The sequence below is a fragment of the Helicoverpa armigera genome, chromosome 26 (assembly GCF_030705265.1).
Source record: "Helicoverpa armigera isolate CAAS_96S chromosome 26, ASM3070526v1, whole genome shotgun sequence".
Lineage (NCBI taxonomy): Eukaryota > Metazoa > Arthropoda > Insecta > Lepidoptera > Noctuidae > Helicoverpa > Helicoverpa armigera.
In genome coordinates this window covers 1,416,720-1,885,796 of record NC_087145.1, presented here as the reverse complement: position 1 = coordinate 1,885,796, position 469,077 = coordinate 1,416,720, and the positions used below count along the sequence as shown (strand labels likewise).

Below are 469,077 nucleotides of genomic sequence, written 5' to 3'. Positions count from 1 at the left end.
CCCGCGGGTTCAACCACGACCCTTGAAAACTATGTCATTTGGGAATAGCGTAACTTCCAAACTGCAAAATAGCTTTTCCAATCGATTCAATCTTTACAAACAACGGATAAATACACAAAACAACAAAAAAATCTCTTTATATGTACTGATAATATAGATAAAACAATTCTCTCGCTCATTAGTGACCGCAATAGTTAATAATTGAAGATTAAAATTAAAGAAAAATCTTAAGTAATCTATAAAAAGCCGCCTAACCGATTGGTCAGTGGTTATAGTTAAATAAGTATTAAGCAAAATACGATTGATCAGTGAATATTGAAAATACTGAAAAATAATGTTTTTATTTTTCAGTTAACTATTTATTCACTGATCAACCTTAATGTAATTTTGTAACATAGACAACGATGGATACAACTAGTAGAAGAACTTTTACGAGTGAGTCCATACATGTCAATAATTTTATTTTATTTTAATCAGGTACTCCTTTCTACTTATTACTTCTCAAATTAACTTTATCCTCAATCAGTTGTCGTATTTTTCCTTTTCCTCACACCACGAAGCTGTAAAATCTTGTAACATTTCAAATGATATCTAACTCCTCTTATCTGTCAATAAGCATATTATAGTGATATCACTATATTATGTAATAAAACAATAAATGTTAAGTATACGATGGAATACGCACGTTTTAATCGGGATAACGATAAAATTATTGGTTTGAAGTTGAATGATTTTATCTCCTTCTTTTTGACTAGCTGACTGTTAGAATAAGGTGTGAAATATACTAAATAGTTCAATGACATCTTACAAGAAAGTGAAATTGAAAATAATATACATAGCTACATGTAGTTATTGTGGCGATAAATCGATAAATATGTAACTTAGCTATTTACAAAAAGGCTTAAAGTAAGTAAGTATTTTTTGTTATTAAACCTGTAGGATCAAAATACAGCTAGATGTAATATTTTTCATTTAAATCGTTGAATTTTCCCAAAAATAATTAGTTTTATGAAAAATTCGTTATAATTTCTAGTAAATCAAATCCAGAATTATTTATATGTAAGTAAAACTCAAAAATCTTCCTAGTAACGAACAAACATAATTAAGTATAACAAACAAGTTGTTTGCTGAAAATATTTTCCTTGTTTGCTGAAAAATCCGGTAACATCCAATTTGTACTTAGGTGTCATTTTCACGTATTTCTTGTTAGATTTTATTATTTACGTCTAATAAATACACAGGCATGTTTTGGTACTCACATCTACTCGCGGTTTCACACGCGTCCCGAGGGAACTTTTGATAAATATGGATAAAAACTATACTACGGCCAAGTTTCTTTTACATTTTATTTAGTAGTTTAGAAAAAATAGGGTAGAAATTGGAGTAGAAAAATTAGCACATTCTTATAAATCTTCGCGTTTGTAATATAAATGGTATAAATAAGTCGTATACAACTTAGTCTTATTTAAAGGTTAATTTTATAACTACTTATTTGGGCTCATTTTTTTTCTGTGACAAACAGACAACCCTATAAACAAGGATGTTTTGGTATTTTTTTTGCACGTGTGTTCAAGGTTGTCAAGATCACTGACCTACTGTTTCAATGGTATTGGTAATGCCACAATTACACGTTATTTCCCAGGTAGGTACCTTATTATTTTATTTTATTTTTGTAGGTAAGTTGTTTATTTTACAAGGCATTTAAAGTGCCCGCTTACCGCAAATGTTAAGTAGATAGTTTGTTTTGGCTCATAAATCAATATGGAGATCAATAAATAGGTATGTGAAATGTGTCCCGACATTATACATGTAGTAAAAGAATGCACATTACAACGATCAGAGGTCAGTAGGTCGTCTTAGGAGATATTAAGTCGGCATCAAACCGACTGAAAACTTTGATTGGATTAAGATTTTTTCTAAAAAAAAAATCCTTCTATCGTACTTTTTAAAGTGCCTGCCCAATTATGACCTTCTTCAATTTGCTTAAGGTGGGGTCATAAATAATGTCATTAGCTGGCTAACATTTGCATCGCCCCGTGTGGGGACTTTACCACGGTGATTGCAAGCCAGCGGATATGATTCAAGTTTCGCACGTCATAGGAGACCTGTCTAGTTGGTCGCGGCCATTACTCCGCGTCTCTGACGTCAGGATTGAGAAGGTTCTCAAAGATAATCCTGTGCATGATAAGATAGAAGATTATGGAGGAAGAGAACATTTTGCCAGGCCCCAAATAAAATTGGGATAAGGGCAGGGGGATGAAGATGAATCTTGTGCCTTTAGATGCTTCGAAATTTAGCAATGAGATCTTCATGTTTAGTCAAGAATGTTTTCTGCAATAAGGCATAATCACATAGACTGAAACTTTAATAAAACAACCCGCAGTTTGAAATTGCAGGCTTGGAGGTGTTAAACACTCGTGCCAAAAAAAAAGCCAGCGTTCCCGAATGCCACTAGGTAGCAGTCGTTGTTACAATTCGATACTCATAAACAACATGCAGCTCAGTGTATAAAATGAAGATGACAATTTTTATATTGTCAAAGATCTGCAAAAACCTCAATGGATAAGAAAAATATTTTTATTTTTTATTTTCAAAGATATACCTAGTCTGACGCGCACAGTACTTTTGTCATCAGATTGTCGAACTCAGAATTCTACTAATTAGCATATCTGTAACCGCAGGACCATAACAGTTTACAAAAGGCACGTGCTACAAAAACGTGTGTTATGTTTGTAACTCCATGTAAAAGCTAAATATGAGATCATTAGGTTCTGTAATTGTTTCCGCTAGAGATTTTACTGCATAAGTGTTATGATTCAGAAATGTAAGCACAGTTGCAAACATTAATTTGTATTGTAGGTACATATGTTTTTGTGGATGGAAATGCGTAAAAAAAAATTGATTACTTTTTTATCTCCGAATTGAGATTCACATTTTAAAGAACCTAGCTGCAATCGGTTAGACTGGAAGCCGACCCTGACATAGTTGGGAAAACGCCAGGTGGATGATGATGACTTACTTATCATAGAAAGTTGACATATATTTTGAAGTCAGACTACAATTGTTCGGCCCTGGTACATAAAAGGCCTACGACGGAACACGACGGTTTTTAGTCAGTAAGAGTCTGACACTCCCTCACCGCTGCTAACCCACAGCGGGAGGGGTCATTTGATGATTTTTGGCGCCGTTAAAAAAAAGCTACAATTGTAGGCATTCAGTCATAAATGTAGTTTATTATTTTCATGTTTAAAATAAATAAACACAATGTAAGTATTTTTAAATTACGGTTTCATTTGATTGATCGGAAATTCTAGATATCGATTGTTATGTAAACATATCGATAATAAGTATTTCATTTTGGATTGTTTACGAATTCCTTTCACGCAATATTAAGTGAAACAATGTTTAAAGGAGTTTAGTGCCTTTATTATTAAATATAAGAGATAACTAAATGTTTCTCGCGGCTTCACCCGCGTCTCGTGAGAACTTCTGCCCGTACTAGGATAAAAAATATAGTCTATATCACGCGGGGTACCTAGCATAGTGTAGCTTCCCAACAGTTACAATATTTTTTCAAAAGTTCATTAGTGCCTCTAGAGTAAAACAAGGAAAAGAGATCCTCTTTATTATAATTGCTGATACTAAATACACTATGTATAAGTATTGTACACATAAACCTTCCTTTTCAATCACTCTATCTAATAAAAAAAACTTTTAAGTCAAACGGTTTTATCTTATGTGCACTGAAAACTAGAAAATAAAAAAATAGTTACTTACCTGCCAACCTACGTAGGTGGTCCCGGTCATATTAACCTAAAATAAAAACGTGGGGCCCATTAACTGTTGCTGTAGTACTTTCTTCTACAGGTATAATAGGTGTGGATTGCATCGACTTACTATAATCGTAACTGGAGATTTTGACAACCAATAATCAGCCGTAGCGGCTTCACCAGCGAACGCCGAGCTCATGATCTACCAAAGTATAAAGATATGCTTTGCCATAGGTAGGATTTCAGAGGGGCCCCACGTTTTATTTTAGGTTAATATGACCGGGACCACCTACGTAGGTTGGCAGGTAAGTAACTATTTTTTTATTTTCTAGTTTTCAGTGCACATAAGATAAAACCGTTTGACTTAAAAGTTTTTTTACCGATTTTTTATTTTCTAGTTTTTAGTATTTAATGAAAATGCCTACCGAATATTCCTCATTCTATCTAATTCATTTAGTGCATCATTATTACACGGTCTCTTACCTGATAATTTATTACAATCTAATTTTTTAAAAAGTCAATTTTTTTAACGACAACAAAAATCATCAAGTGACCCCTCCCTGGGTCAGCAGCGGTAAGGGAGTGCCAGACTCTTACTGACTAAAAATAGTTATGTTTCGTCGTAGGCCTTTTATGTACCAGGGCCACGGTAACTCTTTCGAACAATCCCGCAGCCCAGGCAGGCCTTGGCCCTGTTGGGCCCTGCTGGGGTTGCTGACAGTATTCTACTTGTGTAGCCCTTTCATTTGATACCCATATTAAGGGGGTTGTGGAAAAATATGTAATGCGCCATTTTGTGCCGGCGGCCATATTAGATTTACAATGTTATTGATATTACTATATTGGATTGTCATCGGAATTAAAGGTGTATACAAAATTTCAGATTAATCGGTTGACAGGAAGAGGGTGTTTAAATTACTAAATTGGACCCAAGAATAAAACAAACGGGATGAGCTAAATAAAACCGTTTAAAAATTGTTCTCAGCCATTTGGTAGCGGCGGCCATCTTAGATTTCAATTTTGCATAGTAAATTGTATTCTACTTGTTGAGACCTTTCATTTGATACCCATGTTGATGGGATTGATAAAACCTAAGTTATCCGCCATTTTGTAGAGGCCGCCATCTTGGATTTGAATTTTATATAGTACATTGTATTCTACTGGTTGAGCACTTTCATTTGATACCCTCATTGACGGGATTGATAAAACCTACGTTATCCGCCATTTTGTACCGGCGGCCATCTTGGATTTGCAATGTTATTGATATTACTATATTGTATTGTCATCGGAAATAAAGGTGTGTACCAAATTTCAGATCAATCTGACAACAGGAAGGCACTGAAATTTCAATTTCTAAATTTGACCCAAGAATAAATAATAAAACAAACAGGGTGAGCTAAATAAAACCGTTTAAAAAAAAACAGTTGCTGGGGAGTTTGTTGCGCCACTCCTTCTTCCCAGCAAAAACACATAGGAAGTGGTGAAGGTCGGGCGTTTTGGGAACTGTCTTTTGTGTTTGACGTTCGAAAAGTGCTGATTTATCAGCCTAATTTGAATAAACGATTTTGAGTTTGAGTTTCGAGTTTGAAACAAAATCCGTTGCATAGTTTTAAAGATTGAAGCATAACAGAGATATAGGGACAGAGAAAGCGACTCTGTTTTATACTATGTTAGTGATATTCAGATTACTTACTACATTAAGCTCCATCAGAATAAATCGATCAATTTTTGCGTGAAAGAGTTGCAAATATTTAAATCATTTGTTGCATAGTTGCACCTCAATCTCTTATCGTTAAGAATAAAACGAATTGCTTTTCTTTGGCGCAAGTTATGTTAATCATTAGTTTCACATTAACGGTACATAATGGTGGAATATTTTAATTCTAGGTACTTTACCTGAAATTGTTCGATAGTGCAATATACTTTATATCGGTTAATGATTGCAAGTAGTAGTTTCATGGTAGTTTGAAGGCAAACAATACATACAAATTGTCACACTTATTTTCGCCTATACACAAATTCAATGTTCATTTTACTTAGAGTTAGTTGCACCGTTTAAGTACAAACATATACTTAACAATGACCAAACCATAAACAGCCGTAAAACTGCCGCCCATTGATCAAATCGGCGATTTGACAGCTGAAAATAGCTATAGTTATATAGCTAATAATAGGTTAAATGGTGTGACTCACCGTAATTATTGTGTATATTGTGTACTCAGTCAATACAAAATTACAGCTGTCAAAATTGCGGTCAACGTCCAGTGTGGCCGAAAAAATCTAAAATTTCTAATGTGTCTAAAAACCTACATGATCATAATTACTTACCAATACAAATATTAAAAAACACTTACAAAGTTCTACACACAATCACACTTTTATTAAGCGAGCAAATCAATTATTTTTCACAACAACATCACAACCGCCATGCCTGTTCGAATGGCCGCCTTCGCGCCTCCTTTCCCCCGCTCTCTCTGGGGATACCAGCTTATTCTTTTTAAATTACTACTGTTTGAATAATTTAAGATATACGGCTAATACAAAGGCCAAAAATTACTTAAAATGTTAAACTTAAAAAAGTTGATGAATATTCTGGTAATTTATCGACTATAGAGTGGTAAGCAGTTTTGAAAATTGATATGTTCAGCTACTTTTGAAGTTGACTGTACGTGACAATTTATTTGCCATTAAAACTTGTAGTGTGAACGTATTTTTTGTTCATTCTTTACATACAATGTCATGCTACTTACAAGCTATTTAGTAGGTAATTATTTCAATTTACACCATGTTTTTACAGTAATTTAAACATAACCTTTTGTACGAAAAACTATGTGAATAGTTGTCAGATGAAAATTACATGAAACAGGCTTCGTAACTGCTTGAATTCAATGGCGTAAATAAATTGCCTTTGTTTATGAAACTTTTCGAACTTTAAAATGAATTATCTAGCTAGCTAGATAGATAGATAAATATTTTATAGGTACTCTTAATTAGGTACACCAATTATAAAAAAGATATCTTAGGAGTTATTAAAGTAGGTGAAATAATAATCGACTGTCTAAAAAGTTTGTTTCTTGGTTTGAACGCGTTAGGCTCAAAAACTACTGATCCAATTTTGAACATTCTTTAGTTCCCACGCATTTCGAACACAGGTGAAACCGCTGCCAGAAACTATCACATATCCTCACAAAAACATTTATTCGGTGCAAAAGGTGTTTGAGCTAATTACTTTATGACACAGTTTTTATTTGTTTGTCATTTTATAATACATACTTACGTCTTTGCGTCATCGTCCTTTTAATCTTAAACAAACACTGAAATAATTGTACTTGTTTTTGACTTAACCGATATTCTAGAATATGTGAAATGATTCATTAATTAACTTCACGTGTACCTAAACCTAGGTTATTTGTGCCATTTAATATATTTGGATTGATCCTCTTGAGATTGGCCTAAATGGCTTGTCCCGTTGTTTCCTTGTTGGGTTTTAAACATTCCCCAAGTTTACCGACTATGTAGAATTGTAGAAGACAGTTTTCTTAAAAGAACTGTTTATTTTTGAAAACTGATCTTCAACATTCATAATAAACAGTGGTTTTAAGATAACCAACGTTTATGTTGTCTGTGCACTTGGGTTTTATAGTGCATGGCGTTTTAAAAACCCTTGAAAGTACGTACAGCTATATAACATAATAATTATGTATTAGGAAATCACTAACTGTTGGTATGAAAGGCCAACTAGGTAGGTACTAACTATTACTATTGCAAGACTTATCACTGCAGTAGAATTTTGTAATGTTATGCAAGACAAATATTACTCTACAAACGAACTACTTTATGAATCAAAGTAATTCATATCTGAGTAAATAAATATACTCAATTTTAAGATAATTTTCTCATATAGTTTACATAGTTAATGTTTAAGAAAACATCCAACTGTAGTTGGTCCCGTTACAAATCATTGCAAGTCATTACCGCTAGCCTGCAAAATGCGTGCAAAGACCACAAGTGGTTGAGGAGAAAATGTGGGGGGCCACAGATACTTAAAAGAACACTCTATTTCTCATTTAATAATATAAATCTATTCTTACTAATATTCTAAATGTGGAAGTAACTCTTTTGCGCTTTCACTCTGAAGCTACCGTACCAATTACAATATAATTTGGTAAGTACTAAAAGAGCCTGCGAAAGGACATCCACTTTTGACTGGTTGTGGAGGCGATTCTCCCGGAAAATAGGGGTAACTGAGAGTAACCGAAGTCTGGAAATTATATAATTGGAACAAGCTGCTTTCCAAATCTAGATAACTTGGAATTGAAAAGACACTTAGTAGATTCATGTTTTCTCTTCAAAACAAAGCTACATGTACAGTACATACATGATTGCATTTACCACGGTTATCACTGCAGCTATTTTAAAATACACGTAGGTGGTAAACGTGCTGGTACACTTGATATTAGCGAATGGTTCCTGCAAACTAATCACGCCATTTATGGACTGAACGGCTAAAGTGAAGATGAAGATTGGGTTGGAATGCGCAATCCCAATTTTCTCTGTCATACCAAAATCACATAACACCTCTATGTGTTTTGGTAAGTGTTCATCATTATCAGATTGTTTTATTGTAAATTATGTTTATCATCTGCGTTTTCCCAAATGATGTTGGGTTCGTTCGGCTTCGGCTTAGGTATATGGAGTGGTTTTCTATCAGGGCCCCGATTCTCCTAAGTTAATAATGTCAAAATCGAATCGCAATATGATCGTAATAGCAGTTTTAACCATATCGGGCATTCTGCTACTAATAAAAGACCAATCGAATTCGATTGACATTTGATTGGTGTGCGATTGGTCTGCTATTTTGATGATTTTGGTCTATACGGTAGTTTGCTGTACAATCATTTTGCAATCGTAAATCATTTGCAGACAAAATGATTCATTATTGAATGACAGAAAAGGATAAAAACGTTTCTTTCAAAGAAAAAATAGCGGAATGCCACATACGCTTCAATCGTAATCGACTCGGGATTGGATATCAGTCGAATCGAGTCGAACGTCAATCGAATGGCGCTTAAGTAAAATTAGGAGAATCGGGGCCCAGACCTCCTCAACCCAGTTACTCGGCTAACCGTCACCCTTTGGAATGACTGGGTATCATGCTTATTCCGACTACCTGTAACGAACGTTGCAAGCCAAAATATTCAAATGAACCACTAAGTCACGTCTGAATCTAAAAGGAAATCGGTGAGATGCTCACCCATCCACAGATCGAACGCGCCCAGCATTAGTTTACCTTAAAGGTAATCAAACTGTGCGATTTAAGTTTGCCACGAGATCTTCAAATAGTATAGATATGTACCTACCTAGTTATAAAATTTCCAAAACTAATGTAGAGGTGCTAAAAATACGGACGCCGAGTTTCCTCCCGCCGGATAAAATCGTTTGAGCCAATTTCCAAGTGAACAGCTGAGCTCCAACAGGATCCGAATGGTGCCAAGTTCAATGCTGAATATAATAAGTAGTTCATTGTCTTATAACTGTCAGTAGTGACGGGAGAAATATCCGCTTCCGTTGTTTGAGAAAAGAGTTCCGTATTTTTTGGCAGATCTTTTGTGTAAATTCTTTCGTTGTTTCCCGCTGTTCCACAGTGGAAACTACTTCGCGCATCCGGATAAAGAGTAGTTCATAGTCATCGTTGATAGATGAGCTATCTAACAATGAAACAATTTTTCAAACCGGACTATTAGTTCCTGAGATAAGCGCCTTCAAACAAACTCAGCTTTGTGTTAGATACTTATGAAATCTTAATATTCGAGTAAGTTTCGACTTGTAAGATTTGAAAGGCGGCATCGATTAATCCTGAAAGATATTTCTACCTATCAATCATTAGACAACTTCTGGTTATAACCAGATTTATCCGAATCTTTTATATTGATAGATTACTCAATAACTGTCAGTGACATTTATCAGAAGTTTGTCGGTAGGCGGTCGATCAATCTGAAATTAGATTATCAACGTTTTCTTCTTGCTTATCTTTCTATGTACGTAAGTATGGCAAAACAGTGACAGTACTTATCTTCAATAACTTTGCAAAAAACATTTCTTTTATCTATATGTACTTAACATTACAAAATTGATGCTGCTTCTGATCTAGGTACTCCCTCTAGCAAACAGTAAAAAACTACGTACAATCGTTTTAAAATGTTCGCGAAATTTTTTTGCGCTCCAACCTTTGTGCGCTAACTAATGCTACCTTTGGACTCAACATGTCCATAACTTTATGGAATCACGCTGAAATGACTTAGGGCCATGGAGAACAAAATGACTAGCGGAGCTGCCACAACGGAAAATCTCCTGAGAAAGTAGCACGGCCTTATGCGCCTTCTTTGGACCCGAGCTTTTTTTGACATACCAAAAACCGTTGTGACACATCTCAAAGAACCCGAACACCATAGTTCATTCGTAACTGATCGTTTTGGTCATGCTCACCGTATGAATTTGAACTAAAAGAAGGCGCCGGTCCACCAACGAGGTGGACAGAAGACCTTATAAAGGTCGCCGGAAGACGCTGGATGCAGGTCGCCTCCAACAGGTATCTGTGGAGATCAAAGGGGGAGGCCTGCGTTCAGCAGTGGACGTCCTATGGCTGAGATGATGATGATGAAGGCGCCTGACCCACTTGAATTGTGGCATCTCTGGTTATCTTTCATTAGTCCGTGTTTAGATCGTTATAAAATCAAAGATTAAGATTTAATATTAAAACTGCAAGTCAGAAGTGAGATCTGGAGATGTTGGCCTTGATTCTTGAACCTCGGCTCAGGTGTAATTTTACAGTTCAGAGTTCACGGTAGATCAATCAAAATTACATTCACTTTTTTATCATATTGGATGTTCTGAAGGTCCAAGGTCCAATACTTATTTTCGACTTAAGCCTAGCTTTAGCTCGATAATGTTTTTTTGGCTTAATAAAGCCGCAATGTACCTATGTTTGTAAAGAATCCCTGATGATGACGATGGCTTTTAAATTCAGTCGACGATGGCACCCTGGAATCCTTACAAAGACTGTGAAACGTACTGATTATTATAAACTAGCTTCCGCCCGCGGCTTCAACCGCGTAGAGTTCGGTTATATCGCGTTTCCAAGAGAATTCTTCAAAGGTCCGGGATAAAAACTATCCTATGTTCTTTCTCAAGGTCAACTCTATCTGTGTACCAAATTGTTTTAAAATCAGATCAGTGATTTAGATGTAAAAGCGTAACAGATAGACAGACATTTATAATATTAGAAGGGATGCGAAAGTTCTGTCTGGTTCGGTTTTCACGCCAAAACTACTTCACTGATTAAAATGAACTTTGGTACGCAGATAGACTAGACTGGACTCTCTGTGATAATTCGGCTGGCTAGACCGGTCGTGTCACCTTCAAATACGGTTTCTTTATTTTTTTTTATATATAAGTTTAGTACAAACAGCTGTTAGAATTTCACACAAACACATGCTCAAATATTGACCAAGTAAACTAAAGGCTATTGACCTAATCTTGTTATGTAGTTTATTTACTAACCACGGTTTATCTAGTGACTCATAAGTATAGAAAGTGTGAACCTTGAGGACCTTGGAGGTAGCAGTTACGCAAAATATTACGTCACAAAGTAATACTTAGTTAACTAACTTGTTCAACAGTTAGAATAATCAATACTCGCATACTACAAACTTTTAGTCGGCCGATAGTTTGTTTGGGCTCGTAAATCAGTATGAAGATGAATGGTAGTACGCACGTTACAAAGATCAGGTATTAAGCCGGTATCAGAACGAATGAAAACTTTGATTGGAATCAAGACAGTCTTTTAAAAAGTTACCCAACTATCGGCCGACTGTTAGTCTGCAGTTTGCGGGTACCTACTCTAAAAACTTTCTACAATGACATATGACATGTATGCTTATTTTAAGATCTACATATTCAAAACTTGTTTATTTAATGTAAGTAGTGTGTTTACATCCTTACTTAAGTTACAAAATGCGAAAATAACGGTTGTTTGTATTGCTCTCTGTTACGGTTTTATCGTAAACGGCTGAACCGGTTAAGGCGGAATAAGTACAGAGATATATTTAAATGTAACAAATAAGGAATACCAGAGAAATCGCATGATAAATATCTTTTTGTCTGATTGAGGCCATAAGTTTCTATTTATGTCTTCAATCTATCTTCAATTTATGTGATCAAATCTTTTTGAAAATAAATAAATACATATAAGAAGAAACTGTATTGCAAAACTGGTTTTAATAAGGACAGTCAAATCCGCTACTTTCGCCCCTTGCCTACATCAATCAGTCAGACAGATTTAAATGCCATAACTGGACATGACGAGATGAACGAATAGATGTGGATAAGGCAGTACTCTAAAAACTGACTCGTTGATCTAGTAGACGCCTTCTTGTAGACGATTCCTGGGGCCCGATTCTCCTAATTTTACTTAAGCGACCTTCGATTGACGTTCGACTCGATTCGACTGAGATCCAATCCCGACTCGATTACGATTGAAGCGTATGTGGCATTCCGCTATTTTTTCTTTGAAATAAACGTTTTTATCCTTTTCTGTCATTCAATAATGAATCATTTTGTCTGCAAATGATTTACGATTGCAAAATGATTGTACAGCAAACTACCGTATATATAGACCAAAATCATCAAAACAGCAGACCAATCGCACACCAATCGAATACGATTGGTCTTTTATTAGTAGCAGAATGCCCGATATGGTTAAAACTGCTATTACGATCATATTGCGATTCGATTTCTATTCGATTTTGACATTATTAACTTAGGAGAATCGGGGCCCTGATTCTGGCTGAAATCGCTTTGCGGGGTTTTCCGTGGCGTCCCCGTATGCTACTAGCAGGTACTAAGAAGCAGTCGTTATTAAAATCCCATGTATGTCGGAAGATCTGAGATTGGATATGAGAAATTTATGACGTCAGGGCTTGTCAGGTGATTAAGCCTGCACTCACTATATAAGAAGAAAAAGAAGAAGTATTCACTTCAAACTGGGAGGCTAAAAGTAGCAGTCCAAGACAGTTGAAGACAGACTGCAGCTGCAGACTGCAACGCAACCCAACACTTTATAATGGATCTCTAAAACCCAAGTTCATTGGCAGCAAAAACGTCAGTTTTCTTACAACCACTGTTTTCTATGACTGCTTTCCCCTGCCCTATCCCAACATATTATAATAATATGAGGTCGGTGTAGGAAAATACTTTTTCTATTCTTCTCTACTTGACGTCATCTCACAAATAACATCCTTTCTAGCCATAACATCTTTTTTCACACAGTCCATTCAACCTTTTGTTTTAACTTGGCTTGGCTAGCTATACTCGTTTTGGTTAGGTATTTAACTAAAGATAAACAATCTAGATAAGACTATTAATATAAAAAGTAAAAAAAAAACCGTAACTTATTCAACTGAACTATTATATTAAGCAGTAGTTTATTTGTGTATCTCTCCCCGGTTGTGTCGGATTGTCGTCTCATCGCGCTATGAGAGTGAAGGAATAGTGAGTGCACTGTGTCTACGCAAATGCTTGTGCACTATAATATGTCCTGCGCAGCGTTCTGATCTCCTCATAAGAGAACAGCCGCCGTAGTCGGTAATCATCTAGCTAGGACACCATTTTTATCACATATTTGTGTAAAAAGTATCAAGATTGTTTTCCTTTACTTAAGTAGCAAATGGCTTCATGATTATAAGATTGCATCTGCAAGAAGCTATCGTTTCAAGCTGCAATTACTTGGTGACACAAATAACTAATAACGGATCGTCACAAGGCTACTATCAGAAACCGTCGTTGTGGATCGCACCAACTTACCTATTAGTGTTTAAGTAGGGTCATTTGTACCAGCCTAGGAAATATTTAATTTTAATGTCCAATATGTCTCTGGGTGGAAGTTTATGTTTTGAAGTAACGTAATGAAAAATACAATTTGCAAACGTTTTTTTTTTGAGTCATTGCAAAACGTATGTAGTATGTATTACATAGTTACCTATGTAGTAGTAGGTTTTTAGTACTTATGTAGTTGCTAAAATTAGTTGCAAGGCTCTGTGAAAACCGCTTGAAAATCCGAACATACTTTAAAGTCATACCTTTAACATATTAAAAAAGCAAGTATAAAATACTGCAATGTAGGTATAAGTTTATCGTTTTTATCCAAAAGGCTAGCATTTCAAGAAATATTTTTGTCGTCAAACCAGACTAGGGACCTTTTCTCCGGCGGGGAGAATCCCGACGGCTGATTGCATTAAGATTAAGCTTGGTATTACAGCCTAGCCCGATTTACTATGTACGTACGTACACTGTTAAGTGTTAATTTCAATGAAAATATCTGTTCAAAATGTATTTAACCTAACGTAGAGACCAACGGAAAAGTTGATGTCAAAATCTCTGTCCCACATGTGTGAACAGTCTCCCAACTTTTTTTGGAGATCAGAAATCATCAGTTGACCCCCGTTGTGGTGCAGTAGGAGGGAGTATGAGACTGTTACTGACCAAAATCTGCTTTGTTTCTTTTGGAACCCTTTATGTAGTCTGTCGAACAATCCCGCAGCATTTTTTAATCCCTTGATTAAAAATATCCTTTCACTTTTATTGATAACTAAATAAAGCAATTGATAGTGTTGTTTGTTATTGTCGATAATATTTATCGATACTAAGAGGCACTTAAAACCACTTTAAACTATAAATAAACAGTAAATAGTTTTAACGTGTAGATAAGAAATTAGGTGACCGAGTGTGAAAACTTTCACATAAGGTTTCACCCACATAGATATGCGTTATCGAATTAAGCCAAACTCGAGTACCTTTGTTCTAATGACTATTTACTCGACTGAAGAAGGAGGGTAATGATTTTGAGTTAATTAAGCGTGGTGACCTAGCTAAAATGCCATCATCTCCTTAGAGTTTTACCACAGATTATATAAACTTAGGGTTGATTCCACAATTTCCAGTCGAGTAAATCTATATGCATGCAGCTGACTACCTACCAGCGACTGCCTGTCTGACCTCCTCAACCCAGGCAAGTTGATACTCCTTGGAGAGACTGGTCGTCAGACTTTCTGGCTTCTCACTACACGTAACGACTGCCAAAGATTTTCAAATGATAGTTGTGACCTACCAATTTAACATGCCTCCAAAAACACGGAGGAACTCATCATGTTAGGTAGGTAGGTAACCCATCCATCCCCGTTGCTTAACCTTATGACGGATTGACCCTTTCGACTGTTGCTTAGCTACAAGTAGTTCTAGTAACTATTAAATCTACGGAGTAGAGAAAGATGAGCAGAGATGCCATAATGCAGGTAGGTCAGGCGCTATCTTGTAGGTTCAATTCGTACGGTGAGCGTGACCAAAACGATCAGTTACGAGTGAAATAACGAGGCGTTTGGGTTCTTTGAGACATCTGTCAACGTTTTTTGGTATTACAATGAATGAATCATGAGGTATCTTGTGTACAAAGTTTCTTATTCTGTTGTGGCACAATATTGTGTATGTATGTATGTATGTTTGTGTATTTGTAAACAAAGACACGGGTCGTGTGAACTCAGAGGAAACAATGCCATATTATTATGATTGCCCAACACTTAAACTGTGAATGTTTCTCCATCTGTTTGCTTATGTACTTTGATTTCGTGACTGACATCAATTGCATTTTTTCTTGTATACCTACCTAACAATGTATGTTTCATGAAAAATCATGTGAGGGATTTATAGATACTTTTATAATAAAGCTGAAGAGTTTGTTTTGGTCATCTCAGGAAATTATCATTCCTTTTTGAAAGGCATGTTTTAGCCCGGTATGCAAAAACAATTCCCACGGGACGCAGGAAAATGATATTTCTCATTTGTAATACGGATCGAATTACTTTTTTGTTTTAATAATTCGTTTTAGTTACTGATATTGGAACGTCTTTCGCAAACTTGTTTTTGGACTTTTTACCTTGTTGGTACTCAACAACCTATAAGCTATAGTAGGTAGGGTATATGATTATAGTTATTTTTCATGATTTTCACGGTTGAAATAATTTATTTGCAATCTAAATCAGCCGTGTAATTACCGAAACACGACATGAATTTTATTATTAATACCATTTTGTTATCGAAGGTGCCTTTGTGCAATTTGCATAAAATATTTTTGAATGCAGAGAATTGCAATTATTGTGCAAACGGTACTATTTTCGAAAGATAAAACAAAAGACAGTCCTGAAACGTCCACTATACAACACCATGTGTGTTAGCTGGGAAGAGAAATCGGGGCAACAAATTCCAAAAAAAAACTGAATAACGAACTTCATCATAACATTCTTTAAGGAAAGAGGAACTATGTTGGAGTCGGTTTCCAGTCTAACCAGATGCAGCTAGCTATATACCAGTGTTTTACATGGACCGACACATACGAAACGACCACAGCTAAATGCTTCAGAACCCGTTGTATTTCTACAGCACGACTTATCGGAAGCAATCACAAAAAAAATCTTATTAATACAAAGGTCATACCAATATACTCATCCCGATGTCACGACCTACCTCATAGCAACAACGTTTCAGTTAGTAGTCAATATATTCGCAATATATCACGGTGGGCCAAACCGCCAAACTCAAGGCGGAGGGGGGCTCAGGGTCCCCTAAATGTCCTCTCATTATGTCTGGTCTGCGACCCTCGATAGGTAACTAGTTTTGGAAGTGATGAAAATTGTTAGTCGATTTGTAAAGGATTAACGCTCAATTCTTCTCTGTGTGAGAGGTGGCCGGTGCCCAGCAGTGGGACAATAATGACCATAGCTGAAAGTGCCAGAAATCTATACATAGCTGAAAGGTTAAATGAAAGGCTAGCTGAAAGGCACTGAGGAAATTATTGGTCATGTACGAAGCTTTAAACCGTTCTAGGTCAGATATAAGCGAGACATCATTGATTTTCTTTTGTTTTATAAGTAGCGACGTACAGGCAGTTAATAGAGGTAAAGATAAAACATAGACACATCTAATGAGAGTTACTCTAACGACTCTGACGACGTGCATTGCAAATGTGGGAAATCCTAAAAGGGCGAGTACTGAAATTTTATTTTAAAGTCTAGATACCTTTTCGTACCAATTCCGTCGGAAAAAGAGGTTGTTCGTGAGTATACCGATACATTATACTTCACTACAATAAATCAAAATAATCCATTGTAATATCAACAAAACATTATCTGATTCTCTCACCATTTTCCGGTCATTATTCATAGCCTTTCCGATGAATACCTACAGGACAAAAAACTCTCAGGTTGGTACAGATCTTTTATTTCACGAGAGCGGATGAGCTAAACTTGTGTGGGTAAATGTACATGCACATTGTCTATGTAGGAGTCGGTGACTCGACCAATAAAAAGCGCTGTCAAGCTTACACATACAACGACAACGTTCACGTACATTGACACACACAAGTAAAGCTTACCTGCTTTCGTGAAATAAAACGTCTGTACCTCTTCAAAGGGCTTGATCATGTAAATTGATCTGTATTGTCCAGTGATAGCTACCTAAGTCAATGGATACCTTTTCATGATCCGTTCCGGTCCTGATTCCAGCTAATCAAATGTCATATTGTCCTGCAACCTTCAGAATGACAAACGGGGCGTGACCTGATCAATGGGCTGTTTAGCTAAACACCCGACTGGCTGGCGCCATATTTATTTTGCAAACTAGCTTCTGCCATCGGTTTAAGGGGAACTACTTGTGTACTCAGCACATCCGCGTCATAACTGCTACGTGTATCTGGATTTTAAAAAGCCAGCCTGTTTTTATGGAAAATCATCAAATGATTCCTCTATGGGTGCAGCTAGAGGGAGTATCAGACTGACTGAAACCCGTCATGTTCCTACTAAGCCCTTTATGTACCAGGGCCGCGGTAACTCTTTCGAACAATCCCGCAGCATTGACTTGAGCCTTTAGGTATAATAAGTATGGGTAGGCTTCAATCAAAAGAACCCTTGATTTGCCATGAAATAGAGGTGTTCACTTATTCAGTAAGAAAATAAATATTGTTTTATGATACTTAATTTGGGAAATGAGAGTTATAAGATTTGTAGATGATGATAATATTGACAAAGGTAGGCACGCCAGTGCGTCAATAAAAACACATAAATAAATAATTTGACATAGATACTCGTAGTTAGATAGCAATTTTGTTCTAATGATACAGGAAATCAAGGTAATTTGTAACCACGAAACGTTATGTAAGACATAAGTATACCTAAGTATATGACTTTATTGCAAGGTAATCACTGCAGTTTGTACCTAGCACCTATGTACCAAGATATTTGATGTAGATTTAAGGTGACGCGACTCAAGAAATTGGTCTATAGCTGAGAATGACTGCACGTGCTGCTGCCGCTTCGATCCAAAACGGTTTCATGTAGAATCATCGGCACGAATCTTCTGACCTTCACCTGCGCAGAAGTGATTAGCAAAGAACCAATCCCGAGTGACGGCTATGACGCGATGCGCTGCGGGCCAATCACCGGTTTAGCCCGCCCCTGCGCCTCACTTCGTACCACAAAAGGGGCCCAATAAATTACTACTGCGCAGGTGAAGATCAGCGCTCGAGATTCGTGCCGATGATTATAAATACATACAAACCAGTAGTGCAGCTGCGGCCGATTTCATGCAGTCGCGGCATGTGTGGTCGGCAACTAGCATTGAAAACGTACCTTAAATATGACAGTAATTTTGTGTCCGTCAGACAAAGGGCAAAGCAATTTAATGTCTATTAACACAAAGGTTCTTGAAAACGACGTTGCAATCAGTTTTATTTCATAGATAGATACTTAACAATGTGTGTTGAGAAATAAAGAAGAATGCAATCTATGTTAAAACCCTTTAGTATCAGTGAATACCCAGGATTGATAAGAATGAGCATCCTTATATCTATGAGCTAATCTATCCTATTAATAAAAACTGAAGAGTTCTGATCTCAAGAACAACAGGATCGGTTGAAAAATTATTTCAATATTAGCCCGCTCGCTTCAGTCGCTTCTTGTAAAACAATTATACTCAACTACATCCGGTTAGACTGGAAGCCGACCCCAACATAATTGGGAAAGGCTCGGAGGATGATATAGCCCATGTAACTAGGAAGGCTTTAAGACACTTGATCCAGGTGCGCGAAAAAGTTCCGCTGGCTCAAGCTACTTACTTAGTACACACTGCTACTAAATGCTGGAACAATATTCCCCCGCCAATAAGAAATGCCAAAACTCTTGGTACTTTTAGAATACACCTTCGAAAGTTCCTCATTAACTCACAAAAAGAACTTGGTATGACGATCTCAAACACGTCCATAATATAGCGATAACAGGTACCTGCCGTGATGGTGTTTCGTCGCCGTATTCCGGTTCACTCGTAGTCTGAGAGAACTAGTACTAGTAGTTTATCTAGTAACACATTTCTACACTTCAATATTAATCATAGTTCACATTCAAGCACAACACACACACAGAACATAAAACACTTACTTCAAATACACACAGCACACACACCAATAGTCTACTCGACGTCCGTGCGTCATTTTTAGGGATCCAGCAGAATACCAGCGTCAGGTATTCTACCTGACACATGCTGAGTTGGACTCCCATTCGGTGCAAACGTAAGACACTGCAGCGCGCCGTTAATCTCTGATTGTATTTCATGTTTCTCTTTCTACCCACTTCTTGTTTTGTTTTATTTTTCTTATTGTGTATCTTTGTGGTGTCTTTTTGTTTGTCTGAATAAATGTTTTATCTATCTATCTACATTATAAATGAAAAGGATGATTAGATTGTTAATCTTTCACATTTATATGGAATGTGATAGAAATGAAAAAAAACATCACCTGGAATATGGCAGTTTTCGAAACGGCACATGCGGTTGGTTATTATAGATTGAGATTAAATAAATATTCAAAGAAGTGGCAATAATACCTATGTACCTACACAATAAACTTACCTATATTTACAAGGGTAAAAAAATACAGAATTGTCGTGACTCAGGGCGTAACCATCATTCATACTGAATGTCTTGGTAATTGCCACAAAAACAATAGCTTTAATTTATGTAGATGACTGCAAACTGTCATGGGAGGATAATCTTTACAACTGACGGGCTTTGTGGTTTCACAGTTTTGCATAAATGTTGAGAAGAAAGCAATACTTAAGCTACAGTTATATTTTTAAATACTTACGTCATTTTTGCATGTCTTACGGCCAGTTTCTTCATCAAAAGTTAAAGTTAAAGTAATGTCTAAAGTAAAAGTAACGGTCAAATTCGTTTTTTCAAGGCTAAAGTGACAGCAAAATTCATAGAAAAATTGAATTTAACCGTTACTTTAACTTTAGACATTACTTTGACTTTTACTTTGGCTTTAACTTTTGATGAAGAAACTGGCTGTTAAGGATTCTACGAATGCATTTTATTTCTCTTCTCATACAGAAAAGGAAAGAGTGCTTGCTCTAGGCAGATTGGTGAAGGATTCCTCAAGATATTTTTAGTTTCCTATACCATCATGTATTACAAAGTTGAGATGTGTCCACTCTTTTACGTTATACCTATCTACTGCCAAAATTAATGCCAGTTCTTTTGTTAGCCTATACTGTTGTAAAGTAGTATTACACTGGATACCTAACAACATATTAAGCCAATGTTGTGTCTGTCTCCGATCTTTCTGAGACTAAATTTCACATTTGAACCTTTCCATATAGAAACACAATGCCCAATGCGAGAAAGAAAAAGTTGAAATCTGCACGAATACCAAAATAAAATGTGTCGAATATCTACCAAATAAGGAGATATCATCTTGAAGAACGATAGCATTTGCATTTTTATAAGTACCTATGTTGCAACCGCTTGTGTCATAAGGTCGCCTACATAATACAATGATATTCTAAATGTAAACCAGTCGAATATCCTTAATTCACCAAATACGGACGCTGTCTGACGAGTTTTCGATGTTCAAGGCATTTTTTAAATTCAGTAAGTAGGGACACATTATCACCAGAACCATGAACTAAGAAGTTAAAGCACCTAATTACTTCTTTATTTCATGGTCCCGTTGGTGTAGCAATTGCAAGTGCAAATGTCATGTCCGTGCCGGGGCTTGGATTTTAACACGCAGATGGAGTATGGAAATTAATTGGTAGTGACCAACAGCTCCCGTTCCTCGAAGAGTACATTCTTGGGCCCGATCACTCTCGGGTCGTATCGCATTACCGTTGCATCGGGCTATGAAAGCATATGAAAGTAAGGGAAGAAGATACTAGAGAGTGCACCAGAGTCTGCGTCAATATTATGCACTTTAATAATACCTGTGTCCTGCACAGAAGGCTGGTTGATCTCCTTCGAGAACAGGTTATTTTGTTCTGTAGGTAGTCTTTACAGCAGTAACCTACTTACGAGAGTATTCTTAAATTTGTGTTGCTGACCGTTCCTATCTATTTTACCAGGTTATTGCAATTTCAACTAAAGATGAAATCACGTCAAACGTTTTTCAATCAATGAAAAAGCAATCCGGTATGAACCTCTCTACGAAATAATGATAGCAACAAGCTGACGTGTTGTATCCAATTTTAGACATAGGGTCAATTCACTATGACGTACATACAACGCATATTAAATGGCAGTGAGGCAATACGCTATCCTTCCCCAGCTTAATTTGAATGGTAATCTGTGGTGACCTATTGAGTAATGTATTAGTGAAACAAGATAGGTTTTATAGTAATAGGACGGCTGCAGGATTGTTTAAACGATTTGCCGTAGGTAGCCCTGGTGCACGGCTCAGTATAAATAATGTAATCTTTTCCCTGGAAATTCAAGTTGAGGCTCCAGGCCACCAGTGGGGCCCAGTAGGGCCAAGGCCTGCCGGAGTTGCGGGATTGTGTAGGAGAGGAGAAAGCCTCGTTGCTACTAAAACTTTTAAGTCTAGAAATCTTCAAAGAAACAAACGAAAAAGTTCTCAATTGTCGAAAGAGTTACCGAAACCCTGGTAAACAAGAACATAGGTGCGTTTTAGTAGGTAGATAGGTTTCTATGTTGACACTGGTATTTCTGCATCAAAACCAGCTCGAATTTGTGAGATGACCACAAACTCATGTTTTATTAAATGAATCCTCCAATCACGCATTTGCAAGAAGTTTAATCACTCAAATAGAATTTCAATACAAGAGAAAGTCTAATTTAACGTTCCTATCTATCTATCGCGTTTATGATATTAGTTCATATTAGCGAGGGTTTATTTATCCAGAGCCAAGCATTGAGATAAAAGTACTTAGGTACCTATGCGTAGATACAACTCGTAAAAATACTCTGAAGTGACGATTCTACGTTGAAGTGGGTATTTTATACAGATGCTTTGAGATAGTACAGATAACATTTTGTCTGATATCGAGTTTGTTTTATTTGCGTGCGGTAAAATCCCTGTTCACCATGCGTAAGAGTTTTAACAATTTCTAATTTATCATCAAGACATCAACTAGAGTACCATGTGGTTCCACTCGTTCCGATGGTACCAATCATCTGTCTTTTCCCAACTATGTTGGGGTCGGCTTCCAGTCTAACCGGAGGCAACTGAGTACCAGTGTTTTACAAGGAGCGACTGCCTATCTAACCTCCTCAGCCCAGTTACCCGGGCCACCCAATACCCCTAGTTAAGAGTGGTTCTTATCTGGTATCTTTGTAGGTACCATTGAATTCGGTTGAATAGTTTTGGCGTGATAGCTAAGTTACTTTCGCATTTATAATATTATATACATACATAGTGCATTTAAATGATTATAGGTAATGGATTTCACTGGGATTCCCGAGACATGTGTCTGCGCCATGTTTTATTTTTTTCTGCGTCTGCGCATGTCGAAACATGTGACCTTTTTCAATTGTCTCTGGATGAATAATACTGCGCAACTTTACTTTCTACAGAACAAGGTTAAAGTTGCATTGCATTAAAATAATGACAGTAAATAATAAATAAAATACAATAAAAATTATACAGCAATTCTCATATTTTTTCCTTTAAAAAACCGGTATACTCAAATACTTGTTATGAACCTAGAATAATAATTATTACGTAGATTATTAAATGCAACAAAAAACTGCCATACACTAATTTACACATAATGCGTCATAAAGTTATTTTTAAGAAACTTGTTTTACTTTATGTTATTAAAATAAAGTTTTAGGTATGCTTATTCATTTTATTTCTTTTAAACTTATAAAGTTCAGTATATTATTTATCACAAAATAAAAAACCATAGACCTAGAGAATGAATTAAATATTATACACGATAAAAGCTATCCTCTACCATGTCTTGTCTGGCAGTTTTTAAATATAAACTCAAAAACAACTGAATGGATTGGAGGCTCATGAGGTTTTCCTATTTTAATATTTTAAGAGGAAACATTTTTTTGTACAAACAAGATTCCAAAATAACTAAACAGATTTTAAATATACTTTCACTGTTGGGAAGCTACACTATTCCTGGGTGATATGGCTATAGGTATCTTATCCAGATACAGGCACTAGTTTCCACAGTTTGCGGGTGAATCCGCGGTAAAAAGCCAAACATACAGGGAAGATCAAAATATATTAATTTATACCCATAAAAATCATGGGCTTTAAGTAATCAAATATATTTTTAATCCATCCTCTAAGTTTATGATAACAATAGCTTATAAACTAATTCTTCTCCAATGTTTAGTTTATTTCTCCAGTGGTGCGTAGTTGAGTAACTTCTCGATCAGGTCTACGTGGCCAAGTAGCATTCTTCGGCAGCAGTATCTCTTCAAGCCGAGAGCGTCGAGGGCGTCACTGAAGAAGTAAAAGAAAATATATGAATAAAAATAGTAAACTATTTTGAAGAAAAAAAACAGGAATGGTTAAAATAAGCAGTTCAATTTTAATCCTTACTTCTATACCATCTATACTTTCTAGAGTATATAATAAAAAGGTAATAAAAAGGTAAATGTTTTGCGTGTAATCTAAAGGCTCCAAAACTTCAGAATCGATTTGGAAAATTTCTCACTTTTGGGAAGGTACACTATCCCCGGTGGTATTATATTTATTTAGCCAATATTTTGTCCCCGAAGTACTACGGGACGCGAGTGAACCCTCGGGAAACAGCCAGTTGTTAGTATTATTGCAAGTATTAATTTATTTTAAGATAAAACCAATCAGAAGAAAATCATAGATTAATTATTTTAGTAGATATCTGGAACTTGCATATTAAAAAAAGCGAATAAGCATAAGAAATTAACAGTTTGCACGAGTAAGTAAAATGTTATCTTTGAAAATGGTACAAAATAAGTTCCTATTATCACAGTGTAATGATTTCATTTTATGATCACTTATTTGCAAAGCCATACAAAATGTAGTAATAAGTCGCTAGTAATACGTGAGAGAGCATAAATAATGCATGTTCTCAATACTAATATTGCTCGCAATAAATATTTATGAGTTTTCAGAATAGAAACTGTGTAAGTTGATCTCTTTACCTAGCAAAATAATACTTCCTATGCTCACACATAGACAATATTCCTGTAAATAATGTATGTACGTCTTCATGTTTGAAATAATTTGCAACATGGTAATTTCACTGTAAAATGATAAAGCTTATTAAGATTTTATTTTAGGTACAGAAGAACCTGAAGACAGTTATTAATTGGTAGTCGAGCAGTTGTAAAGTTAGATAGGCAGTTGCTCCACGTTAAACACAGGTACTCAGCTGATTATATTGGAAGCCAACCCCAATATAGCATGGGAAAGGCTAGGCAGATGACAATTTTAAGTATTTCCCTATAACAAGGATTCAAATTACTACCACCTAGAGACAATATTCTAAACTTAGGTCTACTATTGATCAATAATATAAACACTTGACAACTACAGCTGTGTAATTAAAAAGAAGCTAAAACAACCTTGTCAGTCTTTGTTAATTTACTGGCAGCCTCAGAAACAAACAGTATTTTCTCAAAGCCATTTCCTGCAGATAAAACCAGTTTTCCTTAAGCTTTACTTCAAATAGACTAAGATAAGAGAAAATTATCTCTTTTTATGAATGTCATTCGGTTAATGGCGGTTATTTTGTGAGCTATTGTAATAGTTTAGTTTAGTATGTTTTTTTGTAATGAAACTATGTTGTTTAGTTTAGGTGGGTAATAAAAAGTTTACTTTGTTGGTAGGTAATAAAGATTTCGTGTGAATATTGACTTTAAAGTATGAGGTGTATGTCTTAGCCGGGATTTCAGAATGTGATGAAAGAAAGTGGTAGATAAATATGGATATTGAACGGATAATTTTATCTAGTATTAGTTATTATACATAAATAGGATAAATATTTTTGTTTGTGGTTCTTCGTCATTGTTGATAAACTACACCATCCTGGTTAACATGGGCTATATTAGTTAATAGGAGTTTTCCCAGGAATCCACCGAGCCTTTTTCCGAACTATGTTGGGGTCGGCTTCCAGTCTAACCAGATGTAGCTGAGTACCAGTGCTTTACAAGAAGCGACTGCCCTGCCTGACCTCCTCAACCCAGTTACCCGGGCAACCCCCAATTTCCCCAGGAATGACACTATGAAACAGGGAGTATTTAATATAAATTACAATGCTGATGCTGAAAATAATTTGGTATACATTGGTGAACAAATGCTGATTTTCAGTACTTTTATAAAAATTAAAATGTACTTTATCTATCAGAATGTTCAAAAAGCAATATCATTCCCTTCTAATGCAAAAAAATTGGCACCTTTAACTGGTGTAACAGTAGAATTTAGTGTTAACATTGTCCGAAGCACTACATAAGTCCAATAAGTGTTTATAAACCTTTATAGTGTGTTTAAGAGATTGATACTAACCCCTCCGTGTACTCAGCTTGCAGAAGACCGAGATAGGCCTCCCATTTGTTTCCAATAACCTTCCCACAAGTAAAACAGCGCACTGGAATGATCATTTTGAACCAACAGACCTGAAATAAAAACAGGAGTACAGCCTTTAACTAACAAATAACAACTATCAAGTTCTAGCAGTACATTAAGTACATTTAAATAGAAAGAACTAGAAGAAACAGTGTTTTATAGGGTTAATTATTATCAAAACAAACTTCTCGCGTTGAGTTTTTGAGGTTATGTTTCTGTAAATACTAATAAAGTTCAATATCTACATTTTTCTTACTTACAAATTAATAGTTTCAAATATTTATTATTATGTTTTCTACTCTTTACTGATTATAATCGTATTTTTTCTGCAACTTTGTGATATACACACACAAACACAGCCTTACTGCGTGACAGACACTGCTCATCACTGCTGACGTAAAATTGAACGAATGAGTGAAGTACGTTAAACTGCTCGTTCGTTTCGAGCATAGATAATAAAGAAAATGTTTCAGTGTTGCCCAACATTAATTCATCTGGGTATTTAATTTGTTTATTAAATTATTAATAATTTAGCTTACATTTAATTTAACTACTTTAATAATATATTGTAATAGATTACTGTGATTAAGTTGCATATTATAAGCTATTTAATCCTTTCAGTGGGTTCAGACATACAAACGTACAAATTAATTAGTTAAGCTTAATGTAGTTACCACATATATCCTACCTATGAAACCTTTTCTGACAGTTATTTGTCTTTGTTACAGGGATTATTAACTTCTACGGCCACCCAACAAAATCTAGATCAAAATGACACTGAGTATGGAACAATATCTAAATACAGATGACAGCCAGTCGGTAAGTCCGTCATTGTTTATTTAAACTCTCGTAAGGCTTATTAAGCATGTTTAATAACAAATATTTGATTATTTCAAATGTTTGTTTCGGCATAGATGGTTAAAAATGTAATGTTTTATTATTATAAATAAATAAATAACTTCCTCACCTTTCATAGAAAAGTGAATTATATATACCATTTTACAAAAAACGTTTACAAAAGTAGTTTTCCTTTTGATTTTTTAGGCCAAAACTGTTTGAATTGCTGGCAACATTAGTTATCGATCTGTCTGTCTGACAGCTTTTCATACTAGTTCATTCATTTTCTTTTCATTCAATCATAGCTATTTTTTTAATTGCGTTTTCTGTGTTGTGTGTGAATCTATATTAAACAAAAAATATTAATTAGTATGAGTAAAAGTGCAAAAATCTGTGTGATTGTCATATGTATATAAACTATGTACATACGGCGAACCTTTAAAACGGAATAATGATCTCGCGTTGAAAGAAAAATTGAGTCATTCTAAGTGAATGCTGACCATGAGATATTTTGATTTCCTATTCACTCATAATAGAAACAATAACAAGAATCTTTAATACAATGTTTAAATAAACAAACGAAAGCACAAATTAATTAACAAAAGCAATAGAATTAGCAACAATCGCAATATAGTTATAGTGTTTTAACAGCTGTTTAAAACTTGAAAACAATGGATTCTGAATTTTCCGAGGACGATGTTCAACCTCTTATTCAATATGAGAATAATAGAGATTTATATTTGGAACTCACTGCACAGAAAATCAATACTGATCCTGAATTTGTACAGGTAATAATAAGCAGTATTTTTTTTATTTATTTACGATCAAAATAAGCGTAAATGTAAAATTACTATATTCGGGGTCTTTGGGTTATCTAAGAGGCGAAATTCGCAAATAAACTTAAAATGTAACCATTAAGTTAGTATTGCAGGTTTTATATTTTTTTTGGAGCATCATGCTGGTTAGATAATAATTGTTTCATGTTGAAATATTGTCTTTAGTTTGCTTCTAAAAAAATAAATAAAATGCAACTCTGCTCTTATTTTTACAACTGGTTGGAAACTGGTTTTGCAACTCTGATGTGAAGAAATATAAACATAAAACTTGTATACCTAATTCCTCAAATTAAATTTCCAATGCAAGACCAAAAATAAATATTTATCTTTAGATCATTTTGTTCAAAACCAGTTTATTCTCTTTTTTCAGATAACTAGGTAAATATGAATGATGACAGTATAAAATTCTTAAATAATTTGCTAAGGTGAAAGGTTATGGTAAGCTAAAGTAACCAAATTCTCTGTAGACCACAGAATAAAGTAGATAGTATGTAAATGGCGAAATTAAACATTATTGTCATAGTAGTCAACCTTGTCAAGTTTCCTGTCTAGTGTTTTATATTTACTTAATATTATAGATGTCCATCTGTCCTTTCACACCAAAACTACCAGACCTATTTGCAATTTGGTACACAATTAGTTTGGAGCTTGAGAAAGGATACAGGCTACATTTTACCTGGTTTTAGAGGTTCTCCCAGGTCCTGGGTAAAACTGCACAGGACAGGTAGTAGACTATAATATGTATATAGGGCCAATTTTTCAATCACCATAAAACTTCTGTATGAAGAATATGAGTCATGTAACAGCTTTTGTATGGAACATATGTTAATCTGCCTTATTTATTGCTCAAATGAAGATAATTGACATTAAAAAAATCTTCCCTTTAGATCATAAATTAATTTTATTATACACAGTTTTGTCTAGCTAGTTATCATACAACATTAATGCTTGTAAAACCCATATTATCTCAATGAACCACTATTGTGTAGTTATCAAAGTATGCCATTACTCATCTTGCAGCTGTATAGTGTAAATAATTGATAAAATATTACAATACTCTTAATGTAATATGTAATTAACAGCTGCAATTAGTTAATTAATAAGATAACAGATGTTGTTTAATAGTTCAGGTAATTTGTTGCAATTATCTATTGGATATTTATTGTTATTAATTTATTATAAAGTTTTCTTAATTGCTAATTGAAGCTATATTGGCTGTAGTTGATCCGGCAGGTTGGTGTATCCTAGTCGATTAAAATTAACTTAGAGAGCTTAAATCTATACTAATATAATTAAGAGGAAACATTCTTTTGTTTGTTTAAATCGTACAGGCTATTGAACAGATTTGAATATTCTTTCTCGGTTCGAGAGCTGTACTCTTCCCAAGTAACATAGGCTTTATTTTATCCCAGTACGGGCAGTAATTTCCTGTTATGAAGGAGTGGAAAAGTTAGTCATCAAGAAATATAGATGTGTTGCTGATCTAGTCTGTCAGATTATTCTGTCATCCCACTATACCAATGAGATAAAAGAATTGATACTAGCTGTATTAGCCAGGGTCCGTAATACAGAGTTCACTATCTTTCCTACATACATACATAATATACATAATAACTAATACATAATTACATAATATTACATAATATTACATAATATAATAATATTATAAATGCGAAAGTAACTCTGTCTGTCTGTCTTTCTGTCTCTCTGTCTTATCTTCACGCCTAAACTACTGAACCGATTTGTGTGAAATTTGGTACAGACAAAGTTTGGAACTTGAGAAAGGACATAGGATAGTTTTTATTACAACACTAAAAAAAAAAAATACGGACATATAGCGCCATCTATTGGTCAAACCAAAAATTGACAGAAGTCACTATTCCACGCGAACGAAGTCGCGGGCAAAAGCTAGTACATAATAATAATTAAATTGTTTGTCCTCAGGTGGTATACGGTTACCGCAAAAGCAGATGGCGGACGGTCCTCACATATACACTATCGTGCATATTCATCGGGCTACCTTTCTTGGTCTTCCACTGGCTTCCCACGTGGCTGCTGTATGCTACCTGCGTCAGATGCTCCTTCCAGATAGCTGATAGAGTCCTAGTTGTTGTAAGTATGCTTAATTTAGTCACTTGTTTGCGTAGGATTTAACCAAGTTTGTTGGGATAGGCTTCCAGTGTAATCGGACTCTACCTTCTCAAGTTCTTAGATTAGATTAGTTAGATTTTGTTAAGAGCAATAGTCACTCTTTCTGGCTTCTGATTACCCGTATCGGCTGCAAAAGACAACCGGTACTCATCAATTTAACGTCTCTACCGAAACACGGCGGAAACAATCAAGGGAGCAGGAAAGAATCAGGGTAAAAATGCAGTCAAAACACTATTTACTTCCCAAAGCCGTTAATCAATAACATAGAAAGTACTTATACTGGCTTGAGGCGCGGCCCGCACGTGACGTACATTATAACAATTTGTTTGATTCAATTCTAACATGCGGCTTGAGTCGCTGCCCATCCAAGCTTGCTACAATGACACACATTGTATGAATATTTTCCTCTTATATATGGAATGGATATATCTCTATATTATTATTAGATAAAGAATTCATTTAATGAAAGAAGGACCTTGTTATTAATGAATGATGAGATGACTAACCTACTGTTGTATATTTGTTTTCAGGAAACATATCAAAAGAAGTGCAAAAGTTACTACATACATTTAATATTACACAAAGATATTGCTGATACGAGGTAAGTAACCTGTTCGAAGCCTTAACTAGGTAATACTTAATCTTTGAAATTAGCCTACCTCAGTCAGACTTGCCAAGTTAATTTAGACCTAACTACTGTATTTGCCTAACCTCTGGTCTATGGTCACATCCAAAACTGGGGGATTTATTAAATGGGTAAAATTACATAAGAATATATACCAGATCGTTGAACTTAGCAATGAACTTTCAAAAGGCGATACCAATGAAAATTAAATTATATCTTGTTTAATTATGGCATTAAATCTGGTTCTTCAAAGCCCAAATTACAGTAGAATATACTAATAATTTATTATATTTCAGTGGTCTTCTCAACGAAGGCTTTGACGACGATGGCACCAAAGAGAAGGGCCCCATTGAGAGTGCGGATGCTATACATACGCCCATACATTTGGATGACGGATCCACACTAAGTGAGTACATTATTTTAATATATAAGTAGATACTTTGTATTTAACAACATAATAAATGTTAGTCTTAGATAAAATAAAGAGGAAAGAATTTTGTACCAATTTTTCAAATCGGTTCAGCAGTTTAGGAGCCTTTTTGTACAAACAAATAAACAAAATGTTTCCTTTATATTATATTCAAGAATACTACCTATAGGCACGAATTTCTTTTGCATTGGGAAGCTACATTATCCCCGAATAACATAGGCTATATTTCACCCGACGAGGCTGAAACCGCAGGAAACAGCTAGTTTAATATTAATTCATATATCAGGGGTTTTTTCACAAGCTGCTATCAGTATTATTCACTTGACCACAAGTCAGGGATGCCCCTGACAGTATGATAAAATATTCAAACAATCCTACATGAGTAGGTACTATCTAACTAATATACCTAAACATTATTATAATAAATTCTGTATTTTATCCTGTTACCCATAACAATCATGAGAAAACGTGTTTGAGTTATATTACTGACAAGTTTCATCATAATCTGTTGAGCCGTTTGCGCTTGAAGGAGTAACAAACATACACTAAAAAACGTTGCGGTTTGTGAAATTTAAGCAAAATTTTGCCTCACAATATGGAAGAAATTACAGTACAATATACCTACTATCATTGTGAATACCTAATTTCAAGAATTCACGAGTAATGATAAACTTACTAGAACATTGAACGGTTTTATCAACAATTTCACAGTTTATAAACTGTGCTCTTTTGTTTACAATTTTTGCACGTTCAAAAACCACATTTTCTGTAGGCCTAGATTTCATACACAAATGCATATTTGATAATAATAACGGCTAAACAAGGTTTGTAACTGCAATATGTATGTAGATACCTATGTACTGTAACGCGTAGCACTCTAGGGACCGGGATCTACGATAAATAAAATACATACCTACATTTTTATTTGAAACTAGCTGTTTCATGCGGTTTCGCCCGCGTCTCTGGGGAATTTCTTCCCGTACCCGGGATAGACTAGCTTCCCAACGTTAAAAGATTTCTTTCACATCGGTTCAGTAGTTTTGGGGGCTGTATGGTACAAACAAACAAACATGAAAATATTTGCTCTTTATTGTATTAGCGTAGATTCCTCACATTAAATAATCATAAACCATACAACCACCATATTGATCTTTTGAAACATTTCCCACAATGTCTTCGGCGTAGATAGTACTGGCCTTGTAACTACTGTATTATTCAGTAAAATCGATGCACCGACCGTCTGTCTGTTCACACACTACAATGCCATACTTATGTAGTTACTAGCTTCCAACTGCGGTTTCGCCCGCGTTCCGAAATACCTGCTTACCTTACGCGGGTGGTGATAAATATCTATCCTATGTCCTTCTCCCGGGTTTAAGCTACCTTACCTATAATTTTCAGCTTAATCAGTTCAGGCGTGAAGGCGTGACTAAGGGATATAGGTTTCAATTTTTATACAAACAGATAAAATAACTTAAAATACTTTTATTCAGATGCGGGAAATAGTACTCTTAGAAAACGGGTGGCAGAAGCTATTATTCTAAATAAATTAACACACCATATTGATCATTTGAAACATTTCCCATAATTTCTTCGGCCTTGTGGGTACTGTATTATTCAGTAAAATCGATGCACCGACCGCTTGTCTGTTCACACACTACAATGCCATACGTATATATTTATTGAAATGGAGTTTAGCAGCCATTCGTGTTTTGTCTGCCATTGAGAACGGTCTCATCTTTTTTTAAAGTAAGTTTACTTATATTATAAAGTTGCGATACAGTTTTAGATCAAGCCTTTTTCTAATAGTTAAAATATGATTTCTATTTCATTAGGATTCTTTTGTCTCGCTTTTAGAGACCAAAATAAAAAAGTGCATTGCTTCGAATATCGTCAAGTGTATTCATACATGAATGTAATTAAAGTTGTAGAATATATTTAACATTAGCCAAAGCATAATTAATTATAATAAAAAGAATTTAAAATATCTTTGTTTTGTCAACGCCGTTTTATAGGTCGGCTTCCTGTGTAACTAGAACTAACATTACCACTGTATTACATAGTTCTACTGCTTATACATCATTTCATTTTATCACTCAACTAAAACAACATTTTAACTTCAACAGACGTACAAAACTACAGATACTTCCGTCACAAGAAGCAGTCGCTAATATGGGACGGTGCGCGGGCGCAGTGGTCGCGACTGGCCGGCATCGAGGCCGGAGCCACCTGTGCCCAACTACAGGCCATGGGCGCTACCCCGCCGTCCAGCGAGCGACGGGTCAGGATGTAAGTGTTTTAGTATTTGGCTAGCCTTTTCCCAACAGAGGTACAAGACTCCATGTGCCCAACTACAGGCCATGGGCGCAACCCCGCCGTCCAGCGAGCGACGGGAAAGGATGTAAGTGTTTTAGTATTTGGCTAGTCTATCGGTCTCCGCGACGGGAACCATCGCGTAGCCACGGAGTCCACCCGCGTGTCCACGCGCGTAGACACGCGACGGTTGCACGTCGAGGGCGCCCGCTTAACGCAGTTTCAGGCCTTCACAGAACGATTATATATTTCATGATATTTGATCTCGAATTCGAGGCAAAGGTAGGAGATACAGCCATATGCTTGTCTGTGCTCTGAAATTAGATGCGAGCCACCTTCAACTTTGCCTGAGCTGAGTACGCGATACGTCATTCATATAAATGATGAATAGCAGAGGGCCCGAAACAGTGCCCTGTGGGACACCTTGTTTGTTTTCTCTGTATTCCGATTTGTACTTTATTTCTTTTTTATTTTTGATGCATAATCGAGTTATTAATGTGGACTATTTTCTGTTGATAAATACAACGTTATCAGCTCTAATGGAGTTCCACATATTTATTCCATACCTGTAATTTTGTGATCCACGTTGTCAAATACTTACGTCAAAAGAAAAGTTAGAACTATATTCAAAGAAAATTTTGACACTGGGGCTTGTTAGCTGATGAAATCTGCAGCTCACTCGATAATAAGAAAGTTATTTCCATAATCAACCTGATTAATATTTAAAATGAAGAAGAAGCTAGGCCACGTAAGCTATATCGATTTCTTCAAGGTCGAAGAAGGGTGCATAAGTTAAAGACTGTCAGTTGTATGCTTTCTCACGAACTCGTGCATAAATAATGTTACCTTGCAATATAATGATAGGCTACTTTAGTACTTACTTGGAAATTCTTATCGAGGACACCCATGTGTATGCCATAACCCTTATTATTAAAGAATAATTTATTACCTAACCTACTTTTGATTTTGCTTCATTTGTCTATATAATATGACTTGAATATATAATTGAATGTTTGACATTATTATAGTTTGTTTCATTTATTTATTGAATTAGTACTCAGCTACATCTGGTTAGACTGGAAGCCGATCCCAACATAGTTGGGAAATAGCTCGGAAGATGATAATGTTTATCTATATATTATATAACTTATGAATTTATTTACAGGTAATAAGTTTAGTTTGTTAAGTATTGTATGTATTCGATGCTTGACAAATGATGTCGATTTTGTACTTATAGTGTAATCATAATGAAATTAATACCTAATTTCCTCGCCGAGATATTGCGATAAGAACACAGTTATTTATTGCAAATTGCATATTACTACCACTTTATAATTAACAATGTAATACACTTATAGAGGTAATATATATAGGTAATTTTAACATGTTTTTATTAAAAATTACCACACCTGTACAAAGAAAAAAGGAATTCTAAATACATATATACATTGTTTCCATATTATTGAATACTTCACATAACAAATGGAATGCTTATAAAAGAATCGAATATTGAGTATAGCTTATAGGAATCTTGTTGAGTTAGGCTCGAGTTCATTGAAAACATACATCAGTTTTTTTAAAACATCTGTTACTATGAAATTCCTATTGAACTTCAAAGTAAACAGTTAAGCTTTCGGTGAAGGAATAACCTGAATAACCATACATATTGATCAGTTTAAACTTGAGTTAACTTAACTCCGCGTCCATTAGAAGTCACTGTACTCGATTGAGTACAGTCATATTCCTAAGTGTAAATAATAGATCTCGTAAAGTTAAATGTAACGGGTGATTTTTTTGCTGGTAACTTTTTGGCAACACTGTTTTAACAGATCACGCGTGAATCGTGTCTTGTGTCATTTTCAAACTTGTTCAGTTTGGTCTATAATTTAACCATGAATCGGCTTACGAACGAACAACGCTTGCAAATTATAGAATTTTACTGTCAAAATGTATGCTGGGTTAAGAGAGTGCATCGCGCACTTCTTCCAAATTATGTTTTTTTTTGCCCAAAATGGAAGAATTGGACATGCCTGACATGTGGTTTCAACAAGACGGTGCCTCATGCCACACGACACGCGAAACAATGGCCCAATTGAGAGCCGCCTTCGGTGAACAGTTTATCTCACGTTTTGGGCCCGTCAATTGACCGCCTAGATCGTGTGATCTAGCGCCTTTGGACTATTTCTTGTGGAGCCATGTTAAGGCTCATGTCTAGAGGGATAAACCAGCAACGATTGACGCACTGGGAGCCAATATTGAAGCATTTATTCGAGAGAGTGTGCCGAAATTGGGCTTTGCGAATGGGCCATCTAAACCGGAGCCGCGGCCAGCATTTGCATGAAATTATCTTCAAACATTAAATTATATTGATCGTTCTATCGATTCCAATAAAGATTTCATCAAATTTTTCAAATTTTTAGTGTTTTTTTTGAAAATCAAATCCTATACCACTTAAAAAATCACCCGTTAGTTAACCTTGTTATTTTACTTGATTATATAAAACAATTTTTTCCCAATTTCTCTTGTATTTTGTGTTTTTCCCAATTCTATATGAAAACAAAGAAAATTCCAAAATAATATACGTACTTTTTGTTTGACCTCTAATGAGTTAACAAAAGGGATAACAGCCTGACCCTACACCTATTTACATTCCATAGTTACTAATTTTAACCATCCCTAATCTTTCGCAGGTTAAACATCTACGGCCTAAACGAGATAAAAGTGCCGGTCCAATCAGTGATGACGCTAATAATTCTGGAAGTCTTCAACCCTTTCTACGTGTTCCAACTGTTCACGATAGCAGTTTGGCTAGCCGAACCGTATTACTATTATTGCATAGCCGTGGTTCTGATGTCGACTTTCGGTGTGGCCACTTCTGTTATACAGACTAAGAAGGTAAGCTTTTTTTAGTAATTTCTTGATTTTGTTCGAGTCTCCAACAGTGTATAGAAGTCAGTCCTATTTTTAATGAAAAAGAAACTATTAAAGTTGAATATAGGGTCACCATATATATACCTTCGTATATACATATCCTCCCATATATATCATGGCTTCCTTCTTTTCCAAAATACCGAGTATGAGGTAAGGCTTCTCAATGATTTTTTTCCTCAATGATAAAGAAAAAATATAAATAATGCTTCATAAAAGATGAAATCCTTTTAATTAAGGTACAAGTTGGCAGCCGACCGCAGGCGACAACTGCAGACGACATGTCGCTTCATTCAACTACGGAGGGAATTTCATAGAAATACATAGACACCAGTAGTTAGTCGTTGCGACACGTCGTCTGCAGTTGTCGCCTGCGGTCGGCTGCCAACTTGTACCTTTATTCTACTGCAGGACTCTCTGACTTCAAGTCAACCTGGACTTGAAAGGTCTCGATATTGTCCTTCAATATCAGTCTACACTATAGACTGATGTTGATGTTATCTTAAAAAATATCTCTACTTTCCTAGACACAAACCCATGCATACACCCACACTTACCAATCTCTTAACCACTGCCCTAATGACTTCTAACACTTCACGCCTAGAACCAAACCAATCTCCGCGCGACAGTAGAAGCCCACGACACAGTAGAGCTATGGGACGGCAGACGGGTGGACAGCCGCTGTGTGTCCCCCGGGGACATCATAGTGCTGCCCCCTAGGGGGTGTGTGCTGCACTTCGATGCTGCACTACTGTAGCTCCCGGGGACATCGCTCATACTGTCCTAATGACTTAAACACTTCTTCACACCCAGAACGATGAACCCTATGGCGCAATGGTCACTGTACCGCTGTACCTTAGGTCCCGGGTTTGATTCTTGGGCCGGTCAACATTTGTGTGATGAGCATCCTTGTTGGTCGTGGTCTAGGTGTTATAATATGTAGTTTATCAGTTATATTAGGACCCATAACACGAGTAAATCAAGTGTTTGTAAAAAGGTTATTATTATTATTTATCATAGAACCAAACAAATCTCCGCGCGACAGTAGAAGCCCACGACACAGTAGAGCTATGGGACGGCAGACGGGTGGACAGCCGCTGTGTGTCCCCCGGGGACATCATAGTCCTGCCCCCTAGGGGGTGTGTGCTGCACTTCGATGCTGCACTGCTGTCGGGGGCTGCAGTGTTGAATGAGAGTATGCTTACTGGTAAGTAGGAATTATAAAGTCGTCCATAAATAATCATTTAATAAAGGCGTTCCGGCCGATTATCAGCCGCGACGGCTGCAGATCAGCCAGCTGCGTAAGACACATTATAGTGCACAAGCATTTGCATTCCCTATTCTTTCGTTCTCATAGTCCTTGGTACAATTTAGTAGGAGGTTATAATGAAGTTTTTACTATACATAAATTATACTACTAATACTATAAATGCGATAATTTGTATGGATGTATGTATGTTTGTTATCCTTTCACAAAACATGACTCACAGTAATATCCATATGCCAGAAATAGTTACCTCAAGACGTAGTGTAAAATGTGATCTAGCCCGGGTCGACGGGAGACAAAGGATGCGGGTTGCTGAAAACCGCTAAAACTGGCCTTTTGTTCAGTAGTTGACATTGTTAATTAACAAATCTGGTGTATTAAATAAATCTTATTTCACAGGTGAATCAGTACCGGTAACCAAAACAGCGTTGCTCCGAGTGGATCGTCCGTTTGACCTGAAGGAACATGCTTCCTCGGTACTGTTCTGCGGCACTCGCGTTATACAGACACGATACTACAATAATGAACCGGTCAAGTAAGTTCTGCCAATAGATTGTTATACTGTATTGAATTTTCCAATCCAGTTAGATTTGCGCAGTCTAACAAAATCTTTATCAATGTACTATTGGATCAATCCCGGGTTACGACACATCTACGATATGAACCAAGCCTAAAGCCTTTCTTAAGTACATAAAGTGCTTAAGAAAGTACATGGTGGGTTTAGTCAGTAAGAGTCTGACACTCCCTCACGCTGCACCCACAGCGAGAAGGGTCACTGGATTAGTCTCCTCTTTTTTGGAGTCGGTTAAATAGATACGACGTCCCTTTTTTACCAAAAAGAGGAGGAGGTCGTGAACTGTCCTTTTTTTAGAGTCCGTTTTTTTTACCTAAGAGTCTATTTATTGCCCAGGGCTCTAGTGCTCCGCACTGGGTACAGCACGAGCAAGGGGCAGCTAGTTCGCAGCATCCTATACCCGGTGCCAGCCGACTTCAAGTTCGACCGTGACTCCTACAAGTTTATCATCATATTGGCTTGCATCGCTGTGCTGGGGCTGGCTTATACTGTCGCTCTTAAGGTAAGTACTATATGTTATACTTACTTGTATTGTAAACTAGGTTCTTGCGGTTCCATTCGTGTCTCGAGGGAAGTGCTTCACGTAAGAATGTACTACTGGTTCTACTCTGCTACCTTGCCAATTTTTAGCCAGATCGGTTCAATAGTACTTGGGTTATTGCAAGTAGTGTAGCTAAGATCACTTTATTTTATCAGATGATATTTTGTTATGCTAATTTGGCCGAAACAATTAGGATGAAATTAGGCATTTTTTCCATATACATCACAGGTGTGTCACAGGTGAAATTATGTTGTCCATATGAGCCTTTATTTGTGGAACTATACAAGTTCAAGGAAATAAAATTTGTCATAGGGGTACCGAATGTTCTGTACAGTTGACAGCTGTAAATTTCCAAGGGACAATACCGTAGTTCATGTACTGACAGCAACTGTCAACTATTAGATAATTATTTTTTATGTTTAATTATTTATCTCTTTCCCCAGGCCTACCGCTCACTGCGACCAGGCGACATAGCAATAAAAGCTCTAGACATTATCACGATAGTAATACCGCCGGCGCTGCCGGCCGCCATGACAGTGGGTCGGCTGTACGCCGTCGCCCGGCTCAAGCGAGGCCGCATCGCCTGTCTCAACACTAGAGCTGTTAATGTTAGCGGCTCCATAGACTGTGTGTGCTTTGATAAGGTAACATTATGTATAGTTATCGGCACGAATCTTGAGCTCTGGCCTACATCTGCGCAGAAGTGATTTATTAGCAAAAAACCAATCCCGAGTGACGGCTGTGACGCGATGCACTGCGGGCCAATCACCGCTTTAGCCCGCTCCCGCACCTCACTTCATACCACAAAAGGGACCCAATAAATTACTTCTGCGCAGATGTAGGCCAGAGCTCAAGATTCGTGCCGATAACTATACTGGGATATAGTGATAAAAGCTCTAGACATAATCACGATAGTAATTCCGCCCGCACTGCCGGCCGCCATGACAGTGGGTCGGCTGTACGCCGTGGCTCGGCTCAAGCGAGGCCGCATCGCCTGTCTCAACACTAGAGCTGTTAATGTTAGCGGCTCCATAGACTGTGTGTGCTTTGATAAGGTAATATTTTGTACTGGGATATAGTGATACAAGCGCTAGACATTATCACGATAGTTATACCGTAAATTTATATGATTAGTAAATGGTTATCTGGGCATTTTAAGGTATCGACACAATAGCCAGCTCAGCTCTGGGTAGGTAGATATAGCAAATATATTCCATTGTCATTTTTCTCGGCGTCTTTGACGTGTCACAATAGCAACATCATTTGCGCTGAAAGGGTATTTAAAAATGTATTGCTTTCATTTATTTGTGGGCTATACATGTTTAATACATTTTTAAAAATAAAATCATACAAAATAAATTCACAATAAATAAATTTTACCATCATAAATTAGTTAATAATATTTTTTTGGACCCATGATAGTCTAATTTATCATCATTTCAGGCACGAAAAGGCCATCTTTTCATATAACATTTTCAAAATTTCCATATTACTTATTTCCTTTTTATTTCCAGACGGGAACTCTAACAGAAGACGGTCTAGACATGTGGGGTATAGTCGCAGTAAGTGGAGCCACGAGCCCCCCTCGGCTCGGCAGACCCCAGCGAGACCCCCGACAGCTCAACGAGTTGCACCCCCTTAAGATGGGGATGGCGACCTGCCATAGTTTGACGTTGTTGGACGGCGAGCTGGCTGGAGATCCATTGGATTTGAAGGTATGTACAACAGTGTCTAATAGGTATTTTTATAACTTGAGGGGGTTTGTCTTGGCAGACCTATATTTGACCCCCCCCTCAGCTAAAAAGTGGCACCCCCTTACCACTAAGCTACAATATATTGTAGAGATTTATAAATTATACCAGACACCAGTTTGTCAAATTTAAATTCTCTGGACTTTGTATTAGCCTTATGTTTCTGAGATAATAAATTATACAAAATCAGGTTGAAAGAACAGTATATTTTTCAGTATAATTTGAATTTTATACATACTGAATATTATTAGACATACATGAGCGTGACAAAAACGTTTTATATATTGTTTCCTAGATGTTCGAGTCAACAGGCTGGTTGTTAGAAGAGCCAGATATTCCAGAAGCTTCTAACTACGAGATACTGACTCCTACCATCGTCAAGCCGAGGAAAACTGCTAATATTGACGTCGATGATATACATGTAAGTTAATTATAAACTCGTACCGGGGCTGCAGTATTGTTCGAAAGAGTTACAGCGGCCCTGGTATGTACAGGACTTAAGAAGGAACATGGTGGGTTTTAGCAGGAGGGGTCATTTGAAGTTTGTCTATGGATTTTCTTGCCGATTGTTCACTATTGAGATTTCACAATTGAGATCCACTCTTTGAAACCGCGCAACTACCTTGACGTTTCAAAAGAGCTCTCATAGGCCTATTTGAAATAAAAGAAAATATATTACTTCCAATTTACTACATATTTTTTTTTTGAATATGTACCACTAGAGATTTGTCTACTAGTCTGAAGTTGGTTGGAAGTATAAACAAAACACTCCTGCTCTTGCGTGGTCGTGATTTGGCTTATTTCGGAGATTCACAATACTTCTTCATATTAAACAATTTATATTTTTTCCTAAACCAAGTGGAGAATGTGTCTATTGGTACATTCCTTAGTAGATAATTATTATAAATATAACGTAAATTATTTTTTTCAATAATGACTATGGCACCATCCCAAATATTATAATACATTAACAATATTGCAGCTACCTCTAGAAGTGGGTATAGTACAACAGCATCAGTTTGTGTCATCTTTACAACGCTCGTCCGTAGTGACAAGAGTTTTGGGAGAAGATGTCTTGAGGGTGTACACTAAAGGAGCTCCTGAGATGCTGAGGAAGTTGTGTTTACCTGAAACTGGTAAGATTTTGTTTTAATAACAGCCCTGTCATGATATAACTGTCTTGTTGGTCTAGCTAGTGTAAGCATAGCGTGGCGTGGTCTCAGATTCGATTCCCGGGTAGGACCGAAATGGCTTTGTGTGTTAAGAAAATTTGAACTGAGTAGCCTGGAGTCGGGAAGTCGATGATTGATACATCCATGCATTGGTTCAACTCTGAAAAAAAAAATCCAAATAAATTCAAAATTTATTACATTCACTTATTCTACGTTCGGTATTCGCCACGTGTCATGAATATGAAAAGTAGACTTTGGTTCTTTCAATTTTGGCGTAATATATTCCACTTTCCAGACACCTATGTATTTTATATATTTTTAAAATTAACTCTTAGGATTTAACCATCTGCCTAGCCTTCCCCAACTATGATGGGGTTTGCTTCCATTCAAAGTTAATTAAAATCGTAATACCATCTTCTCAGTGCCGGATAACTTGTACGAGGTGCTGAACTCGTACGCGGAGAAGGGTTACCGAGTGATCGCGGTGGCCACCCGCGTCATGGAGACTACCTTCAAGCAGCTGCAGAAGATGACCAGGGAAGAGGTGAGGAATTGTTTAATTAGTTCATTGAATATATCCAGCACAAAACTAATACTAACTAACCTATAGTAGGTAATATAATACATATGAGCCCTTGTAATATATATGGTCTCTTTTATAGTATTTCAATAACCAAGTTAACAAAAAAATATGTATAAAAATAAAATAGTAATTTGTTCTTATTTTCTGTTTGTATCTCGGAAGCAATTGGCAAAAAAACTATAATGTTATATTATGTTATGTAAAAGGCGTTTGCGGAAGCTAGTTATAAATAAATAAATACAGGTATTTCAGACAAAGTTCATAATATAATGTTAAACTTTTAAAATTCAAAAACATATTTGAATACAAATTGAACTTCAAAATCATGAATTTTGCAACAAAAGTAACCTATAATTCTGTCATCCATCTTAGGTGGAACGCGACCTAGAGTTCCTGGGCCTGGTCATCATGGAGAACCGGCTGAAGGCAGCCACCACCGGCATCATACGAGAACTCAAAGAGGCCAACATTCACGTCGTTATGATTACCGGTTAGTACCTACTGCAGACTTTAAATATATATAAATATAGTTTTTATTTAATATTTGTAATTCTGGTCGGATGCATCCAGACAGGTGGGCCAATGTTGTTGCTCAGTGGATACCACAGGATGGCCACCGCAGACGTGGTAGGCCTCGGAAGAGGTGGCGTGACGATCTGGACGCCTACAACCCTGACTGGTGGGAGCAGTCTAAGGATCGAGAGGTGTGGAGACAAAATGGGGAGGCCTTTGCCCAGCAGTGGGACAATAACGGCTAAGAAAAAAAAAATCTGGTCGGATAACTCTATCCATCTCCCAAGCCTTTTCCCAACTATGTTGGGGTCCGCTTCCAGTCTAACCGGATTCAGCTGAGTACCAGTGTTTTACAAGAAGCGACTGCCTATCTGACCTCCTCAACCCAGTTACCCGGGCATCCAGTCTAACCAAGGGGTGGTTAGACTGGATGTCAGATTTACTGGTTTCTGACTACGTGTAACGATTGCTAAAGGTGTTCGAGGGGGAATTTTAGACTTTAAAGTACAAGTTTCCCCTATATGATTTTCCTCACTTTTAATCCATGAAAAAAAGACTGGCAACACTGGCCGGGTGACTTGTCAAAAAACAGCTGTGTAATTTAAAATTAAAATAAAATAGAAAAATAGTCAAAATAGCCCTTAAAAGTATTTAATATAGTAGTAGTGGTCATAAATATAGTGTACAAATGTTTGTGGCGTCATTGTGGAAGGATAACTGTTAAAAATCTACATCACACGGAGGCGGTCAGCTGTCAACCGCTCAATTCAAATTAATTGGATTTTTACGGGAAGTATCTTTCTATTACATTTGTGTCACACTTTACTGCATCAGTTCCACAACTGCAGATTGTATTATTTACATTACATATCGGATTTACGTCAAAAACAAAGTCAACCTTGTAACCTACCCTAACATTGCAATAAAAATAAAAAGCGAGTAAAAAGCAAAGATAACTTTCTCCTGATTGCTTAAACAAATAAATCAATATATTATCGGATAAATTACATGTTCCTTTAACGGTTAATTTTGTTAAATTACACATTTAATAAGCATCACGTTTACAGAATAAATATATCTTTTCATATCTCTTCATTTCAATTTCGTGCATAATTCTTTATCAATCTTATGCTCTTCTTTGCTGTGTAATCTTAAAGCTACGGAATTGCATACTTGAAACTATCAGTCATCTAGTGAACTTAACCTGCTATTCTTTTCTGTCTTTCTCATCTTGGTTACTTCACGCTTTCAGTAAATACCTGACACCATGTCCATTAAGACACGAAAGGCTACTGTCAAAGACATGGAGGTAAAACTGAAGGACACCCTGGAAGAGCTGAAAACATCTAAGGAGCTCTGTGGTCAACTGTTGAGGGAACGTGATGAGAGCGAGGAAGAAATACAGAACATAATTAATAAAACTCAGGATTAAAGTCTCAACTTGCCGAGTTACACATTCAATATATGGATGTGCTGGATCAGCGGGATAGGTTACAGGTTTTTGTAGGTTCTTTTAGTGAATGTAGTGATGCTCATGAGAGGGCTCTGAGTCGCATTACTGAACTGGAGACCAGCTTAAATGATGCTCACAAGTCGTTGACATGCTTCAAGCAAATTCAAGAACAACAAGAAAGTGACGACACTCATCGCCTTTTTAATGAGCTTGTTGCATCAAATTCACTAAATATGAGTCACAAAAAAATTAAAAAATACATTAGAATAAACAAATTGATTCAAAAAATTAAGAGAGTGTGTCATAAACAGAAATCGACTTACAAATTAAATAATTTACTTAAAAGTAAGGTTAATTTAAAACAACAGTTAAATTTGTGCACTAATCAACTTTTACAAAGTAGGCTAATGTACGACCAAGATACACAGGTTCTGCAACAGGAGATGCTTGATCTGCAGCGTGAGTTAACAAAAATTACACACAATTATGAGGCAGCCAAATATCAAATTAAGGCACATATTCTGGCTACCGATGAGCTGCTCCAGTTAGGTAGTGAAAATATGGACCGTCTTGATTCTCTTAAAAACAAATATAACAACTGTACTTGTTCTCAACCAACAGTACAAGCTGACCTACAGTTAACAACGCCTAGTACTATGCAGTCAGCTGTGAACAGTGACACAATACCACCTCGTGTCGCTGTTCAGTGCAATATTCCACCACCAAGCATTTCACATAAACATAGTTCAGGAAATCAAAACTCATCACAAATATTTTCTGATAGATTTGGTCTAGGTTTTGGTAAATTAGTCTCTCAATACTGTAAAAGTAATATAATAAACAATTGTTCACCCGGTGCCAGCTACAATGAGATTATAGAAAGAATTAAATTGACTAATCTTAATACCACTTCATCTGCCATTATGCTATTTGGAGATAGTCTAGCAGTTAGTAAACAAAATATAATAGATTGTGTTGAATTAATGATAAAATTAAATAATGAAACAAATTGCAAGTTTATCATCTGTGCCTTACCATATTCAAAAAATTTTACTGAAGAACAAAATCAGTACATATTTGATTTAAATCTATTAATGTACAATACAACTAGGCATTACAATAATAGAATAATGTACTTTGATACAAATAAATTTATAAATAATTTTGTAATGACAAATGATACAATGTATCTAAGTTTTATTATAAAGACAAATTGCTATATTGATAGCAAATAATATACAAATTGACCCGGGTTCTACTACGGTAACCTCTTCTTTTAATAATATTAGTAGTTCTACTAATACAACTATTGATACACCTGATAGTTTAAACTACATGGTGCGACAAAGGGTGGGCCACATCAACTGAATGTTGTACATCAAAACATTCAGGGCCTTTCCGGCAAGGATTTAGAATTAAGTTTATTTATTGAGCATTATATGGTACAAGTAATGTGCATAACTGAGCACTGGCACAGAAATTCTGAAATAATATTCCTTAATAATTGTAATTACACAGTACAAAGTGCGTTTGTTAGAAAGGAAGCCATCCATGGTGGCTCTCTTATAATTGTGTCTAATAATATAAAGTGTAAAGAACGTTTGGATATAGTTAAATTATCAGTGGAGCGCAACATAGAACTGTCATGTGTTGAACTGGAGCGGTTTGTTATTATTTGTGTGTACAGGCCTCCTTCTGGGGATTTTAACATCTTTGAATCGGTAATGGAAAATTCCCTTTCTAAACTAAATTCAAGTAGTAAAACACTTTTAGTTTGCGGTGATTTCAATGTTAATATTTTAGAATCATCTCCCTTAACTATAAGGTTGCTTAACTTATTTAAATCTTTCAACTTGTTTAATTTATTTCTAGAACCAACAAGAATTACGGCAACCTCGTCAACCTGTTTAGATAATATATTTAGTAATTGTACCGCCACGGAGACTCTGATTACCAATGGCCTTCCTTCCGATCACCGTGGTCAACTGGCACGGTTTCCTGATAGACAGCATAAAATCAAACGGGAAATAACATGTCGCCCCTTAACAACCAGTCGTTTTAATACTTTCAAAAATAATATAATTGCAAAACTAGGCTATGAGATATTAGATAATGACAATCCCCATTTAATGTACGGAGCTCTGTTCGATATCATTAAATATGAATTTAATTCTAGTTTTAAAACCAAAACTTTCGTAATAAAAGAAACGGCTAATTTCAATGAGTGGGCTACCCCCGGCATTTACAAGAGTAGAGCTAAGTTGTATGAGCTGTATGAAATGAAAAATTATAAATTTGATGAAAATTTTATTACATTTGTTAGAAATTATTCCAAATTGTTTAAAAAGTCTGTCATGCGGCAAAATCGATGTATTTTAGTAATAAAATCAAGAACAGTAATAGTGTAATTAAAGCTACGTGGAATATTATTAATAGTGAGACTGGAAAAATAAACAGCGTGATACTCGATACAAAATCGTTGATGAGGATCAAGTTTATGAGAAAGATTCGGATGTAGCTAGAGAATTTAATACCTTCTTTTCTAATATTGCAATAAAGACCACTAGCGACTTAGACTCCTCTACCACCAACGCCGAAAAATTTTACGAAGTAGTGTTAGCCAATGTGAAGCCACATTTACTTTTAGTTATATTACACCTCATGATATAGTTAGAACCTTCAAGTCATTAAATTCAAAAAAGACAGGTGACTTGTGGGGTATCTCTGTAAAAGTTATAGACTGTATTATTGTCGATATTGCACCCTATTTGGCTAGTATATTTAATGAGTGTATTGACTCAGGTACCTTTCCGGAACTTATGAAATACAGTAAGGTTATACCACTCTTTAAATCAGGGAGCAAGAATGACCTAGGCAACTTTAGGCCGATTTCAATTTTACCCGCGTTAAGCAAAATTTATGAAAAATCATTTTAAATCAGCTACTGCGCCATTTCAATGTACATAATATTTTACATGCGGAACAATATGGTTTCACTAAGGGTCGCTCAACAACGGATGCCGGAGTTGCTCTACTGAAGCACATTTATACCGCGTGGGAGAAGTCGCAGAATGCAATTGGGGTGTTTTGTGATCTTTCTAAGGCGTTTGACTGCGTCCAACATGAAACGCTTACTCAGAAGCTTAAGTACTATGGCATTAGAGATAGCGCACTTAGTGTTATTAGCTCATATTTAAGCGGCAGAATGCAATGTGTTGACGTTAATGGTGTCAAATCTTCCAATCTACCCGTTTGTTTGGGCGTACCGCAAGGCTCGATTCTAGGGCCATTTTATTTCTTGTGTACATTAATGACTTGCCATATTATTTAAAATCATTGTGTGATGTAGTATTGTTTGCTGATGACACGTCTCTAATTTTTAAAGTTGATAGGAATAGAGTAGATTTTGATGACGTGAATTCGTGTCTGTCGTTAGTAACGCACTGGTTCACAGCCAATAATTTGGTTTTGAATGCGAAGAAAACCAAATGTATAAAATTTGCTTTGCCAAACGTGAAAAATCTCGGCCCCAGTGTAGTTTTAAACAACGAGGAAATTGAAACGGTCCAAGCTACCACTTTTCTAGGAATAACTGTAGACTCCAAAATTCAATGGGGTGAGCATATAACTGGCCTCACGAATAGACTAAGCTCTGCTGCGTACGCTGTCAGAAAGGTAAGAGCTCTCACCGATGTAGCCACGGCGCGTTTAGTGTACTTCAGTTATTTCCACAGTGTTATGTCTTACGGAATTCTTATGTGGGGCAATGCTGCCGACATAGAAAATGTCTTCGTGTTACAGAAGCGTGCTATCCGTGCTATATACCGACTAGGTACTAGAGTCTCCCTAAGGGAAAGGTTTAAGGATATTGGTGTTCTGACTGTGGCGTCTCAATATATTTATGCCAATATAATATATGTAAGGCAAAACATAGAGTTATTTAGTAAAAGAGTGACGTGCACAATTTCAACACTAGAAATAAACATAAATTAACCGCATCCAACTATCGATTGCATAAAGTGCACGGTTCGTTTGTGGGCCTTTGTATACGCATTTATAATAGAATCCCAGTTCATTTGTTAGAACTAACGGACAGTTCTTTTAAAATCAAAATTAAGGATATACTGATTAAAAAGGCTTATTATAACATTAATGATTATTTCACAGATACACGCAGATGGCAGCTCTGAAGTGGACAACAAGTGTTTTTTTTTATATATATATATTTTGCGACTAATATTGAATTGTATAATTGTAATTTAATTATAATTAAATTGTAATAGACAGCTGTGTTGCTGGGAAGTTTGTTCTTCACCACTTCTTCTTCCCAGCCATAACACTAGGAAGTGGTGAAAGGGGGGCGTTTTGGGGGTGCTGTAATTTTGTATTTTTTGACGTGAAAAAGTGCTAGAATCTAGCCTATTTTCAATAAACGATTTTGACTTTGACTTTGAAAAATCTGTCATTGGTGTCCAAAATACCTTTGTTTATTTCTTTCATTTTTGTTTGTAGGTGACAATGTCCTAACAGCTGTCAGCGTGGCGAAGGAATGTGGTATCCTGATGGGAGAGGAACGTGTGGTCACCCTAATGGCTGACACGAGCGGGACTGTCCCCGTTATATATTGCGAGAGCACGTTGCATGGGGTAAGTAAAAATGTTGTATTTATTTTTTAATGTATGATTTTTAAATTGAATTTTGAGAAAGGATTTGTAGTCTGGAAGTTGATTATTATATGTACTGTTAATATATGCTTTATGATTATTGATAATAAATATGTATTCAACTGTCTCATTGATACAACTGTGTATTTTAAACCCGCCATCTTGATTTGCATTTTATTTTGAATTTATTTTTATTTTGAACTTTTTAAATGACTATATGATCAAAAATGTTTACGTTCAAATATATAAGAAAATATCATCACCAATATTGTTACCAGTACTTTTTATTATGTAACCTTTAAAATAATTAAAATTTTATCACAAGTCGCCATTATTTCTTCGAAATGACTTCAAATGAAAACCTCGGACATGCAATTTTTTTATTGCGATCTAGGAGGGAAACGTTGAAAAAAAAAACGTTCAGTTTTTCACTCTAAGGCTATATGTAAATGGATAAAAGCAACAACATACAAAACCTATATCACCGTGGGACCAATTCGTCTGTCTGTCCCCCCATTTCAGTCATATCGCCGCTATTCCGCGACGCTATGAGCGAATCGGGGTGACAGACGTAGTCTCCGAGTCTACAACTCTTCGGTAAGTTGTAGGTCGAGAGCCCGTGCTCATCAGAATTGTGTCACTGTGTAAAGGCTGGGAGTTTTTAGTGAATTCATGTTATAGTGGGTGTGGACGGTTGAGTACTAAGTTGGACTGATTTTTGCTTTGGGAAATATGAGAAAAATAAATTATCTCCAGTACTTTTTTGATTTATGACAAATAAAAGTATCTGCACGGCTAATGAGCTCTCGGCGGAGGAGTGGGGATCGCTTTGCGCACTGTACACTTATGGCAATAAACCAATAAATTACTTCTGCGCAGGTGAAGGTCAGGGCTCAATATCCTTGCCGATGATCATACCTAAATACTAAACAAATAAACTACGTAATACTTAAAATGTTGGGTGAATTGATTGAAGTATTGTTATCACTGTTTTAAAATAAATACATCAAGATTATTTATCTTCAGTTATGTGCTTGCTCAAATGGAGTATAGACACATCACTTCTTATGTTAAAGCAATCATTGCTCTCGTACATGCCAAGAGATGTAACTGGATTGTGGAGGGTAGTCACTGTATGTAGAAAACTAATACTCAAACTCAATTTTTTTAATTTCAAATAGGCCTATGAAAGCTCTTTCGAAACGTCAAAGTTGCACGGTTCCAAAGAGTTGGTCTCATGGAGAAGAACCGGCAAGAAACACCATAGAATTGGCAAGAAAATCGTCATTGGAAGCCGACTCCAAAAAAGTTAGAAAAGGCTAGGAAGATTGTTAGTGTGGTAAAAACGAGATGGGTCATATTTTTTCATGATTTTTATTAAAGTAACCGACAGTCAAACTTCATAGCAGTCAATCGTTCATACCCACTTTAGCATGAATGAACATTAAATATTTCAGGTTTTACACTATGACGTAAGTCTGACGGCCACGGGCTCTGGGTCTATATGGGTATCTAAGTTTAAGAAATAATTTAGTACCTACATTATTTAAAGTTTGTAAATGTGTATTTAATTTACTATCAAGATCTTTTTAATGTTTAAAATCAAAATTAAATCGTATTGTGTAAGTGTAGATAGAAAATTGGACTTCCTTCATTATTTTTTTAAATAATAAAAATGTATTTATTGATAGAATTTCTAGTAAGTATCAATTATTTATCAATTATTATATGTATAGATTGACATATTTTCGTAGTTTTAGTATATTAATCTTTTTTGTACACTAAAAATGTTTAGTACTTCTTGTAATAATTTAAGTACAAGCTCTCAGTTCCTGGATAGCATGCAAGTTAATTTGCCCCTCCCCCGGGCTGGTCATATGTTTGATTTTTCGAAGATATGACCGGCTCGGGGTAGTGACATTACCACCATGGAATAAACATAACTTTTTGTAAGTATTATTGTAGAATGTTGCAATTTAATGATATTTTTAGGCACCGCTAGACAAATAAATGTATGTAGAGTAAAAAAAAGTTTTTTATGTGTTCTAGTTCTTATTTTTTTGTGTACGTAACAGCTGAAATTGTTTTAGACTGCTTTATGATTGTTGAAACATGTTAAGAGTATTTAATTAGTGCAGTTTTGGAAATCACCCACATTGTGTTTTGAAGTACCTACCTATATTTTTTTTTGTAGAAAACATTGATTTTTAATTTATTCTAAGCTACATTTTTATATTCAAAAATGTGGTATCTTCATTGCTCTTTGTGTCTGAGAGAAATGAAAACACAATAGATATAATTGTTTGCTAAGAAAGTAGAATATTTTTTGCTGGAATGTTTTTTAATCAGTGCGCAAACCAGTGGCGACTACAGTTTTTTGCGCACTGCTGAAAAAACTATCCTGTAAAATTTTATGAGTATTTAAATACATATATTACTACAACTTTTTTCCTTATTACAATTCTCATCCACCAGGCATCAGTGGGCCGCCGCTTCCCTCTAGACCGGGAATGGCGCAGCGTAGACAGCGGCCGAGGTTCGTGGCGCTCGGCGTCCGCCTCCGCCGACCGCTCCGGACACTCCGCCTTAACCGGACAGGCTCCGGACGGGTACTATGATGCCGAGACTGGGGGGAACGAGCCGAGGTACAAGATTGTTATGACTGGTGATACTTGGAAGGTATGTGGTGGTTTTGTATTTTAATTTAAATTATATATTACTCCAAGATGAGTCAATACTACTTAATATTATAAAGGGTAACATTTTGTACCATAAAACTCCTATTAATGTTGGGAAGCTTCACTATCCCTGTGTGATTTAATTCTGTCCGTACGGAAAGTAGTTTCCACAGAAACCGGGTGAAAACACTAGAAACAGCTAGTCTCATATATTTATAGCCATATTAGGTAATTAAATTACATCAAGATGATAATAAATTCATATGAAAAATATCTATTCTGATATTCTGAAGATGAAGAACTTGTTTATATGCTTGCTGAAAAAAACAGTATTGGATAGCCCATTTATTAAGGAAACTAGGCTATAGTCAGGCAACTTTTATACAAAATATCAATTATATTGTAGTTATATTGTAAATTAATACCATCTAATTTATCTATTTAATCCTACAGGTACTTCGCGAGCACTATCCAAACGTATTATCCCGCGTGGTAGCCCGCGGCGCCGTGTTCGCGCGCATGACGTCCGACCAGAAACAACAGCTCATTGTCGAGTACCAGGCCTTAGGTTACTATGTTGGTAAGTTTTATTGGTTTTTATGTAGTGAAACTTTTAAAATAAAAAGTTGGAAAATCATTGTCAAAATATTGATGAGAATCTTCCATCTTTATTTTTCAGGAAAACACAAACTTATGATTGTATGGCAATATAGTCTAAAATTACATTTTATAGCACTCGAGATACATTTTCCTTTAGTAACATTTTAAATTTGAGGTTATTATAACATTTTGGTTTTGGATGAAACTAAACTGGAAGCTTTAATTTTAGGAAAGTTAATCAGAGTATCATTTTAAGGGCCGACTTTGTGTATGGCCGGGTAACCGTTATCTGAACAATATGTTTTGTCAGTTTTTGTATAGTGAATATGCCAAAGTGACATATTTATTTCTAGGGTAGAAGTTAACTAGTGATGGAAAAACCGGGCCTTAACATACTAAATTAACATTAAATACATACCTTTTCTTCCACCAGGCATGTGCGGCGACGGCGCGAACGATTGCGGAGCCCTACGCGCCGCTCACACCGGCATCTCCCTCTCGGAACTCGAGTCCAGCGTCGCAGCACCCTTTACATCAGCCCACCCGGACATCGTCTGCGTCTCCCGGGTGCTCCGCGAAGGTCGAGCAGCCCTCTCCACGTCTTTCGGAGTCTTCAAATTCATGGTAGCCTACTCCCTATCAGAATTCTTCTCTGTAGCTTTCCTATACTATTTCGATTCAAATCTCACTGACTTCCAATTTCTATTCATAGATGTCGTCCTTATAGTCAATTTTGCCTTCTTTTTTGGTATGACTGAAGCTTATACGGGTAAACTTTGTAAGACTCCACATTTGACGTCTTTGCTAGGTCTGATACCTCTCTTTTCGTTGTTGGGACAAATGTTCTTGATTGGGCTAGGACAGTATTTGAGTTATTATGCCTTATCCTTGTTCCCGTGGTATGAAAGGCATACGTATGAAGGTGACGAAGCGAACGAATGCTGGGAGAATTATGCAGTGTTCTGTATTTCTATGTTCCAATATATTATTTTGGCTCTAGTTTTCAGTCACGGGTCTCCATATAGAAAGTCGGTATTAACAAATAAACAGCTAATGATAAGTATATTAATAATGACATGTATTTGTGTGTACATAACTGTCTGGCCGGCGGATTGGATCGCTCGTTTCCTACAACTTCGAATGCCGAAAGATACGTTACTATCCTACATAATACTGGCTTTAGCTTCATTCCAGCTGCTCATAGCTCTATTTTTCGAAAGAATAATTATAGAATACTTGATGGAAGGCAAAGAGATGATACCTAAGTTCCTAAAAGAGAAGAGAGTGAGAAAGACTCCATATTTGATGATCAAACGTCAATTAACAGATATGGATTATCTGGACTGCGACAGTATTGTAAAATATGATAAAGAAACGAGCGATTCCGCATTCGATTCTTCTGGTAAAGGTAGCTGAAATATGCCTTTCTTTAGTTATTTAAAGGACTCGATATTTATGGTAGTCAAATGTGATGTTTTCTTACCAAATTGATCTTAGGAACAACGCCTTAATTCTGAGCGTTGGGAAACTACACTACATTTGAGCAGGCACTTACTTTTTACTACTGACTTTTTATATAAAAAAATAAAATACTGGTAAAAATGAATAGTATCATTCTCAATTTCTTCACTATTTTAATCTGTAGTTTATTTGTTTCATATGTATTTGAGTGAAATGTTATATCAAGATACCTTTATCTTTTGTTATCTTTACCTTTACCTTTTGTTACCAAGTTACCTTTTGTTAAATACCTACTCGAATGAAGTATAGTAAAATTTAGAATTTTTAGTTCAAAAAGTTTTACAAAGTGTAATTTGTATATAGGCATAGAATCATCTCAGCTTGTAGTTGAATTGGTGTTTAGAAAATATTATAATACATATCGATATTATGAACTTTCAATGCAATCAGAATGATAGATCAATTATTATAATATTTTAGTTTTGTAAGCGAATTGAAATGTGAAAGCCGATCCCAAAGGGTATTTTTATAATTATGATTCTTATGATATTATAAAGAACATATCATGTTTCTGGCACGCCATTTTTTATCGATATATCGATACTTTTTAGTGATGTTCCTCTCTGTTAAACAATGTTTAATTGCTACTATAAGCATTTTTTTTGTCTTTTATTAAACTTAATCGTAAGTTGAAATATGAAATTAAACAAAAAGATATTAAGCACGATATTTTAAAAGATATTAATTTTGAGATATAATCAAATCACCAAAGTGCCTTTTTGTGGTTTCAAAACAATGTTGAACATTAACAGCCTTACTACAAAACGTTAAACATCGGTTGAAAACTTGTCTAAAAAAGTTAGGCTGCAAAATGGATCTTATTTCAACGTCATAAGCTGTCATTTTTTTAGACAAGTATTCAACAGATGTTTAAGTTTTTGTAGTAAGTCTGTAAGTATGTATATTATGAATTAAGTTAAAAATATATTTTTAAGTATGTATTTCGTAAAAAATGCAGCGTATCTCAAATCTATGGTGCTGTGAATGTTGTGTTCACAAAATGCATTTCTTAATGCACACACAAATGCAATTATATGCATTTTTCTTTTTTACTATTTACAGTATTTCTTTACCTTGCCAAGCTTTTCTTGAAAAGCGAAATATTTTATTTCTTTGTACTTCTTTTTACATTTTTCATGTAAGTGTCAATTATTTGTATGTATATTTTGTAATTATGGTACCGTAGGTATGTTTTGTGCAGTTAACAGCTGTCAGTTTTTCAAGGAAAAATACCGTGGTTTATATTAAAAAACGTTCGGTATATACACAAATTACTTTTTGATTTTCTTATGTAAATTGTTCTCTCATTTATATATTTTTCTTAATGATTTTGTGTCTTCACGATGTTATTTCTTAAGTAGTGTAATTTAATTTATAAGCACAATGTGATAACAAAATAGTATGTGCCTTACTAATGTAAGTAAAACATTCCGATTATATGGTATAATCATCGGCACGAATCTTGAGCGCTGACCTTCACCTGCGCAGAAGTAATTTATTGGGTCCCTTTTGTGGTATGAAGTGAGGCGCGGGGGCGGGCTAAGCGGTGATTGGCCCGCAGTGCATCGCGTCATAGCCGTCACTCGGGATTGGTTCTTTGCTAATAAATCACTTCTGCGCAGGTAAAGGTCAGCGCTCAAGATTCGTGCCGATGATTCTACTTTAAGTAGGTACCAAAATCTTAGGTGATTAGATAAAAATGAATGCAAGTGAGCTTAAGTTACCAATAATTGTTGATTTTCAATTGAATATGTCAAGTTTATATTTACAAAAGAAATATATGATGTTATGAGATGTGTGAGTTCACCGTAAGTTCGTGCACATTTTGTAAATAAAATGAAATATTTAACTTGTACTAAAATTATGTGCGTGGCATTTTATATAAGTGATGAAATTCTGTTATTTGTACATCTTGTTACAGAAACTTAAATTTTAATAGGTACATTTGGTATTGTTATTCATAATTGTAATTGAATAATTGTGAATATAATGTGAATAAGTATAGATATCAAATATATGAATCAAAATGAGATATTCGCAGTAAGTGTTAGATTATATGTACCGTCGAATGTACGCGAGAATGTTTTCAATAAATCATTTCTATTTATATTTTATTTTTATTTAACATCCCTTTACCTTTAATCTATATTAATATTATACAGCTGAAGAGTTTGTTTGTTTGTCATAAGGAAATACATAGGGAAGTTCATAGAGTGTACATAAGCAAATATATAGGGCAGTTCATAGAGTGTGCAATACAAGGTAATACATAGAGTGTACATAAGGAAATACATAGGGCAGTTCATAAAGTGTACATAAGCAAATACATAGGGCAGTACATAGAGTGTGAATAAGGAAATACATAGGGGAGTACATAGAGTGTGTAATATAAGGAAATACATAGGGGAGTACATAGAGTGTACATAAGGAAATACATAGGGGAGTTCATCTATCCAGTATTTCCTTATGTACACTATTTGAACTCCCCTATGTATTCCTTCACTCTCAAAGCCCGATGGAGGGAGATCACAAGCCTTTACCATTACATACCGACATTTACGTGCTCTCGGATGCACGGGACCTGATGATACGTAGTTTCTGTTACAGCCTTTTTATCGTCCCACTGCTGGGCACAGGCCTCCTCTCACAAGGAGAACGATTGAGCATTAATCACCACGCTTGCTCAATGCGGGTTGGTGATTTCAGACTATAGTCCAGGTTTCCTCGAGATGTTTTCCTTCACCTTTTTATCAGCTCTTGGTGTCTAAGATATACTTAAAAAAGTCGTGGCGGCCTAGTGGGTAAAGAACCCACCTCTCGAGAATGTGGGTGTGGGTTCGATTCCAGGTCAGGCAAGTACCAATGCAACTTTTCTAAGTTTGTATGTACTTTCTAAGTATATCTTGGATACGTAGTTTATGAAAACTTATTTTTTTCTGTCATTAAATACTTCTTCGAGATAAGCAGAAAGCAAACCCGTCACTGTCAGGTTTCTTCTTAAATTTCTTTTGTCAAAAACAAAATACTATTCTGAAAACTGACTTGGTCTAACATCAGGTCTTTTTTCTGTTTTTACTTAAATATTTTTATATAATTAATATTTTTATATACCTAGTGCTTTTAGAGACAAACTTTTGTCAGTGCGCGTTCAAACTCGCGAGCTTTTGAGCTTTTTTTCACAGGAGATTACATTCTGTCTTTTGTCTTCCAGGGTGTAATCGAAGGTAATTTTTACAGTTTTTGTAATTTTGAGTGCTCGGCGTGTATTTATATTGAGTAATAACTTCAACCAGTTTCACCCACCTCCTGTGGGAATAGTTTGCACTTCCAGATAAAAATCCTTCCTCGATGAATGGGTTATAGGTACAGTGCCTCGTTGGTCTAGCTGTCGCAAGCGCGACGTCTCGGGTTCGATTCCCGGGTCGGGCCGAAATCGCTGCCTGGAAATTGCTGATTGATACACCCGTGCATCGGAAAGCACGTAAATGTCGGTCCTGCGCCTGAACTCTCTCCATTCATGTCGGTTTGCTGTCCCATCGGGCTATGGGATGAAGGAGTAGTGAGTGCACCTGTGTGCACTATGATATGTATGTATGTCCTGCGCAGTTGGGTCATCTCCTTACATGAGAACAGCCGCCGTAGCCGATAACCGGCTAGAAGGACATCATAGGTACACTGAAATCCCTAATTTTTCAGTCAAATCAGTATCTTTCCTGAGCTTGGTCTTTTCAAATAAACATCATCTTACATTATTAACAGTTATAGATCTACTTCTACAGTTTACAGACCATGGCGAGAGTCATAAAGTTGCTGACTCGCGCTTTACACGACATATCTGGCGTGGCGGGGCCCATCCGCTCTGCCGAGGCGACGCCCGAACAGATACGGGCTCGACACAGTCGCTGCGGCAATAGAGGAGCGGGAGGAGGAGGAGGAAAAGCCATTACTATGAAGAACTTAAACCCTAACATTGTGAAGCTGGAGTACGCTGTTCGTGGTCCCCTTGTCATCCGCGCCGGAGAAATAGCTAAGGAGCTCGCGAAGGTAAGTTCTGATGAAAACAAAATGACTAGCGGAGGTGCCTACATCTCTCACGTTTTAATGTAAAATCTGCTGAATCAGCAAAAAAAGTTCATTGACATAAAATCAGAAGTTCAGAAGCCGATTCACAATAAGACAGTTCTTTACAACCGCTGAAATGATTTTAGACTTTATCTAGACCTAGCTTCTGCCAGCGGTTTCTGCCGCGTCCCGTGGAAACCCTAGCCTAGATAGCCTTCCTCGATAAGCGGGCTATCTAAAACTCAAGGATTTTTTCAAATCGGACCAGTAGTTCCTGAGATTATCAAACAAATTCTTCAGCTTTAAATATTAGTAGGTATAGATTCAACATGATAAATAGGTAACTTACTAACCACACACATAAGGTCATAAGGTACCTAAGGTAATCTCAAATTATTGTTGTTTGTCTCCAGGGCGCTAAGAAGCCGTTCAAGGCTGTGACCTCTGCCAACATCGGAGACGCTCATGCCATGGGACAAAAACCTATCACCTTCATAAGACAGGTACCAAACAATAAAAGTATTTATTTGTTTCAACAACAGCGGTCCATACGGCGTAAATACAAACTTAGGAACTATGTAAGTTCCTGCAAGGCAATCGTACATAAAGGGCTTAAGAAGGAACATGATGGGTTTAGCCAGTAAGACTGATCCTCGCTCACGCTGCTAATCCACAGCGGGATCGTCGGTCGGGTTATCATTTGATGACTTCTCATCCAAAAAATAAATAATTTTTTTAGTGGAGTTAGTGGTATGTAGAATTTGACTGTTTGACACTTCAGCAGCCTATTTTATAATTTATGCAACCTGCCTGCCCCGTCCTATTTCTGGCCCTAAGGGAATGTTCATATCTGATGGTACATGCGTCGCGTATTATCGGTCGCGTAACGCCGGAAAAGATTTATACGATAAAACATTCATTCACACCGACGACGATCCAAATTCTTAAAAAAAATCTTATTTCAATTCTCTTTCTAACTAAAATGATAAAACGTTGAGAGGGTTACAACCCTTTTGTTCTCTTGCTTCTTGAAAGTGTCCGGGTGGGGGCCCGGATGGCCCCCGGACGGCCTCCAAACGAGGACAAATCCGGGGATACCCGAACGGATGGCAGCCCTACGTATGTGGCATATCTAGACTTAAGAAAATAATACGCAGGTGCTGGCTTGCGTGGCTCACCCCGCACTCCTCAACTACGAGAAGTTTCCCAGCGACGTGAGACAGAGGGCCAAAAATATCCTGTCCGGATGTGGGTGAGTTCTGACACGAGAATCCATCGAATATTTATCTAATAATCAAAGCTTTTGCGGGAAAAAAGAAGGGAAATGAACAATACTAGATGTTTCTTGTGGTTTCACCTGCATCCCGGGGCACTATTTCCCGTACCTGGAGAAATCACTTATACCTACCTACAGTTTACACATTTTTAATTATTCACTTCTGTCTGTGAGGAAAAACAAATTAAGTTTGGGATAAGCGACTTTTTCGCTCGTACGTAAGTAAATATAGCAGTTCGTAAATGTGGGTCCTGCGCCTGATCTCTCTCCGATCGTGTCGGATTGCCGTCCCATCGGGTTATGAGAGTGAAGGAATAGTGAGTGCACTTGTGTCTGCGCAAATGCTCGTGCACTATAACACGTATGTCCTGCGCAGTTGGCTGATCTCCTTACATGAGAACAGCCGCCGTAGCCGATAATCGGCTAGGAGGACATCATAGCAGTTCATGCAAACATACAGTTTAGGAACGTACTTACTGTTGTAGTCTCCTCTCTGTAGCTATATATATAATAACTGTGTACTATTTGTTGAGTGTATGTATCGGCTCATTAACCTCACTCTAGCACGTCTTCACTCCGCGGCGGTAGGTAACAGACTGCCCTGTGCAGACTGATTCCCCCACCCCGCACCCTGCGTGTGAGTGTAGGAACGAGACAACAGATTTTTGATAGTGTGTGTGTAGTTGTATGGTTGTGTGTGTGTTGGTTTGTTATGATCGTGTATGCTACACTTACCTCTGCAATCAGTTATTTATTTGCACAAGTGGTGTTTTAATAGTGTTTTAAAAGTTGAAAGTGATTTCGATTCTTTGGTTGGATACTGTAATCCTAAATAGGGTTATATAGTACAGCCTCCGCATAATTATATGATGGTCCTTTTTAACCGACTTTGAGGATCACAATTCTCAATTCGGCAATATGATTTTTATTTCATTGTTTGTTCTCAATAAATGATTAGCCTTATGTTATTCCAGTGGCAGATCAGCCGGGTCCTACACCTCGTCCTACGGCATAGACCAGATCAGAAAACACGTAGCCGAGTACATAGAATGTCGTGACGGGCATAAGTGCAGGATGGATGATTGTGTCCTCACCGGGGGAGCCTCTAGTGGCATCAAGAATTGTCTCCAGTTGCTGGTCAATCAGGTCAGAGGGAAGGACACAGGTATGTTTGACTCGGCTATATAGAAATTGTTGGTACTGCTGTTGGTATTGTAATCGCTGCTACCTAGCCTCCAGAACGTTATCCATAACGGTCCCCAGTTCGATGGTCACTGGTACACTATTAATGGTAACCCACTACAGATCCAAACTTAAAATTATATTATCATTTATTTCTGGACATTGTTCCCATGTTACATTTAACATTTACATACACAATTAACAAACAAATAAAAGAAACTAAAGCCAGATTTTTTTTAGACCGAGTCCAGCTTTTGTTCATAAAGAAAATAATACAACGGTTTTCTTGAAAGTTTTGTATTGTGTCACCAGGTGTGCTGATCCCAATCCCGCAGTATCCTCTATACTCGGCCTCACTGGCAGAGTATGGCCTAGGCCAGGTGGGGTATTACCTCGACGAGGACAAGAACTGGGCCCTGAACGTTTCCGAACTGGAGCGGGCCTTTAAAGAAGGCAGCGAATGTTATGCCGTCAGGGCTATGGTCGTTATCAACCCTGGAAATCCTACTGGACAGGTAGATATGAGAATATACCCAGTTATGGTAAACTTAGAGTTGGTGTATATGTGAAAATAAGGCGTTTTTTGTTATTTGGAAATTATCAGATGACTCTTCACGCTGTGGGCAGCGTGAGGGAGTGACAGACTCTTACTGACTAAACTATGTTCTTTCTTAAGCCCCCTTATGTACCAGCGCCGCGATAAATCTTTTGAACAATCCCGCAGCCCCAGCAGGTGACTTTTATTGACCTGTTTATAAGATCGTGTAAGGGCGAGCTTCTCAATTTCACTATTACGGGGTTTGTCAGGTTTTTGAAATGCAAAATGCAGCACATATAAACGACCTGAAATATGGTCTTATCTGTAATCGCCTAGCGCAATCGATAGTTTGTCTAACCGGGAGATAAATGTACAAGAAATAATTGCAAGAACCACAATCAATCAAATAAATGGGAAAGTCATATAAATCTTCCATGGTTCCTCAGGTGCTAACTCGCAAGAATATGGAAAAGGTCATAAAGTTCGCACACAAGAAGAACTTGATTCTGTTCGCTGACGAAGTGTACCAGGACAACATATATGATAAGAACAGCAGTTTCCATTCCTTCAAGAAGGTAGGCGAACACATTGAACTACCTTCTATAATGTAAAAATTTATGCCACTTTTCATTGTAATGTTAGGTTACGTAAATTGGTTTATACTCAATACTAGCTTCTGCCAGCGGTTTCACCCGCATCCCGTGGGAACTACTTCCCGTACCGGGATAAAAAGTAAATTCCTCGATAAATGGGCAATCTAACACTGAAAAAAAAAATTTCGAATCGGACCAGTAGTTCCTGAGATTAGCGCGTTCAAACAAACAAACAAACTCTTCAGCTTTATAATATTAGTATAGATAAATGAACCCATCCTATTCATGTAGAAAATACAGACATAACTGTAATTGATGCCCATGCATAGGTATCTAACTATATAAAGAACACCAATATTAAATTATATTATCTAATCTCTCTCTCTCTAATAATATAATCAAACTAAGAAGTATAGACGATCTTTTACCCCATCGTTCGTAAATACTAGAGAGCTCGATTTCGAGCAGGTACGAAGTTTCTGAGTATAAGCCGAGCCTATCATATTTCATATTTGTGTCAGGTCCGCCCACGTCCGATAATCGGTGACCGATTTTTTGTAGAAAGAACGTCCTACAGAGAATCGACTCAATTATCTGTCCTACAAGAAGTCGGACGTAGACAGTCTAAAATCTAACCTATAATAATAATTCACAGGTGATAACGGAGATGGGTTCTCCATACAAAGACATGGAGCTAGCATCGTTCATGTCTATAAGCAAGGGGTATATGGGTGAATGTGGTCTCCGAGGCGGCTGGATGGAGCTGGTGAACCTCGACCCTGATGTGAAAGCCAACCTGTTCAAGGCACTGTCTGCTATGCTTTGTCCCAGTTCTTTGGGCCAAGCTGCCTGTGACTGTGTTGTAAGTATTATATTGAAATGCTTAGGTCCCCGGTTTCAATAGTTACTGTAAGTGTCAGGTAGTTAGTTAATGCCAGATAAAAGCTGCTGGTGTGACTTGAACGGCGCTTCGTTGACCGTAAGCCCTAGACCATTAGGTTTTTACAGATCTATCCAGGTTGTAAGTCTGGACGAGATTTTCTGTGAGAGGTTTATGGAAAGCTGCACACAGGACCGATGGGAAATAGGAATCAGTAGGTACTTACAAAGTTCCGCCGGTTGCTGCGACTTGATCCACTCACACAGTACACAGATCACTTGTACACATGTTATTTATGGTTTGATGGGCGCCCAGTAACTCCCTGCAGGGGTTTTTGATTAGTTTAAGAAGTTTATTGAAGTTTTTACATAGTTTTTGAATTTATTTTGCGGCGCGTTATGGCGGCCGGCCTCGTGTTTTTTGGCACTCGCGCGAAAGTTTTTGCATTGACGGTGGCGCCGCGTCTCGCTTGGTGAGTGGCAGTTTTTGGAACTAGGAGAGGGAAATGGAAGGAACAAGGAATGCATGCAAGCTCAAACAGCTGCTTATAATTTCTGCAGTATTGTTATTGTTATATTGCTACATGATAGTTGGGCAATTTGATAATAAAGCTATATTTTATGTGTTGCGAGGGTGGCAGTTGTTCTAATAAATAAATCCGGTTACTTGCTACATATTTTATGATTATTGTTTTAAATTATGTTCTATTTTAATGGGAAATTATAGTATTTTTCTTGGCTCGTTTTTTTTATGGTAGAATTTAATTTGGATTCAAAACATTGTATTAAAAACTGAACTTAGTGACGAAAACGAATCGCTGCAAAACCGACTCCACGTAGTCTTGTCTGCCCTACCCCTAGAGTGCAATTCAAAACCGCGTAGGCACGGAGGGGCGAGGCGGCCTGCGAGCTGAGGCGCAGATAGTTGAAGCGCTCGCCGCCGCGGCTGAGGCTGGCCGGCTGGGCCGGCCAGCAAGCCGAAGCTGCGGAAGCCATGCTTGCTGCATGTTGCTTGCTTACTTCTATGCTCTGTCAATTGATATGGGATGTGTTATATTTAGTTCATTTTAATTTAAATGTCAATAACACTAAAAAAATGAAATTAAATATGTTTGTATTACTTTGCCCAAAAGGTCACGGGCAATATGTATAGTGCCCGGTCAATTTGATTGTTTGAGTAATTATTATCAAATTGCACTCTCATATTGGGCATTATTCATAATGACCGGGAATTATGTATACTGCCCAATTTATCACTTGGTCCATAACATATATATTGCCATAATTTAATGTGTGTAATTGCCTGATTGAAAAACAGACGACCTGTGTTCATCTCAGTTCTAATCAAATTATGTGTCGTGAACTGTACTTGATTCTACTAAGTATTTTTTTCGCAGAATGAGTACTCGAAGTTATCGACGACACGGTTTAGCAATTTTGATTTATTCATCTGCTTTTGAAGCTGATTGTACAAAGTAATTGTATTTCTGCTGACAGGCAAAACCTCCAAATGAAGGGGAACCATCCTTCGACCTCTGGTGCCAAGAGAAGACAGAAGTACTGGACTCTCTGAAAAGAAGAGCCAAGATGATCGTGGAGACCTTCAACAAAATGGAGGGTTTCAAATGTAACATAGTACAGGTTGGTACAACTTTAAAGATTTCATTTTTGTATCATTTTAACAACAACTAAGTACCTACAGGAGTGTTAAAAAAAAACTTTTAGAAAAAGACTGTTGACAGAAAGCAGCCCAAAATTTATTATGCCGGCCGTAGTTTGTATTGTTATATACCTCTACAAAAAGCTAGCCTGCGCGTATACGCTCATAAAAAAGAGCGTATAAGCGTACCAAGAGTAACAAACCGTCAATTGCACAAACGTCCATTAAAGTTAAAGCTTCTTTAAATCTATTGCTGACTCTTTCTTCGTCAACAAGATAAAGAGTGTTAGCAATAGATTGAATGAAGCTTTCTTCGTCAACAAGATAAAGAGTGTTAGCAATAGATTGAATGAAGCTTTAACTTTAATGGACGTTCGTGCAACTGACGGAAAGACATTTAAAAATGTTGTTACTTGGCTTAATTAATTAGTGCAGCAGTGCGGGCACAGAACTGTCACGTCCACGTTTGACAGCCATAATTCCTATATCTTTACTTACGTAGTACTCTTGTGTTCAGGGCGCCATGTATGCTTTCCCAAAAATCCAACTGCCGGCCAAGGCTATCGAGGCTGCCAAAAAGAAGAAAATGGTTCCTGATGCTTTCTACGCACGCGAATTGCTTGAAGAGACAGGTCAGTAACTTTTGTATTAAAAATTTCCTTATTTTCCTTATTGAAGACCGGGAAGTGGGTCAAATTAAGATTCCAAGATTTTCTTTGCTAAAAGTGAATATGAATACGTCTGCGTACATATTTGACACAGACGTGACGTCACGAGCCCCCACTCTCAATCTTTGTCGCGTTATATCTTCATAAATATTTACTGTTTTGTGAAAATAAAAAATACGTGTCTAATATTTTGGGTCAGTCTAAAATGCGGACTAATTAGAATCACAATTTTTTAACCCTGTCATCGTGCCTTTTAGCAACAGATACAGATAGTTTGATGTAAGTATAACGTACAATTGCAGGTATCTGCATAGTGCCAGGGTCTGGGTTCGGCCAGAAGCCGGGCACATACCACTTCCGAACCACCATTCTACCGCAGATGAAGCCGCTCAAAATTATGCTGGACAGTTTCAGGGATTTTCACCAAAAGTTCATTAAGAAGTACGGGTAAAATCGAGCCTTTAATATACCTACTTATTCTCGTTTGTACCTGCGATATATGTAAGGCAATTTTATGTAGGGAAATCATCTGGCTTTCCCCAATTTTTTGAGATTGGCTACCAACTTGCCAGATGCAGCTGAGAACTAGGTTTTACGGCTTACTATCTATCTTAAAAGTATGATAATGTGATATATTTATTGCATAGAACATCTACATACAATGAAACTAGTTATTCAATGATCTAGCATCGAAAAATTGTGGAATACTCGAGCTCATTGTATGTTTATCAGCAGAGTAATGTACTTTAGCTGTTACCTTATGTATTAGAATATAATATTTTTGTTTGACTAGAGTATCTAGAGTACCTGCACCTGCATACATAAGTTGTTTCAGTTGATTTGATCATTACAACCAAAAATGGTTCAGAATGGACCAGAAAATCGACGGAACTGACAAGCAGTCAAAATATCAAATCAATACAAATCTTCTGGGATTTGTAACTTGTTTACACTATCTATGAGAGAGACTAACCTCCTAATAGGAAGAAATTGGCGTATCGGAAGGAACGTCGGCTGAACAATACGCAGAGCAGAGTAACAGACGATATTTTCAAGTTATAACACCAATTTAAATCGACCAACTTGGACACATGAAAACTGTCATATGAGAAATAGGGGTCTTCCTACGACATTGCGGCGGATTGAAACTGAATCCACTACGAAAAAACAGCTTCCAACATATCGTTCAAAAAATAAAAGAGGAAGAATACAACAGTCCAAATTTACTACAATGCAGAGTAAAGGATCTTATGACAACTAATTTATTAACAGACAGATGTAGAAAAACTTCGATTGTCATAGATCGAAAAAATATAACATCTGCCGACATTGATCTCGATATCCCCATACAAACCTCTAAAAGACTGGCAGTTGGCTCGTTAGTTACTAAAGTGCACCACCAAACAGTAATATACCTACACTAGATAACTTGAAGACAATGTCAAAAAAGACCTAGGTATTTTTAAACTGAAGAGTCCTGTAAAACTATATCTACATGGATGATTTGGTTTAAGGCATACATCAGTAAAAGTACAAAAGTACCAAGATTGCAGCTTAGCAGGGTAATATTAACCAAACTATTGGTTTCACAGCAATTAGAACCTGCAAGTGGTTTGGTCAGGCTGACAAGCTCGTTTTAGCAAGGTTTTAGGCAGTATAAATTGAAAGTAATAGAGTATTGCCTTAACATCTACCAAGTTCATCACCTGATCATTCATAACAACAACCGCTGAGTTGCAATCACTTAACAACTGCGCAGTCTCATCTAAGAATTGTAAAATATTTTAGTTCATTATTGAATTATACATAGTAATGAACGTATTACGATTTCTTGGATTGATTTTATGACTATACACATTGAACTCGAGTAATAACTGTGCCTACTGCAGTCACAGAGTGATTATCATCACACGGTAACATCTTGTTGCCGATATAGGTATTTTTTTCAAATACACCACGCAGTAAAGAAGACCCCTTATTATTAGCTTACACTTTCGACCAACAAGAGTTATCATGTGTCCATAAAATGCCAAGAAATCTTTACAAACAGCTGATGCGTAAGAGCGGTTTTAAATTAGCGCGTATACCATCATATTTGTGGTGTTTAGACGCGTATACGCTGATTTATAAAATATGTTCATTTGAAATCTGCCTTATTTTATTACGCCAATGCTTACTGAAGGGAGAGCAGTGATTTTCCTTTAAAATAAAGGCCTTACTGCAGAGTAAGAACGCCTAAATATTTATTGAGGCTCGATTTTAATTATATGGTACTGAAAATGGCCGTTTCTAATATTCTATATTACTCTTGTTATGCTTTTGTAAGCAAAACAATATTTAATATTGGGAACAGGCGTAAGTCTTTACACGGAACAATGAATGTTGCACCCATATAGGTATTTACTATTATAAATATTGTTTTTATGATTATTTTTAATTTTAATAATAATTTACTTTATTTTGTACACTTTTGTTGATGGTTTTGAATTTATTTCAAAATGTGAAAGGGTAACTAACATCGTACCTTTTCTATTTTTATTTTATTATTGTTTTATTTTTTACTTATTGATGTCATTAACACTGAATGTTATTAAATATTGTTCGATTGCTTACAATTTATAGAACGCGCATAGACAATCTTAATTTGAATTAAATATACAATAGTTTGTGTTTATATTAATTACTGTCTAAAACTATAGATAGGGCATTCCACTCAAGCCCAAGTACACCGGCAACATAAAACGTCATTTTTATTAAAACAACTGTTTACTATAAATTTTCAGAGGAAATTGTTGTTTTAAGAAAAACGGACGTTTACCTATGTTGCTGGTCTGAGGGAAGCTTAGGTAATTACCTTTTAATTAATTACGGTGTAAAATATGTATGTAGTTTATTTATACTTAAATCGAATAAAGTGAAAAATTGAAAGCAGTGTTTTATTCGATTTTCCCTTTCATAGTCCTGGTTCAACCGTAAGGGTTCTAACAGGTAAGTATGGAGTGTAATTGAAAATCCATATTTTTTAAATAATGTTTATTATTTACTAAAAAGCAATAAATATATCGAACATAGACTCTATCAATAAATTAACAAAATTTATGTTAACTTTACACATAATCTTTCATATTTGGCATCACAGTACTTTCGAAATGTTAGTAGGTAGGTATGTAGTGGACAAACGAACACTCATTAATATAATAATTATATATATAGTTAAAAACATAGCTTTGAGTTGGACATAACACACTGGACTAAAATACACTTTTGACTTTTTAAATCATCTCAATAGACAAAATAAATATGTTTTAAAGGATCATAATTTTTACTTTGAACAAAAGGGGGATAGGCAGGTTTAACTTAAATTAACAATTATGTACATACCTACGTCATCTGAAGACATTTTTTTACCATTTCAAGAGGTAAACTAGAGATAGATAAAATTTCAAACGATTAATAAAACTTACACAAATGTATTTATATATATAAAATGCAAGTAACATTATTAAATCCAATCATACAAAACAGTTACTGTTAATTATTTGATATTTAAAACATTAATTTTCAAGCCATGTACAATGAATACACACAGATTTTTACTTGGGAAGTTAAATACAAAAACTCTGTATTTTTGTGTACTTTATGCGGTAAAAATTGAAAACTTTATTTAAAAGAAACTTAAATAAAACAATTTGTATAAGTATTTTAAATTCTAATTTCAATAATGTATATTCATGAATTAATCAAGTCTATTAACTATTGTAACGCAAATTCGCGCTTATGTGTACAGAGCAATAATACCTATTTATAATTTAAATGTACTTTATCTATGATAGTAACACTATAAAATGTTAAAACTTACATAAACGGTGCAAGTAATATCGTAGTGAAGTATTACAAAAAATGTAACATTTATCGATAAGTTTTCATTTCAACATCGTCTGAATCAGCACCACTATTATGTCGATATTTTATCAATCGTTAAGAACCATTTTAAGCTTTATTTTATTTAGTTTTTTAGGAAGAGATGTACCGATGTGGTACTCGAAGCATTTAACAAGACTTCCATTACAAATTTCAATACTTTTTTGCCATATATGCAAACTGTCACACAATTCTTGGTTTGCGATTTTATCTATTTTATATAATTTCAAGTTCTAAGATATAGTGATAGTATAATTTTATTATTTAACCACACACTGATTCACGCTATTAATCCATTCATGCATTTCGGACCAGCATTAGGGCTGCGACGGTGGGCATAACATTATATCGATACTTTTACTATTAAATATTTTCTGGCCACCTTTATAAAAGCACCTCTAGTCTGTAGCTGTAATTCTAATATTTTTATCGAACTTAGAACGTACAGGCTTTTTATAAAACAAATACATATCGATTTTATTAACATACAGAATCCTTCACTTCATCCATTCAATGGGTAAACTTACTTAATTATCTCTTTACTCTATAATTAGAATTTTACTTTTCGAAACTCGATACAGCCTTCTACATCAACACTATAAAGCAAAGTAATATTAAATGGAACACATTTCTTTTGGAATTATTTCGCCTAGCTATCGAAGTGTATAGCTTAACACTTACATAGGACACACAGTAGCATATACCTCTATATACTAAGTTTGTTATATAGTCAATAGGTTTCTTGCAACGCTTTTACTAAATCCATCGCTTAAAGAATTGACAGTTATTTGAGTCCTAAATATCGATGTTTTTTAAGCGTGGCTTCACCTTACTATTTGATCTAAGGTTAAGCATACATTTGAAAAATGCGGTCCTTTTGGCTTTTACTTCGATCTACAGCAATAATTTTAAATTGAGTCACACTTTTTTAACATCGGTTAAGACTGCCACAGATTATTAAAGGTACAGAGGGCACACTTTTACATATTTAATCCAGATTTTGACGATGGCAAGTCTGTTATCCAAAACTTTTCATTCTTAACTTTATGTTAGTTGAATGTATTGTACGTTTTGTGTCTTCAGTACTTATATATTGCATTAATGTTATAAATATAGTGTTATTCGAAGCGGTGCTATGCTTCATAAGGTTTTCTTCAAGGATTGCGCCGAAGTTTTGCGAAGAAGCTGTAACATAGAGAAAAAGTAAGCATTTTATACAGATAAATTATTGTTGATGTTGTTTCACAAGCTCTTTATAGTCTATCTACAAGGCTAGCATTTTTACGGAATATATCAGTACTATTATAAAAATGAAATGTTTTAGCCCATGTTATAAACAGGCCATACATAAACAGTTACTATGCAACTTTCAAAACTTATAATTTTAATTTAAAAAAAAATATATAATAAGTAGTACGTTTTAAGATAAGTAGCTTTTCATGTATCTGTTTGCCACCAATAGGACTGTTTTTCGAAAACTAAGCCAAGCAAAGCTTTTTAAGCCTAGCAATCCCATTGGTCGACTACATTTTAAAGAGCTTATGAAACTAGCAACATAAAAATAAGTTTTAGCGCAACTTACCGAGTGTCTGTGCAGTGCAACATAAACCGTGTCTTAATGGTGGGCATACATGTGTGATGGTTCTGTACACTATGGCGTAAGGATGCATGACAACGCACGTTATTCCGCATGCATATATGTAGCTTTTTTTTTTGTGTGAGAATATAACAAATGGAAGATAATTTTCTTTATTTTAAGAGAGTGACTTTCTGGTTCAACAGGTGAATGCCGAAAAGCCACTTAATTTTAAGTAAAGACTTCAGCAAGACTTAAGTTGCACTTGAGTACAACGTTATAGTATTTGGAAGAAATTAAACTGGGTTTTATCATGGACAGTAGTAGGTTCTTTTCCCACATTCTTAACAGCAATGCCATTGAAATGTACCTAAGCTACACTTTGTTGGTATTTGGAACTATCTAACATGACAACTTTTGAGCGACCTTTTTTATCGACTCAACAACTAAGTATATCTTCTCCATTTGTTATATTCTCCATTATTAAAATCAATGTGCGTTGCTCATGCTCCATTCTGTACGGCCATATTGTGCATGTGTGCGTGTGTGCAGTGGCTTGCAAATAAATGAGACAAGTATTAACAAATTATATGAACAAAGGGGGATTTTTGAAAAATGCTATTAACACAATATTTGGGGGAAAAGATGTTCTTATGGATATTTTCAAAGATGACAAAAATATTTTCAGGTTTTTTCTTCTTAAGCAGCAGATATATAGCTAAAGCAAATAAAAACACTTGACATTGTTCGAGAATGATCTCATATAATATCTTAAACATGTATAACAACTTATAGAGATGCATCACAAGCAATAAGCTATACTTTATCTCCCGTCTCTCTTCGGTCAAAACTTTTATATGTATTATAGCAACGGATTTACATGGAGAATTCTGACTTTATATACTTTTACTTTTAGAACGATATAACATTTTTTATTTACTAAAATGTCGCTTTGTGACAAACAGCAGTAAGCACTAGACTTGATATAGATAAAATAAAGCATAGTGCTTAAGCTGCTAACTAGCAGATCTATTTAATTTCATACTACAGCATTTTTTATATAGTTTCTAACAAAAGCGTGTAGTAACATGCTATATTGTACCTACGTGTTGACTGTACAAAGCTGTGTAAACTCTACAAATAAAACACAATTAAAATAAAATAAATTATGCAACACAAAACACTGAGCTACATCTAAGTCATAAATACTAAACATTTATAATAAAATGCAAAATGTCACATTTGTCAAAAATAACAATATTGTATTTCAATGTTGCAACAAAATTAAAATCAGACAGATCTGTGGTCAATTTAATAAATTAATTCATTAAAAAAATTATTCATAATAAAAAAATATATTGATTTAGGCAAGACATGATTAAGTTTACATAAAATTATTTTTTTCATAAATTGTTAAACATTTTTTTTTATAAATCTCGATTCTAAGATATTTTAATCATTCTCAAAGTTAACTCGTAAATTAATATCGAATATAAAATTGATTTCTTTGAAATCGTGATTAGTTAGTCAAAGATGTAAAATATGAAAATTTGACGAGACACTAATTCAAATTGTACTCTTAGGTACGTTGAGACATACATATAGTAAACATGAATCGCTTATATATAGTGTAATCGAACATATGGAACATTATATCTTAAGTGTACATTTGATACCACGACCGTTTCGTTCGAACACCGTTGTAGCACATTTGTGTGTATATCTGTACAGATTCGAATAGTTTTATTTTTATAAATAAATAAGAGATCAATATGTGTGTTTCGGCTGTTGGAAATGGTCGTGTTATCTTAATAAATAATAATATTAAACAACTATATCATACATCGTGAAGTTCGCCGTTCGTTCGCCGATTATTTCTTCCGTTTTAGTTTCGGGATTCTGTAATGCGTGCATATGTGTGTGTGAGTTAGGGCAGGCAACATGTGGATTATAGTAAGATGGTAACTGTGAAACTACGTCTACTTTATTTGAAAGACCCATACCCTTTAACTAGTATACCCATCGCCAATAAATTACAAAATGTACAGATAACCTATTTATAGTAATATAAAAAAGAGAAAAGATTAATTCACTTGTTTGTAATTGCCTAAATAATCCGAAACTACAAAACCGATTTGAAAAATCCTTTCTGGGAAGCTACACTATTCCTGAGTAACATAGGCTATACATTATCTCGATACGGGTAATAGCTCCCAAGGGAAAAAATAATTACTACGACCATCAATCCTTTTAGAATACTCGTAAAAATATTGAATTGGATCCTATTCAAATAATATTTTGTAAAAAGAAAATTATTTTGCATAAAACTTTTGTTATAAACTAGAGGTATACTTGTTATAACCCAAAATTTTTTCGTTTCACAGTTTTATAGAAACAAATTATTATAACAAATGGTAAAATGCAATTGGACAATAATATCTTCATTATATACTTCATGAGACATTGGGAATTAATTTTACCGTGAATTAGTCGTGTTTGTAGGCGTGCTATTATTTACATTTTCCAATACTTTTGTATGGCAAGTGTCTTTGAAATATATTTATTTGTAAAGGTTAGCTTACCCGGAACTCTTCTTGTGTGGAGAAGGCGATGATTGTGACTTTTCCGACTCCAATAACTTGCTGCTCGAATCCTTCATAAAACCTGAAAAGAAACATAAGTTAATGATTAACAATATACATAAAAAATGCACATAATATAATAGACTTATCGATTAAAATTAAAAATCTAATGAGGGCCAATTCTTCAATCCTCGGCTAACTTCTATCTGCGAAATAAAGCTATTTGACATAATTTTGTGTACAAAAGCTATCAAAAAGTCCAACATATTCTTTATTAGATAAGAATCATCTTAGTATCGAAAAATGAACGACAGCTATCTGACACCAGAATTGTGTTTTCTTACTGCAAATATAATAAAAGACAGGATTGTAGAAAGGCGAAAATTAGGGCTAAAAAGTCTTCAAATAGCAAAATTAATATTTAATTAAATCAACATGAAATTAAGTAATTACCTTTGCCTGAAGAACCGAAGACAGAATTGCCCAAATTATTCAGATTGCTGGTGAAGGTATCTGCCTCCCTCGTCACAGCATCAGCGGCCACCTGTCCCGTCCCCCGCAGACCTTCCGCTGCCTCCCCGAGCCTCTCCCCGACAGTTTCCACCCCCTCAGCACCTGCACCCTTGATCTCCTCAAGCTTATTATCAGCCGAGACTTGGAACCCTTCAAAATAACCTTTAGCATCACCAAACAATTGCTTCGAACTCTCTTCTACGTTCTGCTGTGTATCCGAAAGGACCATTTTCGCTGAATCGTCAAGGCTGTCAAAAGTATTTCCCGCAGAACTCTGGAAGGAATGAAGAGTATCTTCCGCAGAACTGCCCAAGCTGTTCACGTCATCTCTCATGGACGCGAAAGTGTCCCTGGTCGAGCTCTGCATCTCATCCCACTTGTCCTTGGCCTCGCTCACTTTGTCCTTCGCCGAACTTTCGACCTTATCGAAAGTACTCAAGGTTGATTCTTGTACGTGATCGAACGCCTGTTTCGATGACCTTTGTAAGTCGCTAGCTTTGTCTGAAGCTGATTGCTGTAAGTTCTCCAATTCTTCTTTCCCTGATTGTTTTATATTCTCCATTTTGTTGTTAAGACTAGCTTGGATTTCTCCTTTTTTATTTGAAGCTGCATTAATTGCGTCTTCTGCAGATTTGCTGATTTGTTCCGTAGTTTTTTCTGCTTCTTGCCTTATCCTGTCCAATTCGCTCTTTGTGGCGTCTTTTTTCTCGTGGAAAGCTTGTCCGAATTCGTCCGTTCTGCTCTGTATCATGAGACCGATCTCGTCCGCTTTGTAATGAACTGCTTTTGATGCTTCGCTCGCTTTATCGTGAGCTGCATCTTTGAGCTCGCTCGCTGTGTTCGCTACTGAATCCTTGATTTCTGCGGATTTTTCCACAACTGCGTCTTTAGCTTCGTCAGCCTTAGAGTGTCCAAAACTGAATGTGTCACTGATAGCGTGTCCAATGCCACTGAAAGTGTCTTTAATAGCGTGTCCGAATCCATGTGATTTTTCATGAGCTTCATGACTTAATTCTTCAGCTTTATCGTGAATGGCATCTTTAGCTTCAGCTGTCTTATCTTGAATAGCATGTCCAGCGTTAATAGCTTGGTCTTGAATATTGTGTCCGAGTTCAGAAGCTTTGTCTTTCGCTTGGCTAGTCTTTTCGTTAACAGCCTGGCCGACATGGCTAACCGTTTCGTGAATGTTGTTGCCTACATCGCTAGCTGTTTCGTGTACTGTGGTTCCGAAACCAGTGAATTTATCATGAATTGCGTTTCCGAATTCACTAGCTTTTCCTTGAATGGATTGTCCTACTTGACTGGCTCCTTCTGAGACTGAATGTCCGAACTCACTGGCTTTATCTTTCGCTTCAGCTGTTTTATCATGTACACTTTGTCCGAATTCATTAACCTTATCCTTAGCATCTAAAGTTTTTTCCTGTATTGTTTGTCCGAATTTGTTTGCTTCATCATTAATTGTTTGTCCTACCTCACTAGCTTTGTTCTTAGCTTGGTTAGTTTTGTCCTGAATAGCTTCACCTATTTTCGAAGCTTCATCAGAGACAGTTTCTTTGAAAGTTACAGTTTTATCGTGGATAGCATTTCCTACATCGGTAGCAGTGTCGTGAATAGAGTCTTTGACTTGTTTAGATTTTTCTGCTACAGTGTTTTTAGCTTCATTGGTCTTATCGTGAATGGTTTGTCCGACTTCAGTAGCTGTATCGTGAATGGCATTTCCTACTTCATTCGCTTTGTTTTTGATAGCATCCTTAGCTTCGCCAGCCTTTTCTTGAGCAGCGGCTGCAGTATCGTGGACTGCATCTTTAACTTCAGCTACTTTACCATCGACTGAGGCTTTAATTTCACCAGTTTTGGTTTCAACGGCCTGTTTAGCTTCAGCAGCAGTCTTTTCAAGTTCAGCTTTCTTGTCATTTACAGCTTTTTCAGCTTGTTTCTTCTTGTCATCAACGCTTTGTGCCAATTGTTCAGCACCTTCTTTCAGCTCGCCTTGTTTCTTAGCAACAGCATCTTGTAGTTCGTCCTTCTTAGCTGAAGCTTTATCTAACGCTTGATTAGCTGATTCCTTTCCTTCAGCAATCTTGCCTTTAACTTCTTCTTCAAGTTTCTCTTTTTCTCCAAAGATGTTGTGCACTAAACCGGTGAAGAAGTTCTTGCTTTCCTTGGCCTTCTTTTTGGCTTCTTTAGCCTCCTTTTTCAGTTCTTTCTTTGACTTTTCTTTAGCACCTTCGAAGGAGTCACCTAAAGACTGGAGTTTTTCATTAGCTGTTGCTTTAGCGTTGTCTAAAGATTCCTTAGCTCCGGTTTTAATTTCTTGAGCTTTGTTGTTCACAGTCTCTTTAGCATCATGGACTGCTTCAGAAACTGCATTAGCGCCATCTTGTGCTTTATGCTTGATGTTATTTGCAGTGTTGGCCGCTGCATTTCCAATTTGGTTAACTTTCTCATCACCAGCAAGCCTTAATTGTTCAGCTCTCTCCATTGCAGCGAAGTTCATAGCTAACGCTTTGCTGTTAATGTCATCTTTCACAACTCCAGCTTGGTGAATGATGCTGTCTACCGCATCTTTAGCAGAAGATTTAGCATCATCAACTTCAGAAGATATGTCAGATTTCAAATTGTTAGCTTTAGCATGAACATCATCTTTAACTTGCTCAGCCTTTCCAGAAAGATCGTTAAGCTTTCCACGTACGCCATCTTCTAATTCATGTACTTTATCTTGGGCACCAAATTTGACTTTTTCATAATCTCCAGCTAAATCATCAGCTACTTGACCAGCCTTTTGGTTAATTTTGTCCTTTTCTTCCTCAATAATACATAAGTCTCCGTGAATATTATCAGCTACATCATGCAATTTCTCATGTGCTGCAAAATGTACTTGTTCAATCCTATCAACAATGTTTGAAGTTTCATCATGTCGGTGTTTCTGTCCTTTCTTGTACTTGCCTTCGCAGCATCCGACGTAGAATTGGAAGGGATCATCTTTCTTACAGCAATTAGGAGTATCAACTGGCTGCATAAGTTCATATTGTTCGTAAAGATTTTCTTCAATAACTTTAGGGTTTTCTTCATCAACTACTAGTTTTGTAGAATAAACTTGACTGTTAGGGTCATCATCAAGTTCCTTATTATGAGGTTTAGTTTTAAGGTCCTTGAACATATCATCGACTTTGCCTAAAAGGTCTTCGTTGATAATTCTGGGGGCGGGTTTGGGGGGTGATTTTTCTTTTTCCTTTAATTCTTTATCTTTGGAGGACTCTCTGGGTTTAGGTTGTGGTGTGGGGGAGGTTTCTTTTTCCTCTTCCTTGTCCTCGCTTTGACCTCCGAAGACGTTTTTGACCTTGTCTGCGAGGCCGCCGAGGAAGCCAGTTTCAGGCTTTTTCTTGCCTTTCTCGAGGGTGTTCATGGGAGTTTTATCTTCATCAGAATCGAAGGTAGCTTTAGTCTTGTTTGAGTCTACGAGAAGAGTGCCACCGTTTACTGAAATTATAATAGATTTTCGTATATATTATTTGTTGTTTTATACATATTGTTGATTTGATTATATTATTATTTAGTTTTAATGTTACCTTGAGGTTTAGTATCTTTGTTGTCGTCGGTTTCCTTTGTCGTGTATTTTACGACGCCATTTGTAATGATCTTGTCCTAAAATGCAAAAGAAACAGAAACTATTAAAATAATTTATGCACAGCTTCGACCATACATAAAAGGCCAAAAATATGCAATTCTTTATTTAAGGACGGCGATACAATTTACATATAGTGATATATGATGATAGTGATCTATATTTTATGCATCAGAAATATGTTAATTAGTTTATAAGGTTTTTTGCAAATAATGTTATATTTTCCATTGTATAATACAAAGTACAGTAGATTATGTTGTATACAAAACTTACATGTCCATTAGTCTGCCTGTCATGTACGTACGGCAGGGAGGCGGGTCCGAGACTGTTGTTGTGGTCGCCACTCCAGTGGAAACTCAGCTCATCCTTCAAAGCGTCGAAGCCTGGAGATAAAAGTCAAGGGTTAAGTTGGAAGTTAGAATAATATGGTAAAAATGAACTGTAAAAAAATTGGATGGTAGTTGAGAATATCGACTTAAAAGTAGCTGTAATTTCCGAATACGGATAAAACATAGTCTCAGTCTAACATAGCCATAGTCCTTTCACAGGCTTTGTGTTTAAAATTTTGACGAACAATCACGACAAACTTTTCGCATTTTTCATATTATATTACCTGCTTCCTGTGGATACAATTTCCTGTGCTCAGATGAAAAGTAGTTTAAGATTTTATTAGATATGCTCTCCTTACATTTTTATCGGTCTAGATATGCTTTATAATATTAGTAGGTTGTAGTGGTGCTTACCCGACTGGTCCAGGTTGAGGTAGTCGACCTGGCTCTTGCCGGCGCGAGGCGCGATACGTTCAGGTAACTCCACGTCTAGCACACACGCGGGGGTCTGAGACTGCTCGCCTTTCGGGACCTGAGGGTCACAAATGGGTGTTTTAAAAAGATATTGTTAATGATGACAGGGTACACAAGAAGTGATTAAAATTATGCGTCAACAATATAATAGAGATGACGAAAATTTACCCGGGTTGCCCATTAGGTGACACTGGCTGTCAGACTTACTGGCTTCTGACCATCCGAAACGACTGCTAAAGATTTTCAATGACAGTGACAACAGAATGATGCTGAAATGATTATCTTTTTTATAATATTCGGATTCTCATAAACACAACCGAACATTTCAGTATATATTCAATTACTATAACTATATGGTAAATACAATATATTTTATTCCTATATGTCAATAATGGCATATAAGTTGTCTCTCACCTTAGGTTCGTTCATGAAGTAGATCCTGCCGGCAGGGTTCTCCTCATGATGTTTCACACGCACTGTGAACTCCACTCGGTTGTCCTTGAAAGCCTGGAATATACATCAAATGTTAGTAACACCAATAACCTTACATATCTTCCACCAGTGGTTTTAATAACACATACTGTCTCTTCCCAGTAGTTTCACTCAAGTATCGAGTGAATAACATTCCACAACTGGATAAAAAGTAGCCTTTGTACTTTCTCAAGCTCTAAACCATCTATGAATTGTACTTATCTTGCTAGTAGAGATTGAATTTGGACTCTAGCTTCATATACATTATGTATGTCATATTTCAATCTCTTACTGAAAAACCACCGTCGAGACTATTGTGACCCGCAGTAGACAACCAAAACATTCTTAATTATTTTTTTATACGATTTTGTAGTTTCCTTTAAAGTTTTCTAGCTAAAGCAAAATGTTCCTGAGTATATCGACATTTTCTTCAGTATATACAGTATAAATACCTCGAATGTAAGCATGGGCTGGCTGCCGGACTTGGTGACGGGCACCAGGTTGCCGGAGAACTCCAGGTACACGTCCTTGCCGTCCAGGAACTTCACTGACGTCGAGTGGGCCACCTCCGTGTAGTGCTCCTGAGAAGAAAGGTACAGGTTTCATTAAATTACGGAATAAAAATGGCTAAAAAAACAGTTTTTGATTTTTATTAGAATTCGGAAAGAAAAATCTATGTAAAAGACCTTATAAACTGTTGTTTTACTACTAAGCCTGTTTAAAAAATATATGTTTACACACCGATGATTTAAAAATAATTTATTTAAAAAAAGCTTGAAATTTTATCACTGTGGTGGCAGACGTCGTGGACCAGGAAGTCGTGGTGGCCTAGTGGGTAAAGGACCAACCTTTCAAGTATGAGGGCGCGGGTTCAATCCCAGGTCAGGCAAGTACCAATGCAACTTTTCTAAGATTGTATGTACTTTCTATGTACATCTTAGACACCATTGGCTGTGTTTCGGATGGCACGTTAAACTGTAGGTCGCGGCTGTCATTGAACATCCTTGGCAGAAGCCAGTAAGTCTGACACCAGTCTAACTAAGGGGTATCGGGTTGCCCGGGTAACTGGGTTGAGGGGGTCAGATAGGGCAGTCGCTTCTTATAAAGCTACATCCGGTTAGACTGGAAGCAGACCCTGACATAGTTGGGAAAAGGGCTCGGCGGATGAATAAATAGATTATAAACTTATATAATACCTGTTGCAACAGCGTCTCGTAAGCATATCGGTCAGTGATGTACATGACGAGCAGTCGTCCTTCCAGCGCGTCGAGTCGCTTGCCCAGCACCACTATGCGTACGTCGAACGGTACTAGCAGCATTTCTCTGTAAAATACAGGTTTTTATTAGTATACATATTCATTCATTAGGTTTTTCATTTAAAAGGTTACGTCTGATGACTTTAACATTGAAATATTTAAAAGTTAAATTCCACCAGCAGTTCTTTAGATAAGCATGTTTAAGCAAGCAAACTCTTCAGGTATATAAAGTACTAGCCGTTTTCTCGCGGTTTCACCCACGTCCCGTGGAGACTACTGCCGGTTCCAGGATAAAATATTAAATACATAAAGAATGTTTAAATCACTCAAGTAGTTATTAAGTTTATCCTTAGCAAACAAAGAAAAAAATCCTTTTTGCTATATTTGTATAGATAGATAAAGCAAAAATCTTGAAAAATGAACTAGTTAGATAAAGAATAAAATAATGACCTGTATAACTCTGTGGCTAACTTTGTGGCGTCGCTCACGTTTTGACAATTCATCATCCAGAACCTGAAAACAACAACAAATAAATAGGTAAGTTCGATGAGAACCAATATAAGACATCATCATCCTCCGAGCCTTTTTCAACTATGTTGGGGTCGGCTTATAAGACATAAACATTTCTAATTCATGCCCTTCCTTTTCCCGTTTATTTTTATAATTTATATTTCAGATTTACTCATAAAGGCGCTTGCATTCTTACAGATATATTGTTTAAATTTCGTTTTAATGCTTGTTAAAGACGCTCGCGCCCAGCAGAATCACACTCGGTTCTGCGCTTTGTGTGTTTTGAATTCGAACGCAAAACGGCGAGGCGCAATTCGTTTAAAATGGTCAGCGTGATATTGCAGGTACAGCACGGCACATACAATTAATCATCAAATGACCCCTCCCGCTGTGGGTTAGCAGCGCTGAGGGAGTGTCAGACTCTTACTGACTAAAAACCGTCGTGTTCCGTCGTAGGTCTTTTGTGTACCAGGGCCGCGGTAACTCTTTCGAACAACCCGCAGCCCCGGCAGACCCTACTGGGCCCCGCTATAGAGGGTTACATACCTGGCGGAGACAGTAGTGGTGAAGGAGGCGCAGTCAGCAGTGACAGTGAGCGGAGTGCTGCCGGTGACGTCCTCCCACACGGCGCGGGCCTGTCCGCCCATTATAGAGCATAGCAGTCGGAGGTTGCTGCCTGATGCTTTCTCTGTGCCCTGTAAACAGTACAAAATACGTTAAAATACAAAGGGTTTTTCGTAATAAAAATCTTGTTAATAAGTGTCTGTTTTTTCCGCGTGTCTTAGGTATATAGACTGACATACGGTAACTTATTTCTAAACGCAAACCATTTTAATGATTCAAATATGTCGACAAATTTTTATCTTTGTCAAAAGTTCGATATAAAAGTGTTGTCCACTCGGAACCAAAAACTCTGGCATATATTTTGGCCAAAGAATATGCATTGCCATTCAGCAATGGACAGGATCCCCGCTGACAGCGATGCGGATGAATTTTTTGATACATAGTTTAAATTTTTTCCTGGTTTTCTTTTTTGTAGGTAAATATGTAGATTTTATATATCGAAGAATTATGTATTAAGCAGTCGTTACGGGTAGTATAAAGCCAGTAAGTCCGACACCAGTCTAAGCAAGGGGTATCGGGTTGCCCGGGTAACTGGGTTAAGGAGGTCAGATAGGCAGTCGCATCTTGTAAAGCACTGGTACGCAGCTGAATCCGGTTAGACTGGAAGCCGACCCCAACATGATTGGGAAAAGGCTCGGAGGATGATGATGATGATGATGATGAAGTATGTATTAACAGGTTATATAATACTATTGGTATACTGACATGTGTAACCGGCAGCGGCGCAGTAAGCGTGATGGAGCGGTGGAACTTGCGGCGCCGCGGCTCCACCGTCAGCACGGGCGACACCGCCGCGTGCCGCGGCAGCACGCGCCGGCACAGCGCTGCGCTGGCGGCCTGGGCCTGCAGCCCGACGCGGATGCGTTTAGTGAGGGCTGCGGCCGGGAACTGCGCTTGCACCTGGGGAATCAAAAAAAACATTTATTAAAATTTGACTGCAAAATAGTACTTTTAGAATGTCAGAAATTTTCAAAAAACAGCCCCTAAAACGCCCACCCTTCACCACTTCCTACGTGTTTTTGCTAGGAAGAAGAAGTGATGCAACAAACTCCCCAGCACACATGTCTGTGTGTAGGCTAGAAGAACCTTTCAGCATTGTTTTATAGAGGTACATAAATAGAATTGAAGATATTGCTTGTGAATACCAGCGGACATATCATAAGGCCGGTAGATCGGATCGAATGGACGTAAAAGGTCCTATGTGAGAAAGTGGGGAAGGATGAACCGTTTTGGAAGCTGTTTATGTAAATTCGACCTTCAAAGTGTTGATTTTTAACCTATGAAAATGAGTTTTTATGTTGTCGCGCGACTCGCACGCTCGGTAGTGCGACAATAGTGGCACGTGATGATGTTACAGTATTACAGTACATACCTGCGGGATGTGAGCACTGGAGATGGTGCCGCCGTCGGGCCCGATGACGTGCACCTCCTGTCGCACGCGCGACACGCACGCGAGGTAGTGAGGGAAGTCGCACGTTATGATGCGTGTAACTCGCTCGCCGTTTTCACCGACTGTTTCGTTGCCACCGTATTCTTGACGCTCGCGTTGTAGTGCCTCCTGAAAATATTCAAAAAAGAATGTTCACAATATTTGTCCTTTTGTCAAATAACCTGAAATTCTACTGCTTGGAAAAACATGTCAAAGTTTTGCCGACTAAAGCCAACTCAAGCGCTTTGGAGAAGATCGCAAGATTGCAGTTACTTTAGTTATATGAACCATTATTTTTGCAGATTTCTTCTCCTTTTGAACACACAAAGTAAACTTGTCTGAAATATCAAGAGATATAAAAAAAAGAAGTTATCTAACCTGCATGAGCGGATTGTCGGTATTGTGAAGGTAGTGGTCCTGCCAGGTCTCTCCGGTGTCGGAGCGAAGGATGATGATCTCGCGCTCGGGGCATGATGATGTGAAGATTGGTACCTCAATCACCACTGGACTGTGGACGTAATATATTGAAGCTTAAGACTCATTTTCTTAAAGCAAGCTGATTCATCTTACTAGCCTTTTCTGAAACTATGTCGGGGTCAGCTTCCAACTAAACACAGCCGTACCAGTACTCTACATAGGGCTGGCGGCTGGAGTTGCTAAAAGCCAGCTTACTCTTACAATAAAAATAGGACAACCAAAATTGCAATTCAACATCGCAATTCAAAAAGAAAATAATGACGAATTGAGGAGACTTTGCAAACCTATAATATAGAACATATCATAAAGAGATTTCTCCGAATGTAACTAGAAAGAGCAAAATCTTTTGATAGAAAAGGTCATTAAACAATAAATCATACTCACGCCAAAAACTTAGCCCCCTGCGGCTGCAACTCCAACAGCCTCGACGCTAGGGCTTCGCCCTCCATCAGCGGCGGGGGTGCGGCGGCCGGAGCCCTACGCGTGGCCGCTCGGCAGGTGACGCGAGTGGGGGCTGCGCAAGCGGCGGGAGGCACGATGATGCGTACTCCGCCGCGGCGCTTGGCCTTCATCGCGCCACCTCGGGCGTCCACCACGAAGGAGACCAGGAAACTGGAATTGATTTTAAGTGTCTTGGTGGTACCGCTATGAATAAATGTTAGAGAGAAAGGCAGGAACAAAAAGTCAAAATAAGATCTTAAATAACAAGTTCCCATATTTGGGATATTTCACAATATGCCAAATATGCAACAAGAAACATGGAGATTTTCTCCTGGGTGATTTTCTGTATGCCAATGCCTTCAAGTCACTGTTTTTCGCTTCATATGCAAAGCGTGAGGTCATTTGATTGCAGACCTGAAATTTCTATTTTTGATCCCCAGGACTTCCTGTGATGTAGTAGTTGTAAGGTATACTATATGAGAGTTGTACTATATTAGGGTTCTATTATTCAACAAAGGCAGTGTATTCTTGGATCTGAATCGTTTCATTCCTCTACCGTAATACCCAACCTTACATTCTATTACTTAATATACCTACATAAATTATGAGATACAACTACAGAAAAACTAATTCACAATCCTTACCCAATATCCAGCGGCTGCCTATCAATAGTGGCGACTTTCTTATCATTGTTGCTAGGCCACAGATGTCCATCAGTCACCGTGTCTTCGAGCGGCTTGGCTCGATGCAGCGTGCCGGCTTCGCTGTTCATGTAGCGATATTGTTGCTGCTGCTGGATTGGACATTCCACCTCGCCTGCAATGGGGAAGGGAATTAGGAAGGTCGAAGGGTGCTTGGGGACTCCAGATTAGCTAGTGACGTTAGACAGTGAGCCAGCTGATATGAAACCTTGAAGAGACGGATTAGGTTTCCCAAAAACATAAGCTTTGACTTTGACTAGATTGACTGGAGAGAATGCCTGTGGCATTAAGTCCGCCTGTGTAACATTATGTTGCATAAAATTAAAAAAAAAGTATTCCAAGAAGAATTGGGTGATCAAGGAAGAAGAGTTTTCAGTTCTATAATCATGGGTTCGTTGATCCTTTGCCCTTACTTGAAGATCTAAATAAGCTACTAAGGTTCAGTCATCAAGATATCCTCCACAAATACAACTACGAATATTGTGCTTTACAATGCTCGCTATTATGTGCTTTAGTAGCCTTATTATACCTACTGGTTTTATTTTCATGCATCGTTTTATTATAAAGCTGACCCATCACAAATGCATTAAAGAAATATAAACCAATGAAAGACGTTTCAAGGTATCAATCAGCCAAAATATGAAACATTCCATAAATTAGGTCAGTCGATCCGATTTGAACTGTTTATGTGACGTTCGAAACACGTAAACATTGTCCTTGAATCTCGTAATAAACTTTCGATATAAGGGTCTTCTCACATTTATCGACGCGGAATCGGCTTAAGAAGTGCGTATATCACCTATCACATTAGGTACTCGACTTATCGCTGATTAGCTCTTTTCACCGTAGGACGGCGTTGTCCGAGCCGAGCCGATGCGAATGCTATTACTAACACCCTTGATGATGTCCTCCTAGCCGATTATCGGCCACGGCAGCTGTTCTCGTGTAAGAAGATTAGCCAACTGCACAAGACATATGTATATAGTGCACTATCATTTGCGCAGACACAGGTACACTCACTGCTCCTTCACTCTCATAACCCGATGGGACGGTAATCCGGCACGACCGGTGAGAGATCAGGCGCGACCGACATTTACGTGCTCTCCGATGCACGGGACTAACTAACACCCTTATTACGTAGACATATAGGCTTTTTTGACCATTGTGAGCCGATTCTGCGTCGATAAATGTGTGGAGACCCTAAGTCCTGGCCAGATCCATAATAAACAGAATTAAGTAGCACACATAATATTTATGATTTAACCGCTTGCAAATCAACATGGAGAGATCATACGGATCTGTTTACAATAACAACTAGTTCGTCCGAATTCTGGAGAAGTTCGACCGAGTTTCTGCATTTTCTGATTAAATAAACACGTCTAGAAGTTATAAGATAGTTAATATATCTGTGGGTAGGTAAGCAGGATGAGATAAGCTCGCATTTTTCAGTAATGCATGCGTGGGCTTTTGTCTGATTCTGTTAAGATCACAGAGTAAATAACAATTGGAGTGCAATGTGTTAATAAACACGCCCCGTAGCACGCTAAATCGCAGCTTCGTTTACCTGTGTGTCTAAATGGAGGAAGTTTGGAATTCATACTCTGACCAGCAGATCCTACAACATTTCAGGTCCGATTATTCCCCCAATATTATGCCCACCTGCACATTCCATTTACTCACTAATCTGTGTCCACATTTCCCACTCTATGTTATACAGCTTGACAATGATAACTCCACGTGCCCAATTCAGACAGAGCTATAAGACTCCACGTGCCCACTCCATTCACTCTCTCATCTCCTCTCTGATCTCTGTCCATACAGACTAGATTACAAAGAGTTAAACAATGATAACTCACCTCCCTCGTCTTCAGAATCGCTCATGAATGTGTCCTGCATTAGTTCGGGTGCCGCTACTCTGTATTTGCCTTCTAAGCCGCCTGAAACAATGAAAAAATATATTTAAGTATATTTTGTTTTAAACACAGTAGAAAAAAGATAATTATGTAACGTTCTTATGAGGGCAACAGCACGTAAACATAAAGATAATTAAATTGTTCTATAAAGGATAATTATAAAAAGTATACATTTTTACATAGCATTTTGAAGTAACTTAAAATAAACTTATTATAAAAAGATAATATAGGATAGACCTAAGATCGTCAATGAGCCTAAAAAGCTTTTTGCTAAAAAGCCATTTTCGTTTCGAGTATATTAACAGCAAATGAAATAATTACTTTTTTAAGACCGAAATACTAGGTTGACATAGGCAAGAAGCTATTATGTACTATCTAATCTAATCTTTAAAGAAATATCAAATCGCCCAAAATTGTAGGTTGACATATCAAGGTACTCTTTTCTTTACAAATCAATTCTAGCTTTAACCAATCATCATAAAGAAAGAAAAATCACGAAAATCATTTTCACCTGATACTCAAACTACCGTAAAATACCGTTTGAACCACAAATCAACTCTATCGAACCCAGTTGATTAAACAATCGAGCCACAAATAACGGAAGGATGCGTACGCGCATTGTCAACCGTTGCGTTCAGCTGATTTTAACAACTCACTCTGTTTACGACGTAATAAGAAAGGTATACAGTTAGTTTTAATATGTTTGGATTGGATTTTATTGGATAATGTCTTTGTGTATGTGCCAGTGGTTTTAGGGGCGTGAAGATGAATGATTTTAGGTACATTATCTGAAAAATATTGGTAAAAGCGCTAGCAAGTCACCTCTTTTAAGACAAACAAAGACTTAACCATTCCTAGATCTACATCTATATGGACTAATCCTACATAAGCGGTATTTTTCCACTCTAATTTGTAGGTGCATATCCCAGCTTCGACTCTGACAAGGAATCAGAGTTAAGATTAATTGGATAATATCAGTTCCAAGGATTTTCTCAATCGAGTGTCAGTGATGTTTTAAATATTGAATCTCCCTTGTAGATCTCCCTTCTTTTGTATCGGATTGCCGTCCCATCGAGCTATAAGAGTGAAAAAAGAGGGAGGGCACCTGAGTCTGCGCAAACGCTTGTGTATTATGTCTCGCACAAATGGCTGATTTTCTTCGAGTACCTATGACATTATCATTTGACATCTTCATAATCTAAAACATAAACCTATATTGATGTCATTGAGCGTGGGTTCAATAGACACAAAACTAAAATATGTGAATTGTGTAATAATCCCGATATGCGTTGAACTCGATTGATTATAAGGTCGTCTAGCTAACTGATCTGTTCATGACACGGATTTGAATAGTTTTTACGAGTGAATGTGCAGTTTTAATCAGCATATCCACCAATATCATGTTGCATTTCGAATTATGTAAAAATTTGGAGCATTATGTTTTTTGTATGTTTCAGTAATGTTGCATTTACATGTGAAGGGCGAATGTTCATTCCATCTAGGTATATCCTACGATCATGATCTTTAAAAGTAAATAGATAAAAATCATTTTCGATATTCTCTCTGCCTCGTAAGGTCAAGAAAGAATGTTTCTGTGTATAGTCTGGTTTTAAATAATATTCCCTTAGTCTAAATGCACGCTAAACCTATTCTATTGAAACATATTGAAAATAATCTATATCTTTCAAAAATGCACTGGTAAACAAACTGAGAGATTCAACTATCTCCAAAAAATCTGAACAAAATACCGCGTACATCTATCTAGCACTCGCGTGTGCTCAAAAATAGCACAAAAACAAAAGTTCACACGGAGATAATCGTCGTTCTTATAAAAGCGGAACATAAATACACAAACATATTGCTATGATACTTGTGTATAACAAAACATAGGACAAAGAACTTTCCTTAGAAAGTGCGCGCGTAAGGAAGTAGCATCATTTGAATAGATGTATGGTTTCGGCGCAGGAGTCGCGTGCATACTTAATCATTGGAAACGACATTAGGACTATAAACATTAGTTATTATGACCAGTGATATTTCAGATAATAAAAGTCGGTGAAAAACTAACGTGCATATTGGCTAACCTCCATAAAAAAAAATCATTTTTGAACGGTTTATGAGTTGACCCTAATTTGCCAACAAAAGGGAATTCGTCAAGCTTGAAGAATTTTGAAGACATGCAGAGGACAATAACAGAAATAGTTGTAAAGGTATTACGAAACTAACTACCTACAGAGATGTTCAAGTACCATATTTCGACTCTTGTTATCCAAACATGTAGTATGTCATCATTTTGATGCTTTGGTTTTAAAACCTAAATTAATAAATTAATTTTAATAAATTCCAAAATAACCTTAAACCTTTCAAAAAGAATTTTCTTTTTCTTTATTAATTATATCAACGTCTCTACAATTAAAATTTTTGTTCTTACTTCTCTCATTGGATTCCCTACTACTTTTTTTTTTGATACATAATAACCAATTTGTATGTACGATCGCGTGTCTGTCGTTACAAAGGTGACAGTCGAATGCATGTCGGTGAACAGTTTTGCATTTCGTCAACTTTACTGTTAAGGTTAGTGACTGGTAGGCAGTTTGACAATGGTATTGTTGACCTGTGGCTTGACCGGGGACAGGTGAAAGTGAGGTGGTGATGCTTGAGCGCGTCCTTTAGTGTTTCATGTGAAATATTGTTATGAGGTTTTACGAAGAAGTTACTGAGAATTGCTGGGGAGTATGTTGCGCCACTTCTTCTTTCCAGCAAAAACACATAGGAAGTGGTGAATGGCGGGCGCTTTGCGGGCTGTCTTTTGTTTTTGACGTTCGAAAAGTGCTGATTTATCAGCCTAATTTTAATAAACGTTTTTGAGTTTGAAAATTACTGTTACTCGTAACGTAAAAGACTATCAATGTTTTACATAAGAAGATTGCAATTTTGGATACAGCTTAAAAAGGCATATATCACCAGTTCCCGAGATTATAGAAACGACGGGAAAGCACAAGGATGACAGAGGCATGACAAATGATGACGATCAAAACAGCCCAAAGTTTTGGCAAGAGGCTACGACAGATTTCACCGAATGAACGCTACGATGACGTCTCATATTGTATGCAATACAAACTCAATCGAATGTATGGGCAGGATGTAGTCATAACAGGACCAATCATGGCCACGACGCAGTGAGGTAATTTTTGGCGAGTACAATAAGGATATATTGATTGCAGTACTCGGCGAAAACATCCCATAATAATTCCAATAATATAGAAATAAGAAAGGTTGGACGTCCTCAGGCACGGTGGAGTGATGACTTGCGTAAGACGGCTGGCAGGAGCTGCCGAAAATCGATCTCAGTGGCGTGCACTTGGAGAGGCCTATGTCCAGCAGTGGACTGCGATAGGCTGATGATGATGATGATGGAGAAAAGTTGGAAAGGATATTTCAAAACAAAACAACAACATTAAAGTCACACATTACGCTAATCTCGCAAGAAGATTTTACAACCGATTCTCTCCACTGACTGCGATAAGAAAAACTGTTACGGACATAAAAATCGACCTGAAAAACATATTTCAGGTCAACATGTTTTACGAGCGAGGAAATTATAGTTTTACATAAATCATTATGGCTTCGTAACACGGAGTTATATATCATCGGTCCCCATTCATGGGAAGTGACACGGGGAATGAGTTTTTGGTAATTTTCTTTTGTCCGGTCATTGCTTTATAAGGTCATGGTGTAGGTACGGGAAAATCAATATCCACTTGCTTCTGGAGAACGTCGCATTTCGTAGAACCTACAACCTAAGCGTCTTCTATTTATCAGTCATGAACCTAGCCCTTTTCCCCACTAAGTATGTTAGGGTCGAGTGCACAAGGAGCGACTGCCTATCTGATCTCTTAAATCCAGTTACCTGCCTAACCCGCTACTCATGGTAGACTGACTGTCAGATTTTCTGACTACTCGCTGCGACAGCTAATGATGTTCAGTGATAGCCCGGCCCACGTTTTTGGCAATAAGGTTTTAAAACAAGTAAGGAGCGAGAAAAAGGATGAATAAACTTCGTATAAAAATGTACATATGTGAGGTATGTTCTGGTAAATCCAGAATATCATCAAACCACTTAGAAAACTGACCTTGAAATGCATTAAGGACTAATAATAATGTCGGGACAATAATAATAATAATGTCGGGACACCTTTACACACACGGTCGGTTAGCCCCATGGTAAGTTATTAATTAACTTGTGTTATGGGTGCTAACACAACTGATAAACTACATATAGCTACATATATACATATTTATAAATACATATTGTAACACCCAGACCACGGCCAACAAGCATGCTCATCACACAAATGTCGACCGAACCGGGAATCGAACCCGGGACCTCAGGTCCGGCAGTCCGGCATGTGACCATTGCGCCATCGAGGTCGTCAAACTCGGAAAAAGGACTCTCAACGTGCATACCAGAAGCTGACGCTATAACATGTCGCGTTGCATGTTCTAATTAAATTATTCCCATTCCTATGTTTCTGCGCAGTTGTATGTTTTCAATCCTCTTGTAGCTGATAGTGAGATAATTGATCTTGGAAGTCATCAGGTGATGTCATTTGTACATTGAAATGTAAAGCAGGTAGTATGTTCAAATATATACGGACAGCAAATATGTAGTATGATCACTGATGAGGGTGGATTTATGCACCTTGAATCTTAATGTCTGCAATATTGATGCAATATGAAATGATACGGCAATAAATGCCTCATAACCATATAATAAATCATCTCAATGAGCTGATAGCACAAGATGATTATGCAGTATATCCCATAGACTATCCATATCGCAGCATCTGATTTGGAGCTCAATGGAGCGAAGATAAAGCGCGCGTGTCTTCGGGGAATAACTCATTCAGTGATTACACAAGCGCCAATTGAAGGCACGCGACGGTGCGCGCGCGCAACTGATGTCACCGACTCTGTCGCCGCATCAGCGCATGCGTGGGAGCGAACAAGGGCCAACTAATTGACTCCATCATCGTCACCTGACTTCTGACTCCTCAAATTTTTCGACCGTCATGACGAAATTAAAAATTAACCCTTTATGGGACAATTGACAATCATTGGCCATTAATCAGGATTGGAAGTGTTGACGATGTACCGTTCGTGTATTGATTTGATTAGATCACGTTAGCATATTGGATGTCTGGCGCAGTTTCAGCTTGACTTACGATCTAAGGAGTGTTAAGGTCAATGTGAATTATCGAGTCTATTTCTAACTTCGATTCATCATTAGAATGAAAGCTTGTAATCAAAGATTTATCGATAGCTAAGTAAAATAGTTTCGTGATCGCCCCGCCCTATCGTTGAAATCACGGATTCTTGGCCCTACCCTGAAGCCGATTAGGTCAGTGAAAAAAGTCGATGTGAGTAATCACACGAATACTTAATAAAAGAACGGTAGCGTAGCCAATGTTTTTGTGGATAGTCGTGACGTGTCAAGGTCGACTTTTATATATAGAGCGATCATTATTGATAAAAGCTTGTAGGTTCTTCTTCTAACCAATAATTAGGACAGACACGTTTATTTTACGTCGCAATTGAAACTATGTACTGTCGATAGTTATTATGAATCACTAACGCAAGAATAGAGCTGATCTAAAGATATGTCATGGCATTGAGGTGGTTTCTTGCATTTTGATTGTATGTCCGAAAGTGAAGATGACACATATTCTGGCAGCTATTCTGAAGGAAAGTTGGGAGTGTGCATACTCCATGTTTATCACGCCAAAACAAAATGGTGGAGTTATTTTTAGCTTAATGATAGTTTTGAAGTACGCTAGAGAGCAGACGCTAAACAATAGTTTACATAGAAAGGTAGTTTTTTATGTGCTTATTTTTAGATGCAGGTGATTGTACCGTTCATGTAAACTGAACTTTTTTCGTACGTTTATTGTTTATTCTTAAATGGCGGTAAGCGTTGCTGAGTTGGACAGAAGGTAGCTTATTCTGTTTTAGTAATACAGTAAGAAACTGCGAATTAAATTAAGATTAAACTGTTAATTGGCGTCATTGCCACGTGATGAACAATGGGAATCAGTGTAATTCTGAACAAAGCGGTCTTAAATGTGAATCTCTTATTATATCTAGTAGATACGTATTGTTGACATGGATATGCTAATCACGGGACGCAAAATACCAGATCTGTAATGTTAGTGATAAGGTTGAAGAATCTATATACATATACATATAATCTTGAACTTGTATATAGACGATAGCATGTCAGGAAGATAATAATTTAGACAAAACCTTGAAAATCTATTAAAGACAGATTTTAGTTACTAGTTGAGCTCTAGCATCTGTAGCTACACTTCTTGCCGCAAAAACGGGACACGACTGAAACTTAGGAAACAGCTTTGCGTAACAAAAAAGTTACAAATATAAAAATGATCAATACAAACAAATGTTTTATTTCAAAAGAAACCATTCTACTAATAAGGGTGCAATTACGTAGGAGTACATAGTGATGTTATTTACGAAGGTAGCGGTAGCTGACATCATCGCTAAATAAAAAAAGGTCACTCTGACTGCACTATGCAGTTTTATGTTCCTTATACACGTTATAGGCCGTCGTTTGTATATCTTTGGCAGTCTTTATTGGTCAGCTACTAAGTCTGACAACCAGTCTTTCTAAGGGGTATCATATTGCCTATGTAACTGGGTTGAGGAGGTCTGAAAGACAGTCGCTCTATTTAAAACACTGATATTCAGCTGCATTCGGGTAGACTGGAAGCAGACCCCAATATATTATGTAGTTGGGAAAAGACCAGGCAGATGATGATGGCCTAATATAGTTACAAAATGGCTAGGCAGGTGGTGATGATGATAATGCAGAAAGACTAGACAGTCGCTTCATGAAACAAAACCTATACTCAGCTGCTTTAGATTGAAAGCAGATTCCAACATATGTAGTTGGGAAAAGTCTAGGCAGACGATATATAATATACGTCACTGGTCGAATATAATTACAAAATGGCTAGACAGATGGTGATGAAGATATGCATGTTAATACCATATAAGACTTGATTTCTAAACCTCTCCAGTCATTAGAATAAGCAATAAATAAATCTATACTTCGCGTGCGAAGGATCAGATGTTTTTTGCATCAAGAAAGTATGTTAACACTTTTTTATGTAGTTTTCTTTGTCACGGCATTAAATCTAACTTCAAATCGATACAGTTATGAATTATTTCGGTATTCGAATTATGTCCTTTTAATAGTACAATCGATTAAAAGTAAATCAATAAATGGACACCATTAGCCCATATGTGCGGACTACGTATTTCATCAACAAAGTACCACAATTAATGAATTAAGAATGTGGTTCCGGCTTTGATCTATTGAATATTTTATCAATTGAGAAGTGCGTTAGTGGATTGAAAGATTATTTTTTCAATTATAATTTTCTACCATCAAATATGAAGTGACCTCTATACCTTTATTTTCAAATTCTAAAACCTATCAAAGTCAAAGTCAATTTGCTTTTATTTCAAGTCGGTCTATGACAGCTCTTTCTAAACGTCAAACTATTTAGTTACACGGTTCTAAAGAGTGGGTCTCATGGAGAAGACCAGGCAAGAAACTCCATAGATCCCATACAAGGCTGAGGTACATATATTTTCTTGCATAACATAGATGTAGGAACTGCAACAAATTGTTGAGTAATTAACAGAGGTCTGTAATTAACTGCTATTTAGGCTAGGAAACATTAATTAAGCGCCGGGAACTGGTGGGATCAGTCACCTCTATTGTCAAGTGCGAGATGCAAATGTGATGTAACTAGTGTTGAAGAAATCAATTAAATAAAAAGTTGTATTTTTAAATGCAAGACTACAGGTAGAATAACTAAAAATATAAAAAATCCTATTATATTAATATAAGTTATATAAGTTTATTTTTAATTTTAAAAATTATTATATTAATTATATCCAAAATAATAGCAAATGTTGTCTATGACAAATAAACAGTAAAAACCGAATACATAGAGACACCGAATTCTAGTGTAATGTCAAGGTTTAGGTAGTAATTTTCGCTTTTCAGAATTTTTGGGAGTCAATATCATTAAAGATTTTTATATGCTTTCGGCTGTTTCTGAAGCTTAGCTTTTTCAAAATCTAATAACGTCAGTTTGGCACCAATTCAATTCTTACCTAAATCGATCGGGCCATATCCAAGTGCTACTTAGAAAAAACACGTGTTTGATTCCACATATGATAAAAATAAAAATGACTTTACAATCATTAACCTGGACTTATTTATGATAATAATAATTCTTAGAAGAAACTAATCGTAATAAGAATCAGTGAGTATTTATTTTCGTATTTATGTAATGCACTATAATTGCAGTGAGCTATCACAACGGTTATGTTAGTGCGGATAAAAAGCTAATTTTATCGTACGGCAAATGCAGGCACGTCTGGAATTCGATCTATGCTTCTAGTCTGAATGACATGATTACATCTTGATTTTAAACCGTTGGATATCTTGAATTTTCTATCAGTTGATATTCTTGATTATTCACATTCATTTTAGGTTTTTAAAAAAGGTAATTTTGAACGGTCCAGTTTAAAATTCATTCAGGATTTTCATTTCATTCATTTTTTCTATTTCCAGTTTTCTAGAAGACATTAAGTTTGTTGACTAAATTCCTCTCAGAAATCATTTCAGAAAGATTATTATTTGATGCAATGTATTAGTTTTAAGTTGTACATATAAGTTTATTTTTAATTTTTAAAATTAATGTAAATATTTCAGAAAGAAATATTTTGCCCAAAATTTTATCGCAATCACTGTCAGGATTTTCTCTAATAAAAACCCAAATTAACTGGGTACCTATCTAATGTAACGGATCCATATTTTCAAGTCATTCAAGTTGGCTCCCATTTTCTGATCCTTTCTGCCAAAGTAAAACATGACTCACGTATACCAATGTCAATAATTAATATCCGGAATGATATAACAAATGTTCCTAGACAATAATCATAATAGATCAGACGATAGATCTGTTTGTCTGTGTATAAAGCATTATATTGTTTACATCGTAAAACACATGTGGACATGATGGGCTGTTGCATACGTTTCATTGTCACAAATTATTCCATTGTTGTGTTTGTATAGTTTTTGTTACAAAGGACTATGTACTGAATGAGCTTGATAATCAGCTTAGATGCTTGTAGCTTGCAGTATTTAGATGCTATTTTGATGTAAACTTAATTGCTGTCAGTGAGTATAATTTTTTTGGTTAATTTGTTGTATCATTTAAAAGTTACCAAAATTTATGACGTAGAGGAACGTTAAGGGGAAAATGGTACGTTATAGTAGGCATGTAAGTAATCATCATCTGCCTAACCTTTTTGGATGCAGCTGAATAACAGTTTTCTGTATTTTGAAGAGTACTATGTCATAAGAAGTAAATAAATACTGTTTTCAAGGTAAAAGCATCGAAACAAATACACAGTTTCGTATTTAGTAAAGCTGACAATACAAATGCAGCAAGTCTCATTTGTATTGTTATTCGAAAAGTGTCTATCAAAATATGTATGTCAATACCCCTTTCCCGTAGGAAACTGCTATGGGTCACAATAGTCTATGATTAATGAGAAATAGAGACAGATTATTTTGTTTCGGAATGACAAATGCCTTATAAAGGTTCGTTTGTAAACGCTTCCTTGAACAAAACATATTTTGATAAAGTATAGCTACCACTGACGATAGACATAGATACAAATAGTTTTTATAATATGAAATGATACTGCAGAAACTGCCTAGCCTTTTTCCCAACTGTGTTTCAGTGGTCGGCTTTCAGTCTAACTGGTAGCATATTTGCCAAACTATTTTGGAAAAGTTGGAATAAACAAAGTCTCTATAATCAAGTCGGATGTAATAGTAAAGTTCCGTGCTAATGAACAAAGGAAGTGGATCCCAATCAAATGGAATATATTGTGCACTTCCTAGTGACAACAGGATGCAAGCCTGTCACCTAAGAGCAGCATATTAACCCAACATAAAGACATTGATAGGTCAAGTGGAATAAAAGTATAACGTCTTAGAGAATCAGTTCACTAGTTAATTAGAATAACTCTTAAATAAGACAGATCTTAGTCCAATTAGAGAGGTCAATTAGCCGAAAGCTAAGTGGAATTAATCTTGTGAGAGAGACAAGACAAGCCTCAAATCTGATACCACTGAACCGAATAGAAAAATTCTTTTTTTGTAGTAATGTAGCTTACATTATTATCGAGTAACATAGGCTATATTTTATCCCGTTACGGGAACAAATTCTCCGGGACGCGAAAAACAGGTAGTAAAAATTAAAATCTGATTTTAAGACCGTGTCTAAAATATTTTTAAAACGTGTATAAAATAAAACTAAACTACACGATCACGTCATTCCAAATAATAACAAAATGCAGAATGTTAGCATCTTTATTCACAAAATATTTACATTAATTGAAAATAAAATAAACTTATATATATATACAACTTAAAACTAATATAGGGCATCAAAAAATTGCTCCTCATCGCTGTCACTGGGTAATGTACCCAAAAGACTGGCAGCATTGCCACGTTGGATGGCAATGCTCAACCTCTGTGCGAAATAAAAGCCAGCCTTTGGGTCCCGGGAAGTGTCAACCAGGCGCTGGGAGATATCCCTGGCAAGAAGGTGGGCGCTCGGACCCCACGGCCCTAGAGTTTCAACCCCAAACGGCTCAAACATGTAATTGCCTATAAGGTTACTATATTTGCGCCGCTTGAGGTTCTCTGCTTGTGCAGCGGCGGAGCCAGCATGACATGCAGTTCCGGGAAGGTGAGATGGCGCAAGAGTGTCGACGCATGTCGCGTCCCACACTAAAGTCCTACCCACCTTCCACGGAAATAGCGACATGCCGTCTGGTCTCTTGCCATCGTCGCGTGCCAAGCCATTTGGTTCGAGTACGGCTGGCACGCCGACGGCAACAAGAGCGCGACGGATCACGTCGTTTATGTTGGCATGTCGTGGTATGCGGCCGGCACTCCGGCTGCACGACAGGCCGTGGTGACCGAGGCTGTTGACAGCTTCCCCGCAGTGGCAGCGATGAGGAGAGCAGCATGGAGCACCTAGTCGGAGGCAAACGGCGAGTCTGAAGGTGGTGTCATCAAACATGGTGCCTGTGTTTGAAGACGGAAGTGCAAGAATCCATAGACCCGACTCCCATTCACCCACAGCCAGTAGGCGCGCTCGCTCTGCAGAAGTCATTGACGTATCGATTAAACTTTTCCGTATTACTCTGCAGAGCGGCTCATCCCACTGTCTCTGAGAGGACAGGTTGGCGGGTAAGTCGGTGTTCGGGCATGCGACTTTCCAAGCGTTTAAAGCCTCAGTCAGGCTTGGCACCTCAAAATTGACCAGTGTGGTGGGTAATATTTTCCTGATCAATTTCTCAGTGCCATGGACCGAGGAAATAAAGGCTGGTAAACTTACACTGGAAATTTTACGGACGCCAAGTCCTCCCATACGGATGGGAAGAGTCGCTTGAGACCAAGCTCTGTCGTCCAAGGCCACATTTAAAATGGATGATAGTGTATGTCTTATAATTTCGTCGATTTTGTCCAAAAGGTTGGTGTGCTTCCATAAATGGGAAGCACGCAAGTTATATGTAAGTTTTGGTCCAAAACAGCAGTACCGTATGATGGTGATGGCTGCATGCATATTAATTTTGAGTAGCCTTTCCGAAACATCATTAAAATTTTGAATTTTCTTCTCAATAAAATCCGAAAATGAATCTTCCAGTATAGGCGATCCAAGGAGGCAAAGAGAACTTTGGTCTATCGGTTTAATTTCAGGAGCTATTGTGAGGAAATTTTGAAGAATAGTCTGTCTGTCAGTCGAGTCGGGTATAAAAAGTTCACATAACAAAAAGCAACCAAAACGAAGTCATTACTATAATTCATTTTTAGATTCGGTACAATGCCAGAAAATTGCTGTCTCAATAGTTATTTTGACAATAACGTTCTACATTGCTCTAGGTATGTGTACAAACGTATTATTATGACAAACTTTAGTTTACCAACAGTGAATTCTGAAAGACCAGAGTTACCAACGGTGTAGATACAAGTATAATGATAGAAACACCAAATTAATGACGTTCAACATGCAAATATATTTCAACATCCCAAACGAAGTATATTTACGGAGGTTTTGGTCACAAACAAACAAAAATATTGTCTTAACGCCATGGTCAGATACTGAAAACACAGCGAAATCATGTTTGATTAATACATTTACATACGGAATGATCTCATCGGTTATATAAACTGCGTAAATTAACGTTAAACTAGACATCCTTACAGCGGAGTTAACGTAGGTACAAGTAACTATTTCTGCTTATGATTCAGTGAGGCCAATTTTTTATGGAGATTAAAATTTCAGATTTTACACGCTGAAGTGTTTTCTACCTACTTGAATCATTTATAACGAAGTTGAATTATTCTAAACACCAGCTAGTTTAATGGCTTTAAAGAAGATGGAGCGACAGACCATGTAAAATATACATTTTTTTAAATTCTGTTAACACTTCGGATCTTCAGATATAGTCATTAACCTTCTCGTCAAACGGAACACAAAAATTACAGAACCATAAACGAATATTCAGCAAGTTTTTGTGGTAACAGCAATAGAGCCTTTGTGTTAAAGTTAAAACCTCTAACGAGACCATTTTTTTTGTCTATGGGAGCCGCGACCAGTCCATAGTCAGTCATCTGTGTCCTAAAGCGGCAATGATGATGTAAACCAAAACAATCTGGTGACCTTCGCAGCACGAGGGGCCTCCTCTTTATAATATGCCATTAAATATGCTTTACAATAAAAATTTTCTGCATCTGTTTTTCAAACGTGAGTGTAAAATTGGACGCGTGAAAACAATAATAATACCTACTTGAGACATTGAGGACTCTCGAATTAAAGTAGGATTGATAAGCAATTGCGTTTCAGGTTAATTTATGTTATCAAAGGCATCTTTGTTATCGACATCTTTCATTCCCGATATATAACTTTCTTAGCTTTACAGGAATTTCACCTACTGATTTTTGAAAAACTTAATTTTCTGTAGTATTTGAATCAGGTATGCCTTTATCTAAACTCTAAACCATTTACTTAACTTTATTGGATTTTGGGAGGTTTTCAAAAAACTTCTTTGTCAGTAGCACTTGCATCAGATGACATCACAGGCCTTATTATGAAAACATTTTGAAAAAAGATTGATTTACTCAACTTTGTAGGACTTTCGGAAGTTTTTTGAACACTATTGTTTTTGTACTTGCATCAGATGACATAAGGTTTATTAAGAAAACATGTTGAAAAAAGATTGATTCCCCAGCGTCCCAGGGTCGTTACGAAATCCTCGATGTGGGACGTAAACAGTGGTATGTGGGTTAACATGACTGTTACGTACTAAGTCTGTTTCGATCATAATCGTAATTTTAATCTTGTGTTGCTTCTGTTTTTAGCCAATTGTTTATTTACTTTCTGTTTTGTTTTGTAATATGGTTCCCAATATTCTATCTAACTGTTGTTTTGGTTACTGAAGATAGGAATTTGACGTTATCTGTATGGGACTAATGTGAAATTATATTTCTAGTAAGCTCAATAGATAGAATATTGAAAAAGGCTGTATGAGTATCTGTCATCGAAGATGTGGTGGATTTTTATAACGTATGTTCGAAGGAATTTACAAGTATATTTTTTTCTACTATTGTGTAGACTGGATAATGGGCAGCAGATGCTATTTCATGAATATTTATTTTCATACTATGGTTGATGTTTCAACGATGTAAATTGCTCGAATTTAGCAACTGGTTTCCGTTTTTAATGTCAAAAAAAAAAAGAAAATTATATACCATCCTCTTTCCCGGGCTTGATGCACTGTAAACACGACACTAACTTTTTCTTTTTCACTTTTTTAACATCATTTGACTTCCCATTAGCCAAGTCTTTCTTCACATCCTTCTTCGTTTTACTTTTTGTTTGTTTTACGACACCCATTTTTTTTCACGAGCGTGGAAAGCGCGGGCTTTCCGTATTCTTTTTTTGAAAGGCGCGCGATACAGATGCGCGTTCGGAAACTAGTGCGAGACTAGCAACGGTAACTGCATGCGCGTGCGGGCAAGGAAACACTGGCAGCCGACAAACAGCCGGGCTGATCGCAGCACGCGCCACGCAGCAGTCGCTACTGTGAAGAGGTGCGCCGCGATCACGCCCGCCAAACCGACCATCCCAATTGGGAATCAAGGCCAATACATGGATTAATATTCCGTCTCTAGCTACTTCCTAAATATAATGTTAATTTCTTCCAATTAATATTTCGACTGTGTCTTTAATGTGAAATTATACTGACAGTTAAAACTATTATAAAAAAAAATCATTAGCATGTTTTTCTAAGCACTTGAGAATAGGGCGTTCAATGAGTGGTCAGAGTATCGGAATGTGCCTAAAATAGCCCTTAATCAGTTTTTATGTTGTAAAGTATTAGTTCAAAGAATCTATATTTGTATTCGTAACGTTGGGCAATCGATAGTTTTTCCTAGGGAGGTGGCTACGTAATTATAGCGTTGCTTTTGTATCAAGGGCGATATTATCTACCGTAGCTACCTATAGCAGCTATATAGAGGTGTAGGAAACTATGAAAGTCTAGGGGATGGTGTATCGTGACTAACCACAATTATGTGCCAACTGGTATTGTTATGTAGTAATATTAATTTGAACACATTTCGAGGCGAAGTCGTTCATTTGCACCTAGGTGTTCAAGTTCAACTAAGTTAAGACTTGAATAACATGACATTTAAATGTGTTGAGACAACAATCAAAATAATGTGTGTTCTCTATTTTGTTTTTAGAGTTCCTTAAAGTGTCTAGCAAACTTAAAAATGTCTTAGTATAGATCGCTTCGTAGGCACAGGATTTTCTTAACATCTTTTTGAAGGAGGCCCCTGCTAAAAACGTTTGCATACATCTTTACAAGTTTTCATTCTTATAGTTTTCTCAAAATATGCAGTAACGTAGTTTAAATGAATACAACTTCTACAACCTTTCACCCATATAAAAAAATCTGATAACTGCTGACTACAGAAAATCTCTCAAAATGGAACCCACTTACTCGTAATCCGACTCACACTTGGCTTTTATAATTTATTCCAACATTGAAACGTGGATGTATTTACGAACAATTGTAACAAAAATACGTAAACCATATGATTATGGTGTAACATATTATTAGTTAGACATACTTTTCAAGGGCACGAGTGTTTGGTAGTTGGTGAACGGAAGTACTGAAAAGATTTTGTGTATTCGTAATAATATGTAAGAGCCCTGTATATTCAACTAGCTAACGCACATGGATTTGAGTGCGTCCCGTAGGAACTACTTCATGCATACGGTTGAAACGCTTAGCCTTCCTCGATAAACGGTTATCGAAAACTGAAACATTCTTCAAATCAGACCAAACATTTTTTTTGCTCTGAAGTTTTGTTAGGTCTGATTGTCATAACATTTTTAGTTTATTTATTTATTTAGTGCCAATACATACTTTGTATATAAATGCAACTTTAAAGTAATGCACGCGAAGCTATGGCTATAGAATTCAACATCTCTCATTTTCTATGTCAATATTTTCCTACTTGATCTGCAAAAAACAGTATTTGCAAACACACCCACGCGACATAGAAATGCGTGGTAGGAGAAAAACAAGAGAAAAACCAAGGAAATCTTTGCATTTGTCATCTTGCAAGTCTGCTTAACATTCACGTTTGTTTTATTATGCTAATAGAGGATATTGCGTGCCTTCGTTCTCATACATAATAATGCTAAGACGCCTTTCAGACGAGAACTTCACCGCGCGTTTTACTTAGCAATCTTTTGAATGAATCTACAGGTATTAAATATAATATTCTATACTACTAAATTAAGAGGAAACTTGGTTTTGTTTGTATCCAAAACGCTGAGAAACTACAAATTTAAAAAAAATATATTTCTGTTAGGAAGCTACATGTTATCCCTGACTAACATAGGCTATAATTTATCCGAGTACGGGTAATAGTTCCAACGGGACACGACCAAAACTGCGGAAAACCAGCTATTCTTTATATGGTTTAAATAGGTACAACAGCTTTCAAAAATATAGAGGCCCTGAACCTGATTCTAAATAAAAAAAGGGAGCGAAACTTCAATGTCACACAGGAAAAGGATGACCACAATGACATGCTCCTACGCACTGCTGATTCTAACATGACCGCTCATGATTACGTCAGTTTTTTAAAAAGATTCAAGTACTTTAATAGGCATATATTCAGAACACCTGACTCAAACAGAGGATTCAAAAATAGATGAAAAACTAATTCGTTTGTTGCAAAGGCGTCTCCGAGAAATACAAATTGGTCGATGTGCAATACTTTTTCTAATGAAAAAAAGACATAAAGAGCAACGAAAAAATAACACCCCGTTTGAGTATCTCCTCCTTTACGGAAGTCGGTTATCAACAGTAGAATGTAAACTAATGTAGAGTTGTCACTAAACCTTAAACTGGCCAATTTTGTGAGCAAATCTTACGCACCACAAACGCCAGTCTATAACTACCCTAACATCAGAGAGAACATAGACGATGCAAATCCCACTCTCATCAGACAGGACAGTGCGTAGGCGCACGTTTAAAAGCATATTTGTCACGGTCACTTTAAGTCTGCTATGTAGTTCCGCACTCAATGTCATGGTTAGATACAGTCAGCGGTCATTAATGCAACTTGCCACTGTTTTTATTTAGCCGTATAATAAAATCAGTATTACCTATGGAGAACTAAATGACTAATGGAGATTCTCTTCAGAAAGTAGCACGCCAAAATGCAGGTGTTCGGAACGTTAAAAGGTCCGCCCTTATGCGCTTTCTTAGGAACCTGCCCATTATTTTCAAAATAATGAGACCAATCTTTGACCAGTTGGATTTGATTTATCAAGTAACCCGAACGCCTCGTTAATTCAAGTAACTGATTGTTTTGATCACCCCTACCGTACGTTACTTGACCTACCAGAAGGCATGACCTACCTTCATAATGGAATCTCCGCTTATTCCTTCTCCGTGGTATTACCGATGAATCCATACAGTCAATGTATTACACTACAAAATTGCGAAGGTTGTTACACCATTAATACCGACTTTACACTGATTCGTGCCCCTGGGCAGATGACGTCATCATACATCATTGGTACTACTATGTTTGCTTTATTATGTTTATATTTGTTAGAGCAAGGACGTTGGGCGTAATATGGGAGATTTTAATTTGGGATGTTGCGTTTTGTAATGTTTGTGTTTGTACGAATGGGACTTTAGAGCAGGTCAGTGGGTCTAGGAGCAATTCAGTTCCCGAGTCTTTTCCCAACTATGTTGAGGTCGGCTTCCAGTCTGACTGATGCAGCTGAGTACCAGTGTTTTAGAAGGAGCGACTGACTGTCTGGCCTCCTCAATCCAGTTACATGGGCAACCCAATAGGCCTCGATAAGAGTGGTTGTTAGACTTACTGGCTTCTGACTACCCTTAATGACTGCCAAAGATGTTCAACTGGGTCCAGGAGCATTTACTACACATGAGGGTGTGATGTCATGATTTGTCATGTTCCACCTACTTAGTACATTATGAAGATTATTAAATTGGCGTTCTCTTTAGAACGCATTAGGTATTTTTCTACGCAGTATCTCAAGCAAGTGGAAGAGTAGTGATTTTGAACATTTTTATCTGGCTTTTCCCCAACTATATTGGGGTCAGCTTATATATTAATTTTCACCGCATATTTTTATCAATTTACGGTAATAAAGGATGTCATGAATCTCACGTCTTCTCTCAAGGTCTGGAGTGAGTGGTATTTATTGAAATGTCAAGATATTTAATTAAAAACTACGGATGCACTTGAATTGATTTCTGAATACATATGACATACATAAACACTTGGTTTATTCATTTATATAACCTGTTCATTATTTTAATGTTTGTCTTGTACTTTTAACCTTTATCTAATAAAGGCTTGCGTCAATACTAATAATGAATAATTCTAAATGTGTACATACATACAAAATGTTTTATGAAGTGACTATTTTTAATGGCTATAAGTCATTAAAATCATTAAATATAGCGTCACCATAGTAGCTATTTCTGGATGTATGTATGTAGGTATCGATTTGATTTCTTCAAGGAAATCTTAACTAAGTGGCTTGCTTTGTTAAATAGTTATATTGGCAATCATATATTCTAAGGATAACAAACCCCCCTTTCTTTAAGGGGCTATGTTGAATAAGAATTTGTGCTAAAACCTTACATCATCATCTCCCGAGCCTTTTCCAAACTATGTTGGGGTCCGCTTCCAGTCTAACTGGATGCAGCTAAGTACCAGTGTTTTACAAGGAGCGATTGGCTCTCTCAACCCCAGCAAACCAGTGACATGGGAAGCACAATATATTAGTCCATCTATCAAGTCATTTCAGAACTAGATTTAAAATTCTCAGATACTGAGGTCGGATAATCATGATCATAATAAAATTATTATCACGTTGCTACAACCTTTTAATGATTACAAAACTATGACTGCTTCTGACTCATATGGCTAACAATAACATATTCGTCATAGTACCAAGCACGTAATACGTAATATACTTGATAGAGGGCGCCAGTAGTAGGTTGCGTTAAAAATATCTGCGCAACTTAAGAGGCTGATAGCACTCAAAACAAAATACGTACGAAAGAGAAGCTTGATGACGGGACATTCGTAACGTAATATAAATTAATAGCTTTAAAATGAGTTAAGTAGGCAAAAATAAAACTCAACTACCTAAGTTCTGTATTTACATATGGATATGTTAATGTTACAACTTTTATCAATGTACGTTGATAAGTAATACAGATATTTTTGTTGGAAGACCATTTTAAGAGGTAACTTTACAATTTTTTTGAAACGAGAAAACTTTTGGAGAACGTGTTTTTTTAACAGGGTTCTCAGAAATATGTTCAAGATTCATATATATTTTTTTCACTGTCAAAAACTGAACATTTGGCAATAAAAATGTTTGAGACAAGCCAATTTGGGTGTAGTCAGCGCCTTAAAATATTATCGCTACTGAGTGCTATTATGAAACAAAATTAGTAGTTTTCAACATTGTTGTTAAAAGATTAAGGTTTATTAATAGACGTTGGTTAGGTGAGAAGTAATGATTTTCCGTGTGCTATTAAGGGCTTGAGTTACTCATACATTTTGACCTATATTTGTGGCTGTTCTTACTTTTACACGTACCTAGATACAGGTGCAGAAACTGCTTTTCAAAAAAAACTTCATGTATTAGATTGTGTTCCTTTTAAGTTTTATAAACTCTTTACCCTAGGACCAAACACTTATTTCTGTCTAAAAGCTCTAATTTGTAACGAGTTGTAGAATACTTATTAATCCTTAAGGTTAATAATGAAGCATTTTACATAGAACAGAAATAATGAAACATAAATATTTTCCGGAATGCTTCTGTAGCTGCAATACATACATGCGCGCGCCGCAACAGCGGGCGCCCCACTGAAAGTCTCGCGCGCCAAGCTACCCATATTTATAACGTTTCGTTCGAGCGCTCTCATTGGCCAGCGCGGATCGCGATAGATTCGCGCCCTACACTACGAAATCATTGTAATAGCATTTAAATAGGCAGGCATTTTAGTAAAATATATTCATTCTTACCTCGACTGTGGAGTTTGATTTATCTTACACCTATCAGCGCTACACTTCTATATCTCTGTTGTGACAAGTAGCGCCATCTATCTCGCGGAGCCAGAACTAAAAACCATGTTTCAAAGTGCATATTTTTAGTTAAAAATATTTTTTACATTAAAAAAATATACATACTTCAAACTCAACTCTTTTACAATGCCGACAAACATGTATTCTTTGAAACTTTGTGACTAGTTTGCAAAGCTGTCATTAGGGGGCGCTGTTAGACGTTGAACAATTATAAATTACTTATACTTCATCCAAGAACGTAAATAGGTAGATTTCATTATAAAACTAGATTTGATGATAGTGCGTTCTGAGCTTGAACCTATAGTGAGAACTTATCAAGAACTTTATTGTTTTTTTAACATTTTAAAAACAACAGAAATAATTTTACCTTCTATAACCAAACTTCTATAACACTCACCTGGTTTTACCAGGCACTATAGTTAAGTGTTTTACCTAAATAGCATGTAGTACCTAATTACTTTTAGACGTCATACTAATGGCGTCTTTGATAGGGAAAACATGGCATAGAAGCATAAACAGGAAAACTATAAATATGTTGTGGATATCAATTAATATGCAAATAGGTAAGACTGAAGGGGATTCTGAAAGGACAATAATGTTGCCTGAGGTTGTGGTAGAAAGTAGTGAAGTTAATTATTGTTTTATTTTCTATTGTATATTAGTCGTGAGTTTACCTAAGAACATTTTCTTTAGATGATATTGTAAAATTATAGATTGTGAATAGTTGTTTATATTTTAAATAATCAGACTTAAAAATCTTATCGTGTTTTTGTGTTATAGAGATGGTAAAGGTAACCTAGGTCAAGCGAATTAACATACTAGTAGCGCCATCTATCGATAAAATACGACAACGAATGTTTGCTTCTAATATTTTAGTGAGAAAATCATATATTTTCCATATTCACAAAAATAAAGGAGTGCTCTGATTAATATTTCTTGGAAGGTTCTCTGTTCAACCGTAATGAAATATTGATGCTGTATGGGCATAAGCGTAAGAGATTTGGATTACAGAACTAATAAACGAAACTCCAATTCCTAACCAAAAAAAAAAATACTTAACTCTATTAATTTATCAAATCTCTATTAATTTATTTATTTATAAATCGATCGTAATTTAACTGCAATATAGGCTACACTTACAAATTACAAGTAACATAATAATAACAGTATAAAATGCGTATATTTTGTATCACAATCGGCGATGAGCTCATCATCTGGCGACCTTCCAGGTGCTCTTCAAGCGTGATGTTTATAAGGAGATGCGCTTGACGGCCGGCAGATGGCGCGCAAGCTCGTAAATAAAAATTTAAAGAAAGTGTTTGGTGTTATTTTTTGTTTGAATAATTTTGGCTGGCAAAGGACACAAATAGGGTGGAAAAGTATATTACAAGCTGAAGAATTTCTTTAGTTCGATTTGAAAACTTCTTTTAGTGTTTGATATCCCATTTATCCAGGAAGACTATCCCAATCAATGTGTGGTGGTGAAACTCTTGTCGGAAGTTTTTTATAGCTAGTACATAAAAAGTTTATTATCAAAGATAGAAATGAAGATTTGAATATCCCATTTTCTGAAACTATGTTCTATATATTATTTTTAGTTTAACTTACATAGTACTGTCTGTGGGCAGATATTAAATAGAATAGTTCGGCAGGTACTCGTGTTATGCTTATTATATTTATGCGAATTTGGTAAACGATAGGTCAACGCCCAACTTAATCTAAATTGTAGGTGTACAAAGGTACACCTCCTACACTTTATTTATTTATTCATTAAGTTGCTCTGGTAGCTTAATACACCTTCTAATCACCAAAATCTAAATTTAAACGTCGTTTAACAAGACTGAAACATGGATAGACTAAAACAGTTTTTTTCGTAATTTTCACGTATCTACATGTGTATGGTTTTCGTTCCCAAATAATAAAAAAACAACTTAGATGGAATTTCGGTTCAATACAATAAACCGACTGAAATCGTTTTTTTACTAAAATAAGAATATCAATAAGAAGACATCAGGTTTTCCGCTCTTTCTCACACAGTTTCCATAGGGTGAGTTGAGCCATTTAACCACCACCCATGTACTTTTTATTTACCACCCATTTTAGCCGAATCAACGATTTAACAACTGAAAATGGTTCAGTTATCGTTATAGGTAACTCATCCTTAGGAAACTTGGCTATACCTATATAGAAGAGCGGGAGACCCAATGTCAATGAGTGTCTTTGCAACCCACCGCAAGTATTTTCCATACGTTATATACCTATGTAAATTTATGTATTCCATATAAGGTTGTATATCACACATTTATCAATCCCCGCTCTAATTGGAAAGCCACCCAGTGGGGACATAGCACACAGGTGTTTGCCTAAGATAAGCCGTCGCGTGCTTTTTGGAGTATTTTATTAAAAATGCATCTAGATATAGACGCGATAGTGCGGATCGGCTTGACAGAACGTACGTCATTTAGTAATCTGATTATCAGACATACATAAACCTTACTCATTGTTTTACCTTTTGGTGAAAATCGCGTGAAAAATTGTGCAGTAGTTTTTGAGTTGGTCGCGCAAACAGACGCAGTAGCACTTCGGTTTAATAGCAATTGCGTTTTAAGGAGCTTTTATAGATCCGCTATCATTGTAAGCTTTACGCATTGGATACATGCTTCTTATTAGTTTCAAATAGAGCGGTGGAACCTATCATATAAAACAACATTAAATAAAACGATTACAATATACAGCTCACAGCTAACAGACATTACCAAATCATTTTTTGTTGACAGCAATTCAGACAGTTTTTACAAAGCTTTGCCTAGCTATGAATCATACAGAAAAAAATGTACCACAGCCGCCATTATGACCAAACAGATGATTAACTATTGAGAGGAAAAAATGTTCTCTATTACGATAATTACGTGAGCAATTTTGTTAGCTTCACACCGAAGCGAGTCAACAGAGCATAGGATTCGATGAAAACGTATATGAAATTCAAATAAGGTAATTAAGACACACTGCAAACTTTTAGTCGGCCGATAGTTTGTTTGGGCTCATAAATCAGTATGAAGATGAATGGTAGTACGCACATTACAAAGATCAGGTATTTAATCGGTATCAGACCGACCAAAAACTATGATTGAATTCACGATTTTCTTTTTTTTTGCAATCATCGGGCAACTGTCAGCCGACTGTTTAGTCTGCAGTGTGTAGATACTCTTAACCGTATTTAAGACGAGCTTTCAGTTAAGAACATGTTGTTAAGAGGTTGTTATGGGTACAAGGAATATATTATTAGTTGAATATTTAATGGTAACTGAAATAGATTGAAAGGAGGCTTAAATTTGAGAATGTGTTACTAAGGGGCAAAGTAGGTGTGTATATTAAAAGGAGAGACAGTTAGCCCTCCCCTTGAAAAGGATGGAACACATAATATTGGTCAAGGCACATACTTGACCACATAAGTGGTCTAATAAAGAACAAGATAGGTTTTAGTCAGTACTAGTCTGAAACTCCCTCATGATGATAACCCACAGCGAGAGGGTCATTGGATGATTTCCAATAAAAAAAGGGCAAAGTAGGACAGTCCACATTCAACAACAAACAAACTCAGTAAATAAAGCTTTTAAAGATAATCAATTCTACGCATACCGTTTTTAAGATAACGCAAAGCTTAAAAATGTAACTACAAAAAACCAGTATTCCTTAATCAGTGGTGTTCAAATGGCGATCGTGTCATGTATATTGTCACTCAACCGCATCAAACCAGCTTAGAAGCCGACCCCGACCCACATAGGAAAAGGCTAGCCTGATGTTTAATTCAAAGCCTGAATCGCGGCAAACGATTGATAAAATTGGCAACGAGAATACATTCATTGAAAACAGAGAACAAAGCGATACTTATTACATTGAAAGTGAAAACTATGACAATAATGGAGTGAACACACAAGTAAATAACGTTATTGATGAAAAAAACGCAGATGATTCAATTGTTACAACGCCCTAGAAAACTGCAGACCTCGTATAGCAACCATATGAGAATAATGAGTGCAATTTTCTAGCGCAGTCTACGCCGATAGAATGCTGTCGCCTGCACAGATTAAAGGAATACCGATAAGGTTTCCTTAACCAACTACATATGTATAGAAACAAAGGAATATATCTGTTTGTACGTTTCGAATTTTCTACGCTTAATATTCATGATGCACTCAACCAACTGTTTGGTTGAGTCATCAATGCCAAGCCTAGTTCTGTGGTTATTTGTTAACCGTTTGTAAATTATCTTCCTATTGTACCTTCCGTATTTATATTTACAAATATCAGTTTATTCACGATCGTAGTTATTTTAATGATTGTTTAATTTAAAACAAGCGGAAATGAAAGAACATCATCATGATTCGCAATCAAATGGCGAGGTCGGATTCATTAGTAGTAGATTTTACACATAGCAAAGAAAATAATTGCCACAGTATTGTAGGATCTTGTTAAAATGGGATATCTAACCATATTATACAGAATAAGAAAATTTCGAACCCCACAAAAATCTAAAATCAAAGCATCATTAACTTTATCATAAGCAATACATTTAAGAATAATAATACATAAGTTATTAGAGCCTAAACAGAGGATTAAATCGGGCAGAAAACCTCGATAACAGTAAACTAAAAATAACTTAAAACGATATTTATACTTGAGCGGGCAACGGGTATGGTAATTTCAAAGCCGCACTGGATACTGCCAGATATGATATTCATTTTATAAAGGTACTCTTGACTACGATGTTAGAAAAGAGAAATTTAGAAAATGGGTTTTCATTGACAGATTATAGCAAGTTTGAGTGATGATCGCTGTTGGCAGTGCATTAGTTAATGCCTTCAGAAATTCCTTTCTCAGTAGCAAACTGGTAAGACCAACCTTTATCTTCTAACTCAATCGTCAATCATAACAGGCGTAATCTGTCGAAGCCTAATTAGAAAAAAAACCGGTCAAATTCTAGTAGGACTCACATATACGAGGTACAGAAACAATGCGTACAAAATATTCATCAAACGAAAAGATAGACGAACAAAAAAGTGATATATTAAGGGTTCCGCTTAGAGGTCTGGAACCTCAAAAAAACTGTCGAGTTCAAAAATAAACCCTCAGTAGGCTTTTCACAGATATTTTTGTTGAACTGAATCGATTATTTAAAATGCCATTAGGTTATCGATACGCTAAAAATACGTAGGTGTTGCAAATTTAACTATGTGGGATAGACTGGTATTTCTATTTTGCATTGCTTAAGGACTTGTTTTTGGGAATTTGCACCGGATATTGCGGACATATTTCTAACATTAAGTACATATTAACAGGAATTTCTCTATAGCACCATTAGGTTTTTTAAACAGTCTTCATGGGAATCTACGCTTCTAATGTTTTGAATTACTACCGGATTCTTGTTGGCAGTTCGAAAGCATATTCGTGCTCTGTTAAAGGCGTCCAATTTTTACCTGCATGAGAACCCATATTGAGATTTCGTAATTTTGTGACCCTTAACGACAGCTTGAGAAGCCAGAATTTTTGTTATAACACAGTTTTTAGCGATTGCTCTACAAACTATATCCTAGAGCTTGAGTTATTTTTGCTATCATATCACATCCAACTCTATTCTACGTTTCAAGTACAACCTACATAGGAAACTGGTTCCTATACACGAGATAACTCATACACACGAACGGAGGTCAATTTAGACGTATTACATCATTCCGTAGCTATGATAACCATAGCCGTTAAGTGAAGGCCGATATTTTTACCAAGCTGGTGATTGATACACCCGTGCATCGGAGAGCACGTAAATGTCGGTCCTGCGCCCGATCTCTCTCCGGTCGTTATTACCGTCCCATCGGGCTATGAGAGTTAAGGAATAGTGAGTGCACCTGTGTCTGCGCAAATGCTCGTGCACTATAATATGTCCTGCGTAGTTGGCTAATCTCCTTACATGAGAACAGCCGCCGTAGTCGATAATCGGCTAGGAGGACATCATCATCATTTTTACCAAGCCATAACTCTAATGTTACCTTTTCTTATGAACTTGCTTCACTTATAAGCATATATTTGACACCATCATTGTTTCGTATGGAGTATGGAGCAAGCAAATTTTATGGAAGAGGAAACACAAATAGTTGATTTATTATTTATTTTTGAACATTATGATGTATTAGGAAACCCATGGAATTGATTTTATGAGGAAAATAAAATTGGTCATAACCACATTTTGTGCAATTAAATCTCGTACGGTAACAAATCAAATCATTGCTGGTATTGTTAATTTGAAATAATATCGACTTACTTATTTAAATGGTATTATTTATATCTAGATTTAATAACGTTACTATAGTACAAATTATATCTGTATTATAAAGTATATTATAAGGTAATACTTTCTGATATTACAAACTGTTTTCTCACAAAAATAAATACTATTTTCTAGATTCCGTTCGTTCAAGGTCGATCTCGACTCTCGCAAAGTTTTTAGGTAAACACTTTTCTTGTTAGATCTAGACTAGAATTTGTTTACTTTAAATAATCTTATACCTATGTGTGAACACAAATATATTTAGCTTTGCACAGCTAATTAAATATTAGTAGGTAAAGGAAAACACGTTAATAACAGCGTAATAAGCATAACTGTTGACTCGGGGCGTGACAAATACTTAGGCATAAGATTTTTATGTTCAATAAATATACTTATGATAACTTTAATATAATTTGTAACTAGTTCTGAATTAGTTCTTGTTTCCACTAATATGTTATACTTAAATATATGTTCTAAACAAAAGCTGAACATAGTTTATCTGTTTAAACAAACGACGCGTGTTATCGGCTAGCGTAGCTAACAGATTAATTAAACAAAAAGTACGCATCTGTCGCTAAAATAACCTTCGTGTCGAGTAAAACTGTAGTTTCAGCAACAAGTTTAATAATAGTAAAATGTTGGCTTTCCGCCACAAACGGTGCAACAGTGAAAATTCAACTATCAAAAGGATCATGATTTTCAAGTACCTATATGTAATTTGACGTACCTGTAATCGGCTAATTATCGTATCACTAACACTTTCTTCACAGAACTCACTGTTTGCTTAGAACACGAAACAAAGGAAGCATACAGTTCAGTTACATCATCGAATATTCGCGGAAATTATTAACTGTTTGGTACACTTACACTTTGAACACTTCAATTAGCATAAACACTCGAAATTTGGCGAAAAACTTTTTGTCGGCGAAGTTTGTGTGTGCGGGAGTAGTGATGTCCTCGATATGAATGGATTAAGTTGATTCGTTAATTGAATGTTGTAGTGTTGTGCCGTGATAAGCGTCGGGAGGTCGCGCTGAGACTGCCCGCTCGCTGTATTGTATCATTCAGGCCGGCTCACGTGCGTTTGCATGCAAAAAACAGACAGCCGGCAACTCTCACAAACTACACTATTCCTACGTAAATTTCTCGATCATGACTGGGTATAAGGGTATTTTGGGATGAATCTAATTCTGGGTGCAACACATTAATAATTTCTTAGTTGGAACTCCTACGGATTAGGGTAACAACACGTTTGGACTTAGTGATAGAGCAAACAAGTGTAGAGGCAGGAAAATAATAAAAAATACAAGTTTAATAGATAAGTCACGTACGAAACTAGTCATATCTTCTAGTTTCTGAAGAATACTAGGTAACCTTGAAATTAATGACCCTAAACATAATGATGTTGAAATAAGTGCTATTGAGCTAAATAATCCATAATCCGATGGTATTCTATTTCTACGAGACAATGATGGGAAAGTTTTCGATTCGCACGGGAAAGGGGAACGTAAAATCAGGTATGATTATGTCTATGGTGTAAAAAACATCGAAAATTATAGGCTTCAAAGTATTCGATGATGTAGTATGATGTGATGACGTCATGCCGCGATATTTAGCGAGCAGTTATTCATTGATACACGTGTTGTAGTATTTCCGTAGAATGATCTAACAACCTTTAATTCATGGAAACTTATTCTTAAATAACAACTGAAGTGATGTCGTAAAGATGTTGTTTTTAGATGGCATCAGTTAATGAAATGTTTCGCTAAATATTAGACAGAGACCAAATTACCATACCAAATTCTCGTATAATTGCAAAACAAATAAATTCACTGAAGTCTTCAAATAATAATAAACAGAAAAGTACATTTGTTTAACAAATGAACACAGAAAAAAAATACACAACAATAACAGACTCTACCAAAAACAAAAACATTACAGTTTTCAAAAAAAAGTCCTTCACCCCGTAATAGGACATTCTCAAAATAACCCATAGGAGAGTAATTTTCATAAATAATCCGGAGATGCCGTTTCCACGGGCGTTAGAATGTGAAAACAATGGCATATCGCCAAGTTAGCCATGACGTGAAACGAACCACCATAGTACTTCGATAGCCACAGCTATTCGGGTATTCTTAAAACGAATAAAAGCCGGATATTTCTTCTTCATTCTCCACTCAGAGTTAGATTTATGATCCGGTATTTGAACAACAGTTTTATTTTCGGAAGACCAAAACATGTCTGTTACAGCCTTTTTATTGTCCCACTGCTGGGCTGCGGCCTCCTGTCACACGGAGAAGGATTGAGCATTAATCACCACCTTGCTCAATGCGGGTTGGTGATTTCAGACTATATCGTCCAGGTTTCCTCAAGATGTTTTATCGAGGTAAAAACCAACATCTTTCAAATATCAAAAGTAGCTTTTAGCCTTCATGGGTTAATACTGAAAACAATTTTCTAATCGGACAAGTGGATGATATTAACGAGTTAAAAGCAAACAAACAAACTCTTCTGCTTCATAATATTGACTTTACCTAAGTGATTAAGACTTAAGATGCATGAATGACAAATAACAATCTTGAGAAGGATCGTCAAGTACTAAAGGGATAGTAAATATTTATGTTCGGGCGTGTTAATCACCGAGTAAATCAGTGTTAGTCATAAAGTTAATCTTAGATGATGAGATTAATATATATTTGTCATCATCATCATCATCATAAAGAGTAAATCTCTCACCCTTAGCTTATGGATTTTTCAAACCGATAGTTCTATGATTATACTTTTAAGCCAGAAAAAACCTGAATACACCAAGACCTGTGACCAGTATTTTTTTTTAAGACGGGTCTATGCTAGACGAACCGAGCACGAGCAAAGCATAAGCGGAGCCGTTTTCGGCTTGTCGTTAGCGGCGTCAAGTGTGGACGAACTAGGAACCTACAACGATCACTGTTAGCAAATCCCTTTGTGTTCGTCAAAAACCGACAACAGGCGGAACGCAACCGAGCACGAACGAAATGCTCGCAGCGGGCTCGTTAGAGGCTTGTAAATTGGTCCACACTAGACGAATTGTGTTCGGCTCGTGATCCGCTCGCGCTCGGCTCCCCTAGCGTAGACGCAGCTTTATTATATTTTCATTTAATTGACAAATGACACAATTAGTTTGAGAAAGAAAGTGTCACTAGTACAAGTAAAGACATAATTTTTGCGCAGCCAAGAGTCAAGGTTAACAAAACACACGCCGTGTAATTCATGGTCCAAGAATTGACGGGCATAGCTGAAATCGTTTTGAAAACACACCGAAATAAATGAATGAGTCATTCATACATTCCTGATTCGCTGTAATTATCCAATTGAACTATTGTTTCAAGGAATTTAACACGGAAGTGTTGAAATAAATAAGATATAGAAAATGATGATTAATGGCATAATAATAGTTATTTGTTTATTTTTTGGGGCTTTTTTGAATCTTCCCGTATTCACGGGACACAACAAAGGCAGACAAAATAAACGTTACTGTTACTGTAGATTCAAAATCTTATGAGATTGTCCTGGACAGAGAATGGAAGGAGAAATGCTGTGCCCAACCCAAATAAAACTTGAGGTACCTAGACATGATGATAGAGCCTCTTCTTCCTCTGAGCCTTTTTCCCAAACTATGTTGGGGTCGGCTTCCAGTCATGATGATAGAGCAGTACTGTGAAATTTAGGCTAACAAGACTATAATACCATGCCTATTTAGCATTCACTTTTATATAATACTAGAGTAAAATTAGCATCAGTTATCAGTCCAAAAAGCAATCGTGTCCCAACCTTTAGTGGGTCGTGTGTCAAGGCGTCAAACGAACGATGTTGCTCAATCAGAATACTAGATCAACAAAGCATATTAATAAATTGGACGAGTATAATTAGGTTATTTTTGTTTATGTCAATGTACGGAGTTGAAATGGATTATTGGAGTTTGGAAGAAGAATGTAATAATCATCCTGAGATGGAGGTTGTTCTTAATGAATTCAAACAATTCAGGCATTAAGATAGAAAAATTGGGGTCAGATATGAAATTGGCGAAAATCTCACATATAGGAGTTTCTGTCTGCAACATTGAATTGAACCAGAAAAAAATATTAAGGTACAGCCTTTTCTCCACTTGGAAATTTCAAAAACCAAATTTGAAGAACAATCAAATTCTTGAACTGCATGCACCATGCTATATGGTACTGACTCTTTGGAATGACAAGAGCCCTCAAAAGCCTATGCAAACAATACAAGTTTGTTTAATGCTTATTGCGACGTTTGCAAAATCTACAAAGATCTGATGAACAAACTTATCTCATATGAACCAACAGCAAGCAACAAGTGAGTGCAAACTTCGAAGAAAGTCCGAACTTGGCACGTGTTTCAGTCATAAAGTCTAACATGTCTGCAGACTGCAGTAAAGCTAGAAGGAAGTGGATGTGCTATGTAGGCGGGATCCGGGTTTAGTTCAGCTGTACTGAATTGTTATTGTATGGGAAGATATTTATTGGGAGTTGTATGTTACTGTCCCTTTGGTAGGTGGCTAGGTGTAAATAGATCTTCATAGACCAGGCGATTTTCTTATTATTTCCAAAGTTTAACTGCTGGTCGGGAAAGCAAAGCATTCTAAACCCACCTGGGTCAAGTTAACCGGCAACCAACATAACTTTGAAAATTGAGTCACCTTCAATTTTTAAAGTTCAGTTAGTAAACAGGTGTTTTTGGAAAAACTAATGTTTTTTTTTAAATAACTGTCGTCATCGGCGAACTTGGCCCTACGAGCCAGGTGGGATTAGAAAGAATGTTGAATGAAACTTGCCGAGTAGCAGTTTCAAGTTGGTCAGAAACTTAAGATAATCACGCTGTAAAAATCAAATATTATGGTTTAACTGGATCCCTATACAACAATATGTCAACCTTCAGAGGGCGTACCAATCACACAAATCATGATTCAAATAAAAATCAACGACAATAATGCACTTGCACACAAAGCACCCAGTACATATAAGCAGAGAAGTTATAAATGGATGGAACTGGTTCCCAGAGCCTGGCACACTGACTTGTGTCAGCCATTGTACATTGATTAGATAACGATTGTGCCCAGATGCGCACGGGCATACACGAGAGCTAAATTGATTGAGTGTGACCATGTTTTTGGAGTTTTCGGGGACTGTGGAATTTTTTCAAGGTCAAGGTTTTGTTTTGAGAATTAATTTCGACATACAGTTGTGTTTCTAAAGGGGATATTGCAAAAGTTTAGATGCCTATCAAGTATGAGTTTGGGTTGAATCTCTTTTAGTATAAGAGAAAAAAATACTGAAGTTTTACATTGATAAATCTCATTTTTTAGGTAGCCGTGCAGTACTAGTCTGGTATATCAAGTTTGGCATTGGGGGAAGCATCCACTTATGAAACAAGATAGTGACAATAAGTGGCATAAATAATTGCATACATTTCTACAATGCTTCAGCTATCTAATCGTAATTGCATTAGGTACGTAGATGATTTATCAGATGGCTTAGATATTGGGCACTCATCCAAGTAGCCTATACTTACTAAACTAGTGTTTCTTTGCAAATTCAAACTATTATATCTTTACTTGTTGTATTCTAGGTATGCAAAAACCTAAACACTATTGTTGACAGATAGATATCTACAGAAATTATGTATCATTTTGTGGATTCCCGACTTGAGCGAGGGTATGAGTATTGGGATTCCTGTCTGAATTTGAATACATATGTATATGTATATGACTATTGAATGTGACCAATTGCGAGCAATAAGCTTGTAGTCATAGCATTAACCGAATTGTGCGTGTATCAAGAAAATTTCTCCTTATAGTTTTAATAACAAAATATGTATGTAGTTATCTGTTCCAGAAACCAGGTGTTTTCTTCGCCAGTATTTTAGAGTTTACGCTCCAAATACCACAAAATATTCTCCATTACAAATCATTACTACTAAACTGACATTTAGAACGCTCATATAATGCTAAAACGTTTATATGACAATACGACACAGGTTCTAAAACTGTAATATAATTTTATGTGTCTGGCGCAATGAGCTTTATTTTCAATTTAGCTAAAATATAATAGGTGTTTACCACGGCTCCGTCCGGGTCCCCTGAGAATTAATTCCCGCATCCAGTTAAATAATACCCATGCCCATGTTATTTTTGCGACTCTAGCTAGATAATGTACTACTACTACTATGTGTGTACTAGATTGCTTTGAATTGGTTCAGTAGTATTAACATGCAAGCGCGACAAACAGAGAGTAACTTTCGCATTTAGAATATTAGTAAGGATTCCACATTTTTATGGGTGCCTAACATTTTTCAGATTGATGTCAGGGGGGCAAAATATAAAATCAATAGATACTCGCAAGCTGTTTTGAGGTTTTGTTGGTTATGAATTTTTAATTTGGGTAATTAAATGGATTCGTATAAGTCTTTCCAAATTCAGAGATATGTAGGTACTATAGTAAAGACTACGACTTAAATGACGCATAAGCAAGCAGAGGCTCTGATTTGACGTCTCAAAACACAAGGATATTGCGTCGAATTATATGTCCGAATATAAGTACCTCTTTTGACAAGGTCAGTAAAGGCACACATGCGCCACATAATAAAATATTAAGATCACTTTAAAACGAAACATAATCATATAATAAACATAGTACTAAAACCGGGTGTTTAGGGGTTGTGAACATCAATTTAAGATAACATTAGGAACATATACTATTTATAAATCTTACCTAAAAAGGAAATTACGTAACGTAATAAAATAATACTTAATTATGTTAAAGACTTAAGTGTGAACCTTGATACAGGTGACATTTGAAAATATATTTTTAAATTGAAACAACTAATACCCTAAGGGCTGATTTTTCAAGAGCCAGATAAAACGTCAAGTAGCTAACTGATCAATAACTTTATCTGATTCTTTAACGAACCAATAAAGAGTTTCAATTTTTCAAAGCATAGTTACCAGTCAGTTTACTACCTGACCTTTTTTTGTGACTAGCTTCACACTACATCTGTGTGAGCGAGACGCGCTTATGAACATTTACAGATCTAAGAAAGAGACAAACAATTTTCAACTTAATGACAGCGGTTGTCACATTTTAGAGGGAATCATAACATAACCTTAAACTTTGACGACTCGTCTTCGTGTTAATATTTATTTTCCGTTCGAATTTATTGTTTGCTTTTTGTGTGTTGTGTGTAATCATGGAAAATATCGTAAAACGTGAACGTTCCACGAATTTTAACAAAAGCGAAATAAGATTATTGACTGAATTGGTGGCAAAACACCGTACTATAATTGAAAATAAGCAGACAGACGCCGTAACCAATAAAGAAAAGGAAGCAGCGTGGATAAAAATCAGTTCATTATTTAATGCGGCTACGGGATTTACAGCGAGGAGTACCAAGAGCCTGAAGCTTAAATATGAAGGCATAAAAAAGGAAACCAAAAAAACATTGGCCAAACATCGGCAAGAGCTGTACAAAACTGGTGGCGGGCCCTCTTCAGCCCCAGAGGTTACAGATATACAGGAGAGGGTTATCGCGATATGTTCGAATATCAATGGGCTGGATGCTCGAAATGACAGCGACAAAATTCCAGGTATGAAGTCAAATATTTTAAAATATTTTTGTTGATGTTACCATGGGAATTGATATAGTGTTTATGAAAACAAAAGTAATAACGCACTACATTTATCTTTAGCATCTTTCTAAGCAGTTTGTGTATTGTTGTTTTTTTTTTTCAGAACCTTTAGAACTGGAAGAGACTGCTAAAGTTGACCCGCTATCGTTGCCACTGCAATCATTAGAAAATAATTTAGTAATTGTACCATGTGATGACGATATTCCGTGTACTTTAGGTAAAATATCTAATTCAATAATAATAAATAACTTTAGAAAATAACTAAACATGTGCTGTAATTAATCTCTGGCTGCAGAATGGAAAAGAATAAATGTTTGATTTTTACTCATATCCTTGATAGATTTATGATCACATGATGGCCACTGATTTTTTTACAGAATGTTCAACCTATATATATTTATTTAATGTAAAATGAAAAACAAGGACCTGAATATATTTTTTTGTTTTAGATCAAGAAGAGTTTTGCCCATAACAGGATTTAAAGGAGAAAGTTAACAGTGAAATTGGAAATGGTATTTTAATTTATTGAAAAAAAAGTACATAGTATAATAGTGTAATAAAATATAATAGTAAATTAATTTGTTTTCAGACAAGGCCTTTGATGACTTTCAATCTATAGAGATACAGGATATGGAAGTGGATCAAACTGAAAAAGGTATGTCTTTATCAATTTTCCAGTTCATTTATTTACATTGTATAAAATAACATTAATTAAAACTTATCATTATTTTCAGAGAATAAGTGGTCTTCATGGAAGCCAAAGGCTTTAAAAACTAAGATTAGTCCATACTTGAAAAGTAATCAAAAAATTACTAAAGTTGGAGTGACTGCAAAACTGGACCATTTAACTGAATCTCGCTTAGAGCTAGTGAAGCTCCAGAAGGAAATTGCCATAAAAGAGCATGAGTTTGTCAAACAGGCACACTTATTAAAAATGCAGAACCTGCATAATGATGAAAGAAGGAAGCAGGAAATGCATGAAGTACTATTAAGTAAGCTCCGTACTGGTGTAAATTATGGAACAAGTCCTTTAGAAATAATAAATAAAGATTTATAAAATGTTTTTTTTTTTTCATTTACCTATTCAACAAAACAAGGATCTCTTTAGTCTTTGACCATTTTTTATTGTAATGTGTGTGTTTAGTTCCAATAAATTAATTTTTTATCACTACAAACCCAGACTGTTAAATTCTAATAATCCTATTCAAAAGCAGTGAATACCTCACCACAAATTATTTGATTATAACAATATGATTACTGTAAAGTGGAGGTATAATAAAAAGAACACATTGTAGTTATAAAATTGTGTTTATTAATATATCATTACTAGTTGATTAGACTTTCAAAATATTCTAACATAGAGTCCCTTGTACTATTGTGTTGGTGTCCTGGCTGGTCAGCAATGAGAGTTTCAAATTGTGGTTGTTGTGGTATGTGGACTTCAGGATCCACAGGTGGTTCGCTTTCATTTCTAATTCTTGCAAGATTATGTAAAATTGCTGTTGCTACAATAATGTCTTGAGCGAGAGGGATTCGGCACCGCATTCCTATACTTAACACAGGAAATCTCCTTTTCCAAACCCGAAACATCTCTCAATTACATTTCGAGTACGAATATGAGACTCATTATATAGTCTTTCGGCTTCTGTTCGAGGATCACTTAACGGAGTTAGTAAATAATGATTTAAGAAATAACCACTGTCACCTAGGACCAGTCCATTCTGAAATCTATTAGTATCAAACTGAAACTTTGCTGCAGAGTTTGAGAATATCAAACTGTCATGTGTTGAACCTGGCCATCGTGTTACTATATCTTCAAATTTTAAGTCGCTAGTACACATAGCTTGCACATTCAATGAGAAGAAACCTTTTCGATTTCTGTAGTCTTCTGCAGTATTGCCACCTGGTGAAATTATCTTGATGTGAGTACAATCCAATGCCGCTATAACCCTCGGAAATCGGGCAATATTAAAAAATCCTTCCTGTACTAATAATATTTCTTCTCTGTTAGCTGGCAATGTAACAAATTCCTGGCGAAGAGAGGCAATTGCTTCAGTAACTTTTCTTATAATTTTGCTCGCAGTTGAGTTGTGTATTCCAGCAAAATCACCTATCGTAATGTAGAAACTACCACACGCATAGAACCGCAAAGTCAGAAGTAATTGTTGTAAAGCTGGAACAGAATTGTTTCTGAAAAATAAAAAAATAATATATAGGTATCTTTCAATGTTACCTAGATCGTAGTCAATATACAAAAATCTCGTTTTATTATTTATATAGAAAATAATTCTTACCTGTTTGTTACGTTGGCGATTTTACTTTCAATGAGGGTTAATAAAAATTGCACAGTACTTTTTTCGAGACGAAATCTCCTATGAAATTTCTTATCATCCCATAGAGACATATTATCAGGTCTCTCTCTAATAACTCTTTCTCTTCTCTCTGACTCTAAATAATTTAGCACTATATCATCTTCCTCGATTGTTTCGTCGTCGATAGAATCAAAAATATCCATTATTTTATAATTTAGGAAGCAAGAACACAAGTATAACCTACAAAAACGAACGCGCGTGATTGCAGAAATGACAAAATATCTGAGTTATCTGACCGTTAGCGCGCTACCTGGCCCGTAAAGGGCCAGATAAATTTATCGGCTGGATAGAGAGTTTACCTGACCGTTAGGGCCTATCTGTCAATTGAAAAATTGAGATTCTCGCTAACTGTGGAATAAACCTTATCTTTCCCTTTATCTGACCATTGAAAAATCGGCCCTAATAATACTTGTATTATAATCGGTATCTTACTGACACTAGATTTTATTCTAAGTCATGATATAGGCGGAACAAAACAAAATTGACCTTGACTTTTTAGGCTTGATTTAAAGTCGTAAATCACTAAGCACTTAAACAAAGGTATACGCAATAGATGTAGAAAAAATAATGTACTTGATTTAAACTATAAACTTAATAAGTATTTGTACGATTTTACTTCTTTCTAGACAATAGTACAAAAATACCCAACGAGTGAGAAATTACCAACAGGTAAAGGGTTGCCCGAGTAAGGTCAGAAAGGCAGTCACTCCTTGTAAAACACTGGTACTGAACTGCATCAGGTTTCACTGTAAGCCGACACCATTATAGTTGGGAAAAGGCTAAGCAGATGATGAGCACGAAAAGACCTGATGCTCCACATTTTATAACCCAAACGATAAATACGGTCACGAATTATGTCGTAATATGTTATTCACACCAAAAGTATGATAACATTATAACAAAAATAGAACAGTATAATGCTTATTTAATAATTCGCTGCAACGCTTGAATGATTTCCGAGTTACTGGTGATAACCTAACTTAACAATACGATAAGCCTGGAATACGTGGTACCGATAGTTAACTAGCCTTGACATCTACATAACTAAGTTATAACACAAGTATAAGAGAGTACATATCTTTATTAGTACCTCAAATTACAATTAGAAAAATAACAGTGAAACCACGCTAGGTAGTATTATAATAAATGCAACTTACTTAAAAGCTTCTAACACTTTTCCAGTTCTTGAAAATCATGAAAAACATAGGTATACCTAATGGATTTAAGGAGCCTACCAGGGTCACGAAAGCTCGATATACTATACAAAGACAATCATACATAATTTAAAATTAACAGGCTTTTAGACTTCTACACAATCTAGTAGTGACCTGAATATTATTTTATAGACCCTTCTCGTTCAAGGTCAGAAAAGTGTAATAACTATAAATAAATAGGTATTGATATAGACGAGGTTCTTTATGAAAATAGCTTATGATGTAAAAAGTGTGATGCATAAATAAGTTTTGGATTGAGTCTCAATTCTAGTCAGACCGTCCGAATTACTGAAAATCAAAGAATTAAAAATATGTATTTTTGCTGCAAAAGCTATACAAATGTATCACTTAGTTACCTAACGTAGTCTAAACAACAAAATAAACAGACCATCCCAATAGGATTGATCCTATTGAAAAGTATCCATTTGGGAGCAAATTCATGGTCGCCGCACAATGACAAATAAAGTCCGCTAGTGCATCATTCGACTGCAATAGAAGATTGAACACGTATGAATTATTTATCGAGCAGTAGGCATATTGTGGGCAAATATTGAGTGATTTGCTTACAATAGAAACTATGGTAAATATGTACGAAATGTATTTGATACTAGTATTGTCTGTTTATATGGTAAGAGGTTAGATGTGATGCAATGTTGCAACTTAACTGTAGTTTCAATAGTATGATGTCAAAAAAACATATTTTCGTCCATCTTCTGGACACAAGATTTTGGATTACCTGCAAGATTAATTTTCATGAAATGTAACTGTTAATTTTATAATATCACAAACCACCCGAAGAACCGAACTTTACTGCATTGCTTTCATATTTTTCTAAACAAAGAATTTGAATTGATTATGTAAAGCTTGGATTAACTTAATATCAGTTATTTTAAACCTTTTATCGTGCATAGAACTATAATATGAACGAATATATATTTAATATGACTTCAACCACGTCATTATGGGTTACGGATATGGCAAAAAAAAAACATTTTATGATCTTATTTTGAACCTGTTTGTTGGTTGAGGTAATCATACAAAATCATGAGCTAATGATGATTCTATGATATTTGTGTAAAAATACAAATTACGTTATGCACCTGTTGTAGTTTAATCATTTTGAAAACAGTGATTTCTGTAGTCATTTATATTTATGGAATAAAAAAATCAATGATGGCTTTGAAACGTCCTTTCTAAGTGTTTGGCAATGAATATCGTCGAATTTAATTTTTGTTAAAAGGTCAATTCTTGGAAAGGTCAAATATTTTTTTGCGATATGGTTACCCTACTTGATTTCTAACCTCCGTGCCTATAACTCCAACTTTAGAAAATAACTGTAATATAAAAGATTTCGCAATCTTTTATATTACCTCCTTTTTTGAAGTCGGTTAAGAAAAACAAACTTTTCTTATAACCCTACATGCTTAGTTTAAATGTACGTAGGTACTAAGTATGAATACATATCAATAATAATCATTAAATAACATAGCGATGACGCGTACGTCTGTTTATTGAAAATACTGGTTTGTTAGTCATGGCATCTCGTATATTTGTTGTATGATATATACTTAATATACCTCTATGTATATAGAATACTAGCAGTTTGCCCATGGTTTCACTCGCGTCCTGTGGAACTTACTGCCCGTACCGGGATAAAATATAGCCTATGTTACTCGGTAAAAGTGTAGGTAGCTTTCCAACAGTGGAAGAAGTTTTCAAATCGGTCCAGTAGTTTTTGAGTTTATCCATTACAAACAAACAAACATAATTTTTTTCCTCTTTATGATATTAGTATACATATACATTTTAAACATGGATATAATAATATGTTTAGTTAATGTTAGTAGTCCGATAAAAACGTTATTCGGATGGTGATTCATTCAGTTTACATTTGAGTATTGTACTGAATGACGATTAAATTGATGATGTAAAGGGTCTTTTTAGATGGTTAAGTGGTTAGTGAGTAATAGTTGTAGGTAATATCTTTAAATTGGTGTATGTATGGAATCATTGAACTTATTGGGATTCGGCAATATTTTAATTAAAAGTCGTTAGATTTCTATAATATGCGTTTTATTTTAAGAGCACAAATTGACAAGACATGACAAATTTTCTAAGACAGAATCGCGCACGTTTGTGGAGACACTATCAAACAAAAGCGTTTACAAAGATATCTATCTTATAAATTTATTATTCAATACTCCCACTTAAATTTATAAGGTAGACGTTACAATTCACCAGGCACAAATCTCAAAAATAACTTACAACTTATAGGCTACACTCATCACTATAAGTTACCATAACTTTTAACTTTTCTCTAGAAACAAAACTTTTAATTAACAAACACAAACGACAAGAATAGCAAAGCTCCCACTGCTTCTCTATATGGGAAATTAATAGTCTCTTTACTTGTATTCTTAGATAAATGTACATTTACATCAGCAGGAGTACTACTACTCTTAGCATCAAACATATTAAAATTATTTATAATCGTTTTAATATACTGTTTCTGACTAATACTTATACAATCTTTTTCTCTAGTTATTTCCATACCAATAAATGAATTACATTCTAAAATCTTAATATCAAACTTTTGTTTAAGACCATTTAATATATCTGACAAAACATCTTTACTTTTCGATAATAATAATCCGTCATCAACATAAATAACTAATATTACTTTGACATCATTAAAACATCCTACAAAAACACAATTATCAGACGGACACGGTTGGAAACCATAACTAGTTAGAAAAGAACTAAACTTCTCATTCCAACATCTCGACGATTGTTTAAGACCATATATAGATTTAATCAACTTACAGACTTTGGAAGGCTGAGTTTCCAATCCCTCTGGCACCTCCATGTATATGTCCTCAGAGAGCTCACCGTACAAGAAGGCCGTCTTCACATCAAACTGCTCGATGTGAAGCTCGTCTCTAGCAGCACCCTGATGGAATCGTACCTGCTTGTGGGGAAAAAGTCTCATTATAGTCCAAGCCCTTGACTTGTGTGAACCCTCGTGCACACAGTCGTGCTTTGTATCGTACTATTTCTCCATCTTTATTCTTCTTTATAGTAAACACCCATTTGCACGATACAGGCTTCTTTTCTTTCTTTTTCTTCTTTTCTTCTCTACAGCTTTCTTCCACAGATGAGAATTTGGACTTTTCATAGCTTCTTCATAACTATTTGGAATTTCATATTCTGTGAAATTTGCTTCTAATCTTTTGTCTCGACGAGGACGTAATGAGATGGTTCTTGGTTCTTCCTGCATCAAATTTATACCTCTTGGAGGAACATAACTTTCATCCATATCTTCTAAACTCTTCATACTTTCATCTGATGATATTTCTTCAGGTTCAACATTTTGAGTTTGGGTTTCATTTAGCGGGGTAGATACTGTAGAATGTTCTTTTTCTTCTTGTTCAACTGTCATTTCTACATATCTTTTTCTTTCTTCCAGCATACTACATTCATCAAACTTAACATCTCGTGATATTGTAATCTTCTTGGTATTTTGATCATACATTCTATAATTGTCGTGGTCATATCCAACTAACAACATCTTCACACTTTTCTTGGCATGCTTCCTTCGCTTTTCCTTTGGAACATGTACATAACCAATTGATCCAAATATTCTGATATGTTGTAAGTTAGGCTTCACTCCATGCCACAGTTCAAATGACGTAACATCTCCCGTCTGGCTTGATGTATTTCTATTCAACAAATATACCGCACAGTTAACAGCTTCTGCCCACAAGTTTAAAGGAATATCCTTTGCATATAACATTGTTCTTGCAGATTCCATGATAGAACGCATCTCTCTTTCTGCTCTCCCATTCTGTTGTGGAGTATACGGCGCAGTACGTTCATGCGTTATCCCTTTACTCTCCAAAAAAGATGTGAACTCTTGGTTTATATATTCAGTACCATTATCTGTATGTAGTATCTGCAAATCACGCTGAAATCTATTCTTCACAATGGCATTGTACTTCAGAAAGCATTGAAATACTTCACTCTTATGCTACATAAAGTAAACATGGCGATAGCTTGTAGCTCCATCTTTGAACAGCACAAAGTACTTCATACCCGATACAGAAGGTTCTTCTATAGGACCGCACACATCGCTGTACACAATTTCACCAGCTTGTGTTGGACCTCGGGTAGATTTCAAGAAGGGGCGTCTTGCTTGCTTTCCATATTGACATGCTTCACAAACAAAATTCTGATCACCGCTCAATGTAACTGGAATCACACCATTCTTTGACATATTGTGAAGTTCCTTGACATTTACGTGTCCTAATCTTTCATGCCAAACTTTTATATCCGTTTGCACAACATTACAATATTCTTGTTTGATTGTTTTTATATCCAATTCATATAAATTGTTCTCTTGCAACTGTGCACACATAACAACAACATTGTTCTTCATTATCATAGCATTCTTATTGTTCTTCACTATGACATATCCTCTTCTAGTAGCTGCACCTTCAGAAAACAGATTTCTTCGTAAATCAGGTACATACAACACATGCTCAAGTCTACATCTCTCCCATGTACCATTAACCTTCTTATCTATTAACACAGTTCCTTCGCCACATACCTTTATACTCTGGTTGTTGCTCAATTTAACGGAATTGTTGCATTGAGATTCGTTCAACTCGCAGAAGTATTCTCTCCTGTAGGTCATATGCTTCGATGCTCCACTATCTAAAATCCATGCGTCTTCATCATGTTCAGATGAGCAACCTTCTGCGCTGAATGCCATGTTGTTGGTTTTCTTCTCATTGTACCTTTTCTTAGGCATCCTGCATTCTCTTGCGAAATGACCCCTTTTGTTACAATTGTAGCACACGAATCTGTGAGTTCTTTGTTCTGACGTTGGTTCTGACGTCTTTTGTTTGTCCTCATTTCTAGGTTTAAAATTTCTTTTTGACGTAACTAACGCGTTCTCACTACTATTACTCGTTTCATTGGCTAGGCTGGCTTCTTCGTCAACTAAACGCGACGTAAGAGTTTGTATGGTCTGACGATCTTCATCGAGTGACAACCATGCTTGTCTAAGAGAACGATACGTTGACGGCAACGTGCTTAGAATCTTCGTCATAATGGCGGTGTCACTTATTTTCTCACCCGTCTCTCGCAGCTGCTTTGCCAAACTTTCAACCTTTGACACGTGCTGTGCCATCGTGTCACTGGCACTATACGAGTATCGATAAAACTGCTCATGAATTAACATCTTGTTGTATTCTGACTTCTGTTCATATATAGCTTCTAGTTTTGTCATCACTTGTTTTGCGGTTTCGCAGTTTTCTATTAACGATATCTGGTTTAAATCCATCGAAGAGGTTAAGATAAACATGGCCATACCATCATCTTTATCCCACTGCACTTGCGAACCGGCTTCTAAGGGTCTTGCCTTCTCTATATTTAATCCCTTCGCTCTTAATGCGCATTTCACTTGAAATTTCCATTGTTTGAAATTTCTTCCATCAAACTTCTCGATTTTCATTCCGTTTGAAACCTCCATTTTACTGTCACTTTTATATCGGAAATAATCCTTGCTCTTAACGAACTAATAATTAAAATATATGCCTAGTTATGTGCCTGGGCCCATAACCTATTGGGATTCGGCAATATTTTAATTAAAAGTCGTTAGATTTCTATAATATGCGTTTTATTTTAAGAGCACAAATTGACAAGACATGACAAATTTTCTAAGACAGAATCGCGCACGTTTGTGGAGACACTATCAAACAAAAGCGTTTACAAAGATATCTATCTTATAAATTTATTATTCAATAGAACTTCTAGTAACTGATCTGGTCATCATTCTTCAATTAATTAATTTAATTATACATCAAAGCCACTGCCCTAAACCTAAACCTAGCCTCAATCTAAAATTAGCCTTCCCCGATAAATGTGTTATCTACCTCAAAAAGCTTTCTTGCTTGAACGTTCTAATTTCAGGATTTGGAAAAATAATTACATTATTTGTGAGAGTCATATTTTATCCGGGTACGGGAAATGGCTCACTCGAAACGCGAGTGAAAAAGTTATAGATATATGGTTTATTTCACCAACATAAACACAAATAACTTCATAGAAAGTGACAATAGCATACAGTTTTACTAGTTGTAACAATAAGTAGTTCATACATCAATATGTTTGAACAAGATAATCGGACATAATGTAGGTACCATTATTTATTTTACACTGAATACAAAAACATCATAATAAACTATTTGTTAACTATGTTTTCATCGTTTGCTTGTTTAGTTAACGTTTTTATTAATATTGCTACTTATATCTTACTACTAGGTTTTGTATTTTATTTTTACGCTATGGTGTGGGAGTCAAAAATATGGAGAAAACTACTCTCTGCCCACGGTGCTACGCATAAAACAGAAGTGCAATGAACTTAAAAATAATATCACAAATATTGCAAAATGTACATAGAGAAGAATACATATGGTAGCTATGCTATTAGGCACGATATATTTATCATTATTCTCATGCCCTTATCCCAATTCCATTTTATAAGTCTATCATAGTATAGTCATCTTACAAGTAACATCCTTTCTTAACCATATCTTTCACACAATTCATCCATCACTTCTTTGGTCGTCCCCTTCCTCTATACAGATACACACGTGATATAGTCAACTCCAAGTTGATGCGCACGAGTTGATCACGCGAATGATTAGAAGCGTTTTCAAGTAGTTATATTATTTATGCTGGGCTGTATATGTTTTTCTGAACGGCTAATTCAGCCGTTATTTTGACACAAATAATGATTTATGCTCTGTTTGAGATCAGAAAAGTTATTTACGATTTGATTTGTAAACAAATTAAGCTGAATATCAAAGGGAAGAGTGAGTACCGAATGAGTAAGACATGCTAATGGGGTTAGCACTTTTTTCCAACTTTGGATGGCCGTAAAAGTATGAAGTATCAATATTGATATAATTAAAGCGAACTCCGCGAAAACACATATTAATCCGATAAAGCTAAAGATATTGTTTGTATGTTTATTTATTTGCTTGAACGCAAATTCGTCCGTCCTATGAGATAAATAAATATAATAGATTTTGCCAGTATATTGAGGAAGACTATAGGTTACTTCCTGTCCGCGGAGTAATTCCCACGGGATGCAAGTTGAAACCGATGAATTGTAACTTAAAATTAACTAGATCGTCTGATGGAGTTCCTATGAATACCTATCCTATGAATCGAAATATCACATAATATTCCTAACATTATATCCTTATTAAAAACGGAAATATCATATAACATTCCAAACAATACAAAGAATTCATATAAAAAACACAAACAAGCAAAAATGCTTACTATACAGAACTTATAAAAATAGCACCAAAATGTAGCTTCAGCAAAATAGAACAATCGTACGATAGTCGTTGAAAACATTAGCTAATGCTGCTGACCTTACTCAAAATACTTAAATAGCTGAGTTATAGATGATGTAACTTGTGAAAACAGGTTACTATGTCGCGTTAGTTTCGCGTATTTGTCAAATCTATTCGTATTTAAATTCAATATTATATTTACGTGTCGTTTGCAGTTAGCTGAAGTATTTATTTAAATAACAATAGAAATATTTGTTGGTTGTATGTTTAGACTGTTTGTTTGTTAAATTAAAGTATAAAAACAAACAGCCTTACTACAGAAACTTAAACATCTGTGGAATACGTCTAAAAAAAATGTGGCTGCAAAACGGACCTTATTTCAACGTCATAATCTAACATCAGACGTTTAAAAGTTTTTGTGGTATGTACGACGGAAAATGTTTTTGATCTGTAAAGGGAATCTCATTCGTTTTCATTCCCTAAATTATATTTCATGTTAATAGACAGAAACTTTTTACTCTAAATCTTAGCAATAAATAAGGATTTAAAAGACCATAAAAATACATTAATAAAATGCATTAACGATCCTAACAGCGGATTTTAAAACAAATATAAATGCAGCTTGCACTAAATTGGCAACCGTCCAACTCGGTATATTATACACAAATGACGGATATCGTCATATTTCGAGCAACGGCCGTGCGTATGCGCACGCATTTAGATCAAAGATGCAGTTGCGATTTGACATGCATATTGCTCTGATTAAGTTAATATATTTGCAATTTGTTGTAAAAATTAGAGTTCAATGAACTTTTCTTGGTAAATGCTGAAAAAATGCAATGTTTACCCACACATTTTTAGTGGAATCAAGCGCAAAGCTCAAGACTGGATGCCCTCTGCCCCAACTAAAGCCGTAGGAATATATGAAGTTCCCCAAAATATATATATTACCACGTATAACCCCATCGTTAAATACTTGTAAGAACTAAATAAGTGAAGTTAATTCAGGACAATTCTAAGCTAAGTATGTTCCTGCTATATTTTAGAACACAGTGGACTCTACAAGCGTTTTCCGTCACAGCTCTGCTATATCGCCTTATATGTGATGTCGCTATCAGACTCTCGTAAATACCTTTTAGCTTTATAAATACACTCTTTCTCAATTCGGACATTTGTGTTTTTTTTTTTCGCACACATCTTGGTCTTAAATTAGCTGGCAACCTTATACTCTTAAATTCTATACTAAAGGATAAATTAACCTTCCTTAATTTAGAAATAAAATAAATAAATAACTTACCAGTATCACCCACAGCTTGACTGAGCGTATTCTCAGTGACGGGTCGCAATGCCTCCACAGCGCTGATGTAGCCCAAACGATCGGCGATCGCGCACGCTGTCTGTCCATTCTGTTAATGAGAAAGGAAATTAAAAGTGCTTCTTTGATAAAGAAGAAGGTACAAAATACTTTGAAAAATATAACCCTTCTTGGCAGTCCGGTTAAAGTATTGGTGCTTGCAAAGTCAACAAATAATATAACGTTTTAAACATATTCAAAATGTTTTGCGGTTTCTTATCGTACAATGTTGAACATTGATACTAAATAAACTCTTGAAAAACAAAAACCAAATTGGTGTATGTGTATTTTGCGGTGAACTGAGTGGGCACAGTCAGTTTTGTTACTATAAAAATATAATTATACTAATTTTGGGACTGTATTAGTACAGGTACCAATTACTGATCACCTAACATATTTATCTAAATTATCTAAAAAAATTTGACGCAACGATAAAACAAATATACACAAATTAAATTCAAATCATAAATCACCTTTACAGCCGTTAGACAAAACAAACGACATTGCTATATTCATCATACAAAAGATTATAAATCAACTAAATGAATTGGCTATAATGACTATCGCAAATAAAGTGATGAAGCATGTACAATAGACTGCACATCAGTGGTAACTGTCATGCACCTTAACTCAATAGTAATAAGTACGATTTTCCTATAAAACTGTTACCACTGACCTGAAGTTGACTGTACAATTGCACATTTAGTACTCAATAAACACTCAATATTAATTAATTGCAGACGATAACTTTGGAATATAATTCACTGCTTTATAGCATAATTAGTAATGTTTAATTTTATTGCTTTCACTTTATCGAATAAATGTTTTATGTTATGTTATTAAAACTGCATGTTAATTGCTAGATATAATTTATAGCCGATTTTTTGCAGTAGTGGAGTTAATATAATTGAAATAAAGAGCATGGGAGATATTTAGATTTTATGAGAGGGTAACAAAATAAAACCTCTTTTTGCATTTATTTTGGATACTATATTTTACTAACCGTGAAGGAACTAAAAGACCGATCAGGTTTGTCAGACTTAGATAGCTTAGTCCAAAATCGCAATCCGCTTTGAGCAAGCGTGATTAACGCTCATTCCTTCTTTTTATGTGAACAGGATAGTACCCTTCAGAGAGGCAATAAAACGGCTGCGGGATTGATCGCGCGAGTTACCGCCGTCCTGGTACATAAAAGGCCTACGAAGGAACATGATGGGTTTTAGTTAGTAAGAGTCTGACACTCTCTCAAGCTGCTAACCCACAGGGGGAGAGGTCATTTGATAATATTCATTTCGTATAATATGTATGGTAGTTTTTAAGGTATGTATCTATGGGCCAATGCAGCCTGAGAATAAACGTATTTTGATTTGATAAAAAAGTGAAAAAAGGGGGGGAGGGGCAATAAAAATACATTATATTGGTAGGTATATAAATAGCATATACTTACAGCAGACAATGCGTTGGGATCTGCATTCTGTTTCAGCAACAGCTGTATGATAAGCGTATGACCTTGCTGCGCCGCTTGGTGCAATGGCGTGAATCTGTGGATAAATTACCTATATTATTATTTACTATTAATTTATGGCTTAAATTGCGGTTAAATACGGTCATGACGAGTTCCTCCATGTTTCGTAGGGCATGTTAAACTAGTGGGTCCCGGTTGTCGTTTGAACTTCCTTGGCAGTCGTTACGGGTAGTCAAAAGCTAGAAAGACTGACAGTCAGTCTTTTTAAAGGAAGGGTTAGGTTGTCCAGAACAGCAGGTTGAGGAGGTCAGATGGACAGTCGCTCCATGATGATCTTTATAGTTATACATATTACATTTGTTTCATAAGATAATATTGTTGACGCCTCGTGCCATCTAGAGGAACTTCGCTCAAACCACTAGTACTGTTGTCTCACGTATTTCCAACTAGTCCATATGTTTATACCTACACTCATTCGGTCGTTGTAACCAGAGGAAACCGTCCGTAGTTCCGTCTGGAGGTATGTTCGTTAGGGTGTCCCAAGACATAAGGGGGATTTTTTTTTCTCGAATTCAAATACGCATACCCTCTAATTTTTTTCGGTTTGACCTCATTAACTCCTATAATAAATATTATCTCGATCAGACAGTGGTAACCCGTGCCGACTTAATGCCAAAGTGTTCACATGAAAATTTGTACTGACTTACTATGGAGAAATTTAGATCTTAATTATTTTAACTAAAAATAAACCTCGAATGCATCCAAATAATGTTTTATCTTCTCATATACATTGAAAAATAATATCATTGTTAAAATTTTCATTTTAAAGTAGTTTTTTTTTACAGTCAGGATAAATTTTCCGATGTTCTAGGACGGTACCTAACAATAATTGTTTTTGTTTCTCATCTACTGTGATTAATCAATAAAAGTCTTGCATGAACTTCACCGATCTTTCGGCCACATCGTTCACTAACTCTCAGTGCTGAAACTTTGGTTTATTGGCATTATTTGACTAGAAGGTAGGACACATTCATGTAGAAAACTGTCATTAATTTTAAGGCGATGGATCAAAGAACTCGCTTTTTCTGAAATGAAGTTAGAGGTGATTTTGTCATACAACGTACCGTAAAGATCTTCTTTTGAAAAAAAAAAATAACCAAAGACAAAATAACCCCTGAAAAACGATACATCCAATCGTTTTCCAAGAGTTATTTCCTCTTCGCTCCTCTGAGGCGCGTGCTTTCTGTAACTCGCGCTAACTATTAGGCAGGCTGCTCTCCTGGCTGTCATTTAACATCTTGGACAGTCGTTTCGGGTAGTCAGAAGCCAATAAGTCTGACACTAGTCTTATCAAAGGGGTATTGGGTAGCTGGGTAACTGGGTTGAGAAGTCAGATAGGCAATCGCTCCTTGTAAAACTCTAGTACTCAGCTGAATCCGGCAAGACTGGAAGCCGACCCCAACATAGTTGGGAAAAGGCTCGGGACATGATGATTTATTCTTATTAATCAAAATCAAACAAATTACATATTTAAGTTGCTGAAAAAGTCGTGATGGCGTTGCTTCAAAACGTCTTTGTGTCTTTTGTCCCTCCAAACTTGATACAAGGTGACGAGTTTCGTCACACAATTAGGCAAAGATTGAAATACGCGCCTTTTCCCAGTAGATAATGCATTCGCGAATAGTAAGGTTTACATTTTCATTCGCAATTAAATTAATTTCCCGAATATCACTACATAGGTAGTATACAACAAAGTCGCTTTTTCTGTCCCCGTGTCCCGTTGTAAGCTTACCTAATTCTTCAAAACTACGCAACCGATTTTCATTTCGGTTTTCTCTAATAGATAGAGTGGTTAAAGAGGAAGGTTTACATGTATAATAACAAACATTAAATAGTGGAGAAATACGGTTATTCCGTGCGAAGCCGGAGCGGGTCGCTAGTTGTACAATGAAACTGCCAGAACTTGTCCATTAGACGGAAGTTTTGAGCCCGTCATTTGATGCTTTAGGTCCCCTAATTAAAAATATACCCTTTTTATAACTGCGTAAGTCTAGTGACATGCTGGCTGTTTGAAAAAAATTATTCGATCTCTAAATAACAAGAAATCACAAGCACATCGACGAGTTAGATCGCGTTAGTCTTAGAGAGCAAGTATGACATACATTCAAATGTAAGTCGGCACGGGTTACCGTGGTCCTACCATCATAAAATTTTATTTATAATAGTTTTGGACCAAAAGGAAAAAAATAGGAGGGTATGCGTTAAAAAAAAATGATTTTGATTTTTTTGGGACACCCTAATGTTCGTCATTCACATCTCATTTTGAAGAAGAAATTTCAAAGTTTTACTCTAAGCTGGTCCTGCTGCTCAACCAATATAATATAGTTACCCATGAGCAGATGTAGCAGTGACATCAGCACTGGCAGTGAGCAGCGCCCGCGCGGCCGCGTGGTGGCCGTGGTGCGCGGCGGCGTGTAGCGGTATATAGTTACCCATGAGCAGCTGTAGCAGTGACATCAGCACTGGCAGTGAGCAGCGCCCGCGCGGCCGCGTGGTGGCCGTGGTGCGCGGCGGCGTGTAGCGGTATATAGTTACCCATGAGCAGCTGTAGCAGTGACATCAGCACTGGCAGTGAGCAGCGCGCGCGGCCGCGTGGTGGCCGTGGTGCGCGGCGGCGTGTAGCGGTATATAGTTACCCATGAGCAGCTGTAGCAGTGACATCAGCACTGGCAGTGAGCAGCGCCCGCGCGGCCGCGTGGTGGCCGTGGTGCGCGGCGGCGTGTAGCGGTATATAGTTACCCATGAGCAGCTGTAGCAGTGACATCAGCACCGGCAGTGAGCAGCGCCGCGCGGCCGCGTGGTGGCCGTGGTGCGCGGCGGCGCGTAGCGGTATATAGTTACCCATGAGCAGTAGCAGTGACATCAGCACTGGCAGTGAGCAGCGCCCGCGCGGGCGTGGTGGCCGTGGTGCGCGGCGGCGTGTAGCGGTATATAGTTACCCAGCAGCTGTAGCAGTGACATCAGCACTGGCAGTGAGCAGCGCCCGCGCGGCCGCGTGGTGGCCGTGGTGCGCGGCGGCGTGTAGCGGTATATAGTTACCCATGAGCAGCTGTAGCAGTGACATCAGCACTGGCAGTGAGCAGCGCCGCGCGGCCGCGTGGTGGCCGTGGTGCGCGGCGGCGTGTAGCGGTATATAGTTACCCATGAGCAGCTGTAGCAGTGACATCAGCACTGGCAGTGAGCAGCGCCCGCGCGCCGCGTGGTGGCCGTGGTGCGCGCGGCGTGTAGCGGTATATAGTTACCCATGAGCAGCTGTAGCAGTGACATCAGCACTGGCAGTGAGCAGCGCCCGCGCGGCCGCGTGGTGGCCGTGGTGCGCGGCGGCGTGTAGCGGTATATAGTTACCATGAGCAGCTGTAGCAGTGACATCAGCACTGGCAGTGAGCAGCGCCCGCGCGGCCGCGTGGTGGCCGTGGTGCGCGGCGGCGTGTAGCGGTATATAGTTACCCATGAGCAGCTGTAGCAGTGACATCAGCACTGGCAGTGAGCAGCGCCCGCGCGGCCGCGTGGTGGCCGTGGTGCGCGGCGGCGTAGCGGTATATAGTTACCATGAGCAGCTGTAGCAGTGACATCAGCACTGGCAGTGAGCGCCCGCGCGGCCGCGTGGTGGCCGTGGTGCGCGGCGGCGTAGCGGTATATAGTTACCCATGAGCAGCTGTAGCAGTGACATCAGCACTGGCAGTGAGCAGCCCGCGCGGCCGCGTGGTGGCCGTGGTGCGCGGCGGCGTGTAGCGGTATATAGTTACCCATGAGCAGCTGTAGCAGTGACATCAGCACTGGCAGTGAGCAGCGCCCGCGCGGCCGCGTGGTGGCCGTGGTGCGCGGCGGCGTGTAGCGGTATATAGTTACCCATGAGCAGCTGTAGCAGTGACATCAGCACTGGCAGTGAGCAGCGCCGCGCGGCCGCGTGGTGGCCGTGGTGCGCGGCGGCGTAGCGGTATATAGTTACCATGAGCAGCTGTAGCAGTGACATCAGCACTGGCAGTGAGCAGCCCGCGCGCGGCCGCGTGGTGGTGCGCGGCGGCGTAGCGGTATATAGTTACCATGAGCAGCTGTAGCAGTGACATCAGCACTGGCAGTGAGCAGCGCCCGCGCGGCCGCGTGGTGGCCGTGGTGCGCGGCGGCGTGTAGCGGTATATAGTTACCCATGAGCAGCTGTAGCAGTGACATCAGCACTGGCAGTGAGCAGCGCCCGCGCGGCCGCGTGGTGGCCGTGGTGCGCGGCGGCGTATGTAGGTATATAGTGAGCAGTGTAGCAGTGTCAGCAGGCAGCAGCGCGTGCGCGGCCGCGTGGTGGCCGTGGTGCGCGGCGGCGTGTAGCGGTATATAGTTACCCATGAGCAGCTGTAGCAGTGACATCAGCACTGGCAGTGAGCACCGCGCGGCCGCGTGGTGGCCGTGGTGCGCGGCGGCGTAGCGGTATATAGTTACCCATGAGCAGCTGTAGCAGTGACATCAGCACTGGCGGTGAGCAGCGCCCGCGCGCCGCGTGGTGGCCGTGGTGCGCGGCGGCGTGTAGCGGTATATAGTTACCCATGAGCAGCTGTAGCAGTGACATCAGCACTGGCAGTGAGCAGCGCCCGCGCGGCCGCGTGGTGGCCGTGGTGCGCGGCGGCGTGTAGCGGTATATAGTTACCCATGAGCAGCTGTAGCAGTGACATCAGCACTGGCAGTGAGCAGCGCCCGCGCGCCGCGTGGTGGCCGTGGTGCGCGGCGGCGTGTAGCGGTATATAGTTACCCATGAGCAGCTGTAGCAGTGACATCAGCACTGGCAGTGAGCAGCGCCCGCGCGGCCGCGTGGTGGCCGTGGTGCGCGGCGGCGTGTAGCGGTATATAGTTACCCATGAGCAGCTGTAGCAGTGACATCAGCACTGGCAGTGAGCAGCGCCGCGCGGCCGCGTGGTGGCCGTGGTGCGCGGCGGCGTGTAGCGGTATATAGTTACCCATGAGCAGCTGTAGCAGTGACATCAGCACTGGCAGTGAGCAGCGCCCGCGCGGCCGCGTGGCCGTGGTGCGCGGCGGCGTGTAGCGGTATATAGTTACCCATGAGCAGCTGTAGCAGTGACATCAGCACTGGCAGTGAGCAGCGCCGCGCGGCCGCGTGGTGGCCGTGGTGCGCGGCGGCGTGTAGCGGTATATAGTTACCCATGAGCAGCTGTAGCAGTGACATCAGCACTGGCAGTGAGCAGCGCCCGCGCGGCCGCGTGGTGGCCGTGGTGCGCGGCGGCGTGTAGCGGTATATAGTTACCCATGAGCAGCTGTAGCAGTGACATCAGCACTGGCAGTGAGCAGCGCCCGCGCGGCCGCGTGGTGGCCGTGGTGCGCGGCGGCGTGTAGCGGTATATAGTACCCATGAGCAGATGTAGCAGTGACATCAGCACTGGCGGTGAGCAGCGCCGCGCGGCCGCGTGGTGGCCGTGGTGCGCGGCGGCGTGTAGCGGTATATAGTTACCCATGAGCAGCTGTAGCAGTGACATCAGCACTGGCAGTGAGCAGCGCCCGCGCGGCCGCGTGGTGGCCGTGGTGCGCGGCGGCGTGTAGCGGTATATAGTTACCCATGAGCAGCTGTAGCAGTGACATCAGCACTGGCAGTGAGCAGCGCCCGCGCGGCCGCGTGGTGGCCGTGGTGCGCGGCGGCGTGTAGCGGTATATAGTTACCCATGAGCAGCTGTAGCAGTGACATCAGCACTGGCAGTGAGCAGCGCCCGCGCGGCCGCGTGGTGGCCGTGGTGCGCGGCGGCGTGTAGCGGTATATAGTTACCCATGAGCAGCTGTAGCAGTGACATCAGCACTGGCAGTGAGCAGCGCCCGCGCGGCCGCGTGGTGGCCGTGGTGCGCGGCGGCGTGTAGCGGCGTGTAGCCGTCGCGTGTACGTGCGTTCACTTGTCCGCCGGCAGCCATGAGGGCTTTTAGTACGCCTGTGCGGCCTTCTGAGGCGGCGAGGTGGACTGGGGTTAGACCTGTGTGGGAATTAGCGGGTTAAAATATATTCTGAAGTCATACTGGGTAATTAAAACCCCTTAAGGACTTAATGTAGACAAAATTTTTGCGCAGGAGTAATGTAGAGTAAGCAGGAGACACGATCAAAGATCCATTGCAAGACCGGCATTATCATGGTCTCCAAAGAAAGTTGGTGATTGATTCACCAACTTTCAGGCTCCGGGCTGCTTTGTAAAAGTTTCTAATCAGGTCGGGTTGCAACCGGAAATCGGCTCCAGACCTACCAGATTGAAGCAGTTTCCGATAAAAAAGTGATGTCATTAATTAAAACTTTTTGCAAAAAATAAGACCGACTTCAATATACTCAAAATCGGTTCAGACAAAGATGAGACAATCGCTACCAATCACAACACATATAGGTCAAACTGAGAACCGCTCATTTTGAAGTCTGTTAATAAAACAAATACCATTATTAGCAGGTACGTTGACATCAGCCCCCCTCTCGATGAGCATCTCGACACAATCCTCGTGGCCTTCTTGAGCCGCCATGTGTAGTGGGGTGAACCCGGCCTTAGATTTGACGCTGGGGTCTGCATCTGTATGAAATGTTAGGGTGAGAAATGCAACCCAACGAATTGGGGTTAAGACTTTAGATGATTTAAATGAGGTACCTACTTACAGACTACAAAAAAAGTACGTAAAAAAATGTAATGGCTTAATTTTTATTTTTATTTTTTAACTGTTGAAAAGGGACTTTCAAATAAAACTTTGACTACAGCATGGACGTAAGAACAATGGTTACTTTATTAGCCAGTATTTAAAAATACACAAAATAAAGTATTTAAATATACAAAATTTGGTTTTTATTTATGTTATGTCAGAATATAAATCGTAATGTTACATTTTAAGGACGGCAACATTTTGTCACGTTACGACAGTCACTTTGTGTTACCATTACTTTTATTTTGTAAAAAAATAAACACATTTTTATTTTTCACGTAAGGACTTTTATTTGCAAAAAATCTTAACATATTATTTAACTAATAAATAAATAAAACTTACCATGTTCAAGCAATGCAAACGCGATATCAGGATGATTGTGCCGGCACGCGATGTGCAGCGCTGAGTGTCCGTTCTTCGCCAAGGAGTGTGGTGATGCTCCTATAAGATATATTCTAGCTTTACTACTTGTACTAGCTACTACTTAAACACATAATACATATACACTTATAGCTTATTTATTGTACGTAGGTTCATACATGGGGTTATACATAGAAAATAGCCTAGGTGGTAAGTAAATGGTGATGAATGATTGGTGTCTTTAATTGACTAAGGGCTGATTATAATAGTCGGAAAAAAAGTAAAACATATCTGTACATTATCATACTAGTAAAGATTCGAAATGAAGCCGTGAAATATTTTGTTATTACTATAATCTTTCCGTGAATATTTGGTACATATAAATGTATTACCATTCTGAGTGAATTGTATAGATAGTTCAACTCAGATTTGCGCGCGGCCCTATGTGTGCGTCGGCTTGTAAATATACAACTTTCATTTGTGTGACAGTGACGTCATCCGAGCATGACGTGTTCTTATCGCTTTTTGTTATGGGTACAGTCGTTTACAAAAATACTAGTTAGGTATTCACGGAGAAATTATTAAGGAGTCAAGTAAAAAAAAATGAAACAACATTCAAAGCTTTTTATTATTAAATGTAGTTTTTCATTATTTTCTCATACGTCTTTTCAAATTGACATTTACAGTGTCTAAGAATTAAATACTCCTTACATATTTTCTAGCTCGGGGTACGCGGACAATAAATAAAAGTGGGGACTAAGAATGTAAAAAGAGGTATAATCTAGTATAATAATGTAAACAAAATGTGTGGGGAATTTTAAAAAATTTTATTGCTTCGCACAATGTCGACCAAAATAAGACGGAAGTAATGACACTCATAAATGAACGTTTAAGTCAAATTGATGAAGGGATGTGGGGTAATACCTACTTGTTGACATGTACAAAAGAAAAAAGAAGAATAATTGACATGGAGTCAGAATGAGGGTTTTTGAAATTTTTTCTGCCACCGGGTGGCGCCACGTATGCGTCTGGTCCAAACAGCTGTCAAATAGTATGGAATTGTAGGTGCCGAACTTATTGTTTATTGAAATTCTGTTATATTGGAAGTGTTATTGATTTTATTATGGACTACGGTCAGAATAAGGTTTCCGAACTAAAAATTGAGCTAAGAGAGAAGGTGCAAAAGTCACTGGTACTAAGGAAAAGCTTGTTGAAAAATTTGTTAACACAATATGATTTAGTTTTTTTTATTTACTCAACCGCAATAGTAAAACAATAATGCAGTGCTTTAATTATAAAATAAAAAAAAAACACTAAAATCGTTCACTATTCATAGTAAAGATAAGCACTTTGACAGTTATTGGACCTGACGACTCGGTGCTGCCACCTCGTGGATTGCCATTTTAGAAAACCCTCATTTATAATTTCACCTTGGAGAGTAGCGAATCCGAAAATTCATCATTTGATTTTTCAAGTAGCGATTTATAATCATTATAAATAAATAAACAAAATTACGTAATAACTGTTTTTCTTTAAACACCCGTATATAACCCCTAAATAACTGTATTGTACCCGACTGTACCTCTTGTCACGCACACAAAGTCACGGAATATGTACAAAGGTTACCCACACATAAGGCCGCGCGCACGACTGAGTTGAACTTACTATACAACTGGTTTATTTCACCGGGTTGGTATTTCAATGGAAATCTACGTATAAAATGCCATTCAAAATGTATGCCATTTGGTAAACAGTTACAAACTCATAATTTATAATTTAACACCTAAGAAACACATTGTGGAATGCAATAAATGATTGAGTATTAAAAAACAAGATAATTTTGCAAATCGCTTAGTTAGCTTTGAATTAGCAATTTCATTAATTAAATGTCTACGAAACAACTCACAACTTTCCACCATGATCTTTTCAGAGCCGAATTTTAAACACATCTACAACATACTTTCTTTTGCAAGTAAAAATTAGCTTTAAAGGAGTAGTCTTGCTACTCCGGAGTCGCCGTACTATTGATGCTACTTCTTACCTTTGTCCAACAACAGCAGCGCTATATCCGGATGACCGTAGTAAGTGGCCATGTGTAACGGAGTGATATGCGAGCGTCCCGGCGCGTCGGGAGCGGCGCCGCGGGACAGGAGTAGCCTGGCAACTCCGAAGTCACCTACAAGTTCTAGAAGAATTGGTGCCACTTCTTACCTTTGTCCAACAATAACAGCGCTATATCCGGATGTCCGTAGTAAGTAGCCATGTGTAGCGGAGTGATATGCGATCGTCCCGGCGCGTCGGGAGCGGCGCCGCGGGACAGGAGTAGTCTTGCGACTCCGGTGTCGCCGTACTTAGCGGCGAGGTGCAGAGGAGTGAAACCTTTACGGGTCTCCGCTTCTATGGGGGCGGAATGTTCGAGGAGGATTGATGCTACTTCTTCTTTGCCTGTGGAGTTAAAAGTAAGATTTTTATAAATATGGGTAAGGCTCAATTTTCGCATGAGAAACTCGAACGAGTCGCGCCGCGGGGAGTCCCGCGGCGCCGCGGGCGACTCGTTCGAGTTTCTCATGCGAAAATATACATTATAGTAATGGGAATAAAGTAAAAATTCAAATGACACTCAAACCGCGCTTCGCTTCGCTGCCCTTCGCCGCGCTTTTGGTGTGAATTGAGCCTAAGTAGTAGTGTCATAGGGCTCGTTTGGGATTTTATAATGAAAAGAGTTGACTGTATATATCAATACATTTAGCAGATACATGAAAATACGCGACGCTGACAAATGTGTTTTAAATAGCTGTTTTAATGATTGCTTTTGGGAATATTGTGGAAAATGCAATTATTTCAATTTCCTATACAAGTATATAGTTCCTATAGAAGTATTTTACGACATTTTGTTTCACAACGAAAATGTATTTTACCAATTTAAATTTTCGTAAAAAAGTCGTCTTTGGAATATTTTTCTTTGTAGGATCATTTCTTACCTTCGCTGTTATATAACATGTCATATGTACTAATATATTTTACCAATTATAACGTACCCTCTTTAGCGGCAATATGTAGCGGCGTATACCGGTCCTTGGTAGTGGCGGTAACATCGGCGCCGTGCTGCACTAACAACGCGGCTATGTCTGCGTGTGTCAGCGAACACGACACAAGAACATTGCCCTAACATCCTAATATACTACACATTTGTTCTGACTTTAATACACTTGTCTCTGTACGTACCCTCTTTAGCGGCAATATGTAGCGGCGTATACCGGTCCTTGGTAGTGGCGGTAACATCGGCGCCGTGCTGCACTAACAACGCGGCTATGTCTGCGTGTGTCAGCGAACACGACACAAGAACATTGCCCTAACATCCTAATATACTACACATTTGTTCTGACTTGAATACACTTGTCTCTGTACGTACCCTCTTTAGCGGCAATATGTAGCGGCGTATACCGGTCCTTGGTAGTGGCGGTAACATCGGCGCCGTGCTGCACTAACAACGCGGCTATGTCTGCGTGTGTCAGCGAACACGACACAAGAACATTGCCCTAACATCCTAATATACTACACATTTGTTCTGACTTTAATACACTTGTCTCTGTACGTACCCTCTTTAGCGGCAATATGTAGCGGCGTATACCGGTCCTTGGTAGTGGCGGTAACATCGGCGCCGTGCTGCACTAACAACGCGGCTATGTCTGCGTGTGTCAGCGAACACGACACAAGAACATTGCCCTAACATCCTAATATACTACACATTTGTTCTGACTTTAATACACTTGTCTCTGTACGTACCCTCTTTAGCGGCAATATGTAGCGGCGTATACCGGTCCTTGGTAGTGGCGGTAACATCGGCGCCGTGCTGCACTAACAACGCGGCTATGTCTGCGTGTGTCAGCGAACACGACACAAGAACATTGCCCTAACATCCTAATATACTACACATTTGTTCTGACTTTAATACACTTGTCTCTGTACGTACCCTCTTTAGCGGCAATATGTAGCGGCGTATACCGGTCCTTGGTAGTGGCGGTAACATCGGCGCCGTGCTGCACTAACAACGCGGCTATGTCTGCGTGTGTCAGCGAACACGACACAAGAACATTGCCCTAACATCCTAATATACTACACATTTGTTCTGACTTTAATACACTTGTCTCTGTACGTACCCTCTTTAGCGGCAATATGTAGCGGCGTATACCGGTCCTTGGTAGTGGCGGTAACATCGGCGCCGTGCTGCACTAACAACGCGGCTATGTCTGCGTGTGTCAGCGAACACGACACAAGAACATTGCCCTAACATCCTAATATACTACACATTTGTTCTGACTTTAATACACTTGTCTCTGTACGTACCCTCTTTAGCGGCAATATGTAGCGGCGTATACCGGTCCTTGGTAGTGGCGGTAACATCGGCGCCGTGCTGCACTAACAACGCGGCTATGTCTGCGTGTGTCAGCGAACACGACACAAGAACATTGCCCTAACATCCTAATATACTACACATTTGTTCTGACTTTAATACACTTGTCTCTGTACGTACCCTCTTTAGCGGCAATATGTAGCGGCGTATACCGGTCCTTGGTAGTGGCGGTAACATCGGCGCCGTGCTGCACTAACAACGCGGCTATGTCTGCGTGTGTCAGCGAACACGACACAAGAACATTGCCCTAACATCCTAATATACTACACATTTGTTCTGACTTTAATACACTTGTCTCTGTACGTACCCTCTTTAGCGGCAATATGTAGCGGCGTATACCGGTCCTTGGTAGTGGCGGTAACATCGGCGCCGTGCTGCACTAACAACGCGGCTATGTCTGCGTGTGTCAGCGAACACGACACAAGAACATTGCCCTAACATCCTAATATACTACACATTTGTTCTGACTTTAATACACTTGTCTCTGTACGTACCCTCTTTAGCGGCAATATGTAGCGGCGTATACCGGTCCTTGGTAGTGGCGGTAACATCGGCGCCGTGCTGCACTAACAACGCGGCTATGTCTGCGTGTGTCAGCGAACACGACACAAGAACATTGCCCTAACATCCTAATATACTACACATTTGTTCTGACTTTAATACACTTGTCTCTGTACGTACCCTCTTTAGCGGCAATATGTAGCGGCGTATACCGGTCCTTGGTAGTGGCGGTAACATCGGCGCCGTGCTGCACTAACAACGCGGCTATGTCTGCGTGTCCTAGCCTGGCTGCTACGTGGAGAGGAGTCTGTTCCTCACGAGCTCGGGCGTCCACCTGCGGGAAGAGTTATTTGCTGAAGGGTTTTGCTAAGAGAACTGTTTGGTGAAAGCACCACTTAGTGAATTACTTTGCTGGCCGGTGATAGCCTTGGTGACTTTAAAATCTAAAAAAAAAGTTAATTTTGTCCTTTTATACATATTTAATTGAAATAAGGGCCACATAAGGTGCTTATGACTAATTTACCTAAAGACAACCTCAAGCTTTGGCGATTGAGCGAGATTGATATCTGATTCTCAATCGAACGTCCCATGAGAACAGTATGCACGCACGGTCAGCACTTTTTTTTTTTAAGAATAAGAAATTTTATTTGCTAGATACATTTCGTAAGTGTTTCCGAGTATCATTCACTTTTCGTAACACTTGCAACACTTCACTGTAAGGTATAAATTGGTGAGTACTATAGGCACATAGGAACTCATAGGAGACTCATAGGAAGACGTCCTTATGTAACAAGTGGTAAATAATTTTGGTTGTGGAAAAGTATTTAGTGTAGCGGCGTCACATACCTTAGCACCATTCCTCAACAGCACCCTCACTAGATCAGTCTGATGTGCTCTCGCAGCCAAATGCAGTGGAGTCTCCCCCCTCGCCGTGGCTGCGTCAGCCGCTGCGCCCGCGCCGACTAACACTAGAGCGATGTTCATGCACCCCATGAACGAAGCCACGTGGAGTGGAGTTAGTCCTGATTCTGTTGTTGCTGATTTACCTGGGGAACGAAAAAGAAAAATCATGTTTTTATACTAAAGACAAAGTTAGCACAATAAAATAATGTTATACTTTTAGTAAGACTCCAAAGCCCACAATCCTATGGAAATACATTCTAAATTTGAAAAGTTATAAATAGTGTAACTACAGCCTAGTCAGCTCGTTAGTGACACTCCAGAAGACAGTCTTATCTATCAGTGATCACCGTCCCGCGCTGCCTTCGTCTCGCTCCCCGCATGTACATGCGGAATGTCACTAACGAGCTTGCAAGACTGTAATACGACTTTCTTTTGTTTAGATTGCATTCATTTATGGCGCGGTGGGTCCGTCGATGTATGACCAGTTCTTTTGTGTTTCAGAAGACACAATAATTTGGTGCGTGCCGGCTATTCGCTCCGTGTCTTGTCATAACGAATTCTTACGTGTTTCGAAAGGCACGATAAATTAGTGGATCCCAGTAACTTAAACATCTTTGGCAGTCATTTCGAGGAATGAGAAAAGCAGTCTTACCGAGGGTAATCGGCTTGCCCGGAAAACTAAGTGGAGGAGGTTAGATAAGCAGTCGTTCCATGTAAAACACTAGTAATCAGCTGCATCCGGTTAGACTGGATATTTAGGGAAAGACTAGGCAAGTGATGAAACATATACTCACTGGCGCCATATTTGAGCAGTAACTCGACGACTTTGAGCCTGTTCTTCTTGCAGGCGATGTGTAGCGGCGTGAAGCCGTTCAGAGCGCGGGCGTTCGCGTCTGCGTTCCTGTCTAGTAGGAGCTTTGCGACCTGGAAATAATGGTGAAATGAGTGAAAAAAAAACTTAAAGTAATAAAAATTGTTTCTTTACTTTGTAGCTCAGCTTATAAAAAAATTACCATATTTTATATTTATGAACGGTGATTCTTATTCCTACCTATTTTTATTCAATCATTTTCATTTCTGTTTAGACTCGTCAAGATTGTATTATCTTATAAATTATCCAAATACACCAAGCTAAATTCAACCGTAACACTTTACACATAAAGCTGACAATAACATGTCCGTAAGTAAATAACAAATATCTACAAAAATCACTACATATAGCAAGCTAAATTGAACCTTACCACCAAACACATAAAGCTTTATGTCTTCTTGTACGCATCTTAACATGTCCCAAAATTAAAGTCACAAATGCCAAAACATACTTAATACTTACCAAAGACATAAGACTCACAAAGAAAGCCTGCAACTGTTGACAGAGCATGCTAAATTCACACTTGTCACCTAACAAATAAAGCTTTATGTCTCTTGTATGCATCTGCACCTTGACCGTAAGGCCGCTGCCTCGAATTTTGCGGGCAGCGGGGCGGCAGCGGCGCGGGCGGCGGCGCGGGAGCGGCAGGATCTTACGCGTATAATCAAATGGACCGGCCCTCGAATACAGCGGCGCGGGGAGCGGGCAACGAGCGGTGAGCTCCAGTCAAACGGTGACCGCCCGCGCCGCCGCCGCTGCCGCCCCGCTGCCCGCAAAATTCGAGGCAGCGGCCTTAATCAATGACTCACTGGCATTTCAGTAAATAAAACAAAAGCTACAAATACCACCAGAACCGCCAAGCTAAATTCAACCTTACCACCTAACACATAAGACTCACATAGAAAACCTACAACTGTTGACAGAGCAATCTAAATTCAAACTTATCACTTGTCTTTGTACTTAAAAGCTACAAAGACCACCAGACACGCCAAGCAAAATTCAACCTTACCACCTACAACATAAGGCGCACTTTAACATATCCATAGCTTACAATTATTGCCAAGCAAAATTCAACCTTATCACCCAAGACATAAGACTCACCTTAACATGTCCGCAGTGCGCGGCCACGTGCAACGCAGTCAGGTAGTCGACGGTGACGTCATCGATGGGAGCGCCTTCAGCCAGCAGCACTTTTAACATAAGCTACAAATATCCACCCACACCCAGACTAAATTGAACCTTAAACCCTAAGCTCACTGCTACAACTATTTGCAGAGCAAACTAAATTCAATCCTACGACCTTGGATATAAGACTCACTTTGACATTTCTGTAAATAAAACAAAAGCTACGAAGACCAACGGAATCGCCACGCTAAATTCAACCGTACCTCCTAAGACATAAGACTCACAAAGAAGGCCTACAACTGTTGACAGAGCAATCTAAATTCAAACTTACCTCCTAAGACATAAGACTCACAAAGAAAGCCTACAACTGTAGGCAAAGCAATCTAAATTCAAACTGATTACCTATGACATAACACTCACACAGAATAAAGCCTAAACTGTTTACACATCAAGCTAAATTCAACCCTATCACCTAAGACACAAGGCTCATTTTACCATGTCATACATAAAAAATACAACTTTTTGTAGAGCAATCTAAATTCGACCTTATCACCTAACACATAAGGCTCACCTTAACATGTCCGCAGTGCGCGGCCACGTGTAACGCGGTGAGATAGTCGACGGTGACGTCATCGATGGGAGCGCCTTCAGCCAGCAGCACTTTTATCGTAAGGTACAAATATCTCCACACACCGAACTTAAATTCAACCTTACCACCCAGTACATAAGGTTTACATAGAACAAAATCTTCCCACCTAAGACGCAAAGCTCTCCCTAAGAAGACCGTAAATAAAATATAACCTACAAAAATGTCACAAATACTAAACTAATTTCGACTCTACCACCTAAGACATAAGACTCACAAAGGAAGCCTACAACTGTTGACAGAGCAATCTAAATTCAAACTTATCACTTGTCTTTGTATGCACCTTAAAATATCCCCAAATAAAAGCTGTAAATACCACCAGAACCACCAATCTAAATTCAACTTTAAACCTAAGACATAAGACTCACTTTGACTTGTCCACAAAAAAAGAACGCACTAATATCACCAAATATGCCAAGCTAAATTCAACCTTATAACCTAAGACATAAGACTCACCTTAACATGTCCGCAGTGCGCGGCCACGTGCAACGCAGTCAGGTAGTCGACGATGGGAGCGCCTTCAGCCAGCAGCACTATTAACATAAGCTAGAAATATCGACCCACACACCAAGCCAAATTCGACTCTAACACCTAAGACATAAGACACACAAAAAAGCAATCTAAATTCAAACTTGTCACTTGTCTTTGTACATAAAAGCTAGAAAGACCATCAGAACCGCCAAGCTAAATTCAACCGTACCACTTACGACATAAGATACACTTTCACATGTCCATAGCTTACAATTATTGCCAAGCAAAATTCAACCTTACCACCTAAGACATAAGGCTCACCTTAACATGTCCGCAGTGCGCGGCCACGTGCAACGCGGTGAGATAGTCCACAGTGATCGTCATCGATGGGAGCGCCTTCAGCCAGCAGCACTTTTAACATAAGCTACAAATATCGCCACACACCCGTAACTAAATTCGACTCTACCACCTAAGACATAAGACTCACAAAGGAAGCCTACAAATGTTGACAGAGCAATCTAAATTCAAACTTGTCACTTGTCTTTGTACTTAAAAGCTACAAAGACCACCAGCCAAATTCAACCTTACCACTTAAGACATAAGACTCACTTTAGTAACTTACAATCAATGCCAAGCTAAATTAAACCCTATCTTCTAAGACATAAGGCTCACCTTAACATGTCCGCAATGCGCGGCCACGTGTAACGCGGTGAGATAGTCGACGGTGACGTCATCGATGGGAGCGCCTTCAGCCAGCAGCACTTTTAACATAAGCTACAAAAATCGCCACAAACACCAAGCCAAATTCGACTCTAACACCTAAGACATAAGACTCACAAAGGAAGCCTACAACTGATGACAGAGCAATCCAAATTCAAACTGATCACCTATGACATAAAACTCGCACAGAAGTAAGCCTAAACTGTTTACACGCCAAGCTAAATTCAACCCTATCTCCTAAGACACAAGGCTCATTTTACCATGTCTATACATAAAAGTTACAACTGTTGACTGACCAAACAAAATTCAACCTTACCACCTAAGACATAAGGCTCACCTTAACATGCCCGCAGTGCGCGGCCACGTGTAACGCGGTCAGGTAGTCGACGGTGACGTCATCGATGGGAGCGCCTTCAGCCAGCAGCACTTTTACCGTAAGGTACAAATATCGACCCACACACCAAACTAAATTGAACCTTATACCCTAAGCTCACTGCTACAACTATTTGCAGAGCAAACTAAATTCAATCCTACGACCTTGGATATAAGACTCACTTTGACATTTCTGTAAATAAAACAAAAGCTACGAAGACCAACGGAATCGCCACGCTAAATTCAACCGTACCTCCTAAGACATAAGACTCACAAAGGAAGCCTACAACTGATGACAGAGTAATCCAAATTCAAACTGATCACCTATGACATAAAACTCACACAGAATAAAGCCTAAACTATGTACACACCAAGCAAAATTCAACCTTACTACCTAACACATAAGGCTCACCTTAACATGTCCGCAGTGCGCGGCCACGTGCAACGCGGTGAGATAGTCGACGGTGACGTCATCGATGGGAGCGCCTTCAGCCAGCAGCACTTTGGCCGTCTCCACGTGTTCGCCTTGCACGGACATGTGGAGAGGGGTCAGGCCGTTCTGTAAATTGAATTTGGAATTGGTTAGATTTGAACGGGTTGTGGATTTTTTTGAAAATAGAATTTTAGGCTTTAGTGCGTTCTAGAATACGGTAGTTTCCAACGAGTCAAATTCATTACTTTTATTTAACTGTCAAAAACTGTCACTCTCTTTGCAATATGTATGAAAGCGCAACTTATGACGTCACAGATTTTTCACATCAAACTGGATTCTTATTTAGCTTATATTATCAATAAAAAAATTTAATCAATTATTCCATCAAAACGATAAATGGAAGTGACATTATTTTTAGATGCTTCACTAAATGAATATGACAACGTAATTTATTTTTGACCTAGTCATCCACCCAATTATTTGAAAAAACGTAGCTCCTTTTTTGTGTTGATTAAACTAAAATTGAATATTATTACTCATTTGAAGTTTGGAATAGGCCTGAAGACGCGACAGGGTTTAAAAATCTAATTAGTCCTTATTTTAGATTGGCTAAAAAAATGGGCACGTAGTATTATTTTAATAAAACCTTAAATATTCACTGAGATAATATAACGCAACAAAGATTGAAAATGGAGGCTCGTGACGTCACGTCTATGTAAAATGTGTACCTAAAAGTGACGTGACACAAAATTCAATCGTGTTGCATCTTGGTTGTTATTTGTTTGTGCAAAAAAAGGAAAATACTTGTCCATTATGTTAGGGTTATCTAGACGGACTAATTACTTTTTATATATTTATTATTTAATACTTTATGCACATTATGTACAATGGCGGACTTAACGCATTGGGCGTTTTCTCCCAGTCTACCTTTGGGTGGTCGAGAAATAGCAGTGATAGGTGCAGTTTTTTTCATTCGCCACGCCTATTCTTTAATTTAAATTTAACTATTTTCTTTCTATCCTTTATAGTGTTACCTTAGTTTTACTAGTAATAGGCGCCCCATGCTGCAGCAGTCGCGACACGACGTTGCTGTGTCCCGACCGCGCCGCGCAGTGTAATGGCGTCAGCCCGTCGCGAGTTACTGCGGCTATGTTAGCACCTGTAGGATAAACATTACAATAAAAATTATTAAAAACTTAAATAGCCAATTAATGTATGAAATACCTAGTACCTTAATCGGTACAGTAATCTGTAATTAAAATGATGAAAAGTCATTTATTTACATTTAAAAAGTGACTGCCAAAGTCACTTTTTGAAGATTAATTTAAAAGAGAACACCCGCCGTTCACCACTTCCTATGTGTTTTTTCTGGGAAGAAATGGTGAAAAAGCTCCCCAGCAACGTAGTAAAATATGTTGGTTATCATGTACCTTTCTACCTATACATTTTTGAGACCAAAAATACATGCAAAGCCTAGCCCTTTACAAATGTACATATGTTGGGGTCAGTTTCCAGTCTTATCGGCTGCACCGATCTACCAGTTCTAGAAGGAGCGATTGTAATATTGTTCTAACATGTATCAAATGAATATCAAATGGCAGTAATTAAAACAAACATTGTTTTCTGTACAGCAAACAATTTAATACCAAATAAAGTGCGTGTGACCTAAACTTTCAAATGCCACTAAATGGTTTAATGATGCTGTAATTACTGCATTTTTGTATACAAAACGAAAATGTCGGAACTTTCGTTAAAAAACGGCGCGAAGAGCAATTTTTCAACCTCACATTTTCACGACGGTAGCTTCACGCGAGACAAATTGCCAAATTATAAACTGAAATTCCATTTTTATTATTATCTGTCAATGTCTACAGCTGTCAAACGTGCTACCACTGATGTTTGATTGACAACGTATCGTGAAAAACGCCCAATTAAAACGACATTCCTACAATATGATATTTCAATGATATACGAAACATAATTATGAGTTGCGTGATAGAAAAATATGTGAACATATGTAATTATTGAGTCATAGCGATGAAAATATTACGTTTGATTTATACTGTTTGTTAATACTAATGTGTTTTCGTTCCTTAGTTTTAATTGTTTGCTAAATGGTGCGATTTGTGCGAGAGATTGTTTAGATGTTTGCGGCATTGTAGTAGGTACCGCATCCATCATGTGCAGTGATGATTAACTGGTGTAACACACGATATATTCAGTCAGGAGCATGAGTGTCCTACATAGATCAAACTGAGTGATACATTGTAGACTTAAGTTTTGGTTATTAGTAATTTTACAGCTATACATATTTATTAGAATTAAATAAATGCTTTGCTAGCATTCCAAGACTACATACGTCTGACTTCCGAGACACACATTCTCCTGAACACAGGCAGTCGAAAGCTCTCAAATACTTAATTTTTAATAACGTGACATGAAAACATAAATATCAACATGCTAGCGACTCACAACTATTTTCCGAGAATGCGCATGTAACCTACACCCCTGTTTCACCTCCGTCACTCGTTGATCCTAATCACGCAATGTCCTGAGTCATCATAAAGTTTGGCGATCGCCGAGTTGCCGTAGTATGCTATGTGTAGACGGGTGAAGCCGGACTGGCAGCATGACCTACCATTCTCCAGCAGCAGGTCCAGCATGGCGAGCTGCCCCCACTTGCTGGCCACGTGCAGCGGCGTGATGCTGTGCTTGGCGGCCCTGCCCGCGTCGGCGCTATGTGTAGACGGGTGAAGCCGGACTGGCAGCATGACCTACCATTCTCCAGCAATAGGTCCAGCATGGCGAGCTGCCCCCACTTGCTGGCCACGTGCAGCGGCGTGATGCTGTGCTTGGCGGCCCTGCCCGCGTCGGCGCTATGTGTAGACGGGTGAAGCCGGACTGGCAGCATGACCTACCATTCTCCAGCAACAGGTCCAGCATGGCGAGCTGCCCCACTTGCTGGCCACGTGCAGCGGCGTGATGCTGTGCTTGGCGGCCCTGCCCGCGTCGGCGCTATGTGTAGACGGGTGAAGCCGGACTGGCAGCATGACCTACCATTCTCCAGCAACAGGTCCAGCATGGCGAGCTGCCCCCACTTGCTGGCCACGTGCAGCGGCGTGATGCTGTGCTTGGCGGCCCTGCCCGCGTCGGCGCTATGTGTAGACGGGTGAAGCCGGCCTGGCAGCATGACCTACCATTCTCCAGCAACAGGTCCAGCATGGCGAGCTGCCCCCACTTGCTGGCCACGTGCAGCGGCGTGATGCTGTGCTTGGCGGCCCTGCCCGCGTCGGCGCCGGCCTGCAGCAGCGCCCGCGCCACCGCCGAGTTGCCGTAGTGGGCGGCTATGTGGAGGGGGGTGAAGCCCGACTTCGAGCATGCGTCTGGGTTGTGTTCGTTCTGAAATGAAATAAAATAAAGGTCAAAATGCGTTGAAATGTAGGTCAGCAGAATTTTTATTTGGTTTAAAAACGACCAAAGTACGTTTTGGAAGCGAGCTGCCAACGGAAACTGTGCTGCCACTGCATATTTATTTTTTATTTATTTTATTTATTTATTTGATTCAGGCAACTAGGGCCCATAGAAAATACAATACACAAATAACAATTAACATTAAAATAATTATAAACTAATACATACAAAGATAAATCGTCAAAACAATATCTATTTGCATAAAATCGATCGATATCTTTGAGCGAAAGCACGTGCCGTAGTTGCTTTTAAAACGTACCGTCACTTTCATAGCCACATCCCTCTCGATTGTATCACAGACAGCTAATATCATGAGGAACCGATTCAGTTCATGCATGTGGCGTTTTCCAGGTAGATATTATAGTGCTCAATTGCATGTAACCTGGACATAACTCTTCTTGGAATACAGATGTACAATATACATAACTATGTGCATTATCCAATAAAGAGGGGCTTGGTTACCACGGTTATTATACCACGCTTATTTATAGTTCAGTTTAAAGGTCATGAAACATAATGCTAATAGGATTAACACGACCGAAGTTACCCAATTACAGTTGACATTTTTATTTTTCCAACACCTAGTATATTGCTTTGAGATCCGAGTATAATGCAATTATATTACACCTAATCCTTAAAACGATAATGAGCTGAATTTACTCTCTTTAGGCTGCCTGTCCACCGGAGCGGAGCTAGGCTGCGGAGTGGAGAAACTGAGAAATATTAACCAATAGGTTTGCACAAAATCTCCGCTCCTCAACCCTATCTGTTAATATTTCTCAGTTTCTCCACTCAGCAGCCTAGCTCCGCTCCGGTGGACAGGCACCCTTAGTCTAAATAATTGATCACATGAAGGGGGTGTTTTTCTCGGTAAAAGTTTTACCGAAGCTTTTCCTTTAGGTAGCTAAACTGTCCCCAAAATCTCTTGTCATTTCGCATCTGTAGTCGTCAATTGTTTGATAAACGAACGAACTATGCCGTCTACCTATCTACTAGCGATGCCGTCGTAAAGACCATCCGGTACCATGAAAACCCCGGAAAATATCCCTGAGAGTGTCACAGGAACTTTTGTAAGGACCCGTAGCCAGTCCTTGGAAACCACGTGCAAAATCTGCTGGTGTGAAATTCTCGTATCAGTGTACTGCAGTAGGAGGTACCTCGAGCAGCAGCGTGGCAGCTTTGACGTCGTTCTTCTTGGCGGCGATGTGCAGCGCCGGCAGCCGCACCTTGCCGCGCGTGTCCGACTCCAGAAGCTCGGCGACTACGCGGTCGTGTCCTTGCTGCATGGCTACTGCTAGCGGGGTGAAGCCGTCCTGGAATTGGAAAGAGCAGTTTCTGTAAAATCTTCATTTCTAGGGTTAATTGGCTTAAAGACAAATATGGAAAGATTTAATCAGACAGATATGTTTATATTGTTCATGAGTAAAACATACAACATTGTAATGCCAGTGAGAAAACTTGTAGCAATTTATAGCCCAAGATGGAACAAATTGTTTGCTATGTATGAACTTATGTAAAAGACTACCAGCTTTATTTAATCAGAATCTGGAGACAGTTACTATATATATTTTGGGACAACAAAGAAATAGACAAAAAAACTGTGCTCCATGTACGTAGACGTACGTGTTGTATATAGACGACAAAGGAAGACCCATCTCCTTACTGGTAAAAACCACCACCTCCTTAAAATCTTCAAAAACCACAATACTCACTTCTGTAGCAAGAGTCTGGCTGGCTCCAGCAGCTAGTAGCATCTTCACACACCCCGCATGGTTCTCCTGTGCCGCCATGTATAAGGGTGTGAAGCCCGCTGCTGACTGCGCGTCGGCCTTCGCCCCCGCGGCCAGTAGGGCTCGCGCCACGGATTCTTGGCCGGCGAGACATGCTATGTGAAGCGCTGTGTTGCCTGAAATGGATGTATAAAGGAGTCTTTTAGTTGTTGTGGTGGTAAAAGCTAAGCTAAAGACATAAATACAAAAAGACCCAAAGGTCCTAGCTATTTGGGTCAACTGCGCAAGAAAACATTGTAATGTTGTATCTTGCCTCAATATCATTATCAGTTATTATAACCCCAATGAAGATAACTGCTCTAAAAGTGGTACCCTAAAATAGTTTTCAACAAGCTAAGCTATACAAACTATACTAAGCTATATAGCTATACTCGCATTTCAGAACTTAATGAAAACGTTAAAATTCCTCCTCGCATTAAGTTACGCAGTTTTTCGTTCGGAAACTTTTCTAAGTAGCTTTTTTCCTATAGTCAAGAAACCATATTTAAGATATAAGATTGTTTTTACCTTTTTTAGTAGCAGCATCAACTGTAGCGCCTCGTTTCAGTAACTCCTCGACCACGGAGATGTGTCCATCTTTAGCGGCCAGGTGAAGCGCATTCAGCCCGTTCTGTGAACGAAAATATCAAAGAATTAATATATGAGTCTTTATAATTGTAGACGTCTATACTAGTACTATAAAGAGGAATTGGTTTGCTTGTACCCTGAAGGCCCTGAAGGAGATTGGAAACCGGGCCCAGCCGGGTTTCAATCTCTACCCCATACCTACTGAGCCGGATAGAAAATTTATTTCACTGCTGCGAAGCTATAATATCCCTAGCGGACATGCGCAATATTTATCTGGGTACGTGAAGAAGATTTCAAGGAACGTGGGAAAAACCGCTGGCGGAAGCTAGACTTCGAAGTTTTAACTGCGTAACTGGGAATGTTGAATACCAAACTGTATTGGGATTCTATAAAACTCGATCAACAACTCGCATTTCACTTCGATTCGTAATGTCATTTCATACTTTAGGGGAGGTAGGGGAGGGATGGGCACTTTTTCACATTTATTGCATAAAAAATCAGATTTTACAGATAATCAACTTTTATTGCCATTTCTTATGTTTGGCTAGATAAAATCAAAGAGCTATCCTAAAAATTACAATCAGTTTCAACATTACGAGATATTTAAACGGTTTAAATAAAACCGTCGACACGTCAAAATTTTGTTTAGTCTGACATGCTTTAGTTGGTACTTACGTAGTGTTTAAAGTTACTTTTTGCTTTTTATAGGGTTTATCGTTTATAACATTTTGTCATAATAATTGCGTACTTTTTGGGTCGGGGTTTTTTAATTTATAATTTTATTTTATTTCATGGTTTTTTAAAGGAGCTCCTTAATGTTTCCTTCTTTTTATGATGGGTTCGCTAATGCGATCTCAGCCAAAGGAAGCTGTTTAACAATCCTCATGACAAACTGGCTCTGGGAGAATTGCACAGATTGAGAAACAATAAAGATGGACCTTTGTTGATCCAGGGTTATATATCATTCTAGGGTTTCATCCGCCACATCCCATTTCCAGAATTAGGTTCTCGTCAATTAGAAACATGAAGAAAACTAGTCAAGACAAATTAAACGAGCCCAAACTCGATGGGTTTACTAAAAGGCAGTTCAGGGTTACCTATCTTCGTGTCCTAACAGCAGACCAGCTCAGTGGTTCCAGAAGACATTAGTATTTCAAATTTTAGATCCCACATATGCTTGCAAGTAAACTGAGCGTGTAACATTCCTATCACACCTAACAAACGAGCTGATGACCTTGAAGACCTGAACCGATTTCCACCAAACATAGCTAAGAACACTCCCGAATGACATTCCTTTTAAAAAAAAAAAACCGCATTACAATCGGATCATCCGTTTGGGAGCTACGATGCCACATACACACACACACACACACAGACACGTCAAACTTATAACACCCCGTCGTTTTTGCGTCGGGGGTTAAAAAGAATGGTTTGCGACGGGAAATTCTTAAAGATTTAATATAACGAGCAATACAAGAGGTATCAAAAGGTTAAAAATAAAATTAACAGCTGATAAATATGGAGTCCCTAGATCAAGTTGGCAACGGTACCTGAAACAAGATTCTATAAAGGATTTTTAGCGCAGATTTATAACCTCACAAATTTTCACTGAAGAAGAAGAACAAAAATTTACAAATTATACATTACATGGTATGTCCAAGCCTCCCTACCATAGGGAGCATTGGACACTTTGACTTAGTTTATAAAAAAAAATCGGTAAAAAAACTTAAGTAAAACGGTTTTATCTTATGTGCACTGAAAACTAGAAAATAAAAATAGTTACTTACCTGTCAACCTACGTAGGTGGTCCCGGTCATATTAGACTAAAATAAAACGTGGGGCCCATAAACTATTGCTGTAGTACCTCTTCTAGAGGTATAATAGGTGTGGATTGCATCGACTTACTATAATCGTAACTGGAGATTTTGACAATCAATCATTAATAATAGAAAATACACATACCTTTCATTAGTTTCTCTTTATAACGATCCGAAACCGCAACAAAATATTTAAGTACTTTTACGAGTGTTTGTTCTTGACAACTCACAGAAATGACAGATAGTCTATGGATGAACACCGTTACCAGTCGGTAACGTAAACTACCCAATAAAAAAAAAACTATGATCAAATCAGAATAAAAGGACCCCTTTTAATCTGATTTGATCATGTCTCAACTGCCCATCTCTCCCCTACCTCCCTATAGATAGACAGATTTTGGCAGATCTGTCAAAATCTCGACTTTAATTTAGTTCAACTTGTCAACATGCTCGATAGTGTAGCGCTAGTGTAGTTTGACAATGTCAATCACGAAACTTTAAGGTAGAATTCCGTGGGTCGCGATTGTCGCAGCCGCGCGCGACAAAAGTCAACCTATGAAAATGTATGGCACCGCTGCCGAGGGCCGGGACAGTCGCGCGCGGACGACGAATTTCGTGAGCCGCTGGCGGCCGTACGCTTCTCAACATGGTCTAGCGCTTAATAACATCTATAGAATTTTAGTAAAACCAGAATTAAATTGTTGACAATGCCGCGAGCAGCTTACGAAATTCGTCGGCCGCGCGCGACTGTCACGGGCCTCGGCAACGGTGCCATACATTTTCATAGGTTGACTATTGTCGCGTCCACGGAATTCTACCTTTAGATCGAAGTCGAAGTGAGAGTGATGTCGAAGTGAGTTGTGATATTTTATAGAATCGACATGAGTCTGACTGGAAACAATAGCTTACGATAGATGCTAATAATGTCAGCACAATGGCTAATTAATGGGAGATTGTTGCCAGATAACATGTGAAAGGTTTCAGCAGGATACGTCCTAAAAACGTTTGTCTTGTTAGTAGAAGTTCTGCTATGTAGTAAAGTTTTCGTCGAATAACTTTGCCGATGGTAAGTTGGTGAATGTTGGGGGTGGGTAAGTTGGGTACGCTGGTAAGAGACTTTACGATAGTCAGGTAAGATGAAAACACTAAAGCTTTCTGCGATATGGTTATTTCATTTTGCCTCAATTTATCCAAAGGTTGTCAGTATCACTTGCGGCGATAAGACCGCCCATTGTGTCACCGACTTTAAAATATGAGATTTTGTTTGTGTTGTACTTTGTGTACATAATACTTGAATAACTTTTTGACTCTGAACTCAGCCATTTACTGGCTCATGGATTGTATATTTTGCTGATTCTCAATATCCATCATCTTTAGATCGGCAGTAAATTGACAAGAGCTATACTCTGCGTCAAGATCTAGTTACAGCGTATCCATTTTTGATACGTCAAACAGTTTACCATCTGTGGTAACAGGGATTCCGCTCTGAAAACTACCAATCTATTGTAATATAAATAATACGGAGTTAAACAGAGCGAATAAAAAATTATAATGATTAATTATTGAGATTTTCGATTCGAAACGATAACACTCAATGGATACTTTATGCATTCCTGGGAATTAATTATATAAAGATACGCATTAATGCGTGCTTATGGTCGCTGACCTTTATGGTAACAATGGGTAAAATATTTACGGGTAAGATAAATAAATAGACAACCTTTTTCACGACTCCAGGCTCCGAGATGAGTTCAAGTCAAATCTGGTCAAGACGTTAAGATTTTGCGACTTATCAAACTAAGACACATCTTCAGTGAAAGGAAAGAACTATGGGCAGCAACCCTCGACATCAGAAAGGAATAAGAAAATGAAATCTCGTCATTAATCTCCATAGACTAACCACGCCAAGAGTTGCCTAAACTAATGACTGATAGACTCGTACGACTGTTTTAGACACGAGCACCATTATAAAAAAACAATGCTTCTAAAATCACAGAACAACAACAATCCAGTTACGTAATCAGTACTCATCGTGGTCAGGCCTTGAACATGGCCCCCTTGTGTCACCCAATTTCAACCAACGGGACTGCTGATTGGCTGCGGTTGTCAGTAAATGCACTTGAACTGCTCAATGAATCTGTTTGTCTGTCTGTCTGTAGGCACAAATTGAGTGGGCATGATGACTGGAAAAAGTAATGAGTGGAAGATTTGCAAAAAAATATTGGACTTTTGTTTGTTGTTTTGCTTCTCGCTCGCAAACTCGTAACAACAGAGATAATTATTCAACTTTCGTAAGAAAACGTTGACGTTTTGTACAAATTATATTATACAATGTTAAGGTTTCAAAGACCCTCCAAACTTTCTTAACATGTTATGGCCCATTTTTGAGCAACGTTATCCCATACTGCTCAGAAGCGGACTATTAATCAACAAATTATAAATTGTCCAATATTGTTTGCTAACTTTAAAAGATAAACTCATAAACATCACTCATGTTTTAACCCCTATATCATGGCAATGAATGACATAACAAAACTGCCCGTCATCAGGGTAGCACTCGCCTCCCTTTCAATTAACTGACTGAAAAGCCTGTCAGTCTAACCTACAGTTCAATTTCCGAATGCCGGGAGGAACTCGGTCTAGTTCTAGTGCTCGTTTTCCGTCCTGATTAATTGTAACTACTGATTTATCTGTACTGTTTTAATTTTTTTCGGTTTATTTATATGTAAAACTAGGCGATTGACTTTTGATTGGTTTTGCATGTTCTCAAATGTGCTACTCCAAAAAAATTAATTCGTCTTTTTTTCCTAACATTCGAATCATCATCATCGGGCCTTTTTCCAACTATGGGGTCGGCTTCCCGCCTAACCAGATACAGCTGAGCACCAGTGTTTTACATGGAGCGACTGCCTATCTGACCTCCACAACCCATTTATTTATCCAGGTAATCCGATTTCTCGATCGATTAAAGCGTACACGCTTCCAAAATAATGAAAACTAAATGAGTAAATAACAAAAATAACGTTACAATTCCATCGGTAAATAATTTCAGAGCCATTGTAATTGTGCGGAACAATTAAAATGCCATTATGTTGCGAGCGAGCATTCGTCGAGAATTTATTCAAATGAATCGACTTGCGTTTCTGATGGATTTGCTCTATTATAGAAATATTCGATGTTGAATGTAAATGGAAATCAACAAAAAAATAAAATTTACAAGGTTCGCAGTGCATATTTACATGAACCAGACATTCTCCAAACGGTCTAACATTGGTATCACAATCATACGAGAAAACCAAAATTGGAAATATGAGAAGTGTTTCGAAGTTTCTTTCAGTTCATAAATTGAAACCTGGATAGGTTTTTTTACACCTCATTCCTATGCCAAAACACAGTACCAAACTTTCATTTATATTCAGGTCCTGCGAAAAGTATAATATGAAACCACAGATAAAGTAAATATTAAAGTTTTGATATTACAAGAAGGGAACTTGCACTCCAATTTACATAACATGAATTCTTCAACGCAAGGTTTCTTGCAAAGATTGTGAAAATATTTTTTGCCAATTTTTGTGAAGCAACTGAATTGCTAAAAACTATGTGTAATTATAAGAAGTTTCATTTTTAATTAGATACCAATTAATATGCACGCTACTCACATGAATATCGGCACATATGCAGAAACAAAAGCATATCTTTTCCTAATTTAATATAGTAAGTCTGACACCAGTCTAACCAAGGAGTATTGGGTTGCCTGGGTAACTGGGTTGAGGGGGTCAGATAGGGCAGTCGCTCCTTGTAAAGCACTGGTACTCGGCTACATCCGGTTAGACTGGAAGCCGACCCCAACATAGTTGAGAAAAGGGCTCGGAGGATGATGTTCTTTTCCTAATTTCAACAAAGATACTATGTTTAAAGCTGTATTCAAACCAAACTGATTGTCAACCGCCGAATGTCAGCGTCTATGCAGAGCGTACGTGTCATCGGTTAGATAAGAACGAAACGTGAATATGTATTGGAAACTACGTACGTAACGTTAGCTCACATTCGGCGGCTGACAGTCAGTTTCGTTTAAACGCAGCTTAATGATTCTGTAATTTTTTTACCTATATTAAACCGACAGACAATAATATCTATTACATAAAACGAGAAGACTTTCACAACAAATTCTTCCAAATAATTGCAAAAATATCAAATAACAAGAACGCATCAATTACCTACGCGTACATAATCGATCCTGCGACAAAATTCACTGATGCCTATCGGTGTCGCGAGTGTAAAGCGATCCTTAGCCACTGGAGTGTGACTCGTTTTGTGATGAAGGCCGATCTCTGACAATGGGGAATATTATTACTTAATATAGTTTTTTTTGCCGGTCGATGCTCTCTAAGTCAATATGCTGTCTTAATTTTGTTCTTAAGGGTTATTGCCTCCTGGTTCCAATTGCTATTCCTATAATTAACTTGTTAGGTACGCACTTAATAACCATATATTTAGTACTGGTTACGCAGTCAAAAATAAACTTAATAAACTCTTGCGATTGTCAATTAGATGTGACGTTTGTCATTTTCAATTATGGATTTTGAATGCATACTTACTTTTTTACCCACAATATAGCTACAAGCATTTGTTTATATCTCTAGTAGGCAAAGTACAAGATAGATCGGTTATAGAAAGCCTCAGTATTTTGAAACTGCTAGTAACACTACCCTTAAAATCTTACTTACTCAACATATAATAACCGAGGAAAGACATTGCATTCATAGCGTCATTAATTTACCAATTTCTCCTTACAAAACCTACAAATATTCAAGTCATTTTAACGAACAGAAAATGAAAGCTCTCACTCAACTAATTACTATCTATTAAATACTATTTCATTAGGTTCAATATCAAGTTTCTATTCCGATAATGAAAATCTAGAATATGTCGACCATTTATCGTTGAAGGCGTGCAGAGAAAATTCAATTCATTTCTCTAAGGTTTGAACATAGATAAAGTATCACAAACTTCATCCTTACCTACGAAAGTAACTCTTTCGCCCTTTCACGCCAAAAAACTACTGAGCCGTCATTTGTTCTTGGAAGAGGTAATATTAAAATACATTTACATCATCTGCCTAGCCTTTTCCCAACTTTGTTGGGATCAGCTTCCAGGCTAACTGGATGCAGCCATACCATCGTTTTACAAGGAACGACTGTCTATCTGATCTCCTCAACGCAGTTACCAAGGCAACCCAATGCCCCTAGGTAAGACTGGTTGTCAGACTTACTGGCTTCGGACTACCCGTAACGACTGCCAAAGATGTTCAAAGGACAATAAAATATACACTTACAACTGCTAGTAAAACATTCTCTCAGTGCAGAAGTATGAAATCCATTTTCCAGGTACATAAATAAGTATGGTTATGTGTTTAAAACAGAGCGTAGTTAAATACTAAATAGGTACACCATGACCCTTTCAGTTATCCTTGATTAAAAACGACGTAACATTTAAGCTGTTCATTAAAAGAGTTACATAAGCGATATTCAGTTTCAGTTACATTTCAGGATAATACTGACATGTGCACTCGCGTCCAAAGAACGTATGAATGAAAAGCAGGCTGTTTGTTTTATGCAGCGTGTATTATGATTAATGAGCTATACTACTGCCATTAAAATCTATCCATTAGTTATTGCGTGAAAGCTATTATAAAGTTATAACACTTTATAATAGTTGGGTTCGAAGAAATGTCTTCTACCGCTCTTCTCAAATAACTTTGCTTCCCTGTAGGTATCCATTTGACTATTTGCGCATGTTCATACAGTTCTTCCTTGTCCATCAGCTAGCGACTTCACAATAGTCCAAAAAATCATGAACAAAACTCCACGCAAACTTATGTAACCACAGTTGATGTTGATCTGACGGGAACTGTACAGGCATTGTTACATATGACATAAGGTACAACAAAAACCCAGCATTGTACCATCGACCATGAAATGTATAATGCGAATAGATGCAACAAATAGCTGTTATCTATTTTTATGATGATGATTACCCCACCTGCCAGGATGTCCTCAATATATCAACGTGTATCTGATGGCATGGACGCCAGGGTCGTGTGCGCATCGTTGTGCATTAGCATTTCTTTACCATCTTTCTTGGTTGATTTACTGTCTCGGTTAAATTGAATTATGAATATAAAATTAATAACGTCTTGGTACTAAAAATTAAAGGGCTTTACATCTTCAATACCTTATATTTAGTACCTATCAGCTTTCTTGTTGTAATTAACTACAGTTTTTTTTCTAACCATCAGAACCACAGTTATGTTCAATGGCATTATAAAACATTTTACAAGCCGTTCAATAACATTTCCATTTTCCATTATAAATGTAATTTGTCTGCAGCTTCCGCCAACCCTGGCAGTACTATCTATTCAGTACGACGTTAAATGCGTGTGCGCATTTCATTCAATTTGCGTCGTTACCGTTGCAACAATCAACTCCTAAGAGATTAAAGTGAGGGTAACACGGTTTTCGAATCACTTGGGGCACTAGACACAACATCCCGTAATGTATATTATTTGTGATATGTCTAGAAACTTCCACACAGTTAACTGTCTCCCTTTCTCCGGGAATAACGAAGCTAAACTATTTCAGAGCAGTTTATCACTTGATTGCTTGTTTCCACGGTCCGTTTATTTTCTATTGGATTCATAGGATTAATGCCAGGTTTTATCCTGAATCCATTTAGTCTATGAAACGAGTCTTCAGAAAATAAGCTTTTACTGAGAACGAGTCAAATAGAAATTCAAACTATTGAGATAGGAGCTGGATTAATATTATAAATGCCTTTGAGTTTAAAAAACGTTAAAATATAAAATAGAGGTAGAAAAGCTCCGTAGTATCTAAGAATATTTTAGAGGAGAAAGCACACAACAATAGAGGAATGTTTATTAATTAAATTGAGATAAGGTCAAAGGTATGGAACGGAAGAGATTTTAACAATAATTTCGACTCACGAAATCTTTAACAAGACCCTTATCATGCAATAAGAGAATAACTGAATTTCCATGATATTAGGGATGTAGAAATTAGAATTATAAATATGATTATGGGTCCATTATCAGAGTCTGAGTGTTCTTAAATGGCGGAGATTTAGAAATAAACTGACTATTAGACTAGGTTAAACACTGGCCGTAAACTAGAAATACTAAAAGCGGTACCTGACAGTGCTCAATGATAATTACGATCAACGATCTGGCTAAAGCAAACGGAAGATAAATGCCGCACTGTTTGTTTTAGACTAAACAATAATACATTTAGCTCATATTTATTAGCTAGAAAGCTGTGACTCTGTAATCAATTTAGTAGGGCTCTATAAAGACTGCAGGATTGTTTGAAAGAGTTATCGGGACCCTAGCAGCTAGCATTTAAAGGGCTCCATGAACATGTGATGTTTTGATCAGTAAGAGTCTGAAACTCCTTTTCGCTCTACCCATAGCAGGATTTTACACTGACTTCAAACCTTCCAAAAAACATCATCATCAGAAATAAAATCTCTTACTATATTTCGCAGTTCCAAAAGTGGCACTTTTGGGATAAACGTCTCCATAATTGTGAAAGACACGTCAGACACATTTTATGTAAAGTCGTATTTAAATTAAGTCCTAAAATATTAATAGATGTAATTAAACTTACCGAATTGCATGTGTTTATATCTTTGACGGCGCCGGAGTCCAGCAAATCGACAACTGTGTCAAGCTGCCCGGCGCGCGCCGCTCGTAAGAATGCTGTGTTTGGTTCAATCTGTAACAAAAGAACTTATTTAGTTAGGAATTATTTAGCTAGGAATTATTCCGTCCAAAACCTGTAAAGAAATGGCTTCTGATAAGATCGCTATTGTAGTAATAAATCTGCTTTTAAAACTTCCGAGATTGATTGCAATCCGTTTAAGAATGACAATAAAGAATATTCTACCGACATTGTTGATGTAGCTAGTCACATATTTTTACGTCGGATGGCATCTTGATAAAAAACGAAAACACCAGAAATTCACAATTGGCAAAATCGAACTTCAGATGAAGTAATGCAAGTAAAACTCCATAAATTTACGGTATTAGCTCTTGAAACAAACCGCCTAAGATCCGAATTCTGAAAAAACATACGTGGAGAGATTATGGCAGGAAGAACTCAAGCTTAAATAAGAGGTTATAAGTCCAACTGACCTAAAAGAAACAACAACAAAACTAGAAATGATCGATGACTCTATCAAACTGAATCCAAACATCGAGTATCGGCTGACGATTAAATATTTACTACATTTACTTTGCGTGACTTCTGATTGACTGAATTCTTCGACTTCAATGAATATTTTACGTCTCATTTCATGAATGAAGGATAAACTTGCTCCAACTTTCAGGTGCCTTGATTCAGAAATACTACGTTTAATTGTTTTACTACTGTTGGTACTGTATTATTTATTTGATCGTGAATTTTGAATTGCCTCTGGAAACTTTAGCCTCCACGAGTTGTGACGGTTCATTGTTCGCTTTGACTTCGGCAGTCAACCTCAACATCTAAGCTCACAACTGAATTATATTTAATATCACAAGATTGTCTACTATTATTTAGCTCTTACTGATACTAAAAACAACCTATTAGGTAGAACCTTGCCATTAAATCCGTCTATGTTTTCGCAAATATCGACCACATCCCACGCAGTGCCAAGACCCATACACCACCATTATGTTTAACTAAATTATGTTAGTAAACTGCCGTCGTGACTGGACCTAGGACTCGTTTTAAGCTTTCTAATGATGCTAATTCACTATTGAAACATTCGAAGACCGTACTACGATTACAGTTAAGTATTGGATTGTCGATTTCACTAACGATTAACCAGATGTTTAGGGCCCAAGACCCTACAGCTCGTATATCGCAGAGCTTGATAAAACGTCAGCTAGTGAAAGCAAATAAATAAAGCTCTTTAGAATTGAATAGATAGGTACTTATAGAAAAGCGGGAGCACGTGAACTAAATAAATTTACTGCTGCTGTATAAAACAGTTCAGTATTTTATGGTCTTGTTTAAATCGAATTATCCTCTCGAGAACTTCGCATTAACGGCGTCGTATTAAAACAAGTAAGCTCTGGGACCATTTTAATGGTCCACAAAATAATGGTCAGGAACTTGAAGACTCATTAGAATGAGATATTAACGCGTTTGTCAGTCTATTTGTTACGGTTTCAAGGTTGAATTGCTGAATGGGTTTTAATGAAAACGCGGTAGGATACTTTTAATAAGACGCATGGTAAAGGTGGTCACAGTAATTTGAAATAGAAGCTTATAAATAGGTTTGACTATAGGAAAAATGTGTTCATGGTGTAAAACTCAGATTTGTCGGCTCTCGTGATCGTGCCCTAAGATTTCACGGCTCGATCGTCGACCCGGCCGATAGCTTATCCGTCAGTAGACGGAAAAAAACTAATTTTGCGCTCTATTTCCTTCACACGAAGGGCCGAATAATCTACTTATTGATAAATGGTGAGCTGATGGACCCAATCTGTCCGTTCAATAAAAACGTACCTTTGAGAGCCAGTAAATTCGGGTCGCTCATAAAAATTGTTGTATCTTTCAAACATTTTTTACCGTAGCTGTAGGTACCCTTGATATTTACTAATATATAAAAGCTCATAAAAAGCAGTTGATCACTTTTCCGGAAAATACATCATTTACTGTAACTGCTATGGAAAATAGTTTATGAGAACAGAAATCAAATCATTATGAAATCCTGCCTATGAGTCCTATGAAAGCTTTCTCTTAAGTTCTTGCCCTTAAATGGTGTCCATGATAAAATCATACCTTTATTCATATCTGTTTTAATGTATGCAAAATTAATGCAAACTTTATGTAGCCTTTCTCACTTCGCTTTAGATCAGTAATTATTGGCGGCTTATACTCTGAGATAAGCATGTTCTGTAGTTTCCTTTTATATCAGTTTCTCTATTAAATCTTATCTTTCTTATATCTTGGATAATTAAAATCTATCTAATCTTTGATTTTCATACTTACGTACTTAATATTAACCTCCTAATACTACTTATATAACTTAACATATATAATACTAATACATATATAATATAATACTAATATATACTAATATATTAATTTTATTATTATTGTAAACTTAACTTAATAGAACCTATAATAGTAAGTCAATAGTTTAGAAATCTGATCCAACAGATAAACTGTGTATACAGTTTTGTTGGACATTTTATATTTTCTATAATGTAAAATGTACCTTTTAAGCAATAAATAAATAAATAAATAAATAATAAATAATCAAGTTTAAGGTCTACAAATATTATTATGAATGAATGTACTTAAACTGGAAATTAACTTAAATAGTTAGCTATTTAAGTTAATTTCTAGTTTAAGTACTAGGGTATCACTTTTGTCCTTCGGGACACGGGTGTATACGGAGGGAATAGCAAGGAAGCTATAAGATTATCTCAGCCTCTAAAAAATATTGCACAGTTAAAAGGCCCACAAATAATACAGCATTCTTCGCCAAAACTGGCCATGAATAAAACAATGATAAAACCGCTGAATTGAAGGATATTTCACACACTTAACAGGTTCACATATTCATAAACCTCTAGATGAAACAAATTCAATTACCCAAACCAAGGCAACGAGCGTTTTACAAGCAATTTGCTTAAAAGCTAAGTGCTCTAAGGACAGTGCAGCAATGGAGAAATCATTTCACCTGACCGACACACTTAAAGTTATTAAAACAGTTGAGGGAATTCAATGAAAGAACACAAACTGTTAGGTTAACAACCTCGAAGAAAAATACGATGATATTATTGTATTTTCGCATGCCGTGACAACATACGATACGAATACGGGATACCAAGATAACGATTCTTTGAATTCTTACAATTGCAGTTTGCTAGAGCATTTTTTAATTTATTGTTGGAACTATATCAGCTAATTATTTCATGCGTGGAATATGAAACTGCAAAAGATAAACACATGAGGAATAGAAAATATGTGTTCTTATGGTGTGTAATGGATGCAAAACACCATAATAACAAGTTGATATTACTTTAGGATGCAATAAAGGAAGCATTAACCAAGTTATTCGACGCAAGTGGCGTTGAACATAAAAGTCAGCGAAGGGAAAGGGTAACGGTTATTAATAATGAAATAATCATAGATACTACATAAACTAAACGTGCTGAAATTAATTCGTATGAATAAATCACAGATGCTTTGAATGGCAATAATGACAATTTTAGTGCTGCGATGAAAATAATTATCGAACACAATCAAACTAATCATACAAAGAAACTTAAAGTTACAAACAAAGTGCAAAACTTAGAAGGAACGGTAAAACTTTCAAACAACAAGAAAGACCATCAATAATTCAAACACAATAGTAATCCAATACCTGTATAATATTTCAATCAACGCGATTTCAATGGAGATAAAATACAATTTATAAATGAGAAAACTTCCGAAGTCCGCGTCTAGACACTGAGATAATTTGCTTCGTGACCGTAACTTGGTTTGCTAGATCTAATCGAATCCTTAAGTTTTGCGGCTTGCTGTTAATATTTGCAGATCATAATAATTTATCACTACATAAAACAAAGTCAGTCTCTCTGTTGCGATAAACTCAAAAACTGCAGAACTGATTCACATGCGGTTTTCACCAAAAGGTAAAGGGATTTATGAGAAAGGTTTTGGTAAATAATTTATATCCGTACGAAGCCAGCGCGCTATATCCCCGTTGTTTAAAATATCTTCAGATATCTGGAAAGCTTTTAAATGCTTGAGTGTATGACAAATGTCTTCAGCACGCATTTCAAGACGGCCTTTACGAGAACAAACACTGCCATTAAAATTGAGATAGCTTTCAGTAATGTTTATGCCGTTTTGCTTGCTATTACAATCGGTTTATGGGGAAAAGATCCTTGAAGGGAAGTAGACAGGCAGGCACCATGGTGTTTTTACAGTTTGTAACTATAACTATAGTAGTTATTTGTATCCGAAGAAAGATTTGCCTCTCCAAGTATGCTTATAGGTTATTTTTCTTAATTTTTGAAATAACGTAATTAATATGGTCGCTATAATAATTCGGTAATCCAAAAAATAAATCCGCAAACTCGGTTTTCCCAAACAAAGCACATTGCCGAAATGCACACACAAATTGACACGCACGCAACTCAGTTGACGTAAATTGGTCAATAAATATAAATTGACATGAACGCACCACAAGTGTGATGGAGTAGACGCGTCGTTCGAGCGGCAGAATGCGCGCGCCGCACCACACCGCCATGGCGGCACTGCGCTCGCGCAGGCGTTATGCGCTGTCGACCACACCAGGTGACAACGGCAATGCTCTGTGCCGACCAACAGTAGACCCACTAGGGTCGTGATCTAAGTGAGGCTTGAGCCACGATAACAGTTTACAGCGTGCTCTTTGATCTTTCAGCAGAGGACAGTCGAGACAAAAAGATACAGTTCAAATTATTATCCATCCAAATCTATATATTTTTCAGAAGATTTAACAGCAAACGAGTTTATAGAACAGACAGACGAACTTGAGCTTGAGGATAAAAGAAAGTTGAGATGCAATACGTAGATCTGTCAAAGAACAAGTTTGCCTACTAAAAAGATCACGCAAAAAACCCATATCAATTACAATAGGTACTTCAATCATAAAATCTGCTCTGTCATAAGCAGTAGGTATGGCACAAAAGAATATGCAATTCATGTGTATGAAAATTGCTAGTGTAGCAAAAAAATATTCAAGGTTACCGGTAGCAGTGTCGGAGATCTATATCAGTCCTGACGCCATAACGGACATCCCATCGTTTGGTGCAATGCGCACTGCTAAGTGTGCACCTAACGTGCAACGGGACGAATTAACGGGATGGCTCGCTTTATATAACGTCTGCGCATCTGCCGCTTCAGATATACTTAATAGATACAGGAGCTCTCATCGAGGAAGTGGAAAGTTATTGGACCAATTCTATAGAATATAAGAAGCTCATAATAACACCTCAGATTATAGTAGGTAAATAAGGAAGCTTTGTTTTTCTGGAGTCTATAATGTAATAGTAGGGTCCATTACTTTGATGTCATAATCGGCACGTGTAAAGGATAAGATCAAATTCCCATTCCCAGAGATCATGCATTGATATGTTTACACTTTAACGCAACTTCAGCGGGATCAGATTGCAGTCCAAACTAAAGCTAGGTCTTTAAAGCTATCGAATATTTCGCTTATAACATTACAATGCAAAGAACCAACTTTGATTAAACAATCTTCGTTACATAGCCTACGGCAAGGTCCCATCTACAAACCAAACACAAGTCACACGATCTATTTAAGTACCACCACGAAAAATTGCGTTGTAATTCCAATACGGCGTTCTGTTTACTCTGTTTTTGCCACCAGCTCAAAAAAATCTCGGTAGGCAGCTGCCAAAACAAAAGTAATTTCAGATTCGTCACAGCGAGACGAAACTGATTAATGATTAATACCTCCAATTACTTCTACCTGTTCACCAGAGATTGCATGTATGAAATGTAGTCGAGCCACGAATTCGTACGGATGAAAGAAAAATGGGTAATTTGATACATTAAGTGTTATTATTATAGGAGAATAGTGTGTGCCGTTAGAAAGCTGCGTAATAAGAGTGCCACGGGTCGCTGGCGACGTGAATTGAATGGATGATGGATGCACGGGGCGAAATTATCGGAGAATCTCGACTAATCATGATTTGAGATATTCTAGGAATATTGCAATACAATTTCAGTTATATTACCTACAGAAAGTATTAGGTATTAGGTCTCTACATTATGAGCCAGATAAAAAAGTAATCATGTTTCGATGGTTCTCCCATCGCTAGGAAATCCCTGTGTAAAATTTTTGAAACTGGCGATAATAAAGCGTAATTCTCGCCTTTCATGTTCATGACGTAACTAAGTATAGAGTTGATAAATCATTCACTGAAATGAAATAGTGGCTTAGTAGACACTAAAAACCTTAACAACTTCATATACCTTACATATAAGCTAACAAAACAGTTTTGGAACAAACAAGTCGGCCCAATGCAAATACAAATATTTGCTCACATTGAATATGGATTCAATCGGGAAACGATAGCACACGTGTAGACAAAAAATACCAGGAATCAAGGCTATTTTTGCTTATCCTAGAGGACCTAAAGGCATCTAAATATGCGATATCAAAGTTCTCGAAAACGGTATTCCAGTCTTAACCTTTCACACAGCAGAAACAAAAATTACGCGATACACTTGAAAAACTGTAGATGCGTATTTTTTATCGACAACATCGTCAGCACGTCTTTGTCTAAATTTATCTGGATGAGGCTCTTGACCTGGCTCTTCAGCGAAAAAAGTCTTCGAGCATTTGTCTTGAGTTTCGCGAGAGGCATTGTAGCTTTTTTTTTACGTAATTGTCAATCCTCGCGTTTTCTCCCACGTCCTGTAGGATCTACTTTCCGTACAGTGATTTAATATGGACTACGTCACTAACGAAAAACTAAGCTTTCTAAATCAGTTCAGTAGATCCAGAAATTAGCCCCTGCAAAGTCACAAACAAGCAAACTTCACCTCTATATAATATTACTAATACAGTAATAATAGTAGCTATAGATTGCCAAGCACACTGTGGTACAAAAAAATCGATGGAATCTCAAATGCAATCTCGGCTGGCTATTTGTAGGGCGTGCAGTTGAACTCAAGTACCTACTTCACTATGCTTGAATGCTTTGTCATTGTTTGTTACACTTTTATGGGGGCCATGGCGTTTACCTCTCGCGTCGTTTGTACTACTTATAGACTGATTGATTAGTTTCTTTTTTAAGACCGCGTCTAATTTAGATGATTATAATTTTATTTATTAATTTCGTTCATTTATTTATTTCAATTAAGCGATGTACCTACTGTTCTTTAATGTTATTAAAATCTCAATCATCACAGAAAGCTTGTGATGGGTCAAATCAGGTATCTTAAGAGGAATGGACTTGATTATGATCAACAGTGCGCCTGTAGCATTATACATACTTTAATTATTACATCACACAACTATATTATCTAATTTAATAACTTCATCATAAATGGCTGTTACAAACAGTTTCAAATCTACAGTGCTCCATATGAAACAGCTATTCAACGCAAAATTGAGTGTCCAATACAAGAACTTCGCTCCAATACTGTCATTCACATTCGCTTTCGTAATAACATGTGGCCAACAGCTTATGAATTTAATTTAGTTCCAATAATAGCCACAGAGAGTTACTTCCTCTACCAATTTTGGCCAGTAATGGAATATTGTCTATAGGATGTTTTTATCGTCTTGATAACGAGGCAATGTGAGGTACGATTCATGTTACAAGCAATGAATGTACTCCTATAGTAGTATAATGGCAAATATAACCTACTATGTATAGTTTGAGTAAAATCAAACGGAACTGAAAACAAAAACATTTTTTTCCAATCGACAAAACCAACACTTCGGACATCGGAAAATTGAAATGCTTTAAACTCACGTATTTATTCAAAATGAAAAGAGACGTCAATTATAAAATATCGATTAAACATACACGTTTATCAAATTAATATCGAGTTTCCATTCGCAATTTAATTGCTCCGATAGTAAGTCATCCGGAAAAAGGTCATTCATATTACAGGTGATTGTAATTAATTAAAACATCCGTGTAATAAACTAAGAACTTTTACATGGCTTAGCACTACAGTAATGGGCTGTAGAAAACTTCATTTCCTTAGGTAATTAGAAACTAACCTCTTAATTACCATAAGCGTAGTCCTAGGCAAGAGATCATCATATTTCTACGAATATTCCAATTTTGTTTGAAGCCAATGCAGCATGTCGTCTTCAATACTTCTCTAACTGATGTGATCTTATCCAACAACCTACCTATACACATCGTCTTTCAGAAACTCCACCTATCGTGTCATTGGTCGTACTCTTATTCTTTCAAAATCCATCAGTTCCTTTATGACTAGTCAAGGTCGCAAGTTTACTATTGCATTTTTGTTTTTTCAAAAATTCCCATTCACACCATCATTTGCCCAGCCTTTTCCCAACTATGTTATGGTAGGCTTCTAGTCTAACCGGACCAATGTTTTATAAGGAACCACGAAACACAGATCAATCATTTTAATGACAGTGTTAGACCAGGTCAACAAAATTTCAATTTGCACACTTGCGGCCCAGATGTGATAATAATTATAACATGATGATCAGGTGAAATGAGTAATTCGAAATTAAAAGTGAAGCGGAGCGGAATCATTGAGCAGCCATTACAAACTGATTACAAAGTTAATTAAATCTTTGGTTTCACTGCCTGAACTGTTATTACTGTCTTCAATTAACGATAAATTGGACCGAGTGGGTTGTATTTACGGGTCTTTAGTCTGAAATCTGTGAAAATAGGAGCACAAATACCGTGATTCGGGTTTCAAGGGGACTTGAATGTAAGATTAGTCACTGAAGAGCGAGTGTGCTGTTTGAATATTAAAATGCTGGATGTTAGCTTTGACGCGGTAGATAAATAAATCGAAAACCTTCTCAGACACAGGTAAATCAATTAGTCATACTTTATGAATTAAATACTGCAAAATCAAGTAATTTACTTTCGGTAAGCTTAAGCAAAGTTTCCATATTCAAATGCAGTTGTTGCCCAAACCCTGCATCTGAATAACAATGCAATAACTGCCACCGGATAAAGCAATTTGTTGCAATAATTCAAATTCGCTTCTAAAGGAGTCATTTGGCCCCCCAACGTGTTTGCAAGTTACATATAATTACGTGACAGACCCCTCCCACGCTTCCAATCTGAGATTCGTACAATAGATTCTGCAGTGAACCACGGTTCAAGGAAACAATCAGACAATTGGATAAATACGCTAAAGCGACAATTGAGCAGTTGACCTACTAATGTGTGTCAGTTCTGTTCTTATCTTAACAAATCATTACGCGTTTATCGTCATGCAGTTCTTCAGTTTAGCTGTTTCATTTCCTGCAATTAATGATAGCTTTATTATGACATTTAACACTGCCTACTCACGTTTAAAAGTCTTTCTCAAGTAGGTACATCTGTATTGAAATCTTCATCTATTTCAGCTTTTGCTACAGCTTCAGAACCCGATTCGCAATTTAAATCCGTGTATTTTTACATAAGTATAATTTCAATTGTAATGATCCAGTTAAACATAGTTGCGACAGTAAATATGCTCGCAATAGCGTGTTAATTTTAATGACTCCAGACAAGTTATTAGCTCATACACTACAATCATCATGACACGCTTGTCAGATGGCAAAAAAAACTTAATGAAATCTCGAATGACAATTAAAGTAGGTACTCGTTGTGAAGATCGTCTTTTCTTCACAAGTGGGCAAGCAAATCTGATCTCGACAATTCGAAGAATTTCTCCCGACTGAATAGAAGATTTGAAAGATTCGGAATTTGTGCGAAAAAATGTGAATCTGGCACGTGTCTCATCTCTATCGGCATTCTCGGAAAAGCTGTCAGAAAAAATAATCTTAGGTACGCAGACACATCGATTAAGGAACTCTCGAGCTCTCACAGACGTGGATCCTGAAGATATTCCATTTTATTGTCAATTATCTCTCGTATATCAAATATTTTTCGATATTGCTTTGATATTACATGCGAGTACATTACCGATTCGCATTTACATAGTACAGGTAACAAGCCTAATTCAACAATATCGGATTCATGTGTCCTGAATATGAATGTGTCCTAGATTCACAATGAATGGCTCGTGCGGCCAACCCAGCGATTTGTAGTTCTAAATTAATTCAATGCAAATGTTATCCTATGCTGGAACAGACATACCGCCCCTGTGGTTTATTATATGAAAATTTTAAGTGCTGAATGTTTAAACTGAACTTGTGCGGTTAACCACTACTATACTCTCGTTTTGGTAGGGATCATTGGAAAGCTTTTTGAATGTGGATGGATGGAGAAGCAGAGGTAGACAGCATCGGTTTATACATGCAAAAAGTAAGTTCTGGAAATAATATGTATGTTGACAAGAGGATTTGGCTTTAGTTGAAACCATCAACTGTCTAACATATCCTAAGTAAACAAATATAAATCCGTCAACCTTCAGGCAAAGAATAATACCCCTTGAATAACAGAAAATATTGGCCATCCGTCCAATCGTTATCCGACATACCTACATACCTCACAATTCTGTCATCTCCAATTTGGGGAGAGAACCTTTTTTCAAATTCTGAATGTGGGCAGTCAATAACAAGGCCAGCACTCAAAAAATAAAACCCTCTCCTGTAACTAATCATTATTGACTAGCAAAACTTGGGTCTCCATGAATTGCTCCGCTTGGAAATCTCTCTGGATTTTTCTACACACATAAGAGCGGACTTTGTCTCATTACGGCCATTCCTAATATTCTATCCCCGTAAAAGGATTGTCATGTCTATCCTTAGCCACAGATAGATAGATAATTGGGATCGTACCTTAGTGAAGTGCATATCGTGTCGAAGGTGTAAACCTAGATATAAGCAATATAAGGACACGGGCCACTGACGGGGTCGACTCAGCATCGTGTTACGTCCCATGGGTATCAGTAACTACCTGCCGGTATCCGGTAACGTCAGGCTTCTACGGACCAATTGCATTATGTGTAATCGATACTCCAAGAGGCTATCCAAGTTAACGTGTACGAAATCGAAAAGTTAGTGCAGTTAATTTAAACCTAGCATATGACTTGGGAACCTCCTTATTTTTGAGAAGGCGGATACTTTTTTTTTGCGCGGTAGGTGTCAGGATTGATGACTTATCAAATTCCCATACGCCTCGAAAAGACCCGGACAAAGAAATGGTCAAGTAGTTTATTTTTTCAATAGGTACATATGTCCCTTTAGATGTCTAGGTACTTTTTACGTAAGTTTCCTCAATCCTGAAAATAACGATGACCAAGTTAAACATTGTGCAGCCATAAAATATGGGCGTATAACGTTAAGCCAGCAACGTGTTAAGCTAATGGCGTCAATCGATGATTGCGAAGTGTGAATAAGTAATGGGGCTACACAATAACCTTGGAAGGAATTAACTGAAACTTACTGAAACAACGATAATTTGTATCTTCATTATTTATTCTACATTCGCGTCCTGGGGCGAGTTCTTCCCGTACCTGGATAAAATATAGGTAGGCTTTGTTACTCAGGCATAGTGTAGCTTTCCAACAGTCAAAGAGTTTTTTAAATTGGTTCAGTAGCCTTTAGGGTGCAAAACAAACAACCAAAAAATGTTTCCCTGTAACCTGTAGTCTATAGGTATTCTATTTATTGATCCAGTATTTTATCCAGGAAAACTGAATATTTTCAGGAGAACTATGTTCCCTATGAAGTTCGCTTTTCCGATAGCTTTTTATCGATTCGCCTGGTTTTACTACACTCGAGGCGGCTAAAGTACGCCAGCTTCGAATTATTTCCCGGCCAGCTTCGATTCCCAATAGATAATATACGAGAAGAATATATGTTGTAGTGTGCTCTCTCCATATTCTTTCATAACGTAGGAACATATTTTTGAACTATGTAGTGAAAAATTCCCACATAGTTAAACTCATGAAAATTTTTCCAACATCTAGGTTCGGAATGAATGCAACACATACCTAATAACAAAAGGATAAGTCTGACAACCTGGGTTGAGGAGGTCAGAAAGGCATTCCCTCTTTGTAACACAATGGTACTCAGCTGCATCCGGTTAGACTGGAAGCCGACCCCAACGTAGTTGGGAAAAGGCTCGAGAAATGATGAAATAACAAAAGGAATCTCATCTGCAATAGTTTGCAATGAATTGCAAATTCCAACGTCTGTACAACACAGAAAAATGTTTTGTTTCAAACATTATTATGCAACTTTTTCCATTGAAAAACATTGCTGAATTGCAGCTATAACAACGTATGCAGATTCAAATAACTGGAATTTAATTGAGATAGGCGGATGCTTTACGTTGTAATGACAGTTTTAGTCATACTTTTTTGTTAGATCAAACAAACTTAGTTATCTACTTTCGGCAACATAACGTACATCGAAGTAAATCCTTCCTCTTCTAAATAGGTAACTACTGGCCTACTGAGTCCATCAGGGTCCATAACTGTGTCACCTTTTTTATATTTCCATCTCTAGGTCCAATGTGGAATGAACTATATAAACGAATAAATGTTTCTGCAACACCTGGTGCAATTTCATAACAAAGCAAGCAAAGCAGACACAATTAAACAAATAAAACAAAAGAAATTCAGCATGACAGTAACACCAACGTTTGTGAATTTCCCTTAACCACCCGGTTCGTTACATCTAACCCATTTTAACGTACAAACCATTTAATTAAATTCGATCGGCCTGCAGAATATCACCAGTGCACTGTGCCTGCAGTGCGGGTAAATCTCGTTGCTCGTAATATTTTCTCAGGCGCTTGATAACGAAGCAAAACTAACTCGTTTATGGGGCCTCACAACCCCTTTTTATTAGGTTAGGACTGCTATATGGTAGATCTGTTATTGAGTTTGTTAGTGGAAATCTCTTTTCAATATAGTACTTACGATCATGGATTACTTTTGTTGGAGTGTTTGCAGTTTGGTAAATATCAGGCGCATCGCTAGTATATTTTGTTATGTAGAAATAGCGGAACATTAATGTTAAAGATAAATAATGTTATTGGTATTCAAGGGCAACGGAACTAGGGTATCCTACCATCGACGGCGCCGTGAAAGTTTTATTTGATGCTCTGGCGTCTTGTAGACCAACTTAAAGCTTGTTATGGGAAGTCTGAGTAGCAAAGTTTTGATTATAAAATAATTTTTAGATTTTCCTACAATCCTCAAGTGTATCTTTATTTACGAGGAAAATATTTCCATGGTATTCTAGGTATTTCTATCTATACATATATGTATAACATATTAGCCTCAATGCTGCAAACACTTGTCTACCATATACGTACATCAAGACAGATTGATTATTAATTCCGATGCAATCATTGCATGCAGATGATACCTACATGTGTGCATAAATATCTTTCCTTGCAGGAGCTGCAACCGGTATTTATAGAGTACTTGGAGACTTAGTAAGCTATTATTAGCTAAAGAATATGCCATGGTATAATTAATACAGATCATTGAGGTTATAAGACGAAGCTTAGACATGTTTTGATAATATCTTTGCAACTAAGTCTGCCCTAAAAGTCTATCCAAGATTTTAGCACAGGCCGTGTTTCTAAGAAAGCTGCGTAATTAGGTCAGGTCATGCAGACAGAACGCTAGGGATTTATTGCCTTAGACTCAGAGCTTACCCATTCGCCCGTTTGTCGACTTTCATTCGCAATTTACGTTGAGATTGGAAATCGCAATTATACGCTAAGATTAAGCTTGATAGTACAAACATGGTTTTGATTTGTGATTTGGATCCTGATATGTCTGTGGTCTACGAATTAGGGCTCTAATTAGGTAAGAGATAGGCACTGTTTGTACTTCTCTACTATAGATAACGTATTAATCGAATATAAGTAGATATTCATAATTCAGTGCTAGTACAGATACCTTAATCTTCGTGGACGTCAAAGGTCGGACGAGTTCTGAATATACACGAAGCGTATTTCCATTCATACATATATTGGACACCTATTGAATAGTACCGTAGACGTTTAACACCCAATGATTTTGTACTAAAGGTCTACCTACTATCTGTACACTATCCTTAAGTACGGGGCTTCCCAGTAGCTTAACAAAACCGCAATAGGAAAAGTTTTGCCAACAAACCAGATATCGTGACTCCTTATCCATTTAAAGTCGATAAAACACCAGTTGGTAAGTTTGCACCTCGCAGTTCCTCAGAACATTTGTTTCCAGTATTTTAACCTTAAAATTACCATTTCTATTGCAATCACAATGCGGTGCGGACGTGTTTTGGTTTTCTGAACAGATGGGTCCTTGTAGGCGGCGATTACGTCACTCTCCTTACTTTATTCGTACTTTAACTTTGTTCCTTTTGCAAAGCAATATACAGATTTTGCATCATATTAAAGTACACTTTACTATACAACCTCGTCCTTTCAAGTCAGCACATTTTACAAAATAGGAAAACCATTGAAGGATTTAATGGGTTTTGTTGAGATCGTCAATTTTTAATGGCGCACTCGGAGCCTTTGCATCAAAAACATTTTTATTTTGAATGTCCTTTAACTTTTAATGCTTACCTTCAAGACTTATTTTCTAATGAAATCAAAACCCCCGTAGAACCATTAGAAACTCTTAAGATGCTCATTTACAAGCGTTTGAACCTTATGAATTGCTATGAATACATATACATATAGGGGTACTCATAAAGTTTATCCAGTTCAGCCGCTTGTTGACCAGCTCGAAATAGCTCGTTCGAAAATAGGTTCAGCACTTGAGCTGGAGTTTAATGAAGTTGGCACTTATAGCACATGCATCATTGACTCTGAACGCTTCCTGAAACTTCAGGATGAGAGTATTAATTATTAAAATCAGTACGAACACTTCTCCGAATAATTCATTAAAATTCCTGAATCTTAAGATTGGAAAACAAGGACCTTTCAAAAGTTTTACTCATTCATGAATAATAAGATATTCTTTTTGCGATTTATGCAAGATCTTTTCCCTTTTCTCATGTATTCGCTGTTCCGCATTAGCGTCTCCTTACTGCATAGTAAACACAATAATGGTGTGTAATAATCGCGGAGTAAGGAAAGATGAGCGAAGATGCCATAATGCAAGTAGGTCGGGCGCCTTCTTATAGGCCAAATAGTTTTGCTGTTCATGACCAAAACGATCAGTTTCGAGTGAACTCACGAGGCGTTCGTGTTCTTTGAGACATCTGCGAACGAATTTCGGTATTATCAAAAATAGTCTGGTCCCGAGAAGGGGAATAAGGGCGAAGATAGTAACGTTCCTAGTCCCCCGTACACCGGCATTTTGGCGCGCTACTTTCTTAGCAGATTTTCCATTATGGCACCTCCACTAGACATTTTGTTTTCCATGTTAATAGTACATTGTCTCCGCAATCTGATCGAGAGTCGTCCTTGACAGTGACATAGTTACGTTTGCTGATCGAGTCATTACGAGGCGTTGGGTAAGCTGTTAGATAATGATTCAGCGGATACAAAGTTATGTAACTGCGTTGTATGACTACGCCTTACCTCGGTTATGTTTGTAACGAGTGGTTTGGAAATTAAATCAATGGGGAATCTCAGTTTTTCGAAGGGCACGACAACGATAAGAAGCCAGTAAGTTTCACAACCAGTCTTACATATTGGTATGGGGTTGCCCTGTAAAACACTGGTACTCAGCTGCATCGGGTTAGGCTGTAGGCCGACCCAAACTTGGTTGAGAAAAAGGGACATGGGGAATCCCGGTATTATTACTATAGCAAATCATACCTGAGAGAATTTCAAAGAGACACGACTTCCAAGAAAGTAACTTTCAATTCCTACATGATTGAAGGCTAAACACAATGCAAATATGTTGTTACTTGTCATCCATTATGTACAGCATAGAATACAAGATTGATAAGTATCAGCAATTAAGTGTAGGCACGTATATGTCATGTTTGAATATTGGTCTTGGTTATGGCGACGCGCCGCGCTTACTGCTACACGATTATGATAATTTTAGACTACAATAACTGCAGTTTCTGCCTCATTAGTATTTCTGTTGTGCCCTTCGCTAAGTATGTTTTTAGGTGCTAATATTCATACTTTAAGCTGTAAATTATTAAATGTTTCCTAAAATTAAGACTTGGCAAAGTTCAACACATATATGCTTTTTCCTTAACCTCAAGTTCTAGGAAATGAGCTTTCAAGCACGATACCTATTCCTTGAAGAATTCGAAATAAACTCCCGTGCAAATCCCAGTCGAGCTACACCGAGGTTATTAGATTTCCCAGAACAGGTACATATTTATTTAATGTTTTACTTACATATCTCTAGCCAATGAAGATAATAAAAGTCGTGACGGCAATGTGAACGTAAACTCTTAAATACCAGGAATTCGTTCCACAACTTTTAATACCCCACGCTGGGAATCAACGAGCGCAAAAAACTCGTAGAATGCTATTATTGACACCTATCGTCTTATAATTAGAAGCTCCTGCATAGCAACAAAAGGAGGAACCTGTTTGCTCGATATAAAAAATCAGTTAAAGCTATTATTAATATTGCAGGAACAATAACTCATGGTTTCCCAGCCAGGTACACAATCAATGGATACTAAAAAGAAACAAAAAAGAAATGGTAAAAACTAAACAATGGTGGAACGCCTACGTCCATCGCTAGACTTCCTACCTTCCTCCCACATACAATACACGCCACTCGCAGGCTCGGGAATAGGGCCTTACATAATATTCTGAAGTTGGACGTATGATTAGAAACTCCAAGAAACTGGGACGAGGCAAGACGTAGTTTTGAATTGCGGTGACGAACCACGAATCGCAAACTTAAAGCACTCTGCTTGTAGCCCACTTCTATCAAATAACGGAACGATTAAATACTTTATTCCAAGTTTTCTACCATCCGCATTGAAACTACCTGGCCTATATTTGCTGTAACTGAAACAAAACATTCAGAATTTGTGAAATATAATAGGTCTGCTTTTGGCCTAAATGAAAAATATAACAATGAAACCAAAACCTCCTTGGATCAAAAGGAAAAAGAAATGTTATTACTATTTTCTGCGAACTCAACAATGCTTTAATTATTTTTGTTGGAGCATTGTTCTTTATTACAAAAAATGAGTGTAGGTAGCTTTTCAGCCTGTTCTTTTTAAATCTAATCTGATTCAGAAAGAATAGGCTAGCCTTTAACAGGTACAAAGTCTGGCACATATTTTTCATCAAAACGATAAGTATTTGTGTTTCTAGCTAAATGTACTTAGATAAAATTAACACTGAAAGGAAAATAGAAAATTATGAAACCCCCGACCTGGCAATTTACAAATCTTATAACTACCTGAGTTTCCTCAAAAAGAACCCCCTTTTATCCTGAAAATGCGTTCCGAAGATTTCGAGATTTTCGCAAGAACACACTATGATTTAATCCAAATTATCACACTCATATACATAAAGAAGATATCTAAGAACACCATCAAAACAAACCCATTTTGAACCTTAAAGAGCTTGTTTTTGTTTAGGCACCACCGTTTGCTTGGAAACAACAAATATCGGGTGTATATCACAATGTTACGTCAAAGCTGGCTTCCCAATACTAGACATTCCCCTTTGCGGTGTTTGTTCACGGTTCTACGAGAAATGTAGCACTTAGCTTGATGAATTTATTTGTTCTGTTACATTGGTATAAAAGGCTACGATGTATAGGCCTAGTAGTACATAGCAGGTTTTACTGAACACAGGCTCCTGGAATCCCAGGCCAAAGTATTGACTGGCCAATCATTTTGCCAATTTGCAAGAAGTCGTCGTCCACTGCTGGACAAAGGCGTCCCATAAGCTAGTCATATTCGCCCATGATAATAGCGCTGGGCTGAGTACCACTTCCAAAATGGCAATCTATGATTATAAAGACACCAAGCTCCCAACCATAAGCTCCCTACAATACAGTAGCCCATTAAAAAATAAAACCTGCTTCGAAAATATGAAGGCACTTTTCAACTCTGACGTTTATTTCAAACGAATTAAAACGCATTGTCTCACTAACTGGATCAGATTTCAGGCGCATAAAATGCTCTCGAAAAGAATTAAGCAGAGTCAGGAACTCATTATTTTTCTTTTTGTGGCTCTTAATAGTAGTTCCGAGACTCATTGTCGCTTCAAACAATATAGGAGAGGAGAGCTTTCAAAAGATGCATTTTAATTGCCCCACTGGCACTATAAATGGGGGATTCGTAATTTTAATTCCATAAATAAACAGCCTATGGAAAAAACTCCATATTTTATAATCCGTTACGGACATTTGGAGGGTATTAAGACCCCGCCCCCACACGGTACAAAAAATATAAACATTTGGGAGTAGCTAAACGACACGCGTCGGCTTTGAGGAGAATTTATGAATGTATAAGTTTTTAATGTTGGCGTTTATTTATCAAAATTGGGATATGTTGACAGTGTTTTGATTTATATATTTTCTTCCTGGATTTGGAAGCTATCAAGTTTTTTTCACATCCAATATCAATGTATATATCTTAACTTAATCATTACATCACGCATAGTAAAAATCTGATAGCAGTATTCGACAATGTCAAGAAAAAAGTCGAATACAATTTACAAAGTTGTCTATGATACAAAATTTTGCACTCCTCAATTAGCCAAAGCAATAATTCACGCAAAAGTCCATCATCACGCTACCAACATCGTCTGGGAGCAACTCACCACTTGCACTGAACTTTCGTCCTAGCGACGCACGCGTCCACGTCTCACCAGAACCGGTTTCCTCAGCATTTCACCCGCTTAGTCCGCCTACGAACGTTACTTATAAAGCTTTTGATGCCTCCACTTACCTTTTATGTGGTTAAGCTTTAATGCCAGAGATTTAAGATGCTGTGTTAAAGTTGCGTTTAATTGTTCTTTAGATTTTAGAGAATGTTTCGTTGAGTTCTTTGTTGTGGTATCGTTTGTGTTGTGGAAGAAAGTTAGTCATATTCAGATCCCTTTAAGAACTTATGTCTACGTGAGTAAATTTATACGAATATTATAAAGCTGAAGAGAATGTTGAAATTGAAAATTTCGCGCAGTCAGTGTTAGATACTTTGATCCCCATGGGAGAAGCAATTCCCACGGGACGCGACTGAAACTGCTGACGTTAGTAAAAGAGCTCAAGTAACAGATTAGTGACCGCATTTTGTTGTGATAACTGCAACAAACTGCTACTTAAAACAACCCACTTCTTGACATAATCCCTCGACCGCCATTCACGACACGATCCTATTACGAGTTACGTGCAAAAATAGATCCAACGCATTCTCACGCAAGATTTATAAAAAGACAAATTGATGTTTATAGCTTATTTAGAGTTAACGTCATGTTGTAAACTAGTTGGTGTATAAAATTACATATTATTCGACATGATTAGTCCGTGGTTATCTGACTCAGAGCTACAAGACCTGTCTACCCACGCCAACCGGCTATGGATGATGGCTATTTGCTTAATACTTGTATGTTCGTCAAATCCTTATGTAGTAAACGGATGAACATTGTAAATGAGATAAGAGGACTTCTTTCTTTATTTGGGTATACTTTCTTTAATGTTGATTGCTCTAACTGTAAACTGTCGTCACAGTTATCAAATGCAGTATTTTTGTCAAACAACTTTCTAGTATAAAACCGTTTATGAAGTTTTTGAAACCCTAGAACGAGACTGGGATACCACAAGGCAAAGAATTTTTAGCTCATGGAGTAATAACTTTTGCTGCTCCATGTACGATTAGTCCTTTCGATCTTTACTCCCGTAGCTTCTATCCCATAGCAAATGCAATGGGCACTCCATAGTTTTCCTACTCCATGACAGTGACGTGAACGCACACGCCCAATAACCCTTAACGAAAGGGCTTGTCGCAACACGGACATCCAACATACACCATAATGGATCCATTTGGAACCAAATTAACTGGGTCGACTCAAGTGTGAACATAAAATGGAATAGTTCCATGCTTCTTGCTAATTAGGATTAACATACGACTTTAAAGATTAGACGAGCTTGCGAAAAGCAGTTAATGTCAAGAACGGGTTTACAGAAACCATTCTTAGAAAATTATAACAACGGGAAAATTCTTTGAAAACTTTTCTTCCTTGCCCGCCGGCGCTTTAGTGGGTATTTTCCTATTTTCTTGTCTTCGGAAAATATTAAGCTCATCTTTAAAATTCAATAAAACTCACCGTATAATTAATTGAATAATCAATTTATTGAAAAACCAATTAGTCAACTGCAACAGTCTCAACATAACTTGTCATTCCTGGAGGTGTGTTTATTGGCTTAGCCATGTTGTAATTGAGATAAACATTAGCTAGAATAGATTCGTCAGAGTTTTAAAACGAATTAAGTAAACTGACGTAAAATTGTCTGTTAATAACACGGAATTAACACTTAATAGAGATGAGCAAAAAAACGTCAAGTATCAAGATTTTTTTCTAAACCAGTAGCAAAAGTGACGCCAGTCGACCTTGGTTTCCGACCTTTATAGAAACTAGCAAAAAAACCTTTATTGCGATCAATAAAAATGTGTATTTTAATGAGTTGTCTGATAGATTCACTATTATAAAGAAAAAAATATATGTACAAGGGACTTTCAACAAATGTGGACTACGTTTGACTACATTATAATCTACAGTAGGTGCAGTGCAGTCTTACTTTTAAATTGCATACTTAAACTATATGTCATGCTTTATATAACACTAGCCGTTTTCCCGCGGTTTTACCCGCGTCCCGTGGTAACTACTGCCCGTACCGGGATAAAATATAGCCTATGTTAATCGTGGATAATGTAGCTTTCGAATGGTGAAAGAATTTTTAAAATCGGTCCAGTAGTTTCTGAGCCTATGCATTACAACCAAACAAACAAACAAACAAAGTTTTCCTCTTTATAATATTAGTATCTAGATGTTTTAGAACTATGATCTTTAAATAAAACAACCGTATAATTTTCTCTTTTACGTTCAAATGGAGAAAAATCTTTAGTTTCACCTCTTGTCCACCGGACGGATGTCTGATGTCCTAGCCCAGTTCCATTTACGCCACAGTCCGAAGATCTAGTTATAAGTGGTCCTTTTCAAGTCATATCCACTTCTGGACACACCTAGTTAGGTGCAGCTTAATCTACATTATTAATAGGCTTGAAAACATAGTAAAAGATTTCGGTCTGTGGTAAAATTAGGTTAACATTAATTTCTTTAACAAAATGATGGACGATTTTAAAAGAAGCTCATAGTTTAATCAGTTTAAGTACAACTTCTAAACCACAATGAGGATTTATCTATTCCGCTAACACAAATGACATCACCAACCACAAAAGCTTTACTATTTAAGTTTATACTAACTCATAAAAAACTAAAACGTACAAATAATACACAGAGTTATGTAGTAATCGACAAGCAACAATAATACATTAGAATACGTAATTCAATTACAAACATATCATTCATGTTACATATGAATAATTTATTTGGGTGGCCTTAGAAGTTGAGATAAAAAGTGTGTCTTTTTCTACGAACAACGCTAGAACTAACTGTACATAATTGCTTCTTGTTTTTATATCATCTTATGGCATCTGTCCACATCAGATGCTTTAGAGTACCCGTATACTGCAGACTAAAGAGTCGGCCAACAGTTGCTCCGAAAGTTGAAAAAAAAATTTGCTTCCAATCAAAGTTTGCAGTCAATCTGATACCGGCCTAATACCTGATCGTTGTTATGTACGTACTACCATTCATTTTCATACTGATTTATGAGCCAGAAAACGGCTGACTAAAAGTTTGCAGTGTGCTCTTAAACGCTGGTTTCTCAAGAATTGTAACAATTACATCCATGTGGAGCTAAGCCCCATAAACAGTGATGTAAAATATGCACATTTTAATAGAAAACCTTGACCTGCGTATGTCACAAATTTAATATACCCTACATGAGTCACGCAAACTGTAATTATAATTAACGTCCACGTTCTAATGAATGGTGTGCATAAATTTCACCATGAAAGCATGATGATATTTGTGAATTTTCCATAGATCGTTACAAAGTTAGTTTAGCTTTTGCAGTTTTTCGTTCGTAGAGGCAATTATGGGCTGTCAATGCAATTGATGAGTCGTCGCATCGATCTGTACGTGTCAGGGGCTTGGTGCAACGTAGCTTTCAAACTGCAATAGATGACACTTCATCACGCCCTCAATATTGCCACGGTGAAACTGGTTTTCAATACTTTGTAAGATACAGCTCTCAAGAAATAATCTAATTAATGGAACCATTGAGTTTGAAATTAACACCAATTTATCATGAACGTCTAATCCGTCAGAAACTTCAGTTAAGTACAAGCTCTTAAAGAGAAACAATCGCTTTTAAGCCCACACAATATTTCACTTCACTTTCACTTTGGTAATCTTAATTAAAATAAAATCTTCAATTAATGTCGCTTGGTAGGTACAGTTAGTATCAATAGTATCTGATCAAACAACAATGGCGGAGGTATTGAAAAGGAAACGTCATGTGTAAAGTGTGGGTAGTCTACGATACGATACGGTACGCTGTCACATGTCACTTCAGTACGTAACTGTACCCCATACCTTTCCTTACAATGATACTGGTTGAGAACAGTCGCACGGATGGCTTGTCACCTAATAAGGCTGAATAATTTTGCAGTAACGCAGCATCTAAGGTGCGAGAGCGAAGTGTATGAAGAATAATTCATGAGCTTTTCTTAATTTCAATAAATCTGTCTCATCAACGCTTTAATATATGAACTTTTCAAGATGCTTCTAAGTATTTGCATATATTTCTTATTCAAGACGTAAGGATCCCCTCTTTACCTTCCAGTTTTATATTTACCAGGTTGTGCCTTTTATTTACAATGCTTTCGACTTCTTTATTGACAAAAGCGTTGTCACCATAATATTTGCTATCCAACCCTTAGATATTATTGTTTTCAATATTGTGAACCAACAGAAATTGAAAAACAACAAATGGTTTCCCCGAGAGAATTTTTCCATTTAGGTGGTTGTTGATTGGATGGCAATAAACCCTAAGGTAAAAGAAATACATATGTACTTAGTGAACACATGACTGATTACAAACAAATAGTCCTTAGTTCCAGCATGTAGTCTCTAATCGAATTCAATTAAGATAGTTTACATGTCTATGCTGTCAACTTGGTTACTATAGACTAATGTGGATCTATAGAATTAACCCTGAAATTCCCTCATATATCATCATTAAGTAGCCAGCCGGCTAGCTGAGCGCATTATCTCCTTTTTTGGAAAAGCTTACTGTCTCAGCCTACAATTGTTGATTGATTGATGGAAGGCAGTTACGAAGAATTGCTTCGGAGTTATGTTAAACGCCTTATCCAATGGTGTATCATAATGTCCGTCTAGTGAAGTGAATCACGCACTATTATTATACTTCCAATGATCAAAGTGAAGGCGAAAGTGCTCAGCGAAAGTGCTTCACCTTTTTTGTGCTGTACTTAAACAAGCGTCCGACAAATTACCAAAAGGTCGAATTTCACTGACATTTACATGTTTCAACTGCAGGTTTTATTTAAATATTAATAGCCCCTCAAAATTGTTGTTTATGAGGGTAAACAGTGTTGGTGTATGCAAGTTTGTAATTCTTTAAAACATTCGGTTGTCACGCATACCAGTGGTAGGTCACGTGAAACTGTCAGTGACAGTCCTAATGGATTAATTACATTTTTGTTTCGCGTTTCCATTAAGCTTAACATGCTTCTGTTATTATCTCACATTTGAACCAATTCATTATGACGAGTTTTAAAAATTGCTGAGGGAATCAAAATTTATTCAGAAAATTACAAGAAACACGACATTTTCGGGACCATTGACATGAAACCCATTTCGTAGCTGGAAGCGGGCTAAAAGATATCTCACACATAAGCCCCCAAGGTGACAAACGACATGAACGGCGAGATAAGGAAAACATATTCGGTTTTAACTTCCAGTATAGTCTAACAAAGGAAACGAAAATCCTTAAGTACTAATAGTAGGTTACTCTTGACAGCTGATTTCTGTTCCAGATAATCCAATCTAAGACAAAGAGAAAGGACCTAATGATCAACATGAAAGTGCAAACCTTCGCAATAACAATTTATCATGTCTATCTGATGGCTAGACAAGTCCTTGTTAATGAAACATGGTGTTAGAGAAAGTAAGGAACAGACGAATAGTTCAATGTAGCGACGTCGAATAGTAAATTATAATTGGCGTAATTATCGTGTCAGTTAGCAAGACAATACTGGTGAAGACTTAATTGAGGCAGAAAATAACCTTGTCTAAAATACGAATATTTCAGTACATATATTTTTGCACTTAATTAAAATTACATCCTAAATTCCTAACTATGATATTAGAATAGTGAAATTGAAGTTCCTTTCTGCAAAAAAATATACTGCAAGACATAGTGTTGAAAAGCAGGAAATTGCTAGCTATCAATAAACCGAGTTTAAATAAAACTAGAAAAGTGTAATAAATTGTCAAGTTTGTTCATCATCATCTCGCTAGCCTTTTCAAAATTATGTTGGATCGGCTTCCAGTCCCGAGTATCAGACCAGTGTTCTACATGGAGCGACTGCCTATCTGAACTCCCCAACCCAGTTGGTTTTAAAAAAATGTCGCCAAGGATCCTAGAGGTACCTATAATCCTATTGATGCTCAACCTGACCTAGCCTAGAACATCCTGTCCCCCAACCTTATAATGCAACCTTCTTATCAATATGCAGTGGAAAGCGATCGCTTGCACTCTGCATTACAATGTACCACCCGCACTGCGCAGCCACATGACAACAGGGTTAGTTCATGACGTCAGTTTATATCGAGGTCACGGAACTTAACAATATGTTCAATCTGAATGAAATTCTCATGAAAGGCATTCCTTCCAACCGTCTGCGAAAAATGGAGGTTTGCAATTTCTATGTTTTAAAGTCTTTGCCAAACTAAAAGCAGCAGACAAAAAGGGAGTCAAGATAAAGAGCCGTTATTTTCACCTGTACCTATAAATTTATCCATTGAGCTAACCTATAAATGTTTTCAAACAGGCAGTTTCTTCAAGCAGTCGACTGGCCCGCGTGTGCGCATCGTCCTACATTCGCGAGACGCGTGAGCATCGCCATAAAAGATCTCGCACCGTTTTGTCCGTACACGCATTAGTTAAAATGGTCAACAAACTATGGGGCAACGGGACTGTACATATGTTTATCTACAGGCGAAATGTTATAAAAGATCAAGTTACATAAAAGAAATCTGAGGTAATGCGGGAAGTATTTATTACCATACGTTGGTCAAAAAATAGGAAAGTACACATGATGTCATTTCATTTCGTAAACAACATATTATTGAGCATACTAATGAAACGGTAAAAGAAACACAAGTACCTCACCGCAAACACACTAAAATCGATCCAAACGGTGACCAACCCTAAAGTTCCGAACACAAAAACACTGGCAAAAACACAAATAGCAATAAATAACTCGGAACTGCCAAAGCTAAAGCTTTTTCACCATAAACATTAAACGCAGACACAACAATACACGGCGAACCTTATTACTGAAAACGAAACGTTTGTAGATATCAAAGTGTTGTTCATTTCGGATTAGCCGTAAATTCTAATTAATAATTTCGCTTCGAGGCCAGGTAGCTTTAGGGAATTAAAACACCGAATATTATTGCGAGAATCGTACTTAATTCTCTTTGTATTTCGCTAGACCCTCTTCGAGTTCGGACAGGGACTTTAAAATTGTATTCTAAGGATCGAAAAATTACCTCAGACAGACCTCGTCACTGTTATTGGTCTCCAACAAAGATTTATTTCTGTACTGACTTTTAGTGGTAATAAAATTGTTTTATATCCTCAAATTGTAGAGTTAGTACTAACCTTTGTTTTGGACACGTGAGACGAGAGTTCAAGAATAATGTCACTTAATGACCGCCATATGTCCGAAGAAATATTTCCAACGCAACGTGTGGGAAACAAAAATAGGAAAAAACCTCGAAGAGCTATGTGACTGATGATGATCAAAGTAGAGATATGTGAAGCTATTATGTAAATTGTCAAGTATATTTTCTTTGCTTTTAATACGAGTACAGTTCATCAGAATAAAGGTGAAGAGTTCGTTTATATGGAAGCGGTTATCTTAAGGACTATCAACTGGCCGATTTGAAAAATCTGTCAGTGTAAGATAGCCCGTTTAAACTGGGCTACTCCTTCGAACCGATTAAAACTAGAAGCTGGTCTTAGATAAAGATTTCTCGTAGATAATACGCCAGCTTACGATAATCCTTACTTCCTTGTTATAATTATGAGGAAGGGCGTGTTAAGTTCCCTGATCCCCTCTATAAACTACACGTGCTGACCTACTTACGTCAGAACGCATGATTTATTTTTAATGAAGTTCTGAACACTAGCGCAGTATTCATTTATTGTCTCTCAGAATTCTCTTGAAAGTTATTTCATTTTAAGTTTGGGAGAACATTTTTGGGTCTTGTCCGCTCAAAATGAGGAAGTATGGAGCTATTTCTGGGAGCTCATTTCCATACTGCGGACTAATTTAATAAATGTTTGACCTATATAAGCACAATATGAAGAAATTCAAAAGTAATAAGGTCGTTTTCAGGTATCTGCTCTATTATTCCAAATAACCAAAATGTACAAACAAACATCATGAATACGGTAGTGATGTTATTCGTATTGATTTCTCCTTTGAATAGAGATACACTAACATAATGGGCAACAAAGGATACCCAAAGGGGTTTTATTGGCTTTCATCCTATGTTTTACTATTCCGTATGACATTGTTACAATAATTCGGTTGTTTTTAAATTGGCTAGATTTAGGAAAGCATGATCTTACTGTTTTCTATATTCAACAGAGATATTATTAATTGTAAGTTGATAGACATACATAGTTTCGGTTACAGAACTCAGCGTTAATTGAAACTCCAATAAACAAGACTAAAGATATTGAAAACTAACCGACAGACGGTTGAAAGACAACATAAATCCAATCTCGGGAGCTTTCTTAGGTACTATCGACTGCAGGCCTCAGGCCTCTTGAAAATTAGGCCTAGCTACAAAGCGGAGCGCAGCTGCCATCTTCGAAGGCCGAGTTGAAAATGTAGGTTAAAAGTAGTTTTGTATCTAACCATCCATCTACAAAGCTAGATAGACTAAATAGAAACATGTCAGATGCACCACTAAAGTATATACAAAATGTAATAGCAATTATACAATAGGCGAACATACAATGGAACAATCATTATCTAGTTCTTCCCACGGCTGTCGCTCTCTTCCCTTTAGTGACCCAGCCAATTACAACGATGAATTAGGAGCAATTTCACATTTAGATATACACACGCATATTTGATCTTCCCGCAACGATCTATAATTAAGCTGACTCGTGTTTAAAGTGCATTAAGAATGGGAATAAATATTCAATGACTCCAACATCGTCTGAGAAAGATCACATTCTTGCGTGTGCGTATCTCGGAAGCGAAAATTCATCTAGATGAGGTAAACGCTGCTTGTCTATATTTACTGTCTATTGTTAGAACTGAAGCGTTCTGACTAAGACCAGACACCTGCGGGCTTCAGAGCCCGAACACAATGTAACAAATTGAAGACTAGACGAGGCGAGAAAGTGCAAATAATGGTTCACATATTATTGTGAACACATGAGGAGAATTGCTGCAATTCAGAGTGAAAAACCATGCATACATTTTCTAGAGGTATAAAGAAAGTTTAATGCGGTAAAGGAAAGTGGTGATTTATTGGACAGGGTTTTCCTTTTTTCGCAAGCTATTTGAATATCAAAATTACATTCTGATTCACACATTCTGGTTACTTTCATCGCCCTAGTTGTACAAGATGTCATTTGACCCAATAAATCCCATGACAAACGTTCGGTAAATAATAGCGTGCTTGCAATAGACCGTGACGACATATATTCAATATTCGATTCTTTTGCATGGAACAATGAAGACTGCATTTGTCGCAGCTGTCACGCTACGGTGCGCCACGTATGTGAAATTAAGACTGCCGTCATAGTTAATGTAGTGTTGCATATTAATAAATAATTTCCCTTGCATACGCTTTTATGGTAATACTTTCTAGAATTGCAAATGTACAATTCTTAACGTCAGGCTTCTCTGTTTGCCATTTTACACTAAGCAGCTTAACCTTAACCTACATTAAGGTTAGTTTAGAGATATGAATATTGTATGTTATCCATTCTTGTTTTCTCATCAGAAACCATTAATCACCATAGAAAATGGTCTGCTTGTCTACGTTTACCGTTGCTAAATCCTTTCTTTGCATACTTACCAAAATTAACTTAGATTCTTGTTAGATACTGCCGCTTACTTAAACATGTATAACCCGTATCATCAAACCATTACGTTACGGTGTCCGCCGAAACAACCGGTTATGTTAAACTGTTTACATCATTCGCTCGAAATACATATTGTTATGCCACAAAGCATGTGTTCATTCCACTTTTCTTTAGTACTCAAATTGTGGACCACTTTCTTCATGTGTTTGAGAAAATACATAAAGTAGGTACATCACTTGACAATTCAGAAAGGGAGGCATTGTAGTTGCCTCATAGCAAGTGGGCGACCTTGTCGATAATCTTAATTTATTCAAATATACATCGTTGTTTCATACAAGAAAAGGTGCTCTATCAACAAACTGATCAAATACTTTTAAAAATCCCACACGACTTATCCTCTTTGCATAGCTGACGCATCGTACTGACAACATAACCCGTGTGACCTATATCAGTTCAATATTAGAAGATGCCAAAAATATTTTACAAGTTCATCCATTTAGAAGGCAAGCATTTATAAGTTCTAAATGCGTATTGCATCACAAGTTTATTTGCGGATTTGACACGGCCGAAATGTTACTGATTGGCCTGCGTACGCGCTGCATGACGCCACTGTTTATAGAATATAGGAAATATGTAGATAAAATGATATTATCAAAGATAGAAAAAAACTTTCCATTTTGGATATCCACTAATCACCACTCCGACAGAGAATGAAGATCAACAATAACTTCGAAAATGTAGCATAAACCTTTTTCTTTGAGAAGCAGAAGGTAAGTAAAAACACAGGTATGGCACATAATACATCAAAAATTGATTAGCAAATTCCCATAATGTACAAGTACCTACATAAAGCAAGTCCCAGCATCCCAGTACCATAATATCCGTTCGTTGATTACAGTCTGATGGTGCACTGAGCACCGACAGGCGCCAAGCAACTCGCTTTTACTGCTCATGTATGAGGAACTGAATTAATTTCCAATAACACTTGTACACGTAGGTACTGAAACTAGAAATTCTCCAAAAGAATACAGCTTCACAGTAAACTTTGTAGCTTCAAACGATAAAATTGTTTGTTTGTCTGGTATAGACGTAAAGTTTATAGTGACATGAAACCCAAGATCTGTTTCGGAGACACAGACTCGTGTGTCATAAAACAAATGACAAAATTGTGCAGCACCCGAGGTCCTGGCAACAGGATGAAATAATTTTTCTTATGATCGAGCATACGATGGGGTCGATTTATTGTCCTCCCACTCCGGTGGTTTTCGTTAATTTCCGGCCGAATCTAGAGCAATTTATTGTGAATAACTGTCGCATTCCCAGCAAGTTACCCCTTATTCGTTTCAATGACTGCATTGTTAATGGTGACGGCTCACCGCAGTGAGATTTTTCAAATTAAAATGCATTTTGCTTCATTGTTATGCAAATTGAGCCCCGGAGCTTTAATTCTATTCGAGATTGCACGATACAGTTTTGTTAAAATCAGAATGCACGAGCGTGTCCCCACAAGCTTTTTGATTATTAGTGATATCATATTTATTTATGCTATAAATCTTCGCTCTAACTAAACTTCCAATTAAATACACGGTCACGAACGTGTGTAGGAAGATCTATAATAGAAATCAATAAATATTATTCATAATGCAGACATGACGTAGGGATTTATCAATAATGCGGAATCATTAAATTCAAGACGTCAATAACGCTCAGCGATCTTAATCGGCATGAAAGTATCATGATAATTACACATATCGATTGACCCTTGTGGCACACCACTCACCACCAACGATTCTTGAACGAAGAACAATACCTTTATGCCATTAAGACCATCTATCTCAAAGCGGGAGTAAGCAGCTTAGCATCAGGGTTAAAAATTGCTAGTTAAAGCTCTTCTCAAAGACCTAGCAAAATATTGTAATGGAGACGATTTAAGACGCTGTTCATGGTCAAAACGTGATGTAATTTCGGGCATGGCATCAACACTTTTTGCTGTTTACGAACTTGGTAAGCTCGTGTCACCTTCACGAGACTTTTATGGTCCACCTTGATGATGTAATTGAAGGGCATCAATAATGTTAAAATCTTAATTTGCAGTTTTGCACACGCAATGGCACACCCATCTTTTATTGGCGTATTTAGCGAAATTAAAATAGACAACGATAGTGACTCATTAAAGATTTTGATAGCTTTAGAAGTGTTTGCAGTAGCAGGTTTTATTCTTGGTGACATTACGAAAGCGAAATGTATATTTTGTAGCTTTACACTGATTGCCTATGCTAAGAAAACAAACAGTGCGAAGTCATGTGGCAACGGTAAAGTTCTATTAGCGGAGGCCGGAAAGCATTACGTGACCGGTGCTACCAGTAGCAGTCTCAATGCACTCACTGAGGATGACTTGGCTTTCAATATTAGCTTACATTACACAGCGTCACACAAAACTTCCGCAAAGACGAGATTTAAACAACATCCCGTTGATCCGGCTAATAATTTTAAAACAGAATCCGTTGGTTTCGATGTCTTTAGAAAAATCTTTGATGCAGAGGATAGGAGCCAATATTTATGTGCAGCATTTTATTACTGGTTTAAATCGATTAGTCTCGCTACCTTGAAATTATGCGTTAACTGCGAATTCAAATTCTAAATATAATGGTTTCTATTTCCTATTTAGCATCGAAGGATCCGTAAAATTAGTTTTGGCAAAGATTTTGGCAGGAATCCTCTATGACTTTAGTGGAACTCATCTCCGTTTAAATAATGGTGTTGATCATTGGATGTGGTAAGGCATAAATGTGTTCTGTATGACGATTGGTACTTTCAAGTGCATATTACTCTTGTACGGAAATAATTCTTGGCACTGTTATATCTAAGTCACCAACCTAAATGTAGCATCACAAACGATTTCTTCGCTTATATTGTTAAAACTCGGTTCACGAAACCAATTTAGAGCGGTAATGCTATGGGGCCGGTAACCATGGTGTATTGTTTTATTTCCACTTGGGTGCGCATCTGATGACGTCACGCGTTGCCACCTTCCGCTGGGTTAAGTGGAGACCATGGATGCGGTCAGTAACAGCCGGACCATGGCTTTAAATAAGGGACCTGTTATAGTCATTTACTGCTCTTTGTTCGTGGCTGAAAATATGCTCTTGTTAATTAGTCAAGTTTCCAAAATAGTGTTTCTTAGCTTTGATAATTAATTTTACTTCATTAGGTACAATAGAGTTGTTAGCCATGAACGAGCCGAGCTAACGCCCTCATTTGGCATTGCTCGCACAAATAGAAACCATCTGTCTAGCAAAGGACGCTCGACATTTATATTGGCCTGAGTCTAGACCAAACGCAGGCAGGTTGGCAAATATTAAAACTATAACTTTCGCAAGCTTCGCTTCTTTCTCCGCAACACATTCATTTTCATTCCTTTTATTGTTCACAATTCCTGTTATTTGTATTCCGTATAAAACTAGGTAGATTTGATGGAGACTTTAATGGCAACTAAACTTGATATAGTTCTACGAAATTGGGATAGTACTAAAATGTCACTTCCAACAGTCCGGGCAGTTAACGCTTATTTATACGTCTATAAAGAAAGTACTTGCTTCTCCGAGTATAAAGTTTCACGAAGTTATAGATGATGATCTAACAAATTCAACGCCCGACCAATTAATAGTTCGTCCGTGTTAGTCATGTCTAAAATAGCCTGAAATAATTCCTAAAAGCAATTAATAACGTTATCCAACTGTGCGAACGCGTTAAATCGATAGTGGGTCAGTAGACAAACTATTTCCCTCGTGTAAAAATGTAAACAAAACGGTCGTAAATGTAACGAAATTAGGCAAGGCAGGCACCGCCGAGCCATTACTGACGAGACCAACTTCTCAAGCCGCTAACCCAAATGTCTCGAAAACAGTCGTGAAAACAAATGTGAATTTAAGGAAACCGGATTACTGCTGTTGGCAGACATAATAGTTCTTCGGTTGAGCACTCGGTCACTCGAATGTATCTTCTTTAGTCACGCATACGGTTATGTCACGGCATGCTATTACAAAAATGACTAGATTTATTTGTATGCAAAGTTTTTCATCTTCAATTATGGGTATGTGATGACAGCGGCAGGTGATTAAGATCAGGTTATATCGGGTAGTGTGGCATGTTTAGATAACGCTACCGAAATAACCCTACACTTGTGCACGCGTACGGCTATCCGCTATTGGTAACCGATCGATTATTTTCGACGTACTTTATGGTACGTCATGGAATTTTTCCTTCGTTACCATTTCGCATGGAAGCCAACCGTATTAAGGAAATCTTGGTTACCAATCCGGTAGAAAAGAAAATAGAACTCTATTTCTATCATTGTAGATTTGAATCTTGGAAATTGCACAGATCACTAAGCGCACAACTGTCTCGGCATTTCATAAATGTCATTTGTTAATTGACTGCTCTACCTTTTTACTTTCATTTAGTACTAAAATAAACTGGCGAGCCGACACCAACAAAATGTCAGAGAACACTTTCACTCGGAGCGAAACACGTTAGATAGAGCATCAGACAAAGTTTATTTTAAACAAATAAAATTGAAAGGCACAAACAAAGGGTCTATTGGCTGCTTTCATTGGATAATATAATTTAAAAGAAACTATTAATACAAACGTGAGCTGTAAAGAGAAAGTAAACGAGACAAAATACTCGCATGTAATAAAATGTTTTATCTTCTAATCTTAGATAATAACAACGTGTTGTGTACATTAACAGGTATCAGATAAAGAGTCAACATTTTCATTAACAGCTGACAGATAACGGATGCGCGGGCGCATCGTAGTAGCACAAAATACATAGGTACAGAAGTCAATCTACATACAAAGCGCGTTCGAGTCACGCAGACAAAGGTGTCTATGTGTGCGTGTTCACAGACGCGCTGTCTCAAAACAACTCAAAACAGTGCGAGCGCGGCTGCCGCTTTCTTGAGATAAGCGCGTCACACAAAGGTAGATAAATGTGCACGCGTTGTGATACCTACCTAACTGTAAGTTGACTGTAATATTTTTAATTTTAATAACAAAAGAAAAAGTAATAATGGAGCAACAAAATTCGTATTATAATTGAACAAGTTGACGGTTGTTTTATACAACAATAAACAGTGAATTGTCGTTTTTTTAGCCTGCCGTATTACCTATAGTATTTACCTACTTATTTTCTCATATTTCGATGGTTCGTTTAATAAACGCAGTAGGTAGGTACAGTTAGGTGGGTAGGTAAGCGCCCCGGCGGCGGCCTCTGGCCCAATGCCGTAATAAGTTTTGCTAGTGTCGACCCAGGCGAACCTGCCTACCTACCCTCAAAGATTATTGCTAGTAGGAGTTGATAATTTTTGTGATCATGGCGAGACTATGTTGTAAGGTAGACGAAATAAAACTCGCACATCAAGTTTTCTGTAGGTAGAAGCAAGCTTAGATCAGGGACTGTACCAACCCATTACATACAAAAATATTTTTTTCACAAGTAAAGAGTAGGGTAAGTATATATGTATGAATAACAAAATTATAAATTGCGGTTTCTGAAAAACGGTATCTCGTTCAAACAAATTTCCGTTGAAAGTGTTTATTAACCTCTTGTATGCCATATTAAATATTTTATTATTATTGGTGTATATTTCATTTTTCCTGTTTTATTCTCAACAATACATCAAATAATTAGATACGAGTACCACTACCACGTTAGTTTTATGCGCATAAAACAGTTGACAACCCTAGCGCGACCGCCGAGTTTAGGCATGAAAAGTGAAGTACATACATGAGATTGACTTCTGTACCTATGTATTTTGTGGTAGTAGTTTGTCAACAATGGCTGTAGTATCGATTAGAGTGTTACATATTCGTTGAGGCTTCAATGGATCAATTGATATTGTTCAATGTAACAGCGTAACAACGTCTCGGAAGTACTCGAAGCTGTATTAACGGATTTTTTGATTGGTTCAAAACGTATTACTGGATTTCAAGCAATATAGAGCTGAAAATATAGTTGTTGTAAATGATGCTACTGTAAAACCACAAAAGACACTGAAGAATAGCATACGGGATTATTCAAACAATCTAATGAAATTCATTTACAAAATGGCGGAAGTAAGATACATGTGTATTTGTAAATAGTCTCAGAGTATGTTTTTCCACATGAATGATACTGATAAGTTAATAACGGTTGATAAATGAACTTCATTGGCGCATTACAGAAGGGTGATGTGAGCTCTAGTGGAATAATCCAATTCATACGCTACACTCTTCCTTTTCGCCGTGGCTTATTTATAACCTCGAAAATTTTACACAAGTCCTCGCTGTGTGAAAACTTTCGCGTTAGGAAGGCTAATTATTTTGTTACTCTTGCATCAGTAGCTCTAGTACTTAATGCACTCCATGATAGGGTTTCTTCATCGCTTCAAGTTTCGGGGAACGAACTTTAATTTCCTTTCCAAGACCACATGCGAAACCAATTTTGTGGAAACGTTTCCACTTCAGAAGAGTAGTTATACTGTCGTTTGGTAGTACTTGTAACAAAGAACACGAAACGGTTCACCCCAAACTGTCAAATGCATTAATCTTTTTCAGGCTAGTAGGCAATTTGTTTTTGGCAACCATTCTTATATGGCCTCCTCTGCATTGTGGGTTCCATGTGAAATATTCACGAGCATTACCATTTATAATCAATTATGACAGCTCTTGGGCTGTCGGTAGCAGACCTCGGGGATGGTACTTGCGTTGTACGTTCGATCCCTTCAGCCCCTTCACCCTCTAGGGGGGTGACGTCACGCGCTAAGCGGAGAAACCTCTCAAGGTCGCCCGAATTGTTTTGATTCGATATACGCCTTGCAAATGTTTCATGAGAAAAAAATGTTTATGTTTGCTGAAATCCAAATTACTTTAGGATACATCCATAATAAAATTCTTCAGTAATAATGGACTCTACGTTTCATAAATGTCCAAACAGTAATTTTGTGAGTAAATTTATACGATTGGTTCGCCATTTAGTTAGCAACTTCATGGTTCCATTATGAGTGAAATAACGATTTTTCTACTGAATAAACCGCAAGGTGGGTCGGCCACGCCCTGTGGGTACCCACAGTATCTAATGGGTACTATCATAACGTCATGAATCTACTCCGACCTTGACCGCAGAGGTTGAATCATAACAATCGTTGTGGAAATTAAGGATATGATCTATTTAGGTAATGAGGTCTACCAGACTGTTTACGCTAGTGTAAAACGAAATCTAGTCTCGTATTGGCTGGATATGTGACTCATGCAGACCAATCTCGATATTTAGCTGACGGTGAAACATCCGCAGATCGTAAAAAAACAGGTAAATAACGGTTGCTAATAAAATTGCTGGAAGCTGACAGATTTCTTGACAATTTTATATTAAAAACGTTATAGGATTAAATAAGTATGTACCTTAAGTAAGTACGCGTTTGTCACGCTACCTCTTCATTTCCTTGGTATTCATGGTACCTACGTAGCTACTATTTTCAGCTTCATTCAACAAATCCCATCTGCAGTTGCCGAACCGAAGCCCAAGGTTACAGGATATTACGGAGGCCCGTGACCTACCCACCGTACAATACTTCTATAAAAATTTCTGCTTACAAAATGAATGAATGAGTGAATTGGGGCAAAGCAACCCAGATTCCGACATTACTCGAATTGTGTAATAATGCAGCAGATGTGGTGTAGTCACAAAAAAATCTTGAAGCGACCTTTTTGCGTCATCCGACAGTAACGTTCCTCTTTTGTCATTGTTAACTATAGTTTATTGTTCGTTTTTTTTTCGTATTTATCTTTTTTTAGTTAGTTATATTGTTGGAATAAATGACTTACTGTTATTTAATTTTAAATAAGAATAACAACATTTTGCAAAGTCCGATATATATTTTTACGGTAATACACTGCGATTACGAAACAGTTACCGAATGCGTAGTTTTTTATAGGATTAAAGGATTAATTGATTTAAAGGTTGTTACAAGTTTTATAAGCCTCCTTTTAGTGAAGACCAAGAAGTTTTTTTTTTATGGCTACGTCACTAAAAACGTCATCTTCAGAAGCGGTAAATACCTATTTCCAAAAACGTTTCATATAATATCGAGGCACGAGAATATGCTATAGGAGTCAAAACTGATTTCAGAAGTATGTTTACAATTAAATGTGTATTATTTTGAAGTTAAAAAAAATAGGAATTTTATTGTGTTTAATCTATCTATAAATAGAAAAAATAAGATGAGCTAAGATTGCAATGCTATATCTTTGCTATTTTGTGTTAAGTAATGTTTCCTTAGGTGGTAAGTCTATTTATTTTGCCTTTGCTTAATCATTAATTAAGGAAATTATGTGTTTCTTAGATTGTTTCAATATTTATTTTATCAACTAGCTTTCGCCAGTGGTTTCACTCGCGTACTGCTTCATGTACCCAGATAAAAAGTAGCGTAGGCTACTTTTAGAGTAGTGTAGCATTCCTCAATAAATGGGCATATAACACTGATATATATTTTTTCAAATCGGATCAGTAATTTCTGGGATAAGCAACTCAAATCTTCAGCTTTACACACAATATTAGTAAATATTAACTGTTATTTATAACTTCTTCATATACCTAGCAGATAATCATTTAATTATTATATTTCTTAGTACTAGAAACAAGAATAACTAAAATAATAGCCGATGACGAACCGCTATAATTAAGTATTATTGTTTTCATCATTTATTTATTTTCTAACATATTATTTACATTTTTAAATATTAAATATAAAAATAAAAAACATTTAAAAATATAAAAAATAGGTTGCCACCGATATCGGGCACAGGGTCCAAGGTACCGGTGGTTAGGGTCCCAGAGACAGAAACCTCCTCACAATACGTGCCGTATCAAGGAGTACTGCCCTCTGAATCAGTCCCTTGATCCAGCCGCCCAACGAGAGCCTCCTGAGGTGTTCGTCGAGGCTCTTGGCTATTAAACCATTGGCCGTAACGACAATCGGCACAACAACAGCCGTGTCGACACTCCACATGGCGACAACCTCGTGCGCTAAGTCGAGATACTTTATTTGTTTCTCTTTCTCAGCTTTCACAAGGTTCTCGTCATGCGGAACGGCGACATCGACTATCATCGCGGCGCGCTAATCGATCTATCACCACAATATCAGGCTTATTGGCTACAATAGTCCTGTCAGTGATGATAGATCGATCCCAGTACAACGTGATATGGTCCTTTTCGAGAACTGGGTCGGGCGCATACCTGTAGTACGGTACCTCAAGGTCTACAAGGTTGTATTGCAGAGCAAGCTGCTGGTGGATAATCTTGGCCACTTGGTTATGTCTGTGCAAATATTCACCATTAGCCAAACGAGAACAACCAGATATAATATGTCTGATAGACTCACCCGGATGGTGACATGCCCGACATATGTCAACCGTCCCGTCTTTCACGATATATCTCCGGTAGTTATTCGTAAGGATAACTTCGTCCATAATTGCACATACAAACCCTTCGGTTTCTCCAAACAAGTCACCGAAGCGTAGCCAAGATACGGACGCATTGAAGTCTACATCGGGGCCATGAAGAGCCCCGAAGAAGCGTCCGTGTAGCTGTTTGCTCTGCCATACCTCCTTGCGATCATGGGTAGTTAGTACCACAGGTTTGCGCCAGTTCTCATTTGCCAACGATAGCGGGGTGAGTCCTTTGTCCACTGCTACCATATCACGATGCATACCCACGTCGCTTTTGAGAAGATATTCTCTGAGACTGCACACCTCACGGTTGTGGAGCGTCTTTGCATTTAAAAAGCCTCGGCCTCCACATTTCCGTGGGATGTACAGTCTCATCACCGACGATCGTGGGTGATGCATTCGTTCTGCGGTCAGCAGTGTGCGGACTCTCCTATCCAAGGTATCCAATTCAGTTTGAGTCCATTTGAGTATGCCGAAGGAGTACATCAGGACTGGCATGACCCAACCATTATAGGCGCGAACCTTGTTGCCGCCTGATAAGGAACTTTTTAGGACCTTATTCAGGCGGCCAAAGAAACGCTCCCGCAATGACTGTTTCATGACAGCCACATTGATGCCTAACCCCTCCGCCATACCCAAGTATTTATATGTATCGTTTGCGGAGAGTGATCTCAGGTTTATGGAATCTGAGAGTTGTACTCCCTCAGATTCCACAATTCCCCCTCGCTTTACATGCATGACTGCACATTTGTCCACACCGAACTCCATTCTGATGCAACTACTGAAATTTTCAGTGATCTTCAGTAGCTTCATCAGCTGCAGTTCTGTAGTGGCAAACAGTTTCAGATCATCCATATAAAGCAAATGGGATATAACCTGACCCCCTCTCCGCAAAGGATAGCCCAGCCCCGAACCCTCTAGCAATGTGCTCAAAGGGTTCAAGGCCAGGCAAAACCAAAGTGGACTCAAACTGTCACCCTGGAATATTCCCCGCTCGATCTTAATAGGATCGCCGGTCCCTTCAATTTGTCTACATCCTGGATAGTGAAGAACCGTTCTCCATTGCTCCATACATGACGCAAGAAAGGCGCGTAGAGTTGTATTTATTTTATACAACTCCAGTACCCTCCTAAGCCATGTATGGGGGACCGAGTCGTAGGCCTTCTTATAGTCTATCCAACATGTCGACAAATTCTTTCGGGATCGTCGAACCTGTTGGCTGATGACCATATCAGTGAGGAGCAGCTCCTTAGTAGCACGGGACCCCTTCTTACATCCATTTTGAGAAACTGACATAATTGAATATTTTTCAATATGTTGGTTTATCTTTAATCTCAAAATAGATGTAAGAAGTTTATAGACCGTCGGTAAACAAGTGATCGGTCTATAATTTTTGGGTTCCGCGGTACTACCTGATTTATGGAGCAGATGGGTAACTCCTGTTGTTAGAAACTGTGGGAGCGACCCGGCTTCTAAGGATGACTGAAACTGTGATGCTAAACAGGGGTGTGAACTTTGCAGCCACTTTAACCAGAAATTGTGCAGTCCATCCGGTCCTGGTGATTTCCAGTTTTGCATCGGACGAACTGCACAGGCTACGTCGGAGGAGGTAATATTGACCTCCTCCATTTCTGGTATTTGTTCACACTCCCGTTCAACATCACGTGTCCAGTCACCCTCCTCGTGAAATACGGGCGTCGACCAGAGGTTGCGCCAAAACATGTTTGTGGCACCATCATCCGGCCGGCTCCCGTCCATCACGTGTTGCTCAGGTCGCTCCCAAGTTCTATATACCCATCTTTGATCACTCTGGAACATACGATTCTGGGTGTAACGTTCTACCCGTCGTTTATACCTTCGAATACGGCTAGCCCATGCACAGACTTTTTGCTTCAGGAAGTCGATGCGCTCCGCGATACGCGGCATATATTCATGAGGACTGAGTCCAGTCCCCATGAATGCACGTCTCACAAAGCGCATCACCCGTGGTCGGGTATTACCCTCCCTGAAGCAATATAGTTTGCCGATGAGTACTCTGGCCCCCTCGATACGACGCTCAATCCTGCACTGCCAAGCTGGTATCGCTGATTTTGGTCGTGTAGCTCTGTTACTGTCAGGGAATTTGACATTAGCTACACGACATGCAGCAACAGCCGCGCAATACATAATTGAGTGTGTATCAAGGAGGTCTTCGCTGTTTTCAAAATATTTTTCCAACAGCGAATCCAGAGCACACACCAACGCCCTATTCTGTCTGTGCATAGGCAAGCGAGGTAGTCGCGGTCGGTTTTCGACGGGTGAGTACCTAAACTCCTGAATCGCATCCTCCAGAGCACTCCTCACACGTTCGTTGCACTGAGTACTTACCGTTACAGCCCTATTGTCCTCATCCCGTTCAACAAGGTTGGACCGCGGCGTGACTCCGCCTGAAGGTGGCGGTGGCACCGCGGCCTGTGACGAGGTGGTGACCATAGGGCTGCTCAGCATCTCTAAGCGCAGCCGATCAAGTGCGGCGTCGTCCAGTCTGTGATTGCGCTGGATAACCCGCACCTGATCCGACAGTCGTTGGGTCGATACGTTGACGGCTGGCTCAAGCACCTGGAACAGAGACAGCATCCTATCACGGTACGCAGTGAGGTTAGTTCCTCCCTCTGTGGACCCGTAGTATGCGCGCATGACGTTCTCATTCATTTTCTGAGTCCATCTCATGCGCTGCACACAACCACCGGTAGCGGGGACCCTGCTAGGGACCTGATGGTCCCCCGATCCCAAGCCCGTCGGTGGCCGGCGTCTCCCCTGCCGACGTACAGGTGGTGGCGACGTCGGTGGAGAGAAGTACTCGTCGCTCGAGCTCGACGCAGCTGCAGCCGCCGGTATCACTGGTGGTCCGGGGTCCGGCGGCGGCGAGGCGGAGCTGAGCGACGATCCCGGAGGTGGTACTCGTGCGCGTAGGCGGGCCGCTCTCGTCAACATGATTTGTTTTCTCTCACATAGCCGATGCACATTGCTGATTTTTTTTTTTAGTGTTTCTTGTCGTCTTTCTCGTATTTCATTTTAGTCGGGTTATTTTGCTTTTTTTTTTGGGTATTTCAATACATTATGTATAAAATATATATGTAAATTATTAATTTTTATTGAAAAAATTTGGAGAGCAAAACAATGTGACAGTGACGTTGACGTTGATATTATTTATTATTAGTTGCAATAGCAAGGACCACCACCATGAATGCTGGCAAGCCCCACGGTGATGTCATGACGCTCATAAAATATACTCATTATTGCTTTTCTGTGGACATATAGATATATTTACTAGTTTCTAGGTAGTCCTATACTTAGGTATGAAACATACAGTATCTGTAAATAACTATGAAATACCTAATTCTAGTTTTTTTTTTGGAATTTAATATCCAATTTTAACCAACTTCCAAAAATGGAGGTTCTCTATTCAGGTCAGAAACTTTTTTTGGTGATGTCATGATGCTCATCAAATATGCTCATTATTGCTTTTTGTATATTTATTATATATTTACTAGTTAGTAGTGAGTCCTATAGGTATGAGACATTATCTGTATATAACTATGAGACAATTTTAATTTTTCAGTGCTATTTTGAATTATAATTTTTGATGTTCTATTTTCACGTGTGATTTTGAGTCAGAAAGTTCTTTGGCAATATTTTTGTTTTTAATGCTGATGTTATAAAAAATTCTTATCAACAGTGAGAAGATGGGTTCCTGATATTTGAAATTTTGTTTGGTGAATGTTTGTCAATTACTTCCAAAAAATCATAACAATGTTAGCTCTTGTGTCAGTGAAGATTATGAGCACTAAACTAAGACCAGCAATTTTTAGTTCTAAATTAGACATACTAAAACATAACATCTCAAGGTACAAATATGCCTAGTTTGGGGCCAATTGTCAAAACTACTTGTGATTTTTTTTTTATTTGCATAATACCTATATGAACATTTTTTTTTTTGCATTATTTTCATATAAAAAATATTTGTCAATGATAAAAAAACAAGCTGTTTATTACAAGAAACTGGGAATACTGAATGGGTGATGACAATTTGACATCATAGAGTTTGACCACAGTAATTGGGTCGCTAGACTGGGTCAATTAGAGTGGCCTTTTTAGCACATGCTTCAGAAATTGTCATTTTAATGTGCCAGCCATAGTGGGAAATACTATTGTCTATGATTAGAACACCCACATAGGTTTTAATAGGCTCTATGAACTATAAATTGATGAACAATCTGAGATTTTAAAATGTTTTTTTCTGTATGGATATTACAAAAAAGGCTTTAAGGAAAATCTTTGCTAGAATATACTTGGATAAAAAATTGTCTGTGACAAAAATATATTGTCCTTCCTCAAAGAACACAATAGGAATTTTGTCTATAGCAAGTTCCTTATTAGATTGTTTACAACTATCAATAAAACTAGTTAAAAAGCCATCAGCAGCCTTGATCCCTCAAGTAGAATATTAAAAATTCAAGGCCAAACAACTCAATAGGAATTAGTTGATATTTATCAATGAGAAACTCTACATTGATATGTGAACAATTGAAGAATAAACATAACTAAACGCAACAAAATAGTATCAATAACATATTTATTAGGTAAGAGTAACAAGGAATTCCTTAGCGCCATCTAAAAATAAAACAAGTTATTACGTCCATAGACTCTATAACCGGACTCGGAAATATATTTAGGTGCACCCAATGACATCATAATTTGCCCGAAAATCGCCAGTAACCCAGAAAAACTCCGCATAGTTACGTTACGCCTGAAATAGGTCATATCCCCGTTCACTGGCCACCTATCCAGGGTACCCCGGTTACATGTGATGCGCGAAAACACCCCTGCTTCTGCACTGCCCCGATTAACCGGTATTATTATTTAATGCGGACTAGATTGATGCTTTTAAAAATTACTAACAAACTCGCCGCATTTTGAAGAGTTTATACCGATTTTCTGCGGCTTAGGAACACGAAATATCGCAGCGAAAAAAATAAATTAAAAAGTCATATCGGTACCTGTTTACTTTTGTTGTCGATCCCGTTCGCCTTGCTGTCAGGTACGTTGCCGTTGTTTTCCTCACTTTTTTCACTTTTCACACCCTCCAGCGCCATATTCAAACGCTTATTTTATTCACTGTCATGCGAGAAATGTAATAATTTCCCGTAATTCACTGTACATGTAATATTTTGTCACAAATTCAATACGAGCAATCACTCCCATAGACAACGGGCTGTCACAAGCACAACCCAGAACGCGTCGCAGTAGCGGACGCATTGAGCGCGAATGAAAAATCAAACGGATTCGCTACGGGAGAGAGAGAGCGCACCAATCGTAAAGCCGGGGAGGCGACCAACCGGCACATTTGACCGATCCTGGGACCGGGAGACTGGGATAAAGGAACTCGTATTTCGGAATTCGGAACTATGAAAAAACAATCCAACAACTGTGAAATGTGAACGGTGTTTGATGTTTATGTAGAGTCGAGTTTCGAGTTTATTTCATTGTATAAAATCTTTGAAATAAATAATTGGACAATGTTTAGAAAAATTCAGAATAATTGTCCGGAGTTGATGTTAATTAAAAAGAGTAGACAATTTTAACGCTACTCTATTCACAGATTTATTTTTAAAACAATATTTTATTTACCTCATGATGACCATGCTGTTTCATTATGCCATAATTACGAACGAATCGAATTTCCCGCTACACCGTGCATCCATAGACAAAGACAAGACGACCATGGACAAAGTTTTCATTCATGGTTTTGAATTTTTGTAGAAATCATTTAATAATATTACATACGCAGTGGTAATTAAATAATTGAAAATAAAGTTTGAAAAACATAAACTAATGTTCGTTCTATGAAAGAAAAACCAACGGTGCCGCCATCTAGAACCACATGTTGAAGTTGTAATTATGTGTTGTTCAGTGTTCAACCACAAGATGGCGTTATGCTCAAAAATATAGAGCGCTAAATTCAGAAAGCTGCATTACGGTAAATTACGTTTACTTCTATTAAGTTATTACATTACATTCGGTACTTACATCATTTTATGAAATCCCCAAATTACCTTAATCGTGAATCCCTACATTAAAGTTTACTAAGATCTATATAAAAACGTAGTTCTGTTGCACATTTACCTAGTCAGTTTATGCCCACAATTTATTTCATAATGAAAACCGAATATACCTCAGTCAGGGCTAATTTTAACTGTGTCAATAAATTAAGATAATAATGCTTTTAACATAGACACTATCAGTGTTGTTGTATGAAGGATTTAATATAAGAGCCATTTACTTAACGTTTGAGTCAACATTAATTTGCAGGTAGCTCTTCTTTATAAACATTACTGGCACGTGACTGAATTAGACATTCATCTTCATTATTATTTACCTAATTAAAAAGAGGAGGTCTCCTTCTGTTTAGACATGATTTTAATTTTTTGGTTGAAATAAATCTTAGTTAGGTGACTACTAAAATGTAGAGCTTTTGAAGTGTCTCTTTATCTGATGATGGATGGTCATGACAAAGAATCGATTTCAAATATCTGAGAAGGAGAAATTCTCTATATATTTAGTAGCAGTAGCTGCCTCATCACTTGTGCTTGCTCTTCTTTTATTCATGCGTTAAGAGAAATATTTACAGCTGTTTAAAAAATACTACGGGCCACATCTAACCGATATAGGTACTTATGTATAACAATCGGATCGTAAGGGAGGGAGTAGGTACATATTTAGTAGAGTTCATAAGGGTAGTCGACTAAAAAGGTTAAAATATTTTCACAAGTAGCTGAGAAAAGAATGAGCCATTCTCTCAATTGGTTTTAACTTCTTGCTGACCAGTTCAGTTCCCAATAAATGTCGCAATAAATTTCCCACTTCTATTTTTCTAGCTCTGTCACTCGTCATAAGAATAACTTCCAGTCCCTTGTAATTCATGTCATCTTTCAGGCAATCAATGCATTTTTCCCTTAGTCTACTTCTGACTCTCCATCCACATTCATACTTTTGTCACACTTTGTCACACATGCGGTTTACGTCTTGTTATACAAACCTTATACCTACTGACTACCCATTTCGTATTGAATCTGTGCGTTGTAAGGGAACGGAAAAAAACTGTCAAAACAATTATGATTGACCCAAAATAACTAAAAACAAATAAAACAATAAACAAACTGTTATATTACAGGTGAAAGTCCAGCGTATAGCCGGTATCCGACTGATAAGGTCAGCGTTAGGACACCGGACAGATACGAGATAACACTATCAGTAATGTACGGACTGAAAAACAATCATTAGTTTGTTTTGACTAATTATTTAATGATGTAGGTAAGGGAATGATTGGCAGAAATGGGCTCGTTTAGCTTTCTTTGTAATGAGCTCTGATTTACATATACTTAGTACCATCAAAAGTAACAACTTGAAATAGTATTGCCTTCCATTATTTACATTATATCGTAATAAGTAATTATTTTAAAATTATAATTTAATTAGGTACGCCTAGCCTCCGTATGATCCGCAAATGTTCATTCCTGCCTCTGAAAAGATTTTCAGGTTTTCCAAAATACTTATCTATAGCTCTCTTCAAAACAGATTCCTAGGCCTAGATTTTTATCTGAAAATAACGGTAAAAATGCCTACATTCCTTTGTTTTTACAGGCTTCATTTTCACAAAACAAACAAAGAGATAGGTACGTCAAATTTATAACACCCCGTCGTTTTTGCGTCAGGGATTAAAAAACCTTGTGCAGTTGTCAAAAGAAACATAGCTAAGTAGCTTCTTCATAACGCCTCTTCAAACTACGTGACATACATATCCAGGAAAATCGGGACATCCAAACAAAACAACTAAATTAACCAATGACATAAACTAATAACTACCTAAGTATATAAATTTATTTATCCTCGAACGATATTTACCCTGTCCGTACCAGCTATCAGTCTCGACTCCTATGCGTATGCGTTAGTAACTATTGCACGCGCCATCATTTAGCTCCTATACACAATAATAATTATTATTTTTACTTTAAATAGTAAATTCATTAGTAGAATGGTTCATTAGTATTTAGTTTTGTGACTGTCAGTAGTGAGAGAGCTTTCAGTGTGTGTATCAGTATTTTTATTGTTTTTCAATCATGATTGCTAATAATATGATTAAATGTAAGTATTTTTTATTTAATTACGTTACTTCGCATTTATACGTATTTTATATAAAAAAAAATCGGGACCTCATTCTGAGTGACCAAATGAGTGTTTCTTGAAAACTACCTATTTCAAAAGAGCGTCAAAATATTAATTTTCATGGCAATCAGAACAATCTAATTAAAAGTTAATATCCGCAAAATACTTGCCTTTTTATGGGGCAGGTATTAATTTCTCAAGGCATTTCAGCAACTGCATAATTCTGAAGTGACATGAAACTTTCCCATAGTAGGCTACCTGTCAAAAGCTCATGGTAAAACTTTAATTGTTTGTATGAGGGAAATCTGTGAATCCCATAAACTACAATAAAAATACTAATGGAAAGCTAAACAAAGATCTCTTGTTTACCACAATCTAATACATAATAAATAAGTTATGTAAATCGATACGATGCATCTATTTAAAGTACATAGGTAGGTACTGCTTATTATGACAGTGTCGTTAGGGCTTCCAACCTTAGGTACTACTCCTACCCAGTGAATAGAGAGAGAAAATGTTTGTTTTACCAACTTCTGAACCGATTTGAAAAGTATTCCACTGTTTGGTGACAAAGGTTTACTTATCGTATCCGGATACGGGAAGTTGTTTGCTCTGGAATACAGTTTGCAGATGCCGTTCTGTACCTAATTCACTCGTGAATTTCTTTGTAATTTTTATAACAGCTCATTTGCGGAGTTTAAATAAACCTAAAAAAATTCAGCACAGAACTTTGAATAACTTTAATTCAAACTCTACTCTTTTCCAAAATACTATTCCTTATATTGCTTTTACTTTATATTCGTATTTCCCTTATAGAGACTTGTAAACCCTAGATACAGTAGACAACATTTAATGACGAGTATCAACGATCAAGGTCCAACGGCGGCGAGATACGACAAAATCATTATTTATTAAAGAGACAAGTAGCTGCTTGTATAAATAACACTATCATTCCTGGCTTAGAAGATAGGTAACATTCCGGTATGTAAAGACAAACAACTGTACCTGTGCCTTTAGGAATGTCGGAATTTTCTTCCGAAATATTTTTTTTGTTTGTTCATGCTTCTAGATTTTAAAGTTAAACCAATTTCAGACGTCCATTGATGACGGATCAGTCAGCCACTACAGTAATGTCTTCTTTACTTCAAAATGTTTGTTTTGTTCGTTCCCTAAAGCCCCTGAAACTACAGAACCTTTTTGAAAAATTCTTCCACTTTAGGGAAGCCAAAGCCACCGATCCCTAAATAGCATAGCAGCTAAAATTATGTCCGATTTCTATTTTATAAAAAGATAAACCAATTAATGTAGCATAATGTTTTAAAACCAACCATACATGTTAATGGCGTCCACGGCCGATTTCGGCCACGGCGGCTGTTCTCATTTTAGGAGATCAGCCAGCTGCGTAGGACATATTGTAGTGCACGAGCATTTGCGCAGACACAGGTGCACTCCCTATTCCATCACTCTCATAACCCGATGGGACGATCCCCCATACATGTAAGTGGTACCTAAATACATCCAAATAAAATCTATGTTTCGGTTCTTGTTACACGGTGAAAAACTCAGTTGAAAAACTCAGACCTTGATAATTTGAATCTGGACCAACGGACGCTTCTTTTGTTTTCAGCCAAGGTAGGGCAATTATAAATCTGAGTATTTATCACGCATTTAGTTCAATCTTGCAATAATTCAAGTTGCATAATTGCTGAAGAATAAAAATTGTTACAAAATGTTTGTTTTATTGGCGGGTAAAAATTGTTACAAAATAAGTCACTTGACTAGCGAATAACAGGTCCCTGAATACATTATTAGCAGTTTCGTATCGTAATTTTTCACTGTAGGTACCTTTTTCACGATGGTGAAAGCCTCACGAATATGCATGCAGTATTTCTTGAGATTATAACGAACAGACAGACACGGCCGAAAACTTTGTTTTATATCTAAGTAGATTTTGCCAGTTTTGACCAGCATCCCTTGGGAACTGCTTCGCACACCCAGATGAAAAGTAGCCTATCTACAGATACAATAGATTACTAGTTTTCAACTTCTATAACATGACATAAATCTCAATTTCCATACTCACTAAACGACCACATTATTACCACCCGCCCATTGCATCTGACGTCAATACTTATTGCATAAAGTGCATACAACAAATAAGTCGTTTGCTGCCGTTTAGCCAGTCGCATGGTAAACTAGACACAAGGCTGAATGCTGGCCGGCTAATTGAACCAATAGATGGTAGTCATTAGTGCAGCTTTGTTTGTTGTTTGTAGCACAATACCGCATTTATGTGTAGGTTATAGGTGTAAAAGTTTCATGGTTTTGTACGGTAGAAGTTTATAGAGCCATAACTTTAATGCAATCAGCCGTAAGCAGCTGAAAAAGTATGGAAATGTAGGGCGCGACCGCGCGCCTTTTTCAAAACGGCTCCATAGGCTTCTTACGTCAGCCTGCTGTACCTATGCAGCTTATCCACAGCCGCTTGTAAAACGCATAGTGATAGGTATCTCGATAATGTATCTCTAGAAGACAGAATTCTTTGGATTCTTTATTTACATACGTCTTTCGGTACAGGTTTAAGAATAGTACCTAGGTAGGTACTCGTTTTTCAATGAGTTTTATGTTCCTTAAGGAGCTAAGCAAACTTACTACCTACTTACGATATTGCTGAAAAAATAACCAGATTTCATATTACGTATTTCCTGTGGTTACGATCTTTAGACACACATTAGTTTTTCAATTGGTAGGTATCTCTATAATTTATCAATTTCTTACATTGATGAATGCATCGAGACGAAAACAAGCAGTAAATGGGTTCAATTGATAGTTAACTTTTGTATGTAGGTATTTATATGTTATGTTTTTAAAAGAACTCATTGATAAATAACCTTCGAATACAATCGATGCAATATTATTGGTTAGGCGCTAAATGATTGTTTTTCTAACATCTTTTAAGTGGGGAAAATTTCTTTGTATAGATTGTTATTACTGTCACAGCCTTTTTTATAATCCCACTGCTGGGCACAGGCCTCCTCTTTCACGGAGAAGGATTGAGCGTCGAGGGTTTGCATATATACTTGATTATATTTTGAACCCAAGAAAGTTGTAAACAAAACGGTTATTCATGCATCCATTATCTATGCCAAAGTCTCAAAGCTCATAAAACTCTCCCGGATGTCATTTGAACCTACCTATCTACATATTTGGCAGTCGTTATGACTAGTCGGGAAGTTTGACAACAATTTTCAGACTTTATACACGTATTATGATAAAAATAATTATTTGTTTTAACTTCAAAAATTCTCAAAATTCTGGAAGATGTCTCTCTTTTTGGATTACCTTAATGTAACGGCATAGCAACGTGATCCAACTCTATTGCTTTTCAAGATTTCACTGATGTACCTATATAAAACTTGCACTCTTCGTTTTAACGATCTCATTGAGAATAAACCGGCCAAGTGCGAGTCGGACTCGCGCACCGAGGGTTCCGTACAAATCCTGTATAGATAAAAAGTGAGTCTCGCGCCAACCGTTCAGTTTAGAATCATAGTTATGGTAATTTCGTGAGAGTCAAAATAGTTAATATTTTTTATTTTATAATATAACTAAAATAGTAGGCCAGTACCTTGTAAAAGTTATTTTATTAAAGTTATATATACAACATTTTATAGTCATCATTCAGAATACCTATGTCAGAAGACATAATAATTATGTCTTAAAGGTCATTGGGCATATCTGACCCGCTTTGTAAAAAGTGGCGGACATGAATCAAAGTAGTTTTAAATCATGGAGAATGGTATGACGTTTTTGTGAATATAAATATTTTATTAAAATTCCATGGAGACAAAAGTCCAGGATCGTTTCAAAAATATAAAAGACAAGCAGTTTCAGAGGATTGAACAGGTTGCAATGTTAGTTTTTATTGTTTAAGACTTTTCATAAAGAAGGAAGATGCCAATTCGGATGACCAGGATCTGATGAGGATCTGGAAACCCTGAGAAATCGAGGGCAACTCTTGAATATTGTAGGCACGCATCGAGTCATAATGTAGTCATGTGAGTGTATTTTTGAGGGTACTGGTAAACAGTGAAGGTTTTGAGCTGATTTGATTATGGGGACTACAGAGAGTCGAGGGAACTCCTGAACGGTATGTTGCACCTACCACCTGTTTGGGCTTATTTTAATAGTATTGGCGAAGACTTTCCACATAGATAGGTTTGACTGCCATTGTGGGATCGATAGCAAAGATCAGATATAGTTATGGGAACTCCCTTACAATTTATAACGTAACCTTGTGTTGGAGCTTATTTTATTTTAGGTGATGAGAATTCACTACTAACTTGGGTTAAATCAGTCATTGCAGGAATGAGATCTTTTATTTTTGAAGGTATTAATCACCTAACGAGCCCCAGTTTCTGTCTGACGACTTGTAGCTGTCGAATTGTAACAACGACTTCTAGAGAGTAGGATTCGGGTCTGCTGGCTTTACGTTTCTAGAGCCTTGACAAAAGTGTAATTCTGTCCCTTTCTTTGTTTTATAAAGTCGGCTTTATTTTATTTTGTAGCATTTTACGAACAAATCCAACTTCAAACATATAAAAAAGCAACAAGAAAACAAAAGCAAGAAAGAAATGAAAAAGATGTTAGGTGCATCGGTCTAGAATTCGGTGTCTAGAGGATGCATCAATATTTATTTAACCACCGAGATCTAGACCGATGCATATAAACAGTTTTCTTGTTGTTTTTAGAAGTTGTTTTTTTTTGTAAAAAGTTTTTATTTTTAACTTCTGTGAAAAGTTCTCGTCAATACGAATAATATAAGCCCAAACACGACGTAACTAAAACATACCGTTAAGGAGTTCTCTCGACTTTCTCACGTCTCCATCATCAGGTAAGCTCTAAACCTTCACTGTTTGATAGTATCACCAGACGGCCAGACACCAGACCAGAGATGTATATCTGAGAATCAAGTTTTAATCCTATGCATGCCTACAATTTCTGATAGTTGCCCTCGATTTCTCAGGATTTCCATCATCAGATCCTGACCTGATGACAATGGAAATAAACGGTGAGTATACTCTTTCACTACAAAGAAATGATTTTTCAAATCCGTCAAACGTGGTCGTTTAAATTCCCCATTGAAATGAGGAAAATATTTGATGTTTACACCTGATTTTCTCTAGATTCCCATGGTTCACATTGATGCCACTAATGCCATAGTAAATCAGAGCCTTTATCATTATACTGTGCTACATTTCGTTTATATCCGCCGTGGGTATGGTTTCCATATTAAGGTGCCCAATGACCTTTGAATGATTTAAAATTTTTCACAGTTCAGAGGCAATTATATTTAAGAAGTGTTTGATATGAATTTCACTTTTTATTCAAAACTTTAATATCTCTACGCGTTCATGTGAAAAAGGGTAGGTAGTAAGTTTATAATTATTAAAAAAATATTTTATGTCATGTAAGCAAAAATAATATTTTACTATTTATGTAACTTCAAATTTATAATTTTCGCAATTTTTCTTTTATCTGTACTATATAACGTTGCTTCGTGCCGAACTTTAAGATTCTGAGTTCACGGGAAGTACCTTGTAGGTTTTGATTCCCCTGCGTGTGACGGAAATTCGTCTAAGGTGTCGGTAAAACTACTGTATCTTTTGATCGCTTTAACTTAGAAGTTTGATTTTTTCATTGCTTAAAGGGACAATAGACCTAGGTATTTGGTATAAATTTCAATTTGGTACCTTTATTCGTTCGTGAGAAATAAGGTAGTAAGTTTCATTTTATTAAAATACTTTTATTATGTTATATAACTAAAAAAATGAGATTTTCGCAATTTTTCCTATATTTGCATTATATGAAATTTCAAGATTCTGAGTTTACGGGAAGTACCCTGTAGGTTTTGATTCCTTTGCGAGTGTCGAAAATTTGTTGAAAATATCGACATAATCGGTTGTATCTTTTGATTGGCTTGGTTTAGAAGTTTGATATTTTTACAGCTTAAAGGGGCAATAGACCCGAGTATTTAATGTGAATTTCAGCTTGATACGTCCACGCGTTCTTAAGATAAAGGGTCTTGACAGACAGACAGACAGACAGACAGACAGACAGACAGACAGACAGACAGACAGACAGACAGACGGACAACAAAGTGATCCTATAAGGGTTCCGTTTTTTCCTTTCGAGGTACGGAACCCTAAAAATGACTTCCATGAGGTATTTATTAAAATGAATTACCAAAAAGTTAACTAATTATTTTAACACATTAAGATGAATTACTTAACAAAGATTACAACAACAGAGTTCAGTTTCCATATAATATCGATCTATGTCTGTGTCGATAAGACTATAGACAGACTGATAACGCCTAACCCTTGGCTCAACTTCGTTCAGTCGGCATCTGTGCTCCGCATCTCACGCACGCGACGGACGATAGAAAATTTGCCAATTTTCACGTCAAAGAATGTGAGTTTCGTAATACTTACCTAAACTATATTTTTAGCCCCATATCTCGTTTTTGACTTTGACGGATTTTACCATTATTTTTGTCGTTTCATTCATTCTTTTACCGCTTAAAATAAGATCTGTTGATATTTTGCAAGATTATCCATTCATTGTTTTTACGGGTCACTTATTTTGATATTAAATTCCAAAATAATGAAAACATTATAATCGTGAAATTAAAGTTGCGCGATCACAAAAGAGATGATTTACTTTCCATTTCGATCACTGGAGATTAGTACGAGAGAGAAAAGGGTACTTATCATGAGTCTTTCATGAGGCATATATATGTATTTCAATAGAAACTCGGTTTTCTTCTTCTTGAAAAATAGCCAATTTCTCGTCCTATAGCATATCAAAATATTACCATTCAAACATCACTTTTTTTAAACCAAAACCTTCCCAAAAAGAAGAAGGTTTTCAATTCGGATGTTTTTATCCAAAAATTATCGCCAACACATACCTAACTAAATATTTCTGATTGTTTCAGTAAGCGAAGTCATGAAGATCGGCTTTATTGGCGGAGGCAGGCTGGCCTTCGCTTTGGCCAACGGCTTTATCTCAGCTGGTAAATGTTGTCTATTGTCTATATAGTTTATATAATGTTCACCGAGAGTTCTGCCTCTTGTTATGTCCTTTGAAATTTAATTCTCATTTTACTTTCAAAATTCTCCAATCAGACTGATATTAGGTTTGATCATAACTACACACATCTTAGAATTCCGCTGTCATTTCGTTTTAAGTATGAATGTGGACTGGAGTGAAGGTCAAAGTAGAGATGGATGTACCGTCTAAAAGATGACATGAATAAGAAGAAAGTAAACGAATGTTAGTATGGCCTGAGTGACAGAGAAGAATGGAAGGCTAAAACATATAAGGGACACCGACACCAAAATAATTGGAACATGATAAGGCGATCAGCTAGCCATGTTATCCTCGAATAGGTATTTTTTTCTTGCAATACCTAACTTTCTTTCGAACTTAATTCATGATCAAATTGAATTACCTACTGTTTGAACTGAACGTAACTAATAAACCATCTCAATTACACAATTAATTAACTGGGCATTGACATCAGAAACTTGACATTATTACGTTAACTTTTAGTTCAGTAGGTATATTTCCAGCCTCTAATCTTTATCATTGTTTACTCTTAAATTAAAACGATATTTCACAACACTTGTACAGATGTGACGCAATATTGTCTATTCTTAAGGAGATAAAAACTATTTTAAGCAGAAACTAAATTATATTTGCCTTCATAATCTAACTACTTGTTGATCCAGCTCTCAAAAATTGTGTACGCATCCATCCTCAATGACAGTTCATTAAAAATTCAGGTATTAGGGTACATAAGGCAGAATATGTATAAGAAAGTATAAGAGGTAGTAGGTATATACAGGAATACATAGGTAAGGTAGGAAGTAAGAAAAGACTGCACTTTTAACCCAGCAAAAATGCAAAATATGTCTTCCATGAGTTGAGAGAGTGGTAAATCTTCCTCCTAGTTTTATTCAGATTTACATTAAATGTTAGAGGTGTAACAAATCTTGTTATTTGAATACAACATTATATATTTTACCCTAATATTTTCAGGTTTGGCAAAACCCGATGAGATCACAGCGAGCGTTCATCCCGCAGACGTGGTTAGCGCTGAGGCATTCAAGGTAAACCCATTGTTTTGGCAATACATTATATTTACAATTTCATTATTACTATGAAAAAACAACACTTTTTCCTTCATTGTCATCTTGAGGTAATGTATGTATGTATGTATCATCAATCATTATAAGTCATCAGATGCTATTATTTTACCGGACTTTTTCAGGAAAAACCGCAAACATTCAACAAAGAAATACCTAGCCTGATTTAGAATGTCTCATTTGTTTTGAACTGTCGATTTATGTAACCTAAATAAAATAAGGATAACATTTGAAATAGGTACTGACTTATTGATGTCAATTTTGAACTGATTCTGGCGATTTTGCAAACCGCAAGTTATTAGGTACCTAACCCCTGGAAATTTGTGTTGATCAGAATATTTAGAAAAACAGAGATAGGTACTCTTGAATTAATCGATTCATTATTCAGCGATGGCCCTAGATTCAGAATGTAGACAATAGACATCTTACATGCATCTATAGGTACACACCAAACGCAGCTATGCACTTGATTTGCCATGAATAGAGATTTGTACATTATGCTATATATCTATCATTAATCAAAGAACTATCTAATCAAGCACTTCACCTAGATACTAGAGTATGTAAATGCTCTTTAGTAGGATGCAACTAAGCTTCACTAACCTTGCTTAACTCTCGACATACGTGATAGTATGGATCCTCTAAGTGTTTGTGTAACATTGATTTCTGCTTTTACTTCGATATCATCAGAAATCCAATAAAATATTTATAGGACTGCGCAGAGTCCATGATTACTCTAAAATCTGTAAGCCATTGTAACGCATTTCAAAATATTGTGAAAACCAAATAAATATGAGTAAGGGGAGAAGAAAATATTGTAAGAAAATATTTTTTTGTACCAGTAGATTTACTCAAGAATTTAAAAGTAAATTACTTATTTCAGAAAATCAATTCTCCTCTGCATAGTCGGAACGGACACATTAAATAAAATACAATCATTAAGAAAACAATTTAAATCGAATCCCATTCAGAGTTGTCGCCTTGACTTTGTATGTTATTACGTAGATAAGAAATTACGTCTCACGATACGTAGATGTTTCTATGTAGAAGATAAAATATTACGACGTTTTAGTACAATATTGTTTAACTTTAACTCGTAGTAAATGTTCAATAGATCGTTATTTAACTGGATTTCCATTGTTACTCCATGTAACTAATTTATTTGATGCAGAGTAGGAAAATGACGTCTAAGTTTGTGTCAATGCAAAAGATGAACTTTCTATGCTCATGGTAGCGATATTCATGACAACTTATTAAAAATCAGAGGCTGATCGATTGATTTATGTCAACTTCTCAGAGGGACTGAATTTCACATTATTTATGAGATACAAATGAGATACATATAGGAATAAAATGTAATGATGTAGATTGCGAAGCTGAAAATGAACGTTTAAAGGAAATCAAATCTAAAAAACAATTCCCTAAGCAAATCCAATTTTGAATTTCCAGAAACTCGGAGCCACAGCGGTGTTCGAGAACAAACCAGTGGTGGAGAGATCTGAAGTAGTGATAGTGTCAGTCAAGCCTGATGTAGTGGTACCAGTCCTGAAGGAAGTGAAGGAGCTCCCAGCTTCCAAGAACAAGCTGTTTATATCAGTGGCCATGGGTATTACTACTGCTGCTATTGAAAAGGTAATTACAGGTCTTGTAATAGCTGTTTCTAAATTGTTATAGAAATGTAGATGCAAGAGTTTTATGAAAGAATTTTTGAATCCTATGTCAAGCAAACGGCTACTTTAAGCTGCCTAAAATAGTTGGCTATCTCTGTTTTGGGATTCTTATGCATGGTCATGCATACTTTCTTGTCAAACATGAACATAACTCCACTATGTGTATGCGTTGTCTACTTATCAATGCAATCGTTGTCTCTTAATCAGCTGTTCTTCAATAAGATTACCTAGATTAAGACAGACAATCGATTGTTGATAAGTCATCGATATAGAACTCTATATGAAAATTATCGATATAGTCATCGTAAAAGTCTTTAAATAAGGCGTTGATAATACTGAACATAAACAAGTTGTTTTTGATTGAATTTATTTTGATACCTCAGAACTTGATAGGCTTGAAAATTGAAGTAAGCGATACTGATTAAAACATACGTTCGTTAATTTCAATCAAGATAAAAATATAGCCCATATACTAAGTTTATGTTTTGAAAAAAAAATTTGACGTAGGCATGACCAAAGGATTTCGCGTCTTATCTTTGTGTTATGGGTTTTTTTAATTATTCAAGAGATTTAACACCTAAAAGTCTTTGATCTCAACACTAGTAGGACTATAAAAGGATTACCTCTTATCACTGTTTTTATTGTTGGGATAATGTAAGTTGTTGACCTATGGTTTAAAAATGTACACTTACCTACATACGTGTTTATTGTATTTTGTTTGGACTATCATTGACATCAATTTCACGTCACACAGGAACTGTGACGTAGTTTGTCATTTCGCTTTACCCTATCGGTTATCTTAATTAGATTTCCTCAAAATTGATGTTGTATTCAGACAAGATTTATAAAATACTATTCAACAAACTTTAATTATTTTCATTTGGTAGAAAATAGAAAGGACATTTTTTTACGGACACCGTCTCGTCTTACTGTTCTTTGACTCGGGTAAAGCATTTGACTGTATAAGCCATGTGGATTTATGCTGACACCTGTCGTTATAATCTGCTTTATGTTATGCAGCTACATTGAATAACGTTTATGCGTACTTATAATGGAATACTTATGTTTTTTCCAAAGAAGGTGCAACAGCTATCAAGTTGAAAATAGGGTTCCCTCAAGGAGCAATTCTTGGTCCTATTTCATATTCGTTATTAAGTTCACCAAAATTCTTACTTTACCAAATTGTTCTTCTCAATTCCAGGTGTTACCCGCAGAAGCTCGCGTGATCCGAGTGATGCCGAACACACCAGCGTTAGTCCAGCATGGAGCTGCAGCCCTCAGCCGTGGATCCCGCGCCACTGCTGAAGATGCCAAGCTGACCTCACAGCTGTTCCAAGCTGTGGGCACCTGTGATGAGGTGCCGGAGTATCAGATGGATGCTGTCACTGCTTTGAGTGGCAGCGGGCCGGCTTATGTAAGTTATATTTATTTGACTTAAGGAATACTGCTTTGTAACAAACTTTTGGACTTGTGAATTGGCCAGATTTGATTGGTAATCAGTAGCTGATTTCACTCTTGTTACTGTTTCATCAAGGTCTTGAACAAACTACATGAACTGCTTTAAAGCACTCGCTTTAGGCACTGAAAACTTTCTAAACATAGCTATCACGGTCATCATGCTTTTAAAGCTCTCACTCACTAAAACCTAACTAATGATTTACACAATTCTTCTCTTCTTAGATCTACATGATGATCGAGTCTCTAGCTGACGGCGGTGTCCGCTGTGGCTTGCCACGCGACTTGGCTCTCCGTTTAGCTGCGCAGACAACCCTGGGTTCTGCAGCCATGGTGAAGACTGGCACACATCCTGCTGTGCTTAAGGACAATGTGACCAGCCCTGCAGGTTCTACCGCTGATGGAACTTATCATTTGGAACAGAACGGTAAGGGCTTTGATGAAAACCAGTTTTCGTTGCTTCTTATGTACTTGCCACCGCTGGGTATTTTTTTTCGACACACCAAACTCTACTTCCTGATTGCCATTAAAGTACCTACTATACATACTATATTTTAGAGTTAGACAGCTAGACCCAATACAAATTGGATTATTTCGAGTGTCATAGTAAAACTTTATCTGCAAAACAACGTTCGCGAATTGTACACACATTTTACACAATCGGGATTGAATTGCGACATATTGACACATACGTTTTTCTTAATTCTGGAATTGTAATTATATTGTCTTTTTCTCAGGTTTCCGATCAGCAGTCATTGGTGCTGTGGCCGCAGCAGCCGACAGATGTAAAGTGGTCAACAGCCAACTCAACAACATACCGTAGTTTTGTGTACATTTTGCTTCTTTTAATGTAATTTACGCCAATTATGTTATCTTAAGAACTAATAAATGCATTTTTTATTAAACGTTTAAAAAGTATTTGTTGTTTTATTCGATACTTTGTTGGGTGACTTGGTTGGTTGGGTTGGAAAAAACGATGTTTTCAGGTATAATTCGCGTTCTTTTAAATACTAACTACTAATACTTTTACGGATTTTATCGCGGTTATATTATATTATTTAATCCCGACGTTTCGGATCCTTTACAGCATCCATGGTCACGGGCAGACTAAGGTGTTGGTCGTCTTGATATATTAGTTACAAACAGCTACCCTACATTTTGTTAATTATTATTGACAATCCGATTCACGCAAAACGAGCTCACTGTATCCTTAGGTCGAGCAGTTGTAGGCTTGGATTTTGATTTAATAGTTTCTATGATGGGATTCCAAGCAGGTGGTATGCACAAGCCATCTTCTCTATTGTTTGGATGTTTTTTAATTTCAATAGCCTCGCGAATCATCCTAGGTAGGAATCGGTTTTCTTTTGCAAGGACTTGTGGTTTATCAAATCTGATATAATGCTGGGCCTTGTCTAGTGTGTGTTCACAAACTGCTGACTGTCTGGAACTGTCTGACTGTCTGCGGTGTTTGACATCGGCGATGTGTTCTTTTACGCGGGTCCATATACTTCTTTTAGTTTGGCCAATGTAAGAGAGACCACAATCACATTCAAGCTTGTATACACCCGCATCTTGTAGAGGTATGTGACACTTGACAGGTGGTAAGAATTGACTAATCTTCTTCAGGGGCTTGAAGTAGGTTTTGATTGAAGCTCGCTTCAAGATGTAGCCAATCTTGTCTGTGACTCCTCTTATGTATGGAAGAACAGCAGGTAGACGCTCAACTGTGGCTGGTTTCACGCGGGTTCTGCGACGAGGGCGCGGTAAAAGTAGTTTTATTTAAATGTCTAATATTCGCGTAAGTGTCAGAAATCAATATAATTGGCGTTCTTTTAGTCTTTGTGTAAATGGGTGTTATAAACACAGGAAAATAAAACGACAAAATCTATTTATAGTCTAATTATTATTTTCAAAAAAATATAGGGAACGTGAAACAATAAATTAACCACCTAAACATAAATATGTTAAATATTTATCAATCACATTAGCGTCTGCGGTCAGACTTGAGACATTCAAAGCCAGTCATTAGATGCCAGAAAACAGATTCGACAGTTTACAAAACGGCTAGACAAATAACCGTATTACATCAACGCCATCTAGCGACGCAAATAGTAAGTTGCAATTGACATCAAGTTTTGATGTTATAATCTATAAGGCAAGATTGTCATACTCTTTCATACGATTTAATTTGCCGTGACTCTCATCTGACGAACATTTGACTCAAAAATATTTACCCTCATTCACTTTACGATAGAAATTAACACAACTTGATGTGTTAAAAGAAACTCTTAAGTAATAATAAAAAAAAACAATTTCAGAGACAACTCTGATCACTCAAAGGCATCAAATTACTTGTAGTTATTGTAAAATTTTATTACAATACGAATTACAACACTTGAATGTCTTTTGGATTAGCAGCCCTTTGAGTTTTCATACCTCTTGTCTGATTATGTCTACTTATGGAAAATATACATTTAAAAGTACAATTTATTATGAAAAAGATTCCAAAATTAATAGCTCTAAAATTCTTCCATTTCCCTCAAAAGATTCTTATTATGCAGTGAGTCAATTAATTGACTTTTCTTAATAATAAAAAGTAAATTTTCCATAAGTAAACTTAGACACAAATTATTCCGTAACACTTAACCTATACAGTATAAAATATACAAAATGTACATTCGATCGCGAACAAGCTGGGCCAACTTAAATAAACAAAACTTTTCTTATTTTCTTTTCTTAATAAAAAACCAACTATACGAAATAAAAGTTTGCGCAAAATATAATGTAAGTCCTTTGAAATTTGACGTGGTATTTACATTGTTTCTTTTTTTTTCCAACTTTAATTAGCAAAACTTGTATCTGGTTTCAGAAAGTTGTCTAAACACAATATTTAATTAATAATTTGAAGCTAACAGACGTTCTTATATTTAAATAAAACTACACGGATAAGGACACGAGTGACCATGGATGCTGAAAAGGATCGGAAGGAAAACGTCGGGATTAAATAATATTAATATAACCGCGATAAACTGGGTAAAAGTAGTTTTATTTAAATGTCTAATATTGTCGTAAGTACAAGCTTTCACTTCAGGAATTTGATTTCGTATCCGGAATTATGATTTGAAGCAAAAGAGAAAATTTCCGATCGCTAGTTACATGTTACCGGTCTAAAACAATAGTGGTTACAATATTGTGTTTAGTAAACTTTCTGAATAATAATAATTTTGATTAATTTCAAAACAGACTTGCAATCCGAATAACCTATTCAGAACAAAAATACGCGGGAGAATCCAGCGCCATCTTGAAATACACTTTTTATAAACAACAATAGATGTCGCTTTTACAAAATAAGTAAAATTGGGTCATAAGTCACATATAAGTTTGTTAGCTTTCCTAAGTTAGGATAAGCCTGCTAAGTTCGTCTAGAATTCGCTATAAACATTAATAATACTGTCATCATCTAAGTAACAGACAATTAGGGCATTTTACGGACAAGTCACTATTTTTATTGCTGTATTTTATCGGGTTGGAGGTGCGAACTACGGTAAACTACATTTTTTTTAACAAAAGTAAAATAATTTTTATGATTATTTTTCCGACCCAAATATCGACCAATAGAATTGCACCATTCGACGTCACGTGGTACAACCTACATGGTATTATACTGATATTTTTTTTTGAATATTTTCTCTGGTCGTTGCTACGTCAAACTGACAGGTTGTGGCCGACATTTGGGACGGAAAAATAATCCCCCGAATACCACACGAGCTTCAAAATTATCTGGCATTTCCCTCAAGGTTCCCTGCAAACAAATAAAGTCGTCAAGTTTTTCAGGAAAAATCACTCGCGCTTCGCGCTCGTTATTTTTTAACCTGAAAAACTTGACTCCTTCATTTGTTTGCAACGAACCTATCGGAAAATACCCGATAATTTTGAAGCTCTTGTGGTATTATAAGTGAAAAATTGTATGTAGTTTCTCTTTGGTGAAACTTTTCTCAAAACCAGAGCCTAAATAGACCTTTTCATAATAAATCAACAGATTTGCTGTTCAAAATCTGTAAAGCCTGAAATCGGTTTGTAAAACATATTACTTAGTCCGCACCACATAGAAAGATATATATTTTATTTATTATGTTATTGTAACGTTCATATAATAAAATAAGAAGCTATGGAGGCGAAAATACTTTAATAACGAAATCTCAACACTATGTCATTTAAAATTGTAAACTGGACTTTGTTAAATTGATGTGACCACCTCATTTTTATTCGGGAAAAATCGGGACCAATATTTCTTGATATCGAAAAATTAATCGGACATTGTTTTTTACCCCTGACTTTGGAGTTCTGAATACTTTTTAATATGGTTTATTTTCCTGATGATTTAAAAGAAAATGACTCTTATAAACCAATGTAATCGAAAAATATAGATGTTTAGTGGTCACATAATGAAACATACCAAAATAGAATTCATTCAGTTATTTGAGAAATAACCTCAAATATAATGTCTGCCACCAAATTGTTTCATGACCCTGCCATATGCGGTACTAAGAAAATTTTTCATTTATTTTAAATATTTATTTCTTGGCATTCGGGTAAAAAGGTATGCGTAATTAAATATTATCATGATCTCCATAATTTAATGCCCCTTTTTTAGTAGACTTTTTATGACCTAGGGGTCAATTTAAGGTAGTATATTTACCTGCCACCGTAAAAATACGTTTTTAATACGGGTCAGAATACCGAATACCGCAGTGAAATATCATTAAAACTTTGGTGTCAGACAGTTTAGTCTATCAGAATAATAATATATAATTTACTTCTCTAGTGCAATTTTTAGAAATATGTGTGAATAAATTTATATTTACTTAGAATTTAAATTAATTTAATTTATTAATATTATTCTTTCATTTACGTTTTCGTTTAAAACTCTCTCGAATCACATACGCGACGCAGTTTTAGATTTTTTGGAAATTAAACTTTGGCAGGTATATTTACAAATTCTTTCTTCTTTAATATCATTTTAATTCCTCTTGAAAATCAAAAGAAAGTTTATTTTCGAAATATTTTTTCACTGGGAATGATTGGATTATATCACTAAAAGTAACTGAGATAATTAAATGCTAAGATTTAAGTCTGAAAATAAAATATACGTGGCAGTTTTGAATGGAATAGTAACAAAAAACAGTTGATACTTTTCATGTGTAACTATATTTTGAAATGTAACCTATATGTTTAATAAAGGGTTTGATCAGAAAAAGGTGTATTTACGAAATTATCGCAGGTAAAATTACTGTATTATTGAGCTGGGAACCCCAAAATTTGTGTAAAAAAAAAACGGGTTATAATAAATCTAAAACTGCGCATGCATTCTTTAACCGACTCTGCTTAGCCTCTAAGAGGCATCTTAAAACATTATATTTACATTGTAACCTAGCGCTAAAAAGTTTGGTGTTTTTTCATGAAGGACTCAGAACTATTGTTTTTCCTTTTGACAAGAGTTTTTTTCTAGAAATTTCTAATATATTGAAGTGCAAGTCAGTGATTTGTGTCGCAATCTCATGTTGTTTGGCCCCTTCAAATATATGTTTCATGACAAGATTCCAGGGTTGTCAATAAGTATAAAACGCCAACTTGTATTTTGTACTTGATAATCAAATTCAAAATTCTTTGACTACCTAACCTGTCAAAAGACAGCATTAATAGGCATCGAGGCATTTTATAATATTACCAATACCCGGTAAAAGTTTTGACGCAACAAAATAACAACTATATTATACGATAGTTTACAATAAATTAATCAATAATTTCTATCGAATCTTGATCAATCACACTAATCAGACATAAAAAATAGATGAGATCTCTGAACCAATTCATAAATGATCAAGATCGTTTAAAAGTAACTTGTGTACTTTTTATTCATAATCCTTCAGGAAATCACACGACCACTCTAAACTACTGTTTTTTCTAATCCGGTGGTCTCTGTACCACATCTACTGGTAACTTGCCAACGTCAACGGCCATCTTGTCTGACTTATCTCTACTGTTGTCAGACCTATCTCTGTGTTTGTCATTTCTCCTGTCGTCAGAACTCCTGTGTTCCTTTTTGTGGTCTCTCGGCCGGTCTGACTTGTGGTGAGACGATTTGTGCCGTGATGATGACGAATGACGGCGGTGATGGTCAGTCGATGATCTGTCTTTGTCAGATCTGTCATGTCTTGTCTCTGACCTGTCTGACCGGTCTGAGCGGTGTTTGTCAGAATCCTTATGCCTGTGATTCTTGTCAGATTTCTCTGTCCTGTCAGACTTCGTGTCCAGTTTGTCGGATTTTTGGTCAGCTTTGTCACATTTCGTGTCTGTTTTCTCAGTTTTTACTTCTGTTTTCTCTGGTTTCTGTTCTGACATTCTGTCAGACCTATCATGCCTCATGTCGGGATTGTCATACTTGAGCTCCGTTTTTTCAAACTTCTGTTCGTATTTATCTGATTTGTATTCCGATTTTTCAGACTTGGGTGGATCCATTTTGTCAGACTTGTCTGTCCTGTCATGCTTAGGCTCCACTTTGTCAGACTTCGAATCATTTTTATCTTTGACCTCTATTTTCTCTTTAACATCAACTTTTTCTGGTGTTTTCGGAACAGTCTTTTCAGGTTTCAATTCATTTTTCTCAACCCTGGCTTCCGATTTATCGTATCTGGCTTCTGACTTATCGACTTTAGCTTCCGACTTATCAGACTTTGGTTCTGATTTTTCAGACTTAGCTTCCGACCTGTCAGTCTTGGCTTCTTGTTTATCGGACTTTGAATCTAGCTTGTCAGATTTTGCTTCAAGTTTGTCTGACTTTAATTCTGATTTGTCAGACTTGTCTGTCTTCTTGTCTGTGGGTTTGACTGGTGTTTCTACGCTCTTCCTGCTTTGCGATACTTTGAGAGGAGTCTTCTGGTTCAGTTTTTGGTGGAACTTGGCGCTGAGAGCTCGCATCTCTATCACGCCAGCCTTGTGTTTTGCTGATTTCTTAGGCTCTGTAATTTTAAATAGTTGATTTGAAAATATTGAATTAAAATTGCTTTTGCTTTGAGGCAGGTATGAATGTTGATCATCTCAGTAATGGGACAGGAAGTGACGAAGAGGAATTTTCTATTATCGTAATTGCGATGGGCGAGTGCATAGGGAAGTACAGAAGCTAGTAAATAAGGCGACTATATAAAGCAATTTTTTAAGGGACTGCATAAGTATGCATGAGTATGTAAAGCGAGCACATGAGATTAAATTTTTGGAACCGTTCAACTAGCTAGATGTTTTAAAAGAATGATGTCTATGTGAAATAAAAAAAAAATAAGTTTGAGAATTACGGGAGTACCGGAGTACATAAAGCTAGTATGATTTGTATGGCAATCTCACCAGTAGTGTGGTTGATGGTAACAGGTATGGGGTCAGCGGGACGCTCGTCGGCCGGGGACGACGCCTCCGAAGTCGGGTAGTATTGCTTCAGGCGTAAATGCCACGCTGTATAACAAACAGATAAGTCAAGCTGTTGCCAAATATAGTTCTCTAATTTAATTTCTTTCTAACCTATGAGGTTAGAAATTACATTTAAAGTTCAGAGGGGTTCATGACCTTATACAGTACCCATATTGTCATGTTATTTTATTAAGGAATCTTGTCTAGGAACCTAATGATACCTTTACCGGGGTATCGTCTTCGTACGGAGTTGATAGAAAAGTGTACCCTTCTGAAACATTTTTTGGGCTACTTACCGAAATACAAACAAAAATATAAAACCTGTTTTGTAAACAGAAGTAGTGGAAATATTGTTATTTCAAGAAGCTTTCCATGACAAGGTCTAGAGAGAATTATTCAGAAGGGATTGTTTTTTTTTTATCAAAAACCCGAACGGATTTTCATACAGATTTCTTCAATAGACAGAATGATATACAACGAACTCACCAACTGAAGTAACAGCGGAAACAGTCCTGAACTGATGTATAATATTTCTGGGCAGGAAGTATATGTCGTCGGAGCACAGCGGCAGGCGCGAGTACCGCACACCCTCGCGACGCAGCTGGTTCAGTTTAGCTTCTTCTAGCCTGAGGAATAAGGGAATAGTTCAGTAAAAAATATTAATTATTATTATTCACTAATTGTTTACAGATCTCTAAGTATCTCTATAACATACCAAATTACATGTAAAACGTTGCAGTAATAGTTTTTATAAAAACGGAAAACAAATTATCGTTTTAGCAATATTGGTACGGATGTATAGATTTTTTACGAGATAAATTCGATTGTTTTTTTTAGTTATTTTTTTCTTAAATATACATAGTTAGTTACAGCCTATTTATCGTCCCACTGCTGGGCACAGGCCTCCTCTCACACGGAGAAGGATTGAGCATTAATCACCACGCTTGCTCAATGCGGGTTGGTGATTTCAGACTATATAGTCCAGGTTTCCTCAAGATGTTTTCCTTCACCTTTTTATCAGCCATTGCACAGTGATTCACGCTCCATACAAAGGCGGCCATAAATACGAAACTCACAAATACTTTTAATTAATTTATTTTACACGTTGAAATATGTTAAGAGAAGTGTAAATTATTAAAATTATAACAAATCCACGTTCATTAAAAAATATATCATTACTATTTAGGCGTAAAAATGTCTCGCAGTAATTTTGTTTTAGAAGATAAACCTAGAACATGTCATACTGCGACTTTTAATGAAAAATCTATATAAATAATGGTTATTTATATTAAAAACAACCATAAAGGAATAAAATAAAACAACAAAAATACACGAACAACCTTTTTTGCAAATACACACAAAACACAAAATATACCACAATACATTCAAGCTCAAAAGTATTTACTACAAACAGATAACAAATCTAGTACAATTTTTGATAGTACACCTTTTGTTTTTGACAGGGAACTTTCGTAAACCTGTAAGGAAGGGATCTGAATGAAGAAGTTGATGGTTCAACTTTGTCAGACTTCTGAGATACATGTAACTCAATTCGCTCTACATCAATATTTTCAACTACATTCAGCCAATCTGAATATTTCTCTATAAACTTAGACCTACTACGATTTGATATTGCCCAATAATGAGAAATTCGTTTACATACATTCATAATTATATTACTTAAAGTCTCTAGTTTGATATTTTCGATGTCATCCGAAAGGCACGATGTTTCTGTAAAAGTATTCAGGACATGTTGCATTTTTCATTTGGACTACCCTCTTTAGAGTGCCAAATGTCAAAAATAGTCGTCCTCGAAACAGAACATTTGAAAACTTTACCTAAAACAACATAAAAGCTGAACTTAAAATATAAAGTTTTTTTCTTTACTATGGACATGCATACTTTGACACTCCTTTAACCCAAGAAGGGGCAGAAAGATGCAGATGAAACTTATATGGTTTTATAAGTACATCCTCTTTATTCGAAAAACATTTGCCTCAAGTGCAGCACTGCGCAGCAAAAAGTTATAGGTCCAAATGAAATCAAAGTATACCAAACAAATCTACAAAAACGCTACCTTCAATAAAAAAATAAAATAAAATATTAAACGCATTAAAAAAAATAAAAAAGTAGTTGATAATAGAAGTATATACCGTGGTCTTGGACTTCCATACTATCACCATACGTAAACACTTGATTTGGAATAGTGACACTCAAAAACAAAGTGTTAAGTTTTGATGACTCACACGTTGCGATAATTAGACTCGAGATGCGCTAACTTCCGATGCACAAAAGTGAATAATAAGTTGACCTTATGACACTGGTATTTAGAGTTTTCGGAAGCTTGTTAACTTGTTAATCACTTAGTAAGTAGATCTAATGGGGATAAGCCGATGACATTTTTCGATTTATGGCCTTAGAGTGAATCACTGTGCATTGGTGTCTAAGATATACATAAAATTGATTTTTTTTTTCTTGAACATCTTTGGTAACACGTACTAAACGTTATACTTATAAACGAGAAAGATCGTATGTTGGGTTCACTTTACATAAAGAATGACATTATAGACTATTTTTTATCTGGGCAAGAGAAGTATTTCCCTCAAGAAATGTGTGAGAAAGCTGGCAGAAGCTAGTGGGGCTATATTTATATATTTTTTTTAATAGATTGTAAATTACAATATATATAAGGTGTAAAAAAAGTAATGTTCAAATTATTATTTACGTATTCGTAATCAAAAAACTAATATAGTAAAAAAAAAATTTTGAGAATCGGAGCACTTTTGTTTTTTTACAGAAAAAAAATAATGTAGGGTAATTTTTGTATGCGCGCTGTACTCAGGGCTGCGCTCGCGGATCGGCGCCGCGCTGTCTACCTAAAGTTGCCGCTGCGCCGGCCGCCCGCACGCCCTCCGCAGTCGTCCGTTATCGGTCGCGCTAGAAGGGTGTGTTGTGCCGTTACTCTCGCGCTCACGCAATTCCGTGTAAAATATCTAAAATGCCGTTTACGTACTCAAATCGCGAGTATTTAGATATGATAGTGTGCTATGTTGTGACCGGTGAAAGTTTGACCGCAGCACGTAACCGGTACCGTGAATTGTACGGTAACCAGCGACGAGTGCCTGCGATTCAAACAATCCTGGGAGTGTACCAGCGCTTACTCGACAACGGACAGTTCCGACCTCATCAAGCCGATACCGGGAGGCCACGCATCGCTAGTGACCTTGAAGAACGAGTACTGGACTACTTCAGTGACAACCCACACGCGAGCACACGTGATGCAGGTCGGGACTTAGGCATAAGTCACACTACTGCCTGGCACATTTTACGTGAAGAAGGCCAACATCCATACCACTTCTTAAGAGTACAGGAACTGATACCTACAGATTTTGAACCGAGGCTGGCATTTTGTAGGTGGTTGGTGGAAGAACCTAGCAGGAACATTTTATGGACGGACGAGTCCACGTTTAGTAGAGTGGGCTTATTCAACATCCACAATGCTCACTGGTGGTCGTACGAAAACCCGCACGCTGTGGTTCCAGACCATTTTCAGCACCGGTTCTCAGTGAATGTATGGGCTGGAATCATAGGGCAGACGGTACTCGGACCTATCTTCCTAGAACGCCTAAACGGTGAAACATATTTAGGATTGCTTCAGTCTGTGCAAGACATGTTGGAAGATGTGTCTCTTGCCGAAACAAGGCACCATTTTTTCCAGCAAGACGGAGCTCCTGCACATTATCACCGAGCAGTTCGTTCATACCTCGACGCTACCTATCCTAACCACTGGATAGGCCGTGGAGGACCTATTGCTTGGCCTCCTCGATCGCCCGACCTTACACCCCTAGATTTCTATCTCTGGGGCCGTGTAAAAGACTTAGTGTATGGACACAGTGGTAACAATATTCGAAATGTGGACGAATTAAAAACCCGCATAGTGAGTGCATTTAACGTGGTTAAAAGTGACAGAGACACATTAATCGCGGTAAAAAACAATGTGATACGTCGTGCCCACTTGTGCATTGGTCAAAATGGTGGACACTTCCAGCATCTTTTGTAAATAAGGTAAGAATTTATACCTACTTCTATGAAATGGTTTAAAAATAATTGTAAATTGAATAATTCACTTTTGACCGTACCGTAAACTTAATTTAAACAATTAATAATTATTTATCAATACGAGTATTAAAATAAACAATTGCAATTAAATCCAATAAACAGTCAGGCAGAAAAATTGAATCAGCTGTTAACAAAACGGCGGTATCGCAGGGGTGAATGAACAGTGCGCGCGGCCGCGCCACTACTCTCGTTCATGCCTACAAAGCGGGCGGCGCGAGCGGCGCCCGACACAATGTACAGCGCGCATATTCAATATTTTTCGCGTAGTTTAAAGTATTGAATATCTTGGAAACGGATTGTTATTTAGAAACACTGAATATACAGTCATTTTTTATTTGTTACTCCGAATATTTCCTGTAATTTCATAAGGTAAATTTTTTTACACCTTATATATGTTACTCTCTAAGGTACAATATGTATGGGCCAAAGTAGCCTCAAAAAAAGTTAATTTTCTTCACTCACCAAGTAACACACTGCGAAATCGGCGGTTCATACAGATCCAGTTGCAGCAGCTGCACGAGCTTGTTGAAGTCAGCCGCGTGGAATGCCACCACGTCCTTCGTGATGCGGCCGCGGTCCGACTCGTCGCCGCAGTGGATCGCTTTCAGTACTCCTGGGGAGATAGGTTTGGGGTTAAAATGTAGCTCTTTTTTTGGTGTGGTTGGGTAAGGAAAGTTGAGTTTTGGGGTGATGAAATACATTATGTATACTGTAAAGAGATACTCAATACTCAATGACTTTTTTGCATACCATAATAATGTACAGGCTGGTGGGTAAAATTAAAAGTAACAATTATGGACGCTGTCGAGCACAGCAAAAAATCAGTTAGCTGTGCAATACAAACATACAAAAAAAACATTTGCACAGATATACCTACAGGTTAAGGTATGTTTGTGTGGGTATGTATAAGCAAACCCATTTTTTTTACTCTCATTAATCCCAGCTGTCATTCAATGATCTTTGGCAGACGTCACGGGTAGTCAGAACAGAAGCCAGAAAGTTTGACAATCTGTCCTACTACGAAAAAGCCAGAGAGAGTTGAGGACAGACAGCTGAATTTGCATCACCTGCATCCAGTGAAATTGGAAGCCAACTCCAACATATTTTCAGTCAAATCATTTATTTCATTTAGTCCTTATGAATGTCAAAAATTATAAATAAGGTTGATTCTACTTGTCCATTCCAAAAGTAGCCTCCTATGGAGAAGAACGAGCAAGAAACTCCATGGTTACTCTATTTGGGAGAAAGCTAGGCTGATAATTATAAGTTTTCTTATGTCCTCATGCAGGTACAGTGAGGCTATTATATCTGTCCTGTGCACAGTACACTCACCGACAGCAGCGGTAGTGATCCTGTCGAGGCCGTGTCCGACGTGGTCGGCGTGAGCCCGGGTGCGGTCCTCGAACAGGAACTCCCGCGCCTCGCTCCAGCGCGGCAGGTATTGTAGGTTGCGGAGTTCGTTTATACCGGTCCTGCAAATTAATAATATAAAAAACTTCATCTAAGTCACCAGACACATAACAGCAGGGCCAAGGCCTGCCGGGGCTGCGGGATTGTTCGAAAGAGTTACCACGGCCCTGATACATAAAAGGCCTACGACGGAACACGACGGTTTTTAGTCAGTAAGAGTCTGACACTCTCACCGCTGCTAACCCACAGCGGGAGGGGTCATTTGGTCACCAGACACATAGCGGACACATACGAAAAAAAAATAACTTGGAAAAATGCTTCAGAAAACTTTGTAGTTACTTATTTGTGCTCAGAATTATGTCATTCATGTAGTCCTAATTATGGTATAACGTCATAAAGAGCAAGATTTTACAATCTTCACTTAACATCTATCTGAGGAATAAATATAGGATTTGACATATTAATCTGGTTCTTCCAACCTAATTTTGCCTGTCTTTTGTTTTTGTCGACTTTCGAAAAATGCTGATCTATCAGTCTAATTTGAATGAACGTTTTTGAGTTTGAGTTTATTTACTATGCAAAAGCTATCAAACATACTTTTCAGATAAAAGTTATCTGACCATTACAAATAGCTCCAAGGTAAACATTACGTAGACAATGAGTAGTCTTAAAGCAAATAACAGTAGAAACTTACCTCCTCTTCTTAATAGGGCTCTTGCCGAGCTCAGCAGTGGGTACCAGCTGCTCCCCGGGCCGGATCCACAGGATGGGCCCGTCGTTGGACTCCTGGGGCTCCATGTCCACCGCAGACATCGGGCCCCATGGCATTGTCTGTACATAAAAATGATAGAATTAATTACACAAAAAAAAATGACTCCAATAACATACCTAAACTAACAAAAAACGCATCAAAATTGGTTCAACCAAAAGTGAGAGAATATTGCACAAACATACATGCAGGTCAAACCTCCTTTTTGGAATTCAGTTAAAAATAATAAAAAGGAAAATATTATTTGGAAACAATAGCCAAGTTTTACAGTCAAAACAAACCAATGTTTATATGTTATTGTTTGTTTATTTGCTCTAAAAAACAAACAATGCCCTTTGCAAATAAATCGGTTAATGCCAGGAATCGGTGCATTTCATTTTGAATTCGTATCATCACCAATTTTTTCTTCTCCTCATGCAAAGAAGGCCCAAATATTGATAGCCACTTATGCTGAAAAGATTGGCGATATATTTACATCGGTTTAAACTTGGATTAATTTTATGCCGTATTTATTAAAATGTATGTATTGTTGTCTCTTCTCTTTTTTCCTCACAGTCTAAAATACAAGTATTTACATTGATACTTAGCTATCAGAGGAATAATGTGTCAGTATAATAAACGTTTCAATTAAACCTTTGTTCAAAATCAAATCTTTTTATTTCACACTAGCTTTTGCCCGCGGCTACGCTCCCGTCAACTGACTTCTCTACTTTACCCTATTTTTTTTCATAAGGACCTTCTCCTGACAATAACAAACACAACAAAAAAAGAATTAGCCAAATTGGTCCAGGCGTTGTTGAGTTATGCGCTTACCAACACATTTTGCGATTCATTTTTATATTATAGATAGACCTTTGCAGGCACCTATGAAACGTCACACTAATTACTACTTCAAATTATAAGAAGTATACTAATCGACCATATGTGAAAGGTGTCCAGATGTATTCACTCACCATGTTAAGAAACGGACAGGCACCCAGCATGTCCAGCATATCAGGGAAGTATCCGCCCACCTCCTCGTGCACCGTGCCCACCAGGGAGATCTGGTGCAGGGGACCGCTGCGGAACGTGCCGGCTGCGTATGATTGTTGCACCTGGAAATATGGGGTTATATGAGTGAATTAAGTCACCATGTCGAGGGCTGCGGGATTGTTCGGAACAGTTACCGTGGTCCTGGTACATGAAATGCCTACGACAGAACACGACGAATTTTAGACAGTAAAAGGCTGACACTCCCTCACCGCTGCTAACCCACAGCGGGAGGGGTCATTTCATGATTTTTAACGTCGTTAAAAAAAATATTAACATGTGCCTACTTATTCATAGAAAAGATTTTTTTTATTTCGGAAAATTTAATACAGATGAGCTTCCGCCAGAGATTTCTACCGCGTCCCGAGAGAATTCCTTCTCGTATCCTTATAAAAAGTAGCCTATGTCCCATCTCAAGCTCCGGCTTTGTTTTGGCTTAAAACCTGGCAGACAGTTAATTTCACATTGATAATAGTAGGATCTTTTACTTTAATCTTTAAGGCAAAACAGACTGGTATAGGGTGTAATGGCAAACAGTATGACATGACTTCAAGCTTGCTCCTATTTTTACTATTTATTTATTGGTTACAGCATTTTTTAACAGAAAGAGAACATAATAATGCCTGCGTTATGTCATTTCCCATCACACGGTACACAAACATGTTACCCTCCTTGGCAGTTGGCCAAAAACATAAAATCTTACCTGCTGGTAATACCAGCTAACAGTAGTGGTCTCGATGTCAGACGCTCTGGCCAGGACTCCGGCCTTCACAGTGAGGTTGGGATGTGTGTCAGACAAGTACTGTTGGATCATACCTGCTGATAATACCGGCTAACAGTAGTGGTCTCGATGTCAGACGCTCTGGCCAGGACTCCGGCCTTCACAGTGAGGTTGGGATGTGTGTCAGACAAGTACTGTTGGATCATACCTGCTGATAATACCGGCTAACAGTAGTGGTCTCGATGTCAGACGCTCTGGCCAGGACTCCGGCCTTCACAGTGAGGTTGGGATGTGTGTCAGACAAGTACTGTTGGATCATACCTGCTGATAATACCGGCTAACAGTAGTGGTCTCGATGTCAGACGCTCTGGCCAGGACTCCGGCCTTCACAGTGAGGTTGGGATGTGTGTCAGACAAGTACTGTTGGATCATACCTGCTGATAATACCGGCTAACAGTAGTGGTCTCGATGTCAGACGCTCTGGCCAGGACTCCGGCCTTCACAGTGAGGTTGGGATGTGTGTCAGACAAGTACTGTTGGATCATACCTGCTGATAATACCGGCTAACAGTAGTGGTCTCGATGTCAGACGCTCTGGCCAGGACTCCGGCCTTCACAGTGAGGTTGGGATGTGTGTCAGACAAGTACTGTTGGATCATACCTGCTGATAATACCGGCTAACAGTAGTGGTCTCGATGTCAGACGCTCTGGCCAGGACTCCGGCCTTCACAGTGAGGTTGGGATGTGTGTCAGACAAGTACTGTTGGATCATACCTGCTGATAATACCGGCTAACAGTAGTGGTCTCGATGTCAGACGCTCTGGCCAGGACTCCGGCCTTCACAGTGAGGTTGGGATGTGTGTCAGACAAGTACTGTTGGATCATACCTGCTGATAATACCGGCTAACAGTAGTGGTCTCGATGTCAGACGCTCTGGCCAGGACTCCGGCCTTCACAGTGAGGTTGGGATGTGTGTCAGACAGGTACTGTAGAAGGCAGGGGAAGCGGGCAGCAGCGCCGCGAACCACGCCGCATACGAAGTGTGCCCAGCCGTCGCTGTCTTCTGAGAATACCAGCTGTTGGAGACGAATTTGAGTTATTAAATGTCAGGAAAATATTTAATTAGTGTTAATCCCGTGAGACGATAAATTCACAAGCAGGACTGACATTTGCATGTTCTAAGATACATGTTTTTTTTTTGCATTATATAGGTATATTATTAGGTGTTGTCGAAATTTTTCTTCCACACATCTCCTTTCAGAGGTCTGCTAGCAGACATTTCTTTAGAAATAAGCAGTATCTTTGTTTTCAATTATATAATGCTATTTCAAATTATTGTTCAAAAATACCGAGGACAGCAGTTGCGCTAAGCGACTACAGACCAACGATGCAGTCAATCCCACTCATGTGAATGTAGATTTGGGATTTGTCGAAATTGTTTCGTTCGATCTATCGAATAGCTAACTTTAGCCATTTGATGCGAACTGTAGTCTAAATAAACGCTCTGGGCAGTCTAAGTAAATTTATCTTTTGTAATGGATCAATGTATGGTCATTCTATGGCAGCATTATTCTTTCTACCTTAGCTTGTCCTGTGTGTGGTGGTCAGAATCACAAAATGGTGGTTCAGAATGTTTTTATTTTTGCTGACAGGTGTGGTTACCTTAAGGAACTCCTTGGCGAGCGCCTCCTGCTGCGTGGCGCTGAGCATGTCGACGTCGCGCTGCTGCAGGTACAGCACGCGGGCGCCGCCGTTCGGGTGCGTCTCCACGCGCATCAGTCTGTTGGTCAAACAACGATAATCACTACATAGTATAAAACAAAGTTGCTTTTTCTGTCCCATGTCCCTTTGTACGCTTAAATCTTCAAAACTACGCAACGGATTTTGAAGCGGTTTCTTTTATCCGATAGAGCGTTTCAAGAGGAAGTGAGTTGATTTGACGAAACTTAGAAAGCAGGTAGACATAACCTTAAAGACAGATAGGATACTTCTTAGGGCACATAAATATAAGCCTTTCCCCAACCATGTTAAGGTCGGGTTTCAGGGCAGTACGTAGGTAAATGAAAGAACAAATAATTTCTTCAACTTGACATTCCAATACACCTTTTAAACTCAAATAAGCTAATTAGTTACTTTAAACACATTATCTATGATACTTAAGCTCCTTGACCGTGAGGCAGAAGAGGAAGAGGAGCAGGGGTAGGAGGATCATGAGGAGGACGAGGAGGAAGAGGAGGAGGAGGATGATGAAGTTTTAGAGCCACATACCTATGATACTTGAGCTCCTTGACCGTCGGGTTCTCAGCGAGTGGTCCCCAGCTGTCACTGGGCAGGGGTGCTCCGGCGCGGTCGCGGCGACACTGCACGCCAATGGAGCAGCGCTTGACGCGGGCACGGCGCCGGCAGTGGTGACAGGAGGATGATGATGATGATGAGGAGTGTCTGTGGGAGGACCTGAGGAAGAAAAGGTATTAAAGTTATAGCCAGTTTCACCGGTTTCTGGTAGTCTATGATAAGCTAACAGTAACTTATCTGACACATAGACTAACTTTTGGCAGGAAACGTTTTTTGAAATATAAACTTTTTGTGGCAACTGTTCCTTACTTAGCAAACAGTGCATGACTGAATGCTACAAAAAAACTGATGAGGTGGAAAACCTGTTATTATGACCGAAAGAAGATTATAACAGAAGAATAACTGTTTAATTAGACTAGAAAAGTACACTAACTTCTTCAATAAAAACTACATTAATTTTACTTTTTTTTTTACAATTTGCTACTTGCATACAATTTCCGTTTAATGTTACAGCACAAAATAAAATTTCTACTAAGAAATTAAAAAATATCTCACCTATCCCTCTCTCGATCTTTCTCCTTCTCCCTATCTCTCTCCTTCTCCACCTTAACCCTGTCACTCTCCACTTTAACTTTCACATCACCAACAGTCTCCGTCTTCACACTCCTTATAGAAGGAAATATTTGAGGATTCACATTTTCCTGCTTAATCTTCAACGGCAGTTCCAGATTACCGTAGCAAGGCAACTCTCTCCTTGGATTAGACTGGAACCTTATAGCTTTCATGGATAGGTTAAAATGGGTAGCCGGTCTCCTCAATCCAGAGGAACTCTCTAGAAGTACATTCTGCCTCGTCACTCTGGGATACTTATATTTGCACATGGACCTCTGAAAGTGGGTGTTTATGATCCTCAATTGACGGGAAACAGATGAGAATATCTTCTTAGTGACGTCATCGTCAGCCATTTTGTTTGTCATCTGTGTTTGCTTCCACCAGGCATGGAGGCCTCCGTACCAATCAGATTTGAAGGCATCTCGATTGATTTCAGCTAATTCTATGTCTTCTCCAAGGTTCGTGCTGAAGAGTAGAGGGTTCTTCACTGGTGGAGACTTCTTCAGGACGTTGAGCTTGAGTACAGCAGCGTTGTTGTACCCTCCGGAGTCGAAGACTGGCCATATCTTGCTTTGTTTTGATGGACGAGCATTCTCTCCCCAGATGCAAAGCTCTTTAGATGTCTCGCTGATCTTGCGCTTTTTGCCTGTAAAATAAATGTAACTTTTTATTAAAATAATATTAATCGTGGTTTTAATTTATGCCTTAACAATTAACCATTTTAGTCTTCAGCAAGTTGAGAATTTTAGAAGTGTCACATAATAATAGACAAAGTTATACATACAACCCGTGCCGATAAAGAATGGGATTGGAAATCGCGACAGCTGTATTTACCTCTCGCTCATACACTATAGGACATGAGCGAGAGTTGAATACAGCTGTCGCGATTTCTAATCCCATTCTTTATCGGCACGGGCTGTATATCTACATTACTTCTAGTGTCATTTATTTGTGAAGGTTTAAAAACATCAAGGACCTCTAGAACATCTTCAATTATACCTATAAGCCACCTGAAACGGGCAAACAGCATTATTATTACTTATTTTTTGTAACCAATAGACTTGTTAGGACACATTAATCCATATGGCTACTTATAGGCTTGATAGATGTGAGTTGCATTTTTATGAGGTGGATATGACAAGACCAACATAATTATATCAAGGTGATCATTAGAACTACTTGTTTTAAGTTAAGTTCAGCATATGGCTAGGAAAACCTGAGATGGAACTATCCACACTAATATTATAAAGCTAGTGAGTTTGTTTCAAACCAAAATACTGGACAGATCTAGACACACGGCAGTGTGTCCGCCAAGTTCGAGCAAAAAAAGGCGACACACCGGCCGTGGGTTATATTACACGAACCATTTCGGGCCAAATTCGACCCCCCTATAACTCAAAATCTATTTTATTTACGCATATCAAATTTCTAGTATCTGTTGAAACCCCCTCACTTATCTAAAATACAAAATTTCATTAATATACCTACTGTAGGTCTTGAGATATTGACGTCAGAAAATCGCTATTTTTACTATACACTCACTGACTGACTGACTGACTCACTCATCAAAAACCTAGACCACTTCCAATGGTCGTATTGACTTGAAATTTGGCATGAAGGTAGGTCTTTATGTCAAGGTAAAGGGAAAAATCTGAAAATGGCCAAGTGTGAGTCGGTTTCAAAATAATGAAGGTGTAAATATATACCCGGTATAAATTTATACCCCTAAGGAACTAAAACGAACTAAATTTATCTATATTTATATAATATATCTTCAAATGGTACAAAGGTTTGTATTTAGTCAAAGTAAAGTAAAAATCTGAAAACGGCCAAGTGTGAATCACTTTCGAAAATAACGAATGTGTAACTTTGATCCACGAAAATAATATATATCATATCAGTCAGTTGGTAAATCTAGTCCATTTAGTTAATCGTGTTCATTTCTTTGTAAGAAACATAGTGCATATTAAAAAATCTAAAAGATAGTATAAATGAGACATTTCTTTAACTAACTTCATCATAAGAAAAAAATAAAATAAACAACCTTACAAAAATAAATGAAATCCCACCCAAAACAAAAATGTGAAAGACTGCCAAGTTCGATAATATGGGAATGCTTCGCCTATAAAAGAAGTGAGATCTGAATAAGTACCAAGTTCCATACACATACCTCAGTTAAAAATAGTTACTTTTTAATGATGATTACTTGGCAAGTTTTAATAAAAAATTAAATACTTGATTCATTGCGTTTAGTAGGTTTATAACAAGGTGTATGAAAACTTGCCAAGTAACATCATTAAAAAGTAACTATTTTTAACTGAGGTATGTGTATGGAACTTGGTACTTATTCAGATCTCACTTCTTTTATAGGCGAAGCATTCCCATATTATCGAACTTGGCAGTCTTTCACATTTTTGTTTTGGGTGGGATTTGAAAAATACTTTAAAGTGTTAAATAGTGCACTTAATTGAGGAAGGCCACAGGCTGCTTTTATAAAGTCAAAGTCATATTTTTTTAATTTAGAAAGAAGAAAGAAAATAAGTTTTATTGCGCAAAATATATGATGCATAAATGCCCTTAAAAAATGAGCATAACATTGATAAAAAGATAAAAAGAACATAAAAACAAATTTAAGGGGAAATATGCGTCCTAAAGCGCGCAATACGGCCCTCGCTCAGCATAATGCTGCGACCCGAAACGAGACAGAGTCCCAGCGCTGGTCAAATAGGCCAATAAGAGCGCTTTCGAAATGTCAAGCTAGTTGCATGGTTCCAAAGAGTGGAGCAGTGGAGTGGAGTTTTGTTCACAGGATATTATGTTATTCAGTATAAATTTACTGTTACCACACATTTGAAATAATATTGATGATTGAATTAATTGTCAGAAACAATTAATTAAATATATTTTAATTCAATGAATTATGAATTAGTGCACATGTTTAAATTAGCAATAATTTTTATTCCGTCATTAACAATCCTTCAGGAAATGTTTGAATATAAAAGCTAAGAATTGATTGATGTCCCCAGATTTTAGAGTCATAATTAAAAAAAAAAATAAGGAAGATGGATTTTTTTTTAGAATAAGTTAGGACAGCTTAGCTGTACTTTTAAGAAATCATCGAAATATAGGTATATACCTTTTGAAATAGAACATAACATTCTGCCAAATTATCATAATTATTTATTTTGCGGATGCTTAAAAGTAAAAAAAAAATGTAGAAATGGTAGGTATCAGAAAGTATAGACAATGATTTTGAAAATAAAGGAACAACTATTAATGATTCATGATAACATATTATTAGTACTTTTCTTTATGAGTAATCCCTGGGTTTCCCCTTTATAACATTTTGAAGTTTACAGATGTTTCCATCATAATACCAGGAAGATAACATTTATTCTGGGGAATTACCTCTATCAGACATCTTTTTGGAAGTTTTGAAGTACAAGTTATTTAAAAGTAATTGTCCGAAACTTTAGTTTTCTTAAGTTGTATTTAAAATAGGTAGTTTGAGAGAAGGTAGAAAGTCTCTGGATCTACTCAAACAACTTTGAATATTCTATTATCAATAGAAGCATGTTTATATGAGTATGTTTCACTGAATATCTGTTGTAACTACAGGAAATAGTTTTAGTAGTTATCAATATGATTACAATTGTTCTTCAGATTGAGTAAATAATCTTAATTCTTGGAACTGTGCACTGGGCTTTTGAAATTTCGAAAGAACCTATGAAACTATGTGAATATCTTGAAAATAGGAAACTTGTTGTGATCTTTTTAATAGTTTCAGTTTACATTATGGTAGTAGTAGAAATATGTTAGGGGCCATAGATTTTCTTTAATATCTTGATAGAAATATTTCACATACTTGCATTCAGAAATTCAAAACATGATTGCAGAGCATTCATTTGAAATGTTGTTTTAAAACTTTTCTTGAAGTTCTTTGGAGATTTCAAGATTTTTGTACAGAATTTTTCATTACATATACAATAACCAATCTTAGAAGTTGTGTAAGAAAACAGTCTAATATAGCATAATGACGAACTGGACCTAATTCACACACATTTCTATTGTTTTGAACTTTTCAGATTTGTTTTTGTTTTGGATCAATAACTGTTTTTTCATTTTTTCTTTGCATGATTTTCATGCTGTTTTCAATAATAGATAAAGTGATTCATGGGGTAGACTAATGATGATAGAGTAGGCAGCTAGTTCATCTGCAGTAATATTGTAAAGCGGAAATGTTTATCTGTTTGTTTGCTTGAACTTGCTAATCTCAGGAACTCCTGGCCCGAATTGAAAAATTCTGGTCAGCAGGGTATCTCAGAGGTGGAGTCTGTCAGTGTTAGATATATGAAAACTCGGCAAAGACAAATTATCCTTCTAAATTTACAGTATATCAAGAAGAATAGAGAATGTGAGAGTTAAATGTTATTAAAACATACATTTTTGCTTAGATACTCTTCTACACTAGTTATCACGCTAAATGACTTGCAATTTAGCAAAGAATCAATTTCGGAGCCAAAAAAAGAAACTTTTCTGTATTCAGTACCAAGGTTCACCATCAATATCAACAACCTTAAGATTATTTATAGCAAATAATAGAGTATTTGCAATATACAGTTATAACAACTAATAGAAAGTACAGGTCTTGAACACAAGGTCACTTTATGATGCAAGTGCTTTGAAAATATAAAGAACCATGTCTATTTGGCCCATGTATCGTGCAAAACAGCAAAATAACCATGGCGGCCAGGTGAAAAGACAGTAAAACCGTATGGAAAGCATGTGTTGTGTTTATAAACACCTACGACCCCTGCAGCAATGATGTAATTCTCGTTATGTGAGGTTAACATCTTTCCCACCAAAATATTCCTGAAGATAATACTATACACTACTGCAGCGACCTAAATGGACACCCCAAAGCGAGGTGTACAAGATTAGTACGTACATATACAATGAATTAATACCTTTGGATTCTATACTTGATGTATGTTTGGGATCCGTTGACATACTTGTCCCGTATCCCTGTTGTGACAGTTTTTTACAGTCGTTCGCGGTGCGACGGCGTTTAGCACCTTCGCCGGCATCTTCTAAGCTGCTGGAGTCACAGTAATCGTCAACGAAATCGCGATTTTCACTAACTTTTACGTGGGTAACTCTCGCTTCGTGCGACGACGCCATTGTCCGACAGCTATAGATGTAATCACGTTAAAATAACCACTGTTTTTCAATTAAACATCGACGGTACCGAACAGTATTATCTTAACAACACGTATAGCTTTTGGAATCACATATAATGATTGGAAACACATTGATTACGAATAAAAAACAACTTGCGACGCCATTTCTAGCTACCTCGCACTTTTTTTTAATTTTTTGTGCAATAGAAATTCGTACATGAAATCTTGCAAAGACAAACGCTCTATACTGCCAAGTTGAATAATTAAAGCTTTAAAAATTCAAGTAATGATATTTATATTTTTAATAAGTACGATTTAACTTATATTTTACGTAGCAAACTAATAGCTATAAAATAAAATTATTAGTACCCCAGAAATAATTTTTGATTTGATAGTCGCAAGCGCCATCTATTATTGCATATAGTAAACTGGATCATACCATGAGTCATGAAACTTTCACAAAATTTTGAGGTTAAACGTCTACACAATACGCCGCTAGATGGCGTTAGCCAACGTAGCGGTATAATGAGTCATAGAAGAAGGAAACTATGAATCATTTTGCCATTGTTCAAGTTTTTAGCAACAGTAATCAATTTACCTGTTAAATATCAATTATATATCAGAAACATTATTGTTTTATTGTATTTGCAAGTTGCTTACCTGTTTAAATTTTATTTTTAGATCAAAATATCTATGACTATTATCGATAGAGTTAATAAAAGACACACTTCATTACATTAAAACTAAAACTGTACGTACCTACCTACATATAGAAGGTAGCAGGTACCTACATACTTTACATAAGTGGCTTTTGATAGATAATTGGGTAGTAGGTACCCAGGAACAATTAGATACAAGGTATAACTTATCAAGGACAAACTGAGTAAAAAACAGGTGCTTATTATATTCCCCTTCGTATACTTATTTGTCATGCACTACTTACCTACCTTTTTAAAAATATTCTTACTAGGTACTTAGTACCCAAGTCGAAAGCCTAAAAAGCTTTGTAAACAACTTGACACAGTGGTTAAAGCACCTCCTTACTGCCTTAATATAAAGGTTTGGGTTCGATTACAAGGTCTGGCAAGTACCTATCTACCAATGTAGATTTTTTTTTTTCCAGCAATATGTACCTACCTACCTACTTTTCTAAATCGGTAGGTAACTCTTGAATGTTAATGACTAACGTTCTAGATTCTAGAACGTTAGTGTTGTGTGTCTAGAAGAACTTCTTGAGGACACCTGGATTGTAGCCTTGGTGATTAATGCTCATTCCTTCTCTGTGTACGAGAAGATTCCTGTGCTCTGCAGTGATACAAAGAGCTGATGACGAAACTTGTGTGAAGTTTTTTTGGGAAGTCTGGGAATCATCCAAATCCGGTTGTGACTAAAGAATTTTTCGAAGAATTTTCTGATGACCCAGAGCGGGGTAATTTCGCAGACAATATTTACTGTAGGTACTACCTACTAACAAACCTCATGGGCCAATGACCAGAAAGTATCTAAGTATACGAATATATAGCTTCACTTGGTTATCATCATCATCGTCACGTGTCCTGAATTCCGTTGAAAAGGGTTATGGAGTAGAGGGAATCCGGGAGAGGGCATAGTAAGGTAGAGATAGTATGTAGCCACAGGACATTAACTTTTTAGTTCTATGTATAACCTAACCTACCTATTTATCCGTTCAATTGCGATTAGAAATTGCATTTTGACATTCTCCTTTTCTTCTTGGCAACCAGACTTACCTACTTACCTATATTTTAGTGCACTCAACATCTAACCGGCTATAGCAGAGTACCAGTGTTTTACAAGGAACGACTGCCTATCTGACCTCCTCAACCCAGTTACCCGGGCAACCCAGTACCCCTTGATGAGACTGGTATCAGACTAACTGGCTACCCGTAACAACTGCCGGGAGCTACACTTTAACGTGCCCTCCACTACTCAGTCATTGGTGTCCAAGATATACTTTGAAAGTAAACAAATACCTGAAATCGAACCCACACTTATACTTGAGAGGTTGGTGCTTTTACCCACTAAGCCAGTACGACTTTTCCGTTGATTTATCTATCCGTGGTTTTGCGATCAGAAATTGTATTTTGACATGAGCCCCAAATACTTATGCCACAATTAAATCTCTAATCCCAAATCTAGAGATAAGTAGAGAGTTTATAAAAAATCCCAGTGAATCATTAATTTATCCAATAGCCGGATAATTTTCAAACTACCAGATAATTCCTATTACATTACGGTAATTGAATACGTTTATGCTTTGGGGAAAGTCCGAATACAGTCATGTATCTCACATAGTACGTGATTCGTTTCACGACTACTCTTTGAGATATGATAACTAGCAGATTCCCGCGGTTTCGCCCGCTTTAAGTGGAAACTACTATCCGTAGATGGATAAAATATAGCCTATCTTACTCGGGAGTAGTGTAGCTTTCAAACAGTGAAAGAATGTTTCAAATCAGTTCTGTCGTTTCGGAGTATTTTGGGTACAAGTGAACAAACGAAAAAAGTTTCTTCTTTATTATATTGGTGTAGGATAATTAAACATATTGTTTATCTTCTTTGTTAGGTATATTACTATAGAATAATTAAAGTTATTGTTTATATAAACAAACATTTTTCCGAAATGATTGTGGTTTTTAGAAATGTACTTTTTACTGCAAAAAATAATTTTTTTGGAACGCTTCAGGGAATTTAAGAGTAGGGACTTATCAATCTTATCAAAGTTGCTTTGCATGACCTTAGCGTCAGTTAGTTTTATATTTTTTGTTATAAACTATTAGATAAGAAAGATTGATGCTATTGCAAGGATTATCCCTTGGCATGTCAAGATCCTTCATTATCAGCCATTTTTATTGTCCCACTGCTGGGAAAAGGCTTCTTCTCACACAGAACAGGAATGAGTGTGAATTGCTCTCTTGCTCGAGATGGATTGGCGATTTAAGACTTTTTAGGTATGCTTAAGGTGTTTTTCTTTTCTTGGCGATTTGAGACTTTCCAGGGTTGTTACAGGCGTTTTTCTTCGCTTATACTAACCCAGCTATAATATTGGTGTCTAACTAGATAAGGTTTAGGTAGGTACCCACTTTGAGTGATATATTATGCTTACCCACCAGAAAACAAGGGTTATGTGGCCCGCGGCCCGCTAAATAGGTACAACACCATGAAGGTTGGTCAATAAATATTTCCGATAGCAGATTCTAACGGCGAAAGATACCACAACTTCCTAAAGGGATTTATTAATTTAATTAATACTTTTACATAATTACTAGGTACTTTTATTCAACTAAACCTACTAGTAGGTAACATAAAACCTTGTTGACATTAAAAACACATAACAATAATAACACAATCAAACAAAATGGCTGACGAGGCACGGGCAAACGTGCCATTCTGCCAAATAAAACTTATTAGAAACAATTATTTGGCCGACGTTGCAAAGCGAGGCTATGTTTGCGATTCGCTAATGATATATGTACATATCTACACGTAGTGGCATTTTGATGTAAAGACGAGCTTTGGGTTGGCTTATAGGCGCCGAGACACTGGTGTAGAATAATCAAGTGATTGCTGCTGGCTGGACGATGACAATGTGGACGTTTAAAATGTTGTTTATTGTACATTTGATGCTATATAACACGCAGGCCTCATTAAAGGTCCGAAAGACGTCCACTGCTGGGCAAAAGCCTCCCCCCTCATGGTTTGCCACTTTGCTCGATCTTCAGCAACCCGCATCCACTGCTTCCCTGCGACTTTCACTAAATCTGAGAAAATGTCCGAAAAATTCTAACTTTAAGAGTTGTTTACAGCAAAATCTGTTTGTCTTAAAATTCTAATAATATTTTTTCTCTTTCATATGACTTAAAAAAATTAGGGTTTAAAAATGCTACAACATCTGAAGACATTTACAAGCGCTGTAAATTACATCGAGTAAACTATCCTTATGGATGGAAGACCACATACACACACAGACGCACATACTCAAATTACGTCATATTATGTAAGCGACAATGGTCATAAAATTTGAGTTCATTAGCAGTCAGCCGACGGGCCGAGATTCGATTCCCGCCTGTTAACATTTGTATGCCGTAAACACAACATATGACCATGAATTGTATAATTTGCAAATCTGATGTTACTGTAACGACATAACTGATATTTTTGAATGGAGATGTAACTAGGTAAGGATGTAGAAGAATCTAAATGCTAACCTAAAAACATGATGTTGCTGGGGAGTTTGATTTGCACTTGTTCTTCCTGATAGCAAAGCATAGAAGGTAGTAAAGAGTTGTCTTTTGTGACAGTTCCATTAAAAACTGCTGATTCAGACTTTGTCAGAACGAATATTGACTTTAGAACATCTTAGCGCTTAGGTACATTTTCCATTTCACAGCCTGTCGCTCGGGCAAATTAGAAAGAAACCTCTGACTCTAGCGCTTGTTAGATGATTTAACCTGCAACTCACTCGTTAAGAAGAAGGTTTTATTTTGTAACATTACGGACATTTCAGAGCGCCTAGAGCTTCCAGGAAAGGTAACGTAGTTCCTGATGCATTCTTCGACCACCACTTCTTTCAACAACCATTCTACATACCTACATACCTACCTACTTACATAAATAATTCATGCGTTTTTCTTATCAAACCTGATGTTTTGAGAGTCCATGATGGCAGGTATGCTGTTCAGAATTGCCTTTTCATATTTTCAGTATGTAAATCTATCTTTATTCTATGATCTATCAAGAAAAATGTCAACGTTACATAGCCTTCTTATGCCAAACTGATATCCATTTACCTGCTGGTTTTTATGAAATTTGTATTTGTGTAACAAATTAAAGTTGTGTATCAACAATAATTAAAGGAAATAAGTTACGAACAAAAATGATAGACGGATCCGAGTTACCCATTTTCGCGTTTACACAATACTTCAGCGTTACGTTAAAAATGTTTCTAGTTGTCTCTAGGTATGTGGTAACTTTAATTTGGTTAACAACGTGTTTTGTACGCAGTTTTATTAACTTATAGGTTTCCGCGATCGCCGAGTCCCGGGAAAACTTTCATTCAGGTCCTGAATATACATGCGTAGGTATTTAGTGCCCAAGCTTCACGATAAGCAAAATTTTGACTGATTTATGGATAACTAAACTTACTAAACTACTATATTACTTTACTCAGCTTCTATCTGTCTTTTTCAACGGTCTACCACTAGACATTCTAACTAAGCCTTCTACTTGGTTATCCTTAGCTCCGTTTATATCAGACTTCGTCCATCGCACACTTGATGCAATCTATCGAAATTTTCTCAGTTGTAGATAAATTAAGGAACCCATATCATTATTCTTCTTCTTTCGTGTCGATGACATGTCTTATAGTGAGACTACACTTTGTCAGCCCAATATGCCGCCACAGCGAGAGCACGATCACTAATAGACCAGGCATCCAGGATTTCTTATAATTTATAAGGAAGAGTGGTAAGGGCAGATTTGATCCCGCATTATTCACCATTAGGAACCTCAGGTATTTAGGTACTAGGGCTGCGGAATTGTTCGAAAGAGTTACAGCGACCCTGGTACATAAGGGGTTTTAGAAGGAACATAGTGGGTTTAGTCAGTAAGAGTCTGACACTCCCTCACGCTGCACCCACAGCGGGATTCATTTGATGATTTCCCATCAAAAAGGAAAAGGTATGTACAGCTTATCCCAAGGTCTAAAAGCGTGTTGATTATATTCTGTTTACGCAGACATTTTACTATGTCATTGTTTACCTCCATAAAATTTTATTGGCGTAGATTATACACGAGTATATGTAATAACAAAACATTGCATTTGCTATATAAATATTATACACGTATAGGTGAATTCCCGGCTCAGTACCGTTCTGTAAAATATTCGCTTTTTAATTAAATATTTACTTGTGAATATTTGATTATTATTTAAGGTAAGTAGTAAAAATACTTGAGGGTATTGTAGGGGTCAAGGTAGCTGGTTACTCACGATCACTTACGGGACTCACCCCCTTTTTTTAACGACGTCAAAAATCATCAAAAGACCCCTCCTTCTGTGGGTTTGCAGCGGTGAAGGAGTGTCAGACTCTTACTGACTAAAAACCGTCATGTTCCGTCGTAGGCCTTTTATATACCAGGGCCGCGGTAACTCTTTCGAACAATCCCGTAGCACGGGATTCACCCCTGTTACGAAGTTTGTGGTTGTTTAATGATAAATTATTTACTAACACAAACATACGAACTTTTACAAGGTAAATTGATTTCATTAGATGTCTGTACAACCATTTTATCGTCCCACTGTTGGGCACCGGCCTCCTCTCAAACGGAGAAGGATTGAGCGTTAATCATAACGCTTTATTACGCTTATTTTATTAAAATACTAAAGAAAAAATTCAAAAAACTCGTAACCGTAATTCAGTTTTATTTTTAAATATTTTGTGTGTTAGGATAACCTGAGATTTTTCAGCTTTTTCATTTCATATTGAGAGTATTTTGATTTATGTATAAGTTTTATATGGAAGGTAAACCAACTTAATAATTTCGATACCTATTGACTTAATAGCTGAAACCACAACAATGGCGTGTATTTACCATAAATAAATTAAAATAAATACCTAAGTAATAAACATATTTCAGTTGCTTAATTACCAATATCCATTGGCTCATTAGTGAAATTAAATTAATAACAAAATAATATGAATTTCAGGAAGAATTTCGGCCTAAAATATTATCCTTAATTAATCTTAGTATTAATGTTATTTGCCTGTTTGCATAATATGTTTGTTTATCGGCAGGCCTGAGGATTTTGGCCTTGAAGGCTTATTGGAATTGGGAACCAAATTATAAGAGGTAGGTAACTTATTTCAGAGCACATACACTGGGATAAATCTACGGCCCCCACGTAAATTAACGAAACTGTAATACCTTTTACAAGAGAGCAATTTTAAATCTTTCTATTCTTTTCAGTCTTTTCTCAACTATGTCGGGGTCGGCAGTATCAGCGTATGCAGCTAAGTACCAGTGTTTTACAAGGAGCGACTGCCTATCTGACCTCCTCAACCCAGTTACCCGGCCAACCCAGAACCCCTTTTTAAGACTGGTGTCAGACTTACTGGCTACTGACTACCCATAACGACTGCCATAGATGTTCAAATGACAGCCGGGACCTACAGTTTATCGTGCCCTCTGAAAGAGTCCAAGATATATTAAGAAAGTTTTTTTTTTGTAATTTATTTACCCAATCGGCCGCCACGAGTTGTCTGATCATCAATTAAGAAAAAATAAATGGCAAGTAATTAAAAATAACTCGAAAAACTCACACCACTCCTGATAAATACAATCTAAACCCAAAACTAATTAGCAAATATTTAATCTTTTAGTAAATTAAAATTGTTTGTTAGAACAATTTACCTGTTGTTACAACAATATTGCTATTAAAGCCATTATCCTAGTTGCTGACCGAAATATTAATCATTTTATATAGTTTATATATCTAATTTATATTATTAATAAACCAATTTGTGTAAACTTGCGGTTTACAGTTACATAATTAAATAAATAACAATAAATACCTAGAAGGTATTTTGAGTATTTACCTAATACCTATTTCGTTTGTTTGTAAGGAGATTAGCCCACTGCGCAGGACATATTATAGTTCACAAGCATTTGCGCAGACACAGGTGCACTCACTATTCCTTCACTCTCATAGCCCGATGGGACGGCAATCCGACACGACCGGAGAGAGATCAGGCATCGGAGAGCACGTAAATGTCGGTCCTGCACGGTGTCAAGTAATCATAAGTTAACTGAATCAATTTAGTACACAGTTAGTTTAGTCTCACGATTGATTCACGTAGGTTTTTGTGCAGGTACGGGAAGTCATTTCCACGCTTGGAAACTCCTGAAACAGCCAAGATTATAAAATAAATTTTATTTAATGTTTTTAAGATAGGTACCTGTGTATACTTCTTCTTCCACCTGTCCTGTTCCCAATTTTATGTGTGGTCGGCGCAATATGTCTTCCGCTTCCATTTTCCCCTGTCACTCGTCATACTGACACTCACTCCCTTCCTATTCATGTCATCTTTCAGGCAATCCATCTTTTCTTAGGTCTTCCTCTTTGTATACCTAGGTATTAAAATAAACAATATAAAAAGAATCTTCCGGAATCAACGACAATAGGGTGTAAGATGATGATGTAAAAAAAAACCCATAGACACACTTTTATTGATAATGTTTTTATTTATTATAAACGTAAACTCGTAAACACACAAGCAAATCGTTTAATTTATTCAAAAACCGAGGCCCACGGCGATAATCCTTATATTTACTAACCATATTTATTTAAATGTCTACAAACTATTATATACGTGTACGTTTTAGTTTTACATACAATCATACAGCCTTGAAAAAGTAGCAAAATATTATAGTTATTATAGTTTTGTCCTCAAAGTTAATTACAATTTTTGGAAGCGATAGATGCTAGAATTAAGTTGCTATGCGTTATCGTTATGGGAAATAGTTACTAATATTTAAATAGTTGACAGATAAATAACTAGATTAAATTTAAAAAAAGTTTTTTTTCTCTTGTTCTGTTTTGCCACAGTATTTCTCGTTTTTTATTATAAATGAGGTAAGTAGTAAATTATTTCTAGCTTTTGTCATTCATTCGTTTTGTCACTCATCGAAATTCATTCATCATAATTACAAATAGAATTGAAATGAGACTATGAATTGAAAGAAAGGCAAAGATTCAAATCCGAAAATTAGACGAAAAGGGATTTTAAGTTTCTTTTCATTTGGAACCCAGCAGCACCGGCAAGCAAACACATTGGTAAGCAGCTGAATCCGGTTAGACTGGAAGCCGACTCCAACATAGTTGGGAAAAGGCTCGGGAGATGATAATGAGCACCGGCAAGCAGAATAAGCATATCATCATCTCTAGAGGTATTCAAAGACTTCATTAAATAAGTACAAGGGTATTTATTTTTATCCGATTAGGGGAAACCTAAAAGCATGCTATCAGACTAACTGAAATGCATAATGTTGCTGTGCCCTAACAGGGTCTACAATAAGTCCTTGGCTTTAAGCCAACTGCAACACCTGAAAAAAACTTTCGTAAGGGAAGAATTATCTGATTATGACTACTTCTGCAAAAGATAGAAATTAAGTAGGTAATGGGGAATGGAAGACATACAACTGAAAAACGTTATAAATAAAAATAAGTAAATAAATAAATACGGGTAGTCAGAAGCTCGTAAGTCTGACACCAATGTAACCAAGGGGTTGCCCGGGTAACTGGGTTGAGTAGGTCAGATCGGAAGTCGCTCCTTGTAAAGCACTGGTACTCAGCTGAATCCGGTTAGACTGGAAGCCGACCCCAACATAGTTGGGAAAAGGCTCGGGAGATGATGAAATAAATGAATATTGAATGAACTTGGTTAAAAAGAGCAGGTTAAATCTACAGCGAATCCGTAACTCGTGGATTTTGAAATTAACGATTTACAGTGCAGCAAAGTTTTTGTCCTTAAAAAACTCTTTGGAACTTTTTGTAGCAGCTACATTTATACTTAAGAAAATCGATCTCAGTGGCGTGCACTTGGAGAGGCCTATGTCCAGCAGTGGACTGCGATAGGCTGATGATGATGATGATGATGATGATGATGATGATACATTTATACTGTTTCTCGAGTCCACGGTTAGTATTTACTTATCTAGGTCAAAATCTTAGATATACCATAAAGATTTGACTAATCATTATTGACTAACTAACTCCTAGTCTTAAAACAACAGTTCTAATAAGCAGCATAATCCGACTACAAAAACAATCCTGTAAAATTGATAAATATCTATAAAATACAGAAAGACAACGCCGTATAAATACGAGTTAATACAAAACTATTACATTTGACGGCGAATGCACGAGCATGACTCCATATTTTTACTCGGTAAACAAAAACAATGTAAAAATAAAACGACAAGACCGCTCAGAACAAAACCAAAGAGAAAAGACCAGAGACAAGGTGTTTCAAATCAAAGGAGGTTGGAGTTAAAAAGAAACAATTATGACTATAGCTATTAAAAAGGTTTAAATTGTAAGCGGTCAGCTAGTTTTAAAAATAAATCGCGAACGGCGTCCGCCTCGTTCGCGTTCCACATTCGAAATAATAATTGTATTAAGGAAACATGAGCGGCGCGCATGTGTTTGTTTGTTTGTTTACCCGCCGGTGACGTCATATGTTTATTCTCGCGGGGAGATCGGGGAGATGCGGACGTGTCAGTAGTTTTGTTTTATTTTTTTTGTTGATTTCTTGTAAATGTTGGAGTGCTTTTTTGAGTATTTCGATATTTTGTGGTAAAGGGTGGATTTTGTTTAGACGTTAGTAGGTTTAGTTTTAAAGTTTTCTGGACATATCTATGTGTATCTAGATACTTAATAAAAGACACAAGAAAATTCAAATGTGTTGAAAGTTAGCGACATAATTCATCATTTGTTACCATCGGTTTTCCAGCAGAACTTGGTTGGAGCAGAACCAGAAGGAATATTTATTCTTGAGAAAAGAAAACTGGTTCATGTTCATATATGTCTGTTTTTTTTACTTACATTATGAAGTTTTTAAACCAGTTTTCGAAGTAGTTTGCAAAATCGATAAAACTTTTGTCGTAAGAATGTTTCGAAAACTGTGGTAGTTTTAGAAAATTACTTAAATGTACTCCGAACTTTGCTTGAGAAAAGTAAAACATTTTAATAGTAATTTTTAAAATAAGACCATCTTTTAGGTTTTTTGGGCGTCATGCGTCATCGTTCCACATTCCCAGGAAAAATTTACCTCTAATTTCCAAATTCGGATAAAGAGCCCTCTTTTGAAACTAAATACCTACAATTAACCACCAGAATTATCAGAATTATGGAAACACACTTGATGATCATGATGGTATTGTCCTATGCCAAAAATAAAACATTTCTACAGATTTACTAAAATTCCCAAAAAAGTTATTTTTACATCAAGATAGTATTAATTAACTTTCATTAACGTGTGTTATGTAAATTCCGTGTAAGTTTTAGAAAATCGTATAATGATGACATATCGCAGGACATAATGAATGAGCCTCGTCTGGCCGAGGATGTCACCGTGGCCGCGCTGCCCCTTGTTTACACACGCACACAGCGGCGCGCACGCACACAGCGCCGCGCCCGTCGCCCGCTTATTTAGGTATATTGTTGTTTATTTTATTCGGCGCTATGCTCCGACACGGGCCGAGCCTTTCGACTCAGTTTTAACGCGCACGTTTTATGAAACGACAACTATGCGTCGATGTTCGCTCGCCGGCGATAATAATTATTCATATCGGAACCGTCTCTAGCGACCGAAATAGCGACGCGGTAAACAAATTCGCGATTTTATTGCCCGGCCCTCATTGTAACAAGGTGTTTTTTTTCTTCGATATTTACATTTTATTTATTTTTTTCATAACCTATTCGCACGCTCGCCGGTGGTTCGGTTGTCTCCGCGAATCTTAATGGTAGTTAATCATAGTTTATTTTTACCGCGCAACGTGTGTTAATAAGTGGGGCCACTTGTCGTCGTTTCTTTTATTTCGCCATAGTGTTTGATTAAAACTCTGCAATTGAATTGCGGAAGCAATTTCGGCCGTGAAAATAATGTTCGCGAATTTGTAACGCGGTGAAGAAGACAGTAAGCATGAAGACTCAATAATAATGATTACTATTTCAATTTTGATGAACAACTCCGATGAGTAATGATAAAGATAATGATCGAGTAGAAGTCCTGTTTTGACAGTTTTACATTTAAATGTGTTCGGCGCGCTTTTGGAAGTTTTGTTAATTTGAAGTAAGTTTTGGCGGGAACGCGAAGTGCTAAGAAGTAGGCTGCACAGAAAGTTTGGAAAAGTGTTAAGTACACATCGGATGCTGGCGAGTGTTTTTTCAACGCGTTTTCGAGGCTAAGCGCTAGTTGTTTGAACAAGTGTGTTTTCTAATGGATTTATTTTGAGGTGAGTTTAAATTTACTTGTGTGTTGGTGTTTGTATTGTTTGCTCTTCGTGTTTTGTGTGCGTGTTCGCGCCGGTGGCGGGAAACCAAATACCTAGCCGGTTCCGTGCATGTGTGAGTGTACAAACAATACGCATGTGTGCGTGCGCGACTTATTGTCACTTTGTGTAAGAGGGGAGACAGGGAGGGAGAGGTTACTTGTCATGTATTTAGGCGAAGACGAACTTTGATGAGTTGACTTTTTAATTTATGTGCACCTTTTATGGCAATAGGAAAAAAATGTTGAGACAAGAAACGTCATAATATTATATTTGCTCACGTATCGGACGTCTCCACATTTATTTAGGTTTATTGATTTTTGACATCACACTACCAAAAGTTTTATGTAAACGCGAAATGTAATTAAACTTAATTTCTGTAGAGCGTTGTCCCCGTGGAAAATGAGGCCTCCATGTTTATTTTACATTATGGGAACAAAAGAAGAATAACTTGGTATAACTAAACATATAACCAACTAGGTATGTATCTGGTAGGTATCTACTAGAACCTGAAAAAGTTAAAAATAGTTCATCCATGGTACCAGTAAACAATTGAGAAAAATACATAAACAAGCTATCTAATTAAATTTAAATTATTCTTATACCAAGATAGGTAACTAAAATTTTCCCTACAAAAACTTGTAATAGGTTGATTCCATTCACAAATAAACTCGGAAAAAGGTAGGAAACTACATGCTTATAATGTAAGAATTAATTAACATATAAAACAAGAAAAATATAACTGCTATTACTATCTACCTACTGAGCTAGACAACCAAACAAAACAAAATTAGGTAATAAAATATTACACAACTAGCTATTTCCCGCGGTTTCACTCTCTTCTCGAGATAACTCCTTACGTCAATTAAATAAAAACTTTTCAAAAACCATCTCCTTAGTTTAGTCCCATCTTTCTTCATTTCCATATGCTGCTTAGCCTTTTCCCAACTATGTTGAAGTCGGCTTCCAGCCTCACCGCATGTAGCTGGACTCACCAGTGTTTTACAAAGCGCTGCCTATCTGACCTCCGTAACCCAGTTACCCATGCAAACCAATACCCCCAGGTAAGACTGGTTGTCAGACTTACTGGCTTCTATCAAATTTAAATTCAATCAGTACAACATTTTTACCAATTTTGAAAAATAAATTTAAAGTTATTATATTTATTTATTTGATACTTCTTGTACATACAGTACAATGGCATACAGTAAAATTATACGCATTTATTGGTAAGAATGAATTAATTACCACAAATTATTTACTCCATTTATTAGGTATACCTATTTACTTTTAAGTTGTAGGTACATTATGTTTTGTAGGTTACACGGCTAGACAATAAATGATTCATTCTAGTTTGATTCGCTTCGGCAATCAGGAAGGAAAAAATATTTTAACATCATTTTAATAATCTTATCGCTGTTGTTTATCATTACTGCACGCAAGTCATTTATTTATTATTTATTCATTATTCTATTTTAGTTTTGTTTTATTAATTGTTTTTTGAAAAATAATTTAATTTATTTAACTTTTTTATATATTTCTATAGTATCTCAGATTGCCCCAGTCTACTCATTTTATTTTAGCAATTGACAGTTATCTGTGGATCCGTTGCTTTGTAGAGTATGAAGTTTTAAATATCTTCATATTTATGAACTACCTATGTCAAATATCAATCCCTAATCCCAAAAGAACGGATAGATTGGTAATTGAAATCTGCATATTATCAAACCCGAAATGGTGATAAATCTTTTAATTTCCATAATCTTAATAATAGACGAAAATAAATAAAAAAATAAGACACCTACCTGATAAATCGCATATTATATCCAAATGATCCCAGTCTACTCTTTCTGACAGAGTTGACAGTTAATTTATCAAATCATGAATTCATCAAATCTTATAATTTTCATAACGTAAAAAAGTTATGAAATAAATATTAATCACAAAATAAAATGCCTACCCAAAGAGACAGAATGATCTGTTAATCACATAGATACGAAAAGTTTTTTTTCAAAATCACTCAACAAAAATGTCGCGTTGAGACTGGGAAAGGCAAATAAGGGTTCGGAATTAAAAACAAGGGTTCAAACCCTCGTGTAGGAAAGTTTTTTTATTTATTTTTAAATCCGAAACGGTATTTTTTGTTCTATGTCAATATTTCATGAATGTATTTGGTACCTACATATTATATTTTACATTTATGTAAATGGGTATTATATGCAACTGTAAAACTATTTGTGCATGTTAATAATTTAGTTAGTTGTGTACTATAATTAATTAAAACTATGTACATTTATTTCTTTCATATACTTGAGAGAAATTATGTACAATCCTATATATAATTTTTAGCCAAAGTTGACAATGAGTTCTTAACACTAGAAGGGCCGGGCTTTATGCTATACCTCTTAAGACTGCGCACCGTTAATGTGATAGGTATTTTTTTTTTTTAATATGGATGTAGCTTAACAATAGCAAATTAGGAAAAGTCATAAAATATGAAAAGAAACAAAGACATACTTAGTTTGTGAAATATTTAACAATGAAATTGCCGTCAATTTGACTGTCTTTCTAGTGTTACTGGAGAAGTATGAATTTCAGTTTTTTTAAAATAAAATCTGGATGTCAAGATGGAACTGGATATCTAGTATTGCAAGGTCTAAAGATTTTATGACATAAATTAAGACTTTACGTAAAAATCGCTCTTATATTTTATTTCCTAATAAATCAGGATTATAAAAAAACCTAATAATATATGACATGAATAATTAATGCACTTTAGGAATTATTTAAATTATGTCTAGGAAATACTTGAAAACGTCACTTAATTGATTCGTCGTAAATAGGTATTTTATTTCATAAAACCTGTAATAATCCTAAAAATAAAACTTGAAGCTATACAACTATTATTACATACTAATTAAGGCTTAAGATTGTCACACTCCTCACAACCTGGGGAGATTTGTCCATACTCATCGTTTAGGTCATGACAACCACGTCCTTTCCCGGTTGCTAGGGAGATGACTCCACTATTTCTTCTCCCCAGCAAAAACACATACGAAGTGGTGAAGAGCGGTCTTTGGCTCCAGTCTTTTATAAACTTGACTGTCAAAAAGTGCTGATTTTCAATCTACATACTTTGAATAAATGACTTTTTATCTTTTCCCAATTGCCAAACTCACCCGTCCGTTGGTGCTGAACAAGAGGCGAGGCTCTGGCGACCGACTGGTGGCGGTATAACCACCACACAGCACCAAGTGGGATATTAAATGTCTTGCTTTAAAAATACTAAAAAATATTCCGTTAAGGTATCATCATCAGCATTTTATCGTCCCACTGCTGGGCACAGGCCTCCTCTCACACGGAGAAGGATTGAGCGTTAATCACCACGCTTGCTCAATGCGGGTTGGTAATTTCAGACCTTATAGTCCAGGTTTTCTCGAGATGTTTTTCTTCACCTTTAATCAGTCATTAGTGTAAAGATATTAGGTGTCCAAGATATAAATTATTATGCATTTTAAAACAATTACGTATAAAAATAATAATGTATCATTATTATTTCATGAAGATATAGGATAAGATTATCTGCGTGAAGATATTCTTTATTTCAAACTATAACTGAAAGCTTTTGCGTAAACTATGTACCTACATAAAGCGACTTATATAATTTTTAGGGAACTCCCAATCCGTTTTATTAGTACTTTACAGGTTAAAGATCATTAACGATTAAACATCAAATTGTTAATTTGTTATCTGTTCTTTTTTCGTACCGATTTTCCTTACGGTTTTACTGTGGAAACCCCCTTTTGCTGCTGAAACCGGAAAAAATAGCGGAAAGTAATTTTTGAAGTAAGTTTACACTTACGGTGAGTTGCACCATTTAACTACAACGAAAACTGAACCATTTTCGGTAGTAAAATCACTGATTTCACCAATTGATGGGCGGCAAGTATACAGCTGGTTATGGTTTGGTTATCGTTATAGTTAAAAGTTAAAAGGAGCATCTGGGTCTTAGAATCATGCCTACCAGTTAACAGGGTTAGGGAGTCGTTCGACGTAACACTAAAAGGTACCCTGCTGTTTACGGGTAAACTGGAAACCGAATAACATACATAAGTATACTAAACTTCAGTTGTAAGATTATTCCGTTGAGTACATCATTATGTAATAAATAGCTTTAGAGTACCTATTCATTTCAGTAAGGACTTATCAAATTAAAAAGATCTAGCTAGATACTATGTTTTACACGGTTAGCGTTTTTTCCGCGGTTTCATCCGTGTCCTGTGGGGACTACGCCCGTACCGTAAAATATAGCCTATAGCGCAGATATGTAGCTTTCCAATAGTAAATTTTAGAAATCGGTTCTGTAGTTTCGGACCTTTTACAACAAAACAAACACAGACCTCGCTATTAGGTATATTGTATAGAGTTTAGATAAGCACTTATCGAAAACCCTGAAATTCAGCTTCAAATCTAGTCACAGGACAAATACCAAAAAATCAACAACATTTTTCACCATTTATCACTTACATGGTTACTGTGCCTCAGACATACCTACGATATATATGATAATTAAATTTAAATTATGCGAAATGGTTAAACAAATGGTTTTGCATACAGTCGTTTAAACAAATAAGCTTTTTAGGCAACTTGGCAACCCGCGATCATCATAACATAAACTATTTTTTTTAACGCACACATACGCAGTTTTTGTCGTTGTGTGCGTGTGCGTGTAGGCGTGACGGCCCGATAATGTTATCGGACCGAGCCTTGCAAAAATATACAACAAACATACATAGTATATGTAATGTACATATAGCACAGGTGTGGTTTGTTTCTCGATAATTATGTAGCCGAAAATAAATAATATAAGTTCTTCACTTACCTCTCTTGTTCTGTGAGGCTTCCTAAGGTGGTCCGCCATTTTTTTTTCACATTTTTCATTGTAATACAATGGTGAAATGTCTATTTTTAAATTGTTTGTAACTAAATGAGAACTAATTGGAGGTGTGAAAAATTATATTTGTTTAATTATGTAAGTAAGCATTTGCATTATAATTAAGTAAAAGAAAGACATGGCGTACTAAAACAAGAATTTTAATTTTCTGTGGCATAAATTATAAAAATCTACTTTTTTTGGAAATTGATAAGTAGGTAGGTACTTAAAACGTTTTTCCTTCAATAATGTTCGTCTGTAAATTATGTAACAAATATTTCATTATTTATAATTCATCATATTGGACATCTTTGGCAGTCAACCAGTCTTACCAAGGGGTACGGGTAGCCCGGTGGGTTGAGGAAGTCAGATAGGCAGTCGCTCCTTGTAGAACACTGGTACTCAGCTGTTAAACTGGAAGCCGACCCCAACATCGTTAGGAAAAGTCTAGGCTAGATGAGATTGTATTACGTCGGCCCGTAACAAACATTTTCAAATGCAAAACCATCCATTGATTTCCATTCAGCCAGCAAATCCGAATTCAAATTTCGAATACCTACGCATCGCGCGCCAAAATAACCGCTCCACGTGTTGCCAGTTCATCTAAAAAGTTTACATGTACGCAATTTTAACGCAAAATTACGCCTTCCTACTGATAAAACAAAAACAACCTAAATAATGTAGCGGCCTCGAAATCTAAATAAATTGCTATCAGCAACGTTTCCGACCTCCTTTTGCTTCCTAAACATTTGAAATTGGCGCGTGCCTTCATAGACCACGATTTATTGTTCGTTGTTTTTTTTTTCGTAGGTACAGATTATTTTGTATTGTTATGCCTAGTGTTGCGAAAAATCGTGAAGTAATTAGGTTTGCTGAAATATTTTTTTTAGGTGTTAAAAATAGAAGATAATATTAGCGATAATTTTTACAAGGCTTTATGGCTTAAAATACGCTCCTCATGAATCACTTTGTAAATTGGTGAAAACCTCATGAAAATGTGTCACGTAGTTTTTCATGGACAGAACGACAGACGCTTCTGAATGCTATATTAGTCTATCTATATATTCTATGTATGTAAAGTGAAAACATTTTTTCAACCTTTAGGCTTACAATGTTTTGAATAATATTCTATAATCGTATTTATGATAGTACGATAAGAATTTTGAGACATCTAAAATACAACATTTTTCCTCGTGTGATTCAAGTTTCTTGAGTATTTTCTAAAAATGAATATACATAGAAACAAAATCTCTTCAGTCGAGTTTTTCCGAAAATTTTAGTTACACATTGGTGTAGAATATATACTTACGATTTTTATTGTTATTGTTATATGTAAGTACTTACGTGTTTCATGCCAATGTAATGAGTTCATATTGATTTATTTAACACTCTGTTATTAATTAAGTCATTTAACTTTCATGAAAATCAACACAGTGGTTGATCTACATATAAAATACATATGATACCTATAAAATACAAATTTAATTTATATTTCACATTATTACTATGAACAACATTTTCTGAAAGGATTTTCGTGAAATTTTCACCAATCGATTGAAACATTCATGGCAAAGCTTTTGGTGTCTATATGTATAAATAAAGTCGGCACGCTGCTATAGGCACGGTTTCTTGTAAAATATAATTTATTTAATAATATGTGTATAGATAAACAATAAATAAATACTATAAAATCTATTTACACTACAACGTGATCTCTAAATGAGTTCAATACATTTATTTCATAAAATTGATCCAGTTGAGCCAATCAATCACTCATATCACAACACTACTCATTGTCTATGGTTGCACTGACGCCATATTTGTTTACAAGATAACAAGCTACTTTATATTGCAATGCGATAAAATGCAGTTTTATTTCTTACAAGTAGGTAATCCTACTTATATTATGAACTGCCAATTAATCCTACTATACTGTCAATATAATAAACACGAAAGTTTGTAATTACCTACCTATTTTTTATAACTACCTGTTTTCCCGCGGTTCCACCCGTACTTGGACAAAATATCGCCGATATTGTAGCTTTCAAACAGTGATTAAAAAATCGAATCGGTTCAGTAGTTTTGGAGCCTTTAAGGATACAGACAAAGAACAAAAAGAGCTTTCTCTCTATTTTATTAATAATTTAGACTTAATAAAAGCAATTATTATCATAATGTCCCCATTTTTTAATTACGAAAGAAACATGTTTGATTTTCAAACCCATTCAACGTTTTGAACGATTATTTTACTGAAACTTTCAAGCAAGCGATAATCTTACGAGCTTTAATTCAACTTGTTATTATTTTTATTAGTTGAGTTTTTAAACTTCATAAAATAATATAAAATTCATCCAAATAAGTGTGTTAAATAGTGATAAACTTAGCATATTGTTATAACGACTGTTTCCACCAGTTTTAGCAGTAGCTATTCATATATTTATGCTACAATTTATATTCAAACTATCAATATATTAATATATCTATAAATGATTATCATCTCGCCCGGATAAAGCATGCCCTTTGCTTGTGACGCGCGTTCCGTATCTACGCACAATCTACTCTATATAGTGACAAATAAAAATGTTTGTTTTACATAAAACCTTATTATTATTATCTGTATCAGTTGCGTTTGTTTTTCGCTAATATTTCGTATGTATTGATTTATTTGTCTATACTAATCTAAATTGATATTATGAAGAGGAAAACCATTTGATTTTTGTCTGTTTGTTTGTACCCTAAAAGCTCCAAATCTACCGAACCGATTTGAGAAATTCTTTCACTGTTGGAAAGCTACACTCTTCCCGAGTAACATAGGCTATATTTTATCCCGACACTGGCAGTAGTTGCCACGGGACGCGGGTGAATCCGCGGGAAAACAGCTAGTGACAAATAAAAATGTTTGTTTTACATAAAACCTTATTATTATTATCTGTATCAGTTGCGTTTGTTATTCGCTAATATTTCGTACGTATTGATTTATTATTTGTTTCTATGTTATCTATTTAGTACTTGATTGGAAAAACCGGCCTAGTGTGAGTCGGAATCTCGCACGTAGGCTTCCTTTCCATGATCTACAAAATGAGAAATAAAATCACGTTCGTTGTATGGGAGCTTACCCCTTAAAATATTAATTTTATTCTAGCTTTCAGTAAGCCTTTGATGTTATAGGAGTCTGTGAAAATTTCAACTGTCTGCTTATCACGGTTCGTGAGATATACATAGGGTGAATGACAAGACTGACGCACGGTAAAGAATTTAAAAAAAAAAAATAATAAAATCAATTTTAATTATTCAATAAATAACATAAGTCTAAATGAAGTCCAATCCGTCCGCGACTTAGGTGTTACTCTTGACTGTCGTCTACATTTTGATACTCATATTGATAATATAGTGAAAAAAGCCTTTCGGATGTATGGACTGGTGATGAGATTTTCTTGTAACTTTGTACGACCCTCTACATTCTTATTATTATATAAAACCCTGGTTCGCTCGCAATTGGAATACGCCGTTCAAATCTGGAATCCTTTATATCATAAGTACAAGGATAGGCTAGAAATTGTCCAAAAGAAGTATTTACGTACTATGAATTTTAAATGTTATCGTCCTAGAGCCTCCTATGAACAATTACTGACACGTTATAAAGTTCTTAGTTTGGAATCTAGACGGCTTCTTCTAGGTGTAATGATGCTATATGGCATATGCAACAATAGATTCGACTGTATTGATTTATCAAATAGTTTAAATTATACAGTACCTAGGTCCGTCATGCTTCGTGGGGTGCGTGTGCCTCGACTATTCCACACAAATTCGTGCAGAACTAACGCTGGGGTACGCATGCCTCTCCGTCGCCTCGTTGACGCGTACAATACTCATTTTATGGAGCTTGACATTTTTACTCTTTCCAAGAATAGTTTTAAGGCAAAAGCAGTAGAGTTATTAACTACATAAGATATTTTAGTTTTTTTTTTACCTTTCTGTATCTAATCTTCATAACAGTCTTCAATTTTTATTTTGCGATGCACACTGTATGTTTGTTTTTTTCTACTGAATTTCTTTATTAATTCGTGGACAATAGTGTGGGTTACATGTATAATAACACTGTTTTGCATGCAATTATGTGTATTTTTGTAGAATAATATGTAAACATAAGGATATGTTTGTATTAAGCTAAGCATGTAACTGTTTTTTGTCCCAAATAAATAAAATAAAATAAAATAAAATAAACTGTGACTGACGGACGGACGGAGAGCGAAGTCTCAATAGGATCCAGTTTTACCCTTTGGGTTCGGAACTAGAATACATTTGGATTTGGACACTTGAGGTTACTTGACGAGTCTCATGTTATTTGGCCGCGCAGTAGACAAGATTTTTTCATAAAACTCTACTGTGAAACCAGACAGGATTTCAGATTCAGGAATCAGGATTTCAGATTTGGACATTATCATCATCAGCCTTTTTATCGCTGAGCGCAGACATCCTCTTACAGAGAAGGATTGAGTGTTAATCATCACTCTTACTTAATGCGTGGCTGGTGATTTCAGACTATAGTCTGGGTTTCCTCAAGATATTTTCCTTCACCTTTAATCAGTCTTTTGTGTAGGTATTAATAATTATTGAATATTTTAGAACAACAATTTGGTAGAGCACTGAAATAATTCTTGTAATATGATCATCGTTATTATCACTCCTTGCTTTGATATTAAAATATCAAGCGAAATGATAAGTTATTGACTATTTTATTTAGAGCATGTTAGTATGATAATAATTGACACCTATATTGATAGGACGGTATCGTTACTTCCTTTATTATATCATTATAGATTAGGAATACGTAAATAAAATGGCAATCTTCATACATGTGTTCTGATTAGATTCGTTTATAACGTTTTTTATTATTATTTATCGTATTTGTTTTTCTTTTTAACATTTTGCAAAGAATTTCCGTTTTGAATACCCAGTCACTGATAGGTTTTATACGTATTGCCTGATCGTCAGGGACGTCTTGTAACTTTTGCTCTTGATGGCTTGAAAGAGGACCCCTTCTGGCTATCTCAAGGACCAAAAGGGTGGTCTCCACAATGCCCAATGCCTGATCCTGATTCAACGATTCACTATGCTATTGTAAACTGTGTGATGCGAGGGTATAGTAGTATTACCTTTCAACATCATATCCGTCCTCTTAAATTTCTGCAGATTAGGGTATCAATGAAACAATTATTATTAAAAACCTGTGATTGATTCTGTAAGCTTGTTAGAGCTGTCCTGCGCCTGTTCCTCCGGTTGTGTAAAATTGTCCTCCCATGGAACTATGACAGTGAGGGAATAGAGAGTATATTTTATCTATTAGTCCTGCACAGCTAGCTAATCTTCTTCAAGTACAAGTTCAAATAGTTTCACCTCTATTATTACACTTCTGATTACAAAAGCTACTTTCCTAACAGCTACACGACCAAATTCTTTGTCTTAACTTAAGGAAGCGAAATTAGAACAAGTGTTCTTAAAAACCTCACACTTGCAGTCATATCTGAACTTACCCACAGCTAAACAATCTACAAACAATTTAATTGGTTTGTTTATTAGTACATGCACATAATAAATACAAGAACAATGTAGGAAAGGCGGCCATATTCCCATGGTATTGTTGGCAGTTTCCCTCTACGTACCGATTGTAATGTCTTGCATAATCTCGGTTACATATAAGTTTTTATATCGCTTAGTGTTTAGAAATAAGATTAAAGATCTTTTGTTATAGAGGATACTGTTTTGGGATCTATTTTGAACGTAACATCGCGGAGCATCCAAAATATCTTGACGTTCAAAAATGGTAAGGTAATTTTTGCCCATTTATGATAATATCTGCAAATCACCACAAAGGTCTACATATTTTCGGGCTCTATGCTAGTAGTTTCCCTGTGCTTTCTATGTTTCTTCTGTTATGGATCATAATCTCAGCTACAGGAACATTTCTGAACACAGACCTCCCCTATCAATTTCCAAAAGCTCTTTTTTGGAAGCGGACCATCCTCTCCGCGCACCTCATCATACATTTGTATCAACCGTACTGAGTCACATTTGGACGATCTACATATTTTTTAGAGTAGGTAATTAAATAGAAAGATAATGGTATTGTAGACGCCTTTTGTAAACTGTTCGCTACGCTTGCTTTAGTATCAATCATGACTTTATCCACTCTTGCTTTTACATTTTTTTCCAAAAATTCGATAGAGAGAGAATTACTGACTCAGACAATTTTTTTTGCATCGATTTTTGAAATGAATAACATGTGGAGTGTCTTCTTTGCCTCGTCTCATACCAAAGCCTCCATTAAGGATCCTATAAGATACCTGTTAGATTTATTTTCATGGTTTCAAATCAACTTTCCATCGATCCTTTTGGAAATCAATGGGAGAGGCCTATGTTCAGCAGTGGACGTCCTATAGTCCTATGGTTAAAATGATGATGATGATGAAACTTTTATGGTAGGTACTTACCTAAGTAAGTCTAAGTAGCCGTGTAAAGGCTGTCTAGTAAAGTCTATAAATCAATTAAAGATTGTAAGAGGACCATTTAATATGTATGATCTCTTGAATGTTACACTTATATTAAAGTACCTGAATGCATCGTTTGTGTAACATTGAAAACCTGTAGTTAAACGTTTTAGCACTAAGCAATTAAAGCAATACTTACTAAGTACTTGATGAACGGACAAATAAAATAGTACGTCGAAAAATGCTTCCGTTATCCTCAATGAAACTTCGATTAGGCATGCGATACAGTCACTTTGTTATATGTAACTAGATCAACTATAGTTAACAATAATGCATATTGTTATGACATGTCGCCATTACAATAGTAATGTTTCCTTTCAAAACCTCTAACAATCTTAATTCTAACTGTTATCTCTAGTTTGATCTTACTGCGGTGAGCACATCCATCGTAATATTTAAAGCATAAAAATATCCGTACGTAAGTCAGACAGAATTTATTACCTACTCGGGCCGTGCAAACAACAACATTTTGTGTACCGTCCTCGAACACACAGAGCCGGCTGTGAAAACATACGAACACACACACAAACACATATTCACACACAAAACAAACCAGGAAACGTCTAGCGAAAAACAAACAAGGGGTCTTTTGTATTGTGTAAACAATTGGTTGATCGTATGCAACAGGCGTGACGTCGCCTCGAAAAAAACACTACAGGTTATTTACCCTAGATGGCGCTGTTACAACATATTCTAGCCAACTACGAGACTATTTAGTTCTAAAACTCAGCTCAGAGATGGCGCTGATTTCAATTTTTATTAATAGATTTAGATAACTTTATGGGCGCTTGTTTACACATAAACGAATCAAAACTTAGCAATAAATGAAAGATGTTTATAAAGATGAAATGCAAGTAAGATGTTAGGTATATTTACAAGTCGGGTGCTTGTTGTTATCGGTAAATGAGTAATAACTAGGCAACTAGATAAATCTTATTTTGAATCATACTACCCATGTACTCGTATAGGTACTTTCAGGCAGTGGCGCTCCTTTGGTATCATTTTCAATAATAATTTATGTTGTTATTTATCCAATATTTCATCATACTGTGTAATTGTCTGTTGGTATTATTTTAAATCTACAATCAACTACTACTATCCTTCATGAACCGTTTATGATCACAAATCTTCTGCTACTTATTTTCAATCTTGCTTGCTGTGCCTGTCCCATCTTTGGTATATTCAAAACGGCTTATAAAACCAAGGCTAAGCCACTCTTTACAATCCGAATCTGGGTCTCAAATGTTAAGTTCCAGATGTAGAATCCTTAATCTATCCTTTTATGCTTCTAGCAAGGGGTCTTTTTGTTCATATTGAAAGCATTTTATTCAGTCTTGTCTAGTAAATATTGTAGGGTCGAAGACAATCGGAAAGTTGTTTACTGGTCCATTATGAGGAACCTGAAGGGTCAGATGTCCGTCTGTCTTGTTTATATTGACCATGTCTTGGTGCAAAAGTTACTGGCAATTTAACTCTTCTGAATAGTGACAAGATCAGTAAAAAAATACTTAACCAACATCCAAATTGACGAATTGAATTGAATTGAATTGAAAGTTTTGGTAAGACGGTTAAAAATTATATAGTTTTTACAATTTACCGACATTAAAAAAACACTGGTTCTTAGTTTTTATCTAATAATTCGTAGTAGGTATATAGGTACCTAACATACTAAAACTATTTTAATTCTTCACTGCATTTATTAAAGACTAGCTGTACCCCGTGGTTTCACCCGCATCTCGAGAGACATACTAATTTTAACTAAATATAAACTAGAAACATAGACCTTGTCGCGTAGGACTTACCTCAGACGTGCCGCATATTGCTTTAAAAATTATACTAGTAAATATTCGACGTAGGTCTGCATTTTTCTATGGCTAGTACCCTAATGTTTATGAAATAGGATATTAACAAAAATGTTTTGCTTAGCTAGACTGACCATAGAAACAAAATATTTTCTTTCAGACTAGTGTCGCCTTCAGGTGTCATTTTACAACCAATTGTTCTTCTAAACACGAAACGTCTTATAACACATCATCATCAGAATCAATATCAACTTTGTCCTTATTGAAATAAGGTTCAATTTCCGGTTGGTTGTTTAAGCTTGTATGTGTTATGTTATGGCCCGTCTAGAAATTAGTCATAGGCAAAGATTGCCAGGCAATATTTAAAAATACTACTTATTGTTTGTGTAAAACTATTGTAGAACACAGTAGGTGAATGTTGGAAGAGACGGAGTACAGCTGCGGAGATGTTGGTATTTTTGCTCTTAATATTACATTATTAAGTATCAAAATTCTCAACTTACTTGCATTAGTAGTATTAATCAAAAATAGGAATATCAATTAGTTTGCATAATATACTGTTTTCCACACTGTTTTCGTCAAATTCTCGCTTAAACTAAGATGATATTTCCAAGATAGGTTTGTATCAGATACAAACATATGAATAACTATCGTGTGAGTTTATAGTAGGGCGTAGTACTATCGTAATGTCACACACCCATTGTTCTAGATCGATGGAATTATTTAGACGAGACATCCACTAAATATGTGTAAATTTCTATCAAATTACTAATGATTTGATCATGATTTCCCCACAAGCTTGGAGATTCTGATATACATATTTTTGTTTGATTTATGTACTACTTTAGAATCAAAATCTCTCAGAGAAATAGTGTCGATGTAAATAAAGAATTCTTCTCAAGCCTTCGACAGCCCCAACAACGTGCACTCTCTCCCCACAATACACAAACATAAAACTACTTGCAAGTAAAGTTTATTATTGTTTTTTTTTTCTGTTACAGATTGTATTCAAAACATCGAGGCTGGCCTGCGTCAGTCTGTTCGAGAGTACTGAAGTGGCGTGCCGCAGGGCATCGCGCTAGGTCCAATATACTTTTATTGTTTTATGAAGTGAAGTGATCTGGGATCAGTGTTTTCTGGATGTGTCTCCAAAGGGATGAAGACTATGGTGACAACTTAGATGAAGCGGTAAGTTAGTGCTTTCATATTTTATGGGGTTTCAATAATGTTTGTTTTAGAAAGTTGAGGAGATTTACATAACAGTGTTTCACTTACTTTTAATTATCTTTCTTAACTGTTAGAATTTATCTTCTATCTTTAAACAAGTTTCCTGATAATATTATATGCTTAGCGACAAATACCTTTATCTTAAAAACGATACAAGTTTTGTTTATCTTTCTCTTTAGTAATTTTGGCACCTTTGTTTCATCTAACGTGATAGTTAGCGAGATGTTGCGACTTGAGAAATAACGGGACCCTGTCTAAATAATTTGTTAGTTTTGAACCATATTTGTCTACAATATGGAAAATCCTGCCACATAACTTAGAATTAGCAGGTACTTTAAAACTATGTTTTATTTACATTATTTATAACATTGTCGTTCGACTTCATTCTGCGTGTCGTTATTAAGCAGTGTGTTTTCATTTAAATATTAATTTTTAACTTAATTAATGATTGTACGTCATAAGGTAGAGGACGAACTAAAATTGTCACATTAATCTATGGAAAACATCATATATCTCTATTCATAGCAAATCATATTCTAATTTCGAGATTGATAAAATTTATATCATGTTGTAAAAAAGCAAGGAAAACATTTATTTTAAAGTAGGTATTTTCCATTACTGAAAGCCTTATTAATACATAGGTACTACTTACATAATGCATACATATAAATATGTGTTTATCTTCTATACATATAAATATGGTGAAAAAGCTCATGCAAACTTTCTTCTGACCAACATAATTATTAAGAGTTATATGAATACTTGCATTACTTTCGTAGAATCCTTTCTAGTAACTTTCACGCTAAAACAACTAAATCAATTCAAAAGACAGTTTAAGATCTGAGAAAGGACATAGGCTACATTTTGACCGAGTGCGGGAAGAAGTGCCGTAGGAACGCGGGTAGAATCGCGGACAACAGCTAGTGACGTAATAAAAATAGCAGTAGTTAAGCTTCAGAATGCATATGTTTTTTTTTAATAATAAAATCTAGTTACATATTTTTAATTCAGCAAAATTGATCTGAAAAATGTGTTTTTATCGAGTTTTCTTTATATACCTTTTAATCAATTTCATCGACAAAGGCATCAATTTTAACAAGACTTTCAAAAACATAATTTAAATCTTGATATTCAAGTTTCAAAAGGCCTTTCATAACTTCCTCCAATTTTGCCATGTCATCCAATGAAAGTGCGTATTTTCGATCCAAAACATATTTTGATGTTCCACCCCTCTTAGGGCTTAAAATAATTTTATTTTAATAATACCAATAGCAATTTTATGGAAAAATAAGCTTTAACTTTCATGCATTTTTGACCGATTTTGGCCACTAATGCAAACAATTAAAACTATTAGAATTTATCACACTGTTAGGCTTCTTGTGTATTTACTTACCTAATTATTTTTCATTCTTAATTAATCATCACCATATCTATTTTCGAAAGTTAATTTTACTGTAAGTAATTATACTTATCATAAAATATGAAAAATATTGACGAGGGACGTTACAAAATTTATTTTTACCGACGCAACCAAAAACACCTTATCAAATTCCATTTCTCGACCATTTATAATCTTAGGTACGGAACTCTCAATGTGACACTTATCCACATTTCTGTAAATAACATCTCAATCTCCAAGACCTTCCATATCTTCTTCCTTTCTCCCAACTTTACCCAACCATCTTACCTCACCTTCCTCGCCTTAACCTTGCATATCGATCCTAGTCTCATGTTTGGTCATATTATCTTCACAAGCCACACCTCTGTCCGTTATTTCTAAGTTAAATATTGAATCTACGTCTAATGAGCTTTGCTTGGGATTCCCAGAAATGAATTTAGTCATGAGAACATCTATGTCTGCTGTCTTTGTTGCTTGCTTATTTATTGTAATATTTAATTTGTGTTTTGGTGTTTTATTTCCGACTTTTATATCGTCTTCATCTGCCTCTGTTTGTCTGTCGAGCTTTTACACCATAACTCCTGATCTTATGTAAATGAAATTTGGTACACAGGTAGTCTAAAGCCTAAGAAATAATATAGACTAGTTTTTACCCGGGTGCGGGAAGTAATTCTCTTGGAATGCGGTTTTAACCACGGAGAATAGCTCGCTGATTAAATAACGTGCCGAACTCAAAACAATTTATTTATAGTCATTAAAACCACAAGCGCAGCTAACTTACCTTTATCGATTAACAATAACAATTAAAAAGAAATCCGTTCACCACCCAAGATGTTTATAAAAAACAATTTTAACGAAAGTAAACCTCGATAAAGCGAGAGGAGCGAAAATCTAAACAATACAAGCCCGTATCGATAAATAACCGATCGCTTTCAACGATTATTATAAACAAGAAAATCGATTGGTAACATATAGCGATCGATACAGCCCAATGTTATTTTATAAATATCGCGCGACATTACCTTTATTGAGATTAATTTAATGTTGATTGTCTTTTGTTTTTGGAGGAGAGATTTCATTTTTTATGTAACTGATTGCGTTCCTAAATTAAAAAAAATATTACTGTTCTCATACAAGGAGATCAGCCAGCTGCGCAGGACATATAGTGCAAAATCATTTGCGCAGACACAGGTGCACTCTCTATTCCTTCACTCTCATCTAGAGGTATACTATCTTTACTTTTTATTTGTTTGTACCCTAAAGGCTCCGAAACTACTGAAACGATTTGAAAATATATTTTACTGTTAAAAAGGGGAAAAGGCTCGGATGATGAAGATGAAAGCTACACTCTCCCAGAGTGACATAGGCTATATTTCTCGGTACGGTAGTAGGTAGTTCCTATATCCAATACTTTGGAGTTGTATGACTAGAGTTTATAGATAGATATTTTTAGAGAGAAACAACAAAATACATTTTATTTTCGTAGGTATTGCCTATGGTCAAGATAAAAGGCATTTTATCTTAATATTTATTGTTACAATTTTGTAAGCATATAAACTAGAGATTAAGAATATCAAAGCTTGGTTATTCTTAAGTCAATGTTGGTCAAATCTTCATTCTTTTCTTATCTTTTTGGGACGTGTTCGAGTGATATACTTGGGTGGCATGACTTTTATTTAAAGGATATTATACCTACATACATACACTATTTTAGTATTTAGTCAGATCAAAGTGAAAGACATAAAATAAGAGAAGGCTTTTGATATAACGTCAAAACGCAACTATACCCGGTTATATTGCCTAAAAAGTAAACGATTTACTGCACTAATATTTGAACCCTTCTCAAAATTATTTCAATCATCAAAAGAATGATATCTTCATGAGGGAATGTAGTATCAGAACCCTTATTATGTAACTAAAACCTACCCATGTCTCTTCTGGACTCTGGAGCCCTCACTTCAAAGGCCATTTGTGTAACCCTTTCACCTAATCCTGAATTTTCCTGGGCTGCAACTCTTTCAACGAATTCCACAGTCCCAGTGCAGTATTTCCAACTTAATTTCCATATTGAATTTCTTTTTTTGCAAGAAAACCAGCACAACAAAATAGTATTTCCGATTTTAGTCATTATCTCCACGAGTTGTGGTTATCTGTATTTACAGTACAGCCTATCTCTGGCACAGATAACGCAGGCAAACAAAAACAACTGAACTATCTATAAACTACCTATTTATTATCATGTATGTAGAATATTAATCAGTTTGTCCGAGTGTATGGGCGATTTTCTGCGAGTATATTGCACTACAGGATAACAAAATGGGGGTATGTAATTTACCTTACGCTTTACACTGTCTTCATGTCTTTATTTTCATACAAACATTTGATCTCAGGTGTTTCAATAACTTTTTAATCTTCTTCTTATCAAGTGAGCTGCAGGTTTAATCGCCTAACAAGCTCCGGTTTCAGAGTTTTATTAAATCTGCCTGACAGCCTCTGATATGGAATTGTAACAAACCACTACCAAAGACTTTCAAATCCAGTTGACAACCTCTGACATGGATTTATGAAAACGATGCTCACTAGATTTGTAATTGGTGTCCTTTCAGACACTACAGATTCATTACTACTGGTTATGGCCGATGTTCCTTCTGGAGCCCTTTATGTACGAGGGCCGCGGTAACTCTTTCGAACAATCCCACAGTCACTGCCCAGACATGGGTGTGTCATATAACTATTGACCTGATTCCGAATCACCTTGAGACATTTCTAAAGGTCCGAAACCTTGCTTAAATTAACCTAGGCTACTTGATGACGCAGGTACAAGCATTAACTTAGCGAAATAATGATTTCAAGGAAAGCCGCAGTATATTAGTAGCTTTTTCAATGTGAACGTATGACGTATTTATTTATTAATAGGAGCGTTAAAGAGCTCTTTGTAAGTACATAAAAAAATTAGGTATGTATGTACGTATGTAAATATATAAGTTATTTATGTATGCGTTAAGAAGTTATCAATTTTATTGAGAGGTCAAGGTTTTTTTAAGATCGTTTTGGAACACAGTTTTTCAGTTCGATAGATTATATTTCGACCTAGTTTTTTTTGCATGTAGATAGGTACTTAGGTGTTTTATTTAAATATATTGATAAAGTTTAAGGTAATCTTATCTTGAGAGGTTATTGAATATTATGTAGGTGATGTTTGTGTACATGATGACATATTACATTTATGTCCTATACGTACTTGTAATTTTTGAAGTACTTACACTTGCTTGTATAAGCATTAGCAAAAATTGTGACAGCATCATTGTCACTAATTTATAAGATTATTTTGTCTTGTGTGTTACTATAAAATTGTATAATTACCTACATACTTATAGACAATGGTACTCTGAAGTTTCTTACAAAAATCCTCTTAACTTATATTGTTAGCTTAAATAATCTCTTCTGCATCATTTTAAGTATTTTAAAATATGGTAAGTACCAGAATATTGTTTCTCATTTTGGAAATATATTGTTTCAGACACCAATGGTGCAACTACCTCCAGTGGTAAGTATTTGCTTTACTACTTTACTTCTCCTTCTGTCTTTGTTTGTCCATAAGGCTTACACGTGCGATTTATTTAACTCATCATCATCTGCTTAGCTTTTTAATCCTAGCCATTTACTAGTCTAACCAGATGGCAGGTAAGTAACAAGTATTTTAAGTGATCATATTATGTCTACAGTTTTCTGAATAATAGGTTTCCCCTTGGATAGACCGGTTGTGAGATTTCACGATCCACCTTTCTACGTCTTTCAGAGTTATGAAGGAACTCGCTATATCAAATCTAGATGGATCCACGGTTAAAACCATAGCAGCATGACATTTCAACACGTTACTACCATTTAATTTAGTATTTTCATAGATTTCAAATGTAGTTTCCATACGTTTACGTTTCTACTGGTGCTTACGATAGCAGAGAGACACCTTAGCTAACCTTGCTGATCGGGTGATCTAATAAGAAACCTGAAACCTAAACCGTATCTATGAGCTTGAAAATGATCATAACTAAAACCCAGCAACTCTAGTTTCTATAAGACCTGTATGTAATTACCATATACTAAGAAATAAATGCTATTCTATTCTATTCTATTCGTACATATATCTAAGTTATGCGCATGGACTGAAAAAATACAGTTTCTAAATACAGGATTCGAGGCCCTTCAATGAGGGTTTATTCCAATTGAGACCTTTTGAGATGTTGACGTATTACATGGAGGTTAAGACTAGGGGTGCTACCCTTATTTGCTTATGAGATCTCTTCGTATTTAAATCCTCTTTCAGGCTTCTGTACTTGATAACAATGTCCAAATAATTCGTGGCTATTATCCAAAAGAATGTACCATATAAATAATGTAAACATAGATATACCATACTTAGGTATGTTTATTATTATATCAAAATTGTATATTTTTGCACGCTTTCTTTCCTGGTACGTTCCATTGTTTCGTTTAAAATATTCATACAGGATTATGTTCCTAAAAACGTCATATAAAAATTACCTTTGGAGTCTCACAAAACCTTTACCATTGCAAGCTGTTTCTCACGATATCACCTGCTTCCCAGAGGAACTTGTTCCCAGATGAACATAGCCTTATGATATATAACCTAAGATAGTTACTAATAACAACACAGGTCTTGCATAAGCATTGGTATACAGACAGACAGTCTAGTTTAAGAGCCTTAGAATGGACATAAGCTACATTTTATCTTGTTGTTCCTTCGTAACTCAGAACCGCAAAGTTCAATATATAATCCAGTTATTGACAAGAATACGTATTTTAATCAGCAGAAATCCGTTCTTTTTACATAATTTTATGTCGTATCATCGGACAGTAGCTACCGATTGACAAAATGATAGGTATCAATTAAACTTAATTGTCCAATAAACGTGTTTTTCTTGCGAACACTAAAATCGTTAGAAACGCTTCATCGAGACATTTGGAGTTTGTCCCCATTACATTTAACATTGTAATAAAACGGTTTATTGTCAAATTGTCGTTAGTCATCAGTTGCATTTATTTTAACCCCTTACAACTTTAGGGGATGTTTTTTACTAACCTGCAAGAAAATATTTATTTTTTGTTCTCGATTTCAGTTAAGGTACACAAAATAAACGAACATTTTTCGGGATTTATTTACTTTGAATATTAAAACGCAAAATATTTCAAAAATACGCACGCCCATACGAGTAAGTAGGTTATACAATTATTTTTGCTTGCATAGGTAGCTAAGTCCTCTATGACTTTGAAATAAAGAATAGACTGTCCAAATAATAAAAGACAATGTTTAGGAGTTCTGCTACTTAAACAGCTACTATCGCTGACACCTAAAACCACACCTCTAACTTTTAAACCTGCTTAATACAAAAATTAACGAAATACCTCACAACCTAGCTATACAATTTTAACTCACCGTAGTACAGTTTCCACCACAAAACTGAAACATTACTATAAAGCATAGTAGAACCGTGGTGAAAGGTAGAAAAACTCCAGCTACCCCCCAGTGGGGGTGGTGCCTTAATACCGGATAGTTTGGGCCCCTATAATACGTAAGTATAGAGTTTATTGTCTGGACTAGAGCACGGTTATATTACGATTTCTGCGCCATTAAAGGCTAGACTGAGAGCTCGGGAGAGGAATCTTTACATCACTCATAAGCATTTTTATTACGTGAATCTGGGCCCCATTTATAAGAGCATTTTTAAGGAGTGCCTTTGGGACCAAAATGTGGAGAAATATGTTGTTTATAAAACACATATGACAAAGCAAGAAGGTATTTTTAATGCCTATTGGTCATGACTTAGTCCTGAAGGTCGTCTACCAAGCCTTTTCTCATCTCTGTCTTATTTGAAGCGACTGCTAATCTGACATCCCTAGATAGGCGGGCAACCTGAAACCCAGACTGGTTACCAGACTTTCTGGCTTCTTATTACCCGTAACGACTTAGTAATATTTACTGGAAAAATAGTTTTCGTGTCATAATAATTTTAAGTAATGTGATGGCAGCCTAAAATTAATAAGCAATACCTGCTATAATTATGTAAAATATTTGCAAATTTTTACAATAATATAATAAATAACTTAAATTAAGCCTGTTAATAAAAACTGGAAATTCATATAACCCGTATTATTTCTTGTACTTTTCCTCAAATAGTTTTTAACAAATGATTCGACCAGTTATTTTACGGATCTATATTGGCTTATAATATCTCAAGGTTAAATAATTATTTAATATTAATAATTGTAACAACAATGAATATTCAGAATTTTGCTTAGTGTTATCGATCTGAAGGAAAATAATTGTGTGTACCTGCCAAAATAAAATACGTTGCCTTCTTTAGAAGACGATTCGACCACACTAAACATTTTTGACTTGTAGCTGAAAATTGGTATAAAATAAAATACTTAACTGAAAAATAATAAAAACAAACATAACAGACAGGATTTACAAAATAAAGAAAATCTTACTGAAGCCGAATATTACTACAAAGTTACATTCTAGAAGGAAACCTACGTATATTTTCTAATTTCGTTTTTATTTACCTGTGTATTTTTGTACACACGCGATGTAAATAGAAACACGACAGGAAATAAATTTACAAAGGAACCTACTTACAAATACTAAAGAAATCTCTTCCAGCATAACTGCTAAAATAGAATAGGAATAAACAGATAGGTAGACAGTGTGTAAATAACCACGCATTCACGAAAATAAAGTGTGTAAATATTTTTCTAAGAGAAAATTCCAAAATATTTTCAGCAGACTCCTCTCCTATATGGTGAGGTAGGAGGTCGCTTTACAGTGCGACTGGGCGTCGCTTTTCAGTAGGCGGGGCGAACGCCCACCCGCTCATCAGTCCGTCTGAAAACCAAGCGCTGAAAACTTTTAATTAATTATTTTTTTTACATTCAAACCTTTTTGGTCCTGCGTGTCGAGAATATTGGCGATTGTAGTCTGCAAAATTGATTTTTAGCTTTTTAGGGTTCCGTAGCCAAAATGGCAAAAACGGAACCCTTATAGTTTCGTCATGTCCGTCTGTCCGTCTGTCCGTCTGTCCGTCTGTCACAGCCGATTTACTCGGAAACTATAAGTACTACAGTGATGAAATTTGATGAGAATATGTGTTGTATGAACCGCTACAAAAATATGACACTAAATAGTAAAAAAAAGAATTGGGGGTGGGGCCCCCCATACATGTAACTGAGGGATGAAATTTTTTTTTTCGATGTACATACCCGTGTGGGGTATCAATGGAAAGGTCTTTTAAAATGATATAAAGTTTTCTAAAAAACATTTTTCTTAAAGTGAACGGTTTTTGAGATATCAGCTCTCAAAGTCGTAAAAAGTATGTCCCCCCCCCTCTATTTTTATAACTACGGGGTATAAAATTCTAAAAAAAATAGAGGTGATGCATGCTAATTAACTCTTTCAACGATTTTTGGTTTGATCAAAGTATCTCTTATAGTTTTTGAGATAGGTTGATTTAACTGTAATTTACGGAACCCTTCGTGCACGAGTCCGACTCGCACTTGGCCGGTTTTTTTTTTCGAGTGTTCGAGATTTAAATTTTTGTATTTTTTTTGTTATGTTGGCTCTTGTAAGAGAGTTGTCAATAAAATATTCGACGAAATACGATTGTAATAAAATTAAGATAAGAAGCTTTTTTATAATATTGTTTAATTTGAAAGCAAATTAAAATTAAGACACATCTTCCGTTTTTGTGTTGCTTAAATTATAAATCTTTTTTAGTACCTACATATTTATAATACTAATTCAATTCTTACAGAATCAAAAATATCACAACCATCTCCATTTATTGGAAAACCTTCCACGGTTTTTCATAAAAAAATATTTTTTACGTAAAAATTAACGTCAAGTAAATTTCGAAAGTTTTTCCCTCCAGTCATTAGCAGGCTGTAGAAGGCCCTATAAATAAGGGCTTTTTGAATAATATTTTTTCCCTTTGAATGAATAGTGGGCCACAATCGATATCTATTAAATCATCGGCCAATAAAAATGTCAGTGGCCCATTGCTATATTGACCGCATTTACACCGAAGTTCGTGAGCGAACATTTCTAACATTTATTTTTTACTTACCTCAATTTTAAATTTGTTAGCCACCATTTATTACGACGCTGTTTTTGTAATATTCATGTATGTATTATCATAGAATTTTTTAGATCTAAAAAATATTCCTTATCCACATTTCCGTCAGCTATGGCGTCACACGTCGAAGGTTTTACCGAATTTGCCTATTTTATATTGTGTTCGGAATAGATTAGCTACGAAATTAAAATAGGCTATTACGAATAAAGCAATAAATAATATTATTATTAAAAAAAAGTTCGAGTCGATAAAAATGCTCGCAGTTATTGTTCAGTAACATTTTGACATTCCAATTTATTTCTCAACTACTGGCGATTTAGTGGATCCAAACCCATTATCCAATACCGACAAAAAACTTCACTTTCATACAAAAAAAAGTCTGAACTCACCCGTAATTCCGGAACCTGCTTACATGCATTTGACCTCAATAAATAAACTAAAAAAAATATATTGAAATCATATTACAGAGACCTGTTTTGAAATGTTTTTTATAAACGATTTGACATTACCTAACCTAACTTGATTTGCATAAAATAAACAATTTAGCGCGCGCGCATGCGTCAGCAAAATATAAATAACCATTAATATATACGTCAGAGCAGATAGTAATATTGAAATGACTTGATAAATAAATATTAAAAACATTCCGCAAGTGTAATAAATCAGGAAGCGAATGATTCTGATGAAACTTGTTCAATATCATTTTGTTGTGTAGTTTTTTTTTGTTTAGAAAGCGAAATTATGATTGTTTTTGCTTTTTTTTTATTTAGTTTTTATTGTTTTCAATATCATTTTGTTCTAGTTTGTAGACAACTACATTATGTTATTCTACATAGATAAGATAAAGTCGAATTTATTTGATATACAACGACAACTATGAAAATGACTTTCAAATGCCTACTTGACAAAATTGATATTTTTTTAATTTTTTTTATTTCAAACTTTGCAACAAAACAGCACTTCTTGATCATCGTTACAAGAGGCAACTCCCAAAACGCCCACCGTTTACAACTTCTTAAGTATTTTTGTTGAAAAGAAAAAGCATGGCTCAAAGTCCACACCAAATGTTTTTATATTAATAGTTTTATTTAAACGAAAAAAAATATACTTATTTTTTTAAGTATTTAAACACAGTCGGCATCAACAAAGCATAAACGAACCCATAAATAAAGGATATTAATACCAATTATCAATATCATTAACTGGCACGCGAACTATAGGGAAAAAAATATGCAAACCTGTTTTACTTGATTGTATATGACATTTAAAAAAGAGGCTTTGTTTGTTTAATAGAAACCATGTAGATATGCAAATTATGCGGAACCAGCTAACCTTGTCCGAACGACCAGTTGAGCTAATTTTTGTGGTCACCACACAAATATTTTTGCAAGAAAATTATGTGGGAGAATCTTCCTTGTATAGGTCTAGTTTTTTAAAGACAACATTTTTTAAGTTAGGTTATCTAAAAGTACTAAGGCCCAAATTCATAAATGACATAAACGTCTGTTATTCTTAAAACAACTGTTCACTTTGAAAATTGAACGTATAAAATGATGGTCAACAATTGTTTTAAGAAAACTGATGATTATAATTATACTATACCTGCATTTTAAAACGTGACAATCTAACGACTCGCGCATGGACTAAAGCAAAATACCCACCCGCGTGCTCTGTTGCGTTCGCGCGATTCACTTGCGCGTGTTAACTTACTCCAGCTACATGCACCGTGTAGACGCACCCTAAGCTTCAAAATGAAAGCCTAGAATTGCTAACTACTTGAGTATTTAGATGTTTTTTTAGCTGATTGCCTAATCTCTAGGTATAGAAAGTTGTTTAACAGGAAAAAACCGGCCAAGTGCGAGTCGGACTCGTGCACGAAGGGTTCCGTAAATTACAGTTAAATCAACCTATCTCAAAAACTATAAGAGATACTTTGATCAAACCAAAAATCGTTGAAAGAGTTAATTAGCATGCATCACCTCTATTTTTTTTAGAATTTTATACCCCGTAGTTATAAAAATAGAGGGGGGGGGACATACTTTTTACGACTTTGAGAGCTGATATCTCAAAAACCGTTCACTTTAAGAAAAATGTTTTTTAGAAAACTTTATATCATTTTAAAAGACCTTTCCATTGATACCCCACACGGGTATGTACATCGAAAAAAAAAATTTCATCCCTCAGTTACATGTATGGGGGGCCCCACCCCCAATTCTTTTTTTTACTATTTAGTGTCATATTTTTGTAGCGGTTCATACAACACATATTCCCATCAAATTTCATCACTGTAGTACTTATAGTTTCCGAGTAAATCGGCTGTGACAGACGGACAGACGGACATGACGAAACTATAAGGGTTCCGTTTTTGCCATTTTGGCTACGGAACCCTAAAAAATATTTTAGCAGTATTGGTATAGTACTGTATGAGTAAATATATTTATCTACTAATAATAATATAGACGTCGATAATTTGAGAGTAAAAGAATAAGCACTAGGTTCGGCTGCAGATTCGTCATAAACTTTTAATTTCGAACTGTTTTTTTTTTTTTAACAAAAACATATTTTTTTTAAGTAATTTTTGAGATTCGAATTCATATTGGCAAATATTAATCTCAAATATTTCAAAATAACCTTCGGTGTAAATTATGCCGTACGCATGCGCAGAACTTTCCTATCGGATTATAATTGAAATAAATCCAGCTCAAACTCAGGACTGCCTCGCTGAAAACTGATTACATTCTTATCTTTTACTTTAACAGGATTATCTTAGTTTTCATCACCTGAAACTAAGCTATCTTTCATTCAAATTTTCTTTTACGATTACAAAATCTTTCTCCAAGCTAACCAGGGAAGCCATTTTGGAAAATGGCTGCACCCGTTCCGTTCCTCGCAGAAACAGCCAGCATGGTGTTGCGTCAAAAAATAAACATTTTGCATCGTCAATAACATTCTTGCGCCTCGGCTGCGCGCATGCGTGCGACGCTGTCTCAAGCGACGCGTTCCTGTCAAAAATATGCAAATTAATCTATAAAAATGTGATTCAACACCACTATTATGATTCGAATGCTAGTTCCAAAGTAATAAATTTACTTGTGACGTTCTCGAATCGCTGAAAAATGTTATTAGTGAGCGTTTAGTTTTGACGTGAAGTGTCGCTTCGTCCCTGTCTGTGGCTACGGCGCATGCTCCGCTGTAATGTTTATATTATTTGTATTTGAGCTGTGTATCACGTAAACTATAACTACCACAGGCGTAGCTCCAATACTGTGGGCCAGTGCCCGCCCCACCCCTCTTCGGTAGTTAAATATTTCTTGCTTATTTCGCCCTTGCATTGTTGATGCTGCGGCGTCGCAGACTGTTGTGTATTGTTTAGACGCGCTTTCCAAGCAAATATTTTTTTAAATATAAACAGCTAGTACGTGTAGGGTTTGTTCAGTTATTTTATAGTGTTCAGTGGTTGGTTTTAGTAAATTTTATGAACGATGCATCGCGCTGCACCAGTGTAAATAATTTGCATTTGAAACTGCAATGCACCGGTACTCATGAGTGGTTCTCTTGGTCACTGTTCAGTGTTAGTTTTTTATTGTTTGTTAATTGTTTTTATTTTCTGTTAATTATTTTTGTTGTTGCCGTGAGTGAAATGAGTTTTTGAGGAGATTTTGGCGAGCGCGTAAGTTTTTTCAATTGTGATTCATGGTGGAGGGTCGCGGTTTTAAATATTACTGGCTCAATTTTTATCAGATTTTGTTTTATTAACAATTTAAAAATAGATAAATAAAACAAAATATATTTTTATAAGCCTTTTATATTGTTAACATAAAATAAGTAAAAGATCTGGTTTTCAGTGATCTTAAAATAAGCAAATAAAAAAATGCAAAATATTTTTTTTCGAGAAAAATCATTGCACATTTTCACAAAACATCGTCACACTAATTACAAAGCCAGTAATATTAATTTATTTAAAATCACAAAAATAATTTTGGTTTAAAAATAACAATAAAACTAAAAAAGAATTCAAAATATTCGAACGCAAAACATCGCGAGTCGAGAAAAGTTTGAATTTCCTCTCCGGAACTTATAAGCACGTGGCTCGTCGCTCATGTGCGCCAACAGCCGACCAATCACAGCGTCGCTCATCAGTGGCTCGACCAATAGCGGCCGCCCGCTTTTGAGCGCCTCTTTTGACAGCTGATATGAGACGCGCGAAAATTTACGAAAGTTTTCTTTCGAATTTGGAATGTCATTGCCGAATTGTTTGTTTTTAATCTATGGTTGTGGTTTTTGCGTAAAAAGTTTTTAATACGGAGACTTTTTTATAAGTATGGATGATTTAATATGTAGTTTGTAATATTTTGTGTTTTTAGAGCGAAGTATTTGCTAAGCAGTCTGTAATATTATTAATATATGCAATAAAACCGAGGAGTTTGTTTGTCAAACCAGTGACTTCGATTTCAACATCCGAATGACGTCTTTCGCGTTTCCTGTTTCAATGTTTTTAATAAAATTATTTCGCTCGTAACTTTTATACATAATTAACAATTAGGATGCAATAGAGAGACATAAATTAAATTGAATGTTATTTAAGCGGTCGTTTTGATGCAGCTTTTTAAGTTATATGGAATTTATGCAAATTCAGTCTAGCATATATTTGTCTTTGGATTCCCATAGACAAAAATATACCTTCTTGGTCAAAATTGAAAGTAAAAGGGATCATAGTAAATCCAAAAATCAAAAACAAAAATTCCGCAAAATTAAACTGACCTACCAAAGAATACTTGGTAGTACGCACGTAATTTTACCTTGCTTGTCAAGAAAACCTTGTTAACGACACGCAAAAGCATATAATATTTAAATTACTGACATTTGCAAAAACTAAACTAAGTTGCGGAAGGTCTGAATGTCAGACTTTATCTCTAACTACATATTTATTGATGCAGGCTTTTAACATGATTATATAACTATTTATATTTTAGCTAAACCAGAAATCGCTAACTAATGCATTCGATATTTTATGTCTAACGTGGTTTATTTAAATTTTTAAACTACTGATAATAATGTAGATAAGTTACTACAGGTTCCCATAACTAAATCGATTATCCTGACTTGTATTTTAAATGCGAAATTAACTCTGTTTGTGTCTGTAAGTCTGTCTGGCTTTCACGTCATAGCTACTGAACCGATGTTAATGACCAAGTATCTTATATCTTTTCTATCGTTCGTATCTTTTACCGTAGAAACATAAATAATGTTACTATTTGCACAGTAGGTAGCCCTAATCCTGCAGGAATGTTCGAAAGAGTCACCGTGGTCTTGGTAGCTACACGAAGGGCTCTAGAATGGACAAAGGTGGGTTTTAGTCAGTAAGAGATTGCCACTCCCTTTCGTTGCACTCACAATGTTGATCTTTTAAAATAAGCCCTTAGCACCAGAATAGTACAATATTCACCCAGAGACCACAAAAAAGGCAAGCCAGAGGAGGGGGACCTGTCCCTCGTACTTGCTTACAAATCGTTATCGCTACTCTATTGCACTTTCTTTTCAAAATAATTCAAACAGTAGACTCGACCATGGAAAGTATACCTTGGAGAGCATGACAACCTATGGGTCCTGAATGCTATCTCTTTTCAATCGTGTCGGACTGCTATCCTACCGTGCTGTAAGAGTGAGGAAATAGGCAGTGCACCTAACTGCGCTTGTTAACTAGAATTATGCTTATTCTGTGAAGCTTCTGGTTGATCTCCTCCGAGAGCAGGCATATGGCTTTATGCCGGTCTGGAAAACATTATTATTATACGGATTTAAGCAATGATAATTTCAGCAGAACATCACGTTTAATATCTCTCTGATACCGAATACAGTCTCTTAATCCCAACTTAATAAATGTTTTTCGTTTAAAGTTTATATACTTATATTAGTCAATAGATAAAATACGAATATCTTGTTTATACATAATGCATTATATGTCAAAATTTAAATTATATCAGGATGGAAGACACAATAAAACGGTCATTTGATATTTTTTTCGTGGGATACTTCCTACCAACGAAAAAACTAGCTTTGTGATGCAAAACACTAATATTATACATAATCATAGCAACATTTGAATACTAAATTTTGTTGTGACTTTTGATTTTTGTTTATATTTGTTTTAATTTCCTTGCTAAAGCCGTTTATTTATAATGTACATCCGATTTGATGAATACTTAATAAGGTTTTTGAAATTTAACTGAATTATTTATTAAATTAGAGCAAGTTTTATGTTATATTTTTCTCAATAAAATATGCGAATGACGCGCATTGACGTTTAATATTCATGTATGTTATCTACTTAATATTTTTTGATAAGATTACGAGTTTACGATCACCTGTGTTGCATTATTTAGAGACTAAAATCTTTTTAGATTTATATAGTCACTGTGGGGTTCCGTAGTCTAGACTTGTAGTTCAGTAGTGTCTGTTCGTTTCAGCTCTAGGGGTTGGTTGTAATTTTGGTATGAACTTACATGTCGAAGCCCAGCATCGTTTTGACTTTCATTTTAGTCTGGTTCGTATGCTCGAATGGAGGCCATTTACTCTCAAACGCAGTGTAGGATAGCTGCCTTCGAGGTGGTCAGATGATTTGACATGGCGATAGACGCAGGCTGCTCGAAAGTTGTTAAATATACAAATTACAATAAATTCTCAGGACTAAATCAGCACGCCCCTTATTACGTAGAGTGCAGCCTTGGTTGAAAACTGAATCGTTCTGTTAAGAGAATCCCCTTTTTAGCTTGGACCAATATGATCTAAGGAAAGGGAGTATACTAAAACCTACCGATGTTTCTTCTACAGCCCTTTGTGTACTAAGGCCGCGGTAAGTCTTTCGAACAATACCCTAGCTCTCCAACAGGCTTCAGCCCTAAGGGAAGATGGAGCTCATTATCTTGAATCAAGTCAAAGCTCATTTTTTTTAAAAATTATTTTCATTGATATTTGCAACATTTTTGTTACACGTGTGTCTTTTCATGTCACCGGGTTCAACTTTAGAATAGAAAACAGGTCCCATTATTTTGTAATAAACATTAAGTAGATGAGTACCATTAATTTTTATTATTATTTTTCACAACATTTAGGCGTTCATATCGTTATCTTAGTGTTTTGCTTATATTATCATCATAAAAGACACAGCATCCGTTTGTAACCAATTTTTTCAAAAAAATAATCTTTCGGAAATCAGGTTATAAAATTGATAGTCATTTTGTTGAAAAACTGATTAATTTTAGGGTCATCCAAAATGTACAAAGTCCAAAATTAACGCAGTTTTAAAATATTTTTTCTTTAAATTGATCATTATATAGTTCGCTATAGGTCAGCTCTTAATTAATTACTGCAGTTACCAACACCAAAATTGAATACTCTTATTTTATATATTTTTAACACTAGCTGGTTTCCCGCGGTTTCACGCGCGTCCCGCGGGATCTACTGCCCGTACCGGGATAAAATATAGCCTATGTTATTCGGGGTTAGTCTAGCTTCCCAACAGTGAAAGAATTTTACAAATCGTTTCAGTAACTTCGGAGTCTTTAGGGCACAAATAAAGAATTAAGTAAATGGGTCCTTTTAATATATTAGTATCGATAGATTTGCTAATATTACGATGTCAATGAAATGTTATATTTATATCATTGTGACGGCAGTTTTCCTAATCTTAAATGTCAATAACAAATTCATAATTTTGCAGTAAACGCTTGCTATGACGCAAAAAAATAGGAAGTTGAATACAGTCTAGGTTATAATCGTAAACAGTGACATGTGCGTTTCCTACTTAACTGACGTAGGTAAATAATTTAGAAACGCAATGAATTATGTATCTTTTATATTAAAAACTTATGTTTTTGGCTGTCGGTTCGACAATACTTCCGTTTGTAAGATACTTAGATAGGTTTCGTGGTTTCGGAAGAGAGAACGCTTCACAATACCTGATTAAAAAGGTACGTATTTTACCTCTCTTTACCTCCAGCTTTTCTATCGGATCGGATCTCATCATCAAATGACCCCTCCTGCTGTGGGTTAGCAGCGTGAGGGAGTGACAGACTCTTACTGACTAAAACCCACCATGTTCCTTTTTGAGCCCTTTATGTACCAGGGCTGCGGTAACTCTTTCGAACAATCCCGCAGCCCCGGCTGGCTTTGGCCCTGGGGCTTGCTGACAGTCTTTGAGGAGAGCTTGGAATAACGCTCGCCGAGGACACAGCCCTGATGTCTCCTAGGGGACGTAAGGAAAATGAACCTTACCTGCAGTCTATGATCTCAATCTGTTTAGTCGTTTTATCGTAACGTTGGAAACAAATAGAAAATCGAATTTAAAATATTAGTAAGGATTTTAAATATCAAGTCACATTTACAGCTTTTTTGTTTAATTCAGTTTCACGGTACAAACATAAGTATGAATTTATTGGTCGATTAGTTTCGCTACCGAATGAAGAATAGGAAATAGTTGAACTTTAAACGCTGACTAATTATTAAATCATTATTCATTAACTGTTAACAATTTGTAGTCAAGTAGTACCTGCTAAACCTACATCTTTTCCCAGGTCATTATTTATTTAAATTAGTCTAGACAGGTAGCGTAAAATTTGCATTATAATGATGTAAAATTTTATCTCGATCGATCAGGAATTGTGAACCTTTATCGACTTACACGTGCCAAAGTCCTAGAAAAAAAAAATATACATATAAAAAAAGTCTGAATAGAGGGCGTGCTTCAAAACGTAAACTTTAAAAAATGAATTGGCCATTTTCAAAAAAATATTTCGCTATTTGAATGCTTTTTTCTCTAAATAACGTCGACTATATTTTATTTGGATTCGGAGAAGTAGTTATATCGAAAAATAATCCATAACTCTCAATGCAGAATGACGTGCCTCAACTCCATCTCTGGTCGAAGAACCAGGGAGAGGCCCAAAATGAGATGGACAAATATAGGAAAAAAAACTATAGAATGCCAGGTATCTGGATACTATCAGAGAAAAATAAGAAGTAGATAATGATCCGTCCAAATTATTTTTTCTATTTTCGATAAATATTTTGCTGCGTGAAAACAAGGGCGCCTTTGGTTCACCATCTCTGTGATAGATCATGAAAAATATACACACAATTTCAATTATATCTCAAAGGTGTTGATTTTTTGACATTTCTTGAATATGCAAAAGATAGTTAGTATATTAATATATCAATTAAAACGTCTTTAAACACGATTTTTACATTATTTTATGTTGATCCATATCTAATTTATTATCATAATGACAATTTTTATTATTTTAGTTATTCATGAGATATTTTATGGCACAATTAGTTTATCAATTTTAAATTTTATTTCTTAATAACTGTAGCGTGGAGATTTACAAGCATTTTGGTAGTTCACACTCTGTTTTCGGTACATTAAGTATAAAATAGCGTCTGATTAAAGTTCTAGGTACTTTCAGCATTACTTCCAGTACAGTTAATATAAGCTTATGTTATATAAAATTCGGTGTACATCAAAGGCGGCGCGGTCTCTTTATAGCGGATGGGCGTGCCTCTTTTCAGCGCAGCGCTCCCATTGGTCGGTCGCTCTTTGATGTCGCCGCCGTCACTGTTCAGTGGGGCGGGCGGCCGCTTTTCAGAGGTAAAACTTACAATTTTCAGACAAAGAAGGCTTTTTGTTATTTATTCAATGTTATATTAAAAGAATTTCGTTTGGATTGCTAGATTTAATGAGATATAGATATTTTTTCGAGAATATAACTTTTTTGTTAGGTCTCAGTTAGAAATTAGGGTAGTTTCGTGTTGAAACATAATGATTTTTAACCGCCTTCCCAAAACGAAGGAGTTTCAATACGGATGTTTATAAAAGTATATAAATGTATATTTTTATTATTAAAATCTTTTAACTGAAGCAGGTCTGTAGGAAGACATGTAGTGGCTAGGTAGAAAAATCAGACTTTCTTTAAACAAAGCAATATTTGCCAAAGAACTGACGTTAATTTGTACTGATACATATCTTGTATATATTATGAACAATAAAATAACCATATGTTTGGGTATTTTTAAAAATATTTAATAGAAAACAGAATATTTTTAGCAAATATTAAATATAAACTAGACCAAAAAGTTTAAACATAGTAACATAACCAGCATATTATTGCAGTTAAATTAATTTATTACACACGAATTAACATGAAATCATTAAATTAACTTAAACAATGTTTTGAATGAATACAAAATGTCGCAAGTTTAGAACCTGATCAAAAATTACTACACATGTATAAAAAAATTAAGTATCTACGTTCACACATTCAAATGTATAGAAATTTAGACATTTTAGTTCACTTTTTGGCGGCTAAACTATCGCTTGTGTGTTTTTAAACCGGTAAAAAATTTCGTCAAAAAAATATTTCAACGACAATTTTCACTCATGGTGTTTTTTTTTTTTATAAATACCAAGAAGGTTTTAAGCATTATGCCTACGTGGTTTTCAGATGAGATTGTCTATGTATAACCTATTATAACATGAGAGAAAGAATATTATTAATAAGTGAATTATATACTAATACAAAGTTAAATAATATGACTGATAGTTAGTAAATTAAAGTGTTCGTTAAATTAATAAATTAGGCGTAAAAAGTGCTATAAATAAAAATAATTGGGAAGTTATTGTGAAAGTTTAAGAAAAATTCCGGAGAAATATTTTAAAATGTTGTATGCAGTGCGACAGGTGAGTTAATATACTATTTTTTATGGTACAAATCTTTTTAATTTTTGGACCTTATATTTTGCAATAGATAAGATGTTTTGGTTACGTACTAAGCTAGTAAGTATTTAAATTCGGAAACTAGTTTAATTTCTTACGTAGACAGATGTTTTTTTGCCGTTTCGGAATGCTATATTTTTTTTAGTGTTTTATTTTTAGTAAAAACGTCACACTTTCTAGTATATTTGTTTTGCAAATATGTAGCGGTTGGGCGTGGCTTACCCTTAATTTTGGAATTAATATGTACTGTGTAGATATGTGTTTTTCTTTACCATGGTAGTTTTAGTCATATTTATTGAATACCCCTCCGATTAAGAATGCCTGTTTTTGGTTAATTTAATAATCTATTTATGCGTAGAAATTAATTAGAAATTGAATTTTGACATCAACTCCATATACATTTCTTTTTTGTATGTGTACAAATATTCGTGAATTAAATAAATGTCCAATTTCAAACTCTAATCCCGGATAGATACGTTATGGAAATCCATGGTTACACGAAACGATGCGTAGCCGTGGCGTAGCGTCTCTTGGTCGTAGCAAATCGATCGCGTAGTCGTGGCGTAGGCATCGCGTAGCCCTGACAATTTTAGTATACAAGTCGTGGTAGCCTAGTGGGTAAAGAACCAACCTCTCAAGTATGAGTGTGGGTTCGATTCTAGGTCTGGCAAGTAACAATGCAACTTTTCTAAGTTTGTATGTGGTTTCTAAGTATATCTTGGATACCAATGACTAATTAATGGTGATGGAAAACATCTCGAGGAAACCTGGACTATAAAGTCTGAAATCACCAACCCGCATTGAGCAAGCGTGGCGATTAATGCTCAATCCTTCCCTGTGTGAGAGGAGGCTACAGCCCAGCAGTAGGATGATAAAAGGCTGATGATGGTGATGATACAAATCATATTTAAAAAATTTGGTAGGATGTTGGAGAAGTTAAATATTAAATAACGGCATTTTTTAACTGGTCACATTATACTATAATCTTAATGTACATATTAATGATGATTTTAATTAGTAGGCTGTTATAATAGTTGTAATTTACATATGAATTAGCAAAAACGATATTTTGAATGTTGTAAAAACATTGAAACACGATGAAAACAGACTTTCGGTAGAAATGTTCGAATTTTTTGAGTTCTATTTTCTCGTTTATATTTATTTGTAAATATTTATTGTACATTGTAATGTAAATACTATGCGAATAACCGGGAATTTTTCGATCGTGTAAAAATATCACACACATCGTTTTTTTAATTAAGAATACAAAAAAAAATAAGATATAAGCGGGGGCTTGTGGTGATACGATATTAAAACACTTTCATCAAAATGTGAAAGAGGTCTTACATAAAAGTTAAATGCATTTTGTCTTACTTTCTTAAATTTCTGGGAGTATAAATTTAACTAAATTCAGTTTTGGAAAATGCAAACTGTTTTTTGATCTCATCATATCAGGCAATTGTCTTCCACTGCTGAACGCAGGCCTCCCCCAAGGAACGCCAACCATCCTGGTCTTGAGAAACCCGTCCATCCACTGCCCATGACATATCCCCATATGTTGGTATACGTTACTATTATTTCCAAGAAAACTAAATCTATATTTACCTACACAAAAACGAAACTTAAGACTGAATAAAGGGCCTCGAAAAATTGGTCCTTATCGCTGCCTCCCGGCAGTGTACTCAATAAGCTGGTGGCATTGCCACGTTGAATGGCAATGCTTAAAGTGTGTTTCTGTCAAATAGCATTCAATAAGAATAACGAAGAGGCTATGCATATGTCTAAAATGATAGTCTAAAGATAGAGTGAGCAGTTCGTTTGATGTGAATGTACCTCGTACTATCAGATGATCATCCAAAGAAGTTTAAAATGAAATTAATACTCTTTATCCAGATACACTTTCGTCACAACACACACAAAGAAATGCGCGTACATATGTTTGTTTAAAATGAATGCTACGTTTGACTCAGAGGCAATTGTTTACTTATCAAGTTACTTTGTTTAGTTTTTTTGTGGAAAACACAGGGCGACGACATGAATGCGAGACGGTTGGAAACAATAACAAGCAGGCCGAACGTTGATAAACTGCAAATATAACCTAACAACGCCTAGAAGAAATTACGTGAACACAGGATGTTTAAATTTTTTGCTGTATTTATTTTCTGGTTGGCTTGTTTTTATGCCTCTGATGTGGAGGAATGAGTCATGTTGTGAAGAAGGTTTTGGGCGTGAATGTGGACGGATAAAGTGGAAGAGGGCGACAAAAGAAACGATGGTTGGATTGTGTGAAAGTCAATATGGTGAGAGAGAATGTAACTTGTGAGATGACGGCAGATAGAAGAGTATGGAAGGAGAAAACATGCTGCGCTGAGCCCAAATAAAATTGGGATAAGGGCAGGATGATGATGATGATGGCTGGTTTGTTTTTTTCTCGAGTTGTGGTTGAAAGGGCTTTAATTTTCAGTTGCAGAACTGTTCGATGTTACACCATAGCTAGAAGGGCACGTATAACTCAGTAGGTAGCAGTCGTCGTTACAATTTCACGTCATAGTTTTTTAAGGGCTAAGGTGGCAATAGCCCGATATATAAGGCTCAGGTTCACCGGCAACATAAACGCCAGTTTTCCTAAAACAATTGTTGAGGCCACCCAGTTTAGGAAGCTACAACTTCCAAAACATGATTTAAATCGGTACAGTCATTTCTGAGGTGAATTAAAAAAAAAACTAGATTCCCTATAGGATTAGAAGTTACCTACCCATTACATAAAACTCCGTCAATTGACAATAGCACTTAGTGTGAGCTGTTATATGAACATTTCTTCATTATCACATGCACACACACACACACAACACTATAGGCACAACAAGATACCGAGTGTATTGTCAATATTGAAAATAACTATCACTAAACCTATTCTCAGAGTGTAAAACGTGAAATGATATCACAATTGTTTTAAATGCCGGAGAAATGCGTGAGTTATCTTTATAGGTATTTTTCTGCCTACTTTTGATAATTTTCACAGACCTACACAACAGACCTACAGGCTTTATCATCAGAATTTTTATTTTTCTTATGTAGATTACAGGCCTCTTTCGTGGCCTCTTTTTGTGTTTCGGATGGCACGTTAAACTGTAGGTCCCGGCTGTCATTGAACATCCTTGGCAGTCGTTACGGGTAGTCAGAAGACTGTAAGTTTGACACCAATCTAACCAAGGGGTATTGGGTTGCCCGGGTAACTGGGTTGAGGGGGTCAGATAGGGCAGTCGCTCCTTGTAAAGCACTGGTACTCGGCTACATCCGGTTAGACTGGAAGCCGACTCCAACATAGTTTGGGAAAAAGGCTCGAAGGATGATGAGATTCTCATAAAGAGAATAACGCTTGCTCAAGGCGGTTTGTCGATTTTAGACTTAAAATGCAGGTGTCTTCAAGATGCACTTGGTTTTATGGTTAAAGACACGAAATTTTATGAGTACTTATGTTTGTTACTTTTCAAGCTATAACTGTTAAATGATGATGACTAGGTAGTTATGTAATCATATATGTACAACAGAATTATATAAAGGCTTCTTCTTATCCGTGTACGTATGTACGGTATGTAATTTTCTCAGTAAGCATTTGTAATCAAATAATATATTAATCTCAAATGTAATCTTCTATATATATAAAAATGAAACCCGCTTTCCGTTGTCACAACATAACATGAAAACGGTTTGACCACGGCCTTGACCGATTTGACTGAAAATTAGAGGGGAGGTAACTTAGACCCGGGAGGTTTAAGGATTTGTCACCATCTGGCTACGGGACGCGGGTGAAACCGCGGGCGAAAGCTAGTTCAAAATAAAATTACACCAAATTCACAAACAAAAAATGTTGTTTACTCAATCAAATTCCTAAAACAATAAAAACAACAATTTTACTCATCAAATTTAAAAGGCTACATTTAATTACATAACTTCTTATAATTCTATAAAATTCCTCGAACTTCTGTTTGTCTGTTTGTGTTAAAACACGTAGATAAGAAACACAACCAGTAAGAACGTGATATATTTCATTATTACATAGCATATTTTGTTGTAACATCTCGATAAAATTATGTTTTTGTTTATCGCACGTATTTCATAATTATATCAACATGTTTATCTGTCATCTGATGTGAAATTATAAGCTGAAAGTCACCTTTTGCAAGTAAGAACATACGTTTTATAACAACTTGCTGTTTTGTGCTGTTCCACGTGGATCCTTAGGGAACTATATCCAGGAACAAATATAAATTTCAACATTCCCAAATAATGTGGCTTTCTATTTATATATAAAAAAAACAATATCGATTGTAACCTTTACAGGTTCATATTTACTTCTTTATAACTAGACTGGACTAATCAAATAGAACTGACAAGAAGAACTAGGTAGACCAGTTTCCACCAGCCCACTAGCCTCTCTCGATGAGTAGACTATGTAACTCGGAAAGACTTTCAAATCGGACCAGTGCCTCTAGAGATTATCGCAACATACAACAGCTTTATGTTTTACAGTCAGATTAGGTCAAAAGTATACATGTAGATAAGTCAACCTTTATATTGAACGATCTCACTGCAGGAGTGCAGGGTACCTATATGCCTTTTCTTACACAGAGAAGGTTTGCCCGAATTATAGATGCATAAATTTTCCAATATATAAACATAGCAATTGGCCACTTAAAATAAACAACGCCGTGATTGAAATTAAAATTAAAAATAGGTTATCTATAAGTTAATTAAACTCGTATTATCTACCAGTGAAGCTTATTGTCGCTAGGTTACACCTGCATTTCGGAGATATGTAGTATCAAATTACGGTGAGCAATACCTACATTGTTTCATCTGACCTATTATTAAATAATTTTGAAAGAACATTTTTCTGTCATTGTTTGGCTATTAAAATACTGTCTTATAGATATATCAAAGATTCTTTTTCGCCTTTTCCCAACATACCCCATAGACCAACCGCATGCAAATGTTTTACATTACTCACTTACCCGGGCAAATTGATACATTCAGAAAGATTGACTGTCCGATTTTGACTTCTACTCACAAAAATGAGCTTTCTGAAACACGTTATGTCAAAACGGTCACTCATAATGGCCGCAGCGTTGCTTAACCTCATTCATTCATTTGTTTCAAGAAGAGCTACTGGATCTGTTAACAGGTATTAACCTCATTCATTCATTTGTTTAAAGGATCCAGTACCTCTTACTGGATCTGTTCAGGTAGAAAGCGTTGCCAACTAAGTTCAAAGAATCGTTTGAAAGTTACGAGTGCCTATGAACCTAATATTGCCCGGATTTTACTCAACCGTTGGCAATTCTTCAATTAGCAATTCTTTAGGCCAATTTTCGGAAAAACTATACTTAGTACTTGGCTCTAATATAGCTAGTCTGTCTTTTGGTGTTTCCATCAATAGATGGACAGACGATATCGCCGTGATGTGGGAAGCTGAAGACCAAGCAAAGCGAACTTTGGGGGAGGCCTTTGTCCAACAGTGGACGTCTTTCGGTTTTAACAACAATGTGGCATGGATGATTTGCTTTTTCGATAGATGATTGCCAGCTCTAGTTTAATCTTACTCTTCAAAAATAACTAGTACAGAGTTATGAGTACCAGCCTAGTATTTAGGTACTTTTTATATTTAGAGACCACTTCCTGAGTTCATTGTTCGTGAGCTAATACAATAGCAAAATTAGCCACCCATCCTAGACCGTGTTCTTTCCTATGTGGAGGATGTTTATGAAAAAATTGTATCTTAGTTTACAATATGTGAGGTTTCATGTTTATAATATGGTTAGTTATTTATGATAACAAATCTTACCACGGGCAGTGGTGACCTCATATTGTAAATATGTTTGTTCGCCGATAGGTAACAGGCTTACAATAACATTTTGTGCGACGACCACTAGTTTGGTGAAAACTGTCTCTAGTGTATTATGCTATTGTTCTTCTATTTTGTCATTGTCGTCTATGGTATCATGTATATCAGCTGCAGTATGTAGTTAGCGACTGTTTTAATTGCAGTTTTTTGTTTTAATTGCTTTGATAATGATCGGAAGTTGTCTGGTCACAGGATCGCTATTAGGTAAGATTATATTTTATTGATTTATTTACCCACACATACCAACATGGGACAATCTGGAGATGAAAGTCTGAAATCAGGAGTGGACCGACTTTCCTATAATGACCGTTTTAGAGATTTCCAGTCACGGAGGTCAATTTTTTTTTGGTGGCATAATATCATCAGATGATCCCACCCGCTGTGGTTGCAGCGTGAGGCAGTGTCAGACATTTACTGACTCCATCATATTCCTTTTAAAGCCCTTTATTTACCAGGGCTACGGTATCTCTTTCGCATTTGACCCTGGTATTTCGCAATGACACAATCAAGTATATTGTCATCAAAAGATGATGATATAATGATAGTTTCTTTGCATAACAAGGTGTCAATATTTTTATGGGCATCCACGTGATCTTGATGCCACTTTTCGAGTTAGTTTACCAAGTCCTTGTATGTATATTAGTGCATATTTTCTGCTGATCTTCTATAGTTATTATTGTTGTAAGAACACGTGCATTGCATGACATCAACATGTTACATTGTGTACGCATACTTTAAGCTTTGTGAACTTAGACATGTCCGTTTATGTTTTTTATTTGTGTTCGATTCATATTTTATGTATCATCATGTCATGTGTCATTCTTGTTGTTTTTTCGTATTTCGTTTTTCGTTATAATATTGTTGACATTCTGATTTTTTGTAGTGTTATTTCTTTATCATTGAATTTATTGTCAACTCGTGTCAGCCCTTTTTTATAAGCCTCAGAGCTCCCGCACATTGCAGAATTTTTTTTTCGGCTAATAGTTAGATTGGGTTCATAATTTTCAGTATAGAGTAGAATGGATTGCATTCACGATTACCTACCTTCAAAATAAAATGTCAGCTAACTATATCGGCCGATATTTTGTCTGTTGTGTTCGAAGGCTTAGATAACTATTTTGTTTTTAAAACACTATCATCTTTGCTTTGCTGATCATCCATCCTAAATCCGATCTATCCTATTTCTTTAGTATTATTTTATTTATCAAGTTTTAGAGGTTTTTCTTTGACATTTTTTGCTTCATCCCCATTGATAATATAAGTAACAAATGAAATATATTCATCGTGTTGTCCCCAGGGTCCGGAGTCGGCACTGAATTCAAACCCGGGTGGCGCCGCGAAGCCGCCGCTCATTAACTCATTCGAGCTGGACCGGTGTTTGGACCGGTAAGTTATCATCTGCCTAGCTTTTTCCCAACTATGGAGTAACTAAGTGCTAATGTTTTACATGGAGTGGCTGCATATCTGATTTCCTCATGTAAATTACCTGGGTTATACGATACCCACTGGTAAAATGGGTTGTCAGAATGTTTGGCTACTGACTAGTGATAGCAGAAGCAGTGACATCACAGCCGGAACCCAAAGCCTAACCTGTTTTATGAGGCACCGAGGAACTCTTCATCACGTGTTTGGTCACATAGTGAAACTACCATGGTCCTAACGAATCATGTGAACTTTTGACATCTTAGACAGAATTTCTTCAGCCTCAATTACTCAGCCCATCTTTTTGCGCAAAGATGGCAAATAAAAGACAGTTTGTTGTAAATTCCCTCTGTTTCCAGGGAGGAGTCCGGCAGGTGGGGCGGCGAGGCGGCGCGGCGACGCCGGCGCAGCTCGCCCCCGCGCCGCGCCTCGCCCCCCCGCGATCATGAGCCTCTCGCACTTGCACGGGTCAGTAACTACTTGCAACACAATTCTTCTGTTTCATTCATTACTGTTCTTGGTGTCTTCTGCAGTTCCAGCAGTTTACAGTGTTTTATGTACACAAAAATATAGACTGGCTTCATGACAGATGTTCAAAAATTCATCATACATCGTCTACTAAATAACACTAGTTCAGAATAGACCATGGAGTTACTTGTCGGTTTGTCTCCAGAAGACCTTTGAATTTGAGTTTGAAAAATAGAGTTTGAAATTCTGGTCCTGGTCAAGGGCGGGCGTTTTAGGGGCTGTCTGTTTTTTGTATGTAACTATTACCTACATTTTATAAATGAATCACATTTTTTTATCATCAATGACGTTAACAGGCTTCAGCACCAACATCCCCGCAAGGGTCAGCGCACTCGAGCCCGGCGCCCGTGTCGCCTGCAGGGAGCGCGGGCGCAGCCGGCGGGGCCCGCTCGCCACTGCCCATGGTGGCCCCAGACCTGTTGGCTATGCAGCTGCTAGACCAGCATAAACAGCTCCAGGCGTTGATGAAGCAGCGCTTGTTCCATCAGCATCATATGCAGAAACAGGTAAATGATAAAGAGAGGTATTGAGATTGCTTGAGTGTGTGGATGGACTCAAAGGGGATTACTAAAGAAAAGAAAGACGATGTTAAAGACGATATTGCTGGAAAAGATTTAATTATGTGAGATGACGTTAGATAGACAATATACGCAGCGCCGATCGAAGGATTCTTATTTGGTCAATTTAAGTCACAGTCTTGCCGACATGCCTTATGCCGTCGATCTTCACCACTGCCGCCACAGAATTTCAGATCATTTAAAGAATATTTAAAAGAGTTGAGCAGCAGTTCTTGACGGGTCTCATAGAAATAGCTTTTCATCAACACTGTTTAAAAATGTCACAGGTACCAGAAGAATTGAAATATGGATTTTCGGAGGCTGCTAAGCGTCAGTTGGAGCAGTCGCGGCTGCAAGAACAGATCAATCTCAACATCCTGTCACAATCCCATCTGCCGCCGCCAGACACTTCACCAGGTCAGTACCGTCAACACTTTGATTATTACAAAAATATTTATTTATTTTAATTTATTTAAGTATAATCTTTAATCTTATAATAATCTTTAAGTTTTCCCTATTATTCAGTGTCTGTTTTATTCGTATCTGTGTTTATGTCTCTCTTTGTTTAGTCTTTAACATCTTCTATAATAGCATCAAAGCCATCCATCATAATTTTCACTTCACGAGTAATATATACACTATTGCATATACCCTTACAAAATACAAGACTCTCAAAGTGCTGTTCCATCCAGGTTCCCTGCAGCAACAGCTGGGAGCTCAGCAACAGCAGCTGGTGCAACAGTTGCAAGCGGTGCAACGCCAGTACCTGATGCATGGACCGCTGTCCGTGCCACCGAATGCTCCACCAGGTATGTTGGACACTTCTTTGTAATCTTCAACTGTTGTATTATTGGTAAAAATATCTATACCAGAACCAGGATATCGGAACGGTCCTGGTGGCCTTGTGGGAACTAACCTCAAAAGAATAAGGGGGTGGGTTCGATTCCAGGTCAGGCAAGTATCAATGCAACTTTTCTAAGTTTGTATGTATTTCTAAGTATATCTTAGACACCAATGGCTGATAAAAATGTGAAGGAAAACATCTTGAGGAAACCTGGACTATAAAGTCTGAAACCCGCATTGAGCAAGCGTGGTGATCAATGCTCATCAATCAATCCATCAATCCTTCTCCGTGTGAGAGGAGGCCTGTGCCCAGCAGTGGGACGATAAAAAGACTGTAACTGTATCAGATAACGTTTGTTTCCAAAGCTTCAGCTTCGGCTTATAATATCTCTTCATAACTAAAATATTTAAGATTGTAACTGTATTATGATTAGTCACAAGAAAACGATAAGCCGTGAGTTTGCATTTTTGCGTGAGCTATTTATGACAAGAAAAAATATGCCAATAATGACATTACATAGTTTTTATAGCTTTTCATGATAATAAGTTGTAAAGTTGTTGTAGGTTCTTGCTTTTCTTTATTGGTTAAATGATTATATGATTAATATGTAATATGATTTGTTCCACAAGGTTTGATGCTATGGGGCAGTGAGATGGAGGAGCATCCTCTGTTCGGGCGCGGCGTCTGCAAGTGGCCCGGCTGTGACGCCCTCGCTGAAGATTATCAGGCATTCCTCAAGTGAGTGAACCAACCCTTTTGTTTTTATTTATGTTTTTTCAATATTATCACTTAGATATCTTATGTATTGGGGATCAAACCAGTTCCCTGAGTAACATGACAAAGCTTGGTAAGCCAGGATCAGGCGTTTTATTTCGGATTATCAGCAAGGACGCCAATGACTGATTGCCTTGGGAAGAAATACCGAAACAAAGTCCAAGAATCACTCCTGTGCTCACTTGACCTGGCTTTTTATCTAAATCAGAAATTGGTCATAAACTAAACATTTATGTTATTAATCAGGACTTGAACGCAACCAGGTTACCAGAGTTACCCGTTGGTAGGACAGGGTCAGGTTTCTTGCCTGACCATCTATAACTTCTGCCAACGATTGCATTAAGAAGAATCACAAGAACAAACTCAATTGGATGCACAATGGAGGTTCTGTGATCGTTCAACCTGCCTTTCAATCACCAGCTGTAATTACTCATATGCTTCCCTAGGCACCTGGAAGCAGCTCACACACTAGACGACAGATCAGCGGCACAAGCTCGGGTGCAGATGCAAGTAGTGGCTCAGTTGGAGCTTCAGCTGCGGCGCGAGCGTGATCGCCTCGCCGCCATGATGCGTCACCTGCATGCTGCGAGGGACACTACGCATCATACGCCTAAGCATCCGCATGGTTTGTGTATACACCTAGTAATAGATGGATTTTCAGCTATATTTTCTATGTTTTGATGAGCCAAATCGAAAGGCTTGCGACTCTCAGGAGGGATCAGGTGAAGGACTTAGACTTTTACGTGTTCCTTATGGAAAGGAGAGGTCTTAATTGTTAAGAAAACTGTCAGCTATATCATGACAATTTGCACAACCAGCAACCTGTAATATGCTATTTAAGTTGTCGTCTTCATTGCTGAAGCAGTGTTTATCTTGAGAGGCTTCTTCTCTATACTGTTATAGATTGTTTGATACTTTTGTACCATAATCAAGAAGCAGTTTTATTCGCAGTTTAGTTGTTACTAGATGACATTATTTTTACTAACGAAACACAAATTATCATAGATTGGAGTCTAACCTAAGTTAATGTTCAACGGTTTCTTAATGGAATAGATTTTTCAGGTGGTGCATCTGAAGGAGCATCTCCCGGGCCGGTTCGGCGCCGTGTCTCCGATAAATCTGGCGTCGCCATTGCTGGAGGTAACTATCTTCCACAATTAACATTGACTTTTACGCACACACAATAATTTTGTGCGACCGATCCATAAAAACTTTAAAACATAATGGGATAGTTTTGATTTATTTTCAGACTTTAGAGTTACGCTATAACTATAATTTCTGTCTTAAAGGTCTTCCGTATATGCTCGAAAGAGCTGGATTAGATGTGCAACAAGGTAATGTTAAATAGAGAATATAGAAAAAAAAACGCTTCTTTACTGTTAAGTACTGTAGTATGAATCTTTCGCAATTTAGTGGGTATAGTATATGTATTTATGTTAGTAAGAGTACATTATTTATTAATATGTAAATTATGTATGTATTTCAGAGATCCAACGTAACCGGGAGTTTTACAAATCAGCTGACGTGCGACCGCCATTCACATATGCATCGCTTATTCGACAGGTTTGTACTTTCAAAAGCTTTCGACTAAGTCAACATCAGTTCATGCTAAACTAATAATACATGAATGTTATTATAATAAGGAACTATTTTTAAACTGTTACTAAAACGCTGTCGTTTTTTAGTAAAACTTACATTTGGGTAACATTTTGAAAGAAAGCTATGAACAAAAATTGGGTGTCCCACAGGGGCGTTTATTATTATCCCACAGGGGTCCAAAAATTTTACAAATGTTTTGATAGGATATGCCATCTTCAGGGACCCATGCTATGAAAATCATTTAATATAAGCAACCTATAACTTAAATAAATGCCGTGTAGAAATACATATACGCGCAGAAATGGATTGTTTTAGGTTAATAGTGAGAGCAAGAAAGCAACACATCAAATGTGGAAATTAATCAGTAAAAAGTTTTTGCACGAGTTCAGTATAGAAATACTCCATAGAAAATATATTAAGCATACATTTATCACATTCCAGGCTATAATAGAATCTCCAGACAAGCAGCTGACCCTGAACGAGATCTACAACTGGTTCCAGAGCACATTCTGCTACTTCAGACGTAACGCAGCCACTTGGAAGGTATGTTCTGACCTTTAAACATTTCTTACCACTTACAAGAAAAAATATTGTCAATCAAAATATTAAAGTACAAAAAATAAGTAGTACAGAAAATATTGTTATTATTAAAAATTTTGAAGACTAAAGAAAATCTATACATATAATAAATCTGTAGAAAAGTAATTTTTGTACATTGAAGAAATTGGCAAAAAAAATAGCCAGCATGTTAAAGGATAACTAACAGAACCCATTTCCATCATTTTTGTCATTTTTGTCTGTTTGTCTGTTTGTTTGTTCTGGATTCACGTAAAATCTACGAATTCAATGCAGACAATGCTTATATACAAAAATTCTACGTAACTTGGGGTATTACTTAGTTTTTGTTTCATCGAAATCGATTCACTCTATCAAAAGATATGATTAATTTTGTGAATTCAAGATGTAAAATATTACGACACGCAATCTGTTTGTCAAAACTGTACATTTGAATGTTGTACTTATATTAGTTGATCGGCCTATTATTAACCTTTACACAGAAAATCACACCTTCATAAGTAACTTCGGAAGAAAAAAAAAATATGAAAATTGTGTTTAGCCAAGGTTAAAGTAGCTCCATCTGTGGTAATCTGTGTTAAATAAAATACATAAAATTTGTCAAAGGAGCGAGGTGGTAAATGACAATAAATTACCATACATTCTTTATAGAGGATTATTATTTCAACAGATGGAGTTGTGTATTTCCGTAATTCACCATATTTTAACACGTAGTGTAATTTTTCGATAGACATTTCAATAGTGTTTGTCAGTTTGCCGTGCCACATTAAAATCCAAATATAATTATTACCTTGATGAAAGGAAAATAATAGTTCTCAGCCAAATTTAAAACGGTGCCATCTAAATTATTTTTTGAACATTATGTCAAAAATGGTGACTTTAGTATAACAATTAATTATCATTTAAAGTTACAGATGGAGTTTATATCAGGATGTTTTCATAAACATAGTTTAGCTTATCTTCCACTAATGTGGTGGCCTTAAAACAAATTACTTTGAGTGAGTAGTATTAAGTAGACCTTCATTATTTTTTCTGATGCAAAATATGTAAACTTAATCCTAGAAGAAAGGAGGATCTGTCTCTCGCAAGCGCTGCTAAGCGTGAGGTAGGTAGGTAATGTAGGATTCTGTAGCTTTAAGAACAAGCCCAGATACAAAGAGCAGATAAGAAATGGGAGCTTTTTCGATTTAATACCATCATCATCATCATCATCAGCCTATCGCAGTCCACTGCTGGACATAGGCCTCTCCAAGTGCACGCCACTGAGTACCATTTAATACCATACACACGTAAAATGCTTTATGCGTCTGAAAACGTACAAATTGCGCGTCGCATTCCAGAGACATGCTTACTTTCAACTTCTGATCACAAATACACTGGTCACGATTACGAACAGTCTCAGTAAGACCCGAGCCAAGTCTAAAAAAACACCTTTTATATAAAACTACGTTTGATGTCATTCAATCGCAAAGACAGAATTGTTTTCTGTTGCAAATCCTATCCACCTGTATCCTATCCTAATCCAGCATGCATTGCAGGTGTGCATTGCACAAAAACCAATGGTATCCTATTCGAGAAGTCAAAAGAGTCGACCTGCCAACTTCAGCTTTTGCGCTAAGCAAGTGTTCTTAATAGTACCATCAGAATTACATTCATCGTTGAATGAGGTGAATAAATTTTCAGAAACCACAATAACAGTAGGAGCCAAAGCATATGATCGCTTGGTAGAGCTCTGATTGGCCCCAGGTGACCAAGTCAGGTCTGATTTAATCGTTCATCAGATCTTTGAAAGTGTTTCGGTGGATACTTACTGTCGTCCTGTGTGACACATAATATGGTATATAAAAGTCCTCCGCAAGAGCGAAATTTTCCCCGTGTGCGGTAGTGACGCACAGTATACAACATTATGTTTCTTTCGATTTGCTGGCTCCACCAAGAAATGACAAATTGCAAGCGTACATTTTGAAAATCTTGGCAAAACTGCAGGTTTCAAGTACGAACACATGAAGTGGACTCTCACAGATACGTACATTTTGCCTATTCGTGAACTAATGCAAACATTTCCGTGGAGTCCCGGCTTAGGCCTCCCCCACATTAGGCGTGCGCGATCCTCGGGCGTGTGAGTAGCGCGGGCGTCGCGAGCACGCGTTGCTCTCCTTGACGTTTAACTGCTAAGGCGTTTAGCGGGCGGCGGGGATAGCGGGCGAAGGGGCAAGAACGCAACTCGAGCGCCGCGTGCTCGCCGCGAGCGCGTCGCTTGCACTCTTCACACATGCCGCAGGGCAGCAAAACGCGACGTTCATGCAGCGTGCTCGCGACGCCCGAGGATCGCGCACGCCTAATGTGGGGTCAGCCTTACCATAGTGAGTAAGTGCACAGAAAATCCCCGTCGTACAAGTGTTTCTCCCCAGTAGTGAAACTATCCTACCCTATGCGCCTGCTGATGATGATGACTCATTTTATCATCCATCCAGCTATTCCCCAACTATGTTGGTGTTGGCTTCCAGTCACCGAATCTGTTTGAGTACCAATATTTTGCTTGGAGCGACTACCTATCTAGCTACCTTCAATCCAGTCAACTACGCAAGACGATATCCATGGTGAAACTGACAGACTTTCTGGCTTCTGATTAGTCGCAGCAGCTGCAGAAAATGTGCAAATGACAGCTTTGTCAGACTCAAAGCATATAGACATAGATTATAACTGTTTCCTGTGAAAATTACTTAGGGGAGACTGGGGCTGGTAGTGACAGGGGTAGGTTGTTACAGTGGCAACGGTGGCGAAACAGAGAACGCTATACTGACGTCAGAAAGAGACAAATACTCCCGCCGCGACCGGCTACTACACCGCAAGAGCCAGTGGCGCTAACGTGTTTATGTGAGGAGCACGCGCGTGCTGCCATTAAAATCGCAGGTAAGTAAAATTTTGAATTTTTAGTAATTTTGGTCTAAAACCGATGTTCTATACAAATGGAGATGTCTCTGTCGTGTTATTTACGCACTAATTCTTTTGTTTTGTGATGAATCTACGATTTTACAACTATAGTATGTTTCGTTTTCGCTACATAACCTTAAATGCGCAGTTTTGGTGTCGGGGCTAAAGTGACATTTGCTCGGGGTAGGTTGTGATTTGTCACAACCTGCCCCATAGTATTTTGTTGACTGATATATTTTGTGCTACATAATATAATGTTTTTTTATAGGATGAGGACGTATAAAAGAAAATCTGAGCGTGGCAACATATCTAAAGATGTATACGAACAAGCAGCAGTTATTTTAGAGGAGGATAAAACTAAAAAAGTTCGCGGAAATCAGCTGTTTTAACAGACACTCCCGAAAAAACTGCGTTGGCGCTGGAACAGAGTAAGAAGAAGGAAAATAAACCTAAAAGTGGAAAGTCTACCAAAGGGCAAAAAACAGGAAAGAAAAATGACCAAGGAAATACCAGTAAAGGAAAGAAAATAAAGGAACAGGAAAGCTTTCTGTACAGAGAAAGGTATTACACGAAAGTGATGAAGAAAGCGAAGAAGACGGTTATTTTGTCTGATTTGTTGTGATCCTTTGATCCAAAAATCTGGTGAGGAATGGGTAGAATGTGTTGTTTGTAAGAATTGGTCACATGTGAAATGTGTTAGGGTAATATTGTACATTATGTATGTTTGAATTGTGAAAGTGACTGTTCAGACTACAGTGACTGAACTCTGATCTGTTAAGTTTTTCTTTAAGAATCTGATTTTTTTAAGAAAGGTTAATTTTGGTATTTTTATTAATGAGTCATAATACTATTCGTTTTGTTTATTTATACTTATGTTTTGTTAAATACAGAAGTTTATAAGTTTATAGGTCAGAAATTATTCATAAATATTATTTTCACGAGGTGTAAAACCAAAAAAAAAATTGATTTAAATTTTAGAATATAACATGTTTTTGTGTCCACGAGGAATAAGACTGCTTTAAGCATTATTACTATTGTCATTTAAATTAAGTAAGAACTTAATTGTGATAATTATTTCTAATAAAAACTCTTGTAATACGCTTGTGTTTTGTTGTAACTACTTACCCCTTGTAGTGTCACAACCAGCCCCCAAGGCGGGGTTGAAAGTGACACGTCTCTTTTTTTAGAATTCATTGATTTGTGTCGTTTCTATTTATCTCTTACATAAAATTCATTTTAAATTAAAATCTTGAATAGTTACTTAATCAAACAAACCTGTATTCAAGTAAAACAATCAAATCAATAAAAAATTATAACACTTTGAAATAAAAATGTCACAACCGGCCCCAGTCTCCCCTACGCACCATACGTAATAATTTTCCAAATTGGCTGACTAGATCCAGAGATATTCACAACGTCACAAACTTTACTTCTTTTGTTTAGATAAATGGTCACTTCCACAACACAACCTTGATCAATGAATCTATGCGACTGCTAAGTGCTAATCCTAATTATACTGTCACGTGAAAGAATGCACCTACGGGATAAGTAATATTTTGACTATTCTATATTGCCCACGCAGACGAAGTTGCGGGCAACAGCTAGTTAGAAAATAAATGTGTAGATTTTAGATATACAACTAATATTTTCTTTTTGAACGATATACTGTTTGAAATGCAAAGAGACAAGGTAAATGTCGTTTATTTATGTTTATTCGTATTTTATATTTTTGATGTCAATTTTCAATTGGACAATAAATTTTTCAGTCGATTTCAGTGATATCGTCGATTTCAGTGATATCGTTCCTCTTGAAGATTGACCATCAACAATCTATGATAAGCCTTTAGATGTATTCTATCATATGACTAAGATATTTCAGTAACTGTAACTATATAAATGTTTGTGTACAACGACGATGCGCTATGGTATTCATCCCAAAATTACTATCTACGAGTCAGCTTCTGTTAAGCTAAGTTTACACTAAGAAAAACCATGAAGATAAAATTTGCATTCGGAACAGTGGCCAAATTAACAGCCTTACAAAGGGAGATCGAAATAGACATCGTAAGTCATATTGATAGCCCTCGAAAACTAGATCAAGATAGATGCTGCCTTGACTTAATCTAAACTTAGCTGAACACAGAAGACTCTTCTGACGTATCAAGTATAGTTGACCAATACAAAGCTTGCATAGCGCATCGTCAAACAAGTAAAGACGCAAATAAAGACGCGTTGAGTGGCGACACAGAACGCAGTTCGTCACAACCTGTCGCTGCACAAATGCTTCATGCGAGTGGAGAACGTGAAGGGCGCCGTGTGGACGGTGGACGAGGTGGAGTTCTACAAGCGCCGCCCGCAGCGCGCCGCGCACGCGCATCCGCCGCCGCTGCACGCCGGGTACTGCCCGCGATCAATAGCCCCACACCACACTATACAAATTACACTTACCAATTTTACAATAACACTTTTTTTGAAACTTTACACTTTTGCAGAAATTTTACATTACAAAAAATGTTGCAAGTTGACACTTTTACAATTTACTCGTTGACACCTATACATAAAACACTTTACATGGTTTTACATAATCTACAGTTGAGCATGAAATTCTTCCAATTCTTCTAACAATTTTACATTTCACTACATTCATACAACATTAACAGAAAATACTTCTCAATATACTTTCTATTGAATTTACAATCACTACTCCAGCCATAAAGACCTATTCTGTCAAATATACTTCTTTCACGGTTAACACTATTGCTTCACTAACACTTACATAATAATTACTAACACTTACACTATACAATTTACTTCATACTATATTTTTTTTAACTTGACATGCCCGACAATCAATGTTACTATACAGAAATTACTTTACAATTTACACTTTTACAAAGTTTACAAAACAATTTTATACTCTCACTGCACATACATATCTGAAAAATATAACAATATCTGACTTACACGAACCTTTTTATTGAACAAAATATACAATTGCTATTATTGCAACTTTACACAAATAAACTCTAATATTTTGAAAACCAGTTTACACTAAAACTCAACAAACTTAACACAATCTACAAAAAATATTGACTTCGAATTTCTTACAAAGTAACACAAAAACTGGACACACAAAGAAAACTTATAACAAATTACACTCGACATAGACACAATACAGATTTGTCACTAAACTCTATAAACAATTTGAACAAGCAAATCATTAAAACCGATATTTATTATTTGTGTATTGTATTTTCTATGGGCCCTAGTTGCCTGAATTAAAGGAATAAATAAATAAATAAAAAAATTATAAACGTTTCACATTAGCTGAAAATATTTTACTTGACTATATGACTTCTACTTCAGAAATAAATGATCCTATCTATCTTAACTTTTGAAGTAAACAGTTGAACGAAATGGCTGATATACTAACAAATTATCAGATAGTTCTTTGAAAATGTAACAATCTTAAGAACCATTAAAAAAATTTAACATCTTATGTAAATGTTACCTTCATTGTAACTTGATTCAATTCCATTCTTTTTGGTACAATAATACACTTCACCCTAACATACACTACACAGTTTTCGGTACATTTTAATCTTCTCTTAAATATTTTCTATCTAACCTAGCGGTGTATCTAACTCTTATTGTGTAAATAAACGTTTTCATCTCGTTTCAGATTTGAATCTGTAATTATTTGTGTAGTGAGCTCTGATCATTGTAAGTGGCATTATAACGCGCTAGTTATAACGTCACCAATTTGTAAGGTCATGTATTTTTCTGTATTTAGGATTTTTGTGTGTGTACGTGGGTTTCGGCACAACGGTGAATAACGTTTTCTCGCTTGCCTATTAACCTCCCATCCTAAACCTTCCTTCAGGGTTTCCGGGGCTTCATATCCTGCATGGTACGGTGTTCCATTCCACGACGATCTGATTGTGCTTTCATTGTCTGTTTTGGATTTTTAAAATTAGATTCATAACAATGAAAGCACAAGCATTAATTAAGAGACTTGGAGATTTTTGAATGACTGTGATAGTTATTAAACGGCGATGCAATTATAGAACGCTATCCGGACCAACCTGTCACTGCACAAATGTTTCGTGCGGTACGAGGATGACTTCGGCTCTTTCTGGATGGTGGACGACGCTGAATTCGTGAAGAGACGGCACCTGAGTCGAGGCCGGCCGCGGAAGTATGAGCCGGCAGCCGGCCCGCCCGGCCACAACCCGCCACAGTAAGGGCGCCGCGATACACACGCGACCGTCCAACGAATCTACTTAGTTACGCTTTCGAGATGTCTGTAACTGGCTACAGTAAACACCTGTCACTGAATCTTACAATCAATCAGTACATTTAGAACCATTTGTTTTAATATATTACCCTTAAAAGCCAATTACGAACATCAGCACAACAAAAGTGGACTAAGAACAAAAATGATATTTAGATGTCATAAGATATTTTCATTAGCTAAATCTGACGAAATGTCGACGTATTTGGTTTCTTAAAACGATAAATGTTACAAAATGCGATCTTTTTACAAAACGTGAGTCGTTGGACGATCGCGTCCAAATAGCGTTAATGTATGTGAGAAAATTAAAACCGAGAATTATCGTGATATTAGTTTTACGAGAGATAATCCTCGGTAAACACACTAGATTTGATGTTTCTGACCATTATTGTAAAGTGTTTCACCGTGTAAGCTTAGATTAATTCAACATGTCATGTTAGTCTGTAACTAGACACGTGTTTATAATAGCGGATTATGAACACTGTGTGTGCTTCTGTTTTTGACAACAAACCTTTTAAAATATCACTTATTTTTCAATAAAATATTTCTGCAGATAATATCATCTATATATACCTACAAAAATATAAGCACACACAAGTATTATAGACTCCTAGAGTGCGAAGCTATAGCCGATTGTTTTGCAATAGTTTTTAACATCACATTAAAGCAAATAACTTGTTTAATAAATTAGCTTAAATCATAATTTTGCTAATGTAATTACATGGAATATTTTTGATTTACATTTGACGAAACTCCGGAGCTATATCGATGATTATAAACGATGTTTATTTTTACAAAGACTTGCATGTATTGCATCTAATACGAATTATTGTAAAGGATCGTCGTTGGATACCCAAGTAAGATTAAATATTACATTTTAATCTTTTACTATTCCCAATCTTTAACATTTGTGCATGACTTCCCCAGGTAAGTGTTACGCTTCCGCTTTGCCTGTGCATTTTTGTCGCATGATAATTAAGATTTTTTCTATTTTTATCTCAATAAGCTTGCCTTTTTTCCATTTTTCTATTTTTATATTCTATTTATCTTTCTCTATCATACATACATTCACACACTCACTGAAACACTTTTCATATAAATTGGACTTTAATTCAAAATTATACACTCCACAAAATAAACACAAGACAGAAATCACTTAAATTAGTATTAAAATGGTTATAAGTTATTTTGGAAGAGGTCTGAAATGGCCGGGGTATGATTTTTTATTAATTTTCTTTCCATTGAAGATCAGTTCCAATAAATGAAATTAATCATTAGAGCTAAAAAAATATTAAAAAGCAGTAATTAATTTTGAAAATATTGTTTTATGATTTGCAAGTTCTACAACAGTGAATATTCTGACAGGTTCATGGGAGCTCAGAGTCCTCCAATGATGACCAGTCCCCACGGGTATAGCGAAGCCCTCAAAAGAAACCTGCAGGTATGGTACAATGTATGTGACCTAATTTAAACTAACATAATTCTTAAAGTAGCCAATATTTGAACTAATATTAATCACTGACATGAAAATAAATATAGAGGAAGAGGATGGCCAAAGTAGTGATGGAGAAAATTTACCACTGAATAAATCGAAGAATATGAAATTCGTACAATCCTCCAATACGCAACTTTGCCGTACAAAGTAATTTCTTACTTTCATCTACTTACTTGCTAGGAATTTCACGTTAAGACAAGTCGTTTTTAGTTTCCAGAAATCAACAATTATTTGGTATTTTTGTATAATCATGAGTGTATTTGTTGCTTTCAGGGCATGATGGAAGATTGTAACCTGTCATACATGTCTGGAGAAGACCATATGATGCAGTCAGAGGACTATCCATCCTCACATGATGATTACAGGTAATATTTTGAGTTTTAATTTTGAGAATTAATGGTAATATATTTTGAGTTTACCTAAAATTCCATCTAGCAACCGCCTATGCGACATTGATAAATATCTTTAGATGTATAAATAAATTTATTATTTACAAATAGCTTTTTACAATAACTTAATAATAAATATATATACAACATACAACTATTACCTAATATATACACTTACTATAAATAAAAATATAAATAAATGGTTATTTCTTGCAGAAGATACATCTTCTTGATGTGAACATTTGCCTTTTAACCCTTTCTAAAACGAAAACCTTCAAATCTCTACTTAAATATTCAAAAGAATGATTAATCCCTTTATTTATAAGCATAACTACATGATATTCTGAAATTTATTTATAATATGACATCTTTATTTACGACATTATCTTCCACAGCCGGCCACCGTTGCTGAATGGCTACGGCAGCAGCAGCTCGTCCCACGACGTAAAGGCCGAGGACTTGACCAGCGAGGCTCAGGATGTCAAGCCTAACATCTATGCGCTCAAGAACGAGATGCAGGCATCTGATTATTCTAACAAAGGTACCTATGGTTAGAGTATTTTCTAGTTGTTTTTTATTAGTAGTCTTCTTCTTTTCGAGTGAGGTTTTATTAGCTAACGAGCCCTGGTGTAACATACTAAAATCCACTAGACGGCCTCTGAGAATTCAGGTTCACTAATATCAAACTGTCATAAATACACTTGTAAGCATCGTCTATAAGCTAATTTTCTTTGTATACGTCCTTAAGATGTAAAGCCTAAAATAAAAAAAAGTTAATTTGGTTTGATACTATTTTAATTTCCTCAGACAAGACATTCAGTAATTTTTAGAATTTAGACGCAGGAAAAGCTGTGATTTATTTATACTGCATGCTATATTTATGATAATTTATTTTACCGTTATTTTAATAGCTCTCTTTCCTGTAGACTACTCGAACTCGAACAAGGAGTCATCTAGCAACCGTTCTGGAGAGACCAGTCCTTACGACGACTACCCTCGCCCCGAGGACCGGTACCGTCCCTCGATGTCCCACATCAAGGACGAAGCTGAGAACTTGTCCCTCAACGAACAGAGATCTGACAAATAAGATACCTTCTGCGTACAAGTGTCAAGAAGTTTCGCACACAAGTGTAAACGTGTAAAAGTGTTTGTGCATAAGTGTAAATTTACACTAATTTACACTAACACTCCAGTGTCTGGCGTTTATTATCACAGTATATAATACTATATTAATTACGGGTGTAGATCTATTTCAAGTTATTAGAAATGGTGTTCTAGAAAGTGTAATGTGTTCACTGTTGGAAGTTTTTATAATAAAAAAAAATGGACGATCTCGAAATGAGGAATTGTAAGTTAGAGTTAACCAAATATTTTTTTTCTTTTATTTTTAATTGACCCGGTTTTAACGGGGTTTTGAAGTATTATAGGTTTTACGTTTTTTTTTATTTTAGTTTTCCCTTAGGTTTGGTAGCTGAGGTAGTTATACTTGTTAGAAATATTTATAGCGTGTAAGTGTTAGGAAGATTTTAGATGGAACGGATTGCGCAAATAATCATTGAATTCAACGATAAATAACCTTAAAAGGTCCATATCAATATTTGAATAAAAAATATTTAATCATTATTTGTAATATACAAGTAATAAGAACAATAAGTAGTGACTATTGGTATGTTAAAGTAAGCTTAAATATACGCCAAGCGTTTCAGTTGTTTCAACATTTTGTGCCCAGGATACACGAAAGATCTCAGAACATTACATTTATTTCCAAAAAATAAGAGAAAATACATAGTCCGCTTTATTTTTTTTACATATTTTTTGTGATTATCGATCTGATGTAAAGATAAAACATGTAATTTTATTTTCTATGGCGTGCCATGATTTTTAATGGTACCATTTTTTCTATTACTTCATTAATTCCAAGGAATTGTTTCTAGAGTAAGTTTAGAATGTAAATATTTATCATGGATTGTAAAAATATAAATCTTTTTTGAAAAAAAAAGTATGATTAAAAATGTAGACGAGTGTAAACTTTCACTTAACTATTGCATATTAAATCGTTCATGTTGTAGAAAAATTAGAAAAAATAATACTTAGTAGTAAAAAATCACTGTATTCTGATAATCGTTTTTGTTTTGTTTAAAACCTTTGGTTATTCGTGCATTTTTCGATGTTGCATTTACTATAAATAATGTTAAGTGCGTATTAAGTTGGATTTTGTTACTTTTTCGAAATTATTCGGAGAAGGGTGAAAATAACCATATCACACATTATATGTATACTTACTACGTAGAAACTGTAAAATGAGTATGTTAAATGTATATTCGACTACGCAATAACTTTGGGATTAAATAAATGTATACATTATAGCGATGTAGGTGTGTCACATTTTTACATAATATACTTTGCATGGAAATGTTGCAAATATCCGTGGGCTGCGATAAACTTTATTCAGTTTAACTTAGAAATATATTAAAGAGGTATATTGTTAGCAGTTTGTCATCCGCCTATAGCCTGATTCCCGCCGTATGTATTCGAAATTTGAATTTTATCGTGGCCTGACGTTCCTTCACACGCATTCGTCACAAACCATAGATATACAATTTCTGAACACTGCAAACTTTGAATAGGCCGACAGTTAGTTCGGACTTATAAATCAGTATGGAAATTAATGGTAGTATGCATATAACAATGATCAGGTATTTGGTCGGTAATAATGACCGACTAGAAACTTTAGTTGAAGTCAGGATTTTCTAAAAAAAAGTTTTTTTTTCAACCTGACCAACTGTCGGCCAACTATCTGCAGTGTATGGATACTCTTAATATTGCTGACTGATTTCCCTAATTAATCATATTTTCCCGTACCACATGTACTTCTTGCGAACACGTGTGAACCAACCCTAACAGTTAAGTACAATAGTTACGTATCTCGTTGTAAATCCACGCACGAAAATATTTGAAAAAAACTTTTTGGAATTGAAGGAAATTGTTTACTTGTAACATTATTTTTTATATTATTATTATTTAGCAGCAAAAAAAATATGTTTTGTACTACACCGTTGTACGAATTGTTTTAATTTTAATATTAATTTTCTTGTCAAATTATGTTCGAAATGGAAGAGATGGCTGCGGATTCGTGCGGTGTAGTGTGAATCGGCCTTTATTTGCGTTCCGTTTTACGTAGATGTTCAGCAAAGAGAGCTTTTGTTCAGTGGAGCTGATGCTCGAGCCTACACGAATACTTTTATTGAATATTGTAAATTATACTTACTTAGTGTTGTATTAAACGAAATCATTACAATTATGTGGTGTTTTATTGCCTGTTTTTAGCAACCCTGTTGTTAACCTAAAAGTTTACCTTTCCTTAACCTTTCTTTAAATATGTAAATGTACCGAGTAGCTCAACGCTAAATTAAGCAAGCACGTGTCATCATCATCATCAACATAGTTGAATGCTCACGGTGACGGTCTAGTATAAGCTCGTTATGTTGTTCCAAAGAAGAAAGACATATCACAATATTTATTGTGATACATCAACCTCCAGCTCTTATCAAATTTTATTTGGGGTCGGCACAGCATTTTTCTGCCAGAAGTAACGTTCTTTCTAGACATATATCTATCCACCATTGATTTGGGCGTTTTCTTCCGTTCATTCGTGTTTGACACTATTATTTAATGCTCTAATATTTTACAATGTATAAATTAAATTACTTTCAGTGTAATTTGATTATATGCATCGAAAATCAAGCCAAAATTATCACTCTTCTCACCTTCCTCTAAGTAATAAATTGCAATAATAAAGACCAGTAGATCTGCATCATGTCATAACGGTCTACACTGACATGAGTCAAGCGCACACTTGTTGCGCTTGCGCATAACCCTATAATTAATATTACGGACAAATAAACGATCATTCGTATCCGTCGAGCGACATATCCGTTGAAGTTTTTTGTTTATTTTCGTATTGGATTTTGATATGTAATATTATTGATTACTTTTTGAAGAATGAAGACTAGAGTTTAGATTGGAGTTTTGAAAAGTTGCTTTATCTACGTAGGTATGCCAATATTATAAAACCGAAGTCTTGTTTATTTGCTTGAACAAGTTAATCTCAGGAACGAAAGGCAGATGATGATAATTGTATTAGGGTAAGGATATACCTATGTATTTAAACAAAGTAAGTAGGTATGTAAAAGAAAGTATTTACGAATCGTGTGGTTCATTGTACAAAGTAGGTACAGTATTGGTTCGAAATGTATAAGTAAGTTCAACTCAGTTGTGCGCGCGGCCTTATGTGTGGGTAACCCTTGTACATATACAGTGACTTTGTGTGCGTGACAAGAGGTACAGTCGGGTACAATACAGTTATTTAGGGGTTATATGGGAGTGTGTGGTGTTTAAAGAAAAACAGTTATTACGTAATTTAATGTTTATTTATTTATAATGATTATGAATCGCTACTTGAAAAATCAAATGATGAATTTTCGGATTCGCTACTCTACTACTCGCTTTCGCTTCGCTTCGCTACGCTACTAATTATAAATTCTGACTCCATGTCAAAATGTCTATAGTATTCTTCTTTTTTCTTTTGTACATGTCGACAAGTATTACCCCACATTCCTCCATCAATTTGACTTAAACGTTCATTTATGAGTTTCATTATTTCCGTCTTATTTTGGTCGACATTATGCGAAGCAATTTAATTTATTTTAATTCCTATTACCTATACATTATTATACCTCTTTTTACATTCTTAGTCCACACTTTTATTTATTGTCCGCGTACCCCCAGCCTGAAAATATGTAAGGAGTATTTAATTCATCTTAAATATTTCACCTTATTTATTTCTTAGATACTGTCAATGTCAATTTGAAAAGACGTATGAGAAAATAATGAAAAACTATATTTAATAATAAAAAGCTTTGAGTCGTGAATAACTAGTATTTTCGTAAACGACTGTACCCATAACAAAAAGCGATAAGAACACGTCATGCTCGGACGACGTCACTGTCACACAAATGAAAGTAGTATATTTACAAGCCGACGCACACATAGGGCCGCGCGCAAATCTGAGTTGAACTATCTATATGATATTGCAAAATAAAAACGATGTAAAAAGTTTGAATCACCACGTTTAGTTACAGAAAATTGAATTCAAAACTTCATTCCAGTCATATTGACATTATATGACATCCATCACAATTTGTTATCCTTTGCCTTATTGTATTTCGGTATAATTTATTTCCATAAGATATTATAATTTTACAAAGCCAGATGTTTAAATAAATAGTGTGACCTACCGTTCACATAATTTTTGCCATGATAATTTGGGATTTGACCAATATCTTCACAAATATTCATTAAATGTTGAATAATAATAGTTCAAATGTCACATAACTAATTTAATAACCTAACAGAGCATATTAATATCTTCCAAATACATGAGTTTAAATAATGGCGGCAACCAAAGTGAAAGCAAAACCATCAGGTATTTTTCCATTATCAGTATCTTCATCTGCCTAGTCTTTTCCCAACTATGTTGGGGTCGGCTTCCAGTCTAACTCGGTGCAGCTGAGTACCAGTGCTTTACAAGAAGCGACTGCCTATCTGATCTCCTCAACTCTGTTACCTGGGCAACCTGCGACCCGTAAGGCTAGTCAGAGTTTTTGGTTTTTGACCACCCATAACAACTAACAAAGATCTACTGTATAGAGCCTTCGAAATGTAGATCAAACGGAACGGAGAATAGACAGGGTTATTTACCAACCAACGTTCTTTTGAAAACATGTTACGTTATGTGATTAACATTTTATTTATAGAAGAAGAAGTAGTAGTATTCCCTGAAGAGAATTCGGACGTGCCTCCGTACGGAACCTTGGAATGGTTGCACTACTGGAGTTCAGTGGAAGGGCATCTCCCTACACCCATAGATGTTTCAATCACGGGTTCCACGAACTATAACTGTCCAGATCTTCGATGGATTAACTTTAATGTGTATCCCAATAAAGTGAAGTTGACTAACACTGGATATACGTGTAAGTGTTAATAGCTAATATGAGTAGATAGTTAAAAGTTATAAGAAATATTCCTATGTCAGATACGAACTTCCGAAAGAGGCTCCGATTTTAGTGTAGCTTGGTAGTCCTAATATCTTTTATTAACTACTCACGACAGGAATTGCGTTTCCCAAACAGAGTGAAATCCTTTATTGTAAGTGCTCAAGTAGCTCAGTCTTTCTGTTCGTCTCTAGCGCTTTCACGCCCTAAATACTGAACCGATTAATGATTGGTAAGCAGATGTTTTAAAGCTACTTTTTACCGGGTAGCGTAATATAGATGTAGCGTCCGGAACAGACATTGTTTTAATAAAACGAGTAGGTCTTTACACAATCACTTGATTTATTTAAATTCACAAAATAATAATCACTACAATTATTTAACACGAAATTGTGGGAGGTGTGCACTCGGCAACGGTCGGCCAACGAATGACCCGAGTCGTGCGCGCGCGCCACTTTATATAAGGTCCACCGTTGACAGATCGATGGCTGACACATCGACGGTGGCGCCGTCATAGATATCTAGAACGGCCAGTTAGTAACAAAAAATGTACAAAAAAAACCCTTGCGTAATTTTCTTATCCTAGTGGTGTTATCCTCAAAATGGAAAGCTGAGCGTCCGTACATAGAGGGTGGTCCATTTTTGGAGAAGCATATCCTATCACAGATCCACTTCCACTGGGGAGACGATATGATGAAGGGCAGCGATCATATGGTCGACAAAAGGAGGTATCCTGCTGAAATGCAGGTCTGTATTTATGGCTTGACTTTTGTTTTCCCACAATCATAATTTTGATACAAATTAGGAACAACTTTCTATTTAGAATACTGAGCTATAATGTGGCTATAATAGATAAAAAGCTAGGCTATGCAGGATACAAAATGGATGAACCATCTCAAATGAAAACAGCTAGTACAGAGGTATTATCAAAACTAATAAAATTCAATATCTGGGCCTAACAGAGTACTTATCTGACGAAACTTGCAGGTTTTTGCCGAAAGTTGCAATTTCTAGTAATTCAAGTAATGTTCTGGGTAAATAATATTACCGATTTTATAAGCAGTTAGCAGTTCTAAAATGTATGAACAAAAGACGCATGCTCGTCAAGTGACTGAAATTGGAGGGTCAAAGTTTTTTCACGAGAACGGGTCTTCTTACATTTCAGGTATCTTTCTTCCGTGCGGAATACATGACACAGGAGGAAGCATTAAAGCATCCAGATGGAGTTACCATGATTTGCTATATGATAAAGGTGATATACTAGGGTCCAATTTCGATTAGACTATTACACTTTTTGCCACATGTCGGGATTTAATGTAAATCCTTTTGCTGGTTTTGATCGTTCGTGAAAATGGTCCTAAAATGGTTAAATTTTAATCAAAGTTTTATTTGATATTATGTGGATTGTTGAAGACAAAGTATTGATAGAGATTGTTGAAACAAGTAAACAAGTATATTGGTAAATATACTTATTATCCATTATCTGACAACTTTATTTTGGAAAAACTCATAATATTTTATCGAGTTCCTTATTCTTCTTAGTACGGCGTAAATCCTGATGACAGACTAAATTGGATTATCGAAGGGTTTCCAAGGGTCCGAGAAGCGAAGTCACATACGAAGATAGGTCCCTGCCCCATGTCTAAGCTGCTGCCTATATTTTATGAAGACTACTTCCTGTACTGGGGTGAACTGCCCACAGCCAGGGGTGACAGTTTTACGATCAAGTGGTTGATACCAAGACCGACTTTGTTTGCTTCTTTGGAGCAGGTAAATAACCCAAGAACCATGTATTTTTAAACATATTTCGTAATTTACCGACTTCGTCAAAAGAAGGAGAAACGAAAAATTTTGGACATGTATCTCTATTTTAATCTTTAAAACCATCTGAAGACTACTTCAGGTAGTTACCCACCACTGAGATTGCATTTGAACAAAATAACAAAAAACTAGATACATGCATCCTTCCATAGCAGTTTATCATTCTTTACCTGTCAAATTATTTCGTTGTTTTCTCTAAAATTATTTAAAATGGCTTAGGTATGACTTCTGCGGATTTAATCCTCTAATTGTCTTTAATATCTTTTTAGCTCGATGAGTTCCGAAAACTATGGGACCCTTGGGACGAGCCGAATCAAGGAAACTTCAGGCCACTTCAGGAGCGACACAACAGACATGTCTTCTTCATCAATCCTCATTGGGCCAAATATAACTCTTTGCTGCCTATACCGAGAGTAGACGAGCCTGGTGTCACTACTTTGTCTCAGGCATATCAGAAGTATCCTTGGATGTTACCACCTCAGAATCATGGTATGGAGTATTCATCTTTCACTTGCCATTTCATCCTAAGGAATCATCATCATTTTCATTCACTTTGGGGTTGGCTTCCAGGAGTGGCAGTGTTTTATGAGGAGTGACTGTCTGCTTGACTTGCTCAGTTACAGAAACAGGGTACCCAGATACTACAAAAGTGTGCAAAGTATTTTGCGTTATTTTAATATATTGCAATTAGGGAAGCTTAAACTTTTTTCTTTTGAATCGCATTGTTCTATTATGAAAAATTCCTGATTTCAAAACCAGAATATATTCAATTGTCTAATTGAGTATTCTTTTGTTCACAGATGAGATGGCAAGACTAATGATGAGGCATGTGCAGTCTCCCATCTCGATTTCAAAACTTCTGTGTCCACAATTCTCGTTGCAGCCACTTAATTTCAAAGGATATTGGGACAACGAGCATGGGGCAACACTTTTTAATACTGGGAGAACAGGTCTGTAGAGATCATGGACGATAGAATTCTTAACCTTTTTTTTTTTATCGACGTAAAATCATCAAATGACCCCTCCCGTTGTGGGTTAGCAGCGGTGAGGGAGTGTCAGACTCTTACTGACTAAAATCGTCGTGTTCCGTCATAGGCCTTTTATGTACCAGGGCCGCGGTATCTCTTTCGAACAACCCGCAGCCCCGGCAGGCCTTGGCCCTGCTGGGCCCCGCTGGGGTTGCTGACATCTCTTTGAGGAGCGCGTGGAACAACGCGCGCCGTCGACACGGGTCTGTCGTCTAGAAAGACAGAGGGACGATGAGCCACCCGAACTCACCGCCCACAGACCCACGCCTACGGTGGCCGGGAGTCATCTCGCGACACCCGGCGCCCATGGTGTCTACCTGGTCCAGCGCGGCGGCCGGGATGAGAGGTGCGGACTCTCTGGCGTTCCGCCTCCTCCTTCTCGAGCATGACCGCTTCGCAGAAGGAGGCGACGGCATCCCATTCCCTCTCGCCCCGGACCATGGCCTGAACCAGGGCCGGACGCGAGAGGTCGCCGCCGCCCAAAGCCTCGACGAGGACCCGGCGGTGCCCCTCCCATGCGGGGGCACACCTGGACTGTGTGGTCCACCGTGTCCTCGGGGCTGTCCGCACAATGGTGACACCCGGGCGCCTCCTCACGACCGATGCGGTGCAGGTACCTCCCGAAACAACCGTGTCCGGTGAGGACCTGCGTCATGCGGTACGTGAGGGCGCCGTGACTCCTCCCGAGCCACTCCTCAAAGAGGGGACTTACCGCCACGATGGTGGCGTGCCCAGAATTCTTAACCTTAGTTTTGATTGTTTTATTAGCTGATCACCGCGGTTTTACGAGGGAGTTACTTCTCTCATCAGGCTATGATTCTTTTCAAGTTCCAAATTTTAGGGTCCTTATAGTAGAAAGAAAGAGGTCCACCTTGACACTTCTACTTTCTCAGTTTAGTGGTCTTGATTTTGAAGAATTTTGAGAACTTCTGAAGAATGCATACCGGTTTTATAGTGTTTCGTTTTTTCAATAATTTTTGTTAGTGTTGGTTCAAGTCTAACTGGATGCAGATGAGTACCAGTGTATTGTATATATTTTTATTACAATTTCAGCTAAATTCATGTTTGAATCTGAAAAGAACCGGCCTATTCTCAGCGGCGGGCCCCTCAATGGGGAATATATCTTCGAGCAGATGCATTTCTCTTGGTCTTTCGACAATGCCACCGGCTGTGAACATGTGGTTGATGATCATGGGTAAGTCGTCTTACAGTAAGGAAGAAAAGGGCTTTATTAGAGCAGTTTAGACCCAGAGTAGACTAAAATGAAGCGGAGCTGAGAAGCTGTTAAATAATCGAAAAAATTTGGTTAATCAGACATCTTGTTTCCACTCACTCATAAGTGTGAATCCCTGGGAGGAGAAATTCTATTAATTGTGTAAAAACTTCTGCGCTCTGCTTCGCTTTGATGGTGATTATAAGACCAACCCCTTTGACAACATCTTATAGCTGAACTTTTATATCACACGATTTTACCGTAACAGAAGGAAAGCGTAACAACCCAACATACTTTACTATTATAATAGCAATATAAATATTTACAGATACGCAGCAGAAAGTCAACTAATCCATTACAACAGTAAATACGGAAATTTTGAAGAAGCACTTGGGTATACTGATGGTTTAGCAATAGTGGGATTCTTTCTTCAAGCTACTGAAGATACAAATCCGCAGTTTGAGAAACTTGCTGAAGGACTGGACAGGATCAAAAGAGCTGAACAGATAACAAAAGTAACCGCAGGTTAGTTGGTTATATTTTCGTGGACGGACGATCTGGCCAAGGTCTCTGGGAAGCAGTAGATGCGGGTTGCTGAAGATCGAGCAAATTGGTGATCCTTGGGTTAGGCCTTTGTCCAGCAGTGGACTTCTTTTGGCAGAACTATGATAGGTTATCCATATCCATGGAATGGTATGATCTCCAGACATCAGGTATTTTTTACATTCTTCACGAGATTCGTGACAATACAGGTCTAAACGATGAGACGCCAAATGGGACCATACAACAAAAACTTGATGATTTTTTTATTTTTAATTGTTCCTTTATTGCAGGCAACTAGAGCCCATAGCAAAATTCAATATGTACATAAATTCTTCTCTTCTCTGTCGATTCGCTCTTGGCAGAGCGGTCGTGGTCACGTTGAGCCGTCCACATTAGAGGCGGACACAGCTTTTTTTACGATCTCCCGCCATCTCTCTCTGTTAGCAGACTCTCTGGTACAGTCTGACACGCAGCTACCCACTGCGGATTTCACTTGATCGGTCCAGCGCATAGGTGATCGGCCGCGCGATCTGGTGCCCTCCACTTTTCCCTGTACAACTAGCCGCTCTATAGAGTTGTTATCGCGTCTAGAGACATGGCCAAAGTATTGTAGTATGCGCGTCTGTACTATGGTCGATAGGCGCCTTGTGACGCCGAGCTCCTGAAGTATGGACACATTGGTGCGGAACTCTGTCCACGATATGCCGAGCATCTTCCTCCAGCACCACATCTCCAGAGCATCTATCTTCCCCTTTTCCAACTCACGCACTGTCCACGTCTCTGCCGCGTAAAGGAAGATGGGGAATACGAGCGTTCTCATGAGCCTGATTTTGGTGGCTTTGGTTATGTTCCGATTCCTCCACACCTTCTTCAACTTCTCGGCCGCGTTTCTGGTTAGGGCCATACGACGCTTCACTTCATCAATACAACCACCATTGTTTGAGATTAAAGCCCCAAGATATATGTATGTTTGGACCACATCGCAATTCGCAATCCGAGTAACTTCTGGCGAATTGTCATTCATACGGTCTACGATCATAATCTTGGTCTTAGATCGGTTGATTTTCAAGCCAAACATTAGACTTACTTGCTCCATTTTATGAAGTAATGCCTGCATGAGCTCCGCACTACTAGCAAATAAGGTGGTGTCATCTGCGTATCGTAAGTTCGAAATCTTGTATCCGCCAATGACAACACCGTCGGTCCAGTCTTCAAGAGTGATTCGCATTATTAGCTCTGTATAGATGTTGAAGAGCAAAGGTGAAATTATGCATCCTTGTCGCACACCCGCCCTTGGATGAAAAGTATCTGAGAAGAGGTCATCTGTCCGCACTGATGCCGTTCCCCCTTCGTAAAGTCCCCTGAGCAAGTGCACGAGGTGTTGTGGTGTACCCATGTCCAGCAGTGTTTTCCACAGTGTTGGCCATTTTACCGAGTCAAACGCTTTGGAAAAATCAACGAAGCATATGTAAGTCGGTTTGTTGAATTCTCGAGCTTTTTCGATAATCTGACGAACAATGAGAATCTGTTCACGGGTCCCCTTGCCTTTTACAAAACCGGCTTGTTCTGGCGCAATTTCTCTGGACAAGTATGCTTTCAGTCGCTCGTTGATAATGTGTAGCATTATTTTACTCGCGTGTGTTATGAGGGCAATGAGTCGAAAGTTGCCACATTTCTTAGTCGAACCCTTTTTGTGGAGAGGAGTGAAAACTGTGTGAGCCCATTCTGAAGGCCATTTGCCTGAGAGCCATATCTTGTTACAAATGGTGCAGAAGATATGAACGCCATGTTCTCCCATTGCTCGAATGGTTTCGATTGGAATTCCATCTTTCCCTGTGGCCTTCCCATTCTTAAGATGTTGAATAGCGGCTCTTACTTCTGATTCAAGAATATCGGGCTCCAACATATCACTCGTAGGCTCTGTGGATGTAAAATTATGCGACTGAGGATCTTCAAACAAGGACTGACAGTAGTGCCTCCAAACTTTCGAAATTTGGTCCAGTTCAGTGACTATCTGGCCGTTGTGATCTTCAATAGCCCAGGTTTTAGACGGCAGTGTTCTTGTTATGAGACGGATCTTGTGGTATAAGTCTTTTGATTGACACCTGTCTGCATGCGTCTCGACTTGTTTACAGATACTGCGTAGATAGTCATTATGATCTTGTCTGCATTTTAGCTGAATCTTTGCTGAGATTTTATTAAGATCTTTGATATCAGCTCCCGCTGCTTTCATCTTCTGGCGTTTTTCGACGAGTTTGAAGGTGTCATCAGTCATCCAGTGTTGTTTCTTGTGGGTTTTAATTGGTGGTGTCAGTTCCGAAACCGCAGAAACGATGAGCGATTTAGCGCGGACCCATAGAGCATCAGATGTTTCATTTGTCGGGTCCACCTCTGACCATTGTGACCAGTTGCGCTTCATAATCGAATCAAAACTCGAAACATCTGTCACTTCGAATTTCTTCGCCTTCTTGATGGTTCTTGCTGCTGTCAGTTTGAGCTTTAGCTTCGAGATCAAAAGTTGGTGGTCGGATCCGCAAGAGGCCCCAGGTAATGTATGGGCATTTTTTATGGAAGATCTCCATCGTGATCGTATCATGATGTAGTCGATCTGGTTTCGAGATTTTCCATCAGGCGATACCCAGGTGTACAGCCTTCGAGGGTGGTGTTGGAAAATACTATTAGCTATTAGCAGGTCATTTTCTGAAGCGAATTGCAGTAAGCGTTCACCTCGTTCATTGCGTTTTCCGAGCCCAAATTTTCCGCTGCATTTGCTTAGTTGGTCAGCGTTTTCTCCGATCTTAGCATTCAGGTCGCCTAGAATGACTAATATTTCTCTATTCGGTATTCTTGCTATTACTGAGTCCAATTCGGAGTAAAACTTCTCGATTGCCTCGTCGCTTGCGGTAGAGGTAGGGGCGTATACCTGAACGATGTTGAGGTTCATCGGTGACGCTTTTATCTTAATGCTGATAATTCGATCGCTTACCGGCTCATACCCCATTACGCAATTTCTCTGATCTATCGGCATTAGAAATCCCACACCGTTGTTTCTGCTGACGTCATTACCAGAATAGTAAATGACGTGATGGTCCGTCAGTAAATGTCCGCTGCCCTTCCAGTGTGTTTCGCTTAGACCACAGATGTTTACACCAACTCTATCTACCTCCCGTTCCAATATGGTAAGTTTCCCTGGATGATTTAAGCCGCGTACATTCCAAGTGCCTATCGTTTGTAGGCGTCGCAGTTTGATTGAATTTCCAGTAGATGAGTTTCCATGGGAGGCCTGGTCTCCTACCTCACCATGGCCGGTAGCTAACTTCACACTGCGCGTCCCGGACACAGCGCAGCGCCGGTCGCAAATCGGTTCGCAGGGCGATCGTTTCTCATTTATTTGTGCTCTCATGTGACTTTCTTGGGAAGGTAGCCGCAGTGGTTTCCCCTTGCCTTCTGCGCCAGAAATTTTAGAGATTATTTAGATCCCAAGGCCGCTGTAGCCTCTTCCGCCCAGTTGCCCGGTTGGGTGTATGGTTATACCGCCATTGCTCGGTCGCCAGAGCCTCGTCTGTTGTCTAGCAGGGGGCACCGCGACCGCCTGGGAGCTGCCGCCACTAGCTATTCATAGGAATCACCAGTGCGAGCAGGTGAGGATGAGAATTGGGGCCGGAAAGATGTTGAGTCCGTTCTCCCCCTTACCCCCCTTAGATTAGTAACATTACAATACTTAGATTTAAACTAATAAGCTAATACATTCAAAAATAAGTGATAAGTGTGTCCACCACTTCTTCTTCCTAGCAAAAAACACATAGTGGTGAAGGGCTTGCGTTTTGCTAATTTGGCCACTTATTTGGCTCACATAGGCTCACACCATTACATTGCTTAAAGGAGCTTGTTTATACTTTCAGAAGCCCTGTCCTGGATGGATAGGGAGGATCTGCAAAAAGGCCCTTACTTCACGTATAAGGGCTCGCTCACAATAACGCCCTATATTGAATGTGTCGACTGGATTTTGTTCGAGAAACCTGTGACCATTGGCTTTGATCAGGTATTATATAAATAAATCAATAAATAAAGACAAATAACAGAGATTTTAATATCATGAATAACAAATCAATACTCAATATATTCCGCTTCAATAAGAGGCCGGTGCAACCGAATATTCATTAACTTATTTTTGATTTTTTTTCGTAGATCAAATGCAAATGCAAAAAAAAGGTGTTGATTTTAGTGCAAAGTTTTTGCTGTATAAAATACTAGCTTCTGCCAGCGGTTTCACCCGCATCCCGTGGAAACCTCTGCACGAACCCGGATAAAAAAGTAGCCTATAGCCTTCCTCGATCAATGGGCTATCTAACACTGAAAGAATTTTTCAAATCGGACTAGTAGTTCCTGAGATTAGCGCGTTCAAACAAACAAACAAACTCTTCAGCTTTGTAATATTAGTATAGATTTCTTAGGCTACATAATCAAAAATCCTTAAAGCGTTACCAAACGTTACTTTCAAAGGACAATGCTATTCTTTGTATGGAAGTTGGGCTCAAGAGTTGCCCACAGTAACTGCGTAGTGTATTATGTTCCATAGGCTTATAATAGGTCCCAGACCGAAATATTTCGAAATCTATCCCAGGAGTCCTGAGAAAAACTGGTTTGACTCTTATTCAATATTACGAAAAATATGCTTACGAACTCTTAATATTCCACTTTTATTACCTTAATTGAAATTAATTATATTAATTGACAAACACGAGGGGTTGTATACGACAACTTTTTTTTTTAACCAACTTCCAAAACTGGAGGAGATTCTCAGTTCGTTTATATCTTTTTACGTTTGTACTTGCATAACTCCGCCGATTACCAAACGATTTAAACAATTATTTCATTTTCCAAAGAGCTTACTTCCCAAATGGTTCCTTTATCATCCGGTCCAGGGTCTGATGATGGAAACCCTAAAAAATCGGGTGCAACTCTCAAAAACTGTAGGCACATATCAAGTAAAACCTTGTCATTTGGGTAAATGTCTCCGACACCATAAAACAGTGGAGGTTAAGATCTGACCTGACGATGAAGGCGACAGAGAGACTAGGGAACTCCTCAACGATATCTACTAACTACCTCGTGTTTGAGCTTATTTTATTCGTCTTGATAAGATTTTTCTAGTAGATAGCTCATAGCGCAGGAGTCTTGATCTTCTAGATTTTGTACTGTGGTAATTGCATTTTTTTCGGGAAATCAGGGTCAGTTCTTATTAGAATCCAATGCTTTTAGAATTTATTTTAAAATCACAGTAAGTAAAAAAAATAAGCCATTCCAACATTTTCCACTACTGGATAGACCGCCACATACTGAGCGTTGAGATTGACAATGTGTTATGAGACCTAATTGGAAGAAAAGTCTTGTCAGGTTAATTTCGCGGGAGCCCTGGGACCGATTTCAAAAATATTTGGGTTTCGTATTAAGAGTGAAGTAAATAACCTATTTTGACAACTCCCACTACTGGGTAAATGCCTAAGACTTTGTAAAGTGACTATCTATGGAAAACATTTGAACCGGTTTTCCTCGGGACCCCTGGGAGCGATTTCAAAAATATTTGGGTTTCGTATTAAGAGTGAAGTAAATAACATATTTTGACCACTCCCACTACTGGGCAAATGCCTAAGACTTTGTAAAGTGATTAGCTATGGAAAACATTTAAACCGTTTTCCTCGGGACCCCAGGGTGCGATTCCAAAAATATTTGGGTTTCGTATTAAGAGTGAAGTCAAGAACCTGTTTTGACCACTCCCACTACTGGACAAATGGCTCAAGCTTTGTAAAGCGACTGTTCATGTGGAATATTTAAACCGGTTTTCCTCGGGACTCCATGGAGCGATTTCAAAAATATTTGCATTACGTGTTCAAAGTGCACTATGGAACCCCCTGGAACTACTCCCACTGCTGGGCAAACTTTGAGCCCACACCCTGGCATTGTCCTTTCTTTGGACTTTATTTATGTAACGTCTACTTCATTAATTACATAAATATAATTATAAATTCTTTTGTCCACAGATATCATGTTTAAGACGGCTGCAGAACTTCGACTGCCAGCCGATAGAACACAACGTGAGGGCCATCCACGTGCATCCTGGGTACTCAGCCATCTTTGTAAAGCAAGTCAAGTGTACCCATTGAAATATATACTGTTGTTGTGTTAGAATTTTGTCGTTTACTTTATCGGAGATCCGACTGCAAATTAATATGCTTCCTCCCTTCCTTATTTTGGCGTTTTAACATCATCATCCTGCCGTACCTTCACAATGTTATTTGGGGTCGGCACAGCATTTTTGCTTCTTCCATGCTTTTCTATCTGTCGTCATCATATGAGCTGATTATGTGATAACGAATCCCTTGACGTCTTAGCATATTTTTAATACCAGACACGGTTTCCGCAACCATAGAAAGAGCACCAAAAGTTACATACTTAGGTGCATACTGCATACTTTGCATGCAACATTTAATGATTTGCTGCTTCCTAAAAAATAAAGAATACCTATCATTTTATTTCGGAGAGCTAGAAGATCCAATTGTTAGTAAGATAGGTTTTCACTTAAACACTACTGTTAGTACCTTACTAAAGACAACCAAATTAATGACAGGATCGCCTATCACCTATAGCAACGAGCAAAAATAAACTCACATTAGTTGCTATGTTAATATAAGCTTACACTCCAGTTAATTAAGAACTCTGCGGATAAAAGAAAACTGGGCTAATTATCTACAACGGTCATTAACCTGCTCTGCTAAGAGAGAAGGTTCATTCATTCCTGATAATAAAAATAGCGAATGTCAAGATCCTGATTATAGCCAAATTAATAACTCATTAGCTTAATTACTTGGTTAATTTTAATCTTTAATTGAAGCAATAAGAAGAGCTTGGCCACGCTTGGCTGAGAAGTTAAAGAATCGATCGATCATTAGGTTATGCCTGGCGCCTGTCGCGGTCAGTCAATGGATGGGTGACCCATGTCATGGCATATTCTTCCATGTTCAGAATGATCAGCACTTTGGGAGCCCATAGGGCTGATTTCATTTTCTACAATAATTTGCAATACTACGTTGAAATGCAACCAGTCTTTAGGACGCCATCCAACGATGAGGAGGAGTTCATATGAGAAATATTAGTCCTACGTGTAGCATAGTAGTTATTGTTTATGTCGTTTTCATCATCATCATCGTCATCATCTCAGCCATATGACGTCCACTGCTGAACATAGGCCCCCTCCTTAGGTCTTCACATATGTCATGTAGTTTTCCTCGGATACAATAAGCGAGCCGGGTGAAACAGCTTTGCTGCTGTTGTGATATTTCCGAAGGCAAAATTATTATCAAGACCTGATAGATTTTAAACATTCCAATATGTTGGACTATAACATAAAGTTAGTAGATCATAAAAACTACTGACTTTCCCCACATCAAAGGGTACACAGGTTGAAGAGATAAACAGAATAAAACTATTACTGAAATGTGGTGTGTAATATAATCGATACGTCAAGCGCGAGCTCGCTTGATTTATGATACGAAACAAGTGCGCTAGGGATGTGATTCAGAGCTGTTTTGTCGATAGTTTTTTCTTGCCGCTAAATATTTGTTCTGGCTCCAATTTATTAGTTTATTCTAAAATCCTGACAATATGGAGGTTGTATTTTTATATCTTCTTCTTCTTATATATAAAACATATATACCTATTGTAATATTTTGATATTCGATAGTCTTAAAATCCGAGAATGGCTGAACCAGCCTGGCTTAGTTTGGTTTTAAAATGTTTGTAGAGGTATAGAGAAGGTTTAAATGATACGGTTGGGACAGCTAGTTTTTCTTAATAGAACAATACTATTTGTTTTTTCACTTCACTTTCTAGGGCGACGAGATCGAATGGGAAAAAAATGGATACTATTACTAGGTAGTATACCATGTCCAATGGTCAATAATAATTAAGTTCAACTACATTTAGATTCAACAACAAAGTAAGATAGCAACATAGTGCGATGTCAGTAAAATCTATCTAAAAATATATCGACACACCGACATCAGCGCAACACTAGTGTGACATGTGTCTCTTAATTATAACTGGAGTTGTACGCACCTAAAAACTAGTGAACCGACAAAAAAACCTAAAATAACTGTGGTTTTTAATCCCTATCTGGTTACTGAACTTTGGTAAAAAAAAAACACTTTTTGTACACATGTCTACGAATGGGTTAAATTGGGAGCGACCACGTTTTTTCGAAAAAAAAATGTCATTTAAATTCGAAATGCTGAGTTAGGGGGTTAATTTAGTATTTTTCGAGTTTTTAGTGTAATTTCGAAAAAGTTTTTTGTTGAAGAGATGAGTAATAGTGTTGCATGTGGCTATGATTTGGTGTTGTCATATGAAACACGTGAGAATTCTTTTTTTTTGTTCGCATCAAGTTTGTTTATAGATTTCCTAGAGTGGAAATGTTTTGAGCGTGACTCTTTACTATTTTAAAACTACAGAACTTTGTTTGGAACATACAATTCGGCGAATTTGTATAGGTACGTCTGTATTGAATACTGAGAATTAAATACTTTATATGCTACTTATATCCATGCTAATAAAATGTGATAACTGCATTTGGCTACAATTCGTTTCTGTTCCTGGCTTTACAATTAAGTATTAAAATTAAAGTTCTGTTTCTCTAGAGGTGTAGAATATATTGATAACTTTGATTATTGCTTAAATCACTTTGAGATAGAAAGTTCTGCTTTCCTTAAGAAGAGTGTATAACCCAAAATTTTATTTCCTATGTCCTGACTCCTGTGTCCTGAGTGATTGTAATTCGATTGGCGAATGAGGTACAATTTGCATATTTTCATGCATATGATGGCAAGAAAGATTCCTTGGACAGAGCGAAGTCGAAGAAGAATAAAGTGGACCCAGAAGGCGGACACCGTCAAGAGACGGGACAAACGCTAGGAGGAGAGGATGGTACCCATGGTGGAACTTCGAAAAACTAAAACATAATCATTTTGACGAAAACCAATACCAGTAAACATTATTAAGCAACCCTTCTACCATAAATAATTAATTATTTATCTAACGTAACTTACACAAACAAGAAACCGACTTATCTACGGAGTTTTCAAAGAGAGATTATTTATATAAAAAGTCGGTCTTGTCTTTTTGTTCGTATGAAAGGCGTGTGGCACAATTACTACTAAGAGTGAAGTATTGTTTATTTTTGTAAGCAACATGTGCTCAGGCGCACTTTTGTACCTATCTCCGGGGGTATCAATCGAGGGCCGCTTGAATAAGTCGGGTAAATAGAAAGTGTTTAGTTATTGTTTTGTCATTAAATAAAATGTAAATGCATTTTATAATCTGGCTTATTTTGATTCTCTAAAGAGCCCTAAAGCTTGTCACTTTCAGTTGTAATCCTAGTTGTAACTGTGCAGTTTCATCTATGTATGTTATTAGATACGTTGTCATTTTATCTCTAAAGTCCTTATTTTTTATGACACAAGTAAGTTTTAACTGAACAGTTCATCTGGTTATGCTGTACATATTTACAAGAAACCAATATTTGCAAGAAACCAATGCATGCTTACCTTAGCCACATAATAAATATTGTATTCTTGTACAAAGCGGGCCGCGGTTGACCACCCCAGATGCGCACGAGTGTGTTAATTTGGTGTACCACCGCGACGATCAATGGCTCTCAAAGTTTGCAGTAGCACTTTCTCTAAAAATAACTGCATAATTTAAAAACTGTATTAAAAAAAACTGCTATAAACTACAAGGTAACTAAATAATTTATTTAGGTATCTACTTTAGTCCGAAAATCACCCTCCGGCTCAAATATCCTGTATGCCAATTTTATTTGGGGTCGGTGTAGTAGTCTTTATCATCCATAGTTACTGCTCTGTCTGATGTTATAGTAAGCATTTCAGCTATCTATTAGAAATCATCATCTGCCTAGCCTTTTCCCAACAATATATGGGGATCTTACCGGATGCAACTGAGTACCAATGTTTTACAAGGACCGACGCTATCCGGTGTGATCTCTACAACCCAGTTACCCTAGCAACCCAATACCCCCTACGTGAGGCTGGTTGTCAGACTCACTGGCTTCTGCCTACCCGTAAGGACTGCCAGAGATGTTCTATGACTGTCGAGATGTCCATAGAAAAATTCAGTTCCAAAATATACCTATAATACCTACCTAATTTTAATTATTTCGAAAAATAATGTCGATTACGTCAAACTGTCTTGACCTGCAATTTCAGATGAACTTTTTAAAGATAAACACTGTTAGGTAAGTGCCTAAGTGCTTATCTTCAAAAAGTTTATAGCATTTTTGCAAAACAAAATCTAGAAATGATACACAATTTTGAGTTCGAACCGCGATAGGTACAGCGTTGGATAAGATTGTGGGGGCAATGTTCGACTTTATATTATGTATTTCTGTTCAAGTGCAGTTTCGGAAGTATTAAGTAAGATATCTTCCTTTTTTATTAGCCATAGAAGTACTAAAATGAAATGAAATCGTTTATTTTGCAAGTTGGACATTACATCACTTTTACACGTCATTTTAAGAACGCTGGGGTCGGCATTTCCTAACTGACTGATCCCTGAGAAGAAACGCCGAAACAAACTCGAGGGTCATAGTCTCTTTTAAAGTCCAAACATGTTATAAATCAAATAATGTTATGTGTGAATGTCACCATGTACGCCATGTACTGAATCTAGATCTTGTTACATTAATATACCTGCTCATATAATGGGAAACAGATGAGATAAACAAAAAACAAATGAAAGTAAGATAGTAACAAGCCCACGAAAGGAAAAAAATAACTAACAAACATAAAATGATTCTGATACATTGGTTGTAAGGTATATGACATGCTACGAATGTGCTATTGAGGATAAGTAAATAAGAAAACACAAGAAGTAATTAATATAATGTACCTACGGCCTACGATCTAATAAAGAAATTCTTATTATGGTATATATATTTATTATCCTCCGCTAGCGATTTCACACACGTCCCGTGGGAATTGCTCAACGCACCCGGACAAAAAGTAGCCTATATGTTATTCTAATATATAAGGTACATTACTGCCAAGTTTCATCAAAATCTACTCGATAGTTTTTCTGTGAAAGAGCAACAAATATCCATACACACAAACATTCACGGTTATAATATAAGTAGGATTATTTTGTCTCAACTTTGAGAACTTCAGTCTTGCAACAAGTGTAAGCATTTCATGTCTATATCTGTTGTCCTAGATAAACCGATCGTGCGTTATATAAACATTTTAGTAAGTATAATTAATTGTACATATGCTAGAACTTCTTATTAGTTTTAATGTAATTAGTAGTAGTATATAGGTCATGGACTTGAAGCCATTTCTTATTAATGAGTGGTGAAATTAATTGTTCAATGATCTATTTTTTATCTGAGTATTATTTCGTTTATTCATTCGACAGAAGAAAAGTTTCCTTAATTACTTTTCATGTAAAAGGCATTTATTATCTTTCTAGTAGAAACTATCCGGTTCTTGCGGTATCACCCCTGTCCCGGAAGCCCTATTGTCTGCACCCGGATAAAATGAAGCCCGCAGCCCCCGGATAAAATGAAATGGCCTTTCAGAAATTCTAGCTAGACTAATTTGTGTACCCAGTTTCAATTAAATCGGTTCAGTAGTTTTAGCGGGAAAGCGCGAGAGACAAACAAAGTTACAACTTGACGATGAAAAGATTCAGCTCCTTTTCTGAAGTTTAAAAATAAAAAGGGACAAAGTAAAAAGTCTTTCTCCGACAAATAATAATTACAAAAAGCTAGTGATTATTGTAACAAATGGCTGACACACACGTGCATCGCAACTGCACTACAATAAAACGAGAGAGGCTGCGCGCGCGCACTTACGAGCATCAGTTCTTTTTTTAAACGGTAGTGTTCGAATTGACGATAAAACCGTTGCTTTTTTCAAATGAAATTATTTTTGTGTACCCTTTTTTTGACTTTTTCGGGTGACAGTATGTTTTTGATGACAAGGCATGAAGCCTTGCACTTGGCCTGTTTTTTCTATTAGATATAAGTTGTACTCCTATAAACATTTGATTATAATAATATGTGATAGTGTATTTACTTTACTTTCGTTGATAATATGTTGGGGTTATGCTCATTAGGTCTTGACCTGGGTATGGTTGGCAAATAAATGATTTTGCGGTCACTATAATCATCCTTTTTGTTTTTTACTATTGGGTAGTTATTAGTGCAAAAGGTTTTTACATGTCTTTAAAATAGATTAAATATTTCTTAAGGTAAAGGTAAGTTTATCGTCCAATGTTGTATCATAATCAACCTTTTTTTAACTGTATGCAGAAAATATTATCACGCTTGCTGAAAATATAATAAGCAATAGTAATCACGCTTGTTGCGATTTTAGAAAGTCTAGGTTTCCTAGTGATGTTTTCACAAAGTGTCTTAAATTCCTGTTATAGAATGTGCTTCGAGTTACAACTTGATGATATTTTAATTATTTACATACAACACTCATGGCTATTGTTAAAAGTTGTATTATAATATAAGATGTATGTATATTTTACATGCTATCCGTACTTAATCTTCAAACTTCTGATAACAAATCGCTTATCTATACCTCTACATACAAAGATAATTAGTATAGGCTGGAAACTTTTCAAAACTTTTTTGAGACCTACCGAATTATCTGCCACCGCAAAAATATTTTCAAAATATTGTATCTACTTATAGCAAAAAGTTGTAAAAACACACTTGTTTGAAACAAGAAAAAAAAATGACAAGTCCCGTCATTATGTCCTCAGCCTTTTAAAACATCATGTCTCATTTGTGTTAATTTTACAGTAGTTTCATTTTTTTTGGCGCAGCATTTTACGGGTTTGGGGATTAAAATTAATAAAGGCGTCTTGGGGTTTATGAGCAATTTCGAAAAGATATATAATGATTTAATGAGGGAATGTGTGTTTGAGACAGTAATTAATGGTTTTTGTTTGTTAATTTACACTTTTAGAATATTTTTAGTAGGTACCTATTTCATCTAAATTTTCTTTCTACACTAAAACCTATCGGTCTATTTTTTTGTGAGGTAATTTGAAGTTCTTTGTAAAGAGCTGGACTATATGAACCGTGTCCATGTAGCTTGTTACAACATTATATCAGTACAGAGAAAATTAAAAATCTTATATAGCCAAGGTCGTCGGCAAGCAGTGGTTGCGGATTGCTGAAGATCGAGCAATGTGGTAAACCTTGGGAAGGCCTTTCTCCAGCAGTGGACGTCTTTCGGGTGTCGACGACCTGTCCTAGGTACCTATGTATATATATGCACCCACCCTGTTAGCATATTCCTACCTTCTAAGGTGTCTTTATGCTACTATAGATCGTTGAAGAGTAAGATAGCATAATCGCCCCTTGACAACATGCTTATACTTATTATGTTCACTAAGTATCCAACATTGACACTTTTCGAAAAGATTGTGCAAAAATTAAGTAGCTTCAGATATGCTAATGTTTTTTTTAGTTAGAGATAAGAGTTTTTGAGTAGCTCGTGACCCCAGGCCTGTTAGTTTTCAAAAATCTGAACGTATGGTAATCTAAGAGTTATCATTTTGACCTTATCACGTTTTTTTGACATTGCGCTGTTACGCCATGATTTTTTGAAAATTGTTGAGGTGTAGGTACTTTCAACAAAAAAATATTTGTATTTTGTTCTTATCATGTCTGTGGTTTTGCTTAGGTTTTTAGATTAGCTGTATAGATTACTTATTGGAAACGACGGTTAAGGCTAAAATGCCCTAATGTTCTCTTAAATCCATCATCTATCAGGCAAAGCCGATGACGTGGAATTGTAACAGCGACTGCTACTGAGTAACATACGGGGACTTGACCTCCCAAACACCCCCCCGTGTTTGTAACACCGCCATCTTCCAAACTCCGGGCTGCTTTGTGAAGGTTCTAAAACCGACAAAGCTATTTTGTCCCAACCCAGGAATGGAACCCACGTCCGAAATGAATGGTAGACGCGCTTGCTAACCAATGGGGCATCACTGACGCCTTCCCCATTTTCGGAGAAAGTTCTTATATCAATGCAATTTTCTCAAAACATTCTTTCAAATCCTACTAGCTTTTATCTGGATCTAGGTATAGTTACAGTCTCTAGATTGTAGATTCATGATGAGTATTTTTATCAACGTGCCCCCTACACCTTATACACGATAAACTTCAATGATAGCCTTTATTACGAACATTTTAGAACTCATTTTGGAAATAAAGAGTACATGTTAGTTGGACTTATTAATATTTTTATTTAATTATTCCATACTCAACACTTAAGTACCAAGTTGTATTGTCAGTTCGATTTTTTCAAAAATCGAACTGACAATAAGTGACAATAAGCAGCAAACAATCTTCAGATTGTTCAGATTGATTTGCTTACTAGAGATCGAGTTTAGATATGAGCCCTTTACAAGTTACGTCAAATTAAGTATATATGTTACCGGCCGAACCCGATTTTAGGACAAACCAATTTTGCCTAGGCTCAACTAGTTCTTCCTATACGCGTTAGGATTAACTAGTATAGCCTAGTCCAAACTAATTTGTCCTAAGCCCGATAGGACGGACCAGTTTAGGCTAGGCAAAACTAGTTGATCCTAATATCAATACGCACACTCTAGGATAAACTGGTATAGCCTAGTCAAAACATATACATATCTAAAAGTCTAAATAAATAGATGAACTAAATAAACTACTCCGTGTTTAGAAAAAAAATAATCATCTTTATTAAACTATAATGATTCGTCGTTATGGATAAATTGATAATACGAACAATCATACTGCATATATGTAGCAAACTAACAAATAATAGGTAGGTAAGTATTTTTTTTTAATAGAAGCAATAATCAAATCTCATATTAAAATTGTTGTCGTTAAAAGTTATGGATAATAATTGGTAATACAAAGACTAGGCCATACCAGTTTATCCTAAAGTGTGCGTATTGATATTAGGATCAACTAGTTTTGCCTAGCCTAAACTGGTCCGTCCTATCGGGCTTAGGACAAATTAGTTTTGCCTAGGCTCAACTAGTTAATCCTAACGCGTATAGGAAGAACTAGTTGAGCCTAGGCAAAACTGGTTTGTCCTAAAATCGGCTTTGGCCTGTAACATATATAACTATCTTCATAAGCAAGTGACAATAAATAGGTTATAGTAATTTATCGTAAGGGATATTAATGTATGTTTAAAGGGAAATAAACGGACATTGTCTTTTTGACCAAGTTGACGCCTGAAAACCAGCTCAGGGTATCATGCTGTCTGGCTAGCTAGGCTAAGGGATAGTCAGATAAGCAAATTTATTAAGATTGCAATCTAACAGGTCCTGCTATCTCAAATATATTTGGCAATTTGCACTGTCTTTCAGAGAACTGAAATATAAAAAACGGCCCATAAAAAATCATTCAATAAAAATAAATAGGTATTGACAACTGAATCAATAATGTATTCTTGGCGCCAAAAGACTGTAAAACATAACCTGAACTCTTTTTGCCTGAGGATCTAAAATTACAGGTTGAAATTAAACCTTATTTTCATAAGTATAGGAGCTTATATTCCATGGTATGAGAAGGATGCGACTGAACATGAAATTGGTACTTTGAAAGCACATGTTGTTACACTGAATTAAAGAAACTAGATGGTGCAGGATTCGTTGATTTTTAAGTCACTGTATTTTAAAACTGCATTTCTAATATTAAAGTTTTCCCATAGGGAAGTTTAAAAAGAACATAACATCCGAATTGCGAACCTGTCTTTAACGAAATCGGTCAAAAATCATAGTCTTTAAACCGGTCAAACTTATTACGAGTTGAAACGGAGAATAGATTCGCGGATAGAATGCTCTGTTTTGGTAAATGTGACATGGGATTGCAATGATCACTATAAATAATACATAATATTAATAAGACTTGAAAAAACAAAATTTTTATCTACAGTCGAAGCGCATTGTACTTTCAGCTAATTTTGAAAATACAGAAATTAAATTACCTATTTTCTCATACGATTTGTTATCCCAAAAATAAAACATAAGCCCAAAAAACTACTTCACAACACGCGTTCTACTTTTCACACATGTCCTTCCACATATTACTACATCTACGTCACCTTATGGTTTCAGTAAGGAGTTTTAACACGATCCCGTTAATCCCATGCTATTCCCTTCAATGTCTTGGTGTAGTTCGCTCGTGTGCTCCGCGCTTAAAAAGTTAGGTTATGTGTCACTTTGACAGTTCGCGCCAAAATTGTGACGTTTGTGTTTTTTGAAAATTTTTGATAAGTAAGTTTTTTGCTTGTTTTTTTGTTTTGTGTGTATGTTTCTGTGTATTTTGGTATTTTTTAAATGTAGAAGATATTGCCATGTTAGGCGTTAAAAATTGTTGCGTAACTGAAAAGGGTATTTTATTACATTTTGTCAAATGAGGGAAATGAGGAAACTATATATATTTATTTCTTTATTATAAGATTATTTAAATTTTGTGTGACGAGAATATGTAGGTAGGTACTTTATTTAAAATTGTTCATTAGTTGTATACCTACCTTAATGACATGCTGAAGTTGAAAGACATTTAGTACAACTAAAAAAACATTAATTTTAAAAAGTATACCATGCATTATTCATCATTATTACCTAAGTAATATAAAATTAGGGAAACTAAATCAACAATTAAAGGCAAACAAAAAAATGGTTAAATATGCAAAACTAGTACAGTCAACTTCAGGTCAGTGGTAACAGTTTTATAGGAAAATCGTACTTATTACTATTGAGTTAAGGTGCATGACAGTTACCACTGATGTGCAGTCTACCGTACTTACCTCAGTATTTTTCTGGCACATAATACAGTAGGGTCAAGATTAAAATAAAAGTTGCGATATCAATATTTCTTATCTTATAAGAATAATGAAATCTAATTATCAGCTACCTTCTAAATGAAGAATAATTGTTTATTTTAACTGTAGATAAGTATTATTTTGTTTTCAAACGCTTAGATCATAATAAAAGGTGACTACGGTATTTGTTTTGTGAAAAAAAACATTAATTTCACGAAGTAGGCCTATTAGATTTGATATACAATAATTTAGAAGAATACTTTGTAGCTAAGAATGCCGTTTTTGAAACCTTATGTTAATTATTAGGTAACATATTATAATTATGTTGTTTTAAATATTTTTTGAGTATCTTTGAATCCTTTTGATAAAGTATTTTCTAATATATTTTTTTATTACACTTGTTCACGATATCATTTTGTATATTACTCATTGTAAAATTGCCTAAATCGATAAGATTTCTTTATTAATTTTTCATAGAAAAGCCAAAGTTTTATTTTGAGTAAACCCGCGAGTAAAACCTTGCCTATCTAAAATCACCATTTCCCTATTAATTCAAAATCTTTTGTTTCGGTTTGGAGGTCATGTTATTTATACATTACATCAGTATAAGTATTCTTCCTACTAGCTTTGCAGTGGTCTGTTAAAAATAAAATCGTGTTGTATATGTAACGCTGTCAAAATGTTCTGATTTATTTTTACTTTACCTTGTATGTAATCCTAATACTTAGTAAACGAAAAATAAACATAATTACTTACAATAAATGGTCAATAAGGTGGTCCCGGGAAGTACTTGAACCGGGAAAAGTAGCCTATGTCCACTAGCAGGCTCTTCATCTGTAAACCAAAAATTAAAATCGGTTCAATACTTTTAGTGTAAAAGTCTAACAGACAGACAGATAGATTTACTTTCGCATTTCCAATGCTAATAAATATACCGCTTATTAGGTACCTGTACAAAATATCAAATCCATTATTTTCTATGTCTCCATTTTATAAATGCATAATCCAGAAATCATACCAATACCTATTTATTTTCTTATTACACTGACGGACATGCTTAACGGTTCTCCAAAAAACCTACTTACAGATTAAATTTTTTGTAACATTTGGCAGTCAAAATGTGATTGATAAAAAGATTCTGTCATAAATTAAAAATGTAGCAGCGTGATTCAAAGACGCTCATTCAATATTTAAAAATAAAGCCCTTTTTGCATCATCTCCTTCCTCTAATAATAATAGGCTATAAGTCAGCCAACTAACACGTGTGTCGACTAAATAATAATTCTAAAGAGACGATTAAATTTATAATTCGCAGATGCTGAAGCCACGCGTGATCGTACACAGAGAAAGTTTATTTTTATAATAATAGCAAAACCATATGCGCGAAGTAGCGAGTAAACACCACATGTCAACACCTTACTTAGAGTCTTAGAGATTACTGAACTTTTGTAGGTAAATGAACCTAGGAACATGGCGCAATATGATATCATACCTTGCTATGATGATGAAGACATGTTTAGTGAGAGAAACGACAATGTAACAGATCTACATGCTTACTACATGTCACAGTTCAATCTAGAACTAGAGAATAGCAACAAGAATAAGAAAGTAGACAATTTCAAGTACGGAGTAGAAGAAAGCTTTGATTTTGAAGTGTTAGATAATTGGAATGGTCCCACAAATAATGAAGCTGATTTTGAAATTATAGATGAAGTTATTGACAGCAATATCAATGAGCAGAATATTAAGGAAGTGCTCTTAGATTTAGATGGTATTGATTTTGGAGAAAAAGGTAGCAAAATGGACACTTACAAAGCACAAGAAAACAAAATGTATCCTGTAAATAACGACTACATAGACGACGAATCGCTTATTGATGAACTTTGCCGCGAAGATGGAGAATCCTGCAGACTAACGCCAGACTTCAACGAAGAATATTTAAATTCTCCATCGGAAAAGAATCAACTACCTTCCATAGAAACGGTATTTTCGAAAAGATATTGTAATTATAATGCCGAAGATGTGCAAATGCCTGAGTATCATAATATAACTCCAGTCCAACAAAATATTGGTGCTGTAAATAACTTAGAACATTACAGTTATCCGAATAACATTCTTTATAATTTAGAAGAAAGGAAATATGTACTACCAGATACTCCTACAAGTTGTAATGAGTTTACTTTTGAAAGAAATGAAAGGAAGATATCAGTTTCAGAGTCTGTAGAAAGTGACGTACATAGTTCCAGTTATTATGATGAGAATTCTGAAAATTTTGATGAAGACGATCTGTTTGTAAATCTCGATGATTTTGGTTTGAATTTTGAGTCGGATAATAATGTCAATGTTGGAGATAATAAGGTTCAAAGCCAGAGGAAGGCTGACAAAGACAAGGGCCAAGGTAAAAATCTTTTTCTATTGCCATAGATAATGCCAATGCTTGTATAAATTGACTAAATAAAAGCTGATAAGCTATAAAAGCTAAGTTGATGCAAAGTTTAATGAAAGATCTTTTGTTTTAGGTGAAAGAGTATGTCTATGGGAGCAGTGTTATGAAAGATATCCGAATCAAACGACGTTGGTGGAGCACATCGAGAGGGCCCATGTCAACACATACAAAGGTATATTTTGTACTTACTTACTTACTATTATGTATCCGGGGCTGCGGGATTGTTCGAAAGAGTTACCGCAGCCCTGGTACATAAAAAGCCTACGACGGAACACGAGGGTTTTTAGTCAGTAAGAGTCTGATACTCCCTCACCGCTGCTACCCACAGCGGGAGGGGTCATTTGATGATTTTTGACGTCGTTAAAAAAGAGTATTATGTATCAGTTTCCTAAGTTCAAAACATGTACAGAACATTTAAATAAAAAAATAAAAGCTGTGCCTAATTTGAAAATTTAATGTACAACATTGATTTTATATGCGCATAAGAAAACATTTGATTACCGAAACCAAAAGTTCCTGTAAGATAGTAAGATAACAGTATAAATTAGTATTGCTTATGAGAAACAAACATATGAATAATATATTATTTCCTGTTACGCACATGTGCTATTTAAGTATTTCCTATTAGGTTATTCATCTTTTTGACATTCAAACAACCGTCTAGACAGTATTATTTAATTCATCAAGTCTATTCTTTTACCACCTTATTTAAAAACGTTGTCTTAAAAAGTAATAGATCTTGTTCTAGGTTTAATTAATGGTCTAAATCTAGTACTAAAGCCAGCTAGAACAAAGTTACTTGTTCGAAACGCTGTATTAAACGGTAAACTTGTACATAATATAATGTGGTTAAACACTTTTGGACACAGACTTCATCTCACGCAGAGAGGAAAGGCTATTAGAAATAAATCAGCTCGCTTTTCCAAGTTGGATTATAAAAATCAATCATTTTATTTCAAGTTTCCTCACATAAATTTTCCTTAACTTTTATATACAAAAGCTGTCAAAACGTATCCATAAAATTTAATATTCTTCAGATAAAAGTTTTCTGCCGATTGAAAAATCGACCCTTTTATAAATGTTGCGTTTTGTTTCCCTAGGTGATGAATTCAGTTGCTTGTGGCGCGACTGTGCTCGCGAGCGCAGACCGTTCAACGCTCGTTATAAGCTGTTGATACACATGCGCGTGCATTCTGGACATAAGCCTAACCGGTGTCATGTGAGTACCAGCTTTATTTTATTATTAAATTAGCTTCTTGCTTTCGTATAAACCTAGGCAGAAATAAGTATGTTAATCCTGTATTCTGTTAACTATGTAGAAGTTTTACATATTTCGCAGAGATGAACATAGATTTAATTTATTCAGATTTTATATTAAAAACACACATAATATACCTTGCAAATATTTTTAAAAAAATTTCATAGATCAACGTCAATACTAATATGTATGATATGTTAGAATCAGTCATCATCATCATTATTATGTTAGAATCAGTTTTTATGCGATGCCATGGACTTTCACACATTAAATGGTGGGTTGTACCATTTAATAAAAACCAAACCATAAGCAGCCGTGAAACTGCCAACTAAATTGTCAGCATAGCTGAAAATCTTTCAGTTATAGTTAAATATACATATAGTATTGTGACATGGATATGTTACGTTGGACATGGCATACAAAATATTCAAGAACATATAATCTTTCTAGCATCCCGGCTGCGGTAAAGCATTCTCCAGGCTAGAAAACTTGAAGATCCACGTGAGATCTCATACTGGTGAACGTCCGTATGCCTGTCCTGCTCCTCATTGCAGGAAAGCTTTCTCCAACTCCTCGGATCGAGCTAAGCATCAGAGAACGCATTTTAATGCTGTAAGTACCTAAAGCTTTTTGTTCTTATAATTGTATAGCCCTGGTAGATATTATATAAAAGAAATAGATGTGTTTGTGGTTTGAGCGTTTGATGGTAAAACGGCTGAACTTATGAGGATAATTTGGTGTGAAGAGAGCAGATTTAAAGTTAGGTTTAGTATTTGGTTCTTTTAAGACATAATTTGTAATGCCTTTGCCTATCAGACAAAATATAGGTTTTAAAGCATTTGTTAATTGTTTAATTGGAAGAGGTAGCAAAAAACCTATGTAGTTAACTGTGGTAAAAAAAAGCAGCAGAGATACAATTTACCTTGACTGTATGGAGTACGCAAAACATCATTGTCCCTTGGGACACATTACTGGAAACTTAAACATTTAAGAACACACAGTTATCAACTTAAGTCAAGATAAACAAAATCTTAATACAATTAAGCAAGATCCGAAACAAAAAGTTTTGAATTAGCCAAAACACTGACATCCAAAGGTCAAAGTTAATCAAAAACAAAAATGATTTTGCAAAATAATGTCTGAATTTTGGTTGCGTAACTTTGTAACTGGTCGTCAAAATGTAGGTACCTAATCTTTTCGCCTGTTAGCGGAAGATTACTGAAATTGCTCTCTTATCCTAAAGTAAAAACAAAATTAGGAATAATTAACATTATCACGCTTTTACTTTTAGAGTTTATGATTATTATATGAGTGAGTGAAAATGATAACCTCTAGATATCTAAACGTTTTACTAATTTTAGATTGACCCAGGGCGTGTATTTCGTATGACCTATCTTTTAGGAAAGGAAGACCTATCGCAACGTCTAAACTATTTGCCATCCAAAATGTACTTATTTGAAAAGTTATGAGCAGATAATTGTAGAAATTAGTATGGAAAATGGATTGTGCGAAAGACGATATTGCCAGGGAGAATACTATTGTGAGATGTCATCAAACAAGGAATTACGAAAGGGGCAGACATGACGCACCAGCCACAAATACGAGTTGGGATAAGGACAGAATTATGGTGAAGAATCATGGCAGCTTGTAGAAAATCAGCAGCACTACTGGATTCAGATTTCAATACCATCATTCTCTTTTGAGATGAGGGTCCAGAAGTGAGAGGCAAGAATGCCGAGGTTTAAATCTCAAGCGTTTCAGGACACCTATACAAAGTAACCTAACAGTGTACAGGATTACATACATCAATCCTTTCAGTCCTCACATCGTGACTTAATAGACAAGCTTTTTAATCAGTTTTGCATTTCCAATACATATTACTAAATCCAGCATTTTCTATATCATCACCCCTTCTTTTCAGAGACCATACGCCTGCGGAGCAATCGGCTGCGGCAAGAGATACACAGATCCTTCTTCCCTTCGTAAACACGTCAAGACCCACCCCCACATTACCAACGTGCCTCGAACCTGCATACCCGCGGCCAGGCCGATAAGGAAACCTGATCAGGAGCAAACGGTACCAAGCTCTCCAGCTAAGCTGACGACCCTCAGGTGTATACGAGATAAGTTAACTGTACCTAGGTTGCAGAAATTGTAGATTGATAGCCATTTTCGCAAGTTACTGATAAAATCTTGGATAGGCGGACAGGAACTTATCTGCCAGATAAACCAAAACTATTGGTATCATAGGTCACGGATAGCAATGTTTGGCAGAAATTATAAGAAGCATTGATATGGCAGATAGCATTAAATATCAGATAACTAACCGATTCTTATATTATTATATAACTAGCCAGTGATACCGGGCCTATATCGTTTTGCTTTCTTTGTTAACTTCTAGACTGTGTCTTCCATTTTTTTTGACAGTATGAATACTGAATGATAGTGGTACCAGTAATTATGTATACCAAAGAACTATACCAAAATTAAATAATACTTCCCAATGATGACACAATGTAGGTACGGCCTTATCACTAAAAGTTCAGGTGCGATGACCTTTATATATCTTGCAGGGAAAGATGAATTTTGAAAATGATTTTGGATATGCGCGGTTATGATGTCATATTTTAGTCGCTTATTTTCTTGTATGTAGGTAATATTCATGTAAATTCAAGAAGTTTTGCATTAATTGTGCATGGCAAGGGGCAAGGGGTAGCTGTAGAGTAATTTTGAATCCTACCAAGATTTTGGGAATAATGTTGTGTTTAGACCAATCAAATGAAAATCAAAGAAGTATACTAATTATTTAGATAGTGGGACCATGTAATATAAAAATATTTTTCTTAGATTTTAAGAAACGAATGCTCAAATTAAGACTTCAGTTTCATATAAAGTACGAAGTGGTTCTAAATAGTGTGTATTAAAAAAAATAGCTCAAAAAAGACTGAAGTAACATGATTGGCTCAATTTTTTTCTACTAGTATTAATTAACATTAATTAACGATTGTAGCTTGTGTTAAAAACACAATAAAATCACGTAGAATAGTACATTTTTTAAGTCGATTAGTGTAGGTAAAACTTCGATTCCAATTAGATCATTTTAGATTTTAATAACATAAAAAATTGTTTGTAAATAATATCTAATCATATGTTTTGTGTTGAGAAATGCCACATAGGGGATTCATTGTTTATAAAAAGTATGTTTTTATCAAATTTATTGTTGTTGCTAATTACTATTCTGAGATAAGAACTCAGAAAGAGTGATATCTATTCAATACTAGCCGTTTGTGCGACTTTGTCTGTATAATAATTTTATCTTTTCAAAACAATGCGATGTGAAGCAATTATTTTTATCTTTTTTTGAAAATTTTGATAATGAGCTGGCGTATTTTGAAATTACATAATGCTGATTACCTAGGATATCCTGGATTCAATGGTAGAGTGAAAATAGCGAATATTTAAGAAATGTATCAAAACTTTGATCTCCATGACGATTTATTGTACTTATTTGTTAAATTTTTTAGGAAATAAACATTAGGATTAAGAAAAAGTTCCATTTGCACCTATATTTGCTCAATTAGATTGTAAGATTTTGTACATTTTTTTATATAAGAACTTTAGGCTACGTAAGTATATCTATAAAAGAAAAACAATATTGGCTGTAAACACTTAGGCACCTATGTCCACCAAACTCTTAATTAGTATTATTCTTGGCATAAACATGCACGATTGTAATATTAATTAATTAGAACTGAACGTTTTAATATTTCAAAAACCTTTTTACTAATTGGCTATCTCTAGCGGGTATTAAACCCACGATACGAAGTCTCAGAAATAGCCAATTATTCATACTAAGGGATTCTCATCTCACCTTTTCAGGAGCCAGCTGAAAATCAGTGCTGTGCTTGCATGCACAGCGTATACTGAGCTGAGTCTCCTGCTACACATCATTTTCTTTTTCTGTTTGTTATCCTTTAAATGTAACGTGTCTGTGTAGCAAATAAATGGTTTTCCGTGCGGCTACACGCGTAATGTACCAGTGTTGTAGTGTCGTAGCATGCGAAGGAAAATAATTGACCTAATAATTGAACTACCGGTTCAAACGATCACCCTTGGAACTATATGACAGATTGTTCGCTGACTGTAAAAGCGCTCTTATTATCGGTTTCCCTAAGTGTTTACAATCAATATTGTGTTAAGGCACGTTTTGGAAGCCAGCTAGGTCGGCAATTGCAGTCGGCAGCTTGCTTTGAAAACGTACCTTTATTTAGAAGTTAAGTTATTCCTAATCTGTACAAATGCATGCTTTCCAAAGAATCTCGTTTAGGATTACATAAGTATTTTCCGTTTTGAGATCTCTTTATTTGCTCATTATATTTTTATTTTATACTTCGAAGGCAGATACTGTCGTTAATTTTAATGCTCAAATAAATATAAGATACTATTAGATTTGTTGTTTCAATACTTTACTTACTTAACATAATATGACTTTTCAATGCTCACTTACCTTTTAGTTTCCTCACTTTTTCATTTGGAAACTCTAGCCACTGAAAAAAAAGCATTTAGCATCCTTTTCCATTTCATACTAACTCGTTAACTCTGTTCGGCTCAATTATTCGAAAGAGTTAACGCGGCCCTGGTGCATTAAAGGCTTAAGAAGAACCACAGCGGGAGGAGTCATTTGATGATTTCCAGGCAAAAAAAGACAGGCAGTCACTCCATGTATAACACTAGTAGCTACCTAGTCAATTCGATACAATAAGACTAAAAGCCGACCTCAACAAAGTTGAGAAAAGGCTGACTTAAAGTGTGGTGGACACTCATACAAATGATGATGGACTACTTTTGCAGTAGACACTTGTTACTCTCATGAAGAGAGGGAAGTCTTAAGGAGTACTTTTCACGAAATGATGGTGTTACTCAGCAAATAATTGTTCTAGAGGTCAGTTAGACAGTCGACCCATGCGAAGCGTTTGCACTTACATTATATTGACTGTAAGCAAGTTTCGAAAACGCGACGTCTACTTCAATAAATGTACTTATTCCATATATGGTGCCTAAAGGTTCACCAACTATGGTGAACATTTCATTGATAAAAATTGCTCACACACAGATGCACTACCTATTCCGTCACTTTCGTACCCCGATATGAAGGCAATCTGACAGGACCGGAGAAAGAGGCCCAAGACCGCCATTTATGTGCTTTCCGATGCACAACATTTATTTGCATATCTATTTCACATAGATCTAGAATCTAGACAACGACAGGATAATTTTAAACAAGGTTTTTAGGGGGAATCAGAGCTCGAGAAAAATTTGAAAATAGTATGCACATAGTAACTTTACACTTTCACAACACTTCACCAATCACTCTCCGTGATCATTTAGGTTCCAATTTAGCTAACGTCACTGGTAATCCGAAGAAAAAAGATTTTTCATTTGAGTTATACGTGATACTTATCTGTGATTAATAACGTGTTACAAAGAAACACCTATATTATGTTTTCCTAAATATCATAAGTCACACTAAGCAGCCCGAAGTTGGTGGTGTTACAGTCCCGTGCCTGGAAGGGCACATATGCTACACAGTAGCAGTCTTTGTTACAAATCCGCGTAAGGCCGTCAGGAGGATTTGAGAAAACACTAGGACTTGTTAGATGATTAAACCTGCAGCTCACTCGATAAGAAGGATTAGGTACTATAACTATAACTTGATCTGCCGAGGAAAAAATACGAACTGACAAACTGACAGTTACTTTCACAAATTGCAACAAGATAAGACCTTTCTGTTCCTTTGTCATTGAGAATTTATCGAAATAATTTTTATCTGCAACGTTTATATTATTATTGAAATGACAATGCTCTATTATTATCATTACCATAACTTGGGATGTTTAAAGAATCGAAGATATTATGCATAGGTAATATTCTGGGGCCGATATTTGAAAAAAAAAAGATATTTGCCAAAAAGCGGTATTCGATAGCTTAACCAAATCAAGCATTGCTATTCAGCATGGCAATTTTAAACGTTTTTAAGTACACTTGATATCGATCAAAATCGTTAAAATCGTCATATTTTAGGCAGCCTTTTGTGTCTGCAATTTGGAGAAACCAAATGCTAATATTTTTGAAGAGGTTTTCAAAATTACGGTGACTGCAGCTGCTAAGTAAAATTGAAACAAACACTACAGATTTTTAAAACACGGTAATGAGAATTTTACTAATCGCTACCTTTAGTTTTTGGGGGTTTTAACACTTATGAATGGGCTAACATTTCGAGACGCAAAGAGAAAATGATTTTTGATTTTATTTCTACAGAGATATCTGATACTAGAGGTAAAGAATATTTTCATTAAATTATGTTAGGCCTACAAAATACACAGAAAGTCGCGGGGTCTCCACTATTTTCAACAATTTGGGACCATATCCAAAAGAAGCTAATCTATGAAATTTACTACAATAGCTCACGAAAATATACCTATTACTATTTTGTTTATAGCTTATAGCTTTATAGCTACAAATCAAGAATTAGAGGTATACGATAACGCTTAGTAACTTAGGAAGCAAACACAAGAAGCAAAAGTCTAGGTAGACATAATTTTGCACGACGACTAAATCGATAAAAAATCAGTAACTAACTTAAATACTGAATTTTGAGTGGGTGGTGACGTTATTTTTGGATTTTGCAGTTATCAACTGCAGGTCAGGGGTCTTGCAAAGTTGATTTGTGGGATAGTATAAAAGGCTATGTGATTGAAGTTTCTGCATCAGAAGTGTTCGCAATAAGCAGCACTGCAGACGATCACTGGACACTTGGACCATGAAACTCTTGATACTGACGGCGATTATCGGTGAGTTTTACTTTCTTTATTACCTAGCACATTTGATAAGAATTTTGCATGATATATTTTCGGTTTTTTGTGTACCTCGGTATTTTAAAAGTAATTTTTACCTATTCTCTTTCTGGTAGGTCTTAAATGATTCGCAATCTTTCTTTAGTATTTTTTGTCAATTCTTCCACTTTATACTTAATCGTTGCACTGGCTAGGCTATGCTCATTTTTAAAGTTCATGATTAAGCTGCGTCTAGCACAATAGGGCCATGGATAGGTGGCCATCTATGTCTCTCACTGACCACTAGCCTAAACGTCATATAAGAATATAGTAATGTCGTTATTCTTAGTGGTATGTGTATGTTCGTCCCTTTGATCCTGTCGATTTTAGAAGCTTCTATACAACTTGTTGTGTTTTGTTAGCACCCATATCACATGCTAATCAATAGGTTACCATGGGGCTAAGCATTTTTAATTAATTAATAAATTAGCCTTAGGATGACCTTACGGCTTTCTAAAAGTTTTATCAGTTCAAAATATTTATAATGAAAATTAGTGTAATTATAATTTAGTCAGTGAACCAAAACCATTAGATGTTTAGGGTCAATTACGAGATATAAGTACTGATTATAATCATATAAGATAAGAATCATAACCTTCATAGAAAACTATTTATGTTTTTTATCTAGTATTTTTTATAAGGCTCATAAACTGTTTACCTGAAGGATTATTACTGAATATATAGGTTAGGTTCCAAACACTTAACCTATGTTTTGACAAAATAAATAATCATTTAATTCGTTACAGCCGCGGTAGCGTCGAGCCCGCTCACCCAAAACAAAAGCTGGCCATGGCAGGTCGGTAAGGAGTACCTGTATGACGTGAACACCTACACCGTCGCGTCTTTCGATGGCAGCAACAGCAACGGAAACGCCTTCAAGGCTCAATTCGCCGTCCGCGTGGTCGCTCCCGGCTACCTCCTCGCCAAACTGACCAACTCAGTGTACGCACAGGTTCAGGATGAGAAAGTTACGTTCAGCGTCTTACCTTCCGACCTCAAGTACCAGCCCGTTCAGATCTCAGACCAACCCATCGAGATCTTTGTCAAGGGTGGCCGTGTCAAGTCTTTCAGTGTCCCCAAAACACTCTCCGTTGCTCACGAGAACTTACTGAAGGGTCTCATCAGCGCTCTCCAAGTTGATCTCTCTCCTTACGGCCATGTCGATAACTTCCCCAACAGCTACGACAAGGAATCTTTCCAAGGTATCTTCAAGAAGGTGGAAGCTGATCTGGCTGGTGAATGTGAGACCCTTTACACCGTTTCGCCTGTTTCCGCTGAGTGGCGTCGTGAATTCCCCAACTTCGCTTCAGAGGAGGCACCTATTGAGGTGATCAAGAGCAAGAACTACGGCTCATGCAAGAAGCGTTCTGCTTTATACTCCGGTGTGCCAGAAGGCTCCATCTGGAACGGCATCGCTTATGAAAATGACGAACAACAGTTGCTCAAGCAAACTTCTGAAGCCCGTATTGTGGCGAGCAAACAAGGCACCATCTACAAATCTGAAGTCCTTAACTCAGTCTTTGTCAGCCCTCTCCTTTACGGTAAACAGAAGGCTCAAGTTACCAGTTATGTTAAATTCTACCTTGTCTCGGTCCAAGACAGTGGTGCTGAGTGGAAAAAACCTGAAGGAGGCCGCTCTATCGACTCCCTTATTTTCACTATGAGCGAAGCTATGTTCCTCCCTAAGGTCTCAGACCAAAGTATTGCTAACTCTCAAAAACTGCTCCAGGAAATGGCTCCCCTACTGCAGTCACCCAGCCAACTGCCGAAGGCTGATTTCCTGTCAAAATTCAACATCCTTATTCGCCACTTAGCTACCTTTAACTCCGAGCAGCTGACTGTATTGAGCAACAGCGTTGAAATCGCCAGGAACTCCAAGAACGCCGCTAAGAACGCTATGTGGATCATCTACCGTGATGCTCTCGCTCAATCTGGTACCGTTGCTGCATTCCAACAAATCAAGTCCTGGGTGCTTGCCCAGAAGATCAGCGGTGAAGAAGCAGCTGAGCTGATTTCTGGTATTGGTGCTGCCCTCCGCTACCCTACTAAACAGGTCCTGACTGAATTTTTCGAATTCGCCATCAACCCCGAAGTTCAGCAACTGAAGTTGGTTAACACCTCAGCCCTGTTAGCTGCCACCAGATTCAGCCGCAATGTTGAGGATAGCTTATATGTAGTCGAATCTATCATCCCTTGGCTGTCGAAGGAATTGAAACAGGCTGCTCAGAATGGCGATACAGTCAAGGCCCAAGTTTACATTAGATCACTAGGAAACTTAGCTAACCCAGAAATCCTGAAAGTATACGCTCCATACTTGGACGGCAGCATTGCAGTCAGCAAGTACCTGCGCGTCCAGATTGTCGCCAGCCTGAAGACTTTGGCTAACCTCAAGGATGAAAACGTTCGTGCTGCACTTTACAGCATCTTGAAGAACACTGCTGAGCCCTACGAAGTGAGAGTTGTTGCTATCTTGAACATCTTCCTGAACGAACCCACCGCTGAAATGATGCAAATCATGGCACATATGACCAACGACGACCCTAGCACCCAAGTGCGTGCTGTTTTAGCTAACGGCATTAACTTCGCAGCTGGACTTAAGAGCCCACGCTTCTCTGTACTGTAAGTTTCTTCAGCACTTACAATAGACTAACATAAGATACTTTTTTATATTGTATTGACGATTAATGCTTAATTTAATTTACAGGGCCAAGACTGCTAAGGCTGTCCAACCTTTTGTTGCTAAAGAGAAATTCGGATACCGCATCTCCACTGACAGTCTTATTGATGAGTACACCAGCGAAGATGACTTCACCTTCTTCAGGGAACTGGCATACGTTGGCAGCGAGGACAACTTCTTCCCTGTATACCACAGAACTGCGCTGAGGACTAGGGGCACTAACTTGAATGAGGAAAGCCAGGTAATAAACCGAATTTTGCTATAGTTAAAAATACATTCATCATCATCAGCCTTTTTATGGTCCCACTGCTGGGCACAGGCCTCCTCTGACACAGAGAAGGATCGAGCGTCAATCACCACTCTTGCTCAATGTGGATTGGTGATTTCAAACTTTATAAGTCTAGGTTTCCTCGAGGTTTTTTCGTGTGCCAATATGTCATTGGTATCTAACATATACTCAGAAGTATGTACAGTTCTCTGCATACAAACTTAGAAAAGTTGCATTGGTACTTGCCTGGGCGTGAAAATATATTTGTTTAACTGTTTCCGGCTCTAACAGTTGTTTTTTTTCGCAGGTCACTTTGTCCGTCTCAGGCGTGCAGCAGATTATTGAGCACATTGCCGATTTGATCTACGAGCCTAACAAGGCCAAGGTAGACTTGAAGTACTCTGCTAAGAAGATCGCTGAAAAACTGAACCTCAAGCGTCAAAAACCCGACCCCATTGAAGGAGCTCTCTTCCTCGAGAACTTGAACCAGCAAAAACTCATCACTTTCAGTGAAGCTGACCTCATCGCTTTCATTACTAGCACTGTTGAAAACATTGAAAAACTATTCAATGGTGTCGATGTCCAATACACTAAGATATTGAACAACAAACTGACATACATCGTTTTCCCTCTTGCTTCTGGTATGCCATTCTACTACGAGTACAATGAACCTCTTATGTACTCTTTCAACGGCCAAGCTAAAATCAAGGTTGACAGGAACAGTAAATCCTTAGCTGGCTCTCTGCAGAAGAACATTGACTTCACTTATGCGAGAAACGTAGATGGCAGTGTTGGTTTCTTGGACACGCTCAATGATGTATACGCTTTCGCTGGAGTCATCAACAAGATTCAATTCTACATCCCCGCCAACCTGAACACCGTGATCACACCAGGACAAGTCAAACTGAGCTTCAAGCTTCCCGAGCAAGATGCTAGCTTTGTTCACCTGAGCGTTTGGCCCTACACTACTCTGAAAAAGGTTGATGCTATCCAGGCTATTTCTGAACTCCCATCGACCAAGATCATCAAACGTGCCGAGAAGGTTGTATCTAATGAAATTAAATTTGGATACTTAGCCGGTGTCTCCCTACTTTTCGAAGGATACTCCTACTCTTCTGACTTCAAGTCGACCGATCTCTACGACACAGACATCGTTTCGAGCATTGGTACACTTTTCTACCCGAAAGATATCGCCCTGACCGAGTTTGAACTCAAATACAATGCTAAGGAGTCCACCAACAAGGATGTGACAGTCACCCTCTTCTCTGGTAAGTTGAATATACTTTTTGCCACTCTTTAGCATTGTCATACGTAACTTATTATCTGGTGCAGCTAATTTTATCACATTTTGGTCTTTATATAAATGTTATACCTTTCTTTCAGACACATTGTACAACCAGAAACAAAGCGGTGAACTGGCACCTGCTGCTCTCTTCAAGGACGTGTCTGCTAACAGCCAGGCTCGCCGCGAAGAGATCGTCAAGCGCGCCGCCACCGGTATCGAGTCTGCCCAAGTGGAGCTCTACGATTTCAGCGCTGTCTTTGAAGGAAAGAAGAAGGTCGAATATGTCCTCACCGCTGCCATCGCCGACAGCTTCGTTGACAACAAGTTCCAGGGAGTATTCTTCTTGAGCAGCTGGCAAGAACAGATCAACGCAGTATTCAAGGTCGTCAAACCTAAGATTGCTCCTCTCAACTTCAAGGAAGCTTTGAAGAACCAAATTAAGGTCACTTACGATCTTGACTTGAAGTTCGGAAACCAGAAGAACATTCATCTCCAAGGTTACAGTGAGCGTAGCGAGACTTACACCGAACAATTACAAAATGACCCCTCTGCCCAGAAGTGCTTGGAAGAGACTAACGAGAACAACACCTTCCAAAGAGATTGCTACAAGCTAATCGTTAAGGCACACGCTCCCGACTTCTTCAAGGCTTCAATATCTTACGAAGACAAGGAACTGACCCCAGTAGCTATGAAGAGCATTACTGAGTACTACGACATCTTCAAGTCGAGGAACTCCTACACTGAGGAAGAGGACGTTTTGAGGACCATTGAGAACGGAAAACTGGAAATCGAAGCTCAGTTCTTCTACGAAGAGAACTACGCTAACTACGAGTTTGCTTCCCAATACGGAGTGCTCCGTTTGAACAACGTTGAGGGTGTGGCTTACTACCCCTTCGGCTTTGCTGTGTACGCTCCCATTACTGCCGTTGAGCGTTCATACAACTACTACTACGGCGAGCAATACACTCGTGAGTAATTCTTTCAAACTATCTTGATGTAGCAGCTATTTGTTTTTTAATGTTTTATACTAATTGCTGGTTTCTTTCCAACAGCCTACTGTGTTGTGGACAGCAGCAAGATCCAAACCTTCAGCGGCCGCAGCTACGACTACGGTCTATCCGGCTCCTGGCACGTGGTGATGGTGGACGAGGCCAATGACTACGGCAAGTGGACCGACCTGGTCATCCTCGCCAGGAGGCCCAGCGAGAAGCAGGAGGAGGTCTACGTATCATACGTGTAAGTGTAACCATAATCCTAACTATTATGGATGAGAAAGAAACCATACCTGACATTAAGGTGGATCAGTTGAACCATTGTGTTGTGAAGAAGACATAGAAGTTTTTGTGAAAAGGCGCATAATTTCTTCAAGACGTAGATGAAAAATGCATTTTGCCTTAAGTATAAGTTTACAAATTCTCTTCTAACTTTTGATCGTACGGGTTTTGTAATTGTTAGGTATAAACGTTATAATAATTACGATACCAACAGATACTACATAAGGAAACTTCTTTTGCAGGACTGAGGACGGTAAATACTTGGAGCTGAACATCAAGCCTGCCGGTATTGACGTCAAGACCAACGGCAAGAAAGTTTCTGAAGGCGCCCTCACCTCATACTGGAACGATGAAGCTGAAGCTCCTCTGCTGCAGTACTACACCTTGGCTGAAGGCGTCCTCGTCTTCAACATCAAGAACGGAGCCATCCGCATCGTCTACGACCAGCAGAGGCTCGCCATCTTCACTGATGAGCACCGTAAGACCACCAGGGGTGTCTGCGGACAGGACTCCACTCAAACTCGTGACGACTACATCACGCCTTACGGTATTGTGGACTCTCCTCAGCTATATGGTGCGTCCTTCGCTTTGGACGGTGAGAACAGCGACCCCAAGACTGAGGCGCTGAAGAAGGAAGCTCAACAGAAGGCATACCAGCCCTTCGTTAAGTACACCAACATCCTCAGCTCTGACTCTGAATGGAGCAAGGCTAAGAACCACTCCCACTAAACTATAAATTGGTAGTTTAACGATGACCGAGCTAGTCCTATTGAAATATGACTACAATGTGCAATTGTAAATATAGTATGAATCAAATATTTATAACGTATCTATTTGAATATGTCAGTGTATATAAAATAGTATTTCTAATTATGTAATTGTATCGTATGTAACTTAACGACCTTACACCACATGAAAATGTACCTGTAAAATGTTGATAACTTATTGAAGTTACATTAAAATAATATTATAAATGATTACTGTATTTTATTAACATTTCAAGTAAAAACTTGACGCGTTCATTGCAATTGTTTCTGATATCCGTGTAGGACTGTAAGTCTCAAAAACTTGATCAATTTAGCAGACCTGATTATTTTGATCTTCAAATAGGATGGGCCGTAAATATTATAGTTCAGAACTGGGGACTTCTTCGCGGTAAAAGTGACTCTACCACTTCTCACGCCTGATTCAACTTACAAATATCATGAAAAAAAACTTTTTAAAAAGTAAAAGTGTTACAGAAACAATTAACCCGTTAGGTAGATACCTACTTACACATTCGTTTAATTATCATGTCTGATTAGTTTCTTTTTCACACAAACAGACAAAATATAGACATAAACAAATCATTATCTTAGTTTATGTTACAATATAATAACAGTCTTTATCTCGCTCAGCTGTTGCCTAGTCGCTTTTTATATTTTTACTTACTTAATTAAAGCGAGATTAAAATGTACTGTTTGCAAGCTGATAATGACTTCTGCAATTTAATACTCTTATGAAAGTAGTGCTCTCTGTAGGTATACTTTACAACTACTTACTTCCAGTAAGAACTAGAGCGATAAATTGTTGAAAGGTTCTTATAACCTACAGACTGACATGTGTTGCTGGGGAGTTTGTTGCGCCACTTCTTCTTCCCAGCAAAAACACATAGAAAGTGGTGAAGGGTGGGAGTTTTGTAAAATTCTGACGTTCGAAAAGGGCTGTTTTGCAGCCTAATTTGAATTTATTCAAATTATTTAAATATGATTAGGGCAAGGGCAGGATGATGATGATGATGACTAGTTTAGTTACAACTACAGTTTTAACTTATTAACATTGCATTTCAAAAGTTATCCGTTTAATTAATTGCGAATTCTTTAGTTTAAATCTTACCCAGAAGCTTTGCTTGTCCGATAGCTAAATTATTTACCTATTACTGACACCATTGTTAAGTCAAAATGTATTATGTAAACTACTATTGCAAATGAATGATACGTCAGGTGCCTGAGTCACTACAATGCAAAGTTGATTTTCACTTGACAAAAAGAAAATACAATTCCAATTCTAGTCTTGAATGCAAAAGGTTAAAAATATACAATTGACTACATTAAAAGTGGTAGGCTAAATCTTATCCAATTGAGGGTGCTTAGTTACCTACTTACTGCTATGTTTCAACAAAATCCATTCAAGAGGTAGATTTTATGTGAGAGTCAGCAATACCACCACCCATATATTCTATTGGGAAAGTGAATAAAACTAATATTTAATTATATGAGTATGCAAAGATATAAAAATGTAACTTTAATCGGATGGCCATTATTTTATTTTAGGCAAGTGTTTATAAATATTAATGCCTGAAAAAAGTTGTTATTGTTTAAAAATTGATGATAAGCACTTGAAACGTTATTATGTAACATAATTATGTTGATGCTCGCTACAAAATTGCAAAAATATAGGTATACTACCAGATACTATTCTCTACGGCTCTAACTAAGTAAATGAATAAAATTACATAGACGATTTACTGTTGCACCATTCGACTATAATGATAACCGAAACATTTTCAGGCGGCCAGTACACGGATGATAAACATGCTGTGGGTTGTTCGAAAGAGATACCGCGGCCCTAGTACATAAAAGGCCCACGACGGAACACGACGGTTTTTAGTCAGTAAGAGTCTGACACTCCCTCACCGCTGCTAACCCACAGCGGGAGGGGTTATTTGATGATTTTTAACGTCGTCGCAAAAAAAAAAGTCCTGAAAAACATCTGGGGCTGCGGGATTGTTCGAAAGAATTACCGAGGCCCTGAAACATAAAAGGCCTGCAAAGAAACATGATGGGTTTTACTCAATAAGAGTCTGACACTTTCTCAAGCTGCCAACCTACAGGGTAATTTGATAAATTGCCATAAAAAAGACCTGATAAACATGAGCAAAAAGATAAGATGTAAATAGACAGAAGTCAGAAAGGCTGACAAGCAGGCTTTCGGGTCTCCCAAGTCCCAAGTCTCAAAAGGAAGTCCAAGTCTCGGAAGTCCCAAGTTTGAGGGGTTCAAATAAGCAGTTTCAGTCCATGCAAGAACGACTGGTACATACTCAGGTGCATCTGGTTTTACTGGAAGATAACTATGCTGGGAAAAGCTAGCCAGATACTTGACATTCGTTTACAAAATCTTTATCTTGAATGAAGTTTTTTTTACGTAAGGAGATAGCTACTTTTTCGCACTAATCGATAATTATAAAACATTATTCAAAATTATGCACTTATTACTATAGTTAAAAAGTTCGATCGTTTGTTCGTTATCATGAGCTCCTCCCTGACAGTCTTTAAGGTAAACCTATGATCAATCACCATTTTTTTTCAAATGTAGAAATTTCTTATCGTTGGGTCCTCCTGCTTTTTAAGGTTAAGGTTACAGCCGGTTTAGTTGACTGGTCTGGGGGTGATAGGTGCAAAATACATGTGTACAGCGGTCGGTTCAAAGATTACCGAAAAGATAACAGGATAACCAGGTTTTCCGCTGCTGCCTGCTGTTAGACTGGAAGCCGAATCCAAATCCGTTTGAAAAAGCCTAGTCAAATAACGATTGCAGAATCAACTGTTATTGAAAATGATTTTTGGTATAATTTGACATTCAGGGAATATGACCGATAAGTGAAACCGGGTGTGAAAACTAGTATGCACGTAACTGTTATCGTGTCAAGTAAGGTCTAAGGTCGACCTAAAGTTAGGTTTTTGATTAAGCGCTGGTATATAAACTTAATTATTGCAGTTTTGGTGACCACAGTGGGGAGATATTGAGCAACTGTGACGACTGCTGCAAATTCTGGAACTATGAAGCTGGTGATACTGACGGCGATTCTCGGTGAGTGCATTCTAGTTATTTTGAAGTTCATAAGTTCATAGTAATGGTGTCTCAATTAAGTTGTAATTTCCCTATTCTATTGATCTAAGTCTCCCACTGTTTGTTAGAGGAGTAGAAGCTATGAAGCTTATCCATGTTTCTTCTAAAAGTCAAGCATGAAGCTTCTACAGGTGCGACGGAAACCTATAGAATTCACTGATCTAACGTGTATGCTTATACATGCTCGGATGGTCATAAATTGAATAAAAGTGTCAATGTCAGTATACTTAACATTGAAAAAGTTTTATCAATTGAGTTAGTAATCTGTTGAACAGGGAAAGATACGCTAAAAGAATAACTTTCACATTTGAGTGCATAATAAAATAAAAATATACATTGGAGCGAATTTCAGACAAAAAAAAAGTAATGTTTTGATAAGATAAGAAAACAAAGAATAACTGAATACGATTAAACTTTATCATTGCTCAACGGAGAGGGAGTCAATAGGTTACTTCAGACTATACTATAAGAATATGTTCAGACTGCTCATTAGTAGTTTGATTTAACTGTGGTATATTAAACAATATAGATCAATCTTTAAGAAGTACCCCTTTAATGATTAATGTCCTCATTTATTAAACTAAGAAAATTCTCTTTGCAGCCGCCGTTTCATCGAGCCCGGTCGCCGAGCCCAACCAATGGCCATGGCAGGTCGGTCAAGAATACGAGTACAATGTACTCTCTTACACCGGAACTGAATTCGAATCAGAAACTGGCAACGGCAACGTCTTGATTACAAATTTCATTGTTCGCGTTTTAGAACCAGGTCGTTTAGTAGCTAAGCTAGCAAATCCTGTATACGGGCAAGCTCAGAATCAGCAATACAAGAAAAAGATTTTCCATGGTCTGGACTTAAATCCAATCAAGGATATTGATCATCCTTTTGAAATTCTTGTAGAAGGTGGTCGAGTCGTCTCCTTGAAAATTCCAACATCATTCACTGATACTTATGAGAACTTGCTGAAAGGACTTGTCAGTGCTTTGCAAGTAGACTTATCTCCTACTAACCATGTCCACAATTTCCCAAATAACTTTGATAAAGAAACCTTCCAAGGTTTGTTTAAGAAGATGGAAACTGACGTCACTGGTGACTGTGAGACTCTTTACTCTGTTTCGCCTATTTCTGCCGGAGGTCTTGATGACGTGCTAGTGGATAAAGTTGAAAACCCTGTCGAGATAATCAAAAGTAAGAACTACGGATCATGTGAAAATCGTGTCGGTTTTTACTTTGGTGTTCCCGAAGGAGCGGTATGGAATGGAATCGCTTATAAAGAAGATGAAAAACAATTTATAAAACACACTACTGAAACTCGTCTCGTTGTTGGCGAGAAGGGCACAATCTACAAATCGGAAGCTATAAGCTCTGTTTTCGTTAACCCTCTTGTCTATGGCAAACAGAAAGCTGAGATCTACAGTTACGTCGGATTGTCCCTTTCTTCTCTCCAGCCCAAAACAAGTGAGGAATGGCCAAAAACCGTTGAATATCGCGATGTTGATTCGCTTTTGTTTACATATAATTTGACAAGATTGATAAGTCGAGGTGATAGTAACATTGCCGATGCTCAGAAATTGCTTCAGGAAATGACTCCTCTATTGCAAGATATAAACAACTTACCAAAGGCCGATTTTCTTTCCAAATTCAAACTGCTCATAGAATCTCTTATGTATATGAGCTCAGAACAACTGGCACAAATGACAGCCAGCATTGAAATTGCAAAATCTTCGGAAAACACTGCAAAGAGTAACATGTGGGTAGTATACCGCGATGCTGTCGCCCAAACCGGTACAATCGCTGCATTCAAAGAAATCAAGTCCTGGATCTTGACCAAGAAAATCGAAGGTATTGAAGCCGCAGAAGTTATTAGCTCTATGGCTAGCGTTCTTCGTTTCCCGACTAAGGAACTCATGAACGAATTTTTCGAATTTGCTATGAGTCCCGAAGTTCAGGAGCAGACCTTCGTCAATACCACCACCCTTCTGGCTGTCACGAAATTCATTGCATCTGGAGACGAAGACTTGTTTGTAAATGAGAAAGTAATCCCACGACTATCACAAGAACTGAAACAAGCTGTTGAAAATGGCGACAAGAACAAAGCTCAGGTATATGTACGAGTTCTCGGTAACTTGGCTCACCCGAATATTCTGAAAGTCTTTGCTCCTTATTTAGAGGGTAAGATTGCAGTCACTAAGTACCTCCGCATCCAAATGGTTATCAGCCTGAAAACCCTGGCTAACAAGAAGAATGAATACGTTCGTGCTGTGCTGTTCAGCCTGTTGAAGAACACTGCTGAGCCTTACGAAGTGAGGGTCGCTGCTGCTTTGAATATTTTCCTAGCTGATCCACCTCAGGAAATGATGCAAATCATGGGACACATGACGTTCGCAGACCCTAGCACACAGGTTCGCGCTGTGCTGGCAAACAGTATTACTTTTGCTGCCGGACTGAAAGATCCACGTTTCGCCACTCTGTGAGTTATAAATACAGCTATCTATACCGTTTAACCGTACATTTAGTCCGATTGTGTTTACGTTTTACTAAATACCTAAAATACATATTGTGGACTTTTTCAACAATATCTTCTTTATCTGTAAATATTTATCATTAATTACAACATCTTTGATAAAACATTTCTCTAATTTCAGTGCCAAAACTGCAAAGTCTGTCTTGAGCATGCTTCCTGAAGAGAAGTTCGGCTACCGCTACTCAACTGACAGTTTGATTGACGACTACACCAGTGATGACGAGCTTTCCCACTTCAGAGAGGTTTCCTACATCGGCAGTAAGAACAACCTTCTACCAGTCTATGAACGAGGGGCTCTGAGGTTCGGAAGCACTGGATGGACTGAAGAAGATTGGGTAACTTTTTGATCGTACAGTGTATTAATAGATACTAATCCACGACTGTCTTGGACTGTTACTGTTACTGTTACAGCCTTTTTATCGTCCCACTGCTGGGCACAGGCCTCCTCTCACATGGAGAAGGACTTGGACTGACTTTGATGATATTCTATTTTTTGCAGTTTACGCTATCTGTATCGGACATGCAACACCTAATGGAGTATATCTATAGTTTGTTTATTCATCAAGGAGAAAAACCCAAGGACGAGTTTGAAATAAAGATTAAGACAATTCTCGAAAAACTGAACATAAAGCCTGAACATCAATGTGATCTCGAAGGCTCTTTCTTCTTAAATAACTGGAACCAGCAAATGCTTCTAACTTTCACCGAAGCTGAAATTAACTCTTTGATTTTAAGCTTGATAAAAGAGTCAAATCATTTGAAACAGTCAATTAAATCCAATTACATTAAGATTGTGCTACAAAAGGATATCTTCATCACGTTCCCACTCGCTATGGGTATGCCGTTTGTATTTGAATACATTGAACCAACGTTACTTCATGTCCAAAATCAAGCCATCGCAACTCCCGGAGAGGACATGAGTGGAAATATTATAGATAAACTACAATTCACATATGCCAGAAACTTGGATGGAATTGCTGGTTACTTAGACACATTTAACGACGTATATGTGGCTGCCGGTGTCGTTAACAAACTGCAATTGCACATTCCTTTTAGGACACGTTGGGACTACGAGTTCAATGAGTTTAAATTCATCCTTGAATGGCCGGACAGAAATGCTAACCTTATCCACATGAGTGTGTGGCCATACACTACACTTCAAAAGACAGATTCTCTCCAGACCGCGGCTGAGAACCCGCAGTCAAAACTAATCGAGCGACCAAAAAAGGTTATTTCCACTGATATCAAGTTTGGTCAGTCAATTGGTACCATATTCCAATTCCAAGCAAACTCTTACTCCTCTGACTACAAGGATCCAACCAGTCTCTTCGATAATGATCTTCTGACGAATGTTCGTAATCTGCTGTATCAGAAGGACATTGCTTTGACGCAGTTTAACTTGAAGTATCTCGCCAGAGAATCAAAGAACAAAGCTTTTACTTTTACTGTATTCACTAGTAAGTACATTCATATTATAAGCATGATAATTTAATTCCGCAATTATTCTTTCTTTTTGAACTTTTAATGATTAAAATGGAATGAAAACATATTTGCAGTTAAGTCATTAACTCGGTCTAGTTGAATGTAGAAACCTAATAGATCTTATTATTTTCAGACACAATCTACAATCAGTTACAAACAAAGGATGAATTTGAGCCAGCAGCAGTCATAAAAGATATTACACCAGAAGCTCGCCGCAAGGAAATCGTTAACCGAGTGGCCTCGGAAATAGAACATGGCAAAGTCCAACTCGTTGACATTATTATTGAATTTGCTGGTAGAGATACTGTGGAGTTCATATTAACTGGTGCATTAGCGAACAGCTATGTAGATAACAAGGTTCAAGCTGCTTTGATGTACAATGGCTTCCAACAACAAATCAACGCTGTCTTCAATATGACCAAACCTGAATTTACACCACTAAATTTCGAACTTGCCTTTAAAAATAACCTTACGATAGAATACGACCTTGACATCCTGATCGGAAACGAAGACAACATTCACCTAAAAGGAGTCGGTAAACGCAGCGATATGTACAAGGAATTGCTATTAAACGATCCCTTGGGAAAACAATGCCTTAAAGACATTGGCGAAAATAACCTGTACCAGAAAGCTTGTTACAAAATGCTTCTTAAGGCACACGCTCCCGACAACTTCAAAGGTACATTGACTTACAAAGACTTGAAGCAGACTGATGAGGCCTTCATCTTGAATCTTCTTGAGCTGTTGGAAAACTGGAACGATTGGGAAAAAGAAGAGGATGTCCTCAAAACGGTCGATGACGGAAAACTGGAGATCGAGGCACAAGCCTTTTACTACGATAACTACATCAACTACAAGCTAACGTCGAAATTCGGAGAGGTCCGTTTGAACAATGTAGAGGGATTGTCTTACTACCCGTACGCCATGTCTTTCTATGCACCCCTTTCCAGCTGGGAGCGTGCCCGCAACTGGTTCACAGGCTACCAAAACTTGCGTGAGTATTGTTTAACTATGATGATAATGTCTTCTTAGCTGAATAACAGCCACTTCGGCAGTTCTCATAAAAGCGTAGGACATATTACAGTGCACTACTCCTTCACTCTATTCCTTCACTCTCATAGCCCGATGGGACGGCAATCCAATACGACCGGAGAGAGATTAGGTGCAGGATCGATATTTCCGATGCATGAGTTTAAATAGTCGTTATGAATTATGATATGTTTAACCTTTTCATATATTATACACGTATGTTTTGCAGCATTCTGTACCGTGGATGACAACAAGGTCTGGACATTCAGTGGCCGCAGCTACGAATACAACATGACTGGATCTTGGCACGTCATGATGGTGGACGAGGCTAAGGATTTCGGCAATGAATTGCTCATTCTTGCCCAGAGACCCGAAAAAGGACAAGCAGAAGTTTACATCACTTACAAGTTAGTATTCCTGCTCACTCATTAATGATATTGTTGTATGGACTGAAGCTTTCTTGAAAGTAGAACGTAAAAACATTAACATAGGTCCTCTGAACTCTTTTTATATAGCGTTTATGTTAATGTATGTAAAATGTTATTACATTTTTTTTCAGAACCAGAACGGGTAAAACACTAGAAATCATTTTGACTCCGAAAACATACCAAGTAATCAGCAATGCCAAAGAAATTTGTGAAGACGGTGTTTCTATCTACTACGACGACGTTGCGAAGATTCCTCTAGTAGAGTACTACAGCATTCGTGGTGGTTTCGATGAAATCCAAGTATTTAGCATCAACAACGGAGCTATTCGTCTTATCTTTGACAATCATAGGCTAGTTTTATTCACTGATGATCACCGCAGCACCACCAGAGGTCTTTGTGGTCAGAGTTCTACTGAGATTCGTGATGACTACATGACTCCATTCGGTCTGGTTGACTCTCCTCAGCTTTACGGAGCATCCTTTGCTCTGGACGGTGACCACGCAGACCCTAAGACTGAGGAGTTGAAGAAGGAAGCTAAGCTGAAGGCGTACCAGCCTGTCACCAAGTACACCAGCATTCTCCGCTCTGACGCCGAGTGGAGCAAGGTTGCTAATGAGTCCTTCTAAAACTTGATTGACTGATGTATAAATCATAGGTTAAAACGACTTACAATGCGTAGATATCTTTCAAGATCTCGATTTAGATACCTATGTTTGAATGAACTGAATCGTTAACTATTTTTAATATATTGTTTAAAGGCATTAGATTGATATCTATTTAATAAATGCACCAAAGACATTATTTTTGTATTATTCCATATAACGGAGAATACCCTTATTATAAAAGCATTGTACACCTTCAGCTTTGCACCTCTACAACCCGCAGATATTTAAGAATAGAATGGTGTGCTACAAGGCCGAACATTAGGACCCATGTTATTATTGGTGTCTCTTGAAAATTTTGTCTGTCTTTCAACAACATTCAACATTATCACGATAACAAAGCAGTCTAGTCCGTATGGCAATAATAAAGTAAATAGATAATCATTCGATATATTTATGACAATATCTGTACCAGACGAACAGTGCTGAATTTTCATGGCAAAAATAGAACCAATTAATAAAAAGATAACATTCCATTTTTAATTATTCCTCTGCTTATTGTCTTCTTATCATATACTTTAAACGTTAGTGTTTATAAATGTATTATCTGGGACAAAAGCTGCTGTTGATTATTATGTAATAAAAATAAATGTGTAACAAAAAACACTTATTTAACTAACAAGTTACAGTATGATAAACTTGATGACTTTCCGCGTAATTTCTAGAAAGTGAAGTAATGAAATGTAAAATTTGACAATTACGTGGAAGAATTACCTGTACTAAAATCCTACCTACAGCAGATAAATATTTTATTGTAATTAGGAGCATTTAATGAAACCTGTATTTAACATACAGATATTGGTCAATAAAATAAGAAGGTTTATAAACTGTAGTTTTACTTTTGAAATTGTGCCTAGTTTGGGATGAATAGGCATAGAAGGAGTTCAACAATCTTAAGGAAGACTATATGGCTGGGGCACTGCCTTGTCCTCAGATATGAAGTATATACGGAACCACATTTATACTTAGCAGGATTTATTTACAATATTATCAATATTATGCAATATTACGAGACAGTGATTAATCTCAGCGTTATCTACACATAATTAAATGAGGATGTCTTTATGTCCGCAACGAATATTTCTTCGACCAAAAGAATTTTAGCCATTCCGAATAAATTTCCTTTTGTCGTAAAAGCATCGAAGTTTCCGACGGGAATGTGAGTGGAACCAGGGGAGGAAGCTAGCGTATTGTGGATACAACAGTTATCATGTCAAGAAAGGTCTAAAGGTCGACCAAAAAAGTCAGTATAAAAACGTAAGCATTGCAGTTTCGGGGATCACAGTGAGGAGATATTGAGCAAATCTAACCGTGATAGCTGTAATTCTACAATATGAAGCTGTTGATACTGACGGCGATACTCGGTAAGTATTTTAAAATTATTCGAGTATATTTATACATCTTATTAGGTTCCAGATTTCTGCTTTCCAATAATAATTATGCATTGTATTTCTTATGTCTCGTGTTGAGTTTTCAAAGATTTGCATTACACATATCTGGACGTTATTCTGTAATCATGGTAGATATCCCAGTATACTAGCTTCCGCTAGCGGTTTCTCCAGTATTGTTATAGCTTAAATACTTCACGTATCCGGGTAAAAGGTAGCTTGCAGCCTTATTCGATACATAGGCCATCCGTGAAGGAATTTTCTAAAATCGAAAATCGAAGAGTTCGTAACGTTCAGGCAAACAAACAAACTTATTAATATTAAATTAAGTATAGATTAAAACAATTCAGAATCCGGAGTTTATTTACCGCAGATAACCTTAACGATAAGGCTTTTCAGTAATTAATATGTTGATAAATAAATAAATGACATAAGCGTTTTCTACAAAGTGAAAAAAATATTATAACAAAACCACGAAAACTATGTGAAGAAGAGAATAGAATTAATAATTCTTATTAATAGTGATAGATGCATTGGAAAAATCATTGGTAAATTGACTTCATCGCAACTACCTATCGACTTTCCTATTTGACTTAAATATGCAAACTGCCATCATTATTAACACGCCCATTACAGCAGTACCTTCTTCTTCCTCCTGCCCTGTTCCCAACAACTTTAAAGTTCCAAAAAAAGTAATCTCGAGAATGTTCATTAAAAAGTAAATTCTAGAAACTGGATAGTCTTCCAAGATAATTTTATCGTCAAACAACACAGTGAACGTCAAGAGGTCAATATCAAGGTTTTAAAAAAACTATTCATCTCAAAGTCTATCTGAGTTGTTATTTTCTGTCATCGTTTTATTACAAAAAAGACCAAGTTACTATCTCGACTTAGGAAGACAATCTCAAACTGAAAGCTATTTGTGAGTTTTTTTTTCATAGTGTAGTATGGGTGCCACATATCCTTGCCACATGTCATTGTCATCTTGGCTTTCATCTGAAAAAGTTCGATAATACTTTATTTTTTACTTAACTTAGTGAAACTGGTATCAGACATTAAAACTCACCCAATTTCTTTTCAGCCGTCGTCACATCGAGCCCGCTAGCCGAGACCAATCAATGGCCCTGGCAAGTCGGCCAAGAATACGTCTATGATGTGGACTCCTACACCTGGACGAAATACGAGCAAAGTATCAATAATGGCAATGCTTTCTCAGCAAAGTTCATCATACGCGTTTTGGAACCAGGCCGATTAGTGGCCAAACTTGTAAACCCACTGTATGGACAATTTCAAGATCATGTATCTAGAGATGCTCCCATAAAAAATCTTAATCTGAGCCCACTCCAGGACATCGACCATCCTTTTGAAATTTTCGTTAATGGAGGACGTATCGTCTCCTTGAAGGTACCAACATCACTAAGTGTTACTAACGAAAACTTACTTAAAGGACTCGTTAGTGGTCTACAAGTAGACTTGTCTACATTTAATCATGTCGATAGTTTCCCGAACCATTTTGACAAGGAAACTTTTCAAGGCTTGTTTAAGAAAATGGAAACTGATATCACTGGCAACTGCGAGACTCTTTACTCTGTTTCACCCAGTATTGCAGCGGAAGAAAATATACTTTTACCGGTAGATAAACGTATCGAGATCATCAAAAGCAAAAATTACGGTTCTTGCAAGAAGCGCGTCGGCTTTACCTATGGTGTCCCAGAGGGTGCTGTATGGAATGGAATCGCTTACGAGAATAACGAGAAACAGTTTGTTAAGCACACTACTGAATCTCGCCTGGTCGTTAGTAAACAAGGCACAATATACAAATCAGAAACCATTAGTACTGTTTTCGTAAATCCTCTTATCTTTGGCAAACAGAAAGCCGAGGTTCACAGTTACGTCACCTTCTATCTAGAGTCAGTGAAGCCAGAAAATAACGATGACGTATGGAAAAAATCTGTTGAATACCGCGATGTTGATTCGCTTTTGTTTACATACGACCACGCAAAGTTCACAAAGGGAACCAAAAATGTTGCTGATGCTCAGAAGCTCCTACAAGAAATGACGCCTCTGTTGCAAGATCCTAACAATCTTCCAAAAGCTGAATTTCTTTCAAAATTCAACATCCTTGTCCGATCGGTTATGTTTATGACTTCGGAACAACTGACTCAAATGACAGCCAGTATTGAAGTTGCTAGATCTTCGGAAAACACTGCAAAGAAAAATATGTGGGTAGTATACCAGGACGCTGTCGCCCAAGCAGGTTCAATTGCTGCTTTCAAAGAAATCAAGTCCTGGATCTTGACCAAGAAAATCGAAGGTATCGAAGCCGCAGCAGTTATTAGTTCTATGGCCAACATTCTGCATTTCCCGACTAAGGAAGTTATGAACGAATTCTTCGAACTCGCTGTAAGTCCTGAAGTCCAACAGCAGAGCTTCCTCAATACCACCACCCTCCTGGCTGTCACGAAATTCATTGCATCTGGAGACGAAGACTTATTCGTGAATGAGAAAGTAATCCCACGACTATCACAAGAACTGAAACAAGCTGTTGAAAATGGCGACAAGAACAAAGCTCAGGTGTACGTAAGAGTTCTAGGTAACTTGGCTCACCCGAATATCCTGAAAGTCTTCGCCCCTTATCTTGAGGGCAAGATTGCAGTCACTAAGTACCTCCGCATCCAAATGGTTATCAGCCTTAAAACTCTGGCTAACAAGAAGAATGAATACGTTCGTGCTGTGCTGTTCAGCCTCTTGAAGAACACTGCTGAGCCTTACGAAGTGAGGGTCGCTGCTGCCTTGAATATTTTCCTAGCTGACCCACCTCAGGAAATGATGCAAATCATGGGACACATGACGTTCGCAGACCCTAGCACGCAGGTTCGCGCAGTGCTGGCAAACAGTATTACTTTTGCTGCTGGACTGAAAGACCCCCGTTTTGCAACTCTGTGAGTATTTTTCCACTACAATTCTAATTACTTTGCGTGGACTTTATAGATCCTTTTCACTTAATGCATATATCCAAACTATATTTTGGTTTCTGTGTATCTCAGATTCTCCAATAATTTATTACATTATGTCGCCCCAAGTTGTTTTGCTTAATAATCATTGTCTTTCAGCGCTAAGACTGCTAAGTCTGTCTTGAGCATGCTTCCTGAAGAAAAGTTTGGCTACCGCTACTCAACTGACAGTTTGATTGACGACTACACAAGTGATGATGAGCTTTCCCACTTTAGAGAGGTTTCCTTCATCGGCAGTAAGAACAATCTTATACCAGTGTATGAACGAGGGGCTCTGAGGTTCGGTAGCACTGGTTGGACTGAAGAAGACTGGGTAAATATTCCTACCAGATGATGACTTTTTAAATTATGGAGTCAGCACAATAAATAAATAAAAATGTTTTTTTTCCATTTGGTACAGTAGCACTTTGTTTAATATTCATCTTTATCGATTCATCTATTTTCAGTTCACCTTATCTATATCAGACGTCCAGCACCTATTGGAGTACATATCTGGGTTATACAAACACGCAGGACAAAAATCCGATGAAGAATTCAAAATAAGTGTCAAAAAAGTTATCGAAACGCTAAAACTTAAACCTGAACATCGCTGTGATCTCGAGGGTTCCTTCTTCCTAAACAACTGGGACCAGCAAATGCTTCTCACCTTCACTGAAGATGATCTCAACTCTTTGCTAATGGAATTCATTAAAGAGTCGGACAACTTGCTGAAGGCAGTTGAATCTAATTACATTAAGATTTTGACCCAAAAGCAAGTTTTCATAACTTTCCCTCTTCCTATGGGCGTGCCATTTATATTTGACTACAGTGAACCAACAGCAATCCTTCTTCAAAGTAAAGCTAAAGTCACAGTTGGTGAAGATATATCTGCATCATTAAGTAATGAACTCCAATTCACATACGCCAGAAACTTGGATGGCAGCGTTGGTTTTGAAGATACACTAAACGAAGTATATGTAGCTACTGGTATTGTCAACAAGCTGCAATTTTATGTTCCTGTCAAGCTGAATTTGGCTGCATCATTAAAGGAGTTCAAATTGAACCTAGAATGGCCGGAACAAAATGCTAACCTTATCCACATGAGCGTGTGGCCCTACAGTACAGTACAAAAGATAGATTCAATACAGACCGCAGCTGAAAACCCGTTGTCAAAACTTATTGAGCGGCCAAAAAAAGTTATTTCTAGTGATGTCAAGTTTGGTCATCCAACTGGTACTATATTCCAGTTCCAAGCGAACTCTTACTCCTCTGACTACAAGGACCCAACCAGTCTCTTCGAAGATGATCTTCTGACGAATGTTCGTAATCTGTTATATCAGAAGGACGTTGCATTGACGCAGCTTAACTTGAGGTATCTTGCATCAGAATCGCAAAACAAAGCTGTCTCGTTGACAATTTTCAAAGGTAAGTGTTGTGTTTATTGTGACTATTGACTATCTTCTTCAGATTATTTTTCTCTGTGTTACATGCATCAATAGTTATACATTGGCCTTGTTTATCATAGTAATTACTAATCAGTAATTGACATGTACCTATTTAAATGTTTTGGCATTTATTTTATGAATCCAGTTTTCTTATCATACTGATTTTGGTTACAGATATTATTTACAACCAGGAACAGACGAATAGTGAATTTGAACCAGCAGCGGTCGTAAACGATCTTACGCCGCAAGCTCGCCGTCAGGAAATCATTAACAGAGTAGCCTCAGAAATAGAATATGGCAAAGTTGAACTTGTTGACATTAGCCTTGTGTTTGATGGTAAACAAAAAAGGGAGTTCATACTAACTGGTGCATTAGAGACCAGCTATTTAGATTACCAAGTACACGGTGCATTGTTATACAATGGCTACCAACAAATCAATGCAGTCTTTAATATGACTAAACCATTATTGATACCATTAAACTTTGAAATTGCTCTTGAAAGTGGCCCTAAACTAGAATTCGACGCTGATTTAAAGGTCGGAAATGATAACAACATCCATCTCAAAGTAAGTGGTGAACGCAGTAAAATGTACAAGGAATTACTAATAAATGATCCGTTAGGACAACAATGCCTACAAGACATCAAAGAAAATAACTTGTACCAGAAAGCTTGCTACAAAATGCTCGTCAAGGCTCACGCTCCAGATTACTTCAAAGGTATTTTGACTTACAAGGATTTAGAGTATACTGACGTGGCATTTGCCTACAGCCTTTACGAAGTGTTGTCAAGTACGTTCGATTGGGAAAAAGAGGAGGATGTTTCTAAAACAGTTGAAGACGGTAAAATGGAGATTGAAGCGCAAGCGTATTACTACGACAACTACATTGACTATAAGCTCACATCGAAAGTAGGCGAGCTCCGTTTGAAGAATGTCGAGGGAATGTCTTATTACCCATATGCTATGTCCTTCTATACTATATTGACTGGTTGGGAGCATGCTCGCAACTGGTTCACTGGCTACCAAAATCTGCGTAAGTATTGCTCATCAAAATTGTGCTCATATACTACATATTTTCCTGTCCTTATCTCAATTTTATTTGGGGTCGATGCAACATGATTCTATATTCTCCTTAGATACTCCTGTATCAAGTGTCATATCACAAGTAATTCTCTTCAATAAACTTTCTCGTTAAGACATTAACCCTAAGTATTGACCCCCTTTTAATATTACGGTGATTATTGCAGCTTTTTGTGCCGTGGACAACACCAAAGTTTCGACATTCAGCGGCCGCAGTTACGACTACAGCATTACTGGAGCTTGGCATCTCGTGATGGTAGACGAAGCTAAAGACTTCGGCAATGAGCTGCTCATTCTAGCCAGAAGACCAGAAGAAAACCAGACCGAAGTTTACATTACTTACAAGTTAGTAATTCAAATATCGATTCAGTTTAAGCGTGTTTTCAATATCATTGTAGTAATTGAAGGCAATATTTGTGAGAAATGGCATATTCTAGAGGTACTTATATAGTATTCGTTTATGTTTTAGGACCAGAACGGGTAAGAATTTGGAGCTTATCCTGAAACCCCTGCAATTGGAAGTGACCTGCAATGCCAAGGAAGTTTGCGAAGATGGTAAAACAGTTTACTATGACGAAGAGGCAATGATTCCTCTTGTGGAGTATTACAGCCTCCGCGGTGGCGTGAACAGCATCGAAATAGTGAGCCTCAATAACGGAGGTGTTCGTCTTATTTATGACAACCACAGACTTGTTATATTCAGCGATGATCATCGTGGAGTCACCAGAGGTATCTGCGGCCAGAGTTCTACTGAGATTCGTGACGACTACATGACTCCTTATGGTCTGGTCGACTCCCCTCAGCTTTACGGGGCGTCCTTTGCTTTGGACGGTGAGCACGCAGACCCTAAGACTGAGGAGTTGAAGAAGGAAGCTAAGCTGAAGGCGTACCAGCCTGTCGCCAAGTACACCAACATCCTCCGCTCTGACGCCGAGTGGAGCAACGCCGTGCATTACTAGTTCCTACGAGTGTTTATATTTATTTACTTAATTTTATAGTATATTGTTTATATTTGTGATAAAGACTTTCTTATTAACTTATATTTCCCAAATATTGATTATACTGACTATATAAATATGAAACAAACCAATTACTGGATTTTAGGAAACTGCAAAATAAAAATAAAACATTCAAGATAATGAAATACGTGGTATCGAGAATGATAATAAAATTCAAATGTAATAAGGTATTTTATTTTGAACCTAAACTAGAAATAATAGTCTGGAAATTCCTAAATCAGGGTGCACATGAGAATTAATATACTCACAAAATTATGCATACTAGCCAGTGTTCACCAACTACCTACCTATTTATTGATAAGGCAAGTTAGAAGAAAAGTTTCGATAACGATTGTCACACACAGTCAGCGGGTTAAAACAGGCATTCCATCACTGACGTAGCTAGCTCTTTGATCAGAACTACCATTCACTCAGTTTGACACATGATATCTCAAGTACCAAAAAACAATAAGTTACCTAAGCAAGTTTCAAGCTAAAATATACTTGGAGCCGACCCAAACTTAGTTGTGAAAAGGCTAAACAGATGATGATGATTCTTTGTTCCAAGCTCTGACAAGAAATAGCAGTAAGGGATGTAGCAAGTAAATATGATTATAACTTTCATCATCATCAGCCTATAGCAGTCCACTGCTGGACATAGGCCTCTCCAAGTGCACGCCACTGAGATCGATTTTCGGCTTCTCGCATCCAGCTCCTGCCAGTCGTCTTGCGCAAGTCATCACTCCACCGTGCCTGAGGACTGTTTATAACTTTAAGAAGCTTAATAAGTACTCGCTTGGATTCGAGCCCGTAGGCACTTATTCGAGACAAGCATAACTATAAGACTCTGTAACCCTTATCTATAAAAAATTATGATGATGAAGGCCGATTTCGGCCACGGCGGCTGTTCTCATATTAGGAGATCAGCCTCTCAGGACATAATAGTGCACGAGTATTTACGCAGACACAGGTGCACTCAGTATTCCTTCACTCTCATAGTCCGCTGGGACGGTAATCCCACACGACCAGAGAGAGATCAGGCGCAGGACCGACATTAACGTACTCTCCGATGCACGAGTGAATCGATCACCAACTTCCAGACTATGGTCTGCTTTGTGAAAGTTTCTAGAACCGACAAAGCGATTTCAGCCCGTTCCGGGAATGGAACCCGAGACCAAAAGCATAGCAGTTGCTCTTGCGACCACCAGACCAACGAGACACCCTTATCTATACATATAATAAAGAGGAAACTTATTTGTTTGTTCGTTTGTACCCTAAAGGCTCCGAAACTACTAAACCGATTCGAAAAATTCTTACACTATTTATTGGAAAGCTACACTCTTCCCGAATTACATAGGCTATGCTATATCCCGGTACGGATCGCAGTTTCTACGGGACGCAGGTAGACCTGCGGGAAAACGGCTAGTATATTGTTAATACGTAAGTAACTTTATCTAAACCGAGTAAAATGATAAAAAAGTCGCCTGAGAAAGTGCATAGGCTACTTTTACCCACAGGAAGTTATCACCTCAGGAAGCAGGTGGAGCGCAAGAAAAAGCTAGAAAGAATCTAAGTCTTGAATATTAACATGTTGTTTTCAAAAAATATTCCAAAATTGTAACACTTGTCCAAGGCATGATAATTCTTTATCGCTTCTAATAACAAAAAAAAACACTAGATAGGTTTCTAATGGCCAAAAGGTCTTTTTTTGAAAACATCGATAAGAAACTTAGGCAATTCTATTATCGCTAAGTATATTAAAATAATGTTTCTACACGTGTAAGTACGCAATGTAGGTATATATTTTGAATAAGTATGTTCAAATACTTCATACAATTTTGGGTACATACGTACTAACTTATCTATATTTTATTGACTACCTCTTGCAATGCAAGATGCCTCAAAATCGCTGTTTGGTAAAATGCCATAAAGCAGCAAATGTATTAAATAGCTTGGAGAGTGGCATCTAGTAGATCATCCCCATGCCTGACGTATCCAAGCTGGATAATAATTATTTAGCATTTTAAAAAAACTCATTCAATCCAGATTTGGCTAGGAAAAAAACTATGTCCCGTAAGGGCAGGTCCATTGAAAATTGAAACCCTGATAAATCTATTCGGTAGGTTAATAAACTTGGCAGATACATACTTAATTTATTATCTATTATTAGGTTTAGGTATGTATTACTAATCACATTACATTACCTATATCTACAATAAACGTAGAAGTTAGGCTTTCTCTTCCACGCTAAACCAGCTGAAGCGGATTAAAATTTTACAGTAATCCAGCTTATACACGTAAATAACATAACTATAGGCTATTTTTATCCATGTGCGGGAAGTAGTTCGCTCGGGGGCACGGTTAAAAAAACCGCTAACCGCTATTCCCTAGTACATAACTAAAAGTTAAAACAACAATAGCCAAAGTCAAAATACAACGAATGTATTCAAAAAAGTCTCAAACCGCTTATCCTGGTTACAACTAAAGCTTAAATTGTCTCTGCAGGAGAAAATAACTGCAATGGGACACCAAAAATACCATAGAAAATAGTAATCTACTTGAGGTTCCAGCCCAACATACTCCAAACATGACGAAAACTTATGTAAGTGTCCAAATTAGTATTTTGTCAGTCTCCCAAGTTATCGCGACAGGGTCAAAGATAAGCCTAAAATCTAAAACAGAGGTCTACCGGCCGTGTATATAATCTCCCGAGTTTCAGTTCTTGGCATCAGTAGTGTGCTCGACTGCCGCACTGAACAAGACCAAAGGCAAACCCGGGATATGAAATTAGTATTTTTGACGGCGTTCATCGGTGAGTTTTTCTATCTGTTTTTAATATTTTCGATCATCATCATCATCATTCTCTTGCCCTTCTTTAATTTCTTCGATATTTTATTTTACCACTCTATTTCTTCTATTGTATTTTCCCGCTGTTTGTAATAGTAGTGTTAAAATGCAAAATTACATTTCATTTCAACACATTAGAGCTTCAATCTTGTGTGTTTAGTTTGCTTAACTTAATAAACTTCGTGTTTATTTTAAACGAATTATTTTAAAAATTACTATGTCCTTTCTCAAGCTCCAGACTATCTGTGTACCAAAGTTCATTTAAATCGGTTTAGTGCTTTTAAGTGTGAAATCGCCACATACAGACAGACAAACAGAGTTACTTGCATTTACCAAATTAATAAAGCAATATTTGCCTTTGGAATAAATAACGATTATTCTATTTTTGACCAATTATTTAGAAACTGTAGTCAAACATAGATTCAAGTGGGAAATTATGTTTACAAGTTTTTTTTTAACTTGCCTTGTTACTTTGCTATTGAGGGGCAAACCTTGCAAACTCTATTTGAACTTCGATGGTGTACATCGAAATGCAATTTAAACAAAAATGTACCAATACCAGGAGTATCTTCTCTCTCCAGGAGCATATAGGTAGAGACGAAGGCGAAGAGGTTACATGGGTAAAGTACTATTTATGTTACTCAGTATTACCAAGTTTCATCAAATCCATCCAGTGGTTTTTGCACGAAAGAGGAACAAACATCATACATACATACTCTAGGATCGGAAGGATTAAATAACAAAATGATTATGTAAAACAGTTCATGATTAGGCGTACCCGCATAGCTTTTATCAACTTGTTTTTATTTATAGTTGAATAAATTACATATTACCTATAACTAGAGTGATAGCAAATTACTTTGGTTTTATTTTTAACCGTCTTTAAAGGAAAAGGAGGTTATCACTTCGACCTGTGTTTATATGCAATTGTTAAGTATTTCAATGTAAACACTAATTACCAGAAAGTTTACACGCGCATCGAAATTGATAAGTTTATGCATGTTTGTTAGTTTTTATAAGATACCTACCAATTATTGTTATGATACTTACGCAGTTGAGAAATTAAGTAATATAAGTTCAAAACTTTGAAAGAAACTATCAAGGATTATACTATCCTGTGATGTTATCCTGTGCTATTTCTTATGAGTCTACCATATAACCCTAGGAACCTACTTCGTGTACGCCGCTAACCATGTAGTAACTTACCTTTTCCTGTCAGGGTTAACCCTATCTCCATTATAAGTATAATCTGAATCAATCCGTTACTCACCTGTTTATTCTATTTTATTTTCAGCCGCCATCGCGGCAAGTCCGGTGGTAGAGAACGCGAAATGGCCGTGGCTGGTGGGACAGCAATATACCTATGACGTTCAGACCTTAGGATGGACCAAATTCGAAAACAGCAACAGCACTGGCAGTGGCTTCTCAGCCAAGCTGGTCATCCGCGTCAAGGCCCCAGGTCAACTCGTGGCCAAGCTTCTGAACCCTTCATACGGTCAATTCAACCAGCCCTTCGAGCTTAACGATGATGTCCCTGAGTTTGAGGTTGATGAACTCAACCATCTAGACCAACCCATCGAGATCTTCGTCGACGGAGGCCGTGTTCTCTCCCTGAAAGTACCCTCAAAACTTTCTGCTTACAATGAGAACTTATACAAGGGTCTTATCAGTGCCCTGCAAGTCGACTTGTCCACCACCGGCCATGTCCACAATTTCCCCAGCAGCTATGACAAGGAAAGCTTCCAAGGTCTCTTTAAAAAGATGGAAACTGACGTCACTGGTGAGTGTGAAGTTTTGTACACTGTTTCACCTTACTCCGCTGAAGTGCGCCGTTTGTTGCCCGACTTTGCTGAAGAGGAGGACGTAGTCGAGGTTGCTAAGAGCAAGAACTATGGTGCTTGCAACAGAGAACGTGGTGTTGCCTATGGTTTGCCTGAGGGCGCTGTGTGGCAAGGAATTGCTGAAGGTAACGATGAGAAACAGTTGATCGACCACTCTTCTCAAGGACGCATTATTGTTGGCAAGAAGGGATCAATCTACAAAGCTGAGGTTTTGAGCTCCGTGTTTGTCAACCCACTTCTGTTCGGAAAACAGAAAGCTGAAGTCTACAGTTATGTCTCACTCTCACTGTCTTCTGTCGAGAAAGCAGACGACACTGAATGGAAGAACGCTGCAGAACTACGTGAAGTTGATTCCCTTCTGTACGTCGACAGCGACGCATCTTTCCCCACTCTTGAAAACGCTGTTGTCAACGCCCAAAGAGTGCTCCAAGGTATCACTCCTTTGCTCCAAGATCCCAGCAACCTTTCAAAGAATGATTTCCTTACGAAGTTCAACACCCTCGTTCGTCTCATCATGTCTATGGAGCCAAAACAACTGGCTAAATTGACTAGCAGTGTTGATGTTGCCAAGTCTTCAAACAATGCCGCTAAGAGTAACATGTGGATTATCTACCGTGATGCAGTTGCACAAGCTGGCAGTATTGCAGCGTTCAAAGAAATCCAGAACTGGATTCTTAGCAAAAAAATTCAAGGCGAAGAAGCCGCTGAGGTTATTGCTTCCGTAGCCAGCAGCCTTACCTTCCCCGTGAAGTGGAACGCAGAAGAATTCGTCGAACTCGCTTTCAACCCTGTGGTTGTCGAACAAAAGTACCTTAACACTACTGCTTTATTGGCTGCCACTAAATTCGTTCGTACGAGCAAACAACACATAGTTGCGGTAGAAAAGGTCATCCCACGTCTCTCCGAGGAACTGAAAAAGGCCGTCGAAGCCGGCGACAGCCACAAAGCCCAAGTTTACATCAGAAGTCTTGGTAACTTGGCTATCCCTGAAATCCTAGAGGTCTTCGCTCCTTACCTAGACGGTACCATTCCTACCAGCAAGTACCTCCGCATCCAGATTGTCATCAGTCTTAAAACTTTAGCTAACTTGAAGGATGACTTCGTACGCGCTGTGCTATTCAGCCTGTTGAAGAACACCGCTGAACCTTACGAAGTCAGGGTAGCTGCTGCCCTCAACATCTTCTTGTCTTTCCCCGACGTCGACATGCTGCGTTTGATGGCTATCATGACACAGTACGACCCTAGCACTCAAGTTCGTGGAGTACTTGCTACCAGCATTGGTTTTGCCGCTAACCTGAAGGACCCACGTTTTGCTGAGCTGTAAGTATATACTGGTATACCCTTATATGGTTCAATTAATTACATAGATAGTTTATTTTATCCAATCCTTCTTCGCAATCGAAGAACGAAAATTGACATAATATGTCCGTTTTAAACGATAGCAATATATTTTTTCCAGCGCTAAGAACGCTAAAAGCGTGTTGAAGTTCGTCGCCAAAGAGAAGTACGGATACCGCTACTCAGGTGACAGCATTATTGATGAGTACACCAACAACGAAGAAATCGCCCACTTCAGGGAGCTGTCCTTTATCGGCAGTGTTAACAATGGCCTGCCCATCTACCAAAGAAACGCCCTGAGGTTGAGAGGCACTGGACTGACCGAAGAAAACTGGGTAATTACAAATACTTAAACTGAATACTTTGGATATGTATTTATTTACATAGTTATGTACATAGATATTTACAACAAAAAAACTTCATACAAAACTTAAACTTAAAAAGCTTAATAAGGATGGAATTCCTACATACATAAAAATATGTTTCTGGCTTTGCTCGTATCGCGAAGGCATAACGTCTAACGTCGACGAACAGCTAATCAAAACTGTCCTAACTACTGATTATATAAAAGCAGACGTGACTTTGTTTGTAACGATTCATAGGAGAAATATTTACTTTATAACTTAGACAGATACGATTAACTTTAATTTTACCATCACGTGTTTCTCATTTTTCTTTTCGTTTCTCTTCCAGTTCACCCTTTCCGTGTCCGATGTACAACGTTTATTCGACTTCGTTAAGGACTTCCTTTTCGTAAACAACCAACCGAAAACTGAACTGAAATTCTCAGCCAAAGAGGTAGCTGAAAAACTGAACATCAAACGTGATTCCTTCAAACCTGTTGAAGCAGCTTACTTCCTTGACAACTTGAACCAGCAAAGGCTTTTCACTTTCTCCGAATCTGAATTCGCCGAATTGTTCGGACAATTTGAGTCTGTCGCCGCCAAACTGTTGACTGGTGTTGAGACACAGTTCACCAAGGTGATCGTTGACAAGCAAGTAACAGTTGTTTTCCCCATCGCTTCGGGTTTGCCTTTCGTCTTCACATACAGTGAACCCATTGTTTTCAACCTACAAGCTAAGGCTAGCTCAAAATTGGCATACAACTTGAATGTTGACGTTAACTTTACCTACGCAAGAAACTTGGATGGAAGTGCTGGATTCTTCGATTCGTTTACTGGAACATTCGCCACTAGTGGTGTTGTCAACAAGCTGCAATTCTACATTCCTGCTAAGTTCAACGTCAAAGGAAAGTCTGGAGATATTAAACTGGCATTTGAACTTCCCGAAAATGACGTTAACCTCTTCCATTTGAGTGTGTCGCCCTACGTCTCAAGGCCGCTCTTGCTTTCTCCAGTCTCAATCTTCGAGGATGAAGATACTAAAATTGTTGGTCGCTCTAAAAATGTTGTGTCCGTTGACGCTCGTTTTGCTGAACTTGCTGGTGTTGGACTGTACCTGCACGGACACTCAGACTCAACTGATTACAATAAATTATTTGATGCTGATATTCTGACTAACGTGCGCGATTTACTGTACCAGAAAGATATCGCTTGCACCAATTTCGACCTGGTATATGTAGCTAAGGACACCAAAAACAAGGAAGTTACTACAACAATCTTCTATGGTGAGATATATATTTTTACTGCTTGATAATGGATGTACGCTTTACCAGTATAACATGACACTAATTGCTTTACTTTTTATTTCAGAAACTAAATACAACCAGAAGGTGGCCGGTGAATTAGGCGCAGCTGCCATCATCCCTAATGACATCGCTTTAAACAGTGACAAGCGTCGCCAGGAGCTGTCCAAGCGCGTCGCATCAGGCATTGAGGCCGCTAAAGTTCGTCTTCTTGATGTTAGCACCGTGTTCGATGGCCAAGCGAAAACAGAGTTCGTATTCACTGGTGCATGGGCCAACAGTGTATCTGACAACAAAGTGCAAGCCGCTATTTTCGCTAGTGGTTCGGAACAAGTAAATGCCGTATTCAAGTTAATCAAGCCTAAGATTGCCCCCTTAAACTTTGAAGACGCCATCAATAACGAAATCAAGGTTCAATACGAAGCCGACTTCAAATTTGGAACGTCTGACAACATTAAACTTAAAGGTACAGGTGAAAGAAGCAACGAATACACCCAAAGATTGGTAAGAGATCCCCTGGCTCAAGAATGCGTGGAAGACTTAACCACCAAAAATAACTTCTACCAAAAGAGCTGCTATAAACTGATCTTGAAGGCACATGCCCCCGATCACTTCAAAGCCACTGTATCATACAAAGAGATTAACCCTGCTTTAGTGCAGGCTACTGATGCCCTGTACGAGGTCTACAAACATTTCACCACTTGGAATGAAGAAGAGGACTACACAAAGACTCTCAAGGATGGTACCATCGAACTTGAAGCTAAGGCATACTACTACGACAACTACATCGATTATAAATTCAATACTAAATATGGAGTTTTCGAAATCAACCACGCTGAGGGTCAGTCTCACTACCCCTACACCATGGCTATCTACGCACCTACTACAAACTGGGAGCGTTCCTACAACTGGTTCACTGGCTACCAAACTATGCGTAAGTATTAAATATCTTTTTCTTTGACCCAAACATTATATCTAGCCAAATTCGGTGACGTAGTCATAGTTAAAAGATAAATGTATCCAGCAAGATATTCTTATGTTCAATGTTCTTCATCTTCTTTCCGACAGCCTACTGTGCCGTGGACACCAGCGAGATCCACACCTTCAGCGGCCGCAACTACGGCTACAGCCTCACCGGATCCTGGCACGCAGTGATGCTCGACGAGATCAACCAGTTTAACAAACTCGTGATCCTCGCCAGAAGACCCAAAGAAAATGAGGAGGAAATCTACTTCTCTTACACGTAAGTGGTCCTAGAGAAACTTGACATCTTAACCAATAACCTTTATCAAAATATTCTATGTACTAAAGTCTTGCTTTGATTGTTCTAGAACCCCATCTGGTAAATACCTGGAAGCGTACATCACACCTGATGGTGTTGAGGTACAGACCGACGCTTTAAAGCTGACAGAAGATGACCAGGACCACACCATTTACTGGGACAGCGCTACTGATTCTGCCCTCTTGGAGTACTACCCTGTTGCCAAAGGCATTCAAGTATTCACCATCGACGGTGAAGCTATTCGCATTGTGTATGACAACCAGAGGCTGGTGATCTTCACTGCTGAACACCGCAGCACCACCAGGGGTATCTGTGGCCAGAGCTCCTCTGAGGACCGTGACGACTACCTGACTCCCTACGGCCTGGTCGACGCTGACGGCCTTTACGGTGCGTCCTTCGCTTTAAGCACTGAGGATAGTGACCCTAAGACTGAGGAGTTGAAGAAGGAAGCTAAGCTGAAGGCATACCAGCCTGTCACCAAGTACACCAACATCCTCCGCTCTGACGCCGAGTGGAGCAAGGTTGCCAACGAATCCGTTAAGGAATAAGTTATTCGAGAAATCGATCACAAAATGTAATCTACCAACGTTTTTTGTAAATAGATACTACAAATATAATATCTGCGAAGCAGATAGTGAGATGCCAAATACATTAATTTATGCTATGAGACTGGACTTGATAATAAAAAAGCATCATTAATAATTTACAAACGTAATTTTATTTTCAGTAACCCTATTACCTTTGAAATCGTTTAATTCTTTAAGAATTTAGGTATTGAATAAGACATTAACATCAACCTATTTAAGACATAGGCAGAGGGGTCTTAGTAAGTTATCAGTGTGATAACCAACCCACACAGTTTTGTATCAAAGACAGTAATTCTGCAGCTAAATCTTCCTTGAGGGAAAAAAGCTAGAGTTCACTTTTATTAAAACATTACACTGTTGCAAAATTATAAAGACATCAATGAACAGGCCTTTCAAAATTGCAACACTAAACTAGGATCAATATTAAAATCCATAATCGATCATAAATCACTGCATTAACCACAGAAAGCTTGCATTCTACACTTACACAGCTTCTTTAGCACCATACGAAACTGGACTAGAAGCACATTTTTGACAACCTCAAACAAACAATAAACAAAAAGTATTGATTGGACTAAACACACAAGAGTAACTGAAGATATAACTGAATAGCAAAATTAACAGTTATTAAACTCCTCGTGTAAGGGTAACGACCTGATAATACAGTAAGCAGTGGACTTTAATACAACGTGTGTCGCGAATCTATGTAGAATCTTTGAAAACAGATCATTCGTTGAACAAGCTTCTTGACACACGTGTAAAAATGACGTTGCTACCAAGATTATTTACATGCTGGAAGTGAAATGGAAATAATATGTTTGTGAATATAATTGTATCTATGCTTCTTATATTTAAAATTGATGCAAATGTAAATGTAAAAATGTATATATTAAAGGGATTTTTTTTGTTTTTAAACCAAATGCTACGAAACTAAGGAATGCATTTGAAAAATTCTTTCACTGTTGGAAAGCTACACTATACCCGAATAACGTAGGCTATATTTTGTCCAGATACGGTAAAAAGTTCAGCTGGGAATATTAGAATAGTATAAACTGCTGATAAAGCAGTCTTGCCAAGGGATATCAGGTTGCCCAGGTACCTATCTGGGTTGAGGAGACTGGCAGAAGCTCCATGTAAAACACTGGTGCGCATATAAATCAGGTTAGACTGGAAGCCTCAATATAATTAGGTAAAGGCTGCACACATGAAATTCTAGGGATCCGGGTCGCGACTGAGTAATAACGAAATATAAAAAAAAATGCCCGCTACTTACTAATTGAAGGTTCTTATTTCAGAAGGTAGTGCTGTTGATGGTTGTGTGACACAGCATTTTTCAGGGGAAGATCAGCTTCTTCTTTATTCAAGTACACTTTTGTATTTTGTAGAATTGCACAGCTTATTTCTGTAATGGACGAAAAATACATTGAATAAAACGAATTAATATATCATTTATTCAGTCAATAATAAATAATTTAAAGAAATACCTAAGTAATTTTCAGTAATTAATAGCAGGACTACAAAAATAACTTTTCAGTAATTTAGGAAACATAAAAAATAAAATTCGTATTTCAGAAAGTCGTGTCCTGTGATTACGAATATCCATGACTGACATTACGAATTATGACGCGTTAACGCGCTTGAGATAAGCTTTAGAAGTCTGCATACGCACTTTGTGTCACACGTGGATCTATGAATGCTTTATCCCTTGGTACCGTCTATAAACAATGTTATTTTCTGTTTCTTATTATGGGATAGGAAAGCCGTTCATTTGAATGTGTTCATATGTCGGGTATAGTGTAGTTTTCCACCAGTAAAATAATTTTTCATATTCATTCAGAAGTTTCCGAGCATTTGAGTACAAAAAAAATCCTCTTTATTATATTAGAAGCATAGATTCACTTAAATCCCCAAAACTATAGTTTCACTTCCAGTGATTCCACACAATTGGTAACATTTGTTTTAGTAGGGAAGAGTTAGTTAAAATATTCGATCTACTTACTTTTGCCCTCTGTGGTGTAGATTTAAAGACATAGTTTAAATAGTGTTCTGACTCTCACTTATTTCAGCCGATCTTCTTAAATGAACCATGGTACTTATTGCTGTCCTGAAAATAAAATAAGAAATTGAATTACTGTTAAAATACATAGCTAAAGTAATCCTAAGATTGAAAATCATGTACGACATCAGTCGGTCTTTGACATTCTAAGTCGAATTTGTACTCCATAAATTAGGGATAAAATAAAAAGTAATATCTAGAATTCTTCATTGTACTCCAATAAGACAAAGATATGTCTGGTATTCACAGGATCCCGAAAATAATTCAAAACCCCTTAACGAGCTTCTGAAGGTGAAAAGAACATACACAAGATGGACCAGTCCATTTTGGCTAAAAACCAAGTAAAAGCATTTGGAGAAAAAGATGTAGTTTTCATCCAGACAAGAACACATATTTCTATGTATCTAAGTTCATTCAGTACAGAAACTACCCGTGCTGCAGTTCATTCCCCTTGAAAAGAGATTAGCAACATTGTATGACATAAACTGATTCACTTTCAAAACTTTCCTGTTTACATCGATTTAGAATAAATAGTAAGGGAAAATATGTGTATGTGTGTTTGTTATAATGATGTTGAAAACTCTGTCAATGGTTTACTTGAATGTGACCAATATTTTGGGATCATAACATGATCATAAGCACAGTTAACAGTGGCTAAACTTAAGTAGGATTCGTATCTCATTTCATCGTCATCATAGTTCTGATCTTACTATAGGCAAAAAAACTCTCATATACAGAAGATTAATAAATGAGCAATGATCACAATGCTTATAAGGATTTTCAAGCTTTCATCCGTCGTTTAGTTGGAGATGAAGAGCTTGCGCGATCGATCTGTATGAATGAACATCACGATAATCATGTCAAGTTAAACTGTGTTTTGGAAAGCACGTTTTAGGAGGCTCACCTTCGCTCGTATTGCAGAAACGAAGAAACAAATGAAATATTTTTTCACTATTAAAACGAAATATTTTGACGATGCGACTGAGTGTTTTAGCCGCAACTACTTAATGGTTATGACCATTCGTTCTCAGCTGATATTTACTTCTGCACAAAACCAAAACCACATACAAGTACTAGTGAAGCTTAGACAGATAACCATATTGATATCAAATCAATCAGTTTTCTACCAATCGATCAACATTGTAGCTATCAACAAGTTCAGGGGTCGGTCCTAAACCTTGTCCACGTGTAATAAAGTAGTATATAAGGTTAGGAAAATCTCTCAAACACCAGAAGTACTCTTCTCTAAGATCTAGTACCAGCACTACTGAAGACTAAGAGATGAAGTTGTTGGTATTGGCGGCGTTTATCGGTGAGTTTCAGTTTGTTTCATAAATTGTTAAGTGCAGTGTTCAGTTGTGATTTAAAATAATGGTAATTTGAGTTTTAAATGTTGTGAAAAGTGTACTAAAACTTAGAATAAGTAAATTGTTGTTTCTATCTAATATAGCTAGCCAAATGCAGGTCTTCAATGTAAATTGGTGGAATCCTTTTAGCTGCAAACTTGTACCAATTTTTAACTTAATATTTTCTTAAAACGCGTTATTATTATAACTTAACGGGGACCGGCTTGAAGCAGCATGCAGCAGCGCGATTATTTATCGTAACTTCAACATACTAATGATTTTTATTTTTTGGCAGCCGTCGTTTCCTCCGGGAAACTGAGCGAACAGCAGCAGGACAACCAATGGCCGTGGCAATCTGGCAAACTTTACCGCTATGAGGTGAACTCGCACACCCTGGCGCGCCTGCATGAGGGCGCCAGCTCCGGCAACGCTTTCAAGGCCCAGTTCATCGTGCGCGTCAAGTACCCAGGCCGCCTCCTGGCCAAGTTGGAGAACCCAGTCCATGCTCAGTTCAACCAGCAGCTGCCCAACAACATGGCCGTACCTTCCGACCTCAAGTATGAAACCGTACAAAACCTGGACAAGCCTTTCGAGATCTCCGTCGAAGGTGGCCGCGTGGTTGCCCTAAGTCTGCCCTCTGCGTTCTTACTTTCTCACGAGAACTTACTCAAGGGTCTGCTCAGCACACTCCAAGTGGACCTGTCTGCTTACCACCATGTGCACAACCACCAGGATAGCTACGACAAGGAACGCCAGCAGGGTCTCTTCAAAAAGATGGAGACTGATGTAACAGGCGACTGTGAAACTTTATACACCGTCTCCCCTGTAGCCGCTGAATGGCGACGAGAGCTTCCACGTTTCGCAAATGAAGAGGACCCCATGGAAATCGCCAAGAGCAAGAACTACGGTCACTGCCACCACCGCGTTGCTTACCACTTCGGAGTACCTGAAGGTGCTGAATGGACTGGAACTGCTCACCGCAGTGAAGAGAAACAGTTCATCGCGCAGTCCACCGTCTCCCGCATCCTTGCCGGTAAACAGGGTCCAATCTACAAGGCCGAAACCACCAGCACTGTGAGCGTACACCCCCACTTATATGGAAAGCAGAAGGCGCAGGTACACAGCTACGTCCAGTTGATCTTAGTCTCAGTTGAACAGGACAGTGGAGTTGAATGGCAAAAACCAGAGGGAACCCGTCAAATCAAGACCCTTTTGTACGCCATGACTACCAAACAAATGGCTATCCATGACCAGTCCTCTTCACAGGAGTCTTCTGAATCTCACGAACACATTCATGTAGAAGTTGAACAACCGAAAAGCAGAGCTCGCCGCTCTTCAGACCGTCAACAGCAAGAGTTCAACAAGGACTGGAGGTCTTCGAGTTCCAGCGACTCTTCATCAGCCTACATCAACGACGATCTTCCCAGGATTAACGAACCAGCGTACGCTGCTCTCTACATGAGTGCTCAATCGCGCGGAGACAAGAAACAGAACACGATGAACGCCCAAAAACTGCTCCAGGACATCGCTCAGCAGCTGCAGAACCCTAACAACATGCCGAAAGCTGATTTCCTGTCCAAGTTTAACATTCTCGTCCGCATTATTGCTTCCATGAGCAGCGATCAGCTTGCCCAAACCAGCCGCGGTATTGAAGTTGGTAGGACCTCAAACAACAATGTCAAGGTTGACATGTGGATGATATTCCGTGACGCTGTTGTGCAAGCCGGCACTCCCCCAGCCTTCCTTCAAATCAAGACATGGATCCTGAACAAAAAACTCCAGAATGAGGAAGCCGCTCAGGTGATTTCTACTTTGGCAAGAACTCTGCGTTACCCTACCAAGGAAATTATGATTCAGTTCTTCGAGCTTGCCATGAACCCAGTGGTCCAAGAGCAAGAGCGTCTTAACACCAGTGCTTTAATCGCTGCGACGAAGTTCATCTACATGGGTCAAGTTAACAACGAAACCGCCCACTACTACTACCCCTCTCACATGTACGGCCGTCTCGCCCGCAGAAACGACAGATTCGTCCTGGACGACATCCTTCCCCGTCTCTCCGAGAAGTTGCAACAAGCTATTGAAAAGCAAGAATGGAGCAGGGCCCAGGTTTACATCAAGGCAATCGGCAATTTAGGACACCGTGAGATCTTACAAGTATTTTCACCTTACTTGGAGGGTCGTATCCAGGTCCCTACATACCTGCGTGTGCAAATGGTTGTACAGCTGCGTTCCCTGGCTCACCAGAAGGATAAGTACGTGCGCGCTGTGCTCTACAGCATCTTGAGGAACACTGCTGAGCCCTATGAAGTGCGAGTGGCTGCTATCCTTAACATATTCATGGCCCACCCGACCGCCGAGATGATGCAAGTAATGGCTCAGATGACTAACGAAGACCCCAGCGTTCAAGTGCGTGCTGCACTCAAGAGTGGTATCGTGTCCGCTGCTGACCTGAAAGATCCTCACTTCTGGCATCTGTAAGTATCTATATTATTGGAAATTAAGTTATATGAGTTTAATAGTGATATAGAAGAATTACTTTCATTATTTATTCTCAGGTCAAGAACTGCGCAAACTGTAAGGCATATTGTAACCAAGGAGAACCTTGGCACTCGCTACTCCAACAAATTCTTCGAAGACAACTACGTCAATGAAGATGAACAAGGATCCTTCAGTGCTGTCTCTTACATCGGTGGTGACAGCAAGGCTATGCCCAAGTACCAGACTTACTCTTGGAGGGACCAAATTAGCGGATGGGGCTTTGACACCGTAAGATATTTCAGTTATTATAAATATGCCTTTTTAATTTTTATACTACTAAAATAATACTTAGTATATAAACATGTACCGTTCTTTAGTAATATGGAGATATCAAGAACAGGGGATTATGAAGATGTATTAATAAACCAACTTTTTTTTTTTTTTTTTTACAGATTGGTGCTTCATTCTCCGACGCCCAAGAAATTGTTGATTTCCTTAAGCAGATGATGTACGAGCCTCTCGTGTCTAACGCCAACCACAAATACACCGCCCAGAAGATTTCTGAAATGCTGAAAATCAAGCGCAACCCTCAGAGCCCTCTTGAGGGTGCTTTCTTCTTCAACATTGCTAACCAGGAACGTTTCTTCAGCTTTGATGAGAGTGACCTTATCAGACTGGTGCAAGACGTCATGGAGTACATGAAAGAATTAGAGCAAGGTGTAGACAAGCACTACACTAAGGTATTCAACGCACACCAAGTGTCTGTCATGTTCCCCGTTGCCTCCGGTATGCCATTCATCTACAAATACAAGGAACCTATCGTCATCCACATCCAGAGCAAGGCCAAGGGCAAGATGGACCGTGACCCCCAGACCCGCAAATATTTAACATCTACCATGGACAAGGAACTCCAAATCACGATTGCCAGAAACATCGATGGGAATGTTGGTTTCATGGACACTCTTAGCAACCAGCTTGCCAGTGCTGGAGTGGTCAGGAAATACCAAGTGAACGTGCCCGTTAAGATGAGCATCCAGATGAACGCTGGAGTAATGAAGATGAAGGTTGAACCTCTGCGCCCTGACCAAGATTACATGATCGCTCATTTCAGCGTTTGGCCGTACACTGCCATCCAGAAGAAGGATACCTTAGTGCCCTACTCTCAAGATCCAACAACCAAAATTGTAGAACGCCTTAGGAAAGTCGCATCCACTGATATGAAATTCGGCCAACAAATCGGCACTATTTTCCAACTGCAAGGATACTCCTACTCAGCCGACTACAGGAATGCCGGCAATCTGCTGCAGACCCTATACAAAATGGACGACTTACTGGCTGTAAGAGACATCGCTTTGACCCACTACAACTTGAGATATCTTGGCAAACAATCGCAGAACAAGGTTCTCACTTTAACTGCTGCTTATGGTACGTAGTACGATTATATTAAAAGCTTATTAAAAATCGAACGTGTTAATGCACCCAATATTGTATGAAAAATATTTATAATTAATTTTATATCTTATTATTTTACAGACCAACTCTTCAACCAGAAGCAGAGTGGTGAATTAGGACAGGCCGACAAGAGGAAGGACGTGACACCTAACAGCGAAGCCCGCCGCGAGGAGATGCTTAAACGTGTATCTGCCGGAATCAACAATGCTAGAGCTCAAGTGGTAGACTTCAGCGCAACCTTCGAGGGCCCCCAGAAACAGGAGTACGTCTTGACCGCTGCCATCGCCAAGAGCCCCGTCGACCTTAAAATCCAGTCTGCTGTGTTCGCTGGAAGAAACTCAGTTCAACAGGGTAACGAACAGATCAACGCTGTCGTCAAGGTAACCAAACCTGAAATATCTGCATTGAACTTCTTGGAAGCTCTGAAGAAGGATGTCAAGATGACCTATGAAGCTGACATTAAGTACGGTCAGGATGGAAACATCCACATTCAGGGTAACACTGAGCGCACCAAGAAATACACTGAACTGCTTCAGAAGCATCCTTTGGCTAAGCTGGTGCAGGAACAAATCGCCAACGGCAATCAATACCAGCTTGCTTCCCACAAGATGCTGATCAAGGCCTATGCCCCTGACAGCCTTAAAGCTTCAGTGACCTACAAGAATGTAAGCCCAATGTTCATGAACTGGACTTCCCAAGCATACAACATCCTTAAGCAACTGAGCTGGAATGCTGATGTGAACCCAATGAAGAGAGTCGCTGACGGCAAGCTGCAGTTAGATGTTCAGACTTCCTACGTGGACCAGACCCTTCGTTTTGAAATGACCTCCCCCTCCGGAGTTCTTCGTTTCGACAATGTGCTCATTCCTAAGTTCACTCCCTACATGGTGTCTCTGTACTACCCCTTCAGTATGACTGAACGTTTCGCCAACTACTACTCCAGCTACCAATACCAGCGTAAGTACTGATTGTAATCAAACATTTATCAGTTTACATGCCGCTTGTTTGTAAATATGTAAATAGCCTTGTGTATTGGAGACAAAAAAAAAATAACAATAATCCTTTCTTGAACAGCTTTCTGCTCCATTGATGGCAGCCAAGTGAGGACTTTCAGCAACCGTTCCTACGACTACGAGCTGTCTAAGTCTTGGCATGTAGTTATGCGCGAGGAGTACAACAAAATCCGTGGCAAGTGGGACGATCTCGTCATCCTTGCAAGGAGACCCAGCCAGCAGCAGCAGGAGATCTACATCTCATACAAGTGAGTACACACAAGTACTTCGTAAATAATATAATTTACTACTACTACCGCCCAGTACCACGGTCAAAGTGAAAGCGTGACTGCGTGACTGTCTGGTACGTATTTCAAATTCTAATGTTAATTCATTTTTCCAGAACCGAAACTGGCAAGGATCTTGAAATTGAGATTCAACCGGCCCAGTCTGCGCAAGCTAAAGTGCAGGTGAAGAGCAACAGCAAGAAGATCTCCGAAGGAGACCTGACCATCTACTGGGATGACGTTGCAGAGGCTCCCCTTCTGCAGTACTTCACCACTCCTGATGGCGTACTGATGCTCAACATCCGCGATGGCCGCCTCCGCGCTATGTACGATGGACAGCGATTGGTGCTCACGACCCAGGACTACCGCACGACCACCAGAGGTATCTGCGGCCAGAACAGCGGCGAGCTCCGTGAGGACTACGAAACCCCCAACGGTCTGGTTGACCTGCCCGAGCACTATGGAGCCTCCTACTCTCTCGATGTTGAAGACAGCGACCCTAAAACCCAAGGACTGAAGAAGGAAGCTCAAGAGAAGGCATACCAGTCTACTCCTAAATACACCGCGATCCTCCGCTCTGACGAGCAGTGGCTGCAGGCCATCAGACAAAGGGACGAGGAATGGAGCACACCCAATGTATACAGGACTAGGAGTTACCTGAAGAAGCGTGGCCAGTGCCAGCTGGTGCAGCAAGTTCAGTACCATGAGAACCATGGTGAAATCTGCATCACCACCACCCCCTTACCCTCCTGCCAGTCCCACTGCCACGGAGAAGGTTACAAGGTCCAAGCTGCGCAGGTGATCTGCCAGTCTAAGGCTGACCAGCAGTTCAGGACTTACAGAAACCAGATCCAACAGGGACAGAACCCTCAGGTCACTGGTGTTCCTAAAGTAGAGCAGTACAGGGTACCCACATCCTGCAAGGCTTAAAAATATTACCACCTTCTTCCTTATTAGTAACTTACCTACCTACCTTATCCAACCGACCGAAAATACGGCCTGAAAATGGACTTCGATTATAATACTGTATGATATTGTTACATAATTATGGTATATATTTATTTCATATATATTTTTTAAAACTTTTGGCTGTATTATATTTATATATTCGAAATTCATTGTCGTATTATTATTATGTATGTAAAATAGTTTATGTATTGACGCTATTTTGTATTATTATGTAAGTAGAATAGATTGTAAAGAGCAAATAATAAAAAACTACAAAAAAATATGAAATGAAAATACTATGTATTTCTAAGACAAATGAATAAAAAAAGTAAATGAATTAACTTGTTTCAATTGACTACTAGCGCCATCTATGAAGTAAAACTTGAAAACTTAGGCTAAAACTTTGCATGGGTGCTTAGTTAAAACTCATATTGGTCAATAGATGTCACTATAAGTAGAATTAAACCGATCTTCTATAAATAATAATTAATTATTTTATTGATAGGATGTAATATCTTTAGAGTATGACACTAAAAGGAAAACACTAGCTTCCCTCTTCTCTTTAAAAAGAAGGCTAGGAATACTTTCTTATACTTGAATACAGTTTGTTAACATTTATTTACGACACAGATATTCACACTGCTAAATAGCCGATTAATGTACTTACTCAAAATATAGTCAGCATTGTACTTACCAGTTCATTTCTTATACAAATTTAAACAAAACAAATTAAAAAACGAAAAAAGCGCCATCGCACCCACACAAACAGATTGCCTGAATCCCAGCTGATTGTCAAAAGTCAATGTCACGGAACGTTTCGTGGTTATAAATTTTGCGTATTACAGCTTTCAGTATTAATTTTTGTGTATACGAAAGTAAATAATCTTCAAAAAACAATAACTTTGTAATCTAAACCTTTTACAGATTGTGTTTTGTTTAGAAGTGTGTGACTGTGTGTGTATTTCAATTTGTTTTTCGAACAGCTTCCTGGGCATCTCGTTGCTTGTAAGTAGCCAGTATTTTAATGAAATAAACCTATTTAGATTTTTTTTTATTTATTTGTAAAGGAGTATAGATAACGGAATTACAATTTAGATTTAATGTAATCAATTACTTATGTATTATAAACTTAACAATAAAACAAACTAAATGTTCTGATGAATGACCGGTTCCATACCTTGGTTTCGATCAACATTTCCGGTTGATCTGAGATTTCCGGTATAAAAAAAGAAAAAAAAAAAAGAACTATGTTAGATCATGAGCATAATAACATTGAATTTACCACTGGTTGGAGAATATTCTTCCTATTTCCAGGCAGAAACCATGATTAAATAAAACCCCTTTAACTCATCATCTTCCTGCCCTGTTCCCAAGTCATTTGGGGTCGGCGCAACATGTCTTTTTCTTCCATTCCTCTCTGTCAGACGTCATACTTACATCCACTCCCTTCTGCTTCATGTCCTCTTTCAGGCAATCAATCCATCTTTTCCTCGGTCTACCTCTGCCTCTCCATCCTTCCACATTCATACTTAGCACACTCTTTGTAGCATGCGTTTCACACAGTCTCATCACATGCCCATACCACGACAAACGCTGACCTCTCATTTTTTCTGTCACTGGCGCTACTTTCAGGCTTCCTCTGATATACTCATTTCTCACTTTGTCCATTCTGGTAACCCCACACATCCATCTCAGCATTCTCATCTCTGCGACATGCACTCTTTTCTCATCCTTCTTTTTCAATGCCCTTTAACTATTATAACAAAACAAAATAGCTCACAATAACAAGGACATAACCTAATATCTTATTTCATTTTAGGATCCTTGATAATACTTGGGTATGGAATTAACATTAGTGACTTAAAAAAATAAGTAAGTAGTAACAGTTCTGTGGTGGATTTAACCTCCTTTCCTTAACATGTTGAGTTTATATTTATATTTCAGCTGTGTTTAAAAAAATAATTATCTCTTTGAAAATTAAACCACTGCTGTGCTTTACAAGGAGCACTGCCTATCTGACCTCCCCAACTCGGTTACCCGGGCAACCCAATACCCTTTAGTATGTTCTCTATGAAAATTCAACAAAGAAAATTATCCCGCTGTTGGTTAGCAGCAGTGAGGTTTTTTTTTTCTATTGCAAGCAGATATGGTGAAGTTTATTTGAGGGTGTGTCAGACTTTTACTGACAAAAAATCCACAGTGTTCTGTCGTAGGCCTTTTATGTACCGGGGCAGCGGTAACTATACCTTTACCTGAACATTAGTCTACTCTATCGCTAAAAGATCATGACAATGTATTGAGCCTAGACTTTAATTATGTATTTCAATCCATATTTGAGTGGTAAAATCTGATTTTAATATGCATTATTTCTTGAATCACATGTTGTATTATGGACCTTAGACTGGACTCTGAATCATATAGTCAACAAGTCTTGTTTGTGCAGGTTAGGTTACTAATTATCGGAATTAGTTTGTTATCTACATCTTTACAATGTAAGTGTTTTTGTTTAGACAATTTATTCTACAATTTATTATACCCATATTCATACAAACATTAATAAATATTTCTATAATTCTATTAAGAATTTTCTTGCTGGTTTTTGTTCAGAGTTATTTACAAGGTTCTAAAACTTTTTCCTTAGGGAACTCTTGAAAAAACAAAATTCTAGCTAGTCAGCAACAAACTTCCCCACTGAAATCAAAATTACAAAATTCTTGAACATCAAATTCAAAGCCATAGGTAATCAGCAACTTTTGTTTTTTCAGTTGTCCAGGTTATTTTTTTCTGTAGCTGAGACAGTTATTTACTTGGGAGATTTTGAAGAAGATTTGTTGCTGACCATATTTAGATTATAAAGTTAATAATTGTCCCCATATTTATCCTCCAATAGTCTCTTGCTATTTGCAAGGGAAGGTAAGGTCCTGTGTTTTTATTTACTAACAATTTTGTATAACATATGTATGCTAGTTTTAAGGTATTTATCTATGGGCCTTTGATGCCTGATAATAAAGATGATTTGATTTGATAATATCTATGTATGCCTGCTAGTTCCACAAGCAGGCACCCACATAGACACAACTTTGCATTGCCCTGTCTGATGATTACAGACATATTACATCAGGATATGGTACCTTTATACCTAATTACCTATGTAATCTTAATTACATTACCGACATCATCTTCCGAGCCTTTTCCCAATCATGTTGGGGTCGGCTTCCAGTCTAACCGGATTCAGCTGAGTACCAGTGCTTATTACATTACCTTAAATTACATTACCGACAAATATGCATAATATTAGTTGAATACCGACAGGATTTTCCTACACCATACCATAAACTGAATTTGCATTTTCCTTAAACAATATTAGAATTCAGATTGTGGTGTAAATAACGTGTCTTGTTGCGTAATTCATGCGTCATGGCCGTGCCCCTTCGCGGCGCGTTCTCATTGGCCAGCGCACACGACCTCCATCACGTATGCGCTTGCGCAGCCGGAATGCAACCGAACGAAATGAAACGTGACGACAGGCCCTTCTTTTGACACTTAACTTAAAGTTTATGGAAGCTGCAACTTTTAAATGGTAACCAGTTTTGTGTTGAAGGAGTAGCGTTTTGTTGATGATGAAATTATTGTTTGTGATTTCTTGTGTTATAAAGACCATTAATATTATTATAGGGATTTGAAATTTTCAGGGCAAGATTTACTATATCCATCTTGATACATGCCAACTTCTATTTTTGTTATTTTCCTCAAACATGTGTGAGTTTTTTCATCAGAGTTTTCAAAACTTGCTGTATCGCTATCCTACAAGATTGCATATCAATTTCGCAATAACGAAAAAATTACGTTACATAATTATCTTCATTATACAATCAAGAAATTATCAAGTTTCATAGGTACATATATCTATTCGCTTAGATGCGAAGATAAATCCTCACGTGCTCTCCGTGATATCAAATAACATTATGATAATGAAGAACTTACATAAGTCCTCATTAGATTCACACATGTATAGTCATGGAGGCAAAATATTTAATGAGGATCTGGTACCTGTACTAAACAATTTATAATCTTCGGTGGTTTCATAACTTACCATTCGGCTTTCATCATCATAGTCCTAGGACGTTCTCTTCTGAATAAATATTTCCTTCTTTTTTGCCCAGAATCGAAATAGGAATTTGAATATTTTAATAAGATTCAAAAAACTACATGTCTGATATCACGTAAGCTAACGCATATGAGGCAGACTTTCACTGTCGATGCCAATTATTTTTGTAATAGGCACAAAGCGTAAACTCCATACCGTTGCAAATAATATCTCGTAAAATTTGGAAAAAAATATGATCATGTTTTTAGTGTTTTAGGACCTTTTCAATATTATGTCTTTAAATCAAGTTCTATTTAATAACAGTGTAAGAAACAAATACTAAGGACATAAGATATATACGAAACGATGGACAAAATGGAGAAATAGGTGCCTACCTAAATAAGAATACAGAAAGAAGAATAATATAAAAACTGATAAATCTGTTCCTGCGCTCTCGTTTACGGTACATTGCATCAAGGTCGACGATGCAATTGGTAAAGCCAGAACAAGAATTTAAGTCTTGGAAGAGAACAAAATTATTGACACAAGACCAGGGAGAATTTACCTACTATCCATATTTTTTCTTAAAGAAGCTTAAATTATTCAAATCTTGACAGCAAAAGAAATTGTTCCAAAGTTCTTTCAAATACCGGTCGTCTTTTTTTTGTCGGTAGCTTTATTTGTAAAGTCCCGTTCAGTACAGCCTACGTGACTGTCCGTAGGTAGCCCGTTCGTTGACTAACTAGTCTAAATATATAACTGTCTGACACGGGATTTCTCCGAATCGCTTTATATTAACTCTGAGTAATTGTAATTCTGATGAGGGATTGACAGTATGTCTGGAGAACTGTTAATAATTTTAATTAATAAGGTTTTTAGACAGGGTACTGATTTACCGGGTTGAATTGAAATTACTGTAGTTCATAGACATAGCTATGAACTACAGTAATTTCAGATTATCATGATTGTAATGGATAATCAAGGATAAGATGTTTTACTTGAATATAGTATTTCTAATGTTTTTGTCACCTTTGAAATTAACGATATTCCAGGAGTTTTGAGAACACCTGACATAGGTGTTGCTAGAATTAACACGCAGTTGGCTTAATTAATAAGTTACTTGACTTCGAGCTTCCTATGTATTTTACGCTACTTAAACATACGTGCTAATTTCAATAAAGTCAGTTGTAAACTGTTTGACAAAGACAATCATTTGTTTGTAAGTACGTCACACATGACGTATATTTTGGTAGTTTTCGACATTTGCAATTTTCGTCTCTACGACAAAGCCTTACGATTCTTTTTTACTTTTATTTGTTCTACTGATGTTCCTGACAGACATTGTGTTTGTTATATCAAGGCTATCATTTACGTTCTAGTCTGAATTAATTGATTCCATCCATCTCATTTCTGGCTAGACAGTTTGATCATCAATTTCAATTTGCATGTAATGTACTATGATTTTATTTATCATCTCCATGTCTATTAAGAATTTTAAATGGTCTGTTTTTGTTTATACTCGTTTTTTGTGTTGTCTTGACGAGCCTGATGTATCTTCTCCATTTTGCCTCTTCCTTGGAACTAATATTTTTCATCAGTAGTTCCTTTATACTGTTTGAACAATACGTTCACTCATCATCCTTCTGTCTAAGACTGCTGTATCTTACATTTCAATAGTACCTAGTCAAACATTCTCTACATTATAAAAGAGTATGTATGTATATTTGTATTTCCTAGTTCGCACATGATTACTTATTGACTGTTCGCACATTGATCTCATAAATATTGTTTTTATTTATTGTCACTCCTTACGCAGTTTGACGTATTTCTAATACATCACCAATTATTGTTTCACGCCCACGGACTTCGAGTTCATATTGGAGTCAATTACTTTCATGTTTGTATACTTGTGAATCAGTATTTTCGTCGCCAATGTTTGAAGGCCTTCAATCAGAACTTCAATATGATTAAAAACTGTGTAATTGTTATTAATCTTTTTTAAATTGATAGGTTTACGTTAAGCTGATCTGACTCTTAAATAGGTAATAATTTTGGAGTATCATCTTCATTCCAAAATAACTTAATCCTTGATCGATCTACAACATTCTATAAACATTGTCTTACTCCTGTTTCGTAAAGATCGTCTTTTAAATAACCTCTAACATAAGAAATATCCTCTAAGTTTACCGTCATTTTCCTTTAACGAAGAGCTGAAACTCATACATCATAATGTTTACATTGAGACACCTTACTAGCGGAAAGTGCCGATGTGTACTCCAGCGATCGATCTAACAACATGTGCAGTTTATGATATTAACAGCTCTTCATAGGTCTTCATGTGCTATTATTATGGCAGTTGGTAAACACTGCAGTCTTGCTGTCTTTGTGGAAAATTTGGATGATGGCTTTGCTGGTTTGGGTAAGCTATGGATAGAGAAGTATGAACGAAGAAGACATGCTGCGCCGATGGCAAATGTAATTGGGATAAGAGGAAGAGATGATCACGGAAGCAAAGGATATATAAAAAAGCTCTGACTTTGTGAAACATTTCAAACAAGTTATTTGCGTTAATACATTTGCGTCTCAAATACAGTTCCGTCATCAGATGAATTTAAAATTTTGACAATGGATTACCTACGTAGTGACGTAATCGGTTCCCTAGAGCTTGTTGGCTATTTAGGCCTGCAGCCCAAAGTATAAAATTTCCACTCCATGCTCTTTATTTCGAAATTGTAAGTCCATTTTGTGCTCCTTTTTTTCAATCTCTTAATTGCATGTCACCAAGTCAAGGTCACATTTTTCGGTTACGGCATCGATTAGCTTAAACACAACACACCCAAATTATGTGTCTACTTGCGACCATGTTATGGTAATTCAATGACTAACCAGTGACATTTTAGTGTTTTGTCGTATTTTAATTTTATTTTTGTTGGCTTTTAGAGCCCGCGTGTGTCCATTTCCTAGATAAGAAATATGAAGCTAGAATAGCTACGTTTTAAGCTGGAGAATTAATTGTGATGGGGTTGATATTAAAAACCTTTCGTAGGTATTTATATAAACGTAAGTACATACGAGATCGGAGGCTTTTTTGGTCGCAGATTCTCATTCTTTTGTCAATCTTGATACTTGCTTAGTCAATTTTTGCACTTATTTCTTTATTAAAAAATACTTTAAATACACCATATACTTATTCATAGTGTACATTCCATATATATTGTGTGTGTATACAGTATCCATAGAACAGTTTGTATTAGTAACTTGTATCTAAATTACGTAAGTAAAATTCTTGCATTGTTGGGCCACTGCAATAAATATGCTGTCCTAATTATTTTGCTGACGTTACTTTGATTAACCTTTCTCAAACATTGCGTCAATCGTTTTTGTTTTATTTTTGTCATAGTAACAAAGGACCATGAGACAAATTGGGCTCATTGTCCAACAGAGTTATAGCATATGCCGTTGTGAAGATTTTTGTTTGTACTAAAATTGTTACTATGGGCACTACCTTCAATTCCATGGCAAAAAAAAGATATGCACCTGAATAGGTTTTGTAGAAAAAGACGATTGTTAGGAGTCGTAGTGCGCTTAATTCGCAGGATTTATATTATTAACCGACTTCTTAAAAAGGAGGAGGTTCTCAATTCGTCAAGATCTTTTTTTTTTTTTTTGTATGTTCACCGATTACTCGGAGACTCCTAGACCGATTTGGCTATTAAGAGGAAGGATATAGTCAAGACATGTTCGTGCACGTTCATATTACGTATACATTCTGGTTAACAGAAACGAAATGTGTCAAGATGCCATCGCTCAGTATTACTGCTCGTGTCTAATAGGTAGACGCACAGTAGGAAGTTGTGCTCATATCATTTCAATAATATGATATCTAGGGTTAGGCAGGCACACACAATTTAATCCACCGGCAGGATATTTAGATGACATTATTATTGATATTGATTGAAATGTTAACAAAAATATTTTTAACTGATAGCAGCTGCTTTTTTTTTCATGTATACATTAAACCTGGAATTAAAACTAGTTAAAGGCGTTCAATAACAAAACCTACAATGCCATAACAGCACAACTTTTTGCAGAATATTAGTTTATTTATGGTCGGAGAAAAATATTTATAGCAAAATAACCCAATGGATTCTTCTCAAAAATGAGTTTAAATCTTTATATTTAGTGCTTTACAAGTATATTCAAAGTGGTCTCATCTCTGTTGGTGGGTGAGCCCAGGCTTCATACATTTTTGCCCATGGTCCTTTTGTGATTGAAAAACTAGAATGCACTGGAATGCAATGGCAACTTTGTGGCAACACCAAACAATATTTTTTTTTCTATTTTTATTTTTTTTCCCAAAGATATCGAAATGTATTTCAGGCCGTTTTAGAAGACTTGAGTAACTCTTAAAAAAAAATGATACACACACTTGTAACTCGTAAATAAAAGGAAACCTTAAAATAATTTTAATTTCATACTTATAACAGCTTAACCTACAAATAAGATTTGGTTAAAACCCCAATAATTGCAATTAAAATACCTAAGAAATAAACGCATTCGTTGCAAAATACCTAATAAGTCATACACATAAGTTTATCACAAAATTACAATTTCCTACAGAATTTCACGTTCAATTTATCAGTGCGGAATAAAACCAAGAAACTGATGATAAGGTGGATGATAAAATTTCTATCTCAGCTGCATCAAGTTATCTTGCTATTACTTAACACAGCAGAGTGGGACTTGATAATAATAGAGGTCACGTGTTCTTAGTACATACGGCTACGTATCAAGCTATACAAAACCAGTTTGTCTTGGACTCGCTTTGTATGATCTTTCTACAAATTGAAAGATCAGCTTATACTAGTTTTGCATAGCTTGATGTATAGTGCACGTGTTTAATTAAGAAGGTATAATAGCAGCATAATGAGATGATGTGTGGCGTAATGAAGATCGAATGGTAATGAGGATTGCCTTTGCATGATCAATACAGTTTAATGAGTAGGTTCCTGCTGTTTACAAGAACAAGTTATTCGATCCCTTCATTTGCGGAATTTTCGTCTTGAGAGAGAAAAAAATATTCTTGAGAGCTTATCCTTAAGTATTCAAAGCGTGGACAAAGTCTAGCCGCCTAACAGCCTATCGCATACTGCAGTTAAGGGTCCCGAATCTCTACCTGAAACGAGCAATGATTCTTTTGCGTCACTTCAAGGGACCTATTCTACTAACCATTATTAGATCCATTGCCAATTATTTTTTCTGTATCACCCACAACCCCGAAGCCGACCCCAACAGAGTTTGGAAAAGGCTCGGGAGACTATGATCATCCATAAATGGCAAGTCCTTGAACAGATACCATTGCAATATTGTTTTCTATCTCATTATTGACTCTGTTTTCTATCTCATTCTTCTAAGAAATCAGTTTCTCTGCATCTCTTTGTACATATAGCCTTTTGCAGTTAATAGCAACGTCCTATTTGTATGTAATAGTATTGCAACTAGTTTGCACTTTGCAGTCTAGCTCACGAGGTCACTTACTTTCTAAAAGATATAGGACATGTTGTTCGTGGATTAGCGGATTTAGCACCATGGGTAATGCTGTTTATGCTTATTTGATGACTTCTGGATAGGTAGTGGATTAATGCTGGGTAATTTTGGCGAATTTGTAGGATACTGCATCTTAAGTTGGGTGTGCTATAATTTCTATTCAGTTGATTGTTGATTGATTGACAGTACCTGATACTCGTTCAGTAAGTAGTTATGTAAGAGTGTTATTAGAAATCCTAAAAATTACATCAAATTGCAAAAAAATACCAATTTAAGTAATTTTATAAGACGGGCCTTCTGAACACCATACACATTATATTATTTATTTATGTATCTACTCATGCGATTTAAATATTGCAAAAGTACAAGATGAGGATGTAATATTTTCTAAGATAATAAATTTTCTAAGATAATAAGTCAAATTAAAATTCGCTAATAATAGAAGCTTTTTACCTAAAAGACAGGTAAAAAATACGTGTTTAAATACCAAGGCCTTAAGTATGCCATTTTGTTCCATAGCTGGATGATGTCATCTCAACACCAATTCACATTACCGACAGCAATCATATTATATGAATTATGTATTACTTAGCAAAAATACTAGCTTCGTCATATAAGCGTGCATGAAATAGCAAGTTTTAAACGATCTTTGTTAAAACGTAAGAAGAAACTTTAGGGAAAATGACTACAACTTTTGAATGCATGACTATCCTCTTCCCCTTATCAGGATTTTTAATCATTGTGTACGTAGTATATTCTTCCATACTTATCTACCTGGCGTAATCTCAAGTAATATTCTTGCTAGCCATATCCTCTTTCATAAAATCCATCCAACGTTACTTTAGTCGTCCTCTTTCGTTATACCATCATCATCTGCCTAGCCTTTTCCTAAAGCCAGATAAAAATATCATAACAAGCTTCATTTTCTGTTTAGTTCTGTCTGCATTCCTTTCTCTATCTATCTTAAGTTAAAACTCAGGTGTTGTTTACCATAAAAATGTCATCATCAAGATTGAACCAACCCGAGTCTGCGCGTTTGGGATCCACTAGATTAGTCCTAAACAAACTTTGCAAGTTAACTCTATTATGAAAAAAACCTCAACTGCTCAGCCGCCTCTGTCTTGTCTGGCATTGATTAACTCTAAAACTATTGAGCGGACTTCAAGCAGACACCAATTGACTGATTCACGAGGAATTGTTAGGTGTATGTGGATCTCTTATGTCCATTTAAGAAACGCCTTAAACCTTTGTGGTGACGTTGATACCCTGACCGGTTATACCTGCCGCAATTTTATGCTGTTGAACCCGGTTTAAGAATCCCGTCTAAGTTATGCTTGGGATACGTTGGAAACCGGTCCTGGTAGATATTGTAGACTGTGTGTCGCCTGAAGATTAAGATTATATTACCACTTTGTTGCCCTGAAGTTTCTTACTACTGTGCATGCGTATAGCATCAAATGGCTGACTTCAGAGGGGAAAATATATATATAAAATATAAATATATATATATATATGGTTCTCATAGACGAGAACCATAAGTCATTATAATCCTCCCGTCCATATACCATTTTCTTCCCTACTGTTGCTCACATATGACTTTTTAAATACTACTGTGATCTCATCGATCGAATATACTGTTGAGTTAGCACTTAGTCATGACAGCTAAGCGAATTTTCGCAATCTTTGACAGTGATATCAAAACGAATGATTAAAAAATATCCTATGTACTTTGTATTTGTAAAGTTGTTATTAGGTTTTGTCTGCTTTTATTTTTACTTTCTGTTATAAATCGATTTACCATTGTACCTAATCGTCAGTAAAGATCTCATTATAAACAGTCCCCTCTGCCCTTCCAGTTTGAATATAACTTGTTTAAATATCAACGCAAAGAGATAACACTCAATAAACTATTCATAAATCGCTATCGCTTTTACTGTGGCTGTAGTTTTTCGATAAAATGCGTACGCCGGGGCCGATGACGTCACGGAGGCGCGATCCGGCCAGCCAATCAGAAGCCGTTGTTTCGGAGGCTTGCCGAACTGTCATGGCTGCCGTTTGTTTGTGTGTGTGCTTATGAATGTTGTGGTTGTAACCTGCTGTTGATAATGAGTTGTTTTGCAAAGAGCTGGTTTCTTTGCAGTTGTTAATATCCTGTCTTTATCTTTGGTCTTTGACAGTTTGAGGTAAAGGTTGCTTACAGAGAAGGGATTCGTTTTAGAAACCTACTTACCTGTTTGACTAGTCTCTATACCGAAAATACAATTTTATTTATTACGTTAAGTACTTGTCTAACTAGATCTCTTAAACAAAATTAGAATTTTTTGTCACATCCAAAATACCTCAGCCTTTAGGACTCAACGTTATAATTTAGGTTACTGAAATACCAGTCTCTGTGACCTAGTTCTATTCAAATAACTTAATATCAGGGAGCCACGCACACTGTCAGTAGATTTAATTAAAATTATACAATACAAAGACATAGATTTCTAAGAAATGAGGAAAAACGCTTGGAAGATCTCAGAAAATATCCCTATTTTTCTCTCAATCTGGAATCTACAAACGCAGTACAGATCGCGTGCAATTTCATCTCGCCACGTGTTTCTGCGTTGTAGGTCAGAGGTCATCCGCGTGCCTCGTTCAGGTTTCCACCACATGCAAGGAATCATTTCCTTCAATTAGTCTTGTTACCAATGTTCAACATACAGTCTGTTTTGTTTCATTATCATTATTGGAATTTATGAGAAGTGGAATATTTTTTCTACCGTCCTTGAAGTGGTTTTCCGATAGCCTAGACTTAGTGTAATATCGTGGAAATCTCATTTCATTAATGTATTCAAATAGTTCCATTTTATGTTGAGTGCCTTCTGTTTCATTAGATTTGAAACACTGATTGGCTGTTGTATTTTGTCATCCATTCCAGCCTTTTCGACTTTCGCACAATCCGTCCATGATTTTTTTGGTAGTCGCTAGCATTCATAAGCATGAATCGCAAGGCGATGAAATAAAGTTTTTGAAGCTGTAATATGGCACAATATCTGTAACATATTAGAATAAATATTAGCTTTACTGTACCACGCAACACTCAATTGCGACACAAGTGTTCCATTAATTACAAGTGCTAATGTAACTGTTTGATTTGAGCTTACTCGTCACTTGATTGTCAATGTACATAATATTACTCATTACTTACCTATTGCTCTTATTGTTACTGCATATAAAGATCAGCATCATCATAATCATCTAGCTTGTTCATAGGTATTTTGGGGTCGGTTTCCAGGTTGACAACTAAACCTGGTTTTATATGGAGAGATGCGACTGCCTATCTGACTTCCTCAGTCTAGTCATCTGGGCAATACGATGTGCCTTGATTAGACTGGTTGAGACTCTGTGTTCCGAAAATACTATTTCGTAAAGCTAGATAAAAAAACTTTGTTCTACCTTGTTTCCTTGTTGACTCTTCTGATTGTCATTTCCTTTTGATAAATTGATTCGAGTCTCACGTTTCACCTGTTTTTGTTGTGTTCTGTTATTCACTTAAATGTTTAGCGGATCTTTAATGATTCAGCATATTTTTTGCTCATTGTCAATTTCAACAACAACAGCAAAAGTGTTTGTTTTTTTTTACTTAGTACCTACTACACTAGTAGTTTTTTCTTTAATTTTAAAATTTTCCTTTCGTATACCTTTATCATATTCATTCATAAGAGTTGTTGGCACTTATCGTTACAGTTCATTTCCATATTATTTGCGTTACGAATCAGCTGGGCACACAAGATTTTTTATTACTAGGCGTTTCTAGAACACCATATAAGGAATGACGCACATTTCTTATTTGTTCTCTATTATATGCAATACAGGTCTTTGCTGTGAAACCATATGTAGAAGGTATTTATAAATGCTCATACGGATTTTTCCTTAAAGTCTTTCTTCTTCATTTTTGGAGTCTCGGGTAAGAATATGTATATTTCCTCATAACATAATTATAATGCCCTTAAAATTCGGATGATTACGACTTGATGAGACTATAAAATTGCAAAATTTTATTCGGCCACACTCTGTTATGGCGACATGAAGCCTTATGACCGGAGGGGTAGAGTCTAGATTTCCATGCGAATTCCTAATTGGAGCCTCGTGACTCTGATATTAGGTGGACATTTAGAGACTATTTGTCATAATTGTGTTTTATGTCTTAGAAATGTTGTTTATAATTTAAATTTTGGTCTTCTGGTCCCGATCCCGTATAACAAAATTATGTAGTCTTAAAAATCTATCAAAACCATTCCAAGAAGCTTTATTACAAGTCTTCGATAATCTTCATCATTCTCTTATGTCAATTTTTATTTTGGGTCCTCCCACTTTTCTATTTGAGGACTGCTATTTGATATCAATGTTAATAGAATAGTTATACCCATAATATCCAAATGCTTTCATCACTTGGCATCACACAAACGCCTTCGCCTGAATTCGATCTATGTTTTTCATTGCAATGTTTGGCATGCAATACTGAGATACTATCCAGAACATTTGAAAGCATTGAAATTATACACTCGAGAGGATTTTGTGATTGCCTAAAAGCATTTGAGAGTATTCTAGTCTTTGAAGCTGGTGTTTCGATCCAACAAAAACAGAGGCATTATTTTGACCTAGAAACGATTCACCAGCTCTAACTAGTTGTGAATGTCCATAATTTCTTTTCTAGCCGTTGTTATAATCGAATACTTCATAGTAGGTATATTGGAGCAACTTGACAGACTTTCTGGCTCCAGTCTATCGTGGCGACAGCCAAAAATCTACAAAATGGCATATACAGCAATTACATATCACAAATAAACATACCAAGCAGAATTGTCATCAAATCAATTCCATTAGTACAACAACAGATACCAATAGAAATAGAATAATTAAAGAACTCTATAAATGGAACGTTATGTTAAAGTCTTGCAGACTTGCGCACGCGTCGCATGATCGTAAGACATTGGCTGACCAATGAGAGAGCGTTGCCGCGACACACCAACTATTGTGTTACGTCAGTAAGCAGCTAGCGTGGCGTGTTTTAAGAAATTAATGAAAAAGGAAATAATGGTTGGCAGAAATTGACAATTTGACTTTGATCACGAAGGGGTCATACTGCGGAATAAAGAAATATAAAATGATCTTCATGAATGTTTAGGCTGTAAAGATGACGGATAATGTAGTACATACAAGGTAGTACATATAGTTCATAGAAGGTAAATACAAGTAATATTCTGTATTGAACACCAGAAAAGATGTAAGGACACGATGTTTTTAATTAAAGTAAGAAGAAATGATGAAATAATATGACAAGTTGAATAACACTTACTGGTAACGATTGTCAAAAGTAAAGTCCCGAATTTTTGATAAAATAATTCTGGTTATCATTGTAAATGATTGTACCTACTGCTATTTTGACCGATGTCCTTCCTGATATCGTGATGATTTTGTTTATCGGTTTACAAATATACCTGCTGACGTATAAATAAAATATGGGTGGGTCCGATGTATCAGCGTTTATAGTAAGTATCTTCTGTTACTGCTGATTCATTTCAATAATAATTTGTAGTTCACGTTTATATACGCACCCTCAAATTAGTAAGAGACGGAAAACACATCATAAAAACTAACTTGTTAGAGAAACTAAAAAAACTTTCCAAAATTGAAATCAATGTTAATTTTCAGCAAGCAATATCCATATTTAGAATATGTCATTTGGACTGAAATAAAAAAGGTATTTCAGTGCTCTATGTCTTGCTTTGACATTGAATTTCGCCAAAATCCCTACTAATATTATAAATGCGAAAGTAACTCTGTCTAGTCTGTCTGTCTGTTACGCTTTCACGTCTAAACCACTAAACTGATTTGGTACAGAGATAGAGTTGACCTCGAGAAAGAACATAGGATAGTTTTTATCCCGGACTTTTGGAGAACGCGATATAACCGAACTCTACGCGGGCGAAGCCGCGGGTGGAAGCTGAAAGCGTATGAAATAAAAAATATAGTTTAAGTTAGAGCACTCAATAAAAACTCGGAAGAACAGATGACTTTACTTAGTACTTCCTATAATAATAACAGAAAATGGCAATGAATGCTCTACTATAATACAGTGTGTACCTAAGAGCTCAATACACGTGGTTTCATGGTCACAGAGCAAAAACAATCCCTTTGCAGTCTTCTTTAATAATGAAACACGTTGATTTGGAACCAGTTTCTATTTGGACTATATCTCCCATGTTTAAATGACGGAAATCAAAGTCTTTTCTGCGGTAAAATTAATTTCCTTTTGTACCGGAAAGTGTTTTTTTAGAGCTCGCATTTAAAAAAAGCTAAAGGATCCTGATTAGGAACGAGTAATGAATAAGTTTCCTGATAGTTTTCATTCGCAAAATTATCCCTCACGAAAATTCTTACTGAAGTCTTGCGTAACTTTTATCTACTAATAGTAAAATTGCCATCACTAGGACAATTACTTAATATTTGCACGCAGTCTCCAAAAACCAGGCTTGTAATGCAAACGCAATCACGAATACGTCATTCAAGGTATATCTCGCCGACTGATTTGCACACACAAAAAACATCATATACACACACCTCACTTTCATCCAACTTATGTATGTGTGCAACTATGGCCGCTACACTACACAATACGAAAGAGTCATTCAGTTGATATCCGACCGCCACAGAGCGCGGACGTCTCAATTTCCAGGAAATCCAATCCTCGCGGAGTTGTCGTCTACATTATTATACAGTGGACTGTGTTGTGTTGTGATTATTCGATCAAGTTTTCTCGGTAAGTTGAACGTTCCGTTTGTACTTGTTGTATAACCGTGATCTTGATATTTCGTACTTCTTAGTACAGAAATAACCGTTTTGGCACACCACGCCGTTCTTTACCCTTGACGTGATACTGAACGAATTTGCGGTTATAATTTTTTAATTTTGTGAAATTTAGGTTCTATTCAAACTGTGTTGTCGTCTTCCTTTCCTAGAATTTTGATACTCGCTGTAGTATTTCACTGAAATGCCGATTTATCATTTGTTTCGCTTTTGCCGTTTAAATATTTGTCGACAGTCTCTGTCGTTCTAATTATGTTAATTGTTTTAATAAAACGGCATAGCAACGTGTCTTTAGTATTGCCTTTTACGATAACTTGTTCAGTATGTTCTGTGTTGAGAACTGACACTTGGCGATTTTCTTGTGTTTCAAGGTTGTCAAAGTCAATGCATTCTGTATTTTTTGTTACTGAAAGGTCCTCTTTAGTGCCTTCTTTATCGTCCTTTTGCTTTTAAAGAGTTCTCTTCCTTCTTATATTCAATGTGATGTTAAACATTTTCGCTATCGGCCTTTCAATCGATGCTTATGCCGCATATTGTTAGTCTGTTACTGTTAACAGGTCATTGTGTTGCTAGAGTCAGGCCACTTTATTACATTATGTTGACAGTTAAGTGTGGTCTTGTTATGCAATTTTTTGATCCTTTGAGTCTTGCAAAGGATGACTGAAAGATTGACCTAATAATTCTATTTGATGATCAAATATTTTTCATGGTCGGGCTTGGTATAGTTAGTATCAGTAAAGGTAGTTTTAGGTTTATACTAAAAAAATATTTGATAAAGAATAGAAAGTACTTTAATGTCATTTAATAGTTTGAATTCATGAAAGTCAGTTAGCATAAAGAAAGCTGATAAGGAGAGCATTAAGTTTGTATGAGACATTTTTAAAGCGATTTTTTATTTCAAAATTGAAAATATATATATATTCTTTCAATTCATGGTTGTTTTGCTTATATAAAGTCAGGAGTTAGTTAACCTACCTACTTCAATTTAGCCATGTAACAATAATGCAACATTGTAGTATATATTCATTATAAATAATATTCAACTGTCCTTGTTTACAATCGTCCTTTAATTAAAAAATATTTTATTTAACTGCATTTTAACCTAATTTGGAGTTTTTTTTTCTTCTAAATATCCTTAAATGAAATCATCCATAAATTACTAGGTGTTCCTTCTTTATTGTCTTTCTGGCAACGGGACAAAAACAATTGTAAACTCAAATAAAAGCTTTGGATTATCTCGTAATTTGATCAAAATTGACTCGGCGGTTTGATCGTGAAAGCGTAACAAATCAACCTGTTGCTATCGAATTTATTATTTTTGTAGATTTTAGTTGCAACACCTCTTAAAAAGGTACAAAATTATTTTGACCAGGTAGTTGCCGATTTAATAGGTTAACAGTCTTGAACTGGCAAGGTTAAATCCTGTATTTCGTTTTGCTCATACTTGTAATACCTGTTTTTCCTCCTTACATGCGCTTTTGAGTTATTGATCTCAGAAATAAAAAGTAAGCTTATGAAAGTGTGAAATATGTTTTCCGATCTCTGAGCTAACCTCTATTATTTTTCATTGTTCCCTCATACTTAGTTGACCATAGATCAGGATCAGACACCATTAGATAGTTCAGGCATCAATAATATTTGCTCATTGTTGACATCTGCAAAACTCTTAGCATCCATGACCCTATAAATAGCAATAGTTTTATTGATGTCTAAGATATTGCAATTTATTGCAAAGTTATTTACATTAGCTAATGCACGGCCCGTCATTGATTTTTACTACATAAATATGGTCCTTCATGATTTACGGTGTGGTAATTCAACAAGTATCTACTGCTTTCCCACACTAAATGCAGATATTACATCAAACAGAAGAAGACTCAAAGACAAGTTGAAAACGATGGCCAATTCCATTTCAATGTCATCAAAATTTCACAAAACCGCAGGAGACAAAACTACAGCATGCAAATTAATTGGCGTATCGCTAACATCATGATTTATATTCTGCTTCTTTATGTAGTCTGACCAGTTTTTTTGCCACACCTTTTTTCGTTGTAAGATTTTTCAAAACTGGTCTTAAGTCCACGTGGAACTTGATTAAAGTCAAATCTTTGAGACAGTGTGATATGTCCAATGATGCAATCATCAATGTACATAAGGGATTTTGTAAGATTCCACCAGGTAAAGGTTGGGGCTACTGATGACTGGATTATTACTTACGTAAGTGTGACTTTGCAAATTATAAATCTTCGGTTTTGGTAGGCTTTTGTACAAAATCAAATCCGCGTATTGATTTGATTTCCGCATTATGTTTTAGTTGAACATGGACGATTCTTTAATCGAACTTCAGACAAAAATGCAAAAATCTTACAATTTAAAATCTTTATTCACCTCTGTTGTATTCGTTCCCATTCGTATTTATCTTGGGATTAATTTATTTATCCACCAATCAATGCGGTAATGAGAGTAAGAAAATCCGATATAGTTCATATATAAGTTTGTGTAAATAAAGATCCAAAAATGTCAAACGTCTCGAATCTGTGATTGAATATTTCTGCTTTGCCTTGACATCTAAATGGCAACAGTTGCAAAATTAAAAGTATTTATGTAAAGTGTATGTTAATAGGTTTATTTAGATGAAGGAAAACATTTGACATAATGTTTGATATTATAAATTAAACACAAATCTTTTGGTCTTTGTTTGAAATGAAATTGATGCAAATAAAGTTACATTATTCTCAGCAATGTCTGTTACTCCTTCAAATTATAGAGCATTATCCTCATTATGGTATTCAACTAAGCCATGTGAATACTTGTATAATATATAATACTAATTCAGTTGATTGCACATTAAATATTCAACTCAGGTTCAGAAGTTGTAACACCAGTAGCCATAACTACCACTCTTAATGAGTTTTTATGTCATGAAGAGTACAAATAAAGTGCCCTTAAGGCAATATTGGAAAAAGCTATAACTTAATCATAACGATCCACGTGCAAGTCACGTGTATGCAGTTCTTATATTCATTCATATCCACCTTATCGATCAGAAACTAACTTCTACGTGCAGTAAATTCAATTTCATTTTTCTATGAGCGTGTCTTGTATTGATTTCTTCCATGTTTGATGGAAAAATTAGTCTTATCAGCTTATCTTCGATGTGGGTGGAAGGAGTCGTCGGGTGATTGATTAGTGTTGGTAATTAGCTGTCGTCTTAGACATATCTGTTAAGCTTCAGTTATGTTTTATTATGTGTTGCATAACTGTGTGATAAGCAAAAATTAATTAATACATACATACTGCGACACTTTCGCGCGGTCTCTAATTCAGAGTTCAGATCATCATCTTCCTGCCATCATCCCTATTTTATTTGGTAGTTGAAGGAAGCAGCACAGTATGTCTTTCTCTTCCAAACTACTCTGACAGACCTCTTTTCACGAGCGTCTATATTGAACACTATCCCCTTGCTGATTTTTTCCTAATTTCGATCACTTCATCTAGTTGGGCGTCAAAAAATATTAGAATAGACACATGGGTGATTATGTTTTATTATATTTATGTTTTAAGAAATTTTGAAGACGCGTGCAAGTAACCATAGTTCTTACTTCGAGAAGATTCTCATGTTTCGTGGTTGCAAATGTTGTCATTACGGAGCCACTCGATGAACTTCTGTTGCATGTTTTAAAGACATTGTTTCCGTCTTTGGTCATTTTGCTCCAAAGTTAAAGCCAAATAGTTTTTTTCTCCGCGTGAGAGGAGGCCTCTGCTGTAACAGTAACAACAGTTTATTTTTTTTTAATAGGCCTTTGCAGGCTCTTATAAAACGTCACACTAGTGATATGGGTCCAAAAAGTTGGTCTCATGGAGAAGAGCCGGCAAGATAAGAAGTTCAAAAAGATTTTTAAGCTTCCCTGTATTCAATAAACATGATAAGTCTTTGATATGTTATACATATTTGGCTTTAATTTGGCCCCATAGGATCTAGCGTCAGTTTTTCAAATCCGTTTAATAATATGAGCAAGGAATCTACCACCAAAAATCAGGAGCTGAGTACGCCAGCTAATCTTATCATCTTGACATCAATTACTGTCCAAACAATCTCGCTGACATTGTACTCTCTAGAGATTGTTTTATACACAGCTGCTTCTGACGCGTGAATCATTTCTACCTTGGCATGGCCTAAAGGGCGTGTTTCATTCCAACAAGAATCATAATAGACCGTCTATTATACCTATTATATAATCTGCTAAAACATTCAAGTACGATTTATGTCTTTTTGTTTGTGATTTTGAGCCAAGTGTATCATGTTTTCACGCTTTGAGTTCATCGTCCAATGATTATTGACGTGTTTTTGCGTCAGAAGATCTTAAAATTAAATATCTGTCTTCATTTATCTAGCTTCCGATTTGTGTTCCAAGTAAAAGTATCATTGAATTGTTTACAGACACAGATGCAATCAGTGAAACTACTAAAATATTTCCTATGCTTGAACATATTGACTATTTCTGGTTAACGAGCTTAACCTTCAAGTTAATTACTGCGCCAAGCAATCAATCTACTCTACAAACACAAAATTGATTAACAAACACAAACCTACGTAAAAAGTGTACCTTAATTATATTCGCAGTCATCAGCTGATTATAATGCACATAGGTCTACCACCTGATGTTCACGTGATGTCCCGGTGCATTACGTAAATTGCACTGAACTTTATTGTGATTTTCCTGACTGCAATCAGCTTTTCAGAGCGTGATTTCGCGGATCACCTATACTGACGTATGTCTAAATCATGGAACTGCTTGAATGTAATTTTCTTCTTCCTTCATAGCATGTTGTGGATTATGAACAATTTTGATCCTTACGCATTAGACGAGTAATTTGGGTGAAATTGTCCTTTTACTTCATACACTATTTTATTTCTGCTGTTGCATTGAATATTAAGGTATCTGATTTTGAAACTTTTATAGTCCCCAAATGTTGATTAACGCTGAATTCTTTTCTGTGTAAGACGAAGCCTGTGCTCAGCAGTGGAACGTTATAAAGGCTCATGATGATGGTATTGTCTAAAGAGAAGATGATGCATTTTGAAAAGAACTCTCTTCCAGTGCCTTCTAAATCTGTTTAGCATGATTATATCATGTGTATCACACGTGAATGTATTTGCTATACTTCCAACATTAGTATTATAATTAATTCGGTTACTAGTTTGCAGTGGCCGATTTCAATGCCATTTAGTATTTATTATAATAATATGGTCTTAGCTTATTGACTTGGGAATTGCTATATAATCATGTACCTATTCTGTGTAGCTCTTCCTGGTTTTTGATATGACATGAAGATCTGTTTTCTTTGGTTCTCATTAATTGACTGGTAATCAGAGATCGATTTTACTGTTTCACTATTATCGTTAATAGCTGAGAGAAAGTCATTACAGGTATTGACTGCATTTCATTAAAAACTTTCTCGAACATGTTGTGTACATAGATTTTTTACAATATTTACAGATTTAGGGTACAGAAACTTACAAAGACTATGTCACCCATTTTTAAAAAAATCTAAAACTGGATGACTAATTTAATTGGTAATCAATTATTTGCAATCAAAAGGTTAAGTGTTGTAAATGATCATTTTGATATCAAGGTCATCGTATCAATCTGATCTTGTGAACTTTGCTAGTGTGATATGAACTTTAATATCGGTATTTGATTATTGCCTATATCTCCTATATTTTCGAAAATAGCTAAGGCAAGCTCATATATTGTGTCCTCTAATTGAACAAAATGTTTTGTTCTACTTTTTGGAAAGAAAGTACTTACCTACTTATTGAATTTTAATAAAAAAAAAGAAATGAATAGGATCATCAATATCCATTTATTGATTGAAGTACGTTTAAAAGAACCAAGTAGGTACACAATAAGAAAATGCATTAACAAAACGCTCACAGTCAGTTGAATAGGATATTCGCACTTGAGAAGTTAAAGAGTACATAGGAATAATACCTTGATCTTCACACGGCGACGGCAAGTTATTTCTAGATGTGACCGGTAACACCGTGTTATAGTAGTCAGGTGGAAAAATACGTCGTGCTATTGTCACTTCCAGAATTGGGAAGTTGGATAGGTCAAAAAATAAGAGGAAAGGTAAAGTCCTTTAGTAGAACATCTCAAAATATTGTTACTTTCGCTTATCAATGATGTGAAATTTTTTTGTCATAAATTGCATTCTAATACAAATTGCATAAAAAGTAAGTTAACATTTTTGACCAGTTGCCAACTAAAGTATTTTTGGTCCTTTTATTCAACTTTGACGAGCTCGAAGTTTGATTAAAAATGATGTTATAAAATTCATACATGAAGAAATCTAAGAAAATAGTTATGTTGCGTAAACAGTTAATTAGTATTACATAAGCAGTACGTATTGTGTGAAGCTGTAGGAATGTTTGTTTGGTTCTACTACTACTGCCTTAATTTAGCTGTGTCCCATTCTCATAAAATAATGCACAGGTAAATTTTATTTTAACAATAATATAATCATTCTGTTGTAGAAAACGTAAGTTCAAAAAAGATGTATTGCACCTAAAATTGACTGGAGTTTCAGTATTGGACTGTTACTAAACCCTCAAAATACTTATGGTAGCGTCAATTTGAGTGTAAAAACTGTAAAGGGTAATGGTTAGACAAAAGAGTCTGACCTTCATCTATTTTTGACAAGTATCTTTATTTTTAGATCAGCTCTCAAACACTGAGGCAGCGGTGCCATCTCAAAATAATATATTGTTATGAGACAAGAAGAATTCGTTAAAGTAAATAATAGACTCATCAATTAAACTGTTAGGCTTGGTGCTAAATTTTTCAGAATTAATCTTTGAGAGAATGTAATTTCTAACTTTGACATTACGGTTAAATGAGACGGTCAATTAATCTATAGCACTTATCAAAGTAGAAGGAGCACTGGATAAAGGGGCATACGTCCCCCCTCTGTATGAGAAGAACCCTCTGCCCAACAGTGGGATAGTAAAAACACTGAATATGATGATGATAGGTACGTTTTACAAATAGGTCTTTCTTTTGAAGATATCAATGGAGTTTTAGCAGGATACGAGCTTATGGAACCAATCAATAACCTTTGAATACCAATTCCAAGTATTAAAACTAGGTACTGCAGTAACGACTGCAATGCTATCTGCATAATGCAAGTTCGAGGAAGAAGAAATGGTGTTTCAATCTCTCCAATTTATCAGACTTTCTGGCTTTTGACTACATGTAACGACTTCCAAAGATTTACCAGAATTTATCCTGTCTCTGCCTTCCCTCTAAATAACCGCGAAGATTCAAGCTTCACAACAAACCGGTCTTGCAAATTGAACTAATTTGATCTAATTTGCTTGTTATAACACCCACGCCGGTTCTCGCATGACCAATCATTCAGACGGACATATCTTTCTATATTTAGACTTAGTTATGACATAAAGGTAGGACGTATGTTCTAGGTCTTGATTTGTTTTATTATTACTAGCTGTTCCTCGCGGTTCCATCTGCATTCAGAGGGGGCTACTTCCTGTACCCGGATTAAAAGTATGTCTATCTCCTTTCTCAAGCTTCATGTACATCGGTTAAGTAGTTTTGGCGTGAAAACGTCGCAAACAGACAGAGTGAAGGAAAATTAGATTCTATCTTATTTTGTTCATTAACCTTCTCCTAGTGATATTTCAGAGTCTTAAAAAGATTTATCCTGTATAATTGGTTATGTTTACATATATTTTTTTATCTAATATAAGTCTGTTTATTCAGCGTAATAAAAACGCCTCTTTTAAGCCGGATATAGGAAGCTTAAATAGAAGGTGATCTAGAATAAAGTTAGTGATTAATTTTCTGTCAAAAGGAAGGTCAAGTGTGCGAAATGACAGACGTGAGTAGGAAGTTAGGTCAAGCCCAGTGTAATTCAAAAAGAAAAATGTGTAGGCACACCATCAGATATGGTGTATGTACCTACTACAGGCTACTTTGGCATGGCTAGCAAAAAAAGTGCCTATTGAAGCTTATGTAATACTTAACATCGATTATTATTTTGAAGACAAACGCAAATATGAATCGCAGTAAAAAAAGTTAGGGCTATATTTTCGAAATATAATTTCGGATACGTGAAATTGCTCCTTCAGGAGTAACATAAATTGCGAAAAAACGTAATCAATGATAGAGATTCGGTCCAAGTTTCTTTCCTTCGGTTTCACCCGCATGATACGTGTGCCCGAACTCTTCAACAGTGAAATAATTTTTTGGTTCAGTAGTTTCGGAGCAATAATGTACAAACCATGAAAACAAAAATATTTTCTCTGTTTATTTTAGTATCATGATCATCTTTCTAGCCTTTTGTCTTTACAGTATTTATGTAGACATTTAAGAGTACCTAAAGCCGCGATCTACATTATTCCAGCCAACAAAACTTCTAGTTCATAACACAATGGCTGTCCAAAACCTAGGCGATGACGTCACAGTTATGTAACTGTTACTAGCTAGAGGTGAATTGAGTTCAAACCACGTCATTACGCGTCAGCATGATATTTTACTTGTTGCAAATATAATTAATACCTTACCTATACTTACTTATGTGTAATTAATTTTCTATGCTTGCGTATTTGTACCTACGTGTGGCATCAATACGTTATGTACCTATGATGAAAACTTTTTAATTATTCTATATTACTCTAAACTATACTTCTATACTAATATATTAAAGATTTTAGTTACTTTGTTAGTTGTTAATGGCCTGAAGGCTCCGAAACTAGTGGACCGATTTGAAAAATTCTTTCACAGGAGCAGCGGCGGCCCTAGCCATTGCGAGGCTAGGTGCGGCAGGTCTATGCGAGGCCCTTTGTCCTACGTGAAAAGTATTGTGTTGCGAGAGTAAGCTAGTGTTTTGATTTAGCTAATCGTCATGTTTGAAGAGAAATGCTCAAGTTAAACAAATTAATAACATTTTATTTTTACTATAGTTTATATATCTTGTGTCATCGAATTCCTTAAACATGTTTTAATAATTTTTAAGCCTCGAAAACTGCTTTTTCGATATTATTATTTTATTATTCGAATTCTCAAGACTATGTATTTCGGTAGTGGGATAAATTTCAGTTAAATTATTTTCTAATATATATTTCAGCACCGAGATAATATTCAGCTCTTCGTATAACTGATTCAGGGCCGTCTCTAGCTCATGTAGCGCCCGGGTGCAATCATGATCCAAGCGCCCCCTATGTATTGAAAGATTGTGACTTGAGTAGTTCGAACGTCTTAAATAAGAAAGTTCATACGGAAACTAGGAGTTATTTTCTTGTTAATAAAAGGACTTAAAAGCGGCGCTACTAGATTCGCCTAAAAAAGGATGAAAAAAAAAACAAGCGGAAAGTAAAGCACCCGCGAGCGTAGCGAGCGCAAATATTTTCTAGCTTTGGCTCACTGAAGCACCTAAACATGTATAACAAACAACAGTGCAAGGTGAGATCGCGAGCGAAGCGAGCGCGAAAATTTTTGAGTTTTGGGACATGAAGGTACTCTAATCAAGTTAGAAGGAAAGGTACTTTGAAGTGAACAGCCGCGAGCGTAGCGAGCGCGAATTTTTTTAATTGTTTGTCTAAAGACTCTCAAATTAAGCAAAAATAAGAAGAATCCGTGACTGGATCGAGAGCCAGTTGGTTTTGTTACTTTGGTGTTCCAACTTTTTGTTAAATTGAGGACTATATTTTTTTTATATTAGTGTGGGTTGTAGTGCGAGGCCCCCCCAAGCGCGAGGCCCTGTGCGATGGCACAGTTCGCACACCCCTAGCGCCGCCACTGCACAGGAGTGGAGCTAGACTATCTCCTAGTAACAGCCTATACTTTGCCCGGGTACGGAAAGTAGATAGTTCCCCTGGGCCGCGGGCAAACCGTGGGGAGCAGCTAGATAGGCATAACTTTTTAAGAGACATTGCAAACTTTTAATCTGCCGATAAGTTTATCGCTCTCATAATTCAGGATGGGACAAAATGACACTGCGAACATTATAAAGATCAGCAATGATTGTAACAGCACAAACCAAATAGTTCAGTCACCCAAACACTTTGAGACCCATCAAAAACTCTACCTCGATTACAAATGCTTAACTTTACAACATCGTAACTATAAATAAATAAATTGCTATTACACTATCCAAACACGCGATCACCTAGTGCAGTATATTGTACAACGGCACTCAAAATTAACGATAGGGGCAATGAACCTCAATTTTGGTATTACGACCACGTTCTACCTGCATGGTCTTTGTCTATGGCCATCTGTCAGCTGTCAAATTTTTTCTTGACTTTTTTTGTGTGCGATGACATATATATATACTTCCCTGCCGATTTCGGCTATGGTGACTGCTTTCAGCTACCATTGAGAGAAGAGCTAGGATGATCAGCTCTTCTATGCGCCCTTTGATGGCTGCAGTACCCTATTTTATGTGTAAACGTGCGCGAGCATTGGCTGCACGTTAGGATACCGTCCACGTAGTTATAATGAATGGCTACTGGTGTTTTAGCCTTAAGAGCATCACGCTTCGCATCCAGTGCGGATTTCCTTTGCTCTTCGAAATCTTTGATCGCATTTTTAAGTAGGCCTCTCCATTCAGGGCGGCAAATGGCTTTTGTCTCCCAGTTCTGAGGATCAATGTTGCACCTTTTCATGTGTCTTTTCTGAACATCCTTGAAGCGTAAGAACTGGCCACCTTGTTTCCGTCTGCCGTTCTGGAGTTCAGAAAAGAAGATGCGTTTGGCCACCCTATCATCATCCATGCGTAAAACATGACCGCACCATCTGAGCTGTCGCCGCATCAGGTACGCTTCTATGCCGCAGACATTCGCGCGTCGTAGCACTTCGGTATTTCTAATCCGATCCGACCATTTGATTTTCAGAATGTCTCTTATGCACTTTAGATGAAATCGGTCCAGCGCCCGTATATGTTTCCGATAAAGGACCCATGTTTCAGCCGAGTATAAAAGATTTGGGAGGACTATGGCCTTGTAAACGGAGATTTTTGTCGAAAGCTTCAAATCATGTGTGTGTAAGACCTTGTCTCGTAATTCACCGAAAGCAGCTGATGCAGCGCCAATGCGATGGTTTATTTCGGCATCAAGGTCACACTTGGATGTAATTGTGCTGCCCAGATATTTGAAGGTATTCACTTGCTTCAGCTCAGTATCGCCAATGTTTACCTTGATAGGTTCTGTAGCTCCTTGAGAGTCGATTGCCATTACCTCAGTTTTCTTAACACTGATTTTAGACCGAAACGACAACAGACTTCCTGAAGGTTAGTCATCAGGTTCTGGAGCTCTTGTGCAGAGTTGGCAACAAAACACAGATCATCAGCGTACATGATCTCCGTTATAAGAGCATGAGATACTTTAGTATATGCTTTTAATCTGGCCAGGTTGAAAAGTCCCCCATCAGTCCTGAAACGTATTTTGATTCCAGCAGAAGTTTGTTTGAGTGCTTCACTGACAACGACAGAAAAGTAGAGAGCAAACAGTGTTGGCGCAAGCACACAACCTTGTTTGACCCCACAGGTGACAGGAAAGAACTCTGACTGGTCACCATTATAGGTAACACAGCAGGTCATCTCGTCGTGCAGAAGGCGAATCATTCTCACAAACTTCTCAGGACAACCTAATTTTGCCAGTAAAGTCCAGAGGGCTTCCCTCGGCACGCAGTCAAAAGCTTTTCTAAGTCCACGAAGCACATACACAAAGGTTGGCCTTGCTCTCGGCTTTTTTCCTGGAGTTGCCTGATGGAAAAGATGGCTTCGCCGGTGCCCCTGTTAGGTCGAAACCCAAACTGAGTCTCTGGCAATATGGCTTCGGACACTGGTAAAAGCCGGTTGAGAAGAACTCTGGCAAATATCTTCCCAGGGACAGAGAGGAGCGATATACCCCGGTAGGAGTTGCAGTCGGAACGGTCTCCTTTGTTTTATACAGTGTCTGTATACGGGATATTTTAAATTCAGGTGGTATTGTTTCCTCGTTCCAAATGCGATCAAAATTTGCCAGATGTAAGTATGAAGTTGCTCCCTCCGTATTTCAGCAGTTCTCCGGCGATGTTATCAACGCCAACTGCTTTTTATTTTCTGCTCTTTGATGGCTTGAACAACTTCAGCAAAAGTTAGTGGTTCAGCAAGCGACTCATTCGGCGGCAGAGGATGAATACGCTTTATATGCTCAAGATCTGCTGATCGATCTACATTGAGCAGGTGGTTAAAGTGCTCTGCCCAACGATCAAGTATATCCTGCTTAGCAGTGAGCTTTTGGGAACCATCTAGGGATCTTAATGGAGTGCAGTTTTTTATGGAAACGCCAATCAACTTACGCATTTCTTCATAGAAAGCGCCTAGTTGGTGGGTATCTGCAAGCCACTGTATCTTTTTTGCCTTTTCAAGCCACCATCTATCTTTCATCTTCCTCGTTAATTTCCTTAAGGAATCACCACTACTTCGGACTTCTTGACTGGATTTATGATTTCCTTCATTACGCTTTATGAGTACACGATGCTGTTTGAATGCTTCAGTTAGGGCCCTATCATTCTGGTCAAACCAGTCCTCGTTGTTTCGTTTTCTGTATCCTATGGTTTCCGTAGCCACAGTCACTACGGTGGATGAGATCTGTTTCCATTTTGATATTAAGTCACCTTGCTGGGCATCAAACACATCTAGCGCATCTGTTAGGCCTTTCTGGTATTTTTCTTGAAGATCTTTGCAATCCAGTCGATCTAAGTTGAGAGATATTGGTTTAGCCCTGCAGGGTCTTCGTGGTTCACGAAGGCGGAGTCTCAACTTAGTTACCAAAAGCCTGTGGTCTGTCCAGCAGTGTGCGCCGCGCATAACGCGTGTGATATGCACCTGGGAGATGTCCCTTCGTCGTGTTATCGCGTAATCGAGGAGGTGCCAGTGTTTAGAACGCGGGTGCATCCAGGTGGTTTTGAATTTGTCGCGAAGCCTAAACAGAGTGTTTGTGATGGTGAGGTCGAATTGGGCACAGAGTGTGAGTAGTAATTGTCCGTTACTATTCATATTGCCCACACCATTATTTCCAATCACGCCCGGCCACGACTCAGAATCTCTGCCAACCCTCGCGTTGAAATCGCCTAGCAGCAGTATTTGTTCGCTTGAACGTATGCTGGTAAGGCATTGGCTAAGTTCTTCATAAAACTGATCTTTGACACTGTCCTCGTTACTCATTGTTGGTGCGTATACGCTTATCACATTCAGGTAGTTGTCGTTTGGTAGGTGAAGGCGTAATGTGATAATGCGGTCCGAGATGTATTGTGGACATTCTGGCAGTTTTTTTACGATGGTGGATTTGATGGCAAACCCTACGCCAGCTAACCTTCGTTCACTTTGGGGTCTTCCTTTCCAGAAGAATGTATAACCACCGCCGATTTCCTCGAGTTCGCCTTGGTCAGCTAAGCGTGTTTCGCTTAAAGCTGCCACGTCTACATTGTATCGAGCAAGCTCACGTGCTACGACAGCAGTTTTACGCTCCGGGCAAAGGTTTCCGTCATTATCGATTAAAGTACGCACGTTCCATGCGCCAAATGTCATAAATGATGTTTTATCTTATTTTTCTTGTTACGTCGACCGCGAGTAATGGGGTGCCTAAGCAGCCGCGGTTGCTACTCCCCCAATTTGACGGGACAAGCATTTTTTTAGGACACCTTTTCTAGCCCCCTCCCCGGCTGAGCGGGGGAAGCAGTGCCTCCCTAAATAGGGCTGCTTCATCACCTAAGGTGCTGCCCAATCCACACTGTTGTCCCAAGTGCAGTGCAGAAACGACCACTCTCCTTAGGCTGCCATACGTGCAGGCTTCAGACAAAGCCGGGTGTGCACCACTACCCAACCTCTCTACTTCAGCCCATCGCCGCAGGTCTTTTATCAGGATCCAGTAAGCAGAAGCAGTCAGTTGCGCGTGAAATATTTAAGTGCGTAAGTGTTTGCGCAGACACAGACGCACTCTCTCGTCCTCCACCCTCTATTCCCAGTGGAACGGAGAGCCGCCACGACTGGAGAAGGTTTTGGATGCAGTGAATGGCCGACGAGCACTTTTGACCTCTGACGTCGCCCTAAGCCTATCACAAGACTTCACTGCCCCGCCGAATCCGCCACTACCGGTTGCCTATCAGCGTTGGTGTGCCATCTTCGCCGGGGCAGATTCTACGCATAAAGCGGGAGGTATCCGCAGCTAGTGGCTACTAGAGCCTGCTCTCGCACACGTCGGCGGTGACTGCCGCGCTACTGACGGCGCTCGCCGCCGTGCCCGGCACTGTGCACGACACTGTGGCGCCCTCCAGCGGACACGCCAGGTACTGTGGAGAGCCTGCTCTCGCACACGTCCGGCACCGGCGGTGACCGCCGCGCTCCGCCGGCGATGACATAATATTAGGTAAGCCAGTGCGTTGTTCTAAATTTAGATTTCACAATGGTAGAAAAAAAAGCTCTTTGTATACGTGGTGATATGATAATTATAGTCTGCTAGAAAAAAGGGATTAGTTTCTATTTATGTAGATACTTATATAGACTATGTAAAATTGTGTAGGATTTGAAAAAAAAACAATTGCGAATTGATAAATGAAACTTCCAGTATGGAAAATGGATGACATTTATTTCGACAAAACTTTATTTATTTATTTCTAAAAGTATTTATACTTACAACAGCGACCTGCTTACAGAAATGCGAACATGCTTTATTGCAAATACTCAACCTCGAATGTTGAAAGTAAATTAAAAGGTGTTTGTTCTAAAACCTTGGCTTTGATACTATCGTTAGTTTTTGACACCTTAACATAATTAGACAAGTATCAAATGAACGTCTCTTTCAAACGGAATTTAATGCATATACCCAAGTCAATTATCAGTACATAATATAGAATTTTCTTCACAAATGTCTTCGGGCCAAAGTCTACTATTCTAACAACATGTTTTCAAGTAACCCGATGCATTCTGACCTAAAGACACAAAGTCCACACCACAGTCTAAAAACTCGGTGAAACTTTTCCGCAATAAATAATGAGTAATAAATTAATTATTATCTTTAACCTTTGAGTAAGAGCTGATAACTTGGGACCTTATAGCAAAGGTGAAGTTCAAAACACCAGAATCTTACTTGTGACGTCATAGTTCACATGATAGTGAGTGTATCAGTGACTGCCAATGTTTATTTTGAAGACACGCCCTCTTTTAACTAGTAGTTAAATTAGTCATGTAGCATGGCTTTGATGTCACGTTTCGAAGGCTTTACTTCCTTTACCAGGACAAAAATGATAGCATCAGTTTGTTTGGTACGAATTAACGCCACATTACTAAATAGTTATAAATGGCTGATCATATTGAGATAAAATTTCATAAATAAGAAAAAAATACAGACCTAGCAATAGCTAATACTAAGGTCTTAGACGTAGGTACTTATAGGAACGCATAATGCATACGTTGGGTAATAAATTTTACGATGATATTTATTATATTACACAGCAACCATTTATTTAAACAAAATATATTATGTACTATTTTGAGACAATATTATATAAGTTGCTAGTAGAATTTCTGCCAAAAAGTCGCAGTAATTAGCGCTCAGAAACTCATTGTGGGCTACAAGGTTCTCCACTAATAGAAACGTTGTGAAAACTAAATGTAGGTTGACATTATTTTCAACCATCACCTTAATTTTTGCCTACCTATATTAATTAGCAGATATACCCCGCGATTTCACCCTCGTCTCGGAAGAATGCTCTTTCCACAACCGGGTAAAATATGTCCATGGTTTTAACAGACTCCATCTGTGTTACAATTTCATTTGAATCAATTTAGTAGTTAGTAACCTAACTTTTGTTTGAAAACCTGAATGATTAAACATTTAAGGATGATATTTTTTTTCTAGTATGGTATCTTCTCGATAGCGTTTGGTTATTTATTCGCTGTCGAGACAATGTGTCAACATCATTCACAAGTTTCAAGTTTGCACGGTCAGAAATAGAGCATGTAAAAATATTAACATTATCTTGCCGAAACTATTGAGTTTATTTGTTATCTGTCTGTATTTGCCAAGTAATTTGCAGAGACAGTGACTCAATTTACCTTCTACATTCATAAAAGATAATTTAAAAGTAAGCATACTTTGACAAAAGTATTTATCCAGATCAATTCATGGATGAACGGATGACTTAATCCGATGACACTAAAATTTTTGAAAAAAGTAAAAGTACCTGGATAGAGTGCCAGCTACCTCTATAAAAGTTCAGGATTTCATCGACCTTACCTCCTGATCTTTAACTCCTGAATCCTTCAGAAGTAAATGGTAAATACAGAGCTCGTAGAAGATTCCACACGTCACCACTAACGATTGCGAAAAGTATAAATATTGTATCGAAGGTATGTTAAATGCTACTTATGTTTGATTTATTGTAAACAGATTGCGTTTTTATTTACCTGCACCCGGTTTCACTTAAATGCTTATTCCTGTCCATAGTTATTTATTTATTTCTTTCCATCATCATTTTTATTACAGGAATTTCCCAATTCAATAGTCTTCTTCATCTTCCTGCCAAGTCCGTGCAATATATTTTCCGTTACTATTCTTCTCTGTAATATGATAGAAAATAATCATTTTATATTATTGTAACATGTACATTATTGTAAGTCTGACATTCACTACTTTCTTATTCATGTCATCTCTCAGGTAATCCATCCATCTTTTCTTCGATCTTACTCTCTGTCTATCTCAGTTTTAGGGACACTTGACTTTTCAATAAGCCTGTATTTCAACATCATCATCATCATCCTCCGAGCCTCTTTCCCCATCTATGTTGGGGTCGGCTTCCAGTCTAACCAGATGTAGCTGAGTACCAGTGTATTCTGTATTTCAACATGCTGTTTTTACTTCAAATTGATTGTGTCTTCCAAAACAACATATTTTCCTTGCCAAGTCGTTTTATTGTTTTTCTGTCTTATTTTAGTACATTTGCATGGTACATCGTTTTAGTGTTTGTGATAAAGACAACAGTGCTTCTGAAACGATCAGCTTAATTAGCATTTTGTTTATTAGTTTTACTTACGTCACCTGGCTGTTTACGTGACGTATTTATATTGTTAGTCACTTAATTTACGTGCTCCTCAGCAAAAACAAATATTTTTGTATAGTTATGCTATTTCTTTCTATTGAAATCTTCGCTTTCTTTACCTTGTTACCTTTTTGAATTTCTCTCTCACTAGCTGTTCTTCCTCCTCTCTCAGTATTGTCCTTAATTTTTTTATCAATAAGTTGAAATATGTAGGTTGCAAGACTAATGCAAAAAACAAAGCCATATACGTTATCTTTAATCAGCATGTTCTATTTATTTTTATCGGCAAACCAAATTGTATTCACAAACAAGCATGGTATGCACGAACTTCAGTTAAAACAGCAGTTGGGTAATTCCACATATAAATAATTTTCCTGTTGTATCAAACATTTCGAAGAAAACTAAAATTCAATATGCTATAAATTAACAACTTGACTGATTATGATAAATTGTCTCTTGTAAAATACTCGATTACTTAGCTCTTGAAATGAAGCTGTTGACACTTCTCGTAAAATATCAGAGCTTAATGATCCTCTAAATTATTTGCCACCAAAGTAATCATCATTATCATCCTCCTGCCCTTATTTCCAATTTTATTTCAATACTCTTCTATCTAGAGTCATTTCACACAAGTACATAACATTCTTCCTAAATATTTCGACTTTCACATAATCCATCCTTTTTTGGTTGTCCTTTTCCACTATGTCCGTCCACGTTCACGCCCAAGACCTCTAGCGGAATTATCGAATTTGATTTCTCACCTTATTATCCTTCAAATCTTTATATATAATGGTACTTCTAGATCCATCGATTTAAATCCATGCTTGGGAATACCTTTTCAACAATAGCTATTCTTTCTGTAGGTAATAGTAACACACTTACAAAGTCATCAATATCATCATTGTGAAATCTTCAGCATACCTACATTTCATCCGCCTATCTTCCGATCACCTGTCAGCAATTACTTAATCTCTCATCACACCTTCCAAATCAATCATTCTAATTTTGTCTCTGACGTCATTCGTTGGGGGTGTGACCGTGTGATCTCTTGGAAGGAAGCCAGATGGATGGTCAGATGGCACGTGGTCTTCCGTCCGTGGGTGGGGTCCGTCACGTGAAACAATTGTACACGTCAAATGAACTGCAATTGTACTTGTAATTACGTGTAAAGGGGAGATAGACGTTTGTAGTAAACAACGCTCACGCTTAAAGGTACTTGGATGATGGGATGCTGTTGTTTATTGTTTTTTATTTAGATCTCACGTTGCATTCTTAGGTCCTAAAGGACCAGATTGTAAATATCCTTTGGTTGTTTAACACATAGCTGCAGTTTTTAAAACAGAGCTCCCATTATCATTGTCAACTGAATATTGGGCAGTTGATCCTTGTAACAAATGGTAGAGCAGTGATAAATCTAAAATATCTTCCAGTCTCAGCTAGATAGTATCCGTGACTTTTAGACCTGGTCCTAGATTGTTCAACATCAATTACCGTACTTATCTCAGTTTCTGCAGACACGTGAGTCAGTCAATTGGTAAATGAGTGTCGTCATGACAAACCTGAAGTTTCTATGCACGAGTAGTAACTATTTATTAAAAGAAAGACAATCGATGACTACGTCAAGTCATTAGGATCGATTTCCTTACAAGTTTAAACCTTAACCTTATGACGTTTTTCCTTGATAATAAAAGTAGAACTATTATTGAAATGAATGCCTTCTATTTAAATGCGGACAATTTAAATTTCTCTAGGAATGCAGACGTGTAGTGATGTCAATATGGCGACATGCAAATGATAAATAATGATGGAAGTTCAGTAAGATCAATTTTATATTTAAACTCTATTGAACCTACTGACCGACTGGCTTAAATGAATTGCTGCTATTTATAGGACGAGTGGTCTCATAAATACTTAGATACAACTAGTGATTTCCTGTGGTGTTACTCGGTATCTGAAGGGACAAGTTCAGGTTCAAAATCTTATGAAGCAACAGACCATTAATGGTCTATTTAAGGGATATACTATTTTGCAAGATTTTCATAATATTGTACTTTTTTGTGGAAAATCATCAAATGCCAATGCTGTGGGTGCAGCGTAAGGAAGTGTCAGATTGTTACTGATTAAATCCCACCATGTTCCTTCTTACCTTTATGTACCAGGGCCGCGGTAACTCTTTCGAACAATCCCGCATCCACGGCATGAGACTTATGAATGCCTAAGATAGGCATTATCATAGTGATTTCTTCAATTCTTGCTACTCTTTGTTCATTGCCTTCTATTTCATTATCTTCTACAAAGCAGATTTTTCCATCACATCGGCCTGGACGTTTCTCATATGGTACTCGAATGTTCCTATATGTCTCCTTGTCCAAAGGTAGGACAATTTTTCAATTGACAAGACGCAATTGTTCGTAAATGATGGTTGTCGTCTTACTGTTCCGTATACATTACATACAACAGGAGGATTTTTTTGAATTTTCCACACTGACGGACTTTATAGCAGGATTATTTATAGTTTTTTCCCTCTCATTTGTTCTGAAAGTCGTTTTTATTTAACTTAAGTTAGTTTAATAGTTTTCCTCAGTACCTATGTGTAAAAGTATATTCTTAACTGTTATCTTCTGATATCTTTTTGAATTTATTTAAATATTTTACGTATATTCTATGTATAAAACAAGTACATTTTCTGATGATTTTGTTTCCTTAGTCACACGTTACATAATAAATAAACAATGGAAAATATATGAACAATAAAAGTCTAGTGATGCGTATAACTGATTTATAGCATCGATAAAGAATTCGCATAAATCATCAAACAGTATTTTTCCTTTATTTGAGAAAGTTATTAAAATAAGGAATTTTAATAGACCTAACCCTAATATGGGAGGTCCTTTGAAAATCTCTGAAGGTTTTTTTAGTAGTTTATTTTTTTCTTACGAACTATTACCATACACTTTGGTCTGGTAAACTCTAGAATAATACTTGAATCTTCAAGAAAATAGATAAAAACTACCAACGTTCAAGTCAAAAAAGGTATAAATAAAAACATAAATAATAATTTATTAAAATATGAACTTGGAGAGGCGTGCACTTGGAGAGGCCTATGTCCAGCAGTGGACTGCGATAGGCTGATGATGATGATGATGATGATGAAAATATGAACCGTTTGCGGTCGTAAAGAGTAGCCTTGACTTGCTTTAGAATGCAACGCTGAAGAAATTATGTAACTATGCAGTATGTTCTTTATTGTGCGGAAGACGGGTCGGTGAATACCTATGGTAAATTAACTTGAAATATAATTCTTGCTTAAAGAACACAAAAGCCTAGAAGTTTTAAGTGCCAGACTCTAGTCAAGAAGAATCTAATGAAATGAAATTTGAATACAGCAACACTGGGTATATTTGTGTTTTAATGGAATTTCCAATAAGCGTGTCGTTTTGATTCGGGATACGTTTATCTTGAATCGCATCCAAAACTTAATTTTTTGCCTGATGATCCGACTTTCCTCTATGAGTGAGAAGTAACATTGATTGTCGGTGAGATGTATTGACGAACATACCATCCAAGTTGATCTACAGTTAGATATGTGTCTTCCAGCATCGAGATTTTAAAAGTTTCTTCCTTTTCCAAAATGCTATCTAAGATTTCAGTTAATGGATCCCATAATTTTAGCCAAAGCAGGATGTTATTTGCATCTAGGGCTGCCATCCGTCCGGGTTTCCCCGGATTTGTCCTCGTTTGGAGGCCGTCCGGGGGCTGTCCGGGCGGGGTTTCAAGAAGTGTCCGGGGAAAACCCGGACATTTTTCAAAGGGCCGTCTTAACCTATGGTGCCTGGGTATGCGAATAACCCGGGCGCCGCGGGCTCAGAGGCATCGCAGAGCGCCCACACCAACGCCATACAGGCCTAGGGCCAGCAGATTTCGGAGGACGATCACTCGATATGAGAGGATAATAAGTCAAACAGGTTTTTAATAACAATCGATAAATCCACCAACCAAGCCAATTCCTAGCCTGACTCGCCTTCATCAACTACGAGTTGAAAACATAATATACATGAGATTGCTTGCCTTGCATGGAAGTTTAACCATGTAAAATTACAAATAGACAAGCATTTGCTGCAGAAGTCGAAGTGTCCCAAAACTCAAAAATTTTCGCGCTCGCTTCGCTCGCGGCTTCTTTTCTTGTCACTGTTTTTTTATACGTTTAGCTACTTTAATATCCCAATTTTCAAAAAAATTTGCGCTCACTTCGCTTGCGGCTTCTTCACTTTGCGGATTTTTTTTATTAGGTATACAAGTTTAGGTGCTTTAGTGACTCAAAACTCAAAAATTTTCGCGCTCGCTACGCTCGCGGCAACTTCACTTTACAGTTGTATGTATTTTTCCAAAAAAATTGTCTAACCTAACAAAAAGGTAGCGCCGTTTTAAAGTCCTATTACTAACAAGAAGGTAACTCCTAGTTTCCATATGAGCTTTCTTATTTATGACCTTCGAAATACATTAAGTCACAATCTTTCAATACTAGGTACTACATGAGCTTGAATTTAAGTATATGGTAATATTAAAAATTAGGCGTTGTTTTGTTTAAAAAAAAAAATTGGACTCGTCCGGGGAAAAAATGCGATTTACGCCAAATGTCCGGGTTTTTTTTAATGTTTGTCCGGGTTTGGCGAAATTCGAAATGGCAGCCCTATTTGCATCCCACATTTTCTCCTGCATCCGATACCTATATTGGTATCGCGTCATCTGCAATCATTTTGATTGGACAATCGTTTCGCATGGCGGGTTCACTACGGATCTATCGGGACCCTATCCTGGGGTCCTGAGGTGACCTTGTCAGGTGTTTCTCGTGTTATTTGACCTTTGGTGTTGTGTGAAGGCCGTGAAAGATTCCTATGTACATCGATTTATTCTTTTTGGTCATTGAAATCTTAATTTATGAATTGGTTTATGGTTGGTGCTGCCATTTTTCAGGCGGTATATCACAGACAATGGTTATCCTTTGATTCTAATGGTCTTCTTGAGTTTCATTTGCAAGAATTATAGCTCTTTGCTTCATTATATTTCTTGTGGTCTTTATGACTCCATTTATTCCATTTTCATTTACTGGTAATGTATTTATTCAAAAGTATTTTCAAATTGATCCATTTGATCAGAAAGTACTTGTATTACAGCACTTGTTTTTCACATTGCATCAACTTGCACTGCACGTGACTCAACATTCAAAACTGTCAATTCGGCACAAAATTACACTGATTCTGTCTTTCGTGTGCTAATTCTAATAATACTGACGTCACAATGCAAAGCTCAGCAGTATATATTTATAGATTGTCGAGTGTTAAACACGACACGGTCCATGTTTCCTTTTGTTTTGTTAAACGCGCCTATTGTGGTGGTTACGTGTGCTAGTCACTAAAATAACGATTCGTCCACGGGTCTATCAAATGTGACGGTTGTTCATGTGGTGGTTCCTAAAGCATAATATTATTAATATTAAAGTCTACGTTATCACGGGTAAATATTATCTGTTATGTTGCTGGTACCGCAGAAATTCACGTTATTAGCTGTTGCTACGCAGTTGTGTCCTTGAAACTCGGATCCAATATATTTTGTATCGCTCATTGTTTATTACAGTGAATCGCTTTTCCTTTTATGTATTACCTTTATATGTATTACTACTGCTATTTTGATATTTTGGTACACAATAACTGTCAACTTACTTAATGTTTGCGTCTTAACTAACGTTTCCAATAATGTAATTAAACCGATTGCCATCACGATTGATTTTATTCTCATCAGTATCAGAAACCTTTGTATCAGTCTAAATTTTAAGTTGAACTACATGCTTATAATCACCATTGAAGTGACTTCTTTCACTTCAATGGTTTGTATATATATTTATATTTAATAGTTTGACTACGTTACCACCACTGAAGGTTGACTGCATCTGAAGGATCTTTCATTAAACACACGAGCACTACACGTGGTTACACAAATACTCAGCACTCTGGTCCTATTGAGCTCAATGTCTGTTCCTAACGTCACCACTCACGTGTCTGGTCCTTTTAGCCGCTCACACTTGACTCCTACGTCACCCACATTGTGACAACCGAGAATACAATGCACAATTGTTGACTGACAATTGACATCCGCCTGCTGAATCGAACAGACCGCTGATTTTAGATTCTGGATTACTTTTATGTATTTCTTTCTGTTTTATATCAGTATTAAATTCATTGTGATTGTCTAATTTATAAGTAGTATGGTAAGGTTCATTTTCTGTTTTCAAATCTGGGTTAAGGTTTCGCGAAGTCGGCATTTTTGTGTTTCTACTTGTAACTTTAATATGTACATGCCTATATCATTCTTCTTATGAATGATTCCGAAGATTTTTATCCATTCATGTCTACGTGCATTGTCTTCGGTACGTTTTGCTGTATCATGATTATATGCCAGTGTTATTAGAATAAAATAATTGTACTCTTTGATTTGTGATTGGTCGAGAGCGCTGTTACAATTTGTAGGTTGTTAAAGTGTGCGTCTCCGTTCAGGATTCGAATTTTCTAAATTGTTTTTAATTTTTCTAATGTTATCTTTCCTTGTTCCAGGTTTGCAATGTTGACTTCTAAGCTGTGAAGTTACTTCGTCAGCATACCGACCAAAATGACCATTCAGCCATTTCGAAGGAAGTCATTTAAAATTCTTAGCACTTACCTTAATACGTAAAAGACTCAAAAAATATAGACTCGAATAAAACTTTATTTAATTTTTAAGTAGTGCTATTTTGTTCCTGTTATTTTATTAACGAGTGATATTAGTGTAAGTTTAGTGTTGTGCCATTGTCGATAGTTTTTTGTCGATAAGTGAAGATGTATAGTATAATGTGGAGTGTATTTGCTGCGATTCTTGGAGTGGCTTCGGCGGTGGACCGGAGTAACTTGCCACCGACCTGTTCTAGGTGAGTAGTAACTATAACCTTATTTATTTATTTATTTATTAAGTACCTATCATATTTTCCTCTTGGTATTTTCTTTGGTAGGTCTTTTGATCTTGAATGTTCTAAAAATGTGGTATAGTTACCGGCACGGATATTGGGCTCTCGGCGGAAGAGTGGGGATCGCTTTGCGCACCCGTACGCATAAGGCAATAAGGCAGTAAATCGCTTCTGCGCAGTTGAAGGTCAGGGCTCAATATCCGTGCCGATAACTGTAGTTTGCAGTGAAAGTACCAGGTTAAGATAGAAATCATGACCAGACAATAACTGATAAAAATTATGTCTCACGATTTTTAAACATCACGTTAAACAAGTGATGCTATTTGCCATATGCTTTTCAGTCTATTGTTTTTATCGTGTCGTTTGATCTTGATGATGATAACTCCCTCCCAAAAAAAACGGTGGTTCTCTATTCACCGTATTTTTAATACATTTAACATTTACTGAACAAATATTTCTAAATTAAATAGGGTTCTGTTGTCTGTTATTATTAGATACACGTAAAACCGTGCATAAGTAGGTACTAGTTATGCCATATTGCTAACTAAGACAATTTCTATAATGCCTTACACGTGAATCATAATTATATTATACTACCTATACCTACATACTTACATAGTTTTTTTATAGGCACTGAATAGTCTTCATGAAACCTATAAATGTTATGGCGTGAGGAATATTTTATAAATAAATGCTAGACGTATTGAATAAAAATATTTTAGGTACCTATTTTATACGTATGGAAAACATAGGCAATTCTTGCATAATAGAAGCATAATAGGAAAAGAATTTAATAATATTTTCTAGTATTCAGAACTGTAACGGTTAAGTATTTATATTATTTTCTTTTACCTCATCTATGTATATCTTTACAAATGTAGAAGTAGATATTTTTGTTTGCCCGATCTGAATATGAAAAACCGGCCAAGTGCGAGTCGGAATCGCGCATGAAGGGTTCCTCATTATTGTTTAGAAAATTTGCAAAACAAAACACGTTTGAGAAGAATAAGAATCTTTATTTGCATTTTTTGTTCGTTATATGGGAGCCCCCCAAAATATTAATTTTAATCTAGTTTTCATTAGTATTTGTTGTTATAGCGGCAACAGAAATACATCATCTGTGAAAATTTCAACTCTCCAACTATTACGGTTCATGAGATACAGCCTAGTGACAGACGGACGGACGGAAGGACGGACGGACAGAGGACAGAGGAGCGAAAACAATAGGGTCTCGTTTTACCCTCTGGGTTCGGAACCCTAAAAATTATTACTCACTTATAGCGGAAGGCTTTAGGCTACTTTTGATCTGGTTAAGCGAAGTAGTTCCCACGTAACGTTTCCGATTTTTTAGTTTGTTGTTGTGATGATTCGTAGGTTAATTTTACAAGCCACGGATACTACTCGGAACTAAGTGAAAGACTGTACATTCTCATATAATTTTAAAGAGACATTACAAACAGGCACTTTTTTTATTTATTTACACGTACAGATAAATCTATCAGTAAGCTGTTTGCGTTGGCCACAGATCAAGTAGATCATGGCTACTCTAGAAGTGTTGTCGGAAGTGCACATCACTATTATGTCACGAGTATTGAAGCCACTACGGTTACGATGTTGTTTACAATAACACTAATTGCTGGACAATCATAATATTGCTGTTAATTAAATATTCATCGTTGAAACGAAGTTTGCGTGGAAGTTACAAAAACAAGTTTACTTATGTTAGTTTTTTGTATATTTTTTTGCTCCTTCATATTTTCACACTACATTTTAATTCTTAGGCGTTAACGATACATAATCTGTCACCGACAAAATATTTACAGCAAAACTATTCGTATTGTAAAATGAATGTTTGTTCGCACGCGATCTTTCGAGAAAGTTGTCTTTCTTCCCCGGAAATGCTCAAACGATTTATTTCAAGAGATTATACAGTAGCAAGTTCTAGTAGATAATATCAATTGAAGATATATCACGTTATTGGATATAGATCAAGGGAGCGCGTGGTGGACGCGTGTCGGAAGCGCATTTGGCCTTGTCGTGACTGCGACTATGTCTCATCTAGAATGCCTATAAATGAAGTACATTGTTGTTGTTTTGAAGTTAAAAGTATTAATTAATTGCGTTAGGTAAGCTACAGGGAATATTGTTATTTACCTAATTCATTCGTAGATGTGCTTTGTGGCAAATTTTTAATGATATCATTTCTTTTGCACGTGAATCATTGTAGGTAAAAATGTGGTTCCCAATTAATAAGGAATTTAAATGTTACTTTAGGCATAGTTATTCTTGTCTAACTCTGTAAATAACCCGTTTGGCAGTTGGTTAAACAGGCTAATTATATTGTTATAGTTATACTTACGAAAAAATATCGATATCGAAGAACAAAACAAGACAAAAGCTCATCACTAGTTTTAAAGAGATTCTAAGAATAAAAATGCCTTGTATGTCAGCTGATTGGCACTCATTTTATGTCGTAAAGTAAAAGTATACTGTAGTATTGAGTTACTACAATACGACACACGAGATATTTCATACATATTGACGAACTGAGTTTATCTTGCTTGGCAATGCTGTTGCTATGAGTCAATACTGGCAATTTTGACAAACCTGACGCAATTTTATTTTATTTTATTTGGGAAACAAAAATCATACACTGCTTATAATTTCTAAATTACACAATAAACTATTAGTAAATGTACAATCCACTACGTTTCACCATATTACTATTTAGGAAAAGATACAGTTAGGTGAAACAATATAAATTACAATTTATCTATCTTCAGTACCAGGACCCAAGCCTGCCGAGGCTGCGGGATTGTTCGAAAGAGTTACCGCAGCTATGGTTCATATATGGCTTAAGAAGGAACATGATGGGTTTTAGTCAGTAAGAGTTAGATACTCCCTCACGCTGCAACCAAAGCGGGAGGGGCTCATTTTATGAATTCCCTCAAAAAGGCAATTATCTAGATAAAGTGTGTTTTTGTAAGTTGGGTAAAAAATATCGACCCGTTATTTGTTTTTCAATTGCTGAAGGGATCGGGAACAGCAAAAAACAAAAAAAACAAGAAAATGTAGGTAATCAAGTATATTGTTAATTACTTTTGCAGTTATTAACTTTATTATATCCGTAACTAAAACATAAGTATAGCTAGGTATAAGTAATGAGTTTTATGTGTTATTGTCCGATAATAAACATAATTTCATACTAGTCATATTAGCCGTGCGTGACTGATACAGAGTTGAAATACCTATAATAACTCTATGTTTAATAGAGTAAACGATGTTTACAACCTATAAGACCACTATATACCTAGGTGTTGAAAAAAATATCAATCCACAGGGCAGTTAGTCAAAATTGAGTTAAAAAACACAAAAGTCCTTTTGTAGCTACATTACACATAAATAAAATAATTGTGTTATTAAGTATATACATACTTTGACTATTACTCTATCCCCCTTTATTATTTTAGTATGGGCTTTATAAGTTGTAATTTTTATTCCTTTTATATTTTTGTATAAATGTTCACATTAGCCACAAACTGCAAGTTTGTTAAATCATTTTTACATCAAAGCTAGCTCTACACCTTATTACATTATAATTTCCATTATAAACTTTATCACAACTAACTTAAGCTTCCTTCTCCATTCCAGCACCATCTACTGCCACGGGCCACTACTAGACACGGTACAAATGGCGGGCCTGTACAACGACTCTAAGACCTTCGTGGATATGAAGCTCAAGCTGTCTGCCAACATCACCATGGAACACTTTCAGGAGATGATGGCCAGGTAATCACTTGCTTGCTTATGTTCTTTGTGAAGAATGGAATAGAAAGACAGCCATAAAAGTCCTCTCCAATTTATGGACCAGCACGAGCATATTATTATCTGCTCATTATTAGCTCTGCTCAGCTCACCATTTGAACCATTTTGATTTTTCTATCAATAGAACAGATTAAATATTTATTGGACTGTCAAATGAACCGAAAAAATGGTGAGCTATGAATCCTGCGATGAGTAGCAGATATCCTACTAGTACAAGGCTGTTCCCTAGCATAGAGAATAATGGACAAAACTTATTTTTTTAATTTTTAAAATAAAGACCTAGCCTAGGTTTTCTCTTCAGCTTTTTTGACTGTCTCTATAAAGCAATTAGGTATAATGTGTATGGTAATCTTGGCACAAATCTGCTTTTCTGTTCCCAATAGAATTTTGAACTAAGCCCCTATATACTGCGAAATACTTTAATATCTAATTGACTTTTCTCAATGAATCTAGACAAAGAAAGCCTTATTGTACCTATAGGATCTACTGCTCATTTTCCAAACAATAGTTACTTAGAATATTACTAAAACGTATACCTAAACGTTTATTATATAATCTGTATATTTCTTCAGGACAGGTTCACACCCGACCAAGGCTGACATCCAGGAGTTTGTCAATCAGAACTTCGACCCTGAGGGCTCCGAGTTCGAAGACTGGCGGCCTACTGACTGGAAGGATAATCCTGGTAAGAATACATACTAACTATACACATTATACTCCATTTAAAAGGTAAACTCGTTCAGAAAACTGTCTTTGAAAAAATGTTATTTTCGCTTTAAGGACGACATGAATTCCGAGAAAAATATTAATTAGAATTTTAACCTTTTATCAAATACATTCATATTGAAGTACTAAGTGTTTCTAAGATTTGTATATCGAGCCTTCCAGCTACATTCTGTAACAGATATCTTGGTCCACCTGTTTAAACATGAAAAAACCAAAAGTTAACCCAAAATATTAAACATACCTTGCCTACTCACCTACTTAATTAAAACTAAACGCAAATTTCTATATAAATGCATTTTCAAGCTGATCTAGTTTTCAAAAACATTTAAAAATTCATAATGTATGTAAGTGTGACACAGTAAATAAAATTACTGAAATAAAAAGACGGTCATGAATACCCATTTTGATAATACTGACAAAATGTACATTGTGAGCGTTCCAATTAATTGCATAAATTGTTTATTTATGTAATTAGGTCCAGTACCTAGACTGTATACATAAAAGACGTACAAAAATTAAAAATACTTCTTCAATTAATGCAACGAGTCCACTACGAGTACTTAGTCAAATTGTTAATTTTATAAGACTCTGCCTATACAAGATCTTCTAAGCTTAAGACTAAAACGTTTCCTTCGAAGATTCCTGAACACAATTAAGATTATAATAAATATATTTTTTAGTGACCCACTGCTTGGCAGAGGCTCCACAAGTGAATTTATGTTCTTACTTAGTTTTCCTTCCAAAAACTACATCAAACTGTACCCAAAATTAATCATCATCTATAATTTCTAACCTTTCTCCATTCCAGCATTTCTGCAAAACATCAAGGATCCTCTACTCCACCAATGGGCTGCAGAACTGAACAGACTGTGGCTACAGCTCGGCAGGAAGATGAAGCCGCACGTCAAGAACAACCAGGACCTGTACTCTATTATCTACGTGGATAACCCTGTTATTGTGCCTGGTAGGTTTTTAAGTTCTGTACCTACCAGCATTAAAAAGCGGAAGAGTCTGTAAGAACGATAAAGAAATTATAGGAATGACTGTCCTACTGGTTTGATTAGTAAAATATTGCATTGTTAGATATCACATCTGCTTTTTATCCGGATCCCACGGGACGCGGGTGAATCTGCCCTCGGAAGCTGGTAAAGTACATACGGATCAGAGATCAATTTTATTGAATGCCCGAAAGGAGGTTTGAACTGGTAATTTTAACGTGATATCTTAGTGTTTTTTTTGGAGATCCATTAAGCATCGAGTTTTGTGCCTACGGCCAAAGTGTTCAAAAATATATGAAGTTATTAATTAGTAGATGCTTAACAAAGTTTAGATGGAACCTTATATATTTGAATACGTTCTATTCTTTCCCGAAGTAGTTCCTCCAGAACACGGGCAAAACCATTGGAAATCACTAGTCTTTTTTAAAAACCAGTATTTAACTCAACATTTCAATATTCCAGGTGGTCGTTTCCGAGAGTTCTACTACTGGGATTCCTACTGGATCATCAAGGGTCTCCTTCTGTCCGAGATGAGGGCCACAGCTAAAGGCATGGTGTCAAACTTCATGGATATTGTGGAGAGGATCGGCTTCATTCCCAATGGGGGGAGGATATATTATGCTATGAGGTAGGTTGTTTTACTTGTCTTAGTAACTTTACCTTGTAAAAAAAAGGGGTGTAGGCCTTCAGAGGGTTTACACATGTCTTCTTGTCCATCACATGCCTAGCCGTTACCAACTATGTTGGTATAATGAGGGTTTCGTAAAATGGCGTCCACGAGGTGGCAGCACCGAGTCGTCAGGTCCAGATAACTGTCAAAGTGCTTATCTTTACTATGAATAGTGAACGATTTTAGTGTTTTTTTTTATTTTATAATTAAAGCACTGCATTATTGTTTTACTATTGCGGTTGAGTAAATAAAAAAAACTAAATCATATTGTGTTAAAAAATTTTTCAACAAGCTTTTCCTTAGTACCAGTGACTTTTGCATCCTCTCTCTTAACTCAATTTTTAGTTCGGAAACCTTATTCTGACCGTAGTCCATAATAAAATCAATAACACTTCCAATATAACAGAATTTCAATAAACAATAAGTTCGGCACCTACAATTCCATACTATTTGACAGCTGTTTGGACCAGACGCATACGTGGCGCCACCCGGTGGCAGAAAAAATTTCAAAAACCCTCATTGGATGCGAATCAGTCATCATCATCTCCCGAGCCTTTTCCCAACAATGTAGAGTAGGTATCTACCAGTATTTTACATAGATGGACTGCCTATCTGACCTGCTCAACCTAGTTGCCTGGACAACCCAATATCCCTTGATAGGATGGTGGCCAGACTTTCTGGGTTCTGACGACCGTTAATGACTGTCAAGAATGTTGAAATTGCAACTGGGACCCTCTAATTTAACGTGGCTTCCGAAACACGCAGAAACTCATCATGATCACCTATCCACTGACCGACCGCGCCTTGCTTATCATCAACTCGTACGGTGGTTACTTAGCAAGTTCCTCTCAACAAGCACTAAATACTTACATTTTCTTCTGCACATTTTCAGATCACAGCCCCCTCTCCTAATCCCCATGGTGAAGATAATACTAGACGATATGGACGACCTGGAGTACTTGCGTCAACACATACACACCTTAGACAGAGAGTATGACTACTGGATGACTAACCATACTGTCGAGGTGGACCATAATGGGCATAGGTAAGGAGCTTAATTATCAGTTCTAGAAGATTTTTAAGTTGCAATAGAATTTAATATTGTAAGATCATGTATGAAGCAAGTGTACCATTGATTCTATATCATATTGATATTGTGTAAAAGCCTAAGGGTGCATAACGCGGTTACGGTTTAAGCACCATATAACCATAACCAGCCGACAAATCCCCAAAATTGGTGACATGGGTGATTTGTTTAGTTATCGTTAAAAATGGGAGATATAGTTAGTTAACCTACCCTTAGAATATTGTACCCTGTACGTGCAAAGCACGTGCACTACAGCCGCTGTGTGAAGCGTGAAATGGCTGATCAATTTCAGATGGGAAAACTTATTTACAAAGTAAATGGGTTTTACTGTATCCACACTGCTCTGTAGACAATTTTTATTAGTATATAAGCAAGATATGTATCAAACACTAAGATAACGATATATTTATGCTTTACAGATACACGCTAGCGAGATATTACGATCAATCACAAGGACCCAGGCCTGAGAGTTACAAGGAAGACGTCGATGTCGCGAGGTATGTATCACTCAAAGGTTGGCTAGATAACGAAACAAATCATATAAATATATACACACAACAACTAGGTACACTATTGTGTTAGACGAAGTCTGTATTTATAGTCTGTTTGTGTGTTTAAATATGTAAATGAAAAATAAGCTATTGCTTACACACCAAAAAGAGAGTTTTCTAGCAAGTCATAATTAAATTGAATAAAATATTTTCCAGACATTTCGACACAAATGACAAGAAAGAGGAGTTGTATGCTGAGTTGAAGGCAGCTGCTGAGTCAGGATGGGACTTCTCTTCAAGATGGTTCATACTCAATGGCACTAATAAAGGTATGGGAATTACGAGTCTATAATATTCTGGGGACCATTTATTTATTTACTGTGGATCTTGCAACAATTGGCAGGACTACAAAAAATAAAAAGATATGAAGTACATAATATGATGGAATGTGTGTTAATCACTCAAAAACGATATAAATAAAAAATAAACCCTGCTGAATAAAACAAAATACTTCAGTGCAATTAACATTTTACATTTCGATAGGATATTTTTATTATTTTCATTCGAATAATATTCGAAATAGCAGTTAAGAAGGTTCTCCCGTAGACACATGAAAATCCGCGCGGAAAAGCAAGTAGAAAATAAAATGTCGGCTATTTTCAAACGTCAAGTTTTTACAAAATGACATTCTTACCTCAAAAGGGCAGAAATAATAATATTCTAAAATAATTCTATTCAGAATACCCAACACAAACTACAGACCTCTCTATAAATGGATATAGCCAAGTTGGTGGTATGTAATACATGAGTGAACCTGAGTGATTTCATTAGTGTTTAGACTATGATAGTCATAGCATGATTGTTACATATTGTTTCTGAAAACTTGAATATGTTCTGCTACGCATTAAAATAAGCCCATTTACAAAACTCACTTTGGTAAACCATAAAATATTGTCTAGGTACATAATATTTACCATTATAAGTATTCATTCATTGGTCCTAAATATCTAAACTACTAATGTAGTAACCCGAAAAAGAAATGTTACCCATAAGTATGCATAATATAGATCCTAACCACATTATTTACTTGAGCGCAAAGCATGAAGACAAAATACAAAACAGGTACTTAAAGAAAATAACTATGTACTTCAAAGATGGGGTTGCCCTCGAAATATGTCAAGTGGAATAGGGACATAGACAGGGTCGTTTGGCAACTATTGGACCAAATACCAAATGACCGATAAATTTTATGTGTCAAAAGTTATGCCTCATTTTTATTAAGTTCTTCTGTCTTACACTCCAAAACCATTGATCCGATGTAAAGGATAGTCTAGCAAAAGCCTTGGAAATCACATATTTTACCTATATCATACTAATTTCTCCCAATTTCTAGGTAACCTAACAAACCTGAAGACCCGCTCCATTATCCCGGTGGACCTCAACGCCATCATGTGCTGGAACGCACAACTCCTGAGAGACTTCCACCTCAGGCTCGGCAATATCGATAAGGCGGAGTACTATAGGAACGTTCATGCGAGGTTCATGGATGCTATTGAACAGGTTTGTGGCTTTTAGATTATATAATCAAATATTACCTTTATTCCTCAAATCAATAATAAATAAACTTTGTGTTGTGTTATAAACATATTTATAACCTTTGAAAGGCAAATAATTACACGTAGAAAGAGATAAATTTGTATAAAGTAGTCAGGTAGGTTAATTTTTTGTACTCTGATGATATTAAAAAAACGATATTTGCAGAAAATTATATGAAATTAATTGGCTGATTCAACGCTTATGACAGCATTAAACTTAGCAATTCCTAACTGTAGGATAATCTATGCAATACACATGTTGACTTTCAATTTAATTGCTACAACACAGAAACCAGCTTTCTTTTCGTCACTGTCTAATAGAAACCCTACTTGAAACACTGTTTTTAATGGATCAGACTTCCAATTATACCGTTCTTTACTTTGCATTGTTTTGTATCCTATATTATTTACAATAAAGATTATCTATCTATCTAATTATAACCAATATTGTCTAAAACCCCACCAGGTCCTATGGCACGAAGACGTAGGAGTCTGGCTAGACTACAGCCTGGAGTCAGGCAGACGCCGCGACTACTTCTACCCTTCAAACGTGTCGCCTCTCTGGGCAGTCTGCTACGATCAGGCCAGAAAGGACTACTATGTCAACAGAGTTGTTAACTATCTGGATAAAGTTAAAGTGAGTATTTTATAATTTGTTACACATTTAAAACTGTAAATTCGCTTTAGAGTAGATTGTCAGTGGAAAAAAATAGATTTTGATTCGGCACTTCTTTGCTGAAAGCTGTATAAAATGCTTTTAGATAGTACTGCATATACTGAAATACTGTGTGGTTTTCACACCTGCAGAAATATTTAAAACATGTCAATTGTAGACTTTTTTATTCACACAGATATTTACAGAACTACAAATATTTTTGTACAATAACAATGAAAACTATCCTAATAAATTGATAAAACTATAACCTTTAATTCGTCAAAAATGTCTATTGTTGTAAAAAACATAGTTTTCAGGTTCATAAGCACAATAATAAAAAAAAACAACCTTGGGGTGAATTAGAATGTGCGTCACTACTTTAATAACAAACAACAATTTCGCGTCGTAAGACACACGACTCCGTGGCGCAACGGTAGCGCGTCTGACTCCAGATCAGAAGGTTGCGTGTTCAAATCACGTCGGGGTCAAATGTCTCTTTTTGTGTTATTTTAAATTTTATTCTTTATTTTTTTATTATTTTTTACATTTTTTAAGTGATATAATATTGAAAAAAAACATAAGAAATTATTTTTCCCACTTTTTTGCATATGGATGAAATATTTTAGTATATTTTCCGATCATCTTCCAACTACTGAACCGATTTGAAAAATTCCTTCACTATTGAAAAGCTACACTATCCTTAGTGTCATAGGCTATATTTTATCCCGGAACAGGAAAAAAATCCCTCAGGACACTTCTGAAACCGCCCTAACCACCAATTTTTTCGCCCACAGGTGGACATTTTCGACGGCGGCATCCCAACAACTTTCGAACATTCTGGAGAGCAGTGGGACTATCCGAACGCGTGGCCGCCATTACAGTACATAGTAGTAATGGGCCTAGCTAATACTGGCCAGCCAGAGGCTGTGAGACTGGCCAGCGAGATCGCCACGAAGTGGGTGCGTTCGAATTTCGAAGTTTGGAAACAGAAGACTGCTATGCTTGAAAAGGTGAAGATTTTGTTGTTATTTTTTTTTTTACCAAAAACAAAAAACTGATATTTTTCTGTTTTCATTAAAGTTAAATTTTATTATTTTGTAGTATTTTGCTTGAAGATTATATTTTTTAACTAGAGTTAATGTGATTTTTGTCTATAATATATTTTTTATTAGCAATGACGCCGCTATATAGGTATCAATTATTTATGCTATATGTAGGTCAGGTATGGCAAATGTGTGTCATAAATAATTGGCTAGAAATGTGGCTCATATCTCATATTTCAATTTGTGATTGCTGTAGTAGACATTTTCCAGGGTTTTATTTTAGTATGTGATTATTATTTTTTATTATCTTGTTTGATATGATAGTGAAAATGCAAAGTTTTTTTTTATTTGCGTTCTTTATATACTTAGCTGCAATTAAAATTATACCTACAAGTCTTAACAATTAAGTCTATTTTGCAGTACGACGCGACAATTTTCGGCGGTCTCGGCGGAGGCGGCGAGTACGTTGTGCAAACAGGCTTCGGTTGGACCAATGGCGTGATCATGGCCATGCTCAACAAATGGGGAGGTAAGCTATTGTGTGCTTTATCACTGAGGTATAAGGTTTAATATTGCTTGACTGCAAATAGGTCGTTTTCGACTTAATTTTAGTTTTTTTTTGACTTATTGGATGAAATCACATTTCATTATCAAATCAAAGCATTTGACCAAATTAGTAAATGTTTTTTTCCACTTTCTTATAAAATATATTCCAATTCAAATCCATTTGTAAAGTAAGTAACATTCGTTGGTTGCGAATTCCAATTAGACAGTTGATTAATTTTATAACAAAAAACAATATGAACAAATGAAAAACAATAATGTTTAAGTGTTTTCATAACACACGCTTTTACATGTCGATCCACATATAAAAAATCCCCATATTTACAATAACATGACGTCATAATCTTGTGTTGCCGCTTTAATAATGTGTTTTATTTTTGTTCACCATTCACTCATTCACCGTGGAAGTTGGTGGTATAGGTACGTCGTTCATTCAATTTTGTGTTGTGTTTGTTTGTATATGTATGTAGTGTTGGGTATAGAGTAGTTCAACATTTTTATGCCATTATATAGTTCATTTTATTATACTGAAGAACAAAAATATCTAAAAAAAAAACCTTTGTGGCATACTAATGTTTTGTATTTCATTCTTTTATGGTCAAACATGCTCAATAGATAAATAGTATATAATTTATTTATTTTGCATGATATATCTTTTATGTTTCTCTTTTTCTTATAAATGATATACTTATACTTTTTTCTTATTTTTTTGTTGAAGTATTCTTATCTTTGTTATTTCGAACGTTGTCTTTTACAGTGCGTTGAATCTTTAGCTTTTTATAAAAATCGTGGTACAATAATTCATTGTATTTAGAGATAGTGAGAACAATTTAAAATATTGTTATAGCCATCTTCTTCTGCTTATTTGCTTATTCATTATTAGAACTTTTCGGTGGCTGGTCTGACATTTTGATCTACTTCTAAAAATATGTAATCAATGGGGTATATTGAATTAATAGTTGATTGAAACAAATGTTTAAGTCTTAAAGAAGTCGCAGTACATATAAAAAAAAAAATGATTAACTATTAAAATGAACTTTACTAAAATTAATGGTTGAAATTCGTTTCAATTCACCCTCTGTATCAATAGACCCCGTTCTATGTTGATATTATGCACTTCTTAAATATTGTTTTACTTAATATATTAATATATTTTGTTTTTCTACGCTGCATAAGTTGGTGGGCGAATCTAGACTAATCACATGGGTTTTGATATTTCTGTTTTTTTCGAAATAATTTGGTATTTATTGGTGTATTTGAGTTTTATTGTAAAAAATATATGTATACCTATTTAATCAGAAGTCACTGCTTTTTAAGCACGTAGAATTTGAGATAGTTTTTGTAGTAGATATGTTAATTTATTTTCATATGGTGGCAGGGCCCAGTTTTAATTTTTGGTTTTGGCAACACATTAGTATATAATCTAATTTTAATTTATTTAAATATTCGTATCGATATTCTCATTTTTAATAGCGTGTATTTTATTATAGGAATTGTAGTGAAACATAACATTTTGTTTACAACAGTATTAAAATAATTTCCTGAATTTATTAAGTCATCCAAATAGAAACAAAAATATTCAAAATAAGAACGACATCCAAAAAGTCGAAGCTGCAAAACCCTTGTCTAAGCTAGATGAGCCCACTGGTGCGCTTGCGCTCACCCGTCGGCTATTTGACAGATACGCTTACTTCAGCGGACGCGTTCGGGACGGGCGTGACGGCTGACTCGGGCGCCGTGTATGGAGCGCATGTCGGCGCTAGCGGCGTGGCCACGGCTATTCTAGTAGTGCTCGCATCTTTGGCTGCGGGAACCCTTGGGTGAGGTGAGTGTCGAAACTTTTTGTCTTTGTTATTAGTCCAGTAGTTTTTGCCACAAAATATCTATTAGAAAGGACAATGCCGGATTTTGTATGGACCCTGTCCCCACCCACCAACAGACTTGAAACTAGTGTCATCGGAAGCGCATCCTTCGATAGATCATGATTATCAAAACGATTTACTCCAAATGTATGGGGTTTTGGAAATACACGACATTTTAATATCCTTAATAATCAATAAACGTCAAGTTTGTTAACCAATTACTCGGAGTTGCGTTTACCTATTTTGATTATTTTTGTTTTAATGCAAAGAAGGTGTCTCAACGTTAGTCCGATATAATTTTCATCGGGATCTTTTTAGCAACTTTTGAGTTATCACCGGTTAGAATGATAATTGGTATAATGATTTTGTATGGACCTTTACTGACTCCAACAGAGTTGAACCTAGTGTCATCAGAAGCGCCTTATCCGATAGATATTTTTTCACTGTGACGACATACTCTAAATGTTTGGGGTTTAATGAATTATTTTTAATTTTTAATATGAACGTTTACTAGTCATTGGATACATGAAGTGGGCTGCCGTTGTAAGACGACTAAAAAGTCACGGTGTATACCTACTAACCTAACCTAACGTTACGTTAATTGTGGATACTAAAATGTCGAATATTTCCAAAACCCCATACATTTGGCGTAAATCGTTATGATAGTCATGATCTATCAAAGGAGGCGTCTAGTGAGGAGGGATCTAGTTTCAAGTCTGTTGGTGGTGGTGAAGGTGTCCTCACGACATCCTACATTGCCTCTTCAAACCGATTATTTTAACCGATGATAACTAAAAAACTGCTTAAAAGATCTTGATGAAAATTACATTTGACTAACTTTGAGATAGATTCTTTAAAATAAAAATAAAAACATCAAAATCGGTCCACCAAACTCTGAGTAATTGGTTAACAAACTTGAAGTTAATTGATTATTAAGGATACTAAATTGTCTTATAGTTCCTAAACCCCATACTTTTGGAATGTGTCTCCATAATAAGAAATGATCTATTAAATGAGGCGCATCCAATGACACTACTTTCAAGTCTGTTGGTGGGTGGGGACGTTTTTAGGCATTGTCCTTTGTGTTATTAAAAATACTTAAAACTCAAGAATGGCTGAACCGTTTAAGCTGAAAATTAGAGGGGAGGTCACTTAGACCCGGTAGAAAGACATTCGATTTTTGTAACTATCCGGCTACGGGAAATAGTAATCTCGAGAGCAGCAGGAAAGTCGTATTGGTTACACTATTTATATATCAAGGACGGCTCAACCGATTTTCCTGAAAACTGAGGCTTAGAACTAAGAGTCGGACATGGGACTTTTGCCACCATTCTAGACTCGCTCTCGGTCGCTATCTTTCGAGACTAGACTTCATCCAAAGTGGTCAAGCCTATACAAGAGTGACGGAAAGACAATATACCTAGGAAAAAGTTTTTAATTGTTTTTAATACTGTTTTTCTTTTGTTTCAGATATCAAACTTTACATAGACTTATACTTACTGCCGCTTACTTCTGTAACCCAGTTCTACATGAGGCCCGCCTAAAGTAAGACCATTCCATTATTTTTTCTTAATTTAATTATTAGATTGTAGAAGATAATATAAAGGATTTAAGTACAAAATGTGTATATAAATGGAGGTATATAAAATATGTCTATTTTGAAAAGAGTGACTCCTGATGACGTACTATCTTATTTGTTTTTAATTCAATTTATTTCAGTAATCGGACAACATAGAATCTTAATATGATATTTAAAATTTATTTATTTATATATTTCGATTCCAAATTAAAAATGTGATAGATATTGTACTAGCTATCATCACAATAATAGATTTAATTATGTTTTCTGTATATAATTTATTTAAAAAATGTGATATTATACTATTGTTATTTGCCAGTATTTATAACGTTACGTTCGTTTAGCTTAGCAATGCTGTTTGTAAATATTTGTTCAGTAGGTAATACACCTAAGTCTATAAATAGTAGTGACTAGTGATATTAGTTTATAAGCTCTAGCATTATACATATGCAGCGGTTTATACATATAGCGATGATTTCCAACAAATAAAACTTTAAACAATATATTTTTACCCTATGGTATCTTTTTGCAAGCACCAGGTAAATAAAACTTAGAACATAAGTAACTAATATATCGATATTTGAGACTCCAAAATACTCTTATTTCATAATTATGTTTAAAAAAATCTGGTCATACAAACAGATTTCTGAACAAAAAAATAATGGTCGGGATTTATCTTACCCTTTGCATTGATTAAGATTTTAATTATCAACATGCTTTCGTCAATATTGATTATTTCTTTACATTAATTTTTGTACATATCTACACGTTTCTAATATTTACATAATATTTACATTAATTTTAAAAATTAAAAATAAACTTATATATACAACTTAAAACTAATACATAGCATCAAAAAATTGCTCCTCATCGCTGTCACCGGGTAATGTACCCAGAAGGCTGGCAGCATTGCCACGTTGGATGGCAATGCTCAACCTCTGTGCGAAATAAAAGCCAGCCCTTGGGTCACGAGAAGTGTCAACAAGGCGCTTAGAAATTTCCTTTGCAAGCGCGTGAGCACTCGGACCCCACGGCCCGAGTTTCAACCCAAACGGCTCAAACATGTAATTCCCGATAAGGCTACTATATTTGCGCCGTTTGAGGTCCTCTGCTTGTGAAGCGGCGGAGCCGACACAACACGCAGTTCTAGGAAGATGGGATGGCGCAAGAGTGTCGACGCAGGTCGCGTCCCACACTAAAGTCCTACCCATCTTCCACGGAAATAGCGACATGCCGTCTGGTCTCTTGCCATCGTCGCGTGCCAAACCATTTGGTTCAAGTACGGCTGGCACGCCGACGGCAACAAGAGCCCGACGGATCACGTCGTTGATATTCGCATGTCGTGGTATGCGGCCCGCACTCCGACTGCACGACAGGCCGTGGTGACCGAGGCTGTTGACAGCTTCCCCGCAGTGGCAGCGGTGAGGAGTGCAGCACGAAGCACCCAGACGCAGGCAGACAGCGAGTCTGAAAGTGGTGTCGTCAAACATGGTGCCTATGTTTGCCGACGGAAATGCGTGAAGCCAAAGACCTGACTCCCATTCACCCACAGCCAGTAGGCGTGCTCGCTCCGCAGAAGTAATTGACGTATCAATGAGATTTTTCCGTATTACTCTGCAGAGCGGCTCATCCCACTGTCTCTGGGAGGATGGGTTGGCGGGTAGATCGGTATTCGGGCATGTGACTTTCCAGGCATTAATAGCCTCCGCCAGGCATGGCACCTCAAAATTGATCAGTGTAATAGGTAGGATTTTCCTGATCAATTTGTCAGTGCCATGGACGGAGGAAATAAATGCCGGTAAACTAATACTGGAAATTTTGCGGACGCCAAGCCCTCCCATACGGATGGGAAGTGTAGCTTGAGACCAAGCTTTGTCGTCCAAGGCCACATTTAAAATTTGACACCCTTTGCATTTAAATTAGATTCAGGTAAATCACTATTGCCAAATTGCTATTAAAAAACACAACTAAATTCAATATACATTTTTATTGTCATAATTCTGAAACTTCCTACAAACAATACCACACTTCCCGTTTTTTTATACGTCCGTAATAAAATCCAGAAACTGCCAGCCTAACAGGACGTTCACTACAGGAACAATTTTACCTATTTAGTCTGTAATAAAACCTCGTTCTATTGTGTTACTTCTTACATCCTTATATCGCGTGACATGGTTCATCTATGACTAGATAATAATAGGTTATGGTAGACGCCTTCCACATTATTATAAAACGTAGTCCTAAAAAAAGTATAGGCTTTAGTTAGTAGTAGGTATAAACCATAACACATAATAAAGAAAGACGACAGGAAAGTTAAATCATCATTCCCTTATCTTGACCGAAGTTTTTATTCTAAAAACCTAGTGCTAAACCCGGTACCTTTTTAATACCACGATCTATAGTAGGGTGGATTATTATTTTATATCATTTATTATTCCTATCTTCTTTCATTCTTAAAGTCTTCTACTATAACATTGCTTTTTGTTTAAACGTTATGTTTCTTGGAAGTCAAAACGGATGTTAATGCAGTTTTCAGCAACAGACAGAGTGATTAAATAAGCATTACACAATCGCGTACACCCCATATAAATCTAACTAGCGACCCTGTACCCGCAGTAGGTACTACAATAATCTTACATAGGTAGATGTGTAGCTAAAAGTATGATTGTTAAACAGACTACATAATTTATATTAAGGGTACCTCTAAAATTCCAAATTCGACTTATAACTGACAAAAATGTTTTGATATGCACACATAGAGCTGAAAATTCCTACACTACATTTTTTCTGCACGTACCTTAATCCTAGTACAATCACACACATCGTTCACCGTCCACAGTTACATTGACAAAGACCTTGTACTATACTAAGGACGGACAGACAAGATTTACTGCAGGACGTTATTAGATGCGCTCACGTTTTCTAACACGTTATAGTACGGAAGGGATTTTTACTGCAATTGTACTTACGTTACATTGAACAGAATTGAACTAGATGGTACGTTTGAATTTTAAAGAATAAAGTATTCAAACTAGAAATGTATGTTTTTAAAAAAGAAAACTTTAAAAATAAAAATCTACATTCAAAATTCGAAAGTTATCATTTTCACTTATAATACCACAAGAGCTTCAAAATTATCGGGTATTTTCCGATAGGGAAATGCCAGATAATTTTGAAGCTCGTGTGGTATTCGGGGGATTATTTTTCCGTCCCAAATGTCGGCCACAACCTGTCAGTTTGACGTAGCAACGACCAGAGAAAATATTCAAAAAAAATTATCAGTATAATACCATGTAGGTTGTACCACGTGACGTCGAATGGTGCAATTCTATTGGTCGATATTTGGGTCGGAAAAATAATCAGTTCAATACAACCATGATTCTTAGAAAAGGTGAATTATCGAGTCATGAATGTTTAGAAAGGACTACATTTTAAATATTTTCCACTGCCTAAATATTCCGGAGTTAATGAGAAATAGGAGAGCATTGGCATCGCACCTAGAACTGTACCTACTCAGCTCACTTACATATATTATGAGATACTCGTGTATTTATTTACCTTTATTTAAAGTTATCATACCATCATCTTAGCAACTCTACCTACTATTAACTAATTACGTATAATATCCTTCAATTGTCTAAGTGACAAGTAATTCTCAGTAATTCTCTCGTCCCCTCATTATGTACCTGTCTTGTCATCCTTATGCCTTTAAAATCGTGGTAGGTTCTATTAAGATAAACTAGCTGTTTTCCGCGGTTTGCTCTCGTAACGAGAGAACTTCCTTATGTAGCTAGAAAAATATATCCCTGGGTTACTCAGGGATAATAAAGCATTCAACAGGTGCATTTTGATATTCGTGGTTTCACCTCCATCCCGATCATTTCTTTCCGTGCCCGGATAAAATAAGACCTGTGTCATCCGGATACAAAAATCAAACCTTCCGTTTATAATATTAGATTGCTAGGATGATTCAACTTCCTAGAAGTGAAAGTGTGTCTTCAAATGAGTAGTCTTGACAGTAATAATTGAATCGTAATGTTCTAAGAATATACATAACATGTTCCAATACTCCAATACCTGATCGTTAAGAACAAGCATTATTCGAACAATCTTTGCTTCTTTAAAAGCATTTTTTTTTCAATTATCTTATCATCTGTCTAACTTTCTCCTACATCAAAATTTTAGGTGTAATAGGTAGTTATATGTACCCAGCTGTCATTGAATATCCTTTTCAGTCGTTACGGGTAGTCAGAAGCCAGTAAGTCTGACACCAGTCTAACCAAGGGGTTCCCCAAGTAACTGGATTGAGGAGGTCAGATAGGGTAGTCGCTCCTTGTAAAGCACTGGTACTCATCTACATCCGCTTAGACTGGAAACCGACCCCAAGATAGTTGGGAAAAAGGCTCGGAAGATGAGGAAGTTATACGTAAATCTTCAATTAATCATTTTGTACCTACTTTACCTACTTTTTTCTTTATCTTATTAAAATAGACACTCCTTTTTTCAAAATCCTTATTAACCTGCCAGTTGCATTTGGTAACCTCATTGTCCTCGATTGGAGTTAAAACTTGTAATTAACAGAAATAATTGTTATAGTTACAGAGAACGCTCACTTACCTTGACTTTAATTGTTAAAGGTTACTCGTATTTGTTTTGTTACGCCATCGCCAGTTAAATAATACGTTCACATTACACTCCTGATTCTGTTGTTGAACTTCTATGTAGATAGTTACTTTAAGGAAATATTTGTTCGCGAAGATAATCCTATATCGGTGTTGCTGATTAACGATGCTATTGTTTGTAGAGGAGCATTTTGAAGCGTCTGGGCTATGACAAAAGTAATAGTATACTTTTGTAAGTCGAAGAATGTAAAATTTTGTGAACTAATGTTATCGTGTCGCATTTTTTTACTCCACAAAAGCTACTGCAGTGTGGATACACCTTAGCCAAATCATAGAAGACAGACTGATTTTCGATTTTACAACTGCTTCCCGTGGTTTCACCCATACTCAGAAATAATGTCTTCACTTAAACAGTTAAAAGTATCCTATGACTTTGTCTCTAAATTGTATCTCGATCCAACCACCATTTTAGCTGTGATATTAGTTCAAATAAACTAAGCCATATTTTCACACATCCAGTCTTTTTAACACATTATTTTATTACTATACTCTGAAGGTCATCCATACTCATCTATTGTAGTACTCATATCCGGAAGTGCAGGTACACAGCGAGTATCCGGTATTTTATTTGCCAAGGACGTTGTTTGTCCTCTCTAAGACTAATTGAGTCTATGGTGATGCATTTTATTTTTTCTTCTGCAGCATTCGTATATTTTATTAATAAGTTTTGTTGCAGTTATTTCTGTTTGAAATTAATTTAGAGTGTTTGATTATTTCCTGTCTGTTATTTTTTTTTTAATATTTACTTTGAGAAAGGTATAGGTTGAAAAGGAATAGAAATGGAGTGGATGAAGGCCGATGATGTTATTGCCAACTTATTGCAATTTTTGTCTAATTTTAGTATCTACTTGTTAAGTTAATGAAAGTAAAGTGAAATTCTTTCCCTTAAAATAACTTCCCTTTGAAACATGTAGTCAATAATTTTCATACCCAATTTAAGGTTTTACGGGCTTAGCTGCTAAATTTGCGGATCTCTATAACCTTTCAGCCGTGAATTTATAATCCGCCATTGTTCTGTATGACTGTTTTTATCTCACGTTCTCACGGTCAACATGATGTGTGAATTTATTTATTTGTTTAGTTACCTATATTTTATCGTTAGGATGAATAGTGTAAAGGCTGGTCATAATGTTACCTTGTTAAAATGACACTGATGCTAGGTCTATTTTTAGTCGTCTACAATCGAACACAAAAGCATAGACTACTGCAAACCTGCATATGTGCAAACACTTTTTTTATTTATATAAGTACAGTCAGTTTCGAAAGTAGCAAAAACAAACAAAACTGGTAAACACCGTATTGTTGATAACTTAACAGAATATTCATCTATCTTTAGTGAAGTTTACAATGTTAAGTAAATTTGGGCGTATGTATTCCTAAAAAAGCATGAAACTAAGTTTTTTACTTTTGAAAATTTTAATTTGATCGCTACTTTTGCCTCTGACTGTAGCTACACATTCACATACCTTTACTAGACTAGGTAATATTTTTATAAAGTAACAATATGTAATTACTTTAAAATAAAACACAAACCGTTAGAAGAGTTTATTATAAACAACGATAAATAAATAATAAATTACGAAGTCTTACCGATACCCTTTTAACGTCAAACCTCCTATTAATGGTAGTTATTTATGTTTCAAATTAGATTCTTTGTTGTTATCTGTCTGTGACGTTTTCAATTGCAAAAACGTGGTAATTTCCTCTCAATGTCAGCTCGAGACAGTTCTGAAAAAGAAACATTAGGTAATAAGCTGCATATAAATAAGTAAAGTCAATATTATTTTGTTAAAGATATGACAAAAAATAAATTAGCAAGTATAAAAAACACAGGAAACTGATTGAGCGACATTGGAAACTGATTTAACGGTCTTTTGTGTTTTTTTTTGTGGTCACGTTTGACATAAATTGATTTTAGACTCGATTATTTATTTCCAATCATTTACATTCTAAAAGTTCTACCTTTAATATTATAATCATTTTTACTCGGCTACAATTAGGTGATCTCTAAAAAACATTGAAATAAAACCAGCATCCATGTTCTACCCGTGACCATGGAAGCCGAAAAGGATACGAAAATCAGAATTACATAATATTTATTAATATAACCGCGATAAAATCCATAAAAGTAGTTTTATTTTGGCTAATATTCGCGTAGGTAAGTCATCATCATCCTCCTGCCCTTATCCCAATTTTATTTGGGGTCGGCGCAGCATGTTTTCTCCTTCCATACTCTTCTATCTGCTGTCATCTCACAACTAACATTCTTTCTTACCATATCGACTTTCACACAATCCATCCATCGTATCTTTGGTCTTCCTCTTCCACTATATCCGTCCACATTCATACCCATCATCTTCCTCACGAAAATTCGCATAGGTAAGTGTCAGGTTAAAATAAGACTAATATTAAAATCAAAACCATTATGAGTTAAGAATGTAAATGAATTATAATAGCAATGTTTACTAAGAAATATAAGTGTTTGTGCAGATGTGCAAACACTGCATTTATAGCTGCATCTGTGATAATTATAATTATGTGTTTGTTTACTCAGTTTTAATGAGTTTTATTACAAGGACTATAACCTGCTCTTGGGCATTAAACTATCGTTTTAACTTACTACTGTGTCATCTTTAAAATAGGCCTGCAATAAAAATGAACAGAACATAGGTACTAGCTAAAGTCTAAACTGTGTCCTTAAAAAAATGTTAACTGTGAAAAAGTAGTATAGTAGGTGGTTATATTTACTACATAAGTAAACTGTCAAAATACCAAGTTTAAGGTCCATCGTTCAAACATTTACAAAAATATTACCTAGGTAGGTACGGATGTGTACAGGAATATTTTTTTATTGTTTAAAAACTAGATAGCATTTGGTACAGGTTTTTTTTTATTTGTATAAATAGGTATTCCAAGCCTTGTGTACAATATTTAGGTTTTTGACATTTACATCTTTTCAATGATTGAAAAAGTTGCATCTAAGTATATCTAAGTATCAATGTAAGATGCAATTCATATTGCATCAGGTGATCACTTTCTGCGCATAAATAAAAGGGAAAGTTTATACTATAAAATCATTCACTAGAGAGAAAACGAAAATGACTTAAAAGGACCATCTTACCTCAGTTTTCCATTTTCCGAGCGTCCAATTTTTTTTTACATAACAATTTATTATTCCTTCATCATAAAAAAATCCCAAATATTTTTCACTACCTATTTGTAATGTTACGTAGTAGTGTATATTTCGCGGAAAACTTTTAAATAAATCAAAATAAATGACAAACGTGTTGACAGTGCGCGAGTCAGAAGAATACTGAGTTTGCTCTCGCGTGCATTCGCTAGATCTTGTTGCGTGCGCGCATATTTTGATGCAATTATTTTGCGATATACAGGTTGCTGTTTTTTTGTTACATGACTTTTGGTTTGTCAAATCAGTTGTGAATGGTGACTATAAATTACAATTTTAAGTGTCAAAATTAATTAATTTGGGTTATACAATTACTAAGTGAGCAACTGACTGTAAGTGACGAAAAATCAACAGAATAGTATCTTAGAAACATTAATTTGAGTTACTTAATATACATTGATGACACATGAATTATTTGAAATCAATTTAGAAGTGAAGAAGAAAACATACTGTGACGATTCCCAAATAAAATTGGGTTAAGTGCAGGACGATGATGATGAATTAAGAAATTACATTAACAGATTAGGCTGAATCCGTAAATGATTATAAATAAAAGCGATATTGTTATAGCATCTAATTTTCTCATTTGAACATGACATTTGCGCAAAGTTTATGGATCATCCTGTATACATAAATCTTGCGAGTGGCATCGTCATTGGCTTTTATTATTTAATTGGCTAAACCTTTGACCTTTCATGTATTCACCTACATTTGTATTAATGGTCTGATTTTGAAACATTTTAACTACTTTTGTAAGCACCTATAACTATAAATTATTAAGAAATAGTTTTAATACCTTATTGCGTTGTATTTAGGTCCCTTGTTTAGACAAAACTTTAAATTTTACCTTAACTTACCTGAAAAATTGTAGATGAAGTATATCATTGAATGAGAATAAGTAGGCAGGTACTTCCGGTAATCAAATACTACGCAAACAAAGCCACAAACAGGAGCTAGTTATTTCATGCGGTTATAGTATTGTGTTGCATTAGATTGATATTTTAACACCACTAATGGCAGGTTTCTGAGCACCTCTCTACTGTTTATTTATTTATTTTACGCTGCAACGGTGATTAGAAACAGGAAAAGTCTTTTAACAAAATATAAAAAAGCGAATTGATAAACTTCTCCCTAAGTCTCATAAAAGATACTGATGTTTTTAAAGCCTTTATATTTTAAATAGCGTAAACAGTACTAGATGCTAGATATCATTATGTAGGTACTTGAAAATGCATTAGACGTCATCTTTATCACCTAAGCTGCAATGTAAACAAATGATATGTGTTTACGTAGTCAGATACATCTGCAAAGTCATGTGTAACTCATTAAAAGTGTTCAAATAAGTGCATAATGGATAACTACGCTATAATCAACTTGCTTGATTATTGTTTATTTGCAAATGTTCCCGGCTTTGCATCTGTATAAATCTTTATTTAAGTTATAGGTAAATGCAAAACACTCTGTCTGTATGTTAACTACTTACTGAATTATATCGGACTAGCTTCCGCCCGCGTAGAGTTCAGTTATATCGCGTTACCAAGAGCATTCTTCAAAAGTCCGGGATAAAAACTATACTATGTTCTCTCTCAAGGTCAACTCTATCTCTGTACCTTTTATGAAAACCAGTTCAGTGGTTTATACGTGAAACCGTAATAGACAGACAGACAGAGTTACTTTCGCATTTATAATATTATTAGGGATAAATGAAAAAAAGGCAGACAGTCTGGAGTTAAGAGTCTGAGTTAAGACAGGTTACTTTTTATTCGGATGCGGGAAGCAGTTGCCTCGGGGTGCTAAAAGAACCCTAGGAAACGGCTAGAAACATAGATGTATGTAGATTGTAAATTTAGCTCGTGAACCACTCTTTATCTTTTGGTGACAACAGTACAAAAATCCGATCGGTAGTTCTTAAGTTTTAACTCAGACAAGTAACATTTATATAATCTTACCGGCTAAACGTAAATCCTTATTAGTTACATTCGCTTATTTACCTCCATTATAACTTGTAATTTGTCTGCTATAAGTAATAATTAATTTACTGTAAGTACATTAAATCAAAACTAGTTTTAATAAATGTCAAGCTGTCGTTACTTGCGACTAAGTTTATGTCTGTAATTAATCTTAGGTATTTTTATTGGTCAGTTTACAATTGCTACATATCCTGTATTTTTTATGTATCTTGTGAAATTATTTGTAACATGAATTGAAGAAATAATAATTTAACTTATATTTATTACTGTTTTCGGCCAGTTTCTTCATCAAAAGTTAAAGTAAAAGTAATGTCTAAAGTAAAAGTAACGGTCAAATACGTTTTTTCAAGGCTAAAGTGACAGCAAAACTAATAGAAAAATTGAATTTGACCGTTACTTTTACTTTAGACATTACTTTGACTTTTACTTTGGCTTTAACTTTTGATGAAGAAACTGGCATGCAATGCATACTTTTGTCTCAGGAACTTATTAATAACTTTGTATCGTATTTTATCTTAATTTATTGATTTTATAGAAAAGCAAAACCATGTACTTTCTTCATTTTCAATGCTATATCTATTGTATTTGTAACTTCTATTTCTTTTCAGTTCAAAATGGCGGGCCTCTATTATAATTGTATTTTGATATTTTTTTGCTGTATTCATGCTGAAAGTTCAATTAAAATATTAATGTCCTATCAAAGACCTCAAACAAAAGATCCTTACTTAGTTTATTAAGCAAAAAATAAACTCTTTCTTCTTCTTACAAAAAATAGTCTTTGTAACTGATATCACATGTTTCTCCTTACAGACTCATCGTGTACAGAAAACGCAGGGACTACATCCGAGTATCAGGGGGCGAAGACTACAAACTACTTTCTCGAAGACCTTACACGGAACTCAGGAGCCTCAACGGAGCATCGAACCCGCGACAGCGATGAACCGACTACCTCTAGCTACCGAACGCTTAACGTGAGTGGTAACTGGCTTCGGAACGACCGTTATTTTTTGGTCCAAGAAATTATTTCTGACAAGCTCGGCTGATTTTGATGTAATCTAAAATATTTATTTCAAAAGAAACACAGTTAAAAAAAGATTTTTTTCAGATTTAAAACACACCCTGTAAAAGCTGATAAGTAACTATTTAAGCCAAAAATAAAATCTAGGTAGCAAAAAAATTTACCAATTAATGAACTTCTAATTCGATTAACTGGCATGATATTAGAAAGAAAGAAATAGCTTGCCATTATACAGCAAATATACATAAATATTTATTGGTCTGTAGGTATGTTAAAAAATTCCTTAGCTCAATGTGAATAAATACAAAAAATTGTAGTTAAGCAATGTACTATCAAAATATTTTTCTAAGAAAGATAAGTAAATCAGTTTCATTGATAACTACTGTAAAATGTATTTAAGTGTAAACACTAGCTTGGCCAAAGCCTCTGTTATTAATTATTAATGAAATATACATACACTAGATAAAATATTTCCACCTAGAAAAATAATTAGACAAAAATCGAATCTAACTGACTTACAGCCAGTTTTTTCAAGGCTAAAGTACCAGCAAAACTAATAGATAAAATCGTGAAAAAACGAATTTGACCGTTGCTTTTACTTTATGATATTACTTTGGCTTTTACTTTTGATGAAGACTGGCTGTTACACGTGACTACTTCTGCTCATTATTCAAAGAAAAAAAAACAATTGACAATTTATTTCAAATCTGTTGACTTGTTAGGGCCAATTTTTCAATCAACATAAAACTATTATTTGAAAAATATATTCGTCGTTTGTATAGAAAATATGTCAAATCGTCACCGTCAGATAGAAGTCAAATGATGATTGAAAAATTGTTCTTCAAACCCTAAGAAAAACTAATCTACTTATAAAAGGCGTTTGTAAAATACCAGTTCTGCAGTGCTGTGAATTTATGGTTAGCGGTTTTAGAACGTGACGGCTGCGTGGCGTTTGCGTTAAAAGGTCTTAGCACTCAACTCAGAATCGGATCATAATAATATCGACCTATTGCTTTAAGGCAAGACTACAATGAGCGTTGTATTAAAAGTTTTTCATACAAATAATACAGAAACTCGAGTTTGTAAACAGTGGGAATCTCTTTCTGAGTTGATGCGTGTGCTATGACGAGAAAAATGGGCAAAGACAATGTAGGTTTCCCGCTCTTTTTGAAGGCAAAAGCCATGTATTTGCTATACACTAACCCGCATAACCTGGACTTGTAAATATAAAAATACAAATATTATTATAATTGTATTCGTTTAGTTTTAGCTCTTATTCAAAAATAGTGAAGTTATATGTCGATGTATTAGCATGCAATTTTGTTGGCGTTTTTTTTTTCTCATTTTCTAAAAACGCCCGCAGAATACAGTAAGTCGCAATTATTTGTAACTATAAAATTAGGCTACTGGCCTTATTTTTTAAATATTTTGCGACTTGCTTAACTAGGTATATCACATGTATATCCTAATTAATGAATTAATGTTAGACGCTCAATTCTTTCTCTTATAAAGCAATACAAGTATACTTTTGTCTTTATTACAACGTTTTAAAATCGCATTCTTGCCGTATTTTATTTTTTTATTTATATCCCGGTCTCTGGCGAATAGTTTTTCTTTTTCAGTTCATTTACCTGTATAATTAATAATTCTAATAATGAAAACAAATCCGTTTTTGTGTCATCATGAAAATTATTCTTGCATGTTCTCTACAAGTTTAGTACTACTAACGCCATCTAGTTTAAAATCGTTGAACTAATTCAACTTGACAGACACAAACTACTCTTGATATCTTTTCATGCGATTTCAGCGTGAAACCTTTTTGGATTAGTTCCTACACCTGACCCAGAGATTCAGGATTTATTATACCTACTTTTTTAACCCTGAACAAAGTCGATAGTCAATATTTTTATAACTATAGGTATTAAATGAGTATTATTAGTTATATTAGCCTAGCTTTAGTTTGTAAGTAGACAATTTTTATTTCCTTCTCGTATGTACAGTTTTTCATTCATGTACATGTTTTTATGCATTTATATTTTGGCGGGAATGCGATTTTAAAGCTGGCTTCAAGTAGAGACAATGTGATGTGTTTTTTAATGTCTATAAGTTATTTTTTGTTTGGTTTCATTGTATCATAGAATCAGATTCATTATTCTAGAAGGTTTGTTATAGAAAAATAAGTTAATTTTAAAAGAAACGATAATCCAAACATTTTAGAATTATAACTTTAGTAGTGCAGTTTGCAATGTTATTAAAAATGTTTTATATTTTAATCAGTTTACATTAATTTATGGAAATAAACATCATGGGTGCTGGACACCATAATTTAAGTAAATCTTCATTAATTTTAGATTTATAATAAATCATGACATAAAAATCCATTTTATAGGTTATTATTATTTTGTGAAAGATAGTCAATATTTTTTGCATCATTTTAACAAAATGTTACTCATGTATTTGTGATTGTTAGTTTATTTTATTTATTTGTGTAATCTCAATGCTAAAATTGCTTAAATAAATATTGTTTTAGATTTTTTGAATGTTACAACGATACCTATTTCTCATTTATGAGAGTTCACTGAAGAAAAACTTAGTAGTGGTTACTTTACAATTGTGATTTTTGACAACCATTATTTCTGAAAATAAAAAAAGAATTTTGAAATAACTGACATGAATTACTAAAAAACTAAATTCCAACATAGAAGCTGCTTGTGATACTTTTTGTAAATAAAATGACATTTCATTAGGCGATTATTTTGTTCCTAGGAGTTTTTAATAGTTATTATTAATAAATAAAAGTTGGTATTCGCTCAGTGTAGTACACTACTTACTCTGTAGGTATCTAACATGGATCGTGATGTCAATTTGTAATAGTAATTAGAATGAATTTGACAAATAAATAAGATTTATAATTTATTTGGCTTGTTTTTATTCAATTTTACCCTTAACTAAACATGAACAATCTTTATAGGTACTTATGACTTTTTATTGAAAAGTTAAATCAATACAAACACAAAAATAACAATGACTTATTCAATTGAGAAATTATTTTAAGGAGAAGTTTATTCTTTAATATATATATTTGTGCAAAAAATGCAATAAGATTGTTTACCTTTGCTCAAGTGCTCATTCAGATGGAGTATAAAGACAAAGACTTAATCGTAGGTGTCGCTACTGCCATCGTTAAAAAGTTCTTAGTTTTAATAACAGATGTCGCTTTTTTATAAATTGTTTTGCTACTGTAATCCTGAAAACCTATGACAGAATAGAATTAAAGAAAACAACAAATACGTGTGTGTGTTATGTTTATATATCTACAAAAATAAATAATAATAATAGTTTATAGTAGATATTCTATACTTTAACTATTTTAAGATATATTAAAGTAAATTGTAAACTTACAACCTATACTTAAAAGTTAAGCAATCATTCGTACAAGCTCTTTATCATCATTCTTATTCTCTTCTCTAAACTTTCCATTATTAAAGAAATATTCGATCTCCTGCAAAGTCCTATCTTTAGTTTCAGGTAGCATAAAGTATAGGAAAATCAACGATATTGCCATAACCACTCCAAAAATAGTAAAAGTCCCATAAACTTTGAATGTTGCCAGCAATAAAGGTGTAGTTTTCAGTGTTGCTATACTCATTATGGATATTAATACACCAGCCATTGTAGTTCCTGCTCCTCTGTGTTCTAAAGGAAATATTTCTCCAATAAGAGCCAAAGGTATCGGAGCACATGCAAAATTAACTATAGCTAAGTACAACCCAAACAAAGCCAAAGGAATCAATGGGTTACTCGGAATTAAATTTCGAGACGCTAAAAATAGGTAGCCACATGCTGCTTTCAAGATAACTAAAGATATAAAACCGGTAGAAAATAACAAAGTTCGTCGCTTAAATATTCGTATTAAATACGAGGAAAATGTAGCACTTACAGCGACTAACAGATCTAAAGCTAAAGTATAGTAAAATGAGCTAGTGTTGCCAGAAATTTCTGATATAATTTGGACAGCATAGGCGGGAAAAATATGGCGGCCAGTTGTCTCCAGTAAAATGGCGGCAAAGATATAATTCACAACTGGCAACACGAAGTCTCTTTTACCGAATTTCCTGAAGAAATTCATTGTGTTTTCGTAAACTGTGAAGTGGTCAGTGGTAATACGTTCCTTTTGCGCGTTAATCATATCATTAAGCTCCCTAGTGGAATGTTCATTTTTCCCTCTCAGTCTATAGAAGACTTCTCTAGTCCTATCAAATCGTTTCTTTGATACCAGCCACGCTGGACTCTCGGGCCACGTACAAACCATACCAAAAGCTAGCAAGAATGGCAGTAAAGTCAACCCAGCGACCGTTCTCCAATGAAAATGGTGGCCGAGAAGATGTACGGTGGTACTGCCCATGTATAGAGCAGCTGTCTTTAGATTGAGGAACATCCCTCTATTTGCAGGACTAGAATATTCTCCTATGACTATAGCTCCTAGAATTGAAGTGGATCCAGCTGTGATGCCTTGCAGTACCCTTGCGGCTACCAAGCAGGAGACGTTTGTGGCGAAATACATGAGGACGAGACCCAGAGCACCTGGGATGATGTCTAGAATGAAAGCCACTCTTCTTCCGAAGCGGTCCATGTAGTAGGAGGATGCGAGGAAACCAGGTATCCAGGCCAGGCCGAAGGAAGCAGCTGAAAATAAGAGAGCTTGATAAGGAATCACCTTTTGTAATGTAGATAGGTAGGTATTATGTCTTCATTAGGCTGGAGTTATTTTTTAAGTGGGTTATAGTCCCAGTGTGAGTGTTAAAATTTTACTAACTAAACCCCGCCTTTGTTCTTTCTAGAGTCCTTTCTATGGATATATTATGGAGTTTTGACTTTGTTTTTTGTAATACTCCAAGATTTAACTATTTAGACCCATTAGACCCATTCCTGTCTACCTATAATATTCCAAGCTTCATTTGCGTTTAGGTAGTTTCCAAGTTCTCAAGCTCTAAAACTCTACATATAGGTACGGTCAGCCAATTTACCTAAATATGTGTCTTGTAAATAATGATTTTAAAAAAAATGACAAACAAACCTATCCAAGAAGACTGTTCCAAGCTGGCTCTGATGGGAGATTCTGGATCCTGCAGCGCCGGCAGCAGGCACGTGGTGAAACCCAGGAACATCCCCACCTCCAGCATGGTGAGGAGGACTCCTGAGGCTATCCATGTCTGCAAGGAGGAGACACTTGAAGAACTTTTGGGTCTTCCTAAACGATTCTTTCACCGTAGTTTTATTCTCGTCGAGAGAACTAAACCCCGCATCCTGATAAAACTAGCCTTTATCCATCTTACTCTACCTACTTTAATATTATAAACGCAAAATTGATTGATTTTGATGAAACTTGGCATTAACATAGCCTATCCAAATAGCAGTCCACTTTTTATCACGGCGTGGGAAGTAGTTATTTCAGGAAACAGGTAAAACTGCTGACAGAAGCTAGTTTAAAGATAAGGCTGGCTGTCACTTGTAAAGAATGGCTCCAAAAACCGAAGGTCACGTTGCAGAAACAATTCATAAAGTTCTGAAGTAACCATTAAAAGACTTTAAAGTTCTGAACTGTCGTTATAATGACGGTTATCATTTTTGGAAATTGATCGCGAAAAGCTTCGTCAAAATCTTTCTCTTAAGTTTGATAACGATTTTTGCATAGTCACGGGAGTATTTTGTTCTACATAAAGAAATTCTTCTTCTTTCGAGAAGAAGAATTTTATTGATAAATGGGCTATCTTGCACTGATTGTATTTTCAAATTTGACCCACGGTCTGGTATTGTTTTTAGTATTTCATTGAATATTGCGCGCTTAGTTTAGTAGTTAGTATAGAAAAAAAATGTTCTTACCTGTCTTAAAAATGTGTTTGCCATCCTTTCACATAATTTATTACTATCAATTTTATAATTATTGGTCTTTGTGTTTATTGAATTATATACAATATTGATTATTTAAGTAGGTATTGCATAATTATTAAAAAAATGTACTATTAAATTTTTTGCAAAATATTTTTTTCCCTTAAGCCCTAATTGTAATTTTTTGAACTGTTATTTAAATTTTTCACATCTAAAGTAAAATTTTATAATATTAATTATTTTAAAAAACGTCAATACATACTAGGAAACAACTATATGGTTTGGTGTCTGAGTTAGGAATAGTACGAGTTCAATCCAGATGGTATTTGTTTTAGATAAATATATATAATAAATGTTTGTGATATTATCTCTATGCTGATAAAATTAATATTATCAGGGACATGGCGTGATAACCGAGTCTAGTAAATATGGTCCTTCGCTGTCCTAACATATCAGGAAATCTGTTAAACAAATAATTTAGCTTATCTTCATCTGTCAATCCTATTTATCCGACAGCCAAAGCAATGTGTTCCAAGTTATACTTATTCTAAGGTCAATCACCGAAAATATAAAGGTCTTTACCATACTTTTTTTTTAACGGCGCCAAAAATCATCAAATGACCCCTCCCGCTGTGGGTTAGCAGCGGTGAGGGAGTGTCAGACTCTTACTGACTAAAAACCGTTGTGTTCCGTCGTAGGCCTTTTATGTACCAGGGCCGCGGTAACTTTCGAACAATCCCGCATCCCCGACACGCCAGTTTTACCATGCCTCAAGGTAAGACCAGTAATTTTCTGGCTTCTTCTTCTGTCCGTCTTTTCCCGTAAAGATACTCAAAGATCGGGGTGTTATGCCACAGAATGGACCATTTTAAAGGATGGATGGAAAAACGGATCAAGTCTGTCACACAACCAACTTGTCTTGTGTCATTTCAATATAACCGCGATAAAATCCGTCAAAGATTTTTTTTAAATGTTTAATGTTCGCGAAAGTGTCAGAAATTAACTTCATGTCATACATTATATTCTTGGAATATAAGTTTATCGTAATTGTGGTTCAACCCTAGTTCTTAATTAGTAAGATTGCACTTATAAAATAATTATGATACTAAAGCATTGTACATTTAAATGTATAACTTTAATAATAACCACGATAACAACGTAAATGATAAGATAGAAGATCAATTAAAGTGAGGTTATCTGTAACCTATAACAGTTATGAAGGAAACTAATAGACAGAGGTAAATAGCTCTTAAGAATACGAGAGAAAACATTTACTACCAATCAAGCGTTTGTGATACTGAAAATATGCTCTTGAAAATAATAAAAAACACTTATAACCCACTTCAAAAAAA

The 469,077-nt window shown here is 36.9% G+C and overlaps 15 protein-coding genes, 2 long non-coding RNA genes, 2 other non-coding genes and 1 pseudogene across 41 annotated transcripts; 13 read left to right on the top strand and 7 right to left on the bottom strand.

Moving 5' to 3' along the window:
- Positions 1–22,918: 22,918 nt before the first annotated feature.
- Positions 22,919–26,128, bottom strand: LOC110382944 (DNA-directed RNA polymerases I, II, and III subunit RPABC5). Its single transcript, XM_049849732.2, has 3 exons — positions 25,992–26,128; positions 25,672–25,781; positions 22,919–23,625 (listed from the first exon to the last, which is right to left on the bottom strand). Exons 2-3 carry the CDS (start codon positions 25,764–25,766, stop codon positions 23,517–23,519), a joined length of 204 nt encoding a protein of 67 aa, XP_049705689.1. The 5' UTR covers positions 25,767–25,781; positions 25,992–26,128; the 3' UTR covers positions 22,919–23,516.
- A 729-nt stretch (positions 26,129–26,857) lies between these two features.
- On the top strand, positions 26,858–55,275 carry LOC110382942 (polyamine-transporting ATPase 13A3). The gene is made up of 19 exons (XM_064041690.1): positions 26,858–27,356; positions 29,349–29,516; positions 30,086–30,156; positions 30,477–30,586; positions 32,737–32,899; positions 35,614–35,818; positions 36,872–37,058; positions 37,518–37,653; positions 38,029–38,194; positions 38,677–38,877; positions 39,748–39,948; positions 40,280–40,405; positions 40,967–41,120; positions 41,579–41,700; positions 42,112–42,229; positions 48,218–48,351; positions 50,845–51,048; positions 51,501–51,627; positions 52,081–55,275. The coding sequence occupies exons 1-19, from the start codon at positions 27,240–27,242 to the stop codon at positions 53,061–53,063; spliced, it is 3,693 nt and encodes a 1,230-aa protein (XP_063897760.1). The 5' UTR covers positions 26,858–27,239; the 3' UTR covers positions 53,064–55,275.
- Positions 55,276–56,185: 910 nt separating this feature from the next.
- Positions 56,186–66,251, top strand: LOC110382979 (alanine aminotransferase 1). 2 transcript variants are annotated; one of them, XM_049849731.2, is made up of 11 exons: positions 56,186–56,392; positions 56,955–57,212; positions 57,644–57,733; positions 58,388–58,482; positions 59,481–59,671; positions 60,001–60,203; positions 60,673–60,801; positions 61,475–61,681; positions 63,196–63,339; positions 63,876–63,990; positions 64,329–66,251. In XM_049849731.2, exons 2-11 carry the CDS (start codon positions 56,958–56,960, stop codon positions 64,475–64,477), a joined length of 1,578 nt encoding a protein of 525 aa, XP_049705688.2. In that variant the 5' UTR covers positions 56,186–56,392; positions 56,955–56,957; the 3' UTR covers positions 64,478–66,251. The 2 variants fall into 2 exon arrangements, with proteins under 2 accessions (XP_049705688.2, XP_049705687.2); XM_049849730.2 differs by having other exon boundaries at positions 56,948–57,212.
- Positions 66,252–67,697: 1,446 nt separating this feature from the next.
- Positions 67,698–208,599, bottom strand: LOC110382982 (ankyrin-3). The gene is made up of 34 exons (XM_064041688.1): positions 208,302–208,599; positions 165,356–165,463; positions 155,797–155,899; positions 155,212–155,405; positions 154,657–154,812; positions 153,226–153,427; positions 151,063–151,187; positions 150,008–150,154; positions 146,185–146,314; positions 145,334–145,533; positions 144,668–144,821; positions 141,784–142,017; positions 139,555–139,653; positions 138,960–139,088; positions 138,314–138,512; positions 132,475–132,568; positions 130,971–131,079; positions 84,812–84,892; positions 82,899–83,070; positions 82,198–82,425; positions 81,715–81,844; positions 81,280–81,465; positions 80,613–80,807; positions 79,830–79,978; positions 79,224–79,286; positions 78,714–78,840; positions 77,970–78,098; positions 77,461–77,553; positions 76,987–77,104; positions 76,517–76,626; positions 76,188–76,263; positions 72,559–76,098; positions 72,106–72,187; positions 67,698–69,132 (listed from the first exon to the last, which is right to left on the bottom strand). Exons 1-34 carry the CDS (start codon positions 208,395–208,397, stop codon positions 69,102–69,104), a joined length of 7,989 nt encoding a protein of 2,662 aa, XP_063897758.1. The 5' UTR covers positions 208,398–208,599; the 3' UTR covers positions 67,698–69,101.
- On the top strand, positions 108,079–108,170 carry LOC126056507 (U6atac minor spliceosomal RNA). The gene has a single exon (XR_007512134.2). It is a non-coding gene; the product is annotated as a U6atac minor spliceosomal RNA (small nuclear RNA).
- Positions 117,724–119,780, top strand: LOC126056358 (uncharacterized). Of its 2 annotated transcripts, XR_010277784.1 has the most exons (3): positions 117,907–118,675; positions 118,821–118,934; positions 119,167–119,780. It is a non-coding gene; the product is annotated as an uncharacterized LOC126056358 (long non-coding RNA). The 2 variants fall into 2 exon arrangements; XR_010277783.1 differs by having other exon boundaries at positions 117,724–118,934.
- On the bottom strand, positions 120,007–121,475 carry LOC126055954 (putative nuclease HARBI1; annotated as a pseudogene).
- Positions 208,600–211,227: 2,628 nt separating the features above from the next.
- LOC110381880 (uncharacterized) lies at positions 211,228–223,723 on the top strand. 2 transcript variants are annotated; one of them, XM_049849780.2, is made up of 7 exons: positions 211,228–211,446; positions 218,468–218,545; positions 219,574–219,644; positions 221,130–221,312; positions 222,552–222,764; positions 223,031–223,232; positions 223,543–223,723. In XM_049849780.2, the coding sequence occupies exons 1-7, from the start codon at positions 211,422–211,424 to the stop codon at positions 223,626–223,628; spliced, it is 858 nt and encodes a 285-aa protein (XP_049705737.1). In that variant the 5' UTR covers positions 211,228–211,421; the 3' UTR covers positions 223,629–223,723. The 2 variants fall into 2 exon arrangements, with proteins under 2 accessions (XP_049705737.1, XP_049705738.1); XM_049849781.2 differs by lacking the exon at positions 211,228–211,446 and adding an exon at positions 217,795–217,941.
- A 966-nt stretch (positions 223,724–224,689) lies between these two features.
- On the bottom strand, positions 224,690–246,616 carry LOC110381877 (lysine-specific demethylase 9). Its single transcript, XM_064041702.1, has 12 exons — positions 246,185–246,616; positions 241,161–241,863; positions 240,579–240,764; positions 239,973–240,090; positions 239,198–239,386; positions 237,515–237,655; positions 236,487–236,623; positions 235,715–235,854; positions 234,845–234,995; positions 230,750–230,889; positions 230,204–230,308; positions 224,690–229,824 (listed from the first exon to the last, which is right to left on the bottom strand). The coding sequence occupies exons 1-12, from the start codon at positions 246,396–246,398 to the stop codon at positions 228,770–228,772; spliced, it is 3,279 nt and encodes a 1,092-aa protein (XP_063897772.1). The 5' UTR covers positions 246,399–246,616; the 3' UTR covers positions 224,690–228,769.
- Positions 246,617–257,616: 11,000 nt separating this feature from the next.
- Foxp (Forkhead box P) lies at positions 257,617–317,914 on the top strand. Of its 13 annotated transcripts, none has more exons than XM_049849790.2 (19): positions 257,617–258,430; positions 272,751–272,937; positions 277,896–277,922; positions 300,499–300,587; positions 300,983–301,091; positions 301,448–301,657; positions 301,996–302,125; positions 302,401–302,517; positions 303,182–303,290; positions 303,773–303,951; positions 304,380–304,466; positions 304,616–304,660; positions 304,813–304,889; positions 305,367–305,468; positions 312,503–312,675; positions 314,095–314,182; positions 314,498–314,589; positions 315,009–315,154; positions 315,525–317,914. In XM_049849790.2, the coding sequence occupies exons 2-19, from the start codon at positions 272,890–272,892 to the stop codon at positions 315,698–315,700; spliced, it is 2,004 nt and encodes a 667-aa protein (XP_049705747.1). In that variant the 5' UTR covers positions 257,617–258,430; positions 272,751–272,889; the 3' UTR covers positions 315,701–317,914. The 13 variants fall into 13 exon arrangements, with proteins under 13 accessions (XP_049705747.1, XP_049705748.1, XP_049705749.1 ...); XM_049849791.2 differs by having other exon boundaries at positions 315,009–315,163; positions 315,540–317,914; XM_049849792.2 differs by having other exon boundaries at positions 257,618–258,430; positions 304,389–304,466.
- A 1,932-nt stretch (positions 317,915–319,846) lies between these two features.
- Positions 319,847–331,460, top strand: LOC110379942 (uncharacterized). Its single transcript, XM_064041674.1, has 11 exons — positions 319,847–320,098; positions 320,430–320,645; positions 321,253–321,413; positions 321,832–321,918; positions 322,209–322,436; positions 322,757–322,976; positions 323,288–323,437; positions 324,569–324,710; positions 325,057–325,253; positions 329,174–329,313; positions 331,313–331,460. The coding sequence occupies exons 1-11, from the start codon at positions 320,065–320,067 to the stop codon at positions 331,433–331,435; spliced, it is 1,698 nt and encodes a 565-aa protein (XP_063897744.1). The 5' UTR covers positions 319,847–320,064; the 3' UTR covers positions 331,436–331,460.
- Positions 331,461–341,484: 10,024 nt separating this feature from the next.
- On the top strand, positions 341,485–350,322 carry LOC110379947 (zinc finger protein 69). Its single transcript, XM_021339780.3, has 6 exons — positions 341,485–341,630; positions 343,497–344,579; positions 344,701–344,799; positions 345,728–345,846; positions 346,336–346,497; positions 347,807–350,322. Exons 2-6 carry the CDS (start codon positions 343,652–343,654, stop codon positions 348,041–348,043), a joined length of 1,545 nt encoding a protein of 514 aa, XP_021195455.3. The 5' UTR covers positions 341,485–341,630; positions 343,497–343,651; the 3' UTR covers positions 348,044–350,322.
- Positions 350,323–352,604: 2,282 nt separating this feature from the next.
- On the top strand, positions 352,605–359,259 carry LOC110379941 (vitellogenin). Its single transcript, XM_049849696.2, has 7 exons — positions 352,605–352,736; positions 353,525–355,397; positions 355,483–355,696; positions 356,031–356,991; positions 357,107–357,976; positions 358,061–358,244; positions 358,525–359,259. Exons 1-7 carry the CDS (start codon positions 352,706–352,708, stop codon positions 359,009–359,011), a joined length of 4,620 nt encoding a protein of 1,539 aa, XP_049705653.2. The 5' UTR covers positions 352,605–352,705; the 3' UTR covers positions 359,012–359,259.
- Positions 359,260–361,991: 2,732 nt separating this feature from the next.
- LOC110379949 (vitellogenin) lies at positions 361,992–376,384 on the top strand. Its single transcript, XM_064041880.1, has 13 exons — positions 361,992–362,131; positions 362,772–364,638; positions 364,814–365,027; positions 365,192–366,149; positions 366,308–367,168; positions 367,433–367,610; positions 367,763–368,256; positions 370,764–372,624; positions 372,796–373,009; positions 373,143–374,100; positions 374,295–375,152; positions 375,367–375,544; positions 375,669–376,384. The coding sequence occupies exons 1-13, from the start codon at positions 362,101–362,103 to the stop codon at positions 376,156–376,158; spliced, it is 9,162 nt and encodes a 3,053-aa protein (XP_063897950.1). The 5' UTR covers positions 361,992–362,100; the 3' UTR covers positions 376,159–376,384.
- A 2,483-nt stretch (positions 376,385–378,867) lies between these two features.
- Positions 378,868–395,481, top strand: LOC110379948 (vitellogenin). The gene is made up of 14 exons (XM_021339781.3): positions 378,868–379,009; positions 380,339–382,205; positions 382,345–382,558; positions 382,917–383,850; positions 383,936–384,802; positions 384,937–385,111; positions 385,200–385,695; positions 389,075–389,105; positions 389,435–391,613; positions 391,695–391,905; positions 392,070–393,042; positions 393,151–394,026; positions 394,144–394,330; positions 394,465–395,481. The coding sequence occupies exons 1-14, from the start codon at positions 378,979–378,981 to the stop codon at positions 395,276–395,278; spliced, it is 9,855 nt and encodes a 3,284-aa protein (XP_021195456.3). The 5' UTR covers positions 378,868–378,978; the 3' UTR covers positions 395,279–395,481.
- A 632-nt stretch (positions 395,482–396,113) lies between these two features.
- LOC110379944 (trehalase) lies at positions 396,114–464,752 on the top strand. Of its 8 annotated transcripts, XM_064041684.1 has the most exons (16): positions 411,581–411,735; positions 435,499–435,848; positions 439,536–439,673; positions 440,282–440,394; positions 441,244–441,399; positions 441,896–442,061; positions 442,996–443,148; positions 443,610–443,687; positions 443,898–444,010; positions 445,075–445,241; positions 445,743–445,913; positions 446,726–446,941; positions 447,395–447,503; positions 447,947–447,958; positions 449,235–449,358; positions 461,629–464,752. In XM_064041684.1, the coding sequence occupies exons 2-16, from the start codon at positions 435,760–435,762 to the stop codon at positions 461,756–461,758; spliced, it is 1,935 nt and encodes a 644-aa protein (XP_063897754.1). In that variant the 5' UTR covers positions 411,581–411,735; positions 435,499–435,759; the 3' UTR covers positions 461,759–464,752. The 8 variants fall into 8 exon arrangements, with proteins under 8 accessions (XP_063897751.1, XP_063897754.1, XP_063897755.1 ...); XM_064041681.1 differs by lacking the exons at positions 411,581–411,735; positions 447,947–447,958 and adding an exon at positions 396,114–396,301 and having other exon boundaries at positions 449,220–449,358; XM_064041685.1 differs by lacking the exon at positions 447,947–447,958.
- On the bottom strand, positions 423,888–425,381 carry LOC135118842 (uncharacterized). The gene has a single exon (XM_064041879.1). It carries the CDS (start codon positions 425,379–425,381, stop codon positions 423,888–423,890), a length of 1,494 nt encoding a protein of 497 aa, XP_063897949.1.
- Positions 446,348–446,419, top strand: Trnaw-cca (transfer RNA tryptophan (anticodon CCA)). The gene has a single exon. It is a non-coding gene; the product is annotated as a tRNA-Trp (tRNA).
- Positions 457,192–461,621, bottom strand: LOC135118796 (uncharacterized). Its single transcript, XR_010277785.1, has 2 exons — positions 458,783–461,621; positions 457,192–457,389 (listed from the first exon to the last, which is right to left on the bottom strand). It is a non-coding gene; the product is annotated as an uncharacterized LOC135118796 (long non-coding RNA).
- LOC110379946 (facilitated trehalose transporter Tret1) lies at positions 464,491–468,019 on the bottom strand. Its single transcript, XM_021339778.3, has 3 exons — positions 467,720–468,019; positions 466,914–467,049; positions 464,491–466,522 (listed from the first exon to the last, which is right to left on the bottom strand). The coding sequence occupies exons 1-3, from the start codon at positions 467,741–467,743 to the stop codon at positions 465,255–465,257; spliced, it is 1,428 nt and encodes a 475-aa protein (XP_021195453.3). The 5' UTR covers positions 467,744–468,019; the 3' UTR covers positions 464,491–465,254.
- Between the last annotated feature and the right edge of the window lie 1,058 nt (positions 468,020–469,077).

Coding starts and splice junctions, on each gene's coding strand:
- LOC110379947 (XM_021339780.3), top strand. CDS start 343,652: ATGGCGCAATATGATATCATACCTTGCTATGATGATGAAGACATGTTT. Junction 344,580..344,700: donor TGACAAAGACAAGGGCCAAG/GTAAAAATCTTT, acceptor CTTTTGTTTTAG/GTGAAAGAGTATGTCTATGG. Junction 346,498..347,806: donor AGAGAACGCATTTTAATGCT/GTAAGTACCTAA, acceptor CCTTCTTTTCAG/AGACCATACGCCTGCGGAGC.
- LOC110379948 (XM_021339781.3), top strand. CDS start 378,979: ATGAAATTAGTATTTTTGACGGCGTTCATCG. Junction 379,010..380,338: donor ATTTTTGACGGCGTTCATCG/GTGAGTTTTTCT, acceptor TTTTATTTTCAG/CCGCCATCGCGGCAAGTCCG. Junction 394,027..394,143: donor CTCCAGCTACCAATACCAGC/GTAAGTACTGAT, acceptor TTTCTTGAACAG/CTTTCTGCTCCATTGATGGC.
- LOC110382979 (XM_049849731.2), top strand. CDS start 56,958: ATGGCGAGAGTCATAAAGTTGCTGACTCGCGCTTTACACGACATATCT. Junction 57,213..57,643: donor TAGCTAAGGAGCTCGCGAAG/GTAAGTTCTGAT, acceptor GTTTGTCTCCAG/GGCGCTAAGAAGCCGTTCAA. Junction 58,483..59,480: donor AATATCCTGTCCGGATGTGG/GTGAGTTCTGAC, acceptor ATGTTATTCCAG/TGGCAGATCAGCCGGGTCCT.
- LOC110379941 (XM_049849696.2), top strand. CDS start 352,706: ATGAAACTCTTGATACTGACGGCGATTATCG. Junction 355,398..355,482: donor AGCCCACGCTTCTCTGTACT/GTAAGTTTCTTC, acceptor TTTAATTTACAG/GGCCAAGACTGCTAAGGCTG. Junction 356,992..357,106: donor GACAGTCACCCTCTTCTCTG/GTAAGTTGAATA, acceptor CCTTTCTTTCAG/ACACATTGTACAACCAGAAA.
- LOC110382944 (XM_049849732.2), bottom strand. CDS start 25,766: ATGATCATTCCAGTGCGCTGTTTTACTTGTGGGAAGGTTATTGGAAAC. Junction 23,626..25,671: donor CAAGCTGAGTACACGGAGGG/GTTAGTATCAAT, acceptor TTACTTCTTCAG/TGACGCCCTCGACGCTCTCG.
- LOC110381880 (XM_049849780.2), top strand. CDS start 211,422: ATGATTGCTAATAATATGATTAAAT. Junction 219,645..221,129: donor TTAGCGCTGAGGCATTCAAG/GTAAACCCATTG, acceptor TTGAATTTCCAG/AAACTCGGAGCCACAGCGGT. Junction 223,233..223,542: donor TTATCATTTGGAACAGAACG/GTAAGGGCTTTG, acceptor TCTTTTTCTCAG/GTTTCCGATCAGCAGTCATT.
- LOC110379949 (XM_064041880.1), top strand. CDS start 362,101: ATGAAGCTGGTGATACTGACGGCGATTCTCG. Junction 367,169..367,432: donor CACAGGCTACCAAAACTTGC/GTGAGTATTGTT, acceptor TATGTTTTGCAG/CATTCTGTACCGTGGATGAC. Junction 375,153..375,366: donor CACTGGCTACCAAAATCTGC/GTAAGTATTGCT, acceptor TGATTATTGCAG/CTTTTTGTGCCGTGGACAAC.
- LOC110379946 (XM_021339778.3), bottom strand. CDS start 467,743: ATGGCAAACACATTTTTAAGACAG. Junction 467,050..467,719: donor CAAACACATTTTTAAGACAG/GTAAGAACATTT, acceptor TCCTCCTTGCAG/ACATGGATAGCCTCAGGAGT. Junction 466,523..466,913: donor GGAACAGTCTTCTTGGATAG/GTTTGTTTGTCA, acceptor TCTTATTTTCAG/CTGCTTCCTTCGGCCTGGCC.
- LOC110379944 (XM_064041681.1), top strand. CDS start 435,760: ATGTATAGTATAATGTGGAGTGTATTTGCTGCGATTCTTGGAGTGGCT. Junction 445,914..446,725: donor ACTATCTGGATAAAGTTAAA/GTGAGTATTTTA, acceptor TTTCGCCCACAG/GTGGACATTTTCGACGGCGG. Junction 449,359..461,628: donor TTGGCTGCGGGAACCCTTGG/GTGAGGTGAGTG, acceptor TTCTCCTTACAG/ACTCATCGTGTACAGAAAAC.
- Foxp (XM_049849790.2), top strand. CDS start 272,890: ATGTGTCTCCAAAGGGATGAAGACTATGGTGACAACTTAGATGAAGCG. Junction 272,938..277,895: donor GTGACAACTTAGATGAAGCG/GTAAGTTAGTGC, acceptor ATATTGTTTCAG/ACACCAATGGTGCAACTACC. Junction 315,155..315,524: donor ATCTGATTATTCTAACAAAG/GTACCTATGGTT, acceptor TTATTTTAATAG/CTCTCTTTCCTGTAGACTAC.
- LOC135118842 (XM_064041879.1), bottom strand. CDS start 425,381: ATGACATTTGGCGCATGGAACGTGCGTACTTTAATCGATAATGACGGA.
- LOC110382982 (XM_064041688.1), bottom strand. CDS start 208,397: ATGGCGCTGGAGGGTGTGAAAAGTGAAAAAAGTGAGGAAAACAACGGC. Junction 155,406..155,796: donor TGATGCTGCTACTAAAAAAG/GTAAAAACAATC, acceptor CATCCATTTCAG/GCAACACAGCGCTTCACATA. Junction 138,513..138,959: donor CAACGTACCTGCTAATAATG/GTATTTGTTTTA, acceptor ATTCCCACACAG/GTCTAACCCCAGTCCACCTC.
- LOC110382942 (XM_064041690.1), top strand. CDS start 27,240: ATGGATTCTGAATTTTCCGAGGACGATGTTCAACCTCTTATTCAATAT. Junction 30,157..30,476: donor AAAGATATTGCTGATACGAG/GTAAGTAACCTG, acceptor ATTATATTTCAG/TGGTCTTCTCAACGAAGGCT. Junction 30,587..32,736: donor GGATGACGGATCCACACTAA/GTGAGTACATTA, acceptor TAACTTCAACAG/ACGTACAAAACTACAGATAC.
- LOC110381877 (XM_064041702.1), bottom strand. CDS start 246,398: ATGGCGTCGTCGCACGAAGCGAGAGTTACCCACGTAAAAGTTAGTGAA. Junction 237,656..239,197: donor TTAGCCGGTATTATCAGCAG/GTATGATCCAAC, acceptor CCATATTTCCAG/GTGCAACAATCATACGCAGC. Junction 234,996..235,714: donor GATCACTACCGCTGCTGTCG/GTGAGTGTACTG, acceptor CTATCTCCCCAG/GAGTACTGAAAGCGATCCAC.
- LOC110379942 (XM_064041674.1), top strand. CDS start 320,065: ATGGCGGCAACCAAAGTGAAAGCAAAACCATCAG. Junction 321,919..322,208: donor TGATTTGCTATATGATAAAG/GTGATATACTAG, acceptor TATTCTTCTTAG/TACGGCGTAAATCCTGATGA. Junction 324,711..325,056: donor CATGTGGTTGATGATCATGG/GTAAGTCGTCTT, acceptor AAATATTTACAG/ATACGCAGCAGAAAGTCAAC.